Raw genomic sequence first — 461,671 nt, forward strand, 5'->3', positions numbered from 1 at the left:
ATCATTTTTCACTAATAGTAGTTGCATTCATGTGGATAAGCAAGGCTAGCATAACAATTTGCATCTATTATGGAAATCTGAACTTTCCTGTAAATCTGAGCAAGATAACAGGTCTTTGATGTCATCTGGAGCATAGAGTTCATATCTGCCTTAGCACTGTGGCTGGAAGCTTTTCTGTTCATAGCAGGCAACTGTTTTGCCGTAAGTTGAGATTCCGTCTCACATACTCAGTAAGTTTCTATATTACGAAGGTTGTGTAAATTGAATTACACTAACACCACCTATGGATTCAGGGCTATCTCATTTGCATAACAAACGGTCTTACACACAGTGTGCATACTGTACACTCAGCAATTAGGCTTTCTTTTCAATCCTCTTGGTCATTGGTAAAAAGGGGGAAGGTTTTTTCTTTAGTGGTGGTGTTGCAAAGAAAAGCTGCTAATGAAGGAATGATGAATGGTCTGATTGTGTTGCTGTTTGTATAGTTTCACCTTCATTTGCATCAGTACCAGGCACAGATCCCAAGACTCATTTTTCAGTTTTCAGTGCTCCTCTTCTTTGGCCCCTGCCTGCACTAGAACCAACCAAACAAGCACATTTGTCTTTGCCTCCTAGAATACAGAATAGGAATATTTCCCTTCTTGCATCACTGGGGCCTACAGTGGTGGAACGTGTACCTCTCCCCAAGCACATCTCCTGTTTTCTGTGGCAGGCTGATTTGGAAATCTGTCACCAGCCATAGGATACACAAAGTGTACTGGGAGCTATCACTATACCTTCCCTCAGGAAAACTTAATGCATCATCTCGAAGTGTGCATCCATTTCCTGCTCCAAGGAATGGATCTTTTATTTAGTATCCTTTTCCAGCAGTTCCCACACTGTTTGGCACTGTAAAAATAACTCCGCCCCCACTCCCCCCAAAAAAACAGAGAAAGCACACGAACAGAGTGTCAAATGCTTACTTAGCAAACCCCTAAATGATGCAGATCAAAAGTCTGTGAGTCCATTCTGCAGAGTGAACAGTGGAGCAATCCCTCTCTCCCCGTAGCAGCAAATGAGTACACACAACCCACATTTGACAAGTGACTCTTCAGTTCTGGAGTTCTTTGGTTCTTCATATTTTCCCTGTCATTTTGAAAATACATCAACTGCCAAAAAATAATTATTTTGTTTTTAAAAAAGAAAAAAGAAGAAGAGAGAATGTGTCCCTTTGTTTTCTATATCTGTTCAGGGAACAAGCTTCATTTGATTGAATGCCAGGGAGAGGATAATGCAATCTCCCATTAGGCTTGTTTGCATCTTTTTCCAGGATGACAGTTTAAGTCTGCTGGCTACAGATGGCCTTTGACAACTGACAACACTTGCTGTTATGCCAGTGTATGACTTCATCTGTGTGACACTGCATGTGACTGCAGCTTTCTTCCTCTTTTGCTTGCAGAAACCGTTCTCCATTTCAGTAGCACCAGAATAACAGAGGTTTCCCTTGCATAAAAGAACCAGAAGCCTAAAACTGCACTGCTTCTTATGCTAGAAAACACTGGGAGCTGGAAAAAACAGCGTTGTTGGAATCTGTTTGTTTGGGGGTTTAACCACCAAGCCTGAAGTTAATTTGGCCAAATTTGGTAAAGCATCTTTACAGTTTCAATACTTTTTCAAAGGAACAGTTTCCAATTCTGTTAAGGTCCAGCCTGGCCATGTAAGAGTTTCTGTAATACCTATCCTCTGTGCACCAGAGTGCTTCCCAAGTGAGGAAACACCAGGCTCTGCAGAGCTGTCTTGTTCTGGTGCAAAGCCTGTGGACCTGTGCTGGAATTTGCAGCAGCATTTTTTGTCTCCTCTGGGTCTTGGCAACCTCAGGGAATGCTGCAACTTGAATGAATGAGGTCATCCATCATCTAGCAGTGACTGGAGTAGGTTGAACTCATTCCCATTCTGCCTTTTGCTTCAGAAGCAGGAAGAAAGTAAGGTTTATCTTCTAGACCTTTCTTTTTACCACCTTTGAACAGGGGTCAGTTTGCTCTATGGTTGGTAGCTATAAACTTTTCCTAATTTTTATTGTAACTGTTTGATCTAAACATGGTCCTAGGGCCTATTCCAAAACAGCTAACTTTCCCCTCCCTTTTTTTAAAAGCCAATATTAATACTTCTATCTTTTCCTCAACATTTGTTTCTGTTTATTGTTCTAGACAAATAGAGAGCTGAAATACACATACAGTAGTATGGCTTATAGGCAGTGCATACACGTGCTGTCAAAGTGATCCATCATAGGTCTGAACTGGGGATGAAGTTTAGCAAATGTTGTGCCTCATAGCAGAAAATGATAGCCAAAAGGTTAAATGCTGTAGAGGAACAAAACTCCAGTCCTAACAGAACACAGCGGTGGTGTTATCTGTCAGCACCTGAATTACAGCTTGCTCTAGCAGACATAGAAATACATTGAACACCAGGTACATGGCCTCTGAGTCTGGGAAACATAGTGCAGAAGGGACCCCGAACTTTCAGTCTTCTAAGAAGTCCTCTGCTGTGTCTTGGAAGAGGAGATCTAGCTGGTTGTGGCAGAAGGAAATAACTGGCTTGCAGGGGTAAATCAGCGTGCCTTGCTGGACCAAGGCTTGATCGGTAGAGACAAAGATACTAGGAGTCATACTTTTCATTCTTTTTTATTTTTAATGGAGCTACAGGAAGCCTCCTCTGAACTGTATGGTACAAGCATTTCAAAGTCTTCATATTAGTCATTCAGTTTTAGCAAAATTATGTGGTTTTCAATATCGAGGGAACAATGAAGAGTATATATAATAATGTCTGTTTGTTCAAAGATCTCATTTCAAAGATGATCCTGTCTACCTTGGAGTCACACTCCTGTGAAAATGCCATTGTCATGAGTCTGTGGACCATGCTAGAGAATAGGAAAATGAGTATATGCTTATCTGAAAATGTATTTTCTTTGAGTGATAATGTCCTTGAGCCTGGCCCACTGTCAAAAAGAGTGGACAGTCTAGGAGAGGAGTGAAAATTAAGATCTTAGGATTTGTATTTGATATTACTAAGGAGAACCCTGCTTCTGCAGAGCATGAGTAAATTCCATAACTATTTCAGAAGACAGTTTATTAAAACAAAATTGAACTATCATGGATAAGTAAATTGCCTCAATTAAAGGGAAGGTTTGGAAACAAAGCATTCTGAGAAGTTGATTCTGGCTCCATACTGTAAGCATGCTGAATTAGCCTTTGTCTGATGAATGAGTCACAGAATAAGTCTGTGACTATCTTTACAAGATAACTTCTTCAAGTATAACTAGTAAAATGTTATATTCCCCACATCCTGTTAAGAAAGAGTGGGACAGATGCTGCAGATTTAAAACTGTGACACTTATCCCATCTGGTCATATGGCAATTTAAGAGATGACAAAATAAAGGGATGACACTGACAAAAAGAATTTCTATCCCAGTTTCTTCAGTCATGTGGTGGACGTGTTAGATGAACAGAGTGACATCCAGTGTGTTGGAAGTGCTGAGTTATAGTTCCTGTACTGTCCTGAAATCCATCACCTCCTCTATCAGGCAGTGTTTGATCCCTTCAAGCTGGCAGGCATGTGGCCAGCTAAATGTCATCTCTGGTGTGACGTTCAAAACACCTTCTTCACAGGTACCAATATGTTAATATTATTTCTATAGAGTCTCCTAATACAACTCCTCTTCCAAAAGATCTTGGATCAAAAACATTGTTTGGTCCTTGTGCCCTTGGTCCTTATGACTTTGGATGAATCTGTCTGCTCTCTTGTTTTGAGACTTAAGAACATGTGAATTTTCCCCTTGTTTAGCCTCCAGTCAGCCCTGGAGTTAGCAAATCCTGTTTCTCTATCTAGTGACTGCGAAGTTGAGCCCTTGGAAAGGACAGAGAAGAATAGCAGCTGCTTAGCTTAGCTGTGAGAAATCACTTTGGCTGGCAGTTTGTGAAAGAACACAGTCTGTTGACTGGTAGTGATATAAATATTCAGGACTGGATTGACAGTATGCAGGACATGAGCCTGCTGGGAATAGCGAAATAAAGACATGACTTCTTTCCTTCTTTCATATTCCTTTTGTGAAGGCATGAAGGGTGTCCAGCAACAAGTTTCTCTCCTTCCCCAAGATAAGCTGTTAGAGGACAAATCGAACTGAGCAGCGAGGAGGTTTTGTTGGTATTGTTTTCCACTTGGTTTCAACTTCTGCAAACAAAGCTAGAGCTGGTAAGTGAATATGGTTTAGATAGCTGCTGGACCCTCCCAAAAGCGCTGAGTCTCAAGGTGGCTCTGGCTTCTCCTAGGCTGAAGAGGGGCTGCGTAAATGACAGAGAGCATTTTGGTGTTGGCTACATCAGGCCATTTTTTGGGTAGTTATCTCATTGCCTATCAGTCTGAGGTTTGATGCAAAAGATAATTAATTTCAGTGACAGTGAAGAAGCAGCTCAGTGATACTTAGGGGGCTGCATTTAAAAGCTAATTAGTACAGTGACATCATTACTGAGGAATGTTATTTGCAGTCAGATGTGGCCAAAGAGACTAATGGTTCTACTACAAGACATAAGCAATTAAAAAAAAAAAAAAAAAAGTTTAAATGCTTTTCTAGTATACATATTCCCAGAACTTTAAAACTGATCGTTAGAGCCCTTTTTAACTTATCTGCTCTTGGATCAGATGAAACCAGTATGATTACTCAGAAGCACTAATATCCAGGTGAGATGAATATTAGAGCTAAGCTATGAAGCTGCAATTCTGCTTCTCAGTAGACCAAAAACTGCATCAGGTCTGAGATTTTCCTAATACTATAGACTAGGACCTAGATCTGTTTGTGTGTATTATGTAGTTGCATGTGAAGCAGAACCATTTTGTCTGTGTACTTATATTTATGCCCTTTATTTCCCCTTTTCTTTTTGGGCATTTTTGTGTATGCAGCAGGAGTGCACCTGAGCTGAGCTCTGAAAACTCTTGGGTAATCTGCAGGCAAAAAGCATAGCAGGGTAAATGCATGAAAGGAAAACTACCAGATTGTGAAAGGAAACTGAGACTGACTTTTTGCTTTATTCTTATTGACACATGTTTCTACTTCACATTCTTACATTGCTGAGAAACCCTGTCATCTGCAAACAAAACCAGCTCATGCATTATAGAGCTGAGTGTGTGCAGAATGTAAAGAGGGAGATATCTGTACTCAGCCTACAAGAGCTTGCCACGTTTCCATGCACACAAAAAGTTACTTACTTTTTGGCACCAGAGTTACTGTCCTGACAGGCAACCTCTCTGCAGTTCATGTATTTTATGTCAGGAAGTTTTTCTGACTTCCACACTCTTAAGTAGTAAATAAAAAGCTAGCATTAAGTTATGAATTATGTTCCAAAGCATCAGTCAATATATTATTAAAATTATAGCACATGGGATTACTGCTCTATTATATAGTCTTTTAACCAGGAACACCTGACTCAGGGTTACTGAATATTTCTCCATAGCCTTGAAAAGACAAGTAGTTTTAGTACTGGATTTAGTAAATTCTTGCAGAATTTACATTCTCTCAGGATGAAAAAAAGAGGCTTAGCTGTGGATTCATTTCTGAGCTGTTCACCAGCATTTACCCAGTAAGGGCCAAGTCTGTCCTTGAATTTTTAGAAGTGTAGCCTGAACTAGGAAATGCTAAGACTGCAGGATTATATCTGAAATAAAAATTTAGTCCCAGTGGTGAAATAACGGAACATTTTCTCAGCCAAAAAAGCTGCTTAGTCAGACAACCTGAGAGTAATGGACTGGCTATATTTGTATTGCTGCAGTGACACATTGCAAGACTCAAACCAAGAGGGCACAGCTGGCTTAAGATCCCTGATCGAAGATATTCATGGTAATGAAGCATTGTCAACAGTAAGCTGGTGGTAGGCAGATGGCAGTGCACAGGCTGCTGCGAGGGGTCTCCTCACATTCAAATTCCCCATTATATCTGCAGGGGTCTTCTGTCCTTAATAGGGGACTTGTAGCTGGGCTTAATGGGCTCTGACTAATGACTAAAAAGGAAAAAAAGATGAAGAATTAGCTCCTTTGTGATTTTCCTTTCTTTCTTCCACCCATCCTTGACAGGCTGTAAATGGATTTTCTGTAGCTGCTACATTTCACTGGGAAAATCAGCACGGTATCTGTTTAGATGATTAGTCATTATCTATAGAGTTTGTGCTCGGCTCTTGCGCTGTAACCGTGTGAGATGAAGAGGGAACAAGGAGACCTTTCAGTTACCAAGTGAGAATTCCTACTGGGGTGTCTATGGGAAAAAAATCACCCCAATGCTGTTTATCCCAAAAGCAGTAACAAAGCATGGTTAGCTTCATTGCTTGGCACCTGGCTCTGGAGACTTAGTTTCTGCAACTGTCATGACTACCTGGCTCCTCTTTAAACAGCTGCCACTGTGCACGCTCAAACATGCTGGGTAAACATCACAGAGAGAGAAGAGACTGCAAACCCTCACATTTTCTACATTGTTTTAGCCCATCCTCTGCATTTTCGAAGGCTTCAGGTTTTCAGATATTCATCGTCTAGAATATGTAAAACAACCAGCTTTTTTGTTGATAAGGTTAAGAAAATGTAAAATTTTAGTTCATCCTTCATGCTTAGCAAGTAATTCCAACTTCAAGGAAAACTCTGTGGAGTAACTTCCCTGATACCCCATGTTTGCACTCTGCAGCGAGCTTGTCATATGCCATGTCACAGTGTTTGTAGGAAGTGTTGGGTCAATATTTCACTTTTGAAATCTTGAAAAACAGTGAGGAAAATTCATGACCTGAGACTACTGCTGTCTATATAGGGGAAAAAAGAGAAACCTTTATAACTAGAAAAAAATGCTGTCTGTATAGATGGTAAGTCCTTATTTTGGTGAGACTGTAAGGTCTGCTGTAAGGCAGGAAAGGAAAACCCTTTTAATACAGACAAGCTTTTTTCAAAGCTGAAGAACTTGAGAAGATATGGGCTTTTTTCAAAGTGCGTGGAGTCCCCAAACAGATGTAGCCATCAACTTCTTCCAGAAGCCCAGCATAGTTATGCCACTACACTGGGTGAAAGAGAGAACGCAGAGATTAATTAACTGGGGATTCCTGCCAGGGCGTCTATGGGAAAAAATTGCCCCAGTACTGGTTTTAAAAATGTGCTTTGGCAGGTGAAAACATGTGAAGGACAATGAGGGATGGAAGAGAGAAACCTACTTTCACAGAAGGGAAAATGTACAGACAATTTAGGCTCCCTTTTTTGGCTTAGTGCATCTGAAATATTTGAGAGAACTCTACATGGCATGTTTCTTAGAGCTGAGTGATATCCTGGTGTGTGTGAAATTTTTTTAACAAAAAATATTACATTTGTTAATAGTCTGTGATAAGCTTGTTGTCAGTTTGAAGCTCAATCCAAATAAATATGTTTTGTTTTGCAAGGAGGTGATTAACTCTGAGCATACTGCAAGTGAGAGAGTTTCCCCTGACCAAAACTTGAAGTGGTGCAACACTGATCATCTACTTGGACTCTCACAGATGTGTGAAGTTTTAAAAAGGGGCTATTACAAAAAGTTTATCTGTGGTTTGCCAGTGTTGCAAAGGCATTACATAGGTTGGTTGAGAAAGAAAGGTCATTTCAGCACTTTGCAGAGCATGACTTAGTATTTTCAGACTTGAAAAAAGCATCTTATGACTGCTTCTTCCTTGGCTTATGGTCCCTCTCACATGAGATTCTGATGCCTGTCTATCCTTTGAAAGGATTCAGATGCTAGTGCTTGTGGTTTAAAGATTCGTTGGTCTAAGAACATAAATGTTGGCAGCCTACATAGAATGAGTGACATGAAAAACTTTATGTAATATGGAGCGATCTTACCTATATCCACAGGGCAGTATGACTTTTCATTATCATCTTTCTTGGCACTGAATAAGAAATCCACAGTCTTAAAAATAAATTGACTTACTTTAACTAGGTAAGATATGGAGGTAAATGTGTTTACAAAGGAAGCTAAATAGTAGAAGAGGTTTGAAGGAAACATGCATAGAAAGATGGAAATAGCTATAGAGGAAAAGAGGAAGATTATGTGGACCAAAGGGAATGAAGGCAGAGAGTGTTGAAGTGAGGTCACAAGTTCCTTTTAGAAAGTTTTCATTTTGAGGATTTGGATGTATGTTTTTAAAAAATAATTTGACTCCTTCTGTGTAAAGAAAAGAAACAAAAAGAAGGCAGAAGTATTTAGTAAGTCATGGCTAGGGATCCTTCCCCAGAGGAACTTATTTGGACCTTTTGTTTTATTGGGGGAAGTTGCCAAGCATACACTGAACTCAGCATTGATGTAGCAAAGAAAGTTTGAGCTAGCAGAGAAGGCTATTTCCTCAGAAAATGTAATGACTCAGAAGTGACAGCAGCAGCAACGTCGCCTGGTGAGGATCAGAGTTACTCATCATCATTGTGTGACTGAGCTAAATCAGTTCCCTGACACCATTTTCAGAAATCTGCTGGCGAAAGCTCAAACTGGAGAAGGCTCTGCTGTGGCTGTCAAAGGGAAGAATGGTTTGTGAGGTAATATATACTAAAGCTGACCGAAAGATGACAACGCGTTCCAGTTTGCGGTACTTCCTTTCAAAGCTGTTGTGTGATGTCTGCCCAATAATAGTAGAGAAATGAAGAAGCTTTTTCAGGGTCATTTTTCTGTACTTTGTTCTGTTTGCATTTACAGTTAGTAATTCTGCTTCTCCACAAGAAACAAGCGTATTAACACGGGCAAGCATGAAAACATAGACAAATCCAGAAGGCAGTTATGTTCAGTTGGCCTAAATTACACAGGTTAATTAACATAATTGAGGTTTGCTGGTTTATTGTAGCTGAGGATCTGGCCAAAATAAGTACAGCGTGTAGCACAATTGTAATGTACCTTCAATTAACAGAAAATTAGGAACACTCGTAATTGCTAGTATATCTGGTAAATAACTAAAATAGATTCAATCACTCATTTCTATTTGAACTCCATCTGTAAGAAGCAATGGCAGATTTTCTGAATCAGATATGTAAAATGACTGTAATAGCTTTTGTTCAGCCATGAAATGAGACATTTGAAATGAGACAGTAGATCACCCAGCATTTTGATAACGTGAAATAATGAAGTGGTAAAATGCTTTTAGTACCCTACTAATTTGTTATAACGGAAGTAAATTACCTTGGTTGAAAATTGCTTAACGGACAACTTAAGATAGGTTTCATTTGTTTGGGAGGTTATTGAGATGTTTATTGTATTGTACAGACAAGAGAGTTTGGGTCAAAAACTTTGGGGGAAAAAATGCTTATCAGAATCCTTATTAAGGTAGCCTTTGCTGTGTAGTAAGGTAGTCCAGTTTGAACTTGAAAACCGTATTTCCAGCGCTAATACAATTCTGCAGCTAGGATGACTCTAAGAAACTAAGCATTTGTCACCTCTAACCTGTCATGTCTCAACATGGATGTTCAGTGTAATATCACAATGCTTGTAAAAAAAAAAACCAAATGCAAAAACCCAAAACAAAAACCAAACCCTGAAAACACCCAAATCAAAAAAGTCACCATGACAGGTTACCATTGTTAGCCTTCCTGACTGCAATCTGTGAGTACAACCGATGCTAAATAAATGCTCCTTAAGAGCTCTGTGCCTCTCTGCATCAGCTTCCACCTGGGGAGAGTTCAAAAAGGAAGGAGAATATCCAGTGGGAGCCTTTGGAGAGCAGGGATACTGCCCAGGGACTTACTGTCTAGGTAGATTATCTTATTGGAAAGGTATTTCCAGTACCTAGCAAAAGGTTTTTCTCTTTTTCAGTGAATATAGACGATTTATACTTCCAGCAGGGAGTCCAGATACAATTTGCTTTCTATTTTTAGCCTAAGTCATAATTTTGTTTTGGGGCAGGTTCAGGTACATAGACTAAACAACAGAGACAATGATCAGTGCCAAAAGAGCAAAATGAAAGTTACTGAAAGAAAAATCAGTCTTTTCCAGACAGGCTTTAATTTCATTTTCGAACCAAGAAAGGACAAAAATTATCTTGGTGGGAGGAGAGAAAGAAAAGAGTGATTGATACAACATGGAAATGAACAGGAATAATTTTAATCATGTCAATGAATTTTTTTTTTTTTCCAAACAGAAAATATTCAGTTTTAACTGTCTCAGTTTACCCACTGGCTGCTCCCTTCAGTACTTTCACTTTCTATGGCAGTACTTTCACTGATCGTTGGACATTCCACATTTCTTCTTTCTGTCTAGAGATAAATACTGAATATCTTCAGTTCAGATGGTTGCTGTCCAGGTTAAATTATGCTTGAAAAATAGTTTGAATTGAAGGATTATATCATGCAGTGTGCACGACTGCTGTGAATCATGTCCCTGTTAAGGGTTGTTACCCATTCATCATCTGTTCCTCTTTAACATAACAAACATTAAATAAGATCCCATTTGGAAAAGTCTGAAGTTGTGATATCTTTCAATTATACTTAGGTATTCTTGGATTTCTGGTATCGTACTAAGGCTAATTCTACAGTCCCTTGGGGCTGTACAAAAATAATGGGAGCAGGCATTTCAGCAAGTTCTCAGGGTTAATTCCTGAAATTCAGATCCTCTCTTTGGAGCTAATTTTTTTATGCACCGAAGTATTACTGTTAAGCAACACAGGCTTACTTCCTTGAGTAAAATTCACATGTGCAGGTGAGGCTTGTTGATATTTTTGTCTTCTGTGCAAACATGAAGCAATGTAAATCAAACTAGGCTGTAAATATTTTCCATCACTGTTGCAATCTTGTTGCTTCAATACACAAACAGTAAAATACAATTTAGGGGAACCTGGAAACTTAATAGTAAGATTTATTGAAATATTTACCAGTGCAAAGGCCCAATCTTGATATCTCTGTAATGAAATAAATTACTAAAGCCTAATATAAGTATCTGCTAGATGTGTGAGGCCTGGAAATAAATTGTTCTGCATTTACGGAATCAGAGGCAATATATTTGGCATAAACTGTTTCATAAAAATTTAATACAGATCACTACCTGACAGCCTGGTTTATCCTGTGTGTACTAAAGACAGTGTTTTCCTACCGAGTGCTATCATCTTTTTGACTGAAGTCTGCAACACTTATACCCATGAATTACTTTATTTATGTGAATACTTTATTGAACTCATGCATGTAAATATTTTCAACGTGGAGCCTTGGTCAGTGTAAATTCTTCAGAGAAGCGATTATAATTTAAAGACATATCAGAGATATATTTGTAGAAACTTCAGTGGCAAATACTCTTTCTAAAATGTGTTTTGAGAAAGGACATATCACTTACCATTAAGAAGAAATTTACAGGATTGTAAAAACATTGGATTTCTGTATGTTGGGAGACAGAATTTAAATTTTTCAGATAAACTTGTCTGTGCAATCATGCTACATGTATTTAGGAAAAGGGAGATTTTTTTTTAACTAAGTACATTTGAAAATAAATTTATTGTAAATAAAATCTAGTATCAGTGTTTATAATCCTACTGATTTCAGTTGAATTGCTAAATCAGATTTGGACCACTTGACTATCACCAATTTGTTGATCTTTTAAAAAAAAAAGATCAAATTTAAGTCTAGTTGTGATCAAGCAAATTTCTACTGAGGTTACAGTCATACCAACTAATTTCAGACCATGTTAGCTGTTGACCCAATTTTTTACATAATGGGATACTTAAAGGAGTAGATTTTGGTCTTTCTATGGATGCATGAGAACACTCAAATCTATTCTGCCATTGCCCAAAACTTTTGGGCAAAATCTTCCATGTTAGCTAAATATATCTGGATGAAGGTACAAAGTCAGATTAGTACTTTACACTACTGAACAAGTTTCACCAATGTAGTAATTGGAATGTGTTTGGTTGCCTAGGATTTCCTGCTACATCTGTCTTACTGAAATCTTTCCTAATACAGAGAAAAACTACTGATTCAGGTAAGAACACTGATTTGTTTTCTTGAGCCATTGAAGTGTAGACGTTCAGAGACATGCATGGAGTCTTGTAATTCATATTTTCTAACTGTGCTACATAGTGTAAAGGGCTTCAGAAGCATATTTCTGTGCCAGGATGGAGTTCACTTTGCATGCCTTGCTTTATTAAATGTGAGAAGCACACCAGCAACTAGAAATGCCTGGCTGATAAGCTGATGCACTTTTTATCTACTTTGGAGCCTGACTGACATCTTTGAACACTGTTGTATCTAAACAGCTTGAATATGTGACCTCATTCCTTAAATACCATCACTTGAACAGCTCTTGTTGCTAAAATAAAAGCAGTGTTGATTCTCTGTTGTGAAAACTCCTACAGATCCTCTGACAAGCGCAAACTAAACCACACCTTCTTTTACTATGATAAAAATGATTGCTTATTTGTAGCAATTACAGTGTACCTGTAGCAGCAATTACAGCGAAGGTATTGCTTGCAGTTTTTATCACATTTGCTTTGTGTTAACCTGTGACTGTCACATAAAGCTCTGGCATGTGGAATAAGACTAGGAGACAGACCTCAAGGAAAATGACCCCAGAAAGGTAAAGCGGCTGAATAATTTTGTTTTGCTATACTGACAAGTAGTTCGTTAACTACTCTGTAAACTGAGGGAAGATTGGAGTTGAGCCAAAGTTTCCAGTGAGATAAAAAGAGGCCAGTATCAGCTTTCTTATTTTATGCTGTCTTTTAATGCTCGGAAATAAGCCTTCTGCAATGCAGGCCTATGTCAGTACTTTGTTAAGTATAACCAGGATTTTAAAAACGCAAGCTATGCCCTCCATTCAAACACAACTATGTGTTTCTTTGGAAACAATGTTTGTAAGTTTTTTCCCAAGAGGTGATATTTGGAAAAGCTGAACTTTTACTGGGAAGCTCAAGTATGGACTGGTTAAAAAGAAGCTTAAAATTTTTATCTTTGAAAACCATTTTTGTAAGAGGACTGATGTGTAAATTCCCTGCAAAGTAAATAAAAAGAAAAAATACTGTAATGAACATATTTATTGACTGTTGTTTAAACAGTCTTTTCAGTTAGAGTTTGGTGCTTAAAATAGTATTTTGAAACACAATTGTGACCACATATTTGCATACAATTGTTTTGCAGATGCGTTTATGACTACAGCTGCAAACTCTGTTCCGTGTTAGGTTTTGTTACTATTGACAGTATTGAGACAAGTGCTGTAAAGGCCAAAGGGGGTCATAGGGCAGAAAGGATATTCAGGTAACTACCACACCTTTAACATAATCTAGACCTCTCTCCCCAAAAGCTGGCTATAAATTGTTTAAAATTGCATTTAAGTAAAAACTTTTAAAATATAAATCCTGCTCTTAGGTCCAGTCTGGCAAATGCTTTGTTACTAAGCATAGTTTTGGATACTAGGTAGGGCAGGTTGTGACTATGAAGAACAACAGACATACAAGCATTGCAGAATCAAGACCTGATAGTTGGTGTACAAGCAAATGAGAGTGCTTATGGTTTTATTCATGGATGTGAGGGTCAAAAGAATTAGAAATTGGTGTTGTCCTTAAATTACATATTGCATACAACCAAGATTTATTTATTGAAAGTTTTACTGGATTGAAATAAAGGTAGATGATGTGGATTGATTTATACTAAAGACAGCTCACTCTTTTTAATCTTTTCATCCAGTAATATGAATTGCCATCTGGATCAGTGTATATTTGCTGCCTGTTTCTTAAAGCTTAGTATTATTTTGTTAAGAGAAGAGTGTGACTGAGAATGACAACTTTAACTGGTATTTTAATTTATAACAACCAGATATAGCATTTACATAAAAATAAAGGACTTCAGTGTAACTTTGGATGCCCAACCTGCATTTCAGGGGGAAAAGGGGGTTAAAAAACTTGAATACAATCTCTGTAACTTTGGTAATCACAGTAGGTTGGACATTTCTGCAGGAGAAAGATAGTAGAGGCAGTCAGGTTGCCAGTTAGCTGGGCACATTTGTATACCTGCTGGTGAGACAGGGAGGACTCAGATGAGCCTGTTTAGCACTCGGGAAGATGAGGGAATTGCTGCCTTGGAGAAAGCGCTCGGGTCGAGATTCCACAAGGCTTTAAAGGTCAAGAGGAAGCACCTTGAGGCCAATATTGAATGTGGCTGGCAACCAGGGTAACTAAGCCACTAAGGGAGTTATGTGCTTACTCTGTCTGCTGCCAACAAAACTCCTGCCAACATCTTTTTGTAGTAGATGAAGTCTATTAATTCTGCATGCATACACATCGGCAGAAAGGGTCTAACATTACGCTGATCTAAATGGAACAAAACATGGACATGAAGAAGGGCAGTTGCATCCGAAAGAGGCAAGGAAGTGTATTGGCAATATTCCCAAAAAGAAAGGAGAAACATTTCACTCCCATGAAGGCACTCTGGTGGTGAGCTGGACCAGAGATTCCTAGCATTGAGAAAGAGCAGTATGAGATGTTGTAAGAGAAAGGCAGGGTTTAAATTGTATCTAGATAACATGGCCATTTTCTCTGTTCACATTGCATTCATTTGCAGACTTCTTTACACTCTGCATACAGAGGAGTCAGGTGCACTGACAGTGCACAGAAGTGGCAGATGGAATAGTGGTAATGATTTTTAATTACATCTTTGTGATACTTGGGATATGAATGAAATTTAAGCTTCCTGATGATTTTATTAGATCCATAAGTGAAAACTTTACAGATTGAAGGAAAGAACTGAAAATAGTGCTGTGAGCAGATCCATAATGAGTGATTTAATGAAGTAGTTAAATCCACTGTAGAACACAAACTGTTTTTAATTGGAAACATTGGACAGTTTAATCTTTCTATCAAATGTTCAGAGGAAATCAAATACCCTGTTGTATAAAAAGCAGCTGGGACACAGGGAGAATGGCACTTATATCAGTGCTCTGTAAGAGGTCAATGACAATTTTAATTGATGCTATTTCAGTTCTTGTGGTATGGTGGTAACTAGAATAGAAATGTCTGAACTGCTTGTTCTTAGAAATATGTGGACTTTATTCAGGAGAATCTTCAGCTTAGAATCAAGTACAAAGATTAGATGTGATCTGCAGATACAAGAAAATGGATGCAGTTCAAGATCGTTTCATGGGTACATCCCATTCCATTAATTTCTGAAAAATATAGGGAGTGGCAACATTCACTTATTTTCAAAGACACAGCTAATAGTTGATAGTTATGCCAGATATCATTAGAAATGCATGTTGAACAAAAACTAGTATACAGTTCTAAAAAAAGATTATGAACAGCAATTGCTTTAAAAATTTCTTTTCTTGATTTTTTAGACTTCGCAGAGCCCTTTTATGGCTTGCTCTTTCTCAGCCTGAGATCACAGCATGGTCCTACTAAATCCCTCTCTTGATTTCTTTGGTGTCAGTGTTGCATACCATCCCAAATAGAAACTGTGTTACTAAACTAGTGGGAATAGGGGCTCATATTTGAACAATAGCAGTATTCCCAGTTTGGGTTTGCTTTTTTCCAAATATACAGAGGAAGATTGCTGTAGGGCATTAGAGACAATAACAGGAAACAGAATATAGCTGATTTTGAAGGTAGAGTATTTCTGAAGTTTATCTGTGCAGAGACCAATTGTTATTCATTCTAAAAAAAAAAAAAAAATTAAAAAAAATTCCAACTTTTGGTCTTTGCTGTGGGCTGAAAGCTTGTAGTAGGGTATTGGGAAGTATTCTGTAGCTTGTGGTAGAAGTGTATGTGACAAGTGGATGATCTTTTGACCTCTCTGGACTAAACATCGGGAAGGTGGACTTTGGGAGTCAGGTGGTCGCATCAACTTCATGTTTCCGTGATGTACGGTGAATTTGGTATCAGACTTTACCTTGGAGTGTTATTCTGTGCAGAGGTATCTTCTGATACTATGCTTTTCATGTAGATCATGTTTCATTTAGTTAATTTTGAACCTCTTAAGCCTAACTGTAGCAAGCCAGATTCTCAGCTAATACTAATTCCCAACAGCATGTTGATTTCAATGAAGCAGCCTGAATCTGTAGAAGCTGAGGATCTAATCCAATAACTCTTTGCATAAGAAGGTTGGATCTGATTTTAGTGACAATTCTCTTAAATACATAATATGAACTCTGTAAAGTGAATCTTTACCCAGGTTGGTAAAAATTAAGGATCACTTCATTTTTCCCCAGAAGCAAATATACATGTGCATGATTTCACACATTTCTGAGGTTATCTTTTGAAAATAGTATGGTCTACCAATGTCATTAACATGTAAAGCTGCGACAAAGTGCTGTGGTATTCTTAGAATGAGTTTGTGCTCCTTACACTGCAAAGCTGTGTAGAAGAAAAGCTCCCTCTGGAGAAACAAGGGGGACACTATTTCTGCAGGGCTGCTGCAGGCCCAGAAAGTGGTCCACAGTCCACAGTTCTCAAACTTGATACAGCAGGGTTTCAGTGGTACTTCAAACCCTCATGACCACTAAGGATTATATTAATATTGGTAACTTTATGTTAGGACAACACCAGCTTCGTTTTAAGTGTCCTTTTTTTCCCCTGCTAGCTGTGGTTCATGTTGCTTTCCCAAACTCTTGTCAGTTCAGCTCACTTGTGTTTCTCACTTCATCACACCAGTCTCTGGGTTTGAAGTGGCTATCCTGGACTCAGACTTACTTTGGCTGAAGAAGTGATGAGTTAAATAACTGCTTCTCTTGAACTGTTGTTCATTTCCAAGTTTGAATACTGTGGGAAAATAACGGAAGATTGGCGAGGAGGATTGTAAACACGCTCAAGTGACTTGCAGCTGGGATGTAGAAAAACACGTATATCGGACTAATTGTTGTTTAGCCTTGTGCGTTGGACAAGTAGAACATCCGTGTTTAGATAACATATGCCTGTGGTGGACTTCAAGGCACTTTATCAAACATGCTTGAGATTCCTGTCCTGCTGTGGGAAAGATCAAAGCACAGTGGTAAACTATGCCTACGTGAATTCTTGAAATACAGGTGAAAACAGCAGGTTTGGTGACCCTCTAGCATGGACCGAGCTCCGCGGTGCCTGCATCCCTGCTTGCATGCCTCTGCCCAGGTGGTACTTTGGGGATCCCCTCGTTGGTGAGGTAAGGAAAACAAATTTACTCTTTGCATTTCATCCATGGTTTTGTGGTTGTTCCTGTGTCCTGCCTGTGCTGGCTTACACATTTATCATAGCCAGCAGGATCCAGGAACAAGCATGCCGTGGCTGGCAAAAAAGTCAGGGACTGGGGAGACCACGACAGTGACTCCCCATATTCCAATATGGCCCAGTACTCAGTGCTGGGCCCCTGTGGCCACTTTCCTGGCTACATGGGCTCCACTGGAAACATGGCCTGAAATAGATGACAGGGTGGTGGCTACCCTCCAGACAATTGAAATGGCTATAGCTGGATTGCCATGGAAAGTGGCATCAGATTCTTCTTGCAAGTTAGGAGGGAGACTGACATGGTTATTAGTTACCAATCTTAAAGCTCTTGGCCATGAAGTTGTTGCATTACGGAGTGCAATGAGAGAATTGGAAAAGGAAGTTGAGGTTTTACAAGATGCAAAGGTGATCGTGCAAGAAGTAATTACTACTCAAGCAGAGCAGTGCCATGTGCTGCAAGATACTGTAGAATGGTTGATAGCATGCATTGCTAATAAACGAGGGGAAGGAGTGAGCAAGCAACTGTGTGGTGCTTAGTTGCTGCCTGGGGTTACACCACGACAGTCCTTTTTGGCACCCAGTGTGGGGCATAAAGGGTTCAAGATAATGACAGATCTGTTTGGAATGTGCTAGATTGAATTTATAGTTGTTATTGCTGTTTAGCTGTTAATTGGCAGGCTTCTGCACTTGCCATGGGGCTTGCTTGCCTTATTGTATGTTAGAGTCTAGTGCTCATTAGTGGCTGCTTTTTGCTTTCACTGCTTGCTGTACTGGTGTACTGCTTATCATCTTACCATGCTGTGCCTGGGAACATTTTGATAACAGCAATGGCTCATGTGTGGATTAGGGGATTCAATCTGGACAGGGTAGCACTAACGAGTATCAAAATGCAGCTTTTGAGCGGAGTACCTACCTCACTAAAACCTTTAACTATACCAGCAGTCACAAATGCTACTGGTAATGTAGGTGCCCTAGCAAATACCTTGAGGGAAATTGGGGTTGTAACTTTGGGGACCATCTGTGTGGGTGGTGAATAAAGCCGGCAAAACCGAAAGGAGTTACGTCGCAGGTGACGAGGAAACATGTGGAATGATCTTGTACAAGCGGGTGTCCCACAATCAGAAATAGATGGGGTTACAACATCAGAAATGTTTTGCCAATGGCAAAAGTTAGCGCCTAAGCAAAAAAAACGACCACCCCTGGCCCCACCACCAACTCCTTGCCCAGTCTCCACCCCGTCTGCCACCTCAAGGCAAGGCATTACCTGGAAAATGCCAAAAGAGCAGAAATGAAAGTTTGGCAAGTCCTCCAAAATTGCTGCCACTGTAGCCTCTTACTGTGAGGGGGACCGATGCCTCGTGTTCCTTTAATTATAAAGTGGTGGTCTGGGGGGATTTTACATGTGTTAGCTCTGGTGGATACTGGAGCTGAGGTTACTGTATTACACAGAAATATTAGTAATAAAGAAGCCACATCACAGTTCTGTGGATTGGGAGGAAATCTGACCCCTGCCCTCAGAGGTAAGGTTACTTTAACAATAGGAAATGCCACGCTATTTACCACAATTACAGTGTTAATTGCCCAATTAAAGAATATATCTTCAGTACCTGAAGGGGGCCTACAGGAAAGATGGTGGGGGACTGTTTATCAGGGAGTGTAGTGACAGGACAAGGGGTAATGGGTTTAAGCTGAAGGAGGGTAGATTTAGATTGGATGTTAGAAAGAAATTCTTTACTGTTAGAGCGGTGAGGCACTGGAACAGGTTGCCCAGGGAGGTTGTGGAGGCCTCATCCGTGGAAGTGTTTAAGGCCAGGTTGGATGGGGCTTTGGGCAACATGATCTAGTGGAGGGTGTCCCTGCCCATGGCAGGGGGGTTGGAACTAGATGATCTTTTGAGGTCCCTTCCAACCCAAACCGTTCTATAATTCCATGATTCTATGATCTTGGGTATTGATGTGTTGGCAGGATGAACAGTTGAAACTTTAAATGGTCACTTCTGCTTCGGGACTTCCCAAGTGGGATTTGCTATTCGATCTATAACTTGTCTTGTGTGCATACCCGAAGTGGGATCCTGTTGTGCTGCCTGTGCCTGCCAAGGTGGTAATTGTAAAATAATACCGTATTCCAGGGGAGAAGGAGGAATTTGCTCAAACCATTCAGGTATTTCAACAAGTGGGAATCATTAAGGAAACCATAACTGCTTTTAATAATCCTATTTGGCCTGTTCGAAAACCATACAGCACTTGGAGAATAACTGTAGATTATAGAGAACTGAATAAAGTCACCCACATACACACTTGCAGTTACTCTTATAGAAAAAATAAGCAAATATTTACAACTCTGGAAGGAGATGATAGTCCTGTTTTCTTCCCTTATCACAGGTTGGCTTGTTGTGCTTTGTAGTCTTGTACTATAAGCACATGCCCTGGATATGTTTATGCGAGATCGACATGTAAATACTTGGATCTGGTTGGCGTCTACTGTAACTAACTCATCTGCCTTTTATATTGAGGAAGGATTAACAGCTGCAGATCTTCTGACAATGTGTTTCATTGGTGTGCCAATCCCAGTAGCTGTATTACAGAATTATACTATGCTAACTGCTTTTGATATTAATGTTCCTCATTGCTGTTTTTCTGTGTAGGTAACAGCTGTATGCCAACAAACATTACAAAATCAGTTGGCGGTGGACTATCTCCTCCTTTGACACCATAAACGCTGCTCCGATTTTGAAGGCATGTGTTGCTTCAACATAACTGATGAATCAGCAAGCGTAGAGGATGGCATTCAGCATCTCCAGGACTTAATGCATCAAATGAAATGATCAACTGACAGGATGAGTAGGACACCTGATTCAAAGAATTACCGTAGAGATATGTTTATTCCTTTTTCTACATGTATTTATTATGTGCCTCTGTAAATTACCCTGCCCTACACCCTGCAAGCCCAAATGGACACCTCCAGCTTTGCCAGCCCCAGCGGAAGTGCTCCCTTGAGCGAGGGGGTGGAATGTGGGAAAAGAACGGAAGATTGGCGAGGAGGACTGTAAACACGCTCAAGTGACTTGCAGCTGGGATGTAGAAACACACATATATCGGACTAATTGTTGTTTAGCCTTGTGCATTGGACAAATAGAACATCCATGTTTAGATAACACATGCCTGTGGTGGACTTCAAGGCACCTTATCAAACATGCTTGAGATTCCTGCCCTGCTGTGGGAAAGATCAAAGCACAGTGGTAAACTATGCCTACGTGAATTCTTGAAATACAGGTGAAAACAGCAGGTTTGGTGATCCTCTAGCACGGACCGAGCTCCGCGGTGCCTGCGTCCCTGCTTGTGTGCCTCTGCCCAGGTGCTTCTTTAGCTGGTTGGTGAGGTAAGGAAAACAAATTTACTCTTTGCATTTCATCCATGGTTTTGTGGTTGTTCATGTGTTCTGCCACAAATACCTTTTGATTTTTTTAACCCAGCTCTAGTGTGCTTTCTAGGTTTTAGGTGGAATCCTTCTAAAATGCTTTAATCACATTAAATGTTTAATCATAATAATGGTTTTGCTTATTAATATTATTATACATTCAAATGTCTTTTCAGCTTTTAATTGTGGGTGGGTTTTTTTGCTTAATAGTCATTTGAGGATGAATTCTTAGTCTACAAGAAGTTTAATCCCAGTGGTATTCATAAATGCAGAGACTCAAATTTGTTATTATTCATTAAATGAATGCATGGTTGTTTCAGAATATTGTCTAACTTAGGGTAACACCTTCCTATTTTAATATCTTTATACAATTAGAACAAGCAGAATGGAAGGTCAGGCTGTAAAGATAGTCCTCATCATACTAAAAACACTGTAAAAACTGCCTCTTGATTTATCTTGTACCAGATGTTAGTCTTCTTGCCTTCAGACAGCCATAAACAACTGCATTTTACTGTAGTAACACTTACATGCATATGCCTGAGAGAAAAACTGGTCCTTAGAAATATGTGTTGGATGAGAAGGGAGAGTAGAAAATAATATAGGCTGAAATGTGTATCTGAAATAACAGAACTGAGTCAAACTATAAGTACATTCAGTGCAGCAAGGTAACCTGAAATTACATTTTTCACTGTTTCTCTACCTCATCTATTTTTGTGCTAGAAAAGGGGATTTCTTGCCCTTTCCTTTTTGTCTTCATTTTTTACAATTTCTGTATATTGGGCTCATGATTCATTTCACTCTTCTTCTCCTAACCCTCTCATGTCTGGCCACAGGCCACTCTTTTAAAAAAATTAGGGATACAGATTCCATTTTGTTCTGCCTATTTTCTTTCTCCTCCAGCTGCTGCTCACTGACACTGCTTGGCTTGTCATCCCATCCAAGCTGCAAAGCACCGTGAGCTTGCTCTGCTATCGTTCGCAGTTTCTGTGTACAAATTCCTGCCTTTCTCATTTGCCATCTCAATCGCTTCCCCACATAACCATCACTGACAAGACCCCAAACTCCTAGCTTCAGTATTGCATTGCTTTTTCTGAGAAAGGATGCCATTCACACACATGGGCAGGAACGGCCAGCCGTTCTTCATGCTTGCTATATTAGATGGCCATTATTTTTGGAAGAGTACCACACAGCTTATGGCAGTGTCAGAGTTTCTGTGTAACAGCACTGAGAATACAAATACCCAACATTATCTCTTGCAGCAGTCTTGTGGGTTCCTTATCCAAGTATTGCCAAACCCCAAACCTGCCTATCTTGTCAAATGCCATGTGATGTTGCCCCAGGTGACATGGCTACAACAAACATTGCATACACATATCCCATACGTCTGTGTGGTGCCAAGACTCAGAAAAGATTTTAAAACAAATCAGTCATGTGCTGACATGAAGTCTGACACGAAGCAGAATAAATGGAAATGAAATTGTTCTGTATATTGTGCTATTAACTTCATGGGCATAATGATTCTTCCTGTCTGCGGAGTTGTGAGAAATCTGATTGAAAAAGAAAAACATAAGCCCATCCTGGCAGGAGATATTTTTGATATCTATGTATCATGCAGGGGCTGTGGTCAAGATTATGAGTTTGTTGTGTTATGCTCTGTAAATAGGAGAGTATGTAGTCTTTGCCTTAGAAGCTTACAGCTGAGGAGAACTCACCACAGAAGTGTGTGCAATTAGGTAGAATATAATATATAGCGCCTGTATATGTGATGTGTTATATTCTGGTCTGCTTATGTATCTAAATTTAGTATTATGGGATGCTATTCTTAGCTGACTGAAGATAATTTTTTTACTCTTTTTTTTTTTCTCAATGCATATATCTATTTCCTTGCTTGCTTCTGGATCTGTCTTTCAAATCCAAGCAAATCCAAAACATCTGCAAAAGAAATCAACTACCCAATAATGGTAGGTAGCAAACCGACTGCTCTTTTTCCACTGACCTCTTTGGTTTGCTGTTACCTCATTTTTCCAAAACACCCCCACGCAACAGTGTCCTTCATCCACCTGTTGTATTGTGTTTTGTGAACTGTGTGTAGGAGGAATTGACTTCTTAACACGCCAGCACCTTGCATAATGCAGTGAGCCTTGGTACTTGACTGGAAAGCCTAAGCACTCCATAGGGTAAACATGATCCTAATTAAAGCCACACAGCCGGTCAGGCCAGAGACCTGTATTTTGCTTTTTTGGTTCACATTTTGCATATGCATTTATACATACATACATACATGCATATATATATGTGCCACACACAACTATAAATGCATAAATACTTAGACTGAAGGAATATCCATAATTTGAACTGAAATTTCCAAGCAGAGAGGAAGACAAAATCCCTAACACAGTGTAGGAATGCAATAAAAATTTAAATGTCATACAGTTGCCATAAAATGATCTAAAATTGAACAAATGCATCATATACTATGTATTTATATGGGGGCACCTGATTTCATTGTTAAAGCAGTTCAAATAGCACTTGCTATTCCTGAAAAATATGGGAGATGATATCCTGTACTATTTTTAGGAATAATATGTTTATCTTTATTTGGTTGCAGTTAGATGAATGCTATATGAAGAAGTAAGAAATAACTGGTGTTGGGCTGTTTTAGTCTGAGGGAACTAAAGTTAATAGTTCTAGATTGTGCCAGTTGCCAGTGCTGATCTTTCTATTCTGTGGGTCAGCAGCTGGAGGACTAGTCCATTTTAGCATCCCTTTTTGTCTGCTCCCAGCTGTCTTTCCTCTTATCCGACAGTGGGATACATAAAATACTTTTACAAGTTCAGCATCCTGGGACAGCCATAGAAATGGATTTTGGGGAGAAAAAAAAAAAAAAGTAGTGCCTAAGATCAGGGCAGAGAGGCTGAGTCTACAGAGGTAGTAACCACTTGGTGGAAAAGCCAGGATAGAAGTTTTGATGATGTATTTCGTTTAGTTAATATAAAATGCATATGCATCTTGGTGTCTTACAACCTTTCTTTTTGTAATATTCTTGAAGAAAAATAAAGGATACTTTGCTTCAAAGAAAGAGTTCAGCACAACTATTGAACATCTGTACGAACTTCAAGCTGTAAGAAGGGCTAAACCAGGTCAGACGAGCAGCAACATGATGACAGTGATGATCTGTGAGGGGATTTGTCTAAAAGTGGACTGAATTGAAGGATTCCTTTGAGACAAGGGTTGAAGATAAGCATGGCCCTTGCATAAGTGCTGAAAAGAGACCACGTGAGTGATCAGAGGTACATCTTACCGTCCATCAGGTACATGAGCATGCCAAAGTATGAAGAAACTGCCTGTAAATGGTCTGTGATCACACAGCTATTGAGCAAAAGAAATTCTTAGATTTAACTAATAGGAACACGGAGGCTGTCTTATTATTGTCAAAAGAATTTATTCAAAATGGCAATCAATAGGCTTGTTTTAAATTAATTCTTTTTTACTTACAAAACAGTTTTACACTGTAGGAAATACAACGTGCTGAAAGAATAAACTAAATTGACGTGAATTCAGCGGCAGCCTGTAAGTATGCACATATTTGTATGCCTTATTAACTTGTTCCTCCTCTAGATTATAGTCTAGGTAAAAGAAATTACTGCTAGTGGAGCGTCAAAAAGTTGCCTGTCATCACTCAGAGAGGTTGGCTTTACAGCAGAATACACAGTTGAAGCGTTGTATTACTTTATTCTTTTAGCAGCAGTCGTTTGATTTGCCAGGTGACGTTTTGAAAAAAAAAAAAAAGGGAATTTTAAGGAAGTCACTATTCTCATGAAAAATCTGAGTGAACAAGGATTAGGTAAAAATAAAAATTGCATGCAAAGAGAAATGGAGAATGAAATAAGTTTATGAGGGTAGACACTGCCTGCCAAGTTGTAATGTCCTCCATCAGAGAGATCTGTTCAACCTTACTATAGCACAATGCAGAATTTACAAGAACTCTGATTAATCAATTTAAGTGGATAAATCTTGAAGATTGCTAGGTCTAAATTCTGATTTTATTTTCTAAAGCTTTAAGTGGGTAAGATTTGGATGAGAAACAACATAGAGCTAGCTACCTCTAAAGCCAAACCGATTTTTTTTTTTTTCCAATTTACCCAGGCATTTCTGCCCAGGATATGGTCAAGTTAGAGTTATTTCCAGGCTCATACATTAAAACTTGCACTGTTTAGTGACCTGATTCTACCTGATGGAATAAAACCAGTTAATCTTAGCTAATAGCCTGTGCTGAAGTAGTAATTTGAGCAGATGTTACGTGATATTCGGGTAGTCAGGTTTTACTGAAATGTTAGTTTTTCACAAGTTACAATAAGAAGAGTAAAAACTGTATTTGCACTGAAAAAGATGCATTTGAAAATAGCTTAGAATAAGTGATACCTACCAAACATCATGCCCTAGAAAGTCTGACAAACCTTGATTTTCTTTGGGGAATAAAGTAGCCCTATATAACTTCTCATTCATACACTGCTTTTTCAAGATCTTTTCCTTTTGCTTCTGCTCCTTTTCACAGGATATATCGGAGAGAATTCAGCCTGCAAGATTTATCTCCTTTTTTTTTTCCTGCCCTTGCGAAAACTGGCTGCACCTAGGTAGTCTTCACCACACTTCCATTGGCATGACTCACCTAAAATACATCCCTATCTACAACAGTCAGAAACTAGTTCCAAAACCAGTAAAACTAGCAAATTCAGGTTTCCTATAGCTTCGGGTCTCACATTGTTTGCATCTCTATCCTGGAATATCTTCAGTCATTCTCACGTCTTTCTTCTCCTCCTTTTTGGTTTTGCCATCTGGGTGGAAGACTGACATGCTTGTAAAAACTACATACTAGCTGATGGCTCCCAAACAGAATGGATAAAAACCAAGTTCTCCCAGTTCCCTCTCCACAGGAGAGCTTGTCAGCTCTCTGGAATTTAGCCAGTTGCTGATTTTTACAAAACTATCAGGAATTTAATATCCTTGAATCTCCTGCCACTGCCATAGTTAACTGAAATTGTCCAAAGTGTTCAAAAGCTGGAGTGTTTTACATAGGGAAAGGTGGAGATAAAGGGCTTCAGGGTATGATCAGCTTGATGTGATACTGAGAAAGCAGGGTAGTAATGTTGAAATTTTTTTTAGCTGTCCTATCTTTGTCTGACCCAGATAAAAGGAAAAGTTCCCTAAATGCTCATAAGAAAGAAGCAGCACTCATAGTCTTTGTGGTGTCTTCCAAAGCTGCCATACCTTCTGTCTTTGGAAGTAAAAAATGCACTGCAACCCCAAAACACCACCGTAACTCAAGTGAAGACTGCTACTGCTGTAGTCTGATAAAAGCAGTTATAAGGCACAAGTTATTAAGCAGTGAGCAAAGTGCTAGAAGATGGTGGGCCGGTACTTTTCAAATGTGAGGCATTTAAAATCAGTACTGTTGCTTCCAGTGCAAACTTTGCCTGTATATTTAAGTTTTGATAGTCCCAGTAGCAATGTCCACCTTGTCTACAGTAATGGTGAAAATGTTGCTACTGCTACTAGCAATCTGTTTACTCCTCGGGCATATTTGGCAGCCAAGGGAATAACTCTGAATGTTGGTTACCAGGCTGTTTCTTTCCCAAGTGGGTAAATTCAATGCTGAAAAAGAGCAAAAATGTATTTCTAATTTAAATTATATGCACTTTTTCTTTTAAAAAGCAAACCAATTTAAATTTCAAATTATTATAACTTTTATGAATTCCTGAGTTTTAAAAAAGATATTAAAATAATGTAGATAAAATACCATGATTTCAGATAGTTCATTTTTGCTGTTGGACTTGTAACTTCTAGTCTCTGAGCTAGTAACATCACCAGCTCAGCATCTGGAATCAGAATGGTGGAGTTGCCAGATCAGCTCTAGCCACCTGCACCTTCCCCTGACTATGCAGGGAACATACTTTCCGCAGTTGGTTTGTTCAGCTAATTCAGCTCAGTCACTTGTGCATTCCAAGTTAAGAACTATCAGAGGCTGAGCACCCCTGATTTAGAGAGGCGCTAGATATTCTGAGCCTGGAACATGCCATCCTAATTCTGTTTGTGTTTAAATGAAAAGTAGGAGGGGAGAACAGGAATTAGAAAAAGTAGTTATGATACTACCTTGATCTGTTTGCAACAGGTATTAATAGAGAATGGATTTTTTGTGTCTAGGTCCAATGAAGCTGGTAGTGGTCCCTATGTTCCTTGGGGGTGTAAAGTTTTATGGCCAAACTGGTAAGTGAATAATTTAATTGTATTTCCTAAAAGCGTGAGGAGCTGAAGAGTAGCCATATTAAACCTAAAGTGGGACATTACCTGTATTCTGGGTAATTTGAAAAATTTTCACCATTCATTCTGATTCCTGAGAAAATTTCAGGAATGCTCACAGCGTCTCAGAAGACTTCGTATTACTGTATGTGTAGATTTTCTGCAGTGACCTGATGAATTTAGAAAGTGGTATTAACAATCATATAGTGTACATCGTTCTGCCCTATTCCCATGGTTTTGTCTTCCTAACACACTATTATTAAGGTGTGAATGGACACATTTGATTCAATATTGTTATTAATATATTGCATCATTGTAATAATGAAAGGTAAGTGTTTAGTCTTTATTTTCACTTAAGGACTTTTCTGACTGACTGCATGCTCCCTCAGAGTGTCCAACCCTCACTCCCCTGCCTAGGCAAAGAGGAAAGGACTTCAAGGAAAATATTTATTTTAAATCCACACTATCTGCTTGTTGGGAACTTGTTAGTCTTACAAGTTAAGCAGCCTTCACTAGGATCAGTATTTAGATAGGACGTTATCTGGGAACATGGAAATGCTACAGGAAATGTTTGAGGGTTTTGAAGAGAAGTCTCATGTCTGCAGTGTAAACAGTGTCTTCTTTAGGTGCAGAAGGAGCCCACTGCTTAGGGTCCTATGCATCAGTAAGACATAAAATTGGTATCTTAACTGTGTATTATCTTTTGAGACCTAACAGGTCTTTGCAAGGAAAAGAATAGTCAGACCAAAATCCGATTAACAGTGGATTCCTGTGCAGTTTCAGCGAGGTGAATTCCTCATGGCATAGTCTCATTTGCTGGAGAGCACTGTTGCTTTGATTCACTTCAAATGCTGGTATATTTTAATGGTGAGCAAATACATTCTTCTTCACTGTTGTAACATTAGTTTTAATGTTATGCATCAGGTTTGGTTCCTTTGAATGAAAGCTTAAAGTCCAAGTTGTGGCCTAGGAAGAAATTACCTGGATGTAGGAATTTAAAGCTACAGCTAATGGCAACTTTTCCCTCATGGCAGTTGGTGTAATTCAGAGCTGTCCTTACACCACTCTCATTTATGCAGATGGACTGGCTCAGCACCTGGCTGGCTGGCTGAAAGGAGTTTTAAAGAATGTTTTGTGACAGATCTGAATCAGAATACTGTATATTGACATGGTTATTAGGACATTTATTGTAGAAATGGACTGGTTTGATTTATCAAGTTGATGTTGGGAGCATAAAAAAAAAAAAAGTGGAAAAAATGGCTCCATTTAAGTTGGCCTATGGGATGTTAGAAACAATTCCAGACTAGGAAGTGCCTGGAACACTAAAGAACATAAAAGGTTTAAAAAACTACTGTCAAGAAAATGTTAACTATTGCGGAGGACCAGGCTGAAAGGCAGGCCCCACAGAAGATTCTGATAAAGCTGAGCCTGACTCAATTACCATCCAGAGATGGTAATCCCTCTGTACTATTGCTGTAACACTTTCCCCCTCCATATGCTGCATTTGTATTAATAAACTAAGCAGTGATTTTGTCACAATATCCCACTACTGATCTTGAAAAGAGGTACAGCAGTAGTTCAAACGAAGACAAACCTGCTAAGTAAATATGCTTGATACCCCAGGCACTGCAGCACAGGCAAAATGTGAAAACAAAAGAATCACAGAGTTTTATCCTTCCGCAGATAAAACCATGATGCCTGAAACCCAGAGGATTGCACTTTGAGCTTAAAAGGAGGGACAGAAATCCAACCATCCTTGCAATTTTAACATGCGTTTGTTTCTGTTTTATCCCGCTGTGAAGTGATAATGCTGCATTTGTCCCATCACAATTATTTTCCTAGTCTACGATATGCTGTGATATCCTATTACTTCTGTAAGATCAAGCAGAAGGTCACAGCGGACAGAAAAAAATCCAACCAGTACAGAGCCATTGTCAGCCCTGCTGTGGAAATTCAGAAACACACCAACTGGCGTTTCTTTGTCACGTGCTGAATGCTTTTCTTCCTCAGTTTGCTATATGAAAACATCTCATGAAAACTAAGTTTGTAAATTAACTTGCTGGATATCTGCAAAGTACTCCTACTTGTTGACAATCCATATAAGAATTGTAAGATGTTTTTCTAAAGAGCTAAAAGAAAGGGCATTTTGCAGTATATTTTCAGCACTGGAAAACTGTATTTTCCTCTTGCTTGTTAATTTGACTTGCTCAGGCTATCTGGAACTCCCTTCCTGTTTCCCTCCAAGACTTTAGTGGCTTCCTTTGTCTAAATAAAAAAACCCCTTTCATTTCTCTTTAAGTGATGATGGATTCTCTTCCAAGCATTCTGATAAAATCAGAATGTATCTAGATTTTTCCTACTTGTAGATGATTACAAATCACTGCAGTTAGATAAGTTAAAATTCATTTCAGTGCTGTGTCTGTACTCAGAATTTTATACATTTTTAAAAGTACCTTGTAGCTTTAGGGTATATTTTAATGGAATCTTAAAATTCCATTTTCTTGTTTAAGCAAGAGATGTGAAAAATAGACTAGCTGGTGAAATTATAAAGACTTTATTCAATCAGAGTATTTTTATTTGCTGTGCAAAAAGTGCAGATTTACAATACAAAAATAAAAGTCTATTTGCTTTCCTGGTAGGTAATAAATGAGTACACAGGAAAACTGTGTAAACTCCTTTTTAGTAAAATATTTCAGGCCTAGTCATCTACTGTGACTGGGGTAAAATGCCACTGAAGGTTACAGACCTCTATTCATCGATAAGGTCATTAAATCCAGCCTGGGGGTTTTTTTTTCCTCAGCTAAAAGCCATCATCCGATTGTTACTCATTTCTTAATGCAATTTAGTTTATTAAGCTTCTTCAAAGAGTAAAAGTGTTCTGAGAATTTACATTACCCAGAACTGAGTGCTCCTCCCCCCCCCGCTACGTTCTCCAAATTGACTAGCTGGTAGGAAAAGTGAGGAAGTACTGTTAAGATTTTCTTTGCATGCATGTACACTGTGGCAGCTGGTGTAAGACACTGGGTAGACATAGCAATCAGGAAGTAAAAAGAAGACTGAAAGTATTGGTTTGTATCTTAAATCATGACCAAATTAATTACAGGCTTGGTAAGTGCTGGAACTGGAGTTACAGCAGAGATCTAGGGCTGTGATCCTCCATGTCAGGGACCTGCCGTTTCTACCAGATCAAAAATACCGTTCAGGGATAACTGACATCTAGGTGAAGTTCAAGGTCGATACCTAAACTGACTGAGCTGAATGTTGGGTTACATTCTGTCCTAAGTAGTGTAATATAAATTTCAGGAAGGATGATGGCAGCCACTGAGCCTGTTCCATCTTTATTTCTGCATATGCAGTCTACTGGCTGTAACAATAAAAGTAGGAATAGAATTTAGCCAGAACTTCCATGTTTTATATTTAACAATACATGGAATTTAATCCATCCATCCTGCTGCCACTGTAACATCCCTTATATCACCGTAAAAAGGGCTGACTTGAACATATACACAGATAATTTGTGAATAGAAAATACAAAATCTTAGGGAAAAGAATGAAGTCTAAAGACCTCACAGGTTGCTAAGTGGTTATTCACCTGCTGTGAAATTTTTATCTCCATCAGGATAACAGTGTTACCTTCACTGTATTTCTAAAAATACTCTTCACATTCCTTCTAGTCATTTCTGGTAGAGATAGGGAACATTGATGTCTTTGTAAATCCTTGCAAAAAATCTCATCTACAGCTTCCTGTGCCTGAACTGAGACTGGATTGGGTGCAGGGAAAGGTTGCTTGGAGGAGCAAGGGAAGGGTGATGGCAGAACTTCTCTAGAAAAGAACAATTTAAAGGGAAAAGGACTTATATTGGCCTTGAGCAAATGAAGACTGGAAATTAGGAGGAGGTCTCTATGATTATTTAGAAAATGAGATACTTTAGAATAGCCTTCCCAATACAAATAGAAGCAACAACCTGCTCCACACTCAAATGTTTGGGTTCAAACAGTTCATACAAATAATATGACACATTTTTCTGAGACAAGAGAGGACTCTGGGATGCTGGGACCCCTTAGAGCCCCTCCATTCGTGTGTTGCCATCCCGCTTTTCGAAAAGCGACTGAATGCTGGAGATCTAACCCATTTCATGCTAGAGCCTCTTTCCTGTGCAGTGTGTAATGTAGCTGCCCACATAGCTGCCCCCTCACCACCTCCACATATGTGAAACAGAGCCCAAGCGCGAACTTCTCCTGATGCCAGAGTGTCAGTCACCCTGCTCAGTGGGACCACGCACCTGAATATGCATCTTTGCATACACTGCATCCTACACGGCAGAACGCAAGTAGTAGGAGAGTTGTTCCTTAAGTTCTTGTGTCTCACCGAACTTGCAGTTCGCTTGCTCTGAATGTTGCCATGAACTAATCTCTTTATACAGGTGCATGTGGGACAATAAATCATCTGTGGGTTAAAAATCCGTAATAATAATGGAATAGTATTAAATATAGAATTATAAGTCCTTTTGGTCTTATTGTGGTAGCTGTGTGGTGGAAACTGCATCCAAATATATGCCATTTTAGTTAAATTGTTACCCTAAGGGCTTTGGCCAATGTTCCATCTCTGAGCAGAAAGCAAGGGACCACACCAGAGTCTCACACAGAGATATATGCCAATTTGTGCTTTGCGAGCAAGCTGCCATTTTTTCATGAGCAAGCTGCTTAATTCAAATTTTAAAGAGATTGTTAGATGTGTTCAGATGGCTGACTTGAACTGAGCGGTTAAACAAGTTTTACTCTTCTGAAAATGTCTCCTCTGGTTTTTTTCAGACGCAGTAAGTTTTTTGCATCATGTTTTGGTGGAAACTTCCATTCCCCTCGGAGGAAGGCTCCGCATCCCACCCCACGGGTGATGTTCCTGCCTGAGCTGGTGCCCGAGGAGAAGGAGCCGGATCGGGAAGGAGCCTCACCCCCTCCTGGCCCCGCAATGCGGAGCTGCCCGGGATGCCTCGGGACCATTCAGTCACATCCAGGGTGAGAGAAACCGGGTTACGGTTGATCGGTGCCTTGCAGCACGGGTCCCGGAGGAGCGCGATGGTGCTCTTTTTTAACAGCTAAGGGCTTTTGGCCGCTGTTTAAAAAAAAAGTAACACTAGTCCTGGCAGAGGAAAGCGATGAATCACGACACGCACTCACAAGATGTCTGTCACGCTGCTGCCTGCACCACAGCGCGGCCCGCGGAGGGACCCCCCGCTCCGTTAACACCGAGGGCCCCGGGCTGCGCCCCCCACCCCGCCATGTCCCCACAGGCCCGTCCCGCAGGGGGCGCCGCGGCCCCCAGCGCCGCCCCCTCCGCGGGGCCCACGGGCGGCGCGCAGGTGGGACCCGCCCGGTCCCGGTTCCGGCCCCGGGGCCTCGGCGGGCCACCCCTGCTCCACCCCGCATTCTCCGCGATGAACTTTACCCGACTTCTCCATCCCCGCTTCGCCATCCTTCGCGCCCCGCCTCCGCGCTACATATTCATGAGGCGGCCGCACCCAACGCCGCGCCTCATTGGCGGTCCTGCGCCCCCTCCCGCTAGTACTGGCCGTTGCCGCCGTCGCTCAGCGCCACGGCGGGCGGGGCGGGGCGGTGCAGGCGGCCGCGCCCCACCGCCTCCCCCACCGGTGACTCAACAGGGCGTGGAGTCCGGGTCCTGCGGCGGCGGCGCAGCCTTCGCCCTCCCCCCGCAGCCGGTAGAGGCACAGCCCTAGCGCCGCGTACTCATTGTTCCGACAGCTCCAGGCACCATGGACGAGCTGGACCAGTCGCCTCTGGTCTCCTCCTCCGGGCCAGCACGGCCGCAGCAGCCCCAGTTCAACTATCAGTTTGTGCTCGACGACGAGAAGGAGGAGGAGGAAGAGGAGGAGGAAGAAGAGGACGAGGACGAAGACTTCGACGAGCAGCTGGAGGTGATGGAGAGGAAGCCCGCCGCGGCTCCCGCCGCAGCCCTGCAGGAGCGGCCGCCGCAGCTGCTGGACGTCGGCGGCCCCGCCGAGCCGCCCCGCCCCGCCGCTCCGGAGCCACCGCAGCCCGACTGGAGCCCCCAGGGAGCCGTCTCCTCCTCCTCCTCCTCCGCCACCACGCCGTCCCCCGCGCAGGAGCAGCCCTCGGCCCCCGCCCGGCCTGCTCAGCCCCAGCCGCCCGAGCCTGCCGCCGCCCCCCGGAGAAGAGGGTCCTCCTCCGGTTCGGCTGGTGAGTGCCTCCGCCCCGGGGCCGGGGAGGGCGGCGGGGGTGGCGGCCGGGCGGCGGGGGTGGCGGCCGGGCGGCGGCGGCGGAGGGGGGGGGGGGCGGCGGCGGCGGTCCTCGCAGCCGGGCGCCTCCGCCCGAATCGCTCCGGTTCTCGCTCCCCGCTGCACCGCCGGGACGTTCCCTTTGTCTGCCGGCCGTCGGCCGCCTCCTGCGGCATCGCTCCCTCCCCTCAACCGCGCCGGGGCGCGGCCCCGCTCCCCGTAGCCCCGCCGCAGCTCGTGCGGGAAAAAGGGCTCTCCCTCCCCCTCTTTATTTTTTTTTTTTTTAATTTCTTCTTTTTCCCTCCTCCTCTCCTCTCTGTTATGCTAATAGCGGGAGGGGGGAAGCGCCGCCCCGGCCGCCGCCTCGCACGTGGGCCGCCCGGGGGCGAGGCCGCCGCCGCCTGGCAACGGCCGCGTAGCGGGGGGGTGGGGTGCGGTGTGGTGCGGGGGGCAGAGCCTGAGGTAATGGCCGCGGCCGTCCGTCTGGGTCTGCGCCGCCTGCACGGGTCTGGCTGGTTCTTCCTCAGGTGCAAAACCCACCTGCGGCGTACTGCTGCTTTCCCATCCCCTCGCCGCATCGTCCCGGGCACGGTTCACCCGCAGGGTGGCCCGACGCAGCGGCCTACGGGGCTAGGTGTGGGGGGTGCCGGGCAGCACTGCGGCGGGCACCCGCTGCGGCCATGGGAGCGCGGGGGAGGAGGAGGGAAATAGAGATGCTTTTAATCTTACTCATTTTAAACAAATCACCTCGCTGGGAGGGGCGAGAGAGAGGAATTAAGGAGCAGCGCTGCGTCCTTTCCTAAACCTGCCTCACTGAGGCAGGGAGCCAGGCAAAAGGTGAGAGGATGGGCGTCTCTGTGGGCCTGGCAAAGCGGCCAGCTGCCCTTTGTGGGAAACGCTGCTCTCCGGCTTCAGACAATGAATCTTAAACCCCGAGAGGAAAGGTAAACTAGTGAAGTATGTGAGGAAGCACAAAAGGCTTACAGGCTGCTCGCTGCTGTAGGTGTGGCAGTACTGGGAGAAAAATGTCAACCTCACATCCTGCGTATGCCTCCTGGATGGCCGCAGATAGCCATAGTGGTCATCTGGGCTTGTCTAAGGGGATCACCCCTTAGTGTTGGGGTACCCCGAGTTCAAAACTGCCATAGTGGAGGGTGTGCCGCCCCCTGAACAACTGCCAGTGCTGCTGGATTGCCAAAACCCTTCTTGCAAGGTCTAATCCAGGAGCTGACCCTGCATGACTAATGTGTTGCCTGCGGATTGCAATTGTGCCTTGGCTTTGCTTTTGCTTAGCTCAAAATGCAAGAGCTAACTTGAAGCTATTAAAACAGTGAAAGTGAACAAATCGAAGGGCCTTATCATGATGATGCATTCTTGCTGTTGATAGTGGTATGCTGTGTATGTTTTAAAGATGCAAAATTTCAATAGTTTGATGTCACGGTATGAGTGAGCATACCATGGCATACTCATGATCTAAAAAAAAAAGGCATCTGGAACAACAACAAAAAAAGGTCTGTTGTTAAATCTGAATTTAATTTTGTTTAGGGGGTTTCACAATGCATTTTATTTGCATATGTGACAGGATTTCATGGTTAGTTGTGCAGTTGTCTTTCATGAAGCCTGCTCTTTTTGTTCTTCTGCAAGCTCTCTGCATACCAATACACCGAGATTTTTTTTTTTATATTTCCACCATTTGGATGACAGATGATGACAAAAGCTTGCAACAGACTCAAGAGGAGGGATCCTATATCATAAGCGAGCAGAAATTTTTCTAGGCAAGTTGTTCGAGTGGGGCTGTGGAAGGTTTGAGCGGAACAGAATGGAAGGAATAGGATCAACCAGGTTTTGCTGTTGCTTTGAAAAGTAGGGATACAAGTGTGGTTTCCAGAGCTAATTTGTTTTCTGCTCCCTGACCCCTGAAGGATAAGGCAAGGAGCACAGTAATTCCTGAAATCTATCCTCTTTATTTTAGAGGAGACCTAATTGTGTGAGAACTGGGTAGTGTAGCTGAGAAGTGGTGTCAGAGAGTTATAAGACCTAATTGGAGGGGACAGAATTTATCAGCGATGATTAATTTAGAACTCTGAAGTGAGGACCAGCATCTCTGGGAGGCCTGGTTTCCAAAGACAAGCTGTTGTAATACATAATGCTCACCTAATGATGGGTTGGAATATTATAGGCTGTGTTTTAGGAACTTGAAACTACTAGATGAGAACAAATTGTTTTGGTAAAAGCGTTGTCTAGTTATGTCATGAATACTTTGTTCCTCTCGGATGCAGGAGTACTTAGTTTTGAGCACGTTAAGTATCCATTTAAACATCAAGTATTTTTTAGTTTTGCATCTAGCAGTTCATGTTAAAACTATCTCCATCAAAATACTTGGGTTCAAATAAGTTCACTTTCAGTTTTGCTGTGAAATTGGCAAAATCAGATTGATGCCTGCAACTTGTTGCAGGGTGACAATGGCACGGAAAACCACGTGTCTGAGATGGCTCCCTCTCTTCTGGAGGGTTAGGTTTCATTTACTTTCAGCTCTGTTGTATGAATGTAAGGTATAACCAAAGAATTGTAGTTCATAATCTGGACATTTAGGAAACACTCTATTCCCTTCATATTTAAAATCTAAGGCTTTGACTTAGTGCAGATTTGAGGCAAATAACTTTGAAATTCTATTTCCAAGAGAAGGAGAAAGTAGCGTTGCCTGTAGTAAGTATGTGAAGAATAGTAGAGATTCTTTTATGTGCAACAACAGGCCATGGTGCTGCTTTTTGTCAGTATAACAATAGAGGAAATGTATGGACTACTTGATAGCCCAATAAAATGTATTATTTATATATCTGGAGGTGTTTTAAAAAGTAAATCTTACTATTAGTCACATACTTAAGGGTTCAGTATCATTGTTATAAGAGACTGTGACATAATTATATGTAAAGCAAGTCTCGTGTATCAGCAGCCTACCTTCTTAAGAGCTAATATAAATATTTGCTGGAGAAGAAAACAAGCAAGAGGACTGCAGTAAAACTTATGCTGTCCTGAACACATTCTTTCTTTGCTACTCACTGTTATGTGGGTAGCAAAAATTACAATTCTTCTTGAGAGACTACTACTTAAATCTTTTGATTACCTAAATTTACGTACAGTGCAAAGAAAAGTAAATTTGAGGTAGTCATACATGGTAAAAGTTGTGTACTTTTTTTTTCTAGCTGCCCAAAGAAAGGTTAACCGGTAAACTATGGTAAGAAGATAGATGCCACTTTCCACCTCTAAAGCCCTAGATCCTAGCAGCGCATACTGCTGCTTGTAAAGGCAGGTTATATGTCATTTTCCTGGAAGAGACTATCGTGATTTGAAGTTAAACCACACACTTAAAAGAAACCTGTATAGTAAACCCACCAGACTGGCCACAGACCAGCATCCAAAGTAAATAAAGATGTCTCCTTGTGTGTCAGTTGCCTGCAACTCAGCCATGGTTCAGTACATATGCAAATATTCTGAAGGACCAGTTGATTAATTAGTCTTGGTTTTCCATTTGGTTTTATAGGACTTGATTTTAATTCATCAATGTTGAGGAGAGGTTTCATGAACAGTTTGCTTATGTGCAGACAGTGTCAAGCAGAGGTCAGCAGGGATGCCAGGAGCACAGAAACTGCTCTATGTTAGAGTTCACCCTCACCAAGCAGACCTCAGCTGCGGTAGGTGGTGATCAAATGGTGTGAGCTATACCTGCTTCTGCTCACTCTTTTTATCCTGCAGTGGGGATATGCAGATCCTGTAACTTGCATTTTATACAAATTCTAAGGCATCATATACGGTCCTTAGATTATTTTTTTTTCCCCTGTGTTGTGGAGTTTTCTGGTGTGCTGCTATATATGCATTGACTTACACAGAGGAGTTGTGAGGATTTTAAAGACAGAATGCAGCATGACTTGGAAAAAATATAGCTGTCCTTGAAAACTACCACTGGTGGCTTTCATTTGCACCCTTCATTTCTTAAAATATGTTCCACTAATTTTCAGTGTTTCTTTGCGATGCAAGACCCTTTCTCTTCCCAAATATAGTCAGTAAAGCTGTAAGGGAGGTGGTCATAACCTAGGTATATCAAAGGTAGAATGTGGTGGTTTTGTTTTTTTATTAGGCAGTTTCCATTATAGTGACATATGGGGAGGAGAGTTACCAACAATTTGACTGGTTATAGTAAAGCTAGTATCTTCATCTTTGTGTTTCCATCTAGGTGAGTTCAACAAGGGATGGTTTTATTTATTGTCATGTGCATGTGCAATGTCTAGCACAGTAGGCCTGCTTCCGTAATTCAGCCAGTATAAGAGTTTCTAAAGCCAAACAGCTATTTCTTCTGTTAACCAGAAGTATGTGCAAGGATAGTCCTGCCAACTTTGATAGTATATTTGCTTTGTACGTGTATCCTTTGGCTTGCTTTCCAGGATAAAACCACACAGCTTCCACCTACCATATAATGATGTAGCCCTCAGGGAAGTTTTGAATTGCATTGGGAGTTTTTCCCTCAGAGTTGAAATCCTACAAACCACAAGTTAGGAGACAGTGAAGAACCACTGTTTGTTTGCCCTCTTTTCCCTTCTTCCTTATCTGTACTTAAATAAGTTTGCAGTATGTCTACCAAGTGAGGACTATCTTGTCCACCCTGTTGCATCACCACTGGTGAGCACCGAACCTCTTTCTTATAGATAACCACTAACAACAGGACTCCTATAAGTCTATGAGGACAACATTTAAGCCTCCTAGTCAGTGGGTTTTCTCCTCCTGACTGGTACAAATTTGCTAGGCAAGCATCAAGTCCTTTTGCAAGAGCTGATGTGTTAGAAATCAATCAGCGATTGTTGGAATATAAAGGCCTGAGCTCAAGAGACTCAAACTTTGTGGCTCACAAGGAGAGAAATAAACTGTGGTTGTTGGCAGTTGGCATGGTGAAAAGACGATCTTAAAGTAGATCTGCAATTGGAAAAATACAATTTTGAAGTGGCTTGCAGATGCATCTTGTGTTATTTCAGTAATTTGTGATGCCTTTTTCTAGTATAACTTTCTGGTTAGTGTATCGTGATGATGTTATTTTCACTTTTCCTTCCTCCTCCTCCAGTGCCCAGGATGGGGAGGATAAGGATTTTTGGAGAACACTCACTCTGGGAGCTGAGCTACTTAGCAGAAGGTGTATAGGTGTCATTCTTCTAACCCTGGAGACCAGTTTTCCCATGTTGTTAGAATTCTGTGGCTGCTCTGCTGTTTGCCACGCAATTTTGAAGGAGATTAGTGGCTTTGCCTGCCTGTTTCAGTGTCCATTTTGCCACACCCAACTGCTTGGTGCCTCTCATCAGATTAGTCTGGCCTTTGTCTGCTGGGAAGGTATTAGAATAACAAAGGGAAGTTAACTTACAACTTGAGGCATGTCTTGGTGTGCCTGAGTTATGTTTCTTTGTTGTTAATATTTTGAATCAAAGAAGCCCTTTTTTTTGAGCTGGTGTGTTACTATAGTTACTATGAAACTCAGATACAAAAATTAGCAATGCATAGTTAAATCTAAAAATGTCCTTTAGGTTCTAGCTATTTTATAAGCAAAGAGATAGTTCTTGGTCTTTTGCTGACTAGAAAATGGAAAGCAACATGTAGCTTACGCATAAGTTGTCCTGAGATACTCAGAAATGCTTATGCATGAAGTAGGAGGAAAATTGTGTAACTATCACGTTGCATTAGAAACAAAAGAGAAAAAAGCTGTTATTACCAAGTAACAAATAGTGAACCATGAGACTTAGAATAAGTAGAGCAGTTGAGTATGTTTTCATGTGGTTTTTTATTTCTTGTTTTATGATCTAAAATAGAAATTAGTCCTGTTATGCTTTGAAAACACTGCATAAAGTTTTCTATGTTCTAAGACTGTTTTTAGGGCAGTGCAGCTAGCACTGAGATCACTGGACTACAGCCATATGACATACGTTTGGTGGATAGCTTTTTAAATTGGTATTTCCATCAATAAGAACTATTACAATAGTGATAAATTAATGGACTTAATTTTTCTCAGACTTTGTGAATATTATCTCAGTAGAATGTTTTTCTTTCAGGTGGAAATAATCAATCTGCTGCTAACTGTAGCTGTCAAAATACGAAGATTTTAAGTTAGAGATGTTTTTAAATTACTGCTCTTCCCCATGGTTTTTAATGGGTTTGTCTCCATTTATTGCTTTCCACTGTATGAAGAAAGAATAGTTTTTAGGGTTTCTCTCCCCCCCCCCATGTATAAGTGTTAGGAATACCAGTTTGACCCTCCCTGGTTTTGCTGGAAGGTTTGCTTTGTTTCTCAGGAATGTACTGTGAACTCTTATGTGCAGCTTTTTTAATGAACAGGGCAATCATGTCATCAACTTCATCAGCTAGGAAGAATATGTTAATGAAGATGTCTTTAAATAAGACGCAAGACTGAGATAAATATAAACTTTTCTGTTGCCAATTAAAAATGTTCTTGGTCTATTAAACACTGCTGATTTAATGTCAAAATCCTACTGCTTATCCAGTCGTTACTGGTTTGTGACAGTTTTTCTTAAACTCCGCTATTCTCTTTTTTCTGACAGAAGAAAAATTCCTTAATGCCTGTCCTTCTGTCCTTTGTGTGTGATAAGGAAATGAATGCCAAGTAAAGCAGATGAAAAAGCATGTGCGAGGCCTTCAAAAGCAGGTTGTAGCTGCAGAACTGAAAGGAAAAAGAACAAGCAAGGTCTGTAGGAAGTAGAAAGATGTATGTGGTAGTGGTGGAAGAAAGGTTGCTGCTTTCTTGGTCTTCAGCCTCGTCTGCAAGTATTCATGCCTTCAGCTTGAGAAATGCTCTTCAAAGGGCAAAGGGATGAATTACCAGTGTGTTAAACTTCAGTTTCCTTTAAAAGATCACATTCTTAGATAAGCAAATCAGTTTTCCCATGTATGTGAATTGTGTCAAAGTGACAAAAACCTGAAGTAGATAGCTAAAACCTGTATTGACCAAAATCTGTTGCAACCCAGGAGGTGCCATGCTGCTCGATATTGGATCATCTTTGTTGACAGGGCGGACATCAGGACAATGTGTGTGATCTTTACACTGCTTTATCCATTTTATTAAAAGATATTCTTATACAAATGCTGATGGCTGCAATGAATGTCCATGTTCTTTTCCCCTCTCTTGAGATGAAGATACCTTATATTATATCAACTTGTTTTTATTTTACAGACTGTAAGCTCTTATGTCAGAGGTTTGTCGTGCAAGGTAATGTGTTGGGAGTAGATGCTAAAAGAAATCAGTAGCATCTCTTCTCCATTCTTTAAAGATTAGTTTAGCTAATAAATATATTATTCTGCAATGATAAAGTTGCTGATCTAAATAGTGCTTAATTTGGTTAATTGTGGGGAAAGCAGGGAAAAATTCCATCTGTACAAATCAGTGAAAGGGAATCTTATGATTGGTATAATCTCTAAAATTAAATTGGATAATGTCTGCATAATGATAGGATTTGCATGGCGCTCTAGACCTCCTGCCTTTGAATAAGTTCTGGTGTAATTATTATATTTTTCTGCTTTGTGGCACTGCCAGAACCTAAATTTCTGTTTGTTACTTCAACATACGGTTAAGAAGTCCGGGTCTTAAGGAAAAGTTGTTTAGTTTTTAGAGGAATTATCTAGTATTTTTTTTGGTTACCAATATTGCCGAAGACTGAATATTTTGCTTTAAAGCTGTGTCTAGCTGGACATGTGTTTGCAGTTGGCTAGATTGTTTCTTTCTGCTTTTTTTCTTTTTAATTAAATATATTAAAGTAATTTGGTGACTGTAAATGCTGGATCTGTGAATGTTCATATCTAAGATTGTTCTAAATTCTAAGCGTTTTTATTAAATATAATTGTGATTTAGATATTAAATATAGTTGTGATTGTGAAGTGGGTATTTCAAGCCATCAGAGATGGGCTGTGAACAGTTGGAGTTGATTATTGTGGCCAGCTGACCTTAATAAAGGGAGGTATTTACCCACCACCTGATGCTAACTGTAAGAAGGCAGAATTCAGGTGATTAGGTCAGTTGATACACTTGGGGGAGAAGGCACAGGTCTTCAGGGTACAGTTAATCTATGTGGCACTTCTTGTGTGCTCAGAAGCTGAGAGGTTTATCTTCATTCTTCAGAGGATTTAACTTTCCTCCTGGGGAGCCACTGTGGACTGCTGGTCTGTGATAGGTATGTGCAGTCTGTTTCTGAGAATTCCTTGTTCTCTTGTTATGCTTGGTATAAGAATAATGAAAAGTTTCTTTGGAGCTGACCTATTTGACTTTTTTCTTTGTTTACTTTTAATAGTAAAATATACGAGATAGAATTCTGACGCTGCTCTGAAGAGATACAGTGACATTCATATTGCTGAAGGACTTTTAATAGGAAGTGGCATTCTAGAGCCATCCTCTGAAATGCTGCTTGGATCCTGTCCCTAGTGTTATTGATCAAAATGTTTGGTTGCAAGAGTGAGGCAAGGCTGGTAGTTAAGTGTCTGAAGTATTTAATGGCCTTTTAAAAACACCATTGTAGTGGGTACTTACTTTGGCACTAGGAATTGTAATAGAAAGAATTGTAATAGAGCCAGAATGAACTTATTTTCTTTGTCTATCTGTTCTTGCTTTGGTTGGCAGTTGGATATTGCAGGGGAGCAGTACGGTCTTACTTGCTTTTTACTCTATAACTGATCAAAGGAAGATGAAATGGCATATACTTTACCTATTCCATTGTACACTTTATGGTATCTGCGTTGCTAGGCAGCTTGCCTCAGATGTAATTTTTTCCAGAAGAGGAAAAGTTGCTGCAAGTTGGACCATGTAAATATGATACTGAAAAAAACCCAAAACTTGCTTAAACCAGTTTGGTGTTAGATTTCTGCTTAGACAATAAGAAAAGGCTTTTTGCTGCAGACTTGTGTTTCCATAAACAGAATATTTAAAGTGTGAAGCATTGTTCAAAATAGTGTTTTTGAACTTTTCTCATTTCATGTTATTTGAAATAAATCTCCTGTGCAGTATAGCGCAACTTGCTCCGCAAGTGATGCGTGATACCACTTCGCAGTAATTTCCATGAAGACCTGAGATGATCTACAGCTGCCTTTGTTAATAATCCAAACTCTTGGATCCTTTTGTGATCCTAGCTCTGATGTTAAAATGAAGCTCCTGTTTTCACTTAAATCTTCAGCAATCTCCATGTTCTGTAGCAGCTTGTATATTTTCCTCAAAGTTTTCCCAGTAGTTTACAGTCTGAGTTTCCTAAACTGGAAACTTTTCTGTATAAACTTACACACATAACTAAAAAAGAGCCAAATGGGAAAACCTAATTACTTTCTGTGGCTCTGCAGCTTGATCTAATGATGTGAAAAGATGCTATTAATAGTTAATGTTCTTTATCTTGAATTCCTTAAATATTTGGTGAAATACCATATTTAGAACAATTGCATCATAACAGGAGATGCTTTAAATGGAGTTTGTGTAGGCAGCGGCTTTTCTCAGGAAATTCTTGTGAAGTTGTGTGCCGTTGTTTACTCTGCAGTAGAACATTAGGCATCCAAGAGCTTGGCTCTCCTTGGTATCATTTAATTTAATTTTTATATGGCCAGGTATGTTGTCTTTGACACTTTATGCCAAGAGGTAACAATTTACTCATAATAATTTGACATCAATACACACACAAGGAAAAAAAAAACATGGCAGTTCCTTCCTATGGTTATGAAGTGTGAGGGTACCACACTGGTCTCCAAAAGCCTTTCAAGGTTTTTGTAGTTCTTGAATCTGTAAGAGGGTAAAACTTCATGGCAGTACTGTGTATGTGTGTTTTGCGTAGATAATGGTTTGAGGTCAGAAATGCTGCTTGGGGCAGTCTTCACTGTGGGCAAATTAACAACTCTGTCCATTGAAGAAGCAGACAATTTCTCTTTCATATCAGCCCTAGAGGGATTGCTACAAATGTAACTTTATACTACATATGAGTCATGTTACAGATGCCATTCCTTTGAGTATTAATTTTGCCCTGTTTTCTTTTATTGTTAAATATTTGTATTAACAAGAGAGGCCCTTCAAAATCAGTGTCCCATTGTGGTAGGTATGTAAGATAAAAGCAGTCCCCATCTTGTTAGTTAGGCATTTTGCTCATTTTTCTAAATGTGCAAAGGTGAAGTGGATTGTTAAAAACTTTATTTTTGCCAACTGTGGGTTTTGTGGGGGTATTTTTTTTTAAGAATAATTTACAGTCTCCAGCAAACTAATCCAGGAATTTTTTTTTTTTTCCCTGAAGACTGAAACTGCCATCTAGCAGCCTAATACACTCTCCTGCCAAAGCTAAACTGTGCATCAGGATGAAGTTTACTCTGTGTTTATATGTAGAAAATAAAATATTTAGATTTTTTTTCCAATGATGAGCTCATACATAAAAATGAGGGTATCAGAACAGCAAACCTGCCTTACCACAGATCTGCTGCTTATGCTTGAAAGGAGTCATGTGTGAGAGCAGATGGAAGGGTATGTCACTTACCAAAATCCAGCAATGAGGGATAGAACACGTTCTTGCGGAGTTCTTATTTTCTGTGACTAGACTTAAGTCCTCTGCTTTCTGTTTCATTTTAAAGACTCTTCACCCCCCCCCCCCCCCCCCCCCGAAAGCAGGTAGCTTTACTTTCTCAGTTGTTTGGGAAATCTCTCTCCATTTCTTTCTCTGCTTTTTTTATCCAAGACTTTGATATTAAATTTAAAGTTTTATGCTGATAATATCTATATCGTGATACAGTACCAGTTAGTGGGCAATCAACAAAAATTAAAATGAGCATTTAAAATGACATCTCTCTCTCATGCTAGTGTCAGGGGGTTTATTTTTAAATAAAACTGAAATGTATTTCTTGTTGGTAGAGCTTAGGTTTTACCTGAAACCATAATACAAAGTTTTAAAGTATGAGTGTTCATACTAATGAAAGGAGAAGCTACAGAGTTGTTTGGTGGTGGCTCTTTTTTTTTTTTTTTTTTTTAGGGAATATTTAATTTGCAAAAAGTCAAGGTGAAATTTGCAGAATTTTTTTTGATTAAAAATCGGAATACAATCAGAATGAATCACTTTGTGCATCACTTTGTTCTGATGTTCCTTAAACGTGTTTCCTTTCACATGTTAATATACATGGATATTTAAAAAAAAAAGGGGGGGGGGGGCTGGAGGAGTGTGTGCTTGTGAGCCAAACTGTTAACTTTCTCTCATTAGGCAAACAGCAGTCATTGGTTTGGTGATGTGTGAGTGTATATGTTTGCATACAGGATTAGTATTTTACTAAATGCTATAAGATCACCTGGGCAAAATGGAGTCTGTCTATAAAGTTCTCTTTAAAAACTATCGATTGAACTACTTCAGTAACTAATATAAAGTAATACCACTCACAAATAGGAGGTCTGTCCTTCTCTTGTCTGTAATGCTGAAGGTAGGTTACTAACCAGCACCGTTACGGATTTTTGGCAGGTAAAATTTGGAGTAAAGACTCTCTTCTCCTGGAGATCTTGTGTTTGTTCCAAGGTCTCTTCTGTATGTTGTGAAACAAAATCTGTCTTCTGATGAAACAGTTACTGAGCAGTTCATCTTACTGAGTTAATTTTTTTTGTTATGATTTGTAAAAACTGAAGACTACTTAGATTTTCTTTATACCTTTGTGTGAAGTTTTGCTGTGGTGAAGGCCCACTTCATAGGTCGAGAAAAGAGCTTTGAAAATGCACCTTTACTTGAAAATAATCTTCCTTAGAACTTGATATATTCCGAAATTTTCTTACTTGATTCTAGTAGTAGTGTACTGCTGCTTCGTTTGTTTCAATCGCCTAACTTCTGCCATTGATATGCAAATAGGAAAGGCACACTCAGTGATCTATCCTCATGCTTCTTTGCAAATGAAGTTATTCCACTCAACATAGTACTTTATTACAAAACTTAGGACACTTATCAGCTGTTACCAGTGCTAGGAGCAGTGGGTGGGCAGAGGCAGCCGGTTCTCTGGAGTGCTCTGCAATGCACGTTCCATGTGGTGTGCCTTGGAGCCTGGGCAGTCTTGCTACATGCCGGGGGCAGTCTGATAGATGCCGCATTCTTTTTTTTTTTCTTTTTTTTCTCCCTTCTCTTCTACCAAAGCACCCACAGAGTTCTGTTTCTGAAAGGTTTCTGCCTCCAACATTGGAGGTAAGGATTCTTCAGTGCAAACATCATTGCTGGAAAAAACACCATTCCTTTCACCATGTCATTTGAATTACAATCTGAAGAGAATGGTTGGTTCAGGTAGCAGTCATGTTGACATGGGAGTTGTAGAGGTCCTACTCTGTTCTCTCTGTTTGCCTGGAGGTGTTATACAGGGCCCACAGCAGGAAAAAGTCCTTGTATCTTCTTCCTTGCAGCAGGAAAAATGCTATTCTGATGTGGGTGGAGGGAAAGTGGGTGGTTCTCCTTGGCTCATTAGGAAATACTGCTTTTATGTAATCACTTTTCACACTGCAGCTATGTGTGGAAAATAAAGTTTGGGTGTGGGCATAATATCCTTCCATTAAGAGAACCTGGGAATTTAGTGACTGGCACAGCTACTGTATATTTGTGTTGGGTAAATGGAAGGCAAACCTGAGAAAGAGTTTCTGCATTCTCTTGTCTTATGGAGCACAGAAAAAATCAGTGCTCACTAAAACCACTGTTCCTCACCAGAAATTGAAATCTCTGTCTCTGGGGTTGGGAAGTATTCAGAAGATCTTAAGTCTAGAATTTTTGGTAGAGATTGTAGTTATCTTTGGACACCAAGTGTACTACACCTTCAGGGACTTGTGCATTTTCCTCTTTGCATTCTTAACCCTAGTGGACTCTGTCATCTTTCTTTGTCCTTCTTTTATTTCTACATTTTCAGCACCTCCACTCCATTGATTTGTTCTTGGTTTCCTTGCGATGAGATCCTTTTCTGTTGGGCCATCTGGGGTCTCTGTCTTCATGCTGCACAGTCCAGTCTCATCAGGTCCATCCTGCTTTCTCTCCCCTCTCCTCTGCTCCAAAGCTTAGGCCCCTTCCAGCAAAGAAAGGTTACGCTGCTCTGGCATGGCCTGGAGGTGAGAGCGTGTGGTTTCGGGGCAGTTGCAGGCTGAGGAGTAGTCTTTGTTAACAGCTTCCTGGTGAATTCCCACATCATGTATCCCCTGAGGCTTTGGACCTGGTGTGTGTGTGTGCAGTGCTCTAAGGGGAGTGTGCCACAGGCAAGTAAGGATGAGGTGATGGGTTGACACTGGCTCAAGCATGGAATATGTGGATACTGGCACTCCACTTAAACAACAAGTGATCAGGTATTTCAGCAGAATCGGCATCCAGTACACACACACAGAGACACAGTTCTACATTTGTGGTCGGGGATGTTGCTTGCTTGGTCCATCTAGGCATAATGTTGAGAGAAGAAGAGAGCATGCTGCTGCTTGGTGCAAACCCTGAGGCTTGCTTACCTAAAATCTTAAAGCTCAAGAGTAGCCCTTGGTGTACCAGGCACGCTAGAAACTGAAGAAAACCCTCTGATGTTACTGCTAAAAGCCTCATTGTGAGGAAGGCAGAGCAGCTCTCTGGACTGGTTAGTTCCAAGCTGTGCTCTCACTGAAGTCCCTTGTTTTACTTTCCAGACCAGGTGACTTGCTTGTCTCATGGGGCAGGGTGCCTTGTGTGAGCAGTCTGCTCACAGAAGAGGTCCCAGTGAGCCAGGGCATGTGGAGTCGAGCATCTCCTGAAGTAAAGGGCAAGTGGTGATACTTGGCAACGTACAGATGAGCACTGTAGTTCTGTGACTTAGCGTCACATATTGATCAGTTGTCCTCCAGTGTGGTTTTTGTCCTTAAAACCTTTTGCCACTGCTGAATTGTGACACTGTTTTAATGTGTTCTAAATTTGGAATTGAGGTTTCTCTCTGTGTGGTCCTTAATAGAAAAAAGTAATTTCTAGAAAACTGAACAGAAATCCCTTCGGCCCGGCAGGACTTGAAGAAGCTTCTAAATACTGAGTCCTATGCTCCAACTTTATTATTCTGTTTTCTTATATCTTGCTGTATTTTGTGGATTATGAACATCACTTGATGATAACAATGTTCTGAGAAACAAAACCAACGGACTGTGTATTGTGACAGGAAATGCAAGTTGTGAGGAGACTTGATTGTTGCAAAACTGCTGGTGAGATTAACTTGAGTAAGCCAGACAGGTCATGAGTATCTTAAAGTGGCATCGCTTTTGCAGAAAGTTATGGTTCAATGCCAAAGCAAAAATTACCTTAATGCCTTGCTTTACTGGGTTATTACATATGTGCTGCTGGGCCTACCATATTTCTCATTTTTGCCTTTCGTCTTTTAAAATCAATGGCTTCTGTTTTTCTTTGCTTTTAATTAAAACAATGCATTCTTAACTTTTTCAGTAGTTGATTTTGTCCAGGCAAATAGCAAGATAGAAGATTGTTGATGTCTGTACTGGAAAGTCAAAATCTAATTGAAATACTTTCATATAATTTTGCATTCTGCTAGTACAATTGTTGTAAATCATAAATATTCTTCATCAGCCTTGATTTGAAAACTTTACCTAAATATTTACCTAAATGTTACGATTTCTACATTAATGTAATGTCAACAGACCATGATGGACCTGGGAAAAATACTACTGCTGACACAGAAATACAGAGGAGGCCTGGTTTTGATTTGCCTGGTTCCTAATGATGACTGGTATTGCTGCTTCTAGACTGGTTTTTCATTAAATGCTCCGTTATGCAGCTTAGTAAAATGTCATAGTCGTATGCTTTTATTTCAGATAATGTGCAATATGAAACTCTGGGCTGGTCTGGCTTCTAACCATCATGCATTTGCGGACTAGAGTGACTTCCTTAGCTTGAGAGAAGAGCGGAACGTAGTTATTTGGGTGGAAATTGGAGAGCTGGGATTGTCCGATGTGAAATATTAGGGTTAAATTCAGGAAAGCAAAACGTGCCCCTTGGATCATGCCAAGCAATGCTTTAAAAAATACCTTCATTTGGAAGCTTGTCTACATTATTACACAATGAAAATAGTGAAGACACAAACCTGAAGCAAATAGTATGATTATTTACTGTTATCAGTTTGATCAGTATCAGCATGTCTGATCAGTGCTCTGTTTGTGGGGAGTTTCAAAGCTTACTTTAGTCAATTTAACTTTTCACAATTTTTGGTTGAGTCTCCTCATTGCTGCCGTTCTCATGCAAGTTAGTTGGTGTTAGGATACCCTCTGACAAAGTGAGCTGATTAAGTGTGTTGGTTACAATGGCAAGTGTTTTTTTTTTTCTGGTGCTAGAGACACTGTAGCTGCTCAGTAGTATGGAAGTTTGGAGAATGAAAATAAGGACTAGCTACTATGGTGTATCTTACCCTAACACTGGTCCCTGGCTTGGAGGGTGGAGGTCCCTCAGTTGCCTCTATAAAGATCCCATTGCAGTGAAGAATTCTGAGTATTGCCTCTTCCAAATTTACCTGGCTTGTATCTAGTTTTGTGGTTCTTTCTGGGTGTAGATATTGGCTGTGGATCTGTTTGATTTGCTGGGAACTGACTACTTGCGTGCTTTCTCCCCTCTTCAACCTAGCCTTTATTTCTGCTGAGGTTATTTGTTTGTTTTTCAGATGAGACCCTTTTTGCTCTTCCTGCTACATCTGCGCCTCTGATGCACTCCTCTGCAGGCAAGTTCTTTCTGCTCACCTTTGTCTGAATATATCCTGCATTTCTGATCTCATTAACTCTTTGCAGTTAGTCTGCCTTTACTAAAAGTCAGCATGGGTCCAAGAATAGCCTCTGTCACATTTTTCAGTTTTGACTTTTCGGTTGATCTGTTTGAGATTTTAATACATGTTCATTTCTTTACATGGTAAACTGTTTTATAAACATGCTACAGCCATCTGTGAATTCTTGGACCCTTGATGTAGGAGAGAAGTCGATACTATTAACAGGTTAACACATTCAAAGCATAGTTGCTTTACTGATTTAGCAGAAAGATTTAATCTGTAGTAACTTTCTGCAGTATTTTATATAAGTAAAATTTGTACCTGTAGTATATATTTAGTGTGTTTTAGCTATACTGTCCACCAAATTCCCATTAAAAAGTGTCAAAAAAAGACTTCTTACTGGCATGCATGTTTGTGCATATGTTTATGCACAAGCACAATGCACATGCCCTCCTTCTGTCTCACCTTGCCACCACCCCCCACCCCACCCCCCTTTGTTAATGTTTCCTGCTGTACTTGGATGCTTGGTACTTGTCTGGCATCTTCAACTTTACCGTGATCTTTGCGCTGCATAAAGTTGCTGCTTCTCTAGCCTCTTGTGTACTTCTCCGCTAGAAGAGGTGAAATAAAATAGCATACTTTGTTTTAATGGCTAATAGTATCTATGATAGAACTTGGGAGAACCTCTTAATAACTAACATCACGTGAACCTGTCGTGAAAGTTTGCATTGATTTTAAGAGCACTTGCATTCTCTAACTTTCCTTTCTGTCCACGGTCACAGAAAAAGTTATGGACTTGCAGGAGCAGCCAGGTAGCACTAAGTCGCTTGGTCAAGAGGATTTTACTGCAGTCCCGCTTGATACTGCTCCTTCTCTTCCCTCCTTCTCTCCTATCTCAGCTGATCCCTTTAAAGAGCACGCAGCCTTTGATACACTTTCAGATGGATTACCTGCAAGAGGCACTTACAAAGAAAATGCAAGTGAGGTTTATAAAGAAACCATGGAAAATGCAAGAAATCCATTTCTTGCAGAGGGAAATGAAAAAGACATTTTGGAGACAAAATACTCGGAACCCCCATTTGCTAAAGCAGAAGCAGCCATTTTATCTCAAGCTAAAGAAGAAACACAGCTAGAGGGCCCTAAAGAATTACCTAATCTGGAGAAAATGCCTGCACAGCAGCTGAAAATGTCTCCAGAAACTCCTCAAGATTTGTTTGAGAAAAACGAGGAAGATCCCTTTTCTAACAAAGACAAATACAGACGTGGTGATCATGGTGAAAAAGGGGCGCTGAAAGAAGACCCTCTTAAGAGGGAAGAATACGCAGACTTCAAACCATTTGAGCCAATCTGGGAAGTAAAAGGTGCTAGTCACAGGCTTAGCAGCGTGAGAGAGGATGTTGGAAGTAAGATAGATGCCAAACTAGAAAGCAGTTTAGATGAGAGATATGGTGTAGATAAGCTGAATGTGCAGAAGGATTATGAAAGAGACAGCGAAGGCAGCACTGAAGATCGCTCTTTCCCAAGTACTCCAGAAGCTGTAAAAGAACCTTCACAGACTTATGTCACTTGTACTAAATTTGAATCCTCTGTAAGTCCTGATGGTAACCAAGTCAAATCTCCTTCTCCGCTGGAGGAAGGCACTTCAGAAAATAGAACCGATGATGAGAAAAAAATTGCAGAAATGAAAGCTCAGACGAGCACAGAACAAGGTGATTTTAGCACTCGAGCAGCTGGCAAGCAGGAAGGCCAGGAAGCTGACTATGCTAAAACCAAGAGTATATCAACAGTGCCATCTGACAGTGCAGCAAATATGCCTGAAGGTCTTACTCCTGATCTAGTACAAGAAGCATATGAAAGTGAAATGCATGATGTGGCATGTACAAAACTTGCTTATGAAACAAAGATTGATTTAGTTCAAACCTCCGAGTCGGTACAAGAGACTCTGAAACCTGTGACACAACTCTGTCCCTCATTTGAAGGGTCGGAAGCTGCTCCATCACCAATATTGCCAGATATTGTTATGGAAGCCCCTCTGAGCACTGGGACTGCTGGGGCAGAAGCATCTGCTGTGCAGCTCGAAGCTTCCCCATTAGAAACGTTTATTCCTAGTGCTAATTATGAGAATGTAAAAGAAGAGACTGAAAAGCCTCCCTTATACCAGGAGACAGTGAATGTACCACCGATACAGGGCCAAGAAGCAAAAGAGGCATTAGCATTTAAAAAAACTGATCATGAGAGTAGTGCCAGTCCTGAAGATATAGAGACCCCATATATATCTATTGCATGTGACTTAATTAAGGAAACAAAGGTCTCTGAATCTGCTTCCCCATCCTTTACAGATTATTCAAAGACGCCGATAACAGAAAGCATTTCTCAGGATGTGCCTGAACACAAGGAACTTGTTGAGAAACTGTCTCCACACTTTGGAAAATCTGACTTGTTTAATAGCCAGGTGATACCTGACTTTACTGAGAAAGTGAGCGAAGATCCATCTCTCATCTTAAAAAGTAAATCGACTGAGAGTATTGTAACTGATGACGAAAATGAGGAACAACTGGTGGATTCAGTAGCTGCCACAGGCAAGCCTTATCTGGAGTCTTTCCAACCTGAACTGGACTCTTCCAAAATTGTTGCTGCTCTGCCATCTGAGCCAACACCTGCAAAAATAGCCAAGGCAGAGAAGATTCCTCTTCAAATGGAAGAACTGAATGCTATGGCGCATTCAGCTGATGTGTCTGTTGCTACGGAACCAAAAACAGGAGACAACAAAGCGCTCTCACCCATGGAGTCTTCCCCAGTCACAGTGGAAGAAGACTTTGTGATGTTAGCTCATCCTAAAACTGCTCCTGAGTTTGTGGCAGAAGCCCCCGACAGAGATGTAATGCACAAAGATGAAAATGAAGAGATCAGTGAGGTGATCGAAGGTGAGAAGAGGCAGTTGCCTTGCCCAGAGCTACCCTGTGATCTGTCTATAAAGAATGTAGAAGTAAAAGCTGAGGAAGATACTAATGCCTTGAAGAAGTCCTGGGAGGCTGTGGACAGAGAAGTGCCTGAAGTATCCATGATGTCCTTACCGGCCACAGATACCTCACCTTTATCTGCTGAAAAAGAGATAGTCAGTGTAGTAAAACCAGAAGCTTTTGAGAAGGAAGCTGAGCGAGAAGCTACTCCTGTTAAAGAAAAGGAAAAACCTACTGCTGTATTTTCAGCAAAGCTGAATAAGTCTTCAGGTAATCTGTGTATGCTGTCTTGCAATTCACTAATCTGCATAATTCTTTAGCTAAACTTAAGCATGTCATGACTTATTCTTTTTAAGTCACTTTCTGTAAACTTCTCTGTGTAGGCCGAGGGTAACAGAAAAAGTTAGTACCTGCACATTTACCCTTCTCATGCTCTGATTGCTTTAGTAGTTTTTTCTGTTTATCAGGGATGGACTCACTGTCTCCAGTTTTCTCCTTCAGTTCTCCTGCTGGTGATCTCCTGGTCAGAAATAAGCCACTACTTGCTGCAAGCTCTTCTGTGGTTGTCTGCAGGCTGAGCATTAAGTGGCCTTCCAGACTAGCTCTTAATATGTGATAGTAAGCCAAGGATGGTGTTTCAGTCTGCTGTGTGTACGTGATTTGAAGAGGCATTTCTTTCCTTTCATACACAGTTCAAACATCAGATGTTGAAAGTTAGGAAAATACCTTGCTGCTACAGCATGTACGACTTGTGTCTGGAATTGGGAAAAGACCCTGCGCATCTCTGCTTGTGTGACTTGGAGCTTGCATTAGATCAAGGCCCACGGTTTAAAATAAGTAGTGCACGTGAGGGAGCTTAGTATTCAGGTTTCTAGGAAAGTGGACAGTAAGAAGTTGAGTATCCTGCAAACATTAAAATTGGTTTCTATACAGTGCAGATATTAATTTCAATTTTTCTGTTCAGGTGAGGCACTTTAATTTTTCTTCTAGTAATGTGCAATTAAAGTCAAAGGAAGGGTAAGACTGTTGTCATGTTTTATTCCGTTCTCTAAACTGAAGGCCTTACGGAGTTCCAGCTCTTTGGAGGTTAGAGAAATACTTTGCTTTTTGATATCACAGCACTCTGCTGCTACTTAAGTCTTGCTTGCACCAGAAGTATTCCCACTAAAAACAGCTACTGTAGAAAGCACAATTACTCTAAATAGAAACCCAAATGTTAATTTGACTCGGCAATAGTATGTTGTGCAGTAGTTGCAGTCTATGTTCACCAAATATATTTTGGAAGGGAATAACGGGTGTATGTTGAGGGGAACATCAGGGTGTTGGTGCTATTGAAATAGGGTTTGGAAAATAAGGTAGAAGATGTAGTTTTTATGTTTAACTTTGCATGATAGTTGCCCTTCCTCTTGTCCCACCTTTTCTATACATACAGGTAAGCAGAAAAGAGTTTCCCACTTCCCATGTGATGACATTTCAGTGATACCTGCACTGTTAAAATACTGTGTGTTCTGTGAAAGCTTCTCTCCTTATGCTCAGACTTCCAGCATTTAGTGCTGTCCAGAGAACAGCTGCTACGTATCTTATACTTCATGTCAGAGGGTTAATTGTTTAGAGATCAGACTATAAAAAACCACAACCCTGAACATCGCACTCAATATACTAGCTGTTTTGTTAGTTCTTTTAACAGGAAGCCTTTGCAGAGCTGTTGTTCAATGATTGCATGGATGTAGCAGGCTGGGGATGGGAAATCGCTGCCTTGGGAAGAAAGACTCTTAGCTTGGGTCTGACAAGGACACAGCTGCCGCTCTTTTGTCAGTGCGAAACTGCTGGAGAAGCTGCACACAAAACCATTCGCCATAGCAGGAGAGGAGAGAGTTGAAGGGTGCCTTTGGTCTCCGATCTAGCGGCAGAGTGCTGGGATGGGGCACGCATCTGTCCAGCACTGGTGGTAGTTGAGGGGCCAGGCTGGGGGTATGGGAACCTGGGGAACTGTCAACAGTCTTTGTCAGTGGTGTGCTTGCTCTGTAAAGCAGTTGCAGTTTTACTTTTTGACATGCTGTGTTGTTTGGGAAGAAAAAAATACTTTTTTGCTTTACTCTGGAGCAATATTTTCTTAAACCTAAATAGATGAGAATACTAACTAAAAAATGTTGTCCATTTTTTCTGTTTTTTCTTCCACAATTTGTCCTGTTTACTTTTTTGTTCGCTTCTGCTGTATTATACAATACAGAACTGGGACTTCTGAGACCTGCCCGAAGAGTCTAGTGACCAGCCATGAACAAAACCAGTTGTCTGATTTTTAATACCACGCTACTTAGGCACAATTTCAAAGTAGCATCAAAGAACTAACGCACACTTGTTTTCCACACTGAAAAAGGAGGGATCAGAAGGCCAAGAAGTAGATCTGCGCATGTGTGTGGCCTTCTAACTCTGCCTTCATTGTGTGGTGGTTTGTTGTTTCTTTTTCCTGCCTTCCAATCAGTGGAACTGAAATAGATTTTACTGTGCCTCGACTTCTGGAAATCAGTTGGTGTGATTGTATGACTGTTGCTTGTTAAAACATTAGTCTCAACTGCCTTACTGGTGCACTTACATTAAGGTTCTTGAACGCTTACTTAATAGTGATATTTATTGAAAGCTAACTTGAATGCCAACATTAAAGTGTCGTTTCCAACAGTCCCAATGGACTGCAGGGACTTAACAAACTTTAAAAGGGTTGCAGATTATTTTTTTTTTTTTAAACTCCACCACTCCAATAAAGCAAACATAAAGCTTTGAACAGCCTCGTGGGTAGAGTGGGGTTGTTTGAATGCTGCCTGGCAGATCCTTGGGTAACCTGTTTTATTTTGTAATAGTATCAGATCACAGGGACCTTGTACTTTCTAGCTGCGCAGATTTAAAAAACAAACCAAACAAAACCAAACCCAAAACAAATTCAGAACTGTGGTTAACTATAAAGAAACTCCCTCTCCTTGTTAGAAGTTCCTGTTTACAAAAATTTCAACAGCAAATATTCCACTGCAACACCAGCAATTCCTACTGTCTTTGATACACTGATCATTTTTTTTTTTCCTTGCATTTCTTACTACATTCTGTATCTGGCTTCCTAGCAGATAATCCTGCTGCTTCAGACTTCAAAATACACATTTTTTGATCTCCATAAAAACACTCTATATGAAGATGAGACTTGAGTGGATGTTTCCTGCTTGTTCAGATGCTGCTGCCCTGTGCCAGAGCCGGCGTGGGTCCAGCTTCTGCCAGAGCTGGTGCTGGAGGGGATGGGGGTTAGGTGTGCCCATAGAAGAGGTCTTTGATGCCATCTAGTGTTTGTGAAGGAAGTATAACTCCAGTGCAGTGTGCCTTTTGAGGGCTGCATCCTAGGTTTCTCAAAAACTCTGAACTCTTGAGATTTAAATTAATATTCTTAGAGTTGAAAACTAAATATACATATTGCATATCTCAGCCCTTCTGTTGTACAGACTTTTTTCACTGATAACCCCTTACTTATGAATAGAGATCAGTAATTCTCACAAATAGGCTAGAAACCCATGCTTTCCATAAGCCTTTTTTTGTTTGGTGGATGTGGAGGATTTTATATTATTGAATTACAAAATCAAAGTATATTGTAGAACCCACCCACACCCCGCCCCCCCACACGCACACAAAAAAATCTAACTATGATGGTCATGCCACATTGGCAGTCAAAATCTCGGTATATTCATGTTGAGCATTACAACAATAGTTGGAAACGGTGTTGAGATCTTTACTATCAAGGCAGTCAGTTTTACATGGTGTTTCTGAACATCAGGCTCTGTAGACATTCATTTCAGATGAGATCTTATGGATTTACAGACCTCTTGTTTTCATATATGCTACACTGTAATTGAATTCCAGAAATACAGGTAATTACTAGTATCTTACATTCCCTGGATTTTCTTGAGGGGGCAAATTTAAAGGTGAAGTCCAAGTGGGGAATGCGCTTTGAGAGGATGACTGAGTGCTACTAATGATAAAGCTTTTCTTTTTACTCCCAAATCATGGGCGCAGAAATAAAATACTTCCTGTGGTTCCGTAACAGCAAACCAGGTCATTACGATTACGTGAAGCTTAAAAGAAGTTAGAAATGCTGCCTTACACCAGCACGGTATTTGTTTGGTTCCTTTCCGTTAGTTTCCATATTTGTAGTTAGTTAAATAGAGCCATTCAGCAGATGGGAAGTGTTTGGTTTGGGTTGGTTTGTTGTTTTTCGGGGGGGGGGGGGGGGGGGGAGGATACCTTAGAATGCCTCTGGAGTTTCTTTCAGGAGCAAATTATTTGTAAAATATACTTTAATTCAACATAAAATCTTGATTTAATTTTATGTATTCTTACATTCTTTGATTGTTCAGGTCTTTTATGCTACCATGTAAATGATAATAAATGGAGACTTCTGTTTCGGGGTGGAGAATTTGCAGAGGAGTAGGAGGAATAGGGGGGGATATCAAACAAAACTCAAACAACTTTGTGTGAAATTTTTCTGAAGGAAAGACCTAGACCCCCTGTGTTTCATTAGAGCTCTCATGCTGCCCCTGTTGAGAGGCAAAGGCTTGTATAGCTGAGGCTGCTAACAGAGCAAGGTGTTGGGGAAGTCACTTGCAGAGTGGCAGAATTAGGGAGAAAATAGAGCATTTGTGGTAAGTTATCAACTTTCCCAGAGGTGCAGATACGCAGCCAGCTTTGAATGAGGCCTTGGGCAAGTGCAGAATTGGGTAGTCATCCAAAATGCTCTCCTGTGGGAAGTCAGGAATGCTGTTGTCAGTCCATCTGCTCAGGGCAATTTACTGTCTGTGTAGTCAGTAAAGTACTCACCCTGTGAGCATGCAGCCCCTTTGAACGTAGGTGCATTCAGTTGAAGAACATGTTTAGAATTGATTGCGTCCGTGTTAGTTGTCTGGGTGACTTGATAACACCATCTTGTAAGTAGCCTGTTAGACAGTTTCTGTTTAAATGTTGGTATAGAAACGGGCATGCAGTTTCCCTAATGAAACAATAAAGCTCACACAGAAGTTTGTTGGTACTCTGTTTATATGTAGATTAGGGTTACATGGGTGTAACTGCCTGAAATGAGATGTGAGTACAGAGGGATAGAGACTTCATTTTAGATATCATTTGAATGGAATGGTAAGGGTGAACACTGAGTATGTAGAGAGTAAAGACGAGGATCTTGAGGACAGAGAGAAACTCCAGTGCAGGGAGTTAGTGGCCCATTTGAGATGGAGGATAGGGCCTGGTAATGCAGCCGTTCTCACGGCTCGGCTGCGTGTTTGTCCGTGTTCTGGCTGCTGCTGATTTGCTGTGGCTGTGTCTGTGGCTACAACAAAATGTCCATTTAGGAACATGTTGCATAAATGTACTATGTTAAGTATTTAACATAAAGAATACGAAGACAAAGAGGCTTTAATTGTTTATCTTTAGACATTTGATAATTAGCAGGAAGAATTTTCTGAAAGCATTAAGGTTTTGACTAATTTAGTGACGATGCAATCATCCAAACAAATGTAGGGGGAGAATCACAGATTTCAGTAGTTTCCAGTTGATCTTAAGCATTTCAGCTCAAGGACAGAAGCAGATTTTCAGACGTGTTTTGTACTCTTTTTGTGTAGTGCAACTTCTCACATTTTCTTGCACTATGATGTTTCCCTCCTACGGTACGTGTTTTGATTTACCTGTTGAAATTTTGAATGAAATGCACATCTTTGTGTAAGTTAAAAATATATGTAACTGGTCTTGCTGCCAAAGGAGACCTTAAATTTATGTAGTAATTGAAGCACTGTAGAAAATGGTGTGTCCAATTTTTAAGAGGTTTTGGAGCAATGCTGGGGAGTTTTTAGCATTTTATTGTCAGCCTCATATCTTAAGAAGAGATTCCAAACCAGAAGAGTGGTTGTTTTTTTCAGCAGGGATGGAAAGCAGAATAACAACATTGTTCTCACAGCTCTTCTCTTTCGGATTTTGAATTTATAGTTTACGCTCATCTCACATCTGTACAATACTTTCTGTATGTTACTTTCTATATGTTAATAGTGTAAACTTTTGAATTCTTGTTTGTATTTAAATGAAGGGAACATTTAATTGTCAGGTCTGCAGCGTACAACATAGGATGCTGATGTAAAATCACAAAGGGAAGGTGTTTGGTTGTAGGAATTAGAGGGCGAGAGAGCTGTTCTTCTCAAATGGCTGTTAGGATGAATAAATATGGCTGAGCAGTTCGTCAGGACTATAAAGATACCAGCAAAAAGGCTTTTTGTATTCTTCATGAGCCTCTTGCTTTTGTTACAGGCACAGAAGGGGTCCTATTCTGTTTTCCTTCAAACTTTTTTTTTTTTTTAAAGGGAGAGGTGTGTTACAAAGATGTCTCTGTTAGTCTTTTAGACAGCCAGACATTTGTTTTAAAAAAATGAGGGGAAGGCATACATCTTAGAGATTTATAAAAGTGTCTTAACCATTGTTTGAAAAGCAATCTGTTCTAAAGCTTGTCTGGTGACTACTTTCAGCTCCATGCTGTTGTGAAAAGCCGCTTAGGGCAGTCAGGCTTTTGTTACCCTGGGCTGAGCCTTGCTGCACCAGCATTGCCAATGCACTGGCGCTGCTCTGCAGGGAGAAGCCGTCTCCCTTTGTGCTGGTGATTTCTTTCTCTGCCTTGGCGTCTTTTCGGTTCTGTTCTCAAGCAGTGAGAAGCAAATGGCTGCACTGATCAGAGATTGCATTTTAGTCTTGGTGCCGGAGCATTAGGAGCCTGGTTACAGCTCGCACTGCGTCAGTCGTGCTCCACACCCCGCGCCGTCAGCTGACCGGCCTCCTGCAGCACCAGTGCAGCAGCAGACTGCAGACGCTGCTGGGGAAGCCCATGTTTCCCATCCTGGGCTGTAGATTTCTTCTCTTGCAGCTGTCCTCTTGGTATGCATAATTGATAATCACAGCTGGAGGGTAGATCGTTTGTGGAGAGATGGACAGTCAGCCGAGCAGTTGGAAGGATAAGGGTATTTGTTCTTTCACCTTTTTTCTCTTTTTTTATTTTTAAAGCTAAAGATGCTGCGGGTTGTTTTTAGCAAATGGTGTTTGTAGCTTGTATTTGGTTGTGAAATGTATCTGAAGATGTAAGATTTATTTGTACTGTGTGCAAAATTGTAAAAGCTGTAGGTTAAAATGGGTAAATATGAGCAATGCAGCAGAATAAATTATTTATGTGGGTGAAATAGCTTGTGTGACACTGCAGATCTTTTTCAGTGCTACAGAGCATATTAAAGAACAGCTTGTTTTGGTATGCACTGCACAAATACTAGCATAGTCCGAATTTAGTTGATGTTTCTTTGGAATTCCTGGATTATTAATAACTTAATAGTAAACATTAACTCGAAAGAATGTAGTGTCTGCAGTTCATGTAGTTTAATAATTTTATGAGGAGAAATTGCATGCAGACTACAGCAGGGTTTCCCCCCCCCCCCCCCCCCCCGTTTAGCATGTTCGGAGTCTACCCTTAATCAAGTTTGTATTGGATTTTTCATAATTCTGTGGGATTCTAGGTAAAACTGTGTCTGATTTTTCAGAATTTACAGCCATAATATTAAATTGTTTTAGGTAAATAAGTAGCTAACCTTAAATTAGTGTGGTTCTGACCTTTGTTCCTGTAACCACCAATGGGAGATCACGGGTGTAAATCTCTGTGGATCATTATATTAGTGCTCAGTGTGTAAGAGTTTAAGCCTTATTTGAATACGTAATCTTCAAACTTTATCAACAAGACAAGCTTTAAAAAATTTTAATGATCTCTGGATACTTAAATATCTTCTTAAAGGGCCCTGTCATGCTTGGTACTTGTGAAGTTTTCATCTTTTTTTTATAACTATTGTTCAAAATCTATGGTTTTTTCCACTTAGACAAAATTTCCAACTGTCTAGAATCCATATAAAGCTCTGTCAGAACCTAAATATGTAACAAGAAAGCACTGCAGGGGAAAAAAAACTTTCTCCCTGCAAAACAAGTTTCTAAAAAGTTCTAATCTTTCATTAAAGGACTGTAAGATCTTAGGAAAAAGTATCTTGCATGGTTTAGTAATATGTTCTTGATGTGTAATTATTTTAAACGTTCAGCACTCCATAGGTCTGGCCTGAAATTCTTGGGGATTAAAAAAAAAGAAAAGAGAACGGGGTGAGGTCCGAAGGTTTTTGTAAAAAAAGGCAAGTTACCTTTGGGTATTCAGGCCCAATATTCAGGATTTCTTTGACAACCCGATGAGCAGGGTTGGTGATGGTCTGTCCCTCACCACAACTGAAAGAGGACATTTCCAAGCCTAGAATTGGAGGCCTTGAGAATAATGGAGTCTTTCTTGAATTAAAATTGCTGAATTGCCAATCATGAGCGTGCCGGTATGGCACACTTGGGGAATTTGCTAACCATTGTGAACCATGCTGTTACTGCTTGGAGGCCAGCGATGTGGGGTCTGTGTGCTTGGCTTCTTTGCAAAATGTAGCCCTAGCGTGTAATAGAACTGTCATCAAATGAACAAAGCAAACCTGAAACTGTCCTATGTGCATATTTAGTGCTGATATAACTTCAGGCAGTGTTTTAAATTCCTCTTCCACTAGCCCCCTTTGTTTTTACCTAGTAGCATCCTCTTAGGTGGAGGAAGCTAGTTTAGTGCCCATTTCTCCCTCCAAGGAAGTCCCTGTTGCCTTGAGGTTTAATTATAATTGAACTTGTAGAGATAAGGACTAAAAGAAAATGGAAGCAGAGCAAGAAGAAGGTTTTCTGGGGAAGCAGAAGAGTCTGGTTCCTCTCCTTTTGCAACTGTTCTTCAGGCCTGATTTAGTGTGGTTTCTGGTAGCATTTGTTTATAGCAAGACAAAGATGCCTGGTTTCATGTGTTTTTCCTTTGTTAGGTCAGGCTCCAGTGGCATGGAAAATGGGTAAAGTTCAGGGACTGATTGCACTATTCATCTTGCCCCAAAATAAATATAGAAGCAAATATTGCAAAATGCTTCTTTCCATGCTAAAAAATAACCTTAAAAAAGAAAGTGATGATCAAATCTAAAAAGAAAGTGATGATCAAATCAAAAACTAGAGAGAAGAGCCAAAAGTATGGTTTGTAGTTAGATTTCCAGCTAAAGCACTACTTCCTAATTAATATAATCCTAAACTTAGTCTGGGTATGTGTGTTTCTTGTGCTACAGCCATAGTAGTTGAGGAACGAGCATAGTGAAAGTGGTGCAACCGCTGGTATTGATTAATACCTCTGGTATTGATCATCTAGATAGGCAGGATGAAATAGGTTTACCCTGGGGATGGCAGTATTTTTAGCACTTTTAAAGACAGCCCCCTATTGAGTAATTGGTACTAAAATGTAACATTTATTTATTTAATTTTTAATTGTTTCAATGAATTGTCGGATTTTAATGGCTGAATAATGCTAATGGTAGGATGAACACCACAGCTTACTCCCCGGCTATCCCAGGATTATGAGTTTTTTATTAATGTGCTGAAAATCTATCTGAATTCTGGTTCAGATTAGTTTAATCAGGGCTTTGGAATGAGTTTCCCAGTTCGTACATTGTGCGTACATGCACGAGTATATGATTAAGTAGAAATGAAAGAAAAATACTGCGTTGGCTCATTAGTAATTAGTAGATAGTATTTGCATTTTGGTGAGGCAATCTGGTAGTGTCGGACTTGATTTTCATTCTGGCATGTACTTGTGAAATCTGTATCACCCTTTTTTTTGTAGGGACTGTGGGACAGATGTGCGAAGTCTGAAACGCATGTGATGCAGACTTGTTTTCTGACCTTTGGGATCCAGTTAGACAAGCCTGTCAGTCCCGCTGGACGTCCCGCTCCTTTGTAATGCCTGTCCCCAGGACAGGGAAAGCCCTCTTGGTTGAAGTCAGCTCCACGTGCTTCGCACCACGTGCAGGCATGCAATAACCACCCAGTTTTACCAGCCTGGCATTGTTCTGTTGTTACTGACTTGCAACAAGGCGGTCAAGGATCAAACTGGCTTCTAACACATCTGATCAGGGTAAAAGGAGGCTTGAATTTTGTGGCCCAGTCTGTAAGTGCTCCTGCTTAGGTTGTCAGCCATACTTTTAAATGGTTGTTCTGATGGAGGAAATCTTGAAGATGTCAAACCCCAGTTTACTAATGGTGTTTGTGCTTGGCAGGCTTTGACCATTTGCTGGGTTGGTGGCTGCCCCACACCGGTCTTGACCAGGCTTTGAAAGTGAGACTGCAGGGACAGATCTTCCCTGCTTGATATTCTGCATAAAAGATTAGTGGAAGCCCTGAAGATGACCGTGTAAATAGGAAGTTTATTTAGCGTAACTGGAAAATGTCTCTCTAAACAGAAATTAACAGCAATTTGCCTATTTGTGGTCATGTACTGGGTTTTGCTGGTCTAGAGTTAATTTTCTTCATAACAGCCTGTATGGTGCTATGGTGACAGTTGTCACTGTGCCCTTCAGATGCATTTGAAAGCTGCTCATTCTGAATACTTCTGTATTAGTACAACACTAGCTGTTCTTAAATTGATCCAGAAAAGGCTCTTAGTTGTGCTTCTATGCTATTTTTACTGTTATTGGAAGAACATAAAGAATTTCTGCTTACCTTTCAGATTACAGAAAGGTTCCAGTGTAATGGCCATGATGTTTGTATAAATCATACACTGTTTGCGTTTTTTTAACCTTCCCTCTCCTCTTACACAAACAGCCTTTCTTTGGCGCTGAAACCCAGTTTTTGTTTGTTTCTCCATACTGGATAGAGAGTAGTTGTTCATTGTGAAGGGGAATCTCTGGCTCCGCAGCTGCATTCCAAGGACTTAGCGCCGAGGCAGCCATTGGCGGGGGCCAGCGCGAATTTGCGGCGGCAGGCAGTTGCGTATATCTGCTGACCTCCTAATGCCCTAGCAGGAAGTGAAAAGGCTCTGGGTAGTCAGCTGTGCAAGATCTGGGTGCATGCAGGCACACTCAAGATGGATGCCAAAATGGGTTAGTCCCTTTTTCTTGGTTTTCTTTAATAGATGTGATGTGAACTCGCTTGTCGATCTAGAGGCTTTTAATTTCTCTTTCTTTCTTTTTTTTTTTTTTTTTTAAAAGGGTTACTTGGTTCAGGGTTGGTTTTTTTTTTAAAGAACATCAGGTTAAATATATTAAACCACTTGCTTTTGTCATCAAAAAACAGTATGAATTGTTCAGTTTTAAGTTAAATATCTGTGAAAGTAAAAAAGGACTTTAAAAAACCATACAGTGATAAACCTATCATGGCACTTGCTTTAAAAGCAAAATGTAATTGGATGAGTTGTGCTTGTAAGGCACGGATGCTAGCAGATCTATTTTTAGATGTGCCAAGTGACAGTTCGTGCTTACCAAATGTAGGCAGCTGTTCTGCTTTAGAATAGGCCTGGAATACTTGCATTAAATGCATGAGATTATAGTTCATGTTGTATAAAATAACTCTTAAAATGGTTTCCATGAGGAAAGATACTGCTTGGCAGGGCTGCTTCTGAGAATTGGTTGAGGGTTTAGGTTTTTTGTGGGTTTGATGGGTTTTTTTAATCTGCTGTGAATATCTTGTGTATGAGTTAAAGCCAGAAAGCTGCTTCTAGTAATGCTTTTAATCTTTTGCTCTAGAAGGAAATGCAAATACCTGTTTCTGATCAATTGGAGAATGGAAATCAGTTTCATCATGTACTCTCTTGGACTGAAAATGACAAATCACGTTTTCAGAGACTTTTAACACTGAATTTCCCTTTGCGGAATTTACAATGAAACAGGATCCGTATGTCGTTAAGCTGATATGGTAGTTCTCCAAATGGAGTGGAGAGAGCGAGGAAAAATGCTTGATGTGCAGCTTAACTCTAGTCCGGGAGGTCCTAGCTTGGGGATTTTTCTTATTGATTACTGAGAACAAAGGACTTGAAGATGGGTGGCTACAGGCCATTTGGCATTGGTGGTGTGTTTTAATTCCAGCAATTTTCCTTTGTTTCTCGTGTTTTGGAAACTGTCATACAGATTAATTACTTGTCTGTACATTCGTTACAGCAGGGTGCAGGTATAATGCCTCACTGCTGGTAAGAAGTGATTTCCTATGAAGCAGTAAGATCCCACTATCAGTAGGGACGCTTTAAAATTGTGGTTCAGAGGAGGGAGTGTCTCATTTACAGAACTAATGCTGTCTGCAAACGGAGAGGAGAAGGGCTCATATTTAGTGTGTCATGTGATATAGGAGCAGCACCCAAATTTGAATGTATGGATGCTCAAATTGCAGCATTTAAAAATAAATGTAACTGCAGTATTTGAAGCAAATACTCAGAAAGAAATGAGGGTTTTTCCAAAGATTTCTTGCATGATATAGGAGCACAAAATCCACCAACTTTTTTGGCAGGACTGGTTAAAAAAACCTTACCCAAGTGTTATGGATACTTGCAGCTCAATTTAGGTTTACTGTTTACAACGATTTTTAGGTCGAGCTCACAGTTTTGTTCATAAGTTCCTTTTACATGCTAAACTTGCTAATGTAGGGTGTACAGAAACACTAATAGACCCTTTTGTGATTAGAACCAAAGCCAAAGAAACCAAAGAAAATGTTAAGTTTCAGGATTATAGCTCATAGAAAAGGAATTCTAGGATAACTTGATTTTTTGTTTGTTTGGTTGATTTTTACAAATATTAAAGAAAAGTTGTCTTGTTCAGAGCTTCATTTGTTTGCCTCTCTGTAATATGAAGGGACCCAGAGGAGTAACAGGTCAAGAGAGTGCCCAGGTAGGTTGGGCTGCAATTTGACTTCAGGTTGGTGCCGTTCTGAGAGCTGGAGTGCCACGCTCTTCGGCTGGCTGCTCTATCTAACACCCCATATGTTTGTGGAGTCACAGTGTGAACCACATCCAGAATCTGATCTGGCTGGCTGCTTAGCTGCGCTGCTTTTTGTTTTTGTTTTTTTTTTTTTTTTTTTTCTTCTTCCGTGCACTAGTTGTCAGCAGCATGCAGAAAAGCAAGCTGGTTCTGTGTGTGGCCCTGCAGAGGAAAGGAGTGGGATTGAGTGGTGGTGGAGGGATGAGGCTGGGGGTTTTTTCAACAGCAAAATTTTATGACAAATTTAAGGCGTTCGTGCAACTGTAACCTGATTTTTGTCAGGAAATTTCTGTTGAAAGTTGAATGAAATATTTGGATAAAATATTTTACATTATGAAAATGGCGGCTTTAAGTTTCTGACCAGGGTTCTCAGCTTTCCAGCGCCTGCTGCTCAATACAGTTTCCCTACGGAAATAATTAGGAAAGGACTTCAGCTTCTGAAACACTCTGAAATTGCACCATAGCCACAGTGGCATTTTCATGTTGTACCTACAAAGGGATAATGCACACTTCACACTGGAGAGGCTACTACATGTTTGGTGCGTTACCACGTTTACATCCTGTACGAAATAACAGTAAAATATTATTTTATTAAGTTTTCTTTTACAGTCATTCAGCATAAGAATCTGTTCTGAATTGTGATACGCCGTTTTACAATTAACTTTGGTGATGTTTAGGATGAGATAGGATTACTAAACTTGTGGTGTGATAGTAATATTTTTTCTAGAATTTATCTTGCGTTCTGTATCTAATACATTATTGCTATTAACAAGCAGTTTTGATGCAGAAGAGGAATTTGTTCTTGTGAAAATCTAATCAGCTGTGGAAGTAGAAATCGTGAAGAGCGCGTTTTATTGTGCGTCTCACCGTGAATTACAGAACTAGACTAGATGCCCCTGCCCAGTTCTGTACTCAGCAGTGGCGAATGACATTTGCAGATTTTGAGTTCAGTAAGATAATCAACCAGATGCAACCGGGCCTCAAAACAAACAAATCTGCAATGGATGTATTAAGCCATTACCTATGACTTGTGCAAAGGTGTAGTTTACTCTAAACAGTGATGCTAAAAATGATATAATATTGTGTTCTCTCCTGAGGGTTGCTTAAGGAAAAAATAAACTTGCTTTACAAAGGAAGTATTTTGCATTGGAGTCCAGCAGATTTAGCCTGGATTGAAATTTCAGTGAGATTATTCCCTCTTGATGACTCAGTCTGTAACCCATAATCAACATTACAAACTCCCATGGGAATGTCTTCAGTCAAAAGGAAACAAAATGAACTGTTAATGAGCCCTGAGCAGGCCTTTGCCTCTACCAGACTTGCAAAGAGAGAATAGTTTAGAGATCTGTTAGTGTCTCATCATTTGTCCTACCAGGGAATTGGAATCCATCTCTTCAGTGAGTGACCTCCACAAAAAAAACTGAACTGAAGCACAAACTGCTGTGGTTCTGGTGCAGAGCACAGCGCAGTATTTGAAGAGATTAATTCTGACATTGCTTAAGGGCAGAATTGTTCTTAAAGTTTAGCAATTACATTTGAGGTAATCCTAATAACAATAATCCCAATAATCTGAAGTGCAATGCAAAATCAGTGCTACAATAACCTATTTGTTATTTCAGCTCTGGTTTGACAGTGAGATCACGAGTTCCATTCTTGATGACTTTCACCAGTCGAGTGAATCACATTTACTGTTTTCATATGGATGCAAAAGGTATCTTGTTCTAATTTCTTCTCCTTTTTAAATTTTAGTTGTTGACCTCCTTTACTGGCGAGACATTAAGAAGACAGGAGTGGTGTTTGGTGCCAGCTTGTTCCTGCTGCTTTCATTAACAGTGTTCAGCATCGTAAGTGTGACAGCTTACATTGCCTTGGCCCTGCTTTCCGTGACGATCAGCTTTAGGATATACAAGGGAGTTATCCAGGCAATCCAAAAGTCCGATGAAGGCCACCCGTTTAGGTGAGATTTTTCTTTTTCTTAATTAAAAGTGTGTTGTTTTGGGGAACAGCAGTATTGGGGCTGTTAGAAGCGGTAGATGACACATGCCGTAACGTGTTGCATAATAATGTAAATAGTCTCTGTACTGAAAAATCTGTTACCCAGCCTGTGACTACTTTTCTTTTGTTTTTTCCTCAGTAGGCATACACAGCAGTAAAGAAAATTACTTGGGCACTTGGTACAGGGGATTTCCCTGGGAATGCTAGAGTATATGAAGTAACATTTAAAAAAAAAAAAAAAAAAAGCTTCAATCTATTGTGCATAAAATGTGCATTTTAGAATGCTGTAGTCTTCACAGTGTGAACCAGTGGCAGATGATGTACAAAATTTAAAGAATACCCAGGACATGCAGCACTTTCAATGCAACATCTTCAGCAAAAATCAGAATAAATGTAGCAGGGGATACTTTTATCTTTTTGGAACTTTTTTTTTTAAGAATACCTTTAAAATTGTAGCAGCATAGCTGTGTTCTCTACATGCAAGGCTGCGTGTCGTCAGCGGAATCCAGGTTCGGTTTAGCCTGCCCAGATCAGAAACCCAGAAAATTGGACTCTGAATTCTGAGGCATGAGGAGTTGAATCATAGGATTAATTTAGGTCCTCAAAGAGGACCTCCAAGCTCTTTGCTTTAAGTGATGAGCTAAGTCCTTGGGGCATACCATGTGTGCACTTCCCTGCAGTGTGGCAATATGGTATCCGTGGTATTCATCCTTTCCTGTGTGGAGTACAGTGGTGCCCATTCTTGCAAAACTACATCTTCAGAGAAATCAAAACTTATTAAGGTGTTAGAGCAATTACTAGGATTGCCTATTTCCTATTTCCATACCAGCCCTGTCCCACACTGCTCGGACTTGCTTCTCTCCTTTTATTAATCAATGAAATCGATCTCGACTTTCCTTGCACCTTTCAGAAACTCCTGCTTGCCCTCCTATTTACAGCTCTCTTACTAATTTTGTGGTGTTTCCAATTATTTGTATTCTCTTCCTCTCATCTTAAGTAAGGCAAAGTAAAATGTTTCCTTGGGTTTACCTCCATTCCTCCCTGACTATGTGTAATGGCTCATTTACCCAGTGGAAGCCAATCTGTGCCTAAAACAACTGTGGGACAAACCTCTGGAAAAAAAAAGGAGTATTTGCTTTTGGGCTTAGATCTAATATAAAAAAAAAATACATCTGAACAATTGGCAACAATATTCAGTATAGCAGTATGAAATATATCTTTTGTAAACTTAGGTTTTTGGTTGGGTTTTTTTTTTCTTTTTTTAGCCATCAAGGCCCTGTATGGCCATCCTTACTCACACTCAGGGTGAATAATTCCCAGCTGAAATCCTGTTTGCTCTGTCTACCCAGTAGTGCTCTTCAGTATCCAAACTGCATTTCGAAGTTTACCAGTTAAGTTTTCTTAGCAAGAACAAGCAAAACTTGCTCTATCCATGGTCTTTCTGCAGTTTATTTCTAGAAATACTGATATTCATAAGAAGCTTCCAGACATTCTTGTCCAACATACCTGGTTGCTTACTTTTTATCTGTCTAGCTTGAACTACAAGAATATTTTTACTTGAATTTAGTTTGACAGTGAAGAGCATATCCATAAGATCAATTTAATTTTTGATTCAGGTACTGCATATCTTGCTGATAAGTTGAGAAGGGTGTGCACATTCAAGCCAAGTGTGGACAGCAGAATGCAGCCTTGAAATGGCTGCCCTCTGTAGTTACAGCTTAAAGTATTTTCATTTGTTTTGGACTTGCCACAAGAGCATTTTTAGCTTTGCCTTAAATGACATACACAGGAGCCTCCACTGCATTTTTTTATTGTCAAAAAACCCAAACAAAAACATCCCAAAGCAGAATCCTCCCCCTCCCCAAATGAAAGTAAAAGTTTAACAATTGTAATAGCTGTAAAATGAGTACCCTGTTTACAGATGTACTGCATTGCTCCTTCTCCCTCCAACATGCAAATAAATTAATAATTTATTAATAAATCAATAAATTAATAAATTACTCTCTATTTAAAGAATCTAAATTGCTGTAGCTGCTGCAACTAGAGAGAAAAGTCACAGTATAGTGGACAGAACACTTAACCAGATAGGAGCTTATATCTTTCTGTTAAAAGAACTGCTGTCACTAACTGCAAGAAATTTTTTTGGTAAATGATGAAAAACTTGCTCGTTTTACTGTTCCTTAGTGTGCGTGTTACAGCTTAATGGTAATTTCAGAAGTGCCTTCCAGCAGTGCAAATGGATATGTTGCTTTTGTAGGATTTTTTCTGTTTGAGAAGTGAAGGAATCTGAAGCCTTGTAGAATATTAGGCCATCTAATACAATAAATAGAAAAAAAAATTAAAAAAAAAAAACAAACCAAGAATCCCACCCCCACCCCCCCCAGCCTGTCTGTGTCTCATGTTTTTAAAGACATGTTGGCCTTATTAGTGCACTAGATTACAGCATATGCTGAGGAGCAGGAAGAGGCTTCATAGACCAAGCAGCATATATATATATATGTGTCAGTGGTGCTGGGCAGTCCTTTGGCTACTCGCTCGACTTGTCTGTTCATACATGTATGTTAGCCAGCGTGCCTCTTCTGCCTGGGCCTGTTAGGACCGCATGTGACTTAGTAAATGCACTAGCACAACATGAAGCATTTTTTTTCTTTTCTTCTAAGAGGTTGTGTAGGTTTTTCTAAGGTTCACTTTTACCTTCTAAGAATAACTTAGGTTAGTTCTGTTGTATCCTTTTAGCATTCCTCGTACGGTGGAGTTTTTCTCTTTATAACATAAAAAGAACGTATGTTGATACCGTATATATAACATGTGTTGATAGTGTTTGGCAGCACTCTTAGAGTAAAGTTTCATAAGCTCTTCTTTCTTGCAGGGCTTACTTGGAGTCTGATGTAGCTGTGTCTGAAGAGCTTATCCAGAAATACAGTAATGTTGTGCTTGGTCACATTAATGGCACAGTCAAAGAGCTGAGACGTCTCTTCCTAGTCGATGACTTAGTTGATTCTCTGAAGGTAAGTCTACTTCAGCTGTAGATACAGCAGCCTTGTGTAAATAGATTCCTTGCAGACCTAGCTTAGCAAAGCCCACGAGTCCTTATAAACATGAATGAACAATGGCATCTTTGGCTCCATTTAAGTAAATACTGAGTTTTAGTTTGCTTGTTGGAAGTACTAAACTCTTTTGTTTTTCAAGAAGTATAGCTTTCTGTTAGCCACACTGAGTTGAATATAAAGTGCTGTGTGCAGTGATAGAATGGATAACTTTATTTGTACTTTATTTTGACAGTATAATAAAAATTAGGGGAAAACTGAAATAAGCTCTGGCTGCATGCAGTCCAGCTGCTACATCTCCTCGCTGCTGCTTAACAGCAGAAATCTTTTAAGAAACCGAGACATTGGGCATTCAGAATTTGTCACTAACATGTATCTCTCTCCCTCTTGAAAAATCTGTGTTTTGTGCTAGACTGGCAGAGTCTGGATTTGTTTTGTTTTTCTGTTTGTTTCTGTACTGAGACCAGCAAGTGGTTAGCATACAGTTACTTGCCTTAAACAGCGGGAATTCTTGTGCTCGTTTGCTGGAAGAGTAGGGACTGTGCGGTGCACTTGTTCTACTGGGAAGATGGGAAGGTGGACACCTGAGTCCTTGGGTTTGGCTGTGAAAAGCTGCTTCTTTTAGTGATGCAAATTACTGAAATAGGTTTTCCAAGTTACTCTACCTCAGGCATGCAATACTGCCTAACAGATACCTTGAATATGTCCAAGTAGCGTTTAATGGGATTTATTGAAGGTGGCAGAGCAAAACTGACAGTAAATAATATTAATAAAAAGAATTGGCTGAAAAGCCTTCAGTTTTGTTCCGTGAGGTGAGAATTATATTCTCTCCTTTCAAGCTAATCGCCTTTCTTCGTTTTTCAAACAATCGTTTCCTTTACTGAGTACAACATGTTGTCCATTTCTTTTTCAGTTTGCTTAATCTTCTTGAAATAAAGTTGCATTTATCCTCCAGTAAATCCCTTAGGGCTTTGTAAAGTTCTTTGAGTTGTTGTGGGGTTGGGGGAAGGGGTTTCTAGTGAAACTTTGAGAAAAACAGGAAGGCCGTAAAAGTCTTTGTTATATTTGTGGAATAGAAATTGGAGCCAGATCTCAGGATCTTACCCAGAGTTTCTAGATCCAGTTTCTCATTATGCTCCAACTTAAACACAGAGTTTGTGCCGGAAAAATTGCACACCTGATGCTGTGCAAGTCCCCTGCAGCACGAGTCCTTTCCCTCTGGAGAAAAGAAAGATTATAAGGCTGTTGGATTGTTACCTGGGGTCTGCTGCTCATGATAAAGATTCATTTTCTCAAAAGGGAAAGAGGAGATAGGATATTAGCCTGGGGTTTTGTGTAATAATCTTCCTGCTCCTAAAGGGTTGTGCAGTAAAAGTATTTTTATGAGGTGGCTGTGAATTCTTATTATTCTTATTTTCTGGTCATTTTTCTGGACGTGATTGATACCTCTGCAGTAATTTTATGGCAAAATGGCTTAAATAAGGCCATTATTGTCTGTGCCTTGCCAGTGTTTCCACACAGGGATTGCATTTTGATGGCTAAATCCTCTCACCACTGCCTATCGATCTGCTCTGTAAGAAGCTGTGTGTCTCCTTCATGCTTAAGTGTACGAGTAGATAGGATTCATCTCTGCAGCATCTCAAAGCCACAGCCTCGACCAAAAGAATTATTGTTACATGGCTAGCACTGCATTTTGATAACTCAGACTTGGTGTGTGAGGGAAGAAAGGGGCCCCCAATGTAAGAAGGACAGGGACCTGTTGGAGTGAGTCCAGAGGAGACCTCGAAGATGCTCAGAGGGCTGGAGCACCTCTCCTGTGAAGACAGCCTGATAGAGTTGGGGTTGTTCAGCCTGGAGAAGAGAACGCTCTGGGGAGACCTTACAGCACCTTCCAGTCCCTAAAGGGGCCTACAGGAAAGATGGAGAGGGACTGTTTACAAGAGCATGGAGTCGTAGGACAAGGGGGAATGGCCTTAAGCTGAAGGAGGAGAGATTTAAATTAGGTATTAGGAAGAAATTCTTCCCTGTGAGGGTGGTGAGGCACTGGCACAGGTTGCCCAGAGAAGCTGTGGCTGCCCCTGGCTCCCTGGCAGTGTTCAAGGCCAGGTTGGATGGGGCTTTGGGCAACCTGGGCTAGTGGAGGGTGTCCCTGCCCATAGCAGGGGGTTGGAACTAGATGGGCTTTAAGGTCCCTTCCCACCCAAACCATGCGATGATGATCTTTGTTTATTGTGTTTTTAAGGGCATCGAGTTTCATTGTTCAAAGAAAAATTTTTGTGCTTAAATTGTGTTTGATTAAACAACATCACAGAAAAACTTGTAGTCATAAGGTCACTTGTATTTAATAATTAAGCTCTTTGTGGTATGTTCCTTCATCTGACTTACAAGAATTTCCGCACCATTTGTTTAGAGATCACAATCCCTTTCAGTAAAGGAAGAGGAAGCAGTAAGCATCCAACTGCTGTTTCAGTTAACACTGTTTTGAAAATGAGGCCTTTCAGAGGAATTATGTTAGAAGTAGAATTAATTCCAGTCAGAATGTCTTCAAGGCACTCTAATCACTTTTAAAATATTATGGTAATATAGGAAAGACATGTTTATTCAGCTGAACTAATTCATATCCCCTCTCTCCTTCTGACATTTAAAACATTTTATGTAGGTTAATTAGGCTAATTTATGGTAGTTGGGAGCAACCCTTATACGAAACCAGTGAACGTCAGGACAGTTCGCAAGCACAATTACTAAGTTGTGAAGAGTTTGTGCTTGAGGAGAACACTAAGATGCTGGGGGTTTATGTAATATAACGGCCCTGCTTTAAAAAAAATATCTTGGCTCGTGTAGTTTAAACATCTTCACTGTAGGAAACAGCATGTTTGTGTATCATTAAAGTTACAGAGCTTTAATGTTGAAAATGTCTGCAGGTCAGTTTATTGTGTGTAATAGTTCTGGCTGTAAAATCTGTCTTGTTAAGATTTTTTTCTTTTTTATTAAACAACACTTCAGTCATAGAAGTCTTAAAATGGACTCTAAATATTTATGCAGCACAAGGAAGTTCTTCACAGCTCTGGAGGAGCAATTCCCGAGGAGCCTTTGCCAGAGCCCCAGGAGAAACTGCACTTTGTCCTGATACTCAGCGATCTAGTGCTTCACCCCACTGCGCAATGGGGTTCTCTTATGACACTGGGGCACAGTTGCTTTCAATTTGTCATTGCTCAACTGATGTTTTGAGAAACAGAGCTCTTTGCTGTGTTTGAACTATTTTATGGTAAAGAAACTGGTAAATGATGAGGTAGGCAAAACCTCAATTCAGTCCAGCAGATATACTGGGCTTTTTACTGGTTTATGCATCATTGTAAGGTTCAGGCTGAGCTGGGGCCCTGTGCTTCACTTCTGTCCTGCCCTCAGTGTGTGGGAAAAGCAATGTTATCTTTGTGTTCAGACATGTTTCAGGTAAGCCTTTTTGCATCTGTAAGGTTCTCTGAGTTTGTCTTGTTTCTAAGTTAAAAAAAAAAAAAAAAAGACCAATATGTAAATAGAGATCAACTCCACTAAACCCGGGAGCATTGTTTTAACTGTCGGAAGCGTGTGAAGAGAGGAGGCGTTGTGGGAGGGGGGTTCTGAGGTTTTTGCTGAACTCCATGTGCTTGGATAGCTCCAGCTTTCACAGTAGCTGTCACCTACTGACACGGCAAGAGAGGAGGTGGTCTCGCTGGAGTCTGGGGTTCCCTCTCTTGCCCAGTATGAATTAAAAAGTGCATGTGCAGCACAGTTTGGCCTTAGATCCTGATGCTGCTCTGGACAGACTTCAGGAGAAGCAAAGCCTGTGTCAGTCAAATGTTAACTCCTGGATTTTGATCTTGGGCCGTAAAGACAATGCTCACCGAACAGGATTGGATAGTTCTGATAATTGTTGGACTTTGGGATTGATTCATATCTGTTACCGCTCTGCTTACACAAACTCACGTTTTCTGTCTTGGTCATACTCTTCAGCAATATTATTAAATGTTCACCTGACCGGGGTGGTGCCTAGCTTTGGTAATTGTGCTCAGGAGGTCTTGGATGGCTGTAAAGATGCTTTGCCGTGTGTGCTTGAAGCTGGCGTATTTAGTTTACTGAATGCACAGCCTGCAAGAGAATCATTCTGAACGATTGCAGACTTGGGGGCTTTTTGCTGTAGTAAAACTTGTCTTTTCCTCCCTTTGCTGGGAGGGGGGGACGTGCTGCGTGTGCAGACTTGCTCTGAAAGGAAAGTATTTGTTCCATTAAAATGTCTTGTGCAAAGAGGCAGGCAGACAGCCTTCACCCTAGTGTTGCGGAGAACAGAACTGGGCCAAGGTTTGAATGAATCATGAGGGAGTTTAGAGAATTCTGCTTTATTTTTCTTGATAAACCTGCCAAAATCCTTCAGTGGGAATGCAGTTGACGGTAACATGGCAGCCTTGTCTGAGGGTTAACTTTGTGCCTCTAGTGCTGCTTGTGTCACATCTAGAAAGAACCAACAGATAGAAAACTGCATCATTTGCAATTAACCCATCTGCATTTTGAATGGACTCAGCTTTGAATAAAGCTCTTGAAGTAAACTTCACTACAGGGGTCATGCAATTAAATTTGTATTTATTGTCATGTATTTATCTTATTGTTGGCTGTTGATTTTGTTTGGTTTGGATATTTTGCATCTTAGGATAAGCTAAAAACAGTTGTTTGGATACATAACTTCTGACGAACTCAGCTGTGCCCACACCCACAGTCCTTTGTGCATTTTTTTTCTTTCCAATGCTTTGTACCCATCTTTTCCTTGTGTGTATCTCCTGCTTATCAGAGTGCTTCACCTTCAGTTGTTAGCTGTGCCCAGATCTTCTCTCCCTGATGCCAGAAGCAGCCTTCACACCATGTCTGTCCGGCTGTTGAGTGTTTTGCAGTGTCTGGCACAGAAAATAACCAGATGTGCTCAGTTGATTAAAGGGCTGGGGGGGTCTCATCTGCATGCTCTACACAAGGCAAAGTGTAATTCGGTGCTTAGCAAGAAATAAGCATTGGTAAATCCACTATGCCTGACATCCAGATCCTGGCTTCTGCTCAGTTCCTCATGGGCTGTGCAACACTAGAAGAAACTGGCTGATTTTTCTTGGGAGGAATCGTGCACAGAAATAGAGCTGGCAGCCCTCGGCCCCCTCCCACCCCGGTATAGGTCAGAGGTGTGCTTGGGACACTCTCCACCTGGCAGAAAACTGAGGGCCTTGAACTTCTGCAGATCTTTGTGTGAAGCTAGCAGAGTGGAGCCTGTACAGGACAGGGGAGCTGTACAAGTGCAGCCGATGGGGGGAGGAATGATGTCTGGGTATGAGGTAGGGGCTGGGATACAAAGCCAGAACCAGTGGTAGTGTGAGGGTGTCTGTTAACAGAAGGATGGCTTTGCTTCTGCATTTGTCTCTTAGAGCCAGCTTCCATTTTATGCCACTCCTATATTTTTTTAAAGGAAAATATTCAATCGAGCCAACCCTGCCACATTACCTTCCAGATAGGTGTCGTGTCTGTCGTCCCGTCCCGTCCCGTCCCCCCCCCCCCCCGCATGTGACAGAAACCTCTGCCCAGTCTAGTCACTGGTTCATTGAGACCTTTGCTGAGCTGTAGTGTGGTTGTGATAGTTTGGTTTGTTCCATATCTTTGAAGGGTGGGAGGTAGGAGCTAGGTTTGCCCATTGTTACGAAACCTGGGATTGGAAGCGTTGCATAAACGCAGAGGGCATTGAGCAGCCACCGAGCACTAACAGCTTGTGGTCACTGCTGACTTGGGCTGAATTCAGCCCAGTGACCTGGACGCAGGAGGCCATATATCCTATTACTAAACCCTTCAGCCATCTTGTTACTCATCTCTAATTACATGAGACTGACAAGGGTGAAGTGGAGTTTGGGGCGGTTTAGTTCCGTATGTGCGTTTAGAGAAGTTCTCTCGCTGCTTGAACTAGTATGTTCTTGTAAGACGGACTGTGGGCTGACATGCTGTTTTTTTTCCTTTTTAGTTTGCAGTGTTGATGTGGGTATTCACTTATGTTGGTGCCTTGTTTAATGGTCTCACATTACTGATTCTGGGTAAGTGTTTTAAATTGTGGTAAATATCTGGCATACAAAATAACCCTGGAAAAGCACTTAAGTCTGCTTGGTTCTGTGAGGCTATTCCTGTGTTCTTGAGAGTGTAGCAAGATGTTATACTTGTGTATCCTTTTTTCTAGGATGTTGATAACGCTGCAGAATGGATCATTTTGAATCACAGCGTTAAATTCCTTGAGATTGCCAATTTTCCAGACCTTGTATCATTTAAAAGCCTGTTCTGTTGTGCTTGTCCCTGTCAGGGTCAGCCACCCTTGAATACCATGGCTGTATTGTGACTTTGGAGGAGGTACAAAATTGGCTCTGGTTGTGTCCCACTGCAGATAGTTTCATTTCTTGTATCCCAGAGCAGGCTGGCTTCAGGTGTCACAAACCGACTGACGTCAGCAGAAGCCTAAGCATCCTTTTTGAAGAATTTGCATAACCCACAGTGAAAAAGTGAACGGTGACTAAACTTACTGTACTGTTAATGAGACCTGGCAAACAGCCCAGCTTCTCCTTAATAAGGATTATTTAAATTACTGGCCAACAGTTTTTGTACGTGGCTTTGTTGTTTCTTTTTCTTGTACTTTTTTGAAGAACTGTCAAGGTGTGAAACTAGTCATTCTTTTACCTGAAACACCATCCCTTTTGTCAATATTTATACCTTTGATGTGCTCTTTTCCAGCTTTGATTTCGCTCTTCAGTGTTCCTGTTATTTATGAGAGACATCAGGTGAGTGTTTAGTATGATTCATTAAATGCTTTGTAAAATTAGCTGTGTTGAAGCAAAACCACAAGAGAATAAAAACAAAATTAATTTCAATCTCCGAAAATCTTTAAAGCCTTAAAAACATAGGCCTTTAAACAGGAGTCAGTGCCAGGGCTAAGAGAATCAAGTTCAGGGTGAAGTCCAGGCTGCGTGTGCTTTGGTGGCTTCTCCAGCAAGCAGTTAGGGAAAAGGCCCAGTTAACCTGGGAGCCTTCTCTCCTCTCATCCAGATTTGGTCAGGGCTACAGCAGCAGTAGGGACGGTGTGTTAATCCTGATGTAAGTACTTCTAAAACAATTGCTGAAGAAACCCCTTTGGGACTGATATTCAGGATTTGTGTCCTGAAGCCCTGTGAAATTTGTAGCCCTGGCAAAACCAGGAGATGGGATATGTTTGGCACACTCAGGTACTTCTCTTGTGGAGAAACTAACATAAAAGAAGGAGGTAAGAAGGAGCCAGAATACTATGTGTCCGATGATTAAATTGTGGCTGAGCTTGAGCAGGGACTGTCTTCAGCAGGTCATAGCGCAGGAAGGCAGGGGGGGAGCCAGCTCTGGCTTAGCAGTTCCTTCTCCTCTTTCAAAAACAACGCTGCTGATGGAGGCCAGCCTGGGACTTAGGAAGGGAGGAAGAAAGGCACAGAGCAGATGGTGGAGCCTCTTGGGCTCCTCTCCAAGGTCCTAGGGAAGAACAAAGTATGCTGCAGCGAAAGGAAATCCTGCAGCCCCGAGGAAAGATGATGGACAATTTGTGTGGCTTAACCTGGGCTCTTCAATCCTCTTGACGAGCCAAAGGCTGCTCTCTGAAGGCATAAGCTGTTTAACAGGCCCAGCCCACCTAAGCGGCTTTGCTTCTCCATGTTGCCCAGAGGCGGCAGAGGAGCAGACTGCCCCTCACCAAGAGCCTTGCTTGGGCGCCCTCATGTTGGGGCAGCCTTGGGAGGGGGGAATGAATTTCTGTGGGTACTTACCCACTATTCCCTGCTGGGGGGGTGTGTGTTCCCGGAGGCAAACATGGGGCATCAAACTGGGGCATAAACACAGGTGAGCCCCTTCCTTCTGTCAGCTTTTCTGTCATGGGTAAAGCGTGTCTTGGTGCAGTGCAACTCTGCCTTTGGGACAGCAGAGTAACTGTTTGTAAGAGCTGGTCTGTAACATCAGTCACCTTCCATTTCAGGCCCAAATTGACCATTATTTGGGACTTGTGAACAAGAATGTCAAAGACGCAATGGCTAAGTAAGTTGGCTTTTGGCTTTTTTTTTTTTTTTTTTAAATTTCTAAATAATGTTTACAGTTCTTGGTATGTGTGGGACTCCTGTGTATAACAAATGCATTGCATGCACTAGCCCTGGGAGTAGAAAGGCCTTTGTTTAAATTTAGAATGGTTATGAGATCAGCAACTTTCTTGCTCATGCTGTTGTTAAGTTAATCTTATATTATTTCTAATAGAACTCTGTGTATATTTGAGCCCATTAGTGAAACCTGATGCTCTCAGTAGTTGCAATTGAGGGATGAATGAAGGAGAATTTGGCAGGTTTCTGAGTGTAATAGTTTTGTGTTGCTGTGATAATTATCTTCACGTATTGCTGGTTTTTAAGCCTATGTTCACACCTGCTGTTGTTTGTTACTCAAATGCTGTTCTTTTTTCTTTCCTGTTCCTCCTGTAGGATCCAAGCAAAGATCCCTGGGTTGAAGCGCAAAACTGAGTAAAAAAAAGCCTGAAGCCACTTATGGATAGGAAGTTCATCTTTTAAGGGGAAAAAAAAAAAAAATGCTCATTTGGATTTACATGGGGAGGGTCAGGGAATAGCAAAACCCTTGACATTGCAGTGCAATTTCACAGATCTTTATTTTTTAGCAACGCAGTGTTTGGGAAAAAAAAAAAAACAAAACTGTTTTTTGACTGCCATGTGTTTCATCATCTAAGTATTGTAAGCTGCTATGTATGGATCTAAAAACTAATCATCTTTCTTTATCCTGTGTGCAGCACTGGCTAATACAAAAGATTTGAGACAGCTGTACATTTTGCTTCATCAGAGGTAGTCCCTGCTGCGTTCCAGAAGAGGTAGTACAGGTGGAGCGGAGGATAACACTTCCCAGTTTGTGCACTGTGTATGGTCTGTGTAGATTGATGCAGATTTTCTAAAATGAGATGTTTTAGAAGAATATACCATTTTAGCAAGTTTTGAAAAATCTTGCCTTTTTTGGTATGAGTATAGCTGTATTGTGATTTTATTGTTTTATCAATTGCCTATATATATATATATATATATGTGTTTCACAAAGCTTAGATCTTTCAGCTGCTCCACAGTGCTTCATACTTCAGAGACTTGACTGATTTCTGGACTAGCTCCATAGCACACAAGCTTGAAAAACTAAAATGTCTCTGTAAAACACTAGCATCTGTTTAAAATAACAAAAGCGAAATGAACAAAGGAACCTCCACATATATTAAGAGAAAATTACAGCATACACTTTGTTGCACAAATGTAGACAGCAAATAATTCTACAGTCGCTCAAACTCTGATAATCTGTGGACCGAATATCTAATGCTGCAAATGTTGTTTGGAAACTTAAAACCTTGTTATGCAGGAAATGATAAATGAAAAATTATACACTTGCAGTTTAAGCTGTATTGAACTAAGTCTGTGGAATGCATTGTGAAATGTAAAAAAAAAAAACAAAAAACCAACCACAACACAAAAAAGCAAAAAAAAAAAAAAAATCCCAACCAAAACCCCAAGTATCAATAAAGCTTATAGACATAAAATAATATCGGTATTTTGCTTTCTTGAGGCAAGTTTAATATATTTGTGTTTATTTTGTTTAAGTTCATCGTGATTAAATATCCATTGTACATGGTGGTGGAAGTAGTTTGTCAGATGTATAGCAATGTGAGTAGGTGGACTTTTCATGATACCTTTTCTTTTCATATGTGCAGTGTGAAGCAGTTTGTTCAGTTCCAGTTACAGCTTTGACGTCCCAAATAGCCGCGTCAGCCGGTGATGCTCAGTTTGGCGCATAGCTCTTGTAGTGCAGTGAGGAAGCCTCCCTCGGTGCCGCGTACTGAAGGCTCCTGTCGTTAGTGCTGCCAGCTGTGCCGACAGCCCAGTGACATGGGGGTGACAGTGTCAGACGCCACCAAAGTGTTGTGAGTTGGTGATTGAAAATGGTGACAGATGAAATTTTAGATTCTGCTAAAGGAAGTGAAGGTCCTTGGTTTCTCTTATTTTTTAAACACTAATGTATGATGCCATATTCTAGTTGGAAGGCAATTGTTAAAGCAAGTCCCAATAATCTCTTCAGATCGACTTGTTGAATCTGATTTAAGAGCTGGACATTGAAAACTCATATCCAAATTTATTTGAGACAGACTTTAAATTAATGGCATCTTGACCATTGAAAAATAAATTCATGCACTACTATTGTAGTTTACAGTATAATACATCATTACTTCTGAACAATTTATACATAAAGCCAAACCATATATAAACATACAAATTTTAAGTGTTTTCCTGACAGACACTATTGCTTTAAGATATTTTTCACATCACCATTTATTAATTCATTCTGCCACGCAACTGGTTTTATTTGGGATACAATCAATGTGAAAGGAAGGCAAACATCATTACAACATAGGCAAAGAAGGTGCTTACTGACATCACCACCTAACGTGATTACATTATTTGATCAAGAAGGTTTCTTTAAAAAAAAAAAAGACTGCATAGGGACTCTTATTGTGTATCTGACAAACTGATCTTCTGTATAGTAATATAAGGCATTAATAAATTCAATTTTAAAAAAAAGGTGATTCTTTGAGGTTGCTGAAGCACTTTTGTGTGTTAAATGTACATTGATCCACTCTTTTAACTGGATATTTGTTGCATCCAACAGCTACCTTTTTATGCAGTGGGCATCAGAAGTGGATTGGCAGGAAGTTTCCACAGTTCAAAATTATATTTTCCTGAACTGGGACTAAAGCACTATTTAACATTTCTTTTTAAAGACTACATGTAAGTCTAAAATGTTTTATTTTGGCCTTTATTTCTTTTGATTAACACACACTCTTTAAAAGAAAGGTAATTTCAAAATACAGATGTTGTTCCATGCCAGAAATCTCAAAAATAATTTGTTTTGATACTGCCCATGTTTTCTGTTCCTTTCTAAACAGTTTAATTGGAAAAAGTTGAACTTACTTTTCTTTCTCCTATTCCACCATCCTTGTAGTTTTTGGTTTTGACAAACTGCTCGTTAACAAATGTTGAACGGCTTTACTTGCCTTTTGTGAACATCTGCTCGTGGTCTCTGCTTCCACGTGGAGGCAACTCTCCTTCCCTCTCAGCTGCCTGCTGCCCCATGACCCCACAGTCCAGTCACAGACAAGGGGGCTGCATGAGAAGCGATGATGGAGAGAGGCGTCCGCATTTCACAAAGATCATGCTTCTCTCAAGGATAGGTAAATTTTATGGTGTCAGAGTGATTTATGGTCTACTTCACAGCAGCATGAGACTAGCTGCCTGGGGGAGGGTACACGCAGTCCCTGCTAGTGATGTACCTGGCATTCCCAGACATCAGGCTGGATGTCCTCAGGAAGCCCCTCCAGAATGGGAAATAGTGATTCTTGGAGGCCTTCAAGCCACCAAGCCTAAATAAATACCCTAGATGGCCACTGCCTGTGGAAGTAGTTACCTGTAAAGCACATTTCCCCACAAACAGGGAGAGTGCAGGAACACTTGGGGAACAACTTCCTCATTATCTGTGTTAAAATTTCTTTAACCAGATCTCTCCTACTCTCCCTCTACTCACCGTTTGAGTTAAGCTTCAAATTCTGGCTGCAGTCAAGCTACTGTCACGAACCAATTGTGAACAGCTTACCAAGAGGTGTAATGCCGTCAGGAATTAGTCCTTAGAACAGCGCATAGCTTCTTGCTCTTGGAAACATTTTGGAATTCACTTGTGAAGGTATTTAAAAAACCCAAAGCAGAAAACAGGAATAAATGTAAGTACATGTCTGGAAAAGGGGTTAATGGTTAGCCCTCCTCTGTGTGAAAGTTATAGCACCGTATGTTGAAAGCAATTGGTGGGAGGCAAGACTGTAAGCCCATACTACTGGAAAATTATTCAAAGGCACTTCATGGATAGAAAATTTTGCCAAATATATATTTAAAAATAAAATGGACTTAAAAAAAATGATAGTTTGCTCCTTCGATTACTGAAAGCTGAAGTGTGAACCCCAGCATGCTCATTAAAAGCTTGCGGTTTTACTCAGTGCAGCAAATTTGAGTTTTAAGCAGGTGTGGTTAAAACCCACCAACTTTCTTGAACAAACGTTCAAGCCATAAATTTTGAAATTATGCAAATTTAAGGGCCCAGCGTTTTCGCAGTGTGCTCCCTCTTCAGACAGGGTTTGAATAACACAGTATTAGGCAAAAGCAGCTTTGTGAGTGAACTGTTCATCACTTTGGCCTACCCGGGTTACAGAACGATTCCCTTTCAAACTTCAGCTTCCTTCTCAAGGATATTGGTCTTTCAAATGCAAGACCACATTCACGTTCGGTAAATTCATATGCGTAATCTGAAAATGTGTGATCCATGCAGCATCATATGGAAATTAGAGCAGCCGAAGGGGTAGAGGCATTCATGGCTGTCCAGTCCAGAGCAGTCACTTGGTGGTGGCAGTAACAGCAGCAAGAGTTGGCTCCTTTCAAAGACATCGCCATACAAATACACTACAAAGAAATTAACAGAGAGCATCATTAGTTTTCCTAACATGATCACAGAATCATTAAGGTTGGACAAGACCGCTAAGATCATCAAGTCCAACCTTCAGCATAGCACAGTAAGAGAGGCAGGCTGTGTTAAATACACACATGGCTTTACCAGCAAAAAACAACATTAAGCCCTGGAGTTGCTCAACACATACCAACATGCAAATGCACTTCCTTTTCTAAGGAGAGAGTTAAAGCATGGTAACGGGTGTGCGCATGTGTGTGTGAAGGCTTGGAGGTTGGAAATAATATTATTTTACTCTGTGTAGTTACACTTTGAATCAAGAAATCCTCAGCATAACTATTGTCAAAATTAAGGCATCTGATAAGCTTTTCTGAGCTTATGTAACTTCTAGCCTGCTGCTGGAGAGCTATGTGCAGCCTTTGTTCCTATGCAGCCGCTTCCTGCTCTCCCACTGTACACCGCCTTTTTCAAAGAAAAAAAACCCACTTCCCCCCCCCCCCCTTTTCCCCTAAAGTGGAAAATTAAAACCTATTTTTCGGGGGGGGGGCTAAATTTGAAGAACAGCTTATGTTGTACAACAGGAGGAGAGCTAAATTAACTGCAGGGTGTTGAACAAAGTGCAGGTAACACCAGTACCTGTGCTGAAGGCTTACATACATCAGTTTTCTGCTTCTAGAAAAGATGCGCAATCTCATGCACTGGCAAAATTGACTCAATCTTGCGGTCTCTGGCTTGTATTTTTCCTGCCAAGTAAGCAGTTACAAATACCTGGTTCTTGAATGTGGCTTCCTGATACCTGCTCCTGTGAGAATTTGTGCCCTTTTGTTTCCTACCTTGTTGCTTTTCAGTCTTCCAAGTTTTGCATTTCGCTGTTCAAAAAGTCTCTTACATTTTGTGTTTAACCAACCACATTTAGGTTTTGTTCCTCACCTTTCTGCTCCTTGTTACGCTTGACAATAGTGTCCTCTACTTCTCCTGGAAACTCAAATAGACTTGTGGGGTGAAGGTGGAAGGGCATCTGCCAGGAATCGTGTATGCACGCACACACATACACTATTACTTTTTGGTTTGGTGGGGCATGGGTTTGGGGTTGGTTTTTTTTTTTGGTAGGGAAAAAAAACCTACCCCAACACAAGCTTAGGGTAACTTTCAGGAAGCCTCCTGTTATTTGAAATGTCTTTCTAAATCTGTCTATCCTTCTGTTCAGCTGGAATTCCTCTCCTGCCCTTTGCTGGGTGGGAGCTATTCAGTTATTTTTGTGTGACTGACACCTCTGCCAGCTGTCTTTGCCCGATCTAAATGTTCTTCAGACACAGGAGTGGTTCCTGTGCCAGCAGCTGGGGCTCCTTCAGCTACCTCTTGGCAGCTCAAAGGCTCCGAGGTCAGTGCCGGCCCCCGCAGCTAAGTGTGCCCTCTCACAGGGAGGAAAAGAAGCTGAGGATGCCTGGTGTTTTATCCCGTAGAGATGGCCTTGTGAATGGTGCCAAGGGAAATAGGTGCAAGTGACCATAAAATACGGCAATTCCAGAGTAAGCAAAACAAGCTAAAACTATCACATCAGCTGGCTTCAATGAATGCAGGGTGGACCAAGAAAGGTGTTAAATGTATTGCTGTGGCTTTGCAATAGAACATTTTTGATCATCATAAAAATAAGCAAGCGGTTACCTGCAGTCATCTCCTCCTGTACTTATAACGTACTTGTCATCATGAGAGAAGCGTATGTTGGTGACATGCGCAGAGTGCCCAAAATACCGCTTGTGTTTGGCCTGTTGGAAAAACAACAGAAATTCAGGAATTAGTACAGTAGTGTGGCATTACAAAGTGACAAAGATGCCTTGTAAGCGTAGACAAAAAGTCACATCCCCAGCAGTACTGTTGTCTATGGGCCCACAGTCATCCCAACTCGGCACCTGATTCTGTGCATTGCGTCCTCCCTGGTTGTTGGACGGTGGCTGCCCTGTCACCTGCGAGCTGTTCTCCTGGGGACAGCCGTGCTGCCGCACAACTGACTCCCACAGCCAGCACTGGTGGGGAGCAGCCTGGAGATGACCTGTTGTCTGTGCCGTTTGGACACCTTAAAAATTGTATGCTAAGGAATTTGAATGTGGAGAAAAGCACGCTGTTTAGATTAAAATAAAATACCCACTTACAAATTTTTCTGTGCATGGGAAATCAAACAGTTTCACCAGACCAAAGTCATCTCCTGTGACTATATTTAGGCCAGCATGGGTCACACAGGCACAATTGACATCTGCTTTATCTGCATTTCGCGGCCAAATTCCAATGACTTCATCTCCAAGAATGCTGTTTCAAAAAACAAGTTAAAAAAAAAAAAAAAAGAGCATTAGACCATAATAAGACTCACTTGCCGCTGCTCTCTTTCACAGCATGGTGAGGCAACCCAGCCCAGTAAGAAAAAAAATTGCTGTCTTTAAAGTCTTTTCCCTCTAAATCATTGCACTAAATGTGATCTCATCATGGAGAATGCCACAAGAATGCATTTTTTTTTTGTGTGGCTCTTCAACCACCTCTATCCATACACCCTGAGGTTTCTCTCCTGTGAAACCACTCACACCAATTTATACAAACAGCTCACACAGCTGTGTTCTCCTTTCCTGATGGACATGTGTGTACCCTCCCACAGTGATTTTTTTGACAGCAATGTTCTCTTAGCCACAAGCTCCTGAATGAGGGAATGCTTGTTTGGATGTAGAGTATTTCTTAAAATAGCTGTTGTCCCCCCCATAGTTTAAGTTCCTGTATAATCCTTCCTATTTCCCCACATATTAACCGTCAGATGCGTCTGTTCCACTCCCACAATGTCTCTCTCTCTCAAGACTCCTTAGAAATGAGTAATTTGGGGCAGATTTTTATGCTTGCTTGATAGCAGAGCAGTAAGAGTAGGAGGATTCTCACCTTCTCCTGCAAACCTGCCTGTATTACCACCCACTGTTTGCTGTCAGATCTGCTTTTGGCCTGTTCTACTTTCTACCATAAGAGCACAGCCATAGTTTTGTGATCGTGTTGGGAGGGTCCTATATAAATCCATGTCAGTAAATACATTTTAATGATACCCACAACTTCCTTAATACAATCAGCTCAGTTTTCATGCCTCCTATGCTGCCTGTGTTTGCTGACGTGGGATAAGGTAGGGCCTCCACCAGCGTGCCAACAGAAGTGAAGCTTTAAGTGACACAAAGCCGTGTGAGGGGCCATGCACCTCCCTGTTGGGAAGCCTGGGACAAACAGCAACAAGATGCTGCAGATATATGACAGACAGCCCTCAGTACTACTACAGACGCCAACCAGCTACAACTGTATTTTAAAAAAATAAGCGCGTAAGATAGAGCTTTGAGGAAGGGGAGTGTTTGTGTGCTCGCGTGCACTCTCTCTCAGGTTTGCCAAACCCTGGGGACGTTTCAAGCATTTGGTTTATGCAATCTGACCTTGTGATCTGACCTTAGTTCTGTACTACACCTGTCCCCGACCAGGCAGGGCATTGTTCTTCAGTTTTTTACCTTGTCCATGTGGCCCAAGTGATCTTTTCTATTAAAGCAGGATCTGTTATTTGCTTTCCGAGTGGTACCTCATGAACTTGACGCTTATAGGCGCCTGTTGATACCTGAAAGTAAGAAAGGAAAAGGCTAGTGACTTTGCCATAAATACATAATTTTCTTTATTTATAAGATTTCCAGTAGTAATAGTCTCAGTTTTTTTTTCAGGAAAGAAATATCTAGGATAAAATTTCTTTTTTCCTAATTTTAGATTTAGGGGCACCTTGAAATTCAGACTAACTTTGGAAAGCCTCCCTCACCCTTTCTTACCTCCATCTTGTTGTTATGGCTGATAACAGGTGAGTCACAGTAAACACAAACACACATGGGCCTACCTGAGACATACCTGAATGTACCTGCTGTCTGCAGAAAAATCCATCTGTAGGACAAAGCTTGCAATATCTTTGCAGTAACCTATTCGGTTCAGGGTTGTACCTTGAGTGAGATCATAAAAATCTACAGTATGTTCTTGTGACCCCACTGCCAAAAACCTGTTATCTGGGCTGATCCTAGACAATAAAACAGGGAATGGGGATAATGTTTACTGTTTCTGTGCAAGATTTTCTTTTGCTTCTCATGTTAACACAAGAGAACAAATTTCTTTTACTGAAAAACAAGAAAAAACTTCTCTCAAAGCAAGACTGAATCAAAACCAAACCTTGATGCTTAAATAGACGAGGAGATTGAGGACATCGTATGTAGTTGACTGATGTTAATATTGCACTTGCATAAAGTACACAACACAGCGTGCAGAGTAATACTAATCCTCTGTGAAAAAGCAACAGGAATTTTTAAATGGACTATAATATTAAATTCCCACAATCACAACTCCACAGTGTACAAATTACTAGCTATATTCAAGTGGATATAACAGAATTAATCACAGAAAAAATAAATTGTGTGGTATATAAGATATATAAGCTTTAAGTATACGTAAATACAAGCTCTAGGTATATGTAAAGCCACTGGTCAGCCAGTAAAGGCATTTCATGATTTCATGCAGGTTTCAACAAATATGGAGTTACAAAAAAATCTGGAAACCAACTTGGAACTTGATGGACTTTTTCATGAGTAAGGGCTGCTGCGTATTTAGAGAACTTTAGCTGAAATTTCTGACATACCTGATATCCTGAATTGCAGACTTCCTGTCTCGCTTTTTGCCCCAAACCTTAAGGCTGTTTACAAGTAAAATAACGAATTCTCCATTCTTCATGCCGATCGCAACCATTTCACCGTCAGGACTGTACGCAGCACATCTTGCTGGATGACCTAGATTCACTTTGTTCAGCATTTTCTGTATTAACAAAAGCAATAGGCTCATACCTCCCCTGGAGAAAGCTACCAAGCACATGGAAGGCTTCCAAACACTAAGTATAAAAGTCACATATTAAAAACAAATTGTCTATAGTTTTCTCTAAATATAAATCTGAAATTTCACATTAAAAATCACATCCCACCAGGCATATGTTGCAAAACAGACTTCAAAATACAGATCTAATTCAGATGGGAGTTACATGTTTGCATCTATCTTGTTGCAGGGTGACTTCAAGTTTTACACCAGAAAGAATATTATTTAGCAGAAAAGGCTGAAAGACCAACCTATTTTGTTTGAAAGGTGATTTTGATAGCTTCCACAACTGCTGATCAGGGTAGGTTTTTCCCATTTGATTTGCTATATGAGAACATGCTAGAATGCTCTTGTGTCTTCACCGATCTGATTGTATTTAGAATATATTCATTTTTTATATTAAAAACTATCCCTGTTAGCTCAGGTAACTACCTTTTGAAAAGCTTTATGTAGGCTAGCATAAGCAGAAACCTTTTTGTTATTTTTTTTTAAAAATGTTTTATCTGTTCAGTTTTTTTTTAAATGGTGGTGGTTATGCAATTTGATGTGGGAAAAAAACCCTGAAGTACACAGACATAACCTGATGGGTTCTAAAGAAAGGCTGGAAAAAGGAGGGAGCTGAGCGTGCCAGTAAGGCAGGCTTATTGCCAGGGTCTGTGCATTAGTCAGTGACAGGACAATCCGTGTCACCCAGTCTGTCAGCACGGAACTAAAATGCTTCCTTAATCCACGCCAGCCTGCACTGCAATACGCAACAAAAGGCACTCCATCAGCACGAGTGCTTTTAAATAACTGCATTTCTCTGCAAGTTGGTTGCTTTTGGAAAGAGCAGCATGCTACCTCACCAAGGACTTACCTTCTCACTTCGCCACACAGCAGAAAAAAAAAGAACCGTACCAAAACGGAAGAAAACCGTTCCTCTCTTTACATGCCTGCTCAAAGGTGCGGCATAGCTGGCACATCGTACAGATGGAAAAAATCCATACTGGTATAAAATGATCATTTATAATCATATGCTTTTCAATGTAGCGATACTCACTTTGTCAGACAGGTCCCAGATTCTTGCTGTTCCATCATTACTTGCAGAGATACATATGTCTTTTGAGGGGTGAGTGGCTAAGCCCCAGATTTCCCCTTCCATGTGACAGTCAATCAACAAGTTTGAAGCAGCATTTTTTTCTCCTACTTCAAGGATTTCTCCATCTTTTGTTCCCACTAAAATTTTCCCCTGTTTGTAGCCAAAAAAAAGAACGAGAGATGGGCTGTCAGCGTAACAGACAGAATATCAATAGCAGGAAAGTACCGATGTATTGCAGAAGTATCTGTGATAACTCATCCCCATTTATACTGCTTGTTCATGCAGCATCTTAAGAACAGCAGAGTAAGACACTGACACTTTCACATCTCGAGAACAATACCATGTTCTGGTGTTACTGTCAAGTGACCACGGTGGATATTCATCCTGCCATTAAGGATTTTAGTTCAGATCAAAGTATTTACATCCCAGCTGGCAGAGGGTGATTCTCATACCTCTGAGGTGACTAAACGTAATTTTGAGGCAATAATAAAAAAATTAAACCAGGGATTTAGGCTCAGTTAGACTGTCGAAGAGCACCTCTACTCTAGGCATACTGTCATTGTCTATCTAAACTGCAAAAGCTTTCTCAGCAAATACTTGGAAAAAGCTTAAATAGATACAGTTTGGAATTGGTTAATGGCTACTTGATTAGAAACACAACACAACGTTTTTTGGTAGTCCTGTTATCAAAGAGCATGTCAAGTTCCTTGAACTTGATATACAAAGTTAAATGGGAACCATTTCATTAAGTGTTAGGTTGGACAGATTCCCATCACATGAAGTAACACTCTTGCATCATCACGCGCTCCTTTTGTAACATTTACAAGTACAATTTAGACACGTGCAAGAGTGATTTTAGCCCCTCAAATTACTCAGTTATTTCTATTGTTTTCCACTTGACCAAAACTTAAAGTCAATCAGTAATTCTCTGTGGAACTTGGTTTATTAGTGGCTTTAAAAATAAATAAATAATTTTTTAAAAAAGGTAGGATCCACTCTGCCTAACTGAAGCACCTAAACTGTGCCTGCATTTCACAAGCAAACCTTGTAAAGTAGGTACCGAAGTTCCTTTTGTCCTTTGAAAAGAAAGGCAGAAGGCAAGGTCCTACCTGGTGAAATATGTTCCTACACTTAGCACTGTCCTTCAAAGGCCTTTCCCTCTCCTTGCTGACTAGAGGAAAGGCAGGCACTAAGCATCAGAAACACGATCCTCATGCAGTTCAAAGCCCATCCCTGAGCTCAGGAAGACAAGGAAGGAATTGTCACTCGGTAGGCTGACAAAGCCCCCTCCCATAACTTTATAAAAGTCTTCTCCCACCCAACCTCCACCAGCGATCCGTGCGAAAGCAGAACATCTGCTGCATCAGCTCACTTACTTTTCCTCTACAGACGGAGCGCACACACTCAATGAGCTGGCCTGTCTCAAGCTGAAACGCTCGGCACCGCTTCATCTCTTGATCCCATAGCTTGACAGCTCCCCCTTCTTTAGTGCTGAAAATAAGTTTGTTGGGTTACCCAGGTGTCTCCTCCTCCACTGGCTACAACGAATCCCATATGTAAATCCCATCAGTAGTCTTCTCATTAAATAATAAAACATACATTGAATCACCTTCTACTGTATATAAAGACACCTCGCTATTGTGTAATGGAAAGTAAATAATAAAAATTTAAATGCTGTCACACTTCATGTTTTAAACAATATCATGCCTAATTTGTAAAAACCAAATTGTTCTTTTGTCACTTCATCTCAAATCTCTGTCACCAAGATAAGCTTGGCAAATATGTTACTTCTGGTAAATTGAAGAACTTACTAATCACAGTCTCCCCTTGGAGAGGTTGTCTGTAGTTTGACAGAGTTAACGAATTAAGAGAAACCCACTTATGTCAGGCTGGCAGGAGCTCAGGCAACAAGGAGCTTATACAGGTGTTTGTATCGATTGCTAATTTGAGGTTCCATATGTCCTTTGCACATAACATGCATTGCTCGAGCATCCTACTTGTTTGTCCTTTACTTACTATGACACCTGGGCAGGTTATGTAAAATTTAGATTGAAACTGCTACAGTACAGATACCATTTATCTCTGGGAAGCGTTGTGTATGTCTGGAATATTGGATAAATACAAAATAGTGTACGAGAGAGACAAAAGTTGTGCACTTTAGGAAGATTGTGTGTCTTACGGTCTCTCCTTCCCTCCAGTAACAATGAGTCCATCTCGAAGAGTTGTGTACATTGTAAACACCGGCCCCGTGTGAGCTTTTGCCACAAGTCGAATCAGAAAATGGTCCTTCCAGACGTAGACATCTCCGTTTATGGCACCAGTAAATGTAAGGTTATTCTGCAACAAACAGCAATGATCTCTGATATAGTAAATACCTTAGCAGTTCTGTTCAGCTTGAATTAAAATTCTTTTAGCTACTGAATTTCCTGGAAAAACTAATCTATGCAATGAATGTAGGAATTAAACCCGTTTGCATCAAGAGAATGAGTTTAATGAATGTAATGACTGCACTCTAATGGTGTTTCTTTGAGACGTTATAAATGACATGAGTCCCAGTGTAGGGCACATTCACCTCATGCATCCCATCTCAGGATCTTTCAGATGCATATACTTTGTCACATCTCCTGCTGGGGAGATGGACGGCAGGTTACCACTACTGCATTTTAAGTGATGTTTCTTTCTTCTTTGAGTATGTGTCAGTGAGAATCTCAGTATAGATGACTGGCAAGCAGTATCTTCGAGACATTGAAAATAAAGTGAATAACCTTAAATGCAGAACTAACTCAACCTGATATCTACTTTAGGCACCAGAGCAATGGCATAATTTCTCAGAAAAGCCATGAAACTCCTCCATGGAGCAAACCGGTCAGAGGCCAGGGACTCCCTGAGGAATGGGAAAAGGTAGTGAGCATTCTGCATTGCAAACGCTCTTCTGGAGCGTGCTCTGTTAAATGGAAAAACTTGCCTAAAGAACTAAAGATGGTCTGACCTGCAATAATAGATACAAGGAAAAATGGTGAGTGAACCCTTTTGATAGGGGTTCAAAGGAAAGTCTCACGTTCAACAATAAACAGCAATGGTGTCTCTTGAAGGAACTGAGGGAAAGAAGCCCCCACAATGACTTTCCACCATTTAGGACAAAAATTTACTGTGGCTGCATCCCAGCACAACCTGCTGACTTTGACATTAAATGGACCTCGATGAAAATGAATGAGGTCCATGGATGCACGAAGAAGCAGAGAGTGTGTGTACAGCCCTAGTCCATTGAGAGCAATTTACTCATGCTCCTGTGACATGAACTCATACTTCCAAGTGGGATTCAGTGACACATACTTGAGGAAGAAAAAAACCATCCTGCCTGAATGACATATGCTAACAGACTAGCGTTCATCTGGTGGGTTTGAAGGTGCCCCTTACAGGACGTTAGTGGTGTTATTTTAGAAAAGAAAAGCTCTGTTGGACTGTTTCTGCTTGGAAAGTACAAACAAGCAATGTGTTTGTTCTAATATTGCACTCTGCTTTTTTAATATCACTTTTGGGGTCTTCAGTGTCCATTACATTATTGCTATTTTATACTGCAATAATGCCATCGGAATAGAAAGAAATGTTTAGTATTAAGCAATTTTCGACAATAAAGTCACTTGTTTGGGCACAAAAATGAGGATTTGGGAGCCTAACTTTATACGCTCACGTTTCACACGTTAGTACTATTGTCCCGGGTGCCTAATTAGGAGCAAGGGATTTCTTTGAACGGGCGATGTGTATAATTTATGCTTAACCTTTGCAAAGGTAATTTCTGTGGGGTTTCTGGATGAAGCAGAAGCTATTTCAGCATCACGGTAAGACCGCTTTTTCACTGTTAATATGCATTGCTTTCCTTAACTGTGAGGTCTAAAGCACAGTGCTATGATTTCTTAATGATCATACTGGAGAGTATGTCACCCTTAGTTGGATTACTAGCATACGTCACACCAAGTACTGTCAGCGGAAAAAAGGGTTGCAGAGCCCGTACACAAAATAATGCTATTACGTTTTTCTAAGTTAACCACTGAAGTGCTAAATAACTAGCAAAGTAAAAAAAAATAAAAGCCATGGCAGCTGATGCTGTAGGTATGCACAGACAGTAACAAAAAATGTTCACTGACAACGAAACCCAACCCTGCTTAGAAAACTTCCACGAGGATCTAAAGGTGTACAAGTTTCAAATTAAAAGTGTAACTAATAAGCAAGAGCTCCGTGGTCTCACACTGTCCACGCTGTACTGGATTTTAACAAAGGACATTGACACTTGCAGTTTTAATAAAAATGTATTATAAAATTCTGTAGCAAGTAATTTGAACTCACTGCTCCGAAGGCAACAGAAAGCATGGTTTGCATTTTGGCATCTTCCATGGAACCAATGACTCCTTTCTTATAAAGCAAAGCACTGCCAGCTAATGTCCAGAACTTCATGTGTTTTACCCCAACAGACACAAACTGAGTGTCTGAATCTGGGCGGAACTCTACAACGAATATCCTCTCCAGGTGTCCTCCCCTGCTAGCAACTTTAGCCCCTGTTTTAATTAGGAAAGGATAAAAATAAAGTTAAATTTACCTGCAAAATTAAGCTCTGATACGATTTTATAAAATCAATTGACCTGGTACTGGATTAGAGAACTGTGTCCCAGATGCTGAAAGCTAAGCAAATCCCAACGTTATGTAGTGCATCAAACATCTTAATTCATGCAACCTGCAAAGTCCCTGGTTATTCCATCACATCTGACAGGTTTAGGAAATACAGATTTAGGTCTTCACAGCATAATTTGTCTCCTTGGTCAGTGGAATAGCACCCAGAACTTTTGTATCTCAGCAAGGAGTTACTATACGGTGAAACACCCAGGGAAACATCTAATGGGCTGAGACACTTCTCTCCCCTCCACCATTTCTGAAGATGATAATTCTTTTCTGGAAATGACTTCCCAAAGGCCTATCTATGGTGTGGAATTTAAAGTTCAAGTATTTTAGAAAGAAAAAGAACACACTTTAAAATACTTTCCTTAATTTAATGGAATTTTATATTAAACAACATTCTTCCTTAAGAAATTCAAACTCATTTTCTTATTCATCTTTTCTAGCACTTTCCTATCTCCTTTAACTCTTTTTGTGACCTAGGGAGCCCTGATACTCAGAATAAGAACACAACTCTATTCCAAAGACTTGAAAGGAAACACAAATAATTGCGCGCAGTTCTCTTACACTGAAGGAACACGATTTTTCCGGAGTTACCTTCTTGCCACCTCCACACCGTGATAGTATGTTCTGGATCAACTCCCACTGACACCAGGAGTTTGCCGGTTGCACTGAAGTTGACATAGTTGACCCCTTTGGTATGGAAGCAACGTAGCATTGAAATCGTTTGCTTACTCATAGCATCCCATATATGAATTGTGGGAGTTGTACCTACGTGCAAAAAGATGTGTTAAAACAGAATTAATTCAGCGTCGGGAAAGCTTCAATGCAAAAAAGGCATTTTTCAAGAACATTTAACCTAAACAGACACTGATAAGTTGTGGGGTTTTGGTTTGGTTTGTTTAAGATTCACACTACTCAACAGAAAATCGTAATAGCTTGCAAAACACAGGGGGAAATCATTGTATTTCATGAAGTAAGACAAATTCTAAAAGAACAACATAACATTTATGAAGAGCCTCATGCAAAAGAAATTGTCTGTAGGTGTTTCACTTGTATCCGCGATTCACACAGATACAACAAGGTAACATGAAACTTTTACATAACTCTGCTGACTAAAATTCACAAACGAATCAGCCTTACCTGGAAATTCTGTCATATCACCTGCATTTTGAGAGCAATGGAAAATGAGGAAGCACCAAGGGAAAACAATAGGTGAAATAAGTCACGTTTCTAATGCTGAAGTGCCGGCATCGGCACCAGAAGGAAAAAAAATTAAAAATTTGAAAATGGATATGGATTAAATCAACAAAACAAATAAGCAGGAATATTGTTGAACTTTTTTGGGTATATTGGTTTTTATACGCAAATATCGCAACAATATTTAGTACTGTTGAGGTTTAAAAATGGTATTTAAAAGAAATGCTAAAGACATGCAGCTTTTAAAAATTATTAAATTTAAAAGTGAATCTGTGGTTACACAGAATATCAACCAAAATCAGAAACACTGATTTCATGGGCTCTCATTGACAGACTAGAAAAAAGGGCCTTTAGCAGTCACCTCTTCCGTGTCACAGAAATCAGTATTTTGAACTGGAGCTCTGACAATACGTACAGATTTTTGTGTTTACTCAACATTCAAACCGAAAGGAGAGCACTCGGTACAGGTGGCAGAGATAGCGTGTCAAGGTGCTCATCTACCACCACGTTCTGCCCCCTGTTCTGTTACTTATTACAGAAGTCATGGACTTGAGTGTCCTTCCAGAATGACATGAATTCAAATGACACCATTCTTTTTCATGAGTTCCGGTGGTACGCTGCCTTAAGTGAAAGGCCACAGATCCTTCTCATGGACAAATGACCCTGCGTTTCCCATACAATGTTTACTCCTGCAAAGGGAACTAGCAAATCTAACAGGACTCTCCATGTAGATAAGAAATACATCAGTACGTATGGTTTCACAATGGGCCCCTTACACGTGTCATAACTTCTGTTGAGATTTCACTCTGGTTTTTTCCTTTTCCATAGAGCTTTTGTACGTCTGCATAGGAAACTGTCTTTATTGTTTTCTCACTGCTAAGCATTTTACTGCTAAACAGTGCCTTGGATACAGGAAGGAAATTCTATAAATCTTATGATTACAGATTAAGGAAATGATTTAGTGCGGTTTATCAAAGCTTACTTTCTGAAATATGATTATACTACAATTAACTCTAAAATCCAATGAGTCACAATCAGAGATGAAATTGAAATCATAAGAAAATCCTGAAGCTTGATTACCTCTTTAAAATCAAAGAAAAAATTTGAGAACAGTAACACTGGCATGTCCTGGTAAAATTCCTACATAGAAAAGCCCAAAATAAATCAGTGGCCCTGATAACTTTTAAGTAGAACTGTGTTATATGGAGGATCACCTACCGATTTGGCTGGTAGCCACAATATTTTTATACTTTGGGTGTTGATTCACAGTTAGGCAGAGAATGTCATCAGTATGCTCCAGGTAGAAACTCTGACTACCTAATAAAATTCAAACACGATTTTATTCACAACAGTATCAAAGAAAGAACCACCAGTGAAGCAAAGAATATTCAAGCACCTTAGGGCCAGACAAATTTTTGGTATTTTTTCTCTTCTTACCCAAAAGGCAGGGAACATTTCTACCCCTTCCACAGAGCAACTTGCTCACACTGTATTCCATCCAACTGTTCCCTCCCCTGGAGCATGACTCTGCTAAAACGACTCAAAATGAAACAATGGATGTTACTGCTCCTAACATTTTTGGGGTACTAGTCATTGCATAACCCAGGCTCTCTCCTCTAAGAAAGCCATTCCTGTATCTTCAGCGTGGATTTTAGCAAGGCACAACTGCAGAAACAGAAGGTTTTTATCACACTTCCTAGTGTGATACCTGCTGAAAGGAACAGGATGGCTCCACAGGATGTCTTGGAACAGGAGAAACTGTCAATCTGATATAATAGCCATCTAATTTTTTTTGCATTATTTATCAAGATGCAAAATGTAAGAAAGTCACAGGAATGTTACAAAGTTAATACTTTCAATCAGAAATATTTTACTTGTACAGCATTTTTTATCTCAAAGTATTATTTCAAGTTGAATTACCAGTAGAAAGATTTTGAACTATGCCTGCTGCAGCTGTGTGGAAAATAATATCAGCACCATCGTTTAGGTAATGAAGGTTGTTGCGACAATCAAATCCTCTGTATCCAAAAACATGGTCTAAAGCCAGCTCCTGGTCAAGTAAAACAAAAAGGAAAAATAAGAGTGAAATGAAAGAAGAAACAAGGACATTACATCACATACACACAATTCTAAAGTAATTACATAAGCTACAAATATCTTGTAGAAGCAATAGAATAATTAAACAATAATTAATCAATTATCCCTGTTGTTCTACTAATTTATTGGGGCATGACATTCTCACAGACTATTTACAACGCTTTAATTGGTAAGGAACTGCACTTATATTATTTCTTTAATAATTCAGCCAGGTATAAATGTTTTGTTTCTGTAAATTTCCATTCCAAATATGTACAACTTACAAAAAGATCCAATTTTATTAATCTTCCCATCACAGTTTAATAGCTGTATAGGGTATCAAGTATTTGCAAATATCTTTAAAAGTCTTCAAAAATCGTTCTCGTAAACTACCAAGTTTTAACAGACCAAATTCTGACCTTAAAGTCATTCTAAGAAGCAAAGGTAGGCTACAAGTAACTACAATTAAAACATTAATCAGAGGTGTAATTTCAGCTTACAATAACCAATTGCCAAGGAAGTTTCCTCCAGAAAAACAGTCACGGTTAATGGATTGTGGTTAAAGTTGCTTTTATAGCCCAGAAGACAGACTTAATGAATCTGTCCTAAAGACAGTCACAGCTTGCTTTGAACAATTTGAATGACATCGACAGGCCAAGCGATTATTGCAAATTGTTCACACAGACCCCAGAATATTCCGCGTTCAGCATATTACACGGAAATTCCAAAAAGTCGATGGGGGCACCCTACACTTTGGGGAAAAAAGTATGTTGCCAAGTAAATGAGCAAATTTCATCATTCAAAAATCACATGAGGTTTCATGGGTGAGAGTGCAGTTTCTGCCTGTATTCCCTCGGGGTTGCATAGGGAGCGCAGGTTGTGCTGTGGGTACGCATACACCTCCGCTCTACCTGCCCATCAAATTAAGAGACTACTTTTGGATTTAGAGAGATTTGATCTTGCAGGTCAGCTTTACCACCCTGAATCTGAGTTCTTGCTGACAGAGGTTGCTGCCATCATGTCTGGTGTTTGCCACCAGGGCTGAAAGCACTTTCTAGAAATTTCTTTCTCGTCTACCTATATGTGACTTTAGCTGCTCTCAAAATAGGGATGAATTTCACCCAGCAAGCATTACTTCTAAAGCAACTGAAAAAGTATTAAGCCTGACCTCAACCAGTTTCTTTTTTTTGTTGATATTGTTCTTTTGCAGTTTTTCAGGTTGAGGGGCAGCTCTGCTAACTGGTGGCCTGAAACAAACATTTAAAAAAGACGACAATCAACACCTTGGAAAGCAAATCAAAACCTTCAAAACATAGCATATGTTTTGTATGCAAACAGGAGATGGCCAGTTGCAACTATATGAACTCAAGGCCTGCTTCTTTCTAGAGTTGTACAATAAACTGACTAAAATCATACGCATTTTGATGGAAAGAGCAGAAATAACATTGATGTAGATTTTGTGGATGAGTGGCAGATCAGACCACCATACAGCAATTTTTTTTTTTAAACCATAATGATTTAAATCCATGGGAAAATCCTTGAATACTAAATGATAGTAAATTGTTGCTTTCAGAAACGATCAAAAAGATTTTCTATAGCTGTCAGCTGACCTTTCCCCAACCTTGCCTCTTCTGAGAAACTCTGTCACAAAACCTTGACAAGACTTTATTAAAATCTTCTCAAAAATCATGTTGGAGATAAAATTATTACATTTTAAAATGTACAAGTCATTCATCCATGTGAATTTAACACAGACTAAGGCCAGCAAAGCATTTTTATATAATTAGTCGCTAAAAGTAGCTAAAAAGACAAATGCAGAACGCAGACTGAAACAAAATTTGGCTCGTGCAAATGGACTTTAAACACAGATAACCTTCACTGCTACTATTTGACTTGATCCTACCAAGAAAAAAAAAAAAAGAGGAGGCACAAACCTAAGAGGAGGGAGCTCAGCCTCCAGAAGTTCATGACCTCACAAAATCAAATGCCTGCTGCACAGGCTCCACTTTAGATGACGCTTGTGTTAATTTAAGCGTAATGATTCTCCCTTTCTGTTAACAGAAATACACGAGGGCTAATTCTAACCCTGTCCACAGCAGAACAGAGCCATACAAATTGCACCGGCTTACTGGAGAATTTAGCCCATAGAAATCTGGCCCAGATTCTTTATCAGGTTTGATCATCTTTTACATAGAAAATGGATCTTGCTAGAAGGCTGGGGCAGAAGTGGTGATGGCAAAAGAATAAAAACAGGTAATATGGGTAAATGCTTGCTCTAAAACATCACTTGATGGCTGCTGTCAAGAACGCAAAAACCACCCCACTGCATGCCTTTAACCTCCAATGGCAGATTATGGAGACGGGGTTAAACAACAGTGGGGTTCTGCAAGTGAAAACAAAATGCCTGGCCTCAGGTTTTTAATAAACACTCAAATTTGGAAAGCATTCCCACAGTTTAAGATTTCAAAAAGGTGTGAACTTGATATACATTATATATACTGTGAAAATTAGATTGTTCTTGTCCTTATACTCTACCTACCATTAATTCTCATTTTCCAAAAATTAATCGCAGAAGAATGAAATCCCTTTTGCTTAGAGGGAGCTGCTTTTTCTGGAATTGTATTTTTTATGGAAGGTATTAAAGGCAACAATTGACAAAATGCATAGCTAGAACACTTACTGCTACTCAGCTAGAATACTTATTGCAGGAGTAAGTAGCATGAAAGTCTGAGCCCTAAAAAAGACAGAACAAAGCTGGAAGTAAACAAACTAACCCACTTCTCAAGCAAACAAGCAAACTCACTAAGTACTAGCAAAGTACATTAGCAGGTGATCTTGTGACATGAAAAGAGTGAAAGAGTTACCTTGATCCCCTTGTAAGCAGCAAACAAAGCCAAGTAAGAAACTTAGTACAGTTTAGGTGTACTTCTGACCACTTTACTCATGCACAAGCATTTTTAGAGTTGATCAGTCATTCCTTTGTGGCACAAAACATGCTATTCAAGCATGCCAGCAAGAACTAAAACAGAAATTAAAGAGTGCACCAGTCTACAAATTTAGAAACGCCATACCCCGGCATCCCTGGGTATACTCTGAACTAAAGATCCTACAGGACGGAGGAAAAAGAGGAAGCTGCATCCACGCTTCCGGCACACTTTATACTGAAGGAGAATGTGATTCCATGTGTTTGTTTATTTTCAGGTGCCTGACAGGGATGGAAGCTGGTAGAAACATTTTGGTCTCATAAGGACTGTTGAGAATTTCACACAATGGAAGCTTGTTTTCTATCCTAGTTCAGCCTGCAATTTAGCCTCATAATTGTTCAGTGGTAGGCCAACTTACGGGACAGCTTGTACTTTTTTGTGCACAGGGAAACAAGTACCTTTATTTTCTCTGAAAGTGGTCAATCAAGTCACGTTACATAACGGCAGTGGTAACTGGAGCGAATAGCAGCGCAGTCGACAGCAGAGAAGGGGTGGAGGAAATTATTACAAGACTTAATTCTCTTACTAAATAAAATCATTATGTGATGCTAGAACTGCAAAAGCTATTGCCGCCCAGATTTACTAGGGTCTTTAATCACCGCTTATGAAAACAATAAATAATTTTCTTGTATGCTTCCTGCTCTTTTTTCTGTTTTAGCATAATTTTAAAGTGGATCATTTTTACATTTCTTTACCTAGGAATATCAGTTAAAAGTTTATGACGAGCAAGCCAAAATTTTTTATGAAAGCAAGAGAACACTACCACTATGACATGATTGATAATCACTAGATTGTAAGCATGAGATTTAATTTGGAAACATACACAGAGACACATATACTTTTTTATATATATATCTATTCACAGTACACACAAATACAAATGTTGTGTGCATTCATATATACATGTACATGTATATATACACACGTATGCATTCATTGCCTTATTATCATCTTAATAAAACAAACGTAAAGCAGCATCAAAGTTGTTTCATTTTTAACAAGTCTGCGACTACACCTCATTTATTTTGATACATAAGATGGCAGCGTCAAGACAAGAAATTTTCACTGTAGCAAATCACATAGATTTACCCTTTTTGACCTATGCAATCTGCATTGCACATTCCGAGCGATCTGTGCTTTTTCTGTGCTGTGTGTTATTAGTACTTACTTGACAATTCCCTGCCTCCAAAGGAAAGCAAGTTAAAACACAATACAAGCATTAACGGTTTCTTTCCAGTAATTTAAAATAAATGTGCTTATATTACGTTATGGGATGAATGAGTTCCAGGAAAGATAAGACACAGTCAGACATGAGAGGGCTTTCAGTTCTTTAGATACTGTGAATACAGCAAATAAAATTTCTGTTACTAATGATTATCTTGACAATATGCTTACACAAGTACGCACAGTTATAGATCAGCGAGCTAACTCCAGATTTAAACTAACAAATCTCACCCACTGCCCTCACGGGTCTTAATGCAGAGACGTAAAAAGGTGCAAGTGACAATTCATTCGCTCTCACCTATCTGAAGTGGCCAAGGCTGAGGAGCAGAAAGAGGAGCCTAAATCACGGGCGGGGTGAACAGGCAGCGCCAAGACAGAGAGTAACAACATGGACACATGGAGAGCTGGCGGGAGGGGGGAAGAGGGAACGGGGTTTTGGAAGACGGGCACCTTGAGGGAGAAGAGAGATGTGATCTTAGAGAATGGGGACAAAGTGTGTGTGGGAGGAGTTAGATCCATTTAGATGGAAAATAAAGGAGAGAAAAAGCAGACCAAAAACTGTCATGATGAATTCCACAGGACGGGGATAACCAACCATGCTTTTACAGCACAGGGCATAATTGCTCTCTGATGAGAGATGCTATAAATTGGTGAGAACACAAATATTCTATTCTGAGGCCAACGGGAACAGAATTGGATCTTCACAAACAACGCTGCGTGAAAGCAACAAACAATGAGGTTTGGAGTGGGGACAGATGGACAAAAACGTCCTGACACTGAGGAGGTGCCAGGCTGGGCCCAGTAGAAATGGGTAGGGAAGCAGCTGAAGAGCCCAGATGGGAGACTAAGGTGGGCATTCGCGTGGCTGCTGACGGGAGAGGGAACATACTTGGTTGCCTCACAAAAATAAAAGTGAGCAGGACTGCTCCCCAGAACAGAAAGCCAGGTTCAAAGACAATCCACTACTGGTAGGTTTGTTTGGACAAGTGAATTAAAAATCCAAGATTTAAAAAAATGTACTGTTCCTTTCAGAACAAATGCAAAAGCAGCTTTTAAAAGTACGCTTCCACTAGCTGACAGGAGGGGGGCTCCCAAGTGCCCTAAAACTGATGCAAAACTCCTAGAGCTTTGAGAAGCGATTAAAAGATTTTGTCAATTCTAAACCCTTGGATTTTCCCATCCCAACATACATAAGAGTTTTACATACAACTTTTCCTGCTGTTACTTTTCCTTTACGTTTTGGAGATAACACAAGACAACAAAAAATAACAGTATTCAATATGAAAATATCCAGCGCTCTAATACAGTGGATCAAAGCAAAGCTGAAACAAAACTAGAGGGAAACATCAATTGTAATCTAAATTATTTTTTAAAAGCGTAGCACTGAAAAAGCCTTAGCATAGTTACAATATTTATGATTTCACATGTATGCTGATGCACTCTTTAAAAAAAAAAAGAAAAAAGAAAAGGTATTGCAGAATGTATGGTGGTGATAGCCAGTTTTGTATATTATAAGGGAAGCTAGTCATCGCATTCACATGTCATTCTAGTTCAGTCTCCAAATGTGAAACAAGCAGAAAAGCAGATTAATAAGAAGGGTAATCAGTTCTGAATGAAATCTGGAGGCCTTTATTTTTATTGTTCTAACAAGTTTATTGTTCTAAACATCTTGTAAAGCTGTTAAACTAAACAACTATTGTAAACAGGCTGGCGGTATTCCATAGAGACCTCCCATACAAAATACACTGGACAGACAAGGCTGGCTGGGAGATCCCTCCGCCCCCTTTGCCAAAATCCGCTTCAAGGAACACGCTGTAACATGCCTTAGGCAAAACCTAAAGTTCTGCCTGAGCTAAAAAAGTTTTGAACACCTCAGGTAATGAGATTCCAGGAGAACTTTCTCCATGTACTACCAAGGCATCAGAATCAACCCAACTGCAGCATATTCTGGAAGATCTCTCTTTCCTTTGGCTTCTCTCGGAGTTAGTGATTGTGTTTGAGAGGAAGAGTCTCTTCCATTTGTTTTGTTATTCTTTACATAAACTCCGACATGTTTTGAAGCTGTGCTCATTGTTTAAGTAAAAATATTCAACCAGTTGTATTCAGAGAACTTTTGGGCTGGAGGTAAAACATAATAGGGAGATAAAATAGCATCCTTTCCCTGCGTAACAAAAACATATCAGAAACAACGCTTTGTCGATCTTTCCTGAACTACAACCTATACAGCAACCCTCAAACAAAGCTGAATATTTCACAACCACCTCAGTGCAGAGAGCGCTGGAGTTCAGAGAGAGAAACTTTGGTAACACGTTGTGCATTGTGACGGTATTGGCATCCCTCGATTCCACGCCCACTAAGTGTCACCGAAATGAGAAGTACCTTTGGGCCAGCTTTGTGCTGACCTGTGGGAGAAGTGAGATTGACTCTGAGTTCAGTAGGTTGGCAGGGACTGTAAAAATACCAGTCACAATGTGTTCAAGCCTTGGGGACAACTGTGATGAAACCAGCATGCTGCCAAATACATTTAGGATGTATTAACTTGACATCATGCTGTTGAGAAAGTACAAGTGAATATTCCAAAGGATGCTACTCAAACAGGAGGTGTCTGCTGAAATAAGCTCAGAGGTAGAATCATAGAATGTGTTTTTCCAGATACATTTTGAGTAGTTCCCACCTACACATAAATATAACACAGATTCACATTCAAAGCTTTTACACTGCACCCACCGAAGTGTGCCATGTAAAAGTGCATGAACAAATTTTGTAACCATATGTCAAACAATTCTGTTTGTGGTACAAAGGCTTGCGGGGCCTGTTTTGGAAGCTTACGTAATTCAGCTCATGTTGTTTTAAAGAAATAAATAAGCAAAAGAATAATATTTGAAGAGAGGAATTCCAACTTCTTAACCTTCTTTAACTTCTCATCGTTATCAGAACATATGGTTACAAATGATGCATAACAACACAACAGAGAACAGGCTCTGAGAGAGAGAACTCACGGAGAGCGAGACAAGGCAGTATATGTTAAGAAAACAGAAAACTAGACAAACATGCTAATGCTGCTTTTTGTTTTCTACACATTCAACCTGCTTTAAAAGGTTTTCCATCACCAGGTATATTACAAGAGTTTTCAGTTTATGTAGAATCATGCAAATCAAACTACATGAAAGCTGCAAACATAGGATATATGTTAGCGGTTAGTAGAATGCAAAATGCAAATACATCTTTTTGCCTTTCGTATTAGTAACATAAATACAGTCTTCACGCAAGCTTGTTTTACTTCTTATTGTATAAATTCTTTGCCAGTTAAAATGGTCCCAGTTCAAAAGTTAGCCCTTTTCTGAAATGAAGCACAACTCCTACGTAACACACAGTATAGCTTACAATTGTCCTGGATTGTCTGGGACAGTCCCACCAGTGACCAAGTGGTCCCGCGGTGTGGGAGCACTGCTCTTGGAGCTCCCACCCCGCGAGACTGCTCCTGCAGCACCTCTCACTGGCACCCCGCTTCTGTATCATACAGGCAGAGCAAAGAAGAGGGTGCCGATCAGAGGCGCAAAAAAGGAAGAGAAAAATAAGGTTGGGTGGGGAGGATAGGAGGACAGACATGGAAAGGGAGAAGAAAAAGAAAAACAAGAAGGTTGGGGAGAGGAGAGAGAAACAACAATCAATCAATTATCTTAACCAAATGCACCGACTAATACAACCACAAGATATTTAAAAACCGTTCATCAGCCTCATCTCTCCTGTTACTTTTCCATCCTAAAGCTGTAACTGCTGACAGCAGAGACAGTAAATCTTGGGTCGCCCACAAAAGTACCAGACCATGGTTTATTTCAAATCCTACAAGTAAAATTTATCATGTAACTTGTACGTTCCTCCAAGATATTTGCAGAATCATCGTTATTTTCATTACATAAATGAATGAGACAGGAAAAGTACACTTGATAAAGGGCTTTAATTTTCTTTTCTAAGGAAAAGCCTTAATATTATCCCCAAGTTTGTCATATAGAAGGTTTTTTGCCCTTTGTAATCATGAAATTTCTCTGTCCAGTTTTCCTAGGGGCCTAATACTCTGGAGATCTGGAGAAAGCCAGTGTAATACAGATTTCCTTTTCATCTTGCTGGATTGTGCTAAGCACAGAGCACATGCTAGGCAGTAATAGAGGACGCACAGCAGCTGCCTAAAGTCACAGTTATCTTGTATCGAGTGTTATGTCAAATCCGTCCTCCTACTCTCTTTCCCATGATGGGGGAGAGAAGGGACAAGAATTGCTGGCTCCTCTCTTTTGACAAGAAGACAGTAGAGCAAGTCTTTGTATTAATTTGGGGGCAGTCATTTGTGAATTGCTAACTCATTTCCGGAAGAGCAGTGTTTGTTGCAAAGCAAAGTGCCTCACAACCCGGCACTGCCTGTATCAGCTCTCAACCATGTACTTGCGATCTTCCCAGGAGATACCTCACAGTTCCTGAGATCAAACTCCTCCTGAATAGTACAATGATTTGTTATTTCTAGAGATAATGTACTTTGAGTTTTTCAGATTCACCACGCTTAATATTGCAGAAGCAGAGAGTCCTGCAAGCTTATTCTAGCAAACACAAAGGTTAAACAGATGGAAATATAGCTGTAATAAAGAAGAAAATTAAACGGCCATCTTCTTGAACCGAAACTGCCTCCTAGGTGTCACATGGTATCTTGGAAGCATATTTGTATTATATAAGCAGGGAAATAACTTTTAAAGCAACAATTTACCTTCTGAATATTACTATTTAAAGAAAGAAGCATAGTGAGCTTAAAGTCCTTGCCCCCAAGCAGCAGCTCAGAGCAACAGCCCCAGCTATTCCTCTCTCTTGCTTGAGCTGGAAGCTTGTTTTTCTCTTTTTTTCTTTTCTTAATTTAAACTTACTTTGTTTAACTCCCAGGTTCTACCCTCTATACCTGTGAAAAAGTTACAATTTTTCCTATCTCAGACACACAATGAAAATACAGCAAGGGGGACATTTCTTCTTCTTAGATCTTCATTGGAATTTGCAGTGAAGTGGACCAGCAGTTTTTCAGGTCTTATGATTAACTCATAGCTACTAACTTAAATGGCTTTCCAACTTGTAACATAATTTTCAAAATTTACACGGTATGTAATCATTCTCAGAGTATTCACAGTATGCACATCCCATCAGATGCACAATCCTCGGGGTCTTCATACAGACATACGGCATAATAACAAAGAGGAAAGATTTGGGATTTGGAATATTTTATTCAGACAATCTTCTCAGAAGACTACCAGTTTTTCCCACGTACCTGCCTGAAAGAGAATGGAATACATCCTCTTGGTTCCCTTCTTCATAACTGAAGGGACTGGGAGAGGCTACTTCAGCTGTGCCTTTTGCAGAAAACGTAAAGCTTTGTGAACTGGCTTCGATATTACTTGTTGCCATCTCACTCAGCCCTGTGCACAGAGATCTCAAGACTCCACGTCCTGAAGGCCTGCTGATTTAGAACTTGGGTTTTTCTGAACACTGCCAGTTGAGTATTTGTAAGCTTTTAATTTTGTCTGGCTTGATCAACCGTCACTTTGGACCCTTGTAGGTGCAAAGTCAGCCCCTGTGCTTTCAGGAAGCTTTGAGAATATGGTCAGACAAATCCTTCATTAGCTGTCACACATTCTTTTGTATTTTCAGAAAGGATGAAATCTGGCACGGCTATGAAGCTTGCTTCATAATTCAGATGTCTTCTGAGAGAAGTCAGCTTCACCTTGAAGCACTCCTAATGGGGAGTGTCGAGATTCTGCATAAATTGTGTGCATATTGGTACAACTGTGGCCAAAAATTGAAGTCTTTGACAACTGCAGTAGCCAACACATTAATCTCATCTTTCTGCATCCAAACCCCAGTACCTTTCACAGCTTAAGGCCCTATCCCAGCACAACAGCCTCAGAAACGGCAGTTTTGCCCTACATTTCACCATCAGATTTCTGCTTCTAACTGTTTGACTATAGATTCTGGTAATTTATATTAATCCGATGAGGAATGGGAATTGAATATATCTTTGCCTAACAAGCTATATATGAAAAGTATGGGATCTGTTGACAAATTTATCAGAACACAAATTCCAAATACTCAAAGATGTGATTATATTAAAGTAGCTGCAATTGAAAGAGGACATATAAAAAAAATGTGAAGAATAGTTGTGACTCTTTAGCAGAAAAGATGGAAAGGACAGTTATAAGGGTTTATTTTTAAGCTATTTTAAAATGAAGTACAAAACTGTTGATTACATAGAGTAAGAAGAAAAAAGATCTGGAGAACGTTAAAACCTTCCTTTTGCTCTCTTCAGTCTAGAAGTTGTTATGGAATAGATTATTGCTTTAGATGGGCTGCAGTATGCTATTTTCATGTACAGTCATTATGAAGAGACTATTATGGAAATCAGAGGCAACCTCACTGCAGAGGAGGTGTCTACCCATTCAATTAGGCCCACCAGCTACAAACAGAGTGGGTAGTGTGGAAACACTTGGGCATACCAGAGGAGCTTCCAGCTTCAGCGTTGCTTTGTAGTGTTGGATAGCACAAGGCGCATTCTCCCTGCATTATGGATTATCACTGTTAGCGTGGCAAATAGGAAGGCTGCTTCGTTTGTCTTGTTGCGTGTGCTGCTTTGCAGGTACTATCTGTTTTGTTAAAAAGGTTGAAAAAGACAAACTGCCTGTTCATCTTGGGGCGTGCCTTCCACCACAGCAACACAGCAGGTTCAGCTGAATCAGCTTATGCAGCATGGGACTGAGAATGTGGACAGACTCAGAAGTCAGGAAGCCTGAAGTGTATGTGGCAGACTGAGATACTCCTCTGAGTAGCAGAGTACTTGCTTTCATTAGACAGCAGACCCATGGCCAGGTTTCAGAGAAGGAAAGCTTCCTAGGGACCCAAAGGGACTGTGGTGCTTTTCACTCCTGGACTGAAAATAGTGCTGAAAAGCTCCAGAAGAGACTGATGCTTATGTGCATATTGTTGGTAATTCACTAGTACAAAACAATTGTAAGCCCAGCTTAATCAGTCAATTAAACTCACTCTACAGTTACTTTTGCATCAAAGCAGAATAAAGCAGCTGGAAGGTACAGGGGATTCTGGTGTTAAAACATCTGGTCATTGTACCATTGGCACTTGTTATTTCATGTGTAAGCAGTATTTGCCCAAAACAAAATAATTTTTTTCCTTTTTTTAACTCAATCTCAAAACATTCATGTTTACTAGATAATACACTACACCTTTTTATAGTAAAATGGAGAAACAAAACCTTTATATGAGTAAATGAGAAAATGGAAAGACATATCCTTAAAAGAAGGGGAAAAGAAATGGTTATGGTCCAACATTTTATTGAAAAAAACCTCCACAGCAGTCCTTTTTGTCAGTGCCCAACATTGAGCAAAAGCAAGAAAACTCATGATAAAAGAATAATGACTTATAAAAAGAAATTCTATCAAAAGAGACCCCATGGATTCACAGTTGAGTCATCAACTGGACCTCACCCTCTATGCTTAGCTCTTACCTCTTTTCTTTACTGTCCACTCCACTACTGTTCTCCTTCCAGCTTATTTTTTTCAGAATAATTCACCCTAAGGACAACGTGTGCCTTGGGAAATTTCAGCTTTAACAGTAACAACCTGACACAATTATAAGCAACTGACAATCTTTCAATAAAAACATCACCAAAAGCCTTAACTACAAAGTATGTACAAGCTCACCCTATCACAAACGCCCTGCTGCAGACATATGCACACCTACACATACTAATTAGGAAAGAATATAACTGCTTATGTGAACAGCAGAAGAGAACACAATGCTCACAGGTGGTTTACTTACATATACATATTTTTCTCCATCACATTAACATGTTGTACCCTGTGAACACCATTTTAAATGTTATCTTGTGAATTTTAAAATTCCTGTCTTATTTCTAAGGACTAATTTTAGTTGCATGAAAAGAGATTCAAAAGAACCCAATGTACATTTGGAAACGAATTCCTTTGTGTGACATACCTCTCTTCTACTGAAACCTCCTTCAGCTGTTGATGTGGTTTTGTCCCTTCCATTTCTCGGATGCTTACTGCATAGATCTTAGTGGTATAGTCAATTGCTTTTTCTCTCGCAACATCACTATCATAACCTTAGAAAAATAAAACATAAAATAAACCAAACTACCCTTGTTTCATAGCGGAAGAGTAGAAAACAAGAAGATCTGCACCAGTAAAAGGAAGGAAACAAATCCTATCAAGCTTTCCCTACACTGTGCCACATGAAAGTTTCTTGCCCACTTCAAGTTAAACACCTGCGTGAGTCTCTGTGGAACGAAGACTAAATTAAAGACGTGTTTTATACAATCCTTTTTACCTCCATCCTCTTCTGCATCTGTGTCTGATTCTTCACTATCAACCAGCTTACTCTCCTGAATGCCCAAAAATTCTCTGGTCCAGATCATCAAAGCTGTATCAGCACCACCTACAGTCAGCAGCACAGAATCATTGTGTAACCACCGAACATTGGTTACCTGTGCGCTGTGACCCACATACTTCTTGAATTTTGCATGTTGGCCCTGTAGCACAAAGAATTCGCATGTTAGCAGTCTGACATATTGCAAACTGTTACTTCCTTAATTCCTTTGCTTGTGCAGTTTCTAATCACAGAAATAAATACATTTTTTACCTTCACTGGATATGAAAAAAGCTTCACAAAACCAAAATCATCTCCTGTAGCTAATAGCATTCCATCTTTCGTAAGACTAGCTGCATTTACAACGGTGACATCACTGTGCATGGGCCAAATTCCTTCACAAGTAGGACCAAGAACACACGTCCAGGTGTCCCACTCAATCTTCTCTATCTGCAATCAAAATTTCCCCAAAAGAAGTCATCATAATGCATACCAAATACATACTAGTTTCGTGTATATATTTTTCTATGTTTGATATTAACTTAATTTTTTTAGTGATTTTTAGAAAGTGTTCACTGTTTCCAGCTAGTTAATACAAACTGCATATCTTCATCAAAAATGTTAAAACTATAACCATTCCCTCCTTCCCAAGGTAGAGCATGATTTGGATACAAATCCTCTCAAAGATTTTCTGAGGTGCTAAACATTGGCAATTTTGTAGAAGAATTATGTGTCACAAATAGTCAACATCCTTGAAAGCCAGGTCATATTGTTTAAAGATGGTTTATAACCTGTATGCACACTGGTTACACGGAGAACAGGTGATTGTTCAGGAAAGGGGATTACAGGAAATGACTGCTATTAAACAAATGAAAATAAATTTAGAGATACAAACAGAAACTTGCAAGTTTGCATTTACAAATGCTAGGAGAGACACTATACAGAATGATTAAATAATTCTAATTCTAAACACTGTAAATATAGTATTTTAAAAAGAAAAATATAGCATTTGAAGACAAAGTATGCTAATTTTCAACAGTCAAAAAAAAAAAATTCACAGTAAAAAATCCAGGAAGCGTAATTCGTACCTCAGCAATTCTTATAATATGCCTTTTCCCCCTTGGTGCTTCAAAAAATAGTTGTTCTTTGGCACCAGAATTGACTTGCAATAACTTTCCTGGATATGAAATAAGAGTTTATTATGAATCTTGTTATTATGAATTTTTGATTGAATTAAAAGATTTATGGGGGTACGCTAAGAAATTATCCTCCAGAGAGTTATTCATAGCAAAAGTAAAACACATGCTTAGAATCACTCTCAGAAGAACCCTATACTCCTGATTCATTGCAAAAGTAAATTTTAAATACCATCCAACATTCTTAAAAAAATTACTGTCTTGCAGCGAATCACTTTCTTGCAGCAAGAAATATTTTGCTTGTTTTCATCATCATGATAATGGGAAGTAAAACAAATATAAACGTGTATGCTATTAATTTTCCTAACAATTTTGCAAGACAGCTTTGGCAAAAGTTAAAAAAAATGTAAGCTCCTGTCTATTTTGCACTGCCTAACTGGCATATAGTCCAGCTACGCACCAAACTGTCCTTGAACATGAAGTTTACCGTACCCATACAAATACTGTGATATTATGAAGATAATCCTGTATGTAACTGATAGTATGCTAGCAAGTATTTGTGCATGAAGCAGCAAAAAATGCTTTCAAATTCAGCTTTACAATATTTCTGATATAAGAAAATTAAAGGCATTTTCTGTATTTTTCAAATTATAACAACTATACTAGTGTAAGAAATCCTGTGGGGATTTATTATCAAAAAAAGCAGTTCTGCAATATTGAAACTGCCTAACTGCCAGGGAAATCGCTCTTTTACTGAGAAACACTGGATTAGATTATCTACTGACACGAACTAGTGCAGTTCCAGCACTACTGTACGTTGACTGGGCATCTTGCCCTTTTGTTGCATGAGCTACGTTCAGTCTGTTGGAATCACTGACAACAAGAAGTGCGAGACAGGACTATAGTAGTATCTTGCCCTTCCTGTCTGACCTGTATAACACAGCTTATACAATTTAGTATATTAATCCTTCACATCTAGAACTTCAGGTAGAGTTTCCAATAAATACCATGAAGGACACACAGAATTTTCAGTTTTCTTATAATTTATATCTGCACATGTAATGCACCCAAGAACTGACTACTACAGATATACAGGTAGTATCAGACAAATTGCTATTACTATGCGTACACCTATCAGTAGTCAGATTATCAGGGTTGTAAGCAGGCACACAGCGTCAGCTCAGCTGCAGCATGGCTTACTAGCTCGAGAAGGGCACCCAGACCTGAACGGATTCTGAAAGGAGTTCAGCTCCTGTGTTGTCAGTGAGCTTGCACGACATTTTGGGGCTAGCGCACCAGGGGAAGCAGGGCTCAGACACACAGGTGGTTCCACACAGAATCACATTAGGGCTGGGAAGGCTTATTTGGATGAGCTCATTATCGATCCTGCTAGACTTAATTAGTTGCGACGAGGTGCTCTAACTTCATCGCAGCGATTGCCATGTAACACTCGGCAAAGAAGAAAGGAAATCGGACATAAAAGGTAGAAAAGAAAAATGTGCCACGCACTACAAAACTATAAAAAAACAGGGCAAAGAAAAGCACTATTATGTTCATAAGTGACATTTTAGTCATATGTTGTCACCACCGAAGTACCATGTACAAATGCTACAAGTGAGGATGAATTCCACCAACAAATGTAATTGCACTGAACCCATATGGTGCTTGATGTTGAAAAATAATTTGCATTAGTAGTTACAGTTTATCTTTGTAACTGGTACAAGAACAGGTTTCTGATATTCCATTTTATAGGCATTTTAAATCTGTATCTCTGGTCAAACATTTTACCTCTCGAGTCCCAGTCAATGTGTGTGATATAGCTAGATGCACCTTTACAAATGCCAACTCTTTTGCTGGTAAGTACATTGTAAATATCTACAAAATTATCATGGGAAGCCACAGCCAGGTACTTTCCTGATTCTGTAAAGAAGAGACACTGAGGTTATTAAAGGTGTACACGTTATAATTATTATTGCTATGCATTTTTACTACTGTAGTGCATCCGAATGCAGCAGTTAGGGGTCAGCCCCATTATACTAGGCTGCATACAACCATACAGAATTATAAAGTATTTAAATGCATGGAGTGCATATAAAGTCTACCTTCTGAACATTCAATCTTTTGTCTTGAGGAGAAAAACAAACTCCAAGATAAACACTGCCCTTTCACCTTAGCATGTGATTATACCTCGTGAAAACTTTATATCTGAGATCATTTCCTTTCTGTGGTGAAAAGAGACCATGTCTTCAACAGTGTCAGCATTTACCACCAGGAAACTCCCATCGTTCAACCCTACAGCCAAGGCTTTCCCATCAGGAGAAAAGGCACAGCATCGTCCACCTACAAAAGAAAATGGAAAGGAGTATCTTAAGGTTTACAAACTTGGGATTGAGAAAACCATCAATAAACTGCAACTGAAAGATTTTTACATCAAGCATATACTTTTAAAATAGATGTGTTATTTATTACAACAAATATGTGATAAGAGGGCTATGATTAATGTTTTACTAAATGGGAATATAGCCTCTGTATAGGCTGTTCTTGAGTTGACAATGGTGATTTGATAAGTCGTGAACTGGGTTTAGGTGCAAATACCACCTTCCAACTACATTCTAAACACACTGATGACAGAAATAAAATTTAAAAAAAAACAACACAAAAAAACCCCAACCCCAAAAAACCCCATATAGAAGGGATATCCAGATGGAAAATTCAAAGACTTGTTACGGGCAGCCTAACTACACGTCTTTTTGGGATACCACACTTGAAAGCTTCTTCATTATATGACTGAATAATGGTTCCTTTCAGGTGGAACACATTTAAAACAGAGATGTACTACACTTCCTCCACTTACTTTTTGCCTCAGTATTATTTCTGACCATACTCTCTCATACAGCTACCCTCATCCATCCCTGAGTTCACATCTCCAAAACATCTGATTCTGTTTTCCCTCAGCCAGTTAGAGTTCCTGTGCTCTGGATCTGTCACTGAAAATGAAGCATGTCGAATTTACACCATAAGATTTCCCGAAGGATATCAATGAGTAAACAAAATAAGAGTAATTTTTGAGAAGGCAGCATTGCAACATAGCTCATCTATTTTTATACACAGGAGAGGGCAGGAAAAGTGTTCATTTTCAGAGAAGTTGTTATAACATGTAAAATTCATATTGCCACTGAAGGCTGATTGTGCTCAACATGCAGAAAATTTTACATTTGTCTTTATAAGGAGTTCTTTTCATGTCAGCCACAAATATGCTAGCCTTAAGTATTCTTAGGAAGAAAAATGATTCTGAGGTCAATTCATTCCCCTTGGAATCAGAGAAAAATGGATTAAAGTTCATTTTATTATTATTCATTACAATAGATTATAATCCTTTTTCTTTCTGCCCTTTTCATTGACTTGACACATGCCAAAGACAATTTACTTCCTGTGCTTCCAATTTCTTAATGTCTGTGTCCTCTTCCTACCTAATTAATGCCAGCGATGTGCACTGAAAGCAAAGATGGAACAGTTACAGAAACAGAGTAGTATTATTACTATCACAGTGGATGGTCAAATGAGAATTACCTTTTTTGAGTTTCCTCACTGCCAGCATGCGGTGCTGGGATGAAAGTTCCCAGATCCGTAGTGTTTTATCATCACTCACTGTTGCGCAGACAGGCAAGAGAGGATGAGCTGCCAAGCCCCAGACTTCTCCTTCCATATGTCCCTAAAGGAAATAATTTAATATAAGAGAAAATAATACATTTGAGTTTGTGTATTACGCTCTAGCACTTGCCCTGCCTCCTTTTAGAAGTCTCAGGCAATAAGGTCTCCATCATTTCCTCTCAAAAATTTTCCACAAAGATACCTGAATGTCTGGACTGTTTCCTCTGACAGCCATTTAAAATATACTCTTCCTTAGTTTCCTCCACTATTACTAGCTGTAATTCCCATTCTACCAATGCTCTCTATTCCAGATTTGAAATGAAGGGGAAATAGTCATGCCCCACACAAGACTTTATCTGAAATCCTCATATGGGCTCATCTGTCTCCAAGGTTTATGTAATTTTTTAGATTCTGGAGAACTTGTTTGCCCAACATATGCACATGTAGTTCTTTTAATCTTTCCTCAGAACTCAGTTTTCAAACTTTTTAATCACTCTTCCTGCTTTTTCTACATTTCCTTCAACTTGCATACAGCTTGCTGGCACTGCATTTCAAGGTTAAAGCATCAACTCGTGCCTGAGCAAGGAAGGGAATGGTGGCCAACAGGACTAATGAAAACAGAAAGAAAATGGAAAAATCTTATAATGTCTTGTATTTCTACAGGGAATATTTTCATATGGAAGATCCACACAGTACCTGAACAAGTAGAGTCATAGGACCACTTTTATCAATTTCAAGTATCTCTCCATTTTTTGTTCCCACTAGTATATGCCCATGTCCTAGACTGATGGCTCGAATAGAGGGATTGTCTTCTAAAAGTAGACCTGAAGAATACAAAGATACTAATTTTAGGGTGATTTTGTGAAATCAAAAAGAACTTTGTATCACCTATAGTTTATACAGCTTATACCCTCTATAATTAAAATCTGTTTAAAGTCATGAATCATGACATACACTTGCCTGATCAAACTACTAGATAATCCAGGGATTTCATTAATAGTTCAAAGGACCGGAGCTTGTGCTAGTCTGTATTGTGGCAATATAAAGATTGATATTTTACTGCTTTAACAGTGACAGTGTATAAGGGGTTCAGATGCTCCAGCAACACAGACATTAATTCTGTGATTATCTGTGAATATCACCATCCAGACTTCCACAGTGATGCCTGGGGAAGTACAATTTAACAGGTCTTTCCAACTCATAGGGACCCTGGTCTCACTACACAAAATTTGGCCAGTTGAGGAAGCTAGCTGCTAAACAGAACAGATTTTGGAACAGCCAGACTCACAGGCTTCTGACATTTCTTTTAAAATCATTTCTGCAGTGAAAACAAAGCCAAATGTCATGGAATAGAGAAGGAAATAGCAGAACAAACTATAAGTAGCAAAGATTGTGTGAAATACAATTTATATCAATCAAACCAGAAAATTCCAGCCCTGAGTAGTAAGTAGTATATTACTGGTCCCTTCGTATTCTGGTAAGATTTGACAGCTATCACTGCCATTTTACCAGCCTTCACGCATATAGTCCTTATTAAAACACACTGAAAAATAATACCTTTTGAACTAGCAGATAGCGCTGCTCTTTTAATAGCGTATGTCTTCAGACATCTTTCAAACATATCATCCCAGAGTGCCACAATTCCATCTTTTCCACCAGTTACAAAACCCTGTATGATCACAGTTTGAAGACATACACAAACGTCAGCACTCATATATTAACATTTAAAAAGACATGTCCAAAGGCAGCAGAAACTCTCCCTTGCATTTTATTCATGTCTCCAATTAAAAATACTGGAGCCTATACCTATGAGGAAAAAATATAAGGGGAGAAGATTTAGAGGATTGCTTTTCTAGGGTTATAAAAGACTTATAACCATGCAGAGTGCATACTATTGTAAACAGTAATGCTAGACCATAACATTTTTCTGCATGTGGAACAAACAATGGAAAAATATGTGCTTCAACCTTAGAAGAGGCAATAGTTGGTAATAATAGTTTCTCAAGTTATTCCAAATTCAATGGATTCAACAGATGTGCAAACTGAGTTCTAATAATGCATAGGGATCAATTCTTTGATTAATTCCCTCGGTAGATTATCTGTGCCAAGGAAGTGCAAAACACAGCATAAATAACTAACCAACAAAAACATAAGTGAAGATGATGTTCAGAAGATAGAGTGCCAAGATCAAATAGAAAAATTGATAGAAAAGCTAGGAACAATCAATTAGGGCCAGAAAGAACTGAGCCTCAGGGATCTTAACTGATCTTGATATATAAAAATGTTAATAGCTAATATTCTTCTCGAGCTATACTTTTAAATTTGAAACTATAATCTCAGAAAGGATATTTCATTACCAACATCTTCAAATTGCCAGTGGCTTTTAAGTGGCAAAACTTTGCCCCAATCTCATTTATGTGATGTCAATAATACATTTTGCCATAGTTTCTTTTAAAGATTTATTGAAGAAACTGAAGGAAAATACTTTTAATATCTGGAATAATTGACTCGGAAAACCCAAACCTTTGGATATTTGAAGTCTTGCTTGCTTAAGACAGAGTGATAGTATTATTAAAAAATTCATGTTTCATATTTTGGAAACTGATAATACAAAAATATTTTGGGGATCAGGCTGAAGAGGCAATGAATGTTACCTGTTACTCTCCTGTACTTTACAAATATGAAAGTGACACACATGAGCACAGAGAAAAATAAATTCTGTATATTTAGAGGTCAGAAAGCTATTGGTCATGTAATGAGCACATATAACATGGTGCTCACAAATACACGTCTATTAAATAACAGAACTCATTAATATTGGTTTCGTGATTTTAATCACATTCAGATTCAGCCAGTGCAACTTGTTTCCTGTTATGGTTTTGTTTATTAAAACACCTTCAGTGTTAGTGCAATGTAGAACAATGTATTGCTTACATACACGTGTACAAAACCTGAGTAACTTCATTAGTTATACTCTTCTAAAATCCAGTATTGCAACAAAAATTATAAAGACGAATGGATCGCATAAGATGACAAATACCTTATCCAATGCATGCATGGCAAATACAGGTCCATCATGGGCTTTCACTGTCTTAAGCAACAGAGTATCCTTCCAGATATAAATGTCTCCAGTGGCAGCACCAGAAAAAACTAGATCATCTATTCGCCCATACGAAACACTCATCATAGTTTCCAACTTTCCAGTAGTTCCAAATGTTCCTCGTTTTGATGTAAAGCCTCCACCTGCAATATAAACAAAAGTCTTTTTATATTTCGGTTTGTAGCCATAGCGCTGTAAAGGACAAATGTCTTGACCCCATCATCTCTTGTGATTGCCTAAGACATAGTAGATAATAGAAATACTGAAAACATCATGCACAAGGAGAAAACATAATAAAAGAAAGTCAATCTAGTAATGACAGTTTTGAAGCAGTACAGACTCTATTTTTCAGATTGCTATTTCTGAGCAAATGATAAATTTTGGTGAGGAACTGTGTAAGAAGAATTAATGCAATGGCTGGCAGAATATTTTTTGCACAGAACAGCCTGCCAAGCTGCTGCTTTTTAGAGGTGACCACAACTACACATAAGATACTAGAGGTTGGTTTTAGTTGTCCGCTGGCAACCTGACAATTTGACAGCAGTTTTGCAGAATGAACGGTAGGATTTGTTCCTCTTCTGATTGTCAGAGAGCCAAATTGCCATGGCCTTACTTTGATTCAGGCAGCAGGAAGTAGCCATGTGTACCTGTGAATCGAGTGCTTATAGACCAAAATACACATGCAATTACAAAATAGTATAGGCAGTGGTGTCCTTGCTTCAAGTCATCATGTATTCTACAGTTAACACCAGACTGATAGTCCCAGTTCCAATTCAAATTATACCATTTTTATTGCAAAGAGACTATTCTTGGAGTAAGAAATTGCTTAACGCAAATTCCTGTAATAGAATTCGGCAGACAGCAATGCAAGTCTATTTAATTACTACAAAAATAACCTAAACGTAAAAAATGCAGACAAAAAATATGCAATTTTTAATCTGAAAGCACCTGAACCACTTAAATGCTGTAAAGTACAGCATAAGCATAGGAACTTCTTAAAACTATCTAATCTTGACTTGGTTTAGGTTCTATTTTTAGCTGCCCTTTTGCCACCTAACTGTTCTGAATTTTACACAGAGAAGATGCTGAGATCTTTTTACTGAGTACTCATGTAGTGTGTATATGATTAAAAGTCATGAAGAACAAAAAATCCAGTCCTGAATAAAAAATATCCTCAATCAGAAACCAACTTTGCTATCTTTCTCAGTTTGACAGAACGGTCTAGATGGATAGCTACATCCCATTCTGAATATTTTGCTTATTAGCTTGCAGAATCTCATCCTGGTTTTAAAAAATGGAAAACACATTTTCATTTTTCATTATTTAGAAAAGGAAATAAAACTCCTGTATCATACAAAAAAATTCTTACCTTGATATCTTTATTCTTGTGATACCACATCACAATTTTTAGCCTAACAGATAAAATCTAAGTTACTATAGCTGAACTTCTATAGAATACCTGATTCTTTATTTCTTTTTTGTCAGCTGGCATTTTCACAATGAGGGTCATAATCTGCCTAAGTGAATTACAGGACTGCTTGTCTTCTGAGAGCCAAGGATGCTTGTTCAGGAGACATCCTTAATTGTATGACTTGAGTTAAAAAACAATTAGCTGGAAATTACTTCCAAATAGAAAGGGATATTGTGACATTTGCCAGTTCAGAGGTAGGTTTTCACCCCTTTAGTATTTTGGTAACTAAAAAAATTGCTTTACAAACTAAACAAATTCTTAAACCGAGAACATGATGCTCCTGTATTAAAAACCCACACATTCTCAAATAAATATAAAATACTCAATACAGTACCTGTTTGCTGCCAAAATTTGATGTGCTTCATCCCAACTGTGACTAGTTTGTCTATGTGATGCGGATTACACTTCACTACAAATATTTTATCTTTATGGCCCCTGCAATAAAAAAAAAAAAAATTAAAAAACACACTAAGGGATGACTTAACATTTCAAACTAATTTAAACAGGTATTTCATCGTATTGGACTAACCAAACATAGTCTTTAACAATGAGAATCTAATCACCATGACTGTCATACTCTTGGTGCAAATACAAGAGCATGGGTCTATAACGCTATGAGGATCGGCAGACGAGTCACAGAGGCGATGCCTACATTATCTCTACCATCATTACCCTATCTAACAAAAGGGAGAGCGCCGTATTTCTAGTCTGCAAGAGTTTAGCCTTGGAAGACTGTCTCAGAGTTGGCAGAATGTATGTGAGTATACACCGAAAAGGAATTAGACTACAGAAATGTGGTGAATAAAAATTTGTCTCCCACTGATTTTCAGTTAAGTCATAATGAATAAGCAGGCAACAAAGGTCAATGCAATTAAGAAAAGGTATAAAGGGCAGCATAAATATTTAAATGGGTAAGAACTCAATAAATATTTAAAATCCTCTGTCAAGAAAAACAAGAAGTCTTTAACCTACTGCGGTTCAAGAGGAAAAATAACACATTATAAAATTATAATTTCAGAAACAGTTTATTCAGCAGCATATACACCTTCAAATTTAGTTCTCAGGTAATTAAAGTCTTCTTGCTGGAGTATTTATAGGAATTTGTAAGTTTAAGTTTCACCATTGCAAAAAATATTCCCAGACAGAAATTAGTAATTATTTCTATTTCAGTGTTTTATGAAACATCAAAAGCAAAAATCACTAGCTTTTCAGTATGAATTTTCAGGGTTTGTAGTATGATAATGGCACTTTCATCTGACAGGTTTAGCAGATCTGAAAAATCCCATGGTTCTGATAACCCTCTTGCTTTCAGTATTTTCTTTTGGTGAATCAGTCCAGTCAAAAGCCAGTCCTTTACACCCTTTGACACCTGAAGTACATCTTGCAATTCCTCCTTCTCCTGTTCCTCTACTTTCCTATAATGATGCCCAGCCTTTCAGTTCAGACCGGTTATACTGCTTCTTCTGGAAGCATCTATCACACAGGCAAACTGTAATGCCCTGAGTCCAAAATCAAACTAATTGCATCCCAGTGCAGGTGTCCCCTGTAAAATGAAAAGAGTATGTCTGCCTCTGAGATAGGATGAACAGTGCTGACGCAGGAGATCTGGACTGTATAGCCTATGTTTCCACCCCAATTTCCTGCAACGGTCAGACCAAAACATGTATACAAGCCTGTGTAGTTTTTGTGTCCTTGTGTTCCAAAGGCCTGGCACAGGACATTTGCTCTTACAGAAGGAAGAAAGTAAAAGAGCATGATGTTCACTGATTTAGATTGTAGATAAATTTGACAATGTCCCCCTCAGGTCCCTTAGGGATTGCAGTCCACTAATACAAAACACTAGGATCAAATAGGACCAGCACTGCATCAGCATATAAAGCATGAGAAGCTAGCAAAAGAAGCTCAGATACATTTGGATTCTAACAGTGTACACTTACTCAATACGGATTTTAATGAAACTAGACAGAAGATTGTAGAGCCAAGATAGGGAAACAAGCTGTATAATTTATCTAGGGAGCATTTAAAAGAAATAAGAGTATATTCTGAACATTGTGACAAGAAAAAAATCTGAGAAGTCATGCTGAAATAAATCGTTCTAAGAAGATTAAGCAAAAAGAATATTCACCAACACCACCCCCCCCCCAAAACTACAGAATAAACATAATGAATGTTTGAATATAGTAAGCGTACACTTCATTTTTCAGGCATAGTCCTTTAAATGAATTCTTCTTGTGTGTCTGTATGATTGTAAGGAGATCTCCTACTCTTCTTGCCTGCTAAGGCCACGTGAGGGTCACGGCTAAAATTTAGATGTAAACTCTCCTGTCTTGGTTTTTGTCTCTCTCTTTGTATGTCCTACTGTGCTTACCAGAATAGAGGACTTGCCTTTAGGCACTGCTAAAATATAAACAGTAATTTAACTTGGAACATTTTAGAAGAGAAACTTTTTTTTTTTTAAACACTCGCTGTGAGGGCCCTGCATATTTTCAAAATAATAGATTAGCAATAATAGTAGATAATATTGGGTACATATAGTATGATATGCTGAAAGAAACCTGAGTACTTAATCTTATATCTGTCCTGTGAGCAACACGAGACAGGTAGCCATACAGCCCATCATTATCTTGTTTTTAAAAGCCTAGAAAGTCTCTTTGGGAATATATAAGGTATTTCTTCACTGGTGAGTCTGAAGCACGATCTGTCTGGAGACAGTAAAACTAGGATTGCAAAGCAAATGAAAATGTCACGTTGTACAACACAGACAACACTGTTGCTAAGCAAGCCCTACATCACAAATTTTAAACAGGATTTAAAATCTTGCTGCCTAATAAACTGGATGTCTGAGACAAAATTATATAGCTAATATAGATTATGGTACACACACACACTTGGATCAAAATGCTCATTTCTTCAGTAATGTTATACTACTAACAAATAGTGCTGCCAGGAGAAAATCTTATTATTTCTTCTGAAACATGTCACTATACAATAACAAAACTAAATTATCTTTCACAAGCACTTTTTTTGCAGTTATACTACTAATCTCTACTGACCAGTGCTAGATGTTACATGGTTGCAGGCAGCATGTGAAATGAACTCCTTGCCTTTCTGGTATGTAAAGTCCATGCTTTCATGAATTCTACACAATTCTAGTATCTTGACCTCAGAGGCACATTTTATTTGCCCAAGGGTAAAACGGAAACCAGGTTCTCAAACAGTTTGATTCTTCTAACATATACAATAGTATAAATAAAATGTTGCAATTTAAAATTTTACAAGAAAAAAAAAGCAAACTTGTAAACCGTAATGCAATCCTCTTCCCAACACTGGTCCCTTCAAAGCAATTGCAAAAGCTTTTTCGCTACAGGGTTATTTGCTCTTTGCAGTTACTAACAGAAACCTTAGCTAATATCTCAGAAAAAGCTGACTCAGAAGAAAGGCAAGATCAGTAGACCTTGAAAAAATCTATTTATATTAGAAGGAACACTTTTTTCCTTTTAGAAAAGTGATCTGCATATGTACACTGATGGAACCCAGCACATCATCTAATGCATAATGGAAAATATGACATCTCTGATGACTTCTGCCCTGAATCAGGAAATAAAGTTGGGAGAAAATATTAACTTAACTTGAAAATCATTAAATGAGCTATAATATCAACGTAGCTCTCCTAAACAGAAAGCTAGGGAACTCTTGACAGAAATAGTTCACAGGATGTCCAAACACTAAGCTGTAAATCCCAAGGTTTTTAATCTGGATACATTGCTCTAAAACACCATTCTGTTTTCAGAGAGGTGTTCAGTTTTTTCCTATAAACAAAGTAATACATGTGGATGATATTATTCGGAAAAATGCAATCACAGGGCACATTTATACCATGATGCATTCTTACCTGGTTGTTGCTAGCTTTTCTCCTTTTTTCCAATCCCAAAACACAATGGCATGATTATCATCTAGCCCAACAGATGCCAAACATTTTCCATCAGCTGTACAGAAGCAATACTTAATGTTAAAGGTGCTAAGGCTTTAGCTGAAAATATAATAAGCAATGAACACAGCAAATACATTGTAACCTGAATTTCAAATGATGTATTATAAATGAAGCATAAAAAAGGAACTAATACTTGGAGAGATTAGGGTTCAGATTCACTGATGGCCTTCAGATCCTAAAGCAGGCTGCGTACAGAATTAGACGAATGAACTGAGAAAGGCAGTCAACATGCCCAACCTCTTAAGATGACTGAAGCCTGTACCTGCTGAAAGCAGGATTTGTACTGCAGTCCTTAGCACAAAAATGAATACCTACTGGGTGATGACATATCAGACTGGGATCCATAGATTTCACAGACCACTCTCCTAATCCATGACCTAGCCTTCCTCCTCTTAACTAACTTTGAATATGGCCTCACCCTTACGAGAGACAGAACAGGTTGTGTTCTGGGTCACATCAAGATTTTTCTGCTTAATTTTTAACCGGATGATTACAAGACAGGCCATTCTTTTCTAGAAAAGGCATTCTTTTGACTTCTTTATCTTCTATTATGTTTATATGTCTGACCTATTTTCGTTTTTTTTTGTATTTTTATTCCTTATCAAACCATTGATCTTTCCCAAAGGCAGACTCAAAACATTCCTGTGTGTAAGTACAAGGAAGGTAGGAAGGATCAAACAAGACAATGAAAGTAATTTTCATAAAGTCCAAGTACTCCAAAATCACCTTACATTTTATTTGAAATACTGCTAATCAGATGGTGCTTCTTTTCTTTTGCTTGAAATGATGACAAGAATTATTAGCGTATAATGAAATGAGTGGTTAAAAGTTAATAGGCAATGTAATGAAACTATAAATATGATAGAAAATTATACGGCTAAAATTAACTGCTGGCTATTATTTCTTCTACTGCAGGGAAGACACAGCACTACTGATAATGAGAGGAAGAAAAGCAAGAACAGAATATCATACATAATTCAATAATACCTAGGCACCCTTGCTACGCGTATGAAATAACGATAAATGAGACCATTGTTAAAAAACTTGTAGAGGCAAACTACCACCACGGAATTTTGAAAATTTTTAAAAAGTAAACCATAATTCCTGAAGTATATGATAAGATAATTGAACTTTCTAGGTTGTAGCAGGGGCTGATTACCTGATTTTTTCTTAACAGAAGTTAAAGGTGGTGAAAGTAAAGAACTGGGGAGATGACCAAAAGAGTGAACAAAAGCAATGATTTGAGAATGTTACTTCTTGTAGAAGTTAAGAGATGTTAAGGACTCTGTGCTTAAGCATATTTGACTTCAAGAATAAAAACAGTGCCACTGGTATAAATTACTCCATTAGAAATACTTCAAAGTTCCTAAGGCTGAATAGGTCCTCAGAGCTATTTAGCAACTGAGTTCTAGGAGAAGCAAGTCCAGGAGGAGAAGGGGAATTACAGAAAGAGGAAAAGAGTTCACAGTTGAACGAGACAGGCCTAGATGGAAGGAGTGTAAGTAGGCAGGAAGGAATCAGGCTGAAAAACAGGACAGGAAACCAAAACTGAGTTTATAAGAAAAAAAAAAAAAAAAAAAAAAAAAAAGACACAAACAAGGAGACACAAAAAGTTATTGAAAAAAGAAAGAAAAGCTAAGGAGACAGTATGAACCATTCTATAATAGTTTTAGTGAGATAATATGTTATGAAGATAGCCAATATTAAAAGGTAAATATGCAGTAATATGTATTAGGTATCTTTGTATATTTTGATGACAATAATTATTTTTAGGGGTAACTCAATTATGTAAACGGCACATAGTTAAGAAAAATTTGTTGGTAAGGATACGATTTAAACTTTATTCACTTGAAACAGGAGGGTTTATGCATTAACATGGGCTATACACTCTGACTAATATCCAAAATTATGGATGTTAAATTAGCCACCAGAGGGCACAACTGTTTATTGCATGAATGCAATTATAATCTTGGAATCATAATGTCATCAGAATGGTGCTACAAAAGTGATCCAGCACTGTACACTGTTTTCAGTAATGGCTAATAGCAGATACTTTAAAAAGTGAGTAAGGGCAGAGAGAACTGGTAGTACAGAGTCAGCCACCAGACCAAGAATGGCCAAAAAAAAAAAGGTATCTTTGGAGTTTTAGGTTTCTTTCTTTAAGCTTCAAGTAGTGTGACCTGAACCTTGTTTAGAAATATCTATTATTAACACAATGAAAACTCCCTACAAAGTAGACCAAAGTAGCACTCTCATCCCATAGCGAGGTGCATATTTGCACAACTATCTGTTCCTCTCTATGCCAAGAAACTTAACTAAAGCCAGTTAGGAATGCACTAAGTGCATTCTCAGGATCAGGTCCTAAAGCAATGCTGTAATGCTACCGGTGGTTGCTACTTTTTAAAAGAGCTTTAATATTTTTGTACAGATTTAGGTCCACAGAATATGTGGCAAGCTTATTCTTTAGTCTTTTGTAAAGGTACATGGATTTTAATACACGGAATACTATGATCTGTACAGGAATCTAATTTTTGTTAAAAATGTAAAGCACAAAGTATTTTCTAAATATATGAATGTTTGTTCAACTAGGGATCTTAACGAAAAGTTTTTTTAACATCTATGCACACCATGTCAATTAGATCATCCTTATGCATTTTCCCTTCTTCTGGTACCACATCTCCTTTCAGAGCTAGGTTACATGCCACAGTGGATCAGCAATTTGACATTTGAATTCCAGCTCTTGGATGAACACCAAGGCTCCTCTGCTGATAACAGAATATGACTCAGTTCCACAGAATTATCTTTGTGGAAGTAAAACTTCTTTTGTATAGTCCTGTCTCATAAATGTGACCCTATGTCCTCAGGAATTCTTGCCATATTTCTACAGAGGAGAATATGAAATAAATTGTGTTTAATTAAAAAAAAAAAAATTAAAGTTAAGAAAAGGATAATTCAGCTAGTAATCTCCTTTTTTTTAAATAGAAAAAGGGAGAACGGATTTCTAAGCACTTTTATAAAGATGCAAAAGTATGTAAACCACCACCATATGGATAATGTTTTTCAATGCTGAAAACAGGAATTACCCTTTAATAACTGAGACAACTTAGGTCATCCATCTCAGAAAGACAAGTAGGAGAAACAGCAGACAACTGTTTGGCATATTTACTACTTCTGTAAACTCACTGAAAAATGTGAGAATTGTTAGCAAATTTGAAGAATTGTATGAGCCTACAGATGACATTTCCATCTCATTTATACACTTAAAGTCACTATTCTGCCTACTTTTAAATTATGATACCACGATGGAGACAGCCACCAGAGTCCTAGCTGTACACTTGGTATCATGTATTAGACATCACAAAAATCAATTATTGATCAATTGAGAAAAGGCTCATGACTGACTTTACTATACACACATTTTTTATCAAAACTGTCAGCAGACTTTTATGTAAAATTTGCATTGGTTGTAAAATTGGCTATTCAAATTAAGATTTCATTATAAGGATTGCTTTTTAATTAATCCTTTAGATAAACGTAGGTTGTGGCTTACCTGAAAAATCCAATGCGCACACTCCTCTTTGATGCTGGCCTTTGAGCAACGATAAACATTTCAGTGTCTGTGTGTCCCAAACGTGGATAGCAGCATCTCTTCCAACCTAAATCAGAGGATTAATTGGAATATGTGCTCACAGAAGTTCAAAGCACACCAATACCAGTAATTAGCACTATCACATCTTCAAAACACTCAAGAGGTAACTACTTTTCCACTTGCCTTATTTTATCTTTTTTGAGATCTATTTTCTCTTTTAGAGAAATATCAGCAGATATTTTCTAAAACATCAGTGTTCAGTATCATATATTAATGATATCATTTATCATAATATATATGAATATATATATATATGAATATACTGACTATATCATATTCGGTACCAGATATCAGTAGAGTGCCCAAAAGAGAACAGCCTTTATCTGAGTAAGGCTTTTGAATGCTGTTATAGTACAAAAATACTGAGACTGACTAATGAACCCCCCAGACCTCCTAGGATGTAGATAAAACAGAGCTCCTGCATTTTACAGATGAAAGCAGAGGTTCAAAGTGAATATAAGATTTTTTTTTCCAGGGCCACAGCATAGGATTGGCAGTTTTTCCATTATACAGGAATGATTTAACAATCACCTCAAATAGTTTCCAGTCCAGTACCCCCCAGCAGTTTGGCAGGGCTATAGGAAACAATACACAGCTTACCCATATTTAGGAGGAAACACTATACTGACAGAGAGAACCACATTTTTCCTAATTCTATATTGTAAAGGGAACTTATTTCCATGTTTTGCTTAGATCATCACTTCTAAATACCCACCTGTCCAGTAGCAACATAGTCTTTCACTGGGTGAATGCTTAGGCTGAGGATGTCATCATCGTGACCAAGATATAGCCTTTGAGTGTGTTGTTGCCTATTATATACAACAGCTACAGCAGCAATGTGATATACTACTTCTCCAGTTTGTGTGTAGAACAAGTTATTTCGACAGTCATAGCCTCTATAACTGAAGTAAATACAAAACAAATTATATTCTGTTTCAAAATTATTCTGGTATTTTGTGTAAAACATTGTGCAAATAATTTGTTCATTAACTTGAATAAAGTACATCTGCAGTGTACATCTGAATACATCAGTTTGGGCTCAAAAATATCACAACACACAGGCAGAGAGAGAATATTCCCATTAACTGCAGGCATTCATTAATCTTCTCATGGTTTACTTTGCACCTAACTCCTAAAGTAGTACTAATTTCATAAAAAGAATATATAATTCACATATAATTGTGTCCAAATAAGTTTTACAGGGCCTTGGGTTCAAGCAGAGGTCTGTCGGGCATTTCTACAAATCACAGCTACCACAATCAACTTAAGAGAGAATCTTTGCTCCAGGAAACATAAGGTGTAGTCAACAGCTGGTTTAAAATGTCATTTTATAAAATGCAACACTGATGTAGTATTTATTATACGGCTACAGTATTATAACCTTCTCTTGTTCCCTAACAAATATAACTGAAAAAAGAAAATCTGTCTGATGTTCCAAAAATTACCCACAGTAATAATGACAAATTATTGTAAGCACTGAAAAATGCTTTGCTAAATGCTCTGACGTGAATTGGTTAACATTGCTAGGGTGCTTTAAAAATCAGAAAAAACAAGCATTATCTGATATTACTCTACCCATGTATAAACTGCAACTTTAAACTGTCCTCAGGTGCTCGCTCTCTTTTAAGGAAGGGCACAGAATGGTTTTTCTCTTTACTTTGCTGTTTCAGCTGAGGTAGGTCTTCTTTGTAAACCTGAAGAATAATTGTTAAAGTTAATTGCACATCTCCAGTTTTCTAAACATTTGTATATATGAATGAAAGTGACTTTAAGTATTAAATTTAATACATGTTAATGTTCAGTAGTTACACACAGAGTAAGTCACTATTGCTCTCTACAGAACTTTAGATACTAATAAATGTTTTCCAGACAAGGAAGTCCCCTGACGTGTGAGTGGTCCAGAACATTAGTCTGGAGTAGCAGCAGAGGAGTGTATTTTTCTAGAAGATTCCAGCGTCACTTAGTGAAAAGGAATTTAAATATTGGCTGTATCTCTTTAAGTGTCATTTAACCTCATATGTGCTTCAGTGTACATACTCAAAGCTGACCATAAACAATTAATTCTATCTAGGGATTATGGTGAAACATACAGCAACCAACAGCACTTGAGTGATTTGCCAATGTGTCCAGAATCCCAAAGTGGAATTACAGCTCTGTAAATACACTAAAGACACAAAATACTATAAATTTACATCTTTCAGAAATGCTGAAACTCTGTGGAGCTGCTAAAGATGTTTGAAGCATCTTCAAAGCTGTCACACCAAACAAGGGCCATTATAATGCTGAAATATAGCTTTATTGTTTGGTTTCTCTGCCCGCATTTCTTGGATTTTGCAAAAGAACAATGAAATTGCCATTCCCACAGAAATCTACCTGACTTCAAAGATAGAATACTGGATTTTTACAAGAAAGGTGTTCATATAACGAGCTGAGCTTTTGAAATGGTAGGCACACAGAGCCTTAACATATTGTGTCTGTCACTCATATGTATTGTACTTTATCCTGAGTATTCTCATCCATTTACTCTTGCTCCTCAGTGAATGCTACCAATGAAACAGAATATAGAATCATCATTTTCTAATGCATCTCAAAATCTAGAATCCTTTAGACTGCTTCATCCATAACATTAAAAAAAAAAACCGCAAACCCAAACCCAATTCTCAAAATAAGATTAATGGTTTTGTTTCAATGTGCTTTTGTAAATTATTTCCTTTAACGAAATGTAAAGTGCAGCTTATGCTTGGGGTTGTCTCACACTTCCTGTATAAGATTCTATTTTAAGCTGCTTCTAGCTTTTTCATGCATTAACCTGCCTAGAATATTGCTGTTTAACTGCCTACAACTATTTTTTCACTTTTAAACCCAGACGTCCTTTTTGACACACAGATAGCATGGAGCAGGATGCTGTCTGATTTGAATACAGATGGAAAATCAGGAGGAGGAGAGGAAGGGAGGGTGGGACAAGCACTCCAGTGAGACTTGGAGTAGAAGAGAGGGGAGGGAGAAAATTTGACAAAACCTCTGTTTCATGTGGCAAGCATGATCGTTCTCTGTAATAAAGAGGTAAAATAAGCTGTTGTCAGAAGGACCTATGTAATTTATTGCAGAATCTAGAAACTGAGGAGAAAAGACAAAGGATAGTCCTTGGCTAAAGCATGGGGCATTAAAGGTGATCCTTCCACATTCTAGAAAGCAGCTCTATGTCAGCCATTAAATCACTCAAACCAATTTAAACCAAGCTTATTGTGTATTTTTCACACTTAGTACAAGATCCCAGTTCTGGTCTGAGGAAGTTCTGACCTTTCACCATCGCAACTGATAAGGTAACAAGTAATTTTCTATTCACAATGACGACAGCTCCTAAAAATCAGGCCCCAGGTATTTTTAAATAGAAATGAAAGTCAGAAGACAGATAGCAGAATTTGATGTTAATGTTTGCTTTCCTTCAAAACAAGGATAACAGCACCCTTCCACATCAGAGATCAGTGTTTGCGAAGCACTCGGTACCATGAATGGAATGGAAAGAACCACAAGGAAAATAATTCTGTCTTCAGCAACATGTTCGAGCAATGTGCAATAAAGAACTGCCTGATGAATGAAAAAGGATTGAATAGTTTCTTGTTAGGTAAGAACTAAATATCCCATACAGCAAATGAAGTAGAAGTCCTGCAGAAATGTGCAATCATCATCCATGCACCTAAAAAGGGCAAAGCTAAGTTTTATTATGGCATTTTCTAAACTTCATGTAACTGTGACTTGAATCATGTTTTCTAATAGATTAGTGTGGGTGCAAATTGCTATGACGCAGGTTGGGTGAAACCTCACGTGAGGGATCAGCAAGGTAAAACTGCTTTGTAAAAGAAGAGGAGCCAAGAGCTAAGTATGATAACAACGCCAGCCAAGAGAGTGCCCTTACAGAGAGGGGTGCAGTCCCACAGTGCCCGAGTGACGTTAGCACAGCAGATTTGGTGACTGCAATCAAGTTCAGGCAACAGTCCTGATCACCAGGCAAGCCCATAGTGACAAAGCATAAATCAACACTGAAAGATGAGGTTAAAGAGTAGAATGGCAGACTACCATTCCTGAAAAAAAAATCAATGAAGTAAAGAATACTTATTTGATTTGTTTTCTTCTTGCATGGAAGCAATCTATCTTAATTTATCTCAGTACATAGTTGTACTGAAAATAGAAAAAAAAGTTAAGCATATTAAGTGATTGCTAGAGACCAATTTTACTTGGTTCCCATAAACTAGGGCAATTTTAATTCTTGGACATTGTTGTCCTTGGCAATAAAAAAGAATCTGTCAGAAATAAATGTATTATACAGGCTTCATACTCATTAAGAGCATTCTGTAGTCACACAAAAACTCTGTGAGCTGTATTCTACAAATTGGGATTCTAAATTTGATAGGACTGAAAAGTCTTCTCTAAATCCTATCATGAGAATGGGGATAGCAATAAACTCTCATGTTTAAATTTGTGCTTTTAAAGGTATATTCTTTATTCTAACATATAATGGTATATACACCAATGCTTTTTCTCCAAACCCTTTTAAATTCTCATGTCCAACTAAAGTAAACTCTGTTTTTATGTATATTGGTTGCATAATCAGCTGAATGCTGTCAAAATAATCTTCCTAGAGTAATCTGATTAATTAGCTGCAAATGTCTTTTGCTTATCTTTACTGAATAGTCACAATAAATTGTCAGGTAATTGGCAGTGTGTTAATTTTTACTCACCTGGCGATCATAGTTGATTTGAGCTTCTTGCTCAATGTCAGAATCTAACTCTGGCACATCAGATAAATCTGAATCTGATTCCTCACTGTAGGAATCAACACCACCCTCTGCATTAAAAAAATAATTAAAAATCAATATATAACACATCTAATCACAAAAAAATAGTATGTGATGGTTTTATATAATTTAGACTACATGCAAAGTAGTATTCAACAACTTTGGAAGCTTAAGCAGCTTGTAAAAATCATGTGGGCTGACAATGTGTCAGGTTTCGTTTCTATTTCTCCTGTTTCAATGCCTGGGGCAGGAGGGTGGCAGAGGGAAGGAGAATAACCCAGTAACTAGTACATTTCCATCATCTGAGAGAATACTGTTTTCTTAACAGGTTTTGGAGTGAAAACATGCAGAAACAGTAAATAAAAACTTTCAGTGTGATCACTGTGTTTAAAAAGATTTGCTATAACACAGGTATTTTACCAAATTGTGCAGGTACAGAGTGAATTTTTGCCCTTTTGCTGAAGGGAATCCAATTTTCAGCAGTTGCCACTATGTAATTCACGTGGCTTTTGTAGAATATTGTAAGTATCATGGATATAACAAGAAAAAATTCTGAAGTACAGCTATCACACATATAGGTGAATTTGCATTGAAAAGAAAATGAAACAATTCAACATGTGCAGTCAGACTTCTGAAAGCAAGTTAGAAGGCTAATTTTGAAAATTTAATTTCATCTAGTAATCTCCCTCTAAATATCTTGTTTCACAGGCTTTGACAAATACTACTCATGTATTCCTAAACATACAATATAGTGGACTGCAGAAAAGTTTTTACTGTACCTTGCCTGAAACAAATGGTGGTCTATGAAAAGTAAAATGTCCCAAACATTTTTAATTCCATAAAAGCTATTCCAACAGTGCTGCATTCTCTGTTGATTTTATTTAATAAATAATTAAGAGATAATTTTTACCTTGTGGAGATGTTTCAAGGACACCATTTGTTACCCCTTCTGGAATAAATCGCCACTGAAAAACAGAGTGATCAGCACCTCCTGTACTTAAAACCCACTGAAAGTCATGGGACCAGCGGACATTGGTTACATGTGCAGAATGGCCAACGTATTTTCTAAATTTAGCTCCTAAAAAAGAAAAAAAGAACTGTTAGTATGTAAGAAGAAAAAAAAAATTAACATTGTAACTAATAAAGTTAGGCTTTTTAATGGAAGCACAGAATAAATGCTCTTATGAAAACTGAAAACAAAAAAATACTTAAATGTCTCTTGATATTCTGATACTAATAGTAATTACAAAATAAAAGGAAATGGCATAAAATAATATGAATGATATGTTCACTTCAGTTTTCCAAAAAGCCCTTAAATCTTGGCAGGAAGCACCAGAAACACATAGAGTTTAATTTTCACCTTTATGACCATTACTGCTAATGTGAATGATACACATGTATTGTGTATTGTACTGTAAACATAAATTCAAATTCACTATCAGAAAATATATCAATATGATATCAAATTAAACACTGAAGATCACCAAAAGCCAAAATGTTTCATTTAGTTTTGTTTGCTTTGTGCATGGTACAGCTCAACTCCCAAGGAAACAATCTGTGTTAAAAGCCTACTACAGATATGAAGCAAATAGTTCGCACAGAGCTGCCCTGACACACGCTAACAGGCAGTGAAACCCTACTGAAGTTTCTGAAATTGCTACTGCCATAAAATTTGGATGAATTATAGTAGTCCTTCTGGTGTTGATATAATTTTGATGTGATGTAAAGTCTTGCTGAATTAGTTTCTGAAAATGTAATATCAGAATAAGCACATGTTAAACTATACATTCTCAACAGTTCTAAAAACAAGTGGATATGCATCGCAGGAAATCGCTTGATACATAGAGGGTTAAAGTCTCATCTTTATATCCATTAATATTGATATGAATTGTGCACACACTAATTTGAATTATACACAAGAATCAAAAGCCACCATTAGAAAATAAACTGATATGGTATCAAAGTAAATATTACATTCTTCAGAAATACAAAATACTATCTTACCATTCTTCAGAAATACAAAATACTATCTTACCTTTCTTTAGGCATGGAAATCTGAATAATTTAACCAGCCCAAAATCATCTCCAGTCACAAGCACTGAGCTGTTGTAATTTCCATCCACAGAGTTGACATCTGTAATGTTTGTATATTTTGGCCAAATTCCATTCACTTCAGATCCTATCACACAGGTCCACGAGGCCCAGTGAATTCCTTTGATCTCATCTTTGCTAGTTAGATGCTTCCCAGCTGAAAATATGCAAGTGAATAATCTGTTTAATCATTTGTTTTTCAGTAAAGTCCATTTATTTTCATCGTATTTATCTGTGTATTCTTCTTGGGATTAGTCTTTTAACCTCAATAAATGATAAAGATTCACAATTTTACTTTAAATTAGTATAATCTCACATTTGTGGTGTTTGACATCACAGATCTTAGAAGTTCTAATGCAGCTGCACATAAATGTGCTAAAAACATTCAAAGTGGAAACATGTTAGACATTTATGTAAGTTCCAGTCAAGAAACTCCACCTGCAAATGTACTATTTATATCATATTTTTTTTGTTGTCTTCAAGTCACCACTGAAGTTTCCTTGTTCATAACATAAGCCACTTGCAAACTTACATGGCATCTTGTAGAACAGTCTCTCTCCTGCACCATCGTTGGTTTGCAAGAATTTACTATCCACAGACCAGTCAATATGAGTTATAAAACTAGAAGATTTGTTGCATTCTCCTATTTTTTTGTATCGCTGAGCAACTGCATAGATATCCACTGGGCCATCGTTAGAACCCACAGCAAGGTAAGAGCCGTCTGGTGAAAATTTCATTTCGTGGATTACTTCTTTTCGGTCTTTGATATGAACTACCTCTGTCATGTCTCTGCAAGAACCAATAGTGAAAATGTGAACTGTAAACTTGTGAACATGCAATCCACAAATATTTAAGACAAATATGAAGATAGATGAACTGAATAATCTGTACAACAAAAAGCAGATTTCACCAAAAAAATCCTTTTTTTTTTGAGAAGTTCCTATTGCTCTCATTGGTTATAAGCATACTTTTAAAGCAAAAGTTAGAAATTTATTTGACAATGATGCTCTTCATTCTATTCACTTAATTTTTGCTGTAAAATAGTCAGTTGTCTAGTCTAAACTAGGCGAGACTTTTTTTTTTTTTTTTTTTTTAAACACAATCAATGGAAAAAGAGCTCCATCTAAAGAACAATTACCCTGTCTCTCACAAGATCATGTTGAAATGGCCTTTGGGATATACCCATTTCTCCACGTTGACTCTTTTGGGGCGACAGGCAAAGAGTTCAGATTAGAGGCTAACAATCGGACTGGTAAAGTTAGGTATGATTAATCCCACAAGCCATGACCTGTTAGCTACAGCTTTGGGGGTTCCAGCACCAGCACCACCACCATCCACCAATGGAAAAACAAAAGTGATGATACCTTGCATGTGCCTTTGGAAAAAATCAAGACAGCTATACAATCTAGTTTTCAAAAAAATATTCCCTATCCAAATGACATTTGATATAAACCCCTTTCCTATCCAGTCAAGGAACCAAAAACTGCAATGCGAGTGAATGCAGACACAATTTTTGCAAGTAGGTTTCCTCAAATTCTTTGGCTATGAGGAAAGAATTGAAACTAAATTAAAAAAAAAAAAAAAATCTTCCCCTGAGTTGACTGAACAATGAGCCAAATCTCAGTGCCATTAATTTTGTATTTACAAAGACAACCCATACCAGATTATACATTTGGGCTGTAAGGAAATTTTGTGAGGAAGAGTCTTCTGCAGGTATCATGCTTCCATTAGTCTCCATTTTAAGCATTTTAAATATTTTTTCCCCGATTTCTGCTTTAATTAATTACCACTAGTAGCATCAAATTTATGAAAAGACTCAAATTTATTTAAAAATCAATATATTTTGTTAATGTATCTTAAACATGCTGATAGATAGTACTGTTAAAAGCAGAGTCCTGAAAGGAGAATCATCTGTAACTGAAGACAGAGATTTCTGGGAGATACCAATATAAATGGAAAGGTTAATATTACAGACACTCAGGATCTTAAAAAAAAGTAACAGAATTATTTTGTTAGAAATTTCTCCTAAAATGGTGAAACCCCAAAATGTCAATAACAGTAGAAATTTTGTTGGGAAAATTTGTATTTATTCATAGTAATTTTTTCCCCTCAAGAAGTGTTTTGGAAAAAAGACATTCTTAGCTCTGCCTTATTACTGAGAACTGGTAACATAACTAGTCCATAGTGGTAAATATTGCTTCTGAGAAGAGCAGCTAATCCTCTGGATTATTCCATAGATCCAGATCCTTCATGGCCAAGAAAAAGAAGAACAAAGATTCATGTCACTGAGTAGATGATTCAAAAAAATACCAACAAAACGCACTGCCATCGTCCAGTTTTCCTGGATCAGGGTGGCAGATTTGTTACCCTGTCAGAAGATCTGTCACAGAAAAGGAACAGATGGAGAAGCAATTGCATTCAGGGCCTTACACAAGGGTGTTGCCACTCTTTCAGGAATAATGCTGGGTTTATCATTATCAGTCTCCGCCAGCTGAATCACGAATAACATTAAGTGTCAGGCAAATTAGCAACGACAAGATTACTGTGAGACAAAGAAGATTAACTTCTTTAGAAAAATACTAGTCTCTGAAAAGGATTTTAAATTAATATGAACAGATCACTTAAGTTTTGTTGAAGTCATTAAAGCAGTATGTTACAGGGGTTTTCACAGATCTTCCATTGATTACAGGCTTTTCCCTCCCATCAGCTAGCAGTTCAAAGTACTTTAAATATGTGCTTAGCAAACGTATGGAGTAACGTTAAGGAAGCAGTAAGCTCTTCAAAGTGTCAATGAAAATAACTTATGTGTTTTAAAATCACGCTATTTTATTTGCCTATTTCACTCTATGGTCAATTTTAAGTTTCACTGGCTCTATTCTTCCACAATAGTATTCCACACAGAAAATGCCTACTGCATACGACACATTCATGCAAAAAAAGGCTTGTCATCTAATATGAAAAGTACAATTCACATATATCTTGCAAATGCTTAAAAATGTCTTTCAATCACTGATTATTTTGCATAGTGTCCATTCTTGTATATGGCAGGAAATGAATCAAGGAGAACCCTCTCAAAACTGTTCTCTCTGTCATGCACATTTCTCTTCACAAAATATCTGTATAATTTCAGAATAAATAAAGAAAAAAACCCAAACTTGAACATCTTAAATTTTAGCAACTTTATTACTAAGAGCTAATATTTTGAATTAAATAAAACACTGCCCCTCACTTTCAAACTACCACCTTTTAAAACACCAAGGGTTAAGGGTTACTCAGAAAAAAACCCTACTAACATGAAACTAATGTAAGAATTTCTCACCGTACTCGAAGAACAATGAAGGAGCCATCCTTCATTCCAAGTGCTAACTGTGATCCATCAGGACTGAAAGACACACTCCTCACTGCTTCTTCCATATTACAACGAGCTATCAAGGCATGGTCAGCAAGACTCCATAATCTGCATCAAAGGAAATTGAAAGCAATAGCAGATTTTTCTTGACTGCACATTATTTCAATATCATCAAGAGGAAAAACAAAAAGTCTAACTCAATCGGTAAAGGCCCATTTGCATGCACACCTTATATTATTATAACATATCGAGTTACTTCCCAACCATGGAATGAAGATAATTTCAGTGATGTGAGTTTACAGATTTACAGAAATGTAGTTTTTAAAAACTCAAAACTGCTTATCTGGAAGAAGAGAAATAGAGTGTACAATGACTGCCTGAATCAATATACGGGCACAGAATTTTCTGACAGTGGCACTGAATGTCTTGGCAAATAATATCAAATGAAGCTTTCAGACACCTTCAAGTCAAGTTCCATGTTCAAATTTCTTTCAAAATAACGTAGTCTTTACTGTTCCCAGTTCTAGCAAGGATGGCATCTCAGACCTGAACACATATCTGTGACAGCAGAAGAGAAAACAGGGTGAAGCTAAATTAAATAATCTTTTGGTGTTATCTCCAGACTTTACTTATCTGCTATAGTAGAATTCCCCTGGATGAATAATAAAAAAAAAAAACATTTTCTGTAGACAGAGAGGGTCAATGCAGATCAGACGTACATTTTCACTGAAAGTGAAAGTAATATTCAGAGAGTATAAACATTCCAACCACGGGGAAAATTTTCTGGTCATAACCCTGAATGAACTAGTGGACGAAACTGCATGCTGATTTGCTCATTTACACAATTTTAAATAAAATGAAACAATCAATAAATTATGCCATAAGATGGAGAAAAGCAAATAGCGTACCTATATTTTTAAGAAGGAATAGAGGGATTTTCCCAGATCACTACAAGGTGGTTAATCAGATCTCATTAGTATGCAAGATTTAGAAAACTTTTAAAGAAAAGAGTAATTTAAAGTATGGAAGGAAATGCAAAAAGACCTCGAGTTAGAAAAATTAAGTCAGCAATACCCAACTATCTTTGTTTTGAGGACAATGTTGGAAATCTAATGCATTTGTAAAAGATTTATAAAATATTCAGTAAAATATTTGAATAGTAGCACGCGTGCATATTGGCTAAACTCAAGAAAACGACAATTTGTACAAGAACTGTCATGTGATACTGGATGAAGTTTTATAGCAAGCTTTACAGAAGGAAACAATTAGGCTGGATGGAAGATACTACTGGGATTTCCAAGTCCAGGATTTGGAATAGCAACATTTAGTATTTTCACTAAAGACAACTGGCACGGAAGATGAGAATGCTAATGAGATTTGCTATGGACAGCAAGCTGGGAGGCACTGTGAACCCAGAGATGGATTTATCATATTGGAAGAAACAGAGGTTTCTTGATGATGACACAAATAGACATGGAATGGAATTTAACCAAAGCCCATACTTTCCGAGCCTTATGTCTTACATTATGCTGTAAGCTTGGAACACAAATTGAACCAGCAAAAAGGAGTAAGATCTCACATTATTTTTCAACTGTAGAATGACTATGATCCATGAGTGAGTTGCAGACAGGAAGAAGGGAATTTGATCCGAAAATATATCCTGGGTGCTATTCCAGGAAGTACATAAAAACAACAGCACACAACACATAGTGACCTCATCTGGCATGTTCTTTACAAGTTACCTCAAGAAATTGGAATAAAAACAGGAACAGATGCAGTGAAAGATTATTAGGATGATTAAGAGAACAAAGACTGTATCACATTAAAGACGACCAAAAGAGTGTAACTTTTATACCTTCGCGAAACAAAGGCTGGGAAGGGATAGCATTGCTTCCAAAAATACATCAGTAGGATAAACGTCAAAGAAGGAGAAAAAGTTATGTTGAAGGACCATGCTGGCACTAGAACAAATAGCATAAACAGAACATGAATATAGCCTGAAAAGAAGGAAGTTTCTGACCACCCCAGCAGTAATATTTAGATACAGCTCTGAAGTAAGAGTAACAGGAGAAAAAAATAGAGTTCACTAAATTTAGTAAAAGGATTATAGAATTTGACTGCCTGAATTGAGAAAGGATGGTACCCTATGACCTGAGCATTTCTTTTCAATCAGAAACCCTTTGGGCCTTGTCAGGTTAATGTTATTAGGATCAGTCTAGAATCAACAACCCTGAATGATGCTGATTTCCTCTTAGGCTGGGAGAATTCAAGGATGAGAAAGAACTTGAAAAGGCTTCTCTGTGAAAAAATGGCAAGTATGGTTTCCTGGTGGAAAAAAATGGATGTGAGATGCTAAAAGTGTTTTCAAAGACAAAACAGAAGTAGGATCAGATGCAAGATTCTTAGCAGCCTTGTTAGGGAGAAGCTATGAGCCCCATGCAATAAGGAATGAACCAGACAGGATTTGGAAAGATTTCAAAGGAAATGCCAGGATAAAATTTGCCTCCAAAATGTTGCTTCCACACGGATCACTTTTTCCAACGTGTTAGCAGCATAATTAAAATACATGGCAGTGCAAGCTGATTAATTCAATTTTCTTATTAAAAACTTTTTAAATTAATGGAAGGGTAATTCCAAATATGAACTTTCTAATTTTATAACAGGGGAAAAAAAGCCAAAACCCAACATTTTGCACACCTACAGGCATTGTATACACAACTGAAAAATAAAAGCCTGGCTTTAATTATGAAAATAAAAAGGTATCTTTTCTGGCATAATACTTCTGCACACTTTTTTTAAAAAGCTAGATATATAAACTATTTCTGTATAAAGTGTACGTATTTTCAAACAAGACAAAGGCGTGTTTTTATCATTCTTTGGCAACTTTCCTATGCATTTGTTTACATGACTGAGTTTCAAAATAGGCCTAATAGGCTCATGAAACGTTATTTTATGAGTCAATATTCCAGTTTTTTCTGTCATATACCTGACAGGTGAGTTTATTTATTGGAGCACATACTGATTACAGCCTCCCAAGAGGCTGACTAGCAACCACTTCATTTGCAGAAAAAGCCATAGCTGACGACAGACACTCTGCTGCTGGTTTGTGTCATTCATTGGCAGAACAATGCTCCACACAAAAATATCAGAGATATAAATATTCAAATGGATTCATATAAAACCAGATTTCTAATCAATCTTATAAATGCAGGAATACAGAAAGAGATCAATCAAGATGACAGTGGAATGGAGATGTTCTGCCAGAACAGCAGCTTGTGGTCCTGCAGCTAGACGTTCTAACACTGCACTACCGAAAGATGTGTGTTAGGTCCATTGAACAAATGTAATAAATAATTCTGTATGCCTCTTAGCATTCAGAGGGGGATGATGCCTTTTTCCTGATCCTGTTGTAAGAGACGAGAAGCAGGCAGCTTTTCTAGTTGATATGCTTTTGAAGTTTGAAACATGGGAAACCTGTATTTGGCTAGAGCCTTCTCTCAGCTGTGCTAGGGAAAATCTAGAGTAATTCCTCTTAATTCTACAGAGGTCCTTTTCATTTAGACATCTCACTTAGACATGAGAATATGATCTGGCCCACTAAATTTTATTTGTAAACCAATTTAGATTCGTATTATATAGCCACTCTTTTCAAAATAATGTGATAATCAAATACAAAGAGTATTTATTTTACAATAAACAGCAACATAGAAACATTCCTGTCAATGCAATTTTATCATTGAAAAAAATTGGAAGAAAATCCTTTTGTGCACTTTTTTTATCCTAATGAAAATAATTATATATTTCACTGGAATTCCTCATATGAAGCATTAGCATATAAAAAATAGTCCTGTCGGATCTGGAATTCAAATCCCACATTCTCTAGTGCCTAAACAGCTAAATGGATGTGTGATGTAGTGCAGTAAAATACCTGTAATGTTAACAAACACACATTTTATAAATGGCAATGTTCAAAGGCATCAGTAATATAACAACAACTGTAACAATTATACTAATCATAAGAGCACCACTCATTAAGGCTTTATGTGCACAAAGAGCATGCTTGCACAGTCTTTCATAGATGGGCACTAGTTTGTTCAAGCACACTTTAAGTCAGCAGTACATTATCCAGCTCCAAGCCAGAGCTGAATTACCATACTAACCAAGAGATGAGTCGAGGATAATAAATCCAAAGTCTTAGCATGGCTTATTAGCTTGAGGGCAGTACAATGCTAATCCCAGCTTTGCAGCTCTTGTTGCAGAACTGGCTTGCATCCTACCAGAATGCAGGCAGTCTGAATTTGTGTCTGTCTATAAAACTGTGCAGACAAACCTTAGCACAAGAGACTATCCATGTGTTTCATAAACTGAAAGAAATAATACTCATGTGTAGGAAATGGGGAGATAACATGACTGTAGTGAAACTGGCAGTTTTGTTAGTTTAACACTTTGGATTTAAATTATGGTTAGAAAGCGATGAGGAATGGCAGGAATAGGAAACTAGTACAAGTAAAAAGATAGAAAGGAAAGGGAAAAAGAAATTCCAACTGACCAGCAAGCTTCAAGGCAGTGGTGAAACATAATGTGGAATCTGAAGGAGCATAAATTAAAAGCTGTATGTATGGTAGGAGATTGATTTTTCCCATTGAAATATGGCCAAATTTTAGAATCCACATGTATTTTTCTGAAATAAGTTGACTAGCAGTCCATAAAAACCAAAGAACTGTTTGGTAACTGCCTGGGCTTGATTTGAAAATATGCAATCAAATTATCTATATAAGATGAAAAGCAGTCATCATCCATCTGGCATAGGGTTGGAGAAGAACCTGATGGAGGGGTTAAAAATTAGGATAGTAGGGTCAGAAGAAATGACTAAGGAGGTCATTGGAGGAATCAGAGCTTGGCAAACCAAGCTGTCATGAACCCCATTGTATGCGCTGTTTTGCAAGGGGTAGGGCTTCAGGGCAAGGGCAGAACCACCATTTGAGGAAAGGCTCAGGAGAGTGCCATAATAAAGCCAGGTCTCCCAAAAATATCTCCAGTCCCCATTGGCAGTCAGGAAAATCTCAATCTCTAAATAATTAGTCACAATGGGCAGCGTACAAGTGAGAAGTACAAGGTGACCATTCTCCACTTGATACCTACACCTGCTGTTCAGAACAGTAATGAATTAGTACATAAAGCAGAGTATATAAACTCAGCATGTTTTGAACACAAATTCTGATTACTTTTACATGATGTGCAGAGCCCAAATATGAGGGCTGAAGAGCAAAAGCAAAGCTGCTAAGAAAAACATGAGAGAAAAAAAAAAGTTGTCTTAATGGATTTTTAACATAAGAACAGAAAATAAATAAATTACAAATTAACGTATATGTGAATGAATAGATGAAAAATAAATAAGATCTAGCCTTACCGTACAGATCGGTCATCACTGCCTGTGACTGCTAAAGGCTTCTTTGGATGGACTGCCAGGGCCCAGAGCTCCCCTTCACAATGACCCTGCATAATCAGCATGGGTTTATCTCTCTCTCTCACTAGCACCTCAAATATTTCACTGTCCTGTGTTCCTGCTAAAAGTCTGTCTGCTTTCCAACAGACGCTTCGGATGGACAAACCTGACAGGGGACAGAATAATCTTAGATCAATGGCAATGATGAGACAAAGCGACAGTCAGTACGGTGAAGATCATTAAGACTTCAAGAGTTAATTTATAACAACTGTTATGCTTTGACACTGAAGTCTTATAACACATCGCAGCTGATTAAATCGCACAACGATTCTGTTAAATTATCTCCATTTGACAGAAAAAGAGAAGGCTCAATCCTGGGAAAATGCTGAGTATCTAACATTGCTGCTGCCAGTTTCTCAAGGGATCAAGCTCTTATGCTTTGCATACACCTTGGGAATTTGCTTTAAAAAAAAAATTCAATTTCACATGATTTAAAGATCTTAATTTTATATTAGGCAAGGTTCCTGTGACTGAAGCTGGTTTTATTCCTTTTTTCAGTACCTTACTTTTTTGCACATTTAAATAAAATATTGAATAAAATTTTAATGGTGAATTTAAACGGTTTGTGCCCATATTATCACACCTCTCCACTTTAGTCCCAACTGATTATTACAAAAAAACCCCAAACCCCAAAAAACCCAAACCAACATAATCTTGCTTTGCATAACTTTTAGAGAGCTTGATCTTATTCCACAAATCTGATTCTAACTTTGCAGCCAGAATTTTACTAACCACAAGCTTAAAAATACCGTCTTAGCAGGCTGAGCAATTTGATAGCATTCTCTGGTTGACTGCCTGCAGCGTTTGTATTTTCTGTTCCAGTATATGAAAATAAAGTTTGGATAATGGGTCTAGATGCTGTGAGATGTGAATGAATAAAAAATCCATTTGTCTTGTAGTCAAGGTCAAACACATCATCATTTTAACATCTTTTGGAACCAAGTACACAATGCAATTAATTAATTAAATGCAAATAAAAGACATTGTTGGCATTTTGTGTCATCTCTTGAGAAGGGCAAATTAATCTTCATTTAGTGTCTTGTCCATTTCCAGTACCTTTTAATTTTTATAATGTCATTTTGTGACTTAGCTAAATTTATACTGTTATGACTTCGATCTTCTTCTTGATACACACCAAAGGCCACACAAGGAGTGAAGCTCAGATGTTAAGTAGAAAATGGGTATTGTTAAGTTTTAGAATACAAAGTACCTCCTTTGATGTGGGGAAGGTATTGTTTTCTATGATGTACTGCACCTTAAGAAAGATTATCTATTATCAGATTTTTTTACTAATATACATGTATATTTAAATATAAAAGCAAAGCCTATGATCAGATCGTTACTGGTGACGCATCTTATTTAAAAAGCACATGGTACTCTCCAGTAGAGGATGATTGATGAATGAGCCTATGAGGGAAAGTCTTCCTGGCACCCTAGAAAGAAGTTTTAAGTTTGAAAGCTAATGGCTTTGCAAACTGCTTTGGAAAAAAAGTAATTGGAAGGAGGAACAGAAGGTCATAGGTAAGCAGTTACAGCTACCCCACTGCTTGAAGTTACGTATGTGCTTTGAATAATCAGTGCCATTGACGTAACTGAAAATGAAACAAAATTTCCACGGTCTGCTAATAGCAAGCACTAAATGGAAGTGATCATCAGTGGATGACATATCAGACAGAAAGAGCAGAAAAGGACAGAGACGTAAGAGAAACATCGCAGGTGAGAGTAGTATCACGTTGAAAGAACACACAAAGAGAAAAAACCCTGAAACAGGAAAAAGATAAAAATTTTTAAATGCGATGGTGACAAAGTGTAAGTGCATGCTTGGATTTTATGACCTGCTGTCATCCCCAAAGTCCTAATTTTTTTATAGTTGTAGTCAAACCAGCAGTCCCACTGCACTTTTCAGATACACCATGATGTCTTTTTACTTAGTCTTAATGATTATGCTCGTAGACCCACCATTTTGACTAAGCTTTGCTAAAATATTGCAGACTTGCTGAAGTCAGTTTCTTGCTATTAAAGCAGGCAATGTTTTTATTTTGACAAACAAACATAAACCTGAAGGATTTAAACACTCTGAAGACAAGATTTGGAGAGTATTCTAGTTTTAGTTTTAGAAATCAATTAATTTATAAATTTTTTAAAATTTGTTATCATTTCCATACAAGTCTAAATGGCAACTCAATTCACTTTCTGCAAATGAAATTTTTTACTACTTTTGCCAAGTAAGAAGATAGCTTTCTCTGTGTCACCCTTCATATATGTTATTCTGACTGTTATTAGGAACAGACTGCCTGCAAGACTGGTATTAGCCAGAATGATCTGTCTCACCCACATGTACAGGCTTATTTCTCAACTATTTTTAGAAAGCATTTCTAAATTGATCTCAACTGCTGTAAATGGTCATAAGGTATTGCTATTGTTTTCTAGAAATTAATGTTAAAAAACATGATTCTGGCCACAAAAAACTACATAAACCCAGAACTACACAGCAAAGGGACTACTGGTTGGGTATATTTGACAACTTTTTTGAGGGCTAAATTCCATGAGTTTACACTACAGTAAGGCAGTGTTCATCTAAGGCTGTTGGCAGTTTGCTTGTTGGATGAGCCTAGCTAGATATTGCAAACCTATGCATTTTACAAGTGTTGGAATCAACAGCTGATCTGGTTTAACATGAAAAATACACCGAACAAGCTTGTTACTAGATCACAGGCCAAAATATCCCTGAGAAAGAAAATTTTATTCTTCTTAGTGGCCTCTTGCGTATTACAATAGTAATTTTAATATGAAAACTAGGTCTAAAAACACAAGGGGAAATTAACACTAACCCTTAAAAAGTTGGCTGCCAAAAGTGAATAAAGCCTACTTCAAACCAGCAAACAGACTGCTATACACTCAATCCAAATGGATGTGTAGAATTCCCGGTAAGATCTTGATAAAGCCTGCATTATGATCTATAGAGATTATAAGTGCTCTGAGAGTCTAATCATAAAATAAAGTGATGACTAAGCTCATAGGAAGCATGATTAGATTCAACAAATATGATGGTCAAGAATTTAATAGCATTCTCTCTATTAAATATGCCAAGTGCTACCATTCCAAATGAACCTAATGGAGTGCTCAGATGCTCAGCATCTTTGAATATTGGGTTCCAGAAATCTCAGTTAATTAAATGAACTACAATTAATTAAGTTAAAGATTGTCTAACTTCATTCTCCTATCTTTCTGTGTTTAATTAGTTTTTACTTAGGTTCTTGTATTTGCATGGTGGGGAGCAGCAACTATGAGCATGCCTCTGTTTATACTACAAAACATGGAAAACTCTTCAGGCTGTATCAGGCTACATCATTGTCAGAGAAAAAAAGGAATACAGATCTCAAAAGTAAATACAGTCATTAAGTAAAAAAACCAGCACTATGCAGACACATTTATGCTTCAAATTAAATTGTGTCATAATCCATTATCTAAATGTGTGAAAAACCATTAAAGTAATAGCTCATTACCTTTGTATCCTTGTTCAGTCTCCCTGAGATCAATTTTAGTAATTGGTTTGAAATCAGTGTCCCATAACCGAATGCAACCATCTCTCCCTCCAGTGGCAAAACCTTCCTCACAAGCATACATACTAAAAATTCCAGCCTGTTAACCAATAGTATAACAAGTTTTAAAGTTCTTACAATCGATTTAAACACACAAAGCAGATGTTTTTGAACAGACTCTTGTTAAAGGCTAGAACCTGCTAGGCAGCAAAATGTTGTCCATCCAGAAAGCAAACCAGCAAACACAGGGGGGATACTTTTATTTCAAGTGCTCCCATTTATCTAGAAGGTTTTGTACAAACAGCAGTGAAATAGCCTATTTGCAGAACTTTATATTTGGTTTGGTTTATATTATTACAAGGATAATTAAATAAATAATGGAACACTTAAAATAAATAGTTACCCGGAAAAAACAAAAACAAGCAAACAAGCAATACAAATATTCTTACAGGTGCGGAGATGATTGAGACATTCTTTCATGAAGTCAGTTCAGACATCATTTGGAATCTGACAGGAACTGAAAGAGTGTCAATTCATTCTCTTTGTTGAAAGACAGTTTGGTATTACAGTTTGATTTCTTCTTCATTTTTGAAAATGCCTCATTATTGATGACTGTCCTGTATTACAATGGAATAGTTCATGGAATGCCTGCTGATTCAGTATTTTATTAGGAAAACCTCTCAGTTAAGAGACAAGTTGAACTGCATGGAAATTAATACAATGAAGAGAAAACCTCAGTTTTCATAGTGGCCTTGTTCAATGTCTTAATAAATTAGTATATCTAATAATTAATTACAGAGGGGTTAGAAATTGGGCAAGAGAATGCATATTAGCCATGGCAAATCCCATAATTTATGAGGATGAAACAGAACGCATTCTATAGAAAGAGATTGTATTTAATCATTCTAATGAATCTAAATAAAATTCTGCAAACAAAATTATGCAGATATACTACAGGGGTTTATTGTTTGCCAAAGATATTTCCATGTTATTGCAGTCGCACATAACCACAACCTGGCAATTACACAGTAGTTCTGCAGGTAAGATGTTCCACTGACCGCTTTCTTAAATTAGGGATTGCTTCTATAAATAACAGTTACTCTCCTGAACACTTAGCTCTGATGTGAAGAGCTACTATGAATCTTGACACACTGTCAACATAACTAATTTTAGGAGGTGAGGAAAAAAATGTCATGTTTGCTCTTTCTAGAAAGGTTCTAGAAGAAAACTATAGCAAAACCTGTTAGATTTCATATCACTCCTTTTGTTCAAAAAGCCCATGCTAGAATGCCATTAGCCACAATCAGATTCAAAACAGGAGTAGTTCTCAAATACATTTGAAACAAGACATGAAAATCCTACTGTGCCTTTACTGCAGCAATGACAGACACATAGATTTCTTATACTAGAGTGGTTAGAAATCTAACACGATCCTATACGTTCCTTTCTCTCTGTAATTACAAGTGCTCCAAATTTGGGGGGGGGTTATGAAGCCAATTGGATAAACTGTTTTTGGAATGTGGTCAGAGTGCAATTCACAGATTAAACAGGTTTACTCCACATTGAAACTTTTATGAAGAGTCAGTCTTCAGTGTTGGGAATTTTAGCGGTAAATTTCTATTTAAAATAAGATCATTTGGTTACCAACTATTTTTAAGTAAACTGATCATAACTGAAACTACTCAATCTGTGAAACTTTAGATTTAGAAACTTCCCTTTAGATTTAGTCTGCTTGGTTAAATCAACGCTATAAATATCAGCAGTTCTGTTAGTATCAATTCAGCAGCTAGCATCTGTTGACAACATGTAAACAAAGTATAAGACTACATATACATTCGTAACTGATGAACAGTCTTAGACATTCTTCTGACCTGAAACAGAAGAACATCTTTGCAGCTAAGCCTTCAAGAAATATATCAATTCAATGAAGTGTTCATTTCAGAAATTGACATTAAAAACACAACTTACACTATGTGCTCCTTGAATTGTGCGGACTAAGTTTAGCCCTTTCCAAACATAGATGTCTCCATTTAAAGCACCAGAGTATGTGATATCTTCTTTTGCACATGCTAAACAAAGGATAGTTTGGAGATCTCCTGTTTTACCAAATATTCCTCTCTTTGCTGTCAGTGCATTTCCACACAATGTCCAAAACTGTGAAATGTAAATGACATATTAGGAAAAATTTCAGCAGAATTTCTGTTTTTTCGTATTAGTGTGCAGATCTCTCAGATGTACATCCTTACAGAACAGTGTCTGGACAGACACTTACACGACTCCTGTAGTCCTATCAGAATGCCCATTACTCCAAAAACTACCCACTTACCAAGGAAAAGCCCAGGAAAATGCAGTAAGTCTAAAACCAAAACAAAACAATCAAACTGTTTGAGAAAGTGAGGCACAATTCTTATTCACTATTGCTACACTACCCCTTCTCATCATCTCACTACCTTTTATCATGTTTTGCTGGGTGATATCTGTCAATGTGAATGCACACTTTTTAAAGCCAGGAACATCCCATTTGTCTTGTCTGCAAAACTTAAAATACAGCTACAGTTCTGAAGTAATAAAATGCTTGATCTTAAAGAACTTATGTGCCCTTTTTCCAGTGCACCGAAAGAGATTTATGCCTCAAATATAGTTACATTTACTGAGAAACCATATGTTGGATGGAGACTGCAAATGATTGCATGTGAAACAACACACTCTGACTAGGAGAGTAATAGGTTCTCTAAGCGGGAAATGATGACTTTCTTGACTTCTACATAGACACAGTAACATTCTGCAAAAAGGAATGTAAGACTGACTGGGGAAGCAAAAAGAATGAAGAGAATGCGAAGTTTGTCTTAGAAGGGTGTCTTTAGTGATGGGCTACAAATATCATACTATTTCTTTTTGAATCAGAGTGCTTTTTTATTTTTTCTTTTTTAATAAATGTAATTGTATGAAGCAGAGAGGATAGTTAGTGCACTCAGCTCCCCCTCAAGGATCAGACCTTCCAGGGAAGGTAGCGTAAAGAGAATTTCAATTAGATGTGTAAGAGAAGTGCTGAAATATCCAGGTCTGCCAGCACTGGGATGTTGTGGACACGTGCAGAAACAGAAGAGTAAATCTACGCGGTGTGGCACAGTCCCGAATGGACTCGCCAGCTCAGGTCTTCACTAGCTGAGGCATCTGCGGTCCATGGCACACTGGAGAAATACCTTCAGAGACCGGACAGGAATACTGAAGTCTCTGACAGATGCATAATGTCTGTCTCACTCCCACTTCATATGCCTACATCTTTGCGTGGCTATAAGCCAAATTTTTAGATTTTTCTCTTTCTACTTACTCCTATAAAATTCCTATAAAGCTGAATTCCAGAAAATCCTTGGATCAAGGATTTTTATTTCAGATCCTTCTCTACTTCCAATTCAATTAAATTTTCCCTTTGCCTCTTAACATAAGCCAATTTATGTGGGCAGTGGGAATATTTCCCCTAGGCCTTTCATTCTGTGAGTAAAACATACACTCTCCTCATTTCTGGTTAGCTGTAGAAGGGCAAGAGAGCAGGTAGCAGTGTTAGGAAATGGGTGGAGGGAGGATCCTGAGCTCCGTTTCAGATTCCTTAGCTCCTAGGCTTTACCACAGCTTCTAATATCCACTCAGCCAAATGAGCCAATAGAACTGAAATGCAAAAGGAGTAAATGGCACTATTCCCAAGTATTAGTCCCAATTCTCACAGTGATACAATTACTTTAGAGCTGTTCTTTTCCTTCATTGCAAGTTAAAGTAATTATCATATTCACACAGCCTTATAATGAACGGCAAGTATACAGACTGCTGTTTGAGCATCACTGGAGGGGAACATCTAATCATTTCCCCTCCACACTTTTTTTTTTTTTTTTTTTTTTTGGCATGCCTCTATCTATATGTATTTACTTTGCCTGGTATTATGCATGTTCAGGGTAATTATGGCCATTTTAAACAGAATACAGGTGCCAAACAAAGACAGGTTTTGGAAAACAGCTTGCAGAATACAACAGATGGTATCACTGCTGCCAAAACCACCCACAGTTTGAAAGCAATGGTGGTTTTAAGGGCACAAGCTTCTCGTTAACCAGAACTAGAGATATTAACTGGTTTCCCAAACTTCTAGTTAAAGCTCTTCCCACCCCAGTCATGTGAAATAATTGCCATCTGTTAGGAATGCTTTTGATGAGACAGGAGAAAAATAGAAACCTGCAGGGAATATTGGCAAACAGAAGGATTTCTTTCTAAGCTTTTCATAGACACGAGAATGTTTTATCCTACACTTATAGTATATATCTGGGTTCCTATTTAAATCAGCTCCAGAAAAGGTAACTTAGAGTGAGCAAATAGTGAGGCACTAGAGTTTTCATCTGTTCATCGCTGCAGGACTTGCATACCTTCTCTGTGGTATTCCTGCAAATGCTGGTAGCACGATAGGCCAAATAGCAGTTCGTTCAATTCATACATTTACCCTAGTTCCTCCTATACCTATTCAGTGACCCTTTCTAATGCTTAATGAGAGAAATCACTGAGGGCTGAGACATTTTTGAGACAATTAGGTGGAATGGAGAGGGCAGAGAACCCAAAAATTACAAGTATATAATGAGGAAAATTACACCAAACGATCTTCCAGCCTTGCTTAAGTGGATCTGCACCTCAGTCACTGCTGAAAACGTTCACAGAATAAAGAAATAAAAATGCAAACTGTCTTATATTTAAAGCCCTAATCATATAAGAGGACAAATTTCTTTTGTGACATTTATTTACTTTTAAACAAGTAAACAATAAAAGCTATTTACCTTTATGTGTTTTACTCCACAGCTGACGATTCTATTTGGTTGATACTGATCCCAGGAAATATCGAATATCTGTTAAAAAAATACAGTAGCCTGATATTTTAAATTATACAGTAGCTGCATCTAGGCTCAGTTCACTTTTGTGGTGTAACCTAATGTTCCTCAAGTTTAGGGAAGAATTATCAGTACATTTATCTTTATTCATTATTTTGGGCAAAAGGTACAGTATCTAATTTAACCTGATTACCAAAAGACCTCACTGACAAAATGGGTGAATATCATTTATTTGACCTAATCTACAGTTAAAATTGAATTCTTCATTTTGGTTAACGTTACCTTTACATTTATAATAGCATGCATCAAAAAATGAAGTATAGGATCCTACATAACTTAGCAGAACAAACTTACAGTGTATCTATGACTATGGGCTTATGCCAAATGGAAAATATTGTATGAAGTTTGGAAACAAAAAGTTTGTATTTTGGCCTAGATTTTCAACATGTTACTTTTAGACCTTTCAGCTCTGGCATTCAGCTTTTCAATGTCCAAGCTGAGAACATACAAGGTTACCACAATCATTAGTTACTTCAGGAAATGTATGTCTGTAGAGAAACACAATGGGACTATTTGCTGCTTTTAGCTCTTCAGCTGTTAAGTATAAATCACAAGAGAATGTCAATCAGCTTACAGGAACATAGTATCTTAAGCTTACCCATCATTCATTTTATACACAAGGAAGCACTGCCTTCCTACAAAGTATTTAACATCAGGATTTACAGTAGTTCAAGTACTATTTTGTTTAAGTGTTAGAACACACAAGATAGTTCACCTTCATGCTTTATGACTCCTGCACGCTAAATCATTAGAATTTGTGGCCTAATTAGATATGCATCCTTTCCACTCCCTCTTCAGTGCCAAATCTCCTTTTTCTGGTTGTGAAAGCCAATTGAGACTAAGATTTTAGTACTCCTTGCCTGTCCTGGAGTCTTCTACTAATTCAGAACCTGATCTTGTACCTACTGAGGTCAGTAGCAAAACTTCCACTGACATTACTGGAAATTGAACCGGTTCTGAAAGAGAAATTCAAATAAGGACTAAGATTCTCTTGTGTTGGGAACATTGTAAGCAAAAATGAAATACCAGATTTATTCAGATGACACATATATGCAGATTGACTGTATGTACACACAAATTGTAAGGAAAGGTTTAGTCTGCTGCTTTGCATATATAAATACTCCATCATGTGTAGCAGAACATTATAATACCTCAAAATTATAACATTCTAACATGTTATAATATCATAATATAGATAAAAGTTGTCAGAATGGGTCTATAATTTATTTTAATGTATGCATCCTTGTGCTTATATATGTTGGAGAGGTATTTTGCTTATGCTAAACCTCTTTGAACATTTCCTAATCCTGAATAACATTCTAAACTCAGAACTGTTCAGTTCTTATATTTATTGACATTTTTATGATCCTTTACCTGAAGTTAACAGATATAAAAGGAATATTTATCCTAATTATATTTCTCCTACAGGTAACTGTCTCAGGCAAAAATAAAAGGGAGCTAATTAAACTTTCCCTCAAGATAAAATGTCTTTCTGACATATTCAGAAAGAACATTCTCTTTGTCCACTGAGCTAGCATTTCACATCTTATATAAAGAGCTAAAGATCATCCTAATCAGTGCGTAATTACAAAGTATTTCCTCCCTAGGCTTTCTAGACAGTCAGCTCAAGAATCCATCATGTGCCTCATTTCTTAACACAGTGCTTTGTGCTATGTCTGGCACAACGAGAAGAAATAAATACCTTGTTCTGTATTTTAAAAGCCAGGTAGAATGATCAAAATTATCTTTGCATTAACCTAATATAAACCATATTTTTTAAAAAAAACACTTTTGTAACTCCCAGACAAAATTCAGTAAACCCTTCATACAATTACCCTGTCTGAATGGCCTGTAGCTGTTGCCAGTAGTTTTCCTCTCTTCCAGTCCCAAATACATACTGTGTTTTTGGCATCCAGTCCCACTGAAGCTAAACGCTAAGGAAAAACAATAGTAATCCAGTTAACAGAAAATCAACTCAAAAAACCATTTACTGTAGTTCAAATAATTAAGTGTACAAATGGATTTTCCCACATGTGAATTGTGTTTGAATTACGTTGCTAAAGGCACCATCAAGATATTCACACTTATCATTTACTCACTGGAGAAAGCACTGAAATGTCTGATCTATTCTAAGTCAGGTTATTGATGCTCAGAGGACTGGAGCACCTCTGCTATGAAGACAGGCTGAGGGAGTTGGGGTTGCTCAGCCTGGAGAAGAGAAGGCTCCAGGGAGACCTTAGAGCACCTTCCAGTACTTAAAGGGGTCTACAGGAAAGCTGGAGAGGGACTGCTTGCAAGGGCATGGAGTGATAGGACAAGAAGTGATGGCCTTAAGCTGAAGGCTCTGACCCTCTTTTAGTTTAAAACCATTACCTCTTGTCCTGTCACTACATTCCCTGATAAAGAGTCCCTCTCCAGCTTTCATAAAGTTCCTCTGAGTCCAGTCTACTTTTATATTGTCTTTCACTGAAATAAAAATACCTGAGGTCTTGTCAAACCAAACTGTGTGAGAATCTACTGCAGGAGCTTGCAAGACACCAAGTAGTCAGAATACTTGATTATGATACGGTACATCAAAATCTGTTTGAAGACTCTCCATATGTGAGTCTTTGAAATGGTAGATAAAGGTAGGTTCAAAATTTGGGGTTCTGTCACTAGATGTGATAGAAAAAAATTGAGGTTCCATCTCAGGTGTGCACTGAATATCTGCATTTAACCTTGGACAATATGCTTATTAGACATATAGTAATGAAGGGAAAAGAAAATCAAATATGGGAAAGAACGAACATGCTCCTGTCAGTTACCATCATAAAAATACTTATTTTGAGAAAGGACTATTATTGTAGCAAAAATAAGTTTTATTTGCCCTTGAGCAATCTACCTCTACCCAGGGATTTGGATGTACTGATCAAACCACAAGATATTTTTCATGGAACCTTCACCAATTCCAACTTTTTCTCACCTCTTTTATACTCTTCTCCTCACTATGGAAACCATGGCAGTATTTACAGTATCTTTTAGATTCATGGTGTGAACGACATCAGACCTGAACTGTACCTACCAGTCTGGAAATTACCATTAGTGGGGAAGATGGACAGTGAAAGTACTAGGGGAAATAAAGAAGTATTTTATATTTTCTTTTAACATAGGTCTACTGAGGAAGGTCTCCTGCTGGCAGAAAAGTGATAAATGCTGAATTTCCTTTTTGGTTGAAACATACTTTTAGTCCTCCTTCTGGAAGGGAATTTGACAGAATTCTGTTCAGAGAATTCACAGAACTACCAGAAGAAAATATCTGCCAAGTAGTTTATGCACATAATTAAACAACTATTTTTAAATCTACACAGATTTAGAAGATCTGGCTAAAGAAGCCTACTGCTACCTAATGCCAAATTTAGAAATGCATGTATGTATGTATTATGGCAGTGCCCTCCTCACTCCATTTTTCAAAAAATTGTATTTTTAGAAAGCACACAAAAAGGGTTCATCTAAAATAACTCAGAACAGAAATGGAACTGTATAGTATTGGTGAAATACTTTAATATAAAAGACACCAGCCTCGTAGGCAATTCTGTGAAGGGTAGATGTTAGTACTTTTAAGGAGAAACTGCAGTTAATTCCTGATTCAAAAAAAGGCATTTTTAATTATAGGCAAACTGACAGCTCTTCATTAAACATTCGAACAAAGTGCAGCTTTCCTACCGCCAAATGTCACCTCCTGGTCATAGAGAAAAATCCCAAACTAAAATACATACTTTTAAATAGCAACAGTTCTGCAAGATATTCAGCTCTCATCAATGCTTTTAAAATACAATATTCATTAGAGATAATGTAGAAAATAGGAAATTTACTCAAAATGTATTTGTCTCCAAATTTAAAGCTGTATTGAAGGTACATAAAATAAAGGAAGCATATAAGCTATCCCCTGATTTAAGCTGTATTTCATCGTCCCCATATATTACAAAAGATAACAAATCCTGTTTAGTCTCCATTACCCAGTTTGTGGTAAATGGTGCCGGGGAAGCGCTGCAGAGACAACTAAGCTGTCTCCATGCAGTGCCAGCTGAAGTCCAGCAGGGAGTAATATTTCAGAACTAATTCATTTGAATGCCTGAAACAGACACTCCAGAGTTTCTGGTACAAGGAGAACTAATTAACTTGGCTAAAATATAGATGCAGTGGCACTGTTTTGAGACCCACACTAAATCCACATACTGGAGCTGTGCAGCACTCAACACAGCAGCTACCCTTGGAACCAGAAGCTGTGCACTGCAGAGTGGGAGGAAGCCAAGTTGACTTTATGGGGATCCAGCTCAGGTAGAGAAGCAGAATTATCTGGGCTTTTCCTCAGTCTACTTTTATTTAGAAAGCGGACAGCTGACAGAGTTAGCAAAGAAAAGATTGTATTTCTTACTTACATGATTGTTGAATTTATTTGTGTTTTGGGGCTAAAATACAAATCTTTCTTGGATATTAATAGACATTCAATAGAAATGAAAGGTATGTATTAGAAGGAAGGGTGCAAGCAACGTATGCAAAGTCTGTTTTGTCCTATCACAAGATGCCAGCTCCCTTGGGTGTGCTGACTAAATAAACTGGAACTGCTAGCAGCTCTGAATTCCAAATACTCAAAGTCTTTCTACCATGCCCTTTAATTTTGGCTCAGCACAGCAGCTTCTTTTGCAAAGCCAGAAAGAGCAACAAAAAGCCGATACATTATCCATATTTATGTTTTCCAGCATTGGTCTTTCTCCAGATATAAAAGCGTTCTGTGCAAATTTTTATTTCCAGAATAAACTGCAACTTCTCCAGCGCTTCCAGAAACAGAACTTTACTGTTCTGCAAGGTCACCACAGTAGTATGTTCAGTTTTTAATTACAGCAAGGCACCCAGCAGGATTTTCAGAAGGGCTCCACCTTTAACTCATATTGACTGGGCTCTTTGGTGAGTCTTTATTCCCATTAGGTATTTAAATAGGTTTTTAAAAAAAAGTTTACCCACCAGTCCTAGGAAGTTAAAAATCAGGAAAAAAATTAAGAACAGGTATTTCTGAATGAACAATTAAAAAAAGTATAGCATTACAAATTTTGTTCTGTTGATTCAAGGGTTTTCTCATCTGATTTTTTTATTCCATAATTCCCAGGAACACCTTTTTCTTTAATTAGAATTGGCACAGGAGATTTCAGAGGAAATGGCTTTACTTTAAGAAAACTGGAGGAAGATGGTTGAAAACTAGGCTTAAAATAGAAAGCTAGTTCCAATTTCTAATGGGGAAATATAATCCATAGTACTGTTTAGTATTTCAAGTTACCCAATGCTTTTTAGACACGTTAAAGGCAATTGCTTACGTTGGTGTCCTTCATTGCAGACTAATCTTTAAACTGAATATACACAAGATATTGCACAATAACAAGTACTTTTGTTTCATGTGAGAATGCATTTCATGTATTGTATGGCCAGTTCTGATCTCAGAAAGAGTAGTAAAAGCACTGTGTGGTCAGTGGAAGAGTAGCTGGGCATACGATAATAAAGCCCTTCTCAATAGACAGCTAACCATCTAGAACATGATTTTAAGAAAATCATCTAAAGGCAGTTCTGTCCTATTGGGATGCAATTCTGAGGAACACAGCAAATACAAAACCCAATAAAGATCTGCGCAAAAATCCAGGTTATCAGCTAATCTAAGCATTCCTAAACATATTTTAGCATCCAACTATAAAGTATGACCATAGTGTTACAGGAGAAAACTCATTTGGACATCAATAATCACAAAATTGCAGAGATAGATACTTATAGAACTATGAACATGAAATATTTCTCAGGTTTATGTGAATCTTAGATCTATTTTCCTCCTACTTCATTCACAACTGAATGCTTTTAATAGCTCACCTCCAGGGAAAAAATAAAAATCAATGTATTTAGCTGTGAATGACCCACCACTTACTTATATTTTAAATTTTGTCTCAAAATACCATATAATCATATAATCTAATCACATTGTACAAAGCCACACACTCTGTGTCCTAACCCCACTATTCAATTAAATTGACCATGCACCCCAGCCAATGAGACTCTCCTAGCAGTGAGATGACTGGAGTTCCTCTGCCAAAAAAGCTGCAGGATTGTGAGGACTTTGCCAGGAACCGATCTCTTTGAACAGTAGGTGACAAATATGTGGTGAAGCTATTACGTTTGAGCCAGAGCGCGCCATTTCTTCTATGGATATTTGCTCAACACTCAATGCTTCTACCTGACTTGAATGCTAGGTTGTGATTTTCATCTCAAAAATGTCTTTGAAAGAGCTGCATTTGCAGTCCTTGCTTTAAAAAATTAATTGTAATAGGAGCTTCAGTACTACAGCCATATAGCTACCTAAACATAAAATACTTCAAGGTGCATACCTTCTAGAATCAGAAATCAAACCAAATTCAAAGCACAGAGAAAGAAGATACAAACCTGGCCATCTGAATCAAAAGCTAAGCAGGCGACTCCATGTGTATGTGCATCCTTAAGAACAGACACAGTCTGTACACGGTAGGAATCCCAGATGCAAATGTAAGGGTCCTTCCCAACCTGCCCTGTAGCTACTAAAGTTTTATCCGGGTGAACTGCAAGGCTGAAACAGAACACAGTTGAAGTTATAATACACTTTCTGAATCAGTAGTATGGTATAAAGTGTAAAAATTAAATTAAAAAACCCACACCTCAATTTTTTTTTAGTTCTCAAAAGCTTCAGCTCGTTTTGATTTATTGGCATGATCATATCAACTGTCTTAAAAACTCAGTCTATTCCATTATTTACTTAAAATAATATGTTTTACTGAGAACAACATGGCTAATGCAGAATACAATTTATTATGTAATAATATTTTAACTAGAAAATTTAAGGAAAACATAACCAGAGAATTTTTGAATACTTTTGATTGATAAGCTGAATGAACACCCAGGCTTTATCTTAGTCTTTCATAGCTTTATAAAGTCAGTGGATGATTTTCTACAATTTATTCCTCTTTTACACATCAGCTCAAATATTCTGAAATATGGACCAGTGGCTGAATAATGGCTATTTTTCACTATGAAAAAAAACATGCGAGAAATCACCTCATCTTTACATGTTTAAAGACAGTAACCTCAGAAGAGACAGAGAAATAAATTGTTTCTCCTATATTTGAAGAATAATGACATATGCATTTTAAGATCTACTTTTAGTTACTGCTGCCCGAGTAGAGGTGAAATTTACCTTTATTAGTATACCTCATTTTCTCTAACAGTCAATTAGAAACAGTACTTTGCACAAAATCTGTCACATCAAGCTATATTTCTACTACTTAAATCCAAGAAAGGATTTCAAAAACTGTTTCCTGGTTTTCAGTGATTAACTCCACTAGCATGCAGACTTGCTTTGGCCAATTCTTTCTTGTACATTTATTAAACACATTAAACACTCAACTTTTTTATTCTGTGAAGTATTTTTACAGAGATATGTCACTGCAAGCTGCATTGTAACACAGGCTCTATTAGCAGAATCACACTATATTTCTGTTCACAGTCCTTCAGATGTGAAAATCTCCACCAGGCAGCCCACAGTATCCTTCTCCCTCACCCCTGCCTAAGTGTGAACACTAATATTTACTTCCATTTTGGTGTGTTGGGAGCATTTCTGTTAGATGTCAAACATTTTCTGGAACCAAGCTGTAGCATCACTTAAAAAAAAAAAAAAAATCAGTTCTATTTTCCTCATCCCACATAACAGATTTCCATTGTAACGCAAAAGACAAAAGGCCGCCATTTAGCAAACTTCATCCCACATTAACAAGAGGAATGCAGGCTATCCGTAGTGACACAGTACCAGAAGCTGGTCTTTGCAATTATTCTAAGCTATTGTCAAGCTACCCTTCAACCCTTGAGGTATTCTCTGTGACAAAACCCAGAGGATCTAGTTTGAAAATCTAGCTCATGGATGTTAACAATAAAAAAAAAAAAATCCTTCCTAAGGTAATATGAATACAAAGACAGTTTTATACTGTGATCCAGGAAAAAAATTTGAACAATGTCTGAGTATGTGAGCTACAGATGGAATAAGGAAAAATATCCTATTAATAAATTGACATTCAACAGATGGCTTAGGGAAGCTGAATACTTCTTCTATCCCAGGAGTAGATAATACTAATTATTAAGAAGAATTCATCAAGACTTAAAGAAGTTTCACAAACATAAGTACTCATTTTTTTCATGTTCGAGAACAATCCATGCAAAAAGAACAATTTTAGCACAATGCCCAGTAAAACTGTTCTATCCGCTCCTGCACTTGATCATTCCTCCTTTCCCTCATAGGTCTGGATTCTACATTATACTGTGTGTCAACTAGTTCATCTCACTTCTAAACCTATAAGAGGAATAAAGGATGACTCCACCATACTTAAGCTGTGATACCTATAATTAAGTTAGAATACTTTTCTTCAATGGTAAGAACCAGATGGAAAAGATTAATTGGGCTAATCTATCTCACTGCTAGAACAGAACTGCAGCTTAATTACATCTACCGCTGTTTTGTACAGTTCAGTTTTTACATGCCAGAACTTCCTATTTTACATTTTGTATTTCCATTCCTGGATAGAAGGTTAAGAACAAGAACACATTTCCTACAACATAAATATGTCTGTACTGAACAGACCTGTTATTTATCCTTTTTGACACATGAAGTCAGCTAGTGGGGGAACTAAAATTAGGAATTAATATCAATTTTTGGCACCTAAATAAGTAGACTGATTGTTCAGAACTGCTAAGGACATTCATCTCCTGCTACCAGCCTTTACAATGCACTACAACTGCCTACGTTCAGTCTGGCTGTTAGATAACCAAGTGTTTATTTTTGGCAGACAGAGCAGTGGGTTACAGAATAAGGAAATGGAGTCCAATTTCAAGAACAAATCTTGGTGGCTGTTTGTTACCTGTATATGATTTACATGTTTGCTGTGTTTTAAAATATGAAAATTGTATGCACAATATATCTGCTCTATCAATCGCTTCCTGCCTTAGGATTATAAGATTTCCTGCTGGCACGGGTTCTGTGCCCATTCCTGCCTTTTAAAATGAGTGTAAGCTTCACTGCTTGCGTTTTGAACTGCATTTATTCAACCTTTCTAAGCAAACATTCTATCCTATATCTACACCATTTATAATGATACCACATCACTATTTGCATCACTGGAAAATACTGAAATACTATGACAATCAGTGCAATATGAAAATATGATTAGAATAGATTAGGCATACAAACAACAGCAATTTATGGTACAAAAAAATATTATTAGGGAATTACTTCCTATTCCTTCCAACCAGAAGAACATATAGAAACACAAAAGTCTTTATTATGCAACCAGACAGTTTTCTGCCAGTCACGAGGCAGATACCTCTTTGAGATACATTAGTGTACATCAGAGTTGTTCAATTAAAGTGAATGGTGGGACCACTGAATTTCTTCACTCCCACACCCCCTATCACACAACTTTACTTCCCTAAGCCTGTACTCCTTTGCTCTGCTCATCCACCAGACTTTGCACACTCTTATCAGTGTATGTATCCAGTACCTAATAACAATAATAAAAATAAATTAACTGGGAAAACAAAATCAGACTTATACCTTAAAGTCACAAGCATTTCTCTTAAATGTAATTCACATAATTCCTGTGCTTTTCCCTTAAGTGCAGTATACAAATTACACTAGTCCGGGTTTGTGGGAAAAGGAACTCGATGCTCTCATGCTAAAGAGTTGGGGTGGAAATGGGAAGGATAAAAGTAGCAGCAATTGCTGCTGGTCCTGCTTGCTGGTAGTGGCAGTCACTTCCCCACATGCCTTGATCTTCTCTGTGGGAATAGTATGAGGAGCAGATGCACACATAGGGTAAGAGGCAGAGATCAACTGCTCTGGAAGTGTAGGGAAGGCAAAGCAAGGGGATTCCTGGCAGTCTGCTCCTCCGGGCAGCTGAATGCTTTTGTGTATGCATAAAGCTAACTGCGAATTCCAAAAGCACTCTGATGTGTTTGCAAAAAGCCATCTGTAATAAAAGTGCCTTGACAGGCACTTCTTTTAAGCAAACAATCCATTTAAGATGAACTTTAATATTACTTTAGGTAATATTTTAACATTACACCTTATTAATAAAAAGCTCTATTAGGAAGAAGAGATTTCAGGGAACATTTCCTTTCCCTTCCAAGATCAACAATTCTGAATCCTAGCATCCAAGGCTGGAACCCTGTTAATTTAGGATAATTAAAGATGCCAGTCATGTGTTCCGGCAGGGTCTGATGAAATGCTTTATAAAAGTCATTAGTGGATCCATCTGGTCTGGGGGCCTTGCCAGACGGTAAACTCTTACTACCTCCGCAATTTCTGTTGCAATAATACCCTGCTCCAACATTTTCTTTTTCTTTTATAACCACATTACAGTTTCAATGGACTGAAAGTATTGGTTCCTTGTCTATATTGTGTTTTTTTTGTTTTCTGTAATATGTTCCATATGCTTATATACATATAATTCAAATCTCAAGTTTTAAACTGAGATGGAACTAAGTAGAAAAGTTTAGATATGGAATGCAAACTACTTCAAGTAGTTGAATTGAATATTAAATTGTTTCATTTAATTAAATATTAAATTGTAATTTCTGTATTTAAATTGTTCCCAAACTGTGAATAAACCAATTTTTTCTTCATAAAGTACACAGTCAAGGAACCAGAGAATTATAGATGCTAGAAAGAATGGATTATTGGGGAGAACAAAAAAGGGATGAGGGAATTGATGATGGTTGAGAAAGAGAGGTTTCAAGGAGAGAAGAGAAGGCTCTGGGTAGGTTTAATGACAGCCTTCCAGAACCTCAAAAGCAGTTATACAGAAGGTGGAGGTACTCTTTTCACAAGGATGCACAGTGAGAGGACAAAAGGCAAGAGAGACGAGTTTCTTCATGGGAAATTCTGTGTGGATACAAGAAAAACATTCTTCACCATAAGAATTAAAGACTGGGATAGGTTGCCTAGAGAAGTGGTAGAGTCCCCCTTGTTGGAAATGATTCAAGACCTGCTTGGCTTGACAGGACCCTGGATTGGATAACCTAATCTAAAGCTGTGCTCTCAAGAGAAAGTTAGACTGGATGATCTCCAGAGGCCCCCTCCAAACTAGACTTTTCTATGATTCCAGATACTGAAATAAATCAAGTCTAAAGTAATCAAAGTAAAAAGGCATTTTAGCTCACAGCAGTTTACTTGCATTAGATAATTGCTCCTTGATGCTGCAAAAAGAAAGCAACTCCTCTTACCTTTAATACATACATACAGACTTGATAGGTTCATTGAGATCTTGAAATGGGTGTATCATATAAGAGATACAAGTTTAAAACTCACTGTTCTGGATATTTTAAATATATCACTGCACTATACTATTTATCAGGTAGTCAAAACACTTTTTCACTGCAGCCGCCAAAGGCTGAACATTTGCTTTTATAGTCTTGAGTGTATAATTTTCCAAGGTATGATTTCTATTTATGAACGCTATATTAAATTGAATCTTTTTTATGACCATCTTATTAACTATTCTTTGATCAACAGGAATCAAGCAAGTACACTTTTCATACAAACTAAAACTAGTTTCCAGAACATCCCACCTGACAAGAATTGCTTTTTGAAAGAGAAAGTAAACACCTACAGCTGTGAATGAAGTCAATGCAGACTGTGATTGAAAATCACTGCGTTAGATGGACTCATCATCCATCTCTTGACAATGCGATTCATTCTCAGTGCTAGGGCTGTTTTGCGCCTTAAAGTAGTGTGCAAATTTGATGCTATTCTAAAATAACTCTTCATCGTTAGACACTGATAAATTATAAATTATTCTCTATTTCAAACCCATCCTGTTTTAAATTTTGAACAACTTTCATGTTTAAACAAACCTTTACAGAATTATGTAGTTTTACGTAACGCAATGCTATACAATGATAATAAAGACTCGGGGAGAAACGTGAGGTAAATTTAAAATCAAATTCCATAGCAATGCAGATACTGTCTGTATATGATTAATTCTCTTCAAAAACAAATGAAAGAATTTATGCTTTCTTGCTCAGAATCTGCGACAAACCCTACAGTTTAGCAGAACAGAGAACATAGCGGGTCTTTCCTCAGAAATTAGGTCAAACTTGTTGCAAAGTACTCAGGGCGCTGACTGTGCTATGCTTGAATGATGGACAGATAAATAACACAGCTATGTTTTTTCTTAAGACTTGTTCTCTGTAGCAAAAAAGATATCTCTGAAGAAAAAATTTTTCCATGAAGCCCCAAGCCTGCCCTGAAATAGGCCATTACGTGCCAGGAGGTATTTTCTTCTTGGTTGCCTCCTTCTGCTCCGCACTGTTAGTTCTCAGTGCAGAAAGAAGTGACTCTTTCAAGATCCTGACAGGCCAGCAGGCTTGTCTGAAGACCAGGGATCTTTTCAGCTATATTTTACTGCTCACACAGTGCTAAGGACAGAGCTGTCTTCCCGTGTCAGTGAAGAACGCAAACAGTCTTTCAGGAATTCCTCATTTCACAGAACAAAATTTGTTTCTTTCCTCAGTTGTGGGGTCAAAAGAGAAGACTGTAACTCACTATACAGAGCGATGTTATCAGCAAAATAAGGCAAGATGCAGCCTGATCCTTATTTCTGAATACAACACAAAACATAACCAAGCTTAATTAAAAGGAGAGCAATGGCATAAAGACCAGCAGTTAGGTGGAAGCAAACGTGGGGACCTGCAGGAGCAAGGGAAAAGCAGGAAGGAAAGGGGACCTAGGAAAAAAGAGGGAAAAAGGAAAGAACAAAGCCACCTGCACAAACCCCACTAGGCCATGCTGTAAAAATAGAGAGGAATTTTAGGAAAAAAACTGCAGGAATTTGACATGCTTATTCTGCATAATCTCCTCCCAGATTACTTCTGAAACACAAACACCACTACTATCATTTGAGGAAAATCAATCTCTTGATAACAAAGGAGATTGCTACTCATACATAGCTCCCAACCTTTTGCTCTTCCAGTGCAAGCCTGTGACCCTCACAAGCGGTAAAGAGCTGGCAGGCAGATCACACACCGGGACAACCAATTTTCCTTGGCATGTACCACAGCGCAGGTGACGGAGGCTATGGGAGTGCACTGCAGGCATATGAAACAAAACTCCCTGGGAGAACAGAGACAACAGAGATCTGGTAGCTCTGATACACACAGACTCTGTGCGTGTGCATATATATACATCTAGGATATGATTAATGCATACACTCATACAATTGAATTACTTTTTACACAAGTGAACATACAGTTGCAATAATACTTTTAAATATACAAAATATCGCCAACCCACTTGTTGCAAACAACTCGAGTACAGAACATATTTTTCCTGAAAAAATAAGAATATAAATATTGATGGAAACACCACTGGGTAAGGGCAATGACAAAATTTTAATTTACTGGTTTGATTTTTATATGGTAATATCTTGCTTATTCATAGCACAGCACATGTGTATAGAAATACATTTTTAGGACCATCTGGCAAATAAGGTATTTTTTAAGTCTAAGTTCTTACTAACTCTTCTACTGCTTGCTTTCCCCTTCCATATTCCATGTGTAGGAAGAAGAGTGATACAGTTAGAGGTTCTAGCATTTATTCATCATTCTGCACTGGCTTCCTACCTAGAACAAGTCATTGCAGGCTAACTTTCTCAGCAGCAGTTTCTGAATTTGGTGGCCTGCCTCAGACAGCTACCATCTGGTTGTCAGAGGAAGTAAACACCTACATTCTGAATGAAGTCAATGCAGACTGTGACTGAAAATCACTGTGTTAGGCTTGGCACTCATAACTGGTCTTGGCCACAAACCAAGTCTACGTTTAATCATTTATGAAGTGGATGCACAGCTCAGCTGGGCTTCATAAAGGTCTTTGAAGCCACACATTAATAGCTGTTGTTATGCTAAAGTATACTTAAAGTGTCCTGGGAAAACAAGGGGCATTTTGACAAGGATTTTATTTCTGACAATTTGCCAGAACTCATGGCAGGGTAGAATGCTGGCAGCAGCATGCAAAGTTATAACCATTCCTGCCACTCTAAAATTACTCCTCTTTGTCCTTGGGAAATTACTGCTGACCTGCTCCCTGTGCCAGTGTTTGTTATTCAAGACTATGTAGTTATTCCACCACGTTTCAATAAAGTTTGGCTGCTCGGTGCTTATTAGAAATCTTGACAGATCAAGCCCATAAGGCTGCGTAAGCAACTTAGCAGAACATGGAATTTGTGGTTGCACTGCGGAACTACAGAGGGGTCACAGAGTCAGGCTAGATTTAAAGACTAAATTACTTTTGATCAAGTGATGAAAATTTCCCCAATAACAGAAGGGAAAAGAAGCAAGAGAAAAAAACCTCTTAAAATGTGATGTTTTGAGCTAAAATGTTCTGCATTTTAATTAAGGCCAACTGATTTACACTCATATGCATCTATACACAGAGAAAAATTTGGCAGATTTAATAAAAGAGAACGGCACTGCAGCACAGTCCTACAGCACTGTGGTTCCTCATCACACATGGCTGCAGTAACACAAATGCCACACAGTTCTCTAATGATTTTTTTTTCATGCATATTTATTTCACATATATCTCATGGATATCTTACAACTCCGAGCTTCTGACAGTGACAAGAAGTCCTAGGAGATTTTATCCAAAGCTCATATAATGACATTGAAAGTTAAGTATAAACAACTGTTGATGTCCTCATGAATTGTGTTTTTTGAGCAACAAGTGATCAGGGAAAAAATATGCTGTATTTCTTATTAGTTGCCCAAAACCGACCTGACTGTGTAATTCTGAAATTAAACTACCATATACCAGTTTTCCCCTTCAGCTTTCACGTGCATGCACAAAATTTCCATCTGAGTCTGATTATATTTGCATTCATGATGACAATTGCAGCATGCTGCAATATTGGAAAATAACCCCCAAAATGACACGACTATGAAATTTCCAGAACTTTTCACATGTAGCACGGTATGACTATTTCTTTCAAGAAAGACCTAAAGATATACTGCAAAGAGAGGGTCTGGGCCCATGCTGAGAAAGTACAAAGATGTTGCTAAACAAAGATGAGCTGGATAAAGTTGCATTGATGCGTGGGGTTTAGCCAAAACAGCTATAGTACTTTTTCTGGTCTGAAATAAAACTTAGTAGGGTGGGGGTTTTTTGTGTGTAGAAACAGAGCAGGAAGCTACCAAAGCTATAAATTAGAAAGGACAGGGAACAGGCTTCCCAGATACCTGAAGGATTTCTAGATAACCTCTTGCTGTGTGGCCTCATTCTTTGTCCTGCTTGAAAATTATAGGTATGTAAGTCTGAAAATCGTAGCAGCCACTAAAAAATGAGAGGTAACCAGACTGTAAAGACTTTGGCCAAAAGACATATAAATAAATACCCCCGCACATGGCACCTCTTGTTTTAAGCATTGTGATTTGACAAAAGTCAGTAAGACAGAGCTGAATCAATCAGCTGTAAAGAAAAACATACTAGAATTGCAGCCTAAAAACAAAGGGTCAGGAAAAAGGAAAAAGCTATATTTAGTTCAGCATTATATTTGCCCCTTACCCTATTCTATTCTATGTTTATGATAGTTAAACGGACTATGTAAATGTTTTGAAATAAAATGTAGAGCAAAACATCAAGTAGATACTTAGTCTATGGTATTGAGATAAAAACAGCAACGTAAATGATATCAGATTAACTCAATGATTTTTCAATATATGGAAAACTAATACACTGCTGTAAATTTAGTATTGCTCAGTAGAAATCAGCATATCTTTCATGTTCATCTGGTATAAAGAATTTTAATGCCAGTCTGAACACTCTGATTGAAAATAGCAATTTACACATCAGATAAAATCTCTAAGTTAAGAAATCATGGCCACTGTCACATGTTGTAGCCTCCTTTATTTTCTGTGTTCACCCTATTTCAGCCTGACTCTGTTGAAATACCAGATTCAAAGTGCAGTCGAAACAAATGACACCAACTGCACATTGATGTTAAGCAAACTGTTTATTTTTCTGATTTCGTCACACTCAGGAGCTGAAACAGCTAAAACTGGACTGAATGTAGCTGTGCCTTCTCTCCCAAATGCAGCGATGTGACCGTAATTCAGGCAAAGATGAAGCCAACAGCTCTAAAACTGGTGGTCACAATGAACAGCAAATATCTGTGCACTAATTAATTGCCCACAGCATGACAATGCCAATCAAGTTGTACTAGTGTTGCTGCAGATGTGCCCTATGCTTCGCAGCACAGCTGAAAGTATTCTTTCCCAAGGCTGACTCAGTAATTAACTGCTTTGGGATTTCCTGGATCTGCTCTACTTTTTGTATAGCTAACAGTCATCAGTGAATATAGCTATAACTATGCCGATCACTCAAGACACAATTCAAGTCAAAACATTTGCAGAAACACCTGAGAGAGGAAACGGGAAGAAAAATCTTGGAAACAGGACAGACAAAAAGAGGAATCAAGAGGGAGCTACAAAATGAATACAATATAGAAGACATGATAAGAAAAACCAAAAAGCCCAGAGAACAGTCAAGGAGAAATGGGAAGTATTGTAGAAAACAGGATAAAACCCCAGCCACTGTCATAACTTTTCTGGATCACTCCCACTTTAATTTTTAGTTTAAGAGGTTTCACCTCATCCTGTTGAAAATCCCTGGATATACTCACATCTATGACAAGTTGTATGATCTGACAAAACTCATAGGCTCTTGTTAAAAAATTCACACTGGGATAATAATATTGTTTGCATAGATTTGCCTTTAACTGATTAGCAGAAATAAGGATTTTAAGCCTAGGGAACTTCTTACTTCAAGTGCAATTAATGCATCATGTTACAGCTGCATCCTACTCAGGCATTCTTCTCATGATAATCCTGTCATGCAACAATTTCAGTTTAAGCACTTTAATGGAAAGAAGCAGGGAAGAGTAAGAGCTGGATTCAATAATATATCAAATGAATGCATGCCAAGCTCCATTTGATCGGTCAGAAGATGATGATGACTTTTTTTTTTAATGCAGAAAGTCTAAAGAAATTATAAATGTAGCAATACTAAATGTGGCTGGAGAAAAAACACTAATGTTTAGATGTCCTAGATTATGGGGAGTTGTCAGTGCTACTAAAAATGCTTTTTCCTCCTTTGAACACTGCCAGCTGACATTTCTTGTTATCTCACAAAGCCAAGACCAGCAATCTTGTTACTTTTCAAAAACATGGTATTATATATCGGATGATCAGCAAATCACACTGAGGGAGATAAAAGAATTTTCCTGTGGTGGAAAAGGGATTAGATTTAAGTTTACTTTTGTACTTTCTGAATGACAACAGTTCATATTCTGCAGCCACTTACACCTCCATAAGCTAACAGACCTCTAGGTATAATGAAGGGCAGAATCTTGCACAGTACATACGAATTGGAAATATATTAGCCAACTGCTGCAAAAAGTAGTTAATCCTTATTGACCATGCTGTAGTAGAAGACACATAACACAGTGAAGTACTAGCTACATATATGGATAAAGTCTAGTTTTAGGACTTCTGTTAGGCAGCAATAATGGTTAAGTGTCTGAGATCAGCTGTGTTCTGTTGTAATTCTGAGTTGTATTCCTACTTCGCCTGAGACACCTTGCTCCATAAGAACTGTAAAGAGCACAGAATTGTTAATGACATTTTGTGGTAGTCAGCTGGAGGCCCATGTTCTCTGCAGTTCTCAAAGAAATTATCGTTCACTGTATTTCAGAGGTTGAAAAACAGCAGAAACAGGAGTGCAATTCTAGTGTGATTGACTAGAAATCCTGCTCCTTGTTTGAGGTGCTGAAGTAAATAACAACAAAGATTACATTGGAGCAGAAAGCATTGGAGAACATGTAGAAACCATATTTAACATTAAAATGGGTCTATACTCTAAATTTCTAGATACAGCGCATCAGTGGCAAAGTCATGAATATCGGTTTTATAAGCACTCTTCCCAGGCTTCTGAAGTTGTGCTTCACCAGCTAATTGTGTAGAACGCAAATAGAAACACCACTCCTAAAAACTCAAAGATTGCACTTAAATACATATTATAAATCCATTTTCTCTTTTTCTAGCAATAAAACCAAAAAAATTCTATACAATAATCCACAAAACAATTTTATTTTACAAGAAGTTTTTTATTTTCTAAAATAAATGTGACAGTTGTTAGCTTGCTCTATATTGTCTGACATATCCAAACCTGAAGATTATAAGTATCAAGTGTCTCTTTTGTATGAGATAGGTGATACAAAGACTCTGTATCTCAGTTACCAATTATGATGACAAGGTGCTACTAGAGCCCATCCAGACTTACATGCTAAATTTCTTACATAACAGAACTTACCTAGTTTCCCAGATCCTATTCTAGCTGCCTTAAACAAAAGGCATGTCACCCCTCTATAGCCTATTATTAAACAAAAAGCAACTAAGTATCAGTATTTTTAAAAACCAAAATAGAAAATATTTAAGGATTAAAACCAAAGCCTTGTTTTTACCATACTCTGTTATACTTCTGAGGATGATGTTATGCAGTATTATGGTAAAACCAACAGATTGGTTCACCAGTAACATACCAATGCTTTGCACATAAAATCCAGAGGGGTAAGCAGTAAAACACCAAAAGAAACACACTTAGAAATTAATGGCGATCAGAATTTTCCACTGCTTATGTTTTAGCCTTCTCTCCTTCCTACCACAGGCTTTGCCACTCATTGCAACTCAGCTCATTTCAGCTACTGTTGCTTTGAAAGTAAGCAGAACGTTGCTTTTGACTACAAGTTAACAATGCTAAATTTGAACCACTAGGTAGGGAAAGATCTACCTTTTAATGGAAAAAAAAAAAAACCTAAAAAATTTGAGGAATTATTTTTCAATTTCCTTACCAAATGAAACTGGAAAATATTTTAAGGTTTAAGTTTAGGGGTTTTTTGCTTGGAAAAGCATAAATAAGCATAATAAGTGCTTACCAAGTCTCCTGAGCAGCTTCTGTGAGTCCAGTTAAGAACTGAATTCTGCATCTAACCCACAAGGATTTTCCCCTCCCTCTTCCAGCTGATCCACATTTGTTACAAATGGCCAGCCCTGACAAGCCAGGTGCAGGTATTTTAATTGCCAATTGCTATTTGCAACTCCTGACTTCTGTTTTCTAAAGTTCAGCAGGTTAAGTAGAGGTGAAAGACTCATCTGAGAAAACATGTGCTTAACTGGTGTTAGACAACAGAAAATCCTCACAGGACAGAGCTGATTTTTATCAGAAAAAGCTAAAATTCAAGTCCACTTCAATTTGATATCACAGAATTCATTCTGTTTCTTCTCAGAAATTGGAAGTGAATTCAAAATTTCTCCAGCTCCACATTACTGCTACCAACTAGATGGAAGTTTACTAGCAAAGAATTTATCTCACCTCCTTCTAGCTGTTATTCACATACAGGCACTGTGAAGGTTAAAGGACTGTAAAAGCCTATGTAGTAGATAACAAAACATACGTACTGTTAGCTTAGTGCCTTCCTCTTCATCACGATAATAAAGGAAGCACCTTTCTTCCTCAGGGCAGGACATATAAATATATCCACTACAAATAAGGGCAGATACCAAATATATCTGTGAAAGGAAATCTAAAGTTATTTCTTCACAAACTGTAGGTAAATGGTGACTACATCTAGGCCATATAACCTGTGGCCTTTGTCAATTTGAGAACAGTAACTCAAAGTATTTCAATAAACTGTCATTTTCCCAAATATATTTAAGAGTCAAACCCTGCCAGATTTTTGTAACAGTTATATTTCAGGATACTGGCTAACAAAACCCAACCTAACACTGACATATATCACTGAGACATCTACATTTCCTATTAAAACTACCAAAAATACTGTAAGAACTAGATAAACACTTTGAAAGCCCTTAAAAATCTTCCTTCACTCAACACATACAAATATTGTTGAGTTTATCTTTACAGAAATCACTAAAAGAGTATGAAAGTACTACCCTTTGCCATAGAGGTGTAAAACCTCAAAACTATGTGAATGAAACAAGTTTCTTTCACCTACACCTGGTGAAAGACAGAAATTCACTTTGGTCATTTTTAGAACTTAACTGTATATAGAAATTATTATCAGGAAAAGGTTGTTTCAGTTTTTATGTCTTTCTTGGTTCGTTGATCATTTTTATGTGTTAGAATAATTCTATGATGCTTAATATTCAACTAAACTTTGTATAGTCACACAACAATGCTTCAATTGTTCCACTTTTAATTTCTTTTTTAACCCTTACTGTTTTCCTGTGATACTGAATATTTCCTCTAAGTCATTTACTGCCATGTTATGTAAGTACTTTTTATGCTTTCCTTAAAAATAATAAAAAAAGGAAACCAAGGAGAAAAAAAGTAAATGGCTTTATCAAGTTCACCCTAATGTGGTGGTCCATACAAAAGCAGACTGCCTGAGGAGTTAGAAAGTCCATTAGAAAGTCAATTATACTATTCCATCAATGCACTGTCTAACCAAGTAAAAGAAAGAAGCAGCTTCAAATGTAAATGTTAATACTAATTACACAAGCCAAAGTAAAATCTTTCTTTGCTTTTGCCTTTTGGAATCTCACAGAAGACTGTATAACCTCTAAAAATGTATTTTTTCAGGCTAAGGTGGGTATGAGCAGTGCTTTCAGATGAGAAACTGTAGTTCATCAGGACTAGAAAATCAAATTACTTCTTAGACTTCTATGATATAAAATCTTATTCTTGGTATTGCAATTCCAAAAATCAGGAGTTAATACCAACATCGTATTTTAATGATATTTAGGAAGAATACATGGACTTCCTTTAATCTTTGTGATAACTGTTTGAAAGCATATTAAGACTCTCTAGCTGTGCATAATAATCTATACACCACACAAAGAGTATGCACGTGCAAGCTAGTATACAGTCTATATCTAAGAAAGCCCATGGTATGTATCCCGAGTACTGTATAAAAGACAAGATGCAGGCGCATCAGACATCCCTTGTCTCTGCTCTGCCACCGAGCTTCACCAGCTCCTCTGCTGCAGATGACAGCAGAATCTACTTCTCCCAAATGTCTCTATCTTACAAAGGGAGGCATCATAAATTAGTATTGCTAAAAGCAATAGACATGACAGAGAAGAAAGTTCAAAGAGGCTCAAGCTGTCTATCTTATTGACAGTTCAAATACTGTAAATTCTTATGTCATGTGCACAGTCATACTTCACCAGAACGAGCCAAAGAACAGGATGAGAGTGCCCATTGCATCTTCTCAAGAAGCAAGCCAAACATATCATTTGGCACTGTATTCATAAATGTGAAATTCCATAAAGGAAAAAGCTATACAACAAAGTTGTCTGTCTTAGTATGTTCCAAGATTTGGCTGCAACACTAGAAGAACTATGTACAGATTTCATTCTTCATTACCCTCAGAACAGAAGCATATGACAGCAACCACTAGAAGTGAAATAAATTAAAATGCTGATTTCCCAATAGTTGTTTACACAATCATACTGTTCTAAGTACATATGAAAAGGTAATTTAAGATTTGAATACAATAAACCTGCCTAATTCAAATTATTGCATCTACAAGGTCTATGGGATATACCATATATACAGCATCCTCAGGGTATAGCTTTTAAAATTTTGTGTTGCAAAACAGCTTCTGAGCTGATTTGAGTATTTATATTCGTGTTATACTCTCAGTATAGGCAAGTATATAAAATGGGTAGTAGACATATTTTAAGTAACGGTGCATTGGAGGAATTCCCAGATCTGCCATAGAAAGAATAATCATACTAAGGGTAAGTTTGCCCTTTTTGAGTTCCGTGCCTGTGGTACCTAAGCTAGCTAGTTTAAAATATGTGCAGGAACATTATAGTTTGCAGTACTAATACAGTTGCAACTTGGCCAACAATACAGCCATATTTTCTGATTACACTTGTATTTTTGAAAGCAAAAGATTAATACATCCAACTGATGTGTGACACGTTATCCATATTCTTCTTCTTCTTCTCTCTCTTGCAAAAATATCAAACTAGTTAAGAAACAACTAGAATTTTAATATATGTTAATTTGTGCAATGCATTTTGCATAAATTTGCTTTTATTTTTGTATTATGCAGGCAGCTGGAATAAGTAAAAAAAGATCTGTAATCATCTCAGAATTAAAAAAAATTGAAAGCAAAAGCATTATTCCATATTCATGACTTAAAATTATATACTTTGTCTTTTATAACCATATAAAGAAGTCATAAATATATATAGAAATGTTTGCATTTTTACTTTGGAAATGAGCTTCAAAACCTGACTGGAACACACCTTAAAAAACCAAAACAAACTGTGTTTTTTTACATGGCATTAGATAATCATATTTTTTTTATTTAATTGGAAAATGACTGAAATGATTGCATTTAATAATATTCATGTTATCTTACTTGGCTGAAAATATGGCTCACCAGACCTTTGTTGTAAATTTTTTTTTTAAACTACACATGATGGCCTATCAACATTAAAGCAAGCAGGTGCTCCACATTTAAGAAAGATTAGAAACTAAGATTAATGCAATTAAAAGCATACAACAGACTAGCGATAGCAATATGTATCAAATGCTAATAGATGGGATTCTGCCAAGCAGATCCCTGAAAAGGCCAAATTGTGCTCTCCTGAAATCCAGTTATGTGATCCTGTTGAATTGCTGCCATCTCTCAGGATCCTGAATTCCACCACCTCATGGTTGCTGCAGCCAAGTCTGCTCCTGCCCTTAACATCCCCGACCAGTTCTTGTTTGTAAACAGAGGTCCAACAGGATGTCACCCCTTGTCGGTTTCTTGACCACAACAGATAAATCTATATATTCAGTTATTTTATACACGAGGAACAAACCTAAATACCCCTTCGGGTGCAGTTCAGTAGTGTTAAACAAAAAAATAAAACCTGAAAATTGCCATACATTTTTCCAATGATTCCTCCTTTTAAAACCACCTTCATATCTATATGGTAAGATTAGGAAAAGGATCCTTTTTACATTTGCATTTAATCTCTTTACAGATAATACACACATTTGAGTCACAGTTCCCTCCAGCCAGATGGAAATAGCTTGTTACATATAAAGACGATCTCTCCTACATTTCAGTTGAGTATTTTGGAAACAATCCTCAAAAGAAACAAAATTTCTTCTTCAGGAGAAACACTTCTATTGATGAACAAGGTAAACATTTCACTAGTTTCTGATGCACAACTGGATACAAGCAACATACACTGAAACTGCAAGAGACAATGGACATGTATAGAAAATAAAAATATTAACAAATAGGGAAGATGTTCCATTAATTGTGTTTTATACTAGTCTAGGTAGGTTGGACAAAACAGTTCAGCAACTGAAGTGTGGGAGAGATTAATACTAATAGTTTCTGCAACACTTCTGGGAAAGCCATCTTTCCTGGAAACGTGCATAGTAGCATTGCACGCAAACGACAGATGTGGATCTGCTATCACCTTAGCATTCCAACAAGAGAGGGTCTTCAAATGCTCAGATACGTTTGTTAGCAATTTTCTGATTAGCTTTTGTTATTTAGAGTTGGATATTTAATTGCCAAGCCCTCAGCATAACTATGCTAATAGATATGTCTATACTAGCAAACAAACCACTGCCAGAACATGGATTCAATGCTGACCCACTACCATCTATGCTATTTAAACAGCAGTTTTGGCCCATGGCATTTAGTGCTTTCCCAGACAAGGCCTGGACAAGGCTTGGAAGACAAACCATGGCACGGACATTTCCTATGCCGTGGATGCTGTTACCCTCTTTTGAGGAAGAAAACCAGCCAAGTGTGTGGATTCAAGTTGTACCATGCTATTCATTCTCAAGGCTGGAGAACCAAACGCCTTCACTGTTTTATTTAGAAGTAGTCAGTTGTCTCTTGACCCAACAGTACTCCTCCTGTAGAAAGGTTCAATCACCTGAACCTCATTTTAGAGAAATAAATACTCTTAGCTGTGTAAATCTGCATCTAACTCTCACAGATGCGGTGAAACAATGCAGATTCATTAACAAATTATTGTTTTACACAAGAAGTATCATCTTATGTTGGCTGGAAAGAAATATAAATATCTAGATTAACACAGAAGAGTGAAAATAGAACAACAGCAACAAAAAAAAAGGATGCAAGCTGAACAGAATTAAGAGAAAATAAGACAGCAAGGAAAGCAAGGAAGCTTTCCACATAGTAGTCAGAGAATGTCTCCGAGTTAGTGTAGAGAAGAGGGACCTTTAGCCAGCCTTTAGGGAAGTGACTATGGGGTCATCAGTCAAAGCAGATTGTTGCAGCTGCGTGGGAGTTTGATTGATAACTATGAAGTCATCTCCTGAAAGGCTAGCCAGAAGCACTCATTTTTATTCACTGGGTCAGCTGAGCATTTTTACAACAATGTAAGAAGTATAATAAATTTGAGAGAAAAGGAAAAATTATTAAATCAAGAGAAGTATACTTTAAAATATAAATGAAGATTCTAATTAAGAAAAATAAAGATTAAATGTCCATCAACAAAATTACGTTCAAAACTTATGATATTCTGCCAACTTTTTCCATGAACTAAATACCTCAGGGTTTTCTTACTGTTTTCTTGAACAGCTGATCAAAGACATATGCTAAAATTTTCAAAATAAGATAGGTAAAATATGCTCGCATATTGTATGAACAACTGTGTCTGGGAAATCGCACATCAGTGAGCAATCCAAAGATAAAATAGAAGAGGCACAAACATCCTTTAATTTTAGTTCCATCAAAGCTATTCCATTTGAGTTGGTGGGTGCCAAAGGTAATGGCAAACTAGTTGTAGCTAACTAACTCAAGGGAGCCAGAGGAACAACTGAAATATAACATGTTAGAAAGAGTATGCTAACATTCCCACAGGAATAATCAGCACAGAAGATAACTGGAAATGACATGTGAAATGCCATGATCTGTCTTCAGAAAGAAATGGGAGCTAGAAATCCCCATGATCTTCTAAGCAGAATGTAATGTCTTATGCTCGTGCCTTAAGTTTCTGTTGAAATATAATGAAGCTCTTCTGTTTGTGATTTATTGGTAATATGCTATTACCAATAAACTAGATTTGGACATGTTGTTATAAAGCCAGTAGACCAAGCCACAAAGAACAAATCATGGTTGTGACTATCACTTTTTTTTTAGCTATCAGTCTTTTAAGAAAAAAATTGTATCACACACCAGTGCCAAAAAAACCCCTCCTGTCACAATCCAAGAGCTTACTTTTTTTACTGGTAACATTTCCTAGGAGCCTAAATTCTACCACAACTCAGAAAAATCTCAGATTTGCTGATATTTAGCATCTCCATTGAGTTCCAACTGCTTAGCAATTTTGGGTTTAAGTCCAGTACATTCATAAACTGAATGAAGGGACAGCATCACTCTTTACTACTACCACCAGGACAGAAGAGAAAGTGTCCAGAAGTTAAAAGAGTAGTCCAGGGGTGGCCACAATCAGTATAATTTCATTGCCAAGAGTTCTACTACTATTAATCTGAAATTATGGAGAGAGCTGAAGGGAGGCTTGTTCCTAAATTTGTTGCTGTATGAGCACACATCTTTCCGGTAGAGATATATTCCTGTTTATCTAGAGATAACTCATAATTGCATAGGCTGTGGCCAGCCATAAATCCAAAGCATACAGCAAGCTGTAACATGGAATAGAGGTGTGGGGCTTTTTTTAATATTGAACATTGATGGAAAACATTTAGTCAACAATTCATTTGAAAGCCAAATATTTATCTATTTTATATATTTATGCATTATATAATTCTACATAATTATATCATGATTTTATATATACACAATATATATATTTGTGCGTGTGTGTGTACATTAAAAAAGTATTACAAAACCAGAACACAATCCTGACAAAAGACTGATGTGGATCAGTACACAAAAACTATAGCTTAACTGGTAGTAACCTGTGACAGCTGCAGAAAATGCTCAGTTTCGGGGATGGGGTGGGTGTTAGGCTGATTAAATAGTTATATCCGATAGGGAAGAAGAAGGCAGAAAAAAAAATTGTGCAGTGCACTTAACTGTCATCATGTATAAAGTAATTCACAGCAAACTAAATGACAAGGTAAAAGAACATTTACCTCAAGGCAGTAGGGAGTCCCATAGATTCAAAATGAAAAATAGAGGATACCACAGGGAAAAAGTGAAATGCAACACACTGGGTACAGAGCACATTCAGAATAATTCCATACTATTTAATACAGCAAGAAACACTGCATTCTAAAGAGCTGTCTTATTTAACAGCAGTGTATTCATACTTGATTTAATCTGTCCTCTGTTGGAAAATATCATGGTTATGCCTAATTTAAATTATCTTATGGTCCATCATTAGGTCTAATAATTAACTGAAATATAATTGTAAAATTATACTGATGTAGAGACAAGTGCCAAAATATTCCTTGCTCAGATAAATGGACACTGCTCTCTGAGCTCTCTTACAGAAATATCGTATCTCATGTTATGCCAACTCTAAGAAAAAAGTACTATCTAATCAGATTTAAAATATTCTTAAGATAGGCATTTACAAAAATAAAGAGCTGTCACCCATCTTCTATGTGGATCTAAAATTTCCTCACATGACTAGTCACACTCCTGTATTCACCAGATTTTGGAAAATGAATCTCTTTTTCTCACCCAAAACCTAATATGCCAATTTCTACAACTTGAAATCTTTTTCACTTGTTTTGAATTCAGTCTACCCATTCTACTCCAAGAACAGTGGAGGTCACATGCAGATAGTCAGTGCTATCATTGCTAGCAAACACGTGAAAAGCTATGTAACATATAGACAGTTAAAACAGAAGTCTTTACATACACCAGGATTCCTAACATGCTTGCAATTCTTACGTTCATCACTGACACAGTCTAATTTGAATGACGTCTCAGGCTGATGATTTAAAAAAGAGCTTCATCATCAATATTAAAATCATGCAATACAGAGCTAGGTTCAATGTCCACTGAATCACAGAAATTTGTATAAAATGTTTCAGCAGAGTTACATCAGTAAACTGCAAAGATTTTGGAAAAGTGTAAAGATTTTAGATTTCTTGTGTTAGCATCTTACAGTTAAGTATCTACTTCCTAGATCCCATCCTAGCATACAAATAAGCCTTGGAAATTCAAGTATTTTCTAGAAATTTTAGACATTGAAGATTAATTTACTTCAAAACTTTAAAAATGATCCATCTGTGTTAACAAAGCAATTCATATGTTAGCACATAAGGTAGTGCCCACAGAGCCATCATGATAGCTGAAAAGCAAATTACATCTGTGGTAACTCCACAGAAAGATAAGAGAAACAGCAAAAAACGAAGACAGAGTTTGGAAATGTAGCATGTTCTCTGGATCAGATAACTTCTCTTCTGTGCTGGCTACAAAATTGATGGAAAAACCGTATGAAGGGAAAGTTCAGTACCTCTGCTTAAGGCTGTTTTAGGCAACAAACTTGGTAGAGGTTTGAATTGCCTGCCTGGGAACAGGTCTCCTTTGACAACCAAATAAACTTAGACCCCTGACTTGAATTTCACAAGTAGCACCTACGCTAGAGAACTGAAAGAGACTATGTAGATACTTGACACACTGTTCAAAGCTCACAGGCTACCTGTACAATCTGACTTGATATTAACTTCTCTTAAGTTAAGCAATGTTTACAGGATCGCTTTATAGTTGCTTAAAAACAAATTGTTATAAAATGTAAATACAGTAAGTTTCAAATAAAAAGTAATACTATGTAATTAAATTAATATTTTACATAAGAAACAGTAGATAGCATTTTCAGAATTAAATCTGAGGAACCAGAGCGTCATTGGAAGTGGTCATTAATCTTCATGTTCTGGCAGCACTAGGCATCCTCATAATATAGGACTCCCTCTATTATTCAAAACACATGTATCTCTTTATGCCATATACAGTTACTAATTATCCACACAGTTATTAATTTTACCTGTGTTCTATTGGATGTGCAACCAGTCACAGACAGAAATATGAAATAGCAGGTGTTGTAAAGTTATTACACTACCAAAATCCATGAAATGCCGTATTTGACAGAGAATACAAAATTTCCAAAGAAGATGGATAACTGGGTTTTTTGGTGAGACTAATACCAGGAGTTACATAAACATGGAATTATGACTTTTTATGTTTTTACGTAAGCACTATGACTCATTCTCTTGCCTTTTATTATTTCTCTTTTTCTCTTGATTTCTTAGCAAACTATTCAAAGCAAAGATTCTGAACCTCAACTTCTGCTCTCTGTGAAATCTCAGAGAGCAGGTCTCATCAGAGACCTTTTTGCTGGATTTTCAATTCAGTACTGTGGTGAAGACTGAAGTTTCATGCAATTATGTAACTGCCTGGCAGCATGTCATTTCCGACAGTTATAATCTGGTTTACTGCTTGTCATTTACTGATACTGTTCTTTCTTTAGCTTATGGTATCATGGATGCTATAGGGTTTTTTGCCTTCTGCATCAAAGTAGGAAAAAAAGCAGGCTTCATACCATGACTGCCAGGTTCATTTGAAGAACAAAATATATCTTCCTCTATACCATCTTTTCTATTTAGTTCTGCCTCAGTAGACAAAGCGTTACACTCTCCCCCTACACACAGAAAGTGGGTTTTGCTAATAGCTGGCATGATACTTGGAGGCTAAAACTGAACAGAATGTTTGAGCATAAATCCCATTTAAGATTAAGGGAGTGCCATTTCAATAAAATGAGCAAATCAACTGCATTCAGTTTGGTTTAGCAGACTTCCAGATTTAACCCTATGATGGCAGAGAGACAAGAGTGTGAAATAGCAATGGACTTTATTGTGTGCAGGGCCATAAAGTGACAGGCCTCTGCTTTGATGATTTAAGATATTTATTAGTTTCAGAGCTTTAAAAAAATACAAGCTTTTAAAGAAGATTTCATGTGTCCTTCCACACAGTTCAGATATCTACTTGCTCTTCTATTTTCTTACAGGTTTCCTGAGCAAAATATCCTCTCTCCATGAAAGAATATTGAGAATGAAACTGCATCCATCCTAGATATCTATTCCAAAAAGACGTCTCATACCTCATTCTTCAGTATAAACCTAAGCTAAAAAATACAATGGACAAGCTCTCCAAAAATTTATCCCATTCCTGGCATTTATTGTTAATGCAAGCCATAGATTTTTCTGTACAATCCATAATATTATTATTTATAATTTCTCTGGTAATTCATTAATCCATACTGCAGTAAAAATTGTTAAAATATGCACTGACATAACTAGTTTGGTGCAAGAGTTGAAAACCATGGGCTTTTGCCGTATGTGCTTTTGAAGATTTATTACTCTAGAATTCTCCACGTCTACAAAGCAGACAAAAAACCATTGGGTCATACTCTGCTAAGAGCCTTAAGAGAGTACCAGCATTTATCGACTTCTGTATTTTCTTGCTACATGAAGAGAGAAATTATTTTCCACAGAATCTACTATAACAATACTGCTGGCTGCTTATAACAACTCTTTATTGCCTCCTTCCCAGCTTTGTAATACCACAGCGATGCCTTGGAGGCGAGTAGCCAAAAATCAGTACAGGACAGCCATTAGCATAGCTAACAGTATGCCTCCACTCGCTCTGCAAACAAAACTAAAATAATGCAATATTCTTTCATACTGTATTTTATTTCTCTCTCCAAGAAATTAAACTCCTTACAAGGAGAAAAATAATAAAATTTATAAATCTGAAAATTTGATAGATGGTCAGAGAAAAATAAATATGAAAACAAATCAAACAAAAAATGCAAACCCCTCAAAACTCTACATTCTTAGTTAAGTTCTGTCTCAAAGGAAGAAACTGTATCTATTTTCTTAAGATAGTAATGATTTATAAAATTGCTTTTTTGATAAAACTATTAGTGTTCTGCCAGGAAGGACTTGAGTTTATGAAAGGTAATTTTAAAAAGGATCTAAGGATAATTTTAAAGGATAAAAGAATAAATTTTAAAAGGCAGTAAGTCATTTTAGGCTGCCACACAGACTAGGACATTAGTCGTAAGAGAAACGTTTTAATATCAAAAGGGATTTCCTTAGCAGTTCATCTTCAGCTAAAATATAATTAATGGAAGCAGCGCTGTACGAGAGCAGCTAAGTAGCTTGCAATCTCTAAGCTATAGGAATATCAGAATAGTCAAAAAACCTGTATACTATTGATATAAATTTGTGATATAAAGTGAATAGGGATATAAATTTGCTGCTCAATTAAATAGAATATAACTGTGATAAATCCGTGTCTCTGTACTCCTTCCAATTATTAAAATCTCCCTTTCAGTTGGCTAAGTAAAATTCCAGACACAGCCCAACACATTTAGCTCACATATCATCATATCAAAATTTTTTAACACCTCAGTTTTGCTTAAAACAATATTTACTTTTTGTGTGTGGGCATGCGCACATGCTTTATTACTGTCTTTTAACTTTATCCTTTAATTTACAGGGATTTATGACAGAGGTCCCTGAACATTTTCTTGTCTTAGGTATATTTCTGAATTAATAATTTCATTCAACCAGAAATATTAGCACAGATAGTAGTTAAAAACATCCCCCAACAATTAGCCACATGAATTTAGGATTACTATCCTTACTTTTCAAAGGTAAGGCTTTAAAGACCTACTGAAATCTACCTTAGCAAGGAATAAAGTACCAACACCGATCCATTGTATAAGTTTAAACTAGAAGCTATGGAGGATAATTGCATGGATTTAATTATCTACATTCAATGGCTATAGTTATATGGTGTGGATTAAACTATACTACCTTTTTCATCTATTTCTCAAAATACATTTTTAATAGCAGAAATGTAAAAGCTTTCACACTTTTAGCTGGATTCTAAGTAATGATTTACCACCCCAATAATAAATGCATGTGTCTTTTACAACAGTCATCCTGAGTAGTCTCAAGTTATAAACCAATATATTTTTAAATGATGCAATTACAGCTAAATCAGCTTTTCCAGACCTCTATTGCCAGAAGTCTACTCTTTAACATACTTTGCAGCTTCTGCCTTTTTCTCAAACATCAGCTTTCACTGTCACTGTATTGACTACGCCAACGTCACACCAAGACAAAAAGTTAACATTTAGAAACCCAAATTTGTAAATATCAAACCTATTTACACAGATCTGTAGCATGACCTACAAGCAGCTTGCTCCTAAGTTTCCAGTTCAAAATAAAGTAATTAGCACTTGTGCAGCTGCTGCTTAGAAGAACTCTTCTGAACTGCTAACAATGCGCCAGCAAAAATTGGGTAGATTAAGCGTTTTACTTGGAACAAAGCAATAGTTTAATACTTTTCAATTCAGAAAAAGCCATGGGATCAGTGTGCTGTTCAGAAGGTAACAAAATACAGAAACTAATTTTGACTAACACATAAGCCTTATTCCAAAATCACTTTGTTGTCCTTCACCTTAATCATCAAAACTTGTTGTGAACACAGTAGGCTATCAGTGCCGATCTATTGTCTTATTAGACCAATTTAACAATAAACAGAGGTAAGGTTTTACATATTGATGCATAGGAAATGGATACAAACTTCTTGATAGCCACTTCACTACTGGCCTATCTGCTTAATAATCTTAACTATCCTCTTTAGTGCTCCTAGCCCATTTTCCATTTATCCCAAGGTCACTTACATAGCGGTTGTATCTCAAACAATACAACATACAGACTGCTCCCCCTGTTTTCTCCCAAAGAACTTCTAGCCTACTCAGGCAACACCATGACTGACTTCTTAAGCTATCATTGCAAAACTTTTTAGTGTATATACAAAGAAAAAAGAAGGAAACCAGAAACTCTTGTGGCTAACATCAGACTCCAGCAACGTTCATAAAGTTCAGCTTTAGTCTAGCGAGCCTTACCAACTCCCAGCTTCTCTTTGGCAGAGAGAAGGAGGCTCCTCTGAAGGGAGTGGATGATAGATGAGCCATGAGCCTAACGCAGATGTATAGATTTCTGAAAAACCTGTTCTCCCTCCACTTAATAGAAGGGAAATAAAGAGAATTAGCTCTCGTCATTTAACTTGATTCTTTGTTAACGTTTTCTGCAACATTATGGCATGCCAAATTTTTGTTTGAAATTCATTTGAAATATTTATTTTCATTTGAGATCTGTGATATAATTTATATACAAAATTCTATATGCAAAAGAGTCTCATATCCAAAAGAAGTCATGTGTCCCCCCAGTTTTAATTAAATTCTGAATAGCATGACAGGTGGTATAGCAAACAATTCATTAAATGAAGAAGCATGGGAAATGTAAGATAGTGCCATGCATAAAAGAAAAAAAAGCATAGTGACATTTCTTTAATACCATTATTTAACAACAATAAACACCCAAAAATCTTTTCAGGTCTCAAAGAACAAAAAATTTCATATCCTGAGCCCATGCCCAATAATCTTAATCTTCCAAAACCACCCAGGAAGGCTCTGAGCAAGCTTATGGATAAGCAATCTTTCCACCACAATAAATGTCATATTTATGTTAAACTTTAGTGCACAATCCACTTTATTTCTTCCAGGTGGCTATATTCAAGCAGATGCATCTAGCAGGTTCCCTGAACCAGCATTACCTGAACAAGTTCTGGTAAAATCTGTTGTGAAAACATACCACTTAAGGAATACCTGTACCTATTACTAGCTAATAAAGTTCTCTGTTGTGCTTTTTTTTTTTTTTTAATGTTTAATGAATTATTACTTGTGTACCCAATCAATGATACTCACCTGCCAGAACTATGGTGTTATGTTCCAATAACATGCATCTAAAAAGAGAAAGTAACATTTCTGTTTGTGATTTTAGTGGCTACCTGCTTAAAGTACCTTTTGTAAAAAGCTGATTTCTGCAACCACATTGCTCAGATGCAAGTCTTTAAAACCTGTTTCCTGGATTAAGATGTAAAATAGCCACTACAGGCCAAAACTGGAGTATGTCTTCAAGCTTAGTCTGATATTAGTAACTCTGGGTTAGATCCTCATCTGTACCATACCATCATGTTCTTACACCACAGAAAAAGACTGCAGCTGCTTGAAGGGAATTTATACGCTAACCCTAACTGCAACCTGTGAAGGTGCCAGGTGCACAGACAGGGGGAAACAGGGGTACATTTACTGCAAAGCCACCTCCAGATACTTAACCAACCAAGAGAACTCTGGCAAAAAGCATTTACATTATTTATCCCTTGGGAAGAAGGGATTGTATTATAAGCAGTCTTGTAAGGAATACAGCACAGAACTGCCCATCCCAAAAGCAGCTTGTCAAACTGAGATGGCTATATCTAATTCCCAGATAGAACCAGACAAACTTTTTCAGCCTGACAAGCAAAAATTTTAAAATAGCTCTTTCAGCAAAAGATAGCTTCCCTAAAGACTCAATATAATATCATTTCAGACATTTATGGCCTCCTCCTGTTGCCACATATTTTAAAAAAAATGCAAACCTCTAAAAATAGTGGAGCCAGCCCATATGCAGTAATCACTGTGTGCGCATAAGACCTTGGACCATGAACATAACTGCGTATTACAAGCTTGTTTTACAGCTGCTAATAGAAAGAGGAGTTTCACTGAACAGCATTTCAATGGGTGTTTAAAATAATATATAATTTCTAAGCAGATGAGAAAGTTATCTCAGAATCCTAGAGGAATCAGAAATCTGCTACAGACCCACTGCTGAAGTCTTGATTAAATGCAGCCACACTAGTACATATTCATCACCAGTGTAAACAGGGCGAAAGAGTTGGTCCCATTAGTGTAACTTGTCACAATATACGTAATCATCGTTCTCATATTCTGCCAGACAGAAGGCCAAAGAGAAAGCTCAACTTTTACCTAATCATAGATTCCAGCATTTGGACAACTAAGCCGTAAGTTCCTTTAGGTACCTTGTGAATAGTGCTCAAAAACTAAAGATATGAAAGAAAAAATTAAGGAAATTTACATTTAACATGTTTTCTGGTCAGACAGAAGCTGGCTGTGACTAACCTTTTGTTAACTATGTCTTAAGATACATAGAAGAAGGAAGTATGGTCTGACTAGTCAGGGTGAAATTTAAAAATGCTCTAACCTTGATTGCAAGGAGAGCTGTAATAAACTGAAGGCATCTTTTCTTGTCTTGTTTACTATAGTTAACCATTTCAAGAATAAACAACATTTTTTTTTTTAAAGGGAAATATTACACTGTATCCTGAATTCTTCAGAAGTTCAGCACATCTTGCCCAAAACTGTTATAAATACCCTTATTTTGCAATTAATATTTGCAAGTAATAAGTTACTGCTAAAGACAGTATAAGAGTAAATGACACTTGCAATTTTTATCTCTGCATATGGAAGACATTTTCTGTGAATGAGGAAGCAGACGTTTTGCATAAATACAGGCCCAATTTTGATGTGATTTCATGAGTATTAGTATGACTATATATAAACTGTATTACTAGTCAGCAACTTTCATGTAGGATTATCCTTTGAACACTCAAGTCTGCTAAAAATAATGAAGGCACTCAAAATTCCCAATAAAAATTCAGTAAAATCTTTTGTAAAAAGGAGTGTTAGGCAACCAAAATAAAAGGGTTGCTATATCTCTCTCAGAGTATAGTTTATTTCATATTCTATTTTTATTACCATAGTTTCAGTGTATTCCAATCCATCTGTCACAAAAGAAAGAACAGACTTGAACGCCAACATCAACAGAAATTATATCAATAAAAGACACAGTGTACCAAAGTTCATTATACTGTTAGACTGTTTAAAGAAACTCGATGTATTTTATATTAAAACCACGTTAGTACACACAAAACACCTCAGCAATAATTCTGAAATCGGAATGTGTATAGCAACACAACACACTTATGGAAATTTGGAATCAACACGTCCATCTCTGACTGCTGAGTTGATTTACCACGTTGTTAGTCTTGTCTGGTAAGTACAAAAAGCCCCAAGACGTTGCAAAAGCAAACATACAACCCAGAACATCACCACTATGCAAAGTCACACAAATAGCAATATCTCTCTCTTTCATTTGAGTAACACATCATTACTAAGTTGTTCTTAACAACTTGCATTGTTTTGTTCAGAACGTAAGGTAGAAACAATGTGAAAACTAAACCAGTACCTTTTATTTCCAGTATATGTGCAGAATGCATACAACCCTTCTCCTGCCATACCAACAACCTCAGACAAAAGCACTGTGATGTTCTTCCCTGGATGCATCCAATGTCACTGTCCCTGAAGATGCAGCAGGGGTTGAACGGTGTTTCCTTTAGAGATCTCTTGGGCTGGTTCATCAGGTCAGTCTTCAAAACAGACATAAACATCAGGTCTACACTTGGCCTGAAGTTCAGGCCTGCACCTACAGCTTTGGAGGTCTCATTCCAAGTCTTTTATGAATACCACCTCTAAAGAAGAATTTAAATTCAACATGTCTGGTAGACAGAAATTCCAGATACATTTCTACCCCAAGAATAATCAGTTATCTCATGAAAAACAAGTTGCTATTCCAAAGAAGAGTCTTTAAGTGGGAGAAGTAGGCATTTTTGCTGTTCACCAAGGTTCCTTAAAACACTGAGCAGTAGACAAGTGAGCAGAATACTCTTTTAAGGACCCAAAACTCTTCTTACTTTTGCAAAGAAGCATTCAAACACTTGGAGCTGCAGAAAGCATACAGATACTAGGCCTAAGTCTAATACTAAAGTATTTATGCCACATGAAAACTGTTCCAGCCATTTGTCCTTCTACAGAGGTATAACAAAAGTATTGCTACAAGTATCGCTGCAGTTCCTTCTCGGCCAAGACTTTTTTTTTTTTTTTTAAATAAATAATAATCACCAAACTGAAACCCCTGTTTCTACTCCCAGATAGATTCTTCAAAGAAGCTTTCTTCTGCAATGCAGTACAAAACCAAAAATCTCCCTCTTCCATTTTCACCAAAGGAAGTGCAGCCCTTGTGTCCTTGAGGAAAAGCCTGAAGCAGGGACTACAGCAACTTACACCTCCTCATATGCACAGTCTCAGTTGCCAGTTTGTGCAGTGAAAATGTTGGAACGACATTTGTAGCCCCTACCAGCAGAACTCTTTCTTGAGATATCCAGTTATGAATACATTATCATGGGCAAAAGTGTGAATTTTTAATACTAACTGCTGAAATACACATAATTATTTTTCCATCAAGACAAAAATGTCCCCTAAGTTCTCTCCCCATCCTTCTAACAAAAGATAATTTGAAATTAAGGTTACTCATATCAAAGCAGTTTCTATGAGTTTTCATCCTGTTAAACAGTGATTACGCACTACTACTTGATGATTCCTAGTCATCTTAAATTGAAATAAAATAAAACAAGTAAGAGTTGCAGAGAGTTAATGCAGAGCAAATGTAAAAAAAAAAAATAAATTAAGCTTAGTTTATTTTTTTAAGTTTAAGATACTGTAAGCAGTGGGGGGAAAAAAGATAAAATAATGTGATAGAGAAATCTCTAACTGCAAAATTCCAATATAAAACTAATGCATACCAAAACCTTGGTTTTTAATAAGCTGGATACTCAGTTCTGTGTAATAATGAGTTGCTTCACACAAATCCAATAAAAAATGTAATATACTAGCTGACACAGACTTAAACACTTGCCTTTTTTTCAGCTGTGAAAAGATAAAAACATAATAAAGATCCAAACATATTCTACAGAGGAATACAAGTGCTTCCTATTTTGTTGGACATGTTTATTTCTTTTCCATGTTAAAAATGAGTTAAATCAATCTGATGATTTAAACACTCAAAACTCCACTTATGATTTTTAATAATAAACTTCTTTTCACTTGTCTAAACAAGCAAGCGAGCTGTGACTGGACAAGCAATAAATCTTACTTATTCTTCTACTACCATATCTGACATATCACTGGGATATATATGGACTGGTCTGGTTAAATACTGTAGTTAAATGACAGCCATTCTCATAGACATATTGCTACAAATGCCTACTGAGTTTCTCTGCACTTATCTGATCCATGTATTTTTAAAATCACGGTCCATTCCAACTTGTCTAATGCATTAGTATGGATATTGAAGAAACAAATATTTATAGCAGCTCACGCCCCAGTAATGACTAAAAATCTAAATGCAGCATAGCAATCAAGAAGAACAAAAAGAGAGGCCACCAGATCTTCATGAAATACATGGCATTTTCCCCTGTTTTTTTGAGGCTGAAAGCAAAAGAAGCAATAAGCGGATTAGATGAGTTTTTATGGGGGATTAATTTCTTTAACATGAAATTCCTTTAACAACCTACTGTCTCAAAACAGTTCCCAAAGCACATTTGTGCACACAGATCTCAGATTCTGCTTCACCCTAGCTGTTCCAAAGTCATGGCTTTCAAGTTTTAATGGCTTTGCATGGGAACTTGCATAGCATTCGCATAAGAAACAGGTCTGGAATTTCTGTTGTTGAAAATCTTGGACAGCTTCATTGCTACTTTGCTATTTTTTAGGTCAGAACATTTCAGCAGTCCTGCATGCACACCTTCTGTGACTAAAGCTAAAGTTTAGCAAAAGCTACAGACAGTACAGTCTTCCACGCACTTATGATAAGAAATAACCACAGTAATTTGATCATCATTCTATAGTAAACAAGCACTGTCACCATCCAAATGGTGGCAACTAAACAAAGTATTTTAGATCCCTTCAAATACTCACCACCCTACAAACAGAGGTATTATTATAATACATAATTTTAAATAAAAATATTAAAGTACAATTTAGATATTTTAACTCTGGTGGCTTGATTTGCATACCACCATCAATTTACTTATTCCAAAATTATATTTACTACAGTCAACAACATTTGACATTGCTTAAAGCATCCTATTTCTTTTTTCCCAGCTGCAGAAAGACAAGAAAACATGTAGTCCTGTTCCAGTACGCACCCTGTGTCCTGAAAGGATGACTCCGAAGAACAAACCAGGCCTCTAGTCACTCTCACAGCCCAGTAAATCTCATCACCACTGGCACATCCACATTTTTAATCTCAATCTGTCAGCACAGTGGAACACATACACCAGCATACTTACAGCAATATTCTGATAAATCCGACATTGCTATTACATTTTAAGCAGCCTTACATAAACAACATGCTTTGGTATCCACAGATAACAGGCTGGCCTTCCAGGTACCATGCCTGGGCAGCAAACGCTGCTGAGACACCTGAGAAAGGGAGCAGTCTCTCGTGGCACTCTGCCTCACAAGTGTCTTGCTTGAAGGCAAGTGGAGTGCAAAATGTGCTTTTGTAAATGATAATACTACAACATATCAGATACCACAGGAAACTGGGGTATAAAAAGTGCAGGTGAAGTCTTCAATGTGCTGTCAAAGGTGTTCTCTTGGCAAGTTTTAACATTTTCAGGAAAACTGTTCAATACTGCAGAAATTCTTGGAAATAAAAGGACAGGAAGACTTAACAGCTTTATTACTATACCGTTGGAAAAACTTCTCAAGGTTAGGAACCTCTGTCTACAAATGAATTCTGCAAAAGTAAATAAAATCAATTGCATTCTAAATTATAACGAGAAGTATCTCAACTAGTTATATTTTTATTTTTGCTGTTTTCTGTGGCAAGCTTTTTTGGCTTTCATGTGCATAAATTGCAGAAAAAATATAGGAAAGAACTGCCCCCCATTCACCATTTCATTGAGAGAGAAAAGAGAAGTGATCTAATTGCTTGCTGTTATACAAGTAATGCACAATATAAAAGAAAACCTTCTGTTCTTTTGAAAGTGTTCAATTACTGTCAAAACTAATGATCCAGTCTTGCAAGTGGTTATACTAAACATAAATCCTACACTTGTACAAATTTCATTGAAGGCAATGACGCTGCATGAATTGCAAGATTCTCATTAACTTACAGCCATTACAATGAGCTGCTGCAAAAGCCCACTTTTAAATTACTCAAGAAGGAAAACAATCCCCATCTGTTAATATTACAGCTTCTGAAACCGAATCCTGCAAAGCACAAATGAGTGAACTCAACAAAAACAAGTTGTCTACACTACACTTTATATATTAAAATGTTGCAATTGCTATGCTTTTACATAGCTATTACACATTTGTGGTGATGCTTCAGCTAGATCACATTTCAAGAACAATCAAACGCAGAGCATGATGCAAGACACCTCATGACTGCTTTGTGGTTTGTAACACAGACTTTAGGGAAAACCGTAGGGCTGACAGCTCAGAGAAAGGAGGAGTATTCTGACCTTCACCACCCCTGAGCTGCTAAACTGTACCCAAAAATCAAAGCTTTCATTTTTTTTTAAGAAAAGAGGGAGAAGAATGGGGTGTATTTCATGTTCTTTGACTGTAAACTTCATAAGCGACATGTCTTTTTAGTCTCCAAAAAAAATGCATCAGCAGTCTTGAGAGACAAGAACCAATGCTGTTCATTTCAACCACGTGTTTGTTGATCATCTTTTATAATGACAGTACTTGTTAATCAATAGTATTAACTATTCCTCAACTAAATAACATGCAAGAAGAACTGTATTACACGACTGGAAGTAACCAAAGAATCACAGAGTACTTTAGCAGGAGAGCTCTGGAGGATGCCCAGCCCAACCCCTCCGCAAAGCAGGGCTCACTTCAAAGTTAGATCAGGTAGTTCAGGACCTCATCTCACCATGAAGTTAAAAGGAGGAAGAGCTTGGAAGCACAGCACCTTGTACTAGCTTTGCACACAAAACAGAACACTTCAGAGCTTACTTGTTCATACTCTGAACATCTACCTTATTAGCTGAGTGCAATATGTTAGTTCCTTACGCAAACAGAACTTAATTTTCAAATATGAATCTTAGAAAAAATGGTATTTCTCCATTAATCTAATAGAGTCAGGTCTACTTTAGCCCAAACTAAATTATGTCCAACTGCATTATCTTGATACAAAGCAAGAGGCATGACTATTAAACTTGTGAAAACACATTAAACATACACTTTTAAACACCTGACCTTTTCACCAAGGACAAATATCCACTTTCATGATTTTAATAAACACTTCAAGGTAATACACAGGTTCTCAACCCTCTGAATCACAAGTTCATAAATCTTTTTTCACAAAATAGTATTCATTGAAACCTTTCAACACAGAAGGAGCTAACGGCAATCCTCAGAAGCAGATGATCCTCCCACTTCACGATCTTCCAGCCTTAATGATTTCGCAGTATTTTCCAAAATCTGCAAGTTTTATTTTTTTTAAATTGTGTTTCAAATCTCGTTAGAAATTACAACCTGTTGGACTTCAAATGTTTGCACTGCTGTTTAGAAGCTGGTCTCAGGCAAATAAATACCAACAAAACAAACAAACAAAAAGGGTAAGTACATTCATCCAAGTCATCCCAACTGGATGATAGCTGTGAAGCTTAAAATCATAGAATCTTTAAGGTTGGAAAAGACCATGAGAATTAAAATTCCTGCATTTATTAGGCATATCAGTGATAACCACACAAGGAACCATCTACTTAAGAGTACTTACAGTGATGGGATATTACATCTATAAGGACCGCAAAGAGCATCAACAACAAAGGAGCTAATCATTACCAGGTGCAAACAACAGAATATTCCAGCAGCATTTTGGAGATTCTCTACTTCCTTAAACCCCATGTGACAGCAACTTTCAGTGGCCACTAAAAGCTGAAATTAACTGTTATTTGGTTCCTGTTCATGCTTTCTGGACCCAAATGTTTCATCCTTTGTTGAAACTATAGTCATCCTACAGAATTCTGATCTTGTTGCAGATCAGAAACAAACCTCACCTTTCCAAAGCATTAGTTGGACATACAGTGAGTCCCTCAAAACACTGCTAATTTGAACAGGTGGTCTCCACATTTCTTTAAAGAGAAGAACAGCCACAGGCAGCATCAAAGTACAAATACCAGACACTCATATTCTTTCTATTCCCACTGTATACTCTACATGTGACACTGCCAAAAGCAGTCTCCTAATACGAGATGTCTTAAAATAAAAGGCACAAAAGTTGCACAACACAATTGGGTTTGGGAGGGAGGTTTTGTCAAATATAATAATCAGGACATTTTTTCCTCAACTGATGGAATATTAAAAAAAATTTTAAAAAAAAAGAAATAAAGCATCATCCAACCAAAAACCAGTGGATATATGTAGATATGTAGTTCTGTTTTGACAAATTATATTTCTAGTATTTAATGAGAATTCAAACATAAGCTCAGAAATACATAACTCTACACAAAGATTACACTCCATATTCCATAGAGTATAAAAATTTATGTCCATAGAACAAGGAAAACTAATTTCATGATACTGCAGATGCATCTAAAATACTCATTCTTCTCCGAGGAATCTGAGCAGCCAAGTGTCTATTTGAACAGCCTTTTGGAACTGATAATACTTTTGAAACCAGAATAAACTTTTATGCACGTCCACCGTAGTTCATGAAACACTACTGCTTTAATGCAATATGAAGGGGAGGAGAAGAATGCTACTAGGATACACAGAAGCCAGAAGCTCTTACTGGGAAAAGCGATGCTTTTCTGTAAACAAGGCTCCAGAATGATTACATGACGATTATGTGAGTTTGCTACTGAGTGTCAAAACTCTGACTTCAGCAGATGTTTCCACAGTACTACCGCACCATGAGTCACCTGGGACTATTCTGGTTTCACATCATCAAGAAAACACTTCATTCATGCTGAATTAGGTGAATAGAGAAGGCAGCAGTTAGCTGTGGTCAGAGGAGTGTCGTTACTATGCAACATACTTTATAAGGATATTCTAGGTTCAGATTTCTGTCATAAAGTAATAGGGACAACATTAATTTTCTATTTTACTGATGTAAATTTCTGTGTTTTGGACAGATTTTTTAAAAGGCTACCTTGCAGTCTGTAACCACATTTTTATTGTGTTATTTTGTGAGGTGCAGTAAAATTAATATTTCTGTAAGACAACAACAACAACAATTAAACCCACTATTTAGACAGTATTTGAAAGAGAGAGACAAAAACATTGGCCAGAGCAGGAGCAAGACCTGTGCTTCCGTAGCCATCTTGCACAAGCACGCTTGGGATTTCTTGGCCGGAGTACAAACAGCTAAACTTGATTTTGAGTGAAATTTTCCGGATTATATATATACACATATAAAAAAAAGATTAGTTTGACCTACGTGCCAGATTTATGGCAGTCTTGTGCTGGGATTTGCTGAGTGTAAGGAGAGCTACACCTGCCTTATATAAGACATCAGAATCGGTGAGCTAGGGTCCCAGCTCTGGAAAGATTAAGGTGCTGGATCCACGATTTTGCAGCACTGTTGCACTGAGATCTTCCCAGCGCATTTCCGTACTGAAACAAAGTGATTTGCTTTTGGTGCAGTGCAATAGAAAAACTTACCTTCTCTCTTATTATTGCAACATTTTGAAGCTTTGCTACAAAAAATAATAATAATCAACAGTATCTAGAGACCCAGCTTTCAACCAGACTGCTGCTAACAAATCTGAGCTGCCTTAAAATGAGAGGTACAAGCTGAGCTGTAAGAAGCCAGGAGGGGGTATTCTGCCAGCCTTACATTCTCCTCCCTTCCCTTTAAACCCCACCCCACCCCACCACCAGAAAAGTCAGCCCCCTTACCTGATAATATCATCGTTGTGCCCGAGGAAGAATTTCTGGCTGTGCTCTCTGGTGTTATAAACCACGCCGACTCCAGCCACGAAGTAAACGACCTCCTTGCCTGCCGTGTAGTACAGGTTGTTGCGGCACTGGTGACCCCTGTACCCGTAAACCCACTCCAGACGGAGCTGGCATCTAGGAGCTGTCCGATCCGCCATGATAACCAATCCCCTCTCCCCACAAGCACGCACAAAACCTAGCACTGCCCCTTCTTCCCTTAACTCCTTCTCCCTGCAGGGTTTTCCCCTTTAAAATGTTAGCGGTCCCTGCCTAGCTGCTGAAGCTTCAGGTGGCACTTTCCAGCGACGATCTTAAATGGAAAACACATTCGCGGATCAGGGTCTGCTACTGCCGCTCTTACCGCTGCACTGCCACCATAATCTGCTGCTGCTGCTGCTGCTGCCCAGGACGAGCAGCTGCCGCTTCCCCGCCGCTGTGCGACCCAGGCAACTTCTTGGGGGAGAAGGGAGCTCACAAAAATACACCTACATAAGCAGCAGACAGGGCTTTTTTCTTTCTGAAGGCAAAGTAACTTCTGTGCGTCACCACCACCACCTGCCAAAGGCTCCCTGCTGCATCTTCTGTATTGCACCTTCTTGTCTTCCTGCAAAAAAGCTTCCTGGGTGCTCTTCTTTGTAAGATAGCTGTCTTTGGGTCAAAACTGAAAGACAGAAAAAACAAAAGCTGTGTTTTTCAATTGCAGAATGCATATGTATTTAAAATGCAAAGGGACTGCTTTGGGGCAGGGAACACTGGATCTGTGCTGTGGCGGTTCTGAGTGGTCTAGGGTCTTTTAAGCCTTTCAGGATCCAACACTCTGAGTCTTCATACGAGATACTATTGAAAGAGAGGATTTGTATACAACATCAAACATAATTATGGTAATATTATCCCATCTTTCCTTATCCCCCAGCAACCCAAAACTTCTTCCTTGTGGAGTCTGCAACAACTATGTAATTAAAACAATTTTATGTTCCCATTTTTCAGTCACAAACCACTCCGCTTTGCCATGAAGTAGGGGGAGCTTGTGTTTTTATTTACTATCATCCTTTGGAATGATATTCCCAACGAATACATTTCCTTGCTTCTCTTATGCTTTTTCTGAGGCAAGATTTGTATTGTCATTATTGGTCGAGTGTGGTTGCTGTGCGTTGTTAGTGGTAAGACATCCACCACTCTATAGCCTCACTCAACAAGAGACCAAATCCAACCCTGCAGAAACTTGGCCACAACCGCAGGGAAGAGAATGATAAAATCAGAGGAGAAAAACCAAAGGCTCACTCACAGAGGCACAGTGCCAGATGGAAGGGAAGAATAAACTACCTGCTACAAGGCTAACCCCTTTACCTTTCCCCACACAACACGCCTCACGTTCACTACCTGCACAAACTGAAGAGCAGCGCGTCTACGCCGGCTTACAGCGCCGGCAATACTCCCCAGGACAGAGGCAATATAACCCGCAAGCGCTACAACCCGCCCTCAATGAATTACGCTCCACGCTTAAAGCAAACCTTAGAGTAAAACCTGGCATCACACCCAGAGCAACAGTCTCCAGAGGGAGTATCGTCTCGCACGGCCCCCGGGCCAGCGGTCCCTACCGCGGTCAGCCAGGAGCTGCCCCGCAACCAGGCTCGCCAGCCGCCCGAATAACGTCCCCGCCGGGGCGGGAGAGCCGGGCGGTTCCCCCGCCGAGGGCGGACCTGCCCCTGGCGCCTCAGGGCCGCCCACTGCCCGCTGCCCTCTCCCCGCCCGGCGCCGCCGGGGGAACTGCAGCCTGGGCGTGCGCGAGGGGCGGAGGCACGTTCTCCCCTCAGCGAGGTGGAGTCTGTGGGGGCAGCAGCGGCTCGGCTAGAGCAGCGGCTCCCCTGCCACCCGACAACAGCCGCCCCTTCCCCGTGCCCACCGGAGCCTGAGCGGAGGAGGCAGGCGGTCGGTGCGAAGGGACAGCTCTCCCCCACCGCCTGTGGAGACCGGCTCGCGCTGGCAACGGCGGCGCTCAGCCGAGCCGCCCCCGCCCCGGCCCTCGCGGCGCCTCATGGGGGCGCGAGTTCTGGCGGGCTGCCGCCCGCCGCTTAGCCGGGAGGACGGACTACAACTCCCGGCGTGCCCCGCGGCGACGCGGTTGCTGTGGTGACAGCTCTGCGGCGCCGGCCGAGGGCGGTGGTGCAACGGTCGCGGCGCGAGGTGGGCCGGCGCGCGCGGGGCCCAACGGCCGCCCCCCGCTCTTCCCGCCCTTTTGAGGGCTGTGAGGCGACCCTCGGCCCAGGGCTTCCCGGCTCCAGCGTTCGGCCTGCCCTGGACCGTGGGGGAAAGCTGCCCTTTTCCAGTCACCATGTGGGTTACCTCGGGCATAGATTTCCATCAGCAATATGAAAAAAGAGGGGGAAGCGTTGAATACGAGTTGACCCAACTCCTTCCCTCAAACGCTGTGGCTTGCCGCGCAAGTTGCGCGCGAATTTACACATTAAAATACGTGTCTCTGTCTCGTTCACAATTTTATCCAAAAGTCTCACAATAATTTAGAAAAATGAAGATACAACAAAATCAGCCCATCCTTTCTTCGCTGTCAGCTTTTTACTGCATCCGGTTGTTTGTCCAGCCTTTAACCTGGCAACTCTTAGCAGTCACACCCCAAAACACACGTTTTGTCCACACATATACAGCCATTAATTTCCCTTTGGTAACATGCCAGGTCTTCAGGACAGAATGCATGGCACGCCTGTGTAAAATACCTTCTCTTCCAGGGGTCTTTCAGGAGTTTAGTGGCAAAGACTTTTAGCACTGATGTTTACACTACAGCTCATGTTAAAATCAGTTCTGCATGTCATTTGAATGCTTTTAAAAGGTATTTAAAATGTTTCAAAATCATATGGGGAGTAGCACTTTCAGAGTGACTATCTCCTGCTCCTTTAAATAACTAAGCTTAGGGACTCTGAAAACTTCACTAATATGTAATTGCTAAATAAATCCTCTCTCTCGCCTCCTTTTAGGTTTGGAAAATGTGCTTAAAATAATGAAAACTTTTATCATAAAGAGACTCTTAAGGTTTAAGATACCTCATTTTCTTCTATTTTCTTATAGTTTGTTGCTACAAAATTTATTCTTGGAAGAACCATGCGATGCCCCTGAATAAAAAAGTTAATGTTTCTTAAGAGCAAATAGTTTAATATTGAGCATGAGATTTTGTCCAATAAAGCTTGTCCTGAAAGATTTCTAGGATCAACAGCATTAATAATGTGATGTATTATCTCTGAATGTCAAGCTGCTAAGCTACACTGTAATTAGGAAATACTATTTGCACTTCAGGCATTAATTTAAGATAACAGAGTCTTGACATAAATACAGTATTTTGTCACCCATGGCTCTGTCCATTAGGTTTGCTGTTGTAGTGTTAGTATATGTGGGTAATTATTTACACTATTAGTTAGTGTGTTAGTATATCTGGGTAATTATTTACACTATTCCCTTAGCGTTACTTTCCTTCTATCACCAAAAAACTGCTAATGAAATACAGCTAGCATTTTGTTGAGTTTTAGTCTGCTCACCTCCCTTCGTTGGATCATCTAATGGGCTTGGGTGGCCCCACTGATGAAGCTGCCACAGCCATCGACATGGAGTCGGAGCGTTTTCTCCTGGAAGAGAAACTGGATGTAACCTCTCACATTCTTGGATATTCACACTCTCTATGTAGCCTCAAAAGGAGAGGAGCAAGAAGAGCTTTAGAGCAGCTGTATGCTGCATCTCCCACTAGCACACAAATCCACTTGTGCTGGAAACCCGGGTGAAGTATCTTCATCTAGCTATGGAACAATTTCAATCTCATTATTTTATTTTTGTCTGCTCTGAAACATCCGAATGTGGAAAATTATTTTATCAACCAGTGCATGTGGGTACCTAATAAGACTTCCAATGAATTCTTCATCCTTTCTTATCTCAGTATTACCCAATGGAATAACTTCCATGTGATCTTAGCTTTCTATGATTTTTTTTTGTTGCATTATAAAATTCTCATTTTAAAAAATAATATATGTGACAAATAGACTCTTCACCTACTCAACAAGGACAAACAAAAAACTGATTTCCAGTCTCCGACTGTACAGCCGTCACCTTTCTGTGAGCAACAGTGGCCAAGCTCATTCCACCCTTCAGTAAAACCTTGGCATATTCTTTTTTTATTTGTGATATTTAGTATGGTCAATGTGTGGAGGCATTAAATAATAGACATTATTTTACTAAAAACAGAAAAAAGGACGTTATAAATCATTAGCATTATTGTAGCAATGAAGTACACGAGTCGTGAACCAACAGCCAAAAAAAACCTTAAAGAAAAACCTTAAAACCTATAAGCTCAGTTTCACTTATTTTCCTATAATCTGTACTCTCAAGGATTTTGTTGAATTTTTTTTTTTGGTGACTGAATTACCTTTCATGGAGAGTTTTTTGTGTATTTTTTTCCCCAATTAAAACCCCCCAAAGCATTACTACATTCCCATCAGGATCTGTCACGTTGCTGAACTGTTCCTCAATACTGCAACCTACCGTTCATGGTCAGTGCAACGTAAATATCACTGATGCTTTCATCTTTTCCTTTTAGTGTTGATACTGGGCATGAATCTAACTGAACGTAATTCTTCAGATAGAGGCCAAATAACATAAGCTTTATTTTAGATTAGCAGCTCTAAAAAACTCACAGGGAGTTCTGGAATCCTCAGTATCACGAATATGAGGCAGCAATACAAACCAAGTCGAAGTGTGCACCTCAGTAAAAAAGGGCATTTATGTTAAAAAAAAAAAAAAGTAGTCTGAACATATTTCCAATTTAACATAACTCTTGTAAAAAGCAACACTTTAAAATATATTTAAGAACACAATATATAAAAATTTGTAATAGCACCACCGTTTTTCCTCCTCGTGGCAAGGAGCCTGTTAGCCTAGCCTAGAATGTATATCCCATGACATTTACTTCTTTTGTTTTAAATGTAAACTCAAACTAATAAAGCATCTTGTGTGACTAGTACCTGAATGAAAGATATCACACTCACTCTCTGCTGAAGGGACCATTCACTGAAGGGTTCAGGGTGGTTTTTGTGGGTTTTTGTGGTTTTGTTGTTGTTTACTTGTTTGTTTTAAAGCACGCTTCATATAGAAGATGCCAAAAAGCGCCACATCTCAAATTAACTCCAATCCTCTGTGATATACCCTGCCTGCTCTGTACGTATCTAAGAGCTGTGATTAACAATGAAAAAAGATTTTCCCTCCCAGAAACATCTGTGTTATGTCCTAGAGATCTTTGCTACACAAAATACCATTTATAACTCATGTTTTTGAGGATGAATGTACAGCAGATGCCGAGAGATGGTATATTAATTGGTATTTCAAAACCTGGTACCTCTTATTTGAGCTGTAGATAATTTTTTAAAAATTATATATAATCTCTAAGAACTTTGGGGAGGGCTCAGAGGCAGGAACTGTGATCTAGTTCTGTTTGTTGCTGGCATTACATTAATCCAATCCTGATTGACGCCTCTCTCGGTGATTTTACAATTCAACTACAAAATATTAATAGGGGAATTGGCTCTAAGCTCTTAGTCCTTGTGGACGGAAATACTGATTTGCATTGATGAAATGACAGGATCTGGCCAGAAACAGTGTTAGGGGGAAAAAAGAAAAGAAAAAAATTGCATCTTTTTCATCCTCAAGTGCAAAGCAAGCTCATTTCTGAAACATTGGACATACCCTATTCTTTCAAATCCTAGACTGGAGAGAAAGTCCTCCTGCCCAGCCATAACAGGTTTGTTCTGCTGCAGGTCTGAGTGCAGTCCAGCACTGCCACATATGGCAGATCGATAAAAGCCATCTGTCCGAGCCCGCTGTGCTCATCCCCGCGCAGAGCCCAGAGGTGCAGAGTAAACGGCACGATCGGCAGACCCAGCCAGCCTCCGGAGCAGCCATCGTACCTCCGCGTTGCTAACCCTGTGCAACCCGCTGCTGCACCTCCTGCCCGGGGGTCTCCCAGACCCAACGGGACACCCAATCAACCCCTAACAGCTTACTGCCAGCTTACTGCCAGCCTTTATCCAGACATGCCTTTAGAGCTCTCTTTCCATAATCTTTTCATGGAATCTCAGGGATCAATTTAAAATTATTACCACGGCTGCAGAGACTTTCATCTTCCCACAGGAACTGCTCTCACTTTTTCTGTCACAGCAAGGATTGTGGTGTTCCTCGCCTTTCAGCATCCTGCTGCCATACTTGACTCAGCTTCCTTCCTATGGTGATTCATCCTGCCACAAGTTTACGTAACTCTCTTAAAATCTGACTTTTTCAAGTTCAGAGAACTTTCATCCAAGCTCTTAATTCTCTTGAGTACACAAATACTACTTGATTGCTCAGGCGGTAGCAGATCTGTGGCAGCTAAGCATCCCTCTGGATAGAGTGACCTCTCATGGATAATGCTGGTACTCTGTGAATAAGGGAAAATTTTTCTCAGCTAGGTGTGGGAGTAAACGAATAGCAGTATTAATAAAGAAACTAGTAACAAAATTCATGTTAGGCCCAGGTAATTTCTACCGTTCAAACACAATGAACCACAACAGCATTTCATTTAAAAGTTAAAGATTATTATGTGAAATTCAGTAATATACAAAGTATACGATACTTCAAACATAGAACACCACATGTAATTAAATTGCATCGTAGATTTGATGTTCACAATCACCAGGCTAATTAGGATGCTGAGCTTAAGCAGCAAGGCAGCATTCATTCTGAAATACACGCTTCTGCACAAACCCCTTCATTTCATACTTTACAGAATAAATTAGTATTTTATTGCAAAATAGACCATTTTAGGTCTCCCACTTCTCTGTCCTGGGACTCTCCCGCAGGTGTGATGACAGGGAAGCACAGGCTCTCCCCCTCGGCCGCCCCGTGCTCCGGGCGTGCGCTGCATATGCTGCATTATGACATGCTGCAGATGTGACCACGTGAGCCTGCTGAAGCGACTCCGCTGCCTCGGCTACACCGAGTGACTCGGATGCCAGGTGACAGCACACGCAACTCGGCTACGTTCGCTTCGATTGCATTAGCACATGTTGTAAGACACCGTGGCCCCGCTAGGCTGTTGTGAGAACATACCATAACAAAGGGTACAAAACTGAATTAGAAGCAAAACCCCCTAAACTCCTCTGCTTGTTACATTTAATTGCTCTATGTTGTAGTACATTTCTCTTTATTGTCACTAGTCGTCCCATGTACCGTAGCATTTACAGTACTGCGTTGTGGGTTTGTTTTATGCCTCGCCTTATTTGTACTTTAATCTTGTTTAAAATCCTTTGAAATAAAAATCTACCAGAACTGGAATAGTCACAAGGCTAGAGAAAGATGCTTGACAAGAGGGGACAAATTACATTTGGCAGTAAGGAACAGAACAGATTAGCTTCTCAAGCGCTGAACACCGATTCCTCAGCCAGGCCCTGCACACACGCAGCTGTGGGGACAGCCCAAACCTCAACGCTAGTCTCTGCTGCACTGAGAACACGGTGCTTCCTTACCTGAGCTTTGTGCTGCTGGACCTCAGAGCGTACCTTCTGGATGCCAGGATACAGGAAAGCAAGCTGAATCCTTCTTCCACGTCGGCTGGCTGAGAGCTCCCGTTCCTCCTGTTGTCAGGATGTGACCTCGGTTGTTCAGTCCACAGGTCGAGCCGTCGTGTCAGAGAGCTGAACTCTGCTTTTTCCACTAATTTAATTCTTAACATTCAGTCATTTACCACAGTCTGATTTTCTGAGTGGGTTTTCTTTAATGAAAAGGACTAATGTTTGTTCCAACTCATTGTGATTAAAGTTTCTATATTTATTCAGCCACCTGTGATCAGTCAAGGTAGAAAAAGCCGAAATAGCCACACACACAAAAAAAAAAAAGCAAAACTGTATGATACCTGCAAGTTATTTATTACAAAAGTATGTTCTTAAAGACCCTCCACATTTGAAATCCATTCTCTGTAAACTCAAATCATAAAAACAGAACATGGTGAAATGAAAAACTGTCTAAACCAGTATCTCACGGGAACAGAAATTAATCATACATTTCTTTTACTTCACCATTAATCTTCCTCATACAGAGCACAACCCTGCAATACAACATATTCTCTATGCAGAACAGATGGATTAACATTATTTGCATCCATCTAAAAGAAAACCCTCCCACCCAACACATGCTTAATTCTGATGGCTAATGAGTTTTGGGTTTTTTCCCTCATTATACTTCAGTTGTCAGGATATGGAAAGGACCCTTCTAGTGGAGCTCTCGGATACCTTCTCAGCTTAGAATGCGATACAAAGCTCCCACCAAGAGGGAAAAAGGAAGGCAGACTGACCTGACTAGTGGATGATTTCTCTTCTTCATAACAATGAAGAACAATGAACAATGATAACAATTCAGCTGGAAAGTGGCTGGCTTAGTGATTCTCTTTGAAAATTTTAAGGTTCAACTTCTGTATTACTTTTGCAATCTATCTCCAAAGGAAACATAACTTAAACACGGGTTATCTCACAAAACCTACCAACAAGGAAACTGCAATGTAGTGTTCAACTCATTCTTCAGTGTGGTAACCACAAGGGATATAACCTTTCACCTGTCAGGGGGTCTCACCACGCTTAGTGGTGCCATTCAGAAAGTAACAGAGCCACCTCTGCAAGAGTTAACATGGGTGGCAGCGACAACCTGCTCCCATTTCAGTCCCCTTCCCGTCATCCATACTTGGTCCTTCTTCTTCCTCTGACCCTTTCCAGCAGTCCCTTCAGATAACCCAAGAGAGATTCCCCCATTCCTTCTCCCTCCTGAAACTAGCACACCCGACCTGACTTTTCTGACCTGGCTTTGTCCGAGGCGGCTCTTCCTGACCCACCAATTCTCTCTGCACGGAAACTGCGCCCTTACAGTCCACAGGGGAAAACAGGCAAGGCTTACTAGAATTCGCTCTTGTTCCTCAGCAACTTGAAATCAGTTCCTAAGCAGAAAGGATTTTTATTTAAGTAGTTTTCAGGAACAAATTGCAGTTAAGAGGCAAGACAAAACAAGAAAAACAATTCTGAAGGCATGTTCAACCAAGACACTACAGGCTTACACACCACAGGCAGTCAGGATCAATCTGTTAAATTACTCATCCTAATAGCTTAAGTGACAAAAATGGTAAGGCATCAACATTTTTACATACTTTAATCAACTGTTTCATATTCTCTTCTAATGTTAAACCTCAGCTTTCCATAGTGTATTAAGTTTTACACTTACAAGACTAGTGGTGTTATCCTACATTTTACTAATAATTAGACTGAAACAATGTCATATTACAGGAGTAAAAACTCATGTGCATGAATATTCGACTGTTAACCCGAAAGAAACAGGAAAGCCCAGAAAACACAGTATACTCCATGACAAGAATTAAGACACTGTATTGGTCACATGTTCAGGAAACCATCGCGTGGAAACACATTAGTTTGCAGTTTATCTGCTTTCCATCTCAAATGGTATTGAAAACCCAGGTCCCTTACATTTCGGTGATTTTATAACTTCTAATGCCTATTAGGGCTTCTTGGAGCCATTCCTTTTAAATGTTTCCCTAGATGGCATCCAACTTAAAGAAAATTCTGCAAAGATGCTAGTCTCTGAAATGCTGACAGCATCAAGGAAGCAGCGAGCTCCGGAATCACCTTAGCTGCATTAAACGCATGTCATCACAGAAGTGCAATGGTGGCTGTACCTTGAGAGGTGTGTTTTAAAAAAACTGACATAAAAACCCCAGTGAACTTAAACTGGGCAGGACAACAAGTCTTCAGTAAATTATAAAGTTCAATTATTGCCTGATTTACTGAGGACTTAAGCACTTGAGCAAAGGGTAGGCAGAAAACTGGAGAATTAAGATTATTTAAAATAATGTTTTCTTTTCCTGCAAACTAGTACATGGATATTTACCTCAATCGGATAAGCCGTTCAGGTAACTCCTTCACTTGCCCTAGTTTATGCTTACTTCCCTTGATTCACTCAGAAAAAATATCTGTGTGAAAATATTTTACAAGCCATTGATTTAATTCCTTCCCTCTTTATTCTTTGGCACTTATTTGGGGGGCAGGTGAGAAGTGAAGGGAAAAGGAAGGTGAAGAAAAGTGGAAAGAGAGAAAACAACTATTTCAGTATGAACTTTCGCACACAAAAAATGGAGTTACATTTGAAGGCATTCGTTTCAGTGCACAGGAGAGATGACATTTTAAAATAACTTTATTTTTGATCCTCTTTCAAAATTATGATTTAACATCGTCAGAAACGAAATGAGAAACTTAACCAGCATATTTAGTTTTAAAAGCATTTAATGACATAGCATATATTTAACAGATAGGGTAAAAGTCTAGAGGTACAGTTCGATACAACTGAAAGCCAGTTCCAGTACTACTCTTGACTACAGGCCCAGTCATTGAAAGTTCATTCCTATTAAATGTAATTTTTGATTGTGCAGTAAGATGAAAATTTTTCATTACAATAGTTACAGTGACAGAGAAATGCACACTATGTATCAAATAGCAAGGTAATGTAGCAAAATTATAACACACAGTGCTGCAGCTGACAAGCAAGTAACCATTTGAGTAACATTACTTTTCCAGTAAATGCTTCAGTTCCACTTTTACACTTACCGATGATTTAGAGGGTTTATTATACATCTAGTCTTATTATACTTTGTACTAGAATTATCTGAAACATACAATATAATGTATTTCAGCAAAAAAAAAAAAAATTGAAATTACAGATTATTTAAAACTGTATCAGCCTGCTAATCCATCTTGTACACCAACATTCTTATCTGTCGTACTTGATGCAGAAAAGCTTCAGGTTGTGTTAATAACCAACGCCAGGATATAAATGGTTTGCCTGTAAGTTAATGCATACCTGCACTCTGTTACAGCAAAGATAATACACTATCATTTTAATAAATGTTAGAATTGTAATGGGAGGGTCTACTAGTCAAGACTCAGCATAACAACCTTAAATGGAAGTGAACATTTTTGAAAATTTGTACATTGGTTTTTGATGTGCACAGTAGATTCGAAAGCACCGCTGCCTTGCATACCAATAGCACTAGGAGTGGGTTATTTTCCAAGACAGCCTCACAAAATTGAGGAACAGTTTAAATATTAAGATCTAATCTACATTAACTTCATTTAAAAAAAAAAAAAAAGAACAAAAACAAACCCCCAAAACCTGGTCCTCCCCCTCCTACAGAAGCTGCCCAATGCACCTCATACATTTGTAACTTTAGATTCTTTTTTGTTGGCTTTTTATTTTAAAACGCTCTATAAATAAAAAAATGTCAATCACATTGAGGAACATGAGGCACAGAGAGTAACGTATTGGTTCTGAGCTCGCATGCTGGAATTCCACTGGAACGGTCAGAGAAGTGCAGTGTGTGGAGATGGAGTTCACTTCTTTTTACCAAAAAGGCTGAATCTTTTCTCTTTGTCTTTCTCCTTGTCTTTCTCCCGCTTGCCAGGGCTGGACTCGCTGGTTATTGTGACGCTGGCAGGTAGGGTCTGGGCACGGCTGGAGGCTGGAGTGCTCTGGGTGGTCGGGGACACTTCGATTTTATCGGAAGAGATAGCTGATGTGATGGCCTGAATCCACGTGTTCATCTCCTCCTTCAAGAAGCCCCAAAGGCAGAAAGCCGTTACAATCCGTGTGTCACACGCCCTCATTAATTCACTCAACATTGTGGAAGGGAACGGATACAAGTGGGAAACTAAAGGAAACACGGCGCTAACTCATCAGCTGGCACTCCTCTGGTTACGCACCTGCAGAAGACGTCTACTAGAAGGTGTACCTGAAAAGCCCTGCTGCCTGGGTGGTGCCAGCAGGAGCTTCTGAATCTACACATTACATGCAAGACCACAGACCAGGAAATTAAAATGCACCCCTGAGCTCTTAGCGGCTATTTTTTTCCTGTTGTACAACAGCACAGATATCACATCAGTAATAAACAATAAGAAAAACAAACTTACATCATCTTTGGCTTGGAAGAGGTATTCGTTGCCATCAGTCAATCTGTAAAGAAAACAACCATCACAAATTTAGCTTAGCAGTAGTAACACTGCTTCCGCTCCTGCTTGTTTAGCTACAGCACATCAGACTGAGACATATGGGGCAGTCATAACATCTGTACGGGCACAAATACACCCCAACGACTCGTGGTTTGGGCTCTCGTACTGTTGCGCAGAGGCAGCCAGGCACACTGTATATTCTGGTCTCTAGACATGCTTATGGTAGCGGACGCGTTCCACTATGTCAGGACGCGCTGCAGAGCTTGCCATCTTCAGCAGCTGATGGTTGCTGTTTCAGTACTTGCTCTTTCGGGCAGATCTTTGCTCTTTTGCAAAAGACAGTATAAAAGTCAACTCAATGCTTTGAAAAGACAAAAGTCACAGGCAACACCCAGAGTTTTCATGGCTTTTGTAGAAATCTAGCTGATTTTTACTCAGATGGTTTAACTGGAATACATTTAACAATGTATGTGAAGATATGTATTAATTAAAAAAAGACTGAATAACATCAGATCAGGCATCTGAAGAAGTAGGAGGCAGGGTCAGTGGGAGCTGTGTTGCAAGCCTTCCTGATATTTCCCCACAAAAAGAAAGCATTTTAAAATCCCTTTATGAAATTAAGTATTAAACAGTAAAATAACAGTGCAGACAGACACTAGGAAGAATATAATCCTGCCTTGCTTTCTTCTTTAAAAATATTAAGAAAAATATTTCCAGTGTACACTCTAGAGACCACAACTAGACCTTTCTGGGAAAGATCTGCGTGCGTGTGAGATCTGTAGAGACCTCAGCCTCCCAGGTGTCCAACAACATACCCCTTCTCAGCTTGGAGAGACAGACTTGACATGATGAGCTGGTGAACTCTCGGGGGACTCTCCTCATGAGAATGAGCAAAGAAAATACTCTACATGCAATTACTCGAGAGCGCTGATGCAGGTACTGCGTAAAGGAGGGCAATTGATTTTTCTGCCTAACTTTGTATTTGGAACAGCATATCCATACATTATCAGTTCAGAGGCCTTTAAGATATTATGAAGGATGAATCACGTAGCTGCAGGCCTGTCTTCAAGAAAGGTAAATTTCCCTAAATATTTGCTATATATTTCCCTAAATATTTGCTATAAAGCAAATTTTGCTGCATATGGATTCTATCATCTTTAGGGGATTCTTGTATCCCTATAAAATTAAAAAAAAAAAATCTACCTTGGAATACACAAACTGATCAGTTCATAAAATGAGTCTCCTTTGACAGAATCACCTAGCAGCTGTGTATTAACAGAATACTTTTTCGCTGTTTGCACTAAAAGATTGATCAGCAAAACAGAAACACAACTTCGGAAGGAAAAGCCTTATTTTTTTTAACCTTTGAACAGCAAATACTTCACATACTTCAAAATGAAATGGTCTGTAACTACATGTTCTAGACCTGAAAACGTGATAGATGTCTTCAGTAGTCTCCTAAATCCATACAAAAAAAAACTAAACAAGAAGTTTGATTTTGGAAAGAGCAGAACCATGAACATTCGGCTCTTTTCAATTAATTCCAGAGGGAGCGGCTGAAAAAGCTCAGCATTTTTAAATGCAGGCCCCTAACTTTAGGCAGACATGTCTAGTCTTGTCCCAGATGTAAATAAAGTGCACGGATTATTTTGATACTGTTTTGTGCTTGCCACCTTTGATAAATATACCACGTCTCAGTGTTGGGAAGAGCTTGTTTGGAAAAGCAGATACTGCAGTTAATAATTATGATCAGTTCCTAGGCAGGATTCTCCCACGAATTTGCACGGTGAACACACCCACCACAAACTAATGGCAAGATGCTTCAACAGGTTTACCTTAGCTTGAACACATGCTTTTTCTTTTTATAATCGACCGCTATTTCACAGACCGCTTCTTTCAAGCTGACAGGAATCTCATTGTGGTAGGGGATGCCAGAAGCAGCGGCTTTTGAATCCTTGTAGAAGCCCATCTCTTGGTTGTTTATGACACAGTACACGTTATGCCATGATCTTCAAGACACAGAAAACAACAAAAGTATTTATAAATCTAACGCTCTTACTCACAGAACTGGAGAAACCAAACACAGTTATTTCTATAAGATAATGGAGACCAGGACAGCCTGAGGATGTGAATACAGCATTCTCTCATAGAAGCGTGGCTTCAAGACAAAAGTACTGACTTTGGGCCAGATGGAATAGAGCTCTGTGATAGCACATAAGCACATCCCAACAGTGGGAGGATTGTTTGGCAGACCAGGCAGTTTGCATACTTGGGTGAGAAACTGATTGACCTTTTAATGACTACGCTTTACTGTAGAAGGAATTCTCACTGCTGCAAATGAACGAATGCACATGAAATGCTCGATTGTTACAAACACTCTTAGTAGCATCATCCGCCTCATTTTCTACTGCAGCTATAAAAATCAATGATTACTAGAAATAAGAGTCCCTAGATACTAGTATTGGTAGCTTCACTGCCTCAAAGTAGTTCTCTCTCCAGCGTGAAGAACTCCAGCTGAACAAAAATCATAGCAGTACTGTACTCATTTGTGCTCTGCACTCAGCTCTGCTGAGTACTTCGGCTCCTACCAGAGCCCTCAGATGTTGGTGTAGCTCACCACTTGCTACTCAACACTCTCCCTGTCAGCCAAGTCGTAAATCTGGTTTCAAGGGCTCTCTTAGGTCAAGAAGGACCCCAGTCTGCTTTTCCAGCACAGACAGAAATCTCAGAAGTTTTGCCTGTTTGAGACCCGCAGGATCAGGTCCTTAGGAATGGAATCGACTGAGGCACACAGAATCATCTTCACCCACTTTTCTCTTCTGAACAGATTACAGAGTAGGTGGAAAGTGCTAATGTGCAAACAGAAAATGTCAGAAGAATATGGACATTTCTATTCTCCCACCTACGTGTTTTTCTTTTCTGGTAGTAACGTACAACTTGAGAGATCTGGAATCAAATCCCACTACTGCCACAAATTCATCATGTGAAGTGGGAAAGTCACGGTATCTTTATGCCTCAGTTTTCCACCTTCCAAATATGGCTAACATTGCATTTTCTACCATGTATCTTTAGATTGCAACTTATCAAATATGCTGTTGAACCATGCACGCACAGTTCCTATGACAACAGGAACATAAGCCTGATGGGTCTTTAGGAGCCGTGAGAAGACAATAGCAGCAGGGATAATATTTACTGTCTTACATCTCGGTGAGTTCAGATGCAATTACCTGCCTTAAGCATCGAGTACTTTACCTGCTCGAGGCTTTCTTGCTGTGTGTCTCCCATTCGTGCTTGCGATGTAAGAAGCCCTCCATCTGAGCTGAAGGAATCTCCTGTGTTTTGGCTGGTAGGGTAGCAGCAGTTTGGGCCTGAACGGCACTCTTGGCTTTGCGGTCTGCCGTCGGAGAAGGAACAGGACTAGACTCTTTCGAACTTGTCCTCTGCTCTGCAGCTCCATTGACCATTTCGTTTGTTTCTGCACTTTCTGCCACCTAGGAACAGTGGAAAAAAAGTTCAGCTAGAAGCCTCACAATACGGAGGTATCTTGCAGTTAATCTGTTTCCCTGCACAACGTGGCTGTGTATAAACTTTGCCTGGAGAATGACACAGGCCAATAAGATCTTTTTCACACTCCATGGAGACACAGAAGGCCAAGGAAATTAGAAGGTATGAATGGATTAGTACCCATTTTATAGGTAGAGAGATGGGAAAATAACAGCAGCTAAACATCAGTGTGAATTTTACTGTGCTTTGCTCTGCTGGTCAATTCGTATTCTTTTATATATTGTTACTCCTAAAATGTTTGGAACAGTAACAATCACACTTTCTGCAAACCTAGAGGAACAGTAGAAGTTATACACATCAGCCACCTTAAATACATTTATGGCATTACTGGGGTACTAAAAGTCTATAAAAGATATTAACCACAAGTCAGCAGAAAAAGATGTCAAAATTGCCCAGGAGCATTTACAAGAATTTGTGCTGTTTATTTGTTTCTGTAAAAGCTCCTTTCCCGCTTTCCCCATTCCCCTAGTGACACAACAAAATCAAAACATGCAGAAATTAGAGAGATTACACCATGCATTTCATCTCCACCATCCCAGTTAGGATATTGGATCTTAAAGACAAGGGAAAGGAGGTCACGTGTCAATTCATCGAGGTCTTTTTCAGACTTTCGGTATTAGGGTGGATTGGATTTGTGTTAAAGGAACTGAAAACCACCACAGTCACACAACATCACACAGCTATTTACCCCCAAACAAAGACAGAACCAAGGCCTTGCCCATCACTTGCTTTGTTGATCGCGTTGCCTGTCGCACTGTGATCGAGATAGCCTAGAGAGCAGCCGTGTTTCCAGCAGCTCTGACTGGTCAAGCTGTCGACGTCTTCAGGAGCCATTCATCCAAAAATCATTTAAATTGGAATCCTAATGGCTATAAGCTTTTGAAATGCAGCTTGGTCCCAGTTTTTTTTTCTTGTACCATTACTTTGACGTGTAGAGCCACTGGTAGCAGCTCAGAAGTTACACAACCAGTGTGTATTATTATTATGATTATTATTAGCAAGTTACTAAAGCTTAGTGCTGCTAATGCTCTAGTAGATTACAAACATTCTGGACTGTTTTTATGCAGACAAGCAGGTATTTGTGAATGGCACGATAATTAGACATTCCCACTTCTGCACATGGCCTGGACAATTCAAAAGCAGCCAAATTATTATGCAACAAACTAAATTTTGCCACCGATTGCTAGAACTTCTCATACCTGCCAAGTACACATTGTTGTACCTCACACCTTTGTACCTCATATAGTGACCTAGGAAGATCTAAGTGTCAACTTGCTATGAATATGGGAAGGATTGGTTAACTGCCTTTAAGCAATCTAAATCTCCAGACACTACACCACTGAGACAGGGAAAGAATCACAGCTCACATTCCACTTCAGTCGTATCTATTTTACTCTGTCCCTAAAGCCACGTAGCCTTACAGCCTAGTTTGTGAGAGGAAACATCTACCCTGCACTGTTATCCAGTGGAAGTAAAAATCAATGACGCTGCTGCTTCTTCACAATTAGGATAGAGCTGAGCCATCAAACCTCACTATTTGTATCCAAATCTCAAAATATACCAAAAATGCTGCATCAAAGGGGGGAGAGAGTAAATAAAGAGATGAGGCTGAAGATGACCCAAACACTGCCAGCACAGCTACTACAACACAGGTAGGGAAATGAACAACCCATGATTCACCAACGAAAGCTCAATAAATCAGCCACCACCAGTGCTGACCACTGCTGGCCAACAGATCGCGGTGTGCATGGAAGAGGACAGCTCTTTGCAAATCGTACTGCCCAGTGACTCTGAACTTCAAACTCTCTGCTTTTCAACTGGCTGGGTCCTGTCTGAGATCTATGAAGCCTTTGTGACCAGCAAATAAGGAACTACACAGACCACAGTAACTTACCTCAACAACTTACGTAAACTACCCAGAACTACCTCTTACCTAAACTGATGCTGGAGGCAGCATGTTTTCCGTAGCAATACCAGCAAGATGTGAAAATATTACTGATTTTCAGGCACCTATAACCACTAATCTGAATTCAACCAGACCAGTTTCCAAACAGCAGCCACTGCACAGCTACTTAATGTGTTCTTACGGGAAATAACATGTAATTCAGTGCTGCAATCTGCAACCCAGTGGTTTTAAAAGGTAACCGCCAACTTTAATCACACAATCGGACCTGCAACTTCCACTTAAAATTCTACTGATTTTAAAAGGTCTATGAAAAGCTTTTCTGATGCTCTTTCGGGTTTTATTTCCTTTTCATGTGTTATCTACAATTAACAGAAAACAAGCAAAATAAATCTGAATCATAAACAGCTATGTGAAGAATGTGTCATGAAAATAGAGAAAAAACAGGAGCTAAGCAAACTTTAATGGAAACATGCATCGGGCATGCAGAGACAACGCAACGGAGGACAAACATTAATAGCAAACTGTACTGTTACAACAAAACAGTTATCACGTACATGAATACAGTTTTCTTAACCGTGACTGAGAGGTTAGTTGCAAGTGCTTTAGTGGCTAAAGACTACTCTTGAGATACTTAAATCAGGACTATAACATGCAAAAAGACAGCTGGTGACATTGACTGGAGACATCCCTTTGATTTTCAGAGTGCTTGAAGCAACGTTATATTCGGTTCATCAACTTAGGTCTCTGCGCCACAGCTTAAACAATAGAGAGGTATTTGCCTTTTTCAGATGCAAATAGATGACAGCCTATATATTGCTCTGGCATACGTACCATTTTAATGTTTTAAGCCAGTACCATAGGCTATAATAAACAGGTGAAATCTTACACTTCTAGTGCTGAAAATGATGACCTTAATCAATGACTTAATTCATTTTTCTTCATCATAAAAGTGTAATTTTTATATATATATAGGCATACTAATACAAGTAAAAAAGTGTATCTATATAAGTTACTTTTACATACTACTTTTTAGCCAGAATACATCTGAAGGCTTCCCAGATGGTGGAGTCTGAAGCTACAGCTATACTGCTCTGAGAACTGTTGTACTCTTACAGGCACAGAGAGCCAACACTGGTATAGCTAGTCACCAGATCATCTGCATAAATTTATATGGAATTTTTAAAAGCATTAAGAAGCTATATGTTGTTATCCTGACAAAAGAAAAAAAAAACATGCATCATGAAGTGGAAAGACAAGTTACAGCAAAAAGTACAATTACTGAAGCACATCCTTTCAATCATCTTTCTTGCTTTATGAGCTCAGCCAATACAGAACAATTTAGCTACTGCACAGCTAGCTGCCAGAAGTCTAAAATCAGATCAACAGGAGCATACTTCACTCCCCAAATCAGAAATACAGCTGTGTACATCTGATGTATTGCAACACAAGATTCAGTGAACTGAGCTAAAAAGCTCTCATGAAAGACTGAAGTGCAGATGGCAAAGATTAACATGGAAATGCATTATGTATCATAAAACAAAAAAAAAAAAAAAGAAGCAAACAGGTGATGTATAAGGCTGTGATAACCAACAAGATGAAGATGATCTGGGATGCGCTTGCAGGCCACCTCGCGTTCCTTGCCACAACTATATATAATGTCATAAACATTAGAATGTACAACAGAGAGCTCACTTCATCATTTAATATTAAAGATGAACTGAAAGGCTTTATTTAAAGGAAGAAAAAGGTAGAACTGCTTAGTATCCTAGAGCATTGACAGAGTCTGTGTGTAGACCCAAAAGGAACTGGGATGGGCTGTTTGAAAGATAAACTTATGCTGAAAGGCATTTCCTCCCCAGAGTCCCAGACTGGGACCTGCATTTCCTTTGCAGCCCTGGTCAGAGCTCTAATATCCACAGATCTGAGCCTGCCAGGAGCCTTTCCTGCACTTAATATGACCTCAGAGAGTGAGGTTCAAAAACGTAAGAAAAAGAAGTGTCGTTTTTCTCACCACTCAAAGCGTTAATTGAAGCAAGTAGGCTTTACAGGAAGGTAACGGAGAGATAAGCCAGTTTTCAACTACTGTGTTGCTTTAACTATATATACATATTTACCGGTATTTTTATGGCTGCACATTAGGATTATTGGCATGCATCCTGACTCCACTGGGACATGCCCTATCAAGAAGGAATGAATAAGACATGGACCATTCAACCTGCATCTATATCAAATAAAGAGCTGGGATCTTAGACCAATGTATTTTATTTAGGTTTTAAAGAAAAGCACCATGACCTCTCCATAAGGGTCTGCACCCTACTCGCATTTATACTACTATCTCTCCAGTGTCAGTAAATGGAATTGCTGTAGTGTAAACTGGACAGGACCGAGGCAAAATGGGGCCCCAAAACAGCTGTTCAGCAAGATCACAACCCTTCATGAGGACTAAATACCAAGATAAATCTAGATACTAGGTTTTCATGTTTTATTTCACGTTTATTTTTATCTGCGGTCAATGAGTCCATTCCGCATGGAATGTTATACAACTAACCTTAAGGCTTTTTATTTGTTGATAGTTACAACCCTCCCCTCCCTCCCAGCCTTTACTGCCGAGCTCACTTGCATGTATTATCTTTGGCCTTGTAAATAACTTGCTCGCTAATGCAGCTGATTTAATAATGTTGCCGTGCTGAAACCTGTTAGTATAACTCGATGCGTCATACCTGTCAGATTCTAGTTCTCTTCTTCATTATGATGTAATCTCATTAAATCTCAATTACTCATATAAAGGACGATTTAGCTGGAAAATCTTAATACTATTAGCAACATGAAAAACTCACAGTAAATAACATGAAATAAATGTGTCACCTTAAAGCAACTGAGTGTCAGTGGGGAGATTCAAATAAACAAGGATTAAACTGAAGCAAATATATCTCCAAGGGGCTGCTAATTAAATAAAAGTCAACTGACGGGAAGGAAGAGAAAAGCAGCAGGGAAATCCGAAGCCAAAAGATTAAACCAGTACCAGTAAACCATACTGAAAAATGGTGTCTTTTGCTGCAAATGATTCTGTATGTCACAGTCCAGACCACGATCGGTCATTGGCTGTCCGTCTGCTAATAAAGTTTTTGTAGTTTTGGTAGGTTTGGGAGCGGTAACTAACCCGTGGAGATTCCTGGTCTGATGGCAAACCATTTTGGGAAACCTGTTCTCCTTTTGTCCCATCCCTGTTGGGAGAGAGGAAAGAGAAAAGAAATTGTATTAACTTCTGGGAAGTCACTCATCTTTTTCCCCAAAATGAGATTTTCCTGCTGAATATCACACACCTCAGAAATTCAAGCAAGTTCTTAAAATCCTCAGGCCCAACTGAATAAATCCAATGTTAGGTGAGATCAAAACAGGCTTTCCTGACAGTTACCTTACAAATAAGTCTACTCCTATCACACCAGTCATTTTATAATGTTAATGTTCCAGGGACGTGGCTATCTGTAACTGATGCTCCTTAAAGAAGAAAGCCAAGATTTTTCAGAAATTTTAATTCATAACGCATGTGTAATGGGGCGTAAACCCAGCATTTTTACTTTAGGACCGGGTACACTTCAGCAGTTGTAACACTGCATCATGATGAAAAATTTGAACATTCAACTTAGCAGTGAATTCAGACATCTGGGAAAGTTCCTGTCCCCATAAACTACATCCAGCAAGTCTTCTAAAGAGGGCCGCATTACAAAATGATGCAGCCTCCAGACTCTCCCTTCAACATGCACGTTCAGCCTGAGAACTCTGTCTGAAAAAACAGTGTGAATTACGCAGCTCAGCTTCCCACACCGTGGGCTTACCATTGCTGCTGGGAGTCTGCATCCTCTGCAATCTTTGGGCTTGGCTCTGGAGTGGGCGGCTGTCTCTTCCTCTCCTCTTCCTCTTGCTGTCGACGTACTTCCAGCAGTTCCAACTGAGAAATGAAACATTTTTGTCCACTTAAGAGCACTGCACATTTTTCAGGGGCATTTCTAGAAACTAAAAATAACTCTGTACATTTTTCTGAAACATTACCGAAATTAAATTTTATTGGAATAAAATCTGAAGGCATCAGTCTTTAAAAGTATTAATCATGCAAAGTTTGTTGCACTGAATTTGTCAGTAAAGGCATACAGTATCAGACCCTTCAACATCAAGTAGACTGCCTGGGCAGCAGCTTGCCACTGTCCATGCTTCTTTTCTAATTCATTCTATGGAACAAAACCCAGCTATTAAAATATTGAAAAGTGACATCCTCTTGTCTGCTTGCCATACAAAGAAATAAAGTGTTTCACAGTCGAATCCCTGAAGTTAACCATGTAAATAAAACCAGCCTGATTTCTGAAGATGCTGAGAAACTCCAATGCATTTTGTCTGCAGCTGTGACACTTGGTGCGTGTGAAAAATCAAGCCACTGCAATTTTAGTGTCTAAAGTAAAATTATTCTCCAAAGATGGTGACATGCTCTCCAAGCATTAATTACTGACATTGCAGCTGTGCTCAAAATGTGGTTTTTGTTGCGGTTGGGTTTTTTTGCTTATTATGTCTTTCTAGGGTACAATGTAGCCTGGTACTGGAGCAGTCTGTCAAACCCCTCCCCCCTCTCCATCTCCTCACACTGTCATCTTTAACTGAAAATAATTTCAAGGATTTGGATCTAGGTCATCTTTGCTCAGAATCCCCCTTCCCTTTTAGCAGTATAACCTGGATGGCAGAGGGCTGGAACAAACTGCTCAGTTCTTGAATTTGCTTCTGGGTCATCACTCCTGGGCCTGATGCAGCTCTTGTTGACTACTAAGGTCATTTATCACTTAAGCCTTCCTTGAAGGAAATGAACCTGAGAGGCTTTTAATGTTGTTGGGAACACGGAACTTCAGGCCCTGGGTGATTGGCCTAGCTTGATTAACAAACAGATCAACCAAGGGAGATTAGGCTGGTGATTCTAAACAATCAGATGGCACCAGAATGAAGGGGAACGGCCAAGAGAGGTTATTCTCGCCTATACCACTCACCGTGGTCAGTCTTTCCAGTGCCGCAAATCTCTCATCCCAAGTAGCGGCGGATTTTTCAAATGCTTCATGTCGCTTAATTAATTTTTCCACTTCATCAACACTTTGACCTATTTCACGACTGGATAGGTAGGGCTCCTGTCCCAGCAGCCAGGCCTCAGCCACACTTGCATCTCTTGAAAACTGGTGTACCTCCAAAACTGAGCAAAGAATGCACAGATATCAGCGCCACGAGCATCAAAAAGAGCATCATAAAGTCATCAGACATCTTCTGAATTTACTTAAAAATAGCTTGGGAAAAAAGGAAATGTATTTGGCTAAGTATTTTCCTTAATTAAGCTCACTGAAATTAATCATTTAAAAGACAGAAATTTGTCCTGCTGGTTTTGATTTGAAGAAAAATAAAAGTTAAGGCCCACCTTCACTTCTTCCACAGACTATTTAATTTTGGAATTTCAGAGTTTCCTTTTTGTTCTAATCTGCTGTAACCTACTAACTTCAGAGCAGAAAGTCTGTTACCTGCTGGTTTTCTTCCTCAGAGTGCCCTGTCTACAGAACAGCTAGACTGTAGGCTGTAGCTCCCTTCACAAGCAGTATTTCTGTACTTTATGCTTGTCTCAAGTGCTATAGTTCCAGATTTCCTTCCTTCTGTCTTCACAGCTGAAAAAAAGCTACCACAGCTTTTGTGAAAGGGATTGAGCTATTTTGATGAATAATATGGTGCAAACACCCAAACTGAGGGACAATTGCCCATGCTACTGTATTTCTTAAAGCCTGCTGAGGCTCAGAAACAACAAAGAAAGTATATACAGCAGCCCAGAACCCCACAAAATGAGTACGCTGCACTATCCATGTTGAGATCCTGGACATCTGTCTGCTGGAAAGGCTTCAGTCTGTCTAGGAGATACAGATCACTTTGCTAGAGTATCAGAACTGGGTTGCCATTGCTGGTGTAAAACTTGCAAAATGCCGCAATGTTTAAAAGTACACCTTTTGGCAGTAAACTGCTCATCAACAAGCTAGCCTCTCAGATAATGCAGGCACGTTACATGAGTAAGGTAGCAGGGCTTCACTTCTCCCTATTTTTTAGTAGTGCATCATTTGTAGAAACACAGTTGGAACGTGAACATCTGCAAAATATGGTAGACCTGTTTCACCCAGCTCCAAATTTGATCATATACAGTAAGACCTTTGGTGCAGGTTTCTTGGGTTTAAATTCTCAGTTATTTTACAGTCAACAGGTGTGAATCTTAGTTATTACAGTACAAACACACTTTCAAGCACTGTTAAATAAAAAAGTAAGGAGCTGCAGGTTTTTTCAACGCTCAGAAAGACACAGTGAAGAGAGAATTAGATATGGCCCTGCCCAAAAGTAATCCAAGGGTGTCCTTACTCAGTCTCAGCCATTCCCATCTGTCTTCCCATTTATCAATCATTTCTTTTCTCTTTTCTGTCAGCTGCAGCAGCTTTTCTTTGATCTGGATTGAAGAGAAAGCAGGACTGTTACACAGGCACCAGGCTTGCCCCACCGCACTGCGTAAGCTGTTACCACCAGCAAACGGCACTGACATTTACGGACAGGATACACTATGCTAGACTGTCAGGAAGTGACTTAAATGTGAATACAACAGCTGTTTTTCTCTTCAAAGTATAAATAAATATGCCATTTGTATTAAAATATCACATTTGCATAAGCACACAGTATCTGTTAAAACTACAGCACCAAGATTATTTGATAAAAAGAGTATAATGGACAAACAAATCTAAATAGTGCAACCATGTATTTTATCTTCTGCCCTTTTCCTAGCAAATAATGCAAAACGCGCTGCCCATGATTGTTACAAAAAGCCTGCAGCTACCTGCACTAACAACGCTGACATGCCAGCGTAAGCCCCGTGTTATTCTCAGGGTGAATACTGGCTAGCAAAACCTCACGGTTGTCTCTGCTCTTGCTCAGAGAAGTCACCTTTCCAAACACAGCCGTCCCAGAGCGCTCTCTCTGCAGAACCAAATGCAACAGCTTCTTTGCTTTTCCTGGGCTGGAAATGATACTTTCAATTTAGGTGCCATCTCTGCTACCCGATGTGAATTCACAGAGTTAAATTACACACTAATTTCACAATAGCAAATAAGTGGAACAGTCCCTGCAGTAATGCATGTCATTATAAACACACAGCTTATTAATCTGTAGATTGCACAATGCAAGTTTCTCCAGCTGAAACAGAATCTCTAGGCCAGCTGCACTGCGGTTGTTACACATTCAGTAAGCACAGTACCTCCTCTGATGCGTAGTGTTTTCTGGCCAGAAGAGATTTGCCAAGCTCAATGCAGGTAGTAAAGCTGTCATTTCGGGCATCGATTTCTGCTTTGATACCCTGGTGATTGTTCATTAGCAGTTCAACAGACGAAACATCCCTAAAATGATCAATCCATGGTTCAGAAACATGTCTTCCAGATTTAACAGCTGCTACATTTTCAAACAAGTAAACTAACCCAGAAGTGTACAATAAAAATATTAATTTCTAGATCGTCTTTGTAGTTCAGGAAGCAAGACCGTTAGCAGCCTTTCCTTAGGAATGGCACCATTCTGGTCCAAATCAGAAATCAAACAAAGGTGTGGGACTTAATCTCTTTGAACACAATTTTACATTGCAATTTCTTCAGAAGCCCTCAGGCTCTGCTGGGCAGCACTACACAAAAGCAAGCTGCTACACCACCACCCCACTTTGAGAGCCTGTCTCTGAATTTCTGGCTCAGTGATGCTCAGGCTTTTCGTCGACTGACCTGCAGCCTTCTCTTCTGATTGAGAAGAAAAACTTTACATTACCTTGGCTTTTCTTGGGCTTCTATCTGTCGGATAACATCTTCCATCCAAAGCATGAGATCACGAACCATGCTGAAGAAACGGAACTTGTCTCCTGTATCCACCAGTCTCACCCTGCGGCCCTCGCACGCATCCAACAGCGCCTTCCACGCTTCTAGGACCTCGTTCTCCCTCTTCTGGATGTCATCAGCTTTGTCGCCAGCATAGGCAGCCTGAAGGCGTGCGGCATCCTCCTGCAGCTGTCTCACCTGGTGTGTTTTTGTAAGAGAGAAATGCATCAGCATTTGGATACTTTTGAGTCACAAACGCAGGAAAATTTTAGCTGCTAATTGATCATTTGAATGGCTTTCTAAGGTCATTGCAAATATATTTGGGGTCTGTTGATACTAAAAAGGTTTGTTCTGTTATGAAGTCAGTATATCCCTCTGAGAATATTTCTTAGAGAAGACTGTTGGGTCAAAATAACAAAGATTTGCCGCTGCCTAAACCTCCCGTAAAACTGGGTGCCAATACAAAGTGACTGTTAAATGTCAGGGGAAACGGGGACCGTTTTCATCATCAAATTTTCAATGCCACTCAGGAACTCCTGTATCAAAACCACTACTCTGACAGAGGATGAAAACTGTATTTTAATGACAGAGAGAAGAAAATTGGGAAATTTCCAAAGAAAATTGGGAAATTCAAAGATCTTTCTACTGTTAGAAATCTCCTTTCCTTTCAAACACTGTCTTGGGACATCAAATGCTATTTCTGGACTTTCACATATTTTCAAGCCAGGAATCGTTCTATTAGCTCTTTTCTAATAATTTTCTCTTTTTAAAAAAAAGAAGTTTGAACATCAAATTAAACAGTGTTCTAGCTACAGGCACAGAGATCATCGGGCCGCTGTCATAATGATCCATCTCAGCACTCTTGCTGTTTCACCCAAAGCTATCCTAAGTGCTTTCACTGCAGCTCTGCGCTATGATTACACATTCCTTCATTTAGGCCTTGATTATAATTACCTTTTTGAGAGACTGGGATTGGTGTTTTGTGAATGGCTCCCATTTTATGTATAAAATCTACAGCTTCTGAAAGTAAAACACTGGGAAAATCAAATGGTTGCTATATCCCCTTTACTCTAGTGTAAACAACTATGTAAATTGCAACATTATCAAGAGTTGGCAGGCAGCTTGGCCATAAAAGCCATCTTTTCCGACCTACTGGGATAAATGCAGTCAGTCGTAATTCCTCCACTCCTTGAGCAACTTGTTCTCTTCCGAAATTCTCATTTTGGCAGCTGAACATTGTTTTTTGGTTTAGAATCCCCTGTGTGCTGTACGAAGGGCTGCCACCTTCTATTTAACATACCTTTGCTTCAAAAAGATTTGGAATTAGATCAAGTTTGGCTGCTTTTAGCCTAGACTATGTACCTTAAATCTCTTCAGACTGCTGTTAGGAAGCACCATAAAAAGCAATATTTAAGTCAGAACGCCCACATTCATAACCAAGTCAGAAAGTCTCTATGTAGGTCTACAGACTTCCTCTGCCTCTCAGAAAGGAAAAATAAAAAGTGCCTAGTGGAAGAGTGTTTGGTTGGGGCTTTTTTTTTGTGGGTTTTTTTTTTTAATAAAAACCCCAAACAGCCAGGCTTACACATCCCTTCATATCTGCCCCTGTCCTCCAAGTATCCTTTGGAATATCGATTCTTCCATGGGACAGGATAGTCGCGTCTTGCGTTCACCGAGGTGAACGTGGCTTAAGGAGCAGGCAAATCTGAGGTGGCTTCCAGCACAAGTAACATAACACCCAAGAACAATGTTAAGGACAGAAAAATCTGAAACCCGTATTTCATATTACCTCTGGTGCATTAAGAATTCTTTACAGATCTAGTATCGGTTCAACGTCTTTCAGAAATTTATTTAAGAGCCAATATGTTAAGTCAAATGAATCTTTTTTTCTTTGAATCTAAGCTATTTTCCAGCCATATCAGCCACACAGTGTACTGCTGGTGCTGCTGCTTGAGGCAATCAGAGGAAGGTCCTCTGAGGAGCTGAAGTGTGCTGCCCACGTGCCTCTCCATCCACTCTCTATTCCTACCCACGCAGCAGGCTGAGACTGTCCGGAGACACCACGGCTTTTTACTTTACTTTAAATCAATACAGAAGTTCTCTGCCTTTATGATTTCTTCTTCAACCAAGGACAGGAAATGGAATAACGTTCAGCAATTACCTATGTATTCAGAAATCTGTGTACTTATGGATTCCTATTTTAGATAAACTAATTAACCTAATGCAATGACAGAGAAGCAGAAAGACAGATAGGAAAATGACGCAGGTGAAGTTGTTCCCACAGAAGCACACTTGAAAGCAGCTGGCAGCACTCTGTCTCCCAGCCACGGAGGGGGCCAAGAACAGCAGAATTCTGCAGCTCAGGATCCTATACCCACAGACGGCATCATTCGCTTGCTGCATACCTGGGTGCCAAGTGCCTGGATATCGTGCTCAAACGTTGTGTGCATTCTCTGTAGTGTTTCCACTGTGTTTTGGTCTCTACCAAGCTCTTCAGGTAGTTTCTTATGTTTGTCTTGAATACGCCCTAAGATCTCCTTGGCATCATGGTAAAATTTGTGCAGTTCATAAGAGGCTGCTAGAATTTGTGTTCTCGTGTCAATGAGCTCCAGGAGATCAGCCCAGGCCTCATTGAGTCCGTCCTTCCACTCTGCAATTGTTGCAGCATCTGAATGTCCAGAGTTGATGAGCTCGTCTGCCATGTGGTTAACAGTATCGACACGCTCCTGTCCAATGTTTCCAGTGTCTCGGGCAAATTCTCGGAATCGCTCCTGTAACATCTGAAACGCAGAGAACCAGACTCATGCAGTGCTGTCATTGCAAAGTGATCCCAGCAAACCAAGCAAACCTGCCACCCATTTGTATTAATCATCTACTCCGTGCAGCAGGCAGAAAAGGAAGGTCAACCTGCAGCCACCTCCAAAGAACGTACCGTTACATGTTCGTAATCCTGTCCCAGCTCGTGGGATCCTGCCACCACCTCCCTTTCAGCAATCCATTGCTCCAGGTCATCCACCTCGCGGTTAAGCTGGAACAGCCTGTGTCTCTCATCCAGCTTGCCCCGTCTCTCTTCAGCTAGATCCTTCAGGCCTGCATACAGCTTATCCACTTTGGACTGGCGCATGCTGATGCGCTCACTGAAAAAAGACAGAGAGCATTGAGTCCTCATAGTCCTTTACAAATAATAAAAGTAAACGGAAAAAAAAATCTACAAGGAATAAAAATCACTTTCGCAGTATTTAATCCACAGAACGTGTGTTTGCTGCATGTATGAATTTGACTCAGACACACCAGACCAATACTCTGCTGGCATACTTGACTGCACTAACTGGAAAACGTCTCTGCCCTGTACATATAACCCCCCTGGCTTTAGAGGGTGAAGCTGGGAACCAAGCTCTCCATTGGTTTGACCACAGATCATACCAGTCTTCTCCTAAAATTAGAGGCAGGATCTGGGCTGCTGAGGAAAGTAGCATTTCTTTTTCACTTAAATTCTACTTTGAAGTTCAGAAGTACTCATGGGTTTCTTCCTCCCTAAAGCTCAGGATTTCCAAAAGTGATTAATATTTCCAGTTGCTGTAACTTTTGCCTATATTTTGTCTGAGCCATATAGCCCTGTCAAATTGCCTTCATTCTGCCTTGTAAAGTTGATTATGCTCTTCCAGTACTCAGCTCAGCCAGGAAATCCGCTCTCATCAGAAAGTATCATGACCACAAGAGAGTGCTTTTGAGTTAAATAACAATCTTCCACCAGAGGCAGAGAGTGTCTTTCCTAAGATAGTCCTAACTTCCTATCTGCGAAGGCAGAGCAGTTGAATACATCAGCCTCACAGTCAAATCGGCCTTGCAGTCAAAGCCAATGGAGAATTCTGTTTGCTTAACTGCAGCTCTCACAGCAAAACAGTTCTTAAGCTTCCTGATTCTCCCACAGGGAAAGTATGTTGAGATAAATTTACCAAACCCAAGATGTTAATGTGCCCGTGTTTAAAGGAACAGATTCCGGTCTCTGATTCTACCGGAATCTCAAAGAGAGGAGGCAGATCTTAGGGAGCACTGCCCTACAGAAGGATAAATGACTGGGACCCTATGGGCTGGACATAAAAGTTGGCTGAAAGAGTGAATATGGACGCTTGTCTCTCAGGATTGCTGTACCTCCATAAGGTTCAGCAGTGCTGGCAGACCAGACACCACTAGCCCGTGTAAAGGATACAATGGACATTTAGTGAAGGTGTCAGTACTACCCAGAAATCAGCAGCTGCACATACTGTCCCTGTTCAGGACCCCATCTCTGGCCAAATCAGGATGGTCTGACATGCATCATGAACTGAGTGAGGCTGAACTCCTCTTCCTCTGTACACTCTTCTGAGCTACTTACTCTTTGTCGTAGTCTTTGTGTGTCAGAATGACCCAATGAAGTGACTGAACAACTAAAAGAATGCATAATCCAAATAAAAATGACAGTTAATACCTTTCTGGGTGATTATCTGCCACCAAAGTTCTGCTGGTCTTTGAAAGCTGGTGCACAGTTTCAGCATAGTCTTCTACAGCTTGTTCCAAAATCTGGTGTTTCTTCAGCATGGACACTGCACTCTGTTCATCCTGTAATGGTGACAGAAAATGCCAGTCAAGTCCTCCACTCCAGAGAAAGACATCACACAGCAAGTTCACCTTGGTGTACAAGCAAAAAGTGGTAGCCAGAAAGACTGATAAAGAACTGCTCCCAAGTACAGCTTGAAGACAAGTTGTTCTGACAATGGTATATTAATAGTTGAGTTCACAGCAAATGGTACCCACAGAAAGCAAAATAACAAGTGAAAGAGTGAATGCCGCAACTCCTCTGGGATGCAGAAGAAAATTACATCAGCTGAGCATCGAGCACCTTGAATTTCCTCCTCTAGGGAGCTCTTTGTGTGTTTACACAACACTGGTGATTATGTAGGGCTCAGAAAAATGGAACCATTTTAGGCACATCTCGTGGTTCAGCCCCAGCCGGCAGCTGAGCACCACACGGCCGCTTGCTCACTCCTCCACCCCCGGTGGGAAGGGGAGGAGAATTGGAAGAAAAAGGTAAAACTGGTGGGTTGGGATAAGGACAGTTTACTGGGACAGCAAATGGAGATGGAACTAACAACAATACTAATAGAAGAATATACAAAGGGGGTGATACACAATGCAATTTGCTCACTGCCTGGAACCTGATGCCCAGCCTGTCTCCAAGCAGTGATCCCTCCTCCCTGACCAGCTTCCCCCCTTATATATTGAGCACGATGTCACACAGTATGGAAAATCCCTTTGGCCAGTTTGGGTCAGCTGTCCTGGCTGTGTCGCCTCCCAACTTCTAGTGAAAATTTACTCTATCCCAGAGGAAAGCCAGGACAGCACGTCACTTGTCAGGCTTTTCAACCGCAGCCTGGGTCAAAGAAAAGAAATCCTGCGGAGCCCATGCCAAAGGATTCTCCACTAACGTGCCTGGAGAAATTATGATCAAAACTTTCTATGTATTGCTATGATTAAGAAAAACAACCCGCAACTCTCAGTGTTAACTGGTATTGTCAATAAACCTTTTCATTAAAATATTTTTTATGACGTACTCTTCACATAACTATCCCTTTTCATTTGCATTGCTTAGATATAAAAAAGGAAACAAATCCTTTTTAACTGAAGACTGAACACCCATTGAATGTGTTATACTGATACAAAGCTGAGTTTTATTTTGTCAGGGCAATGAACATAGTATATTTATGTAAATAACAAATAAGATACAGCACTCTAATACCTCCTTGAAAATGAGAAGTTCACCTACTCTTTGGTATGGTCTGATGCTGTTCCAGTTTCACTTCACTGGGAGTAAAGCTGACAACTAACAACATCAGGCCTGTTTCACAGACAGGTGCGTCGTGCTGTTCCCAGTGATTCAAAACTAATTGAAAACTTGACCTAAACTGGACTGTATTGGTAACTCTGACCTTAGGGCAAAGGCAGCACACAGCTGCCATCTATGGTCTGAGGATGCTTCGCTGACTCAGTGCAGCAAGGCCTATCCTCCACACTACCAGAGATGTCGTAACAGATAGAAGAGATGATCACTTGAGATTTCACAAGGGAATTAAATTTGTTTATGTTACCATTACACTAGTGACATATTAAATTATGTCACCTGCCCCCCTCTAGCTAAACAATTAAAACCAAACTAGTGTCGTTGTGGAGCTGCTCACCTTGGCTTTCTCTTCTGACATCATGTAAAGCTCCTGCTCGCTCATCCAGGCCTCAGCCTCGGCAGCATCGAAGTAATACTGCTGTGCTCTGTGAGACTCCTCTAGGCGCTTGTGGCGTTTCTCTGTCTCCTCAATTAGGAGGTTCCACAGCTGCTGCAAGTCTGCAAGTCTCTGCTGAATCGCTTCAGCATTAGGGCTACTCTCTGTGATAATGTTTTGACTCCTCTCAAAAATGTCATCGATACGAGGCTGATGTCCTTGGATTTCTTTCTGAAGGGTCTACACAGGAGAAAAGCAGACTGATGAGACACTGCATCAAACAAAAAAGAAAGGTTAGGCAGTAAAAGGCATGCCATCAGCTTGCGTGGGCAAACTGCGGCTGTGCCCTCTCTGAACATGCCACTCCCCACCCCGCCCCATAGCACATCACCACTGAAGCACCCATCATTGTACCCCAAGCCTTTCCTTCCTGAATTAGTCAGCACTAAGGAGAAGTAACAGGTATGGTGCTCTAACAGCACCTACTTACCTGATTTTTCTTTATTAGTAGCTGCACGGTCTGGAGGTTGTGTCCATGATCAGTGGATGTAGCTATAGGCATCCTCTCTCCGACCCACAACTGAAAGTAAGAGAAGAGCAGCACATATGATTTCAAGCAACCCCAGATACAGCTATGCCATCTGGTGCACAAAAGATGCAAAAAGCAGCATTACTCAAACATGCTACCGAGAGATGCGATCAAAAGGTTTCTGCGATAGCTCTGCAATAGGTGTGACATTTTCCTATTGCCTGGGGAATAGGATTTCTTTTATACTCACAATTTCATCTTCCACATCCCGGTTGAACTGGTGGATCTCTTTGGAGGCCAGCAGGTTTGCCTTTCTTTCATTCAAAGGTTCCAACAACTCCAAAAATTTCTTTTCTACAGTAAGGCGTTTGCCATCTACTTCATCTGTACTCTTCCCTTCTTGACTTAAAGCCCGTGCCTGGCTTTGCAGCTCCTCTATCTCCTTCTTACGAACATCCATTTGATTCTCTAGCATCTAAACAAAACATGGCAAAAAGGTCCTGAAAACCGGGGTAAAAGCAGTTGATATGACTAGGGTACGTCAATAGCTTCATAAGAAGGAAAAACAGATGCTAGTCAGTAAGGATTTACCACATTAATAAGTATTGTAGCATTCATATTGCAAGGAACAAGGCTTAAACACAGATTCACAACTGTGGCCACCTGCTGATATCCCTCAGTTATGCCTGCTTGTGCAAATGGCGAATTTGGCCAACAGCGCAGCTGAATCTCTTCTATCAGTCATTCACAAGTCACCCTGAACAACTCTGGAGCACAGCAAATTGCACACAAGAGCTTCATTGCTCCCTGGTGCCCCTGCTATTCCTTGCTGCCTTCACAGCAGGGAATCAGGGACTGACAGCTTCGGACAAGTTTGAATCGCAGGCAGGCAGCCATGTACAGAGAGGGAAAGACCAGTGACTGAAGGACTACAGCGGGAGACAGAATAGAGATATTAATGTGGGGAAGGCAGGCAGGGTAAGATAGAGATTGTATCAAGAAATTTACGGCTGTTTTGTTTCTGGGTGTGTTTCTGGTTCTTCTTAAAGATACATGAAACAACAGGAAGAAAGAAAAGCAAATAAATTCTTTTCTAAACTGAAAGGATCCCCCATCTGTTCCTTTGAGTGCAGATACCTGCTGTCTGCCCGCTCTGCAACCTGCGCTCCGTTTACCTGCTGCTTCTTCAACAGGATGTTGACACTGGTGAGATCTTTTCCGTAGTCATCCGACTGAATTTGACTCTCCAAACCATTCAGCCACTTATCCAAATCAGCACAGCTCTGAGTAAAAAGCTCCGCCTTGTTTGCATCAAAGAGACGCTGAGCCTTGGTCTGGGTAGTGGATTCCAGCTCTTCCCACATTTGATGGAGACCTGTCAGCTTTTCTTTCACTACAGCTTCAGTCTCTGGTTTCTCTGCAATGAGCTGCATTCCCTCCTGCAATGCAAAGAGCAGCAAAATGGTACCTCCTCGCGAGCACTCATAGACCGTTAGTTAAATTATTCTGATTAGCAGGCACTCAGGATTCCTCATCTGCTGGCAGCATCAACCACTCATTTTCTATCTCCAATTATCTAGTGACTTCTTCCAGAACATCAGCTCCCAGGTCCATCTGTTGCCAGGAAGAGGGTTTCTTGGCAATGGGAAGGTCAAGCAACGCCTCCTTTTTCTTTCCCACTACACATGCTCCTTGGTGGAAGCTCCAGGGACGCTGGTCAGATGGGAGTGAGGGTTATGTCGATGGGTAAAAGCAATTACCATGGGTCTAAGCTAATATCAGAGAGGACCAATCTTCCTTGGGAAGCAGGAACCCTGTACCTAGGTGCACCAGCAGAGCACTTGGACTTCAGGTATCTATTTGCCTTTACAAAGATTGTATTAGTTTTGGAAATATTTTCTTTACTTCTAATTATACTTCTACCTTTGCAACTGGGTGGTGCTGACAAGGGACGAAACCTTTTCAGATGTGAATGCTACTCACAACGCAGCACATTTAGTAGCTGTGACCACCCGCTAACATTAACACAGTGATTGTCAGCTGTGGCTCCATACACAACTTTGGTACTTCGCCGCAATCTGATTTTTCGGAGGCACAGAATGAGGATGTATTAGCATCACTAAAAAAGTACTTCCCGTACTAAGAGCAGCCTTCTAATTACACCATTAAAGGGTATTGCTATTTGCAGATCACAGAAAAGCCTCTAATGGGATACAGAGTGCCAAAGTGGGAGAGGAAATGAGCAATTAAGCTAACTTACACTGAACAGAAACCCACTGTCAGAGCTAAAGACGAGACCTCCTTAGTGTTCCAGAGCTACACGTGAGAAACCGGGAAAAAAGTACAGCTCATCACAGCATATTAAAGCCTTCAAAGTAACTTGATACAGAGCTGTGAATCTTAATGAATCACAAAACTCACTGTACTTTACCTCATGCACTACTTTCGCACGGGGAAAGGCAGCCTGAGCATAGCCCTGAATGAATGAAAACCAGCATGGGAATCTAAACTCAGTTATTTGCCTACATTCAGTTATTTCGCAGGAAGTACTTCTACTTTATTAGCTCAAATCACAACATTAGCCCCTTTTAGCCTTTAGGTTTGAAAACTAGGTTATGCCTTCCTCCTAACAGATAAGAAAGACTAGGCAAAATTAAATCGGCAACTTAACCAATGACTATTCTTTGAGAATGTCTTAGATAAAAAACATTTAATGTCAATGAGGAATAAAATGGGTTAGGCGGAGACACACTCAGACGTTCAGACGTTCTTTAGTTACCTTTTCAATCTTCTCCAGCCACTCTTTGTTGGATGCAAGTTCTGCCATAAATGCCTGATGCTTCAGCCATTTGCTATGCAGGTTCCTTGCCTCATCATAGGACATATCCTGGGCTGTAAGCATCTTTTCATTGATCCAGAGCGAGAGCTGAAAAGGAAAAAACACAGGCATTTGTGAAATATTGCAAAGTATCAAAATGTTTCCAGATCAAGGATAAAGAGATGCCTCTACAGAAGAGCTGCACGAGTTTCAGAGACTGCTTTTACTCAGGGTTCAGTCAAGGGTTCAGTTTTGTACCATTAATTCACATCACATTTGTACCTTTTCCCCATAGCCTTCTCTCTATATAGGCTTACATAAATAAATTTGTCCAATCTCCAGTAAGGTTTTGGTACTCAAGACTTTCCTTTTCCCATTCTATAAAATCTAAGAATGATTTCATTCTGATTTTCTGCAAATGGAAAGACATTGAGAAAAATGTCCAGATCAACAATGGAGAAAATCAATACTTTAAAAAATAGCGTATTTGCCAAGGGCAAATGGAATGTGAAAATGTTCATAGCAGTCAGCATCAAATTTCCTCCTAGGGTGAGTCTGACTGCTTTATCTATCCCTTAGGTGTGGATAAAAAACACTTTCACAGGAATGTTTATAGAATTTGAAAAAGATTCATTTTCTGCATATTTGGAGTCGCCTACCCAAGTGGAAAATGTCAAAACAAATCTCAGCTTTGTTTCTAGAATGCCGCTTCAGTGATGCATGCCGTCCTGCCGAGGAAGCGCCCAGACAAGAAGAGTAAGAGAACCCCGGCGAGACTTGCCAAGTCTCCGCTATGTGCTCAGGATACAGGACAACAAATTCATTCATCATTCACAGGCCTTTTTTAAATTGTCCCTTAAAAGCACTGTTAAGCTCCACAAAAAGGGAAAACTTATCAGAGCAATCAAAGAAACTCCTCATCTGATCTTGCTATCAAGTCTAAAGAGAAAAATGCTCATGTTAATGAAGACCTTCTGTAGGCAGTGAAGGTTACAAGTTATAGCAGGCTACTGTGCTACTTAACAACGCTGCAATGGCTGCATTAAGGAGTACACTATAACCTGAAATTAGTGGGCTTACTCCTGCCTTTCTGGGTAGGAGACAGCTGCTATGCTCCGCGAATCGCACTGCTTGTCTTTCATTGTCTGCTTTTACTCAGCCACGGCATTAAGTCTTCTGAGGATTTCAAAGTGCTTCCCAAGGAAAGGCAGTGTCGTCCATATTAACAGATGGGGCGAGCTGAGACACAGAGGATACGCGGTACTCAGCCAGCCAGCATGTGGCAGGATAAAACCCTCATTTCTGACTCTCACAATGTTGTTCTGTTCCTTCTGGTAACACAGAAGTGCAAATAGAGCATTTAAAGGGTGACTCTTAAAATCTGGGTTTTGCAACCACTCTCGTCACTGGAAGTCAGTATCTTCAATGCAAAGGTAGATTTAAAAAATAAGACAATAATGCCCTAAAACAATGCCTCAGATTGACACTTGGAGTATTTATTTCTCCAGGAAACCATGAGTGAGTTGTTAATGCCAGCAGAGTTAGCTACTAGGCTACCTCCTGTCCTTTGCACCTATAACACAAAATTCTGTTTCTGCTATCAGTTCTGTAACACTCTGCAATGAAAACCTGGCACAAACTAAGGGAAATACAGAGACAAACCCCTTGTAAATCTGGCAGAGCAACAAGGGAAGGTGAAAGAGCACCAACTGCTGCTGCACTTCCCAGACATTGCAAATACCCAAGTTGACACAGCCCATCTTGTGGCGTAAGGTTCACAGACGTCTGCGCTGCATGACAAAACCTGCCGGCACATTCCGTGAACAGGCAGAAAACTTCTGACGTGCAGAGTCTCGCCAAGTGCTTTCACTCTGGCGTCCCTAGAGAAATTAGCCCAGACAGTGCTGGGACTTGGAAGCACTTACAGGGAAGATCAGCTTTAATCTCGGCTAAGGTGAGCTGTGAAAGAGCAGGAAGTCAAAGAAAACTAAATGGCAAAATTTATCACACCTCCTCAGGACTTTCTGCTGTCACTCTTTATTTCATTCACTCAGCAGATTTATTTAACACATTTGTATTTATGAATGCGAGAAACAGACAAAAAAAGCAACACCCCAGGATTAACCTGTGACTGCATCTGACTACTGACACCAAGAAAGTCTGCTGCATTTTCCCTCGCCTGCGACCTGAAGGACAGATTTCTCATTGCTGAGCTGTTGTTATGAGCATTGTCCTGCCACCTCCTCGAGTGCCACTGACCCTGCTCACCGCCTCGCCTGTGAGTCAGAGGCAGGAAGGAGCGAGGGGCAGGAGGCCACATTTACAATAATACTTCAGCACGGGGTGACCGATGAGGAAAGTGGCTGCCCTGGGGAAGGAGCACACTGCAGAAACCACTCTTCCTTTCCTCAAGTTACAGACGGATGGGAAACTGTCCCTAAGGCAGCAGGCAGGAAGGCCAAAGGATCATTGCTAGGTGAAACGGAGACTGGCTCAAATCTGTTTTCTAACAATTCCCAGCTTCGCGTTCAGCGCTAACAAAAAAGCAAAGGGCGAGGTATTCCCTTGGCTCGCTTCCACCCTGCAGGACACCGCCGCTCCACCACACAATCCCTCCAGCCACACGAAGGTATCAGCAGGCGCTTTGTAATCACGCTAATGCAAATTCCAAGTCTCATTATGGCTGTCTTCTCAGAAAACAACCATTCAATTATCATCAAGGCTAATGTCCTCTCAAAAAGGACTGAAGAAATTTGTAACATTTGGGTATTGTAAGTTCTGTCTTTGAACCATACAGTCGAGACACCCATGCGTTAGTGGCTGGAGAGAAACAATCGAGAGGAAAGGCATTCAGGCGGCCAGACACTAGAGCTTTTATGTTTTCCTTTTTCTGTCAATGATATAGGGGAAAAAACAGATCCCAGGGAACACAATCACACTGACACAGAAGCTAGAAGAGCTCCAAAAGCCAGAGGATTTTTGTACTAGAGATGTTGCAGAGGAAGGAAGAAGCTGCTGCTAATAACAGCAGAATTTTTGCTAGTCTGTCATGTTTTTACTACCAAGGAAGGAGCAATTTAAGCCAAGTTCATGGTTAGCTTACGCAATGCAGGAAAATAGACTGCATCTAGGCAACCAAGCAGTAAACATCATTTGCCCAGTTTATGATCATCGTTTTGTCTGTTTCTTGAAGGAAATCTCAGCTGTGGGGCAATTCCATTCAGACACACTGCAGTGACTTCCAATCCCTTGTAGCTGGCTATGATGTGCAGCTAATGTACCGACTCCTGAATTTAAAAGCACAGCTTTGTCATAGTCAGCTGTTTGCAGGCTTCAGATAAGGATAGCTAGTTTTTAATACACGTCACAGGCAAGGCTCTTTAATATCTGTCAGTACTGCATGAAAGAACCTGAAAATTACTTGATTAATTCCTCGTGCTAGGAACAAGATTATTCCTAACTTTAAAATGTTGCCTTCAGTGTAAACAGTCCGTGTAAGTCACTAGAAAATCTGGAAAGGATTTCTTTTTTTAAATGTTATAGTACTTAACAATTTTAAACACATGCAAACTATCAGATAAATAACACATTAAAAATTATCCAGTTTAATCCTGCTCCCTTCTTATTCCTAACCTCCTATTCTTCTCACTAATGTTTTGTAGAAATCACTTGAAATCTCCTGCACCAGGCCACATGCATAGATACAGCTGTAAACAAAATTCTTAATGAGTTCAGTGCTAATCCCACCCAATTCCACATGATTAATTTATACCACAGCAGAAAATCTTCATTGCTTTTGGCAATTTTCCCTCTCTCTAGCTTAGATAACAAAAGGAAGTTCAGTTCATGAGGAAAAAAACAAACAGAAGAGTTTTTGCAGGGTTTTGGGCATTGGCTTGTTGGGGTTTTTTTAATTGTTTACTGCACACTAAATACTACTGGATCACTTGCCTGCAAACTGCTGAGTATTCCAGACCTCATAAAATATGGGGTAAGAACATTCTTCTGCAGGATGTGGCTTTTAGCAATAAAAATGGAAGGACATAATTTACCTCTTGACAATCCTGAAGAAACTTCTGAAGATCCCTGTTATCTTTCAGTCTCATCAGAAGTTCACTGGCTGCTTCACGGTTCTTCCTATGTCTAGTCAAAAAAATAACAGAAGAAAAAAACAGCTTGAAATGGGCATTTCATGCAAAACCATCATTTGTTCATTTCTGTAGCCTCCCTGGGCTACACGTATTGAATAAGTACACGGTGTGTGCCTTTTACTGCCTTTCAACTGAAGGACATTTTTGAGGCTCAGATACGCATGCGTTATTTAATGTGCTTACTTAAGTTCAGCATCTACTTGTTTTTGTGACCAGTTAAATACACAGGGAAAATTTTGAAGTCAGCAGGGTTTCACAAGTGTTATGTACAGAATTTGGCCCACTAATTCCAAGACCACAGGAAAGTTCAGATTGTTTGCCAAAAAACATAAGAAAACTATCTGCAAAATCGCAACAATAAGATTGCACATTACGTGGCTCTTGCAAAGTGTGTGCTTGCTGTAATGCTCTTTATAATATACCTTTGCTATAACTCAGCGCCTCCTTCTCCTGAACAAAGCTGGGGTGGTTTATACAACCTTCCAAATGCTCTATTGAACAAACAACGCCTGCAACACACCTGTGTGTTTCTGCAAATAGAAGCTTTATGCACGTTGGAACATATTTTTCAGAGCGTTTAAGAATAGAGAGAAGAAAAGGTTTGTCTAGAAGCCCTATTTTTAGTTCCTGTTTGCCCTTTGAATGATGAGTCATGCTGGCAGTCCCAAAGGTCTTGGTGGGTTCTTCAAATGGACATGGTGCCTGAAGAGCTGATTCCCAAGGTCTCTCTTGAATGTGTTTTTAACTAATGCTTAATCTGGGGTAGTTATCCCTGTCCTTCAGTACTTTCATTATTTATGAGGTGATTTAGATGGAGGAGGCAGAGTAAAGAAGGTAATCTTTATTTACCACTCACTGTGTTAGATTTGTTCATATTTCACTGTGCAGGGTCTTAAAGTGAAATATTGCTGCCCTTTGTAATAACCTAAGATAAACAGGGATAGAGAGTTGGAAATTATTTTAAAGGGTGGCAATTTATAAGATGATCTCAGCACATACTGGCAATAGCTAAATAAATCCATGCTAGTGGAAATCTCCAGAGACTCACGATACTCTAGAAGACTGTAAATTACATGTCGATGACAACAACTGGATTAAGATACAGCTTTTCCTGATCTACAGTAAGTTGCCAGAGCAAGCTCTCTGGCACCAATTTAGTGACTCCAGAAACACAAGGAATACTTAGGTATATGTTTTACATAAAAGGAAAAGGTCTGTAGGCAAAGGAATAGGAGAAAACCCTTTACAGGGTACAAATTGCTTCTCTTTTGTCTCAACAGCTTCCTCTGAATAACCAGGCAAGCAGCACCTATATAGCCGTAGGTCAAGAAAATTGATTTACAGATCAGATGGCAAGGAAGACATATGTAGCCACTAAAGCAAGAGGCTGGAGTCCAAGCCCAGGTAATCTTGAAGTTCTGACAGGTGTTATCTGAGAGAGCACAAAGGAAAGGACACACAAATTGTGCCTTAGGAAACATCTCAATAACATAGCTAACATCATTGGGTTTGATTCCACTCTTTCTTGGCTGGTTTTTATATGCCTGGGCAAATACAGTGCATTACTCAGGTTGCTAAAATGAAGCAAGGAATTGCTTGGGTGATTTTATCACGATGATATCATAGGTTTAAGGCTAGATTACATTATAGACTCATGTATTCTGGAGAGGACACAAGTTGTGAAAATAAAGAGAGAATTTTCATGATGCTTATTTGAATAGAGTTAAGAGTAAGTAAAGAAGATCTTATGTTGAAAAAACGTCAAGTTTAAAAAACTAACAAAAATATCTCCCAGACAGTGTTGGAAATACTACCTTCAAGAACTTTGAAGGGAAACTGTGCAGAGATATCAAACAGATGATGACATACTTGGTTGGGGTTTTTTTTTGTCCTCAGCATAACAAATACGATCTTTGGCACTTAGAGCTATTTAACTGTAACAGGTTGGCTGTCCAAGACGACCTGGAGTGAGACTGAAAGATGAGTATTCTCTGAAGAACAACAGGGCTGAACTGTAACAAGGTTTAAACTGGATACTTGAAGATGTGGTAGTAGTAGCATTTTGAGGATGCGCACTGCTGGAACAGGCAGGAATTCCTGTATTTTCATCATAGAATTGCCGTTATTTTTTATGGGAGTAAAGGTCCTTAAGAAGTAATTTAGTCTGTTCTGCCCCAGGCTGACTGTATCTAAACATTATTTATTCCTTGTTCATGTTTCCCTAAAGTCTTTAAAAGCTCCAGTGACAGAGATTTTAGAATTTTCTGTGCATAATCACACCTACCACTAGAAAGCTTCTCCCACCCTCTACTACCAGTATGCCAGAAGAGCTTCAGGTAGAATAAACAGGCAGACAGACTGGAGATCAGACATCTTTGTAATACAATTTTTCATCCAGATACTAGAAGAGCATGGTGTTAAGGTGCAGAGGCCCCAGCTGAGCCAGCCGGGCATGTCAGGGTGGCGGACAGGCTGGACTGCAGCTCTGCTCAAGGCTACAAGCACTTGGCCATCACTGGAGGGTGGAGGAAAGCTCAAAGCTTACTGTTCAGCTGCTGATCGCAGTCATAACTATTAAAACCCTGCTCTTCACACGACAGAGAAGGGCCAGAAACTCAGACCTCATCACACTTAAGGTTGTCAATGACCGCTTCTTACTAATTTGCTAAAACTATGGAAGAGGATCCCACACTTGCACGAAAGAGTTTGCTCTGCAGACTCTAATTATTTAGAATGACTTTGAATTCATCTGCCTGTTCACATAAATAATCACACATGCAACTTACACCATAGCAGTGTCTAGGGCTGCATTAAAAGGAGGCTTCCCTATGCATTTACTGAAGAGACAACCTCAGCTCCAAATGTCCAAGCTAAGCCGGACCTACATGGCAAAAGAGAGGACAGAGAATGTACTGTAGTCAGTTAAAATATGGGGGCATCTTCCTTCTGTGGCAACATTATGAAGAATCTAAAACAGGAAAACGAGATGTGTTCCGAAAAAAGGAGGTGTCTGACTCAAATTAATCCAAGAGCAGAGCACCAAAATTTGCCACAAAGTTCCCATGCTGTCTCACCAGAGGCCCCTGAGAATGCTAACAATACTGAAAACTGACAAAATCACTTGTGGTTTAACTGTAAGCCTGTGCGTTTCAAAGCCTGTGCAGGAATAATAAATCTTACATGTCACGTGAATGCAACTGCCTGCTAAGAATACTGAGATAAATGCAAGGCAGTTTTAGCTTCTTTAGTTGTTCCAGCAAACAAGAGGCACTCTCCTTTCTGAATGGGCAAGAACAAAAATTATTTCTATTCTCTGCTGAGCAGAAAGATGCACAAATACAAAAGTTGACAAAAAACAGATCCAGATCACAATCTGAGTCAGATCTGCCACTGTCTTTAAACTAAATCTCATTTGCAGAATCAGAGAGGCCATGCGCAGGTGCACAGACTAGGGCAGTCCCCTTGCACTCTTCCAAGAGAAAATGGAGGAGAAAACACTTCCCGTGGCTGGCAGAAACAGCAGCAGAAGTCACCAAAGCAGGAACAGCTGCACGGAGGAGACCAGCTTCTCTCCTAGCTGGAAAAGCTAGGTAGTGATAGCTTTATTCGAACCCACCCTCTCCTTCCCTCACCCTGTCTCCATGTCCTTATTCCCATTTATTATCCCCTGTGAACAGCACTAAAAGGTAGTGCTGAAATGTTTAGCTCCTATTGCACAGCTCCACTCTGCTTCTGGACTCTCCTTCCTTAGCCTGATGCCTACCATGTCTATCTAGATGGTAACCGTTTTAGGGCAGGGTCTGTCTGCTGTGCCAACAGACAGTGGAGTCTCCTCTGGAATTGCTTGAAAGCACGACTGTAAGAAACACTATTAGCAATACTAAAAACTACAAAGAGCTCCAGATGGGAAGTACGGAGCCACTGCACATATTTGTACTTGTTTGTTTTGGTCCTTTGTTATACATCCAGGTGGAGCTTGGTTGGGAGAGCAATTTTTTGTACAACCAAAGAGGCTTCCTTTGCTACCACTCCCACTACACCCAGCTCTAAGGCTTTGTTCTTGAGGCTTATCAGCCTTACAGACTCAGAGAGCAATCACACGGATTTCCTGAATAGAGTGCACCGGATGGTTTTTGCAGCGCTCTGCATAAATAGCTTTGGAATTGAGGAAACGGGTTGGAAAAAAGTGACCTTAAAAAATACAGTCCCTAGGACTTGCCTGCCATTCAGAGTAGGAACTCCAGCACACGTCCCACAGCCAGGACGGCCCAGGTGGCCAGCTGGGATGCCACAGGACAATGGGGACACAGAGGAGTAGCTGCACTGGGGGAAAACAGTCCCCAGAGCAGCACAGGCAGGGCAGCAGGAACCTCTCTGCAGAGCACACAGGACAGAGGCTGAAGCTCTCTCCCACTCCAGCCACCTCAGAAAGGGCTGCAAGAAGCAGCTGACCATTTGCGGCAATACCCTCGGATGCCATCTGTTAATATCCCAGAAGTTGCAGAAAGAAGACACCTGACCAGAAGGCCAGGATCAAGTCCTCCTGCTTTCGTAAGTGGATGGGAAAACTTATAGCAGAGAATATTGAAAGTCAGAGAGGGTGAATAAGGAAAATTAATTTCCTAGCTTTCACCTTGATTGCTCTCATATAACCTCCTCTTCCTGGCCTTTGCAGATTCTCTTTGGGATCTACAGAGAGTCAAGCTGGTTAGAGAGAAAAAGAAAACAAGAGGTATCCTCAGGGTTAGGTTGTCAGAGGGCTCAGAGGTCCTCAGCAAGCTCTGGGAACAGGAATATCCTGTTGAACCCTTCTCGAAGCCACGAGTCACAGCTGAAGTGGATGCATACCCAGTGGGACATGTTTGCCAAAACAGGAAAGGCACAACATTTTCTCAACTACTTCAGTTCAGTTTCCCCTTGGAGATAAAAGCATCTGGATAACTCTGAGCTTACCGGCTGTGGAAGGATGCAAGTCTGACAGAAGGGTCATCAGTAACATTCGACATAAAAGTTCTGTATGAGCTTACTGATACTCATGATTAAAAGTGCCTTGAAAGACTCCACTATTATTCACACCAAAAGCAAAAAGAACCATGAATCATAGCTGTCAAAACTGAACATTTGATTTTCAAAGAAAAAGAAACTCTTAACATTCTATTGCATCCATGCCACAGCTAGAGAGACAAAGCAAAAGACTTGTTCTGGGATGAAAGACACATTTGTACCAATGCTTCCTAATATGCTTTCAGAAGGGCCAGACAAGTTGGAAAAGGCAATCAAAGCCAAGCGGGTGGGGTAGATACAATGCCAATTACACTCTAGAAGAGCCACATTCCTTCCTCAGAGGAAGGACAGGAATACATTTTTATCATTAAATCAGCTAGGAGCTAGCAGAGGAAACTTGTGGAAGCAGGTATAGCTAACTGCTATAGCTCCCACCATAATATAACGTCTGTTAATACTCCAAGAATTATATAGCAACACCTATATAGCCAAATTCTGGGTAGTGAGCTCATTGCCATTTTCTAACACGTTACTTTGCCTTCAGATTCTGGTAAAAGATAATCTCTCAGAGAACAGAATTAAAGTATGAACAGCTACATTCTGCCATCATTCTGACCTTACCTGTCATCAATAGAGTCCACTTTCTCCTGGATTTTATCAGAGTTAATGTTCCCATCACTAACTAGCCTCCTGCCAGTCTCTACAACTGCATTGATCTTTTCTTCATTGGCGTCCATCGTGGTCATGAAGTCCTCCTGTTTTTTAATAGCAGCTTCTGCTCCTTCCAAGGTAGTGGGCATTTCCGTGTGTGCCAAAACATACTCCTGTGATTAAAGCATAAATCAGAGAGATAGAAGTATTACACTCAGGCTATGCTATCTGCTCCAACAACAGATTCACCACATGTGAAAAGAAACATCTCCCAGGAACAGTTAGATGTAAAATAGAAAAAGCAAGTTATAGTTAAAAAAAAATAAGGTGTATCTTGACCCCTTGCCTGGTTATTAAGAAATGCTTCTGCTTGCTTGGTATCTCTGAGAAACAGCTGGTAGGCATGAGACTGGGAAAGGAGATTTTGCCTGTTCTCCCACATTTTGTGAAGCTCATTCCATCCAGTGTCCAAAGCTTGTAGGCGCTGGCGTAAGAACATGTACTGAGCGTCAGTTTGACCTTGTGTCACCATCTCACCCATGTCCCGCATCTTCTGATAATCTTCCTCATAATTGTTGATTTCATTCTTAATATTCTCATGTTGAGTAAGCAGCTTCTCAGCCTCTGTCAGTGTGTTTGGCATATCTTCGGATGCAATTGCAGTCTGCGTTCTGGATAGCCAAGACTGGAAGTCATCCAGATCTCTGAGGAACTGCTGCAGCTTGCTTGCCTCTCCAAGGGACTCTTCCCGGTTCTTGAGGGTGGTCTTCATTTCTTCCCATACATCATTGATTTCTGCCAGCCGTGAAAGGATAGCTTGTGCCTGGTCAGGATGCTCTGATTCCAACTTTTCTGCCTCTTTTTGCAGGTCGCTTAGCTTGGCTTCAATGGCTACCAGGTCACGTTCCATGCCCGTCAGCTTCCTCTGCAGGGCCATCACTCCAGCTAGATCATTACCCAGATCCTGTGTGGATTCAATCACTTTGGTCTTTTCCCTGATCCAGGATTTGGTTTCGTTACATTCAAGATGGTAGTTCTGGATACTCAGAGCAGAGAGCAGAGCATCCTTCTTCCTATCTACCAGTTCTCTGAACTGGCTCCATCTGAAATTTGTGAGGAGAGAAAAGCAGAGAAATTGAGATTTGTGTATAATAAGGGAAAAGGATATGGCAACATTTCTGCGTGAGCAATTGCTCACATTAGCTTGGCAAGCCATGAAATAACCTAACTATTCATGGTTTTTTTCAGTCCTTCCCATATCATCAATAGTTTTAGCAAAACAACCATTAACCAAGCTATGGCATATATTAGAATATGACAAGTACCAGCAACACCGAGTTCTTAAAAGTATAATTTTTCCTCAAGTGAAAAATTGCTAGTTGCTACATTAAATGTACTCTCTCGGCTTATTTTGAAGCCAAAAAATGAGTTTACATGAAATTATGTTGGTTTCTTTTTTTATCATAATAGTCATTACAGTAAATTTCCAGCTCTCAAAACAAGGTACTGATACACTCAGGACCTGATTGAAGTCAACAGCAAAACACCATCTGTTAATCAAATATTTGAAAGACACAGCTCTTTTTTCCTTCTGAAGCTTTAAAGGCGTACCTTGAAGATACTTCAGGCAGCGGTATCAGAATATCTTAAAAAAAACCCATATAAGAAACACAAATGACCCCACTGTACTTGTTTCAGCCAGTGTCATGTTCATGAGCATGAGGCATTCGCTTACCTTGTGTTGAGTTTATCTTGCTGTGCTTTGATCTCCTTCTCACTTGGATGGCCGCTGTGCATCAGCTGTCTAGCAATTTGGTTCACTACTGCAACACGGGATGCCTGATTGTTCATTTCTGGTTCTAAGCTTTCAAATCTGATGGAGGCGGGGTGGGGGGGGAAACAAACACAAAAAGATCACACAGGCATTAGAGAATCCGAGCCACAGGCAAGCTGAGAAAAGCAGCTGGTGTAAACAAACTTCTACCCACTATTCCCCAAACTTCCTGGCAACGGCATTCTCACCTGTGCTGGATCACTTCCAGGTCCTCCAGTTTCTCTGGAATCTGCATATTATTCAGCCACTTCTCCTTTTCGTCAATCCAAAGCTCACAAGCATCTGCCTCACTGAACATCTTATAAAGAGCAAGGGTATCCTGCAAGGCCTGTTTACGCAGCCGAGTCAGCTCAGCAACCTCTTTATATCTTTCCTCTATGCCGGACAATCTGCCTTGCACATCTGGAGATCCAGCATGTTCCTGCGGTAGAGCCTTTGCTTGTTCATGAAGCGAGTCAATGGTTGGCCGGTAGCTTGCAATCTCTTCAGCCACATCTTTGTGTTTCTTGACCAAGGACTGAGTGGAGTATTCATCATGGCCAACATCATTGCTGGAGACAATTTTGAGGATGTCCAACATCCACGCATCAATGTCATCCGCGTCAGCCTGGAACTGGTGAAGGAGAGAGGCTTCCTCCAGACGCTTCTTCCTAATGGCAGATAACTGTTCCAAGTTAGCCCACTGCTCCCGGATATCCTTAATTCTTTCTCTGATTTTCTCAGACCCAAAATGCTCCTCCGCAATCATGTCTTCACCTTCTTTTATTGCCTGCTGAAAGTGGCCGCTACGACCACTCATTTCGTCTTCAAACGCCTTATGTTTACTCAAGAGACGGACGACACTGGTTAGGTCCTTCCCATAGTCATCAGATGACAGGATCTGTTCCTTCTCCCTGATCCAACCTTCCTCTTCAGCCATTTCCCAGAAGAACTTCCAGAGGCGCCGGGACTCCTCCAAGCGGGCCCGGCGCTCGGCTGCAAGCTGGCACAGCTCTTGGTAACAGAACTCCATGTGAGCAACACGGTCCCTGATAACCTGCGGGTCACATGGTTTGTAACCTGTTCAGACAGAGAATGTACATTACAACTTGGACTGACTAATTTTCATCTCTACAGCTGGGGCATACACAGAGTTCTTAATTCCTCTTTGTTCCATTTACAAAGTTTACGTAAAAGAATTCATAGTTAGTCTCTCGAAAGCGAGTGCGAACTATTCAAGCTCCACCATACAACAACACAGATCAGAAAATACTGTTGTTTGCATAAAGACAAAAAAACCCCAAACAAGCAAAAACAAAAGGAAAGATATTCATGACTGTTTTCAGTGGAACAAAATTCACTACTCCAGATTTATACCAGCTTCATACACATAACTGCATAAAATGAACATAATTTGCTCTAGCTAATGACACTGGTTTAGTGGAATTGCTTTTATTTAGCATAAATTGGGACAATATCGGACTGGGTCCAATAATTTGCATTGTTTGCATTTCAAACACAGAACGGGGAATTAATGGTGACTACTACAAAGTTACAGCAGCTGCTGGTTAGGAGCGTGACATTCCATGCAAAACAGAATGTCACAATGAATTCTTGAGCAGGTACCTGGACAAATTAATTATTGACACAGTGAGTAAAGAAGGAACAAATGAAGCTGGATTCTCTTATTCTGGTAACCTAACGTGCCTTGCAGAACTAATGAGGCTTATAGATAACCTCATATGTAATTAAGACAAAGAAGGACGTGTTGGTCGCTAGTTACCTTCTCCATCGGTGGCAAACTTCTGAGCAGATGCATTGACCCCTCTCACTCTCTCAGCCTGAATAGCAATGTCAGCTTCCACAAGAGCATGTTTCTGCAACAGGTCTTCAACCCCTAACAAATGTTTGCCATAGTCTTGAGACAGCAGAAGCACCTGATCAAAATGTAAAAGACAAGTAAAATGGGCTGATGGCCATAAGCTGTTTGTTTCTTAATGACTCCAGGTATTACACTGTTCTCTGCTGTGACATTGATTTAAGTCCAGAGAAACACCAGGCCCATAAGGAGAGTTATTTCAAACGTATAGAGACATGGCTGATACGAATTTGAGCCAAAATTTTTAAAATCACTGGCAACCATGAAGAACTTGACTGCTCTTTAATGCAGTTTTAAGTCTAGGATGATGAGAAGCTAAGTTAGCTCAGCAGGAACAACGAAAAGCACTCAGCCTAGGTGCTGTGAGCTGCCACTGAGCTACACACATCTTCCTTTCCTCCAACAGCTTCCAAGTTCTGCTGGCTGATGGACAAGAACAAAGTCCTGGTCCTCTCCCTTCCCAGATCCCAGGAGAACAGACAGGAAGAAATTCATGCTTTTTAAAGCACAGAGGTGAAGAGGTGACTTGTTCCCCACGTAAATTGTGATGAAGAGAGATTATTTAATTCCCTTTCACCACAATTGTCATCCTTACCCAAGCACTGTGACCAAAGCTTCTCGCCCTTATGAGAGAGGCATGAAGCTGAAAAGTAGTTTTTTATAGGAGCTGAACTTGTTCTTTTTCCTTACTTGTTTTTAATCTTTATTTTTAAAAAATCATCATAAGGTATAAGGAATTTGTTCACTGTTCTTGAACGTGGATCTTCTGCATTTGTCTATTTGACCAGAGCGGCAAAATGAATCTTAAAAATTTACAAAAAAGGACACCCATGCCTCTCTGAAACATTTGGCCTACATTCTCAAATGGCCAACACCTACCTTCATCTCATCCATCCAGTCCATAATGTACAGCATTTCCTGGAAAATCTTTTGCAGACCAAGATTCATCTCCAGCCGCTGTCTCCGTGCCCTGAGCAGCTCCAGGAGATACTCCCATAGGCGTATAACGTTGTCCTTTCTCGCAGTAATGCGTTTGATATCATGGTAATTTTCAGTCTCAAGCTCCTTCGCAACCGCAACCACGGCCTGGACTCGTTCTTCGTACGCTGCAATGTCTGTTTCAATGGCCTCGTGTTTTTTTGTTGCGGCCTCTACTGCTGGAAGGTCAAAGCCAAAATTATCCTGTAAAGACAGAGAGACTTCTTCAGTAACGGCTGCTGAGGAGAAAAGCCCTACTGCTCATAACATGATTGTGCAGAATACAGTTGTTAGCAAATCTGGGATCTCAAAAATGCGCTGAAAGTCGTCTTTAATAAAATCAGAGATACCTCTGATAACCAGAAAACCACTGATAAAATCAGAGATATCATTTACTACCTTCGGGGGAAGAATCATGGTGACCATTAGGATTAGGCTGGGGCTTTGGATTTTTTTAAAGTCATCTCTAATATTAAAAAATAAAATTAATTCCTGGGCTAATTCCAGCAAGTTGACCAAACTATTCAGATAAAGAAAATCTTGACTGTGGGTAGATATTTCCACATCAATATCTTCTGAGTACAGGCTGACAGATTCAGGGAAGGGCTAGCCCAAATGCATTAAAGATAGGACATACGGTACATACACATATACACTAAATATACATTTGCACGCGCGTACAACAAATATAAATATACATAGATTCAGTAAAATATGAGGCATAGGGGAGGAAATGTTCTCTTTGTAAGAACTGTATCCTATAATTACTCATGGGAATCCTTTTAGTCACACAGACAATTTCTGAAAGCAGCACCTGAGAAACAAGACGTTGATTTTCACTCAGCCAAGTTTCTCTCATAGCTGCCTTGCGATCAAATCTGCGTGCAAGTTGTTCCAGTTTCTCTTGTCTGATGAGCTCATTTCGCAGTGCCAGTTCTCTTTCATGTTCAGCTTTTTCCAGTCTTTCCCAGGCCTGAAGATGTGGAGAAAAAAACCCATGCATCTTCTAAATACACATTCTTACAGGATTATGATAAATCACATCTTCTTTGCATGAAATCAGGACTGAAGTCACTAAAGCCAAGCTTCACTAAACTGGCTTATTTATTTATATGCCAATAAATCTGGTTTGCATTGCCTGGCCTTACACCTTGTTTGCTAATATAAGTGCATGACTTAAAATTTTGTTGTCAATTCATTCATTCATTTTCTGAGTAAGGGGTATAAGACTTGTTTATCTTGGATGCATTTTCTCGAGTTCATTTGTGTTTTGTCTCCAACAAAGCCTAAACAAACCACCTGGCTTGAATGTGTAAGAGAGTATTTGTTTAAAAAAAGTCTTCTGAGCACTACTCCCTAATAAGTGGATTCTATCTTCCTCCCATAGGAAATGAGAATTAGCGATTCATGCCCTCTCACCTCTAAAATCAACGTACAATTGTTGTTCTTTATTACATCCACTTTGGAAAAAAAAACAACTGCAGAATTCGGTTACTTTTGCTGCACACAAGTCCTTTTTTCCCCCCACAGCCAAGAGTTATTCACATGCATGACATTAATATTACAAAAATAGAAAGTCTCAGAAGCATGTTGAAAGCCAGCTAATCACCTTTCAGATCTTCTTACAAACAAGAAAAATACCCACAATTAAACACAAACTACCCTAGATTCTTCTAAATCCTAACAGATGTGAAACTGCCCAAAACCCAAGTATTTTAGGCGTTCACAGGCACAGGGGCTTAATGCAAAGAGGAGAGCTGTGCAGTTTACTGCTCTCTAGGATGCAGACCGAGGCCACAGACACGCACTACAGCTGCTTTGGGAATGCCAAGCATGATCAAACACAAATGAGGAAAGCTCACAGTTTTACGTTGTTTGTTATCCCTGAGAGAGCTTGTCAGCTCTGCTGCTGTTCTGCCAGCTGCACCAGTATAAAAAATAGCTGCATAAACCCTGAGAGGGAACTCGCAAGACCAGTCATGGCGCTTCCTTCACTCTCCCACACTGCCGGCAGGGGGGGCTGAGAGGCAAATGGGGAGGGCTACAATACCTAAATGTTGTTGCTACTTTCTGTGGATGAACTCCACAGGACCCCGGAGGAGCAAGGCAGGGCTACGAGATCCATAACCAGAATGACTGAGCACTTTTCCAGTGCAGAAGATCTTACAGATGCTGAGGATACCCAGAGACGCAGTTCAGATCAGTGAGTCTGAGCTATAAGAAAAGGTCACCCCACCCCACCATCCTTTATGGTCCCTCACATCAAGGCTGGACAGCACATGTGTTTCTCCCCACTACACCAAGACAGATACTGAAAGAAACAACAAAATCCTGCGTCACGCAGGAGGAGCTGGCTCAGTTTACCTTGTTAATGTCAGAGATGAGTTTGCCCTCCCTTGGCATGTACACTTTCTGATTGTTGGCTCTCATTTTGCTTTGGATGGTAAAAAGCAGCACCTCTAGGTTTCCTTTTTCTGTAAATCTAAACAAAATTTTGCAAAAGAATTGAGTTACAATAAAGCTTTCATTGCTACTAAAGTATTATAAAGCACTTCCTTAAAATATTGACATTATGAATGGAGCATTCAGATAAACACCACCATCTTGTGTGAAAGCTGGAAGCAATTGCAATAGCCCACGCATCCCTGGAACCAGCTGGGTCAAACAGCAAAGAAACTTCACTGAAGTCAGTTGTCTGTGCGTTTAGATTTAAACCCCCTTGAGAGGCAGAAGACTGCATTTTTTTATTCTATTACGTGCACTGTCCTAGTTTACTCTATGAACTCAAGAAATGGAAGTTTTATTTAAAGCTCACTGCAGTCAATAAACTCTTCCCACTGTTTTCCCCAAGTTGTACGCCTGGGAAATAAACAAACCCCACAGGCACTAGGGAATAGACTGCAATTTTAGAAGATGTCTGGATACTCTGTAATGGTTTGAATTGTGATTATTATCCATTAGAACTTATATTAGACAAAAATAAAATAAACAGATGATATTATGATATCATAATGCTAAAAGAAACTTTCCAGAAATAAGTTGCACAGTTTTGGTTATATCAGTTTTAGTAAGCATAGCTATGTTTTACAAAGCCAGACAAACTTCCTCTTGATTTTGGATAAGCAGTAAGATTCTTTTAATAGCAGTGTGTTGGTATTAGCAAGCATGCCTGGTGACATTACTTACTAACACGGTATGCTATTACCACTCATATTATAAGGCAGGCATCTCAGTGAAGGGACAGCTTCCAGGACTCTCAGGTCCTGCAGGCACAGGATCACTAAGACACACTTTTTATTATTATTGGTTTTGTTGTTGTTATTGTGTGAATATTGAATAGCATAAAGCAAACAGGCTCTGAGTAATAACGATGAGTGCCAATTAGAAATATGATATCTGGGTTTGTTCAGAAAAATAAATTCTTAAGCCAAGATTAAAATTACTTGGATGTGTTTGTTTTTAAAAAAATCAATGATTGACTAAACGAAACAAGACCACTGTTGTTTTAAGCGAAGATTAAAATTACTTGGGTGGTTTCTCTACTGTGCGGTAAGTGTTGAATGCCTGTAGCTGCTGTTGCACGCCAACTAGCGAGTTGGCAAATTTGCGATTGTTGAGGATGATAATGGTTTGCTCGATCCACTCAAGAAGGTCAGAAGCCAGTGATTCATATTTTTCAATCATTTTCTCCGTTTCAATGGCATTGTCAAGCACCTGCAACAAGCAGCACAACATAACATGAATAACGAGGGCAGCGCTCTTCAGTCATTTAAACCCAACAAGCTACATAAAAGAAACTGTTGAGAGACTTGACTTATGAATCAGACCACTCTACTCCTGAGCGCCACAGGGGCTGGGATCCCTGAGGAATGAGGGCTTTGCATTTTTCAGCAGTGAATTCCCATGATCCTAGGCCAACAGAGGGGCAGAGGTGAGACTTACAAAAGGATTCATGTTCAGTCCAGCAGTTGTAAAGATGGGGGCAACTTCGCCAAAGGGCGGAGAATGACTGTACATTTTTTAAATGAGGGACTTTTCTGGGCTCCAGAAGAGACAGAGGACCCAGTGGGTGAGGAGCAGTTAACGAGAAAGGAAAAGCAGCAATGATGCAAAATTAACAAGAAAAAATAAAACACGAGCCAAATGTTTTCTAATACGAGGCAGCTAGAAATTAACTACTCCTCACAGTCATATGGGAATATTTAACAGTCAAAACACTTTCAAAAGCAAAGCTATAAACTACCATACAGTGGACTCTTAAAAAACTAATACCCAAGAGGGAGAAAAAAAAATCAGAAAGATTTCAACTACTTTATAACAATTTATCATTTGAACTTGCAAACCTTTCCAATACGTTTTCCTTCAACAGCTAAAGCTTTCATCTTGGAGAAGTAGTGGTAATATGTCACCACGTAGGTGATGATTGACTTCTCATCAGGATGATCAACACTGATATCTGCAAACCAAACAAGAGTTGTCTTAGCATACTGAAGGTGCACGGGTTAAAACAACAAAGCTAATAATGCTACAAGGATGCATTTAAGAGTCAGAGAGATGGGTTCAGTGGCAGTTCAGCTCCTAATCAGAAATAAATACAGCAGCTTTGGACTGGTTCTGGATTACTTGGTGTTGCACAGTACCGAACTCTGTCACTAAGAAGCGCTGCTTTATCTATTTGTCTTGGTGTGGACTATGGTTAAAGCACGCATCTGTGGGCTCAGGCCTTTGAGTCACATTCCAGACCTTGCCACAGCTTCTGCACGGCCGAATAACTTCTCCAGTGTCTGTGTGAGTTGACAGAACTACTGTTAATTGAGAACTTTGACACTGTTTCGGTATTTGGAGAAAGAAAATCAAACCTAATTGTATGTCTGCCCAGGCAAATCTTCTGAGAGATACAGATGGAAAATAAATTATTTCCTTTCCTGCAGCAATTCTGAGGCATTGGAAAATAAGCGCGAAGAAACTCACCCAAACAGATAGCCTCTCTTTGCCCTGTGACAAGGAAGTTTTTTGTCCTAGCATTGTGAGCATGCCTTCCAATACACACGAGCACACTCTCATGAAAGCACAGGCTAAAACTCACTGACAGTCTGTGAAAGAAGCCGCTAACTATTTGCCGAAATCCACATCATTCATCTTCCAGCTCACAGAAAGTGTTTCTCAGAGCAGATCAGATCAGAAGGATGCCTCTAACTGGAATGATTTTATGTATACATGGCGAGTCCCGTGATCTTGTCAGATGGGGGAAAATAAACACAGGATTAAGGGCTCTTGCGCTACTGCTGCTGAGTCCTCTGCAGGAGACATCTTGCATTCTCCCCTTCCCTCTTGGGCTGTATCACCAGGTGAGTCAGCAGCACCCAGCTGCTCTTTAACACAAAAAGCTATCACAAAGCTCTGCCCTGTGACAAGGAGGGGTGGGAGGAAAGAGGCCACTTCGAGCTGTGAAGTGCTGAAACTGCAGGAATTCTTACCCTCGGGGTCCAGGAGCTTAGTAAGACCAAGGTGTTGCTCTGCAAGGTTAAAAGCATTCTGCAGATTGTAGTGTGCATTTGATTTCTTCAGCTTGTCAAAATCAATCAGATCAGGCCTAGACAGGATGGAAAATTCTTTAGATTTCCCAAAGCACAGTGCAGCCACCCTCAGATGAGCAAAAGAACTAAAACCTGCAATCCTCAGAAAACCTGGTCCCTCATGCTGCCAAGGTTTCGCTTGCCCAGTAGCCCTGTGCATTTCAAGGGCAGTACGGAAGGAATGAAGTAATGCCTAGCACATGCCATGGCAGAACCTAACCCATGGCAAAAAACAGAGGATAGTTTACCAGGGCTAAAGGTGACCTGGAAAACAAAGGAACAAAGTTGTGGTCACGCAGTCTCTCCTCATGCCCATGTAAGCACGCGAGCTGTCCCAGTAACTTCACCTGAGCATGCCGATGAGCAGCATCCACAGCCACGTCAAAGTCTAACACCCAATTTTGCCAGGGATTTCTTTCCCCTCCAGGCTGCTGTTGTGTGTCGTGTCCCCCTCCCACCCTCAAATTCTAGGTGACCAGACCCAATCATCAGTTACTCAATGAAGTACAAAAGCTTTTCTTCCAACCTGGTCAGTCACAAACCAAAACAATCACATGCATAATTTGTTGTCTCGAAACCAAATGCAACCTGTTTTGACTTGTGATGTGAGCAGCTGTTGCCCAGATGAGCTCACAGTGACCGCAAGAGCTGTAAAGCTCTAAAGTGAGGCAAGTTGCTGTAAAACTCTCAGCGATTCTTCAACTTCCTCCTCTCCACAGATTTTAAAATCAAGCTGCAAGGTAACAGCACAACCCAAGTGCACGCTGCAACAGTCTAAGCTTTCAAAATCCATCAAGACATTTACCCGCACATACCTGTGCTTATGTATTAGTGCATTGAAAGCCATCCCGTCCCTCCAGCTTGTCGTGAAGTTGTGAATGTTGACATTGGGGTAACTGAACAAAAACCAGAGAGAGCACAATCAATACAGCATCCCTGCTGCAGCTCTGCGTGCTCCACTAAAAGCTGGTTGCAGGAGTCACACATTTATTGTCAACCATATTACCATCCCACATTCTATCGTGACGACTGTTCTCTAATCAGTCGCAATTGCCCCTCATTTACTCTTGTACACCCCGCAGAATTGATACACAGTCCAGAGAAAGGCTCTAAATGAACTTTGAAGTAATCACTTGAAGCTATGATTTTTGTAACTTGCTGCCCAACCTGCAGCCTGTGAGGTTTCAAATCCCTGCAAGTCTAAGGCCTGCTCCTGATTTAGCTGCTGGCAAAGAATTATTTTCAGGTACTCAATATATCAAGTTCAAGAGCAGGAACAGCTGGAGGAAGAGAGAGGAGTAAAACCTAATACATTAAAAAAACCTAAATACATTAAATTTTCCTTGAAATTGTCTGCTGTCCCAGCGTGTCTTCACAGAGTGACCCTAGTCACTGTCTGACTTTTAAACAAAGCACATATGATAGCCACCTTTGTGCCCCATGGGTACACAGATGCAAAATTAATTTGTTTGGTGATCTGGGTATTTTGCAAGTCTCCAAAAATTTCAGGCTGCTCACAAACCACCTTCATAAGAGTGTTTGGAAGGAGAAGATGAAGTACCACTAGAATAATGCTGAAGTGCCCCAAATCATCACAGGAACGTCCGAGTTTCATGGGGGAAACATACTGAATCTCTACAAATGGGTATTTAATTATGCAAGAAGGTTACTGTCAGAGAAAGACATTTTGGAAATATTTCCATATATATGAAAAGAAGGAAAAGTTGGTGGAAAACATACGAAGCATCACTATTTCTTCAGAGTAGGGTGAAAAAGAGTCAGCATATTACTATCTATTCATGGATTATCAGATTGGTATGTTTATCACACAGCATTAATATAATTAATTCAGAATTTTCTGACTTGTAAACATCAATTAACTTCTCTTGGTTGAATCCACTTAAGGAGGGATATGTGTTTGCCCATTTAAAATTATTTCAATGAAAACTCAAAATGCTGTAAGAGCTTTAGAGCTAATCACTTAATCCACACTCACCCAGCTGTCTTCATCTGGCACCACAAAAGCAAAGCATCTTTAGCAGATTTCTTCTCCTTGTTGTCTTCAGTTTCAACACTGATATCTTGGATCTAAAATTAACATAGAAGTTTTAAATATTTCTCTGAGAAAATATATTTTTTTGCCTTTTTTGAAAAGATGAAAGAAATTATATCACAATGTAAGTAACAAAGGAAATCTACAATGACAGGCAGGGTGGAAGTAAGTAAATGCTCTTCCTCATTTAAGAGCATTCATCTCAAAAGAAAGCTTCATCTGCCCTTGTTTTACTGTAGGATTACTCTTTCTTTAGTCCATTGGCAAAACAGTTTAAGCCTCACCCGAAAACATATTTCCAACTGTCAAGGCAAACCCTGCCCGATACAGCATTATGGTTTCACCCTGCGAGGTGTCTCCGGCAGGATGCTGAGCACATCCAGGAGCCAAGGGGGTGCAGCAGGTAGGGTCCTCGTGAGGGGATCCACAGGCAAAAGCTAACCAGGAGTTTCATGGGAGCAAACACATTGTGGGACCTCAACCTTGGAGGAAATAGTGTTTGCCCTTAGCAGCATCACAACTATATGTTCCAGATTCAGGGCTGTTACTCAGTTTTTAAAAAGAGGAGAGAAAAATAAAAAGGGGGGGAGGGGGAAACCACTTATTACTTCATATGGACAAATATATCTCATTTTATAGATATAGTTCACCGCTTTTTAAAAGAGTATTGTAGCTTCAGTGAAGTTCCATTACTGTCACTGAAAGTTAGGCAGACACTTTCATATTAGGAGAACACTAAGCAACACAAAAATTAAGAGAATGTTAAATTTATTCAATATTTATTACAATGTTGTTTATTATAAATTATATGTTTATTATATAAATTTATTATATAAATTTATTATCCTCTCTGTAAAAGGACTTTCCAGTCTTTTTTAACTGAGGGCAAAGACCAATGTGCAACTTGCTGGCAAACAAGAAATCTCAGCCTTTAGCTGGGACACTAAAACAATTCCTGTGGCCACCCTTCATCTGCTTCAGTGCCAAGTCAGCCAGGTTAACGATAACCACCATGGCGGTGAAGAGCCGCCAAGGGCAGCATTTGCTCCCAGGTCGGCAAGAGCGTATAGCCTGGAGTGTCATATTTATTTTACAAACAGGTACGGAAAACTCAAACATGTGTGTGTGTATGTATGTATGTATGTATACATCTTTACCTGGAATCTCAGGATAATAGTCCAAATAAGGCCAAGGGTCAACCTGTGATTCCCATCCACAATATCATGGGATCCCATGTTTTCTAGGTGCACTCTTTGCTCTTTCAGGAACTGGAGGGCTTTATCAACATTTTCCAGGCAATGGATGCGCATCCTTCCCTTAGTTGGTTTAGGCTAGAAGGTAAAAGGGAAAAGAGAAACATGGATTACTGTAGATGGAAGGGGGGGGAGCGGGGGGGGAGAAAGTGCTTGTCAACTCTCCAGTCCAGGCAGATGAGTCACCATGTTGTCCACTCCCAGCCAGCAATACTCCATGCATTTGTTCTTCAAATTCCATGGACAAAACTACTCCTTGCATCTACAGCACATCATGGTGGAAATGCCAACATCCTAGGCCTGAGCCACACACACTGGGTGCCAATTTCGTTTGCCTTTCAAAGTATTTTGCCTGCTTACTTCCTTCATTTTTTCTGTCTAGTATATTGATTCACTAGCTGGAAGATAACTTATTTTGTTAAGTTCATGCTAGACCTGTTACATTTTCCCAAGAAGCTTTTATTCTCCCTTACAACTTCTTCCACACTTCAGAAGATTCTGCAAAGACAAAGATACGAAACAAACTGATAACTGGCATACACAGGCAATAGCGGGAATCAGTAATGAATGCTCCAGAGAGTTTCTGTAAACATAGATACACACTCTGCAAAAAGGCAGCTCAGGTTTGGACCGTAAGCTACTCAAGAAAATTCCTCAAGAAAGAAATAGCATTACTTTCTTTTTTTGGTCAGCTGAAGTAGAATAAATAGCATGAAAATAACAAAAGAGATTTATGCAAAACAATTTCGTCATAGGAAAAAAAAAAAGGAGGGGAAAAAATGAGCCACACCCATGTAACACAATTTTATGAAGGCTCAGTGCAAATGACAAAAGCTATGAATATATTAACAGTATGTGCAGTCTGTTGCAAAACTGAATAAAATTAAAGCAACTTTGTTTTTGCAGATAAGGATTCCAGCTGAATAGCCTGTTCAGTGCTCACTGAGATGTCACCAAAGGTACTCAGCCAAACTACTAATTGACATAATTTCCTTGTTTTCTGCAGTGAACGTAATTAACTGGCCATGGAAATAGCTCAGGCAAAATCCTCGCCTCAGACTGCATTCAAGGGAAAGAGAGTTTCAGCTGGAGCCATATTACGGTCTCTAGAAGCAGCAGCCTGTACAACAGCATGTCATAACGATGAAACGCTTGCTAGAAAGATGCCCTTCAGGGTATGTAACCCCCCGAGGTCATTAGTTTCACTTCAGCTTTCAGTTAGCGCAGTTCTCCTCCAGAGGCCGGGTAACGATGCAGAGAAAGTCAACTCACAATTCCCAGCAAAAGCAAAAATTGCCAGGAACCTGCCACTGCTTTTGGGTATAGAAGTCCCTCCAAAGAGGCCCAAATTGCATGTATGCCCCATGCACATACCGTGCACCCCAAATGCTGCCCGTGTAGGGTGAAGAGCCACCGCATGAGCTGGAGCAAGAGTGAGGTTATGCGGTTGGCTGAAACAACCAGAGATCCATTGCTATCAGCAGGGACAATCCAGGATCCATCCTTTTGCTGGTACCATCCCAGGAGTGTGGTAAGCTGGACCGTGGGTTTAATTTCATCTTGCAAAATACGGGTAGGAAGGCTGTTCCCAGGGCAGGAGAGGGAGCACCCAGCTGCGGGGGAAGGCGGAGGCGAGGCTGCGCCCAGCAGCTGCCCAGCTCCAGCCCACTGCCAGACCTGAGAGCCTGAGATCAGCTTTACACAGTGTGCTCGCCTGTGTGCTGGTGTTCCCAAACCACAGGCACGGCTGCGGCAGCAGCCATTTCTAAGCAGCAGTGGCAGACCTGCCTCTGTCCCCCTCACCTTAATGCAGCTCTTCTCACTTACCTAAGCAGTAACTGCACTGCCTCTAATGCCTCAAGTTATTTAGCAGAAAACGGGGTTAAAAGCGCTTTTTCTGCCCTCAGAAGCTCCAGCACCAAGGTGACAGAGCTAATAGCATTTGCGATAGATGTTTTATTTAGTTCCTGAGACTGCCTGCTCCCACCCACGCTCTGTAGGATGACATACTCTCCAATTAACCATCTGGGAAATGTAACCTTCACGTTATTCGCAGGAATTTTTCTCCCACAACCACAACGACTGTACGTGAAGCAGCAGAGCGCACACAGTGAACCTGAAGAGGACCCTGCTCCCTTTTGAGGAGGAGCGCACTGACATATTTTTCTAGTGCTCCAGCACTAGGTGCACTTTCTAGCTCAGAAATTCCCTGCTGGCACTCTAACAGTTTATTAGCAGCGTCACCTAGGGCAGTTCAAACTGTGACTTATTAATGGCCTGAGAAGGCACTTCAAATTTCTGCATAGGCGAGAACGACAGCACCGCCTGGCCAAAAAAGAAGCGTCGGGCACCCTGACAAGACAGAAGGTTCAATTTTTCTGTGCCTCCGCACAAGCAGGCCATACGGCTTAACCCACCGTTCTGCAACAAAAAGAGGAAGAGGCGTCCGGGTCCGGTTTGTACGAGGTGTGGCTGCGCTGGTCACACTCTCCTGCACAGCCTCAAGGGGAGACAGAGACACAACTTTCACCTTCACTGGGCTAAAACAGATCCAGAAATTACCAGAGAGAAAGAAAGCACGCTGAGTCCATCGTTTATTGTATTTACCTAAACTCAGAGTCTTCACACGCACATTGCCAGGAAAATGTTTTACATAAAAATCTTCCCTTTTCCAAAAGAAAACATGACAGAACTTACTACAGAGAATCTGCTTCAATAGTTTGACCTTTGAGCATCCCGGAATTGTAAGGAATTTACTAATCCTTTATATAGTTATGGAAGAAACTGAGCTAAATGCTTCATTTTATGCAGAAAACAATTCTCAGCTTTATTTTTCTGTTTGGGAGAAGCTGGTTAACAGTGTGTGCAAACAAAATTACAACTGCCTTTTCATACTGGCTGGATTCTTTTCTGCTTTGCTCAGTGAGGCTCTTGCATGCTATCAATTTCTTTCCAAACACTGTGCTGTACAGAGGACCTTATGTAGTAAGGTCTGGACTGAATGCTAGGATTAGGAACCGAGCTGAGCAAAGACAGGGAGATGCAGATGTTGCCCTTATTGCACGCTCTTATTTTGAATTTCTCCAACATGCCTTCAAGGACTCTGGGTTTTCATCATCAAAACATCACAACAGCTTTTGAAAAATGCAGGGTTCACGCAAATGAGGCTGGAGGTCTTACAGAGGGCAAAGAGCAGTCCTGCTTCTCTGAGTAGTATCTGAAACCCTGGACTCTGCTCCACGGGCATATGGCTCCAGCTCCAGAATCTCAATCCCAGTTTCAAAAGTGACAAACCCATTCCTGTTTGTTCTACTGCATCAGTAAACACACCATATTAAAATAATTATCTAGGCTAGTTTCTGCATTTGTTTATTGTTTTCTTACCATTTGATGTTTCTTGTCTTGATTTTAAGCTTTCTGCATAAGATACTGCCTTTAGATTTCTGCTTAGGAGTCATGGAGATGTCGGAACCTAACCAATACCAGCTAAAATAAATTCCAAAAGGCTGGAGAACATCAGCAAGTGGATGCTACGTGCCAATCCTCCTGGAATATTTTTTGGTGTGTGTAATTGTCTCAAGGTTTAGTGCATTGCGTTATCTGTATTCTTGTTTGCAGAGAAAGGTGTGGTGGAATGTACTGTTCAAACAGAGACTGCTGTCCTCCATCGTGAGATAACGAAGCTACAAAAAGAATTTGTGGTCATGCAAACAGCTGCCAATACGATACGCAAACGATGATGCAAGTGCAGATCCAGCATTCTCACGGCATGGCTCCTGCACCCTCCCCACCCAAACTGCTACGTAAGCTCTGTTTGCATTTTTCAAAACCTGGAGTGAAAAATGAAAATGAATCACACACCAAGAGTCACACGACTGGTCTGAGCTTCACCGCTGCTGTTTGACACTACAGTCAAATCTTGGCAGGCAGATATGAAAATTTAAACAGAGGTGTCATGGTTGCTGTCTGAATCCTCAAATAATGGGGCATGTTGGTCTCAGTTATTCCTGTATGAATAACATCTGCTACCTGCAGTGAACACGTCAAACCCAATACCTCACTGAAGTAAATGATTTGGCATAGAGAGAAACATGTTTTGAGCAAACTGTAGTTGACAAACATTGCGATTGGTTACCTCTATCCATGCAGGGTACTTCTGTGCACATCAGAGTTTCCTTACCCTCACGGATGCATTTAGAAATCTCCCTCTCCTGCCTTACTGTACAGACACTACACTGTGGGCCATATGTTCAATTCATTAACCAGAGTCTTAAGCCATGGAGCATCCATTAATAGGAGTGCTTGATGACAAGCAATTACACAGTCGCATCCTCATGTAGCCTTAGGTCTTAGCTAAAGACCCGTATTTCTTTGAAAAGATTGCTTTAAATCAGGTAGTTAAGAGTATAGCCATCATTTAAGGAACTGAATCAAAAACTGATACCCAGACGTTTCCTGACACCCAGTTTTCCTGACATGCAGTCGCATTTTCCACTATAGGGATTTTCTTACTCACCACTCCCCTGCACTGCTACCAAGGGGGCTCTCAGTATACCCAAAGAAAGAATTTGCCCCATTTATTTAAATTCATTTTAGATATTCCTCTAACCAAAAAAACCCCAAGCCTTATCTATCCTAGTAAAATTAAGTAGGCTCAGGAGCATTCCTGAGCAGCAGGGTAAAATTAACACCACGGCTAAAACTGGTGTAATGCTTCCCAGCGTGGACTTGGCCCTCTCCAACCAGCTGTCCCCATGACCCCCCAGTGTGCTCCAGGGAAGGGAGAAGGGATGTTCCAAGGCCTTGGGGCAGCCTGCATGCAGCCACCTGCATCCCATGGCTGTGTTTACTAGCACAGAAATGGGCCAGCTGGCCACAGTGCCTGGGAACATTCCTCAGCACATCTAATTCACCGTTACTGAGACGGTCTAAGGGGCTGGAGAACATTTACTGCTCTGCGTCTGTCAGGCTCAGGAGCAGGCAGTATACTGCTGGAAGCACTCAGCATCTCACCAGCAAGGAACCTTTGAAGGAGACTTCCTTTGATTCCTACTGAAACCAATAGGAAGGTATTTTAATGGTGTCAGGATCCAGCCGAAGCAGTAGACTCCTTTTTTTTTCTTTAATACTTAAAAAGACATTTGCAGTGCTGAATCTTCAGTACTCAGTTTCACCGTACTTCTGCTGAGCCACGGATTCACCAAAAAAACCCACCCAAACCTAAACCAAAAAAGCCACAGAGAATATTAATAAAGACTTACAAGTCTCTCTCCTGAAAGAACCTCCAGAAGTTTGATGAGCATCCTTCCATCGCGAAGGTCAGTGTACAAGTCTGTAATTCTGCATGACACGCGTGCCAAGTGGGAATTAACCCACTTTGTGAAAGTCTTCTTCTGAACTGCCTCACGTTCATCTGTTAGGAAAACAACACAACGTTACTCTAAGTAAATCACCATTCACATACCTAACATGATAAGGTGATGTTCAAATGCATCTAATATATTAAATGGAACATACGGTTTGTTTGCTTAGCAGAATCATTGAAGAAACTGGGACTTTTCACTGAAAAGTCACCTTTCTTCCTATTTGATGACATTTCCTAATGTCAGTGAGAACTTTACTGAGTTACTATCTATGGGATAAATCTGAAGCATAGATCGCAGACTGACTGACTGCTCAGATAAGCAGCTTTCTCAAGGTGGGAAGAGGTCTGTTGTAGAGCTACAGTGTAAAATCCACTTTGGACTCATCTAACTAATTTGATCAAGAGTATCTTCCACCACTGGAAGAAGAGGTCAACTTCTGCTCTCGAATACACAAACAAATCCACAACAGATCCTCTGAAATACCAGACGTCACTTTGGTTTAAGATAGGTATGAAGGAGAGCAGAGACCAAAGCTTCCCATTTACTTTTTTTTCCCTTCTCATTTCGATATTTATTTGCAGATTCAACATTTGTAACTGTATTTACACAATGTCAAGATGAACTTTTCCATAACTGCATGTTTGAAGGAGACTTGCATTTATTTAAAGCGATAGAAAAATAGGTTCTTTCCACCTTCCCTTCCCAGAGTCTTTCACAACTGTTTATACATGAAAACATTGGCTAGGAGAGCTCTCTTAATGCACAGACTCGCTACAGTCCACGTTAATTCAGAAACTCCTAAACAGCTATCTGCTGAGCTGAGAAAACTCAGACAGAAAATGTTAGACATCTTTATGGTTGAATTCTTTTGCCAAGGGCTTTGGATGAAGCCCGCCCTTGTTAGCAAGAAGTCATTTCACTGAGCTGGGAACTACTACAGACCAAATTTGTCAAAACACAGGTGCTCAAACTTGGGTCCAAAGTCCATAATTAGACATACGAATGAAAGCGGTCTGCTTTTCCAAGCAGCTCAGCATCTAAGCCTCCCATCAGTCTCTTTAAAGTTGTTGGCATGTCAGAAGCAGGACATGAAGACTGGTAAATCCTAAACCAAAATGTAACGTGTGCTGCTCTGAAAAACTCTGAGTACATTGTTTGAAACACAGAAAATGTTAACAACTGTGCAGATCAACACAGTTTGTATCTGACTAGCCAGGGTTTCAGTGGATGCTGTCCCTCAAAAGGCAGGATGTGCCCCCTTCCTGGCAGCGCAGCGTGGTGGGGCACGATCCCAGCACCTTCAGAACCAGCTACATACCAGCCTCCACACCCGCAGGACCTTGGGGACACCAGCAAAAGCCTGACCGTGGTGACAAGAAATGAAAAAGCCGCCAGGGCTGAAAAGGATAGAAAGTTGGGAAACAAGAAAAAAAAAAAAAAAAAAGACGACAATAAGAAAAGAAATCATATAGTAGAATGGTGGTAAGGAGGAAGAATCTGAGAGGGAGTGGGAGAGCAGACCAGCACTTCAGTGGCCGTTTGTCCAATTACATAAACCCCACCCTAAGATTTCAGTTCCTCCCATGTATTTCTGAATTTATTCTTGCTACCCGACCAAGTGGCAGGACGTGACCAAAGCTAATGCACTGAAACTGTCCCATTTGTAACAGCTTTTACCTACCTGTAAGGTGTGAAATTCAGAAAATGGGGCTTGGAAAGATGTAAAAGGTGGGGTTTGTGATAAAACAGCAATATGCTTTCAATGAATTAACAGTTTGTGTTGCTCATTTGTCCCCAACTCTGTATGAAACAGATTGCTAAGATATAGGAAGCGAACAGGAAATTAGCAATAACTGCGGCTTGCTTTCCAGTGAACCAAGAAGAGCCAACAGCAGTTTCTCCTGGGTGGCACCGCGTGCCCGTAGCTGCCCAAACCTCTGCCCCCCGCCACGTACCACCAATGCCACGTGATGCACATGCCCTTTACTGCCAGAACATCACAGCGTCAGTAGTACCGGGCTCCACTGCCCAGGGTTAATAAGCCCGGTGCGAACAGGAGAATGGTCAGCTGGTTAGAAAGCCCAAACCTGGTTGCAGCAAGGCAATACTAGAAAAATAAATATTATCTTTGCAGGCAAAAGCTGCAGCATCTCCTGTGTTGCAACTCGTGCCAGTGGTGTAACGACATAGCTTGTTCCATCTTGGACTAAAGAAGAAAAAGCCCAACACATTCAACTGGTGAAAATAGTTATCTATCCAAGTAATGATTTAAATATAGTCTACTAATCTTAAATATATATTTTATGAACTATTTATAGCAAGTTCCTGGGAATGCTGTATCTGCATATCTGCTTCTCTAGTAATCCATGCTTTTAGTTGGAGTATTTTCTTGAAATGAGTCACAGAATAAAAACCTTGCAATAGTTGGTGCTTTTTAAAGAAAATTTCAACAGAAATTACCACATCTCCCTTCACCAGCTTGAACAAGCCCCAAAACAGCTCAGCAAGTTTATTTAATCACTGTAGTCTCTATACAGAAGCACAACATTCAGAGATCCCTGTGGTTACATTCATTACAAAGAGAAATATGGATGTACATGATCCTAAAAATAGAGTTGGATATAGAAAATACTGTGTAAAACAAAGAAAAGCTATCAAATTTCATCATGAAGCCATCAATTAAAAAAAATCTTTGGTCAAAAGTTATGGTCATCAACCATCCTCCTAATTGTTCATGATAAAAGTAATGGGTAGGAAAAGAACATCCATGTGGTTTTAGTAAAAGAAGATGAAGGATCACGGTCTAATTTTGAAGAGATTAAAGACACGATGTGGGAAATACACTGACATGTCACGTCAGGTTGTGAAAACTTTGGTGCCGTTGTATTAACTGACACCAGCTTAGGATCTTCTGCTGTTGAGAGCACGTCAAAGGAAGCCAACAGATCAGCCAGCTCCAGGCAGCCCTTCCAGGAGGGGGAAGAGGGGTCCCTCCTGCGGACGGCACCAATGTGGCCCAGGGGTCACTCTCCCAAAAGAGCTTCCCCATCCCAGCACCATTGCTGGGCCTAAAAAAGGATGTGAAAGTGTGTTCTTCAGGCAGTGGGGATTCAGGGGAAAAAGCCTGAGAAAGTTCCAGTGACGATGACTCTTCTGTGTTGCCTCAGCATCCTTAAGCGCACTAAATTACCAGCAAGGGAGAGGCTGAGAACACCTACAGGCTCCCCCCGTCTAGCCAGAGGCCCTCCGTGCTTTGGTAGCTGATGCTTGGTGCCGTTACACATGCTTTCTTTAGTCTAGTTCAAACGCAGTTGCTGCCTCTCCCCCTCTGCCTTCCCATTTCCTCTCTCTGTGGTCCTTGATTTCCTGTTTACAGCAAGAGGCTGGTTTTTTGGGCTCCTCACCTCTGTACCCACCCTGCGCCCGCTCTCGTCTTCACTCCTCTCACCTGATCCCCACCCATCCTCTGCAGCGCTGTCCTCCTCCCTGCTTGCCCCGCTAGATAAAAATAGTATGAAAATCTCTACTGAGACCACAGCTGCGATGGTTTCAGCGCTATCACTGCATGCTGAGCCTACTGTTGGCTCTTCAACGTGTGTCTGAGCAAATTCACTGCTGCAGACTTTAACAGCTTTTCATTTTCTTCTCGTCTCTCCTCCTTTCCTCTGATTCACAGCAAGAACAGACAAAACCAGTGAGATCCCTGCCTGCCAGGGTGCAGCCTCCAGCCCCGTGGGAAAACCCTGTGGCACCCTGCTAGAGCCAGGCCCCCACCTGCTTGCTGCCAGCTTTTGGGGACAACCGACAACTTATCTCAGAAAAATGCCCCTGGAGAGACACAGCAGCTCTTTCAGGCCCCTAATGGGCCAGTCACCCAGGAAGGCCACTCTTTATCATGCGCTTGGCACAGGCAGAGTGCAGCTCTCTAATTCGCCGCTGACACTATTAGCCATAGAAACACCAGAAGGGAGAAGGTACAGCCATTCTTACCCCCGCATCGCTTAACTCCTCTTGTGCTCCCACAACGTGGGAAAGCAAAACAAGCCCATTTTGAAAGTTGTGAGACTGGGGTTGGTCATGTTAAAACCTCTCCTGATTATTTCTACATGGTGTTTCACAATGACTGCAGGTTTTTGCAACGCTTTTACCAACCCTTTCAAACTGATAAACTGTATTTTTCTGCTCTGGAGTTTCAGGTTAAAACATGCACAGAATTGAAACCAATGAACTTTGGTTATATGCCTCAGAGAAAGAAATACATATACAGAAAAGTGGTCCTTGCAGCTCTGACAATTCAGCTAAGCACACAACTGCGACTCTTTTACCATGCAGTCCTGTGCAAAAACCTACATGCTAAGGGCCAGGTGCATCCATGAGCGATGATACCAGGGAGTTAACGTCAGTGATGGGCCCTGAAGCGCTATTTGTGAATCTCGTGATCGTTTTGACAAATGTCCTTCATACTTTCAAAAACACAATTTTAGATTTTGAAGATTAATTAAAACTGGAGGATATGGGTGGAGCTCCGAGTGTCCTACAGCTTGTGAAAACATTTATTTCCCAAGGGTAAAGAGAAATGCGCAACATGCAAAACATGCACAGCAGGAAAACGGAAGCCACTCTAACAGCAGTATTGATAATAGAGAATCCAACTTATCTTGAAGCAACACTGGGAAGGAAATTTCCTTTATGCGGAAACCCCCATGACAATACTACTAGCTATCCCAGCTCTGTGACTGTGATAAATCAGGGACTGACTTTGTTTAGGAGTTTAGTAAATAAACTGGAGTTTGTATGCTGAAATTCGCATAAACTAGGGCTGGACAGGATCACAAGCAGACATCTAGCCCCTTCCCCGCTTGAGGAGAGTAATTTCTTCCTCTACTAATTGGATGAGAAAAAACCCTAACAAAAATGTAGCTAACTTTCTGAAAGCCCAGAGCCAGGAGTGTCAGTCGCTGAATGCCCAGTGCAGGACAGCGGGAGGGGGATTGCACACACCATCCTCCCTCTGTTGCACGCCCAGCTCCGCTGAGTGAACTAAATAGGGCTGTGCCAGAATAATGGAGAATTTGTCTTAATAACTGCCCTGGAAAATGCACGGCTGCAGGGCTGGCTGAGAGAAACATGGGCCCCATGACCCCTTTGCTTCTCCCACATGCCAGAAACCGTTATCACAGCCCCAGTCCCTTCGCATGACCGCAGCACTAACTGCTGCCACGGCAAGGTTACCTGTGTGGCTGCCTGTTTTCTAAAAACAGCTTGAAGACTATATGCTCCCTTCCATACCGGTCAAACCACATTTTCAACAAACTGACCTTGAATCCATTTCAAACTGAATGGCAAATATGTTTGGCGCACGCTGCTGCCAGCCAACCACAGGTAAAACGGCTTTCAGTGTGCAACAACAGCTCCTGCCAGCCCCTGGATAGCAAAGGCCTCTGACCCCAATCAGATAAACAGCGAAGGGGGTGCTCTCAAAGAAAACAGAAATTAGACACAAAAAGGAAGCTGAAAGGAGCGCTAGGACTGCTTGGTGTGTATGCAGTAGCCTTCAGAGGCGCTGAAATTCTCCCTGCTGAGCCTCACTGGCAGGCAGCTTGCTCTATGCATTATCAATGTCTGTGGATCCCTATAATACCTCGAGCAAGGCAAATTAAGGATGAGTTTGAATCCTTAACTCCAAAAGCTCTGTCTCCTGCAGGTTTAAGTCTTTTTTGATTTCCATGCTGAAAGTAATTTTTCCAGCTTAAAATTATTATTTTTTCACTATAGCAACAAAGGCAGCCAGTGTGCACCATACACGAAGCATTGCTAAACACACTGACTCAGAGATCAGCTGAGCGTTGCTCCAGGCACACCACTTTTGCTGATATCCAATATCCACAGCTTCCCAGAATACCGCGGATCACAGCCTAGGTTAACCGTGCACAGAGAAAACAGAGCTTCCTTTCACAGGACAACATTCCCATTACTGTAGGTTTGCAGGATGCAAGATACCACTCTATGTTTTTCTCCTAGATGTGAGGATATGGAGTTAAATAGCCAGTAATATTTACAGTTGCACAAATTGCAGCTGTGCTTGAAAGTTTTTCAATTGAGAAAGATGCCTAAGAGAATGGCAGATCAGCTGCTAGGACCAGAATACTGTGATCAAACCAGATTTTATCAGGAAAACACGAATGTGTGTACTGCAATAATCTTCACCATTTGTTATAGTAACAGAAGACCGATACTGAACATGCAATAATTCTAAGACAGGTCTAATCTCTGTTGTTTCGGGCAGGCTTGGGCACAGGCTTGTACAAAATAACTCCACTGCGCCTGGCCCTGAGGCTGGTACGCAGACCCCTCAGCAGATCTGACAGGACCACGTAGGAGCTCCTTCGCTCACCACCCCAGCATCACCTTGAGAAAAGAACAACGCTGGTGGCTCCTGGTCCTTACATTTCCTGTCCGAAGCGAGGGCTGCACGCTCAGAGGCAGGCTGCGGACTGCCAGCAGCTCTGGCCTGCGACCTGTGCCAGGGAGAGAGGCTGAGGTTGGGTTTTGTATCTTAACCTCACCTTGGGCTGAGACCCTTGGCTGGGACCTTCCGTGGGACTGCCAGTGCTTATCAGTCAACTGACGCAATACTAAATATAACCCAGAGAGGCAAAAAGCACCTCTGTGTATCTGTACTAGATCAGCTGAGGAGAGAAACATCTGCTCAGATAAACACTCAGAAAACGATGGCCTCTCCACAGGGTCCCAGTACACGCTACATTAGTACGCGTGGCAGTAAGAAGGCCAGAGAGAACAATGCATAAGCATGCATGGTCAGGCACAGAGTCTAAATTAAAATATATTGGAATTGATCACAGGGAAGAAAATGATGGAAGGAGGAAGGATGACTCAGTCAGGAGGAAGACCATTAGGTGTCTGCAGAGAAAAGGAAATAAAGTTAGTTTCTCTTAACATTCAAGTGTCCTGTGACTATCTCCCCTTTAGTAGTAAGGCAATAAACCTGAACAGTGGGTGCTGCTTTTCTCCAGCTGCAGATAACAGGAGTTGATGAAAATAGAAAAAAGTGAGTTTACTGTAGAAGACAGAAGTCTATAACACACACATGCAGAGGCAAGCAACAACCTAGAAGGAAACCTGCAGGAAGTCAAACTTACACACATCTTATCCAGAGAACATGATATACGTGGGTCCGATGCTTAGAAACAACAGGTGAACTTTAAAAAAAAAAAAAAAAAAGGCATCTCCATTTTTACTTCAATCTTGCAGACAGTTTAACATGGAGAAATTACTTCAGCTGATGGTTTTTATGCAAGTAGGATGTATTTGTTATGGTTATTTTATGGCACACAGTAATCTGTGGTGCGACTTCCCCATCAAAAATGGTGAGATTGCGCCAAAGCTTTTACGTGCTCAAACATGACTTAGACAAGAACTTGAATGCAAATGTGAAAGATGACAAAGCAACAAGGTGATTTTGTTCATGCTGTGTTTAGCTGGTGATTTCCATGAGGAGCAAAATCCTTGCTGCTTTCCCGACTCTGCTACACAGAGACCATTGTTCAGAAGTCAGGGGTGTGTTCCGCAATCCATTCTCTTTTACTAGGAAGCACTGGCCAGCTTCTAAATCCTATTAAATATCTACCCTTCTCTACTAAACATTAGAGCATGTGACTACTTTCACTGCTGAAAATGCTCTGAAAAGAAAAAAGGGAAAGCTACATAATGCAGCGTGTGGAAAAAACAATTCTGCTGCTTTCACTCTCCGATGTTACTAAACCTCACGCACACAATAAAATGATGCACAGAACAATGTCCAGTAGCCAGCCAAGCACTACAGGGTGTGGAAGGGCAGGTCCCTTCATTGTCTTTATTTTTACACAGAGTTTATGGCATTTTGGTGTCAGCAATACAAAAATAAAGCTGCCTGAAAGGCAGCTTTGGATTCATGCAGAAGAATGATTATGTTCATGTGCAGAAAGTTGCTGTAAAGTCTCCCACATCAAATAAAACATAAAAGTCATCTGGGTTTAACAGATTAAACTGGAAGAGCTCAGCCTTTTTTTTTTAATTCAGAAGATAAAATGACATATTTAAGCAGATTTAGAGAGAATATGTGCTCAGCTCTCCCTACATTGGTGCAAGCTATGCAAACTGTTTAACTTCAGGAAAACTGGAACGCAGAATTGTAGATATATTTCCTGCATCACGACCAGCTCCCTGCCACACAGCCCATTTCATAAACATTAACCATTCAGGTTTTTTCCTGGTACCCTAGGCTACCAGCTGACTTCTTGTTTTTCTGTATGAAATGCAAAGCAGTGACAGAAATGCAACCTTTCCAGTGGACGATTAAAATGGTTTAACTCTTCTAGGTGCTGCTTTTGGAAACATTTACACCCATCTTCAGCTTTACACACCACCCTCTGCCCCGGTTTCAACAGAACCACTCACATTACTGAAGTTTATGAGAAAAACGTTAAAGAGGACCAAGCCTGATCTCCGAAATGTATTTCAAGAAAGATGTTACAAAAACATTTTTACAGCAAAATGGCAAAAGTACAGTTGAATAAAGGAATAAATTTGTGGCCTAATGAGCGTGCAGTATAGAGCTCAAATGGATCTCCTTTTAAAACCAGCATGAAAAATACCTCAGTGTTGTCAGCATTTAGCACAGAAGGACACAAATGCCTTATGGCTGATTTGATGTCAGCGGTTTACACTTGTTGCCATTTTTTCCCTTCGCGTAACAGACCAATCACTTAATGAAAAGGAGCATGGAAAAAGCATCGGCCCATCCCAGGACACTGACTGTGAAATTCCCAGAGAAGAACAATGAAAACCTGAGGTCACTGCACTATTTCAAGTACACACAATCTTGTGGGGTCTTTGCAGTTTCCTTTAAAAAACATTATGAGCATAATGAAGGGAAGTGCCAGGGGGGGTTTCGTGGGGGGAGAAGCACTGTTTTTCCATAGTTGCCCAAACCACTGTCTGATTAGGAGTGTTAGCAAGGGTGACAGCAAGGCTTGGCACAGGCAGAGAACATGCCAGGTACTCCATTACAGAAGGTCCATCTTAACTTCTTCCCGCGTTCAGCAAACCCAGCAGACTGAAAGAGTTTTACAGTGGATTCCCACTTGCCTATAGGAGGAAAAACAAGTGTAGGAAGGAGGAGAGCGGTTTGGGGTTTTTTATGATTTCTGTTGTTTTCTTTTTCTTTTCAGCACTCCTCCCTCTTTGCAGCTGCAGGTAACGCAACAGTTCTCACACAAGACTACTAGCAATCTACTATTTCTACAATCCAACTATGTAACCAGATTGGGATCCTCCTTATCTAGGTATTTGGAAACATGAAATGGTAACTGTTAAACAGAGATGAGTCAGTACGGGATGGGCATCACGACACAGCATTCACCGTGAAGACAGAAAAATGGATGCAGAAACCCATCTTTTACGGAGCAAACTCAGGCACTGCGGACAGCTTACAGCAGTACACACCACCGGAGGAAGGAGACCTGCTGGTGATGCAAGGCTGGATGCAGCAAGGGAAATTCTGATGGGATATCAAGGAGAAAGCTGTCACCATGAGGGCGTTCAGAAACAAGATCCCTCACTGGTTGCGGGCTCTCCATCCTTAGGGGTATTCAAATCTCAACAGGACAAATCCCTAAGCACCGTAATCCAACATTGCAGTTGACCCTGCATTGAGCAGGTGTGTTGGACCAAATAAACTCCTCTTCTGACCCAAAGTATTCTGTGATTTTAACAGAACAGCTTAGACAAGGCTGGGCCAGAAGTCTGAACTGCCAGTACTCCTGTGGAATCCCACTGAGGGATTTCAGAGAGCTGTGGGATCTTTTCTTTCATCTGAGGCACAAGTTGAGACATCACATGGAGAGAAAAGTCAAAGCTGTGGTATGTTTTGACCATGCTTCTTAAAAACCTCATTGAAATCAGAAAGAAGAATAAAGAAATGCCAAACCTTTGTTGGGCTCATGTTTAAATCTAATTTCACTTTAATGACAGAAAAACATGAATAGAAAATAAATAAATCTATGATGAATGCATTAAATCTCAGTGCTAAGAGATGTTATCATTATAATTAATTGCTGTTAAATTGTAATTTTCATTATCACAGAAATATTTTAAATGGAAGAACATGTATTTAAACAACCACTGAGTTGATCAGGGATTAATAATAGCCGATTTCATAGCCTTGCTGAACAATGCGTTTAGTTCATCCAGTTTCCATGGTCACGCGACAATTTACTATTGTTAATTGCATGCTATATTGTAGAGTCAGACGCAGTCTGCTGTGCTGACAAGTTGCCAAATAGAAGCAGTAACACCACAGGTAAGCCAGGCCATGGCTCAGCAAGCCTGAGATCTAAGCTAAATCCCACAGGTGAAAGCTGAATAACAGCAATAAAAATATTGTAGATTACAATAAAAATTACTTGTATAACTGAAGGAGCCATGGTATTTATAACATGCAGTGATTTCTAAGAAGGGAGTTTTAAAAATGAATGAATTTTAATGAGATTTGAAACAAACTGCTAATAAGAAGAATTAAAGGAAAAATCCCTAATCTTCTCTGGCTCTAATCTGCAAACCCATCACGCAGAGCTCCAGCTGAAGTCCTGCAGTGGTTGTATTTTGAGCCTGGCAGAACTGGTGCCTTCACCTGTTAGCTTAAGAAAAGCACCAGAAAACTGAACCACAATGTAAACTAACACACACATTCCCATCAGTCACTCCGTATACTCAAGTTCTTTTTTTAAGAAATCTGTGTGGTATTTAAAAATAATAAATCTTTCTTTCCATGCCATCCCTGCTTTCTTGGGACTTCTGAGGTACAAACAAGTTGACACACATTCTAATTCCTCACCTCAAAATTTTCCTGCTGGTCTGTTTGATTCCAATCCAAAGGTCATTTAGTGATCTGCTTTTGTGGGACAGTGTGTCATGTTTAAGCAAATTCATTTTAGCCTTTGGAGTTATGCAAGAGTGGGGAAAAAAAGATACCTTTCCAGCACGGTGTTTCCTGCCCATGTAATAACTTTCAAAGCAGTACCAGAAAAAACCCCTTTGTTTGAAATTCTCAAAGATCTCTCTGAGATTTAAAAGGTGACGCAAATTTGAAGGAATTAGCTGGGTCAAATTATACTTTGAACACCTTAAATGTGTATCTTCAATCCAGAAACATCACTTGTTTTTCTAGTCTTAAAAGTGAACTTGTAAGTTGTACTGATTGTGCAATGCATTGACTACACAAACTGAAAAGCCTTACCTGGGTACAAAGGTGTGGCTTCTGTTAAAGTTATCCATGAGAGCTCCCAATAACTTACCTTCACTTACTTTCTTTAATTTTTATCACACTGAGAAAATTAAGTCCCAAACATCAGCTCTGCTTAATCAACAGAAGCACCCAAACACTCCTGATCAAAGTCATTTCACCGATGCCTTCTTAATCATGTTGCACGTGGGCTACATATTCCAGGCTTTCCCCTCCCTCAAAATGTGAAACAGTGTTGTTGGGTTTAAGAAAAAATAAAAAATAAAAAAACCTATGAAATATGCCAATTAAGTAAGGAAGCACAGAGCACAACAACTTCTGAAAGTTAAGTGTCTGATTAATGCTCCCAATTGCAATTAATGCAATATTAATGTCATTAAAAATAATTCAGGTATTGGTTAAGCACAGAACTATTGCACATTTGCCTTACATATGTGAACAGGCTCTTTGAACTAAGACTATTTCTGTGCTTATACCCATCTTACACTCCTTCATAGCCAAATCACACTGATACATGTGTGTACAAAGGCATGAAAATGCATTTATGGCCTCTTACACAGATTGTGTGCGCCTTATTTGTGTGTTCCTGAAGCCAGAGACATGACAACTCACTGATTTTCAGGTCTCCAAACTTACAGGCACATTTCAGCCTAACTCAAACACACAAGATGTTCACGCATAAGAGAAAGCTCCGTGAATATGCTTCTGAATATGCTGTCCACAGTGACCTGCCGCTGGTGCCAGGGAAACGTTTTCAAACTTGGCAACAGGAGCAAAAACAGAAAGGAGAGCTGACTTATGTAGCACAGAAAACAAAAGGTGTTCTGGCATTAGGTAGGTCCCAAAGTTACACTTGAAAACTGCTAGGAACTGGTTGGGATCGGCCGCACTTACAGAGAACTGGAGGAGAGTAAAGGACAGCCCCGTACCCAGCCCACTGAAACACCACTCTCAGATCAGTCATTTTAGTCATTCAGGGAAAATGGAGGGGGAGAAGTCGCCGCTCAGCTGCTGCTTTATTCTGTGCTGGTCCCAGCCCTGCCATCCCCAGCCTAGAGCCAGTGCAGAACTACGGTCCATCCCTATGGAGGATGCCACTGTCAGAACATGCTGCACGGCTCAAGATTTTACACATTAGGCGTCCTTTAAGCATTATCTGTTCTCCAGGACAACTTGCGACTCCTTTTATTTAGGAAAAAAGTATCCACAGCGAGGAACTGGCTGGAACACAGCTGGCCCCAGGCACAGCATCTTTCAAGTTACACAGAGCATCATTAGCATCAACGTGCTGGCAAGTATCAGTGCAACTTGCCTGTTAAGAGCAAATGTTCCAGTAAATAAAGATTTGTACCATGGGGATTTTATAATACCCTATCAGGCATCATTATTAACATACTTATTTTGGGGGCAAGACAGAGAAAGGATTTAATAATATGTCACAGCAGTGGATTTATGGAAAAAATGTGCCATAACTCCCGTGTCTCGCTCTGTGAGTTCCTTCCATAAGGACTTAGGCAATGGCTATGAGCAATCATGTCCAGATGCAACCAGCACATAATCCGCTATTAGAGGCTGCTGGATTATCAGCACACCTGTAAAAGTGACAGTGGCCAGGACGTCACCTAGGGAACAGTCAGGAAATTGTCTACAGGCATTGCCAACTTTCTAAAACAACTTCCTTGAGCTAGAAGTGAAGCACACCTTCCCGTTACCAGGTGAGGCCATGAGGATGAAATGCAACTCACACACGCAGAGAGGGAATGGGGTACAATTCACCTGTGGAAGGCAAATACAGTTCCCACAGCTAAAATAGTTCCTGACACTTAAGAGTCTCAATCCAATTAGACTTCACCCACTTGAACAAAGAACCGCCACGTACCCTGTGGCTTTTGTCAGCACCTCCAGCCCCAGTGCGCAGGGGCACAGCACAGCCCCCTCGGCACAGGGGCTGAGAGTGGGTGCACTCCCCTGCACTGTGGGTGCAGACACTGCCCTCCCAAGGAATTACTTTTATTTAAACAACATGACACACTGAGCATTTAAAGGTAGTGTGAACCCAAATTATCAAACTCCCCATGCGTGCGAATAACCGAAAGGTCAGGAGTTCAGAACACAACCAACATCTGATGTTTCTAGACACCTCCCCTATTTATTCAGAGCCTTATTTGATTGCCATTCCATAATGGCTATTACTCATGTTAAATTGCCATCAAAGTACAGTCACATCCGCAATTTCAGTCTCTTTCATTATCTTGCCAGACAACCTGGAAAAGCTGAAGAGAGGAACACACCCTGAAAAAAAATGGCTGTTGCACTACCAGAGTAAGTCTAGTGTCCCTGGAAATAACTGTGAAAAGATACTAAACTAGATGCAGAATTAATTATTGCCCAAGGCAAACATTAGTTGACTACAGATGAGACAGCCATGTTTCACTTTCCCTTTGTCCTGGAATCAAACTGTAATCAGATCATATTTTCAAAAACTGGAAACACTGTCTGGACAAAATGAACACAAAGAACTGGACTTTGCGGAGTTTCTTTTGGAAGGAGAGGGCTGAACCCAACATACGGTATCAGTGCAGAGAAGGTGGAACCAAAGAGGAGTTGTTATTTGAGAAGAATGAAGGAGCAGGCCTGAATTTGAGAGAAAACCCCACGAGGGAGTCCCTGGGCACTGTACTGTTGTGCAGTTTCATTGCCTTTAGTGGGGCTGCCTCCGTTTAGATTATCTGAGAAGTGGGCTCTGCATATTGGCTGATTTTCTGAAGAGTTTGCCACACCACTGAGATAAATTTAGGTATCTTTATTAAACCATAGGGGGGGTTTTTCCAAGAAAAATCTGGGCAGCCAGCACTTATTTTGTTCAGATAAACCCTTAAATCACTTTGTAACAACACAGTGTTTTGTTTAATCTTTGCAGGCATAAGGTCACCCCTTGCCTGTGATTAGAGTGCTGTGGTAATACAGATCATTTTTGTACCTTGCCACCATGCTTTCTTCACTGTCTCTTTGGTATGTAATTCTCCAGCTATTCTACCTGAAAACTCAGTTCTGATAGAACTAAAATAGACAAGACAACTTAAAGAAACCAACCCCAAAATCAAAACAATCCTCAGAAACATAACCAAGGCAGAGATGTTTGCAGTCTCTGCAAGGGACAACAAATATGACTCCTGTGCAATGCCATTTGGGATGATACTTTTTGTTTGCTAACACAGGAAGTATTCAAAACCTGCAAATGAGAAATCACATTTGTGATTTCCTGCCCCCACCCGACAACCTTAATACAGTTTTACTAAAAAGAGTGCAGGATTGTACATCCTACCGGTTACACAGCCAACAGAAAACTGACCCTGTCTGGTGTAAATTTGTCATGTACATGTAATTGGGCCTGTGCTTTCAAGAGTTCCAGCTCCTATTTTTTATGACCAAACCAAACTTGACTGAACATGGAATTATCTGCATTTCCAGTTACCTCGTGAAAAGGCCACTTGGTAATGCCACATCTTTCACAAGACCTCGGAAAAGCCACAAATGTGGGCCCTAGACTGTGCCACAGTGACTGCCTGCGCCTCTGCTTAACTGTACCGTTCCCCTCAAAAACGGAAGGGCCTTTTTCTTTAAGCTTCTTTCTAAGTGAAACAGTGGGGCATTCAGCACGGCTACGAGACTGGTTAATATTAGTTTGGCTACAGTAGTTCTCTTTCAACAAAGGAGGCTCTCAGCCCGGGATACGCTCATTCTAGCAGCAAGTGTACAAGGTCTTTTGTGTTAACGTGGGCTCTCCTGGCCATTGCGACCTCAGACTCCACATCAAAAGTCACAAGCATGAGTGGTCACCATCCCTCTTGTCCCTTCTCCTCTGAAACAAATGCAAGGATTCAGCTATATGCGTTTTTAGGAGCAGCAAGCAATATTTTAGGCTCCCATGCCCTCCTTAATTACATTCAGGCTATCATGAAGGACAGTAGGGGCAGAATTACTTTGGGTGCTATGTTAAGGATGTGAATGAAACTATGTGCTCAAGGCTGAGTTAAGAGTAAGGCTCTCCTCCCCAAAGCACCCGTGATCCCATCAGGCACGGTATCTTCTGCGTCTGCACGCCAGGCCACCACCACCACCTTCTTGTACTGAATTTCAGAACTGCCAGAATGCAGGGTAATCCACGAGTTTCCTACTCTCTCCACAAATGACCCTTCACTCTGAAAGGACTAATTTTGAGGTGGGAGGGGAGTTGTTTGCCTAATACCTATAAAATTTTTGGAGTCGTTACGTCACTTCACTTGGACACTGGGAAAAGGACTGTTACCTGCCAGCCCCAGATATAAGTTTCCAAATGAAATTCCAGATTTGATTTCTTGTGGGAAGAGCAAAATAGATTCTAAACCACCTTAATTATTTTATTCTATCTCCTTCACCATAGCTTTTAAAGTTAACGGAGACCAATTCTCAATATTTGCCTTAACAGTTTTCCCAAACCTGTCTATTCGATGAAAATAAATCATTTTCACGTAAGGAAAAAATATGCCATTGTCATACCTTGCTACTTAAAAGCTGATACTTAATACTTCTCAATTCAACTTAAACAGGAACAAAAAGACCTTCAGAGCTGTTAGTAATCAAATACTCTTTCAGTGAATTCTTACATGAAATTCAGACTCCGAGCAGAAGAGGTGCACCTACCAAACCCCACATCCTGCACTGAGATATCACAGGGGAGAAGTTTAGTACAGAGAATAGGACATGTGGATTTTGTGAATCGCGTTGCAAATCTCTAATTTGATTTCCTTCACCATTTCTCCTTAGCTTAGGTAGCATTTCATCCACTTTAATAGTCAAAGCATGCACCCAACAGAAAACAGAAAGATGAAAGAAAAGAAGAAAAAGGAGGAAATCACAAAACGGATTTGAGAAAGAACTCAGGAATGAAAGCCTACCATTGTTCTGGCTTTTTATCACCGCTTTCATCTCTGCCCATAGTCTTTTTTATTGCCCCACTTTCCACAGAAGGTAATGGCAAAACCCACAATCAATTTGAATAGGGCTCTTGGATAGGAAAAATATTTGGAATAGGAGCCTGTACTCCTACGCGGTGACAACACACCTACGAGACATTGGGATGGGCTGCGGCATTTTGCTTGAGACATCCAATGCAGAAACACAAAAGGGCCAGTTCCTGTGCTAGCACAAATGCCTGCACTTCCAGACTCCCAGAGCTACAGGGATTTACACCAGTTCAGAACATCACACAAATCATTTCACTGTTCTAACTCCGGCCACAAATCACCCCCAAGGTATTCAAAATACCTTACTGTCCGATGTGAAAATATCTGCTTACAAACTTTACTTCACAATTTCAGAGCCGCAGAAAGTACCCCAGAATCGCCCCTTTTTAAACAATATTAGGCTCCAGAGCCTAGAGATTTCTGTTTAAGTTTCTTATACACACAGTTTAAAAAACAAATATTACAAACATTAAATAGAAACTGAAAAGAACAGGCTACAAAAAACCTGAGGCAACAGCCCAGAGTTGTGAATTTTCACAGTTATTTCAGTGTGGAGCCAAATCCAAACGTTTACTTTTTCAACTGTATCAACACTGACCATAGTAGCAGAAATACCTTATCCTGTGCGCTTTTAACTTGTCTTCTGTATTGTCACAAGTACCAAAACCCATAACCAGAACAGGTAAATTTCTGGAAATTATGAAGACATAAAGGAAATTTCAGAGCTTTTTGAAAGAAAAAGCAGGAATTTGGGACAAAATGTTGTCTTTGGTAGCTATGGGATTACAAAAATCTGGTTTATTTCTCTAACAATGAGAAATTTCTTAGTCCTCATTTAATCTTGAGCCATGGTAACAGTTTATCTAGCAGTAAAGATGGAGCTGCCATCTAAAACCGGGGAAAATACAAAATAATGTTAGACTTTATTCTTCACTGTTCATTTGGAAAGTAAGTCTTTCACAAGAACGTTCTGTTACATTTTCCTCAAAATCTCATATTTAGTTTTATGTTTGGTTTTTGGTTTTGTTTTTTTTTAAATATCAGGATTGGGAGAGAATGGGAGTGAAAGGTTTGAATGGTTTTTTTAAAGGTCCTGGTTGTTTTTGAAGTTTATCCTTCACAGACAAAACTATTCCAGAACCTTCTGCAAAACCTTGTTCCATGGGTTTGCTATACATCATCTAGGCAAAAATTTAAGAAGTGTGGAGGCAAAGTTAGATAGTTTATGTGCAATAAAATTAACAGGCAACATATGTGGTCACTGAAACATAGCTTTCACCATCAGCCCCTGTCAGAAGGAAGGGCATGAAATGCAGATTCCCTGTCTCCTGCTGCAATATTTAGGAATAAATAACAGTATCTGTGTGTCATTCCACAATTTCTACAATGTAATTGTAGACTTTTATTTGTGGAAAGGGCAGAAATGATAAGGCCTGCATCAGTTCTGTGATACAAGGGGATATGCAAAGACTTGAAATCCGACCAGTTGGTTTTATGAGTAGACAAATACAAGTCCTAGCAAGTGATTTGCTACAAATGTCCATTTTAATGAAGAACCTGGACATATTAGTTACAACACTTACCCAGTCATTTCCTCAAAGTTAAATCCCTAAATTATACACTCAATTAGTTGGGAAGATCGCTTTTATAACCTGCACATTTTAAATATTTCTAGCCAGAGAAGACTTTCACCAATATTCAGCTACCATCTTTGTTTCAGATAGCAAAAATGCCCTAAAACTGAGCCTAGCATTCAGATATATCTGAAGGAATCTTTAAATTGGAAATAAGGGCCCAGTTACCACAGCAATGCACATTCAAAACACTGCATTTGAGAGCACTTAAAAACTCTTTGCAAATCTGACAGGGCTTCCAACCATGTAGCTTGTGCTCATGTGTTCACCAAAACCAGAAGACTGAAGTATGCTCTGACACATGCAGGCTTTGGAACGGTTGCAGACAGCAGAAAATGAAGCAAAATTTGCCACAGGAACATGAATATATTTGCAACTTCAGTGGATCTGAGAGGGTGTTAAAAAAAAAAAAAGTCCATGTAAACCAGACACATTTAATCTGAAATGAAATTCCACCTTCCCCCATCTCAACTTTAGCAGAAATTACCATGACAAGAAATGCCAGTGACCAATTTGGTAGACAAAGTAGGATGTCCTTCAGTTCACTAATCACCGCCTGTAGCTATGCAGGTCACTGCTCGCAAGAAACTGAAATCCTTTAAAAGGTAAATCTTGCAACAAGAAAAACAGCTGTTGAAACTGTCTTTTCAAAGGGCAGCCACGTAACTTCAGAGGATCCTAGGTGCAGCAGCAGATCTCCCTGCCCTAGTGCAGGACGGTACTTCAACTCCTGCAAACTTGTCAGTTCACAGTGGGAGCTCCCTGCTTATCCCTGGGCAAAGGCAGGAATTTGGGGATAAGATTTTCTTGCAGGAAAAGCTGCTTCAGAATAGAAAACCAGGAACATTTTCCTGCTGTTCTGCAGCTCGGATGGGAACCAATCTATGCATACAGATCCCTGTATTATTGAAGCCGATTATCATTGACCACTTAAAAATAGAAACTGCGTGTGTGTCTTTCTACGCCAAACTGGAACCCAGACCAAACCTACTCGAGTCATTGCAGATCAAAGAGCTCCCCTGCTGAAGGGCACTGCTATCAGAGCAAGGTTTGTTGCCCCAGACACCTAAGATACTCATACAATTGCATTTTGTTTCCTTGTGCAGGTAGTGCTGTGTAGCCACAGTCAGTCTTTCATCCCGTGAAAAAGAGTTTAGAATTGATCTAAAGCCGGCTTAAACACCTCTGACGGGAAAGACAGCTCACCTTTCCCTACAGGCTTATTCCAGTGGTCACTACGCTAGGCGTCAAGTTTTGCAAACCATACTATTTCTAACATGGCTCAAAAGCAGTAATAAAATAAAAGCACCTCCACCCAGGCAGCCTGGTCACCAAAACACATCAGGTTCCCACTAAAAATGAACAATTGCCAACCTGAAATGCAACACTGAAAAAAATATACAAAATCAAAATGTACTGCAAAGCAGGGTACATGACAGAGCTCCTTTGAAAGCTGGCTTTCCTCTGGGGATTTATCAGGAGCGCAAATCTGGCCCAACCCCACTCCCCAGGATTTTACATTTGCAATTACCACTGGAGATTTCACACCTAGGGCACAGCCTTAGAGCTGAGACCCAACTTTCCAATTACACTGCGGGAGCTGATAAAGTCACGAAGCTACTGAAGGCCAGAAATGTTAATAAATACCACACTGTCCTGTTAACCAGGTGGGAAGGAGCCAGTGAGCAGTGATGATAGCTGCTCTGTGGGACTGACACTCGCTGGCCTTTGCTGTGGAAGGCGATACAGCTGCAGGGATCTACTTCCAAATTCCTGACTTGCATTAACCTCTTCCTGCCAATTGGTTACAACTGTGCCAAGCCAACCCACAGGATCCTGCCAGTTAATGCAGCACAGGTGACAGCCTTGGTTTATAACTTATCTGGTTTGCTTTTTACTTAGTTCCTCAACTGAGCAGGACAAATTTTCTCCACTGACGTACCCTGCATAAGTTACATGGCAACAAGTTCTCCACAAACAAGTTTTGGGGTCCTGTCTTTACTTGCAGAGAGCTACTCCAGCCCTGGAACAGGATCCCTTTCTACTGAACAAGTGGCCATGAGAACCAAAACTCCACACCTAGGTTTAAGATGATAGCAACCACTGATACCATCTCTCACTTATCATTCCAGGACTGGGAGAACTAACCATAATAAGAACTTACCGAAACTTAATAAAGGAAACAGAACTTGCTAAAGCATTTTTTTCTCCACACCTGCACTGACATTCTCACAAGGACTGAGTATGCTAAACTCGGATTACCACACACAAGACTTCAGGGTTTCTTTTGACACAAAGACAGCCTTGATTCAGCCCCAGCAGTGACTTCTGCCACATCCTGCTTCACTCCGGCCCATCAACGTGAATGGGAGGTGGGATCTCCTGCAAGGTGATCCTTCCCGGGTGCAGAAGGAGCCAGCCTGGTCCCTTCAGAGGAGTCCCACAACTTGCACTGGCTTCACACCGGTGGGACAGGGCTGGAAAATCAGCTTTAATTGCTCCACCATCATCACCAAGTTGAACAACAGCTTCCCTACAATCATCACTGCAAGGCTGGCTCTTCTCTCCTCTCACATGAAGCTGCCAGTGCCAAACCTAACGTATCCGCTACACCTTAGGAAAGAGGTGATGAGAAAGAGTTATCCTCCAATCACTGCTGATTCATACTTCTGTTTCGTACAGGGCCCGAGTACTTGCTCTGTGTTATTTTAGTCAAAACAATAAGCTCCTAAGTGCTTTTTTTGCGGAAAACTCCCAATCTTCACTAGCTCTGAACAGTACCTTGCTATAATCTAGTGCAAAGCTGTTGATTCACATGAAAACTCCAGGAACTGTGAAAAATGAGGGGTAAATTTAGTGTGGGAAGAACACGAGTAGAGGCCACGGTAACCCTGCATGGTGCCCAGACTCGTGCTGCTCTAGAGAGCCAGAGGCAAGAGGGGTGGAAACAGTTATAAAGGAGGCAAATGCAAAAATAAAAAGGCAGGAAAGCTTCAAAAGGTACTTTTTACCAGAGACTGAAGAGGGTTTGAAACATACCTGCTAGTACTTGTTTGTACACCTCCACAGTCAAAAAGGTAAAACTGGTGATAAATTCATAATTTAAAAATATTACATATATTGGGGTCATCCTTGCTGGGTCTGAGCCCGGGTGCACTGAGCAATGCCCAGTACCACACAACACCCAATGCTTTCACCAGAGCCTTCTAGCAAGAGGACAGTAATCAGCCCAACATTTTACAACTACAAATTAATGGCTTTTTATATATTCTTCAAAGAGCCATTAATCCAAGGAAAGACACCTTCTGTGTCAGCAGAGTTAAACCACTCCCTTTACAGCACACAGTATTTTGTATGGTTATTTAGCATTTCATGGAATATCTAGTGCATAATTTAAAACATTTTCTGTACCTAAGCTCCAGCCTGAACATCATTAGCAGCACTATTTTTCAAGCCTGTCTACCTTCTCTGCAACAAGTCCCTCCTTACAATTGCAGGAGAATTCACTGCATTTTATCTCTTTTGTTAGAGGAAATTGTAGTACATTTACAGAGAGCATTGCAAATTTTTTTAAGTCAAGACAGTGCATTCCACTGAAGGGAAAACTCACTTTCTGTGCTTTCAACACTGCAGTCTGCTTTCCTCTTTCAATGTGATGTAAACACATAGATAATGGATTCCTGAAGCAGTGACCCTGAAAATGATAAAATCTGCCTTCTTTAGACTGCTAACTTAACCAGCAAAGAAAGAGGCGCAAGCCATTATTTTTTTCCCCGTGCCACAAATTTACCTCATTCTTTTTAAAGCAAGTACCACAGCCTAAGATCTGACAGATGTCCAAGATAAAGCCTCCAACGTATTCCCTCCTGTGCAAGTTCAGAGCCTGGATTTTCCATGCCTTGCCTGAGGAATGTCTATGTTGCCAGTGTTTAAGATGCTGTCATTTTTTCTTACTATATCCAGTACGCAGCCATTACTGTGAGCCAGTTTACAAGATAAACAAAGTACTATGAATGAAAGATTTTTTTTTTCCCCTCCCTCCTTAAGCCAACAAATATGAACGTTCTTTGCACTAACCAGGCTCTTCCTCCTTCTCTGACAGGAACCACAGGACCACACTTGTGGCACAGACCAGAGTAAAATAAGAAACATGCACAGAAGGGCTGAACTTCACTGCACTCAGACTGCTCTGGGATTATTTACGGAGTCACATGGATGTAGAGGAGGAGGACGTTTGGTTTTGGTTAAGAATTCTTTTTTTATTTTGAAACTGCAATGCCAGAGTTCATTCATACTCAGGACATGCCTTACACAGGGAAACAGCAGAGCTTGTTTTACCCTGTCTGAGGCAGAGAGATGCTGGGTACAATCCTCCTCCGCCACGCTGCTAGTAATCTGTTGGAGGCCTACCCACTCCCCACGACCATCCCCCAGAAGAAATGTCTGTTTTCTCACACAGATAGAGAATTTAATGGGAAGACATTAAAGGACATTCTCTCTCTCTAAAAGTAGAGTAATACAAAATGAAGAAAATTCGGAACGTTAAACTACACAAATGCTTTCTCTCTCGGAGATCTTCTACAACCTGAGCAAACTAATTTGTTTGGCAATTACGCAACTATTCTCCGTTTGAAGAAGTTAAGCCACCCGCCTTTACAGGAGGTACACAGGGAGTTAGAAAGGGCTCTCGCACTGCAAACTGCACCCAAACAAAGCTAGGATTTTTACGATTAATTTCCAGAGTTACGACTGTATTTTATTTAAGGACAAAATAAATAGACTGCTTCCTCACTTTCCCCCTTATTGTCCTAAGCGACTTGGTCTGGGTTAGCCCTCATCCGTAATGCTGAGTGGCTCAGAACACTGCGTAAGACTGAGGACACCTTCAGAGAGATAAAAGCCACGCAGTATCTCTTAAAAGAACACAAAGCATTTTCCTAAAGCACCACTTTTGGCCTCTCTCATTAACACTTTGATGCAACGAGAACAAGTCCAGACTAACATGTTTACAGGGATCATATCATAGCAACACCTACAAAAAAAACCAGCATGGGCTTACCTTGTAACTGCTTGAATCTTCCTTCTAACTGATTATAGTTATACGGCACCTGAGCTGCATATCCTGGGGACAACGGCCCAGGCATACTGGTTGATTTTTGTAATTCCATTTACAGGTAACACAGGGATACGATGAACTGCAGCATAAAGGCACCACAGGTTTCTCTACCACACATCCAAGTAAATCCCAGCTTCCTCAGTAGTTTGGCTTCAGTCCCTAGAGAAAATGCTTTCACTGAGCCCTAATTAAATAACAGCTTCGGTTCAAAATCCAGCAGTGTGGGTTGGCGGTGAGTTGTCTGTAACAGATTCAAACTTAAAGCACCACGAGGGTTTTTTTGGTGGTTTTTTTTTCCCCTGCTCCACTACAGGCAACTCTCAAGTGCTCGAATCTGGTTTCAAATGCTTGCCTGGCTCTGGCGAAACGAAATCAAATAAAAAGCCTGCAATTCAGCCCAAAGTAAAAGCAGCATGGAGCCACGCGCTGCCGTCCTTGCCAGTGCTTCCAGGAGCCGCGCACACCTCAGACCTTTCTGCTGGTTTGTAATATAATCAGCAGCCGCCCGGGTGCAGGCTGATGTCACTTGATTACCATACAGCACCATGGAGGAAACGAAGGCTGTACCAAGGGCGAAGGGGCGGCGGAGCCGGGGAAGAGCTGGATGGCTCATGCAATGCTGCAGCAAGTTCTTCCGCTGGGTGCAGCCCGCACCGCCCTGAGCCCCGGGAGGAGAGGCGGCAGCAGGGACCCCAGCCCTCCGCTCCCAACGCGCCGCCGGGGCCACAGCAGACGGTGGTATCTTCCTGAACAAAGCTGGTGGAATTACAATCTTTTGTTAAGAGCCTCATGTAACGGAAAAGTCTCAGATTACTATCACATGAAAAGGAGGGCACTTTATTTATCTGCAAGACTGTTCACTTGAAAAAGTAACACACACACACACAGAGCAGCACTCATTCGGTATTTAGCAACAGGCGAGGAGAGGAGGCAGAAAGATGTACGCTCTAGCACACTGAGAACAAACAAAAGCTGTGTGCAAAGATTTTTTCAACAGGCAATTCCAGTTGCTTAATTTTATGTTACTTGTTGATATGGAGGATTTTGACATCTCCTATGTATGTGGCTCCTTGCCCATTTATCAGCACACTGGGTATTACTACAAGATTAATGGTTGTCTGGGCTATGCACTGGAGGGGGAGGGCTGTAATGTAAATAAGGATGCCTTGCCTCTCGTTGGCACCTTAATACCCTCCTGTAACATAAATGTGCCCAAGAGCAGCAGCAGGGCTAGGTACTAGAAGTCAGTTCCTGCAGATGGTGTTAGAGAGAGGATGTCAGTTTTCCCTCAGGGGCATGAGCTCCTGGCCCTCCCTTAAGTGAAATTAAAAGGTCAATTCCACATCTTCTCAGTATGGAGCATTTGCCTGTTCATTTTTAAAACTGCCGATAAACTTCACATAAATGTTTACTCCTTTTTTCTTCTCTTGCATTTCCAAATTCCTTTCCAATGGAATCCATGTTCTCTTCTCCTCCCACTCCATCCCCTCATTAAACATTTCAAAATGTTGCCTTTGTTTTGATACTGTCCTTTCACAAGTTTTTAGTCATACAGTGATTTATGCGAGGACAATTTCTGTGGGAGAAGCTCAGTCCAGCCCCACTGACTCGTTGCAGCCCTAGCTCCTGCTAGGCATAAGGTGGAAACTCAACTAGCCGATACCAACACAGCGGGGAACAAATATGCAAGAAGTCCAACCACGAACACTGCTAATTTAGGGGGAAGTGATGGAAGTCAACACTTCTCAACTGCAGCTGGGGTTTCCAAAAACACATGGACTGTTGAAAATGCCTGGCACATTGCTCCCGAGGCCATAAATATACTTAAAATATTTATGGCTTTTAACTACAGTGTTTTACTTAAAACAACAACATAGCCCTAGCCCAGAGTTGCTTATTATATTGATACAGAAGGGCTTTTACTAGCATATTTCAGTGAAGCCCTTTCTATCAATATAGTTGTATTTACACAAGACTTTTGGTACTACAGCAGACCTCAAGTAGCACCTAAAGCATTTTTGAAAGTTGGCCTTCAATCTGTTCAGCACTACCTACACTTGTGCCACCAAAGACTATTCAGCTGCCCAAGACAGATTTTACAGCGTCGGGGAAGAAAGTGACCGTCCGCAGGGGCAGCTAGAACACGGCGGGGACCAAGGCACTGCAGGCTTGTGCCCTGAAAACACATCTGCAAGGCAAAAGGGGGACCTGAGGAAGCACCTGCGCTTGTCGCTGAGGCAGGCAGGATGCTGCTCTCTGACAACAATGCGCTGATGTGGCACAGCCAGTCCCCCATTCCTGCTAAACCTTTCCCTGATAATCTCTGTACGGCCAGCTGTCCCTCCAGCACGCAGGGACCCACACGCTGTGGTTGCAACCGTGGGATTTCCAGGCTGGGGTGGGAGGGAAGAAGGGCAATGCAAAAATACGAAAGCCTCCAAAATTTACAGCAACAGAGCTCAGTAAACTGAGCTGTTAATATACAAACGCGAACTCCTCCAAAGCTCAAGGAGCATGTTTTACCCAGCACACAAGTACAGGCTTATTTCCGTCACAACATTTTTTTTCCTGCAGCTTTCTACCAACGGCAGCTTTTGCCTGCGATGCCTGACCTATGTTATAATTAAACGAAACCCGTCCCCTCGAGAGCAGGCAGGCAGCCAGGCCCTACCTGCAGGCATATCAGCTCATTACTGTCCCACCTTGAGCAAACAGGTGTTGCTATGTGAGCTCAGAAGGTAAAACTAAAGTCCAAGTGACTGACATGGGAGCTGCAGCATTTTTAACACCATGAAGGCCGCAAGTCAGGAGCCAGGAACTCTTCCCCAGCTGAAAGCTTTCCCAAAACCTTTGGCAGACGATACACTAATGCACGTGGTCATTATTAAAAATATTAAAAGTAAAATATTACAAAAGCAAAACATTAAAACCTAATCATTTGGCTTTGACCTATACAAAACACAGACCAGCTTCCCCCCTCATCATAAAACATTCGCGCCACATACACGAATTTACACTTCATATTGTCCCCTGTGGGACAACTGAATCTGGTAAGCTGAAGATTCCCAAGCAATAGTGAACAAAAGTTGGGGTTTGAGGGGGTTTTTGTCCATTTCCCCCCTCTGTACCCCCCAATTCTGGCCTGCCCAGTAGCACTAAATGCTACCTTAAAAAGAGAAGGAATTGCAGCAGGAATGGAGCAGTACAAGCTACACAGCGAGTAGGGGAAAAGCTAAAGGACAAGGGAAGAATCTCTTTGAACTGAGCTTACATTGTTCAAGGTTTGAAGAACAGAGACACAAGACCCTAACACATTGTGGAGAACTCGGCAGCACTCGTGAAATTCTGACCTCATTTTAGCTGCCATCCAGGTTGGAATCAGGGCTGAACAACAGGTCCCCGAGCAACAGATGCGACAGACGTGGTTAATGATGGTATCAGCTCCTGGGGATGGCCCCGATGGCCAGGTGCTGCTGACTCATCTGCCAAAGCATTACTGCTGCTTTACTGGGCCCCTGCTGTACATTTTGAAGGCTCCACTTCACCAGTTGGTGGTAATTCAGTAGAAAGAGCACAGCAAAATGGAGATCTGTCTGTATTTCTGAAACTCCACACCGTATGTAGCAAGGCTTCTTAAAAATTGGCATCCAGCTAGTTCCCATTTTTGAGTCACATCAATCCTAAAACACTCCTTTGCTGTTGACTCCAGATTAGTAAACTTGAGACCTGTTTACTGCCGCTGTGTAGCAATGTGTCAAATCAATTACAAGGTTCTCGCATGCAAAGCCCTTTTTTATACCTGGTTTTGACTCATTTTCTCTGTTTCTCTTTAACTGACATTACTAATTAGATAATACACCATGGAGGTGAATTAATGTTTTAAAGGCCATAGATAAGGTAACTTTTAGCACTGCTCCAAGTGTAACTTATCAAATCAACACAGCTTGAAATTGTCCATGATGTAATTCATCACTGATTACACTGTTGGAGAAAAATAATGGCCAAATCATATATTAAGTTTAGTACATCAGGGAGGGAGAGTGTTGCTGGGTTTTTTCCTCCCTCTAAATTTTGTTCTCAGTTTTCTCTCATGGCTGTGAAGTAATTTTTGCTTGCGTCCTTTGAATTGTAGCCCTCCTATAGTACTCGACTGGTAATGAAGGTTTGCATTGTTTGTGTACTTGTTAAGAGTTATTAAAGAAAAACACAAATGATTATCCACTTAACCATAATGCAAAATGTGACTTGGTTGACATGATTAGAGCTTTGCAAAGCCTCAAGGAGAACAAGAGGTTGACTACAGTAATAGTGTGACTGTAGAAGTAACATCTGGAGGCAGGTGCTTACCCCAGAACAGAAAAGAATCTGTCCCGGGATCTGTCTTTATATGGTTATGAAAATTGCTGCTGAAGTGAACTGGCTCCTACCACAAAGGAAAAAACTAATGTTTCTAAGGAAAAAACTAATGTTAGACCTAGCAAAATTACCATCCAAATCCGTAATCATCAATGGTTCTAAGATTGAACAGAACTATCACTTTTCTCAGCCAAAAGAAATCCCTTTAGAAAAATCTTAGCATAATCTCAAAACAAGTATAGATGAAAGACCCTCTAAGAAATTCCTGGCCAAGGATCCGGTCCGTAACTTGTGCAGAAGAGAAGTGGTAAGCCTGCAGCATTAAAATTACTGCACAGCCTCGCTAGAATTGGAACAGCTAGAAATTCCCTGGCAACCTCATCCATCCATCAATCTATACTATCTTCCACCAACAAAGTCAACCAATATGGGCCAGCTTTACTGGGTCAACGATGAAGATAGTACGTGTGGTGGACACAACGCTGAAAACAGGCCCACCCTCAAAATACATTCACATCATGCAGACGTGAAAAACCAAGAAAGCAATGCACAAAATGTTCCCTGGGTACCATAAAACAAATGCATGCTTTGTACTGTTGTGTTGTGAAAGAGAGACGCAATTTTACAACTCCACGAAGACAATTCTCTTCCTAATGGGAAGCAGAATGCACACCAGCGCTTACAATAATTAGGAATCTGGTTAATCATCACCCTTGTCTTTCCTCTCTGCTCTTATTTGCTCTTGTAAATTCTCTAGTTGGTGACTAACTAGAAAAAAAATTACAAGATAAAAAGGATGATTTATTAATCTCGAATGCCACAGAAATCACATAACATTTGCTCTTCTCCTGAAAGAGGCTAAAGTTCTTACATATCCCCTCAGCGCCACAGCTGAGAACTGAAAACTCGTAATCACGTTTGCCTTTCTTCACTCCTCTGCCGATACCCTCGTCTACACAGTAAAACCAGCATCTTTCCCTCTGTATGCAACAGAGTAAAGATGGGTTTGGCTGTGGATTGTTCTAGAATGTAATAGGAAATAGTTATTTTTAACATATTTGACAACTGGCATAACATTAATCCTGAAGGGTTACCTGTTTTCCCTCTAAGTTTTTATCTGAGATGCTGGAACACAGAGAGAAGCAGCCCACACACTGAGCAGAAATTAGCATGCCAACTTAATTACCTCTTCTGCAGGTATTAGTGGGAACAGAACCATTCATCTTATAAACCTGCCATTTCCTGAGCAACTGTCTTAGAAGACAGTGAAAAAAAATACTAACAAAACAAGAGATCTTCTCTTAAGTAACATTTCTATTTCACTAAGTATTTCGATTTTTCTGTTTAAAGGGAATTTTAGGTCAGTGGCAAATACCAAGGCATTTGGTCCTCCAAGTCCCTTCCAGATATATTCTCTGTGACTCATGTGGGCTTGGGAAAGCCAACACAATCAAAACGTAAGGGAAAGGGGCAGATTAAAAAGCAAGAGACAAGGATTTTTATCACAGAAGGGTCTGTTCACGTGTTCTCCTTTTGCCGCGTCCAGGTTGGCCTTCCAGCAGCTCCGGACACAAACCAGCTTTGGGCTCAAGACGAACCTGTAGGTCACAACGTCTGACACCAAAACGGCACAAAACCTTTGGGAATCTTTCCACAAATCAGGCCAGAATATCAATTTATTACTGAAACTGGGTCAGTTCCACCTGGTTTCGGGTTTCAGTTTACACAAGTCCCAGATTAACAGGAAAGTTGACATGACTTTTGTAACAGTGTGTCCTTGCTAACTGCAACAGTGGAACCCTGCCAGGAGAGCCCGCAGGAAGGAGCCACATGAGCCACTCGTGTTTGGAAGAAATCACGGTTTGTGTTGGTTTGGATTCCAGTCCAAAGGGGGTTTTCTGAACTGGACTGCTCCCGTACTCTGTCAACTCATCAAAGCAGGGAAGCCATCCCTGAAAAACTGTAACGACTACATTCACAGGTTTTGTTTGTGGCCCACGAAATGCACTTGGTTTGCTCCCCGACTTGGATGAATAACCCTTAAAAAGTCTATTAAAATCAAGCATGGTGCACAGGTACGCACTTAACATACCTGCTTTCTGTGAAATTTTGGCATGAAAACACGTCTTGATTTTCATCCAGAAAATCCTTTTTATGGGTTTTGATGTGCTTTTTTAGAAGCTGGAATTATTTTCATTGCCTCTCCCTCCTTCCTCTCCTCTATCAGAACTGCATCTATGTTTACGTATAGGAGAGAAAGAGATTCCCACCCTCCTTTTTCCTTTCTTCCTTTTGCACTGTTTTCTTTTTTTTTTTTCCAGTTTGACCATGAACACAGAAGATGCACTGTTGCTACACCATAATCACTCAGCCATGAAAATTCAATCTCCTGCTACTCCTAGCAAAATGGAAATTGGGTGAAAACAACAAGCAGAACACAATGATCTTTACAAATCTCCATAAACCAGAGTATTTATTTCTACTATTTCCCTTGCTTCACGTAGGTAGAACAGAAAGCATCTAAACTATATTAACATTCACAAATACATCCCAATTGTGACCAGCCACGTTCACACGTGGTCAGTTTAGGGAAAGGGAATAAAAAAGTACCTCTCCATTTTGCCAGTTCCATAACTGGAGGAGCTTGAGCCCCTAAATTAGAAACCTCTGAAGTTAATTGGGCTCCCTACAGAATTTTAGATCCTCTTATACCTAAGCAACAAAGTTCCCGAAAAGCCGAGGTGGTAAAGGCTTGCGCTGATCCTGGTTAGTTCATTCAAAATGAAAGAGAAGCAAAATCTTAGAAAAAAATTGTTGGAAGTATTAAAAAAAAAATACTAGATGCAGAAACATGAGCTGAAAGCCTCATTTTTAAAGCCAACATAAAAGAGTCATCTCTGTTTATTTTCAAAAACCTTCTTTCATCAAATCTCACACACAAAATTTCCCCATCTAGGAATTGCCTATCTCTGCAAAAAAATTTAGTGATCAATTGACGAGTACTAACTGTCCAAAACTTGTGAACTTATTATTCCTGAGCAAACCAGGAATTATATAAAAATTTCATTTTTATATAATGTATAGAATAAATGTAAGAATGTATTATATACTTATGTGTACAAATACTGTCCACGTCTGACACCCATCTGCCTTAAAGGCTTGATAACATTTAAAGGAAGGAAAACTTCAAAAAATGATCATAAGACATACACATACAAAGTGTATGTGTGTGCAAAAAAAAGGTAGTGTTTGCATTGCTCATTAGGAGAGTTCAAAACTGTTAGGAAGACTGCTAGAAACTAAAACCATGGAACTTGGAAATGGATTTTCATCATCCTCTCTACTTGCCTGTTCCCCATCCCTGTTCCCGTTCTTTTTGCCTCTTCCCCATCAAGGCAATTTGTCTCAAGGCAATCTGGGTTTATATCTCTCCAGGATATTACCTCAGATAAGAATCAAAGCTCTGATCCGAGAGAATGATTTCATCTCTAATCTTTGCCCATTAGAAGAGCTCCAAGGTTAACAGAAATTAGTAAACATTTTTTAATCCTGTATTGAATTTTGCTTTGCAGTATGCTCTGCTAGACATTATTTATACTTCAGGGAGTGCTTTCATGCAGTATCCAAGCAACAAATAGAAGAAAAATGCAAGGCACATTGCAGATTTGGCTGAATAAATAAAATAAATACAGAGACATTGCTAGTTAGATGCTAAAGACATGAGACGAGAACATTCTCTTCTGCATACGCATTTTTTGTGGAAAGACTTCTTTTAAATTGCAGGCTCATGAATAGGTTTTGAAATGCATCCACAGCCAAGCTCATCCCTGATACAGCTCATAATTTAAAAAAAAAAAAAAATTAAAATATCAGTATGTAGTTTCTATAAACAAGAAATTCTTTCCATTAAGATGACTCAGCAAACTATCTAAAGACAATCACATTATTTCAATGAAGGCTCCCGTGGTTCCTCTGTATTAAATATCCCTAAAACATTGATTCCAACAGCAAACAACATTGCAGTCTTCACGTTTCCCGTGATGGGCCACTCTGGGTCAGCTTCCCAGCTGTAAGTAAGCATGGTCTCACAGAAGCCAAGGGAGAATGCCAATTTATACCAGCTGACAATCTGGCTGGTAGGTCTCCTCGTAAACCACCAACTTCAGTGTGATTTTATCCCAGCTCTATTATTGTGCCTGGCTTCGCTCTCACTAACCACATGGAGGGTAACTCACAGTGAGTATTTTTCCTTTCCTTGAGCAGCTGGTGCAGCCAAAGCATTTTACTCCCCTTCACAAATCCTGCCCTGCCTCTCTCCCTGCCGGACTCGCCTGTCCCTGCTTCAGCTGATGCAGAATGCTGCATCTCACTCATCTCAGTGTTGTGGGCAGCCAAAAGCAGGTCCCCTTGTGCTTTACCGATGCCATGGTGATGAATGGGCGATGAAAACTAAAATAGACAGGAGAGCGCTGCACTGTGCCAGTCTGGGAATTAAGGCATAGTTCTCAGCTGAAATCAGCGCAAGGAAGGAAGCACACTACGAAAGTCAGCGCAGTGCCAATGGGCCTAATACCCAGGCATGATAAAGCAGATTTACCTGCTTTCAGGATTACCCTCATGCGTATCTCATTGGTAATATCCTAAAAGCAGATACGCATCTCCACGCATGCACACAGAGTCAGCACACATATATTAGTTTTCCATCTTCTTTCTCAAGGTACAGATGGCTTTTTATATTTAATCACTTCTTAACCACAGTACAGAATTCTCTTGTACCTTATTTTGCTAAATGACCGAATTGCTGTCCAAGCACAGAGTCAGCCCTTTGTGAATAAGGACTGGCATATGCCTGGAGTTCTCCACGAGAAGCTACGAGAAGCAGATATGGTACCTGTAGTCCAGCCCAGGAGCTTAACGCACAGGAATTCAAAGACCTAAAGATTGATCAATACAGGTTCATTTGCAGGCAAGATGCTGGGCTCTCCTGTGTACACGTCCAACTCAATATTGCTTAGTCTTGAAAGAATTTTATCACAGACGTAAAGTGACCATAGCTGTCAGACTTTCCAGAGTGGGGCTGCCAGCAACTGCTCCTACCCTGCTTCCTCCCCAAAGCAGCAAGAAGCATATTTTTCCAGCTCTGCTTGTCCTGGCTGAGCAATGTGTGCTGGATTATAGTTATTCACCAGGACACAATCACTTTCCTGCATCGCTGTGTTACGAAGGAATCATAAATACTATCCATGGACCAGACAAGCATGCATGATTCCAGAAAACTCCTAAGTTACACTCAGCAGTACTTTTGTTCAGAGGCTCAGGAAGCTACATTGGACCATGGATCTGGTGTCTAACCAGACTACAAAGAATCTGACTTACACCTCCATGTAGTTTGCACACTACTCGTTTGATTCTAAAGAGAAAGAGCAAACCCCCAAACTGTGCATAACGGATACCAAAAATCATGTTACTATAATAATGAGATACAAATTACCTCTGCACCAAATTACATTTTTGATGGGACATCATTGAATACGAGTTGTTCATGTTTACTTGAAAGTTATTTTATGTTCCGTACACATACGGGGACACTGTATGTCAATATTATTTATTGTCTGGCTTTTGCTATTTGCTATAGAAACAGTTCTCCACCAGCAACTTTAAAAGCGAACACGTTAATCAGCAGTGACAGACGGGCTAAGCTTTTTCTTGTTTTATGGTAAGAGCACTGTGTTCATCAGTAGTCACAGCCAGCACTGCAGGTGACATGCATAAGGACAGCAGCTTCTCTGCTGCCGTGCTCTCTCCCTTGATGCCTGCATGACACAGAACACACAAAATGATACTCCTGTTTTTAACAGCAGCCTCCCACAGATTCTGGTTAAGTACTGCGGCTTAGAAACTACAGCCGAGAAACTGTTCCAGAAGCAAAATTCAAAAGGAAAGCATTGGGCGAGGCTGACATTTGGAAAAGCTTTTGTTGAAATAATTCCATCAGCTTTTATCTGAGCAAAATAAGGTTTTTCAAAATAAGCCCTTCCGTGCTCACCTTAGTGAGTTTGCATGAGGCCTTTGGCCACTAAACAAGAACATGGGCTAACAACCAGCACTGCCATGCCAGTGCTGAGAAGATGCATCTGCAGTTTCACTGCTTTAAGGTTTTTATTTCTGTTTAGCGTCAAGTGAATCCTTCACATGCCCTTCAAACCTGACTTACAAGCATTGATATACTACTGAGTTCTCTTTCCCTAACCATTTGCATTAAAATTAGTGGACTGATTTTCAAGTCCCAGATAGCTCAAGGTACTGGATATTCATGAAATGTACCGCAAGAGATTATTCTCAGTATGCTCTTTCAAATATTCTCTTAAGCTCGAAATCGTGGTATTTTGTCCTTTTTTATTGACTTGAGACCTGAAACTTCATTCTGACCATGCAGATTTTTTCTGTCTTCAGTGTATACTCAGAGTGAAGCAGTAGAAACTTGCTAGCTATGGGAGAGACGCTGGACAGCAGGGACAAGCAGGTGCCTGATACCTGAAGAGTACTACAAGCTGGATCTTTCTTTTTGCTCTTTTGGGGGGTGATTCTGCTGCCTTTTTGCACTGGAGCTGTGGGGGGAATCGCTCAAATATCAGGGCCTAGCCCCGCATGTGGTAGCCAGCACTTTCCCATTGTATTTTTTATCCTTAAGAAACGGGTTTTCTGCTATAGTAAAAAGAAAAACTTTTCAATAGTATAACTTCAGTAACAATTTCAATGATTTTCCCCTTTTGCTTCTGGGAGAATTTAAGTTATTAGCGTGAATTTCAAGCCTAGTTTCTCTTTGTGCAAGAGGGACAACTAAGGAAAGCTGCACGACAAATGCAGTCTCCTTGCCTGTATTTCCCTGTAAGGCTCATGAACAGTGACGTGCAACACTAGCAAGTGTCCTGACCTACGTACAGTCACTTAGGTGGAGCTGAAAAAGGAATGCACAGCTTCCTCTGCCCTGTGCAAAGAAGATACGCCTCTGTTATTTCATAAACTTTGAAACTGTTTTTAATTCATACGCCAGACAGCTGAGTCACAGACTTTCTGGTCACTCAGGTCCAAGGACAAAAGGGCAAAATACGAATGAGCAGAAAAGCAAGTAACTTTAGCCAAGCATTTTTTAATATTAAATTAGCTAACTGAAGAAATGAGAAGTTTTGGAGGTGACAATTCTCATACTAACTCAAAACAGCATCTGAGACAGCGAGCATGGTACATCTGAATGTCACAGTCCCAGACCGAGTGTGAAAAATTCTGCTGAACAATTGAACTGTTTCTTAAGGCTTTCGGAAGAGCTCTATGTACCAAGGCGCTGCATAGCAAATCTTGTTAGCTAATGGTCCTTGACAGACGAAATCCAACACCTGAGGATTTGTGAATGAAGAATTTTGCACAAACATGATCTCTTTTTGGCTTCTACAGAGCAGGTAGAATTACCTGGTCTTCCAGCAAGACCTTCCAAAGAACCACAGAGAACAAGGACAGGTGAAAGATGATTTCCTACAGTGGGATATCTTACTTTACGAAGCAGAGATCAGTTACCTTCTTCTCGTATCAGTTGCAGAGTGAGTTAGTTCAACATGAATAGCAACCAATCTGGTTGCATATCCCTTCAAATCTGGATTCTGATTCAAAGCTGATTTCCCAGATGATTTATTTGTTTGAAACTGAAACAATCCTTCACATTCTGCTTTTCAAGGTATACAGACCACTTTAATAACATCAGTTATAAGCTACTGTGCTGACTATAGTGCTTTTCTACTATTACTATACAGGCTTTAACTGAGCTTTTCACCAATACGTTGTCTGTTCTGATCACAGATTATTCTGAGCACCACCTCCTGCTTTGCACTTTAAATATTTCAGCGTCCTGCTGGAACTCGGGGCCACTGTGATTCTTTCTAGAACACACTATCAGATCTCTGGCTACAGAACTCACTTCTCACCCACTCACTCTCTACCTTTCTTTACCTTAAAGGAAATAAGCTTCATTTGAATTACAGTAAACTAGAATCAATACAAGATGGAAGCTTCACAGAAGAGGCACTTCACAATTGGTTGAAGAATGTGGACAGAAGATGTTTGCACCAGCAGAAAGATTCACATTGAATATATAACCATTAGTCAGGCAGCGTAAAATGCCTACAGCTGTCCTACTTTCGAATGCAACAGCTTGCATCTTATAGATGGGGAATAAAGAACCAGTGCCTGGTCTGTTTGTTTTAAAACCTTTTGTAGCAGGCCAAGGAGCTAATGATACATGTGTATTTCATAAACTGCAAGACATTGATAGTCTTTTGATTTACCTTGTCACTTCAATGAAAGGCAGATGTACTGGAAGAGCTGGATGTCCACAGGCAGTCTCTAGATACAACTAACCTGGGACCTCTGGGAAAAAAAATGCTGTTGTCAGAAGATGGCCAAACTTGGAGACATGGGAAGATACTCATGCCTGCAAAAAGCCAGTGCCTAAGTCAGACTGGAGCATTATTCAGTAAATCCAGGCCCTGCAGATCATGCACAACTACTTCTGCTTCAGAGAGCAGTGAAACTCACCCAGGAGAAAGCGATAGTGCAACAGAGAGACAAATTTATGGGGTCTGGAGCCAGAAGAGTCTCCTGGTATCACCCAGCATGGCTTTGTGTGCACTACCAACTGCAGGCTTTCACACAGTTATCATGTCTGATCCTGTGACAAGCAGCTGAATTAGAGCACATCGTTCCAGAAAGGGCCTGTCTCAATTTAAAGAGTGCCATGACAGATTATTGCTATCCCAGCTCCAGGCTGTAGCTGGTGAAAACCTGGAAGTGCCTTTCTGGGGAGATGCACAGGAAGATTACCCACCAGACAGCACATCCGAAAATATACGTTGAACAGTGCCAGGAGTACCATGGCTCAGCCTTTAACTATAACCTTTGATTTGCAATACAAACCTCTCTTCGTTCCTCCCTCCCTGCATCGTGATCGGGCATTCAAGCAGTGCTGCAGCAGCGCAGGATGTTAAGCCAAGTTTTGGCAGCACAGAGCATTCTCAACACTAACAGTAGAGAATTACAGGTATGAAATGTATCAAATTAAAATGAGTAAATCTTATTAAGAAAAAAAATAAATACATCATACTCTGGGAAAATGTTTAAATATGCCTCCAAATCGAGTCTTCAGCAAAATTATTTGCTTTGACATTGGTATTTGTTTTAGGCTATCTAAATAATTCAAGTACTTTCCTTACATTACTTCTCCTTGAAATAAGAGTTTCATGTTTATTATTCATTACTCAGGTGGGGAGGGAGCTCTGCTTGCCATAAAACTAAGTGGAACAACCAACTGCAGTAAAGGCTAGATCTGGGACCCAAATGCAGCTAACGAGCTTAGTACTAAAAGCACTTCCCACCCAAGGAATACAGTATAACCTACAACCACTAGTGTGGCAGGAGTAAAATAGTTTCTTCCTCAAACAAGATCAAACTCTAAAAAAGCCCATCAAGATTCTTCTTGTCTACCACCACAGCATCAGTCGGGCTGCTTCTGACCCCACTTAGCACAGCTGGTCCAGGTCAGGCATTCTACCTGTCAATTCAAATGCACACTGTGCTGAGAACTCCTGTAATTAAAAGTCTTCTGAAGATAGCAAAATTTAAGACACATCCTTTCTGCGAGCAGTTCCATTAAGTCGATACGATTACTATTCTCGGTAAGAGTTATACGATCTGCTCTCTGCCTGCCTGCCCAAACTACTTTATTTCCCCGTCACTCAGCTCCAAACCTGATCCTGCCCTGTGCCTGGCACATAAAGGTGTTCTGCATCTAATGCACTCCAACAGTCGGCATCAAGAGGAGAAAGGGCACGCTGCACTCCAGCGTCACTCTCATTGGAATCACAAATGAAACAGATGATACCTTTGTCTCGGTACGGTTAATTTAATAAACCTGCTTCAACACATTCTAAAGTGTTGGGTTTAAAACTGTCCTTGTAACTAAAATTTCACTAGCAGAAAACTCAGCATATTTTGAGCTGATTTCCATGCTTACAGTATGTCCCACGCTACTGAGGCATTTTGTTCAGAGGTCAGGAATGTGGGCATGCTACCATAAGAGTCAGGAAATCATTTACAGAATGGATAAAAATTGCTTTGCAGGGCAATGCTTCAGAGCTGAGAGGACATGACATAATCTCCTTGCTGCATAAACAAATTTGGTTAATGTACAGCCTTTAATACACAATAATCAAATGTTCTAAACAACGAAAGAAAAGACCCAATCAAATTTCATTTATCTGCTGATGACAGTGGAATTCAGCAGAAGACAGCCTGTATTTCAGAAGCTCTGCTTCTTCAGAAAAAATCATAGTTTCAGCATTATTTATGAAATGACAACTATCTCCATCTCCATCTACCACATTCCTCCATTTCAGGACAGGTGAGATGTTTTGAACCCCTCCAAATGAAGATATTTTGAAGCAGAACTTTGTTATGATTTTTTCAAAGTCTGGCAACAAACATTATTGCCAATCACAGAAACCCAATCAAAACAATGTGAATACACCGCCAAAATGGTTAATATCTGATGAAACTGATGAGGTGAGAAACAGAGTCAGTGTAACAACCTTCTAATTAAAAAACTGTCCCATACACAGAGCAGCAGTGTTTTGCTCATGTGATCAGTGCTTACCAGCTAGGGCCTTGATGCGGGATCGTTCAAACAGTCGAGCAGAACTATTTTCATTGTCCCAGTCATCGACATCCCAGCGGTTGTTGACATCGCTGTACTGCTGTTGGATTTCAATATTATCATAATCTGTCGCTACTGTTGTCGTCATCCTGAGTCTTCTTAAGCTATTCTCACCATCAGATTCTTCTTAAAAACCTCTGTAAAAGAAAAATACATAATGATAATTCAGACAATATACATATATTGGAAATTGTAAAATCCAAGCTCAAGACTTCTGGTTTCAAAAATCAATGACTTTTGCTTGAGGCCTTGGCACAAGCTCAAGAACAGGTTAGAGACCAACCGGTCCTTCAAAAAGCAACTGAATGCTCCACGTCTTCTTAAAAAACAAAATACTTTGCAAAAGCAAGATTTCAAGCCAGTAGCTTTGCTGCATACATGTATACAGAACTCTCATGTTCAACTCGGCACAAAGTGGAGCATGTATGAAACCGTGCGGTAAGATACTTTCACAATTGTTATTTCCAAAAGCAGCCTGTCGGCTTTATAAATCTGTGAATGTTGACTAAAGCATATGGAGCCATGGATAACTCAGCTAAGAAAAACCTGAAGTGCAAAGAAGGCCTCAACACCTTTACAAAATGGTACGCATTCTGATAAAAAAATGCAAACGCTTAAAAAGTCATATAAGCATTTGACCAGCAGAAGCCTTTTAACGTAGATCTGAAGAAACATTTCCTTCTTCGCATGCAAATGCTGACTTCATGACCAGTCTTGGGAATTTATTTGTGAACTAATCAAGACAAAAACAAGTAACTGATGCACTGCTTTGAATTCTCCCCAGCAACAAAATGGTAGCCCACCAACACAACTCTTTACATGAGGTTCTCCTCTTTCAGGCAGTCGGATACTGTTAGAATATTCATAGCGTTTTCTAATTGGAATTTGCATGTACTTATCAGCACTAAATATAAAAGGGCCTAACACCTCCTTCTAGGGGAAGAGGAGGGAGGTTATAAACGGCTGCTAAATGAGAGGCTGCAAACCCGCAGGAACAGCCGTTGGCCTGGGAGCATGGATCCCAAGCTGTCCCCATCACTGGGGCTGAAGTAGCTAATGGCGGCATGGCATCCTCCATCACCTCATCCTTCCAAAGTCAGTGCTCAGAGACACCCCAGGGCTGGCCCTGAAGAGCAAACGCACAATTTGCCTTTATAAAAATAAGAGAGTTATAAAAAAATGCAGTTAAAATATTTGGGAAAGGGGATGTGACTAGGTTTTAATAGAAGCGCTCACATTACAGGAAGACTAAGAAAAATCTCTAATTTTGTGGATCCATCTGTTCATTTCCTTCTGCTCCCACTCCTGCAAGCTCTCAACCCCTGTGCTGTTTAAAACAGCAAAATAGACAAGGGCTCCTTCCCAAACTCTGCACCTTTTACCTCAGCGCAAGCTGCAGAGCGGAGCCCCCCGCTCTTCCCTCAGAGAACCCAGCGCTGGGCGGTTTCCGCTCCCTGAGCTGACCGCAGCGACACCCAAGAGCCGCCGCAGACGGGCGGCTGTTTTCTCCCGCCACAACCGACCTCCTGGGGTAGCCGGTGGTCTGTCACCTCCGGCTGTTGGAGAAGGGAGAAGGCCGGGGCTAGCGGCGGAGCGGGCCCCGGCCGGCCCGGGCCCCTGGTGCCACCTACTGACGGAGGGGAGCAGGGCAGGGCAGCCCCGTCCCGCCAAATCCCCACGGGAGGACTAAGGGACGGCAGCAGCGGCCCCGCGTCCTGCCCCAAACCCGGCGCTCCCGCAGCTCACACAGGAAAAACAACGCGTTCACTAGCACTTTCACAGGCATTCATTTTTCCCAATTATGCTAGGATAAAAAGGCCGGGTTGATTTTCCTCCTATCCCCCACCACAGATAAGAAGGTTCCTCATAAATTTACTTGGAAAATAATCCTTTTGCACAGAAACAGGAAACGAGCCGCACTGGAGGCTGTTACATAAGAAGCTGTTGCCGAAGCCCATTTTGTGAGCGATTCAACCTTCACAAAAGTGGGAAGAAATCGCTTTAGTTATGGTAAGCTGCCAACAGACTGAAAGAATATGAAAAAGAACAACCTTGCTCTGGGAAAGGTCTTTAAAATGATACTGCTTTGCTGCAGACGCCTAGGCTGACATTTTCCAGTGGGAGCTCTGGGGATGGGTCCTTCCTCGGCCGAATGGATTCTGCCGCTACGAACAAACAAAAGGATGGAGGCAAAGACGGGGGAGAGGATTAAATCCCACCCGAAACATTTCTGCACAACATTCACCACTGATCCTCATCTAGCATCAAGCCTGGACAAAAGCCTCCCATTGATTCCTGTACACAGGCAGAAATCAGGGTTAATTCCAATTAAATCCGTGGAGTAACCGTGGTATAAACAATGCGTGGTATCAAGACTGTTCTGCAGCATCAGTTTCAACCTTTTCAGCTTTCTATATTCATCAGTGCCCAATGCAGAGGAGGAGGTATTGCCACTGGAAAAGCAGCAGCTTAAGCTGTAAAAATAAAAGCGGTGACCCTAAAAGCGGGATGCAGCGACATGCTAATTTAGTGTAGATGCTACAAGCTATCAGATTACATTTATTTCTGTATCATCTGTGTTGTACACATGTACACATAACTGGATCCAGAATAAATTCAGCTATAACTTGTGCTTTATCACCTCTCTTAGCTAAACTGAGCATGCAAAAAGCCTGTTATCCCACATCTACAGGGCCAGAAAACTCATATCCTTGTTCTGATTCTGCAGAGATGCTGAAAATAAAAGCGGTGCCTCTTTCACTGCCTGACAGCAAGCTCCCTTTGCTGGGATGCGGTGCAGTGACACAGGGACAGCAAAGAGGGGCAGCAGACCAACACTACGATAAAAATAAGTACCTTGCAGCAAAGCACTTCTGTGGTGATGTAACCATGGGATAGAAACCGTGGGATAGAGGCCGTGAGACAGAAACTATAGAATGATTAGTTCGGAATAATTAGTTTGTAACCAAGGCAATAGGTAATGAAGCTAACTGACCATAGCAAGGTACAATGCTGCTATGTTCCATGTACAGTCCCTACCCAACCGAACAACAGGTCCACAGATATCAATCTTACGAAGTAAGTCGTTATGGACAGGCGCATCCACAACAAGGATACTGCACATGCCCGCAAGAACAGGGTCATCCAGCGGACACGGGCGTGCGACCACTGACAACCACCAGAGACCCCTTGAAGACCACCGACTCAAATCGCTGAGCATGCGTGACGGAGAGGAGAATATGGAAATTAGGTCCAAGAAATGATTATCATAGGACTGCCTTTTCTGAGAAAAACAATGAATATGTACATTTTGATCCTAGATAACCTGTGTGTTGGTGATCACCTGGCATGCACATTGGGTGGAGCTATCCGCCGTGCATCCAGCGCTGCAATAAAGAATGCCTGCTGTGACACTACGTTGGTGTTACGAGGTTTATTCCTGGGGTTCGCTGACAGTTTCTGGCGACCCAGATGGGACCCCACTTGTGAAGCCCAGCGGATCTGTGAGATCACAGGACCTCCAGCCGTGGCATCGAGGGATTCTTGAGGAGAACCTCTGATCCACAGACCGAGGGATTCCAAGTAAGTTCTCCTGGAATTGAACAGTAAGGCATTCTTTCCTTTTAAGTAACTGAGCTCTTGGAAGGACGTGGGTAGGAGACCCACTGGAGCCTGCTCGTGAGGTGCGGCAAAAGCTACGCAGAGTTGGGCTAAGGAGACATCTCAGGTAATAAGTCTCTGCTAGGCGAAAACCTGTGGAACGGGGCCCAAAGGGGAGGGGAAGCCTCCAAAGTTGGGATTTCTGGTGGCAGGAGAAATCCCTGAGATTTCCGGTGGCAAGGGAAATCCCTGAGGGAGTTCTAACACAGGTTGGGGTCCCTCTGACTAAGTGCTTGTGATAGTGCACAATCACAACCACTAAGTCCCTGGGAGGTTGGTACTTTTCCGGGTAAGAAACCAATCCCACGAAAAACACTACTGGGATGTATTTTGGAGCACTGGAAAGATCTGGGAAGAATCGATCCTTTGACTCAGAAACAACTGATTGAGTACTGTAATCATTGGTGGCCACTGTGTACTTTAGAGAGTGGGGAAAATTGGCCAGAAAATGGAACACTGCAGTGTAACACAATCTTGCAATTGATGCTATTTTGTAAGAGGGAAGGTAAATGGAATGAAATGGCATATGTAGATTTGTTTTTCACACTGCAAAATCATCCAGAATGGCAAAGGCAGTGTGGGTTGGTTTCACCAAGTTCTACGGTAATGGCATTAAAGGGACAGGAATCTGATAAAAACTTGAAAAAATGTTGTTCAGCTTGTGATATTGGTAAAAGGTGTTTTAAAAATGTGAGTTTGAAGAAGATGATGTTGCATTATTGGTTGCACCTCATAAAAAACTAGGAAATGATCAAGGGGATCAAAACCTAGAGGCTGATAATGCTTCTGCCCCTCTTGTGGAAGGAGAGGCAGAAGGATTCAGCCCGATTGCAGGAAGGACAAGGGGAAGAAACAGATTAACTCCCCTCCAGGCCCCTCTTCGACAGGCAGTTGGTAATGAGGGTCCAGTAATGGTAAAAGTTCCCTTCTCAATAACTGATTCAAGAGCATGGAAAGAAACTGCAGGCACTTATCGGGACGATCCCAAAAGAGTTGCCAAAGTAGTTGAAACAATAATCAGAACCCAGAACCCTGACTGGGAGGATTTACAAGTAGTATTGGATACGTTGTTGGAAGATACTGAAAAGAAAATGGTATTAAATACAGCCAGAAAACAAGTAGAAGGAGTCCATGCTAATGAGATTATACAAGGGACAGTGGACCAGAATTTTCCACCCACCAATCCTGAGTGGGACTCTAATCAACCGGGACCCAGAGGGATGTTGACGAGATATCAGAAGTGGATTTTGTCTGGTGTTAGACATGCAATGCCAAAAGCAAGTAATTGGTCTAAACTTTGTAAGTGAGACAAGAGTTAAATGAGTCCCCTTCAGCCTTTATGGAAAGACTAAAGGTGACTGCTAGAAAATATACTAATTTGGACCCAGAAAAAATGGAAGAAGCTATACAATTGGCCTCTATATTTATGGGACAATCAGCCCCAGACATTAGGAAAAAGCTCCAGAAACTGGAAGGAGCTGAGTCCAGAGACTTAGGTAAAATGCTTGAAGTAGCCTGGACTGTGTATAACAACAGAGAAAAAGAAGTCAGACAAATGCGAAGGGATGGAAAAATTCTGGCAATCTTGACTGAGAATAATAAAAGAGGTATGGGAAGAGGATGAGGACTGAATACGTGTAAAGGGAAACTCAGTCATAAATCAGCAGAGGTTGTTGGTGTGATGGGGTGAAAAGAGAACTGGCCTTTCTTGAAACCGTTAAAATTTAAGTTGGGAAAACAGTGGGTAACTCACCAGTTTTTGTATATGCCTGAATGTCCGTTGCCTTTCTTAGGACAAGATTTATTAAGCAAATTAGACGCACAAATAACTTTTAAAGATGGAGAAGTCAGATTACCAATACCAGAATCAAAAGCCATAGAGGCGAGAGTGTTTATGTTACAGGATTCCTCCAAGGAGGAACAGATTCCAGAAGTGGAAAATGCAGTAACCCCTTTAGTATGGGCAAGCGAAGTTCCAGGACGATCTAAATTGGCAGAACTGGTAAAAGTGACTTTAAAACGTGGGGCCAAGCTGGTAAGACAATAACAGTATCCTATTAAGTGGGAGGCTTGAAAGGTATTAGAAGGATTAATTACAAAATTTTTAGAATATGGGCTGTTAGTAGAATGTGAATCTGAATACAATACCTCTATATTGCCAGTAAGAAAATCAGGAGGCAAGGAATATCGATTAGTTCAGGATTTAATGGCCATATATCTGATAGTTCAAGATATACACCCAGTAGCGGCCAATCCATACACTTTACCGACCTCTTTGAAAGAGGAACATAAATGGTTTATTGTACTGGATTTAAAGGTTGCCTTCTTTTGCATACCTCTGGATACAGAAAGTCAAAGCACATTTGCTTTTGAGTGGGAAAGCCCTGCCACAGGACGAAAGACACAATTAACATGGACTGTACTTCCGCAAGGATTTAAAAATAGCCCCACAATATTTGGAAATCAGTTGGCAAAAGAGTTAGAAACGTGGAAGAAACAAAATCAAGGAGAAGGCATACTCTTGCAGTATGTAGATGACATCCTGATAGCAGCAGAAAGCAAAGAAACATGTTTTGGAATGACCATCAGTTTATTGAATTTCCTGGGCCAAGGAGGATATAGAGTTTCCAGAAACAAGGCCCAGACAGGGAAAGAAGCAGTGATTTATTTGGGATTTGAGATATCTCAAGGACAGAGACAACTGGGAAACGAAAGAAAAGAAGCCATTTGTCAGATCCCCGAACCTAAGAGCCCAAAGGAACTGAGAGCCTTTCTGGGAATGATTGGGTGGTGTCGACTCTGGATTCTAAATTATGGACTGTATGTGAAACCCCTATATGAAGCCCTGAAGGAATCCAAAGACCAATACTTGATTTGGACACCTGAATGCCAAAAATAATTTAAAGAACTTAAAAAGGCATTAATGATGGCCCCTGCATTGGGTTTACCTGATCTAACCAAACCTTTTGAGCTGTTTGTACATGAAAGGCAACATCTGGCCCTTGGAGTGCTGGTGCAACGGCTGGGATCCTGGAAGCGACCAGTGGGATACTTCTCCAAACAACTTGACACCGTGAGTAAAGGACGGCCGGGATGTTTGCGTGCCGTGGCAGCAACAGTGCTGCTGATTCAGGAAGCTCAAAAATTGACTATGGGCCAAAAGATAGAGGTGTATGTACCACACATGGTAATAACTGTCTTAGAACAAAAGGAGGGTCACTGGCTATCCCCTAGCAGAATGTTGAAATATCAGGTCATCCTACTGGAACAAGATGATGTGGAATTAAAAACCACAGCAACTGTAAATCCGGCAATGTTCCTATCAACAGAAAAACCTACTGAGAAATTGGAACATGATTGCCTGCTAACCACTGAACAAGTTTATTCCAGCAGACCAGATCTGAAGGATGAACCTTTGAAGGATCCTGATCTGGAACTGTTTACGGATGGAAGCATTTTCGTGCAAGAAGGCAGGCAAATGGCCGGATATGCTGCTGTTACCACCGAGAAGGAAAGACTCTTGAAGCGCTTAGAAGACACATTGTGCTAACTAGACCACTTGTCCTGGATACGTCTGTACATCAATACCAGCCGGGTGACTTTGTGTACATAAGAACATGGAGTTCTGAACCACTCCAAGAGAAGTGGAAGGGACCTTTCCAGGTACTGTTAACAACTTACACGGCAATTAAGGTAGAAGGAGTGGAGCCGTGGATTCACTACACCCCTGTGAAGAAGGCACCTCCTCAACAGTGGACATCCAAACAAGAGGGACCTTTGAAATTGAAACTAAGTTGCCTTCAGTGAATTATTTAATCAAGGCCTTGTATAAATTCTGTGGCTTTGTTGTGAATAATTGTGCTATTGATACAGCAGATTTAATCAGTAATGAAAGGGTTAATCATTCTGGGTACTTTAGTACTTTGGATAAGAAATAATGATTCTCAAATTTTATTACCAAAATGGGATTGGAATAGAAATATCTTGGAGCTGCTAGCCAAAGAAGTAACCAACATCTCCTCCTCCTGTTTAGATGCAGGAAATTCAGTGGGAGAAATGTATAGTTCCTGTTTAATAGGAGTCCCGACTCCTCTGGAGTTATTAAAGAATTATACCATGTTTAAAGGCTTTGATATTAGCCTAACTTATTTTCAATTATACAATATGGGAAAAACAACTAAAATTAAAGAAAAAGGGATGCTAAAAGTTAAAATACAAGGTACTCTTCCAGTTACTTTTGTGAATTGTACCTCAAAATGCGAAAACTTAACACAACTCTGGCCCCCTTTAACCTGTAATAAAACCCAGGATATAAGTTATGCATGGAGTCATACTAACTTACCTATAGGGTGGTTTTTACTTTGTGGAAGAATCACTTATACCTATGTACCAGCTAATACAACAGGTGATCCTTGTTCAATAGGTAGATTAGCTCCTTTATTATTGAACAAGGAAGATTTGGAACACAAAAATAGATCAAAAAGAGATGTTCATCAGTCGCCTGAAGATTGTGATTCTCAAGTCACCCTATAGAGTAGTAGAGAAATGGCAGCTGCTGCAGTATTGACTCCAGGAGTAGGAGTAGCCATGAAATATCATATGTTAAAAAAGGATTGCTTGTGCCTTGGTAAAAGATACAAATTATACCTCACAAGCTTTAACGGCTTGGGAACTGAAATGATTCAAGTAAGAGAGGGTACTCTGGAAAATCGAGCTGCTATAGATTACCTATTATTGAGGCATAATCATGGGTGCGAAGAATTTAAAGGAATGCGCTGTTTTAACCTTTCGGATAATTCACTCTTAACAGAAAAGAAAATTCGGCAGTTATAAGAATTGGCTTCCTCAGTTATAGAACGAGAAGGATTGCACTTATCTTGGTTGACTTCATGGCTTTCTAATTTAAGTTGGTTGAAGCAGTTAATTGTATTTTGTTTCATTGTTTGTAAGTCTGATTATAATTACCTGTTGTCTTATTCAATGCATATCTTTGTGTAGGCTAGGAAAATATAATGAGTGGAAGTATTGAAAAGTGATTATTTCAAAACTTCCAAAGGGGGGAAAATGTAACCGTGGGATAGAGGCCGTGAGACAGAAACTATAGAATGATTAGTTCGGAATAATTAGTTTGTAACCAAGGCAATAGGTAATGAAGCTAACTGACCATGGCAAGGTACAATGCTGCTATGTTCCATGTACAGTCCCTACCCGACCGAACAACAGGTCCACAGATATCAATCTTACGAAGTAAGTCGTTATGGACAGGCGCATCCACAACAAGGATACTGCACATGCCCGCAAGAACAGGGTCATCCAGCGGACACGGGCGTGCGACCACTGACAACCACCAGAGACCCCTTGAAGACCACCGACTCAAATCGCTGAGCATGCGTGATGGAGAGGAGAATATGGAAATTAGGTCCAAGAAATGATTATCATAGGACTGCCTTTTCTGAGAAAAACAATGAATATGTACATTTTGATCCTAGATAACCTGTGTGTTGGTGATCACCTGGCATGCACATTGGGTGGAGCTATCCGCCGTGCATCCAGCGCTGCAATAAAGAATGCCTGCTGTGACACTACGTTGGTGTTACGAGGTTTATTCCCGGGGTTCGCTGACAGTGAGGTGAGGATAACACAATTCAATCCCAACTGAAATAAGCTGCTCTGCCTTCTTCCAAAGAAAGACCCAGCTACATAATGTGCAACCTCTGCCTTAAGCCTGTGCTGAAAAACAATTTTTCTTAAGACTCCTGCAGCAGCTGTGGTCCAGCACAACCCCCTGGTGTCTCCGGGAGCAGGGAGGGAAGATAAACACTAGCTCCAGCAGAAACCTCCAGGCTTCTTACTGCAGAAATGGAGGTCCTGCAGATGGGCTGAGCTACAATGGCAAATCTTGTTTCTAAGTTATGGGTGTCACTTTTTGACAAATGAAAACACCAACACTGTCTGCAACTGCCCAGAGAGGAACGGGGAAAAACGTTTGGGAATTTTTCTGGAGCCCTTAATGTAGCTGAGTTCACTATTAATGACCTCAAGTGAGATCTGTCATCCATAAAATTAGACATACACTTGAAAGACATAAGCTGAAAAAAACATGTAACATACACATACATGTAACACACACATTTACGTCTTTATTTTAAGCCCGACACGCTACGTGCACTAACTGCTCAATACCATAACTTCATTTGGTCAGACCTCCCCTGCTCGATGATTTCAACAAGTATTTTTTGAGTAGAGATTTGTTTTATTGACTGTGCAGTCAGCACAAAGCAGGAGGCAGTTGTATTGTGCACCATTAGCTTACTGCAGCACTCTCCAATCATGCGCAAAGCGCCCACTAACAGCCTTGCAAGAAATCACTATAGAATATGTGGCACAAGCAGAAAGCACAGGGACAGAAGAAAGCCTGTACTCCAGCAGGAACAACCTCTGTAATTTAAATATCCCGGCCTGGCTTTAAGCTGAAATACCAATCTAATAAAAGAACAATGTTTTCTGTGGAGAGCCAAATGTAACATGAATTTCGGCTGTCAACATCCTGAGCAGTCTTAATACGGAGGAGTCTGAGCCGACCCATTCCCAGAATACGATAGACATGAGCCTACTGATAACAAGACATTTTAGAAATGGCAGGTCCCAACTTCATTACCATTCACAATTCAGACGTGGACCCTATGTGGCCTTTTCAAAGGGCTTAAAAACAGAGGAAAACAGGCATTGGGCTTGAAAACAGGCACGGGGATTTCTCAGCTAGTCCACCTAAATGTACATGCCAGCGCTGTGTGCACCTGGGCCTTCGAGACATGAGCAGGCAGTTACAGGGATAACAAGCACAGGGATGAACTAATAAATAGCATGCAACTGCTCCCATCCCCAAAATACTCAGCACAGGCCTGCCACGCCGGGCAAAGAAAGGTTTTGTAGATTTGAAAACATAAAATATAAAATATTATAAAACATAAAATATTGCCTTCTACAGTTGATACAATAGTAGAAGAGTTCATGAGACTAAAGAGATCAAACCATTTCATTTCAAAGCATTCTTTAAAATGTATTGCGTAATTTGAGGGCGGAGGGGGTTGGCATTATCTTCAAAAAGAAGAAATGGCTCGAAGAAAGAATCGGCTACCAGGAAGAGCATTTTCTCAGACAATTTTCAAAGGCAATACCCAGGGGTCAGACCTTTTGTATTTACTTTCATAAATAAACCAGATTCTGCTCTGTTTGTTTCTCAGATAATAGAAAATAAACAGTTTTATTATGACCATCTGAAGAATTAACTAATTTTAAAAAATTCATTGGCTACTTTTAAAGGCAATAATGTAATTCACAAAACAGGCTAAGACTCTAATCACTAAAATTCTGCCATAACCACACATCTGGAATTACTTCCTAATAGTTGCATTTATCTTTAAAGTAAACATTATTTTTCCAAGAGTCACTATTTTTCCATGAAACATTCTAAGTTGAGTTAGTTTCATGTTACTCTTACTATCTACAGATTGTCAAGAGGTTTTTATGGTGTTATGATTGAAGGAATTATATTTTGCACAGCAATCCCCAAACGGTTTAATTCCTTATGTAAATAGACTGTTCCCTGGCTAACGCACAGTTTGACCGATTGCAGTTTTTCTGACAGTTCAGATAAATCGTCTATGACTGAATGGCTGCGAGGACTGAAAATGGGATACAGGCGCTTCCATCTCTAGGTTACTAGACCAGAGACAAGTATGAGCACAACCACTGTACTAAAGAGAATGGTCTCTCTCCATTTCCTACATATCAGATATGTACATCAAAGAAAGCAAAATTACAAACCGCCTCCTTTCTGGTAGCCCTCTCTGAAACCAAGGCTGGATGAGCACAGAAATCAATTCAATTACCCTTTTGCAGGACTTCCACCTCCGGATGCTTTCGCTCCCAATCTGTACTGCTTTTCTCCTATTGATGACTTGGACCAGGGTAATTAGTTCAGCTCTTTAGCAACAAATTCACTTTAGAGTAATTATTATTACTAAAAGGAGGAAAATCCAGTTAAGATGTAACCGAACTTTGCATTTATTCTGAGCAATATTCAGCTCCCTCCTAACAGACATTTAGTATTTTTTTAAATGTCATTTTAAACCCGTATTTAAGCTGGAGAATGGAAATTCTTCTGAGCTCCCAGCATCCAGCTGCATCTTGCCTTCCCATCAGGGAGAGATTCTCACCGTAGCTTCCACAGAAAGGAAACCGGCCTGATCACAGGTCAACAGAGACACCTGCAGAGAAGCTCAAGGCTGTATGCAAAATAACGTACATAATCAAACATCCCCACAAGTCAAATTCTGCAAGTTAGAAACTCAGAGCTCTACAGAACACCTGAATTGAAAAATTGAAGTCCTGAGCTCAGAAAGACTGGAAAATGCATGTCTCAATTCTACCCACTTCTGAACCTGAACTCTAAGGAGCTGGTTTCCAGCCTGTCGCCACGCTCAGCCCAGAGGCCATCGCTTCGTGTCATATGAACTCCAACGTGGTCTTTAGAGAAAGAAGCTTCCCCTGTCCTGATAGGGCAGCGCGGGCAACACCATCGCTTACATTTTGGTTTGTTGTTTCAGCTGCTAAACCAATTGTAAAATAATAAAAGTAGTAATACAGCAAGGCTTTAACTCCCTTGACCTCCAATATCCTCTCTCTCTCTTGCGTGCAGGGTCTGGCTCCCAATCCCATCTTTCCTTCAACAAACAGAACCGCACTGTTTCTGCATTTTCCAGCCCCATATATTTTGTCTCTGCTTTCCTGCTTGCCGCCTGAGTCAACCCACTTTCTGGTGCTGACTACTCGGGCTGTCCACGCTCTGGGATGTGGGGGCCAAGAGCTGAAAGCACCCTGAAAGGTCACAGGAAAGGGGTGGACAGGCTGTGCTACCAGGGAGTCAAATGCCACAATCAGCGGGTAGGGCACAGACGCTTCAGGAATGCACAAAGCAAGACTGAAGCCTCTTTATTCCCAACACAGGCTGGAAAAGTGTGCAAAGGTCATTAAAATCATGCAGCCTGTCCTTCATGAGTGAGGTCTACTTCCCACATCTCAGATAAGCCATCATTGGAAAGCCAGCAACCAGGGAGTTAAGAGTGGTTTACAGGCTTTTATTTTTCTTCTGAGGTCCCCAGGATATCACGCTCTAGCTGGGAGACTGCTACACATTACATAAGCATTGAAACAACTTCAAAAAGTGTTTGTGCTGTTTGCTGTAAACAAAAATACAGCTCACTGTACTGGAAACCCACATGTTTTCAGCAGGGGTGACTGTTACACACCCGTGATTCAACATGTGTAATGCACAGGACAAAGATTCAAACTGGTCCAGTAAATGCAGTGCTTACAACTAAGCACAGAGGAACTAATAATGACTGAAAAAAAGTTGAAAATCTCTGTTTCAAACCTTTCAGTTCCAGCAAGGATCATTAAAATCTTCTAGTTTGCTTCCCTCCACATTTCAAGCTCCAAAATTTTACCAGTTTCTCATCCATTGCCCAGCAAATCTGGACTCCAACATTTTTTTCCTGAAAACTCTACAATATATTAATTGATATACAGAGTCTAACTTTGTCCTCTGTAATCTGAGGTAGCTCCGCCCGTTATTTGAAGAGCCTCCTAAAACCAGAAAAGGGTTGGGAGGGGAGGCTTCATACTGGTTTCATCTGAGATCAGACACGTAACAGGAGTTGTGGGTTGAGACTCTCCAGGTTCCTACATCTCCCTGTGGAGCATCCCAGATTAGCTATTCCCTCTGAACCATCCTCCAGACAAGCACGTGCATTTCCCTCAATTACATACAAACCATGAAAAGACTAAACCAGAAAAAAACCTGAGACATTTTGGGTAGAAAGTGGCAGTTTTTTGAAAGAAGTTAAAAAAGAGGAGTACAAAAATCAAGCAGAAGGGAACATTATTACTACACGTAACACTTAAGGGTGGAGTAAGCACCAAATCCCTTCTGGGACTGCCCTTCCTTTTCCCCTCATCACTTGAAGAATGTAAAAGAAATATTTTGTCATGCTGCTAAGGAGAGGAAGGTGGGGAGGGCTCTGGTAATCAGCCCTTTGCACACTTCTAGTGAGCAATACTCTTCTATCTCTGCTGAAAGGAAAAGACAGAGACTGGATGGCAGCGCAGCCTGCACCGAGTTACACACACAAGCACGTAACACGCCAAGACTGCATCCATAAAACTCCACATACTGTGAGTGCTAGTCCCAGGCTTAAAGAACACAACCTCCTTATTCAGTTTTTAAGCAAACCACTAAGTACTCAACCTCTTTCCTCATTTATTTCTGGTTTTCCTTCAACCATCACTGCTGGGCAAGGTTTACACAAGCTGAGTCAGGGCTAAAGGCAATTTAGTAGTTTTGTAAGAGTAAGGTTCAGCTCAAACAGGTACATCACAAGCTAGTCCATGGCTGCTCGAGTGAGGTCGGTGAATTAATAAATACGGCTTCAATCTCACAAGCCACCTTTATATCCCGTGTGGCCAAAAGAGATGTAACTCAGCATCCAAAAACCCTTGTCTCGTGAAACATCAACCGAGCATTTTCTAAAACCTGTCATCCTATTTTCTGCTCCTAATTAGGTCAATAAAGAAATGCCCATAGATTTCAATTTGTGCAGCTCTTAGCCAATTGCTTTTACAAAACACTGTCATCACCCTCACAGAGTCTTTCCTAAGTGAGTTAAAGGCAGCCTGTTGGATTCTGATTATTATTATTATCTGGGAGTGTTCTGCCATGCAAATGACTTGGTTGGAAAAAACCTGGGGGACCAGCTCATCAGCTCGGCTGTACAGTTTCTCTCCCAGTTAATAGATCTCCCACCCATTTTCAGAAGGAGCTGCATATCTGTGTAGGGTAACCCATCCAGAAGGTACCTTCTACAAAGCCTAGGCTTTGCAGACTTGTTCTAGTGTTTGACTATCCAAAAGCAAATGCAGCTGGTCTCTTTGAAACTAAAAAGTGAAAAATGAGCAGGAAAATCAGGGACTATATTCTGGACAGTGACCGGAATAGCATCCTGACAAGTAATACGTGCTTGTGCACCTGTGCGCACTGATCTGTGGGGTCATCTGCAAGGAACAGTTGCCATGCCAATACTTTTTTCTGAGGAATATGATTGTCAGGCCAAGAGCCTGTCAGCTTTTACAACCCACATACTTCTTTTACTATAAAACACTTACAGAGAAAATTTTAACCAGGGAATTGCTTGAACTTTTCAATTAAAAAAAAATAATAGCAAAAGCCTTCTGATGGTGGTAAATTAATATAAAGTGATTAAAAATATGAGTAGGCCGGATTAACAAAATGTTCACCATGTATACCACAAAGGTACTAATAGTTGTAAGCAGAATGAAATCAACAAGAGGAAATCAACTGGCGTTGAAATTGAAAAGGTCAGCTCAGCCCCTTCTGGAATTACAGGAAGGACCTTTCTTAGGTAGGCTCCAACTGTCAAGATAACATTTGTTCTGATACACACTTAAACTTCAGCACAATTCAGATGTTTCACAGTTACAACAGAAGAGACAAGGAAGTGAAAATACAGCCGTCTCCGTATTTATGAATGGACGCCTACCCCGGCAGATTTTTAGAGAGACGCACCATGGAGCCGGGACCTTATCTCAAAGGAGCATTCAGATTTCAAACCACCTTGTAATTTTGGTAAAAGCCTCTGCATTTGACCCTTCTCAATCCTGATCGTGGAGCAAGACAAAGGTGCACTTTCCAAACACCTCTAAAGAATCCAGCTGAAAGTACTCGTGGATGAATACGCTGGGTCTTTAAGCTGGTGGAGGGCACCTGGAACATCTTGCCTCATGGTCTGGCAGGAAGGAAAGGTGACATATTTCAATAGTTATCAACAGGCTTCCAAAGAAACTACCAAAAAAACTCCTTCCACAGTTACCAAGAGTTTAAAGGACAATATTTAGTATTACCATGTTCTAGAAGCTATCTGTAGGTTGACCTTCACCAAAAGAATGTGAAAATAAAGGGCAATTGTCTACAGTGGTATTTACCTTTTTCTTCAGTGGAACAAAACAAAAAGTCTTTTTTAGTATTTTTCAAGTGCTTTCACAGAGCGGAGTTCCAATGAAAACCAGTTACCCTCAGGAAGGAGTTTCTGGTCTCTACTCTTTCATGACCCAGCTTACGAGAAACAGAGCACCGAGCTTTGGAAACCAGCTGTGTGTCAGTAAAGGACTGAAAACTGAGACGCTCCCGCTGCCTGAAGCCTGTCAGGCATTTGGTTCTTCTTTGGATGAAGGCATCACTGTCTGTGCTTCGAGAACAGCAGAAAAACCTTAACATCTCGACCCTAGCCATGACCCCAACTTGGCAGGAAGTCCCAGACAACCTGACTGCCCTGGGCGACATCAATGTTTCTTTTGGTGATGCTCCAGAACAAGCACTCCAGCAAACTGGCAGTGCCAGGTGGTATCCAGACCATCACAGGCTGCTGAGAGGCATCACGGAAACAGCACTGGCTGAAGCGCCTAGCTACGCTGTCACCTTAAATTAAATATTCCTTAGGAAAAAATTTAAAACTCAAAAGTCACTTGATCAATAAATACTGTGATTGCCTGTATGTGACCATATAATTTATAGATAAAAGTTTACATCTGTTAAGTCAAATATAGCGAGCTACAGCCAAGTTTCTGGGGATGGGAGAGGGACTAGAAATGTTGTGCAACCTGTCATCTTCAATCATAAAGCTGGAACCGGAGGTTTCTGTCTCACTTCTCACTCCTACTGAGAGAAGAAACGGCCCTGAATTACATTCACAATGAGAGAACATTTGCAACGAGAGGACAACCGAGCCTGCCATTGCTATGCGTGAGCACAAAAGCTAACTCAAAGCTGGCTCCAGTGGACTGACACACTTACATCCGTGAGCATACTCCTCCTCCTGCGGTCTCTCCCCGGGAACCTGAGATGCGATAGCTCTGACCTCCTTACAGAAGAAGGGCTGCCAAGTGAACAGGCCTGAGGATTCAGCCAGCCAACTGCTGTCTCTCTTGCACTTCTATTTTCCCTCTCCATTTCCACACCCCACCCTTCCTAGCCTTGTTAGTAATGTATCTTCCAACTTCTTTGACAGTTAATAAATGTACATAGTCGGCTTTGCGACAGGAACCACTGGAGGTCAAGAGCACGGACCAAAGGTACAATCTGTACAGAGAATACAAAACGGTGTTTCCCAGTGCTGTTGCCCAGCTACTGGAACACTATATAGCTAACACGCGCAGAACAAAAAAGGGGTCAGCAAAGGATTACTTTTTGACCAAAGTAATGCTTCAAGCACTGAGACATGTTTGATAAACTGGAACAAAATGAGAATGTACCAGGGTATAACAGCTACTTCAAACTAGAGAAAGAAAGAAGTCGATAGCACCTGGCTATCACACTCAGATTTGGATGTACGTCCAGGCTTACTTGCTGGGGAGAAACAGGGCAATACACAGGTCCCTCCCAAATCAACATACATTCAACCTATAGAGGAGTAGGAGCGAACCAGGGCCTCTGTGCCACTTCCCCTTCCCTGGACCCCCACAAGCTTCCTGTTTCCTTCCCACTGGGAGGAGGATGCGACGCCCACCTGAGTTGAGGCACCGCCAGAAGAAGATGCAGCCATGGGAGGCTGAGCACGTTCACGGCCTTGGCAATCCAGGTGTGTCTACCAGGGAGACAACACAAACCAGGGAGTAATCTCAAGCTACACTGCTTTACACCTAGACAAACCTCCTCTCTTATTTTTCAGCTTTTTACTTAAAGGCAGAGAAAGGCTCCATCACTCTCAGCCAAGGAGGAGATATTCGGGAAAGACAGACTGCGTACAGACCACCTCCTCCCTCCTCGGAGGTGCTGCTCGGGGGAGGCCGCCTGATGACAACTTCCAGGGCAGGAAGAATGAGCCTGAGCTGTTTCGGCTCTGCCTCCAAACTGCAGAGCAGCAGTGGGAAACCGCACCCAGGGAGCCGCCTGGGGAGAAAAGGATGTTTTGTTGTGTAGGCTTTTGTTCCGGGCTTTGTTTATTAGGGATATTTCACAGCCAGGCAGGCAGAGCATGGAAGCAATTTAAAGGGCTAGCCTGGAAGAAATAACCTGCTACAGTCGGCAGGTTTTGAACTAGCAAACAAACAAACAACAAAAGACAGATCCCGGGGGCGGGAATGAGGAAAGATTTACTAACATACTTCACAACACAACAGCAGGCAAGAGAGTTGAATCAACAGCTCGTTTCAGCAGCACACTAAGCTCCAGCACCAGCCCACGAAGGAGCAAGCCCCAGTCCAAGAAGAGGCTTAAGACAGCGATAGCTACACCACGGCAACCCCGAGAGAACTTCTGCCTGCTCCCATACCAGCACTTGGTCCGGGTACCAGAGATTCCCGAAACCTCTCTAGCTGAGCTAGCTCTGCTTTAACCAGAGATGCTTTATCAGCCCAGTGAGGTCTGGCCAGAGAACTGGCCTAGTAAAGAATTTGGTTTTGGACAGTGTGCTGGTCCCAGAGGAAGCTCATCAAAGACAGCTCCAGAATGACCATTTCCTTCAGATGTTGAAACCCAAGTCACAGCCAAGATGATGCAAAGCTTTGCCTCTCAATGGCCAAACAGTGCAGCGCTGGAGTATGTTAAAGGTACCATATGGATTCTAGTTGTTATTTCTTTAATGAAAATAAACCCAGAATTACTAACAGAATGGGACAACTTTTGCTTTGGTGAGATTATGTGATACTTAACTGTTGGTTAGGGAATGCCAGCATTTCTTTGAATTCAGAACTGGTTGGAAAGCAAGCTGAGAAACAGAGGAGAGCAGTTTGATATTAAATCCCCCACTTGAAAACACGCATGGTAAAAATTGTTCTGCAAATTAGCACAAACTGCAACAGTTTCGGTGCAAGGTGGTCAGTGCACCCACCACTGATGAGCTGAGAAGGAACAGCACTGCCCCAGCACATCTGCACATGAAGCCTCTGAAGTGACTACATCCTCTTTGCCTCTTCAGCGGGAAAGTATCAGACCACTGTATAATCTTTAAAGTATTTCTCTCTGAGTCCATGTTTTTTTCCTTCTCTCCTTTCAAAGGACCTACAATTTTTTACACGAAGATACTGGGATGACAGGTGCCCCCAAGGAAGGCCTCAGACAAGGAGGGAGCACACTGGCAACACGCTTGTCTCTGCTTAGCAGCATCACGTTTTCACCGGCATAAACCTCGCAGGCACAAGCGCTGGCGTGCACGCACAAAGCCCAGCGAGCACAAACCCTGCCGCCTGCAGCTGTTGCAGCACTGAGCATGGGACTCCATTTCAAAACTCTACAGTCATTTCCCCTCCAAGAGACGAGGTCCTCTTTGCGCACGTGCACATTTTTGACTGTGCAAAACCAGAAACGTGGCTGAAAGCTATTTGAAAAATGATCCTTCCCCAGCAAGAGAGGAAAATGACAGCAGTCATACGAGTAAAGCACCGAGTTAGATAGCGTACAGCATAATTCTACCAGGCCAGCAAGGTTTCTGGTTCAAGTAACCAAACACAGCTCAAGCTGCTGGTTCCCAAAGAGGAAGAAACATGTCTCACCGTCCCCAGAGGAAACAAAACACACATCATCCACTCATCAGCCTCTTGTCAGAAGAATTAAGAGCACCACATCCAAACTGGTCTCCTCGCTTCTAAACTAATCGTTACTGGGTTAGTGGTACTAACCAGAGGAAGAAGACAGGTAAAACTAAGCATACTGCCTGCATTTGCCCACATTGAAGTTTTAAATGGACACCAGCTGTTAATTCCTTTCTACATTCTTCACATTTTTTTGGCCAACTCCCAACGAGACTAACAGAAACCTTTCCCCTTAAACCTTCATCTGATGCATAGATAAAATAGTCAGGCGTTTTCAGGCAAGAAGAAGAAATATATATCATTATTGCCTTAATTTAAATGCATGCCTGTAGGTCTTCAGTGCATCCCTGCCCTTTGAAATGGGTTAAAGAGCCTTAATGCCATCTAAATTAAGTCAATTCGTTGTTCAGGGCATTTGTGACCAAACAATTTGAGATTCATCCTGGGAGGAAAAAGCACACAGGCCAGAATTTAAAACCCTGGGAAAGATGATGATGGATGTGGAGCAAAACCCCAGAAAAGCTACATCTTAAATAACTTGGCTCATTATTTTGGTTCTTTGATGTTTCAGCTATGGTTAAGTCTTTTTTTTTTGTGTAGGTATTTTAGTGCACATCCTTATATGCTGCTTGATGTGAGATGGAGATATTTATCATTTTATATATGATACAGTGATGACTCTTTCCAGGTTTCTTGTGTCAGCTTGCTAATACCTAGAGTACTGCCCTGTACGCTTCTGCACTTTCTGTGAAAAGGGCTGGCACTCCTGCAATCAATTACCTACGTTGTCTCGGCTGCTTTAAAAGGACCGCCACAATATTCTTCCCCAAAACTTCACGGCAGTACTCATACTTATGAACAGCATGAAAAAAAAGTCTAGTAAATAACTTTGTAAAAAGCAGGGCAGTCACATCAGATGAAAACAAGAAAGTTTTCCTTGAGACACCTCGTTGATCTCAGACACTACAATCTATTTTTGCCCGCGTGAGCTTGAAGGACTCTGCAAGGCCCTGGGCTTTGTGTTAGCCACAGTCTTGTTACCCCAAGGTGCTACTCCCACAAGCACAGCTCCTCCAGCCAAGGAAGCTGCACCCAGGGCAGCCAAGCTGCAGCTGTGGCGACACGACCTCTGGCCAGCCCGACCCGGCCAGCTCTGCCCCAGCAAGCCTGGACCTTGGCTACACAACCACCGAAAAGATGTTTTCCTGGCATCGGGGCTAGGAGAAGGGCTCCCCAGCTCCCTCTGGTCCCTGGGGCCACGCACACTGGCCCCCTGAAAAGTGCCCAGAGCGAAAGGTACTTTCCTCCGAGGTGTGCATTAGTCACAGTTCTAAATACTCTAAATAAAACAGGCAAATAAACAAGCCAATGACATTTAGCTCTTTCAAAATATCTTAACTATTGTTATTGGCACTTTGTTCTAACAGCTTCTGGCAACATGTAAATAATGGCTTTATTTGCATACAGCAGCTTTGCTAGCCTCCTATACCCAGGGAATGGAAACTGCTTTTCGGCAACAGAAAAAAATGACACAGCTTTGGTCCAAGAGCTTTATGGCTCTTTGCATTGACCTCACCAGCAAACAGCAGTTACTGAACAAAGTATTTTCACACTAAGGTCTCAAACCCTATCTTGTGAAGCATTCAGGAAAAAAAAAAAACAACAAAAAAACCAAAACAAGCAAATACATTGTATTTCTTCTGTGATCACTCAATTTGCAACTGGTTACCAGGTGCAAAGCCCAAAACCTGCCTACAAATCCCAGAAAGTCACAACACTCAGAAGCTGAAGAAAAAACAGCATACAGCAATGATATGTAAAATATCTGATTATTATTTCATTCTGAGTTGAGTTTTTTTGTCTGGGAAATAGATCCTCACTTGGCACCTACCCAACCCAACAGCTGCATCGCTTTTCTACTTCCACAAACACTCTAAAAGTTAGCCAAAACCCTGTTTGTGCTGGCAAACACCCAAGATTTTATTATTATGTACTATTAGTTCATAGTGAGAAATGTGCACTACAGGAAAAAAAAAATCCAGAGAAGCTAAATAATTGGGTACAGATGCTGAAGATTTATGAAGCTCTATCCACTGGACAGTATCTTACATATTGTTTCTATCACCTGTTTGCTTTCTGAGTTTTTAATAAGATAACTATGCATGCTATCCTTGATGAATATTCTAGAATTCCTCCTTCAAAATCCAATAACTTTTGATCTCCACTTGTCTCCTCTCAAGAATAATCTCTCTTCATCGTTCCATAAATGCCACTTTATACTCATTTCATATTTAAATAAGATCTTGACTGTTGTTTTCATTATCTGACAACTTCTGAATGCAATCAGACTGTGTCATTCCTACTTCATGTCCCAAAAACTAAACCTGGCACAACGTGCCAAATCCTCAGCATTTAGAATTCATGATAAAATATCTCATCAACCCAAAGACACTGTTCTAAATACCTAATCATTTTCACCTTTTTTCTTCCCCCCCCCTATTTACTGGCAAACAACATCTGCTCAACATCTTTGGGGACTGTTGCTTCCCCAGTATTAGAGAGATGCCCAAACCTCACTGAGGCCAATACTCAGGTTAAGCTGCCTACAGAATTAACCCAGCCCCAGCCAGATTTCTGAACCTTGGTTCATTAAATTTATTCTACAAAATACTCGGAATGTGCAAAGTACCACAGCTGACAGCAAATACTATGAAAGTAAAAACACAAGAAAATCATTGGCATTTTTCATAACTGACGTGTAATGGTTTTGCCATTTCAAATTACATCATGAGTGCTTTCTTTCTGCCAGCATAAAATGGCAAAACAAGGTACGTTCATTTGGTTGTTTTTTCCAAGAATTTGCAAAGGAGGATAAATCACTAAAAAAAGTTGCATTTCTGCAAACCAGTGCATGTGACTGCTGACATTTCTGCTCCGGCACCATCAAGCAAGAAGCATCCGGGCTCCCTCCCATCCCTGCCCGAAGCACACCGTGACTTGGTCGGATAACCTGACATTTGCCTTCACCTTTCCCACAGGCCACAGTTGCTGATAAACTCTTCCTGACAAAAAATGATTTCATCCTTTCCGATGATGTGGCTTACACAACATAGATTGTATGAAGGTCGTGACCTCATTATAGATTTAGACACTCAGTTCCCCTCTGAAAAAAGTACATCATCTGGTAAAATTGGAGGGGGGGGGTGGGGGAAGATCTACGGAGATCAAGTTTTTCCTACGGGTCTGAAATAGACTTTGTCCGTCACAATTGTATCTCTGGTTCAAAAAAGGTAAAAATCCCTATTTAGACAAGCACAGACTACAGGGTTTCCCCCTGTTCACCAACTGGCCGGTGCAATAGATGCCATGGTGCCATGTCCAGCCACGCTGTCTCTATACTAAACAAGAGTCAAGAGACACTGAAGACAGCACGCTGGTTCCCTTTCTACCCCAGGGAACTTGGATGGCAAAACGCAATGTTAAGAAATGCCAAGTACAGAAAAGTTCCATTTTACATCATTAAGTGTTCTGCCATGGACGGCAAGCCAACATTTGCTGCTTCAGAAAATGACTACCCATTCTCTCCACTTTCTTTGCAAATAAATAAAGCGAGGAAAGACTTCCACTACATACTGACTCCACCCCTGAACAGTTTTTGAGCTGCCTTCTACTGTTTCCAACAGAATGATGGCCTGAAATCCTCAGTCAGTTTGATTTTATCTTTTTCTTTCAAGTGTCTAAGAAGTGGTTCAGAAATGGTGGCAAAACAGTGCTGTTTCCCTGAGTGTCTGCACAGACTGCCCAAATCTGCTCTAAATTCCAGCCTGAAGCATGAAAGTAGAATTACATTGAATTTATCAGGGGGAGGAGTATTTGTTTGGTTGGTTTTTGTTTTGTTTTTATCATTGGATTTGAATCTGACCAACTGCCTCCAAGGACAAAAACGCTGCCGCACAGTCGTTATGGCTGGCAGTATTCAGCTTCACTACAGCTCTGCTTTCTTGATTCACGCTCCCTGCGTTCAGGGCTTGCTATGGAAAACCTCCACCTTCTCCCTGAATTTCAGAAGACCTTAGTGCCTTTAATTGTCTTGGGTTATGGAAATATAGAAAACAATTTGGATCCAGGAGGAAAGAAAGTGAGAGAGACATCTGTCACATGCCACTGGCCACTTGCCTTCGCTACCGAGCGGATTGGTCCTTAATTCAATAATATTGTATTTCATGGATCTGCAATAAGAATAAAAAATTATACAAGAATAATGTACAGCCATTTTGTGGACTGTACAGAGTGCTCAGCCGCAATAAACCAATTTCTCTTCCTTGACTGCCTCTTCAGTGACCAACTGCAGAAGAAAAGAAGAATCCCAGACCATTTCTTCTTGCTTAGGACAACAGCTCAGGACCTATCCAGAACAAGGCAATCACCATACCATTTTCTTGAATTAATGGTGAGAAACAAAAAAAAAAAAATCACCACAGATACTAAATGTTAACCCTGAGGAAGGGATTATATCCCACAGATACCAGCATGGAGATGCAGACTCTGGCTCATCACAAGTCCGATGAGTGAAAGCAAATGCTTCCAAAGTACAGCTCACCGTACTCAAGCTGAGCAATCACATCCATGTTTAAAATAGCTATACCTACCTGAGATAACCCAGGTAGTAACTCACACAAGACATCCGAGTATAGAATTTGACATTGCAAATGCAATTTTATTAATTACCCTGTAAAACAGCAGTGTTGCCTCTCACATAATATGCAAAAGAAGAACTAGGCTCTGGAATTATTTAGACAATAACAATGGCAGGTGGTTTTCATTTTTCTCTGGGTCTTTTAAGTATGACAGGGTGATACGGTCATGAAGGAATGTTTGCAGACAAATGGCAGAATCTTATTTATATTTTAAAAGTAAAAGCTAAGATTCTCACATATTTAAGATTTACACCTGCAGATTTACAGTTAAAAAAAAACCCCACACGGCCCTGAAGCAATTTAGAAAGCGCTAATCCTGATCATTTCCCACCTAATGACTGTTTACTACACAGTCCTTTTAAATGCTTGGCAGCTCTCCAGATCTTCTCCCCTTTTCTTTCTCCTACAGATCACTCTAGACAGCCATCTTGGGTGAAGAAAACCCACCAGAGGAGAACGCTCTATGCGGTCTTTTCAGGCTCTAAAAGCTTTGTTTCCCAAGGGAAATCCTGAGCACTGCTTCACTTTCAAGGCAAAAATAAAATCTTAAAGCTTTAAAAGCATTGCCAAATAAGAGTGCAGAGAAGGAAAAAAAAAGAGCAGAAAAGTTCTTTTCTGAAGGATTTGAAAACTGCCATTGGTTTTACAGTTTTAAAGGCAGCGGGACTAGTTCTATTACTCCTGCTGGGAATAGATTTTGACATATTGTACAGATCCACCCCGTCACTTGTTTCAAATGACATTCACTGTCATTTGGCATCTTTAAAAATGGAACAATTATTTGTGATTAAATGATCTTACTCTGCCTGCTACCCCACCAGCTGGTGTAACCCAGCGTTACCACTGCAGCTCACATGCATCTGGAGAAAGCCCAACTCTCCTCATTACCAAAAATGCAGCATAACAGTTCATTAGGGAAAGTGCAACACTACTGCAGGCTTCCAGAGACCTCCCAAGTTGCGCTGGCATTGCTGGTTGTAACGTTCCCAGACGTCTCCCCGAGCCCTGACTACCATGTTCTCAGTGGCCCTCCACCCATGACGCAGCACGCAAGAGTCCACTGCCACTAATAAAAGCGAGAACCAGCACAGGAAAGCACAGAGAGTGTTTTAACTGAAAAAAAAAAAAGCAGTGCAATTTATCCTTCCCTGGCACAACTAAAACGTCTGCATGCGGAAAACACACAAATACAGGGTGATGCAGCAACAGCGTCAACTGTTACTCACGTGAAGTGCAGGGTGCTCAACATGCTGCAAGCCCAAACACCGAGCCCCTCATTAACAGCACGCCATCTAAAGCACCCATAGACCGGAATGAACACTCTGAGATCCTGAGGTGGGCAAATTCCCTCCTCCCAAGGCACGTGTCAAAGCTCTCTTTCTCTGGGCATCAGGGAAAAAGTGAGATCTAAAGGCACAGATTTGAGCGAGGATGGTAGCTATTCTGTTACAGGAATAAAACAAAAACATGACCAACCCAATGCACTGCAATCAATATTTTAAATGAAATCAGCCAAGCCCATATTCAAATCAGGTCAACAGTAATTGAGCACCCTTATTTGGAAAAGTAAAACCAGAAAACGTCTGGATCAGTGCATTTCTCAAAGTGAATATATTAATGGGAGTGTTTGGAAATGCATGATGCACTGGTAAGAGGCTTTAATATAAACCTCAGGATTACACTATGTTAGCTTTTTGATTATTATACTCTCCATTAAAACCCATGCGCTGTGAAGACAGCAAGAGGTTAAAACAGACCTGCAGTCGTTCTTAGCCCTTTCTTTTCCTAAGGATCCTGCTGTTAGTTTCTATTTGTGCAACACTTGGTATCACAGCCGGACAGAATGAAGCACTGAAGGTGGAATTTTATATAAAACATTTCTATTAGTGATGGCACCAGTCAACACAACATACAGAAAGAGGCCTCATAATTTCAACGGTGACAGCAAAATTGTCCCCTCTTATTTCTAGAATGATCTGCTTGGTTGACTCCATCTTAACACACCGCCTCACCGCACAGTGATTCAGCCATTTTAATTCCTGAATGACTAGAGTTTGCTTTCCCTTCGGCATGGCACTGTACATCAGGCTCAGCTGTCTTGAGAGCAGGAATCTCTCCGCATAAAACACATGCAAGTGAAGGTAAAATAAATAAATAAATAAAAATTTTAAGTGAGGCTAGGGGAAGGTAGTAAGAGGTAGAGCACAGTAATGGGACTGAATACGTAAAAATGCAGAATTTTTAGATTGTCCCTGGCTTATTTTTCCAAACAGGCATCTCAGGAAAAACTCTGCAATCTGGTTCTCTTGAGAGGGTAATGATGAACGCAGGCTGTATCTCTGCTGCCTTTAATAATAGCTCCGGAGAAAAAACCCAAATTCCCAAGCTGTAGGAGTGAGCTGGCGCACACCAAAACAGAGGCTGGGTGTGCAGACACTTGTAGGCAATGCAGACGTGGCGCAGGAGCAGCGGAGATGGGGTGCAAAGCTGATAGTTTGCCAACACAACTTGCGAGTCACGTAGCTGCATGAGTCACGCTCCCACCCTGAGCTCCCAAGCATCCCTCCTGCAGGCTGCCCTGAGCTGCTCAGGGCAGGGGCTGCGACCCACGGCCAGCGTGGGGAGGTCCGGCTCTCTCCTAGAGAGGCCTACGGCAGGCGCAGGACTTCCGAATCCTGAAAATTTCACCGTTCTCTGCCTAAAAGACAGTCGCATCTATGCAGAAGATGGGAGGCAGATGCAAATCATGACACAATGCCACAGCGTGGTATTTATGCAAACACACGTTAATGCCCACAGCACGCGGAGCCAGCACGGCACGAACTGGAGCTTCTTTCGCTCAAACAGGAGCTGCCAGTAGAGCAACAGTCGCATTAGCATCCTTTGTAACCCACAAGGACGTACGTCACTGCATCACTTTGCTTTTGGAAAGATGTCAAAAGAAAAGGTTACCTGCAAAAATCAGAGTTTATTTTTGTCATACTGCAATACTATTACTTGCACTCCTCCAGCATTTAGAAGGGACAGCTTACAGCTCACGCAGACTGGCAGAATCAAATAGAAACGAAACAGTAAGTTCTTTCAAATGTTCATTTCTGACATTCCACAAAACTAATGCAAGTTCCAGGCAAACAGACCGGAGCCTTTCCACAGTAGCAGTGGATCAACAGAAAACAAGCTCTAGGCAATAGATGAATCTACACTACCCACTTTGGTGCTTCTTATCCTGCAAGTGCCCGAAGTACAATCCCTTCATTCAGTTATTTCACATTAATACTGTACTCAGTGACTGCTGAAAAGGTGCTGTAGCCGTAAAAACACTCTGGTCAACCATGACAAAATGATATTTGTGCTGACTACCACATTCTTGTTTACCAAATACGTTATAAAACTAGCATGAAAAACATGTTTATTACCCGAGTTACAAATATCAAGAGAAAAATACTCATTAACCAGAAATTTTAATCTATCCAGAACAGGCTGTAGAAGGACAGACCCAAACAAGCCATATTTGACACAGATAGATTAGACAGATGGTACAGTATGGTATAAAGGGGATTTGTGCCCGCTTGACTTTGATGTGGCTGAATTACTTATGAATTGCAGACACAAAACAGTTATGCTGGATATTTTACAAAGATTTAATGCCTATTAAAACTTCATACCGTTCGAAATTATCATACTCTGTACAACAAAATAGAGATTGTTTTGCAACTTCTCTTGCACACTTTTCAGAGCCTATCATTATGTATTAAAATATAAAATGGATATGAGCAGCATTTAGTATTTAACTAGTTCTATACTGTTCCAGAATCTTTTTGCAACCTGTGAATTCATGCAAGAACAGGCAAATTAACTGAAGATGAATAGAAATCCTGATTTAAAATAAAACCTCTGAAGGCTGCTGAAAGCCTCCAACTTCAAAACCGAAGGCACTTGGCACAAGAGCCCTCTGTATTCATCTGCTCCCTTCAGCAGTGGCTGCTATCAGATTCTCTCAGGGCTGTGGTGAAACTCAAGATTAAAAGATGTTATTGCAGGGAATACAGGAGGGGGTGAAACTCAAAATCACTATCACGTTTCTGGGGACTATCCAACCCCCAGTTAACACTGGGAGCCCCTGTGTATGGCAGCAACAGAAACAATGAATGCAGACACTGATTTAAAACAGGCCGTTTCCCCTGAAGCTTATTATTATACCTTAGAATAAGCATTTCTGGCACCTTCTGTAAACATCACAGGTCACATTCAGCATCAGTGCAATTCCACAGCCTTAAGCATACTCGTACCTGGATGGATTTGCTGTATTAGGAGAGCTGCAGTGTCAAACGATAGCACTAGATACAGCAAAGCAGGGAATTTCTCCAAACTGGCCCAAACCAGAACAAACAAGCATACGGTGTGGGTTACAGAGCAGGAGGGAATCTGGAGAGCAGGAAATTACAGCCAGCCTCAGACGTTCTCTACAAACCAATGGTTGCCAGCTATCACCTTACCTCCGAGATGCACCCAGCTAGATACCAGGACTATCATTTCAGGGGACAAAAATGACTCTACTCACAGTCTCCTTCCAACTCCAAAGAAGAAACGATGATATCATTGCCCATGCCAACTTGCATAAGCGGACCGTCTAAGCTCTTATATACAGGTGTCTGTCAGGAGTAATCCATCTGCAGAAAAGTTATTAGCTAAAAAAGAACAATCATCATCAATCGTCCAAAATGATAGTCAATTGTTTAGGGAGTTAATAAACAAGGTAACAGACTGTGGATTTGTGGAAATGGATATTCATGGTTTCATTTTACCTCTCTATTACCGCAAAACCTTTCTCTACTGACTTTTGCCACTGAGTGCTAGAAGGGCTCAATGCCTGGTTTGTTCTCGTTAACAGAAGGCACAATTGCTGGATGCCGAGTGCCCCTTTGACACACACACACACACACTCCGAACTGGCAAGAGGACACAGAACAGCATCTGGGGAGAGAGGGCGGTGACTGCACAGCTACTGCACAGAGAGGGCAAGAGCAGAAACAACAAATTAATTAACCGTTTCAACAGATGAGTTAAAAATTAGTCTCATCATCATCCCTTTAGCAATAGAACTAGCAGAAAGTATCCAAAGTAATGCTATTACCCCCCCACAGCAACAATCTCTTTAATTCTCTATATGCCTCATTTGAGACAAAACAGCACCAAGATTCAAAACTAGAGTAACTTTCTTACCTGCAGCATAATGCTAGAAGCTTAATTTTTACAGGTGTTAGACACCAACAACTCCCATCAAAATGAATTGGGTCTCCAATGCTCCAAGCCTAAGGCAAAACTGTCATCCCTCTCCCTTCATTAACCTGAACAGCGTAGTTTACAGCAGCTGAGTCTCTAGCACCGGCTTTCCAGGATCCCTCACCCTGCCCAGGCTTTCTGAAGGCTCACAGGGTCGGAGCAGGCAGAAGGGGGTTGTTACCTTCTTGGCAAGTCCAGGTAATACCCACAAAGATTTTAACCAATATAAAATTTACACCCATCAGTATTTTTCATTTTCTGTGAGTTAGATGGGAAAGTGGACAGACTAGAAGCCAGGTCACAAAACATCCCTGGGAGAAGAGGAGCCCTATGAGTATCAGGTGCTCACAGGGCTATGCAGGAATTCTCTAGCCCTGGGAATGCTGCTAGGGTGGGGATTTTGGGGTTTTATTTAATTTTTTTTTCCCCCCCATTTCAGGCTTTTCCCCCAGATCACATGGCACCTGAGCACACATGAGCCCAGCAATGCAGCCAGCACCCCAAATGCTACTCTGGGTAGAGCTCAAGGCCTGGCTGCTGCACCACTTGCTGCTCCGTACAGTCCTACTCCCAGCACGGAGAGAGAGAAGGCTATCTCCTCTGTGTACTCAAAGGTGGGTCATGAGCAAGTTGAGGACAAGGGATCTCCAAGTAAACCTACCAAGAACAGTAAGCCATTAGTCTAAATAACTTGGTTTTTTTCCCCTCCTGAAAAAGTATTGCCATTCTTATCCACATAATTTTCAATTTTGCTCACCTTTGCAAAGCTGGTCTCAATTTTAAGCTATTTGAAAAAGCCAAATTTGTTGCAGTCATAAAAATTAAGTTATTTAGTGTAAAGGCCATTATTTCCGCCCTTGAAGTAGATCTCTGTTAGTCTGGCAAGCATCAGCTTGCCTTAGTATTTAGGTTGTACCGAGTAAGCTGGTTTTTTACCAATACTTGTAATTTTAGAGAACAAGTGAGGCTATTTCAGAATGGCCAAATGCCCTAGCAAAATGACTTTCACAAGAGCATTTCAAGGCAATCACGTAGATTGCAGTAAGAAAAAAATGGGGAGAAAAATAGCTTAGAAGCCAGGACACAGCCAAAGAGGGCTGCAGCGCATGCTGTGCAGGAGCCCGGGCAGAGGCCTTGGTTCAAAATCAGTATTTCCTAATGGACCTGCTCTAAGTCTTTGCAAAGCAAGTTTAAGATTAATAGGGAGTGCTTTGGTAGCAGAGAACATATGCTTGCCCAATCGTTGATTGAGACTGCTTTTCTCACTATGATTGAATCACTGCTCAGGAAAGAAGAAACGGGAACTGATTCTAAAATAAGCCTCCCAAGATCTGATTCATGTTGCTAAATAATTAGTGTTTGTCAATGAAAAATGAGCACTGAAGCCAAGGTCCCTTAAGCTATCTCAGACACTTTTAGTTTTGTATACACCAAAAGTCATTTAAAAAAAATTCAAGACACCGCTGCAGCAACCTGGGCAAATACTGGGAGGTTCACAAGAACCACTACTTGCTTGTAGAGACCATGTGCCACCACACACTTTTTCAAACCACATTTAGAAATGAAAGTATAACTGAATAAAACTGACTTGGACAAAAGATGCTGGGGATGTCAAACAGAGAATGGTGAAGGTGACACATAATAGGAAGCATTAGGATCCATGACTGACAGAACGGAGAAGTGCCATCACGTATTCATGGAAATGCACAACCAGAGCTGGCACTGTTCAGCCATCTTCTTTTTCTTTGATAACTAAAATGTAACACAGAGGAGAATAAAAATTAACTTTTTTGGGAGGCCAGCCCTACAGTTACAGCCTATGGGCATGTTTTGCCCAGATAACAATGCCAGTGTCCAGAATTCAATCTCTTCTGTATGTTACTGAAGTAAAACAATGCTCTTAACTGCTTGCCCAAGGAAGCACTAACATGGCATTAAAAGTACGTCAGCATCTTTGTATTTAAAACAGTCAACAGGACTCAAGACATTACGAGGGGATACCAATGGTCTGCAGCTCGGTTCTTTGCACAACATACTGCGCTCAAACCACTGACATACCTTTCACACACATTAGCGTTACCTTCCAAAGACAAGCTACTAATTTCTACCTTGATTACTACAGGAAGGGTAACTCATAACAAATTCATTTCTGTTTATATTCAAGGCAAGAAAGTTACATTTAGCATGAACAAAGACAGAAGTATAAGATCTGAGGGATCTAATACAAATCTAATGCTTAAATAACACCAGCTCCACTTACATCTACAGGTGATCTGGTCAAGAGAAAAATCACTGGCTAATTTAGAGACCCTGAACAGCAACCAGAGGCCACTGCAAACCAAATTGTAACAGCTAGGTGTATGACATCCCCTCCCCTCTTAATAGCGTGGTTTTTTCCTGGCGTTTCATCTGTGACTGAAGTTCAGCCTGATCACTCCCCTTTGGGTTGACGTGCTTTGGGCTTTTATTTTAGTTAGAGAGGAAGTTTGGGGAGCATAAAGCTGTGACCAGGGAAGTATGGCTTGGTGCCCGGACAGGTGGGAGAACACAGAGGGACGTTCCCTTTCTTGGAGCACCTCCTGAAGGTAGGAACTCCAAAGCCAGTTGCTGGGGCACAGAGGGAGAGCCTTAGCACCTCTGAACTACTGCAATTCCCCTGTGATGCAGCCAGACAGACTGACGACACAGAGATTTACCGTGCCTCTTCACTTACCACTGGCGGTCAATCTGACAGCACACGTCACCCAATCCAAAATGGCATTCCTCCTGGGGTAAATCCAGGACAAGCCCATTATGCCACATATAATAGTGTCAGAGACCAAAATCATTCCAGTTATGCCTTGCTGGGATCCACCCTGCCTGCGTGGGAGCAATCTCCAGCCAGCGAGCACCCACCTCCATGCCCCAGCAGCGTGAAGCACTCACTGGGGAGCCGGGCCAGGCTGCGGGGTCCAGGCGTGGGGCTCTGCCTCAAGTTTCCCTGTTGCACACCAGGTCAGTAATGGCTGGCATGCTGGCAAAGCCTTCTGTGAAACAGAGCTGGGCAGCGCACAGCAAGTGCTCCAGCTGGGGACTGGGGAGATAGCCTGCTCTGGTCTCCTTTCGTAAGACTGCAGCTTAAAGTGGCTGACCATCCGACTGGTTTCCAGCAAAACGCAACTGGTTCAACCAAAGTTAAGTTGATAAATGAAATATTACTGCTGGTCTCCTCCCTACCCATAGAAGCCGAGCTAGAGAACAGGATGGAAAAAAGGATCTCTTTTCAATTTGAACTTCAAAGGCAATTAGAAGAACAGTACTTCCATCACTCACCTGGACCAACAAGATTATATGGACAAATTAGATTTTATTTCATGGCAGATGACAATTCAACCCCTCATTCTGGCTAAACAGTATTTGTTGAAAGCCCTTCTGGACTTCATTTCCATGATAAAAGGTGTGCATTGTTTGGCTCCCTTCCTTGCCTCATAATATCATTAAGATGACATTCAAGCCACATGACAGGTCTGGGTTTTTCCCCCCATTAAATATACAATGGTCATTTCAGTTTGTTTACCCTCTATTTCACCCTAAAGGAAATTCTCTTTTCCAATACATCTTTTGTTGATGGCAAATTTAAGGAAACTGTTTTGCTGAAACGGTATTTTATTATTAAATTTTACATTAGTTAACGTACAACAACATTGGGGGAAAGAAAATAAACACCTGCCTTTCATTTGTGCATTCTTACAGCACGTAGGCTGAGGATATCAGCACTCAGCGCACCCATTTGAACTTGCCAAGTCCTTGATCTTCCTACCAAGCTCCATCATTCAGGCTGCACCCACCCTTGTAAGAGGCCTCCCAAAAGGCAATTAGTGGCTTGCTACAATTTTCAGTCCTGCTGCCACAAGCACACAGGGCTGAACCCACAGTCTCCAGAGAGGAGGCAGGTCTTGCACCCCCTGCCAACGGAACAGGGTGCTGCTACCTGCTACCCACATCACTGTTACGCATCTGCTGGCCAGGATCAGAGTCCTGCCCTGATGAAATTCTCTGAATGTAGTTGTCTATTTTGAATTCCTACTTTTGCATTCTTTCTGGTCCGTTATTTCCTCCATTTGATTTCTAGATACTACTCTTCACTGTCTTTTGATCCATTTCCTGCTTCTTTCTTTCTCCCACACTCTTGTACTCTTTGTTCAACAATAACAACAGATGAGAGTTGAAGAAACCAGAGTGAAGAAGCCTCGGCTCAACTCCTACAAATCTCCAGCCTTGGGAGCGAACCTTTGACAAGCTCCATATTTAACTTCTCTGGTAAGACGAACGAAATAATTTCTTTATTCACAGCTATTTCAAACGCTGTAGAGAAGGCTTAATATTTTAATATTGGAATTGTAATAGCAATTGCAAAAGGAATGGCCTATTTTAAGCAATGCACTGACTTTATTGGATGGTTTACAATCATGGCACTGTAACACAGTGAGAGACTGTGCAAGGCAAGAGACTGCACAGGCAAGAGACTGTGACACAGACCGGTTTGTGCATAAGGCTTGCACTTTTCACGACATTTTGGATTCTGAACAGAAATAGGGTTTGGGAGATTTATCGTAGTCTCCAACAGAAACCACCATGCAGCAAAAAGCATAAAATCAGTAATTATGACAGCTTCTCAACACATCCAGCTGCTAAAACCAACCAGCTGCTAAAACCAACCTCAGGCTACAGCTAAAACCAGGTCTAGGAGGTAGGCATACACTGCAGTGTGACTAACTGGGACAATAGCTCCTTTCTTCCTCATCCCTAAGTCCTTGAAATTAAAAATAATTCATTAAAAAAAAAACCCACCCCACCCCCCAAAAAAACCCGCCACCAACCCAAACTCCACAGCTAAAATTAACTATAGGCTTGTATAAAAATCCCCTCAGCTGCATTACTTCTATTTTTCGTTTGGTTTCTTTTTGCTATGATACTCAAATTACAAAGCCTCCTCTCTCTTTTTGTTGATGTTACAGATAGCCTATAGCCTTCACTCTGAAACCAGCAACTCAGGAAGAAGCCCAGAAAGTTGTGTTTGGTTTCCCCCCCCCCAGAAAATACAACGTTTAAACAACACACTGTCAAACACAATGCTAATACTAACTACACCACTGACCACTCGAATCAGCCCCATGATATGTCCTGGAGCTTCCCGTTTCATGGCTATCTCAGACTGCCAACATCATGAACTCTCGTTCAGGCCAGAGTGAAATACCTCAGTACCAACAGACCAAGGATAATTCTTCATTGTTAGAGACCCGGGGTCCACTAGCAACAATCAACATCAAAATGTGCCAAGTGCTAGTCATTCAAAACCAAAGCTTACATCATTTCCCCAAACATGTCATTTTTTCTGGAAACTGGCTCATCAGTCCTTGTATGAGAAACCCAAACCCCAGGCAAGACTTACTCGGTCATCCTACTGATATAGCATCACCACCGCTAAAGCAGGAACAGGCTGTTAACACAACTGTCTTGCAGTATTAAGAAGAAAATAGGCTGCAACAAGTTTAGACACTGGGCTTTAACCTGTAAGATCACATCTTTGAAAGGAGCACTAAAAGCAGAGCGTTTTTCAGATGTAAAAATTGACAGTAGTTATATCTTGAACAAAACACCGGCAAGCAGGAGTTCAGACACTTCTGCTGTGACCTCATGTTTGTGTGGCTCCAAATACCTGAAAACAACAACCATGACCCTACTCAGAATCATTGGAGCCTCCCAAACCCACCATAACTGCCTGATTCAGAAACAACCACCCCAGGGAACAACAGGGCGCTCTCTCTGGTAAGTCTCATACCGCGTCTCCGAGACAGCTCATTGACCTCTCGGAGGAGTAGCGAAGGGTTTTCCAAGTGATTCTGGGGAACAAATTGCTCAGGTGCAATATTCAAGGACCACATATCAGCATGAAAAACTTTAGCATATCAAAGCAAACAACAGCAGCCATCTAACCTCCGATTTTTGATAGACTCTAAAATCTTGACTTAAAAATTATATTCTACCCAGAGAACTAACATGAATACTGCTTTTTTTTCCTGGTACTTATGTCTGAAAGCCAGCAGATCTGGAAGTGGTAAAATCATGGTCATTGCAGTCTCGACACCCACCAATCTTCCACTTGGCATTTCCCAAAGGTGAACTGGGCCTTCAGGTTGACTGCAGAAAAGAGTTCCAGCACTCTGAAGAGAAATAGCTGCATTTTCCAGGCAGTAGTTAACGAAAGTCAAAACCAGGACGGGCAGATTTTTAAAAGGAACAAGAATTTATTGCTCCTGATGACAATAAAAATGGAAGATTTGTTTAATTTTAACAATATAATCAAGGAAGGAAATGAGGTACAAAACATTCCAGTCTGCTACTATCCACTGAGGTCAATTCAGAGAAAAAGAAACTAAGTGGTATATTTCACCATGGTTAATTTTTTTCCCTAAACAGGTAAATTAGGTACTTTCTGTTTTGGGAAAACAAGATTATAATTTAGAACACTGGATCAAAACAGAGGAGTTTGCTATTTGCAAGAGCAATTCAACCAAGATTTAGGACCATGCTCCATATTCCATAAATATGTGACCAGAGAGTTGAAAACATCCCAGCCTCAGCCCACCACAGTGCCACTGTTGGCACCTTGACACCAACATCCCATTGCTCGAGAAAGCAGCTCACCCAGAATTAGAAAGGTTGGGATCTCAGTACAGTAACGTGAAGCACAGACAAAATGCACTGAAGTTAAATGTGCAGCTCCACCTTTTGCATGGTCAAGAGGCCCGGGACCCTAATCCTACAGGACAAAGACCAAGCTGGCGGTGGGATCACGTTCCCCACCTCGCTCACCAGGTCCTGAGCTCCTTTGCCAAACCAGGCCTATGGACATAAGGTTCAGACAGAAACGAAATGAGACCTACAACCCAATACCAACACGTACGTTCCCTCAAGACCTATCAAGTTTATACTGTAAATACTTCTGACCAGTGTGTGAACCACTGTCAGGCACAAAGCAAATTCAAAATAAGGTTTGTTATTACAGTAATATTTGCATAATACTTATTCATATGTATTATAAGCATAGTTTCAGGATAATTAGCCCAAGGTGAATTGCCCATCTCTTTAATCCTTTAATAACATGCTTGGAATGCAATGTGGAAATTCCCCTCTGATAGAGCAGTCATGCTGCCTGCATAGTGACCATTTCTCAACGTTCATTATGATCAAGCATTTTAGTCTTTTAAAATGGCAACATTTTGATCAATCCACAAAACAGAACATTAAAAATACATACAAAGTTATATTTTTGTCCTTGTTTTATGTATTTGCACACCCTTCTATCTCTCTTTAGAGCATAAAGTGATAATACGGCCAAGCTACTAAATATCAGAAAGGAGATGCATTTATATCAAAATACACATAAAACTTATAATGGTAAGACTGCCACAGGCGCCAATCTAATCGAGTTTGCTGAAAATTAATTTCAGGTCCAAAGCTCTTCCATGGCTCCTTGGCATCCTGCCACAGCTTATGACAACCAGAAGTTAAAAATGAAAACAGCTGTACTACCCTGGGTAGCGTGAACGCGCTGCTCTGCAAATTGCCCTTAAGGTGACATGTAGGTCCATCACCCCATGCCAAGAATCTGAGGAACTTTGGGACTCTCTGAATTCTCACAGCAAGCTGAGCCACTGCAAGCCCAAGTGATTCATGTTATTTTCTGCTAGTCGGCAGCAGCTGTAGAAACATCTCTAAAAGGGTTGGCGTGCCCTCCACCAACTCAGCGCTCCACCTAGCACTGGTATGTCCATGTGGTCCTCACCTGTCAGCTTGGCTTCAGCCAACAGTCCGTTACGTCTTCACGGTGTTTCTTTTCCACTTGTTTAGAAGAGGATCCTAGTTAAAGCAATCAAACTTCTGGTTTACCTCAACCTATCAGCAATAACCATGTAAACAAGCATCTCTAGATCCTGCTACACACCTACAGCGTATCTAAATGCTGATCTTTGGTACACACAATTCAGCAGCATAATCTCACTCAGGATTTACTACCCGATTAGGATGACTCAGACTAAAACCACAGATCAGATAAGAGGTATGTGCTCCCTATCACTCATACCTGCCCACAAAGAGGGTACCATCATCCTTGACTCCCAGAGTTATTTACCAACATTCTGGTATCTTTCAACGTTTTTTACAATCCTCACGTTTCTAATGTGGTTCAGAAACGTAACTGAGCAATATAAAATTATCTTGGATACGTTCTGCATATTTTTATATGAAGATTATTTAGAGCCTCAAGCACGTTATTTAAAGCCTCCTAACACATAGAGATAATCTGAAAAAGACAAAGCTCAGTGAAACTCAACTGGATTGCATTTTTTTACTTTACCTCCATTTACCTTCTACCTGAGTTTTATTGAAGCGTTACTCCTTGGAGCCAGATCCTGACCAGCAATAAAGCTACTTTACACACTCCAGCGATGGAAAGCTGCAAAGCTGGCTTAATAGGCCAAGTGGGGTGAGGGAATCCCCCCGTGGTGCAGAGCAGGGGTACCTGGTACGTCACATCCTCTCCCAAAACAAACTATGGAGCATAACCACTGCGCCTCACTTTATCCTGGGCTGGTGCAACAGCCTTCCTTTCCCAAAGCGTTGTAAACCAGCACAACCTAAAGCAGCCTTGCAGCTGCTGCACAACAGGCTAAATGAGTCTCCTCCCCACAGGGAAGCTCAGGGACTGCGGCACAGGGGACGTGAAACTGCTCTTCTCCAACCACAGGCCATGTGGACCTAATACCTGGGGCCAGAGATTTCCGTTCTGGTGCAGGCACGATGGCAGAGTTACTTCTTGTGGTCCTCAAGAGCTAAACTGATCCCAGGCTTGTAGTGCAGACCAGAAGCTGACAGGTATTTTTCCACAAATGAAGTAATCCATTTGCCTTTTAAAAAGTGCAGCTCATCGCTTGTCCTGAAATCTGCATGCACTAAAAGGTCATGACTTACAGAAGTCCAGACTTTTGTTCTGAACCTCATTATTCTGTAACATTTCCACTTTTATTTTTCCTTTTACCGCATTCCTTGTCCAGGTCCCTGCAGCAACGCAAACACGAATCCAGGGAGCAGTTATTTCAATCCATACTTTCCTACAGTAGACTCGCACCAGGGCTAAACACAACCACCTGCTGACTCAGTATTTTACAGCCTTGCTCCAGACCATCAACCGCCCCAGCCCCCGCACTTTCCTCACACTATCCCATTTAGAAGCTAACTCATCCTCTTTCCCTAAGAAACTAATTTAGGCATCACAGGTTTTAAGTTTAAATGGCTTATGCCAATGCCTAAAGCTGCACAATCAGATTCTTCTGTTGACAAATTTGACGCAGGGTTGAAAAATCAAATTTGCCTATTTTTACCCTTAAACAAAACCATATAACGGACTGCAGTGGTAAACTACTGTTCATTTTAATATCCAAATACTGATTGCTTGCATCCAGTCTCTTGTGCCAAAATCCCGTCACCAACAACCAGTCCAGGCATGCTGGAGGCCGCTGAACTGATTTATCTCTGCGTTGCTACTTCCAGACAGTTCAAGACAAATTTGAAGACACTACTACTAACCTACACGAAGATAAAAACCCATCTCATTTCTCCTTCAGGTAACAGTGAGGATTATATAAACAGCTTTCCCTAAGCTGGGGCTGTGGGGTTTGTGCTTCACTTGTATGGTTTTAATACAGCTTTTTCGTTTCTACCTGCAGTCCTATCCTGCCTTCAGCTGAAGACTTGAAAGGGACAAACAGAATATATTTTTAAAAATAAAAATAAAAAATCCCCCAGAACCCTCAGTCAATAATCCATTTTTAGGAAAGAATTTGTGCTAAAATGAGGTAAGTGATAACTTTCCAGATCTCCTGTTATCCAGAGTGCTATTTTAGGGAGAGTGTGACTGCATTCGCGCTTGTCGCATAGTCCTGCTTCCAATCTCCTGGCAGATCCCCAGCACATTCCAGTATTTAACGCACAACGCTTGTTGGGATGCAGTCCCACTTATCTCCCAGACACATTGACTAAGACTTTCCCACATAAACTGACCCACCCTTTAGTAGCAAGGGATCATTCAGTACAATCAGCCTTCAAATGAGAAAAACAATCAGAAAAAGCTTCTCTGATGCCAAAAACACAAAGAGAGTAAAATACAACAGGCTCCGGTGTTTGTTTTCTCAAAACTTAAAGACTGCAAGACAGATTTTCAACTGGTACAAACCAGTGTAGCTCCACCAAAGTCAACCAGATTTTTTTCAGGCTTAGGATCTGGCCTCTTAAAAGCATTTAAATTACAACAAGAATACGTTACTCTCAAAAAAGGTTAAAAAAAAAAGTTAGCAATTAATCCATTCACCTTTGACTATCATGAAACTGTAGAGAATTATTCATAGTAGTATGTACAGAAAAAGGTCGCAATATTTTAAGTTAAAAAATAAAGCAAACATTAAACTAACTGGGCTACCTTTACCACATATGGACCCTACATGACAAGAAATACCTGTTAACTTAAAGTGAACTGCAGCATGGTAGTTTAAAGCCCATTTTTCTCACAGCTTATCATATCCGAGTCAAGGCTGACTATAGGACCATTCAAATTTCAAGACATGCGGATCCCATGCGTTTAGAAAGTTCAGGCACCCAAAACCAGTGTATGCTGCTCAACTTCCCCACTTTCAGATTGTGTATAATTTAAGTGGCAAAGCAGGAAATAAGATCACTAGCTTTCCTGGCTTTCTCACTAGACTCCCTGCATGATACAGGGTCTAAACAAGGATGCTCTGCTGGATGATCCTCCTATATCAAAATGCCACTGACTTCCATAAGGCAGATTTGGGCCCAAAGTACCCTTCCAAAAGCACAGAGGCCAGTAATTTGCCAGTGAGAGGCAAAACCTGCTTTCTCCAAGCACAGGCTAGAACGATTAGCTTCACGCTGCATTCCAGTGTTGCTATAAATGTATATGCCACTAGCATACTGGAGCCACAAGCTACCCACCAGTGCAAAGCTCTCCATCTGCAAAGACTGGCTATAGATCACCCTTAAACACTTTAATTAAATATTTGTTTACTAAGAGAAAAGTCAGTGAAAGCCCTTGGGAAGAAAATCTCATAATTAGTTTAGCTACAGACAAAAGCCAACGCTTTCAAACTCAGATGCCCAAACCAAAACCTGTGGGTGCTAAAATAAATTTATCTACATTAAGTTATTTTAGATACAGCAGGCAGCACCTTCTCCCTTCTAAGCCAAAAAACCAGAGGATCTACTTGCTATAATTAGCTGGAGCACTTGTGGTGGCTAGGCACTAAGCAAAATTGATTTAATGAGAGGAAAAAATAAGCATTTGGTCATACTGCACAAAACCATATTTTCTACTCTGCGTTACTGACTGCAGTAACCACAAATCAACCCCATTGTAAACCAGGCTCTAGACCTGCCCAGTGAGCCAGCACTCACCGTGCCGTAAGAAACGATATATACTGACAGCTTTCCTGCCCTTACAAACGCAACATTCCCTTTTATCATGTAAAAGAAAGAATCAAAAGCAGGTACTCCATAACATTCTCTAATAAATTACATCAACAGAACGATAGGATTAATTCAAGATCAAATAGCAGTAACTTACAAAACCAAAAAATGCAGATCCAGATTACTGCTTGATGGTAAGAAGTCCCCACAATGCCTTGAAGATGACCTTGACCATGTACTTGGGACTGTAACACTACTGGGGCCTGAACCCCCAGTGAAGACTAAAGACCTCCCAAAGATGCCTGTTCGTCTAGCTGGGAGAAATTTCTGCCTGGTATCAAATTCAGCAATCAGTATAACCTTAAAACGTCAGGGCCAGGCTTCCGAGAAGAGCCTCTATGTCACCCCAGAGCACCTCCCACCCAGCTCACTGCCTCACCCAGCCAGCCCCCAGCCACTAACGCCTCTAAGAAAGTGGAAAAATAGAAAATACAACTCCACAAAAGTCAGGGAGGGGGTGATCCTTCCTGACCACTACAGGCACCCAACTGAAGCCCTGAATCGTGAGATTTTAGCACAGTCTTTATCTTAATGTGATGTTGTGTTTTAAGAAACCTGAAGGCAAAATAAAAAAAAAATTAAAAAAACCCAGACAGAACTAAAGGTCTGTAGTCCCTACAGACTAAGGCCAGAAAGGATCACAGCAATCATTCAGCCACTTTCTATGGTGGTACTGAACTGAAGCATAAAGCGCTTTATTCATTAAGTTGGCTACTTCACATACATTAACCTATGTGCCATTCAATCATGCAGGCAATGAAGCAGTAGTTTTGTTTGCTTTAGGTCTGCATATCTTCTTCTCTGATTACATCTTCCACCAGCTAAACTAAATCTTTTTACCCACATATACAACTACGTATCTTCACAGAACCAATATATTGCATATCCCCTCCTATAGACCCACTTACACAGAGGACAACTGCCCACCTGCCCACCCGTGACTGAAGGCCATTTCAGGGATCATTCCACATTCTCGCAACTGTGTTGAGTCACGATTAACAAAACCAAACCCAGTGGTCACTCCAGTACAACTGAGCTGTCAGTCAATCCCTATTCCTTTCCTAAAACAAACCAACCAACCTTTGCTGCTACTTCTTTGCAAGTCTTTTTCAATGGCAAGTCCACAGTTTCTCCAATTACTTGCAGAAGCATTCCTGTTTCATATTCTTAACTATACTAACTCCAAGCAGTACAACTTTAACAGAGAAGGAGAAATGGTTTCCTCTTGTGTGCAGCTGTGGATATGTGAACTGTAACAGAAGACTAAATCCAAGAACATCATTCCTGAATGTGTTTCACAGACCATAGGCAAATTGCTCAGCAGGTGTAACTTCAGGATCTGGCCACTGCTTCCAAAAAGACAACAGCCTATGTTTGGAACCACAGTAAACAGAAAAGCTCCTTAATTTGGAACATTTACCTGTGAACAGTTTCACAGACCGGTATATTTTTAGACCTATGAACAGAGTATTAATGGCACACCTCTCCTGTTCCAACGGCACGGCTGGTATGACCAGCTAGTCTATTCGTAGGATCTAACAGGTGTGTGTCAGCATCTGTCGACACAAGATTTTCACGCTGAGTGGCTCTTTTGTTCAGTTCTTGCTGCCCTCTTGATGTGAGGGGTTGCTGTATAAATCAAACCAACATACCATTTCTTTTTAAAGTTCTAATGCACATTCAAAAGATTGTGAAATAAAGATGACTGCACAACAGCATAACATGTTACTCTGGTGATAGTGGTGACACGCCAAAGATTCCTGGTGTGCTAAAATACGTGCAGCTTGAAAAAAAATATAGGCTTGTGTGATATATAAAGAGAATAGCAGGAGGAAGGTGAAAAGACATGAAAAAGTATGAACATACTGAAATTTTCACTGTTCAAGAAGAAAAAAAATAACCTTACAGAGAACAGGCTGAGAAAAATATTAATGGTGCTGAAAAACAATGGCTAAAGGTACTGCTCAACCTTAATCTGTCCTTGGCCATAGGAAGATGTATATGATCCCTGAGCGCAAAGATTATAGATTGGTGTATATCTCTTCCTGATCACATGCATTTTATTGCAAGTAGAAATACTGTTTTCAGATGCAACCCCACCCTAGCTGTCTTTCTCAAACAACTATAAAATCAGTTATGAACTCAACCATCAACTAACAATACATACAAAAGTTTTTTCCATGCAAAACTGGGCTCTAATGAGGAATGGACAATTAAAAAAATGCGTCTGGGATTAACAATACCTGAAAATGAAATAAAGCTGGACAAAATAGAAAAAAGCTGCCTGCTTAAATATATAGAACTGATCTCTATCAGTCTGTTAAAGCTGTTAAATAAGTTGAGATCTACTAGGCCTAAGAAAAATTCCTTACATGTAATATCTCTGCAACCCTTTTTTCATTAAAGGAAAGCAAAGCCTCAAAAGGCCCAGCTGTAACTGCTGCAACATTGTACTCATGTTCATTAGAAAAACAAATTCACAACAGATCATTTTAAGAGTAATAATAAAAATCTGACAAATGAAAACCATATGTGGGGGGAAAAAAAAAACACTGGGGAAAGCAGTCTTCAATGCAGTCTCTTTGCAGAACACTGACTATACCTCGGTGCCATTTGACCGTACACACGTTTCAGCTCCAACACTTGCTTTACCAGGCGAGTGTTATTTGGTGATAACAATCAAACACGAGATGATTTCTAAGGTGTAAATACACTAAAAAGCAAGAGAAGACAACTAGATTTGCACGTTTAGTGTCTCTAGGCCAGATTCCTGCTGGTTTGACTTGGGAAAGTTGCCATGAGCTTACGCAGAGGTAAGGGTCCAACGTACTGGCAACTCCCCAGCTACATCAGTTGGGAAGAGGAGCAAGCCCACGGCGCGAGCTCGTATTTCAGAAAAGCCCTATATGGCTCTACGCAGTTTCCATCACGGAGCACTGGCCTGATCCCATCAGAAGCTTCCACGGCACGGCGTGCATCGCACACCACAGAAAATAGCCTGCACCGCTCTCCTTCGCAATGCCCTCGTTCAACTGAGGGTGGAAAAAATCCAAGAGGTTGCTGGTGGCTCCTCACTCCAACGTAAGGCCATCCAGTTCCCACAGCCCGAGCACCGCAGTTTGCAAAGGTTTTCCTACAAGCATGAAATGGCGAGCAGGAGGCCCATGGTCAGAGATACCAGCCTGGACTGGATTTAGGAGCTGATTCACGGGTAATGGGCAATGATAAACTACTGTACTGGTTTTTAACTTGTGCCCAGATCAGATGACTAAGGAATTTAGGTGCCTATAGAGATTAACTGTCTAAATAACTTTTGCAGTCTGAGCCTTAAACATCTGCTTAAATAGACCTTCTCATCTATATTCCACAAAATATGTTCATGTACTCCTTGCTAATAAAATAAAATGCTTATTTTACAAGTAATCCAACTACAAATATTAAATCCTGTAACTGATCCACATTAAAAATAAATCCTTAGTCAGGTGACGCAATATAAATGAGCATTACAGGCCCACCCAATAAAGAGGTTTTAACTGATCAAATTTTATATACGTTGAAGGAAAAACAAAACATCTTTCATAAAATGGTTTGGTATGCCTACTTAAAAGGAGCTGAGACACACGCAGCAGCGTTCTGGTTTCCATACATGTAGCATGAACACTTTGCCCCCTCTCTGTTCCACTTCTGTGCGCAGGCAGAGTTCAGTAACGCACAGTAATTCCAAGAGCTGCAGGATCCATGCCACCATAGAGATGAAACAGCATCTGTAACGCTTTGTGCCACACAACTGCTGCAAGCTCCTTTTTCATCCAAAAATGCTGCATCCTGCTTTAGTGAGTATCATTTACTGCACTTAACCTGCATTACAGAAAAACGCAAAATAGGCTACCGTTCCATAACCTGACCTCTTTTTCAGTACCAAGTTTATGCTGCTGCATGAAGTAACAAAATATTCCCTACCTATTTTATTTATTGCCTATCTAGCGCTGGTTATGACACGCGAGCGAGCCTACTAGTCCATTCCTATAGCCCTACAACCACTGCTAAGTCATGTAAGCATCACAACAGCCATCTCTGTTCCACCGAGAAACAGCGAGAAAAAAGAATGCCAACAATTCTTTAGAAATCGCATCTAGCTGCCATCACCCACCCTTCCTGGCTCTTTATCCCATACCATTTTCACCTCCTATCTCTCCCTCCAGAGACTTCTGAGAATATGCAAGTCCTCTTCCAGCAGAGATTTCCTGCAATGGCCTGAGGAGTCACAGTCTCCCTTGACATTTTCACATGGCTGATATCTCTTTGAATAAATTACTCGACATGACCTGCCTCTATAACCCTTAGACTGGGGAGCATTGTTCCCCAAGATGTCTTTCAGCACAATACATTCACAGGACAGTGAGTAACAGTATTTTTTCTGAACTAGCGACACAGTTCAATAAGCAGGTTTCGTAATATTTCTATCCTGTCAATAAAGGTCGAATGCTGTACCAAATGCTCCGGATCTTGACAGTTTATGTTTATTCTCTCTTACAGTAACCCTGCTTCTGATTCTGAACATTTATCATTTATATCTATGGACAATGTCGAGTAAGTACAATCTAGAAATACAGATCACTACTCACCTTCTTTAAACAAGAACGCCCTTTTTACTCACAATTAAGATCTCGAAATTATAAATTCAATTGCTCACTCTAGTTTTGTATTATCATTCCAAGAGCAAAAGAATCAGCCTTAGAAGAAAGCTTCCTAAATAAAACGTCAGACCCTGGTGCCATGAACAAGGATTTTTCAGAGCTGCTGCAGTCTTACAGTATCTAGCAGAAGTCTGCCATATTTTTTTTGTTAAATCAGGCCTATATCCATCCAACTGCAAGAGCTATCTGAAAGAGGTAGTGAAATCAAGCCCATGCATTACGCCTTTTAACTGTGCATTCACTTAAGGAATACAAGAATCTATAAAAGCAGCGGATGAAAGCAATCGGAGCAACGCATCTAATTATTGCAAAAGCCAAACACCGCTCCGTCTCGGCATTATTCTGAAGTCCAGCACTCCCACAGTACAAAGCACCGCAGCGCTAACGACCTGACAGCCGGCCGCGAAGCCCCCGACACGGAGCAGAACGCCCCTCCGCCCCGCCTCCCCCGGGCCGCCCGCCGCAGCCCCGCAGCCGCGCCCGCCCCGCACCCCGCGGAGCTGCCCCGCACCCCGCCCCACACACCGGCCGCGCCGCCGCCGCCCGCTCCCGCAGCGGCCCCCGCCTCGGCTCCGCCGCCCGCGGCCGAAGAAAAAGAAAATTTAAAATGAATTACATATATTTTTTAAAAAATAATAAAATAGCAGTACTAGCGGTCCTGAGGCGCAGCGCGCCCGCGGTTCTCCGCACCGCGGCGGGGCATGCGGCTGCGCGGCAGAGGCGGCACCGCGGAGAGGGCGGGCAGGGGCGGTGGCCGCGGCCCCCGGGGAGAGGCCGGGCGGGCCGGGGCCGCCGCAGGGCGGGGCGGCTCCGCGCCCTGACAGCCCGCCGGGGGGGCGCAGCGCCGCGCCGGGGCGGCGAGCAGGGGCGGAGGAGGGAAGGCCGCACCCGGGCCGCGCGGCTCCGAGGCCGCTGCTCGCCAGCCCGCCCGCCCCGGCGGAGCGTGGAGGGGGGAGAGGCTGCGGCGGGGCTGCGGGAGTCGCCCGCGGTCACCGGCTCGGCGGGCCCGCCGTACACACACGCACGCACCCCGGGAAGGGGGGGACCACCCCCGGCCCGGCCGCCCCTACCTCTCTGCTGCCCGGGCGGCGGCTCTCCCTGCTCGGCGGCGGCGGCGGCGGCTGCAGCGGCGGCGGGGAGTGACCGGCGGCGCCCGCAGCCCCCGCGGCGCTGCGCTGCGCTCCGCCCGCCCGGCCGCGGCGGCTGCGAGGGGCGAGGGGCGGGGACAGCGCGGCGGGGCGGGGGCGAAGCGCAGCCCCCCGCCCCCGCGCCCCTTCCCTGCGGAGGCAGCGAGCGGCCGCCGCCGCCGCCCTGCGGCGCGGGGAGCGGGGCCCGGCCCCGGCAGGTGTCCCTCGGCGCCCCCGGAGCCGGGCCGCCCTCCCCTCCGGGGCACCGGCGCCCAGCGGCTCGGCGGGGGCTGCCCCGCTTTCCCCGGTAAGGACGGGCGCTGTCCTGGGGGAGCGCGGCGGAGCCCAGCTCCCGGCCTCTGCCTCACCTGGTGCTGCTGGTGGGGCCTCGCCCTGCAGTCACCCCAGATCTTCCCCCTCCGTGCAGCGGCCTCCCCGCAGGCCCTCGCTCACAGCCTCCCCTGAACGTTATCCACTGCTGCCAACTGCTCCAAGCTCTCCTTCCCTTTCCTTACATTTATTTGGTTATTGGGTCTCTCTAGACTTCACGCTCCTCCTCCTCCTCTGACACCCTCTCCTACCGCGAAGACAATGTTGGCTCACCCCCAGCATCCATTTCCTCTAGTGCTACTCTCCCACTGCTCTGTCATTACTAGTGGAAATCCCATCCTGAGCTTGACTTCCTCCACTGCAGAGTCATCCTCTCCCGCTTCAGCCCTGCCACCTTCCTATGTAAACTGCCCCCTTTGCCAGTGTCACCCAATCCCCTGAAACTCAACCCCAGCTGCCCTTCTGCAGCACTTCCCCTTTTCCTCCTCCTCTGGGCAGGATTTTGCATATGTCTTTCTAGAGAAAATTGCTAACACACAGCCAGCATGCCTTTCCTCCTTCCCCCACACCTCTCTCCCCACCTAGTACGGAGGCAGACATTTCTGCTTCAGGTTTCCTTTGCTAGCCCTGGCCCCTCTGCTTGCATCTGTGTCCTCATCCACTTCATGCCCTCTTCCCATGGTTCCCTCCTGTCTGCTATCCCCAACCTCTTGCTCGCAATACAGCTATGGACTAGCGTTGTCCATCATTTTAAAAAAACAAGAACAACAAACCACCATTGGTTTAATTTGCCTCTTTAGTTGTCATTCTCTCCCCTCCTGCTTCTCATCCCCGCACTCACTCCTAAACGCAGTACTTAACTGCTGTCTGGAGTTCCTCTCCTCTCCACCTATCTTAAATTTCCTCTTATCTGGCTCCTGCCCCTTCACACTCTGCTACTTTGCCAAAATTTCTAATATCCACTTCCTGGCGGAATCTCTGGAATATTGCTTCATTTCCATCCTGTCAAAATTATCAGCCTGGCTCTTTTTGATATTTTGTTCTCCTTTTGTTTCCAACACTGCCTCCCCCAGACCTGCCTCCTTACCACTCCTTCAGTGCATCCTTACTCCTGATTTCCAGTGAGAGTTCTAATCGGGACATTTAATCATTCCCTCTATACTTATTGTTAGGTGAACTCACCCCATAAAATACAAACATGTAACATACGCATTCAGTAACAGTCTCTCTGTGATCTACCTCTCTGTTTCCAGGCTTCTTGCCATACCCAAATTAAAATCTCACTCTGCCCTTTTGGCACCTGCAGGATGGCAAGCCACTGGTTCAACATATACAGGAGAGCTCCTAAAATGCCACCGAACAGGCCAATAACTTATCTGCTACCTCCTGTCCTGATCACATCAGCCAGTATCACCATGATACTTGTCATTCAGGCCTCCGGTATGGACACCATCCTTAGCTGGACCTGGCTCCTTTCTTATCCAGCCAGGCGGCCAGTGCTCTCATGCAGATTCTCATCGCCTCACTCTTCAGTTGCAGCCACATCCCCTTCTGTATCCTTTACAGATGTACCCTCACCTATTTGAACTTACTCCAAAGACTGCTGCATGTTTCTTTTCTTCATTGGTCCTTTGGAACAAGCCATCCTTTTCTCCATCTTTCCAGTGGTCTCACTTCCCAGATCAGGCATAAACCAATAATCAGCAATTTCAGCCCTCCCTGCACCTGCCTGTATTCAGCATCAGTACCTACCTTTGACTTGCCCAGGCTATCAGACAAGTAACCTCATGCTTTCTCTCATTCCTAAATCCCTCAAACTCACGAAAAGTTCCTCAGGCGTTCAGAAAGCCTCTTTAAAATGTTCAGTTACCATAGAGCCTTGACAAGACTTAAGCGTGTACTTCCATGTTTGTCATCTCTGGTGGTTCACATCCAGTTCTCGGGATGCAGTAAAAATAAAACAGCTAAGGGGCAACTCTGTCCCACTGCTCCTTTTCTTGCTCCTCTCTTGCACTGGTTCTACTGGTCCACTGATCCCTCCCCACCTTGGTAAAACAGAATTCAGCAACAACAGTTCTCTGCTGGCTCCCTGAGCTGAACTGGCTTTCAGCAGCAAACCCTTTATCAGCACAAACACCTTGCCTAACTGCACCCTTAGATGCTAAAATATCTAAAGCGGGCCGCCTTTGCTTTCTTTATTTGTACAGCATCTTGTACAATAAAAACCCACCATTAGGGTTTCCAGACAGGTACTAGAAGGTACTTGCTTCTATGTAATGTAAATGCTGGTAGTAAAGAGGGAAAGAGAGCCCTTTTTTCATTTAACAACAACAACAATTCCAAGCAAAACCCTTCTTAATCATTACTGTAGCAAAGGATAAGTCAATCGCTTCAATCACTTCAAAAAATTATATGCAGAGAGAAAAGAAAAATAAATGAAAACAATTTTTCCAGCCTTCCTGATCCCCCCCCGCCCCCAACAGTGGTATTGAAATTAGCTGAAATAGCTGCAGGATTAAGATACTGCTCCTGATCAACAGGCTCACTAAACCTGGCCAAAATAACATGAAAAGTTCTACACAGTTTCTTTATTATGTGGACTATATGTTAAAATATTTTACAAAGCAATTTTTGTTAGTCCAACTAGAGTTTTCTCTTAGAAAAAGCTGAACAATTTGGCTGTGAACAATAAAAACTAGCAAGTGCCTAAGTATATGTACTCTCTCACATTTCAGGCTCTGAAGGATAAAACTTCTCAGATTTTTGATCCAGCATAAATGCTGCTTTTACTATAGCCATCAGTAATAGGAATTCAGAGACCCTAATTGTGTATGTGTGTGTATATATATAAAATTAAAAAATATATTCAAATGCTAGGATGTTAAGAAACATCAGGGGGGAAAAAAAACATCCTTCACTCAACTATTAATATCTCTCAAACAAGTAGGCAGGAAAAAAAGATTATAATATATGGAAGTGAGCAAGAACATCTAGTGTGTTTTAAGATTCTGTCTGTCTTAACTGACATAGCTTAAAGGAGGGTGGGCCATTGGTTATCATGGAAATAACTGGGTAGGAATGAATGCCTGAAGAAGCAAGAACCAGAATAGCAGGGGTATTGTGGGCTCCAACCAGTTAACCCAGTTACTGACAGTCACTTTCTTCTTTTTAAAGAGCCTACATTCTGTAGGGCAGGTATCAATGTTTTGCCACTGATAGTTAAAACCAGCATCTCCAGGTTTGACAGAGAGGATGCTATTTTCATTTTAAAAATTACTGCAAATATTTGCTAGTATTTTCAGCATGAATGTTCAGCTTGCAGGGTTAGAAAGCCAAAACCTCCAACTTTGTGACAGTGAAGGTAGGAATACTTACAAGTTAAAATACCAGCACTTCCCAATACCAGCAAGTACACCAGTTAGACAGACAGGTGGTTTGCTCTGACAGCCACATTCCCACTCCTCTAATCAAACTGAAAGGAGTAGAATGAGTGGCCAGATTAGAAACTGTTGTTAAATGAAGTGGAAAGGGGCAGCAAAGCAATGTTGGATGAACAAAACAAAACATTTCATTCATTGGGCCAACGAAAAAAAAGCAGCAGATCGAGATTAGATATTGAGTCACAATTTTTAAGGCAATACCAAAACTAGGAAAAAAATCTATTTAAGAATGGTGGCAATTTCCAAAAAGACAGAAGAGATGCACACAGAGAGATTAATACTGCAGTAAAAAAGTTCCTAGCTATACATTAAACTGAAAAAGCATTGTGTTATCAGAAAGTTCCAGTTACACAGGTTCACCGTATGACTGAGATGGGAGATAGGTTCCTCCCACCAGACACATCTTTCCTCCACCTGTAGCGCCCAGTTTTAAACACATGCTGAGGCTCAAAGGCACAAATCTAGACTACTGATTTATCTCATAGCAAACTTGGCCAAGCTCTTGAGAGGCAAATCAAAGATGGGCAGTATTCTGCCTAAAGGAAAAAATTCTTAGCTTCCTCACTACGTGCAACCCAGCTCTGTGCTACACCCTTACCTTCAATAACACCTTGTAGCAATGCATTCCCTGTGATCTCTTTACAAGTATATTTCTGTTTCCCAACAGTCCTTGCAAACAGAAATACTTTAGATCCTCACTCCTTGGTTCCCCTTCTCTCTACAAGCAGTCCAGGAAGCTGGCAAGCCCAGAATTCTGCATCAGGAAATAAACAAACTTCCCGGGTACCTCCATGCACAGTACTTCGCAGTGACCTAACTGCGGGTACAAGAGGTGTGCGTGACAGAAGCAGCGTCTCTACTGGTAAGAAACAGCAGGAGCGTGGAGATCCTTAGTAGCTCCACCCTCAGGCAGCATATCAGAGGTCTAGGAATACTCTCTTCCTGAGAAAGTCTTATTTCTTCCTCTTCACCCCAAACGCCTCCGCTCCTGTTTGCTTACCCCATCCCCACTGTATTTCTTTTTAACCATTTGCTCTACCATCAGCTCCTGTGAGCTTAGGACCTACTTCTCCATGTTCCCAACACACCCAACCCTGGAAAATAACTAAAGCGTAGGGCACTTACAAAAGCCTTTGCCTTAGCCAGTTGCTGTCTCTTTCCCACGCCACCAGAGTCAGCAGTGGAAATGCTGACAGTGTGAAGAAAAGATGGCCTTCCTGCTCTCCGGGCCAACATCACGGCAATCTCCAGCATGCGGGAGGAGTCCTGGCAGGAGTTCTGGTGCTGGGCCCGCAGCACTGTGGAGGGACAGGAAGCATTAGCGAGACCTGGTAGAGGCACAGGGCCAGCGTACCACAACATCCCTTGCAGACATTTCCATTGTGTTCAAGTCAGTACATTAAAAAATAAAATAAGTGTCTTGGGACCTACTTGTATGTCCTGCAGGCTCCACACGGAAGAAACCCTATCACAGAGAATGGCTACAGCTGCAGTCAAAGGTACGCCTGAAGCTGTGCGGCAGACAAAGTAGGTTTACCCCAGCTAGCTCATACACCAATACGCAGCTCAGCTGCAGCAGCGAAGGCCCAAGGACATCTGCACAAAACCACCCTGGAAAGTAGGGTAACACTCGTGGCATACACCAAGCCGTGCACTCCCAAGGCTACCCTGCTGCCAGCACTCGGCTAGCAAACTCCTATCTGTTGCGGGGTTGCACCTACAAGTTGGAGATGGGCATTTGACTGCAGACTAAACGTTGTTCCCTGAAAAAGCCTGACATTTAGTAAGGAACACCTAAACGGGCAGGTCTAAGTTTCTTGCCCCTTCAAAAACATCCTTTGTGGTGCAGCAGTTTGAGGATCGGTCACATGTATTAAAGGTGTTAATGCAGCAACGTTTCCTCCCACGTACCAAAAGAGAAATGGTGGGGTATGCTGACCAAAGCATGGGGTATGCTGACAGCATTTATCTGTCCTAGGAAAATCTGTGCTATTCTCTTTAAAAAAGCTTTCCCCCTTGTTGCCCAATGTTATTCTTTATTCTCTTTCCTCTTTTCTAGTGTTTAACCGTACTTTTACTCCTCTATTTCCTCTAGGTACATTAAACAAATACACATTAGCCAGTCTGTGTAATCTGATGAAACGGAAAGCTGCAATGTGTATTTGGATAGGATATACTGGAACAGTTAGTCCATTAACTGCTTGGTGGGACAACAATGTCTCTATTTTTAACACCCAAATTTGGATTTTTTTAATTTAAAAAACCCCAAGTAACAAGAAGACATGCAGACATGGAAAGACAAAAACGGCTGAAGAAATCAACAGCAAAGTAGCCTCTTTTACTAATGTGGCAGAAAATACAGATCTCTAGAGCACCTACAGGACAGGAAAAAAAAAGAGAACTTCAGTGAACTTTAGTCATCTTTGGCAAGTGAAATACAAAAGGGGGGGGAAGTTAAATTCTTAGCTCCTCTCCCAGATTTTATTCCCTTTTCTGACAATATGCTTACTTTTCCTACAGAAACTGTAGCTGGGTAAAGGTCAGGTTAATACAACAGCACATACTCCAAAAACCTATCACTGTAAACAAGTTAGAAAAGGTAAAGGATTTTTAAATGCTTTCAGTGGTGACTACCTTGCTCTGATAATGTTCAGTTTTAATTGTTGAGGCTGTGATTCCTTGTTCAGTTCCATGCAGGCGGACCACGTTTGCCTGTACAGGGAGGTGTCTGACATCAGTAGAACCTCATTGCAGGTGCAGTCATCGGCTCTCACTGCTTTAATGTTCGTACCATATAGATGGATGAAATGATTCTCACAGCAGCATATTAAGAAAAACTTCACCAGAAGAAATAGGCTGCTCTAACATTCAAAGCTTCTGCTTGAAGCTGCTACTTCCTACGCACATAATTTCCACGTCAGATCCTGCACACACACCACACCAGGGCTGTTACTCAGGTGCAGGTTTGCAAGTGCAAGTTGTTAACTTATAATTCCGTGGGAAGCTTTAAGAAGATTCCCCTTTCCTCATTTAGCAGAGATCTCTCATCAGCTTCCATGAAAGATTGCTTAACGAAAAAACGTCCTAGCCTATAACAAACAGAATCCGCATTCCCTCATCACTCTCAAAATGGGATTGGATATACTGTACACGCAGCATTTGCTAACTAGGAGGGTGAATCTATTGTTGAATACAATTTTATCAGTCCCCAGCAGTGCCCAGCCACATGTCCACAAACCACCAGCAATGTTCATCAGAACAACAGGGGAAGCGTGAAACTGCAGTTTGGAAAATTCTGGCATCAAAGGGAAATGTATGCTCATCTATTTATAAATGAGGTCTGAAGCTAGCTTCACTGATCATCCTATAAATAGTGACTTGCACGAAATCCAAAGTAGCAGATCTGATTTTTCATACGTTCTTGCTCCTTATTCTAAAGCTGCAGTTTTCTGCAAAACTTCACTTCCTCCCTATTGCTGTGGTATTTTTTAAAACCTTTTGGCCCTTACTCCTATGCGCTTGAATTCAAGGTCCAAACATCCTTTTTACACGAGGGAAAAAAAGCCAAAAGTACTATTTAGTCCTTTGCAGAAGGGATACAAAGGGAAGTTTTCTTCCTCCAAGGCTGTACCTAGCAACATTTACTTAACCATTTTCACTCTTTCCTTGAACTGTCCTTTTTGCAGGAGCGTAAACATATCAAACTGTTGCAAACCCTGCCTCCAGTTTGAGGGAAGATTGCTGCCTCATTAGCACACTAGCTAAGGTAGGCAGAAGTTTTACAAGTCTGCTAATATTCTGATATTAACAGTTCATCCACTCCTATAGGATCCAAGCCACCTGATAGAAATTTCAGCACAACGTAGAATTAGTGGATGGCTGACAGGGATGTTGAGTGGCAGAATTACATCTTCGTCGTGGGCTGGTTTCCTTAGCTCTTACTCTCAATTTTTATCTTTATTATAATTAGCCAGAGGTCACAATGCTTTATTCCTGTCTTTCAGGCTGTATGATATTACCAAAACTGCCAAAGCCTAGAAAAAGTTAGAAGGCTATTATTTAATACATTCATCCTCTAGAAACAAAAACAAAATCAGAAAAAACAGAGCAAAACTTACACAGCAGGTGATGTTTCTTGCACATTTCCTCTCCAGGAATCCTGTCTCCTGGAAGGCAACTTTATTTCCAGTTAACTGCGTATTTACCTCATCCTCAAAGGTTATGACATTTTATCCAAGTTATTTTTATGAGCTGTTGACATTAGTGGAGAAACATTAATGTAAATTTTACATAGCCAAACAAATTGCGATAGGCCGTAGTAACACTGGCTGATGGAAAATCCCCCGCTAGTCCACCAGGACAGATTGGATCGTCTGCACGTGAAAAGTTACATGCCATTTTTTGTCCCTCTGAGCAGTAGCTGCACAAGGATGCGCTCTACACGCCTATTCTTACTTCTCTGGAAAACACCATGTTGTGCTCTAGTGCTGGGTAAGCAAGAGTTCCAAACCCACGTGGGATCCTGTGCAGCAAAACTGAGATTTGGATTTCATGAAAAAATCCAGAGGTTTCTGAATTTGAAGATAATCCAGTTTCTTATAAAAGGCTTTTATTTTGGGGAAAAAAATAAAACAGCTATTAGGAAAGTTTGAAAAGTAGGATAGCTGATGGGAAGGAGAGGCCCTATAAAATCAAAGACTGCCTCTCCTGTTTTGCCCAAGCACTTTTAGAGCCTTTGTGCTACCCGTGGAAAATGTCAGCACATTGTGACAGCACAGTGATTTTCTCAGCCAACAGATGAACTTTTTTTAAGCACCTGACAGACCAGAATTTGATTTTTTTTCCTGCATTCACACTCAAGATGTCTCAAAGCACTTTACAAATCAATGCATTACAGCGGTTCAATCATCTCTATAGAAAATGGAAGCCTAGAATAGAAAAACGGCCTTTAATATATGACAAGAGCTTGATACCAGAATTTCAAGATGAAATATATAGACCGGTAAAGATTTGTGATTGCACCTTTCCCCTCAAGTACCTGGAACTCACTCGAACACGTGCACGGTTATTCAAAATACATATTGCCATTACAATGGCCGGATTTCACAGCGTTTGGATCTAACTCCGGTTAGGTACAATGCTGAACAAAACCAAAGCCATAGGTTACATAAGTTTAGCGGTACAAGTAACCATAACTTACGCAATTCACGCAAGAACAATGTCCAAAAAATATACTGAGCTGGATAGCAGTGTTTTTAAAAAGGTGTGTACACATGTAGAGTACAGCCCGCAGCAGAGCCCCCCACAAGACCGTGTACCTACCCAGCCTTGCTCCCAGACAGAGACTGCTGGGAAGTGTTTTCAGCTCAGGCCCACTGGTGGATATGAGGCAGCTCCACCGATTTAGTGGTGTAACTGAGACCAGAATCTGACCAAAAGTTTTTAGAGAAAATAAATGGGGGGATTTTTTTAAAAGCATGCACCACACTGTATTATGGTTCTTCCCCAACCTTATAAACACAGCTAAACACTACAGAAACAAACAGTAGCTGTGTTTACACTGGAGGAGGTTGTAGCTTGTCAGGAATACAGTTGTATAAATAATTTAAAAAATAACCTAGTGCATACTGCATGTCCTTTTAAAAAGGGAAATAATAGAATGGAAAATTCTGTTTTCCCACCATGCACAGAAAGTCATTCTAGTGCCTGTGACACGCAGGCCCACGCTAATGCCTGTGGAAAGTTTCCTTCCCTGAGCTTTGGATCAGGACCACGGTGAAAACAGAGAGAGTGATCTACGTCTTTCCAATTAAGGTGGAAGAATTCAGCGTCCAATTTTCACTTAGAATACAAATCTACATATATAGCAGTTATGGTTTTATAACGTACAATATGAAAGGAAAATAAAGGTTAAATGTAATGACAAAGGAATACAGCATGAAAACACTGTCATTTTTGTGATCTTCAGCTGGTTTTGTTTCATTTTAGAACACGAGATTCACAGGAACCTAAAAGAAAAAAATAATTTAAAAAGCCCTGATGGTAATATTAGTAGCTTCATACACACTTGGATATTCTGCTTCTGCTTGAGTAGAAGCCTTGGAGGTTTTTTTTTTTACTCTTATGAAAACAGCACAAGTCAACAATAAAAATATACATCACAAAACTATTTGGCATCTATGCTTTATTTGTAAAGCCCTTCCACCAAAAATCACAGTTAGGTCTAAGCAACTCATAGATCTGGGGATGGGAAATATATTTCACAGCTTTTCACCCTTCAGATTCTAATCTAGCAGAGTCAGGAGAGAGGTATTGCTTCTAGCCAGCACTTTTTAGGGCCATAGAACACTTCCCACCAGCCAGACACTCATAATACCCTATGATCACAGACAGTAACCAATACACACGAAAGTGGTCCCAGCAGGGAGGCCAGGGAATGAAAAAGTTTCTTGTTTCAGCAGAGATACCCCAAAAGCCAGATTACAGCATATTAATAAAAGCGTACAGGAGAAAAAAAATTAAAAATCTCCTACTCCCTGATGGCTCACAAGCCCAGACATGCGCCACTACCATGGTCCTTCAGCAAATGAAACAATCCAACCCACAACACTAGATGTTTGTCCTGTAGGACTAGGGTGTGTTTTCATTGAAGCCAAAATAGAATCTGTGGTACCTCATCTAATTCTGGTCATTAGTTCTTCTAGGATGCACATCTTGCTGGCCCTCAGGAGAGAAAGAAAAAAAACAAACCAAACCCTCAGGTCATGGTTTTGCCCTGAGACATGAGCCAGTGATAATGCTGTGTTGTTATTGCTGCCTCCCAAGTTCGGCTGCTGTGTCAGGAAGAGACCTAATCCTTGGAAGACTTGCGTAAGAGATGGTCTGCACCCATCCAGGCATTGTTACTTTAGGAAGCACCCTGGGGGAGGCAGCTCCCTCCCAGACCAACTTTACCTTGTTTGTTCTCTGCCTTCCACTAGAATAGCCTCACAAACCTACTTTGTTTTCTGACATGCTCCATGGAATCCAGAGATGTAACATAAATGTGTGTTTGCTTTACAATTTGAGCCTCAGCTCTCAAATGAAAATCGGTCCCACAGTAAGGGACAGCTCAAGCAGAGATAAGACAGATTCATTATTTACCTTTCACCACATTCAACGGCTTGCAGTTCTCACCATTACTAGGACAACAGTAGTGATGGCAATAATTCATTTATTCCTCTTTCAGCACTCAAGAGTATCCTGATCTGTTTGCCCTTGGAGTTCTAGTCTCATTTCACCCATTTTTCTCACATGTTTTGCCACTTCTACAGTAGCTGATACTTTATTGACTTATGACCTTGAACTGCTTGACACAGGAAAGCAGCCTGGACAGTTCCCTACTCAGAACAGTTGTCTCTTAAGAGGCTCAAGATGGAAACAAGTTCCAGATTCAGACCCATTCTTAAAAGAATGACAATTTTTTTTCTAATTTTCTTTGTCCAGATGAATCCATATGGGTAAATTGCACTCTGCAGAGCATTCCTACACAACAACGAGCACCCACAGCTGCTTAGAGGGTGCCAAGGACATCGCTGCAGCTGTGCAAGGGAAGGGTCATTTCATCAGCCAACAGCAAGAGCCAGCAGCTGACAGGTCACCAAAAGGCGCTGCTGGCCCCTGCCATCAGAATCAGCGCTACACATGTTGCAAGGTCTCCAGGAGAGTGTTTCAGCATGTTTTCAAGAGACTCGCTTAAAAAAGGGATGTCTCTTTCTGTGCCGGCTGACAAGAAAGCTGCACACAACAGGAGCGTGCTGAGGATGTGACATACTGCCTGGAACAGGGTGAACACCTGGGGCCATGTTACTTCAGGCAGCTGAATTTGTCATTCTTAAAACACTATCATTTGATTGCAATGGTCACAAAGAGCCAACGCGTCACAGCAGCATAACTAAAACTTGTGTATTTGCCACCAGCTCAGGCCTGGTGAAAGATTTCAGCTGCAATTACACTTGCAATTAATTGTACTCAACATGTAAATTAGACTTCCATCTTGTTCAAGGGTCTCCAGTAACACCCCCCTCCCTGGCTGTATAAATCACTACAGGATTCTGTAGCACACAATGACTCATGCTCTCCGAGAACAGCTCTCAATGGAAGCTTTAAACCAGCTTCAATGGCTTGTAATGAAGTGCTGATTTTGACTAAAAGTTTGGATTCTTTCAGAGGCATCTCATTTATGTACGTGCATCCCACCCAAAAAATCACTTTGCCTTTGGTCTTCATTCCCTTGAGGAACCTGGTTGGCATAAAAAAAAAAAAAAAGGAAAAAAAAGTTCATTTCACAACTTTTTTTTTTTTGATTGATTGATCTGGGGTCAGAGAAGCAGAGGAAGACGCCTAAGCTTTTCATATTCCAAGAAGGAGCACGCTGAAAAGTGTGAAATTTGCTTTGTCCTTTTATTCAGAAGGCTTTTCTATGAACCATATGCATGCTGTTTTCTATCCTGGGATAGACCTAAATACTTTATTACTGGAGGCTCAACTCACTACTAACATAAAGGTCACTGAAATCAATGGAGATTCCATCAGTGTTTTCCTTATAACTTTAGGTAGAAGAAGAGTAATGTAAAATTTTACATGTTCAGAAATCTTCATAACTGACTTTGACATTATGACAAGGGAAGGATCTGGGTCAACACCCTCTCCTACTCTCCTTTGTTTTCCAGGAGAAAAGGATGACATTACTTCTGCCATTACTGCAAATATTGCTGGAAAGTGACACCTGCTTTTGAGGGTAAAAAAAAGTTGAATACAGGGAAAAGATGAGAAAGAAATATAAAATTATTTTAGATCTAAAAAGCATGCCATTTAATCAAGATATTCATTCTAATTTATCAAGCAGAGGTCAAGAAATTATCTAGTCAGTTTTGAATGCACTGAATACTCTTCAGACTTGAATCCGTCAGGAAAATACAAAATCCATCTGCTGAAGATAATAGTAAATTCACTACAAATAAAGTGCAAATTTTTCCACCCATATGAGTAATTAACTATCAGAACCAGTCTCACTTTGGGATGTACTGAGATGACACGAACTCTCTAGCAAAAGCAGAATAAAACTCATTTCTGAAAGCGATCTTGTGACTTCAACAGGAACTTCTAGCTAGATGAAGAAATTACTCATTGAGCTTTGATGACCTATGTCATGGAAACCATACTAGATAATCACGGTGGTTCCTTCTAGCCTTAGGGAAAAAAATGTACACACACTTCATTCACTTCACTTTTGACAACGTACAAACTAGTGTCACATGTTGATAGGTTAATGTAAATAAAGACTAACTTTCATCTCCAAGTAGAACAGCTGAATTAGATGTTATATGTTCTTCTAAATCCTTAGCAAAAAAACCCCAGAGAAACTATGCAGGAGGAATGGGTGAAAGGATCAAAAGATTTATTAGGGGCAAAAATGCAAATGCTCAAATCCAACTCTGCTCTCCCTTACCTCCTATTTTTAAGAAACTGATAAGAACTTAATTATTGTTGAAAATCCTCCCTTTCAGTCAAATGTTGTTGACTTTGGCCAGCAGCTCCAAAAGATATTGGGGAAGAGGATGACAGAGGTATAATTCCATATGAAACCAAGCTAAAAATCACTGTAATATAGTCCAGGTTTGTTGTTGCTCTTATTCTCTCTGCTACAATTGAGTTACAGGGAAGCCGTAGAAGTCTTATATGACTTCTGGATAGTTGTCAGACTCCTTCAAAGCATTGATGAAAAGGCCTCTTCACATCCCCTACTTTAGAGACTGTAACGTCATAGCCTGCTGATTTATTTTAATTCACAGCTGAAAGTTTGTGATAAGAAAAAACAGGAAACAATCTTACAAATAAACAAAGACATGTTCAGGGTGGATCCACATCCACCTAAAAATGGAGACTTTCCATTATGGAATGTACCTAATAATAATCCATATCTGATTTTCACACCAAAGGCATATTCATTCAGTGTATTTTTACAGTCTAAAGTTCAACAAAGCCTCCAATCAGATCTTTGCTACAGTTCAGAAAAGCCAGTGGCAAGAATGATAACCTCAGTTTCCATTCCACAGCTGTTGTTTGGAAATATCTGACTCTCTTAACTAAAATAAAGGTATGACAAATATACTGTAGTTGTGCACATAATGACAACAGATAAGATCACAGTACTTAAGAGCCTCTGTGGCCCACCATGAGCTTCCCTCTTCAAGGTATTTACTTTTTTTTTTTATCTGTAACAAAAAGGCTTTTTTTTTTTTTGCTATTTGCCATGAGATTACTATTTCAATTTGAAAATTTAAAAAAAAAATAATTAAAAGGCTCAATTTCTTTCTTTCTTGTACCACTTATGAAAATACACCAGCTTCAGGGATGACTCCCTTCCTCTCTGCACTGAAAGAGGTTGCAAAGGCTCGGAAAGCCAGCATTGCCCCAGATGAAATGTTTTTGGAAATAACAGCATTTCTGAGGGAGACTCGCGTCACGCCACCCACAGACTCTCGCTGCAGCACTGGCAGCTGTGCCTGCTTTACTCACCCACAGGCAGCCTGTTCCCAAGATATGCCACCAGGTGTTTACGGGAGATGAACAGGAAGCAACTGGTCTTTGCAAGGCCTCACAGTTATGCTTTCTTGACAAAATACTATTTCTTGACTATATTATCACAATTCAGTTTTTCCAGTTGTCTCATTTTAAAGAGTTATAATCACATTTTTGGGCAAGAGCTGAGGGACTAGGGGTGAAATTATATTGATTAAAAAGAGCAGCAACAGCAGCTCTCTCCTGGTGAGGACATTGATCCGGGAAGAGACTGCTGTGCACACAGTGAACTCTGGCTCATGCTCCAGCTAATAAAGATTACAGGCGTTGTATCACACAGACATCTTTTCCTGACAGCTGATAGAGTAGCCGTGTTGCTAGCACTTTTTATCAGGAACTGTAAGATATTTGACATCTTTTCTGAAGACCTTGCTACTGGAGTCAAGTGATTACATAAGAATATCAGCTCTCTTTACAGGTCATGCTACCAATCAAAGAAAAAGTAAGTTCATTTTCCTTTTCAGCTGTTGAAAAATACTTTAAAATGCATCTGAGACCTCTGAAAGCTGAAAATCTGAAAGGCAAATATAAGAAGTTCACCTGCCTTCCTTTCTTCTTCAATCTCATGAGATTCAAGTCTACCTCCTTTTCGGGAAGATCTAGTTTGGGGAATTTGGAACTTCAAGGCTAGCAACAGTGGCAGTGAAATGAGTGGGTGGTCCAAGTGAAGAGGAGGATGTCCACCTCAAAGCTGTCTTCTCCTCTGATTAGGAACGCAAATCAATGGAACTTCAGGGAGTCCAGGGAGAAAGCCACTAGTCTACATTGTAAAATGCCTGGTGTTATCTGGCTACTTCAGCTTTTGGAAATGAGATCTTCGCACAGACATCCAAAGTGGAAAACAAAACAGAATCTGTCCCAGATGAAATTCTTGTTAGGAGAGAGGATATGGAAATCCAATTAGCTCTTTACCTCTCGGATGAACCCTTCAGGTCATGGTTGAAGCACAGTAACACATGAGGGTGGGAGAAGCCTGCAAAACCAGTCCAAGGGCTGCATTTGCACTGTGCGTAAACAGAGAGCTTCAGTTCCCAGTTCTGTACTTAGGATTTTCCATAAGGCACCATTTTCATTTTAAAATATGACTTTTACGTAACTAGTACATTTTGTGCAAAACTGGTTAACTTTACGCCCTCGAAATATCATGCGCTTCCCAGCATATAAATCCCAGACCTTGACATCTAAAGAATGCTTGGCAGATCCAACAAGAAACATAGCCAAGCTAGATGTCAAAGGTATTTGTTAGGTTTCCAGTCAGCCAAGAACATTAACACCTTGCCCATACTTAAAAGGAATAAGATTTTTGTGGTGCTAAAGACAGTGCATGAAGAAATGATTATAAGACACTTTTTATGCCTTCTGCAAAAAGTTTGTGTGCTTGGTTGGCTTTGAATGCATGTGTCATGGAGAGAACCCTCCAAGATCTGCAAATATGAATTCAGAGCGCTGGCTGGACTTGGTAACCTCATCCAATTTCTTAGGATGGAATCTTTTTCATGTGTGCACATAGATGGAATTATCTGGAATCCAAAACAGCTGAAAGGGAGAGAGATTCTCTCAGGTGACAGCCTGCCATTTCTCAGCTGCTTTTCACTGTATATCTCTTCAGAAAACTGCCATTGATGAAAAATAAAAGAGAGTCTGCCTTTCCAGTGCCTTGAACTCAGAGAAAAATAGGAGTGGAAGGGATCCCAGACGACTGCTTAGCCTATCTCCCAGACCTGTGTTTGAGATTCTTATTTTGACAGGCCTTCAGTCACAGCTTCCACAGTGTTCCCTCCCTTCTCTATGCACCTCTTCAACTATTCTAATTCTAAAAGTTTGCCCTAATATCCAGCCCAGATGGTGGCACATCCTAAAGCAGGGTGGTAGAAATTTCATACTGTAATGACATCCCTCAGATTTTTATTGCTATGAATTCATTGTAGGCAATGGAGCAGTTTTGCACCAGCTAAGGGTCTCACCAATACCTGATGACATCACCAAATCAGCCGCGGGCAAGCAGGCCTGCGCAGAATATCCACCTAGCTTTTGCAGAAACCAGAATATCTTTTCATATAAGTTCAGTCAAGATCTTTTAAAATCCAAACTAGATTTTACTGGATTTTACACAGAACCACTCCTGTTTACTGTGGGTGCAGGGAGGGAGCAACATAACGTTGGCTGCAAGAGCTGGGAGGAGTGGAGCCCTCCATGCCAGAAGATAGCAGAGGCCACGGGATCTGGCCTCTGCTCACTGGCCTGCTTCCCACTCCTCTGAGTCTCCACCCAAGACACAGCCTGAGCTGTGGACTTTCCACCTCTTTCCAAAACGCCAGCAGGCTCTGGTTTTTGTGCTGAAGCCCCAGACAAGACAGCAGAGGAGAAGGCATGCACCTTCTCCCATCCTGGCTGCCCCAGGGCAGGAACCACCTGCCTGCCCTCCCCAGGGACTGCTGGTGGGGATGGGGAGGAGTTGTCCCCTCCTGGGAACAGCTTGCTCCCAAGGAGGATGGGTGGGAGGGAGAGGGAAGAAAATTGGATGCAGTAGGAGGAAGGATAGGAGAAAGGAAAAAAGAGGATATCCTCCTGCCAAATGCATTTGCAGTTTTTATAAACAGCAGAAATCTTCCTCCCACCACTGACTGAGGAAGAGCACATTAGAAATCCACACTAGGGCAGGGATGACCCACTTGGTACCAGATCACAGCAGTAAGCAGCTCAATCTATAAGGCAGTTCAACTTAGCATTAACAGGACATTATAAGCCAGATTCTATTCTTATTTTCCACGTCTTTAACTACACCATGACAGCCAAGAGCAGAACTGTACCACCCAGACACAGAAGGCCTTGCAGCTACCTCAAGAGGCGCCGATCTCACAGCAGTCAGCACTGTAAACGGTACAGGCTTAGCTGGCAATTGCAGACTCTGCCTGCAAGCTCTGCAGCTGCCCCCCAACCTGTGCACGAGCCCGATGCTCGCCTGCACAGAAAGATGCATGTACTGTACAGTGTGGTGAAACACTTGCAGATGCCTGCTGCAACACCACCGCTTAGAGCCCACAGGCCTGCTACTTCCTCTGCAGTAGGTTTTCCAGTGCTTTCCCACATTGCTTTTAAATTATTTCATTGATTCAGGCATATTTCAAGGCTCCAATATAATGCTCATGGGATTTCCTTCTCTTCCACCAGCCTTTCCTACTCTGCTCCCTGCTCGTCACATCATTTCTGCCTACCTCTGGGTTGCAGGAAAACTTCCTCGTCAGGAGGGACAAGCGTATGCCTGAAGGTCAAGATCAGCTTCCTCTTAGCAGCCAATTCACACAGGTAAGGCTGGAAATGGGACCAAGCAGGCCTGGAGCCAAAAGCATCTTCTAGCATAATCTGGTCCCTGTTGCCGTTGGAGTTCCAGGAGGTTTGGGCTCTACCCAAATGACCCCTCCTCTGGCTTTTCCTGTGATTCTCAGGCTGCCGGGCCACGCCTGTGCAGCAGATAGGAGCCAATACAACCAAGTCAGCTGCCACTAACTCAGTGAAAGCTTTTCTGCTTCTTTCTGCAGCTCCACGTGCACATGCAAACCTGACTCTAAAAAGGAACAGCATTAAAATTGTGGTCAGGCACGCCACATGTAGAAGTGCCAGAATTTAAGGATCACAGACTTCACAACTAGGAATAATTGCATGAATGCCCCTCTTACTTAGGCCACGTTCTCCCCCATCATTGTTTCCTTCCCCAGCAATAAATTCTGGTTAAACGGGATTACATCTTGGTTAGGTTTGTCTTCCTAGGAGATTTAGAGATTCCAAGGGGAAGAGAATTCATTAGTCATTCATTATGTACCGTATTACATCGTTGCAGTAATTAGCCTCCTTGTTGAAAACAAAAAAAGCCCTCAGAACAAACAAAAAATACCAAGCCACTCCTCTGACTTTAACTTTTCAGCATCCTCTCCCACCTCCGCAGATGAAGAGCTGCTTGCGCAATTTTAATTCAGACTTGTTTGTATTAAACTATTACACACTATTTTTTCCATTGGGCCCCAGCCTTCTTTCTGTCTCCAGGAAAAGCGGTCCCCAATAGCAACCAGGAGATACTCTGTTTTCTCCTTATTTTTCTACATGCTACTTGATGCTTGCCTTTCTGCTCTTAACACTGTGGTTCTCATTTTTTTTTTTCTGGTTGTTGTTGTTTTCCCCTGGTGCTCACAACTAAGATACCCTGCTGCTTCCTAGCCCTCACAGCCAATCCCCAATTTTTGGCTTCCAATCTCTACCTGTTTATCTAGTCAGACTCAGGCTCCATGAAACCTCTTAGTTTCAGTCATGCTGATTTACGATATTCCAATCTGCCAGCCCTCACCCTTGCCCTGATACATCCCCAAAAGGTCTGTTTCCTCCCTCCTGTATTAGTCAGACTCCCTTGCCTTTCTAACTGCCTTGCCTGGCTACTTGTTGCCCTTGATGAGCATCATATACCCGAGAGCAGCCTGTGCAGCAGCAGCAGCTGGTTAGAAAATGTCCGTGCAGCCTCAGCTTGGCTCCCAAGCTGCTTGTCATCACTGGATCAGGCCATTCCCCGTTCAGTGCTCAAGCAGCCTTGCAGTTTTCACTCAGCAAGTCATCCAAGGCCTGTTTCATCACACACCGTCCAAATCTTGAACTGTATCCAGGACAACACATATCCAAGTACCTCCCCAACATCGGTTGTGAGTACTCACAGGCATGATGCTCAGTGGTATCCCAGGAAAAGCTTTCAGTAGCAGCAACTGCAGCACTGCAAGACTGCTATGCATCGCCTTCTGGCTGAGCCTCAAGCGGTAGAGGGAGTTAGCCACCACCTTGGGCTTCACAGGTACTTCCTGATGGCACAGCGGCACCAAGATACAGGAACACACAGTTCTGTGAGGAGAACGTTCTAATGGTTTTTAGATGCTCCTTCCTTTGGTCCTCCTCAACCTAATTCCTCTCCTGCCTTTCTCTGTCCCAGTCCCAGATTTTTCCCTCTGCTCACCTTTGGTTCTGGATTTTACCTCTCCCGAAAACCAGTGCTGGTCCTAAATCCCAGCTCTGCACCCATTTGTGCCTACTTCTCCAATTAGGTCTCCTTCCCTCCTTATTTCCATCTTCCACTAAGATTAGTCTGCTTTCTCTTTTTATTTCCTGCAGCCAGGGAATCAGAGGACAGGAAACGATGTTCCCCTGCACTTTATAACTCACAGCTTTTGCTCATCAGTAGGAAGAAGAATTGCCACAGTGGTCTGCTCAGAGGTGGGCCTGTGCCAGAACATGCTCAGTGCCAACAGACTCTTCCCTGACTTCAGCTGACAAACTCTAACAAGTCTCCCCTTGGTAGATGGTGTTACAGGTTTTCTGAGGTATTATAATGACTGAATTTTGGCTACCTTCACAGATGTGGCAAACCACACACCTGTGGTAACTGCCTTCCTAAACAGCAAGTGAATAAAGTTTAACCAATCTATAAAAACCCCACATCATGTAACATGGGGGACATTGCATTCTGAGAAAGAGCTGAAGTTGAAAGTTAAAAAAACCCACAGCAAAACCAAGTTCAACTTGAGCCTGACACACAGGGCAAGATCCTTTAGTATGAAGAGTTCAAACTTGACATTTACACGCTACTGAAAAAGAGGAATTGGAAGCCTCAGACAATGTATCTGTGTCTTTCATTGGCACAGCCACGGGAACTTTCTATATATTTTCTTAGCGAATGAAGCCTTTTAGGAGATATCAGTGACTTAAGATAGCCTCTGCATGTGGCTTTTCTTTTGAGTTTTTTGGAGATGCTTTACCAGTTACATTTTTTGGTGAAAAACCAAAACCTGTTCCCACCCTTCCGATCTCTGCTCTGCTTCAGCCACACTCAGCCATCACCTCAAAAAAATTACAGGCAATTAATTCCACCAGATGCTCTCCTCTCTTGCAGCTCTGTATAGGAAGTGCTTGGCCATGTCAAGCTCTTTTGGGTATTTTTCCACTGCTCAAAGCCAGGCCCTTGTGGCCCTCTCAAACTGCTCTTTTCCCCACCTCCAGTGATGCTAGAAAGGATTTTTCTTAACCAAAACCAAACAGCCTGCCTTCCCTCCTCTGAAAAGAACCAATGTAAATTGATTGCTAAGCCTGAAAATCTGTCACTAACATTTCCTAGGACAAGAACATTTATTTATCTTCTCCTGAGATACACAGCTCAGCTGTGCAAACAATGAACACTTCTCAGCAAGCTAATAAACCTGCAATTAATATCCAAGAACTGTCTAATGGAGAAGACTGAGTAGTTCTTACAGCCATAAGAGAAAGAAATGAGCGTAAACGATATTTAACCCATGAGCAGCCAGCTGAGCAAAAACCTATGGCTATTCTAAGAAACAGCAAAGTTGTTGGAAAAATGGCCCAGCAATTTAAAGCAGACCTTTTGTTCGTAATTTAAAGGTGGAACAATGCGTGGGCTCAAGCAACATGAAAGTCCTCTGTGGACCTGGATCTATCTGTGACCCTTTCTAGCCCCCTATGTTGCTGTCCTGGAATCCAAAGCTCTGAGATCCTATACTTTCCACTTAAGTTTAAGCACAATAAATCACCCGGACACGGTCATGCACCAAACACTAAGGAAATGGTTAACAGATCTCCACACCCTATTATCTCCATCCCTTTCCTGACTGCTTGGAGTCTCCCAAATCCCTCTTAGTCCCTCCAAAGTAATTGCAATAATATGTCCTGTCATCACATAGAAATACTGCATTTGCATGTTATGCTTCTGTAGCGCTTCTGCACTGACTTCCAGAGGGAGTACCAGGGCAGTGCACAGTTGCGCACAGGTTCTGTAGAATTGTTAGTGATGAAGTGACCCCTTAACTCATCAGAACTAGTAACACGGGTCTATAGGCTTTGAAGGCTATGGATGTTGGTATGAATATACAGCTCCTTTGAGACTGGTAAAGGCCTAGCCAAATGTTGAAAATTAATTTGCCTAAAATTAGCAGTAAGCCCTAGTAATCAACTTACCTCAATTTCATAAAGGTTCACCAATCTCAACATTCCCACTCCTTGCATGGGAATCTCTGCTTATTACTAATGAAGACTGATATTCAGCACAGACCTGTCATTTAAGCAGACTACTTATACTACAATCAAGACAGATGTTCCTCTTGTGTGGCACCAGAGGCTGTACCACTGAGACCACAGCACACACACACACACTATACTCGCTTTAAGAAGGCAACAGGGATAAATTATGTGGAGGTGGGAGAACAGGGCAAAGCAGCAAGGCTGCCAGCGCTTAGCACCTCTGAAGCTTCACAGCTCTGAAAATAAGGTTTTCAAGGGTCCCACATAATTCAAAGTGCTGCGATTTTTAATGACCACAGAAAGAGCTTAGCACACAGACCTACACCTTCAGATCTGTCACTTTGTTCCTAGTGCCCAGATATCATCAACACTGCCATAAAAGAGCTGTGAACTGGAAGAGCAAAGCAGACATTGAAATGTAAATGAGCATACAATCATCTCACTTGGCTCCAGGATCTTTTACTTACCCCCACTGACTTTTGAACTAGTAGAGAGCTTAACAAAGCAGGGCATAAGCACTCAATTATTATGGACATGTGTTTACCCTGCAGATGTAGCTGGATGGCCTGGCAACTTGTGTTGTAGGAAGGATATGGGATAATTTACGATAAAGTCAAGTATGTGTTGTTCCTCTCAACTCTGCTTATTGGCCTCAGATCCTTATCTCCTTGACGGTCAAGAGCCATGCCTTACAGATGCTGAAGTGCCTGGAACTCAGCTGGCATTATGGGAAATCCCAAGAATTGGAACAAGGGGCTTCTTGCAATGAAAAACACTCCTTGGGCAAGTAGCCTAAATTATTTTCCAGGGCATCTCTAAACTGGACCAACCTCTGCACAAGCCTGAACAGCTTCAGCTTCCACTGAAGTCCACATGAGTCACTCTCACTTATTTCAGGTTTGAGTTTGTCTCGCTGTCTTTGCTATAACGCTCCCAGGAACGTGCTGTCCTTTTCTGCACATTGCACACTCTCTGCTTGCTTTGATTAGTTTCAAAGCTGCTGAAAGTTTCTGATTCACCACTGTCTGCACTCACCCATGTACCCACAACGTTCACTTCCCTGTCCTGCCTCCCTGCTGCATTGTACCACAAGCATCTTGTGGTCCTCCTGCCTGGCTAAGATGGTGACATACGCCTTGTGGACATACAACCTCACCCCAATCCAGCATCACTTAATGCTAATGGAAAGACTCTTGACTTTGACATTTTCTTTCAGGCCCAAGAAAGCTACTACCTCATTTCACTGATATAAGTGTGTATCACAGGTTTCACTACCCTTTGTTGAATTCAAACCAGAAGTGCACTCTGCCCAATGGTTCACTCCCAGCCATATTCATCTTTGCTTTGATTGATAAGGCTTCACATTGTTCTGATCCATATGAAGCTGCTCAAGAGATGGACCCATTCCATGCAGTCTTTTCTTTTAATTTACCCAGGTGCCCTTTGATCTCGTGAACCTCTGTATTTAATTATGTGAGTTGAATGAGCTTCATATTATCGTATCTACCGCTGCACTTTGCTCAGGTCTTTCTTTTCTTTTTGGTTTGAGGAAGGAGAGTGCAATTCTTGGAAGCATAGCTCTTTAATTTTAACATGCTACAAGTGCAAGAGCAAGCTCACCTTCAATTGCTCCTCATTGTCAATGCATGAATAAACAGCTGGTGGGGGAAGGAGAACATTACAAAAAGGTGTTTCTAGATTAACAGATTCGCCAGCCATAAAGGGCCCCAGTGATTTTCCTAGGGCACAAAGGCCTTGGTGATATTGCTCTGCCACTTGCAATCAGCATAAATGCAGCACTTTACAATTATCCTTGACTGCTGAAAAATAACACAAAGAATAAAAAAAAGACAGAAGTATGAGAAACAAAGAAAAGTCTATACTGCACCCCAAACTAGCAGTCCAGAGCATGGAAGAACTAAGGAACTGTTGTTTTGCAGTGAGCAAAACAGGTAAAGAAGTGCAATACAAAAGAAAATGCAGCTGGGAAAAATTCCTCTTATTACATTTTTGTCTTTTTCTTTGGCTTGACTGAGAGTTTGACCTCTTTGTACCCTAGAACATTCTGGAATGCACTGACAGTAACGTGGTCGTGGCAGACCTAAATTACTGTGTAGGCAGGTAAGGACTCGGATCATTGGTTTGCAGTGCAATGGAATTACTCCTAGGGACCCCTAGGCCAGCTTTATACCACCAGAACATTAAGGTCAGCTGGCTTGAGGATTTGGCCACATATGCTGGACTCCTAGCCAGAAGCACCTCATTGTAATACAGCAGCTGTACTGTGGAGTTCCCCTCTGGGGAGGATCTTTAGATCAGCAGGTAGTGCCAGGCACCCACAGCTGAGCTAGAACAAGGTACTGCTATCAATGCAACAGTATAGCACTCCAGCTCAATTTGAGTACTCTGCTCCTTTCCTTATTAGCTGAGCTAGTACCACTTTCAGATTATATATTTTTAATCCCTGCCTGCAGGGATCTGAGCCTTTAAGAGGCTCTGGAATGGGCCAACTCAAGCAGACTGTTACATTATGTATGTAGCAGCTCATACTTGACAATATCCATCGGCTGGGATTCAGGCAACAGGAGGACCACCTTCACCTGTGCCTCAGTCTTTGAGCCACCACTGAACGACACACTTCTTGTGTCATCCTAACTCACAGCAGCAATTTACATGGTTCCCTAATGCATAAAACCAAAATCTATATCTAAAATTAAGTTTCTGCATTAGCTATGCATGGTATAGCTCATTAAAAATGGATAGTCCTTTTAAGCTCTGACACATAAGTAGGGAAATATATTGCTCAATATGCACAAAGTACTGAAATAAAATATCCATTATCTGCATGCTCCTGTTTCAGCAGAATACTATGGAACATGGTGGTGATTAAAACAGCAAGATTTTGCTGCCCTGCCACAGACTGTCCCTGTTGTTGGGTTAAGAGTAAAAAGTCATCAGGAAGGTGGAGGAAGTGAGGTCAGCGCAGGGACTGACCATCCTGTGGCATAGCAAGTCTCACACCACTGGAATGGCCTTTCTACAATGGAAGAACCTGACTTTGCCTGTTTCTCCTTTGAAGGTCACACTGAACAGGACTGCAAGAGCACTGGAAAGCAGCCAACTTCAGGTTCCCACAGCAAGCATGAAACACTCATAGGTACTAAAGAGACTTTTACTATGGACTCCCTGGCGTAATGAACTCACAAACCTCTCTCTCCACAGGCAGCAGGCAGTACTGCAAGGCCACAACCCTAAAGGTAGAGGGCTTCTCACACCAAGAATTCTCCCCATACCCAAACATTTAATGAAAGGCCAGCTTTATTAATGAGGCCTCATTAGCCAAATCTGACCCTTACCTGTTTCCTTTTTGATGAAGCAAGGGGGCTGCTGTTCTGAATATACTGTCTCACGCAGAGAAAACAATGCATTGTTTTGTCGGTACATGCTTCCTCTAGTCCAGATCTTTGGTATAGGTTAAGCGCATGAGGAGAAATCATACCCAAACATTTTGGCAAACTATCCCATCTATGTGAAGGTTTGTAAAAATGGTAATAAAGCAAGGCACAAAGTGAATTGGAAGTTCCAGTGACAGAAGCTGCAAAACATAATACTCATTTATCTCTTGTGGCTCCATACTTTTTTTAGATTAGACAGACTGCTTACAAACGTGTTTCTTAACATCTGTGAATAGTGCATGAACCAGCATTATTGAAAGCAAAACAAAAAAGATGATGCCTTATGTGCTGTAATAGGATTAAACTGTTTTTCAAGCTCAATTAGCTGACTCACTGTTTTAACTTGCTACCAAGAAAGCATCAAAGCAATTAATGGGATATATGGCAAATATCTATTCAAAGGATGAATTCTGCAGCATGTAAAGGTACAGGCATCTGTACGCGAGGTGTGCACAAAGAAGCAAATTTGGCTTCTCCAAAAGATATGTTTTGTACCAATGATTCAGTCACAGAAAAGACATGATTTACCAAATACGGTGCTTACAGTAATCCTGCAGCCTCGGTCTCCTCTTCAGAGTAACTTGCTAGACAATAGGTCTGTGTAAACAAACACAGGAATCTTTATTAGACCTTTATTAAATCCTCTGTATACACACCCAACTGTCCATCCTCACTGAATTCTTTACAAAATCTCCTAAACTGTAATTGCTATACGTCAGCCTCATTCACGTCATCCTTGGTACTGCAGACTCATTGACTAATTAGTGACATAAGCTCCTGTAACCTAGGAGATCAGGAGGCACTATTTTAGATGAGCGTTAGAATATTCAAACACATTGCCTGAGATTTGGATTTTGGCTCTGTTTAACATTTTACCACATCAGCAGATTCACAGCACAGCTAATTAAAGCTAGGCATGGCTGGCACAGTCAATCTAGTAATATTGCCACCATTATCATAGTGCCTTGGTACCTTAAATTCATGATAAGCTTCCAAGATTCCTGCAAAATAGGAGAGCATCATCCTTATAGAGGAAGTGCTGATGCTTAAAAATTGACTGGCTTATAGTCACTATGTGGATGGAAAAGCTCAGAGGTAGGAATCACACACAGATCTTCTGAGTCCTAGCTGAATGCCTAAAGCCAGATGCCCATCATTCTGTTCTAGCAAATTCCTTCTGCTATTTCTATTAGGGAGAATCAAAGCTTCCAAAACCATTCGCTTCCAATGGCCTGAGAAACCACTCAGCCTACAGGTACAGGTCACAATGATATTGTCAGGGTTTCTTGCCTCTGCAATCTTAATATGTAAGGTTAATATAAATCATATAAAGACACAGTGTATTGACCCATTTCAGTGACAGGAATAGCAATTGCTAGATGAAAATTGTTTATAGCTTTGTAAAGCATCCCAAATATGCAAAAAGCATTATAAAATCATTTACTATTAATTATTTAAACAAAATTCTTTTTCTGTCATTTTGATGTTTAGGCTAAAAAAATGAACAAGTCTACGAATTCACCATAAAACAGTCTGGAAGTGTTGATGTTGTGGGGGTTTTTTGTTGGGTTTTTTGTTTGTTTTTTTAACTTGAACAAAGCTTATACCCCCCATTTCATTACTGTAAACCAACCTTGTCAGCATGCACTGTACCAACATGTAGCAGTGTCACAGGAAGGGGGCCTTAATTTTTGTTGATTAGATTTCATTCCATGTGGTAGAAATCATTGCAGTAATGCAAGAAACCCAGACAATGAACAAATGAACATCTGAAGGTAATTTAGCTGTCTATGTGATAAGACTCCTGAACATGATGCAAAACAATGTCAAGCAAAGCCACTCCACTAGCAGTTCTGTTACGTCAGCCAAATGCTTAGACTGGGTTAAGCCATACCTCTCAAGCCAAACATCTTCAGTTCAAATCAATATTCATTGTTTATCTGGAGAGCAGCTTTGATTCCGAGAGACATTTTCTGGGCATTTGTGTGCATTATGATCACTTTGCAGAGGGCTGAAGGGAGCTTTCTGGAGTTTTGGCAGATTCAGAAATGAAAGGAAGGTAATGAGACACTTTTCTTATCAAGCAGCTGTTTGGATACTCAGCAGTGGGATGAATGCTGCTTGAATTGCCCACGTTCTACCTTGTAGTTTTATTTTTTTTTAATCAATGTTTTAATTAGCATTTGCAGTGAATAAGTGTTTTATACTGTTTTTCTCTGTATTATTCCCTGCACAAGAATACGCCCAGAGCAGCAGAGACTAGTGTCTATGTTGCACGCGCTACCTTCAGAGACATTCCACTAGAATGTCTAGAGTGGTTTCCAGGCAGTCTAGTCGAGGGAAGACGAACCAGGGAAAGATTAACGAGAACATGAATGAGAAGATCAGTGCCAAACCTGTGTACAATACTCGCCTTCCCTGAACACCAGGCAGCTTCTTAACTGCTTCTTGGCTTCTGTAAACTGCATGTTCTTCTGAGGCATTAAAAATTAAACAAATAAAGATTAGTATTTTTTAATGATCCCGTTGCTCTCATCTCCTCTCAAGTACTGACAAACAGGCTTCACATTGAAAAATGTCTTTCTTGCAGGACAAGTGGAGGGGGATTGGAGGCAGAGGGAAGACCACGGGCACACTTGCATTGAGCTGTGCTACAAGGGGTTCTAGACCACCCATAGAGCTCCCAGTAAATCTCTCTCTTTAGGTGCTGTTAAATTTAAAGAAAATCTCGGTTAGGACAGTGATCAGGACACCAGCACTTGCTCAACAGGATGATTTCCTAGAGTAAACTTTACACATTTTGGCCCTATTATGTTCATTTGCCATTACATTTGGTGTTTACTCACTTTGTATCAGATATTCCCCACTTTCACCCCTGGTTAGAACCACAGTGTTTCACAGACACTCTGTGGTTGCACAAACCACTTCCCCTCCCATATGCAGTGACAGCAGTTGTATTCATAGAAGAGTTCTAGTAGGAACTTCTATGGGTCACAGCTTAATCTCCATTGATTTGTGCCAAAGAAATGCAACGACAGGGCTGCGTCCTTTTTCAAAGATTGCAGTTTTGTCCTGCTCCCATTACTTACTACAAATAGGAAATGCGTATTAAACTAAGGCTCCATTCCTTTTGTTAGGCTAGAACCACTGACTTTGCAATTTCATTAATTTGCAACTAGATGAAAGCCACAGTCCTCTCAGACAATTAGTACGTAAAGTGGCTTTATGGAACTGGATCCAACTACCGTTAAAGTCTATGGCAGCATTTCCATTGACTTCAACCCCACCCTATAACTAAAGATTGACTGGAAAAGACTTAATAGTACATTACAAGTTATTCTGATTATGTTCCTACCAGTAGCTGCTGCTTTATTTAACATGCTGACCATCCACCGCCACAATGCACATAGATAATGCCACATGTCACAGAAATGTGAGGGTATTACTGCTTAAGCTGACATGTAAAATGACAGCGCAACATAATGCTTGAACACTGCCATCTCAGGCTGCTTCACTGCTCTTCAGAAGTTGCCACGCATAAAAGAGAGGTGAAGCTCTAGCATTAGATGCAAGTAGCAGCCAGCCCACCTTGTTAACACAACCTCAGTGCTGTGGTTTGGTGAATCAAAGCCTAGGGCAGATACCATTCCCAAACTATGACTGGCCAGAGAGTCTGGTAATAAGCCATTATGTTACATATTTCAGCTATTTTGGCATTCATATTATAGAAGGACAGAATTTATGAACTTGCCACTGTGGCACAACTGTGGCATCTTCTCCCATGTTTCTTTTCAAGAATGTCCAGCTTAACAAAGCTCTGCCCATCCAAGTGTGCAGACTGATTGGTAACTTGCGTCCCAAAGTGACAGAGCAGTGACCCAGCCACACTGGGCAGCATAGCTTCTAAAGGAATTCCTCATGACTGAGCTCCTAACAACATGCACGCACGTCTGTCTACATAACTCCTACCCACCATCCTGAATCATATCTGTAGGGAGAGAAAAAAAATCCATCTTCCCCAAAGCTCCTCTTCTATTTATATATTCAAAACTACTGTGGAGAAAAAAAACACATTGACACTTCATTGACAAGAGCTTCTCACTGCCTGGGAAGGAAGAGTGTGTTAGGAGCAAACAATGCAGCCATGACCTGCAAGAAGCCTCAGCCATAAGCTTTGCTATTTTATGCTGGACTGTACCAATCGTAGGTGGAGTTCACTGCAAGATTCTGCTGCTTTCTATCACCTAAACCAGGACAGAGAGCTTCCTGGTGCTAGTAGTCTGTATTAGTGCAAGAATGCTTCTATGGCAGGATTACAAAGGCTGCTACTGCATCCATTACAGTGAAAAATTTTCTCAGGGGCTGGAAAAATGAGGCACTACACATTCTGTACAGTTACTCTGCTAATAGGATCCACATCACCAGCAAAAGATCCACAGTAAAGGTCGCGCAATTCAGATCATAGCTGGACCACCGGATTTTAGGCTTCCCTCCACACTAAATCTGACTGCAGAACATGGCCAGGAGGAGAAAAGGGTGGAAGCAACAAGCACAGCCACCAATTCTCCTCTATCCCATCTTTTTTTTTTAAACATTGCTCAACACTTATGCCTGATTTAGATAGATAGCTACAATTCTCCTGACCTAAGCAGAGACACCAACATTCAGATACAGAGGTAACATTAAAGACCTGGCAAATGAAAGACTAGACAGTACAGCAGAGTGAAACCTGAATGCCAGGCCAACACTTGCTCACTTCTTCCTTCATTTTGTCTCATGAAAGCAGGACAAGACAAGCCCAGACTCCACTCACACCCCAGGGAGAACAGCAGTGGGGACACTGTCTAGCCTCCCCCATGAATAAGTTCTCTGACCCCATGGTAGAAGTCTTTTTTTGGCACAGGGGGATAATCTGCATCTCCTCAGCGTGCCAGCACGTGCGATTGTAGGTTGGGTTGGTGACCTGTGAGAACATAACTGCTTTTATCCTCTCATTGTTGCCTTAAAGGGTTTTTTAGCTCACAGATCAATGACCCAGACACACTGGCTAACACAGCTTCTAAAGAAATTCCTCATGACCGAGCTCCAAACAATACATCCAAATGTCACAAAAAGTCAGCAAACACTCTGAAGACTGAAGTGCACATTCTGGACAGCAATATTTGGAACTTCTGGGTTTAGTATCCACTACAAGAAGTCCTAAAACGTCAGCACACTCCAAAGATTTTACTATATTTCTTCAGTCTCTGGCTCACAAAATCTGATTTAAGAGAAAAAAAAGGAGATATAAACCAAGACCCATGCCTTCCATATTGCATTTAGTTCCTAATAATAGCCCATGCTCATGCCAAAACGTGCAAGAGAAGGCTCAAGAGCCTTCTGCCAGAGCTCTCTTACAAAATTCCTCCTTTGCAGCTTCCTTCTGGACTGAAATTTGCCACCTGGGAACAACCCATGGAGACTGAAATACTGCTTCTGAGGCTTGAGGAACAGAACAGCGCACTAGAGACATGCAAGGATTGAATCCCTTGGTTTATGGCCAACTTCCGTCAAACCTAGCAGTGTGAACGCCTTAGAACAGTAAACTCCTCTGTTCTGCCATGCAGCACCTGGCACAATGGAGCCCCATATGATGAGTAGAGGTCCTGGGCACCACGGAATACAGGGGGTTTAGCCTAAGTTGTATGTATCTGAAGAGACAAATGGAACAAGAAAGAAAAAGGAAGATTTATCCCAGATTTTTTTACTTCTATGAGAGGAAGGTTCTGTGTGCCATAGCATTTGATGATGTCACTGATAGAAGAGAAAGCTGTCTTCAGAATATAGAAATGTATTTTGTAACAAGTTTGAATTACATGGAATTGTGATTTCTCCGTACGTACAATGACTAATTAAATGCTTTCACTGATGCTTGATGAAAATAAAAAGCGTCATCAATGAAACAACAAATCTGTTAGAGTAACAAGCTTAGAAAGCAGAGAAGATAAATAAACTTGGATAATAGATCTTCCCTCTGCACAGCACAGGAACATAATCAAACAGCCAGTACAGTTACTATGAATTCACCAGAGAAGCTCAGAACAATTGAAATATCTTTAAAAAGTAGATCTGATACAGAGGAGAAGTCATCAAAAAGATTAAAGTACAGGTATACTGGTGTGGCACAGGGCAGGATAGGCACCGGACTGTGTACTTATAGTCTGATTAACAAATGAATTCAACTACTGTGTATGAAATAAACTACACAACACGTAATGCTTTTAGGGAAAATGAATTAGAGCCTGGAAACATTTACTCATGTAAGCCATGAATAGTAATGTTACAAGTAGAAACAAGTCACACTAGTAAGGATTTAGGCAGCCTGACCATTTCTGTTGGAATAGGGGCAGTAATAACAGCAATTATCCATTTAAAAATTATTCTTATCATAATGAAAGAAACCTAAATCTGAGCTTGTCCATGGCACCTGCTGATTCTTTAAATAATTTTTAAATCCAAGACTGCAAGTTCCCTCAGACTCCTCCCTCTGATGACATGGGTTAATAGTCCAACTTCTTTTTCAAGTGACACTGACTTTCCTTTGATTTTAATAAGCATCATTATACTGCCACAGTAGAACTGAATATACATGCCTAATGGTTGCCCTTTGGCAAATAATTTTCTAATTTGTCATGTACATACCCTCTTATCCTGTAAAATAATAATACCTGCGCTTCTAATGATATTTGCTCTACTTGGAGAATACAGAATTAATTTAATCAGGAAGATGACCTGGCATTGACAGAGGCTCCAGATGGGAGAGAAGAATATTCATATAGTATTATGTGGGCAAACAGAGTTGATGTGCACTATGTGCTACTTGCACAGGACTACAAATAAGACAGTCCAGGATCAAGATTCAGGTGCTTCTGAAGTGATAAAATTAAAGCTGTTTAGCAAAGATGCTCTGGGCATTCATGAGACTGAAAAGGCATTAGTTGCAATGGCAACAGCCTCTCTATCACGTTAACTTGGTCTTCCGTTGATTTTAATTTTGGCATTTTGTTCTTTTAAGACATCTGTCTAAAATTGTACTTTGCAAAACTTAACAGTAAATTAACAGAGTTTCAGGATCTGTGTCTGTGTTATATAAATATCTAATTAAATACAATGTTGGGCTTCTGCTACTTCATGTGAAAAAATCCATCCAGAGAAAGTATGCAAGAGTGCCAGGGATGCAGAGCTGTTTTCCCCTTTGGCTATTAAGTTGTTTAACTAAGTCCCTAGAATATCCTAACTGCATTCTCTGTGACTGCAGGAAGAACTGAACTTACAGAGATTATCTGATAGCTTTACTGAGGTAGTCATATTTTACCATGCTAACGTCTGAGGTCTGACATTGTAGGTTTATTTAGAATGCACTACATGTCCCAAAAGGCTGTAATTCATTTCAGGATTGGCTCCTCATGCCTAATATCTGCGTTGGTGTTTGCACAGAGCAGTTTAGTTCTTATTGATTTTACCCTCTCTTCTACTCCCACTCCTCATACTTTGTCAAGTTACTTCAAAGACTTGCAGCTCATTACGAGAAATGAAAAGTTGTAATACACAGGATCAGGAAAATCCTCGCTATATTACAATAGATACAGATCCAACCATTTTGGTAAGACCTATATCTACAAATGACAACTTATTATTCATATGGCAGTGATGGCAGACACTGAAGAGGTGCAGCTAGTAAACTAGCACAGTTTTCACTGATACCAATGGAAGGCTAAATTAGAGCAGTTTCATACATTTTTCTGCTAACTGAAGAAAACCAAAGAATTATCACAGCATGTTGTATAGGGGTGTGTTTTCATTGTGGTTGTAACATGGGATCTAAAGCACTAAGTAAACACTATCTTAAATAATTTTCCCCAAAATGTTCAAGGATTATTTTCCCATTTTACTACCAGTCTTTGAGAGAAAAACTTATAACGCACGTAAGTCTAGTAGGATTATATATAGTTAGGACAATTATGTCTTTCTTGAAGCAGAAAGTTGACAGTTGATTTTTTCATTGCTCTCACTGCAGCTAAGTGCATACACAAACTCCTCCAGCACATAAGGGGGGGCAGTTTGAGTACTGCAGGTAATAACTTGCTCTCATCTGTTTTATGAAAAGCTGCAAGTTAGATTTTTGAGTTAAAACGTCTCTGACACAAGAATACAGGGGAATAGCAGTGGAAAGTACAGGGAAAAATAGTGGAGAAATATTCTTAATAAAACTTGTTCTTCAGTCTCGAACAATTGTTTTCTTGTGGAGGGAAAGCCTAGAGTAAGTTAGTTGTTTTCTTGTTTAATGTGCTTTAAGAAGAAAAAAAACTATAGAGTTAAATCTTATGCAAAATCATTCTCTTCTCCCTCAAAAGGGCTTGCTCCAAGGGTTTGTCTTCATTAGCTGTAGAGAGCAGTGACATATTATTTTTGCTTTCCTGTGGACTGCAGCAAATTGTCCCTCTTGGCTGTCATTGTTTCCTACGGAAGCAACAATGGCTTCCATTTATCACAAGCTGACACCACATGGCATGCAAAATTACGTTTCACACTGCAGCATCCAAAGAGATGGTGTAAATAAAAACCATTTATGTAAAACACCTAGCAACCAGAAAAAAAAAAAAGGAAAGAAAAAAAGTATAACTGGTTTGAAAAAAGAAGTACCTTTCCATGAATCACAGTGTTTTCTAACCGCAGCTCTGAAAGTGTTAACCAACTTAAAAACAATCTTACAGAATATATAGAAAGAATCAAGAGGCTGATGCTCCAGAGAAGGCAGTGAAATTTCACCATTAAAAAAGGTTCTGATAAACATACAGTTTTCTAGAGACATCAAAGCACGGTGCAGCTGTTAGTACGTCAAAGAAGTATTGTGTTCCCTCCAACAATTCACTGGTGTCAGCTTGTGTTTGGTGTTATTGATATTAGAATAAGCAAATGTACCAGCCTGACAGTGATTCTAGGCTCTTTTTGTTTCAGTTGCTGGTGGTGGTATCAGTGTCTGCATGTTTTTATGTACAGTAGGTAAACCCCCGCTCATCTATCGAAGGCCATTTCATTGTAGGATGTGTAAAGGGCTCCTCCCCAGCAGGGCAGCCAACATCTACTTCAGTTGTCTGAGAAATGCCTGAACTTTTGTGTCCTCTCACAGGAATTCTGGGGTATGCCTTGGCTATTTCTCTGACGTCTGGTTTTGATAAGTGATTTTCAGAGCCTACTGTCTCCTAGGAATTCTGCAGGAAGAGACTGGGTGAGGTCATTCAGCTTTTCACCGAGTTTTCTTTCTCTGTTTTTGGCTGTTCTAGTGAACATGACCCTCTAGCACTCAGGAATATTTCTGTTCCCTTAGGAACTATCGACCACTTGCTAGTTTTATCTCTGCACACACAAAAGCTCCATGTCACTGGAAGGGGAAACAAGGTTGACATTAACCAGGGGAACATAAGCAGCTCGTAGATGCAGCTGTGAGCTGAGTTCATTTATTAGCTCAAGTGCTGGCAAAGCTTACGCTTGTTTCTCAGTCTCTCTACTGGCCATTGGCCTAGGTCCGAATAGCTGAAGGCAACGGAATAATAGCTGGTTTGTCAGCCTATTTTATTCATGAAATCGGGCACGGCAGGAATACTTGGAAAGAAGCAACAAGTAAAAGAAAACGCATCTTATTTTCTCTGGTTCACAACCACTCTGCCTCAGAGAGTGTGTGACTTGCATACGGCTCTTCTGTACGAGACTATTCATATCAGCTTTCATTTCTTGCTACATGGGTTGCTATGGATACAAGTCTGAACTGCTGCTTTTGCAGGCCAGGAGATTTATCACTGCATCCCAAATGATTTTGCTCATCAGAGTCATACAAGATTTTTTTTTTTTAAATAAACAGAAGTGGAAACAAACATACCCTGCATTTCTCAAAATATTTTTCACAACCAAATCCTGTATTTTGGGTCCTCTTGAAGTCTATCAGAGTACGTGGATCAGTCCCCTATTTATACTAGGTTACTGATTTAAGAAATGCATAACCATACGAACTCGTAAGAGCCAAGGCCTAGCAAAAGTTGAGGGCCTGCATCAAAACAGACCCTTATGCATTAGCCCTTGTTCTAATCTTACTCATTCCAGCTTTTTCACATGCAAAGACAGTTGGGTTCAGTGAAGTCACAGCATAAACAGACGCTTTAGAAATCCAAATAACGTGATTTATGATTGGGTTATTGTTTATCAAAACTACAGGAAGCCTGGGTGCTACAATACACATGAATACAAAACGGAGTATGTACAAGTAATATAAAAGAGCACATTATTGATATTAACTGCTAGCAATTCTAAAGCATCTGACAACAAATCTTCATATTAAACAGACAGTCGGAAGTTCTGGGATAAACGTACTCCTCCACCTTCCTGCATGCTATTAATCATACAGGATGCACATTGTCTTACCTTTCCTCGGATGGGTTCATTAGCAGAGTGTCTGACGTTGTACCAACAGCTAAAGGAGGTTCGTTCCTGTAAAATCTCTGGAAGACCTTTGGATGCTCTAGGAGTTGCAAGCAGAGCTGAAAAATATAGTATTGTTAGGGAGGGCTTGTACTACATGACCCAAGGTAGCCCACAGAAGCATGCTACATGCTGCACAAAAGATAAGCGCTAGTTGCTTTTCTCAAACTGCTCAGGTTACCTGGCCAGACAAGTGAAACCACAATATTTACCACCAGGGGAAGCGGGCACTATGAGTTGGATGCTCAGTTGTGCTTGCACATGTCACAGCAATGCAAGGTTTTGTTGAGGGGCAGCATTGCTGAAGTGGCTTCAGAGCAGTGGTTTTACTGGGGGCAGGATGAAGGCCAGACTGCTAGATTTTGGAAAAGCATTTCAATGTGATCACTTTTAAAGTGCAGGACAGAAGAGGCTTATCAGATTACTTGGCAGATGCATGAATATTTCTTAGGGTTTCTTCCTTGTTTTCCCATGGACGTTTTACCTCTCCACATTACCCGTCCCCTCTGCAGGACAGCTTAGAAACTGCACCATCAATGATTCAGTACCAGTTGCCACAACACCTTTATCAGCAGTCTTCCAGGCAATTTTCTATCCATTAACACAACAGTATTTCCCTCCAAATGAATAATTTTCACTGTTAATATTTAATGAAACACACACTGATGCATTACACCACAACATGACACATCCAGGCACAAGAGGAAGAAAACTAATGTCAAGCACAATTTAAATACTTTCTATCAAATTCTCCAAAATGATCAGCACTTTTGAATTTTCAACTTCAAACACAGCATAAGACCTGATCCACTGGTGAACAAGTGCTCAAAGCTTTCTGCAAAGCAGGGCTGCTTAAAGCATTTCAAGTGGGTCAGGCTGTCTCACTAATCACTGTTGAAATGTAGGCCACTGCACTTCCATTTGCACAGTGGGAACGCAGCTAAGTTGTTAGAGGCACTAGGACACAAAACCCTCAAGTAAACCCTGAATGTGGAAGCAGAGCTGGAATAGAGTAACTTTACAGTAGGCATACAACTACCAGCACATGAACAGATACTGACTTACTGCTATGCCATTGCTGAACCAAGACCTGTGTCTGCCAAAAGATCCCATTCTTGTGGAAAAATATATATGACAATAATCATATTCCATTAATATGTTTAGAGATATCTATTATTAACTAGGTAACTAGATAATTATTAACTTCAGTGCATTTTCTCAAAAAAACACATAAAAATCATAATTGGTCTACATCCAGCTCTCTGCTGCTACACCCAGACTGCTCCTAGTAACTGAACCGATTAATTTAAGGACACTTATTTTGGTAACATGCACCATCACACAGACATAGTGGCCATGGGCCCCATATAGCAGCAAAGGCCAGATCAGGTACGTAAGTCTTTAAGTGTGATAACCTAAAGTCCTTTGTTAGAGTAGTAGCAGAGGAAACAAGATAGGCCACTGAGAAGATAGGGAAACAGAGGTCGACAGTATGAGTTCCTCAAGGTCAGCATAACCCACAGCCTGTGCTTAAGTGCTTGGCTGCCAGGCATAGCAGGCTAAGAGGGAATGACTATCCAGACCACTAAGCAAAATGAATCCCCCAGTCTTTTCGCTAACTGGTCGCCTCAATGAGGTTGTAATTAACACGGAGCAGCTTGCTAGATTAGCATAGGCTAGTATTGAGAAGTACACTGAAGACCATTAATATGCTGGGAGGGGTTAACTACTACTGACATGATACTGAAGGCAGAGCAGATAGTGCAAACAGAACTTTTGAAGTTCCTACAAAAGCATGCACGCATATAGATTTGTAGCTGTTCATGGAGCCCTACGAGCTTGAAGCATGCCTGGAGCTAGCTACAGCTTTCTGTGCAGGAGAGGGACATATTTAGAATTAACAGGCATTTAATTGTAGAGAGAAGGAAGTGTTTATTTTGGTAGAACTATAAATTGCCTATCTGATTCCTGATGACAGTGTTTGATAACTGAATCTAGATATGCAATTGAGGAAGATCTTATAAGTGAAAAACAAAATCAGATACAAATTCTAGTTCCCAATTTTAATATTGGAATACAGAGGTAAGAAGTACATTCCTATCAAGCACGGTAGTAGCTGCATGTACGACAATGCTATCAGACTCTGCTTTGCTGCATGGAAAATGCCATTCTTTAGAGACAAGGTAGAATCTGAACTGCTCAAAACCACATGTGAATAATGCCATTGTTGAAATTTTGAGTGTGCATGATGTTCACATAGAAGTAGTGAGGATTTTTTCCTCGGTATCTGAACACCTACACCGAAGATCAAAACTATTTTCTTAAATTACTCAAAGTAAGTTTTGTTAGCTTTTGAATACATTATCTCTCCTAACACATTTCAGTACATTAGTTTTGCAAATTAATCTTCTATAAAAAGTCATTAGTTCATTTCAGTGGAATTAGAGAGCCTTCATAAGTTAATATTTCCAATAAATAACTGAAAACCCCACACATGTGACTTAAAAGAAAAACAAATTTGGTTCTCTGCTTTCCTTTTACAACACTGCAAGTCATTGCAGGGAGAAACATGCATCCTTGTCTTTCTGCATTCTGACATTTCCCTCCATACATTTACAAGACTTGTATGAGGAGGATCATAAGGGTGGTCAACGTACATCCCCAAGACACTCCAATGATATCACTGCAAACATTTATAGAGTTAAAATGCTAATCTAGTCATCTCCCTAAATGTAATGTTTGTGTTGGAAAGTGATTTGATATGTTCATTATTCTCAGCTAGAGGAATTAGCATTGCTACAGTGATTTGAATGATTCTGCCCACTGTGCCTCACAGTTGCAAAGCTTTTTTGGCTGCAGAATTAAAAGCTTGACAGTTGCTCAGAATTCGGAGAGTGAAAGAATGCATTTTTTAGAACTCCGTACTGAGGTTATCCAAAAGGACTGGCCTGGCTGTGACACAGAAAAAAGGCTGTGCATCTCTAACAACCTGCCTCTGTGTTTTTCAAACAGTATCACACAATACGCAGGCAACATCCACTGCAGGTTTGGTATTGCTGGTGAGGATGCTTTAGGAAGGATGCAATGATTCTTCATTGGCCGAATCACAATCAGGCAGCTTTGCTCCAGTGTTGATAGTTCAGGGAATTGTAGATAGGTGGGAAACTTGCAGAATATTTTAAATTTGTGGGTTCTTCATATGTTAAAAATACCCTCTTCCAGCAGTCTTTAACTTATCACCCCTCTGGGATGCATATCTCTGCTTGATGCAGTAGACATGAGTAGAACCTTGGCATGGGGGAATCTCATCACTGAAGTTTGAAAGTTATATTAATTTTTGTACAGCACTATACAACTAGCTTAACACTTTACAAAAAAACCAAAACAAAACCAAAAACCCAACCAGATAGGTTTGGTAGGTGCAGGGCATCTCTAAAAATCTGTTCAAAGAGCCTGTGTTCCAGCTGAGCAACTTAAGCTAGATCTAACTGTTAAAAATACCTTTAAGGAGCTGGGTTAAGAAGAGAGGGAATCCTTATAAGCCTCAGCAGGGAAGAGTCCATGCAGCCAAGTTAGCACATAAACCAGCACCAACTATTGTTTTATTGGATTCCTTGGGGGGGACAGTGCTGAGCAGGAAGGAATTTTTATGCATATATGCATACACAAAAGGACTATTTTTTCATCTATGTAAAGTCAAAACATACTGGAACCATAAATTACATCCTGGCTCAGTGTTCAAAGTTTATATCCTTTTAAGGAATACAGCCTAAAGTTAGCGCCCCACTTCCAAGGTATAATCTTCCATCACTGTTAGATGCTGCTGCCTGATCGCAGCCAGACAACTGGCTCAACACCAAGATCACAAGTGTGCCAACATATGGAAACAATTGCTTTCCTTTTGATTAGAAATGACATATTCTGGGTGTGTGCACAAGATCCCCCATCAATCATCCAAAATGGTTCATTATTTGGACTTAAACTTATTATCCAATAGAAGATCCCTAGAGCCATGTGTGAAGGGTAGGGAAAGATATTTACACACCCCAGAAAGCAAAAGAGCCTTTGCACAGTGATAGCTTGTCTGAGCTGCACTGCATCCTGAGCTCGATTCCTTCTCTGTACAAGGTTGTGTTTCATGCACTGGCAGTAGCATTGCTCAGCTTAATGCAAAAGCAGCTAAATCTTGAAGTTATACCTGCATAGTAAGGCTGTGCTGGCTTACTAATCACCCCTGGGACTCCAGAAAATCTCCACACATTGGCAGTCTCAGCAAGAGAAGCGAGGGAAAAGGTTTAATAGCGAGTATTTGACCATAGATTACATGCTGTGACTCCAGTAACAGCCTATCTGTCTCAATGAAGTTGCAATGGCAGTAGGTCTGCAAACACAAAGAAAAGAGAAATTTTGTTGAACCCATGTGGCTGATCTGCAGATACAGAGAGATCAGGAAAGCAAATTCCTGTTGAGAATGCAAGGAAAGCCTGGTTCTAGCAGTTTTCTGGGCTCATACAGCAAAGAATAGTGAAGGGAAACAAAGGCAAATAACTTCCTGCCAGTATAAGTGAAAAGACAGGAGAGGTCTGGTTTTTAAATCAGTAAATACTAGAGATGGTGGTACTTTTGGAGTTACTCTGGGCAGAGGCCTTATGCAGGCCCACAAACTGAAAATTAAGTTGTAGCTCAATGGAGGTAAACATCTATTTTTCCCATTGCTTTCCATAAAGCTTTCATGGGAATGTTTGAAGTCTACCAGCAATGGGACTATTTCACATTAAAGTAAATTCTGAAGTCAGTTCTTCTACAGATTATAGGAAGAGGCTTTCACATGGAGGACAGGTAGGCAGAAATACATCCAGCCGTAACGTACAGCAGACAGAAACCATCAGTGGGGCTTTTTTGCAAGAGGAAGGCTATTATGATGATTGAGGTCCTATATCAGCAAGAGAAATAGACTCAATTCCCACCTCTGTGTGGCCTTCCTGCAAGAACAAACACCAGTCCCTCAAAGGCAGATTTTCAAGTGTATTCAGGCACTTCAAGATGTAGACAAATGCCACATAGGATTTACAAATGCATCTATGCAGGCTAGATATCTATCAACACCTGTTTGTGTCCTTTGTGTCCCCTGCCTGCTGGAAGATTACAGATGTCATCTATTCAGATCATAGCCAAATTCTACCTTCAGTTGTATGCCCAACATTTCCATGTAACAAAGAGAGGAGTGAGCTCATATCTAAGGATGGGACTTAGCCCCAAGTAGAATAGGAAAAAGGATTTGCTGCATGACAAAAATAGGCTGAGTGCCTTGTCACATCTGACAAATGCCTGAGATGGCATAGCGCAGATTTGTGGTGGTGCTATTAAAATAGATTATATTTCCACTGAATAAACTGATTTCTTGTTACAGGTAGGATGGTAGTCATTTTCTCACTGGCAGTGAAAATGGACCTCAACATCAGTGGGTATCAGGGAACTAAGCCTTATACTGTTTTGAGAATCCATTCCTAATGCATCCCCTCACAGCCATTTGTTGATGAGCTCTTCCCAGGCTGGATTCTGCATAGAGGCCCGCATCCACACTTAATTACAAGGGCTGGTCAAATGAAAGGAGAAAAAAAAAAAAAGATTCCAGTAATTTAGAGCACAGGTTACCAAAACAGGCCCTTTCTTGCTAAAAGCAGGGTGTGATGATCTGCCTGGGTTTGGATGTTTTCAATCATATAAAATAAAGTTAGGTCATACCCTCACCTAATATACATTCATAAAGTCAATGGCCCCTGCTGCAGACAAGGCTCTAGGATAGTAGTTCTGATCCACTGCTGCTACCTGCTAACTAGTAGTTAATTTATGATCCTTTACAGTCTTTCTACATTTATCTTTTATAAACAGAAAGGCCACAACAAACACAGTTCCTCGAGTGTTGTTACTATGAACATAAACTGTGATGAGTCACACAAAACCCAAACCACAAGACAGCTGATGAGAAACCAGCTTGCTTTTCCTGTACAAAAGCTGACCGCCCAGATGAAGAGACCATGGTTTCTAACTCATTTGGGTTTGAAAAAGCAGAAGTGGGCAATTACATTTTCCAGCAGATACTGTTCTGGTGCAGGAGAAATATTTGTTGATCTGACTTTAGCTGGCAGACAGGCAGTTGTTGGGTGTGTACCGCACAAAGAATACTTTCATTTTTTGGCATGGTATAGCAATGCTGAAATACCAAAGACCATGGCTAATTAAGTGGAGTGATGGAACAGAATGATTTGATGATAAGATTTAATTGGTATGAACATTCTCATAGACTAGTTATTGTATCTGTCTGGGAGGGCCAGACATTCAGCTGTGTTAAGCATTGCTCAACTGTAGCTGAGAGGATAAAGGGCACAAGGGTGCCCTTTACTCAATCTTGGTCCTGGGACTGCTCAGTAGTTGGGTCTCAGGGAGCAATTTAGAGTGGATTGTACCAGTGTCCTGGGGCCCCGCTCTGCTGTCACAGAAGCTGAAAGTCACCAGGATCAGTCATAACCCCTTGTCCTTGCCCTGCCTCCACACTGACTGCGGGGGAAAGGAGTTACACAGGAGCTACTACAGCAAACCCGCACTGCCAGAGACCATGTCATGGAGAGCAGGACTGTTCAAGCTGCTTCACACCAACAGATGAAGCACAGACATGATCCAACCATTAACTGTGTAAATGTTGTCATTTTCAGTTATGTTGATTCTTTCATAATAAGGCTGATTATCTATATTTTCTCAATGGGAAACACTGCTTGGATAAGCCACTTGGAACTTTAATAGAATGACACTTGTTCCACAGTTTGGCTGACGTCAATGAAACAGGTTCCTCCCAGTATTCTCTATCTGTACTTCTATGGAAGCTTTCCACAAGTCTCCCATTTGGGGCTCCAGACTGTACCAAAGTGGTAGCGCTGCATTCTCCAGGGATACAAAGTCTATTTAAGGGCTCCCACCAGGGCAAAAAATCACTGATCAAAGCCACAGAGCAACAACCAGGGCCATATTAGGACCAGCAAACTGGTATTGCCAAGGGGAAGGGCTTGCATTTCAGAGCATTCTCCTTCCTTGGACACGGATGGATGATCGCAGCATTCTGTTACAGGCCACTTCCATCTGCTTTGACATGTGGCCAACAGCAAACAGACAAGAGAGCCAAGAGCCTTCCTAGAAAAGCCCGAAAGATTTCTGCCACAAGGGTAGCTAGTAGTGTTCAGCACATATTTAGGTCACCAAGTCAGGCAATGCAACACATGGAAGAGTGTCACAGGCTTCAGGATCCTTCAGGTGAATGTAGACATAACCACCACACTCAAAAGTCATTCTAAATTTTACCAGTCATGTCTGCAACAGCTCTAACTTTTGCTGCAGAAAGAATGAGAAAACTGAAAGTAATTGCCTAATTGTCTCTTTCACCCTTCTCCTCAGTGTTTAGCAAAAGCTGTCATGGTTCCAAATGTGGCTTTTTATTTTCCACTACACAGTGTTAGCTAGACACAGTAAATCTTAAAACACTGTTTCATAACTCACTCACATTTGGCTATAGATTCAATGCAAAATGGTCTACACAAAAAACTTGCAGCAATTAGGGTATAACAACAACCATTTGATCTCCTAACACCAAGTGATACCATACATATAAAAATTATACATATGATTTAACTATTGTCTCTGACTTTCACTCCTATATGCTAACACTTGGACAGAGACCCTCTGAAGAATCAAGAATACCAATTTGCTGAAAGATTTGTACCTGTCTGTATTATGATACTCTTTTTCTATGTTCTTATCCACTAGCAGAGAAAAAGAGCCAACAACTGCCATTGTCTTTCCCCTCCCACCTTGGAGGAAAGCAAGGCAGCACATGCTAGTCCTTGTTGTAATGTAAAAAAAAAAATAAATCTAATTTCTTCAAATGCCACTGTCCTCATTCTGCTGCCAGGGACATTCAGAGCTCTAAAATCTGCCCAGGCAGCATCACCTTTGCTTCTGGCTTTGTAATGTCTTGCAGAATTAACCTGCTTCATCAATTACTAAAGAGCCCTGAACAAGCAGCCCCTCCTCCCTAAACCAGAACAGACAAGAAATTGTCCCTCTGTTCAAGGAAACATCTCCCCTTTTCTCTGTCTTTTAATTACTATAATTGTTAAGGGTTTTGGAAGGATTTTAGCACTGCATAATCTCTTCTCTATTCCCTTCACATCTCACATTGCTCTGAAATTGCCAACTAGGGAGCCCCTCTCTCCAGACTTGAAAACCTGAGCTTCCTATTAGCCCTACTTACTCTTCAAGTGTATCAGGCTCTGATAGCTGAGAAAACACATTGGGTTCTTAAACAGAGTATAATTTGTTGTGTTGCCAAGTGTTTTCTGGCATTAAAATAGTAATTCATGTGACAATTTTTTTAGTTGAAGACAGTGCAGTTCAGCCATAACACTCTGGTCTTTAAGAGAGCTGTTATGTGCTGGCCACACTGCTCTCTTGGAAGATCCTTTGGTGACAGCAGCTGTCTCTTTTGACCCTCCTTGCATAGTCAGTGAGGGCATTGGCTCATCAACCAGTTGCCTCAGAATAAATATGCATGGAATCAAGAAATGCAGAATTGCAGCTGCTCTCTAACAAATTCTTCTTATAAAAATAAGTGATGAAAATCACAGTGGCAACAGTTTGAGTTGACTTGCTGGTAATATAGTGCTACCAGGCACATAAAGGGACACATTTAAGAGCACTGCTTCTCCAGCCAGTCAGCTCAGCTGTTATAGATGTGCTTTTGGATGAGTCTTTCCCACTCCCATAAGTCTGATTTTATGGAAGACTTAGATCCCCCAATGCCCTACTTGCAGAGAATAAACCACCAATCATTATGCTGACAAAACACTACCAAGAGGGAGAGAGCCTGTCTGAGCAGTTTTTTTAAAAATTGGTCTAGACTTGCTCTCATTAACTTGCTTTAGAGATGGCTGGGAAAAAGGACAAGAGAAAGCATTCTGCCTGCCTTGAGCCCTGGTGAGGCCAGCCCTGCACTAGCACTGTGATCATGTGCGCTGCAGGAAGTGCATGCAGCAGCTAGAAGCAAGCACTCAGGTAGGAGGACGTTCAGTCAGCTAAAGCAGACAAGTTGTCCTCTGACAGCAGAATTCAAGTTTTTTACGTGACAGAGGAACAGTTGGTACTAATACAGAGTTATTTAATGGGTGAACTCTACTAGCAGAGGCTTTATAGCCATTTACTTAGGATAGCAGATAGTCAGAAAGAAAGAAAGTGGTATCAGTAGGGTAATTCTTAACACATACTGTTACGAGACAACAAAAATCGTATCAGCAGATAAGTGCTCCCCATAAAGTGTAGTTTGAAAAGAGTATGTTATTTGCTATTTCTGAATATAAACAAAATAAAAAATATAACTTATAAATCTGATGGCAACTATTTGACAGCATACACAGTACAATCCAGTCAGGTAACATTATTTAATATTGGAGAAAAACTTTGAGGTTCTCCCCTATTCCACATGAAGGGAGTTGCTGACTGAACTTGGTTGGCAAAACCAACTCACAGACTGGTTTCTGAAGATGAGTTCTTTGGGTGCTCTGTAATTCAGTGGAGTATAATGATAGACATGGGACTCCTCAGCTAGCCAATCCTGCTTTGAAATCAGAAGGAAGAAAATGAAATCGCACATACATAGCTAAACACAAAGCTGTTATTACAGTGTTTCCCAAGTTTCCCCTCAGAACACTACCTGCTGCAACAAAACTCTGCCACTACTGCTAAGCCTGTTCTGACACCTAATAATAGCCTTCTAAGGAAATAAATTCTGCAGCTCCATGAAGTCCCAAACTAATTTTAAGTCTTAATTATCAGTTGCTCTAAGGTTGTTGGTCTCATTCAGATGTTTAGAATTTTTTTTTTTGCTACGGTTATTTCATCTACTACAGTACTGAAAGAAGTGCAAATTGTCCATACCTGTTTTGTCTTGGTGTCTTTTGCTCCCATATAGTATATTGGCTTATATAGCAACCTTACATTGGAGCTAATTAATCCTGCATAATGTGCTTGGGGATTACTGTGCTACTGGTGAACGTGAGCAGTGTTTACTTTGGGAGAAATATAAAGTCTCTGTTGAGAATTCTTGTGCATGGTTCTAGCTTGTCAATATTAAATATTCCATAAGTACTTGGGCTGAAAGACAAAAGCAGACAAGGAAGAAATTTTTACACAAATACACATACTTTACATATTGATAATAAATATGTTTACACCAAACAAAAAAATGTATTGGTTAAGAAGTCAGTAGGCCCTAGATGATGTTACTCACTGCCCTGAAACCAGAACAAGGTTTCAGTGCAGTTTTTCCTGGTATAATCCAGGTTTAAGTCTCAGCAAGTGCCAAAAATTAGATTCTGTTCCCATTCATGCTAATTTTGTTCTAGTTACTCCTGAGTCATACTAGAGAAACGAAGGTCTTGTTGTACAAATAATTGCAGTGAAAGTGTTAATTTCTTGGTTCTTTCTAAATTAAGAATATGACTCATTCACATCTACTATTTAATCCTGAAGGCACAAAACTGATCCAAAATTCCTGGACTGAATTGCCTATTTTTGAGGCAAAAACATTTTTCAGTGTTTTATTCCTGATTTAATTCTGGGGGGTGGGTGGTGTGAAGGTTTTTTTGTTTGGGTTTTTTTTGATCCAACCATGGTGCCACCTCTCTCAAGCAATAATGACTTGCTAAAAGCCAATTTCAAAATGTCTTGACTATTCTTATCAGCTGCTTTGAACACTGATTAGCTGAGGTCTTGACTGCCTCATCAAATACTGTTTTTCTGATTCTGCTTGCCAGCAGTTTCTTTCAACTTATCTTAATGATCTTTCCCCAGAATCCCTCAATCGCCTCTGTGACACTTCCCAGACATTCTCCTTAGCCTCCTACTCCTTTTTCTATGTAGCACCCCATAATGACATCTCTGATCATACTATTGACACAATAATATGCAGTTACCATTGTCTTTTCCATACTTTCCTCTGTAGTCTGCCATTTTGATCCAACTCTCCTTTTCAATAGAAACCAATTAGAAGCAGTTAAGTACTTAAGTTACAAAAGGAAATAGTTCTCTACTACAAAACATTCACCCAGCTAGTTCAGTCATTTCAAGGAAATAGCGAACTGTACTTTTATTACAGTGATAAACAGAGTAGAACCAATACTGAAATATACAGTTAATGTTTAAAAAAGAAATGCTCTCCATCAAGACCAAATGCTTTTTTCTGATAAGAAAGGAAAAGTCTTATGTATGCTGTAACTTAAAGTCATAGACAAGAAATCAACCTCACAGACCAACACATCAGTTTGTCTCAATATTCAGCTGATAAGGACCCAATAAAAAGTAACACAGTTAAGTTTCCAACAGTACATTTTCATGCTGAAATAAAGTAATCGTTAGTGTTATCACTGTGCCTGGAAGATTGTCCTATCAACTGGGCCCTATGTCACCCAGTATGCAAATATGCGTTAGAAAGCCACTCTTTCACCTAAAAATCTCATCTAGTTCTCAAAGAAGTAATTTCTTCCATTATCTTTGATGGAAGAGGGGGATCAGCTCTCTGAAAAGTTTCCAGTCTAGTTTTATACTACGTACCAATACTACTTACAAATAAATGTCTTTAACAGATTTTACCGGACTTGGCAAAGATCACAGCTTTTCCTTTAGTGACTTTCTGATGTGTAGCTACAGCAACATGTCTCAATTCAGGGTTGCTTAGCAGGCACTTTTGTTTGTAGATCAGCCATACTAGTACATATTTATATTTACATATGCAACATACATAAATTTTAGGGCCCCAGGAACATAGCATTGACAGGACATTCTGATCATTCAAACAAGCCTGCTATTGCAGGCAACTCTACAGTGTTTAAAAACTCTACCCTTTTATGTATTCACTAACTCTTATCTTAATTCAGTTTTTGCCTGTTACTCCTACTCTCATTGTATTACAGCCTCATCACAAAGTCAAAAGCCACCTCATCTTCAGAGTGATTACTTTCTTGGTCCAATAAAGCCCCAGTCATTCTTATCCAAGTATTACCCTTTAGCTAAAATTGGTTATTCTTTTTGCTGTGACCCTGAGTGCTTACCCCTACAGCATAAGCAGAAATAGCAATGATGTTCACTAATACTTTTGTTTCTTTTTGAACGGGTTTAAAAAAGACAGGTTCTCTGCCTCCTCTCCCAAATTTGGCTTTTGCATCCTATGATTATCATACTCACCCCAAGTGAACCTGCTCCAGTTCAATTTCTTGAACACCTTGTACATTCTTGACTGTCAAACTGTGCACCATACAGTAGCATTACCACTTCTCTATCTCTTCTGGGAAGACCTCATATGGTGCTCCATAAGACTGGATTTTTCTATTGTTATAATCTTTCAGGTCATTCCTGACACTCTCTCCAAATTATGTCTCAAATAAGCACATTTTCACTTCTTCCCAATGTTCGTATTGAACATACACATGCACATGTGTGTACATGAGTCCAGTAGGACTGAATTTGCCATACAACTCACTGTCCATCAGCTCTTTACCCACTTTCCAATTTTTGAGCCAGGGCCCATCTTTTCCAGTTTTACTTGTACATTCTCATGTTACCCAGGAACTACTGCATCTGTTGCTTGTAAATCAATGTTTGAATTACTATGTTTGTATTGTGTAAAAAAAAATCAGGTATATTTACAAAATTGGTAGAAAGTCTAGGTTAACTGTTATTTGTTTTTCTATTCATACTAGAGTCCCAAATGAAGTAATAATAAAATCCTGTCACTGGATGAAATTCTCATTAAGTGAGAAACTTGGAATAACTTTAGACACCGACCAGCATTTTTTTTTTTTTTTAGATACAGACAAGGCAAACAACCTTTTTACTGAAATTCAGACATTTTCATATTAGGAATTCTGCACTTCCATTTGAGGCACAAGCTTTTTTTTCTTGTGCATATTTTGTCACTGCTGAAGATAAGCCCTTAGATCCTAAATGCTCAGCATTCATCAACAATTTCTAAGTCATCTGTATTTGTCAGGCTGCTAAACCTTACCTATTCCAACTTCTATACATCTTCCACAGTTGATCAAAATGAGTATTCACATTCTTGTGATCTTACTCCTGGAAAGTATTTTTAGCTTTTTCTTTTTTTGTTCATTTAGAGTTTAACTGGAGACTGGATGAGGCAAAGCAGGAAGTTTGGAATTGTATTAGGTTTATTATTATTATATAACAACCTGGATGCAACATAGGTATTGCCTCTACTACCTTCACAGGGAAAGAAAGGGGCCTAGAAGAGGCTGACCTTTCTTTGTGTTTGCAGTTAGTTTTGCCCATTGTTCTGCCTTTCCCCCCATAAATTCTGGACACGCACAGAAGTCTCCACAGAGGTCTGTGGCAAGAGAAAACATTACCATAATGGTGGCTGTGCGCTTTCACCAAATAGAAGCTTTTCCCAGCATGCAATTACTAGATGCTTGATACAACCCTGAGGTCCAGCTCACTGGCTAAATAATTTGATCCTTTGTCAACTCCCTTCTGCTCTGTAGTAAATCACTGGGAGTGCAGTGATGACTTCTATGGAAGGCAGAGATAATGAAGTGGAAAAAGCCTGGCCAATAATCTTCTCATTAATCTTCCAGCAGATGTTTTTGCTTTTCAACCTGATACTCATCTCCCTGCCTGTCTGCTAAAGAAGAGTTTTCTTACAAAGCAATCTCATCCTACAAGTTGTACATGAGCATAAAAGAAGGCAAAGAGAGATGAATGCCTTTATGGCAACTTTGAGTCCTCAGAGTCAGGGCAATCTGTTACATTCTTCCTCTTCAGGATCCTTCACTGGCCCCATATTGGAAAGTTCTGACCTAAGAGCATCTCCAGAGAATCTGGGGTTCACCTATGGACACTACTTGCCAGATTTGGGGATTTAACAGGCACAAGTTTCCATTACAAAGTTAAATCCCCTCTCAAAAGGGGAGAAGCAGGAGGCAAAACCTCAGAAGGCCAAAACAGGGTTATTCTGCAAGGTCTAGACTGACTTGAAGTCAATGAAATTCATCTACTATATGGTCCTGAGTATTTTCAGCTACACTTAGTAGCATATCATAGTAAAAAAATTAAAAAGGAGGAATTCCTCTACTTTCCACACAAAGATTTTCCTAGCCAAAGTTTGCAAATGTAGTTGATTAGTGTGAGGTAATTAGTGTTAACTTTTATATTTCAGCCAGAAGAGGTGAGACCTGCAGTACTCAGAAAAAAACACATAAAAGGTCTTATGAAAACCTAATTTGTGGAAGAAATGAGGGAGGAAGGAGCTTAGCTTTTAATCCTGTAATGAGGGACTTGCTAATGAAAAAGAAATTCCTTTAGAAGGCTTTCCCAGGAAATACCTCGCTTTGTAAGATTAATTTGTATGTCCCCATCTTTTGGATTTTGAAAGCTCTTTGAAACCATTTATCCAGTGTGAGTGGCTAAATAACAAAAAAGAAAAGAGAAAAAAGGTACAACATAGCTAGTTCATAGAGGAAGTCCCTTTGAGAAAGATAGCTATAGGAAAAAGAAAGGACACATCCCCATTACTAGCCCCAAAACAATGCTCTTGAATTTCAACATCAGCTCCTAGTGGAACAATAAGGTTTATGGAACAAATGTTTTCTTTTTCTCTTCTGCTTCTATTTCTGTGTTTGTTTTTTTTTTGTTTAAACTGCCTAGCTTACCAGTGCCCAGTTCAATGCCTGGAACCTGCAAATTCTTCCTTTCATCACTTTGTAGAACTGCTTTGTACACACACACAGCCCACACGTACCCTGAAGACTCAAGCCTAATCCTGCACATCACCACATATTCCGTCCCAAGCTCCTGACACTGACCCATGACAGCATTATACTGCTTCACTTTGGAGCCAGGTCTGGTGGGTTGGAAATCTCAGCAGCCCACTGTGCTCCTGAGAGCTTAAAGCTGGGACCCTGCAGTGGCAAAAGCACTTAAAGCAGATCCCCAGGGTATGGCCATGGCACCTGGGAAGATCCAGAGCAGCTTTGCAAGCAGAAGGCAATGGGGGATGAGCACTCAGAAGACAGCAAGTGCTCTGCCTATCCCTCCCAGTCTGGCTGTTGGTGCACAGTTGCTAGGAGATCCCATCCAGGAAGCCTGAGGGAGCAAGACACAAACAGGGCTGAGCCTCAAGGAGAAGAGGAGAGCACAGGGCACCTGCACTGGCTCTGCCCACATAGGCTTCAGCCCAGCCTGCTCCCCAGGGTGCCTTCTCCTCTCCCTTCCCTCTCACTCTATTTGCAGTTGATATTCCCATTTCTTACCCTAGCCTGAAACACATCAGCAATTAGTACAGAACCAGAGATCAGCTCAATACAGAGCACTAAGCAGAGGCTTCCTATTTGGCTGTGAGGAAACATTTGCTGAATGGGGACTGTTCATGCAGAAAGCTGCAGTTACAGAGAGCGAAGGGACATATATTGAGATAAACGCCTTGATAGATTGTGTTTCTCCCCCTTCAGCAGTGAGGGAGGGAATCTAGGGCAATACACATTTCTTGATCTTACATTTGCTGAGTTGCTTCATCTTACCGTTTTCAGTTTCTCATGCTGGTTAGCTGCGTTACTACTTTGTAAGGAAGTCAGTGAGGTTACCTTCTCCTGTGCTCTGCTCAGCATCTCCATCACCATCTAGTTGATTCAATGCTTCTCAAGCAGTATGAGTGCTCACAGCCTTGAAAAGCAACTTACAGGGAGTATCTTTTCTATAATTCCAGTTTACATCAAAGGACACCTTGCTACTGTTTTAGCTCCAAGCAGAAATGAGTTAAAAAGGAAGAATATGACCTCCAGTGCAATGTTTCTACAGCCAGCTTCCAATTCCTTATTAGACATGAAACTGTGGCATGAACCACAACACATCCCCCTCCAGTTTGCATTACCCTATTGGAGGCTGCCCCACTTGTGACTGGGCAACTGTAGTCAGTACTTCCTTCAGAACCCTCATTTAGTCCTGAGAAATAACTCTGAAAAGGAGGGGGCAATAAGTTGAAGTTCAAGAGAAAAAGGGAATCTATCCATCTCATTAACAGCTCACATGCAGAAAGGGGATTTCCCTGGTAAATTTCCTCAGTATAAACAAGGCCACAAGTTTAAATATTCCTGTCCATTTCTTCCCACAAACACATTTTAAAGGAAATTAAGCATATCCTAAGGGGTACATGAGGGTTTGAGTTTTTAAATTTCCAGCCAGCATCTGAAGAAAGTGGCCCTTAATGTGTCACTGGAGTCACTTACCTGATCACAGGTGGATTTAAGTTCTCTCAATGACAGAATTGTTCCCCCTCCCACCCAGAATCAAAGTGTAATGTTGATGTAAATTTAAGTGGGTGCACTGCAGAAATTGGCACTGTGTATAAAATAATATTCTAAGCTTGGTATCTTGTGGAAGGATTTAGTCATTCTGGTTTCCTGAAGAGAAGGCAGAATAGTAATGAGGTGGCACACTGGGTTTCCACTTGTTTGTTGGTAAGCCAATTGCTTCTGAAAGGATTGTAGGATGCTTCCAGAGAGGGATTTACTGGGGCTTTGAGGAAGGAGCTAGAGGTGGTTAGGGAGGGATAGCTAAGTTTCAGGACCCTAGTGACACTATTTACTGTAAAGTGGGTTGAAGAAGAAATAAGCTTGGTTCATGCAATTTTGTTTTCTTGGATTAAACTCACTTGACTCTGACCTTAAACTGATTGGTCAGCTCTGAGATTCAATTTCCCTAAGCTTGTGCATGGCTGACTTGACTTTTAATATTAAAATTTTCTCCATAATCAAAGAGAAGATCAATATGAACAGATAATGTACAGCCCTAACTCTACCTGTGGCTCATTTTTCTACTCATGTGTTTATTAGGCTAGACAGGCACTTTCCCTCTTCTGCATGCCTGGGTAATGCAATCCCCAGTGGTGGTATGCTGTCAGGAAGTATCACCCCCAAGTATCCAATGGAGTGTGGCTGTTGAGGCAGGGCTTCAGAGAGACAGCACAAGCAGGAGCTGAAGCCATTAGTGATCACTATCAGCTAAAATGGAATAGCTAGAGGAGAGGAATAAGGAGGGGAGAAACAGGAGACTGTTCCTGGATTAGCATTATACAGGGAGCTATATCAATGGTGAAAGCCTGAAATAAAAATGGAGAGGCAAATCCCAGAGGGATAGAGGAGAGCTACAAAGGTTTCTGGGAGTTAGATGACTATAAAACTCTAGCTGACCTCAGACTCAAGGGAACTGGAAAAAAAAGACTGTCAAGAAGGGAGTGACTTGGAATTAGCCATTAGGATATAACAACTCTAATCTGGAGCAATAAAGGACTAGAAAAAATGGAAGCAGTTCAGTGTAGAGAAGCCTGTTACAGTCCTTACACTTTACATTGCAGCTACTGTCAAGATGCAGTTCAGCAACATACTTCAGAGGACTCCTAGAACTGTTTAAGGTGCTTCAGTTTTTTATGTTGCTCCACTTGAAATTTTAGGTTGTCAATATCATGCATCCAAATATATATGTCTCAGGTAAAGGAAAATGGTAACCTAAGAAACAGAAGTCTGAAATTCCATCTTGGACTAAGAATAATCATCTCTGTCAGACAGATGGACCACAGCTCAGATGTTCAAAACAAAAAAGATGTTTGAGGAAAAATAAATTATTGGGAAGCATGAAGCAGTAAATTGGTAGGATTTATCCGAGATGAGCATTATCTCTAACAGTTGTGATATACAGAAGCATAACCAAATAGTTCATGACCACTGAGCAGCACCTGTAGTAATCAAGACAAAAGACACACTAATACTAAGGGTAGCAGCATCAGTAAAGAGGCTTGCTTCAAAAGATCCCTTTACCTATTTTTCCTAATAGTTAGCAGGGACATTTCTTTTTCTCTCTAAATACTTGTTTCAATAGCATTAGTTCAGTGGTTGCTTCAGGTTACTTTTAAATACGTTGTTCTCACAAGTATTTTCTCATAGCTGCAGTTCTTTGTGGTTTTGTTTACTGACTTAAAGCATATTTTTAAAACTCAGAGGGTATTTTCCCTTGCTTCTCTTACTAGATGCATCAGGTTTTTGATGCTAAATAACATACAGCTGACATCTTGTCTTTTTTTATATCAGTAAATAGGAGCATCTAAGGTTAAATCTGTCTCTTATCTTGCAGTATAGAGAGAAAAAATACATTTTTTTTTCTATTCCACTTTGCAGTGAGGGCAGCAAAGATAATATCTTATTGCTAAGGTTCTTCAGAATTGATAGTTCTGTAGCATTTTAGCAGATTGGTCCAGGTTCTGCAAACTGTCTCCTTCAGGCCACTTGGAAAGCCTTACCCCACAGACTTGCTACAAAGAAAAATAATGTATCCAGGCCTTTCCCCTAGGACTGAACACAAGTTGGATTTCTATGGTGATTTGCTTCAAGGCAAATCTGTATTGAGCATATCAAATCTTGTTAATTAACACAGCCATGTCATATCCACTACAGCTTTTAGTGTCTCCATTCCCCCACAGACAGTTTTTAAAATGTGCAAGTCCTGGCCATGGCTTTTAGAAAAAAGGAAAGAGGACATATCTCGGAGGACAGTATCTCAGCTTTCCCACGTGATTTCATTCCCTACACTTCACAAGTACTATCTAAAAAGATAAAAAAAGCAATCAGTGAGTGAAGAGTGCTACCCGGAGGTAAACAGCTGCTGGTCAGCAGAGCTGCCGAATAGGAAGCCAATTTGCTACTGAGCTTTATGTTTTCCCCTTCTCACTAACAGGGTAAAAAGAGGATGGTACATGTATGACAGAGGAAACTGGTTGGGGCTGGGGGGGGGAGGAGTACATCATCTAGAAACAGAAGGTGAGGTTTTGCACCAGTGACATAAGAGGGGTTCATTAGGCATACAACAGCAGAATTCTTCCCATTTTCTTTAACCCAGTACTAAAGTGATTAACAAGGCTTTGCCATCAGACACTAGAATAGCTCCTAGCATTCAGTTGTAATCACAAACTGCCTGAAAGGTTAAAAACAGTCACTGCAACCCACCCTGCACGCATATATAAAACACTTTCCTGATTTTCTTCACTATTAGATAGTGTAAGAGGCAAAATAAGCACTGGAGGCCTTATTAGGATCTGCTCTTTTTGCCTGGCTGAAAATCTGTAAGCAGTTCTCATAAGCAGAACTGTCCTCTCAGTATTTTCAGAACAATTCAGTTCATTCAGAACACATGTGCATTTTAAACATACCTTAAGCCAAAAATTTCACAGGTTGGGGCTTTATCCTTTCTTTCTTTTCCTTCCTAAATAGAACTTCCACTGAAAAGAAGGACAGCTCAGGAATGCAACAATTCCTACCACTCAAAGAGTAAGTTTTATGGCTAGATCAGAACAAAATTGTTCTTTCATACATGATAATTTCTATAAATAATTGTGTACAGAGTTGTAGCACTCTGCTCACAAGAATCTCAGGAGTATTAACAGCATAAAAAGGAACTCTTACTTATTCCACAGTACAAAGACTGGTCACACAAATAGAAGGTGGAAGTGTACCCATGCACTGCCAGCTATTTAAACAGAGATGTGAGCATCACCAACACGTCTTACCTGTACAGAGTGACATATCCCTATATCCATTAAGTACAAATATATAATAGCTTGCTCAGGTTCCTGCATAGGAGGGAACTATGCTCTATTCCTAACCTGCACCTTGGTGCTGAATGAGCTTCACAATCCCAAAGTCTAAGAGTTGCAAAGATGTAAAGATTCCTTTTCACAAGTTGAAATTACTATAAACAATTTCTTTAACCTTTCTGTGCCTTAGTTTCCACATGTCTGGCAAATCTCACTTCCTACCTTTGATAAAGTAGTTCCGTGACTGAAAGTTGAAAGGCACTAAGTATTCTTATTCATCTGGTGGTTCTAAGCAGGAAAGCTTTGGGAAGGCATTTATCACAGAAAACATAGCATGCTTATCTGGATCCAGCAAACTTGAAGAGCTAAGAGTCTAGAGGAATCAAAAAAATCCATTTTCAGTTTGAGAAACATCAGACTAGGTTAAACATCATGGTGTTACTGAAAGACCAAAGGTAGAAAATGGGTCCTTCATCAGCAGTGGTGAATTTCACAGTTCTGAATACTTTAAACAGTAGAAAGTAATAATTCAGTGGGTTTAATGAACTTTGCTTCAGACAAAAGTGTCATTACAAGTGTTAGCATTGTACCTTAGAAATAAGAGAAAGCACAATCTCATCAATCACACTGTGCCTACAATTCAGTTTAAAATGATAGAAATAGTTTCTTCCTTCTCACAGGCACATTACTGACTGCTAGATTATACTGTCTACATAATGAATTTAAGTAATCAGCATTATAGTATTCAGGCTATGGCTTAACTGTGATAAATAGTGCCTAAATCCTATTCATCTTGGTGTATCACTCATTCTTTGGAGTACACATTACTATTTAGTCATCATTTTGTTTTGAAAGTGTCAGCAAACTTAGATAACTGAACAGGGTTTTTTTTTCTGAGTTATATAGCAGGTCATTAATTAGTTTTAACTTGGTCTGCAAATTTTTTTGTCTGCCTATTTCCTGACTGCAGACATGGTTATTTCTGATAAGAGATGTTACTGTTATAAGCCCCTCCCTTATCTGGAGATACACATCACAAATGTATTTTCCTACCTGGTACTAAGATTTTTCTCCCCCAAGTGAACTAAGCTGCTCAGCATTACACTAATTGTACAGTTCAGTAATATATGTCAGAAATTTTATGAGGCTAGTTCTAAACAGGGGAAAAAATACAAAACATCAATAGTTGTACAAGACTCTCAGTAAGTCCCAAATGTCCCCAGCTGTGGTCTGTCCAAAGCACCAAGATGCCATCTAAAAAGATGATGCCATCTGAACAGATGATTCTCTTAACAGTTGGATATGTCATTTCAACCTCTCTTTTCATGCTCCAAACATATCTCCTGAGCTTCAGCTCCCAAATGCCTTCTCCAGCACAAGAACTCTTTCAAGACAGGACCTCTTCTGCCAAGACCCTCTTCCCCAGCTAGTCCTTTTCTGTTTATGCTGCTCACCAAGAACTAGTTCCCAGTGATGCCATTGACTGCACTTCCAAACAACTTCAGGTAAATTTCTGTGTATTGAACTTATTAAAAGTCCAGTTCCAGAACCCTTCCTGCCTCAGCTAGAATTGCATTGCTGTTATTAACGCTTCCCAGGGTTGTATGTATCCACTTATGCCTGCTCCCACTCTTTACAGAACAACTTCATAACTACAAATTAGTAATTGCTTGTTTCCTTGGGATAGCACAGTACCTGGCATGTTTTCAAGCAGTAAACTTCATGCAAGAAAGTTCAGGCTTTTATGTTTCTGAAGCCATAGTGATACTGCTTTAAGTAGGAAAAAACAAAGCCAGCACCAGGAAAGTGACTTAGTGTCTTAACCTCATCTACCACTTCTCAAACACTGTCCCATTAATAATGCATTTCCTTGCTCAGTAGTGTTCTTCCAGTTGCATGACCAATTACTGTTCTCACTGAAATCCATGGCAAGATTCCAATGGAACATAAGTTAGTGCCTGCAAGGACAGAACTTGTGGCTCTCCATTGTTTATTTTATCTCCCTGCCAAATACAAGTGAATGCCAGGTTATCGTTCAGCTAATGGAGAAATCTAGGGATTCTGGGTATACCTCTAATGCAGCCTAGTTTTAGTGTACTACACATATCAGATCCAGAAAAGAATTAGTCTCAAAAAGCCTAAAGGGAATTGTCCCTTTTTCCTGGAATAGACACCAGTACATGGTTACGATCAACAAAATTTACTTCTTGACACTGATCAAATGTGTGTGAATCAAAGATACGGCTTAAAGCATTTAACGCTGCAAAACAAGTTTGTCCCTAGCTGGTTGTGCACATCACTAAGTCACTAAGTGGAAAAGACCTTCAGAAAGCGCAGTATTGTCCTATTGTCCCCTTTCAGGAACAACTCAAACACAGGAAGAAACATTACAAGACTTTCCTATTGCTAAAATAGAGTAATCACAGGTGTTAGTTAACACCAAGAAGCTATTTGCACAGCTACAAAAGAACCCCTGCTACCATTTCAAACAGCACATCTCTTATACAATCATATTGGGCCAAACTTCCCATACTCCTCCATTAATGCTGTTTAGAATGCAATTCTGATACAAAGGCATTACATTTCACAACTGATTTACAAAGTTATTAATCAAAAAGATTTTCATATATTTGTACTTATGTATATTAACTATCATAGTAAGATCACCTAGTTGTGGAAGACAACTAGTATCATCATATTTACTTAAACCATTCTTGAATTTTAGCTAATAAAACCTTTTAATCCATTTCTGCAACCCTTTAACCCTGAGGTTGCCCTCCCCCTTTGATCTTCCATTTCAGTATTTCTTATTCAGTTATGTCAGTATTAATATCAAATGAACTGGGGCAAGTGTAGTTATTTTAAGCCTGTGCCGTGTGTTCTGGTTTTGATACGGAAATAATAACTTCTGACTCTGTAATATTAGAACTTACACCCCCTACACAAGGTAGCATGAGGATCCTTGAAGAATGAACAATAGTACAGAAATTCCAGTTTACAGTATTGTCACTGTATAAACAGACTTTAAAAAAATATAGCATGCACCTTTTTTCCCCTCACCATCTTTCATTACAGCATTCCCTTCAAATTAGAGTACTTTCAGCAGGTAGTAGTATGTAGCTATGCATTAATCAGTAAGCTCTCTTGACTAATCCAGTTCATTCTGTCTAGTAAGAGGATTCCAGCAGCAAACATGCATACAGTTTTCTAAGAAGAAAACAAGGCAGGAAAGGCAGCTCCAGAGGATATCAAGAAAATAAAAAGTGACAGATTGGTGTCAGGTAAGAGAAAGTATGGCAGGAAATACCATCATGCTTTTTCTCTGGATGAAGGCTCAAGAATGAGTAGGTATAGCAGAACATTCCTATTCTGCATTACAACATTAAGTATCAAGAGTAAATAGCATAATACAAGATTACATCATTCCTGATGAGGCTGAACACTTTCATTCTGTTCACTGCTAAAGATTTTTTAAATTTTTTTTTAATCAAATATAAATCCATATTTTAAATTACCAGGTCATTTAGGAGTTAAGCTCCAATTTTAATTAACACATCTGGTCTTAAGGTTTAATGATGTGAATATGAGTAGAATATGAGTCAGGCACACAATTTACCTTCAAGAAAGCCAGCATTGTCCAAAATTCACAAATAACTTGGAAATAGGAGGAACAGACTTTCAGAAGTCTTAACCCTTTTAGATAAGTAGAAACTATTTCCACTTACAGCAAGAATAGAGCTGGCCTATACAGCATTTATTCTTACTGCATTACTTTTTTAATTAAGTCAAAATAAAAATAAAGGATATCTAATCATAATTGAGTGATGTTAGTATGTAGCAGAAAAGAAAAAAGGTGTCAACTTAGTTTTGTGTTTAATTAGCCAACTGTTCTTGACTTTTTTCCCCTATCTTACCACTGAAAAATCTTTGGCTCCTCAAAATCAATGTTGTTTTCATTAAATCTAGAGATGCTGCTCTGATGTTCTGCACACACTGTATTTCCACAAATCAGATGATTTTTGACCCATAATACTTTAACATAATCTGAGGATTAGATAAAACAAGAAGATTAATGCACGTAGTGCAAGACAGTTCACTAGCTGCAGTAACATAGCATCATATGACTTGCAATACAGAAAAATATTTCCAAGGAACCAAATTCTACAGAGGTCTCAAATTTCCCCAAATGTGAAGGTGTCTCACCCAGACTCATCCAAACCCTCCGACAAGCTCTTCATCCAGCTCCAGAACCCCTGGACTCACTAGCACATAGGCCAGCCTCAACTCACCTACCCAGGAAGCTGACAGACACAAGTTATCACTATCTCCTGCCATGCCACAGGCTCACCATTAAGCCTTGACCCTGCTTGGACTGCAGGACTGCATCCTGCCTCCATCTGAAGGATCTTTCAGACAGAGAACAGAAGTTACTTTGAAAAGTCTTCAAATATCTGTCTTGGAAAAAGTCACCCAAGTTATAAAAAACAAACTGGTATCTGTTCATTTATAATAGCCTTTTCAGGAGAGCAACAATAACACACTGTCTTCTAGACTACTTCTTTTCAACATGCTTTCAACAATGCCATCTCCTTCTTGCAGTCAGTACAAGCCTCCATTTTGTGTGTAGCATGTCCCCGAGGAGATGCAGGATTATTTGCTTATTGCTGATGATCACCTGCACAAGAGTCCTATGAGCTTGTACTTACCCACAAGTAAGGCAGGTGCCACTTCATGCAAATCAAGTACTTCCCTATGCATCAAATTACTTCAAGCTAGCTATATGCCTCAACAAATACAGGTTCCCAACTGTACTGCAGGCATTTGCATGAATAAAACATGGCTACACAATAACAATTAAGAACAGATACAATGCATTAAAGTTTGATTTCAATGCAACATAAAAAGAGCCTAAAATGTCTACAGAGGCATTTCCCCATGGCCACATATCAGGATGTCAGCAGCACTCAGGAAGTCAAGTATTAATTCCTCAGCTTGATAACAGATGGGCTTTGGCCTCAGTAATCCCTAAATTCACAGGGACATACTTTTTTCTGCATTATATATTATCACTGTTATCACCATCTTGGGCCTCCACCTTCAGTTAGAATGAGGAAGCATAAGGGAAGAGGCCCCTTGGAACTCCATTCACTTCAGAATTCTACACAAGTATACTCCAGAAGCACAACTGGCTGTAAGACTTCCCAAAACTTTGAAGGTGCAGAATGTGATATTTATTCGCTTTTCCTCTGAAAACCCAAGCCAGGGTTTCTGGGAAACATCACCACACCTTTAGTGCTTATTTGCTCAGCACAATCTTCTCTAAAAATGAAAAGCATACTACATGCAAATTAGAAAACTGTTAAAATACATTATGGCACAACACAAAGTACATGTATTTTAGTTTTGAATGTCAAAACCACTCAGAGCTAAACTCACTAGAGAACTTGCAAGTATTTTTTTGTCTATTGTCATATCCCTGATGTGAGGGAAGCAGATATTTAAAATAGAAAACATCAATGTTGCTGACTTGCAGAGGAAGGTTATTGATGTATTCCAGAATCAACCTTTTCATCAGATAAGCTCAAAATGAGCACAAAAACAGAGGCTGAGTGTTATCACAGATCTAGAAAAAACCCCTTGTGACAGACTCAACAAGAAATCTGGCCTACAGTATATAGGCTGCAGATTACAGGAATTATATTTACTTAATACCATATTAGAAATAAAACTTCTGCCAAAATACTTCTTGGTTAAGAAAAGCATTCTAAAATCCTTGGTGCTTATATCAAGACTTTAAATATTTCTTTTGTTTTCAAGATAAAGAAGTCTGCATGTAACTTTTTCACATATTTCAACTTCCTCAAAATTCTCTACCCACACATCTTCTCCCCAAAAAAATAAGCATTTTAAGTGGCTGTTCCCCCCCAAGCCTCACATTTCTAGTGGAGTCAGGGTAAAATTACTGAGTCCTTGTGAGCACCCAGCCTCACCCACACCAACACATCTGAAAAACAATTTCATCTCTGGCTCCTCTTTCTGTGCACCTAATGTCCTATTTGTTTTCCATCTTCCTCTATTATTGTTGCTCAAAATATGAGCAAAGAAACTTGGCTGGAAATGCCTTTGACTGAGGGGGTATCTCCTGCCAGGTAGCTTCAAGGAAAATGTAAACTACTTGTGTCTGGCAGGATACAATTTTCAGAGAGGATGTAACAGCTATTGAGCTACCACTACACTTGAACTTTGCCATTTACCATTTGGGTAAAACAAGAGTTATTGACAGTGACTTCAACAAAGGATGCTTGTGTATAACCACAGAAGTCAAGTGTGGTTTGAACTATAACACAATTTATAAACAGCTCCTGCAAATTCTAGAAAGGAGATTTTACTGCTTAATGCACAAAGGCCCAGTGAAAATAAATCTAGTATTCAGTAGAAATACCTTTCTACGCACACCTTGCTCTGCAGATGGGAAAAAATGCAATGTTTCAATTATGAAAAGTCCTTTCCTGAAATTAAAAGAAAACACTAATTTGAGGATGTTGCCTAAATTGAGGCTATTTACCCTTAGACACAGTACAGAGCAGCCAGTGGAAATACCAGCTTAAGTATTCTCAATGAAGGGGATCAGAGAGGATACAGCCCAGGCAGATACCAGCAGGCTCTGCCCATGCCAAGAGCCAACCCAAGGCCAGGTGACCACATTACTGCATTATAACTGTGCTTTATATACTACGCAATTCTCAGGGACTTACAGCTTGAGCCTCCATCATAGCATAATGGCACCAATCTTGATTAACAGAGTACTGCCAGGTCACACAGGTGCCTGCTTGGATGTATCAGAGATCTAACCAAAGTCTTCCAGTATGTACTAATCCTGACAGAAGTACTTTCGAATTGAGGATACAGGTCTGTTCCAGCCCTGACAGACTCCTCGTTGCCTGTGAAAACAGCACTATATTTGAGAATTACATCCAACACTACTAAGAATTATTCAATATTTATTGCAAGCACATAACTCAAGTTTCTCAGGACCTTTTGTGTACTTGATATGACATACGTGGGTGCATCATGTTGGATCAGGTTCCAACACACATTCTTAACTAAGGAGCAAATACACATCCATAAGGAAAGTAACTGAAGTCTTCAATTTTAGTAAGAACATCAAAAAAGCAAAAAGATCAAGACATCTGTTATAATCAGTATGGAGGTAAGCTATAAGTAGACAAAGAAAAAGGGGTGAAAGGCCACACGTTTCACTATCTTCTTCTAAGACTAATCTGCATTATTACAGAGAATTTTAAACCAGAGCTGGTTAGATAATCTTAGTTAGAGGCAACATACATTTATTTTAAATTACCACTATATCTTAAGTAATTATCATAAATAACATTATCTATAATACAGAGCTATTACAATAGATGTCTCAGTGTTCCAGCCCTGTAGATAAGTATTTTTGGTGAGATTACAAACAGTAGAACTTAAGTTTATTATTTTGCATCTAAAATATGAATCACAGTGTAAAGATTCGGTTCCATATGGTTATAGATAACAAATCTCATTGTGCACAGATCACTGACACTTTTAGCCATTTATCCAGCTTTCAAGATGCAATAAATTAGATATTGACATTCATAGTGTAAAATGTCTAATACAGCAACTAGGAATTCTTACTTCATGTGAATAGAGAGGATTTATATTTATCTCTAGTACAGAAAGCATTCAAATGCTCTTGTGATATTTTATGGAGGCACAGAAAATATCATGCAGCAGAAACATCATAGTTTTGTGCTAAGTGATGTTTTCTTCTGTTAGTATCTAGTGCTAAATCCTGAGAAGTCAAGCTTGGGAATCTCCTTTTCATTGGAAAAATTTGTTCGATCTATGCGAGAACTTGGGCTTCCAACTTTACTCAGCCAGGATTTCCTGCAAGAAAAATAAGAGGGTTAGCATATAAAGAATATTCTGTTCTTTTCTATTTTCCCTTCCTTTCTCCTTTAAAAAACCAATACCCTGTTTAAAAGGTGTCGATATTTCAAAAAGCATTACAAAATATTACATAAAACCACATCTGAGTAAAGGCTAAAGCAGATTTACTTTAATGATCCCTTTTAAATGCTTATTAATACCATTAAAATAGACATATATTAGCTTTGCAGATTCAATTCTATACTTTTAGCAAAGACCTAAAAACCACTCTAACTGAAAAATACTAAGAAAGAATTCTAACAGCCAGTTTACCCTTTTCTGAAAAGAAGTGGAAACTGAAATGAAAATTATTAAGTTCAAAACCAGAAAAAAAACATAAAGCAAATAAAAATCAAAGTGATGTCACAAAGCAATACTAAATAGTAATAATAAATTTTATACAGGCATTCTTAAATGACAATTTTGCATGTATTTGCAATTACAATCCAGTCTTTAATTATGCTGGTGCTTGCCTTCTTCCACAGCACACTAGAAAATAGTATTGAACACAAATTACCATAAGGTAGTTGAGGCTGGAAGCTGACAGCGCAATGGCTGCTCCCACATGCACACCCACTATATTCCTATCCTGCAGTAATGTGCTAATTCACAGTAGCAGTAAACTATTGTGCGATAAAAACAGGTTCACAAACACTTGAGTGCAGTAAATGACACTGCTTAGAGAGCTTATTTACAAAAAATACTTTCTCAGTATTTTCTATTGTACTGAAGTTTCAGAAATAACTATTTTAGTGTACCATATTTAAGGAGAAATATTTCCATACAAATACTTTTTATAACTTTAATTATGCATAAACTGGTATACATAATAGTGATTAGTACTTAAAATATGTCATTATTCATTTAAATCCCAATTTGAAGACCATAAAAGTTGTCTTAAGTTATATCAATTAGTCCATTAAAAAAAAAATCACTGAGCATTGTAAAATGCAATGTTCTTGCAGTGAGACTTGATTTTCCTGTCTTTATGAGAATGAAGGTTGCTTATCTTGAGCCAGTAAATAAAACACCTGAGACATAGAAATGTATTTTGTTAGAGAGTATGTGACAAGATTTTTTTTAGACAATTTCTGACACAACATAACACCACAAAACATCTTAAATGTCTTAGCTGGCTGAGACAGACAAGTCATTTTCTCCAAACTGTGCTAGTCTTTCATAAGACTGGTCTCAGACTACCACAAGCAGTTCCAAACCTGTATTCAGCACCCTCACAACTAACCTTATTCTTGAAACTCCACTCAGTCATGAAGAGATACACATCCTTAATACTATATAAAGATAGCAGGAATGTCCTACTAGTGTATTTTGAAATATAACCCTAGGAGTATGCTTGGTGATTATAGATTGCAGTCTCTCAAAAGCTTTGTGAGCTCCTTCCTATTTAACCACTAAAACAAATACTTTTCCTTTTATTCTCATTTTAGAGGTGAGCTTGTCCTAGACAAGACACAAATATATTCCTTGCCCAGACTTCACAACTGTACATAGACCAAAATTCATCCATGGCTGCTTCAAATTCCCAAGTTCCACTGCACAAAGAAAAAGTAACTCTACAAACTTTGCACAGAGCAAACTTTTTGTTCATTGTCAGCTCCATATACTCTCATATGAATAAGGATACAGCACAAATTATGAAAGTCTAATTAAAACAATCCAGCTCCAAACTCTTTATAGGATGCATGTATTTTATTCTCTATTTAATGCAGGAAGTAGGGAAGAAGTCTTACAGGACTGCTCCCTACCTAGAATTTACATTACTACAGGGGCTCAGTTCTTCGTCAAGATGCTAATACTTTGCAAGAGAACTTTCTCCATTGATTTTCCCTCCCTTTGCTCAAGTGACAGCCCAGCCACTGAACACTATGAAGCAGCACATTTTTTTTACAAGCTAAGAAAGCAGGAATTCAGTATTTGCTAAAAGCAGTACACAGTTATAGTTGTTTCCTCATTTATCTACAGAGCAGAAAGTGTCAGCTCTGGTATCTTTCATGCAGGTAGTAATTTTAAAATGGTTTTACTTTCATTAGTATCCAGATCAACAAGCCTGAGTTAAGAAAAGGTTTGTGTCCTCCTCTTGTTTCACTCAGTCTCCTTAACTCTTTTGCATGTGCCATGAATTTCATATCACCCAACATGTGCAAGAGATTAGCTACAATTACTAGCATTGAGTTTTAGCTTGCCATTTATAGCACACATTTTAAAATTCACTGCTGCTACCCACTTCTCTCCAGGAGTGAGAAAGACAGCTTCCACCTCACTTGCCACATGGGTACATCTGAATCAAACGAGGACATTCCTTTAGGCTGCGCCAGGGCAGTACACAGCTTACTCCTCAGTTTTAAGAGATCTACTTCTGCTTTATGACAAGACTGGAACATGAGCTAATCTCCAAATAGCTATTTCCTACCATGTTTTATTTCTTGAGTACTGCACATCCATGCAATTGCTCCTGGCCATGCTCCCATCTCACTGTTCAAACTGGCCGCATGGAGGCTAGATCAACTTAGATACCCTTTAATCACAGATTTTTGGGATATACAGCCCCCCTGTCCAGGGGAGAGGCCAGACAGGCCAGCACCCCAGGGTCTCTCCTCATGGTGTGCCACATTCCTGGCACCCCCTTCCCGCCCTCCACCACAGGTAGAGAACACCCAGCTGATTGGTTCCTTCAGACAGGTGGCACCTCATGATTGGCTGTTGCCAGCACAGGCTGCCCACCTCCTTCTGGATGGTTCTCCACAGCCTCACAGCCAGGAACCTCCCTCACCCCAGAGGGACCCTGCAACTGGGCCCCATCTACCACATCTAGGTAGGGCTACTGCAAAAACACCCCAAAACAAACTTCAACAGCTTTCCCAAGCACATCTGACACCCCAGGCATCATTACTGAAGCCAGAGTACATTCTCACCATTCTGGATTTTACTTCCTCAGCCTGGTGAGGACAGCCTGCCTGAAACACCTTCCCAAACCCACACACTTTCTCTATCCCCATACTCATGGCAGCTTACTCCTAGGAGTTTAAAACCAATTGGATCCTTTTATTATTTCATTAACTAAACCCAACCTTGCTAAGCAACTCTGGCTTGTTACCTAGGCAACCATGCAACATCTTATTGGAAAAGAAGATCTAAAGAGCTGGTTTTGTACCCTCCCAATTTAGGCTCTCACAGCAATAGCCTGGCTGGTACAGAATTCCAAGCAGGCACCGTTCTTGCAAGAAGCTGAGGCACACATGCCTACCTGTTAACTCATCAGAATGAAGCCTGATGAGGCCAAATCTAGAGACTCCTCAGGAGGTGTTACTTAAGGAGCCTCGCCTCCCTAACATGAGGTAATGCTAGCACAGATCTAAACACTGCACTTTGGATACTACAGGTAGTAGAATAACTTTACCATTTCCCCAAATAAGATTTTTTTTAAAACTGGACTCTATGCTGTAAGATTTCTCTAAAATAAATGCCTTGGTTGGCACTATTCTGACCAAGGTGTTTTCCCACTCCACAGAGTAACCCTGGAGCAGAAACAAGCCTTTCTGCACCTTCATGCCAAGCCAGCCCATAATCAAGCAATGCAATTTTCCTGCACTAGACCCTGTATCAATCCATCAATATGCATAGGATGCTTCTGCAGTAGGTCCTCTATTGTATGCAAAAAGCAAAACTATTTTATCCTGAAACTGCAGCAATTTACAGTCAGTACTGTTAGAAATGGAGCTGAAAATTACCTGGGGCAGCAATACTTGGTGAGCTAGGCACAATTTAGGAATGTTTCCTCTTCACCTTAACTCCAGTGTCACCAACAGTGAAACGAGAAAAGTGTGCTTTTATTTAGAGGGAGAGAAAATAAACACACTGGCTTGTTTACACTTTATTTCCCTTTGTTTGGGATAAAACATTGGAGAGAATGTTGCTTTTTGAAGATTGGATTTACATCTGTGACAGTGTATAGACTAGGATTGCAAATATTTATAAAATACCTCCAAAATGTTGTTGTATTCTGAAACAGTACTGTCAAGTTTTCATAAATGCTGATACTTAAACATTTGCAGAAGAAATATGGAATTCTTTTTCATTGCTGTCCAGCTTCTGAGCTTTTGGAGAGAACTTTAGCTGTTGTATTTAAGCTTTTCTCTACAATAAGGGCTAAACTCTTATTTATAAGCCTGAAATTCACATTTAGGTAAAACCTCTAGTAGCCTGTATAGTAAAGACATCTCACAGCTTATTGTAGAGCCATTCCATTATCCCTACACCTCTGCTGCTGCTGCAGGAGCCTTATAGTAAAATGGAAATCTGGAACTAAGATTTAGAGAGTTCAAGTGTTGCAAAAAGCCTAGCAGGAAAGAAAAACCTTGGTAACAAAAGTGTTCTGAAAATATTGTTTTGTTTGACATTGTTTTAAAACAATGTGGCCTGAAAAAAGTTACATTTAGCATTTTAATTTTAGCAAAAGCAATCAAGGCCTTAGTGAGGTGGAAAAAACAGATTCTGAAGAAAATATGAAGGATTCTGGGGAGAATTACTAACATTTTGGTGCAGGATAAGGTGGTCAAGGGGGCTCAAACAATACAGTTAAATTTCTCCTACCACCCTTCATCCTCTGTTCCTAGTATTTATTTTTTTTTAGCTCTCAAACCCAGGCTCTAGCTTGGGGTAGAAACCTGAAGCCACCTGACCTGAAACACAGCCACCTCTAGAGCTCTGTTCAAGGGGCCTCTGTGGCACCACAAATACTGCCACAACCCCCAGGCAAAGGGTAGCAGGTGGTTTTCCGACTGTTGTGCCAGCTGCCTGACCCACCACCAAAACCACTGCTGGCAGCAGTCCACACGAGGTCAAGATCAAACATCTGCACTTCGTTGCATGTCTGTGCTGTTTGTGGATGGATAGCTGCAAAAGGAAGGGGGAAGAAGTAGGAAAACAAGGCAAAGTGCAAGTGAGGGGAATTTAACACATTTATTAGAATATCCCCTACCAGAGTCCACTAAATCAAAGCTGTGACAGATTACTTCAGAGGATTAAAACAAAAAAGAGAAAGCCAGCAGTAGTCTAAAGAGTCAGGCCAAGAAGCAGGTGGGCTAGAAACAGAGAAGCAACCTGCTCTGGCATAGGCACTGTGCCCCTGAATAGCACTTGGAGCCTGTAGGTGTGGGGAAGACTGCGCTCTACTGCCTGTTCACTAGGCTGCTCAGGGCATCCCAACAGGAATTTCTTGGCCCATTGGATATTTAGCAGAAGTTCTGGAACTCCTTTAGAAAGGGGAGAAATATATTTAATCAAAACTAGTGTTTGACTTCATCTTTTTAAACACAGCTGTCAGATGAATGCTGTTAATTTGTTTATATTTCTTCCTTTTCTGTCAAACCCTGCTGCACTCAATGCCAGCATTTCTCTAGAGAATACATGAGGAACTTTGCTTTCAATAGTACTTTGAAGAAATGACAACAGCAAGGGCAAACTAGCAGAATTTGATATATTAGAGATACAAATTAGATGTGATAATACTGAATAAGCTTCAAATACATGTTTTGGTGTTGCATTTCTATTTATTAAACCTGAGAAATTGTATGTTAATCACATTGTGTATGTTATTGGCAAGACTAATGTAAATACCATCATTAGTAGTTTGCATTAGCACAGAATTTGACTCTACATACCTCCAGTTTACTTTGTTATTCATATCTGATCTATATTAAATGTCTTTAGCTATTATCCCAAAATGAATGAGGCCAAGTCTGAAGTTATTTTTTTCTTGTATGCAATGCAAAGATCTGTTGTGGATTTTCTTATTCATCATTTTGGTAAACTTTAAGTAGAATTTAATAATTTACTTAAACATGGGATCATAAGAAGTATATTTTTATTAAGAAGTTATCAGAATACCTCTGTTTAAGCCATGTTAGGCAAGTCACATTTGGCTTTTTAGATCTTATCAGAAAAAAACCTAAGCAACATTGCAGAAATTTGTTCCAAAGAGTAAAGTAAATGAAAACTAAACCCAAATTCAGCCCTTTCAGTAAATCAGCTTTTATGTCCACACTGACCTACAGAGAGTACAAGACAAAAAAGAATTTCCTGTTAAGCTTGTGTCCTGTCTTCCCAAAGCAGTAAACAGACCAGAAAGCCAGAAGCAGCAAAAAGGCCCATTGTATTTTTTCCTTGTAATATGTCTGCCTCCACAGGGTACGATTTGGCTCACGAGGCAGGCTGGGAATTTTGGCTAACCCCACTCCATTGCGCAGAATGCAACTGAAAGTTGTTTCTCATTCCACATCCATTAAATCAAAGGCCACAGGAAGCTTAAGTGAGAAGGACCTGTTGCTGTTAGTGTACCAGTTCAGACTTTCTGAAAAAAGCCAGTCCTAACACATAGAAAGTGACTAGCACCCATCACCCACATAAACTGGATTTAAAATAAATGGCTGTATTATAGAGTTGAACAAAGTAAAATACTACTGCCTCTGACCATCAGTTTTATACCTAAAAAAATGTTAAACTCTTACTTTGGCCATTTCCAAGCAAACCTATTGAAAGACCATCATGAATCATCACACTTTGACCAATTCAGTTTTACTTAAAACTCATTTCATCATACAGCCTGATAAAAATAAAACAGCCACCACAGTAAAGGGAGCCCAGTACAGCCATCCAGTTGCAGAATTCCTATCAAACCAACATGCATCCACAGTCCAGGAAAGCATTCAAATAAGATAGAAAACTGCAGATGACAAATGCAATCAAGAATTTGAAAGACAACACTTTTCTTTGCCATAATGTAATGAGGATCAGCAAGGGAGACAGAGATAAAAGCCATATGAGGACCAATCCCCACATTACCATGCTTCCTGTACCCTCTATGTAATTCTCAGAAGAGAGATTCACACAGAAAAACACAGATTAATTTATTACGCAAGAACTAAAAATAATGCCAGACCAAAACACTGAATTCTATCAAGCACCACTGGGATTCTTGCTATTTTCCTCAAGTCTCCTTTATTTTACAAGTACTTCAGATAGCTAAAAAACTGAAAACCAAGACAACTCACTGAGAAGTTGCAAACTGGCCCTTTCCAATTCAAGAAAAATGGCTGGCTCACTTCAAAACACACAAAAGTGTTTCTATCAGAGTCCCTTATATAAGCATCCACATGTGAGCACAGATTAGGTAGTTGGTCTTCCAGCTGTTCCTTATGCTGGAGCATGTGTACAATTGCTTTCACATGCACAAAACATCTGCCTGCCCATTTTTATAGTAAGAACAAACCCCACCCCTCAGATTGTCACAAAAACCTCAGCCAAAGCAATTTTAAGCTAAAATACTTCAGATATGTTGGCATTTCACACATTTTCTTCTTACTATTAGGCCAACTGATTGATGTATGCTGGGACTTACAAGTTATCTTTAAGGAAAAGGTAACTGCAACATATATGGTGTCTAACCCCTATAGAAGTGGATGCTGTTGACAGGAAAATGTAACAGAATTCTTATCTATAACTTGTAAAAGCATTTTGAAGTTTTCTTAAGCATTCAGCTAGCTCAGCTCCATTTTTTCTACTGTCTCTACACTACATGATTTAATTTGGTAATTTAAATTGCACACTTTCAAAGGAAGCAGTTACATCCATGTTTTTAGCTTGCAATCTCAAGGAGCTTTTTTTAAAGCAACTACAATATGAAATAGTAGACATTTTAGTATCCAATTTAAAAATCAAGAAAGTATTTTAATAATATTTTATTAGAGAGCACAACTGTTCAGGAAAACTCCAAGTAGATTACACTAGCTAATAGCCTGCTTAAGTTTTACACAATGAGAAGGTTGGGCTTTGTCAAGACTTACTTTCAAAATGCTCTTTTTTGCATTTTAAATATAGCTACAATAAGGGGGAAGCAAAAGCTTAACATAAGGATATGCATGATACAGCTATTACATTCTTTGTTTGACAAGAGCTGTGTGTGGTTTCCAGCACACCAGAGGATGCTCTGGAGGTGAACCCAGCATGGGATGTTTACAAGGAAGGTAACATTGCATACAACATGTATATATAACATTCCCTGGACATGAACCCCCTTTGCAATTGATTAGATTCGTTACCAAGAACTAGGATTTGTCAACATGTATTATTTATTGTTTCCATTAAATACAAGATCTATTTCTGTTATTTAAGACTGCCATATACTTTGGTTTTAAGTCCATAAGATGACACAGGCAGGTATTAAATACATCATCTAAAGAAGGCCTTCAAGTCATGATCCCAAACTACTCTGATAGGAGGTATTTTGGATATACCAGCTGAGATCTTGAATAACAGATAACAAAAGTAACTCAACTGTAAGCTACCTGATTTCCTACCTCTCTACATAATTCAAATCTGCTTTGTAACATCTCTAGTTGTTAGGCTTTATACTTTTTTTTCTATTGAGCTTTTTTGTGATATTAATAGAGCTATTCATGTGAGCTGCAACAGTGCTGCAAGCACGCCTATGGCAAAGTCCATTCCTATGGTCTATAAACTGTCATTATGGATGTACTCACTTAGTAGAAATAAACACACTTAACATCAAAGCTCCCAGCTATTTAAGGAAGCTATCAGAGCATGAACACATATTGTGGTTCAATGTTTTTATGTAAAAAAGTTTCATTATTTCAAACAAGGCTTTAATATTTATTGAAATAAGATCTGATCCATGTTCTTGCTATTTGGTGGTTCCTGCTCTGAACTACATTTTTTTTTAAACCTGATTTTCAGAGTATTTATCTAAAAATGTTTTCCTGTTTATTTGCAACAGTGACAAAATGAATAGAGATATTTCTTTCCACGAAAAATATCTTCCTACAAAAATAAATCCAGACTGGAAATCCTGAACTATCACCTTATCAAGGTAACTATAGTACATGCTACTTAAAGTTACCACTTCCAGAAAGCAAACCAGCAGATTTACTGATTTTTTTATTATGACAATAATGGGCTTGATCTTTCCTCCTAAACTTTCCACTAGTTTTGGACATCTTCCTCCTGCATTAGAATCTGCCCTTTAGCAATACACATTTTTTGGTATTGAGAGCTTCAGACTTCAAAACTAGAATAAAAGCCCAGTTCTACTGAAGGCAGCATCTTATTTCTACTGAGGTCAACAGTAATGCTTCTAATGAAGCAGTGAGATAGACCTGACTTTTTTTTTTTACAAAATTTAAACAAAAATCTACAAGAAATAAACATCTAAAGGCCCAAACCAAGGAAAGGAAACCATCTTTGGAAGACAATTGGTCCATACTATTTTCACATATTCTTTCCAAATAGGCATTGTTAACTATTAACAAGCATCTTGTCTCACACAAACTTTTAATTTTCTCCCTTATGCGTCATGTGATATAAGCTGCCAGAGCAGAAAGGTGCAGCAGGAGGCAATTTGGAAAAAAGATCTTTTGGCTCAACACATTAACAGACCCAGGAAACACTTCTCTAACAAGTGCGCAGTGAGCTGGGTGATGTTCTCCACTGCAAAGAACTTCCCTTTTAGAAAACATTGATCCTTTTTTAGGATAACTGCAGATTCCTTTGAAATGTTTCCATTCAATTGTTTAAAAACATTTTTCAGAAGAACTATGGGCAATGAGCTAAAAATATATGCTTTAATAATGAAACACTAAGTCTTTTTCAAATAAGCAGTAGGTGGTAGGTAAAATCAGCTCTGTTTTTATGTATATAATTAAGCATATCCACTATGAGATTTTCAAGAGCATCAGTCAGGCAATGCCACCTTGCCACCTAACTACTGTCTGTCAGAAAGGTTCTTTACAACAGCAGAGTACGAGTAGTATGTTATAATTTCTTAATATACAACAGGTTTATGATATTTTGTGAAATGCTTGGTAAGAACAGAATTACCAAAGTATAAATATGTTCTTAAACTCATAAATCTTACCATTTTTTCATCTTTCCTCCAAGTTTCAGGGGCTGTCAAAAAGAATCAAGCATCTCATTTGTTTTCTGTAATTTATGCCTTTTTCCTTCTTTCCCTTCCCCCTTTCTAAAAATTTTATTCTGCCTGGACAGTTAAAGCAGACAGATCTCTTTCACACTGTACACTGCTGCAGGGACTATGCAGGCTTTGTAATGTTAATTGAGAACTACAAAAATCCTAGAAAACCAGTAATTTCACTAGCAGCTAGTTTTACTGAAATTTATGTACAAATATTTCATTAATAAAATGCTTGACAAAACCTAGGCTGTGTAGCTAATTGCCAGTGCCTCCTTAAAGCACAAAAGGATGATCCTGAATACCACCAGGCTAGTCATGAATCACCACTCCAAAGCAAATTTCCTTTCCCATTACAAAGCTTGCATGCACCTCACAAAGGTCTTTCATGGAACCATGATAATTCACTGGTGTAGTTACAAATGCTCAGCTGCATTACATCTTCCCTGACTCCGTGTTTCCTGTGCTGGTGATCACCTATGGGCAGGTTTTGGCCCTTTCCTTGTTAGCTATAACATTCCCAACTCAACTGTGCTCACATGCACATTAAGGGATTGAAGTCTGCAGTCCAAAGTTACTACTTTCTTAGAATGAACAAATAACTAAAGTATTTAAAATAGCTCATTTCAAAGACCTAATTTCAAGATAAACTTTGAGTTATTTGGTGCTTCCAGGGACCAAGATTTCCAAAGGCAGTGTTGAAATGCTGGCACTGAAGACTGGCAGGTTTCCTAGAATAAAACCTCTCAAAAGGCACACACTCGTGTTCTTTGAATTTGCTCATGAAGGTCTGTTTGGCCATTTATAACTGCATAGAGAATAAAAGGTGTTTTCCTTTTTTTTTTGCAACACCAAGACCTTAGAAACAAAACAAATAATTTAAGAGGAAGAGTTATGCAAGCTTACAAACATTAGTAGTGTATGATTGGGGGACCTGTTCTAAAAATAATAATTTCACAAAATTAATGTCAGAACAGGTCACATCATTATGCACTTCATAAAAACAGTAGTATGCTCCAGCTTCCTTGTTGTCCAGAAAAAATAGTCCAAACACTTTATATAAATCAGTTAAATATGAACATTACAACAGCTGCAATGAAATTCAGGATATAGTACAAGTCAGATTAAAGGGTGGCTAGACCACAGATTTGGCTCCAGATAAAGACACAAAAAGCCTTCAGGAATTCAAATGCCAGTTCTAAGCAAGGCCTGATTTTTAAAAATACTTATGATTATGTGACAAATTTCATCAAACAGATGTAACAGATCAGGAAGGAGCTCAGCACACATCCATTTGGCAAGTCACACTTCAGGGTCTCAAACTGGGTACCAGTAAAAGGAGAAAAAACAGATCATGTCTGAAAAGCCCAGTCTAAATTACTTGACTGATACCATGGTGGAAATCTACAGAAGTAGGTAAGCCCCCACCTTTCACAGCAGTCTAATTCTTAGTTGCCACCCATCTTTTCTTCCCATCTTATTCACCTATAAGGCTGGTGAAGACAGAAGACACAACCAGAAGCTACAAGCCCTTTTAATATGCAGAGCCCACTGCTGCCTCTGAAACAGCTTTCCCTGGACACCAGACAATGCAGTGGTTCTATGGAAAACAGTTTGTGACAGTATAACTGAACCCTGGCTGGACAGGCACACATAAGCAGAATTAATTACAATTAAGTCTTACACAAACATACTCAGTTTTGCCATTTCTGCTAAGCCTACAGGTTGCAGCCCCACCTCCCTCAATACATAACTTGGAAATAACTTTACCTCCACAAGAGTCCTCTACCACTCCACCTATCTTAGGTAAGATACACACTCTGTTTGCCACTCATTTTGGGAGCAACACTGCTTTCAGTGAAAAGAGATTGCTGTGCCAGAGCACTGTCAGTAAGAGTGTGGAAGTCTTTCCAAAGGCACAGAATCAGGATTTCATCCTTTATACCCCCAACAAGCAGGCATGATCACCATTTCATTCAACATATTGCAAAAATACAAGTGCAAAGTTCTATATATAATATAAATATGCCATAAACAATCCAGTACACAGCTGACTCAGTTTTCATTGCAATGCAGAGAATTTAGCCATAGAACTTTCATTAAAATTAAAGTAAAACATATGTCTAACTCTCCTGTACTTCTATGAAATTCTCAGTATATCCTGTGTAGCATCAATAAAACAACAACACTGTATTGCAAGTTAAAAGCTCCCTATTTAACTTTGCTCTCCTGTTCCTTCCTTACAGGACACAAACATCGCATTTCAAGTGAGAGAGCTGTAAGAGTTATCATGAAGGTACCTGCAAGTAAAACAAAAGTATCTCTACTCTTAACTAGAGAAGTTTTTTAGAGAGCAACTTTTTATATAAAGCAGCAAAAAGGATTTTTATTTAATTAAAACAGTACATCCGTTTTGGCTTTAAACTTAATACAGGATGTTACAGTCTTGCCTACATATTTTTTGGTTTACTTAAACAATGGAAATGAGTTCATAATTCAAGTATTGACAGCTCTTATTACTATGGTACAAGCCATTCTGTTCTTTCATTCTCCTTTGCTTTAATGACAGAAACAACCTTTACTCTTTTATGCAATTTTGCTTATTTATCCTTATATAATGATATAGCAAGCAGAAAAGTACTACCATGTTTTCTTCATTTTTTTTATCCCCCAAAACAGATAAAAATCCACATTAGCTTTAAAATAATTTCTACCCCGTTTTTGTTTTAATAGTTAGACATTTGAAATATTGATACAGCACTGGTATGACCAGCAAATACTAACTAGGAAACAGACAAAACCCTAAAACAACAGGGTACTTGGCAGAAGATAAAAACTTTTCTTTTTACCTAAACATGTACACAACCCTTACAAGATTAAGCAAAAATACAATGAGAAGATGGAGAACCCTAAAGAGAACAAGTTACCAGAACAGAAAACTACGCATAAACAATTCAGGCCTTGATCTCTATGTATCATTTTAATGCAATTACATTTACTATGAGCACATGGGATGAAAATGGTTATATGGCTGTAGTTTTAACATAAACCATAAACAGTTCAAAAGTGCTACATTTAAATAGAACAGTTACACAGTTCTGATAGAAACCTGGCTGGACACCAGATCCAAACATAGACACTAAGATGCAAAGAGCACTTCATGCTGAGTAATGGGTAGCTTTCCAATTAATTTAGATGTGGAAAAATCTTTTTGTCCTTCCAATTTTTCCTCCATCTCTATTCCTGTTACTCTCAAATCAAAGCTACCTTGCCACATATATACTTTATAGTACAACCCGAGCATCTGCATGAACATGAGAATGAGGACACCAGCTTAAGTCTCCTGACAAGGTCACTCAGCAGGAATAAAGGATGCACAGTAAAGTCTCACATCAGAGGTAAAACTGAGACAGAACATCTCCAGTGCATGGCAGAAGATCAAGTGACAGGTGGAGATGAACAAGCTTTCACTTGTAGCTATCCATACATTCAAGTGTGGAAACAAGAGGAACTAAGAACTATGTACACTTTCAAATAAGGACATATATGATGCTATTTGAACAGAATCACTCGTGTGATTCTACAGCAATCGCTTTGTAAGTGGCTCCAAAGTAACATGCTCTTAAAACTAGGGATTTTTGTGTAAAATGGGATAAAGAATACCTAAAATCTCTATGATATTACTATGTAACATTCAAATTGCACTCTTTCCTGATATGTTTTTACAGTAAATTCAGTTTTAAAGAAAATTCCAAGTCCCAAGCAATTACTTATTATTTACTGTTCTTCAGGGCACCTCAGTGAATTCTGGAAGAGACTATGTTTGCTAAGGAATGCAAAACACTTCCCTTATGGCAAAATTATTTCAGATAATGAAACTGTTGCATGATAGATGCTGGCTAGAGGATACAAATCATTCCAGCTGATCAGAAGAAGTTTTTTTAAAGCAAATTATTTTCCATTGATTTATGTACATTCACCTTTTTTAATATGGTATTTGAAACAAGTTTATGTTAAAGTAGTATACATTCAATAGCTATTTTTATCAGCTGTATCCCGGGAACATGGCCCAAGTGACACTCACCCCATAGGTTAGAAAGAGCTCAGCACAGTAGTGGCTAGGAAAGTTTTTAACAGGGTTAGTATCAGGCAGCTACAAAATAATAGCTAGCAACAGCCCTGATCACTGCCTGGGGGTGGTGGCTCAGCATGTAAAATTGTCTCCTCTTCAACTGATATTAAGCCCTATGAAATAACACAAAATAAATGAAGTGTAACTACGAAAAGCACATTCTACCATACACCTTCCAGGAATCTCTAGTCAAAAAATAGGACTCAAGCAGACCACCAAAAACCCCAAACCAAGCAACTTCTATTTTGTAGAAGTTCAAAAGTATTTTTTTGAGGCTACCAGGTGGAATTAGGCACAAAAGAAGCCTTTTAATACTTTAGAACTGAAATCCTGAAATGCTTTCTTTTCAAGAAAATATTTCTGCACAATAGTTCATCACAGAGTTTCAGTTGTACCTGCAGATATCAGGTGTTGCTAAAAATACCTTCTTTAACTTAAAATAGCCATGATGAAGTTCTCCCTTCTCTTCCCAGCTGGCCTGCCCCCACATCTGGTTTCAATTACATCCCAGTAAGGTTGGTTCAGGGCACCTGTAATGCTGTCAGACTGGCACCTCAGGAGTTGTTTAAGCATTCAGCTTTGTAATTCTAAGTTGTAAAGCAGTCAAGGCAGCATCAGTTGGACAGCATTAGTGGTCTCCAAAATCACCCCACCAAGATACTATATAAAGACACTCAAGGTTGCAGCCAGAGATCTATGTTACCTGTTACATAAATGTCTTTCCCTGTATTTTCACTTACTTTGTTCTATTCAGGTCATACATTGCAGTTTGTTCTTTGCAATACATCATTAACCAGAAAGTCAGATTGGATCCATATTTAGTGAAATTCTGATTGCTCTTCATTATAAGATCAGATAATGAAAGATGTTGCCACTCAATTGAGACTACATTCCACTCTAAACTTAGAATTCAATGAATCTTTTATTCAAAGTTGTACATCGTCCCTAACCTTACAGCACTTCCACTGTGAGCTAAAAGGATTTTCTGACCTGTAAGAAAAAACATTAATTAACAAGTTAAAGTTAATTGAGTTCTTCAAGGTTTGTCTCAGTCTTCATCTGCAATTAATTTCATAATGAAAAAGTACAAATTCTTCAAGCCTCTGCATATTTAAAATCCTTAATTAATTTGCAAATGGGCAGCATGAAGATATTACATTACAAATCACTATTGAGGTTTATCATAAGTGTGTGAAGCAGTGTGGCCTGTCTCCCAGCACAGTCCCTATCTTGCCTTCACACTCATTCTCTTCCAGTGCTGCCTCTAAGGCTTCTCCATGTCAGCACACAGAGGCAGCAATCACCCAGACACAGCTCACTACAACAGTAAACCCAGTGCAAACCCAAAGCCAGGTGCAGCTACACATTTTGGTTACTCACACCAGAGATGTGAAGTAAAGGAAGATCCAGTTTAACTAGCCCTGATGCTCCACCTGGCTTTTCTGTTTTACTGCCATGTTGAATGTATTCTACTTTTTAAACTGATGTCTAAACACTAAATATTAGATCTCCACATCACTAGAAACACTTTTTAAAGAAATAATATTGAAAAACTATATTAATAAGGTACCAATATGTACTCTAAAAATTAAAAACATCATAGGGTATTTTATTTTGCCCCAAAGCACAGAGTTTTGAAGAATTCAGTAAGTAATGCAATTAGTTAGGACACAATTATAAAGCACATTAGACACAAAAGTATGTGAACTTTCATTTATTCAGACACGCAAAATTAACTCCAATCTAGACAGGCAGGGACATAAAAACCAATATAATGTTTCTTAAAGAAGATTTTTACCTGCATTGGTATACCACTACTAATAGACCCAAATTATTACAAGATTCCTGCATGATATTAAGGGCAGAATTCCTGTTTGAATGCTTTAAACTGACAGAATTAGAGTATAACACAAGACATCTTCAAGGTGGAAATAATTTGAATATTTCCAACTAGGGTCAAGTTCATCATACACAGACACTAATTATAACATGTTTAAAAACACTGCTTGACTAGAAAAAAGCTTTTGCACTCTGGGTTTTAAGCTGGGACATGCTGCAGTCAGCAGAGGCAGTTCAGGTAGAGGGTGACAGTTTGCAATACCTTAGGGTGCCAGACAGTGCCTCCAGCCCATAGGACAAGCCCCCCTGCCCATGGAAAACCTCCACAGCCATTTACAGGAGGTAACTCCAGCTTTGGAAACCAGCCAGGATCAGGATGGCAGAGATGACAAAGCATGTTAGCAACAGTTCCATATAGAATCACCTTTACCTTTGTCAAAAAAAATTATGCAAGTTGTTAGACCAATTAGCTATTTTAGTGGTATCTAAAAATGTACCAGGCTTTTTTTAGAAGAGGTAGAGAAGGTCTGCCACAAGACTGGAGCTGTAACACAATGAGAGGTTAGCATGAGGATGGAGTTGTATTGCTACAACTGCTATTTGCTCTGAACTAGAAACTCCAATGTATCTCACTGAATTCTGCCAGTAGAATTCATAGCAGCAATTAGTTCCATTTACATCCAAACAGTAACTGAGAGTAATACTAGAGGTACTAGAAAAACCAGGAGGCAGAGGCTTCTACCTGTACTGCTGCCAGTCTCAAAGGTTTTTCAGGCCTCTTAATAGCTCTGCAGTATGAAGATAGGAAATGCTTTTGTAAATGGTACTTCAGTACTAAACCAAACAAGCTAGCTCAGAACACTGTTAACATCTACATCAGCCAAGAGCACAGACTAGCAAGAGCAGGTTTGTAGAGAACAATGGTTGGTGCTGAGGACCTGACTTCCACACAGTATTAAACATTTCAGAATTCTTTTTTGTTCCCATAATTTCTTGAATTAGTACAGAAAAAAGATATAGGCTCTATCAGAAAAATTACAAAAACTGATTTTTTTTGAAGTGTTTCTGTTCTTCCTAGTATTCCTGCCTAAAAAAAAAGAATACCTGATTACTGAAAAAATTCAGGATTCCTCTGGAGTTAAGTACCTCCAGCCACAGACAGCTCCAGAACTTTCATCCTCAAATAAGTACAGATGTGGGCTAAGGCTTGCACCTCCTGGCTTGTAGGTAAACACCATGTTAAATAGACTTCAAATGTGTCTTGTCATGTCTGCTGCTGTAAGCTTAAAATTGTACTGTGGTTTGTTTTGCAAGCACACTACAATATCACACTGTTCCTCCTTTCTTTAATTCAAAGATCTTCTAATTTCAGTAAGACCTTGCAAGAATGGTATTTGAAAAAGAGAGAAAGATTAAGAAACAAGCACTGAAACAAGTTTCATTGCATTTTTATTATACTTTTTTCTATACACAACAGTAGACAAGATTAATTGTATGTATGTTTATAATCAATGTTTTCAGACTTCCAAGTGTTTCATATTCAAGTTTCCCTTCTCATACTCACTGTTGTGATGGCAGTGTTCTTACTAAGTTTAATTTGGCTCATCTTATATCCCTCCACACACTGCCTACTGCACGAATAGAATAAGCAGAACAGAGGTGGGATGACGTGAGCACACATCTACAATTCCCTCCAGCTTAGCAGTCATTTCTGCAGCCTCTGTTTTCTGGGAACTTAGAATTTCTTCCCGCAAACAGGAATTTTACACAGCCAACAAAAGACTAGTCACAGTTATTCAGCCATTTCACTAAACTCTGTGCCTATAATGTTCAAATATCAAGAAACAGTATCAGCAGCAACTATTAATATGCATATCTAATTGCTGAACAGCAATTAGAAAAAATATTTTTACCTAAGTCTTTCCAACTTCTGCTTCCATGTTGTTGAAATTTCATTTTTCATTAAAGCTGTCAGTGTTCTTGAAATGAAAGATTTTAATTACACTTAGCAATTCCAAAACTGCTGTTTTATTTGGAAGAATTATTCTTCAGTATTAGCCAAAATATTTATATTTCAATTCACCCCTTCTCTCATGGCATTGATTCCCCTGCAAAGTAGATGGAAAACAGGATTCTGCTAGTGCAGTTGGTGAAAGAAATATCTAGAAGGCAAAAATAGATAGCAACTTCTACATATGCAAGTAGATTGACATCTAGTGTGAAAACATTGAACTACAAAGCCTATACTGTATATCAAAGGTAAATTTAAAATATATACATTTGTTTAAATGACAAGAGAACCAAATCATCCAAATACAATCACCTTTAAATCTTTTTTCTGCTACACAGAGCCAAAAAAACATTGTTGTCATGAATGAGGAAGTATAGCTGCTAAAGGAGAAGACATAAGATGTTAGCAGTGAATCTTAAAACACAGTGAGAGAACCAGGAAAGAAACTCAGACAGAAGACTGACAAGGACAAGAACACAGGCTAGCTGGTCAAGCAGAAGTTTTTTCCAGCCTTGGACAAAGTAGAAAAGTTAGAGACAGAGGCAGAATGATTGCATGACTTGTTTTAGAGTTTAAGACTGAAAAAAGTTCTGGAATACCTTCACTTCTGTGATGTAGGCCCAAAGACTGGTGAGGAGCAGTGTAAGTAGTCTCTAGACAACTATGTTCTGTAGCACAACACATCGACATGAAAACCAAAGTCCACATGCTGTAGAATAGATAAAAGGCTTTTCATAGTTATCCTACTAAAGACTGAACCCTAGTATCAACATCATTATCCTAGAATTTAGCATATTAAATACCTTTAGTCAAAGATGCTTTCATTCCTGCAATGTAATCTCAGAAGTATTTGTCACCTTTTTAGTCTTTGCAGTATCATGTCTTAGTCCATTGTAGCACTGGCAAAGATTTTTGGACCTAAACACATTTTCCTGGCAGTTTCAGTTATTTCAGGCCTATTTGCACCTTCTTGTCTGAAGTAATTTTGTAAAAACAGTATCATAAAAAGCTGACAGAAGTGCATTCACACTACAACTCCCAACTCAGTTATGATTCATTTACTATAACAATAAAACAGGTGATGATCTCTCACAGCCCTTGCCACCACCTCACCAAGCCTATGCATTTCATACCCATATGTTTAGATAGTAGACACTTTCCAGAAACTAATAGTATCAGCCCATTGTTAATATTTGTGTGATGGCCCTTGTCTGTGCAGCCCCCCTTGTGTCACTGTTGACAACAGCTCTTAACAGAACATAGATTTTTCAGCCAAAAACAGTTTACAAGCCTCCTTCCAGATTAGAGTGGAATTACACAGCAGCAGCTGTTTGAGATCTCATCCACATGTACGTTCTCACTCCAGGTATTCTTAGAGACAACACTCACAGCCTGTCCACCCCCAGCCTTATGCTCAGTGTATGAATACACTAGATGGATCAAGCACTGCTATCTCATTTCCCCCTCAATCACAGAATTCTGGAATTAAAGCGCCTTTTAAAAGGCCTTGAGGGAGAAGGACAGGAGCATGGAAATAATTATGCATAGGGACAATGCAGCCTAAAGATACTGATAAGAAATTTTGTTTTATGTATTTGAGTAACTGTCCATATTCACACAAGGAAAGCTTCAAGGTCACAAAATAACTTTGCATTTAGCATCACCTAGTATTACCAAATATTAAGCAGCAGTAGACAGAGATGATGTGCATACAGGCATCTAAGATAAAAATTATCTCCCATTAGTTCCTATCTTTCCTGATATTATTCTTCAACTCAGGTTTTTTCTTGTTAATTGTAATCACCAGTGCTTTTGGATTTGAGACATTGTGTTCTGATAGCCTGTTACCTTGAGTGACAGTTAATTGCCAAAATTGATTCTTTTTTATGAGTAAATACAATTCCATATTGACTCAATATGTTAGTCATTAAAGAACTGACAGTTTCTAGTGTTGTAGATATGACCCAAGGCTTATTTTTACTCAGGAAAACTTAGGACTCGAGGAAACCTCTGCACAATGAGTCACAAGTGAGTGATGACTTCAGGATAAACTCTGGAAATGGTACATGCATCTGGAAAAACACAAATACCTGCTCATTGTGCCATTTTTGCAAGGGCAAACCAGAAAACTGTAAGCCTACAGACTGAAGTAAAGCTTTCCTGACAGTAACTATACTGTACACATCAAGTCAACTGGAAAATAGTTTCTTGGCACCATTTAAACCCTACAGAGTTCTAAAGAGAAAGCTGAAAAGAGTTTGCTCAATACCAAAGACCTTGCCAATCTCAAATATATCCAGTTTTGCTCCTCAAGCTAATGATTTTCAGAAACTGCAAACAAGCAGACCCTGAGGAAAAAAAATCCTTATCTTGTCAATTTTTGTTTTGTTCTAGCAATCCAACAAGATGAAACTAACTGGAGAAGTGCCCACTAAGGATCCATGACCACACCCAAGGGAACTACTCCAGAAACATACTGAAAACAAATGAAAGTTAAGCTGTTTGTTCAAAAAATGCCTAAGTTTTGTTTTCCTTGAGTATCTGACAGATCCAGGGAGTAAGTTTTAGGTTTACTTAACTGCATTCACCATATTTTACACATTAATTTATAGTTCATGTTACTTTTAAAGTTTACTCCCCCAAAAGCACTTTGTCTCATCTCCTCTTCACACAGTAATCCCAACACTCAAAGTCCTCCTCTAGCAGTCCTACTCTGTACATGTGTTTTTTCTCTGGACATAGGCAGTTTAAAGACAACCATAATTTAAATATAAATCAAGAGAGATTTTGTATGGAACTACAGGAAGAGAAACACAACAGAAACCACAAATTAAATATACTTCCCTACATCCTAATATACAAAACCTCCACAATTCAAAAAAAGACTGCAGGAGATGAAGAAAGAATACTGAATGGATGAAAGCAAACACATCCAGAAGCAACATATGAGATTCTTGCTGTGGAGCACCTCTAATTATGAAGCAGTTGATACTTCATACCATACTTTATTGGTTCATGAACTACACACACCACGCAATTATTTTAACTTTGTTGTGAGGCTGAGAAGTTTAGAGCCCCCTCTCCAGATTCAGATATAGCTCTGGCTGAACATTTCCCAGAAAAACAATTCAGAATTCAGTTGAATCAACTATCAAACATGGATTCAGGATCTATGTTTTCTTATTTGTCACTAGGATTACATTGGGTCTGATTAAAAATAGACTCAAACATATCTTGGCATTACTTGCACATAATTTTCTTTATACCATCCTTTTTTCTTTATTAGAAGTAGACATCAAAACAACAAAATGTGCAATTAACCTGAATATGACACAGAACAAGAAATACCTAGAAACTATTCATAATACTCTTAGTATCTCCTTTTCACTAAACATTATTAATCCCACACATTCTGATTTGATTAATGAAGTGCCAGAAAATCATGAGACCAGTTGAACTCTTATGAGATATTTAAAATAAAATTCAGAGGGTTTGCTTGCCTTTGGGTTTTGGCATTATCTTAACAGTGCCAACTTTCTCTCAAGGCTCAAAACCTTTCTTTAAGAGAACTTCAATTCCTACATAACAGGTTTGTACCAAACACTGGGGCTTTGAGAAAAAACATCAAGTATTGTCACAAAAATCTTCAGTTAGCAATGCAGTCAAGATACAACTACTGAGTCATTAGTGAATCAAGTATATCAATGTGCCTGAAAACAGGCTTCACAAAACAGACTGTTGCTGTTCTCTATAGAGTTAATTCACTAAAAACTAACCTCCCTTTCTATACATTTTATTTTATTCACCAAGTATAACAAACCAGAAGTTATTTGGTAGAGCAATAGCCCTCTTTGCATAATTTCTTGTTATAGTCCTTTTCTCCCAAAGGAATTTTTCACCTTAAAAAAATCTTTTCATCAAGATCCATATGCTTTAAAAAAAACCTTCAAGACTAGCTCTATTTTTAATTATCACTAAATTGCTTAAGTTTCATCAAGTCAGAATTTCTTTGCCATCCAGTCACTTTGTTCCAATACAGTGATACAAACAAGGAGAAAACTCAAACTTAAATTGCCACAAGAGGAATTTGTTTGCTATCAAGCCGTTGTTCTGGCTCTACTACTGGGAGGGCAAAAGTGCTCACAGATTTCAATGTTTGCTGGTCTGAAGACAGCTGTTGCTCTTTCTATTGGAGAGTGATAGAATCAAGGACAAAATTTAGAAGTACTTGATTCTCCTGCCCACCTTACTCTTTCCTCTTTGAGCTGGTTATAGAACCAGAACTAATGTTTTCCTGTACATTAGCATTTAGACTACTCCATCTTATGCCTTCCTCTTAAGTGAGCTCCGTCTCATTGCTCCCACCAAGTCCAAGGCTAAGAAAAAGGTGTCTCTGCTTACTGTGTCAACAATCCAGTACCCTTGGCAGAGGGCAGGCTCACAAGGTCCTGTTTGAAATACTGTCTACAATGGTAATAACGCACAAGTTAATGTAATATGGTAAATTTGTCTTATATACTAATTATTTAAACATAAATGCTTGCTTTCAACAAAGGTAAGATGTTTATGTTACACTGCCATGAACTACAGTTTTGTTTTCTGCAATACATAGCAACTTTTTTAAAATGCTATGTTCACTGTAAAGGCCATGATGACTGTCTAATAACAATACAGAGTATGCATTATGCTTGCTTACAGCAGACTGGGGGGAACACATAGCACAGCCCTTCCGTGTTGTACTCCTGTATTTAGCTATGACCTTGAGCTTAATTCCAAAAGCCACTGGTGTGTCACACTGCTGATCCACTTTAAGAGCAGGGAGGCATTCTGAGAGGAGGAAAGGGTTACCAATCACAGTGACTGAACATGACAATTCTGGATTGTATTTTAGGAGGTGTAGATCAGAGAACTTATTTCTACCTAAAGACAGCTGTTTAAAATTAACACTTGCTACATACCAGATAAACCTTACTGACATCAATGCATTATTGAAACTACTATAAATTCTCTGTCCTTTCCCACTTTGTCCTTTGAGGTTTTTTTTCTAACAATGGCAACAATAAGCAACCACCTACCAGGGAAACCACCACTGCAAACAAACATTTTGCTACCCTGGAGCAGTGACTCACATTAACCAGAGGAACTACATATTTACTGCCTTCAGTGCTCTGGCATTTCTGTTTCTTTTCTTCACTAAAAAAATAGTGGGTTAGACAGCACATATCACCTGGCAAAGAATAAGAAAATACACTATTTCTGTCAAGTCCCTGGTATCTCAAAACACATACTGTGATTTTGAACAGGCAATGAAGCAGAGTAAATGTTTCTCATAACAAGCGCCATGATGCAGTCAGGGAGATATGCACAGACCAACCCTTGCACCAGAGTCCTGCTAAAGACGCTTGGGCTCCATATTCATACAGAAGCTATCCATTTCAAGATTAATGTCATGACTTTTGATAGCCACATTAGCCGGAAAAACATTTAGAGCATTTTAGTAAGTTCTATTTTCAAACCACATGGTAACACAGACCTCTTGTGCCTTTCTACAGGAAGTCACATCCCCAGTGACATGAACCCCTTGGGAGAAGACAAGTTTCCATGCAAGACTCCAATCAAAGCCATTAATTTCATTTTTTACCTCTATTTGGGAAGACAGTTAAAGCCTAGTGAGGAAGAGAAGAGTCAATAGCACAGCATGGCTTCCTCAGGGGCACTGCTGTCAGGGTAAAGGCACCAGGCAGGTCTCCAGTGGGAAGGATTCTTCAGTGATCCCTGCACAGGTCACAGCACTGTCCCACAAGCTCCAGCATCCCCTCCCACATCAATCCCACACAGGAGCATGACATTTTAACTCACTGGGCAAGGCAAACACTGGCACCTCTCCCATCAACACACTGCTTCATGCCCAGGTCCCATATGTGCTCCGTACTTTGGAACTTCCATTTGTCTCCAGCAGGCATACCTTACATGCCTGACTACAAAACTTGACATGGTTTAAGACTATTAGATCACTACAAACAGTCAAGCAAAATATTTAGCATTTGTCAGAATGCATGTGGCTCTATATTTAGGTTGTCAGCCTTCTAGGTGTTTCTGGTTGGGAATAACAGGAACATCTCTTAATACCAGCTAAACTAGTAAACCAGACACTAAGTTGAATAGATTTTTGTGAATCTAAATGCACTGAATAATTGTGACTAAACTCAGGCAAGAGAACAGCTTTCAGAAGATGAGAATAACATACAGTTTTAATAAAAGACTACAGGTCTGGTTTTTAAGTGTTGTCTATGGGTCTGCAAGTCCTGAGAAATCTGCCATATGTACTCAAACAGCATGGCAAACAAATCCTGTCTGCTGTTCTGGTCCCACACCAAAACCCTGTAAAAAGATAATGAGGACAGCATCACATTTCATAAGAGATTTCCCAAATGCCTGCTGAGCTGACTTTATTTACAAGTACTCACTGAAACAATTAATTGCTCATACATTCCACTCCACACTGCCACAGCTCAGAATGTTCTGCCTATACTATCCATATGGACATAAGCCAGAAAGAAAATTTCTATGTAATCATCCAATTAATTATTATTAATGATAGCATTTAGCAAAAATTGCCAGCTGGCATACATAACAATCACTTCACTTTCATTGTGCAGTAACTACAAAAGGCATTTGTTTTCTTATTAATAGCTTTAAAAACCAAAGTTGAACAGTTTTGTTTTCAACTACAGAGGATCAGAAGGGCAAAGAGAATAGAGTGGTGAAGGACTGGACCAGGAGTCAGGAAACAGCTTGAATTCAGAGTCTGCAACTAAATTCCTATGCAACTGGCTCAATCAGTTCATTTCTGTGCTACAGGTTTCTATTTGTAAACTGATACTTTCTTATTCTTTGGCTTTATTGCTTAATTTTACTATCTGTTCTTTAGTAGTAGGAATCTCTTATACCATGTTAATAAAGCAGAATGGGGTCCTGACTGGCTACAGTCTATGAATTTTTCTTTGTACAGTTTAACATCTGGGGGATTTTGATATTAGAAAGATGATTTCTTCTGAACCCAGCAGAAACTGACTGCTCCAGCTGGCCCAGAGAAATCAGCTGATACAATAATGCAACAATATAGTTCAAAAGTCCAAATGCAGTTACTGGAAACTACATAAAAAGCATATTATACCATGAAATTTAGAGCAAGGCATTATTCTTCAGTGCTTTATTGATATTAGTAACCAATGCACAGAACCCCAACAACTTAAAGGGAGAAACTTTGTTCTAATGGTTAGTGTAGGACAGGATATCAATAGTCCCACACCTCCCCTTCAACTTCACCACAGATTTGCTGTATGAGACTGTTCTGATGCTGCTCTACACCCCAGGTCTGCCATGCACAGCATGGGAAGAATCCCTATATAGCTACTCAACAGAATTGTTTCCAGTTTTAATTCACATTTGGGCCAGGAATTTAACAAGACAAATGTTTACCAAAATTTGCCCCAGCCCTCATGCCAAATACACACAGTACCTTCACAGCTATCAATTTCAGATCCATTACAATAGCAAAAAGTTAATATGAACTCTATCTGGTTTTTGAAGTTGCACTGTATTGCTACTAATTTATTTATGAGGTCACTCATTGCAATAAATAGCATCACACACATCCCCTAGGCTAGGTAACAGTAGGTCCTAACAGCTGAACTTCATACAAAAGAGCTGATGTGTTGTGTGAATTGGACAACACAGAAATCCATTAGATCTTGATCTTCAGGGGATCTATCCTAACATCCTTGGCACACTTAACATACAAAGCAATCTGCAAATCAGAGATGTATCTCATTTAACTCATGCTAATATTTAGCACTTCCCCCCTAATTGAGAGGATATAGCAGTTAGAGGAAAGTTGAAAACACAAATACAACCATGTTAGCAGGGTTTGTCACTAGGACAGCCAGCATTCAATCAGCTTTGCTCTCCCTAGCAGGTCTCACACAACACATTGCAGGGATTACTGCCAAGCACTCGTGAGGGCAGCAGGATGATAGAATATAGCAATTCATGCTCTAACAAAAAGGTCTGGAAAAGCAGCCGAATGGACAGCAGTCACTTGCAAGGCATCACGGGAGCCCTGTTTGCCAGAACTCTTGCAAAGCAGACCACATCCTAGCTATGATTTTTTTTTAAACACAGGTAGACATGAGTGATGTTTGTGATGAACAGCAAATGCATTTTCCTATCACTGAAGCTGAGTAATAATCCTCAAGTACAGTTTCCCAGCCAAGTACAGCATGCCACATGCAAAAGTAAATCGCAGCAGCACAGAAAGTTTTGTGTATATACTCCCAACAGATAGGTTGCAGGTGTGGTTCACTGGAAAGCAGACAGCAGATCTAAGTTTGAACAGACTGATCTTCAAAAGGAACTGAATTTGCACTCCAACAAAGTGGTTTTCATCAGAATGCACTGCCAGTTTGCCTATGAGGCTGCTGAGAAGCCTGAGCTTTCAGAAGCTCACAGCCCTGACAGCTCTGCTATGCAGACTTGCTCAGGACCAGTGGGGTACATCCATGCTGTCCGAAAAGATTTCTAGTACTGACCCTGAAATCTGGTTTCAAGGAATGGCATTATACAATGAACAAGGCCAGAGGCTCAGGATTAGCATTTGTACAGCATAACAGGATTTCAAGTGAGTTCCTACATGGTAGGCCAAACCTGTTCTGATCCAAAAATATGACAACTGAAATATCATTAAATGATTGCTGGGAGATTTGCAACTTGGAATAGATTTGGTTTGTTGCTGCAGATGTGGTTTGTTTTCTAGTAAATACTAAAATTCTACTGCTTATAGAGTCAAAAAAGAGAAGAAAGACTATTTGTCCCATCAGAATGGTCATTTGGGAGTTCAAGGAATCTTCTTCCAAACATAATATCAGCTGCCCATTTTAAAGCCTGCTTTTCTTTCATTAAATTCTGAATACTTTCCAGACTGATTTTCTTTGTTCTTTTAGCAGCAGGGAAACAAGCAGGAAGAGCCCACAGCATCACAACACAGGAGCACAAGCCTGAACACCAGTGGAAATCATTTAAGGTACACAGAGTATTTATTATAGATTAAAACAGTCAGCTGTTTCACCCCAACTACAGGAAAAACATCATGAAGAATACCAGCTTTGAAAAGAAAGCTTCTAATCCAGTAACAGAGTGAATATAGTAAATCAACTCAAGAGCAAAAGGACATCAGATCAAACGCAGTGTCTTCTCCAAGTTTATATAAGTGATTCTCTGTAAAGAAACTTCAATATCCCCTTCAGAGGAGCCACATAAAACAGAAAGGCAAAGATATAAGAAGTAACCTTAACTCTGCAGGATAGTTGGTAACTTCCAGCATAGTTCAAGGGAAAAGTTTCAGGGCACTGCATTAAGTAAATAAACACTGTATTTCCCTGGAGTGTAAGAAAAGGGAGTGGAGGGAGGAGTTGGAAAAAACAAGGTAAAATTGAGTTATATACTCTGTAATGAAGTGACCCAGCAATATATTTTTTCAACTGCTGCAATGCACTAATAGTGGCAGAGAAAAAAGCAGCATCAGAAGCAATTTTGATTTTTTTCTGCTGTTAGCAAAGGGCATATCTTAAATACATAAGTGTGAAACATAATCATCATCTACAAAAATATGGTAAATAAACCGCACACAGCTTGCCCATGAATCACATCAGTACTACAGTAATTTGTAGAATAAGACAAACAGGTATCAGCAAGATAAAAAGGCTTCAGAGTTCTTTCTCCATAGAACAATAACTAGCTTCCTCTTCCTTTCTGTCTACCAGTGCAGTGTGGCATAACAAAGATTTTGCTGGAAGTCTAATTCACCTAGCTAATTAAGTGCTTCAATCCTAGAGAGATGAAGTTTTTCCAAGTCAGCATTTTTACCACCAGAATGTAAGATCAGGAGTAGCAAGATTCATAGGATATGTGCATAATTACACCAGTGAATTCAGAACTAAATGAAATCTACCCACTCAACACAGGATTCATGTTTAACTATCTGCCCCCTCCTTTGTATGCCATCCATTCAGACTACAAAATCTTTGCATTCCTATGGAAGAGCTCTCACATCTGGTACTAAACATATGACATAATAGATCTGAAGAATATTCCCTCCTAATTTCTCACCAGAAGCAAGGGCTACTGCTAGCTTAATCCTGAATCTGTTTGCTTTGTTCATAACACTTGTTTTGGGGGCAGCAGCATTCTCATAAAGGTCTTTTCATCCTTATGTTATGCAATCTTAATATTAGTTTAATGTTGCTTTCTCTCATGGATTATAAACACAAATCTCTAGACCCAGAATAACACCCTTCATCCCTCTTATGACCACTTGTCTATCTTAACAGGCTTGTTCCCTACTTACTGGACTATTAATCTTCAAATATAATCAGCTCACACAAGGAAAACAAACCCCTTCAGCCATCAAGTGGGAAGATCAGAGAAACAGTGTACTGTAGTAGAACTCACTTCTGGTCTATCCTGACTTTTGAATGCTTAGCTTTATGAATTCAGTAATGATCTTTTAGCATTGCTCTGCACATTTGATCTCCATTTTTAGACCAGCTAGCTGAATTCTTTTCCTTCTCAGTAAGCTTCTGTAGGTTAGAATTCAAGTGGCCACCCTTATCAAATTATAAGTTTATACAGTGTTAGTTACCCTTTCATTGGTAATTCTTATGCCTTGCACTCTTCAGGAGACAAAGACCCACTATGATATCAGCTACAGTGTAGGTATCCCTGGCTATTTCTTGGTTCATGGTAACATCAGTTAGTACCTACCAAGGGAGAAACACCAGAATTTACATGAAACCAAACATTTTCATACCAGCATTTATCATACTTTTGGCATGGCTTCCTGGACAACACTGAAAAAAGTCAAAACCACCCTAATCTTTGTGCCTAATCTGTTGAAACATTAGCCTTATGCAATGCAGTTTAAAAAACATTTTTAAATGCCCCAATTTCACTAGAAAAAAACACTTCAGAATTTGAGGTCAAAGAAAATGTGTTTGAATAAAAAAGCAAAACAAAAAACTTACATTTCTGAAGTTGTCCTTTAAGAACCACATTAGTAGGTTTTTTTTAATTTTCAAAACTTGTTTGAAACATCACATACAAGGTATGGCCAAGATGCCTGTATATAAACTCACTGAAGTTTATATAAAATTGCATGTGTGTAATCCATGCACATGAATAAATTCAGTCTCACCAGCATCTGAGTCTTCTACATAGGAAGCTGTAACAAGTTGCTCAATTTCCTTCCCATTATGTTTATGCAATTTGATATAGGCAAGCATGAGCAAGCACTGCCATGTACTAAGATGACTGGAAGCTACAGAGTATCACTGGTGAAACACTAAGCTCAAGCTGGAAAACCCTGCTGAGAAGCAAAGTACAGCAGCTTAGGTTCGCTGCTGTACAAACAGTCCCACAGCTTTTGGCTGTTGTTGAAACAGGGGCAAAGGAAGACTGTGCTTTCAGAAGGCAACACAGACACGGTCCCAGCAATCTTGACAGAGTAAGCCATGTTTGATAGGACAAACATTTAGAACCTTAGATCACTCAAGCACTAGTTTTATTTCATACTGCAAAAACTCAGGCAGGTTTGTCAAATATAGCATCCGTAATAGGTTTCAAGGAAACCTACACTTTTCAAGTACATGCTTTTATTGATAATTACCAATTCGTTGCCAAAGATCTATTCTTAACTGTGTGCAAACAGTTATTCCCCTTGATAAGCTGAAGTACAAAAACCTCTTAAAAATACTAGGTTGAACTTCTACTCATTAGTGTTTCTGTAAATGTTGTGATGGAACACTAGACATCTAGAATACTTTCTTCAGCAGAAAAAGCCAGAATAATGGCATTGAACTGTTCCACACCCTACTGTATCAGTAATAAGAGAATATTTTCACTTTGAAAATATCAAAGCATTATACATTGTCCCAGTAATATCAGCTATAAAGAATGTATAAATGCTTAAAATGCTCAAATAGATAAAGCTTCCAGCAGAAATCACACATCTTACTAGCATTTGCATTTTGAAAACAGTCTCCCAGAAAGCTCAAGCAATCCTGCAGAGTTGCTTTAGAATAGTTACTGTGGTTTAATTAAGATTAAAGTCAAAATAAGTTTCTTGATTTTTTCAGTGTGGATGAAAGGCATATTATTTCTAATTACACAAGAAAACACCTAAATTGAGTGTTCAGACAGTAAGTCCATTTGCAATCCTACTTGCTTTCAACTGCAACAGATTTGAGAATTGAATGTTATCAGATAGTCATCAGCTAAGGAAATTAAAGTCTGGAATTCTGCAGCAAATTAGGACTTCACATATTAACATTGGTAAAGAACTTTGAAGCATTAATGCAACATCCCTGTGGAACCATCATTTCCAAAGAGGCAAGTCACCAGAAAGAGCAACATAGTAAAAATGAAGTTAAGAGTCTTACTCAAGATCACATATTGAGTTTCCCAAGATATACAATATACACTAACACTTCTTATTCCAGAGGCACAAGTCCAGAAATTCAGTCCTGTTTAAATGCAGGAATAGCATCCACTATAAACATAAAAGGAAAACAGCTTTGTGCCTTCTCTGTATTTAAGATTTAAACAAATATCAATATGCTCACCAGTAATAAGGAGACCAGGTACATGTCAGAGGCCTGCAGCAACTTTTTTTCTTTTACCTACAAACATGCAGAGTATGGAACACCTTAACATTTTAATGAACAAAAGTAGTCATATGGCTCCTAAAGCAAATGGCCATTTCCAGCAGCTTCAGAGGGAGCTGGAAAGAAAGGTTCTTCACTGAATCAATTCCAGCATCAAATACCAGAAGCAGCTGAGAGGTGGTCCCCTCCTCCAAATTAAAATACCTCAATAGACTTCTGTTTATGATATGAGACTAAACTATAACATATATTTTAGAATAATAGCTGTGAGATTTAAACAATGCCCTTAGTAACCTTAAGCATCAATGAGAACACGTGAGCTTCAACAGGAACTTGTTTTATTCTCTAAAGTGACTAAACTGCTTTGCCTGCACTCCTTCAAAAAATCTGATACTCAAAAGGTAAAGAAAACATGAGGATTAAGCTCTAAGACAGTATTTAGTCAATCCTAATTAACTGTATTACAAGCCTACATCTAGTAGAATTTGTTAAACTATATTTTTATCAAAATGTATTACTATGAACATTTCAGTGATCAGAAATGAAAGCAAACACTTCATAAAGAATTCCAATTCCACTCAGCTACTGCAAATTCACAGCAACTGTAAAAAATTACTGGATTAAAAAAATCTACAAGGTCATACAAGACAGCTATCTTTATATTCCAGCAGAAGAAACAGGGGTATGGAAAACATTCTTTTTGCACTATTCCATATCCAGAAAGACATAACCATGGTTAAAAGCTTTAGTGGTTTATGGCATTTCAAACTAAAGGAACAGTGACAATCCAGCAGAGTCTAAAGGACAGGACCTGTGCCAGCAGTGCACTTCTATTCCTGGCTCTGTCACTGGTGGGCTGTGTGACCTTCAGTGGAGAGCTACCCCTCTCTTCCTTCAACCACCCCTTGTCCGCAGGGGGAGAAATTCCTTTGGCTATGCCCCTAAGTGACCAACAAGAGGGGACTTCACTAGAGGGCAGTAGGCACTGCTGTAAGATGTAAAATGGCAAGGGCAGAACAAGGGTAAGCCACTAAGCTGAAAGAGAAAGCTATGTGCTACCACACAAAACTGCAGGCCAAGTATCATTAACATCTTACCAGTTTTATTCTCAGAAACCAGTAACAGAAAACTACACCTTCTGACTTACCTGACCCATTCCTTGTCTTTGCAAGCAGAGTACAGTTGCTACAAATAAACTGCAATTAGTTCTTCATTTATCTAGTTCTGAAGTGCTAAAACCCCAAATAACAAGGTCTAATTCCATTCTTTCCAGACCAGTCACATTTAGTACACTTCATTTACAGGCCCAAGCTCTGAGCCTGCATAACTTTAGTTTACAATTTAGCCTGTCAATTTTAAACAATAATCAAATAATCATAAATAAGAAATTAACACCTCCAATATCTAGTATGAAGAAAGATGGTCACATTTACCATTATACTAGCCACAAAGATTAAAGTTTAACAGAATTTAATTTTCCAGTTTACACCTTTGTTTTCCCTTTAAAAAACATAAGAGCAAACCAAGAAAATCAAGCTTGTTATACTTGGACACAAACTGAACAATAAAACCTCCATTTTTCTTGTCATCTGACTGCTTTTGAGATACTGAAATACTATAAATCACCTTCAGTAGTGATTAATGTAGGAACTGTACTTCATTACAATCGTGAGAACACATCCTAACACTTTCACTATTTCACATTTTAACAAAGAAAGAAAGAAAGCTTAAAGAATGTGGTTTTAATTTCACTCTCCTCCTGCCTACAAAATATGACTGTCAGCTTCCCAAGAACAGCACATCCAGGAAATATTTCAGCCATACTATTATGGTACATAGCTGCCTCATTGACAAGACACACAGTAAACATTAAGTGCTCTGCATCAGAACAGATATATTTTTTATAGAAAATTAGCACAGTAAAAAGTCCTCACAATTTTATGTTTTCTGTAACACAGAAGCATATGATGACCAGTGTTCCTCACATGATCAACCTCAAATCCAGTAGTTGCAATTTTGTGTCTGTATGCTTTTAGACATGTGGGATATTAATATTCACCTTGGCCAAACCTTCCCTTGATCAGAAAAAAGATACAATGGAATTTCAGTCAGTGTGTTCATTAAACATTGCCAGCAATTAAATCATTTCAGTAATACATTTTTACAACCTTAAATACAACCCTGAAAGTGTATACCTATGAATTTAGAGCCTATTTTGAGAAGTGCATTCATCTTTGAATAGTGGTAAGAGTTTCTCACAGCCTTATTTTAGAAATACATGTATTAAGATGGTTTAGTGATCTCTTTCCTGCTAAATGCTCTCTACAATGTTTGACCATAAACTTGGTTTCAATCCCCCTCCTTGGCCTTGGCATTTCATTTCCACTGCAATTAGCTCATTCCTCTGACATTCTCTTCTCCCGCACTAACAGATCTCCCATAATGTTTTTTCTATTATAGCACACCTTCGGTTACTGTATCATGCTCCTCTTCTGCCTCCTAGACATAAAAGCATCTCTGGAAGTTTTGTACCTTTTCTGCTAGTCTGATGTTACTCACCACTTCTTGAATCTACTGATCCCCAGTCTGCAATCACATTATTTTACAGATCAACTGTTGCCAAACCCAAACTGATTTCCATATTGTCTCCCTAACTCACCAATATTTCCAACCTCTCTGAACTCTTCACTCAACTGCCTTTGTCTTCTTTTCAATAGGAGGCTTCTGGGTATATCACAGATGTCTCAAATCTATCTAAAAACCTAAACCACCTCCCTGTCTGTACAAATGTTCTCTGCAGATCCATTTCTTTGCACATGAACCTAGGCTTAATGGTAGAAGTGTTATTCTTCTCTTAACATTTAGATTGAGCTGAAAAATTTAAAATAGAACCTTTCAAAAATGGAGAAAAATCTCAAGATAAAATGAATAATTTTATTCTGTATTTCAACATAAATTGGGTATTAAGATCCAGAATTTTGCTCAAGGAACATAGTCATAGTCCAAATATGAAGGGTTTGGATTTTTCACTAGCATTTAGTTACATTTCATGCCATCAGAGCTATTCTCTGCAAAAAATTGAAAATTATATGGAGGAAAAAGGTATTTATTCAATGCCAGTTGTACAGATGGGAATCTTGGATACACCTGACTGATGAAACAATGACAGCTACAGTGTTAAATAATAGTTCCCTTCTCCCCTTTCATGCTGTAAAAAAATGTAGATTTATCTACACAGATACACACTTCAGTAATTTTCAAGTCTTGTGTCATTTATTTAATATTGATTCTTCTTAACTGACATTGACATTAAAATTAAACATTCAAATTCACATTAATTTACTAGTTAAAAACATTTCCAAGACAAGCAGTCTATATTTAATACCATGCCTTCCTACAAACACTATGCCATATGTACTACTTGTGTCTAAAAAACATGCTAAGATTTTACATTTTAAAGTGTCAGCCTGATTTGAAATCTTTGATTTTTGGAATAAATTCTGAACTTGGCAATCTACATTACAAGACTCTTAGTATCCATTAAAAAAGGAAGATAATTAGTACGTCATCATTCAAAGGTCGAAAAATTCTCATAGGAAAGTGATTTCTAGCCAGTCAATGCCAGTTGCTATGGCAACCACCACAATGGTTATGAAGGCTCTAACCTTATTCAGATGAATAAAATGGAAAAAATCACAAGATACTATAACAAAACACCCTGTACTATAAGTCTTCCTGAAAAAAGAAGCTGAAGGACTACCTCCCTCCACCCCATTTAACAATATCCAGGCTGGCAAAAAAGCCTTCAGTCTACCATAAAAGCTTATGTCATTATTTTTTCTTGTGACTGCAGTATTCTTTGCCTTACAGACAGGTAAAAGACTGAAAATGAGCTTTTAGTATCTAAGGATAATGGGCACTACCTATCTGAAGTAGTAGCAGCAAAGAGAACAGGACTATAAAATACAGTAGGAAAAAAGGTAGTGAAGAAAAAGATGGATTCTACCATAACAGTCTAAAAATAGATTCACTTCAAATGAAGCATATATAGTTGAAAGTATCTACAGAACAAACAGCTCCATCTAGAGGTTAAGAAGCAAGGGATATTAAAGCAAGCTTACAGGTAAAAGGTTTTCAAGACTTAAAAATACCCTCTAAAATGGTCTGCAAAATCACCCAAATAAAATAAAAAATTGGCTTCAAAATGCATTGTAAAGAGTCACCTGATCTTTGAGAATCTAAGTTTATAAAAAACAAAGTGAAGACAAATCTCAAAATGAAAGTATCTAAAATAAAAACCTGATCATTCATACCTTAAGCTTCTTGCATTTCAGTGAAATTCACACTGAAATCCCAGGCCCAGGGAAGTCAGTAAACTTTGCCAGTTTTCAGCATGTAAAGAGTCAGCCTCCCAGCACCACTTCAATGAAGATTTATACCCATGTTCAACACTAAGTGAACAGTCCAATAAGGAATGAAACTTCTTGCACATGCAATGCTTTTTCAGGCCCCAATCCTTCATACTTACCTACCACCTTCCACTTATTTCTGCAAGAGTTACAATGCCCCTGCTAAGTTGTTACATGCTCCAGAACAAACTATTTTACATGTCAACTTTCCCAGTAATTAATCTTTTCTAGGTCTGCAGGGAAACAATTACTTCCACATTTCAGGACAAAATCCAGGCTTCAGCACACTGCTTAAGAAACTACACCAGGCTCCAGTAAAAGAGCCCAGTTCTTTTCCCTAGCAGGATGGGAAGGAACCAAACCCACAGCCTGCATTAGCAAACACTCTTCTGTGCTGCATCCGCAGCAGGAGATACACAGCCTCTGGATGCCTTCCCACACCTAATCCCTCAAAGTTCTAAGGCAATGAAGTCATATCTGACTACCCATGTCTCCCCAAAGATCATCAGTTACCTGGCCAACCAATTTGCAAAATATATCTTCTCTAACATGTTCTCACTTCACTAGAGAGCTTTAAATATGCATGGATAGTCATACCTCCAACTCTCCTGCTTTAAATCTTTTCTCTACTTTATACTGATCCTGGTCACTCTCCATCTAAACTCCATGCATTACAATAATGCTTAAAATAGATCACCAAGACTGTCCTCATAATTCCTCCCAGATTTTACCCTGCAGCCTGCATAAAAAATAATCTTATAAAGGCATTGTTTCTTGAGCTTGTACTGGATGCTTTATAGCTGTGCCTTACAATACAAGTAGTGATACAAAATAGAATAAAAAGGGTCAGAAAATCAGGAGCAAAGGACTGCTGCTGGAAAACCGTTGGGTTAGAGGTCTGCCGCATTACTGCTCCAGAACAAAGGCATGCTTTGTTATCCCCTCCATGCTTCTGGTAGCATTGAATAGCCGCATGGTGTTTTCCCCCTTCTTTTACTCTCCCAATCTATTCTCCTCTCAAACCCCTATCCCTCTTTGCTTTCTTCCCATATTGCTTTTCCTATTTACCTGTTCTAGAGCTGTACCTTCTATTGGCATCCCTACTCTCTTTATGTTCTTGATTCTATTTAGCATCATGAAAAGATAAGTAGTTTATGACAGACCAAAACATCCCTTCCACCTCCCCCTAAAAAATACTAACATTAACAAGCCAGAAGCAGTAAAACTGACAAATCATTTTATTACCATTAAACATCATCTTAAGAGTCCATGCACTGCACTTCTGAAAAATCAGGCTATATTGTGCCCAAAGTTTAATTTGGAAACTTATGCAAGTGTGAAAATATCTGTCCAAAAGACACTGCACAAACTATTCTTGAAAGATTTCTACAAGGTAACACTTGTTCCAATATTTGAAATAGCACTCACCAGGAACCTTTCTTGAAACACCTTGTAATATGGATTCATGTACTGTATTTCTCTGAAAAGTTATTTCTTTCAACGTATAAGACTTCAAAATTTTTAAGCAGCAGCATACACATACAGTCTCAAGTTTGACTATCTATCAAACACAAACCATAGCTTACATGGTAAGTTGGTGCCAGAATTTCCTCCTGATTATTTATCACAGTTTGAATACAAATGTATGTTTAGGATTACTGGTTTATATTAATTTGCCATAGCAGAAGCAAGCCTCATTGTTTTTATTTAATATAGCATTTTAAATAACCCCTGAATCTAGAAGACAGGATTATGAATTCTTACACAGCATGACTGAGCATTACAAAAAATGCTGTAAGCCCTGAAAAAAACTTCAAAAAAACCTCAGACCTATTTTGATCTTCTATTAACATGTACTAGCAGAGAGAAATAAGGGCCTTTCAAAGTAACTGTTCATACACAATAGCTTCCTTTTCATGTGCAAGTTCACCAATCTAATGCCAAAAATAAACTCACCACCTTTTTCATAAATCATATCCCACCCAGGAAATAAGAAAAAGTGAACTGTTTCTCCTTCACCATTCTACTCTAGGATCTCCAGTTTAATAACCTGTATCTCAATACATACTTCAAAATCATACTTCAACTTCAGCATTGCAACACAATTCCCACATCAGATGAAAACATTGATTTCCAGCATGAAATGAAGAAGCAGAACTCAAAACAACTTTTTATTTGCTCTGAATATCAAACAGTGTACATCAAAAGCGTCAACATTTTTTGTTGCAATCCAGCTTGCTGACCCTACTTAAAACTGTATAACAATGAAAAATAAAAACTACTTTCCTTTTGGAATAGTCTGCATGTCACCACATCTTTGAGAACAAGCCTAGTCTTTTAAGTCTAATTTTGCAGCTCTAACGCAAGATCCTCTATTACACTCAAACCTTTGGGTGTTGTGGTAAACAAGGTTTACTTTAAATACCATCAACACAGATAACAGGAAAGGGAAATGGATGGACCAAACCAATGCATTCTGCAGCAATCCTAGTTCATGCAAATACAAAAAATATCAGTACCTAAGCTGTGCTTTCATTTAAATCTGCTTAATAAGAATAAATCAGCTCACTAAAAGTTTTTAAATTAAAAAGTACTCTAACAAGTAGAAACCAAATCCTAATTCCTCACATTTTATTTTTGGTGTTCTAAATTAAGTAGAGATGGCACCAAGATACTAAATCTACAAAATATTCAGATCAGGCTATTAACAAAGGTCTTCCAGAAAATAAGTATAAACTTGACTTAAAGAACTGATGTTTCCTTGACTTTGTAAGTGTGTTTCAGCCCAAGGTAAGCAACCTAATGTTAAGCTCAAGACCAAAGAAAATAATTAATACAAATACTTCTGTCACATTAGATACATGAAGTCTCTTTACCAGAAAGTGCAACACTATTTCCTCTACAAAACCCCAACTTCACTTTACCCAAGCTCAGTTTTGAAGCAATTCCTGTGTCAGAAAGCACTGGCAGAACTTGCACTAGTAATTGTCCATCCATAATACAGCTTACAAAGGAAAGTTTTACCATCACTCATTCTTTGTTGAGAGAACAAACTACTGAACAATTTTTAAAAACTCCCAACAATCTCCCTATATACACTTACAAAAAATGATAGTTGGAAGCAATGAATTGGGCTTTGTGTTCTTCCAGGCATCATTTCCTCAGAGGGATATCTTTAAGCTTTTGGAAATTGGCAATTTAATAAAGAAAATCATTACCCATTCTTCTAAGACACCAAAATATTTTAAAACTTACTTCCAGATGGTAGAGACTACAGGCCTTTGTTGAAATGTGTATTTATATATTAATTTTTTAAAAAATCAGGGAAAAAATCATATTTAAACCCAGTTTACTTCAAGTACAGGCTGAACAAGCATTTCAAGAAGTTCTTCAATCTGTTTCTTAACAGAAGTTCTGAAGAATTAAAAGCTAGATCTGTGCTCATGTGTAGGAATAAAGGCTTTTTCTTCCTTTCACAAGAAAAGGGTATGTTAGTGAAATACACTGACAAACTGTGACACTAAAAATTAAAACTGGGTGATGCTACACACTTTTTTTAAAGCTTAAAGACTTTTTTACAGCTTAAAAAAGAATGCATCTCCTCAAAACTAAAACTGATGATTGAAAATACTGTTACATTACTGACATATGAATCTACTTGTCACTATTAAAATGCTTCTGTAAATGACTTTAGTAAGACTAAGAAAAAGTACAGAAATACTTACATTGCATTTACTTTATCTTCTGGGCCCTGAACTTGGCCTGTTACAGTTCCTTGACTGGTATTTTTAACCCAGCCAACCACTCCTAATTTCCTAGCTTCCTCTTCTGTGTACTGATTTGAAAAACAATGAAAGAGGACAATCAGCATCAGCATATAAACCACATGTACCCCACATAAAACCCCACTTTCCTTTTTAAGACCTAACTTAAAAATCTATGGATGATGCTCATACTTGGGCATTAAGATATTCCTGTCAGCTCTGAAGTTGCAGCCAAAGCAGCCAACTTTTGAACAAGAATGAGGTTTGACATACATAAATGCACAAGTTAATTCCCACTTCCATTTTTGCAGCTTTTAATACTTTTCCTCAAAAAAGTATACAGAAGATGGCTCCCACCAAGATATTACACTGCTCATAAAAGTCATCATCTTTATCATATGTACATGCATAGAAACCTTCTGATGGTGTGAAGTTCCCCCCCCACTCACAGGGAGGCTGAAGACTTGCTCCCATTATTTCAGGAACTTTTAGCACAGTTTTCATCACAAAGGACTCTACTAATCCCACATTGCTCCCTTGTACCTACTCCATTTCTTTCTATAGCTCCTATCACTGCTCATCTGCCTCTTCAACAGTGTCTGAACTCATTAAATTTGCTACATGTACAAACTTCATAGTTCCTTTTCTCTGGTTTCATTTTAAATCCTTTCCGCCTGACTGTCACCCTTTAAATTCTACCCCCAACTGCTGCATTACTACTAAGAAATAGCAACAATGGTGATAATCTAATTATACTGGTTTTCTAATTTTTTTCAATATCACAACAAATTATGGTCTCCCACCTGTTTACTTCTTGTGATGAAATCAGGACCTTCCAAGTAGTTTTTTTTGAGTTTTTTTAAACTTTCTCATTTTGTCTTTCACATACATATGAAATATACACATGGTTTTAGTAATTTGTCTCTAAACACTGAAACAGTAGGGAACAGAAAGCCTGTTTTGCAGGAATCCATTACATTTTTGTTCCATGTAGGATAATAAAAACATTATTAGCCAATACACAGTACTTCATTAATAGCAAGTTTATTTACATTAAAGGTACCTCCTTTCTTTTGCTTCTTGCACTTTTGGCAAAAAGGTACAAGACTATGTGGCCCATGTTTTTATCTTGTATTACAGAACATCGACAGACTGATAACTAACAATAAGATCTGACAGTTTTCAATACATCTGGTTGAGAAATAGCCAAACATTTTAGAGCTCAGCTCAAAGCAAGGCACAGCAAACTTGCACCTGCCCATCACATTGTGTGGGCATACACTTTCCACTTGATAGAATAACTAAATTCAAGACATACTATATTGTAATCCTCTAACCATTTCAATTTTGCACTATTTCACAGTACATATAAACTATGCATAAAAACTTTTAAGTCTAATATTAAGCATGGCCCACTGTTCTCAGACAAAAAATTGTTCTTATTTGAAACATGTCCTCTTGCTTCTTGGGTTTCTGTGAAATGCAAAACTACCTGCTGCACATTCAGAGCTGGTAGAGATGTTTGGCCAGGATACAAGCCACAGACTACATGTTTGTAGCACATTGTACAAGGAAATACAATAAGCTTTTTTAAATACTGGTGCTATAATTGCTATTAAAAACATTAAACTGGAAGACATTGTTTCAGAAGCTAGTATCAAGATCTTCAGATTTAACCTTTCTAAAGGTTAGCACATTACAATACTCCTGCGGCCATTTTATCACAAGTAATCCAAATACAATCTTTAGACACTATACAAACAAGCAACACATTAGTAAGCTTTTAAAAAGTCCATTTTAATATAACAATAATATAAACAATTTTTTTTCTTTTAAATCCACTTGCAATACTTAACCATCTAACCTAGAACTCAAACCAGCAGCTGGATATATTTATACTCTACAGACCTACCGCTGTATTTTTAGCACTGGAAATACTATACTGTAAAGTAGAACTGGTAAATCAGACATTGCCTTACCATCCTGAAACAAACACCTAGAAAAGAAAGAAAAATACATTAAAATAATTTGAAATAATACCACTTCTAGGAATTTCACTTAATATAAAGTTACAGTAAACTGCATACAAGTCATCTGTGGTCTTTTCTGACAGAAGTTAGGAAATTTTAACATTGGGCAAACTCTACAGAAATTGGACACAAGCTGGCCTTGAGCTTTCCCTTTGGTAAACGATTATTTTCATTAACACAGCGCACGTAGGTTCCTCTAGTGAGGATTCTGCAGTATGGGAATTGCCTTTGACTTAATTTTCATTCAAGTTTTGCTGCCACCGCGGGGGGGGGCTTCCCACATAACCGCGCTGACAGAAGACACGAGCACAAACGCGGGTAACAAAATGCTTTTGACAGCACAGCCTGTGCTCTCCAGGGAATCGGGCGGGCCGTACCATGGGGGCACATTTACAACCTTTTTCCCCCCACCTTCCCGCTGGGGACGAGGTGACAGCGGCCCCTCCCGCTCCCCCACCCGCCGCCGCCTCAGCACCCGCCCGCCTCACTCGGCCCCGCACGCATGCGCGGCCCGCCGCAACCGCCGCCCCTCAGCCCCCCGCCCCGCGGCGCAGAGCCCATCTTTACCTTGCACTCGGCCAAACACTTCATAATCCACCGACTTGAGCGCGCCGGAGGCCTTCGCCAGGGCAGACATGGCAGAGGCACCGATGAAGGAAGAGCCGCTGTCGCGTCGCGCGTTGCTCTCCGGGCCGCGGCCGAACGGGGCCGCCGCGTCCTCCCGGCGAGCGGCGTCCGGACGGGAGCGCGCGAGGCTCAAGCTTCCCGCGTAAGCGGCCGCCTCACGCAGGGGCGCTCCGGGAACCGGGGAGAGAGTGGGGCACGACACGGCACCCCAAACTGAGCCCGGGCTGGTGGCGGGAGAGACCCCCGCTCGGGAAACACCTCTCCCTCCGTGAGGGACGCGGCCTCGCAGCTGTGAGGGGAGGTGCGGCCCTTCACCACCTCACAAGCGCCCTGCGGCAGCTGCAGCCAGCAGCGTGTCGTGAGGTACTGAGCCCTCCTGAAGGAGTTATTTAGTCCCTCTTCTAGTTAAGGTTAGAAACAGGTTGAGAGAACGAAGGTCTGAACAAGACTGTCTCCTGTTTCAGGGCTGGTGCAGTAGATATATACACGCAACCAGGTTTCCCACCTCAAGCATCCTGTGACAGGTAACCAGCATTAGCCTTCTTGAGGGATTTACAACAATCATTGAAACAAAAACATGTTTGCCATATGTGGCTGAATTGACATAATTTTGACTGATAAGTTAGAAAGTTAAGTAGTTGAGAGCTAAAACATACAATCCCCCCCATTTATCTTTGGCATCTCCACTCTGCATTACTTAAACTTTCACCCAGAGTTTTAAAAGCTCATTTCTCTCCCTGTTCAACCCCTGTGCTGAGGCAAATACCGGAACCAGCAAGGGGCTGGAGTCCTCAGCTGCAGCAGCAGGCCTTGGAGACAGAAAGCTCACCTCATGCAAACTATTCACCAGACCTTCACAGTGATACCTGTTAGTGCTCATGTGTTCATTAGCAAACCTTTCCTGAAGTGTTTGCATGAAAATTCTTTTATTCAGATGCTACACATGCAAAAATACAGGCCAGAAACTGGTTCTTTAGTAGGCTGTCTCTCCAACCAACTCCCACAAAGATTTTCTACAGCTGCTTGCAGTTTAACATCTCCCCTGTATTTGCTTTTTCTAAAAAAATTGTAAGTGCCTTCAGGCAGAATTCTACACTGAAAACATTTAACCAACCTTAGAAGATGAACTCAGCCTCCTCTTACTCACCAAGACATAAAGCCAGGTTAACTGTGACTTTACAATAAAAATTAAAATAATGATTTTATTTGCTGTCTACATTAGAGAACTCCCTCCCACACACCACTTCATGTCCTAGCAGTAATGCAGCATAACCTGAGTTGTTTACATGTTTGGATCTCAAAACTAGAGGGAAGTTAAAAATAGATCAAGACCTAGAAAAAATATTGCTTTTCTGAGACACATCAAGTAACTAGAGAAGCAAGCATTCAACTCAATGCAGAACAAAAAATATTCACGTAGAATCAGAAGACTTCCAGTATCACAGGGAATAGGAACACAGTGGACAAAGTTTCATCATTTGCTTTAACTATATAATATTAAAACAAACCCTTGCCTTTTACAGGGGTCATACATTTTGCTAGCATGGAATCAGCACCATTTTGTTTTTAAGAAGGAGGATTCTACAGAAAGAGGAACAGAACACAGTATAGACTGAAAATCTTCTGTCATTTGCTGCCATCTTCCAGCAGTGAAGAGCAAGACAGGTAAAAAAATAAATTTACAATATCAGTTTATTTGCAGTATAAAGCATTGTAACACAAGCCTTAAAACCAGAGCTTTTTCTGGTACTGATTTGTTGTCTGCACATTCCAGCACTCACAGCCTTTGTTTTATCAAGAGAATCTTTGACCTTCTAAGTGAATTTTCTTGATGTCACTCAGGTCTCCTCACCTCTGACCAGCTCATGCTCAGGATGGAAATCCATTCCTGTCACTGTCCTTGAGAGCTTCCTGGCTCAGAGATACTCTCATCTCCTGTCTTCCTACTGCTATTGTCTTTTTTCAGAAAAAATCAGTTTAAGATTTTTTTTATTTGCCATAAGAACATCTTGCCACTCTTTCTCTAGACAAGTCCAAGTTTCTCATTATTTCATGGCAAGTAGCAGAGATACCATGCAGAGCCTGAAGAACTCCAGAAGATATCATGAAACATGTAATATTTTACAGTCCAAATCAATATCAGTAATCAAATAGTATTCAAAAACTCCAATTAGCAAGAGGGCTTTAGCATACACTGTCAAGAAACATAGATAGTCTATATGAAGTCAATGAAGTTCTGAATTCCCCCCCACTTTCAGCTGTTTACTCTAGGGTGATGTTGGCCTGAGAAGAATCAGCTGGTTGCACTTCCTAAAGCTACAGCCAAGTGTAAAAAATGCAAAGCACCTACATCTGTTAAGGCATAAGATATATTTCTTGATTATACTGCCAAAGAATGCAAGTGATTATGAACATTTCCTGCAACAAACAAATTATCATACCTTTAGGATAAACACAAAATGTAATGCCATAACATCTGTACATCTGCTGGAGATAAGATACAGAGTCTTCCATAGTGCTGCCAGCTTAGCTATTACCACATGTTGGATTCAGTTTGCTACTCAGTAAATAAGGGTGACCTTTCTTATTACTAAAGTAAAGCAGCCACAGCCATAATTAATATCCAAGTGAGAAATTCCAGGCTGTAGTGAATTCCAGTGATGACCACTATGGCACCAGTTCGCCCAGGCCTTTGCTATGCTCACAGCAATTGCTTTAAGATTCATCACTTATTTCATCATATTAATTTCACTTTTCTGTTCTGATTATTATATATCCTTGTTAATTCAAGTACATGCCAGCCAGCTTTTATTCCTCTGTCTCTTTCAAAAGACATTGTTTTGTGTTGTCACTTCTGACACACAGAACTTTGTGACTTTCACTCCCAGCACAGTATTATCTATGAACAACTACTACCACAATGTAAGCTTGTACAGAAGTGCTTTATTCTGAAAGCTGCCTGGAGAGGTGCTTTACTTAACTCTTTTTGCAATTGAGGAAAACTCTACTTGTAGGTAGAGCTAGTTTTACTACTAGGTCGTCTGCCTCTGAACATTAAGCCTTCAAAAATTCCTCCTAGTACTTGTTTCAAGTGCAGTAAATTTTTCTAATTACCTTATTTTTAATCATAGCATAAAGAAAGGATATAGTAAAGCATAACATTATTGGAAAACACAAAAACCCTGCAATGGTGCCATTACAGCTAAACACACAGGAACAGCACACATGGCTACACAAGGAGCTGAGGGTGACTTAAACAACACACTCCCACAGTACCTGAGCAGGCAGAGCCAGGGGGTGGCAGCAGGGTCCATCCAGGAGCAGTACAAGATTGGACACACAGCTACAACACAGAGACAAAGCACATCCAAGAGACAAGGCTGAAGACTAGTCTGTGACTTAGGAAGATGTGCTCAGTCATGAGCTTAAATGGAGCTTCTGGACCAATGAGCAGAGGGGTGTGGTTGGGTCCCAGGTGAGACTACTCAGGTCAGTTAGACTTATTGGTGCCCTTCACACCTATCAATAAAAAGTTTTTGATAGAAGAATCTTTTATTTGTTAAGCTTTTGTTTTGATTGTTAAAGTTATTCTGAAAGTTGTAGCTTCATTATGCTGTTTGTTCATCTCTGACACAGAATAGTTGGAAAAACATTGAAATCTTTTTTTTCTTTCAATACCCACTACTCCTGCTTTCTCTCTATGCGGCTGTCACCTCACACCACCCTATCTACTTGATGATTTCCACTCCTAAAATTACTGGGTTTGATGTTCACGCAGATGTCCCATCAGGCACATAGTCTCCCACCTTGCAGTCTTAATTCATCCTTCAACTGGTAACTATGCTGCTATTTTTCTGCACCATTTTAATTTAATACAGCTCCTCCTCAGACCTGTCCGTGATTGCTTTTCTACTCTCCTGCTTCCTTTTTGTAGAGTTTCTTGCACAGTCTACAAACTATTAACATTCCTGACTTCTCTTTGGAGTTCACCCCTCTCTCTCAGCCATTGGCTTGCTAGCTGATATCTTTAGCTATACATCTTCTTTAGAATTTTTAATATTTGTGCAACTCTGATTCATCACTCCTTATCTGAATAAAACGCTAAACCTGACTCACAGCCAAATGGTCACCAGCTGGTTTTGATGAGTGGTTTCCCAAAGGATATGAAAGCCTCTAGATAAAAGAAGCTACTGCTCCTGTTGCCTGGTTGTTGCTGTTACTTGGGGAGTACTGAGTACCTAGGAAGAAAGTTAGATGCTATGTAAGGTTAGTTTGTCATTCCTAGTTTCTTTTTTTTTGTTTGTTTTCTATCAAATGTAATGTATGTCAGTCTCACTCTTCTATTCTTTAAAATAATACCTTGCCCTTCCTTTGCATTTACTTTTTCAAGTAAAATTATACACTTTCTTTAGTAGCTGCTGCCTTTGCTTTGTTCTCTTACCATGTTTTCTTCTTTGAATTGCGTTTGCTCTCATTACTTCATTTTTGAATAAAAATTAATAGGGTTTTCAGCTTTACAGACTTTACTTCAAGCTTGTAAAAATTTTTTTCAGGGTCTTTATTTTGCTAGTTCTTATCTACATCACATCTAAATATGCTAAAAGCTCTTTGAAGGCTTAATCTTGACCAACTGTGAAATAAGACATGGTTTCACTTCATTCTGTATTTCCCTTTTTCTGCAGATCACTGGCTATCAGTAGCTGTCTTCTTTTAAGCACTAAAGATTAGATTTCATACATCAGAGAAAGTCTAAGTACTCTACAGAAAAGCCCAGAAAAAGGATGTCTGTTAAGAGAGAACATCTGACTATAAATTAACAAGCAAAAAAACAAAGTAGTGTTTAGCAAAAATGAAGTCTTATGTTAAAATGGAACCACATAGGAGGAAACTGTTTTCTTTAGCTGCACCATAAACAAAAAAAATTACTTCATACTGCAAAACTTGAATATCAAGCATATAAATATTATAAAATCTGTGAAGATGATCTACCTGGATACTTACATTGTGATTATTACTATGTAACCTAGAGAAAAAAATTAACAGAATGGTTGAAGGAAGTAGTGCATTCATTTTTGAAAGAGGATTTGATTACCCTTCTGGAAAAATAAAACAGAAAGATTGTTGAAGTAATAACGCATGGGCAAAAATAACAATTGCTAAAGTACTTGTTTGGTAGTTGACTGATTACATACATTATAGATAAATTTGCAGTATGCCCATAGCCCAGGCAGGTGACCTGGTTACAACATTTGTCTCCTGATCCATTTATAATGCAAGACCATAATCCAGCAATCTGATCTGTGTGGGAGGACCCACGCACCTGTGTGGAGGCCCACTGAAGCAAGTGGAGTGTTGTGCAGAGGAAGGGTCATGCCTACACAGATCAGATTACAGGACTGCGGCCAAATTTTGTGTGGATGGGGCCTAAATTTGTCCCCCTTGTACTCTGAAATCGTGGACTGCTTACACAAAGTGACACAAGTTACATGGTGACAGATACAAAATTGTGAACCCATCATTTTACTGTGGCTAGACTATATTGTGTAGATTTTGTGTTACTTTGAGCTTTTTCCATCAGCTATTCTGAGAGCCTATATGTAAAACAGCAATGTTTTTGTACAGCAAATTGCATGGAAGACTTTTTGGTTTATTAAAGCCCTAATTCACTACATCCTGATTCTGTCTAGGGCATGAAGACCTATCAACTGTATTTTTGGCTTTAAAAAGCTTTTATTTTTCAAGTTAAAGTAGTAATCTCCAAAGTTCTTTTGCTTGTGTTCCTATTCACAGCTCAATAATTTTGTTTGACATCATATATAGATATGAATATTTGATGAAACTAAATTTCTATTGACTTTTCAACATTTTTTTGAAATGGCAATGATAAAGTCCTTAGTTTGCTTAACACTCGTACACATAAAGATCTATGGCAATAAACAACTAAACCTCTACCAACAAAACCACATGAAAATAAAGTTCAGATTTTTCAGTCTAAATTAAGCTTTTAAAAAGTATTTTCACTCATATGTAAAAAGGAAGAATCTTCAGGTAAACCAGTTCTATTTAGTAGTAGTAAAAATTTTAATCTGAAAACATAATAAGGGACTAAACCACTAGGTACAAATGAATGAGGAAATGTGGTATGAGGAAATCAGCCCTGAAGACTTGCATCAGCAGTCCAAAGTTTCCTTATATCATAAAATGTTGGTAAATAAAACATGAGAGTATGAACCGATATGTACTAGAGCAAAGAAAATCTATTTCAAACAAAAATGTGACTGATAAAGTTATACTATTGAGTTCTAAAGCATAAGAATCAGAGCGTGCAGTTTGGGGTTAAGTCTGTCCATGCTGTGCCGGCATGATGGATCAAGTAAGTCTTGGCTTGATGATTAAATCTAAATACAACCCCACCTACCCTGCAAGGATTTAAATTCGCTGGGTATAATTTAATTACAGAAGATAACTATAACTTGACTTTATTAGCAGTTTGTGAACAAAGGAGTAATTTAACTATAATATTTTAATTTTGTGAATCCATGACCTAGAAGTTTTATGCAAATTAGATTAAATACTAAACTAACGTACATATAAAAGCAACGTTATTCAGCAGAAAGTATTCTGCATGCAAACAGAATGTCTTCAACTTAGCAAGCTGCTCTTCTGGCATTGTCTTTGTGAGCTCTGTTTTACCCAGATTATTATTTAATGATTTGAAATGTGCTTCCTGAGGTTTTGCTGGAGAACTCAGTGAGCTCCAACAGACAAGAGAGAAAGGCTCAGTGAAGAAGGGGAGCCCAGGCCATCCCCTTACATTTAGAAGGAGTGCATTAGAAGTCTTAGTGACGTGACAGGAAAGCAGGAGATTTATCTGACGTTTCATTTATGAAATACCCATTCACAGGAAACATTAAAATTTGGGAAAAACGTTGACTGAGATGCTGCTGATGGTTATATTTTCTCTTCTTACACAACGCACTGAGGAGGAGGAGGAGGAGATGTGGTCATTTAAGGCAGTTAGTTCTTTATTCCCATTGAAATATGGGAAATTTAAGCATTACCCTTCCCACTGCCATTAGAACAATGATGTCAGATTTTTGTGGAGGATTTAGGGCTCTAAAAGATCTAAGAAAGCACAAAGGAGTGTGGGTTGGTAAAGGAATGGTTTATAATGGCAGTGGGTTGACAGCTATTACACTTTGCAGTTCTGTGAAACTATTTGATTCATTCTCATTAACTGCATTAGCCCACTATTTCTTCTGAAAAGCAACAAAGAAAAACCCTAATTAGTATTTTGGAATCTTGAAATGTATTAGTGCAGCCTGTGTCATCAGGTATTTCAGTCGAGTCTTGCTGAATTGATGGCTGCTTCAATTCTTGGAACCAGATAAATTCAAAAGGGAGGAATCAGTGTGATTTTTGTAGCAAGAATTCATGTTTTGGATCAACTTGAATGCTTTTGAGAAATGAGTGCTTATGTGGAAAAGGGTGATATGGTTGATAGAGTGTTTCTGGATTTTTAAAAAGCTTTTGACAAAATCCTATATTAGATTACTCTGGGCAGTAAAAGCACGAGCTACTGTGAAGAACTACAGCACTATCTCATTGCACTAAATGATTGGATATTAAAAAGTCAGACTAAATTCAGTGTTAAGCAAAGTAATGCACAGAGCAAAAGCACACCAAACTATGCAAAAACATAGATGAGCCATTTATTATTCAAGAAAGAGGTTCTGGAGTTACTGTGAACAGTTTTATGAGAAGATCAGTGTAATGCCCAGCAGCTGTCGAGGAAAAAAAACTTTAGGAGAAGAATATTAACAGAGAGAAAACAGAAAATACCCTCAGGTCATTGTGCAAACCCTGGTGGTACCAAATAGCCCATTCTAGCCATTCCTCACCTCAAAAACAACAGAAAATGCAACAGACAGAATCAGTAAGGATGATCTGAAGGCTGGAATAGCTTCATATAAAGAAAGACTAAATTAATATTTTCCTGTGTCTTCTTTTTGAGACAAAAGAATATTAGTCTGTCCAGCAGGGGATACCACACAGGTCTGTATAATCATAAATGGTGAACAGGCCTTGTTATTTCTCATGTATGAGAACTCGTGGGCATCAAACAAAATTACCAGATAACAAGTTTATGACAAACAAAAGGGAAGAACTTTTCACACTGTGCATGAATCAGAAATTGTGGCTGCAGAACATTTATGCCAAACATAATGAGCTTAAAAAGCAGATAAATGAGGGGATGAAAAAACAATTTAGCACTATTAAACTCAACGAAATAGCCTGTGACTCAGGATGTCTGTCTGTGAACTGCAGAAAATGGAGAGTATACAGAGGGGAAGTAAAATTGTATGCATGCCCAGATCTTAGTCTGTAATTCTTAGTTTTAATCTTGTCACAGGAAGCTGTTCTTGCATATTTCCGCAGCAAGGACTGACTGAGCAAAGACTGAGGTCAGTCTTAGAAACTGGAAGCTTTCCTGGAAAAAAAAAAAGTTGGCATAGGCTGGAGAGAGAAAAAGGCACAGAGCTGGTGAATCTAATGAGAAGAGAGGTGTATATCTAAGTTTAAAAAAAAAATAAATAAAAATGAGGTAACCAGAAAGAGATACTGAACAAGCAACCCTGATGGTACCAGTCGCTCCCTGGAGAGCTAGAGGATGCTAGCCCACGTTTTGAGCGGAAGCATGATAGCATTGGGTACACAGGGCCGATGTTCTTGACTGGTATGGCCATTCTTGTAGCTTACAGTGTAAGCGCTGATGGGACGCAGAGGGGTTGTGCTCGGTAGCTAAAGCAAATCAAGCCGTTGTATACTCTGTTGGGATCCGAAAGTGATCCATACTTGGTAACATCTCTGGTACCCCTGACACCACCCGAAATTCCCTTTCTTCCCAACTTTGCATTTCAAAATGCCCTGCTTTTCAGAGGGTGTTCATTTGCTGGCGATAACCAGAGTGACTCTGACCCAGTTGCTTCTAATTTCAGAGCCAGTCAGGCCTCTTGCTGATACCATTCTAGATGTTGATGACCAATCCCTTATTCCATCTTTCCCAGACAGAGAGGGCTGGAATCTCCAAGGACAACCATTTTTCCAACCGTGTCTCATCAGACAGATTAATTCGCAGCATGGTCATAGGATCCGAGCATGCATTTAGCAAAGCCAAGAAAGCATGAATCAGATTCTGTATTCATCCATTGCACTGTTACTGAAAAAGAAAACACATGGGGGTTGTAGATAGAGTGGTATCACTATCTGTCTGAGGAAGTAACAGTTAACGCCTACTGTATTGTCCTGCAGAGCTCTCTTTTGAGATTACAAGCTATCTTTTCTGCTCTTTTTGTTCAGGACAGATTCTCTTTCCCACTTGAGTTTTTCAAGCTTCCTTAGTTCTTTCACCCAGTTCTTGGTACTTTGCCCAGCAGAAGGGCAGCTTCTGGCTTTATACTAAATATGGCTCAGTTTTCCACTGGGCTTAGCCTTTAAGTTACAATGTACAAATGTGGCAAGAGCAACTTTTCCCTTTCCCTGGAGTTTCTCTGAATTTACAGTCCTATTGTGTTCCTTAATTAGAACATTCTTTCTATCCTAAATGGCTTTTTTTGACAGTTACATTTCCAAGGTTGTTACGAAGTGTTAATTTACGATCATTGTTTCACCTTGAACTCTTCTTAACGGGACACCTGACACAATAATAAACTCCACCAATTTACATTTCCTTGAATCCCAGTTTTAGTCAGTGGGACCTGCATTGCTATAATCGTGCCCCTGACACAATTATACTTCTTATCCCCATGTTACTAGGATATAAGCACAAACAACTGCCACGTTAGACCAAATGAATGCTAGATAGCTCTGAGCTTGTTTCACGTGATCCTCTCAGAGGTTTGTTAATCTGCTGGATGGCTCCATAATACCCCGTGAGAGAAGCTGCTGCTTTAGAAATGTGCCAAAAAGTCTACCGTGCAGATTCAATGCATAAAACCATGCAGCCAGAAGCAAAGTATAAATAATTCTTTAGCAGGACAGAAAGGATTGGTTGCTTAAGGGGATATTTAAGTGAGCTTGCCTCTCTTCCAGAATTCATAAATATGTAAATATTCCTTATCCTCATGTTGAAACAGTGAACACAATCCACCCAAAGAGTTAAAGCCTGAACAACCACTTGAGCTATGGCCATGATAAACAGAACAGTTATTTGTGCTGAATGCTGCTGAAACAATGTTGAAAAGCTGAACAAAGATTTTTGGCTGTTACTTGGTTTATCCTGGGTTGGGAAAACAGACCTTATACTTTTTTTCTTTTGTTTGTTTTTAAATCAACTTTTCCATTTTGTTCCAGTTAAGACTTTGGCAGACCTTACATTTTCAGCTAATGCCTGATTCAAAAGAGGAGACACTGCAGATATTTTAGGATGAAGAATACCTGTTCACAGGTTCTATCCATCAGTGATATCCCCATGGGCTTTGAAGGCTTTTCTGAAGGAAAATATTTATAATCTTGTAATGCGAAGAAGCATACTGCTGTGTATGATACCCCACTGAAGCCAATGGGACTATTTGTGAAGTAGGATACTATCAAACAAGTTGATATTTCACAATTTGTTACTATCTGGAAAGATAAATCCTGCCCAGAAAATGTATATATAGTTGCCATGTGGATAACCTAAGAATTGGAAGGAGACTGAAATGAGAGAAATTAATAGACAAGCTAGAGAACTGAGAACTGCAGATGAAGATGCAACAGATGCTTTTACCACTGAAAAAACCTACCATCAGCTACTCAGGCACTTGGGGCAAGGTCTGCCGCAATTCCGCTTTGGCAAACACAGAGTAGCTATATGAAACTGCAAAGTCCGTAATGAGCAAGTAACTGCCACGGGACTGTGTTTCCTTGATTTCCTAGAACAGCAGAATCCCTAGAATTGACCTTTGCGAGTTCACTGTTGTCACATGCTCCGCTGCAGCTGGTTTCTGTTTGGCAAGGCAGTGAGACAGAAAAATCCGTATCAGTGCCTCAAGAGGAAAAATAATAATATTAATAAAAAAGTAATGTCTCCCCAAAGTTGGCTGCGTTTATTTCATATCCAAGGAATTATTATTTATTTCAAATAGCTGTGAGTAATTTGCAAAGAAATCAGCAGTAAGCTCCTATAATGAAGTTCAAGTCTATTGGTTTTTTTCCCTGCAGGCACAATAGTTTCCAGGGATATCTTCAGGAGTTTCAGATATCTAGAGGAAACAGACGTCTCAAATCCACACAAGAGAATCTGGCTTTGACAAATTTTGCTTTCCAAATCTTAGGCAACAAGATACCTAAAGACAACAAATCCAGGGAGTAGAGAGGGAGAACCGATTTTGCTATAAATTAATTTATTTCACCAAGGAGGATTTTGGTCCTGATTTTGTACAAACAGTGACTGTCCATCCATGTAAGAACAGTAACCCACTAACTTTAGCTGGGAAAGAGAGGAGGCCAAATAATATTTTGTGAGTTGTTTTAACTGAGGATAGAGTTAACTGCCTGAACTCTCATAAACAGAACCACCAAGAATGTAAAGTGAAGGATAGCAAAGTTCATAGAACGGCCTGGGTTGGAAGGGACCTGAAAGATCATCTAGTTCCAACCCCCCCCCCCCCCCCCCCGTTACGTGTATTTGGTCAGCCTTGTTTATGTAGCAAAGTTTTACAAATTACACTGGTGCCTGTATTAACACTTTAACCCCTTCGCAAGTGCCTTTTATTTCTGTTCCGTATAGGCTCAACTGAGAAAAGTTCCACTTAGATTAGAACATGTATCTAAACAGGCATTATAGAAACAGAACAGTATCAGTGTTGCGTCTGTGTGCTTTGGGTGACACTGAACCTGCCTCCCCATCCAACTTGAAACATGTAATGGAGTATTTAGACAGCCTTACTTTAGGGACCTAAAATTAGTTACTCTGAATCACACTTTAGAAGAACCTATTTTTGTCCCATACTATACAGGAAGCTGAAGTTCCTTGGCACCTCATTCAGCTGCTGTAATCACTCTTGCCCTCATCCTCCAAATAGATAATTTTTCTATAAAATTGAAGTTTATGCAATAGGTATGTTTCTAGGGTGTAGTCTTATGGCTCATGAAAATTTTCTCTATATTTAGGTAAAGCAGGGTTTCTCTTTTTTAAAATTAGGCAAAGGAGGTCACATGTCTCCAGATGAGATTTTCTAGCAATAAGCCAGCATAGATCTGTTGTTTTTAAAATAAATGTTTCTGTTTCTTTGACTTAAAACTAGTGATTTGAATCGCATTCACACGCTTCAGAAGATTGGTTAGACTGATGAATCCTCCTGCCATTGTGTGCGTTGTTTCTCAAGAAAGTAATAACCGCAGTTGAGTTCCTAGGGGCAGGAGGGGAGATGAGCGCTGTAATTACTGCTCTTCATTGTTTATACCAGGCTAGGAACTGTTATTACCCAAAATCTTTAGAGCAACTCAGTTTCCCGGGGGCAGGGGAGTAAACGCTTTCACAGCAAGCTGTAATTACAGGCTCCTCTCGTGTCCTCATCCTGAAGGGACCGAGCAGCTCCTTGCAATGAAAATGTCCTTGTTAGTCTAAAGACTTGCAGCTAGTTATCGTAGATGCTGCTACTTTGAGAAACTAAGTTCCTGCCATCTTGTCTGAAAGCTGGTGGGCAGGATGGCAGCACCTTCTTGACTCTCTTTGGCATCTTTCAGTGCCTGCTTTGGATGACTGACTGATTTAGAAACCTAGTGATGAGAGAGAATCTAGGGATCCTCATCACTGACAACATCAAAAAGTGAGCTATTCCTCTTTGTTTTTGTAATGGGGCTCTTTGAGATATGGGGACATCACAGACCAGGACAGGTATGATACAGGTAATACGAAGCTCCTGGTGGATTGGGTATTCTTTTCCAAAATGTAAAATATATAGAAATCTGTCACTCAAAAAAAAAAAAAAAATCAACTTTTAACTTAGGTCAGAAAGGGCAGATGGGTCACTAAGCAGAATGTCTACATAGGAAAAGTAGTTGCTTGAGAGCTGAGATAGTAGAAACCACAGTTAAGGCTGAGTGACAAGTTTCCTAAATACCGATGACAGTGCTAGTGTTAGTTGACCTAAGGCAGCAAGCCATCCAACAAGGGAATGTGTGAACAATGCGCAACGTGACTGCGGCCACTGTTAACAGTCAAAATTTCTCATGAATGGAAAGATTATATTTTTTTCACAACTACAACACTTGGATTCATCAATTCTCAAGATGTAATGCCAAAAAACCCAGGTGGTAACCATATTTGGGTTGCTCTCAATTCATATTCCTCCTACTTAATAAGAGAGGAAAAAGCTGTTGATGCAAGTAGCACAGACGGGTTCCTTGTTATGAAAGCTAGTCCTTCCTCATATGACTCGGGAACCAAATGTGCTTTTACACACTGCTGCAGCCAAAACATATTGCAAACTTGAAGAACAAATTTATTTTTGACTCACTTGGCAAAATGTATCTTTTTTTTTCCTTTTAAATAGCAGAATGCCAGTATACAGAAAATTATTAGGTTTTTAATAATTAGTAAATGTAATTAGTAAATCAATATACAGAAAATACTTTCAAAATGCAAGAACCATGTGTATGCTTACTATTCTCATTGTGAATGGACTCAGAATCTCCTTTTTCCTTGTTTCAGACTCTGCAAACAGGAATCACATTTCTGAGACCAAGGAGGTCGAATCAGTATGATGACTATCTGAGGTGCTGAGGGCATACTTTGCACATTTTTCCCCAAAAGGTACATGTTTAATTCTGATGGAAGGCACTTGTGTGTTTGAGGTACAACAGTCACAGATGAGGCAGCTTGCTGGTTCAGATGAAATAGGCTCCCTGAGGTCAGAGGTGCTTATTCACATTGCAAAATACTTAGAAATGTGTGAAAAAGCAAGCTTTAACTTGGGTTAGAAAGGGCAGAAACTGCAGGAATTTTTTTTTTTTTGATACCATAGCTATGAAGCAGCAGAATGCAGCTTTGAAGTTCCTTATGTATCTGCCAACTTCAGTTTCAGAAAATTGGACTGTAATTTTTTTTTTTTTCTCCAAACAAACTCTGCATGCTTCAAATTCAATAAACACTTTTCCATACTGGAAATGGCTGCTTGGACAAACTGCTATTGCAATTAAGTAGGAAAGAAGAATTGCCCGTAAGTGACAGAAGATAGGTAATTTTAGACTTTTCAGTTTCAAGGCACATATATTTTCACTTATCCTTAAACATGGGGTTTTTTTTGTTTTTATTACAGCTTATGGGCCAGTTATCCAATTTATCCTTCTCTGAATTTAGGATAAAACTATTCATTTCATAGTATTTAGCGACACCTTTTACTTATTGCTGTTTTCACTAACAAAACACTAAAACAAGATACACTTTGTCCCCATAGAAATTTGACCGTAATCAAGTTTCATTTTTAGTTCAGGCCAGAAAGGACAGAAATCCAAGTATAAATTGTTTTTCATAATGTAGATACGAGGCAGTAGAATGTAATTATTGTAGACTTTCATTTTTCCAAGATATTACAAGAAAAATACTTGATGGGAGAGCAATGAAGTAGCATCTTTGGGCACCTGGGAAAACCTTATTTATGTAATGCCAATTTATTAGTACTCTTTGTCAGAAGAAACCTACAGCGCTTGCGCTGGTTATTCTTTTTGGTGACTGTCCATCAAAGTAGTGTGACTGCTCGTACAGGTGGATATAACACACGGGATCATTTCCTGTTGTAGTGAACTGGAAATAAAAATACCTGATACAAAAGGCATCTAACAAGATGGTATAAATGCACTTTTCAGGAAAATGTCATGAGAATATGTGAGCATTATGGCCTTTGCTTATCATACTTAGTTTTCTGTTGCATCTCTTCGTAATGTGTTTCAGCATTTAGTTAGCCATCTTTTTTTTTTTTAAATATTAAGCAGAGCTAGTTTGAGCATAAAGATCAGAAAACAGGATTTGTCCCTGTCAGTAGCTTTAAATCTAATCAGTTTGCAGCTGTTGTATGGTCACGATGTAATTCTTGAAGGGAAATTCAATTAACAATTATATTTAGGAGACAGCTGGAGATAACAGCTATCAGTACTAGTAGTGCCGTTATCACATATCCATCACGAGCTTTATCCTACACCCACAGGCCAATGGCAGGACCCGGCACCGCTGAGCTCCGCTGCACTGACTAGCGTTATTATTTCAAATAAGCCTCTTAGCCACACAATCTGCTATCAAACTCCGTGACTAATTATCTCCATCATCATGTAGTAGTCAGGTTTTTTTTGGGGGGGTGTGTGAAAACCGACGTTCGATTCTCTTCCAAAGTTCTGCTCTTGAGAACAGCTGGAAGGTGAACGCCTTTACTCTCAATTAC

General features: G+C 40.1%; 4 protein-coding genes and 1 long non-coding RNA gene across 30 annotated transcripts; 2 read left to right on the plus strand and 3 right to left on the minus strand.

Moving 5' to 3' along the window:
• The first annotated feature begins 12,415 nt into the window (after positions 1-12,415).
• RTN4 (reticulon 4) lies at positions 12,416-79,416 on the plus strand. 6 transcript variants are annotated; one of them, XM_054822655.1, is made up of 13 exons: positions 12,416-12,563; positions 19,817-20,550; positions 26,791-26,853; positions 31,699-31,902; positions 32,647-33,102; positions 48,810-48,866; positions 49,808-52,138; positions 66,496-66,703; positions 69,611-69,749; positions 75,808-75,877; positions 76,563-76,609; positions 77,821-77,879; positions 78,311-79,416. In XM_054822655.1, exons 5-13 carry the CDS (start codon positions 32,658-32,660, stop codon positions 78,351-78,353), a joined length of 3,399 nt encoding a protein of 1,132 aa, XP_054678630.1. In that variant the 5' UTR covers positions 12,416-12,563; positions 19,817-20,550; positions 26,791-26,853; positions 31,699-31,902; positions 32,647-32,657; the 3' UTR covers positions 78,354-79,416. The 6 variants fall into 6 exon arrangements, with proteins under 6 accessions (XP_054678630.1, XP_054678628.1, XP_054678631.1 ...); XM_054822653.1 differs by lacking the exon at positions 12,416-12,563 and having other exon boundaries at positions 19,824-20,550; positions 49,691-52,138; XM_054822656.1 differs by lacking the exons at positions 12,416-12,563; positions 19,817-20,550; positions 26,791-26,853; positions 31,699-31,902; positions 49,808-52,138 and having other exon boundaries at positions 32,536-33,102.
• A 1,254-nt stretch (positions 79,417-80,670) lies between these two features.
• EML6 (EMAP like 6) lies at positions 80,671-194,998 on the minus strand. 14 transcript variants are annotated; one of them, XM_054822643.1, is made up of 43 exons: positions 194,883-194,998; positions 192,941-193,640; positions 156,593-156,752; positions 151,972-152,070; positions 150,026-150,094; positions 147,183-147,368; positions 145,179-145,314; positions 141,577-141,778; positions 136,137-136,274; positions 133,350-133,606; positions 132,762-132,974; positions 131,637-131,804; positions 130,670-130,776; positions 127,506-127,624; positions 126,646-126,832; positions 125,832-125,937; positions 122,183-122,276; positions 118,625-118,725; positions 116,760-116,962; positions 115,277-115,388; positions 114,416-114,543; positions 113,639-113,780; positions 112,256-112,408; positions 111,857-111,988; positions 110,021-110,109; positions 109,206-109,382; positions 108,894-109,095; positions 108,543-108,669; positions 97,469-97,547; positions 96,145-96,274; positions 95,443-95,541; positions 94,168-94,188; positions 93,622-93,795; positions 92,701-92,909; positions 90,536-90,693; positions 89,733-89,847; positions 88,318-88,506; positions 87,052-87,224; positions 86,277-86,439; positions 85,895-85,998; positions 84,527-84,680; positions 84,042-84,142; positions 80,671-82,372 (listed from the first exon to the last, which is right to left on the minus strand). In XM_054822643.1, the coding sequence occupies exons 2-43, from the start codon at positions 193,135-193,137 to the stop codon at positions 82,348-82,350; spliced, it is 5,898 nt and encodes a 1,965-aa protein (XP_054678618.1). In that variant the 5' UTR covers positions 193,138-193,640; positions 194,883-194,998; the 3' UTR covers positions 80,671-82,347. The 14 variants fall into 14 exon arrangements, 10 of the variants coding, with proteins under 10 accessions (XP_054678618.1, XP_054678617.1, XP_054678619.1 ...); XM_054822642.1 differs by lacking the exon at positions 194,883-194,998 and adding an exon at positions 194,491-194,649; XM_054822644.1 differs by lacking the exons at positions 94,168-94,188; positions 194,883-194,998 and adding an exon at positions 194,491-194,649.
• Positions 86,098-98,765, plus strand: LOC129205325 (uncharacterized). The gene is made up of 5 exons (XR_008576694.1): positions 86,098-86,229; positions 87,469-87,579; positions 90,555-90,682; positions 92,146-92,195; positions 97,511-98,765. It is a non-coding gene; the product is annotated as an uncharacterized LOC129205325 (long non-coding RNA).
• An 8,324-nt stretch (positions 194,999-203,322) lies between the features above and the next one.
• SPTBN1 (spectrin beta, non-erythrocytic 1) lies at positions 203,323-342,174 on the minus strand. Of its 7 annotated transcripts, none has more exons than XM_054818937.1 (36): positions 342,001-342,174; positions 294,866-295,062; positions 256,648-256,799; positions 251,291-251,464; positions 250,077-250,168; positions 248,896-248,976; positions 247,982-248,097; positions 246,848-246,960; positions 246,031-246,218; positions 244,869-244,986; positions 243,319-243,477; positions 242,406-242,708; positions 241,431-241,584; positions 239,857-240,727; positions 239,570-239,707; positions 238,181-238,937; positions 237,805-238,007; positions 232,081-232,171; positions 227,990-228,136; positions 226,386-226,649; positions 225,461-225,685; positions 225,172-225,261; positions 224,643-224,921; positions 222,896-223,026; positions 221,360-221,564; positions 220,833-221,207; positions 218,381-218,625; positions 217,830-217,968; positions 216,947-217,031; positions 215,557-215,753; positions 214,366-214,478; positions 213,690-213,753; positions 208,312-208,550; positions 206,895-207,068; positions 205,021-205,063; positions 203,323-204,660 (listed from the first exon to the last, which is right to left on the minus strand). In XM_054818937.1, the coding sequence occupies exons 2-36, from the start codon at positions 295,011-295,013 to the stop codon at positions 204,445-204,447; spliced, it is 7,089 nt and encodes a 2,362-aa protein (XP_054674912.1). In that variant the 5' UTR covers positions 295,014-295,062; positions 342,001-342,174; the 3' UTR covers positions 203,323-204,444. The 7 variants fall into 7 exon arrangements, with proteins under 7 accessions (XP_054674912.1, XP_054674911.1, XP_054674916.1 ...); XM_054818936.1 differs by lacking the exon at positions 342,001-342,174 and adding an exon at positions 341,576-341,759; XM_054818941.1 differs by lacking the exon at positions 342,001-342,174 and adding an exon at positions 341,122-341,277.
• A 61,560-nt stretch (positions 342,175-403,734) lies between these two features.
• ACYP2 (acylphosphatase 2) lies at positions 403,735-446,552 on the minus strand. 2 transcript variants are annotated; one of them, XM_054818945.1, is made up of 4 exons: positions 446,193-446,525; positions 445,575-445,591; positions 443,557-443,666; positions 403,735-404,676 (listed from the first exon to the last, which is right to left on the minus strand). In XM_054818945.1, the coding sequence occupies exons 1-4, from the start codon at positions 446,260-446,262 to the stop codon at positions 404,562-404,564; spliced, it is 312 nt and encodes a 103-aa protein (XP_054674920.1). In that variant the 5' UTR covers positions 446,263-446,525; the 3' UTR covers positions 403,735-404,561. The 2 variants fall into 2 exon arrangements, with proteins under 2 accessions (XP_054674920.1, XP_054674919.1); XM_054818944.1 differs by lacking the exon at positions 403,735-404,676 and adding an exon at positions 443,150-443,301 and having other exon boundaries at positions 446,193-446,552.
• Positions 446,553-461,671: the final 15,119 nt, after the last annotated feature.

Source organism: Grus americana, chromosome 3 (assembly GCF_028858705.1).
Source record: "Grus americana isolate bGruAme1 chromosome 3, bGruAme1.mat, whole genome shotgun sequence".
Lineage (NCBI taxonomy): Eukaryota > Metazoa > Chordata > Aves > Gruiformes > Gruidae > Grus > Grus americana.

What these genes read in the sequence shown, in the direction of transcription:
- RTN4 (XM_054822653.1), top strand. Translation starts at nt 32,658, where the DNA reads ATGGACGAGCTGGACCAGTCGCCTCTGGTCTCCTCCTCCGGGCCAGCA. An exon ending in TCTGATGCACTCCTCTGCAG is followed by an intron (nt 48,867 to 49,690) that starts GCAAGTTCTTTC and finishes CCACGGTCACAG; the next exon opens with AAAAAGTTATGGACTTGCAG. An exon ending in TCTCACATTACTGATTCTGG is followed by an intron (nt 75,878 to 76,562) that starts GTAAGTGTTTTA and finishes GCTCTTTTCCAG; the next exon opens with CTTTGATTTCGCTCTTCAGT.
- EML6 (XM_054822643.1), bottom strand. Translation starts at nt 193,137, where the DNA reads ATGGCGGATCGGACAGCTCCTAGATGCCAGCTCCGTCTGGAGTGGGTT. An exon ending in GAGGTTTCAGTAGAAGAGAG is followed by an intron (nt 97,548 to 108,542) that starts GTATGTCACACA and finishes TGTTTGTTTCAG; the next exon opens with GCCACCAGTTAGCAGAGCTG. An exon ending in GCTCCGTCTGTAGAGGAAAA is followed by an intron (nt 88,507 to 89,732) that starts GTAAGTGAGCTG and finishes GGCTACAAACAG; the next exon opens with GGGAAAATTTTAGTGGGAAC.
- SPTBN1 (XM_054818937.1), bottom strand. Translation starts at nt 295,013, where the DNA reads ATGACGACAACAGTAGCGACAGATTATGATAATATTGAAATCCAACAG. An exon ending in GGGATGTGGAAGATGAAATT is followed by an intron (nt 225,262 to 225,460) that starts GTGAGTATAAAA and finishes TCTTACTTTCAG; the next exon opens with TTGTGGGTCGGAGAGAGGAT. An exon ending in CAGACCAGGAATCTCCACGG is followed by an intron (nt 208,551 to 213,689) that starts GTTAGTTACCGC and finishes CACTGTTCCTAG; the next exon opens with GTGGCAGAAAGTGCAGAAAC.
- ACYP2 (XM_054818944.1), bottom strand. Translation starts at nt 446,262, where the DNA reads ATGTCTGCCCTGGCGAAGGCCTCCGGCGCGCTCAAGTCGGTGGATTAT. An exon ending in GAAGATAAAGTAAATGCAAT is followed by an intron (nt 443,302 to 443,556) that starts GTAAGTATTTCT and finishes TTCTTGTGAAAG; the next exon opens with GAAGAAAAAGCCTTTATTCC.